At 39.2% G+C, this 576716-nt stretch overlaps 6 protein-coding genes, 1 long non-coding RNA gene, 1 other non-coding gene and 1 pseudogene across 27 annotated transcripts; 5 read left to right on the top strand and 4 right to left on the bottom strand.

Moving 5' to 3' along the window:
• Nucleotides 1-55190: 55190 nt before the first annotated feature.
• GDPD1 (glycerophosphodiester phosphodiesterase domain containing 1) lies at nt 55191-104897 on the bottom strand. 9 transcript variants are annotated; one of them, XM_060395138.1, is made up of 12 exons: nt 103924-104164; nt 99405-99504; nt 86998-87040; nt 80313-80362; nt 74466-74601; nt 72111-72156; nt 66833-66951; nt 66229-66318; nt 62907-63040; nt 59346-59405; nt 57602-57653; nt 55191-56521 (listed from the first exon to the last, which is right to left on the bottom strand). In XM_060395138.1, exons 1-12 carry the CDS (start codon nt 104063-104065, stop codon nt 56399-56401), a joined length of 1095 nt encoding a protein of 364 aa, XP_060251121.1. In that variant the 5' UTR covers nt 104066-104164; the 3' UTR covers nt 55191-56398. The 9 variants fall into 9 exon arrangements, with proteins under 9 accessions (XP_060251121.1, XP_060251124.1, XP_060251123.1 ...); XM_060395141.1 differs by lacking the exons at nt 99405-99504; nt 103924-104164 and adding an exon at nt 104563-104897 and having other exon boundaries at nt 80313-80396; XM_060395140.1 differs by lacking the exon at nt 99405-99504 and having other exon boundaries at nt 80313-80396.
• Nucleotides 104898-122320: 17423 nt separating this feature from the next.
• SMG8 (SMG8 nonsense mediated mRNA decay factor) lies at nt 122321-127434 on the bottom strand. The gene is made up of 4 exons (XM_004012406.6): nt 125634-127434; nt 124904-125049; nt 123447-124319; nt 122321-122824 (listed from the first exon to the last, which is right to left on the bottom strand). Exons 1-4 carry the CDS (start codon nt 127414-127416, stop codon nt 122627-122629), a joined length of 3000 nt encoding a protein of 999 aa, XP_004012455.5. The 5' UTR covers nt 127417-127434; the 3' UTR covers nt 122321-122626.
• Nucleotides 127435-127486: 52 nt separating this feature from the next.
• On the bottom strand, nt 127487-167751 carry PRR11 (proline rich 11). Of its 7 annotated transcripts, XM_060395135.1 has the most exons (12): nt 167695-167751; nt 166869-166954; nt 155624-155765; nt 153498-153630; nt 147853-148003; nt 147305-147427; nt 143551-143805; nt 141547-141645; nt 141074-141186; nt 139979-140038; nt 139793-139889; nt 132386-135784 (listed from the first exon to the last, which is right to left on the bottom strand). In XM_060395135.1, exons 4-12 carry the CDS (start codon nt 153623-153625, stop codon nt 135716-135718), a joined length of 1095 nt encoding a protein of 364 aa, XP_060251118.1. In that variant the 5' UTR covers nt 153626-153630; nt 155624-155765; nt 166869-166954; nt 167695-167751; the 3' UTR covers nt 132386-135715. The 7 variants fall into 7 exon arrangements, with proteins under 7 accessions (XP_060251116.1, XP_060251118.1, XP_060251115.1 ...); XM_060395132.1 differs by lacking the exons at nt 155624-155765; nt 166869-166954 and adding an exon at nt 135914-135956 and having other exon boundaries at nt 167544-167751; XM_042255314.2 differs by lacking the exon at nt 155624-155765.
• On the top strand, nt 127538-128392 carry LOC132657387 (uncharacterized). Its single transcript, XR_009595439.1, has 2 exons — nt 127538-127653; nt 128095-128392. It is a non-coding gene; the product is annotated as an uncharacterized LOC132657387 (long non-coding RNA).
• A 560-nt stretch (nt 167752-168311) lies between the features above and the next one.
• SKA2 (spindle and kinetochore associated complex subunit 2) lies at nt 168312-200628 on the top strand. Its single transcript, XM_060395153.1, has 3 exons — nt 168312-168365; nt 193061-193237; nt 197766-200628. Exons 1-3 carry the CDS (start codon nt 168333-168335, stop codon nt 197832-197834), a joined length of 279 nt encoding a protein of 92 aa, XP_060251136.1. The 5' UTR covers nt 168312-168332; the 3' UTR covers nt 197835-200628.
• Nucleotides 200629-203011: 2383 nt separating this feature from the next.
• TRIM37 (tripartite motif containing 37) lies at nt 203012-343041 on the top strand. 6 transcript variants are annotated; one of them, XM_042255311.1, is made up of 26 exons: nt 203012-203469; nt 205212-205313; nt 212345-212385; nt 213326-213442; nt 214463-214550; nt 215620-215742; nt 217251-217374; nt 218201-218268; nt 231673-231797; nt 237267-237317; nt 238308-238389; nt 251996-252072; nt 266094-266159; nt 272339-272518; nt 278292-278406; nt 279270-279488; nt 284254-284390; nt 288579-288664; nt 294892-295083; nt 304425-304730; nt 314383-314511; nt 315018-315207; nt 317603-317721; nt 327737-327847; nt 329418-329496; nt 342771-343041. In XM_042255311.1, exons 1-26 carry the CDS (start codon nt 203449-203451, stop codon nt 342772-342774), a joined length of 2952 nt encoding a protein of 983 aa, XP_042111245.1. In that variant the 5' UTR covers nt 203012-203448; the 3' UTR covers nt 342775-343041. The 6 variants fall into 6 exon arrangements, with proteins under 6 accessions (XP_042111245.1, XP_012040583.1, XP_042111246.1 ...); XM_060395126.1 differs by lacking the exon at nt 203012-203469 and adding an exon at nt 210420-210496 and having other exon boundaries at nt 205210-205313; XM_060395127.1 differs by lacking the exon at nt 203012-203469 and adding an exon at nt 210417-210496 and having other exon boundaries at nt 205217-205313.
• On the top strand, nt 242047-242118 carry TRNAC-GCA (transfer RNA cysteine (anticodon GCA)). The gene has a single exon. It is a non-coding gene; the product is annotated as a tRNA-Cys (tRNA).
• PPM1E (protein phosphatase, Mg2+/Mn2+ dependent 1E) lies at nt 340528-567068 on the bottom strand. Its single transcript, XM_027975349.3, has 7 exons — nt 566465-567068; nt 363933-364051; nt 357139-357338; nt 353122-353310; nt 350229-350372; nt 349899-349992; nt 340528-345626 (listed from the first exon to the last, which is right to left on the bottom strand). Exons 1-7 carry the CDS (start codon nt 566914-566916, stop codon nt 344566-344568), a joined length of 2259 nt encoding a protein of 752 aa, XP_027831150.1. The 5' UTR covers nt 566917-567068; the 3' UTR covers nt 340528-344565.
• On the top strand, nt 369371-383343 carry LOC114116938 (peroxynitrite isomerase THAP4-like; annotated as a pseudogene).
• Nucleotides 567069-576716: the final 9648 nt, after the last annotated feature.

The following is a 576716-nucleotide window of genomic DNA, read 5'->3' as shown; positions in this document are numbered from 1 at the left end:
GCTCTGAATTGTGTTCGCTCTACAGCACATCTAATGTTATTCTTGCTCAACAGCTTTTTCTTCTTTGGTCTCACTTTTTGAACAGTGTTAATTCATTGACTTGAAAGCTGATTGTTGCTTTGGTCTGCCAGGCCCCAAGGCCCAGGCTCCCAACAAAAAAAGCTCTTCAGACAACACAATAGCCAAGATAAACTGACCCACAGAGCTGAGTTTACACAGGCTCCGAGCAGCTTCTCTGCTCTCCTGGCCTGCTGCTGCAGCAGAGTGCTGGAGGATTGCAAAGCTAGCCTCTGTAGCATTCTCCCTCCCGTGACTGGACTCTTCTTTCTTTGAATAAAACTGACATAGATCTATTTCCTTTAGTCGAATGACAATATCATCAGCTGTCTCAGCAGCTTGGCTGACCAGACTTTTATTTTTGCCTCACTGCCTGATGGCAATGTGCCAACACCAGCAATTTCTGGAAGAGCAGAACAGCCTACTCGGGAAGGGTAGGGTAGGCCCCATGGAACTGGGCTAACTTTAGATCAATTAGGATGGCAGTTCTCAGCCTTGGTTGCATATTAGAATCACCTGGAGAGCTTTCCAACAGAGCAATGCCCGTGATTTAATTGGTCTGGGGTGGAACCTGGGCATGCTGCTGCTGCTGCTGCCAAGTCGCTTCAGTCGTGTCCGACTCTGTGCGACCCCATAGACGGCAGCCCACCAGGCTCTGCCATCCTTGGGATTCTCCAGGCAAGAACTCTGGAGTGGGTTGCCATTTCCTTCTCCAATGCATGAAAGTGAAAAGTGAAAGTGAAGTCGCTCAGTCATGTCTGACTCTGTGCGACCCCATGGACTGCAGCCCACCAGGCTCTCCCGTCCATGGGATTTTCCAGCCAAGAGTACTGGAGTGGGGTGCCATTGCCTTTTAAAAGCTCCCGAGGTGGTGTGTGCAGTCAGTGGTGAAGACCGCAGGCTTGGGATCTTATCCTCCAAGGAAGGATTTGGAGGGTGACACAGTCGTCTTCTAAGCCTTCCAGTCTAAAGCTCCCTTCCATCAGCTCCACAGATTCCATCTGGCAATTAGCTCACAGACATCTTTGCAAAAAGCTGCACGAGTGAAAATGTGTTAAGGGTACAATGCCATGCTTCCCAGGTTCCAAGACATTTTCTCATGCATTCTTTCATTTAACTCTTAAAATAACCCTGTGAAGTAAGCAAGACAGGTATTATTATCCACAATTTTCTGGTAAGGAAATTGGTATCCTGAGCCAACCGAGGATGCAGACTTCTGATTTTTGTTCAACGCTTTTTAAATTACATAATATACACTCTACAGAGACATGAATAACCTCGGCTGTCGCATATAGGGAGGAAATATTGAACAGGAGTCAAAAGCAGAGATTGTAAAATCAGATGTAAAAAGCTGAGCTTTGGTTTTGCCACATATTAGTTCTATGATATTAGGCAGATATATAATCTTGCTGAGATTCAATTTTCCTCAACTGGAATATAGTACCAACTTTAAAGGGGGTATCCGTGAGATATAAATAGTTGCTATTCTCATTGTCTGATCAGGGTACATTTACCTACATGTTATTTGGGCTCCTTTATTCCATTCGAAGTTTTCTTCAGTATCAGTCTTTGCCTTTCTTACCTGATACTGCGGCAGAAATCAAGGGGCTTGACTGGTTCTCGCTAGTCATCAAATGATTCCTTTTTGATCAGCATTCTAGCAAATCCAATACTTTAAGATCTCCTTCACTATTTCACCAATGTGGCGCTTGATTGGATGCTTTTTTAAAAATTGATAGACTTAATTTATAGTTTGAAAGAAAAATTAGGCAGAGTGCAGAGTTCCCATATAACCTGACACCTGTAGACAGTCTCCCCTACTATTACAATTTTGTATTAGTATTATCGTAAGCAATGCCAGAGACCCAGGTTCTATCCCTGGGTCGAGAAGATCCCCTGGAGCAGGAAATGGCAACCCACTCCAATATTCTTGCCTGGAAAATCCCATGGACAGAGGAGCCTGGTGGGCTACTACTCCAGAGGGGCCTGGGGTCACAAAAAGTTGGACACGACTGAGCATCTGAGCATACGGTACATTTGTTCTAATTAATGAACCTACACTGACACTTTATTATTAATTAAAATTTATAGTTATTCAGATTTCCTCCGGAGAAGGCAATGGCACCCCACTCTAGTACTCTCGCCTGGAAAATCCCATGGACAGAGGAGCCTGGTGGGCTGCCGTCCATGGGGTCGCTAAGAGTCAGACACGACTGAGCGACTATCCATGTAGTCAAAGCTACGAATGTGAGAACTGTACCATAAAGAAAGCTGAGCGCCGAAGAATTGAGGCCAGTGCTGGAGAAGACTCACTTTCATGCACTGGAGAAGGAAATGGCAACCCACTCCAGTGTTCTTGCCTGGAGAATCCCAGGGACGGGCAAGCCTGGTGGGCTGCCGTCTGTGGGGTGGCACAGAGCTGGATACGACTGAAGCGACTTAGCGGCAGCAGCAGATTGCCTCAGTTTTTACCTGCTGTTCTTTTTCTGTTCCAGAATCGCATCCAGGTGCCATCTTATCTTTAGTTGTCACGTCTCCCAGCTCCTCTTGACTATGACAGTTTCTCAGACTTTTCTTGTTTGTAATGACCTTCGCAGTTTTGGGTACTCCTGGCCCGGTATTTGTAGGATGCCCTCTACTGGGATTTGTCTGCTGTCTTTTTTCTCAAGATTAGACGGGGGTCACAGGGTAATGGGGAGGCAGATCACAGAGGTAAATTGCCATTCATCATGTATGTCAAGGGTAGGTACTATCATTGTGATTTATCAGTGTTGATATTGACCTCAGTCATCTGGCTGTGGTCATGTTTGTTGAGTTTCTCCACTACTGTTACTTTCCATTCCTCTTTCTTTGACAGCAAATCAGTAATGCACAGCCTACGCTATGGGACATCGCTTAGCTGGCAAAGGTCCATGTAGTCAAAGCTACAAATGTGAGAATTGTGCCATAAAGAAAGCTGAGCGCCAAAGAACTGAGGCCAGTGCTGGAGAAGACTCTTGAGAATCCCTTGAACTGAAAGGAGATCAAACCAGTCAATCCTGAGGGAAATCAACTCTGCGTATGCACTGGAAGGACTGATGCTGAAGCTGAAGTTCCAGTGCTTTGGCCACCCGATGCGAAGAGCTGACTCATTGGAACAGACCCTGATGCTGGGAAAGATTGAGGGCAGGAGAAGAAGAGGGTGACAGAGGATGAGATGGTTGGATGGCATCACCGACTCAATGGACATGAGTTTGAGTAAACTCCGGGAGTTGGTGATGGACAGGGAGGCCTGGTGTGCTGCAGTCCGTGGGGTCACAAGGAGTCGGACGCAACTTAATGACTGAAAGACAGCACTATGGGAATAAAACTCCCACTTTTAGAGTGAAATGTCTCCTTAATTTATCTGGAATTCTTCTGCACAGAAGACTGATCAAATGCTTTTGTTTGTAAACCTTTTGCTCCTGCCACCCACCAAATCATGACGATTAACCTGTTTGGTAGTGGCCATCGCCCTGTGTTTTCCAGACTAGAACCATAATGGGGTCTAGGGAGACCTCTTGTGGTTAAAGTGAGGCATAACAGTCAGCTACAGGTTCTCACTATGCTTCCAACTTTCCCCGGGTTATCCTGCTGCTGCTGCTGCTGCTGCTGCTGCTGCTGCTGCTGCTGTGGGTCTCAATCCAGAGTGATTTTGCCCTCCAGCCCCAGGGGACATTTGGCAATATCTGGAGACGTCTTTGGTTGTCACACTTTTGAGCAGTGATGCTACTGACGTCTGGTAAGAAGAGCCCAGGGATCCTGCTCAACATCTTACAAGGCAGAGGACACACACAGCAAAGAATTACCTGAATCGACATATCAGTAGTGCTGAGGCTGAGAAGACCTGTGGCCAATAGCTGTATGCAAGTGTATAAAGGAGACAACTGTCCTCGAAGGAATAGTTATAATGGGTGTGTGTGGGGGCAAGACCCTGTTTTGTGGAGGGGGAGAAAAAGAAGGACAAATTCTTCAATAAAACCTGGAGCTCAGGACTTCCCTGGTGATCCAGTGACTGACTGCACACTCCCAATGCAGGGATTCTGAGTTTGATCCCTGATCAAAGAGCTAGATCCCACACGCTGCAACTAACAGTTTACATGCCACAACTAAAAAGGATTCTGCACGTCACAGCTAAGACCTGGCACAAATAAATAACTATCTTTTAAAATAAAACAAATTTTTTTTTAAATTTGCAGCTCAACACTATTGATCACAGCAGAGATAGAAGAAGTGGTGAAGTGAGTTCTGGATATATGCAGTCTCTTTCTTTTTTTGGAAATATGTGGCTCCTATTTGGGCCAGTCTTGTGCACACGGACCTGACTGTCAAAAGCTCATGCTGTGGAGTTCAGCAGAAGCAAATGGAAACTGGGGAGCTGTTCTGAGCAGAAGAGGAACAAGTAAAGAAAGAAATCGGACTGAAGCTAGTGTACTGAGAAGGGGATTATGTGAGAAGATCGTTCATTTCAGATCATTGTTTTAAAACTGAGAACAATCTTGAGGGAAAAAAATTCAGCCAGTCCAATTAAACAGCCACAATCCATAACTACTTTCAATTATATTTCCTATACATACATGTTTTTATTTGCTGCAGTTGATGAATATGACCATTCATATTCTGCTGTTTTCACCAAATAGTGATGTCTGAAATATTTTTCCATACTCCCAGAGTCTCCATGGGAGTCTATATGATATTCCATAACATAGCGTTCTTCTATTGTTAGGCAATAATATTGCTTCAAATTTTTCTCTTTTCTAACACTGCAACATTGTTTTTCTACAACTGAAGGGTTTTCTTAGGATTCCTTTATTTGTTATTGTTGTTTGTTGTTTAGTTTCCAAGCTGTGTCTGACTCTTTGCTACCCCATGGACTGCAGCACACCAGGCTTCTCCGTCCTTCACTATCTCCCAGAGTTTTTTCAAACTTATGTCCCTTGAGTCGACAGTGCCATCAAACCATCTCATCCTCTGCTCCCCTATTCAGTCCTTCCCAGCATCAGGGTCTTTTCCAGTGAGTCGGCTCTTCGCATGAGGGTGCCAAAGTATTGGAGTTTCAGCTTCAGCATTAGTCCTTGCAATGAACACTCAGGACTGATTTCCTTTAGGATGGACTGGTTGGATCTCTTACAGTCCAAGGGACTCTCAAGAGTCTTCTCCAACACCACAGTTCAAAAGCATCAATTCTTCAGAGCTCAGCTTTATGTCCAACTCTCACATCCATACTTGACTACTGGATACCTTTCTAGGAGTCAGAATCCAGAGTCAAAGGGTATGAATAGTATGGCAAAGTAGCAGAGTGGATAGGAACACAGAATTTGGAATTAGACCACCTGGGTATAAGTTCAGCCCTGCCTATTACCACTTGTGTGACTTGAATGCCTTGCTTACAGCTCCCAGATCCTCTGGGGATTGAGGTTATGATCCTGTATGTGGTGTACATGGCACAGAACTGACAAGTAGACAAATTACGGTTGTAATTATTTTCCTTTTTCTTGTTTTCCTTAACTTAAAGCTCTTGATACTTACTGTCATGTCGCCTTACCACAAGAGCATACCAAGTTACAATGTCACAGAAATGCAAAAAACTGATCAAGAGAGGAAGGGGAGGGGAGGGGCAGAAGGAGAAGGGGACAACAGAGGATGAGATGGTTGGATGGCATCTTTGACTCAGTGATGAGTTTGAGCAAACTCCAGGGGACAATGGAGGACAGGGAAGCCTGGTGCGCTGCAGTCCATGGTGTCGCAAAGAGTCGACACATTCGGCGACTCAACAACAAACAGCAATAACAAAAGAAAGGCATCCTGAGGAAGCACTTTCATTGCGGAAAAACACTATGTTGTAAGAGAGGGGGAGGGGAGAGAGAGGAAAGGAGAGGGAGAGGGGAGGGAGGGAAGAGAGCCATGAGATCCTATCCCTCTGAGAGGCTGCAGTGGGGTGAAGTAACCTGACCGCCATGCAGGCCTCGCTCCCCTGCTGGAGCCCACGGCACTTGCAGCTGGGGCATCATACCCTGCCTCCTGAAAATGCCTATTCCTGTGGCTCCTCTAGGCCTGTGAAGCTTCACTCCTTGCTGGGCACTTGGGGTCGCCTAAGATTGGTAACTGCGGGGGTCTTAGTTCCCCACCCAGGCATTGAACCCGAGCTCCGTGCAGTGGCAGAGTGGAGTCAACCCCTGGACCGCCGCCAGGGAAATCACAGACGTAATCGTGAAATTTAACTGAGCATTTCAAGTGAGAATGAATATCCTCTGTATCTCATTGGAATCTTCTCAGTGTTTTCCTTAGGCTCTATACTCTACGATGTAAAGAAAATGAAACACTAGAGTCCAACTGATGGCCTTTGACCGTGGTTCTGTACTTAGGAACATGGGCTTGGGCCTGAATTAAGTCCTTGCTACCTTGTGCTCTAGAAATAGGCTGTATTTCAAGGGGAAAACAAGTCCCAGCTGTGTGAAGAAATGAAATAGTATAAACCGGATGCCTGTAATTCACCTTTTTTTTTCTTTCTGGTTTTTGAGACCATCAAATTTAAATATACTATGTCTCTTCTTACACTTCTAATATTTGTATTTTGCAATGATAACTGTAGAAAATTATAGAAAATAACCTATAATCTAAAATTATAGAAAATAATCTAACCACTATTGATCCTGTATTTACCACCAGCTTTTTTCTATAAATATATAATTATCTAAAATTATGATTTCAAAATAAAGTTTGAATCTTATGGTATATGCAGTGTTATTTGCTACCTCTTCTCACTTTTATTATATTATGAAATATTTATCCAGATTTTCAAAAATATGATTTTTATTGGCACCATAATATTCTGCCTTCTAAATATATTTCACATAATGATTCTATTATTGTTATATATTTTAGTCACTTCTAAACTTTCATAATTATAAATAATTTAGTGATAAGTATCTTTGGACATATCTTTATCCATATAAATCATTCCCCAAAGATAATATTTTTAGATTCCTAAGGCTGCCATAAACTATTTCCAACTAGGTAGCTTCAAACAATAGAAATGTGTCATTTCATGGTTCTGGAAACCAGCAGTTCAAAGTGTTGGCAGGGCCATAGCACCTCTAAAAGCTGAAGGGGGAAATTCTTCCTTGCTTCTTTCAATCTTCTGTTGTTTGGTGGCGATCCTTGGCATTGGTTTGCCTCCAGATAACATCATTCCACTCTTTGCCTTCATAGTCACTCTGCCCTCTTCTCTCTATTTGCCTCTGTCTTCACAGGGCGTGTGCCTTCGTGGGTGCACATGTGCCTGCTCAGTCGTGTCCAATTTTCTGCGATCCCACGGACAGTAGCTCACCAGTCTCCTCAGTCCACGGAATTTTCCAGGAAAGCATACTGGAGTGGGTTGCCATTTCCTACTCCAAGGGATCTTCCTGACCCAGGGATCGAACTTGTCTCTCTGTGTCTCCGGCATTGGCAGGCAGATTCTTTACCACTGTTCTGTCTGGGAAGCCTCTTATGGCATAGTCCTTTCTTAAAAGGACACCAATCATATTGAGGCCATAGTCTTCCTTATTCCAGTATGAATTCGTCTTTACTGATTACATCAGTGGTGACCTAGTTTTAGAATATGGTTGCATTCTGAGGCACGGTGGGTTAAGACTTCAACATGCTGCTTGGATGGAAACAATTCAACCCGTAACAAACAGATCACAGGATCAACATATGTAACATTTTACAGCTCAGTACAGTCTGCCAAAATACTTTCCAGAAGGTCATGTCACATTTATTCTTTACATGAGTGCCTGTCTTATGATGCATTTGTCAACATTAAACATTCTATTTTTTAATCCAAACCAATTTATTAGTTTATTATCTCATTGATTTAAATGAGCTATATTTCATCAGTGAGACTGAACATTTTTTTCCATCTGCTTGTAGCCATTAAGCAATTTGTATTTTTTCTTCTGTAAATGTTTATATAGTTTGCCTGTTTTTTTCTGATTTATAAAAGCATATTCAAAATGCTCAACATCATTAGTTATTAGACAAATGGAAAAATTAAAAACTACAATGAATTATCACTGCACACTTGTCAGAATGGCTGTTATCCAAAAGTCTACAAATAATAAATGCTGGAGAGGGTGTGGAAAAAATGGAACCCTCCTCCACTATCGATGGGATTGTAAACAGTACAGAGGTTCCTTATAAAACTAAAAATAGAGTTGCCATTTAATCCAGCAATCCCACTCCTGGGCGTATACCCAGAAAAGATGAAAACTCTAATTTGAAAAGACACATGCACCCCAGTGTTCATAGCAGCACTATTTATAATAGTCAAGACATGGAAAACACTGAAATATCCATCAAATATGAATGGATAAAGAGGAAGCAATATGTATATACAATGGAATATTAATCAGCAATAAAAAAGAATAAAATAAGGCCATTAGCAGCAACATGGACGGACCTAGTGATTATCACAGTAAGTGAAGTCAGACAAAAACAAATATCGTGTCGCTTATACATGGAATCTAAAAAGATGATACAATTGAACTTATTTACAAAACAGAAATAAGACTCACAGACATAGGAAGCACATCTATTGTTACCAAAGGGGATAGCAGGGGTTGGGGGCAGGGATAAATTAGAAATTTGGGATTAACAGATACACACTGCTAGATATAAAAAAGGCAAACAGCAAGGACCTACTCTGTAGCACAGTGAACGATGGCCAATATCTTGTAAGAACTTGGAAAAGAGTCCAAAAAGTAATAGAGATAAATACATACACGTATAACCGAATCACTCTGCTGCACACATGAAACTAACACAACATTGTAAGTCAGCTATACTTCATTTTTTAAATTTGATTTATTTAGTGCATGTGATCAAACTTCGTTGCTGTGAGCATGTTTCCTCGAGTTGCAGAGAGTGGGGATGCCCTCCAGTGGTGGAGCGAGGGCTGCTCACGGCAGCGGCCTCCCTGGTTGTGGAGGACAGGCTCTCCGGCAGTGGACTCAGCAGCTGCGGCTCCCAGGCTTCAGAGCCCCAGCTCAGCAGTGGCGGTGCTCGGGCTTAGGTGCTCCGAGGCATGTGGGATCATCCTGGACCAGGGATCGAACTCATGTCCCCTGCATTGGCAGGCGGATTCTTTACCATTATGCCACCAGGGAAGCCCCACTATACTTCAGTTTTTTAAAAAAAGTGTATTCACTCATCATCTATTCCATTTATTCTATCTATTTCCAAGTTTTTTCTTTTTCTTAACTTCCAATTTTTGATATATTTAAGTTTATTATTTCTTTTTCCTTTTATACTTAGAAACCCGTTCATTTTAGGATTAATTAAATATATACATTTTCTTCTAAATACTGCATACTTCCTGTTTTTTGGTTTGTTTTTTTTTTTTTTCCCCTGGGCTGCACAGCTTACTCAGGATCTTAGTTCCCCAACCAGGAAATGAACCTAGGCCCTCAGTAGTGAAGGTGCCAAGTCCTAACCACTGGACTGCCAGGGAATTCCCCGCTTTTATTTTTAACATATACTTCTTTAAGTTCTGGAAATTGTTTTCAGTATATGGTACCAACTAGGTATTTTTATCCCATTTTCTTCACACAATTGATGATATCATTTCTTACCTACTGTGATACATCTTGTATACAACTTTAACTTAACCTCTTAAGAACCCTGAGATAGGTAATTATTATTTTTCACATTTGAAAGCTAAGAAAATAGGCACACACAGGTAGTAAATGGGAGACAGAATCCTGAACACAGGCAGTGTGGCTCCAGAGACCCATTCTTAATGAAAGCAGTTACTTTATAAATGAGTTAACCAACAAGGCCCTACTGTGTAGCGCAGGGAACTGTGTTCAGTGCTGTGCAGCAGTCTGGGTGGGAGGGGAGTTTGGGGAGAATGGAGACCAGGGACTCAGGGTATGGCTGAGTCCCTTTGCTGTCCACCCGAAACTATCACAACATTGTTAATTGGCTATATCCCAAGATCAAATAAAAAGCTTAAATGAAAATAAAGATAAAGAGATGTTTACCTAAAAATAAATAAATAAATGAGTACATATATGTAAAGAATCTAGAACAGTGTTTGGCACACAGTGAGCTTTGAATGAATGTTTGATTAGTAACTATGATGAAAATGTCATGGGCTTATCTATCCTAAGGTTCATCCAAGGATACCTGTTTGTATTCTATTGATCTGTCTTGGGTTTTGTTCCAGTTTTTATTAGGGAAATGGCGTTCTTAAAATTTGAAAGGGCAAGCCCACACTCACATCCACTATGTTTTGGTAACACTTTCCTTGTTGGTCTTGCCTGCTCACTCCTCCACATCCATACTACTAGTTCTGAAAATTTCTGAAGAGAAAGAAAGTTTGAAAGAATTATACAGTGAAAACCCCAAGGCACTTTAAAGTAATTTGTTTCAAAACTCAAATAAAAACTCAAAAATATAAAAAATTCCCCTATGAGGATCTGGTGGATACTAACCCACACTAAAAGTTAATTTGATAATATCAATATCTTTATGCCAATTAATATTCTTCAGAAATGTGGTTTATTTCTTCACGTACTCAGGTATTTTTCTTTTTCAATGTATTTGTTTATTTATTTTTGAGATTTGTGGTTATGCTGGCTCTCTGCTGCTCGGTGTGGGCTTTCTCTGGTGGTGGGAGGGCTTTAGGTGGGCAGGTTTCAGGGGCTGCAGCACACAGGCTCAGTGGTTCTGGCTCGTGGGCTTAGTTATCCTGTGTATTCCTTATCCTCTCCCTGTATTTTACTTTTGAAATCAACAAGAGCTTTCTAGGTCTGGAGAGACCACTGCTGCTATCCTGTTCATTTGACGATATCACATTTCTTAAGATTTGCTTTGCTAATTCCTTCTAGGGTCAAAGATCTTGATGACAACGCAGCGATTTAGCTTAGGGAGACAAAGGCTTATTCTTTTTCGTCTCCGGCTTCTGAGAAAATTATACTGAACAACTCAACTATCTTGGTAGAGTAAGAAATGTGAACTGATACTCTCATTCTTCTGCTTTCTTAACATTGGGCCCAGAAATCAACCAACTAACATCTCTGTCAGTTAAAACTCAGCACTTGCAGCTCAACCTAAAGATTGACATTACTGTTCTGAAACCCATTTTTCAATCTGTAATCAGTCTGTAAATTAATTTTAGTGCTGATTAGTGGGAAAGACGAGTATCTCATATGACAAATAAAACCTGACTTGTAAGTACATTCAGTGCTGAAGCTGCAATATAGCAACTCATTTATTTAACAGACCTTTATTGAGATCTTGCATGTGCCAGGCACTGTTCTAAGCTCTGAGGTACAGCAGTAAACAGAAAACGTCCTTGCTCCCATAGAGCTTACATCCTAGTGAGAGAGACAGCTATGAATAATAGATATGCAAATACATTACTATGCATAAAATATGTCAGCTGGTTGTATGTGGTATTGCATAAAAATAAAACAGATCATAAGGGAGAGGTGAGAAGGTAGAAAGAGCTATTTTAGACAACTGAATTTGTTTCTTTCTTTTCTTTTTCTTTGTTGTTGTTCATTTTTGTCTGCACTGAGTCTTAGTTACAGTGTGTGCGCTTTTTCCTAGTTGCAGCTCACCAGCTTAGTTGCCCCATGGCTTGTGGGGTCTTAGTTCCCTGAGCAGGTATCGAACATACATCCCTTGCATTGGAAGGCAGATTCTTAACCACTGGACCACCAGGGAAGTCCCTTACTTTTGCTCTTCTTAATCATTAAAGTATGATATACATAATATAAAGTATATAAAGTGTACAGCTATGTTCAACTTGATGACTTTTTCCATATGTTCATGTTGTAACCACAGACCAGGTCAGGATATAGAGCATTTACAGCAACCCAGAAGGTTCTATTATGCCCCTATAGGAGTGCAGTTCAGTTCAGTTTAGTTGCTCAGTCGTGTCTGACTCTTTGTGACCCCATGAACTGCAGCATGCCAGGACTCCCTGTCCATCACCAACTCTCAGAGTCTACCCAAACTCATGCCCATTAAGTCAGTGATGCCATCCAACCATCTCATCCTCTGTCGTCCCCTTCTCCGCCTGCCCTCAATATTTCCCAGCATCAGGGTCTTTTCCAATGAGTCAGCTCTTCGGATCAGGTAGCCAAAGGACTGAAGTTTCAGCTTCAACATCAGTCCTTCCAATGAACACCCAGGACTGATCTCCTTTAGGATAGACTGGTTGGATCTCCTTGCAGTCCAAGGGACTCGCAAGAGTCTTCTCCACAGTTCAAAAGCATCAATTCTTCAGCGCTCAACTCTCTTTACAGTCTAACTCTCACATTAATACATGACTACTGGAAAAACCATAGCCTTGATTAGATGGACCTTTGTTGCAAAGTAATGTCTCTGCTTTTGAATATGCTGTCTAGGCTGGTCATAACTTTCCTTCCAAGGAGTAAGTGTCTTTTAATTTCATGGCTGCAGTCACCATCTGCAGTGATTTTGGAGCCCCAAAAAAGAAAGTCTAGGAGTGCATTACTGTTCTATTACCACTGATGTTTTACTTGTTCTTGAACTTCAGATAAATGGAATTCTGCAAGGAGATCCAACCAGTCCATTCTGAAGGAGATCAGCCCTGGGATTTCTTTGGAAGGAATGATGCTAAAGCTGAAACTCCAGTACTTTGGCTACCCTATGCGAAGGGTTGATTCATTGGAAAAGACTCTGATGCTGGGAGGGATTGGGGGCAGGAGGAGAAGGGGACGACGGAGGATGAGATGGCTGGATGGCATCACTGACTTGATGGACGTGAGTTTGAGTGAACTCTGGGAGTTGGTGATGGACAGGGAGACCTGGCATATTGTGATTCATGGGGTTGCAAGAAGTCGGACACGACTGAGAGACTGAACTGAACTGAACTGAAAGTATATTTCATTTGGATCTGGCCTCTTCCACTCAACGTAATACCTGTGAGATTAATCCATACGGTTCCCTCCCCAGATGGAAGCTAAGCCCCAATGGGTATTTGTGTTTAGATTCTCTGGGTGATGTTTAGTGCAGGACTGGAAGTTAGCTCAGCCCATAAACCACTATCAGAGGGGATGAAAAAAGACAGACAGGACTCAGAGGAAAGGAACACAATTGCTCAGTGACCCAGAATCTGGATCTTAGAAGCCTAATTATGGTTAGACACATTGCTTCACTACTGACTTTGTTCTTTGATACACATATTCTCACGTGCAGACTATGTCTATTTCTAACCAGTTCTTCCTTCCCACCAACACAGCTTATACCAAAAGACAGCAGATGACAGACGGCATGTATACTGGCATTTTTCTATAACTTAAGACCCAGTCAAGACTCTTGATGCCTTAAAAGAAAAACAAATGGTATCAGCTACTTCCTTCCTGATAACCACCTCCTTTAAAGGAATAGTGAGATCTATAGTCTCGTCATATTTTATGACAGGCTCAAAAATGTCAGCCCTTGTGTAATCTTCCTTAAGTTTTGTGGTTTATTTGATGATCTGGTGAAACTTCACACTTACCTGAGGGTTGATTGTGTGTCTTAAGGTGTCAGGGTCTGAGAAGTTCTATGTTGAGGTGAATGAGGCTTTGTGGAATCAGCTTCCTGCCTTAAATTAGCATTAGGTCGTAGACATGTATTCCCCAAGCTGGGGAAGAGCTGTGGTGTGTCACCTTTCTGTAGCCCTGAGCTGGACAAACCTGTATGCTTCTGGAGAAGCCTCCCAGTTCACTCAGACTCACGTCCATCAAGTCAGTGATGCCATCCAGCCATCTCATCCTCTGTCATCCCCTTCTCCTCCTGCCCCCAATCCCTCCCAGCATCAGAGTCTTTTCCAATGAGTCAACTCTTCGCATGAGGTGGCCAAAGTACTGGAGTTTCAGCTTTAGCATCATTCCTTCCAAAGAACACCCAGGACTGATCTCCTTCAGAATGGACTGGTTGGATCTCCTTGCAGTCCAAGGGACTCTCAAGACTCTTCTCCAACACCACAGTTCAAAAGCATCAGTTCTTCAGTGCTCAGCTTTCTTCACAGTCCAACTCTCACATCCTTACATGACCGCTGGAAAAACCATAGCCTTGACTAGACGGACCTTTGTTGGCAAAGTAATGTCGCTGCTTTTGAATATGCTATCTAGGTTGGTCATAACTTTTCTTCCAAGGAGTAAGCGTCTTTTAATTTCATGGCTGCAGTCACCATCTGCAGTGATTTTGGAGCCAAAAAAAATAAAGTCTGCCACTGTTTCCACTGTTTCCCCATCCATTTCCCATGAAGTGATGGGACCAGATGCCATGGTCTTAGTTTTCTGAATGTTGAGCTTTAAGCCAGCTTTTTCATTCTCCACTTTCACTTTCATCAAGAGGCTTTTTAGTTCCTCTTCACTTTCTGCCATAAGGTATGTTAGTGTTAGTATTAATGATTAATAGTGAATGATTGAACCAGTTCATACTCTCACCAGGTGAGAAATTCAGACTTCTCCACATCTCTGCTAAAATGTGAATGTGTCAGTCTTTTCCTTTTTTTGGCTGTACCTTGTGGCTTGAGGGATCTCAGTTCCTGCTCCAGAACTGAACCTGGGCCACAGCAGTGAACGTGCCAAATCCTAACCACTAGATCACCAGGGAACTCCCTCAGTCTTCTTCATTTTAGCCATTCTATGTGTTTGTAAAAATGAATTTTAAGCGAAGATCTGAAAGAAGCATACTTTGCTTGGAACATTTGCCTCTGGAAGAGAAGTACCAAGGCCTCAGGGCAGTAGTGTGTGTTATGCCCAAGTCGCAAAATCTCCCAATGACCAACGGGGAGCCAATATCCGATGCAAAAGCAAGAGAGTTTTTATTACCAAGCTAGAGCTGGGGCTCCCACGGATACCAATGCAGCAGCTATAGGGAGGAGCCCTGAGTTCTGGGTTACATTGCTTATATAGGGTATTCTCGGGTGAGAAATTTGAAAAATGGGAGTTTCCAGGTTGGGAAACGTCTAATTGGTTACCTTCTGTGGAAGGGTTAGGTATTGGTTTCTGATTGGTTTTTATTTTCCCCAGGCTTGCCCCGGGTTCTGATTGGTTCCCATTTCCCCGGGCTGACCACAGGTTCTGATTGGTTCCCATTACCTAGGTAGACCACCAGTTCCTGAACGTTGAGTCAGGAGATTTTGGTCTGGGGTCGGATTGGCTCCAGGGTGGTGGAGTGAGGTCAGCGAATTTCCAAAGGCTCTTGGATTTTCAAAGGCTCTTTTTCTGGAACCTTACAAAATGGAGTTTTTCTGTTAACAAAATGGAGTAGCTTAGGTCCTTCAGTGTGCTGTCTGAGAAGCAAAAAAGGAAGCTAGTGTGGCTGGAACTGAGTAAACAATAAGGAAAGTTAAATGACATAAGGGAAGAGAAGTGGGGCTTGGGGTGAAGGATGAAGCCATCAGAGACTTTTAGGCTTTTGTGCTGAGATACAGAAGAAGTAATTAAAGAGTTTTAAGAGCAGATATGACCTGGCTTGGTGGCGCAGTGGTTAAGAATCCACCTGCAATGCAGGAGACATGTAGGATACGTTGGTTCAATCCTTGGGTCGGAAAGATCCCCTGGAGGAGGAAACGGCAACCCACTCCAGTACTCTTGCCTGGAGAATCCCATGGACAGAGGAGCCTGGGGGGCTACAGTGCATGGGGTCACAGAGTCGAACACGACTAAGGGACTGATCACGCATGCACGACCTGACTTAAGCCTCTTTTTTCCTTCCAGCATCTTTGCGATGTAATTGACATGCATGGAGTTCGTGCTCAGTCACTTGATCGCGTCCAACTCCTTGGGACCCCATGGACTGTAGCCTACCAGGGTCCTCTGACTGTGGGATTTTCCAGGCAGGATTGCTGGCGTGGGTTGCCATTTCCTCCTCCAGGAGATCTTCCTGACCCAGGGATCAAACCAGCGTCTCCTGTGTGTCTCCTATGTTGCAGGCAGATTCTTTAGAGTTGAGTCACCCGGGGAAGGCCTATAATTGACATACACTGCTATATGTTTAAGGCGTACAACATAATGGTTGGACTTATATACATTGTGAGCTGATAACCACAATAAGTTTAGTGAACATCCATCATCTCAGAAAGATGCAAAATTAGAGAAATTGAAAAAAAATTTTTTTTCTTTGTGATGAGAACTCTTAGAATTCACTCTTTTAACAACTTTCATATACAACACACAGCAGTGTTAATCATATTTATCATGTGGTAACACCTGGGTGTTCATTGGAAGGACTCATGTTGAAGCTGAGACTCCAATATTTGGCCACCTGATGCAAAGAACTGACTCATTTGAAAAGACCCTGATGCTGGGAAAGATTGAGGGCAGGAGGAGAAGGGGACGACAGAGGATGAGATGGTTAGTGGCATCACCGACTCAATGGACATGAGTTTGGGTGAACTTCGGGAGTTGGTGATGGACAGGGAAGCCTGGAGTACTGCAATTCATGGGGTCTCAAACAGTTGGACACGTCTGGGCGACTGAACTGAACTGAACACACCAGTACTTATTTATCTTATAACTGGAAATTTGTATCTTTTGACTGCCTTCATCTTCCCCCACAATAAATCTGATCTCTTTATCTGTGAGTCTGCTTGTTTTTGAAATACAACTGACCTACAACACTATGTCAGTTCCTGTTACATAACGTTCCATATTTCTATACGTTTCAAAATGATCACCACAATGTCTGTTATGATCTGTGTCATCATACAAAGATATTACATAATTATCAACTATATCCTCATACTGTACTTTTCATACCTATGACCCATTTATTTGGTAACTGGAAGTTTGTACCTTTAATCTTCCTCATGTATTTCCCTTCTCCTCCCAGCTCTCCCCTCTGGCAGCCTCCTGTTTGTACTCTGCTTCTATCGACTCTGTCTCTGTTTTGTGACGTTTGTTTATTTCCATGCATAAGTGAAATCATACAGTATTTTTCATATCTTGTCTGATTGATTTCATTTAGCACAATATCCTCCAGATCCATTGATGCTATCACAAATGGCAAGACTTCATTCTTTTTTCATGGCTGCTGCTGCTGCTAAGTCGCTTCAGTCGTGTCCGATTCTGTGCGACCCCATAGACGGCAGCCCACCAGGCTCCCCCCGTCCCTGGGATTCTCCAGGCAAGAACACTGGAGTGGGTTGCCATTTCTGTCTTCAGTGCAGGAAAGTGAAAAGTGAAAGTGAAGTCGTTCAGTCTTGTCCGACTCTTCGTGACCCCATGGACTGCAGCCCACAGGCTCCTCCATCCACGGGATTTTCCAGTCAAGAGTACTGGAGTGGGGTGCCATTGCCTTCTCCATTTCATGGCTGAGTAATATCCATACACACACACACACACACACACACACACACATACTGAGGCTATTGTAAATAGTGCTGCAATGAACATAGGGGTGCACATATCTGTTCTAATTAGTGTTTTTATTTTCTTCACATAAATATCTAGGAGTGAAATTATTAGATTACTTGGGTAGTTCTATTTTTTTTTGGCTATAACACATGACTTGTGGAGATTGAACCCGGGCCCCAGCAGTGAAATCACCAAGCCCTAACCAGGGGACCACCAAGGAATATCCATGCTTTTAAATTTTTGAGGAATCTCCACTGGTTTCCATAATGGATGCACCCATTTTCATTCCCACCAATAGTGCATACGGGTTCTCTTTTCTTCATATCTGTTGCCAACATACCATTAAGCCACCAGGCAACACCCCAAGAGTGATTTTTTTTTTAATATTTAAAAATTCTTTTTATTTGTCTGTTTATTTTTGGCTGCACAGGGCATTGGCTTGCTTTTGTTGCGGCAGACGGCGGCTACTCTCTAGTGTGGTGTGCAGGCTCTCATTGTGGTGGCCTCTCCCGCAGAGCATGGGCTCTGGGCACTCAGGCTTCAGTACCTAAGGCTCGCAGGCTTGGTTGCCCTGAGGCATGTGGGATCCTCCCAGCCTAGGGATCAAACCCTGGTCCCCTACTTTGGGAGGCGGATTCTCCTGCACTGGGAGGATGAGTCTGTTTGTTTTTGAAAGACAACTGACCTACACACTATGTTAGTTCCTATTATCAAGTCTTGCCATTTGTGACAACATCAATGGATCTGGAGGATATTATGCTGAATGAAATCAATCAGACAAGAAATGAAAAATACTGTATGATTTCACTTATGCGTGGAAACAAACAAATGTAACAAAACAGAGGCAGACTCAATAGAAGCAGAGTACAAACAGGATTCTCAACCACTGGACCATCAGGCAAGTCCTATGAATGAGTTTTTTTAAGAGAGGAGTTTCTCCAGAGCAACTAAATAAATAAATAAATAAAATTTTTTTTTTAAAGAGGAGGGTTTCTGTTCCTATCACCCTCTGGCTCTCCCCAAAGTAAACCCCTCTGGTCTTTAAAACCACAGGTTCTGGAGGCTCATCCTCCCAGGGCGGGACCCCTGGGCTGGGGTCCTGACGTACGTCTCGGACCTCTTGCTCCTTGCAGAGAACCTCTGAGATTGTAACTATCCTCTTGTTCGGGGGTTGTTCACCTGAGACTGTGGGTCTTGACTATACCGCATCTCCGCCCCTCCTCCTATCTCATTGCGCTTCCTTGTTTATATCTTTAGTTGTAGAAGATGTTGTTTTGCTAGTCTTCAGGTCTTTCTCAGCAATAGTTGCTCTGTAAATAGTTCTAATTTTGGTGGACCCATGGGAGGAGGTGAGCCCAGGGTCTTCCCACTCTGCCATCTTACCATTCCCCTGATTAAGACCCTGACTTAAGTTTTAACTGGACAGTTCGGCTGCTCTGTTGAGAAAAGACTGAAGAAGAGCAATGTAATAAGCAGAGCAGGGAAGAAGCAGGGAGAGCTTTTGCAGTAACCCAGGAGAGGAAAGGTTTGGGCTTGGGTCAGGGTTGCAGCAGTGTAGGAAGAAGTCAGAAGGGATCTGATTCTGAATGCATTTTGAAGGTGGATTTGGCAGGGTTCTTTCATGGAATTGGGGTAGAAGGAAAAGAGACTATCAAACATTATCTTGGGTTTTCAAAACTGAGCAGAATGGGATTGAACCCAGGTCTTTTGCACAAGCTTTTTGTGTAATCGATGACACAGAGAATTTGGCAGGAGTCAGTCCTTCAAACCTCAAAATAGTAACATCAAGTTTAGGAAATGTTTCCCATGACAAAACCTTTCTGGAATAGCCCTGAACCTACTTAAACCTGTAATCGAAAAATCATTTCTACCAGAGAAATTTAAGCCAGTTTACAATTATAAGAGACAAAGAGTGGCTTTGTTTTTAAATCTCTTCCAAGGGCTCTAAAATGCTTCACAAATCCCCTATGGCCAGTTTCTTCACCTCAACAACAAAGCCATTTCAAAAGCGGAAAATCACGAGGCGTGAAAGATGCATGAAAATTTAGGTCAGGAAAGCTAATGATAAGAAAATAGCACAAAGCTAATCGCAATGCTTAGTTAATGTAAATAGAACTCTGAGTCTTACAAAACTATTCAAAGATGACCTAAACAGGAAACAAAAGTATTCCTCTTATTTACTAGTGCAAGAGGAAGCCTAAGGGAATTGCTTAGGGCATTCACAGAATGAAATGTTCCTGGTCAATAAAAAGTTCAAGATTAATATTAAGTATGCATAACACAGCTGTTGGGTTTTCTCAGAAAATTATCCAAAATGCTTAGGACCCAGTTTCCCTACATGACAACAACAAGACCTCATGGATTCCTGACTTTCCTGCTTTAATAAGGGATAAGTCAAATGCATACAACAGATTGTGTCACCCTACTCTGAAAAAGCAGAAGTCAAAAACTTTCAAGTGATGGGAAAAGTGTGAATACTCATCAACAAGCTTCCCTAGAAATGAAAGCAAGAGGAAGCGGTGTCTTTTGCTGGCTTATTATGGTGCCCACATCTTCAAGTCACCAGCCAGAACCGAGGGTGAAACTTGAGAATGCAAAAAGTTGGTTTGATCATTCACATGAGGATTAAATCCAGAGCTTTGGTCTCATCACCAGGTCCTAATTAACTTTAACCAGTCCTTTCTGTCAGAGATTAGCATACTATGATTTATGGACTAAATATAGCTTTTTTTTTTTGATTACTCACGAGCTAAGAATGGCCTTTAGATTTTTAGATGGTTGAAGAAAAAAATTAAAAGAAGAAAAACAGTTTGTGAAATGGGAAAATTACATAAAATGCAAATTTCAGGGTCCATAAATAAATTTTGATGGGAACACAAGCCAGCTTATCCATCTAGGTAGTGTCTCTGGTTGCTTTTGCATTATAACAGCAGAGTTGAGTAGTCATGACAGAGACCCTATAACCTGCAAGCCTAAAATATATACTATGTAATCCTTTGCAGAAAAAGTTTGCCAGCTCCCTACTCATAGTCACACTGGTATATACAAGATAGAAATCACACTTGAAAAACTTACATTTCCAAAATGCAATTGAGGACACATCCTAGAAATGGAAAAGCACAGAAATGAAAACTTATTAATGTTGCATGAATCTGGCTTTGACCTGCCGCGGAGTGTTCATTCTTTCCAGGTAGTAGAAAGGAGAGTGATCACTTTTCCAAGAAAGGAAAGGGATCCGAATCCATTTTATCAGCTAGAATCTGATACTATTCATGCTTTCTGCTCTCAGATTGTTCTTTTTCATGGTGAATTAGTAAAAGACAAAGGGTGCTTAGACTCAGATAATAGACAATTCAGTCAACACGCACATAGTTGGATTAAAACTTTCAGAGAAGGTTTTCAGAGCAGAGACCTTGCTTGCCTTTTTTCACTACTGTACACTGTTGCTAAGTCGCTTCAGTCACGTCCAACTCTTTGTGACCCTGTGGACTGTAGCCCGCTAGGCTCCTCTGTCCGTGGGATTCTCCAGGCAAGAATACTGAAGTGAGTTGCTGGGTTGCCATGCCTTCCTCCAGGGGATCTTCCTGACCCCCGGGGTTGAACCCTTGTCTCTTACGTCTCCTGCATTGGCAGGCAGGTTCTTTATCATTAGTGCCACCCGGGAAGTACACTAGAACCTCCCCATTTAAGCACTCAAATATTTGCACACACTTATGAAGAAAGTTGGCTACTAGATCTGGTATTTTCTTCAAGCAACAAATGAGACATCTGGTTCTCGGCCTCTGATTGCTCTGGGGAAACTGGACTAGCAACACCTGGGACCTTACTTCAGGATTAGAATCCTCAAGATCTGAGTGGCTCCTTGTCTCTCTCTCCGTGCTTATGTCAAAGGGCAAGTATAGTTATTATCGATTAAAGACTCCACAGAAAGATTTGTTTCTTATTCCAGCTTACTGGGTTGGCCAACATTAGACAGTCCGTGGGGCGGTGTAAACAGAGTCACATTGACAAGGCTGCTCAGCCTCTCCACCTCCTCTTTCTGCAGTCAAAGCTCTTTCCATCTTGAAGTGTTTTTCAAAGACTGTCAATTATGTGGGAAGTAAATACTGGCCAACACAAAACTCAAACCAGAATGCTCTCACTTACACAGAGAAGCCATTTCATCCTTGCTTTATTTTCGCTACATACTGAAAGAAACTTGTAGATACTTTAGCTAATTTTTTTTATTGTAAATTTGGAATTAACCACATTATCTGAAATATTAACCCTGAAGAATGTTGCTGTGTCCCCCAAAAGAGTGTTTCTATAACTCAGTTTCTCTTTCCTAACTCTTTTCAACTTGAAGCATTTTGTTGTTGGGCTTGTTTTTTGCTTCTTTGGCTGCTCTGGGTTTCTCTGTTTGCAGCAGTTGGGGCTTCTCTAGTTGTGATACACAGGCTTAGTGGCCCCACGGCACATGGGGTCTTAGTTTCCCAACCAGGGATGGGACCTGTGACCCCTGCATTGGAAGGCAGATTCTTAAGCACCAGACCCCCAGGGAAGTCCCTCAACCTGAGGTTTAAATGAAGATCTACCAAGTGCCTCATAGCATTTTGCCAAGTTGCTAAAGAGGGACATAACAGAGCTGAATGAGATGAGCTTCTTGCACTCCAGAAGCTCCATGTAATAACAGTTGTTTTTTGTCTGTGTGGCTGCAACACCCCAAGGGAAAATGAAATATATTACACGTTACAGAGTGGTGTAAGGAGCAGTGGCTGCGTGGGCACAGGAGGGCCGAGAGGAGCTACTCCACGTTCAAGGTCAGGAGGGGCGGCAGTGAGGAGATACCCCTCGTCCAAGGTAAGGAGCAGCGGCTGCACTTTGCTGGAGCAGCCATGAAGAGATACCCCTGTCCAAGGTAAGAGAAACCCAAGTGAGACGGTAGGTGTTGCAAGAGGGCATCAGAGGGCAGACACACTGAAGCTATAATCACAGAAAACTAGTCAATCTAATCACACAGACCACAGCCTTGTCTAACTCAATGAAACTAAGCCATGCCCTGTGGGGCCACCCAAGATGGGCGGGTCATGGTGGAGAGGTCTGACAGAATGTGGTCCACTGGAGAAGGGAATGGCAAACCACTTCAGTATTCTTGCCTTGGGAACCCCATGAACAGTGTGAAAAGGCAAAATGATAGGATACTGAAAGAGGAACTCCCCAGGTCAGTAGGTGCCTAATATGCTACTGGAGATCAGTGGAGAAATAACTCCAGAAAGAATGAAGGGATGAAGCCAAAGCAAACACAATACCCAGTTGCGGATGTGACTGGTGATAGAAGCAAGGTCCGATGCTGTAAAGAGCAATATTGCATAGGAACCTGGAATGTCAGGTCCATGAATCAAGGCAAATTGGAAGTGGTCAAACAGGAGATGGCAACAGTGAACGTTGACATTCTAGGAATCAGCGAACTAAAATGGACTGGAATGGGTGAATTTAACTCAGCTGACCATTGTATATACTACTGTGGGCAGGAATCCCTCAGAAGAAATGGAGTAGCCATCATGATCAACAGAAGAGTCTGAAATGCAGTACTTGGATGCAATCTCAAAAATGACAGAATGATCTCTGTTTGTTTCCAAGGCAAACCATTCAATATCACAGTAATCCAAGTCTATGCCCCAACCAGTAATGCTGAAGAAGCTGAAGTTGGAACAGTTCTATGAAGACCTACAAGACCTTTTAGAACTAACACCCAAAAAAGATGTCCTTTTCATTATAGGGGACTGGAATGCAAAAGTAGGAAGTCAAGAAACACCTGGAGTAACAGGCAAATTTGGCCTTGGAATATGGAATGAAGCAGGGTAAAGGCTAATAGAGTTTTGCCAAGAGAACGCACTGGTCATAGCAAACACCCTCTTCCAACAACACAAGAGAAGACTCTACACATGGACATCATCAGATGGTCAACACCAAAATCAGATTGATTATATTCTTTGCAGCCAAAGATGGAGAAGCTCTATACAGTCAGCAAAAATAAGACCGGGAGCTCACTGTGGCTCAGATCATGAACTCCTTATTGCCAAATTCAGACTTAAATTGAAAAAAGTAGGAAAACCACTAGACCATTCAGGTATGACCTAAATCAAATCCCTTATGATTATACAGTGGAAGTGAGAAATAGATGTAAGGGCCTAGATCTGATAGATAGAGTGCCTGATGAACTCTGGACAGAGGTTTGTGACATTGTACAGGAGACAGGGATCAAGACCATCCCCATGGAAAAGAAATGCAAAAAAAAAAAAATGGCTGTCTGGGGAGGGCTTACAAATAGCTGTGAAAAGAAGAGAAGTGAAAAGCAAAGGAGAAAAGGAAAGATATAAGCATCTGAATGAAGAGTTCCAAAGAATAGCAAGAAGAGATAAGAAAGCCTTCCTCAGCGATCAACGCAAAGAAAGAGGAAAACAACAGAATGGGAAAGAGTAGAGATATCTTTAAGAAAATTAGAGATACCAAGGGAACATTTCATGCAAAGATGGGCTCGATAAAGGACAGAAATGGTATGGACCTAACAGAAGCAGAAGATATTAAGAGGTGGCAAGAATACACAGAAGAACTGTACAAAAAAGATCTTCACGACCAAGATAATCATTATGGTATGATCACTCACCTACAGCCAGACATCCTGGAATGTAAAGTCAAGTGGGCCTTAGAAAGCATCACTACGAACAAAGCTAGCGGAGGTGATGGAATTCCAGTTGAGCTATTCCAAATCCTCAAAGATGATGCTGTGAAAGTGCTGCACTCAGTATGTCAGCAAATTTGGAAAACTCAGCAGCGGCCACAGGACTGGAAAGGTCAGTTTTCATTCCAACCCCAAAGAAAGGTAATGCCAAAGAATGCTCAAACTACCGCACAGTTGCACTCATCTCACATGCTAGTAAAGTAATGCTCAAATTTTCCAAGCCAGGCTTCAGCAATACGTGAACCATGAACTCCCTGATGTTCAAGCTGGTTTTAGAAAAGGCAGGGGAACCAGAGATCAAATTGCCAACATCTGCTGGATCATCGAAAAAGCAAGAGAGTTCCAGAAAAACATCTATTTCTACTTTATTGACTGTGCCAAAGCCTATGACTGTGTGGATCACAATAAATTGTGGAAAATTCTGAAAGAGATGGGAATATCAGACCACCTGACCTGCCTCTTGAGAAACCCATATATAGGTCAGGAAGCAACAGTTAGAATGGGACCTGGAACAACAGACTGGTTCCAAATAGGAAAAGGAGTACGTCAAGGCTGTATATTTTCACCCTGCTTATTTAACTTATGCAGAATACATCATGAAAAATGCTAGGCTGGAAGAAGCACAAGCTGGAATCAAGATTGCCAGGAGAAATATCAATAACCTCAGATATGCAGATAACACCGCCCTTATGGCAGAAAGTGAAGAGGAACTAAAAGCCTCTTGATGAAAGTAAAAGAGGAGAATGAAAAAGTTGGCTTAAAGCTCAACGCTCAGAAAACTAAGATCATGGCATCTGGTCCCATCACTTCATGGGAAATAGACGGGGAAACAGTGGAAACAGTGTCAGACTTTATTTTTCTGGGCTCCAAAATCACTGCAGATGGTGGCTGCACCCATGAAATTAATAGACGCTTACTCCTTGGAAGGAAAGTTATGACCAACCTAGATAGCATATTCAAAAGCAGAGACATTACTTTGCCAACAAAGGTCCGTCTAGTCAAGGCTATGGTTTTTCCTGTGGTCATGTATGGATGTGAGAGTTGGATTATGAAGAAAACAGCGCCAAAGAATTGATGCTTTTGAACTGCAGTGTTGGAGAAGACTCTTGAGTCCCTTGGACTGCAAGGAGATCCAACCAGTCCATTCTAAAGAGATCAGTCCTGGGTGTTCTTTGGAAGGAATGATGCTAAAGCTGAAACTCCAATACTTTTGCCACCTCATGCGAAGAGTTGACTCATTGGAAAAGACTTTGATGCTGGGAGGGACTGGGGGCAGGAGGAGAAGGGGATGACAGAGGATGAGATGGCTGGATGGCATCACCGACTTGATGGACGTGAGTTTGAGTGGACTCCGGAAGTTGGTGATGGACAGGGAGGCCTGGCATGCTGCGATTCATGGAGTCGCAAAGAGTCGGACACGGCTGAGTGACTGAACTGAACTGAACACATTACAGACAAGAAAAAAAAATAAAAGAAATCTCTACTCCATTAAACAGAATTTATGTTAGTTTTATGAAAACAACAATAATTCCAATGAGAGAACTTTAGAGTTTTTATGTTATCATTTAAGATCTCTCAAAGATTGTCGTCTAAGTAGTCTCAAGAGATAAACAGTCAGAACAGTGTTGGTTTTCCAAATATTAAGTAAAATGCTCTACTAGCTAATAATAAATTTTTCCTTTTGCCTATCCTAAAAAGAAAGGAAATACAAAGAAAGCACTCAGATCACCAGATTCTCTCCAGTTTCAGACACAAAATATTAATCCTTATTGTATATAACTTTGCCTTCAGAAAAACCTCAGTGTGCATAGTCTATGATTTATTTGATCATCAACCTTGGGCAATCCCTGGAACTCTGAGCCTCTGTCTCTTTATGACTACTTCATAGAACTTCTGTGAGAATCAAGGAAAGCAATGTATATAAATATGCCTTATAAATTATAATTCCTGGGGCTTCCCTGGTGGTCTGGTGGTTAAGAATCTGCCTTGCAATTCAGGGGACAAGGATTCAATCCCTGGTCAGGGAACTAAGAACCCAGATGTCTTGAAGCCCACGCACCACAGCAAGTAACCGCAGATGCCACAACTAGAGAGTCTGTGTACCGCAATAAAAGATCTCACGTGACTTAGCAAAGATTACGAGTGCCACAACTAAGACCTCATGCAGCCAAATAAATAGATAAATATTTTTTAAAATTATAATTCTTCACCGTTCCCTGGGGAGTAAGGACAGCATCTTATTCCTTATCAAATTCCTAATGTCTAGGACAGTGCTTGTTACCTAGACGATATTTAATTTTGAATGAAGGAATTCTTTACTACGTCAGTACCAGTTGTTTCACAGCAAAATTTTACTATAGTTTGTGGATTTTTTTCCTATGAGTTAGCTTTTGTTTTATTTTATTTGGGTTTTTTAGATTTTACATATGAGTGAAATCATACAATTTTTGTCTTTCTCTGAGGTTCTAGATTAATAACAGGGTAGTAACTGAATATAAGATGCCAAGTTAGAAACTGTCCTTGGACTATTAAGCTCTTATTTTTAGTCTTTCTTTAAAATATGGTTTTCCTTAACAACAAGCTCCTACTGGATAGCACAGGAAACTATATTCAATATCCTGAGATAAACCATAATGGCAAAGAATATAAAAAAAGAATGTTTATATGTGTACAACTGAGTCACTGCTGTTCAGCAGAAATTAGCACAACATTGTAAATCAACTAGATGTCAATAAAAATGTTTAATAATAAAAAGATAAATAAACCTAAATAAATATAAAATTAAAACATTATTTTCCTGAAAGTAGGGCCCAATCACAGAGTTTTATACACATTAGTCACTCCACATGAGTGTATAAATTAAGGAAATTGAATGTGCGCTTTTAAGGGAAAAAGTCATTCCAAGACTGATAGTGTTGATGCTTTTTATTTTGAAGACATGTCTACTAACGGCATTAGTTGGATATTATGCTTCAAGTTTCCAACAAACTGCTTTCAGCAGTTTCCAACAACCCAGCCACATTTCTCTCAAATTTTCTGAGAAGAACGGCACACGCCGTGAGGCAGCTTGCCAAAGTTCTTGATATGAAACAGTTCTTCTCAGCAAGAAGTGGCTAACTTTGATGGGGCTCAAAGTCACACCGGCATCTCTTTAACTCAGGTTCCAATCAATTAAACTAACCACATAGAACAATGACAAAGATATCAGGTAAATTAAAAGATCAGGTAGGATTGGAGGCACTGGGGGTGTGAAGCAGTATGGGTAAATTCCAAAGATCAAATACCCTCAAAACTTTTGGTTTAAAACAAAAAGTTTATTTTCAAAGTTTTCTGTTTTTCTCTAACTTATCCATGTTATTAGACCCTACCTCTTTTGGATTGTTCATCTTTTCTTTCATCATTTGTATGAGCTCTGTGTATACTAAAAAACTTCATCTTTCAACTCCGTGTGTCTGTGTGTGCGTGCCTAATTGTGTCCAACTCTGCAACCTCATGAACTGTAGCCTGCCAGGGATCTCCATCCATGGAATTTTCCAGGCAAGAATACTAGAGTGGGTTGCCACTTCCTACTCCAGGGGATCTTCCCGACCCAGGGATGGAACCCATGTCTCTTGTGTCTCCTGCGTTATTATCTCCTGCAGATTATTTACCACTAGCACTACCTAGGAAGCCCTTTTAACTATCATGTGTGCTGCAAATAATTCTCAGTTTGACTTGAGGGTATTTTTGGACACATAGGAAATATAGATTTGTAATAGTTCACTGAGATATAACTCATGTATAATACAATTCTAGAAAATTTGGTTTTCATGTAGTCAAATGTATCAGTCTTCTTTGCTTTTGTGTTTTATTAATTTTCTTCCAGTTTTATTGAGATGTAATTGACATACAGCACTATGTATGTTTAAGGTATACAGCAATGATTTGGCTTGCATACATGATGAAATGATTATCACAGTAACTGTGGTGAAAACTCATCATCTCACATAGATTTAAATTTTTAAAAATAGAAAAAAAGTTTGTCCTTGTGATGAGAACTCAGGATTTGCACTCTTAACAACTTTCATATGGAATGTATAACAGTGATAGTTGTATTTTTCATGTGGTACATTACATCCTTGTACTTATTTATCTTATAACTGGAATGTTGTACCTTTTGATTGCCTTCATTCAATTTCTGCCTACCCCTGCCCTCTCAGACAGCCACAGATCTGATCTCTGGGTTATTTTGTTTGTTTGTTTTGGTTTGGTTTTGGTTGTGTTACACAGCATGTGGGATCTTAGTTCCCAGACCAGGGATCAGACCCACATCCCCTCCATTGGAAGCATGAAGTCTTAACAACAGGACCATGCCAATTAAGTCCTAACTTCCTTTTATGTGAGTTTGTTTGTTTTTAAAGTATAATTAACCTACAATACTATGTTAGTTCCTGTTACACATGGTGATTTCATGTTTCTATATATTTCAAAATGATCACCTCAGTAAGTCTAGTTACAATCTGTCACCACACAAAGGTGTTGAAAGTTGCTCAGGCAGGTCTGACTCTTTGTGAGCCCATGGACTGTAGCCTCCTAGGCTCCTCTGTCCATGGAATTCTCCAGGCCAGAATACTGGAGTGGGTTCTCTTCTCTAGGGGATCTTCCCAACCCAGGGATCGAACCCAGATCTCTTACATTGCAGGCGGATTCTTTAGCACTTGGGAAGCCCGAGAATACAGGAGTGGGTAGCCTATCCCTTCTCCTTCAGATCTTCCCCACCCAGGAATCAAATCGGTATCTCCTATATTGCAAGTGGATTTTTACCAGCTGAACTACCAGTTATAAACTGTATCCTCAACACTGTGTATTTCATACCCATGACTCATTTACTTTGCAACTGGAAGTTTGGTACTTTTAATCTCTTTCACCTACTTCTTCCTCTCCTCACCTGCCACTGGCAACCATCTGTTTTTTCTATCTATGACTTCTGTTTTGTTCTGTTGGTTCATTTATTTTGTTTCTCAGATTGCACATATAAGTGAAATCATAGTATTTGTCTGACTTTTCATTTAGCATAATATCCTCTAGGTCCATTCATGTTGTCACATGGCAACACTTCATTCTTTTTTTCATGACTGGGTAATATTTCATCATATATAATATATATATATATATATATGGTATATCTTTATCCATTCATCTACAAATGCATACATAGGTTGCTTCCACATAGTAGCTATTAAATAATGATGCAATGAACATAAAGTGCATATATCTGATTAGTGGTGCTGAACAAAGATGCTCATGAATCTGTTGGCCATCTGTACGTCCTTTTTGGAAAAATACCTATTCAGATCCTCTGCCCATTTAAAAATCAGGTTGTTCATTTTTTTGATGTTGAGTTGTATGAGTTCTTTGTATATTTTGGATATTAACCTCTTATCAGATATATTGTTTGCAAATACTTGCTCCCATTCAGTAAGCAGCCTTTATGTTTTGTTGTAGTTTGCTGTGCAAAAACTTTTTAATCTGATATAATCCCATTTGGTTATTTTTTCTTTTGTTTCCCTTGCTTGAGGAAACATATCCAAAAAAATATTACTAAGACCAGTGTCAAAAAGCTTACTGCCTATGTTTTATTCTTGAACTTTTATGGTTTCAGGTTTAACATTTCAGTCTTTAATCCATTATAAATTTATTTTGTGCATGGTATGAGAAAATAGTTCAGTCTCATTCTTTTGCATGTAACTATCCAATTCTTCCAACACCATTTATTAAAGAGGCTTTCTTTTCCCCATTGTATATTCTTGCTTCCTTTGCCATAGATTAATTGCCCAATCAACTGGGCTCTCTTTTCTGTCCCATTTACCGATATGTCTGTTTTTGTGCCAATACCATACTGTTTTCATTACTGTAGCTTTATAATATAGTTTGTAATCAGGGAAACCATCCCCAAGAAAAAGTATGCAAGAAGGCAAAATGGTTGTCTAAGGAGGACTTACAAATAGCTGGGAACAGAAGTGAAAGGCAAAGGAGAAAGGGAAAGATATACCCACCTGAATGCAGAGTTCCAGAGAATAGCAAGGAGAGATAATAAAGCCTTCCTAAGTGAACAATGCTAAAAAATAGAGGAAAACAATAGAACAGGAAAGAACAGAGATCTCTTCAAGAAAACTGGAGATACAAAGGAATATTTCATGCAAAGATGGGCACAATAAAGGACAGAAATGGCAAGGACCTAACAGAAGTAGAAAATATTAAGAAGAAATGGCAAGAATACACAGAAGAATTGTACAAAAAAGGTCTTAATGACCTGGATAACCACAACGGTGTGATCACTCACTTAGAGCCAGACATCCTGGAGTGTGAAGTCATTTGGGCCTTAGGAAGCATTACTGCAAACAAAGCTAGTGGAGGTGACAGAACTCCAGCTGAGCTATTTCATATCCTAAAAGAATGCTGTTAAAATGCTGCACTCAATATGCCAACAAGCTGGAAAGCTCAGCAGTGCCCACAGGACTAGAAAAAGTCGGTTTCATTCCAGTACCAAAGGAGGGCAATGCCAAAGAATGGTCAAACTGCCATTCAATTGCACAGGCAATTGTACATACTAGCAAGGTAATGCTCAAAATCCTTCAAGTACTCCAGCAGTACATGAACCAAGAACTTTTAGATGTTTAGTTGTCACCCTGTATATTGTAACCCTATTTATTTAACTTCTATGCAGAGCACATCATACGAAATGCCAAACTGGATAACTTACAGGCTAGAATCAAGACTGCCGGGATAAGTATCAATAACTTCAGATATGCAGATGACACCACCCTGATGGCAGAAAGTGAAGAGAAACTAAAGAGCCTCTTGATGAAAGTGAAAAGAGGAGAGTGAAAAAGCTGGCTTAAACCTCAACATTCAAAAGACAAAGATCTGTAAAGCAATTATCAATTATCCTTCAATAAAAAAATAAAAAGACCATGGCGTCTGGTTCCATCGCTTCATAGCAAATAGATGGGGGAAAAGTGGATACAGTGACAAATTTTTTTTCTTGGGCTCCAAAATCACTGCAGATCGTGAGTGCAGCCATGAAATTAAAAGATGTTTGCTCCTTGAAAGAAAAGCTATGACAAACTTAGACAGCATATGAAAAAGCAGAAACATCACTTTGCTGACAAAGGTCCGTATAGTCAAAGCTATCGTTTTTTCAGTAGTCATGTATGGATGTGAGAGTTGGATCATAAAGAAGGCTGAGCACTGAAAAATTGATGCTTTTGAATTGTGCTGGAGAAGACTCTTAAGAGTCCCTTGGACAGCAAGGAGATCAAGCAGTCAATCCTAAAGGAAATCAATCCTGAATATTCATTGGAAGGACAGATGCTGAAGCTGAAGCCCCAGTACTGTGGCTACCTGATGTGAAGAGCCGATTCATTGGAAAAGACCCTGATGCAGGAAAAATTAAGGGCAGGAGAAAGGGATGGGAGGTTGAGATGGTTGGATGGCATCACTGACTAATTGGGTATGACAATTGGGTATGACTAATTGGGTATGACCATATTGTTTTAATTACTGTAGCTTAAAAAAATTATTTGTCTTAATTGGAGGCTAATTGCTTTACAATATTGTATTGGTTTTGCCACACATCAACATGAATCTACCACGGGTGTACACGTGTTCCCCATCCTGAACCCCTTTCCCACCTCCTTCCCCATACCATCCCTCTGGGTCATCCCAGTGCACCAGCCCCAAGCATCCTGTATCCTGCATCGAACCTGGACTGGTGATTCATTTCAAATATGATATTATACATATTTCAATGCCATTCTCCCAAATCATCTCACCCTCTCCCCCTCCCACAGAGTCCAAAAGACTGTTCTACACATCTGTGTCTCTTTTGCTGTCTCGCATACAGGGTTAACATTACCATCTTTCTAAATTCCATATATATGCGTTAGTATACTGTATTGGTGTTTTTCTTTCTGGCTTACTTCACTCTGTATAATAGGCTCCAGTTTCATCCATCTCATTAGAACTGATTCAAAAGTATTCTTTTTAATGGCTGAGTAATACTCCATTGTGTATATGTCACCCCACTCCAGTACTCTTGCCTGGAAAATCCCATGGACGGAGGAGCCTGGTGGGCTGCAGTCCATGGGGTCACTGAGGGTCGGACATGACTGAGCAACTTCACTTTCACTTTTCACTTTAATGCATTGGAGAAGGAAATGGCAACCCACTCCAGTGTTCTTGCCTGGAGAATCCCAGGGGTGGGGGAGCCTGGTGGGCTGCCATCTATGGGGTCTCACAGAGTTGGACATGACTGATGCGACTTAGCAGTAGCAGCAGCAATACTCCATTGTGTATATGTACCACAGCTTTCTTATCCATTCATCTGCTGATGGACATCTAGGTTGCTTCCATGTCCTGGCTATTATAAACAGTGCTGCGATGAACATTGGGGTACACGTGTCTCTTTCAATTCTGGTTTCCTCAGTGTGTATGCCCAGAAGTGGGATTGCTGGGTCATAAGGCAGTTCTATTTCCAGTTTTTAAGGAATCTCCACACTGTTCTCCATAGTGGCTGTACTAGTTTGCATTCCCACCAACAGTGTAAGAGGGTTCCCTTTCTCCACACCCTCTCCAGCATTTATTGCTTATAGATTTTTGGATCACAGCCATTCTGACTGGCGTCAAATGGTACTTTATTATGGTTTTGATTTGCATTTCTCTGATAATGAGTGATGTTGAGCATCTTTTCATGTGTTTGTTAGCCATCTATATGTCTTCTTTGGAGAAATGCCTATTTAGATCTTTGGCCCATTTTTTGATTGGGTAGCTTATTTTCCTGGAATTGAGCTGTGGGAGTTGCTTGTATATTTTTGATATTAGTTGTTTGTCAGTTGCTTCATTTGCTATTATTTTCTTCCATTCTGAAGGCTGTCTTTTCACCTTGCTTATAGTTTCCTTTGTTGTGCAGAAGCTTTTAATTTTAATTAGGTCCCATTTGTTTATTTTTGCTTTTATTTCCAGTATTCTGGGTGGTGGGTCATAGAGGATCCTGCTGTGATTTATGTTGGAGAGTGTTTTGCCTATGTTCTCCTCTAGGAGTTTTATCATTTCTGGTCTTACGTTTAGATCTTTAATCCATTTTGAATTTATTTTTGTGTATGGTGTTAGAAAGTGTTCTATTTTCATTCTTTTACAAGTGGTTGACCAGTTTTCCCAGCACCACTTGTTAAAGAGATTGTCTTTAATCCATTGTATATTCTTGCCTCCTTTGTCAAAGATAAGGAGTCCATAGGTGTGTGGATTTATCTCTAGGCTTTCTATTTTGTTCCATTGATCTATATTTCTGTCTTGATGACTGTGGCTTTGTAGTAGAGCCTGAAGTCAGGCAGGTTGATTCCTCCAGTTCCATTCTTCTTTCTCAAGATTGCTTTGGCTATTCGAGGTTTTTTGTATTTCCCTACAAATTGTGAAATTATTTGTTCTAGCTCTGTGAAAAATACCATTGGTAGCTTGATAGGGATTGCATTAAATCTATAAATTGCTTTGGGTAATATACTCATTTTCACTATATTGATTCTTCTGACCCATGAACATGGTATATTTCTCCATCTATTAGTGTCCTCTTTGATTTCTTTCACCAGTGTTTTATAGTTTTCTATATATAGGCCTTTAGTTTCTTTAGATAGATATATTCTTAATTATTTTATTCTTTTTGTTGCAATAGTGAATAGAATTGTTGCCTTAATTTCTCTATTTTCTCGTTGTTAGTGTATAGGAATGCAAAGGATTTCTGTGTGTTGATTTTATATCCTGCAGTTTTACTATATTCATTGATTAGCTCTAGTAATTTTTTGGTGGTCTTTAGGGTTTTCAGTGTAGAGGATCATATCATCTGCAAACAGTGAGAGTTTTACTTCTTCTTTTCCAATTTGGATTCCTTTTATTTCTTTTTCTGCTGATTGCTGTGGCCAAAACTTCCAAAACTATGTTGAATAGTAGTGGTGAAAGTGGGCACCTTTGTCTTGTTCCTGACTTTAGGGTAAATGCTTTCAATTTTTCACCATTGAGGATAATGTTTGCTGTGGGTTTGTCATATATAGCTTTTATTATGTTGAGGTATGTTCCTTCTGTTTCCACTGTTTCCCCATCTATTTCCCATGAAGTGATGGGACCAGATGCCATGATTTTCGTTTTTTGAATGTTGAGCTTTAAGCCAACGTTTTCACTCTCCTCTTTCACTTTCATCAAGAGGCTTTTTAGTTCCTCTTCACTTTCTACCATAAGGGTGGGGGTCATCTGCATATCTGAGGTTATTGATATTTCTCCTGGCAATCTTGATTCCAGCTTGTGTTTCTTCCAGCCCAGCGTTTCTCATGATGTACTCTGCATATAAGTTAAATAAGCAGGGTGACAATATACAGCCTTGACGTACTCCTTTTCCTATTTGGAACCAGTCTGTTGTTCCATGTCCAGTTCTAACTGTTGCTTCCTGACCCGCATATAGGTTTCTCAAGAGGCAGGTCAGGTGGTCTGGTATTCCCATCTCTTTCAGAATTTTCCACAGTTTATTGTGATCCACACAGTCAAAGGCTTTGGCATAGTCAGTAAAACAGAAATAGATGTTTTTCTGGAACTCTCTTGCTTTTTCCATGATCCAGTGGATATTGGCAATCTGATCTCTGGTTCCTCTGCCTTTTCTAAAACCAGCTTGAACATCAGGAAGTTCACGGTTCACATATTGCTGAAGCCTGGCTTGGAGAATTTTGAGCATTACTTTACTAGCGTGTGAGATGAGTGCAACTGTGCAGTAGTTTGAGCATTCTTTGGCATTGCCTTTCTCTGGGATTGGAATGAAAGCTGACCTTTTCCAGTCCTGTGTCCACTGCTGAGTTTTCCAAATTTGCCGGCATATTGAGTGCAGCACTTTCACAGCATCATCTTTCAGGATTTGAAATAGCTCAACTGGAATTCCATCACCTCCACTAGCTTTGTTCGTAGTGATGCTTTATTTTTGGGGGCTCCAAAATCACTGCAGATGGTGACTGCACCCATTAAATTAAAAGACGCTTACTCCTTGGAAGAAAAGTTATGACCAACCTAGATAGCATATTCAAAAGCAGAGACATTACTTTGCCGACTAAGGTCCATCTAGTCAAGGCTATGGTTTTTCCAGTAGTCATGTATGGATGTGAGAGTTGGACTGTGAAGAAAGCTGAGCACCAAAGAATTGATGCTTTTGAACTGTGGTGTCGGAGAAGACTCTCGAGAGTCCCTTGGACTGCAAGGAGATCCAACCAGTCCATTCTGAAGGAGATCAGCCCTGGGATTTCTTTGGAAGGAATGATGCTAAAGCTGAAACCCCAGTACTTTGGCCACCTCATGCAAAGAGTTGACTCATTGAAAAAGACTTTGATGCTGGGAGGGATTGGTGGCAGGAGGAGAAGGGGACGACAGTGATTGAGATGGTTGGATGGCATCATTGACTCGATGAACGTGAATCTGAGTGAACTCAGGGAGTTGATGATGGACAGGGAGGCCTGGCGTGCTGCGATTCATGGGGTCACAAAGAGTTGGACATGACTGAGCGGCTGAACTGAACTGATGTTCCTTGTATTCCTGCTTTCTGGAGAGTTTTTATCATAAATGGATGTGGAATTTTGTTAAAGGCTTTCTCTGCATCTATTGAGATAATCATATGGCTTTTATTTTTCAATTTGTTAATGTGGTATATTATATTGATTGATTTGTGGATATTGAAGAATCCTTGCATCCCTGGGATAAAGCCCACTTGGTCATGGTGCATGATCTTTTTAATATGTTGTTGGATTCTGATTGCTAGAATTTTGTTAAGGATTTTTGCATCTATATTCATCAGTGATATTGGCCTGAAATTTTCTTTTTTTGTGGCATCTTTGTCACGTTTTGGTATAAGGGTGATGGTGGCCTCGTAGAATGAGTTTGGAAGTTTACCTTCCTCTGCAGTTTTCTGGAAGAGTTTGAGTGGGATAGGTGTTAGCTCTTCTTTAAATTTTTGGTAGAATTCAGCTGTGAAGCCATCTGGACCTGGGCTTTTGTTTGCTGGAAGATTTCTGATTACAGTTTCAATTTCCGTGCTTGTGATGGGTCTGTTAAGATTTTCTATTTCTTCCTGGTTCAGTTTTGGAAAGTTGTACTTTTCTAAGAATTTGTCCATTTCTTCCACGTTGTCCATTTTATTGGCATGTAATTGCTGATAGTAGTCTCTTATGATCCTTTGTATTTCTGTGTTGTCTATTGTGATCTCTCCATTTTCATTTCTAATTTTATTGATTTGATTTTTCTCCCTTTGTTTCTTGATGAGTCTGGCTAATGGTTTGTCAATTTTATTTATCCTTTCAAAGAACCAGCTTTTGGCTTTGTTGATTTTTGCTATGGTCTCTTTTGTTTCTTTTGAATTTATTTCTCCCCTAATTTTTAAGATTTCTTTCCTTCTACTAACCCTGGGCTTCTTCATTTCTTCCTTTTCTATTGCTTTAGGTGTAGAGTTAGGTTATTTATTTGACTTTTTTCTTGTTTCTTGAGGTATGCCTATATTGCTATGATCTTTCCCCTTAGCACTGCTTTTACAGTGTCCCACAGGTTTTGGGTTGTTGTGTTTTCATTTTCATTTGTTTCTATGCATACTTTGATTTCTTCTGTGATTTGTTGGTTATTCAGCAGCGTGTTGTTCAGCCTCCATATGTTGGAATTTTTAATAGTTTTTCTCTTGTAATTGAGATCTAATCTTACTGCATTGTGGTCAGAAAAGATGCTTGGAATGATTTCAATTTTTTGAATTTACCAAGGCTAGATTTATGGCCCAGGATGTGATCTATCCTGGAGAAGTTTCCGTGTGTGCTTGAGAAAAAGGTGAAAGTCATTGTTTTGGGGTGAAATGTCCTATAGATATCAATTAGGTCTAACTGGTCTATTGTATCATTTAAAGTTTGTGTTTCCTTGTTGATTTTCTGTTTAGTTGATCTATCCATAGGTGTGAGTGGGGTATTAAAGTCTCCCACTATTATTGTGTTATTGTTAATTTCCCCTTACTGTCATTTTATAATATAATTTGTAATCAGGGAGTGTGATGCCTCCAGCTCTGTTCTTTCTCAAATTGTTTGCCTATTGTGTTTCCATGCAAACTTCAGAATTATTTTTTCTGGTTCTATGAGAAATATCATTAGTATTTTCATAGGGATTGCACTGAATCTGTAGATTGCCTTGGGCAGTGTGATCATTTTAGAAATATTAATTCTTCCAATCCATGAGCAGAGTGTATGTTTCCATCTTTTTGTGTGTGTCTTCAATTTTTCATCATTGTTATATAGTTCGTTGAATACAGGTGTTTTACCTCCTTAGTTGTATTTATACCTAGGAATTTTATTATTTTTTATGTAACTGTCAATGGGATTGTTTTCCTAATTTTTTCTTCTGATAGCTAGTTGTAAATGTATAGAGTGACAACAGATTTCAATATATTAATTTTTTTTTCTGTCAGACAACAGTGGACTTTTTCTCCTTTAAAAAAATATTTACTTATTTTTATTTTTGGCTGTGTTGTGTCTTTATTGCTGTGTGGAGGCTTTTCTCTAGGTGTGGAGAGTGGAGGCTACTCTCTAGTTGCAGTGTTGGCTTCTTTTTGCAGGGACTTCTCTTGTTGCAGAGCATGGGCTCCAGGGAACTCAGGCTTCAGTAGCTGCAGCCCACAGGCTCAAAAGCTGAGGCTCTTGTATTCTAGAGTGCAGGCTCATAGCTGTGGAGCACAGGTTTAGATGCTCTGTGGCATGTGTAATCTTCCTAGACCAGAGACAGAACCTGTGTCTCCTACACTGTTGGATTCTTAACCATTGGGTCACCAGGGAAGTCCTTCACCTACAATTTAAATGACTGTGTGTCAGGAATGTCATAGAAGATATTTCTTCCAAGCCTGGCAGAATCTCAGACTTGACCCTAAAGCAAATACCAGTTGTATAGGAGAATAGAGGTTAAGGAGCAAAATGTAAACAATATTTCAAAGATAGTGTAGAGAATGATCATGGAACAAAAAAGTGACCTCTATCTGATTCTAATGATCATGGAACAAAAAAGTGACCTCTATCTGATTCTGCAGGAGGAAGCAATTAATATCTTCCGAAAAAAATAGGGTACTAGTGAGGCTACAGGATTTCTGTTGGTTGGGAATTTTTTCAAGAATTAGTGCTAACAGTTTCAAGAAGTCAAAAAAAGACACCAGAAATTCAAAATACAGTAAAAGCTCATTAACTTTGATACTCTCCCATAGGAACTCTTCAAAAGCAATTTGCCAGATTTTAAATTTATTTTTAATCAGAGTTCAGGTTTAGATATTATTCAAATCAAAACTTGTTTTGTAAGGAAACTTTCACTTTTGAATAAGGAAGAGGTAAGACAGAGCAGTATCATGAAAATCCTTCCCAATTGTTCCCCATTGTTATGGTCATAACAATATATGTTTTCACTAATGCCTCACCAAAAAAAAAAAAAAAAAAAGAAGTGTTAGTCACTCGATCACGTCTGAATGTTTGCCACCCCATGGACTGTAGCCTGCCACGCTCCTCTGTCCATGGAATTCTCCAGGCAAGAATGCTGAAATTGATAGCCGTTCCCTTCTCCAGGGGATCTTCCAGACCCAGGGATCAAACCCAGGCCTCCCGCATTGTGGGTGGATTCTTTGCAGTCTGAGCCACTAGGAAAGTCACATTAATGACTCAAAATAGCCCATGAACAGAATAAGTTTGGATAATTAACACAGAATAGACCACAAAAAGAGAAAAGTAAGCTACAGAACAATATGAATAGTGTGATATAATTTGTGATACAATGGAATGATTTGCTTATACTTGAAAATATTTCATACACATGACAGACAGTTGTCATCTTTGGGATATGAAGCTAAATGAAGAATGGGTGATCCTTTTTTTTTTTTCACTCTATGGTCTGTAATGGATGTATTTCAAAAGCATAACATTTTTACCCTATTATATTTCCTGAAAACTAGAAAACATATGCTGGAAAAGTCATGTAAGTTAGAACACAGACACCAAAAGTACATTCACTGATAAAGTGTAGAGTGCAACAAGATCATCTTTTTTTGTAGATTAGATGTGGACAAAGCAGCAAAGCATAGGAAATTTGAGTTATAAACCAAAGTGAGCATCAAGGAGCTGGAATGAGTTGCCTCCCATCATTATAAAAGCTCCCAGTTGCTAGAAGAACATAATTAGAAAGTAAATACTCTTTGATCAGGGATAGAAGTATTTCTGTTTGGATAATTTTGGAATAGATGATCAATAAATGCTAAAATTCTAAAGGTATTAAAATCTAAAATATTTCCATCTATCCCAGTTCTGTCTAAGGACAGACAAAATGGGAATTCCCTGGTGGTCCATTGGTTAGGACTCAGTGCTTTCACTGCTGAGGGCTGGGGTTCAATCTTTGGTCAGGGAACTAAGATTCCAGAAGCTACACAATGTGACACCACACCCCCCACACCAAAAGGCAGATGAAATAAACATTTATCTCCTCAAATTGTCAGTCTTATTAGACCTACTAATAACTTTAAAATTGTTTTTAATTTTAAATTGTGATGAAATACACATAACACAACATTTACTATATTAATTTTTGTTTGTTTTGGATGGAGTGTTAATAAAATGTCAGTTGGCCAGTTACACACAGATAGACTTTTGCATTTTGTCTTCAAATGAGTAAGGTAGTATACTTTAGCAGAAATTACAGGCTCCCTTAGACTTCCCTTGTGGCTCAGCTGGTAAAGAATCCAGCTGCAATGTGGGAAACCTGGGTTTGATCCCTGGGTTGGGAAGATCCCCTGGAAAAGGGAAAGGCTACTTACTCCAGTATTCTGGCCTGGAAAATTCCGTGACTATACAGTTCATGGAGTCACAAAGAGTAGGACATGACTGAACGACTTTCACTTCACTTTTGTAATCTCTTATTTAACTTATATGCAGAGTACATCGTGAGAAACGCTGGGCTGGAAGAATCACAAGCTGGAATCAAGGTTGCCAGGAGAAATATCAATAACCTCAAATATGCAGATGACACCACCCATATGACAGAAAGTGAAGAGGAACTCAAAAGCCTCTTGATGAAAGTGAAAGAGGAGAGTGAAAAAGTTGGCTTAGAGCTCAACATTCAGAAAACGAAGATCATGGCATCTGGTCCCATCACTTCATGGGAAATAGATGGGGAAACAGTGGAAACAGTGTCAGACTTTATTTTGGGCTCCAAAATCACTGCAGATGGTGACTGCACCCATGAAATTAAAAGACACTTACTCCTTGGAAGAAAAGTTATGACCAACCTAGATAGCATATTCAAAAGCAGAGACATTACTTTGCCAACAAAGGTCCGTCTAGTCAAGGCTATGGTTTTTCCAGTAGTCATGCATGGATGTGAGAGTTGGACTGTGAAGAAAGCTGAGTGCTGAAGAATTGATGCTTTTGAACTGCGGTGTTGGAGAAGACTCTTGAGAGTCCCTTGGACTGCAAGGAGATCCAACCAGTCCATTCTGAAGGAGATCAGCCCTGGGATTTCTTTGGAAGGAATGATGCTAAAGCTGAAACTCCAATACTCTGGCCACCTCATGTGAAGAGCTGACTCATTGGAAAAGACTCTGATGCTGGGAGGGATTGGGCGCAGGAGAAGGGAACGACAAAGGATGAGATGGCTGGATGACATCACTGACTCGATGAACGGGAATCTGAGTGAACTCCAGGAGTTGGTGATGGACAGGGAGGCCTGGCGTGCTGCGATTCATGAGGTCGCAAAGAGTCGGACACGACTGAGCAACTGAACTGAACTGAACTGAACTGGAGATGACTCTGTAGATGAAAAATCCTATTTATTCACCACCCCAAATTTATCAAATCTATATTGAACTGACTTTCTATAATCATGTTTTTATTTAATCCATCTTAACTATTTTTAACTGTACAGTTCAGTGGCATTAAATCTATTCACACTGTTGTGCATCCATCACTACCATCTATTTCCAGAACTTTCTTTCATCTTGAAAAACTGAGACTCTATCTTTTTAACAATAGCTTCTTATGCCCCTTTGCCCCAGTCCTTGGAAACCACCATTATACTTTCTGTCTCCATGAATTTCATTGCTCTGGGTACTTTGTATTAAATGGACTCATAAAATATTTGTATTTTTGTGATCAGCTTATTTCATTTAACATAATGTCTTCAAAGTTCATTCATGTTGTAGCATATTGCAGAATTTTCCTTCCTTATTAAGGCTAATATTCTATTGTATGTATATTCCACATTTTGTTTATCCATTCATCTATTGATGGCTACTTGGGTTGCTTCCACCCCTTGACTAATGTGAATAATGTTCCTATGAACATGGGTATACAAATACCTTGACAAGTCCCTGCTTTCAATTTTTTTTTTTATATTTAGCCAAAAGTGGAATCGTTGATCATATGCTAATATTATTTCTAATTTTTTGAGGAATGGCCTTATCCTTTTTCCATAGCAGTCACACCACTTTGCACTCCTACCAACGGCACAGAAGGGTTCCAATTTCTCCATGACCTCTCCAATATTTGTTATTTTCTGGACTTTCTTAAATAGTAGTCATTCTAATAATTGTGAGACGGCTCTGACAACTTTTTATTTAATTTTTCTTTATTTATATTTTTGGCTGTGCTGGGGCTGTGTTGCTGTGCCTGGGCTCTCTCTAGTTGCAGCAAGCGGGGCTACTCTCTAGTAGTGGCATTTAGGCTTCAGTAGTTGCAGCTTGAGGGCTCTAGAGTGCTGGCTCAGTAGTTGTGGCACATGGGGTTACTTGCTCTGAGGCATGTGAAATCTTCCCAGACCAGGGATCAAACCTGTGTCTCCTGCCCTGGCAGGCGGTTTCTTAACCAATGGACCACCAGGGAAGTCCTTGATCACTTCTTAAAACAAGTGTTTGGGTAAAGTTATTCTAAAAACTGGTGACTTGGAAAAAGACAAATTTTTTTTTCCAGGAAAAAAAGCTTGCTGTAGTTCTCAGCATTTCCCACCTGAGCCAAGAGGTATTTTTCTTCCAAGATGACATCATTTATCTAGGTTTTTGGTAGGCCGTATTTGGATTGCTGTTAGTCATTAAAAGGACCAGGTGTATCCGGTTGTGTTTTGCAAAACTGCCTAAATGTTTCTTATTTCCGAATCACAAGACCTAACTCAACATGATGACTGCAGGAATATAACCAAGAAAAGGGGAAATGAATCAGCCACAGAGGAGAAGGGACTGGGCAAAAAGTTGTAAGAGCTGAACAGTTCATCATAACTGTTACTTAAGTACACAGAACTGTAGCGTCTTCATTGGTAAGATTTAACATTTGACCTCAAAGATCACAGAAGAGAGGAATGGTGAGACTCCTGGATTTTTCAAAGCTCAAATTTCTTTATTTCATAATATGGTGAAAATAGTTAGAATGAGGAAGTAAAAAAAAATATCCTCTGTGTAACACCATATGACATTTGAAAGAGGACCAGCACTGATGTAAATCAAATATTAATTTGTTTAATCAAAATTATTCCTTGGAGGAGAAAGGAAAGCAATTACATAAGAGCTAATTTAATTCCTTTTACCAGGTGTGGAAATAAGAAATAAGATTCGGAAATAAGAAACGTTTAGCAGTTTTGCAAAACACAACCGGATACATGGTCATCTTTAAGAAATTCAGTGACAAAGGCTATGAGGACAGAATCTGCCATTAACAGCAGTGTTGTGTGGTGAAAGAGCTTTGAACTTGGTCTCTGAAGAAACAGGTTTGCATACTAGGTTTTCCAGGCTTCCACGGTAGCTCAGACAGTAAAGAATCTCCCTGCAATGCAGGAGACCAGTGTTCGACCCCTGAGTCGGCAAGATCCCCTGGAGAAGGGAATGGCTACCCACTCCAGTATTCTTGCCTGGAAAATTCTATGGGCAGAGGAGCCTGGTGGACCACACCCCAGGGGGTCGAAAAGAATGGGACATGACTGAACGACTTACAGTTTCACTTTCACCGGGTTCACCACCTTACTAGCTTGCAGTGTTTTACTTGTCACATAACCCATCTCAGCTTCTGTTTCCTCATCTATAGATTAGAGATAATATCATAGGATATTAGCAGTGGCCACAGGACTGGAAAAGGTCAGTTTTCATTCCAATCCCAAAGAAAGGCAATGCCAAAGAATGCTCAAACTACCGCACAATTGCACGCATCGTACACGCTGGTAAAGTAATGCTCAAAATTCTCCAAGCCAGGCTTCAGCAATACGTGAACCGTGAACTTCCAGATGTTCAAGCTGGTTTTAGAAAAGGCAGAGGAACCAGAGATCAGATTGCCAACATCCGCTGGATCATGGAAAAAGCAAGAGAATTCCAGAAAAACATCTATTTCTGCTTTATTGACTATGCCAAAGCCTTTGACTGTGTGGATCATAAGAAACTGTGGAAAATTCTGGAAGAGATGGAAATACCAGACCACCTGACCTGCCTCTTGAGAAACCTATATGCGGGTCAGGAAGCAACAGTTAGAACTGGACATGGAACAACAGACTGGTTCCAAATAGGAAAAGGAGTACGTCAAGGCTATATATTGTCACCCTGCTTATTTAACTTATATGCAGAGTACATCATGAGAAACACTGGGCTGGAAGAAGCACAAGATGGAATCAAGATTGCTGGGAGAAATATCAATAACCTCAAATATGCAGATGACACCACCCTTATGACAGAAAGTGAAGAGGAACTAAAAAGCCTCTTAATGAAAGTGAAATGGAGAGTGAAAAAGTTGGCTTAAAGCTCAACATTCAGAAAACAAAGATCATGGCATCTGGTCTCATCACTTCATGGGAATAAATGGGGAAACAGTGTCAGACTTTATATTTTGAGCTCCAAAATCACTGCAGATGGTGATTGCAGCCATGAAATTAAAAGATACTTACTCCTTGGAAGGAAAGTTATGACCAACCTAGATAGTATATCAAAAGCAGAGACATTACTTTGCCAACAAAGGTCCGTCTAGTCAAGGCTATGGTTTTTCCAGTGGTCATGTATGGATGTGAGAGTTGGACTGTGAAGAAAGCTGAATGCCGAAGAACTGATGCTCTTGAACTGTGGTGTTGGAGAAGACTCTTGAGAGTCCGTCCCTTGGACTGCAAGGAGATCCAGTCCATTCTAAAGAGATCAGTCCTGGGTGTTCTTTGGAAGGACTGATGCTAAAGCTGAAACTCCAGTACTTTGGCCACCTCATGCAAAGAGTTGACTCATTGGAAAAAACTCTGATGCTGGGAGGGATTGGGGGCAGGAGGATAAGGGGACGACAAAGAATGAGATGGCTGGATGGCATCACCAACTTGATGGACGTGAGTTTGAGTCAACTGTGGGAGTGGGTGATGGACAGGGAGGCCTGGCGTGCTGCGATTCATGGGGTCGCAAAGAGTCGGACATGACTGAGCGACTGAACTGAACTAATGATAACAATTAAATAACATAATAGGTATGATAGCACTTGGCATATAAAAAGTATTGGAGAAAAGTTAACATCGCTCCTTTTACCAAAGTAGGGTTGGAGTTGTCTAGTTATTTTGCAGAGCTTTAAGCTTGAATTCTTGGGCTCTGGACAATGATTCTCAAAGAATGACTTAAGTCACAATTTCCGTATTCCCTCCAGAAATATCTTTCTCATCTCAGTAAATGGCTCCACCATCCAACTATCCAGCTGTGGAAGTCAAATCTACCCATCAACCTAGAGTTTTTACTTTCTTCATCTGCCAGGTTCACCAGTGCTACCTCCAAAATAGCTCTCAAATCCAGCCACTTCTCTCTACCTTCACTGTCACTGACATATCTCTATTTCCATATTTTCCTTATTTATTTATTCACTCAGTCATTCCTCTGGCTGCAGCAGGTCTTAGTTGTGGCATACAGACTCTAAGTTGTGGCACGTGGGATCTGGACACCTGACCAGGGGTTGAACCTGGGTCCCCTGCTTTGGAAGTGCAGAGTCTTGGCCACTGGACCACCAGGGAAGTTCCCTCTTTTTGTTATAGTCATTTGTTTAGTTTTTAGTTTCCACTTGTAAATAACATTCAGTATCTTTCTCCAAATTAATTCCCTATGCATAATGCCCTCCAAGTCCATACACATACCACATCTTTCGAAAAAAATAATTTTATGTATTTGGCTGTGCTGGGGCTCGGTTGCTGCTCAGGCTTTTTTCTGGTTGTGGAGAGTAGGGGCCGCTCTTTGTTGAGCTGGGAGGCGTCTCATGGCCGTGGCCTCTCTTGCTGCAGAGCACAGGATCTAGGCTGTGCAGGCTTTAGCAGTTGTGGCTCCCAGGCTCTAGGGCACAGGCTCAACAGTTGTGGCACACGTGCTCAGCCCCTCTTCAGCATGTGCGATCCCCCCAGACTAGGGCCTGAAACCACGTCTCCTGCATCGGCAGGCGGATTCTCCACCACTGAGCCACCAGGCAAGCGCTACCACACCTTTTTCCATTCCTCTGTTGATGGACACTTAGGTTGCTCACGTATCGTGGCTATTGTAAATAATGCTGCTATGAACATTGAGGTACAGGAATCTTACCGAATTCGTGTTTTTGTTTGGATATACACCCAGGAGTGGAATTGCCAGATCATAGCCCACTTTTAGTGTTTTTTTAAAGGACCCTCCATACTATTTTCCACACTGGGTACATCAATTTACCTTCCCATCAGCTGGGTGGAAGTGTTCCCTTTGCTCCACATTCTCACCGACATTTGTTATTTGTGGTTCTATTTCCATCTTGTCCTTTTCCAAACTACCCCTGCTCAGCAGCAAGAATAATCTCTAAAAATATGCACGCTTCTGTTACTCAAAATTCCTAATGGCACTTCAGCGCCCTTGGAATAAAATACAGATACTTTACCATAACCTGCCCGGATTTCTACTCAGCTCTCCAGGTTTACAGTGCATCTCCAGTTGACTTGGCTCCAGGCACAGTGGCTTCCTTTCTGCTCCTTGAAAGCACCAAGCTCTCTCCCACCTTTTGCACTTGTGGTTTCCTCTGCCAAAAGCACTATTCCCTCAGGCTGTATTTCATGCTTCAGGCTGAAATGCCACCTCCACAGAGAGGCCTTCCCTGCTCACTGAAGTTGCTACCTGCTTCCTCAATTTTCTATCATATCCTAGTTAGCCATGATTAAGTTGCTTCCCTCAGTTGAATACCTTCTTTTAAGGGCAGAAACTGTGTCTTGTTACCTCCGTATCCATAACACTTGGCCCAATGACAGGCACATGGGGGCACTTAGAGTTGTTGACTGAATGGATAACTAAGTGAATTAAGTGAAGGACTGTTGCTGAAGCTGAACTGCCAATACTTTGGCCACCTCCTGGAAGAGCTGACTCATTGGAAAAGACCCTGATGCTGGGAAAGATTGAAGGTAGGAGGAGAAGGGGACGACAGAGGATGAGATGGTTGGATGGCATCACCGACTCGATGCATATGAGTTTGAGCAAACTCCGGCAGATAGCGTACAACAGGGAAGCCTGGAGTGCTGCAGCCCGTGAGGTCATGAAGAGTCAGACATGACTGAGCGACTGAACAACAATGCAAGGTGTTAACAGTGGGGGAAACTGAGAAAGGGAAAAGAGGTATATAAGAGCATTCTGTGCTATTGGCTTGATTGCCTGTGAACCTAAAACTGCTCAAAAAACCAAGTCTATTATTTTTTTTAAAAGGAAAATAAATTAAAAAAACAGTAAGGTTGGTTTTCAAACTGGTCAATGAAAGAGTTAACATAACATTTAACAAGCTTAGGTACAGAAAGAATCTAATCAAAAAGGAACCCTCCTACACTGTTGGTGGGAATGTAAATTGGTGCAGCCATTATGGAAAAAGCAGTATGGAGGTTCCTCAAGAAGCTAAAAATAGAGTTGCCATATGATCCAGCAATCCCACACCTGGGCATATATCTGGATAAAACCAACTCGGAGAGATACATGCATCCCTATGTTCACAGCAGCACTTTTTACAATAGCTAAAACCCAGAAAATACCTAAATGTCCATTGACAGATGAATACCTAGAGAAGATGTGCCATAGATCACACAATGGAATACTACTCAGCCATAAAAGGAATGAAATTACACCATTTGCAGCAACATGGATGGACCTGGAGATCATCATACTAAATGAAGTCAGAAAGAGAAATACAAATTCTATGTGATATCCCTTATATGTGGAATCTACAATATGACACAAATAAACTTACCTATTAAGTAGGAACAGACTCACAGACATAGTGGCTGCAGGGGAGGAGCAGAGGGATGGATTGGAAGTTTGGGATTAGTAGAAGCAAGCTGTTACATATAGAACGGATAAGCCAAAAGGCCTTACAGTATAACCTAGGGAACTATATTCAACAACCTATAATCAGCCATAATGGAAAAGAATATGAAAAAGAATATGTGTGTGTGTATATATATATATATATATATATATATGAGTGAATCATTTTGCTCTGTGCCAGAAATTAACACACTGTAAATCATCTATACTACTATAAAATAAAAAATTTATTAAATTACTTTACTGAAAAAAAAAGAAAGTGGGGGGAAGCCTTGAAATTTTGCATTGAAAATATTCATTTATTAAATTTCGGTTGTGCTGGGTCTTCTGCTTTCTCTAGCTGCAGTGAGCGTGGGATACTCTTTGTTCCAGTGTGCGGGCTTCTCATCGTGGTGGCTTCTCTTGCTGGGAGCACGGGCTCTAGGGTGCTCCGGCTCGGTCGTTGTGGTACACGGGCTTAGTTGCTCTGAGGCATGTGGAATCTTCCAGGACGAAGAGCCTGTGTCCTCTGCATTGGCAGGTGGATTCTCAACCACTGGACCACCAGGGAAGTCTGAAAATCTGCATTTCTAACTTCCCAGGTGAATTGGTCAGGGAACGAGTAGGAAACACATGCCTAGTCAAATCAGACTAGTCTGAGTATTGTTTAATGAGAGATAATTTACAAAGGTATGAGGAAACCACAAGGATAGTAAAACATCCGAGGACTACTCATAGTGCTCTTACCACCCATAGAATGAAGAAAACTTGGGGCTGTTACTGGAACCTGAGAGGAAAGTGTTCTGGAGACAGAGCCACCTCGAAGGAAGCTTGCCCTTCAGACAAAGGACTCAGCCAGCCCAAACTGGTTTTATGGAAAGGAACCTGAGAGCAATACCATGCACTCTCTCTGTTCTGTCTCCTCTCATACTGGGGCTCCCCATTGGCCAAGCAGGAAGGAGACTCCAGGTAGGCATAGGGATCCGGTTACTGCCAGGAGCCAGCATGTGGAATCCTGCCTGTGGCAAAGGTCATGAGGAAAGGGGCCTGACAAACGCAAAGGCGGGATCAGGCCTCAGGGGTCCCCCTGGACTTTCTCGAGCATCTACCCCCCCAAACCAGAGTCTGCCTGCTTTACTGTGTTATGCTTTCCACCTACTCCTCTGACATTAACAGGGGGCTGTCCCCCCACCACCTTTTTCTGAAAAAAGTTAATTTAGAGCTTTTAGATAATAAGTCTCCTGGGCATAATAAGAGTGTTCCAATCCAAAAACCCCTCTGATGGCTTTCTAGCCTGCCTGACAGGTTTATCCGGACTCTTACAGCTACGCATGTGATTGTTTACAGCCTCCCAACCGTGAGAGGCACAGGAAGCTTAAAACATCCTAGGAATGTAGGGGCTTCTGAGGAGTCAAAATCATTAGAATAGGACTGATTAAGGGTTTCAACGTTGAGCCAATACTTGCTGCCAAGTTTTCATATCTTTTATTTGTTGATATAGTTGGTATGTAGAAAAAACAGGTAGTAGCCCTTGCATTAGCAACATTAGATCTTTGAGTTAAGTACTTTCTTTGTTATAACCCACTGCACCTTTGTTCTACAGGAATGTAACTTTATTTAGTACTTTGAGGGTGATGCAGATTAAAGAAAAACACTTCAAGGGAAAATGAGTTTTCTGGTTGATAGACATTTATCTGGGAAGAGAGCCATAAAAATGTTAACAGGCCTCTTGGCCAGAAGATAATATAAATCACCTAGACCTTTTGTATACGGGAAGGTATGCAAAAAGAAAGCCTGGTCTCAATAAGGATCAGGACTGTTGCCCCTGCATAACTCTGCATATTCCATTATTTCTTTATGTACAACTTGGGGTATATAAGCTGCCTTTGAAAATAAAGTTGTGGGTCTTGCACCGATGCTTGGCTCCCCCATGTCGATGCTTGGCTCCCCCATGTCGTTCTTTCCTTATTCTGCCTTTTCAGGCTAAATTCCCATCTGGAGCATAGAGGCTTGTCGTGTCTTCTTATTTGCCTGGGCTTCTAAGACCCACGCGAGAGGGAGCCCAAGATGGGGCACCCTCCGCTATTCAAGCGGGTGCCTGTGGCCTATGTAGACGGTATAAGCCCCTTGTCTCAGGGCTTTATTGGCTTTCTATGTAAACCAAAGAATACAGCCTCTTTTCTCCTCTATTTTCTCCTCTACACTATTCTTTCCTACTCTCTCTATATATCTCTAATTAAATAATTCTTTCCTAATCACCGACTCCATCCCTGCTTCAAATTCCGTGGATCCACCGGGGCTGGACCCCATCAGGTAACATTTTACCTGTAAGGTTTGACTTCCTCTGCTAGAAAAAATTAAAGCATATGTAATAAAATATTAACCGTTGTCAATCCTGGGTGTTAGATTCACAAATGTTTAATGTTAGTTTTTATTTTTATCTGAGATCTCGGGATTTCTCAGAAAAGTGGTGGTAGGTTTCCATCTGCTTCCATGTTTAATGGTTTTGGTCACTGATAGAACATCAATTATTGATTCCTATCTCCACGTCACATTGTTTAAGTAACACTACTGCATATAAAATAGATAACTAATAAAGACCTACTGTATAGCACAGGGAACTCTTCTTAATACTCCGTAATAACCTATATGGGAAACGAATCTAAAAAAGAGTAGATATATGAATAACAGATTCACTTTCCTATACAGCAGAAACTAATACAACATTTTAAATCAACTATACTCTAATTTTAAAAAAATGTCATGTCAGAGAACAATACATACATTTGATGCGTGGAAATTTTCTTTTCTGCAGCCTTTATTTGGAAATTTTACTTTTCGTAGGATCATAATACAACCTCCCCTTTATCTGGTTTTTGATATTTTTCTTAGCACTGAATAGTGAATTGAAGATAAATTTTAAAAATCAGAGTGGGTACAAAGGTTAAGATGGAGAAGGAAATGGAAACCCACTCCAGTATTCTTGCCTGGAGAATCCCATGCACAGAAGTGTTTGGTGGGCTACAGTCCATGGGGTCGCAAAGGGTCGGACACGACGAAAGTGACTTCGGTTCAGTCGGTTCAGTCGCTCAGTCGTGTCCGACTCTTTGCAACCCCATGAATCGCAGCACGCCAGGCCTCCCTGTCCATCACCAACTCCCGGAGTTCACTCAGACTCATGTCCATCGAGTCCGTGATGCCATCCAGCCATCTCATCCTGGGTCGTCCCCTTCTCCTCCTGCCCCCAATCCCTCCCAGCATCAGTGTCTTTTCCAATGAGTCAGCTCTTCACATGAGGTGGCCAGAGTACTGGAGCTTCAGCTTTAGCATCATTCCTTCCAAAAGAAATCCCAGGGCTGATCTCCTTCAGAATGGACTGGTTCGATCTCCTTGCAGTCCAAGGGACTCTCAAGAGTCTTCTCCAATACCACAGTTCAAACGCATCAATTCTTCGGCACTCAGCCTTCTTCACAGTCCAACTCTCACATCCATACATGACCACAGGAAAAACCATAGTCTTGACTAGATGGACCTTAGTCGGCAAAGTAATGTCTCTGCTTTTGAATATGCTATCTAGGTTAGCCATAACTTTCCTTCTAAGGAGTAAGCGTCTTTTAATTTAATGGGTGCAGTCACCATCTGCAGTGATTTTGGAGCCCAGAAAAATAAAGTCTGACACTGTTTCTACTGTTTCCCCATCTATTTCCCATGAAGTGATGGGACCAGATGCTATGATCTTCGTTTTCTGAATGTTGAGCTTTAAGCCAACTTTTTCACTCTCTACTTTCACTTTCATCAAGAGGCTTTTAGTTCCTCTTCACTTTCTGCCATAAAGGTGGTGTCATCTGCATATCTGAGGTTATTGATATTTCTCCCGACAATCTTGATTCCAGCTTGTGTTTCTTCCAGTCCAGTGTTTCTCATGATGTACTCTGCATATAAGTTAAATACGCAGGGTGACAATATACAGCGTTGACATACTCCTTTTCCTATTTGACCATAAAGGACCATAAATCCTTGAGGAACTGACTGAAAAAGGCTTAGAATGAGGAAAGAAGAGGAGGTTCTACTTAAGGCTGAAGAGAGAAAGATCTTCAATCAAAGATTATAGAAGCAAAAAAAATTTTTTTTGCAGGATTCTTTTTGTAAGTCAAAATTTATGTGAAACTCACATAGGAAACAGAAAAAAAGGGGAACAACTCTTGTGAAACCTGCTCAGCTATATTTGCTCAGTCCCGTGTTAGCATAACCATCCCAGCAGAAGGCCCAGTCTCAGGGCTTCAGGAAATGAAAAACTAGTCCATGTATATTTGTTTCCAAATATCTGCACACATTTCTCCAGATTATTAGACTCGAAAGATTTTAGAAACACAAAAGTGAAACAGTGATTAGACTCAGATGGTTTGAAGTTAGACTGCCTGGGTTTGAGTATCAGATTGGACTCTGATTAGCACTGTGAATTGGAGAGGCATTTAGCCTCCAGTCCTTTTTAAAAAGGACAAAATAATACCACCCACCTTGTAGGACTGACACAGGAATTTTAATGGGATGATATACATACAATAAGAAGGGAAAAAAAAAAAAACTAGTGGACAAACAAGACCAATGCATTTGTATTATTTTTCATAAGCAATGAGTTAAAATTATGGCTGTTTTTTAGAACATTTTTTTATTGTGGTAAAAGTCACATAATATAAAACATGAGACCACTATACAGAGTGAAGTAAGTCAAAGAGAAAAACAAATATCGTATATTAACGCATATAGGTTGGATCTAGAAAAATGGTACAGATGAACCTATTTGCAAAGCAGAAATAGAGACACAGACATGGAGAACAAACGTTTGGATACCAAGTTGGTGGGGGGTGGCAGGAGGTGTGGATTGGGAGATTGATATTGACCTATGTACACTACTGTGCCTGTTTTGCTAAGAGTTCTCTATTAAAAGAAAACTTTTTTATAGAGTTTTGAAAGAAAAGAACATGAATGAGCAGGAAAGAATGTTATCATTCAGCCTCACTATAGAATGAATCATGCTATTCACAACGCAGGCAGCCTCTGGTGGCATAGCAACCTATTCAAATTGCAAGCAGAATACCGAGAAAGAACCGTATAAAATCACATCTGAAGTGCTCGCTGCACAGTACCTAAAATGTACACAAAACTCCTAAATCTATTCTTCCAGATCTATCCTTTCATTCTTTAGGCTAATATACCTAAATTCAAATGCTTTTCTGTCATTTCAGAGAGTATCCAAAACATACCATTTTTACCACCCAACGGCTTCCCCTGTCTCCAAGTTCCCCATTTGCCTGCAGCTTTGGAGTCAGTAGTGAACTTCCTCTTCCCCTTTTAAACTCACCTAGGCACCAGCTCTTCCTACTTCTCCCCTTACAGAGATGTGTAGATGCATTGTTGCCTTACTTACATGGCCATCCCTTTCATCTGGACCCTTATTACTTCCTGCCTGGATTGCTGCAAGTTTCCATCTGGTGAACTACTGCCAAATTCTTATGCAATCTCATGTTAACTGGATCCGTATAGCCTTCTGACCTGGTGTCTGGACTGTTATCTGGTCTGGGCTTACGTTATTTCAGATTATAAGATGACCCAACTCTTCAAACATTATATCCTGTCAGTGATATACAGAAGAGGCAGGAAAGCTAAACATCACTTTAGCTTTATGAATTGTCTTGGTATGCTCCCAGCATCCTGAACTCTTTGCCTCCTTGACCTCTTTAGTCCTGATCTTGTTTTGGTGCCTGGCCTCTGACTGCTATTTACATTTTTCTTGTGGTACTGAAATGATGATGTTATATTACTGCCCAGCCATTTCAGTTCTTAACGTCTTAAGTTTAGCCACCTACTTGACACACAACTTTCAATTCACAATGAATACTTTAACCTTGTATTCATGGCTCTCTCTCCTTAATTGAAAAGGAAATTTTTACTTTTATCCATGGTGGAGCTCTCTTTTTTTAAACCTTTCCAGGGCCGCCATGTTGTACAACTCAAAGCATAATCATTCATATTGTATTTTGTGTTAATGGTTTCTCATACACATACACAGTACTGTAGCGGGAATTTCTAATAATGTACACTCACAGCCTTGAGAAATTTCATAGAAATAGCACCTGGAGAAACAGCATATATCAAGAAGCTGCGTTGAGGATGTATCAACAATGATGAAAAACATTTTTCATGTTTTCCTTAGAATAATAGCCTTCTTACAGACCCCAAGGCCAGACCCAGAAGGGAGTATGACTGGGGTCATGAAAGCATGGACCTTTGAACAGCGGGTTGGGGTCAGGTATGAACACCGCCTACACACTTGCTGACTGTTCCCGAGACCACCCCATGAGGGAATGGCCTGGGGAAAAACAAGGAGATCTGGCCTATGTCAGTGCAGTGCCTTGGGAAAGATCGATCAAGGAAAGTAGTCTACAGTCAGGATTAACAGCTGGACTCAGAGTGGACTCTGCACCTCAGTCCGACAGAGGCTGCAGGCCCCCGACCCACTGCACCAGATTTCGTGCTCTGCTCTCATTCTCACTGCTCGCTCCTGGACACTTAGGGCAACACAATACGATTTACGTTTTGTTGTCTTTTCCTAATGCACTGCAGCGATTTTACCTCTACAGTTGTGGTGACTAGATGGCCACCTAGAGCCAGGGCCCCACCCCAATTTCTAGAACCTGTCCTGGCCAGAAAGGAGCGGCTGAACAGCTCTGGTACTCAGTACCAACGTAACCCTGTAATTAGCCCAATGTTATCCTCTGTTCTTTCAGTCCTATTAAATGAGGTTTTTTCCAAGCTCTGCATCCTAGTTCTGCTAACGTGTGTCCTGTTTTACCTGATGACATGCCTCAGACCTAGTCCTACAGAGAAGCTCTTGCGACTTCAAAGTAAAAGTTCCTCAAACCAACCTGCCAACTGTTGTCCACTGGCATGTATTTAGAATTCTGTTGGTATGCTGGACTAGACCCATAGCAGGGTCTATCAAATCTAGTGCCACCTTTATCCCAGCAAAAGGATCTAATTACATCGTTTGACCACTTCTTTAGCCTTCATGCTGTGTGCCATGCCTAGCAGTATGTCTCATTATGAAAGGATATTTAACATCTTTTAAAATGTGATGCCCCAATCAGAAAAGCAATGTTCAGATGTTATCTGATGGCAAATGTGAACTCTGTTGTTAGAGATACTATACTTTTATTAAGTGAATTGAAGTCACCTTGACTATAAAATCATCAAACTTTTAAAACATGATTTTCTAAACATCTTTGCCATAGTGGGTACTTTCTCTTTTACTGATTGACACAAAACATATGCTGGTCCCATAATATGAACTGCATCATAACTGAATCACAACAAAGCAAATCTGGAACAGGGAAACTGTAAAAAAGAATTATATCAATGATGATCTAAAGCATCTCTATAAACTATAATCATAAGTTATATAAGTGAAAGTGAAAATGACAGATTTAATGGATTACCTGCCCAAGTTATTTATTCAAATGCCAGGAGGCAATTTACCATAAAAGTGTTTCCATATTTTATTTCCCTTATATGAGAGAGAAGTCTCAGGTGTGTTTACTTATATTATCAATTTACCACCTCATTAAATTCTGGAAAAATATTATAAGGCATAATTTGGAATTATAACAGCAGAAAAGAAAACACCAATGAATTCTTTTGTTCTTGAAATTTTTATTTCAGTTTAAACAAAAAAGAAATGTTACTTATGTCATCCAGGGACAGGTGGGACACTATGATTATCCTTCATAACTGTTAGCTGGTGAAGGTCCAAATGAGAGGTGTAATCTAGGTCTAAGATGCTTATTGTTCCAGGTTATATTTACTTTCCAAAGAGATAATGAAAATAAGTCAAAAAGATGATAAAACAGATTTATATGAAGTCACATTAGAAAATCTGATAAAGTGATGTCTAATGCTTTGGGAGTTCTGCTCCCACTTAATACTCAGAAGAATAAATTCTTAAAGACCAGGAGCAGGTGGTTTATCCTATACATATTAGACACAATGATATGCACTTTCATCAGTTTGTTATGATTGTTAGGACTCAAGATGTTATTTAAAATCTAGATGTAGGCCAAGACAGTTGGTCAGTGCTAACAATGGAAAATGTACATTTTGTTAGAGGAAACAAAAATCTGACTATTAGCATCTTGACTTAATTTACAATTATTAAGTCCAATTTTAATTTTTACCAAAAAAAGAAATACAGCAGCAATTGTTACACACCTAAAAAAGATTCCAAATAGAATGTCCCTATTGACAACAACAATCAAGAAATTCGAATTCAGTCTACAGAGTTTATTTCTGATCATGTAACAAACTTTCAGTTATTTCTTTGAGTCTGCCTCTGTTAACAATGTACAACTTGTCAGATAATTACATCACTGATTTTCAAGCTCTCTTTCCACAACATTCTTCCCCTTTAACTAAAGGTGTACCTAGAAATAATGAGACAACCTGAATAGCTGTAATGACCTTCAATAATTCTGTCTTACTAATCACTTGATCTTATTCCAGTGAAGGCTAATTTCAAATTTATCCAACAGCCTTTGATTTCAGAATTACTTATGATAGTAGAATACTGCATCAAATACAGAAATCTTGATCAAGAATCTTCTACTTACATCTCATAAACAATTATCTTTCTAAACAAACTATTTACAAATGTAAAATATGCAATATTGTTTAAAATAAATATACAATATATAGTTTCTACATTCTCAGACAGGCTTAAAAATGAGGTAATAAACACTTAACTGATTAAACCTTTTGCCATTCTGGAAATGGCTTAGGGAAATAATGAAACAATTTCTTCTTAGGTTTTTTCATGTTTTCTTTGAATGCTTCTGAGTACGTCCTTTTCTATTCTGAAAAATTATGTAAAAAATCCTTAAGCTTCGTTGGATAGTCTGTCATCACCCCAGTGGCTCCCAAATCAAAGGCTCTTTTGTATTCCTGCTCTTCATTTAATACCCAAATGTACACCTGAAAATTAGAAAAATGAGAAGTATAAGAAGAAATTTTAAAACAGCAAATTATCTTTATGTCAGCATGTATCCACTACACTCTCAGTACACTTAGAGACAACCTTTTAATAACCTGCAATTTAAAGTTTTTCTGGTAAGTGGTCTGAGGTGGCCTCTAAAAATGGTCCGCTATTCACTTAACCCAGAAAACTCCACAAAATCATGTAAATCAAGAGGTTCAAATCTTCAGGCTCCCTTTAAGAACACTTGTGAAACTGCCCAGGCCATTAAGGGTATGCATATCTGGAAAACCACCAAGTATTTGAAGGATGTCACTTTACGGAAGCAACGTGAGTGCCATTCCATCATTACAATGGTGGAGGTGCTTAGGTATGCGCAGGCCAAACAGTGGGGCTGAACACTGGGTCAGTGGCCCAAAAAGTGCTGAATTTTTACTGCACATGTGCAAAAATGCAGAGTCATGCTGAACTTAAAGGCTTAGATGTAGACTCTAGATGTAGATTCTCTGGTCACTGAGCACATTCTGGTGAGCAAATCTCACAAGGCGTGGGTAGGACTTACAGAGCTTATGGTCAGATCAGCCCAGACATGAGCTCTCCCTGCCCCACTGAGATGACCCTTACTGAAAAAGAAGAGATAATTGTTCCTAAACCAGAAGAGGAGCTTATACCGAAGAAAAAGATACCCAGGAAAAAACTGAAGAAATAAATAACTTATGGCCTCGGAATAAATGCTGCAAAAAGAAAGAAAGAAAGAAAGCAGCAGCAGCAAATAAAAGCCAAAAACAAAAAACTCTGCAATTTAAAGAAATCATTGAGCCCTTTAAACAAATTCCACTCTGCTCACTATCCCACCCTCTGGCTTCAGTTCTTCTCACCCACCTATAGGTGAACTCTAGCTACTGAAACACCAATACTATCTTGTTAACTATAAGGCAGAGCTTAAGGTCTTCATCTGAAAACCAGTAAAAGCAGCAGGGTTAGGACCAAATCAAGTCAGTTAGAAGTTACTGCCCTTTAAACTTGTGTTGAACTGGTAAACTATGCTCTTTCTAAAATGCATCATTACAAAAACTTACCTGAATGCCTCGGGCAGTGAGGTGGTCGAACAGAGCTTTTCTCATTAGTAAACTAGAAGAGAAAAGCATAAAAGATTTAGGTACTCCTTAGTCCTAAGGAAGGACTAAAATTAGTCCTCAAATCTAATTCAGTCACAGTTTAGAGTTTCTAATCTCTACTTGGATTTAATCCCAATGTTTCAGCAATATAAGCAAGGGACGGCCTCAAGCAGTAATAGCTGTTGTGGATGCGTTTATATCTTAACTGCTGGATCTCCTTTCTACTCTTTGCTGCCATTCTTCCTGAAGCAGCTCAATGGAGACCAGGCTTCCTCACTTCTTCTGCTGGCGCCATACTGAAAGTGAGAAAGAACTAGGGAGTCTATATTCCTAACTTTCCAAATCAAAATAAGGCAGTGAACTTGGGTCAACTTCTATAATGTCACAGTCCATTTACAAAATGAATTAGTCTTTTGTGAGTTATCTTAGAAACGTAATGTTCATCAATTACACTTTTATAAAGAAAAAAAATGGTTTTTTTTTCAGCTCCAAATAACTCAAAAAGTCAACTTTTAGAATACAAGTCACTTGAGCAAGATGAAAGCTTTTTGTGCTGAAAAGTTATACATATTATTTCTATTCTGTTTAGTGTATTAGAATGATTAAGTAGCAGAAATGAAAAACCATATGCATTTAACACCAGCTAAAATGCATCCTTGGGAATTTCCTGGTGGTCCAGTGGTTAGGGGGGATAGGTTCAATCCCTGGTTGGGGAACTAAGATCCTGCATGCCATGTGGCAGAGCCAAAAAAAAAAAAAAAAGCATCCTTAAAAACTACAAATGACATCAGGAATAAAGCAAAAAAGAATAAACCTTGTGGCACAGAGAAAAGATAAAACTAGTTTTCAAACTCTGAAAGAGGAGCTAAGGAAAAAAATGGTTGTGATTTACTACTATTATTTAAAAGCACTCAAAGCATTCAAGGTTCCATTTTCTTTTCTTTCTTTCTTTGGCTGTGTTGGGTCTTAGTTGTGGCATGTAGGATTTTTTTTTTTTTTTTTTTTTTAAGTTGTGAACTCTTAGTTGCGGCATGTGGGATCTAGTTCCCTGACCAGGCATGAACCCAGTCCCTCTGTGCTGCAATGGAGCATGGAGTCTTAACCACTGGACCATCAGAGAAGTTCCCAAGGTTCCACTGTATTTTATTTTTTTTCACGGTTCCATTTTAAAGCAAAATGGAGGTAGGTTTTACCTAAAATTCCACTCAACATGTCTTAGAATTTAAGGCATCTCTAAAGTAGATGTTCACTGCATAAGTGGGGCTTCCATTCTGCTGTTAAGTCTCAGTGTAGCTCTTCCTTAGAAATGTGCCGTTAGTCAATCTCACTCTTACACGTGTTGTGTTGCTTTATACGCTTCTTTTCACCATGTTTTTGACTGCAGGCTAGTGGAAACAGTGAGTAAGCAGCAGGGGGCGGGTATATATCCCAGGTCTGCTACTGACACACCACGTAAATCATTTAACTTTGGGTAGCCAGGTGCTCGGTTTTCTCCTGAGTTTGACAAGATTATCTCCCAATTCCTCTTAAGGTTTTGTGACTAGTAATTAAGCTAGTTCTAAATGATTCATACATATCCATTTGTATAGTCAATGTTCAACTCATCCTGTTTACAAATTACACATAGAAAGGCTGCTCTAGATTATAAGCATCATATTTAAGAGTTAAAACAATAATCCGTACATCAAGAAACTAAAATTCTTACATATCAGAAAGCCAGATGAGAAACTTCTGACTTCTGGACATGGTGTGTGGTTCTTTCAGCCTAAGGGAAAATAAAATTTAAATTAGAAACACAGGAATATATCAGTGTGATAAAACAAGTTTAAGAACAAAAATCAGTTCCTTGATTGTACTTGGCATATGCTTCAGTTCAGTTCAGCGGCTCAGTCATGTCTGACTCTGCGACCCCATGGACTGCAGCACTCCAGCCTTCCCTGTCCATCACCAACTCAGAGAGTTTACTCAAACTCATGTCCATCGAGTTGGTAATGCCATCCAACCATCTCATCCTCTGTCGTCCCCTTCTTCTGTCTTCAATCTTTCCCAGCATCAGGGTCTTTTCAAATGAGTCAGCTCTTTGCATCAGATGGCCAAAGGACTGGAGTTTCAGCTTCAGCATCGGTCCTTCCAATGAATATTCAGGACTGTTTTCCTTTAGGGTGGACTGGTTGGATCTCCTTGCAGTCCAAGGGACTCTCAAGGGTCTTCTCCAACACCACAGCTCAAACGCATCAATTCTTCAGCACTCAGCTTTCTTTATGGTCCAACTCTCACATTCATACGTGACTACTGGAAAAACCACAGCCTTGACTAGACGGACCTTTGTTGACAAAATAATGTCTCTGCTTTTTAATATACTGCCTAGATTGGTCGTAAGTTTTCTTCTAAGGAGCAAGTGTCTTTTAATTTCATGGTTGCACCTGAGTTAAAGTCACCCATTCCAGTCCATTTTAGTTCACTGAGTCTTAAAATGTCGATGTTCGCTCTGGCCATCTCCTGTTTGACCACTTCCAATTTTTCTTGATTTATGGACCTAACATTCCAAGTTCCTATGCAACATTGCTCTTTACAGCATCAGACCTCGCTTCCATCACCAGTCACATCCACAACTGGGTGTTGTTTTTGCTTTAGCTCTGTCTCTTCATTCTTCCTGGAGTTATTTCTCCACTGACCTCCAGTAGCATATTAGGCACCTACTGACCTGGGGAGTTCATCTTTCAGTGTCCTATCTTAAAATCTGGGAAAGGACAAAATTAAATTAGAACAAAGCCCATTTAGATTCTCTATTTTCATGATTTCAAGCTAACTTTTTGCTACACTCTTCAAAGTTTAAAATTTAAAAGTTATATTTCTGGAGATCCTGGGTACCCAGAACCCATGTTTTTTCCTTTTTTGGTGAGGCCTCTTTCTCTTGCCTTGTCTGCTATAATTTTGTATGCAGTAGATGTAAACACATAGCCAAACTTTACTATGTATTAAATGATATTTGGGGTTAAAAATGAGATTAAAAAAAAAAACAAACCCCTAAAAACATTTCTTTCCTTTCACTTTCAATATCTGAAGAGCTAGGCCCATCCTTTTAAGACATCTTTCCTACTGAAAGAGTACACTTGACTTTCAGACCTACAATGAGTTCCTTCAGCCTCTCTGATGCTAAGAGCATCAGCTGTATCATTAACTTTGGGCTATGCCCAGAGGCTTCTCTGAATAGTTAAGTCTCTCCACTGTGAAGACTGCTCAGCCTCTCTTGGAGTTATAGTGCACAGTGATTTTCATTCTCCCCAGATCTTGATTCTTGTTTCCTTTCTAACTCCTTTTGTCTACACTCTTAGGATTACTCTGAGTCTCCCAACTTAAATTCATTTTTTAAAAATTTATTATTTATTTTTAAATTTATCTTTAAATTTTTGGCTGTGCTGGGTCTTCGTTGCTGTGCACAGGCCGCAAGCAGGGACTACCCTCTAGTTGCGGCAGGCGGGCTTCTCATGGCAGCGGCTCCTCTTGCTGCAGAGCACAGGGCTCCAGGCAGGCGGGCTTCTCGTGGCAGCGGCTTCCCTTGTTGCAGAGCACAGGGCTCCAGGCACGCGGGCTTCTCGTGGCAGCGGCTTCCCTTGTTGCAGAGCACAGGGCTCCAGGCACACGGGCTTCTCGTGGCAGGGGCTCCTCTTGCTGCAGAGCACAGAGCTCCAGGCACACGGGCTTCCTGTGGCAGGGGCTCCTCTTGTTGCAGAGCACAGGGCTCTAGGCAGGCGGGCTTCAGCAGTTATGACATGTGGGCCCAGTAGTCGTGGTTCACGGGCTTAGCTGCTCCTCAGAATGTTGGGATCTTCCCCAATCAGGATCAAATCCATGTCCCTTGCCTTGGCAGATGGGTTCCTAACCACTGGACCACCAAGGTAGTCCTTTAATTTTTTCTCTTTTCAGTTTTTATTTGAAGCTTTGTAAATAAACTCTTTCTATTCTAACTCTACCCGAGGTAGAAAGTTCTAATTGCAATGTCAGGAATCCCAAGAATCTAAAAACTTGATATTACCTCATTAAACACAAACTATTATGTTGCCTTAGGAAGTATCCACTGTCTTTCATTAAAAAAATATACAAACAATATTCTACCACTGTCTTAATCCATAATCACTTTTAAAGAAAAAATTAATTCTAGGAAATCTATAATTAATAGAAAAGTTAATTCTATTAAATCTGAAATTTAATAACATTTCTTCCTAAAAGGAACACCTGGAGATGATCTCAAGAGCACAACAGTCCATTCTAGACCAGAGGAAAGCAAAGTAGTTTAGGGATAAATGGCTAGGAACTATTTTAATTTAGCAAATGAAAATAGTTTATTTGTAGACAAGAAGTGATTTCTGTTGTTTCATCTGAGAAACAGCTACAGAAATTGCTAATAAATACTATTATAATCAGGAATAGATAAAATAAGCATACACATAACTAACAAAGTCAAACTGGAAAACAAGCATGAAACACAGATGCTGTGTATAAGAGTACTGACCAACTTCTTTTTCTTACTGATATTTTCTAATGATTGCTGGATGTTCAGCTTGATTTTTTATAGTTCTGTGGGGACGAAAAAAGTTCTCATGCAGGTGAAACCACATTTAAATGATATCCAGAGAAATTTACAGCTAGAAACGACATTCTAAGCATGTGGGATTGTGAGATGAAGATCTTTGTTAAATAAAAATGATAAAGATAATTTAACGATAAAAGCTATCATTTATTGAGTGCTTATTATTTGCCAGGCAATGCTCTAAGTGTTTTATACATTTTTAGCTTTGTATTAACAGTAAACTAGTGTGTGAAAAGCAAGGCTTTATACCCAGTAGAGAAGTTACACAATTATGAAGTATCCGAGAATCCCCTGGACTACAAGGAGATCAAACCAGTCAATCTAAAGGAAATCAGTCCTGAATATTCATTGGAAGGACTGATGCTGAAGCTGAAGCTTCAATCCTTTGGTCACCTGATGGGACAAACTGACTCAATGGAAAAGACCCTGATGCTGGGAAAGGTTGAAGGCCGGAGGAGAAGGGGACGACAGAGGGTGAGATGGTTGGATGGCATCACCGACTCGATCGACATGAGTTTGCCCAAGCTCTGGGGGTTGGGATGGACATTGAGTCGGTGATGCCATCCAACCATCTCACCCTCTGTCGTTCCCTTCTCCTCCCATCTTCAATCTTTCTAAGTCTTTGTCCTAGTTTTCCAGTAATTGATGACTGATGAAAACAGGGTAATCACTTACTTCAATATGATAGAAGGCATCGGGATTTCAAAAAACTGTTCTCGAATGGGCACAAAGGGCAAGAGGCCTGTGAAGAACAGGCCAAGAATGAGCAGCACACGTTGTAAACTGAAGAGTATAGGAATTTCCGAATTCTAAAAGACATAAACAATATCAGAGGATTATTTCACAACCTTCAAATTTTCCCAAGACTGTATCTTGACATCTGTTTAAAGTATTCCCTAAATCATCAACATCCACTTCCAAACACACCACACTTAAAATGACTGCTCCTTGACAAACGGGTCAGGATCTTTGCTGGAGCCCTACAGTATAAACCGATACTCAAGTTTCTCCATTCTCCACGGTGCTAGTCTTTATCACCAGAGATTAAATGTATCAAATTTAATGCAACGAGATAAAGAAATAATGATATGAAATATTCAGTAACCGTCTACATATTCAATAACTATACATATATATTTTTTAATAGGATATGATACAGATATATGTTAATAGTATTGCAAATATTCACATTTTCATCTTGCAAAACTGAAACTCTATACTAATAGTAAACAAATCCCCATATTCCCCTCCCCCAGATCCCCCATGTCTATCTTTAAAACAAAAATTTTAATAATAAAATATACTGAAAAAATCATGCAAAAACATATTTTATTTAACATTCAGTCACTTAAAAATATGTATCTATTTATTGGCTACTTAGCTGCGATACAGGGGATGTTTTTTGCGGCACGCGGGATCCAGTTCTCTGACCAGAGACTAAATTCAGAGCCTCTGCGGTGGGAGCATGGCGTCTTAGCCACTGGCCTACCAACCAGGGAAGTCTCCATCTACTCTTTTTTAGATTTCTTTCCATTTAGGTCATCACAGAGCACTGAGTAGAGTTCCCTGTGCTAGACAGTAGGTTCTTCTTAGTTACCTATCTTATACATAGTAGCATATATATGTCAGTCCCAATCTCCCAATTCATTCCACCCTCCTCCCATTCTTTCATATTTTTAGCTTCTAGCATCCGGGAATTAAAGAGCGAATATGAAATTCTTATACATAGTAATTTAAGAATTATAAAAGATGCATGAATTACATAAGCATGTTCATAGTACAAATGACAATTATTGTTGAGACATTCTTCCTTAGGTGTTTGAAAACTACTGCTGAAATCTTGGGAGTTTTTAGATTCTAAAATGACAGAAGCCCAGAGATGTCTAGAAAAATAAGTGAATCAAGGGGAATGTTCTGTGATTCTGGGCCAAAAGTGAACATGTTATTCTGTAATAATTATAAACTCACAGGAAGTTGTAAGAATATACTAGAGTCCCATTTATTCTTAACTCAGCTGCCCCATCTGTAACCAGATGTATCAAAACCAGGAACTGACAGTGATATGTTACTGTTAGACTGTGGACCTCACTCAGTTTTCACCGTTTTTAAAACTTGTGTTCATCTGTATGTGTGTATAGTTAGATGCAGCTGTAATCCATGTGTAGATATGTGTAATCACCACCAGTCAAGACACAGAACTGCTCCATCACAAAAGAGAATTCCCTCCTGCTACCTCCTTAATTAAATGAATAATTAATTTCATGTGTACCATTTTCATTTTACTGAGATAAATCCCCAAGAATAAGATTGATGATTAATATGCTAAATGTATGTTTGGTTTTCTAAGAAACTACTCATTTAATTAAGAGTGGCTATTTTATTTTACATTCCCATTAGCAATGCATGTGAGATCCAGTTTCTCCTCATCTTCTCCAGCATTTGCTATTATCACTATTTTTAATTTGAAAAAAAAAATTGAATGATGTAAAAAGGGGCTTCCTTGGTGGCTCAGATGGTAAGGAATCTGTCTGCCATACAGGAGACCCAGGTTCAATCCCTGGGTTGGGAAGATCCCTTGGAGAAGGCAACAGCAACCCACTCCAGTATTCTTGCCTTGAGAATCCCATGGACAGAGGAGCCTGGCCAGTTACAGTCCATAGGGTCGCAAAGAGTCAGATACGACTGAACAACTAATACACATACAAAAAGATCAGCAGGTCATGAAGTCTCCAGTACATTATCTTGCTTTGGTCTCAGTTCTATATTTTTAGGGATCTGAAGTCACTCAGCCCATTGATTATTCTGTTCTGTCCTTTTATACACAGATAAATAAAACTTGTTACTTGCCTTAATTAGAGCCTCATTACTTTTGATTGTACTTTTAATTATAATGGTGCTGATTTTGGGTCTACGCTTTCCTTCTTTGCCAGGAAGGAAGGCCTTTTCAAAAGAATTCTTTGTATTTCAGAATTGCAACTTGTGTCCTAATATTCCTTCTGCATCATCACTTGTATTCTGAAAGAGAATCTTCAATGCTTAAGATTTTTTAACTCTTTGTATTTCAAATCCTCTTAGCTAAATTTGCTTGTAGAGGCTTAGTATACCATTTCAAAATATATCCAATTTTTATAGATATATTTTCTTCACACAGAAACATTTCAATTGGTGGACGGCTGTAATTCAATATGCTACCTGATAATCTTTTCATACTGTCCATTCTAAAGGAAATCAGTCCTGAATATTCATTGGAAGGACTGATGTTGAAGCTGAAATTCCAATACTTTGGCCACCTGATGCGAAGAGCTGACTCATTTGAAAAGACCCTGATGCTGGGAAAGATTGAAGGAGAAGGGGACGACAGAGGATGAGATGGTTGGATGGCATCACCAAGTCAATGGACATGAGTTTGAGTAAACTCTGGGAGTTGGTGGTGGACAGGGAGGCCTGGCATGCTGCAGTCTCTGGGGTAGCAAAGAGTCAGACACGACTGAGCGACTGAACTGAACTGAATTGAACCTGATAACCATGATTTAACTCTATTTGGGAAGTAATGTAAAGAAAAGCTTGAGTTGTAAAGTTGAAGGACTAAGTACTTTCCTTCATTCAAAATTACGCAAAAAAATTTTGATTACCTCACAAAAACCAGACACTAAAAGACACACATATATAAATAATAAAATGAATAACATGTTGGCAAACAACTAATATTATCATGTGAAAATAATAATTCTGTGAGCCAGTCCAATCATAGTGAACTTTACTGCAAGGTCCATTATCTACTAAATCTATTATCTATAAATTCATTATGTCTATTAGTAAACTTCTGGTTAGCTACTTCCATCCAATACTATCTGTCTTTGTATCAAGGCTATGAAATAAGATATTTTTAAAAAATTATGACTGTAATTACTTAACTTTTATAGACATACAACAACAACAAAGACAGATCATTCTGTATCTTTTTTTTTTCCCATCCTGAATTGTTTTTGAAGCTTACCTCTTTGTAGCACTTTTCTACAATTTCATAGCTGGCATTACCCCACACTGTTATGTGTTCTCGTCTGTACTGCTTCACCAACTCTGAAACCTACATGTGAAAATCCAAAATTTTATTCATGTGACTCTTTGTAAATCCACTTACATGATTTTACTTATAAAATGGGTTACAACTATCTGTCGGTGCATAGCATAAAATTTTGAAAGAACTGATCATTACATTCAGATTATTTCATAAAGTACAAGAAATTACATCTACCATTATATGATTTATCTAATAGAATACAACTGTTTAGTAACTGGACATAAACTAAGTACAAATGAAACAAGTGAAACTGGAAGAAGTTAATTACATAAATGCCACAGCCATGGGGGTTCACAGGAGCTCACGCTTATCCATGACTGAGACATGACAAGTCACTCTGAAAACAGGCTTTCCTACAGTAGAGTGATCTCTTCTACCAGGGTAGTATTTAAAACAATGCTGGTCCCTAGAGTATCACATTTCCTTGAACATTATCAATCTATGTAGGCACCTGCTCTAGCCATATTTAGTTCGTGAAATAGGATTGCAACACGTTCAGAGGAGGCAATGCCTTAAGTACCTTCTTAATCAGCAAATTGTTGTTGACTTTGATATCGATGTTAATGGGAGTGTTAGGAAAGGCCTCAAAAACTTCCTTCAGTAATGGAATTCGGTTATCTTTTCCTTCACATTGGCATGCTGAGAAAGCAAGATTTTTAAATGTATTTTTAAAAGATCACTTTTTTGATGATTAGAAAAGTTAAGAGTATGCAGTCATAACAGGACATTTACAAAATGATGCAAAGTATAAAGAAGAAAAGAAAAATCATCTAGAAATCCAACAATTTAGATATAACCATTGAGACCATTTGGTGTACTTTCTCTCCTCTTTTTTTCCTATACATAATCTAATGATGTTATAATATAGTGTCCCTTCAGGTTTTAACTTGATCTTTTCACATAGGTAAAAATAAATGTTAGTATATTGTATTTATGATTATAAGTTTTCCATTATATTTTTTGAGATAACTGTAGATTCACATGTAGTTTTAAGGAACAATATAGAGATTTATGCAGGGTTTACCCAGATTCCCCAATGGTAACCTTTAGCAAAACTGTAGTATGATATCATAACCATGATATTTACATTGATAGAATCCATGGAGCCTATCCTGCAATTATTATTTTAAATAAATTTAAGAGTTTAAAATTTAACCATTCTCCTTGAAGGATAACATAATCTGTCACTCCAAAATATACCATTTTGGCATAAGGAATCTTTTGAAGCAAAGGCAATTGAGAAGAAGCAGATACAAGAAAAGTTCTCTATGCCCATCCTCTATCTGCCTAAAAGCAAGACTAAACTGTACAAAACATAAGCAACAACCCTCGACCCTTATCAGCACCACAGGACTCTATATAACAAACCACTGATTAGTCTTTATATTCCATCAACCACCCATATTTACCTTCCCACCATTTGCCACTCTAGGCATTCAAAGTCCTTTTTTCCTTTGTCTTGTCACTTCTCTGAAAATTTACTGAATTTTGTTTGCTTGTCTAAGATGCTATATAAACTCAAGTTCTACCCACATCTTTGAGTATTCATCTCTGAGTTTCCTCCATGACACATACACATTAATAAACTTCTGTTTTTCTCATGTTAATCTTTTTTGTTACAGAGTCTAGATGAGACGCTGAAAGAATAGAAGAAAAAAATTTTTCCTCCCGTAGACCTTACTACTGGAAACTGAGATTGTTTCTAAAATTTTGCTATGATATCATCAGTGAATTTTTCAGAGACTGTGAATAATATGGTTAGGCAAGGGAAATGGATGCTAATTCAGTAATGGGTTGAAGAATTATATCAATGCAGTTATTCAACGAAAACTGAGACATGAAAAATCAGAAGAGGATTTTTAATTATTCTTTTTATTTTCTGAGGGTTATTTTATTCTTTCCTTAGTTCCATTTGCTCTAATTACTTATATAATATATATACACTCTATATAACTATTATAAAATTTCCCCTTCCATCTGAAACTTCAATTCCACTAATGCGTGAATAACAAAATTGTGAAAGATCCTTTATTTCATCCTTATTGTACAGCAATTGAGTCTAAGTTCTAAAACTTTTAAAAACACAGGCTCGTGTGAAAAGCAGCATGGGAATGGGAAAATTTAAAAAAAGAAAAAATATGTTATCATTTTGTCTGTTCTGTATTCTATCCTTACTGCCTTTTTACTATGCTTTATAATTCAGATGGGGCTCTGGGTCATTCTGATGGGACTGTTAATCATTCGGCTTTGTCTCTAAAAATATGGACCACAGGAGATGTTGCCTAAAATAGATCCTGTACTTTTGAACTTATCAGAGGTCCATTTTTATGTGAAGAAGATGTGCTTGAGAACAAAGCTAATATGATGAAAATGGAACGAAGAAATGGAAATAAGAGACAGACAAATTATTGCTGTCTATTATTGCTGTCTATTGAGCAACTGGAATCAGTTATGTTTGAAGGCATATAACCTCTAGACTTTTTAGTTATGAGAAAACAATAAATTATTCTTGTAAACTTCTCTTAAACTATTTTCAGATGGATTTCTAGTACTGATAACTCAAAGAGTTGACTTAGACTCAGAACTGAACTATAAAAATTAATTACGTTAATATACAAAAATCTAGCTATAGTTTTTATCTAACCAGCAGTGTTCCTTCCTTAGGAAAATTGCATCTCCTGCATTCCAAATTGTTTTGATTGGGCTGTCAAAAACAGGACCTTCTCCTCACTCACTCTCACAAGTAGGCAAATGACCTAGGTCTGGCCAATCGTAACGGCCTGTCCCTTTATCCACATGAACAGTTCAAGATGAACACATGACCCAAGTCTAGCCAATCAGTGCCTTTCTCTAGAACCTTTCATAAGTATGGTCACAGTAAAGGTAGGGGTCACAGTACAGGCAGGATGTGAATTTATAGTTGTCAGTGATCATATTCCTGCCACATGCCCAAATCCATCTGTAGTAAAAGAAGACCCAAGAGAAGCAGAACAACAGAATAAAGCGAAAGAGTCCTTTTATGTGCCCAAGGATCCCATAATGTTTAATTATGATCCTCTCTAGGATGATCCACCATATCCTAGAGAGTTAATGGTAAAAATAAATGTCTTTTTTCCCCCCTTAAGCCAGTATAAACTGGTCTCTGTTACTTATAATTCAGTTACTTGGGAATACTAACCACATTTCAAGTACTCAACAGTCACATGTGGCTATTGACTATTATATCGGACAGTACAAATGTAGGACATTTCTATCAGTATAGAAAGCTCTATTTAGGCAACTCCATTCTAGCTAAATTTTTGTTAGCTTATTCAATGTGGAAAAACTAATTTTGCAGTTGAAAGAATTACTATGGACAATAGCTATTCACACCTAAGTAAGATGTATGCAAGGATCAACTTAGAAAAAGGTCAGACAAAACTAACTTTGGGAAAGCAACATGACACATTACACAATAAGGGTAATACTGAATCAAATAGTGGGAGGGAAACTGGGAAATGAAAATATGCTAAGAGAATGTGTGCTAAAGTGACGTGAAGATATTTAAATTAGATGACTCAGTCAGCACAGAATAAAGAGTTGGAGGAAGAAGTTTGTCCCCAGTATTGTTCAGGCAGAGAATAACCAGTGGGGAAATACTACCAAAAGGGAAAGAGGAAAATAACATGAAAACATGGACGCTAGATTCAGAGTGTGCCATAGGATGTGCTGGTTGATGGAACACATGAAGTGGCTCTGGAGCATACTAGAACTCTAAAACAGATCACTACAGTCAAATCTAGATCCAAACCATGTATTTTTCATGGAAAAGAGGTTATTTTCAAGTAAGCAGGACAGATAAAAATAAACCCTTTGGTTAAACACATTTTCATGTTCCTTAAGTTTACTTTTTAATGTAGCCTGTGGTACATCAAAGCACCTTGATACAAAACAAAACACTCAATTCTTCTTCACCTCAGTTGTGAACCACAAAGAAAGAAAGAGGCCTAAAACCTGTATTCCTCTGAGAGTTGATTCCCTCTCTCCCTTTTTCTTTCTCTCCCTTCCTCCAGTATTTGAAGCAAACAACAATTCCAACAGGGGAATAGAAGAAGAAAAAAACTGAACAACTTTCTGCCTAATCTGAGTCAAGTTTTTACAGTACCGTATATATCTGTTTCAAATACAAAAAAACCTCACGTTTGAGGCACAGCCTTTAAGCTAATTATGATATGACTTGACTACAATATGAACGAAGGATAGTTATTGTTAATCAATAAACCTGAGAGTACATGGCATTGCTACTAACATGCGATTTGAAGGGACTCCGTAGCTACAGGGGCAGTATAGATAGCTGAACACTGGCCTGGTAAGGAGAAGACCTAATTTCTAGTCCCAGGTCTGTCATTTTCTTGTTATATGACCTTAATCAAGGAAATTTACACATTTAGGATTCAGTTTACTTTCTGTAACAAGAGGAGACAGGGTTAGATGATTTCAAAGGTCTCTTCCCATTCAAAAGTTTTATGACTTATTTGGGAGATATAAAACCAGGGGAAAAATTTTTTTTTTTTTTCCCACTAAGCATCTTATAAACTTTGTGAGGCTTTGGCTTTGCTCTCTACAAAGGAAAACTTGGGAAAAACTTCACTTAGGAAGTTTTCTTAATTTTTCCAAGTCCGCAATTGACACCAGTACTGAATAGCTTTCCAAGTTATAATCCTACTAATTATAAGAATGAAAGGTGTTTCATCAAATCAGCAAAGGCTTAATGATACTTACTTGGAAGCAAAGTCAAAAAACCCCCCACAAACATCACATTGAAACGTCCTGTAGAGACAGCCCATGCAAACAGGTTTCTGATTTTTATTTGGCTCTCTAAGGTTTTTTCATGGGGTCGCAAAGAGATGGACATGACTTAGTGATGAACAACAGCAACAACAAGGTTTCTCAATCAAGGAGAAATTATACTGGCCAATGTTAAGTTTAGCTCACAGAGTGGTTACAGGTCTTCTTGAAAATTAGTATCAACAGATCCTTGACATTTAACCAAGGTTTCAACTATACTCAAGCTTTACCAAGGACCATGACAAGAACATCATGCAGTTTTCCTGAGTTACATGTGAATCACTCAAAACATGAGGTTGAATTGTCAAGGGAAGGGAGCTCAGCACCTGTAACTCGAGGTGGTGTGTTTTCCATCCTAACGTAACTAACACATTGGACCAAGGGACATGTCTCTTTGAGGGAAATGTTCCCTCAAAAGAAAAAAAAACAACTATGTTGCTGATTAGAAAAGGAAGATGACTAGGAAATGGATGGTTTATTTGACTAACGGAATTCTCTTACTGATTTAAAATACGGAGTAGCTAAAAAACATAGAATGAAAAAATTACAGAATCGGCAAGGATATGAAAGGGGTCCCTTTAATTTTTTTTTCACTTATTATTCTTATTTATGATGGATTATTTACTATAAGTTATAGTAATATTCTAGAATTTGAAGCTTTAGAAGTGCAACGTATCCCTAATAATATCTGGGTTTCTCATAATTAATATTCAGACTTAAATGAACTAAATTTAGATAGAATGAGTCAGTTAATAAATCTTTGGGCATCATCACCTCAGGTTTAGATATCCATCAAGATTTCAGATTTGTAGGCCTATGCAAACAAGCTTTGAGGGAAAGACTTTTAGTTAGAACTTCTTATCAAGTTAATACACATGTATTTCTAATTCTCAGCATAAATGAATACACTTAGTATATTCATAAATGAATATGCTAGTGTAAACATTTTGTCTGCAAATGTAAATTATTACCTTTTTGAAATGAGACATCCAGTTTGCCAAGGTAAGGTGGGAGTTCCTTTAAAAGATATGATTGAAAAAAGTTAACTCTCAAAAAATAAAAAGCATTTTAGCATCTTACATTAAGACATTAAGATTTGCTTCTTTGAAAAATACAAAAATGAAATCTACAAATGTTTATATAGTAAACTCTTTAGCAGAACAGCCCTGGCAGCAAATTGACCATATAATTACTGACTTTCATGACCTACAGGAAATCTGTACTGATACAAACCATTTGTCAATAATAAATACACAAAGATCTCAGTAGAAAAATATCAGCAATAGACAATTCAAAGGGAAAAAAAAATCACCAAGAAAAAATCTTCAAACTCATTAATAAGGAAATGCTAATTAAAATTTAATCTAGCAAATCAGGAAATTCTTTAATTATAGTGTCCCAAAATGGTAAGGGTGTGGCAAAATGGAAATTCTTTTAATATCAGATAGAAAAAGTCTTTTAAACACTTTTAAAAACCAAGCTGGCAACAGCAACTTTCAATATATTTTAAGAAACTATCGGGAATTCCCTGGTGCTCCCACTGGTTAGGACTCTGTGTTTCTGCCTCGAGGTCCTGGGTTCAATCATTGTTCAGGGAACTAAGATCTCACAAGTCACATGGCCAAAAAACCTACAACTATAATATTCCTAATTTTTTACCCAATAATTTCCCTGCTGAGAGTTAATTTGTGTGTGTGCATTAGTCGCTCAGCCATGTCTGACCCTCTGCAACCCCATGTACTACAGCCTGTCAGGTTCCTCTGTTCATGGAATTCTCCAGGCAAGTACACTAGAGTGGGTTGCCATTTCCTTCTCCAGGGGATCTTCCCGATCCAGGGATCAAACCCAGGTCTCCTGCATTGCAGGAGATTCTTTACTCTCTGAGCTGCCAGGGAAGCCTGAGAGCTAATTTGGTGAAATAATTTTATTTATTAAAAAAATTTTTTTAATGTGGACTATTTTTAAAGTCTTTATTGATTTATTACAATATCAGTTCAATATTAGTTTATTTGGCTGCAAGGCATGTAGGATGCCAGCTTTCCAACCAGGGATTAAACCCACACTCTCTGCACTGGAAGCTGAAGTCTTAACCCCTGGACCACCAGCGAAGTACCAGGAAATAATTTTAAATATAGAGAAAATTTTATCTTTACAAAACTTTATCTTTACACACATATAAATAGATGTTCAGGGCAATGTTATTTCTAATGGTGAAAGCAGAACTAATTCAAATACCCAGCAAATTGGAATGGTTAAAAATAACAATATATCCACTCAGTATAATAACTTCAGTCCTTTGAAATGTTTATGAAAAATAAGCATAGATCTGAAAAAGCTAAATAATGTATGATTCCAACTGTATGATACTTTGGAAAAAACAAAACTATAGAGACAATAAAACGACCAGTCATTGTCAGGAGTTGGGGAGCAGGAAGGATGAATAGCCAGAGGACAGATAATTTTTAGGACAGGGAAACTATGCTGTATAACATTATATTAGCGGATACAAGTTATTTTCATGCATGTCATATCAAAACCTATAGAATATACAACATGGAGAGTGAATCCTAATGCAAGCTATGAACTCTGGGTGATGACATGTCAGTGTAGGCTCATCAACTGTAACAAATGTGCCACTAGGGAGCAGGATGCTGATAGTTGAGGGAGGCTGTACCTGTGCTAGGGCGGTAAGTATTTGGGAAATCTCTACATATTCTGTTTAGTTTTGTGTGGATATAACTCTTCTAAAGAACAAAAGTCTATTAAAAAAAAGGAAAAAACTGAACTCATGCCATAATGTTAGAGTGTTTAAAAATACAATATAAATAATATACAATGAGAACACAACCATATAAAAGACATTCAGAGTATATATACAGATAGTATCCTGTTGACATAAGTTTTCCTTAGGTGGTAGAATTAGGCATTGTTTTTCTTCCATTTATCAGTTTACTATAATGACCATATAAACTACTAAAATCAGATTTTTTTAAGGGTTTTTTCCTATTCCCAAAGACTAAAACTAGTTCATATATATAATCTGAATCAAATAAATTGTAGAATATTTGCAACAAGTTGAACTTCAGTAGTTTTATATTTGGGCATTTTAGTAATTTTGTTGAAATATTTATCAAAATAAGTCTTCAAATGTATGCAATGAATACAAATTCTCACTGGAAGTCAGAATAGTTTTTTAAGTTTCCTTTGACATTCATTAATCTTTAACTTTTCTTCTTATTTACTGAAGCGCTATCTGGCACTTACCATTTTAAAAAATCTTATTAAAATACCTATTAGTTATTAGTTTATCATGCATTTTTACTTACACAGTACTTGAGATCAGAGATGTTTACATTGATCCCTGTTGATCTCTTTAGGTTCTCATCATGTGACACTACAACTTGCTCATCTTTTGTGATATGGCAGTCCAATTCCAACATATCAGTTCCAATTGTAACTGCGCTGAAGAAATACAAAGAAAAATAATGACATTCTGTAACATATTTAGGTTACATACATTAGATGAAAAAGATCAGAGTGACATCAAAACAGCAGAAAACCCCATAATACTAAAATTTCTCCTCAAGATTATTAATTATGAATAACTGATATGAAAATATTCTAAGTGAACTTAGAATAAATAAGAGACTCATGTTGCTTCCTTTCCATAACAAGCAATCCCTAATTTTGGCAACCCAAAATAAAGAAAAGGTTTCCCTGGTGGCTCAGTGGTAAAGAACCTGCCTGCGAATGCAGGAGATAGATGTTTGATCCCTAGGTTGGGAAGATTCCATGGAGAAGGAAATGGCAACCCACTCCAGTATTGTTGACTGGGAAATCCCATGGACAGAGGAGCTTGGTGAGCTATAGTTCATGGGGTCTCAAAAAAGTTGGACACGACTTAGTGACTAAACAACAACACAAATATAAAGGAAAGAACGCTGGACCAGAAGTTGAGATTTGGGTACCAGTTTCTACTTGGCTATGAACTTGCTGTGTAACTTTGGGTGAGTACATGTCCCTCTCTGGGCCTATATTTCCACATCTATAAAATGAAAGCTTAAAGAACAAAAAACGATGCCTACTTCAGCCACTTAAATTCAGCACAGGATCAGAAACTCTATTGGGGAAATTAAGCAAGGAAAAAAAAAAGCACCAAAATTAGAAAAGAAGTAAATTTATCACTATCTGCAGAGGACAAAGTCTCATATGTAGATACAAAGGTTCCACACACTATTGTCAGAACTTAAAAAAAAAACAACCCAGTGAATTTCAATACAAAACAAAAACACAAAAATCATTTTTATTTCTGTACACTAAGATAAAAATCTGAAAAAGAAATCGTGAAACAATTTCATTTACAACAGCATCAAAAAGAATACAAACTTAGGAATTAACTAAAGAGGTGAAAAGCTTCTACAATGAAAACTACAAAACACTGTTGAAAGAAATTAAAGAAGATATAAATAAACGCACAGACACTCCATGTTCATGGACTGGAACACTTAATATAGTTAAGATGTAAATACTATATTGATCTATAGATTTAATGCAACTCTTATCAAAATTTCAATGATTTTTTTGCCAAAATAGAAAATCCATCCTAAAATTCATATGGAAGCTCAAGGAAGCTCAAATAGCCAAAACAATCTTGAAATAGAACAAAGTTGGAAGACTCACACTTTCTAATTTCAAACTTACTACAAAGCTTCAACACAATGTGGTACTAGCATAGAGACAACATACAGAGCAAAAGAAGACAAAGTCTAGAAATCTTCGCAGATATGGCCAAATGATTTTTGACAAGGATGCAAAGACTATTCAATAGGGAAAGGGCAGTCATTTCAACAAATGGTGTTGAGAAACCCAGATACTCAAACATGAAAGAATGAATTTGAATTCTTACCTAAAACCATATCCAAAAATAAACTTAAAATGAATCAAAGATCTAACTGTAAGACCTAAAGTGGGAAAAAAAAAAACTCAGAAGAAAACATACAGAAAAGGCTTCATTGAATTGGACTTGGCAATGACTTATTGGATATGACACCAAAAGCACAGGCAACAAAATTAGACAAATTGAGCTTCTTCAAAATTTTAAAAGTTTGTGCATCAAAGGACATTAATAGACAACTCACATCAAAAGGCAACTCACAGAATGGGAAAATCACCTATCTATTAACATCTACAATACACACAGAACTCCTAAAATGAAACAACAAGAAAAACAATCAGAGTGAAAAATGAACAGACATTCTGCAAAGAAGATGAGTCAATAAGCACATGAAAAAGATGCTCAATATCATTAATCATTAGAGAAATGTAATCAAAATACTTCACTCCCGTTCAGTTCAGTTCAGTCACTCAGTTGTGTCCGACTCTTTGCAACCCCATGAACCGCAGCACGCCAGGCCTCCCTGTCTATCACCAACTCCTGGAGTCCACCCAAACCCATGTCCATTGCATTGGTGATGCCATCCAACCATCTCATCCTCTGTCGTCCCCTTCTCCTCCTGCCCTCAATCTTTCCCAGCATCGGGGTTTTGTCAAATGAGTCAGCTCTTCGCATGAGGTGGCCAAAGTATTGGAGTTTCAGTTTCAACATCAGTCCCTCCAATGAACACCCAGGACTGATCTCCTTTAGGATGGACTGGTTGGATCTCCCTGCAGTCCAAGGGACTCTCAAGAGTCTTCTCCAACATCACAGTTCAAGAGCATCAATTCTTTGGCACTCAGCTTTCTTTATAAGCCAGCTCTCACATCCATACATGACTACTGGAAAAACCACAGCCTTGAGTAGACGGACCTTTGTTGACAAAATAATGTCTCTGCTCTTTAATATGCTGTCTAGGTTGGTCATAACTTTCCTTCTAAGGAGTAAGCGTCTTTTAATTTTATGGCTGCAATCACCATCTGCAGTGATTTTGGAGCCCCCCAAAATAGTCAGTCACTGTTTCCACTGTTTCCCTATGTATTTCCCATGAAGTGATGGGACCAGATGCCATGATCTTAGTTTTCTGAAAGTTGAGCTTTAAACCAACTTTTTCACTCTCCTTTTTTACTTTCATCAAGAGTCTCTTTAGTTTTCCCTCACTTTCTGCCATAAGGGTGGTGTCATCTGCATATCTGAGGTTATTGATATTTCTCCTGGCAATCTTGATTCCATCTTGTGGTTCTTCCAGCCCAGCGTTTCTCATGATGTACTCTGCATATAAGTTAAATAAGCAGGGTGACAATATACAGCCTTGATGTACTCCTTTTCCTATTCACTCCCATTCAAATGGCTATTAATAAAAAAGAAAAGAGGGAAGGAAGGAAGAGAAAAAAAGAAAAACAAATGCCACAATATTGACAATCCTTGTAGACATTATGCTAGGTGAACAAAAGCAAAAATACAAATATTTTTTAATTCTTAAACGAGGTACCTAGGACAGTTTATTTAACAAAGTATAATGGTGGTTATTTCAAATGCTAAAAGATGATGTTCTTAAGTGCTACACTCAATATGCCAGAAAATTTGGAAAACTCAGCAATAACTACAGGACTGGGAAAGGTCAGTTTTCATTCCAATCCCAAAGAAGGGCAATGCCAAAGAATGTTCAAACTACCACAGTTGCACTCATTTCACATGCTAGCACAGTAATGCTCAAAATCCTTCAAGCTAGGTTTCAGCAGTAGGTGAACCGAGACCTTCCAGACATCCAAGCTGGGTTTAGAAAAGGCAAAGGAACCAGAGATCAAATTGCCAACATCCATGGGATCATAGACAAAACAAGGAAATTCCAGAAAAACATCTACTTCTGCTTCAATGACTATGTTAAAGCCTTTGACTGTGTGGATCACGATAAATTGTGGAAAATTCTTGAAGAGATGGGAATCCCAGACCATCCTGCCTGTCTCCTGAAGCCTGTATTCAGGTCAAGAAGCATCAGTTAGACCTGGACATGGAACAATGGACTGGTTCAAAATTGGAATGGAGTATGTCAAGGCTGTATACTGTCACTCTGCTTATTTAACTTATATTTAGAGTGTATCATGTGAAATGCCAGGCTGGATGATTCACAAAAGCTGGAATCAAGACTGCTGGGAGAAATATCAGTAACCCAGGGAGGCAGATGACACCACCCTAATGACAGAAAGCAGAAAGGAACTAAAGAGCTTCTTGATGAAGGTGAAAGAGGAGAGTGAAAAAGCTGGCTTAAAACTAAACATTCAAAAACAAAGATCATGGCATCCGGTCACATCACTTCATGGCAAACAGATGGGGAAAAAAATGGAAACAGTGACAGACTTTATTTTCTTGGGCTCCAAAATCACTGAGGACAGTGACTGCAGCCAGGAAATTAAGACGCCTGCTCCTTGGAAGAAAAGCTATGACAAACCTAAACAGCATATTGCAAACCAGAGAAATCACTTCATTGACAAAGCTCTATATAGTCAAAGCTATGGTTTCTCCAGTAGTCATGTGTAGATGTGAGAGCTGGACCATAAAGAGGGCTGAGTGCCAAAGGATTGACGCTTACAAACTGTGGTGCTGGAGAAGACTCTTGAGAGTCCCTTGGACTGCATGCAAGGAGATCAAACCAGTCAATCCTAAGGGAAATCAACCCTGAATATTCATTGGAAGGACTGATGCTAAAGCTGAAGGAAGCTCCAATACTTTAGCCACCTGATGCAAAGAACTGACTCACTGGAAAAGACCTTAATGCTTGGAAAGATTGAGGGCAAGAGGAGAAGGGGGCGAAAGAGGATGAGATGGTTGGATGGCATCACTGACTCAGTGGTCATGAGTTTGAGCAAACTCTGAGAGAGAGTGAAGGACAGGGAAGCCTGGCGTGCTACAGTCCATGGGTTCTCAAAGAATCAGACATGACTGAGCAATTGAACAACAATGGTGGTTACCAGGCCTGTGGGGCGAGGAGGTTGGGAGTTATTTAATAGGTACAGAGTTTTAATATGATATGATTAAAAAGTTCTGGAGACAAAAACTACAAATTTCTAGATATAAGATAAATACATACTAGGGATGTAATGTATAGCATAATGAATACAGCTAACTATTGTGATGATATACAGCAAAACTGTTGAGAGTAAATCCTAAGAGTTCTTTTCACAAGGAGAATTTTTTCCTTTATTCTTTTTATTGTATCGATCAGAGAGGATGAAGGTTAGCTGAACCTATTGTACACAATATATGTAAATTAAACCATCATGTTGTATGCTTTAAACTTATACAGTGATTGTATGTCAATTATTTCTCAAAAAAACTGAAAAAAATTTTTGTAGAAATGAATAGTGGTGATGGTTGTATAACAATGTGATATACTTAATGCCACTGAACTGTACACTTAAAAATGGTTAAGATGGCAACTTTTACATTATGTACATTTTACCATGATAAAACAAAAATATTTTAATTGTCTTTCAAAAAAGAAAAAACTTGCAAAGATCAGAACAGATAATTGCTAAGGTTTCTTTCCCCTTAAGATCTTATGACTGATACAGAAAGTATACCACAGTGGTTAAGAGAACAAACATTGAAAAGAAAAAAAAAAAGGTAAATATGTGAGGTAATGGATGTGTTAATTAACTTGGTGAGAATCCTTTCACAATGTATACACACTTATCATTCATCACATTGTGACACTCTGAATACGTTAAAATGTTGTCGATTATACTTCAATAGAGCTGAAAAAAAAAAAAAAAGCACAGACATGGGAGCCTGCATTCAAATCCTGGCTCTGCCACTTACTTGGGCATTTATTTAGCTTCTCTAAGTTTATTTGCAAAACAGTGATAACTTTAGCTCTCTACACCTCCTTCCTACCGTGCTCCTACACTCCAAGCAGCCCCATGCTCTAAGTATTTCTTTTGCCTGAAATGTCTTTCATAGAAAAACAACATACAATAAAATAACAGACACAAGCTTGAACAGGCACTTCTCGAGTGAGAATTTCTAACTGGCCAGTAAGTTTATGAGCAGGTGTTCAACATAAAAATTCCCCAGGGAAACAGAAATTAAAACCACAATGAGACAGCACTATATACCCAACAGAATGCCTAAAATTAAAAGGAATGATAATAAGTTAGCAAGACAGTGGTGCAATTGGAACTCTCATACACTGCTGATGAGAATGTAAGTTGGTAAAATCCTTTGAAAAATATCCACCTACCTTATGACACCTCTGGAGAAGGGAATAGCAATCCACTCCATTGTTCTCGCCTGGAAAATTCCATAGACAGGGAGGCCTGGTGGGCTATAGTCCACGGGGTCGCAAGGAGTCGGACACGACTGAACGACTTAACACACACACACCCTATGACACAGCCATTCAGCTTCTGCTAAGTGTGTATCTTCTGAGAGAGATGAACTCATTTGACCATTAAAAAACATGTATAAGATTATTTCACAACTCATGGATGAATTTTACAGATGTAAATTGAAAGAAAGAAAAGCCAAAGACAAAAGTATAAATACTGCATGGTTATATTTATGTTATCAGGAACAGAAAAAAGCCCATCGATTGTAATAGAAATTAAAATAATGGTTATCTAGGGGAAAGGAGGACAGACTGGGAGAGGCCACAAGGGTGCCCTCAGAGGTGCTAGAAATGTTCTATACTTTTATTTGGGTGGTGATCACAAGGGTGTATATATGTATATTAAAATTATTTGGGTTTGTGCATATTACCCAATGTATATTATATACATTATATTATACACACTACAGTAACAGTTTAAATAACAGTTTTAAAAAAATATTTATTTATTTGGCTGTGCCAGGTCTTATTAATACCTGCAGCTTCTAGTTTCCCCACCAGGGACTGAACCTGGGCCTCCTGCACTGGGAGCAGGGAGTCTTAACCAGTGGACCACCAGGGAAGTCCCACAATAACAGACTTTAAAAAGTCTTACTTCTTCCCCTTGTCTGCTAACTCTTACTTGTTCTCTAGGTGTAAACTAAGAAACTAGCACTCTAGGACACCTTCTCTAGTCCTGCCCTGTCCCCGGCATCCCAAACTGGATTTTGTAGCCTATTTACCAATTATTTGCCAAATTGCCAGGACTTCCTGTACCACCTGTGTTTACTAAGTCAGAGCACCTACCACACTCTTTTGAATATACCTATTTATCTTCCCCTACTTGCCCAATTAGACAGAAAGGGTTTCTGGACCATGGCTCGTTTACTGTTGCATTCCTAGTGCCCTGGCACAGGGCGGCTCACAGCATGTACTGAATTAATAAATGAAAAGAGACAGCTCTCAGTATGTGTAAAAAGCCGACATAACACTTTATGAATCAATTACCACAGATGACATTTTCAAGATGAAAAAGAAAGTAAATGTAGGTGGGATAGGGAGAGAGTTTTAGGAAAAAAGAAACCTTTCCTTTTTAAAAAATTCAAGAATGGAAAGAGTAAGAGCTGAGTGAGCAGAGTGAGGAAGCAGGAAGGAAAAAACATAAAAGTAGGTAAATTACAGTTTGTATAATATATTCCCATCCATTTAAATTGTTTCCCAGTGTTTGTGCATAAGGTCATGTCACTACAACTGGATACTAAATTCCTAGTGAGGAAGGGAATCTGTTCTATACTTTCCAACGTTCACAATGTTGGGTATGTTGCAGGTAACCACACATTTTTAAACAAGCAGAATGAAGCTATGTTTGGGTTATCAATATCCAACAAGTACCTAAATGTTCATCAGTGATGATCCATTGTTGTTCAGTTGCCTAGTCGTGTCCAACTCTTCGCGACCCCACGGACTGCAGCAGGCCAGGCCTCCCTGTCCCTCACCATCTCCCAGAGTTTGTCCACGTTCATGTTCATTGCATTGGTGATGCCGTCCAGCCACCTCATCCTCTGACGCCCTCTTCTCCTTCTACCCTCAATCTTTCCCAGCATCAAGGACCTTTCCAATGAGTTGTCTGTTAGCATCAGATGGCCAAAATACTGCAGCCTCAGCTTTAGCATCAGTCCATAGTGATGATCCAAAGCCACAATGAACTGTTTAGTTGCTAAGTTATGTCCGACTCTTTTTGCAACCCTATGGGCTGTAGCCCGCCAGGCTCCTCTGTCCATGGGATTTCCCAAACAAGAATACTGGAGTGAATTGCCATTTCCTTCTCCAGGGAAATCTTCCCAACCCAGGGATCAAACCAGGGTCTCTTGCGTCTCCTGCACTGTCAGGCGGATTCTTTATCCCAGGGCTACCTGGGAAGCCCTAGTGAGCATCCTACTTCAAAGAATAAAGCATTCACATGGAACGGCATTGTGGATATCTAAATGAAAAAAGCAGGCATGGTATGATCCCTCTGATGTAAAATGAAGCGTGTGTGTGTGTATGCATACACTTTATATGCCTGACAAAATTTATCTTCGGAGCCAACTACTTGAGAATTGTCTTACTTGACCTACCTCTGATAATCCAACCCCATCAGCACCCCACTCCAAAAGAACCAATGGCCACTTGCTGCTGTGTGCCAAAGTCTCACACTGCTTTCCTATTTCTCAAATAATCTTTCCTTTTAGTGCTCTGATTATCACCAGCTGCTAAGAGAAACAAACCTGGCTCAAATATAATTCTTACCAAGACAGTAAATAACTGTTAACCATATGTGTCCTCTTCTAAAGAACATCCACCTTTGAAAAAGACTGTTTGCAATTGTGTGTTTGCTAGAACAACAGATGTGTAAAAATAAAATCTAAAAACAGGCAAAAATAGGTTTTAGGTTGGTAAAAGTATTTTTTTATATTTAAAATTTTCCTTAAATATTGTTATACTGTGTATAGCTTTTAGCCTTTTTTTTTTTTTTTTTTTTAAGAATAAAAGGGGACTTTCCTGGTGGTAGTGGATGGGAATCTGCCTGCCAGGGTAAAAGCAAGGGTTATCTATATTATCCTGTATTTAAACCTATATTTCCTTGTATTTAAAAATACCTATACATATTACCTAAGAAATCTTTCTAAGTATGAAGTTTGCCTTTAGCTGAAATGTTGGCTGTTTTTAGAAATGTTTAGGAATTATACAAAAAATATTTATTTATCTTATGCTTACCTCTTATTAAGAAGCTAATAATCAAAAATTTAGAATAATTGTAAGCGTATCTAGGACAATCTGTAAATTATTCTAATAAAGTCATCTCAAATTTGATACACAAATAGCTAGAACACAGAGAGAAAAGAAAACTATTTTTTAAAATCACTTTAGCCTTCAAACTTTCCTACAAATAACAGTATGTATCTACTTAAACTGAAATACCAGACATTTTACAGCTGAATTTCTGATAAGCTGATGACAAACACAGAAAAAATTTAGGGAAGGCAAGGTTTCAATATTTTTGGAAAAAGAAAAGAAAAACTAGCTCTAAAAGAAGAAGTGAAATTACTTCAAACTCCACAAAAACTGTGTCAAAACTTACAACAGACTCTATGTTAAAGAATTCATTTGAATCTCATGTATTCCTCAAAACATTGAGGTTATAGTATTTCCACTTCAGAGATGAGATAATTAGTATTGTATTAATTAGACATTGTAAAAAATTTTACCATGAGAATCAGGTCACTGATTAACTAGTTTGACTGTCTGCCAACTTACGCTTCCAGCTATTGCTGATACAATTTGCTTCTTTCTTTTACCATTCATATTAATACCACAGGGATCAAACTGTCCTATGGGTATTCACAACAGCAGCCTAGTTTAATAACCTAGTTTTATTAGCTCTTAAGAACCACACTTTACATACTCAAGGGTTTATTGGCTCTGCATGTGTGAGTGTGTGTGTCTTTGTGGTACAATTTTTCAGTTTTCGGTTCCATGCTTATTATAAATGGGGTTCTGCCTCTAACTTCTGTTAATAGTCAGCTTTGTTCCTGAGTGCTCCATTCCATGTGCTATTCAGTAATTGATTAGTGAGAGCCTATTAGTATCAGAGCTAGATCTAGGGACTGAGATCAATAAGGAAAATTCTTATTCTCAAAGAATCCCAGAAGAACCATATTCATAACTTAAGAAAGAAAGAAAGTGAAGTCACTCAGTTGTGTCTGACCCTTTGTGACTCCATGGACTGTAGCCTGTCAGGCTCCTCTGTCCATGGAATTTTCCAGGCAAGGATACTGGAGTGGGTTGCCATTTCCTTCTCTAATTCATAACTTAAGGTGTCTGTAAAATCATTTTAAAAATTTGTTTATTTACTTATTTTTTGGCTGCACTGGGTCTTCATTGCTGCATGTGGACTTTCACTAGCTGTGGCAAGCGGGCTCAGTAGTTATGGCATGTGGGCTTAGGTGCCCTGTGGCATGTGGAGTCTTCCTGGACTGGGGATCAAATCTGTGTCCCCTGCACTGGCGGGCAGATTCTTAACCACTGGACCACCAGGGAAGTCCATGAAATTATTTTATAAGCCAGATTAAATAATTTTTTATAAACTGTAAAATAGAATTATTTCTCTTTGTCAGTACTAATTATTTCTTTAGCCCTACTATAATATAATAAATACATAATGAATTAATTTTCCATATACTCTTAAGGTCCTTTCAATTTTCTAGATGTATCTTGTCCACATAACCTCATGTTTTAACCTCAAACGTTTCACATTTTTAAAAGGAGCTTCTTCCTCTCCACCAAATGATAGCTTTTCTAGTCCTGATATCTTTTCAATTTTCTGATTAATTTTAACCAGGCTTCCCATACCAACTATTTATACTTTCTTTAATATCATCTTTACCTCCATGTCATAATATATATGCTTTTTCAATATACACAGATATTAATATATAAATAAGATTTAAATATATGTAACAAATGAGATCTAAGTTTTAGCTGCTCATTGTATTTTCACTATTTCTTCTTCAACTACTTACCCTATCAAGGATAAACTATACTTACGCACAGTATCTATCTTTTGCCAATTATGGATTATAACTGTTAATTTTTTTCATATACAATACTTTGAAAATAGTATGCGTAAAGTTTTTTCTTGTTGTTCATGAAGTAGGTATATTTAAAAAAACCTTTCTAAGTGTCCTAGTAGTTAAATATTTATAAATGAAAGTACAATTATAAAAAGTACTTATTGACAATATCCTGATGCATTAAACAAAACAAAAACCCAAATCATTACTATTACCACCACCATCAAAAATATTTTTTTAAGTTTAAAATTAAAGCCTATTTGGTTTAGGTTTTATATAAATTCCAAAGTCAGTTAGCAAACAGCCATACAATGAAAGAGTTAAACAGCCTTAATATATGGAAGAGGTGCTTTCTTCTTTTAAAGTACCAGAAAAACCTCCAAAAAACTAAAGTTATAGAAAGCTACCACATGATAGAGAAGGCTGTGGTACTTTTCAATAGTTACTGCTTGAACAAAACAATATAAAAACAAACTGCTTGAAGACAGGAAATAAAATGTTGTATCCAGCAGGTAAAAATCATCTAAATTAGATATTCTTTGAATATAAAAAAATTTTTCAAGGGATCAAAATCTTCAAAGATAAAAAAAAATTTAGGTACCATCCTTAGAAATAATGTATTATACAAATGCATCATCCTTAGAAACAGTTTATTATACAACTCAGTGTCTTAATTTCACAAATAAGAGTGGCTGGTAAAGATTTAGCAAAAATACATGAAGAAAAACTTATAAAATAACATATTTTTACATGGAGAATGCTAAAACCACTCAGTCATGAGCAGTTTTTCCCCCAAGTAAAAATATATCACTACATCACAGGCAAAAAGGATCTGATAAATGATAGTCAATGTAGGTGTGTGGGGGTGTGTATATGTGTGTGTGAATCACAGCGAAAACTGTTCACATAAAATTAAATACATATTTTGTTACAGGAGCTAGCTACATAATCTCAGTAGAGAAGATAAAGTAATTCACATTACTCTGCTTCACCATCAGTGACATTTTAGAGTTGTAAGAGACTTGAGATTACAGTCAAAAGGCATCATATTTTAGAGCAGGAAGAATAAGCAATGCCAAATATAGGAGGATAGGATTTAGACAAAATGACTACAGAAAAGCAGTACCTTGGGACCCGAAAACAGGAAAAAAAACTCTCAAGTGTCTTTGAATGATGAGAAATAGAACCAAACCTTAAGCCAAATTATCCTGATTTATTAGCCCCAACTGCGTACATAAAAATGGCTAAAAATTATATAAGAAAATATTTTCCTTAGTAAATATGGACAGTAATATTTTTCATGGGGGTTAACTTGCCAAGTTTCCTATCTTACTTTTCAGGGAACAGAAAACAGTGTTCTCAGCATTAGCACAGACTGATGATAAGCAATTACTTTAAGACCAAGAACAAGGTAGCAATCCGCTTTCGTTCTTGTCTCTCCTGCTGCTTCCCTGTGAGGTGCTCTAAAAGACCTCCACGGGAAAGATGAATAATTCAAAAACTGGAAAAAATAATTTACCTTTAAAAAAAAAAAAAAAGATCAATTACTCCTAAGGCTTCAAAGAAGAAAGACCAGATAACAGGTCCAGGTCTGTGGAAGAATTACTGAGTAGACACATAATCCTACACATAAACAAGAGCCAATGTAACAGTGTTTTCCTTTTCTCTTTCTCTCTGAAACTAATTAGCATTATGCACAGTATGTGCCTTGTTACAAACGTCTTCTTTCAGCTCTGGCACTATAGTGCCGAAACTCAAATCTAGTTTTTCAGTTAAGCAGAAGACAAACACTTGTTAGAACACTTGAGACTAACTAAAAAAAAAAAAAAAGATTTTAATAAAACAGAAACAACTATCACAAGCAGATGCTACATGTATACTATACTTACTCTGTGAATCATCACTTTAATGATAAACTGTAAAAGAATGCCTTTCTATATACTTACTGTTGAAAGGCTGCCATTGTATTCTCCAAATTTTCTCCAGCACCTGTGAAAACATTAAATTGAGGCTAATTTGAATATTTTATTTTTCCCCAAATTCACCTCATATAAGATATTTCAAGTAAATCATACATTTGGTACATATGAGGTAGATACTACAAGTGTTTTAAAGAATGTGAAGGCATTTTGCATTGTTTCTAGGGGCACCAGGAAGAATCAGGGCTTCCCAGGTGGTTCAGTGGTAAAGAATCCACCTGCCAATGCAGGAGATGCAGGTTTGATCCCTGGGTCGGGAAGATCCCCTGGAGGAGGAAATGGCAACCCACTCCAGTATTCTTGCCTGGGAAAGCCCATGGACAGAGGAGCCTGGCCGGTTACAGTCCATGGGGTCGCAAAGAGTCGGACACCACCGAGTGACTGAGCATAGCACCGCACCGCACAGGAAGAATCAAAGATCAAAACACAGTCACAGCAAGCGGGGGGTTAGAAGAACCTAAACGATTTTTAAATGCATTAAACAGTACATTAAAAATATGCATCCTTAAAATAAATTAATTTTTAAAATAGGCATCAAAACTAATGGCATTAGATTCAATGAAACAGCGAATATTCAGTAAAACTAAAAGATTATTGCATTGTTATTCCACTCCCATCATATAGTAACTGGTGCTTCCACTTACTGAAGTAATAAGTAATAGTGAAATTACAAAAAAGGACACAGATAAGAAGTATCTAATTGCCTCTTTTAGCTAATATTATAAACTAGTTAGAGTCAATTAGCATAAAATATGCAAGCCGTAAGTTTTTAGATATTTTAAAACTAAAAGATTTTGGTATTATTAAATGATTAATGGAATGCACAGGAAAAATACTTTGGAAATATTTTTTCAAATATTTTGGAAAAACAGCCAGTTTTTTCCTAACAAAAATAAGCACTTCAAGTTTATGGTACTGTTCAAGTAACAGCATTACAATGTTTTATATACAATAACATCAGAACATAGTTGCAAGGGTATTCAATTTTTCTTCTTTTATATTGTTATATTTTTATCATAACCTAATTAATAATGAACAGAAACATAAAGTATGAAAACATAAATATATTAACCGAATGTTCTAAAAATTCTATCAATTTGGTAGAGAGAAAGGGACACCCTTGTGAAAAAAGCCTCTTTGACTTGAGGTTCACTTTTGTAGAGTTGATGCATAACAAAAGACTGATGAAACAAATATAGAGAATAAAGTTTTTTTCCAAAGTAAGTGGTCTTTTTGAGGTTAACTGATTTTTAAAAGTCAAGTCAGTGCCTATCTTAGTCAAGAACTATGGAAATATGTTATACACAGGTAATATTCAAGAACAAAGCACTCAAGAATACCACCAAAAAGAAAAAAGTACTAAAACGGTTATTCGTAGATTAGGTCAAACTACTGACTGATTGTTGTGACAGAAAGCAAGCAAGTTGATAGGACGCAGAAGCCAATTTGAAAGAGCTCTCACTGGCCAAAGCTGAGACAATGTTAGAATCAAAATGATGACAATAACAGACTTTAAACCACTGAACAAAATAGGATATTCTGAACCCATTTTAAGAAATGGACTTAAAGTCTGATAAGGAGTGGGGTGTTTATGTAGGTTTAAAGTATTTTCCTACAAAAATACTCAGTACAAAGAGAAAAAGAGTAACTTCACAATGTTAAGTCTGGCATCTCCCACTTCACTAAGTCATCAAAGTCATCATCATTAGTTCTTTCAAGCTGACTTCTGTGTCCTTTTAATTTCCTTGCCTTTGAGTACAATAAACAATCAGTATGGGAATTCCCTGGTGGTCCAGTGGTTAAGACACTGAGATTTCACTGCTGAGGGTACAGAACTAAGTTTCTGCAAGCTGCACATTGCAGCTTAAAAAAAAAATTAACAAATCATTCAGTTATTTCCAGCAGCTGAGGTCAGAATAAAAAAGATTTCTTTTCTAATGTACACTATTCTAGCCTTACAAACCCTCCATAATGACTGCGTATTACTTTTTTGGTCAATTTTTTAAAATGTATTTATTTTTAATTGAAGGATAATTGCTTTACAATATGATGTTGGTTTCTGCCATACATCAACATGAATCAGCCATAGGTATACATCTGTTCCCTCCTCTCTTGAACCTCTGAGAGACTCAAAGCCTTAAACACATGCCATATCCCTCCAAAATTCTCTTCACCACAGCATCCCAATCTTCATCCTAGAATGCCAAATTCACTTCCAACTCCTCCATGAAGCATTTTTTTTTACTCACTTAAGATTACAATAACTCTTTATTACAGTCAAGAGTTCATTCTTATATATTCAATGGAATAGTACTCAGCCATAAAAAGAATGAAATAAGGCCGTTTGCAGCAACATGGATGGATCCAGAGATTGTTATATTGAGTGAAGTCAGAGACAGACAAATATCATATGTCATTGCTTATATGTGGAATCTAAAAAAGGGGTACAAATGAACTTATTTACAAAACAGAAATAGAGTTACAGATGTAGAAAATAAACTTACGGTTATCAGGGGATTTACGGGGGTTTAAATTAGAAGACTTAAATATACACACTGTGTGTGTATGTGTTAGTTGCTTAGATGTGTCCAACTCTTTGCAACCCCATGGACTGTAGCCTGCCAGGCTCTTTGTCCATGGAATTCTTCAGGCAAGAATACTGGAGTGGGTTGCTATTTCCTTCTCCAAATATACATACTACTACGTATAAAATAGATAACTAATAAGGACTTGCTGTAGAGCTTAGGGAACTCTGTGCAATACTCTGTAATACTCTATATGGGAAAAGGATCTAAAAAAAGTGGATATATGTATATGCGTAACTGATTCACTTTAGTGTACAACTGATACAACACTGTAAATCAATTATACTCCAAAAAAAAATTTTTTTTTAAGTTAATGCCTTAAACTAGCATTTTTCAACCATTTTGGTCTCAGGAATCTTACTGAGTACCTCAAAGAGCTTTTGATTATGTGGGTTATATCCATTAGAAAAGACCCTGACGCTGGGAAAGACTGAGGGCAGGAGGAGGAGGAGGTAAGAGAGGATGAGGTGGTTGGATGGTATCACTGACTCCATGGATATGAGTTTGACCAAGCTCTGGAATATGGTGAAGGACAGGGAAGCCTCGTGTGCTGCAGTCCATGGGGTCTCAAAGAGTCGGACACAAATGAGCAACTGAACAACAAATCCATTAATAACTACGTATTAGAAGCTGACTCCCAAATTTTAAAAATTTATTTGAAAAAAAATTATTTGAAAATAATAATAAACCCATTACATGTTAATATAACATTTTATGATAAATAACTATCTGTCAAAAAAATTTAAGGAGTGGCATTTGTTTTACACTTTTGCAAATCTCTTTAACGTTTGACAATAGAAGGCAGCTAGATTCTCATATCTCCTTCAAACATACATATCAACCTTCACATAGATAGTTGGAAAAGAAAGGTTCTTCTCTGATACTGTACCGAAATTCAACAAATGGTAGATTCTTAAAAGTTGGCTGTAACATGGACTCTGAACCATATCAATGACCTTTTCGTACTCCATTACATGAAAATCAATTAGTCCATCTTGAACTTTGAATGGATCTTTCACCCATGCATGGTTTTATAATAAAATGCATTGGTTTTTGGAAAATATTGATTTACTGAATCATGCTGATCTTCTAAATACTGACACATTTCATTATACAATATTTTTAAAAAATCACATTTATTAATAACTGATATCAGGAAAATCAAATTGGAAAGCTACTAAGCTCACTGTGGGTGATATAAGTTTTTCAAAAGTCTAATTCTTGCTTAAAAGCTCAAATGTAATCATTGGCACTGCCTTAATAGAAGGCAGCTAGATTATTTTTCTTCTAATGAAAGACTCACTTTATTAATTTCCAAGAACACAACTGTCCAATACTCAAGTCTAAATAACCAATATGTCAGTTTTTTAAGTAAAAATGTTTGGCAGGGTTGGGGGGAAGGCTAATTCAGCTCAGAATTCAATCAACTTCACAAGTGCTTTTCCTCAAGACAATCATGTACATACTTTAGTATGCAGCAAAAGTGTTTGTGTCATCCCACACACACCAAAAAAACATTTGTCACAGAATACTAAAAGTTACACATACTCAAGGATTGAACTTTAATAAAATTAATAACTTTCTAATACATCAAAGAAATTCTTATGTGAAACTGCCCTTTAAAAAAAAATCTGAGTGCATGATGCTAAGGAATATAATGGCTACTAGTATATTTTGTACCAGTATTTTCATTTGTCCTAAAGCAACAGCAGTTTTACCCACTACGCCAATGTCACTAAGGTGAAAAGGGTAAGAAACGCCTTATAAAAATAGTGTTGACCTTGTAGGCCCATGAAAGGTCCTGGGGACTCCCAGAATCCCACAGACCACACTTTGAAGACCACTGTCTTAAACAGTCAACGATGAGGTAAGTCAGAGGAGTGGTCACCTCTGGCGATGGAGGAGGGTAGACGGGGAAGGGATTCTTATGGGATTCTAGAAATGTTTGATACTTTGATCTGAGTAATGGCTACTTGGATGTACACATACATTAAAGAAAATGAAGCTGTGCACTTAAGGTCAGTGCTACTGTCGCTGTCGTTCAGTTGCTAGGTCGTGACTCTTTGCGACCCCATGGACTGCAGCACGCCAGGCTTTCCTGTCCTCCACCATCTCGCGGAGTTTGCACAAGTTCATGTCATTGAGTTGGTGATGCTATCTAACCGTCTCACCCTCCATTGCCCTTTTCTCCTTTCGCCTTCGATCTTTCCCAGTATCAGGGTCTTTTCCAATGAGCTGGCTCTTTGCATCAGGTGGCCAAAGTATTGGAGTTTCAGCTTAGTGCTACTACATGTATGCCATTCCTAAAATTTTCTTAAGAGCTTTTATTAAAATTTCTTTTCTTTAATTGGAGGATAACTGTTTTACAATGTTGGGCTTGTTTCTGCCGTACAACAACTTGAATCCGTCATAATTATAAACATATCCCCCTCCTCGGGAGCCCCCTCCCCCACCCTACCCCACTCCTTTAGGTCACCACAGAGTGCCAGACTGGGCTCCTTGTGTTATACAGCTGCTTCCCACTAATTATCTATTTTATCCATGAATATGTATATATGTCAATGCTACTTTCTCAATTCATCCTTCTCTCCCCTTCCCATGCTGTGTAAAAAGCTTTTATTCCTAAATCGTAGTTTTTAAAAATTCTAGTACATTCACCTGAACCTGACAAGGCTTTTTGAAGGCAATTATCTTTTAAAATATTTATTTATTTATTTGGCTGTACTGGGTCTTACTTGCAGCATGAGCAATCTTTAGTTGTGGCATGCAGGTCTTGTTCCCTGACCAGCGAGTGAACCCAGGGAAAAGGGCAGCTTTCATTCCAATCCTAAAGAACGGCAATGCCAAAGCATATTCAAACTATCATACAGCTGCACTCATTTCACATGCTAGCAAGGTAGTGCTCAAAATCCTTCAAGCTAGGCTTCAGCAGTACCTGAACCAAGAACTTTTGGATGTACAAGTTGCCTTTAGAAAAGGCAGAGGAAACAGAGATCAAAGTGCCAACATTCGTTGGATCATAGAGAAAGCAAGGGAATGCCAGAAAAACATCTACTTCTGCTTCAAAACTGATCCATCACTTTGCGGTAAATGGAAGGGAAAAAAGCAGAAAAAGTCACAGATTCTATTTTCTTGGGTTTCAAAAGCACTGTGTACAGTGACTGCAGCCATGACATTTCCTTGGAAGGAAATCTATGGCAAACCTAGACAGCTTATTAAAAAAGCAGAGACCTTGGCTTCTGGTTCAAGGCGGCCGAGCAGAGGGACGTGCACTCATCTCTTCCTGTGAGAGCACCAAAATTGCAACAAGCTGTTGAACCACCACTGACAGGAGGATGCTGGAACCCAACTAAAAAAGAGATACCTCACGTCCAAAGACAAAGAAGCCGCAGCGAGACAGCAGGAGGGGCACGATCACAGTTAAATCACATCCCATACCCGCTGGGTGGGTGACCCATAGACTGGACAACAATGATACCAAAGAAGTTCTCACACTATTGTGAAGGTTCTGAACTCCACGTCAGGCTTTCCCAGTTCCAACAAAGGAACTGGGAATTCTCAGGGAATCTGGCCTTGCGGGTTAGCGGGATTTGATTAGAGCTCTTCCAGGGGATGGAGGGAAACAGACTCCAGTCTTGGAGGGCACCAGGACCCAGAGGAGAGGAGCAGTGACCTCACAGGAGACTACTTGCTCATGTTGGGGGGCCCCCTGTGGAGGCATGGGTCAGCAGGGGCTCACCACAGGGACAGAGGCACTGGAAGGTCCCCCTTGGCCTTCTTGGACTTCACCATTAATCCTCCCATAGAGCCTGTAGACCCCAGGGCTGGGTCACCTCAGACCAAAAAACTATCAGGGAGGGAGTGCAACCCCACCCACCCACCCCCACCATCACCAGAAAACTGGATTAAAGCTTTAGTGAGCAAGGTTCTGCCCACCAGAGCAAGACCCAGTTTTTCTCATGACCAGACCCTCCCATCAAGAAGCTTACACAAGCCTCTTAGCCTCATGCAACAGAGGGTAGACAGAAGAAGCAAGAAGCACAGTCTCACAGCAGCTAAAACAAAAACTGTATCACAGAAAGTTAATCATGATGAAAAAGCAGAAAGTTATGTCCCAGATGAAGGGACAAGATACAATCCCAGAAAAACAACTAAATGAAGTAGAGATAGGCAACCTTCCAGAAGAAGAATTCAGAATAATGATAGTGAAGATGATCCTGCTACTGCTACTGCTGCATGATCCAGGATCTCGGGAAAAGAACGGAGGCAAAGGTTGAGAGGTGCAAGAAATGTTTACCAAAGACCTAGAAGAACTAACAAACAAACAGGAATGAATAATACACTAGAAGGAATCCGTAGCAGAATAACTGAAGCAGAAGAACGGATAAATGACCTGGAAGACAGAATGGTGGAAATCACTGCCACAGAAGAGGATATAAACAATGAAAGGAAATGAAGACAGACTGAGACCTCTGGGACAGCATTAAATGCACCAATATTCACATTATGGGGGTCTCAGAAGGAGAAGAGAGTAAGGACCTGAGAAAATATTTGAAGAGATAATAGCTGAAAGCTCCCTGAACATGTAAAAGGAAACAGTCAACCAAGTCCAAGAAGCACAGAGTCCCAGGAAAGATAAACCCAAGGAGGAACACACCGAGACACACAATTAAACTGACGAAAATTAAAGGCAGATAAAACATTGAAAGCAACAGGGGAAAAACAACAAATGACATACAAGGGAACTCCAATCAGGCTATGAGCTGATTTCTCAACAGAAACTCTCAAGCCAGAAGGGAACGGCATTATATACTTACTGTGATGAAAGGGAAGAAATTACAATCAAGAATATTCTACGCAGCAAGACTCTCCTTCAGATTTGATGGAGAAATCCAAAGGTTTCCAGACAAACAAAAGTTAAGAGAATTCAGCACCACCAAACCAGCTTTACAACAAATGCTAAGGGAACTTTTCTAGGCGGGAAAAACAAGAGAAGAAAAAGACCTACAGAACAGAAAGTAAACCCCAAACAATTAAGAAAAAAGTAATAGGTTCATATATTTCAATGATTACCTTAAATGTAAATGGATTAAATGCGCCAACCAAAAGACATAGACTGACTGGGTGGATGAAAACATGTGCCTGTATGCACCTCCACTTATCACATCACTCTGCTTGATCCCCCCAAATTGTATGTAATTACTTTATATTGTTAAATTAATCATGTTTCCATTATGGCTTGCAATTGTAATTATCTTTTATTTTTTGTCTGGCTATTGATTGTAAAAACTGATAAAGCATCTTTTACTATCATGATTATGTAACAATTAATACTGTATCATGATTGGGCAACAGAAAAATAATAGAACTCTATATCACCAAAACTAGGATCTAATAGAAAAACCTATAATCACTTTTAAAAATCCAGATACATATCAAAATTATCTTGAAATTTTTTGAAAAATACAAATGCTCACGTATTGCTTTTTTTCTCCAGAGTTCCAGATATGTTTCTAATGAGCAGTCATGTTTAAAAACAACCGGATTATATGATGATCTTTTACTTTTACCTAGTTTGTTCCACTTTTTCTATTTCATATTCAGTGCTCCCATTTCATTTAGTTTATGTTCTCCAATTTCTCCATCTTTTAATATTCTTTCTCAAGCCTTTATCAGGTGTAGTAGAAAAGCTTTTGTATTATGTATAATATATATATATATTTTTTTTTTTTACAAAAATAAAAAGCAGAGACCTTCATACAGGTTTCTTAGGAGGCAGGTAAGGTGGTCTGGTATACCCATCTCTTGAAGAATTTTCCAAAGTTTGTTGTGATCCACACAGTCAAAGGCTTTAATGTAATCAATGAAGCAGATGTTTTTCTGGAATTCTGCTTTTTCTATGATCCAACACATGTTGGTAATTTCATCACTGGTTCTTCTGCCTTTTCTAAATCCAGCTTGTACACCTGGAAGTTATTGGTTCATGTATTGCTGAAGCCTAGCTTGAAGGATTTTGATCATTACCTTGTTAGCGTGTGAAATGAGCACAATTGTACACTAGTTTGAACATTCTTTGGCATTGCCCATCTTTGGGATTAGAATGAAAACTGACCTTTTCCAGTCCTGTGGCCACTGCTGAGTTTTCCAAATCTGCTGGCATATTGAGTGCAGCACTCAATATTTGTACTTTGTCAGCATCATCTTTTAGGATTTGAAATAGCTCAGCTGGAATTTCATCACCTCTACTAGCTTTGTTCATAGTAATGCTTCCTAAGGCCCACTTGACTTCACATTCCAGGATGTCTGGCTCTAGTCATTTGTGATCACACCATCATGGTTATCCGGGTCATGACAGAGCTTTTCTGTACAGTTCTTTTCTGTATTCTTGCCATCTCTTCTTAATCTCTTCTGCTTCTGTTAGGTCCTTGTCATTTCTATTTTCTATTGTGGCCATCTTTACATGAAATGTTCCCTTGTATCTCTAATTTTCTCAAAGAAATCACTAGTCTTTCCCATTCTATTTTTTTTTTTTTTCTATTTCTTTGCATTGATCACTGAAGAAGGGTTTCTTATCTCTCCTTGCTATTCTTTGGATTTAGATGGGTATTGGAAATGGCAACCCACTCCAGTAATCTTGCCTAGAAAATTCCATGGATGGAGGAGCCTGGTGGGCTACAGTCCATGGGGTCGCAAAGAGTTGAACACAACTGAGCGACTTCACTCATACTCACCCATGTTTCCTTTTCTCCTTTGCCTTTCACTTCTCTTCTTTTCTCTGCTATTTGTAAGGTCTCCTCAGGCAACCATTTTGCCTTCTTACATTTCTTTTTCTTAACGATAGTTTTGATCACTGCCTTCTTTACAATGTTACGAACCACCATCCATAGTTCTTCTTGGATCTAATCCCATGAATCTATTTGTCACTTTCACTGTATGAAAGTGAAAGTGAAGTCGTTCAGTCGTGTCCGACTCTTTGCGACCCCATGGACTGTAGTCTATCAGGCTCCTCCACCCATGGGATTTTCCAGGCAAGAGTGTTGGAGTAGATTGCCATTTCCTTCTCCAGGGGATCTTCCTGACCCAGGAATCGAACCCAGGTCTCCCACATTGCGGGCAGACGCTTTACCGTCTGAGCCATAAGGAATTTGCTTTAGATTATACCTGAATGGCCTCCTGGTTTTCCCTACTTTGTTCAGTTTAAGCCTGAATTTTGCAAAGGGAGTTCATGATCTGAGCCAGCTGAAGATGAGCAGCTCTATGTAGGCAGCAAAAACAAGACCTGAAGCTGACTGTGGCTGTAATCGTGAGCTCCTTATAGCAAAAAAAACCTTAAGTATGCAAACATTACTACTTAAGACCTCTGATCTACTTTATAAGTTTATGAAATAGCTGGTACTAAATAAAATATTAAAAAGGTGGTCAAGATATTAATAATTAAGAGAAGCTAGATACTGTGCTTAGTGCTCTCTACATTATTTCATTAAAATGCCCACAATCATGCCAAGTATTACTATCTCCAGAAATAAGATTAGGTGAGGCCACATAAGACAACAAGGGGAACTGAGATTCAAGCATAAGCAGTATGACTTCAGATCCCACTCTTTTTACTACTAACTATGCTGCAGTTTCTATGCTGGCAGTCATATATCTCTTTATTTCAGCTTTACAAATAAATTATTAATGTTGCCCCTTATTTCCATATTCTTATACTTGCTTGCAAAGCTTGAAGATAAATCCCACAACGATAATACCCACAAACTACTTGTTAGAATCATATGGTGAAAGCCTGGGGAGTAACTACGGGACTAATTTAAAAGTCTGCCACTCCTCTCTAAGGAATTATTTGGTGATAGCTCTTCTCTCATGAAATTGTTTGAATTTCTTCTCTTGCCAATTATCGTAACATCATTCATAAGCATGCTTGCTATTAATTTTTCTTTCCCCTCAATAAGCAGGGGATGTCTGGCCTAATATCTGACTTTGCAAATAACCACTCTACATGGAAACAAGTTTAATTTTTAATTAATTATGAAATGTAGAAGAGAATGAGTATATATTTTACATGCTGTTTTACTATAATTTGTTTATAATTTCTCTGCTCACGTCCTCCTGCCTCCCTCTTCACCAGTTCATATTTTCTATTCCTTTGAGAAACCATCACTTCCCAACACTATACAAAGCTATACTTTCCAATATTTCATTCTATGTTAATTTTTCCTCTTATAGTGGTTCATAGTTACTTTGTGAGTGGTTAATATCTGTTAGGATAGGAAAAGTAAAGGAAACTTTCTCTTTTGTATTTTTTGTTAGATGTAAATTCTGTAAAGGAAAGAAATATCTGTTCAGTTTCCTTTTTTAACCTCCCAAATGTTTTATATACCAGTAAACATTCAACAAGGTTTCCCTGGTAGCTCACAGGTAAAGAATCTTCCTGCCAACTTAGGAGACGCAGGTTCGATCCCTGGGTTGGGAAAATTCCCTGGAAAAGGAAATGGCAAACCATTCCATTATTCCTGCCTGGGAAATTTCATGGACAGAGGAGCCTGGTGGGCTACAGTTCATGGGGTTGCAAAAGAGTCAGACACAACTTAGCAACTAAACAACAACAACAAAAAACATGCCGTAAATATTGTAGACCTGTTTGGACCTATTTTACAGTTAGCCTCCAATCACCACTACCATCAACATATCTTGTATACATGCTATACGTCTGTGTATGTGTGTGATGTTTATGAAACCGATGACAAACACGACAATGTGCTCCAGCCACAAAAGAATTTCCAAATTAAATATTTTTGGATATTGGAAAAGACAGTTTAGTGCAAATAAAACATTTTAATGTTGGAAGACATCATCCTATCTCAACTTAAAAAGGAGCTATTCAATAAATCAAGCAACAAAGCTGAGTTCCTCCACTTCTAAACTCACACATTAATTCAATATTTATAGTGCACCTTGGAAACAGTATATATGATTTCTGTAAGAGTATAAAGAGCTTTTAAGGACTGCTGCTGCTGCTAAGTCACTTCAGTTGTGTCCAACTCTGTGTGACCCCAGAGACGGCAGCCCACCAGGCTCCGCCATCCCTGGGATTCTCCAGGCAAGAACACTGGAGTGGGTTGCCATTTCCTTCTCCAATGCATGAAAGTGAAAAGTAAAAGTGAAGTCGCTCAGTCATGTCCGACTCTTCGCAACCCCATGGACTGCAGCCTACCAGGCTCTTCTGTCCACGCGATTTTCCAGGCAAGAGTACTGGAGTGGGTTGCCATTGCCTTCTCCATTTAAGCACTAGAGATGGTATATACAAAAGAACATTTCTCAATATGTGGGATCCCTGGAACACTGCAGAATTCTTTTTTTTAGGGAAAATATCAGCGAGATTTATATTTGCAGACGTAAGAAAAAATTTAAACACATCAGTAGCACAGAAGAATGATATTCAAAGTATATATTGATACAGTGGCAGCATTTACCAACTAATCACCTCATGTGTGCTCTTTTCAATGTGTTTTTTGCTATCTATCTGATTATACTTTCACATTTTTCTGTAACGACATTCAATTTTTCTAAGTCTGTATATAGTTTAAGATATTTGTACACAGTTTAAGATATATGCACCGCCATTGCTGAAAATAACTGTGTACATTTTAGTCTACTTTATTAAGCAGGAAAATGTGTGCATGCTAAGTCACTTCAGTCATGTCCAACTCTTTGTTACCCTATGGACTGTAGCCTGCCAGGCTCCTCTATCCATGGGGATTCTTCAGCAAGAATACTGGAGTGGGTTACCGTCTCCTTCTCCAAGGGATCTTCCAGACCCAGGGATGGAACCCGCATCTCCTACATCTCCTCCTGCATTGGCAGGCGTGTTCTTTACCACTAATGCCACCTGGGAAGATAAAGGATGAATGATTCCACTGTTAGTAAGATATCAGTAGGAACAAGCGAGCTGGGAAAAAAGTCTTCACTGACAAGTAAGGAAGATTTCCCTGAAAATAGGAATGCAGAGAAAAGAGAGAAGCTGAAAAGAACTGATACCCTGCCGTGCAGAACATGTTTCAGGGTACAACTGCAGAATGTTAACTTCTAGTGACACTCTGAGACTCAAACAGATGCTTCAATTTCCTCCTTGAGGAATTATAGTTTAGGACTCAGAAGTAACCAGTGTCCATCAGCAGTATTTACCCTCAGACTTATCACCTGCTAAATCAATCTGTGGCAAAATGCCCGATTTGGGCAGTACTTTGCCTTGTAACCATGGGTGAAAGATTAAAAGGTCAGGTGAGGATTTTATCAGTTGATTTTTTTAAAAATTCTTTCGCCATTGAACCCTAGTAAACCCTATTGCTTAATTTAATTGGACCATAGAAATAGATTAGGGAGTATGAGAAAGTTATCTCCCTGCTATCCTAACTCTAGTTAACTTAGTGGGCATCGGAAATAAGTATATATATAGTATGATTCCAAGGGTAGTAAAATATGTACTTAAAGGATATATTTAAAAATATTTTTTAAAAGGACATACTTCAAAATATGTACTTAAAATATGTACTTCAAAATGTTAACAGAGATTATGTCTACTGATGGTGAGTTTTAGGAACTACTTTTTTTCATTTCTATATTTTCTAAATTTTCTATTAATACAATGAACATGAGTTACTTATGCAACTGTCAAAAATATTATTAAAATTCACAATTTCATTGAGAAACAATAAAAATAGCCTTTGAGAGTATGGCTTGCTCTTGATTTAATCCGAAGGGTATATCTTTGATCTTATTGATATTTCATTAATACACTGCTGCTGCTGCTGCTAAGTTGCTTCAGTTGTGTCCAACTCTGTGCGACCCCATAGACAGCAGCCCACCAGGCTCTTACGTCCCTGGGATTCTCCAGGCAAGAACACTGAAGTGGGTTCATCAATACACTGTAGTTACAAAAAGTATTCTTTGGACAAATAGATTAGGAAACACAGGGAAAGTACCTAGCACAAAGTAGATAATTAGCAGACAATAAGCTATTATTTTAAGTGAAGGTTACAATCTGTACTAGAGGCTAGAGACTCAAGCATTAGTAAAATCTAAAATCTGCTCTTGAGGAACTCACAGTCTAATAAGGGAAGCAGATAACCTATCACAATATAATGCAATACAACCTACGTGTTACCTAGGTAAGAACAAAGCAGGCCTATACCATTTAATTTTTAAAACAAAGCATTTTCTACTTTCAAGGACAATCAATCAGCAAAAAGCAAAAGTGTTCATTAAAACTTTGAAAACATTAAGTACACTGGTGATCTCCCTTTTTCCTCATTCAACTCAAAGTTCTATTGCAAAATATGAATGTGACCCCATGAATCCATGCTTACATTTCTAAACAATTTTATGGCATTCAAAGTACTTTCTGTACACCTAATCCTCATAACAACCCAAAGGGAAGCAAGGTAAATGGTTTACATTTATAGATAAGGAAACTACAACTAAAGCTTATTCCCAAGGTTAACTAGTTACAGATCCAGAATCTGACTCAGGTGATAATGCTTTTATAGAGACATAGTATACATTAACAGTTTAAGTTAAAGCGATTCAGGTGTATATACTTTATACACCTATCATGATCAATGTTTCAATCTTGGAGTGGTCATACACCTGGGTTACATGAAATACGTTATTTGCAGTTCGGATGATAGAGAATTAGACCAAATGTTGATGATACGTATGGAGAAATATGCACAGATAGCACCACTTGCTATTATCAGTGTCCAAGAGAAAAATAAAAAGCAAGTAGAAGCTGACTGCTTCCTAGTCTATTATTTTCCAGAAACTTACTATCTTGAGTTCCAAAGTGGTTTTTAGCAAATATATTCTGTATCACTCTGGTTCAACTGTATTCTTTGATATACATACTCAACAAAAAATATATTAAGCGCTATCACGCAGGAACTTACTAAGTGCTTCAGGACTGTATACAGATTTCATATCCTACAGAGTTAACAAGATTATTTCTTCTGAAATAAAATCTAGATCACCCACAATGACAGTTTAGAAAGCTTTTTAAGACCTAGTTTTTTGTTTTGATTTTTTTTTTAAATCAGTAAACACTGATTTACTGATTTAAAAATCAGTTGGTAATACTTATCTCCAGAGTAGGACTACTACCGGAGAAGGCAATGGCACCCCCTCCAGTACTCCTGCCTGGAAAATCCCATGGATGGAGGAGCCTGGTGGGCTGCAGTCCATGGAATCGCTGAGGGTCGGACATGACTGAGCGACTTCACTTTGACTTTTCACTTTCCTGCATTGGAGAAGGAAATGGCAACCCACTCCAGTGTTCTTCCCTGGAGAATCCCAGGGACGGGGGAGGCTGGTGGGCTGCCATCTATGGGGTCGAACAGGGTCAGACATGACTGAAGTGACTTAGCAGTAGCAGGACTACTACCATTGAAAATACTTCTACAGGGACAACTCAAACACAAAAGTTGTTTTTTGGCTTTACCTACAGTTTACTTCTGTATCTATTAAAATATAGGTGAACCAAATAAGAACTAACATGTCGTTTAGCTGGTGATAAATCCCTTAAAATCTTTGACACTTTTCATGAATGGGAGACTAGCATAACCACTGAAGTCACTCTTTAGTACTCTGTTTATCTTCTTTTTCTCTTTTTTGGCACACCACAGGGCATATGAGATCTTAATTCCCCAACCAGGGCTTGAATCCACCCCCCCTGCATTGGAAGTGCAGAGTCCTAACCACTGGACCACCTGGGAAGTCCTATGTTTGTTTAACTGATAAAATTATACAGATTTTACAGCAGTGTGCAAATGTATTTCTGTGATATTTAAAACCTTATTCCTGGCCTGCAAGGAGATCCAATCAGTCCATCCTAAAGGAGATCAGTCCTGGGTGATCCTTGGAGGGACTGATGTTGAAGCTGAAGCTCCAATACTTTGGCCACCTGATGCAGAGAGCTGACTCATTTGAAAAGACCCTGATGCTGGGAAAGATTGAGCGCAGGAGGAGAAGGGGACAACAGAGGATGAGATGGTTGGATGGTATCACTGACTCAATGGACAAGAGTTTGGGTAAACTCCGGGAGTTGGTGATGGACAGGAAGGCCTGGTGTGCTGCGGTTGAGGGGGTCACAAAGAGTCGGACACCACTGAGTGACTGAACTGACTGACTATTCCTGGCCCATTTTTACTAAAAAAAGGAGTTATGGTATTAAATTAAAATTTTGACTGTAAACTCCTAGAATTTACCATTTCAAGTAAATTCCAAGCAATTTTAACCTAGTTCAACATTCGGCTCTAAAGAATAGCTAAATCTGAATGAAATAATCCAAACTTACAACATCTTATACATCATACTTGAAAATAAAAGCACATTATTACACAATAATGAAGAGGCAAAGATTTGGCCTGCTGTCTGAGAAACAAGAGGCTGAACTATCTAGGTTCCTTCTGGCAAGGCACTGTTTCAAAAGAAACTTCTCTGTCGTCTTCAAACAATACGGTCCTGTCACAAAACCCAATCTTTTTTTTTTGGAAATCCACAGGTCACTGCTGGGGTGCAAGGTGGAGTTGGGGAAAAAAAAAATAGGTGCGAGGTTTGAAGCCTTGGGAATCAGGACACCCCAGTTTCTAGTCCCAGTACAGCTCAAGCTCTAACTGTGACCTTGGAAGTGTCCCCGGCTCGGGAACTTGGATTCCTCCTTTTCTCAGTTACCCTGCTCAGGAGGAGGGATGGAGGGGTGGAGAACTGGGACCGGCCCCCAGGGACTGCGGATGCCCGGGCTGCACCACGCTCCAGGTTCACGCAGCTCCTCAGCCCTGGAAGCAGTTCGCCCCATCTTCCCACAAGCTCCGCCACTGGCTAGTCTCGGAACAAGTCTGTTCCCGGGTTCCCCCGGCAGGGTACCCGCGGATCGGCCCGGGGCTCCCCACTGGTGCCTCCGCTGCTAGGAAGAGACCCGCGATTATCCTTCTCTTCGCCGAGAAGCCTCCCATCTACCGTTCATTCTCACCCCGGTCCTTCCTCCTTCGGAGAACCCCTGGCTTCCCTGCCCCCAAGAGATCCCCACCTTGGCTCGGATTCAAGACCCTCTCCTTCCTTCAGGCGACCTCCCCTTCACATTGTCTTCACCTCCAGGGGACCCTCAGTTCACACACGCCCATCCTTCCTCAGACTCGCACGTATTTCCACCCGCCTGCCTTCTGCCGAGGAGCCCCAGCTCCAGTCGCGGGGCCGGGGGGTAGGGTTGGGGGAGCCTCCCCCACTTCCGCCATCTGGTTCTGGGGACCCCTCTCACCTCCGCGGTGAGAGATGTGTTTACTGAGGAATCGTTGCTTCTTTCGCTGGTGCAGCAAGGTCGGGTATTTGAGCAACAAGAATGAAGTCACCAAGTACCCTCCCAGGGTGGAGAGGAGGTAAAAAGCCGCGGTGGACGACATCTCAGCCCCCGTGTGAGGAAGCCTCCCGCCGCCTGGCCCTCTGAACTCCGCTGATACGCTCGCAACGGCTGCGGCGCCGGCGGCTGCTCGAGGTCTGCTCGCCCCCAGCCGGCGCCCGCGGTGCAGCGCACTTGTCGGCGCCGGCCCACCGCGCACGCGCAGCCGGACTCCGGCCGCCGAGCAACAAAGGAGCTCCGGCACGCAGGCGCGCTCTGGTAGGAGCCTGCGGGGTCCCGGCGCGGGCGTCTGTCACCTAGCTCTGCGGTCCGGCTCTCGGCCCTATAAAGGAGAAAGCTTGGAAACCCGCCAGTGCCTCTGCCGTCGTTCCCACACAAAAGGCTGTTCAAGGAGAGCCTTCAGGAAGGCCTGACGTAATTAGAAAGTCCACATCAGAAAAGAATCAGTCCGGGGCGCGTCGTTAGCCTCTGCTCGAGGAAATGCAAAGAACTCTGACCGCAGGAGGAGTTAAGGTTTATTAAAGGAAATAATAAACATACCCATTTGTCTAGCCAAGAGCGAACTTTCTCCGTTGTCGCACATACCATGCGAGGTGCCAGTTTATCAGTCAAATATTTGAGGGATGGCTCTTCTCACATTTCACTGTGAAATTGCAAACTTCGTGCCTCGGACATGGTCGAGTCAAATATCTGTGGATTTTTGAGTTTGTTCAAAAATAAGGAAACGTTGACAGGTTATCACTTTAGTCTTGGGAAGACTGGAAACTAAATTCCCTTTCATTCTACACATTCCAAACTAGAATTCTAAGAGTCACATTTAAGTGCAAAAGAATTAACCCAGGGCTGAGGGAGAAAATTTGGTCATAAGAACAGGTCTCCCACAGAAGTAGAAGGCAGAGTGATTATTTAAAATCATGTGACTCTGACCTGAAGCAAACTTCTGTTTTCTTATCTGAAAAATGAGGAACATTTTTACTAAATAACTTACAACTCTTTCTGTTAATGACTTCCCAAAGATTCTTGTGTACTTTAAGAGGAATTTAAATAAAATTTAATTTTACTTAATAAACAAAATTTAGAGGATTCTTGAAAACAAAGGTCTTCAGTAGATTTTTAAAAGTAGCAGAAAAAAAGACTTTTACATCAGTTCACCATCATAGTGAGGCAGGAGGTAGATGGACCCCAGACTAGGTATTTACAACTGGTCCCCTGTTTACATGGGCTCCAGGCTAGACATTTAAAATTAGCCTCCAGTTTGCATTTCCTGAGACAGAAGATAGATGGGCTCCCATCTGCCCTCTGAAATGGAAGTAACATCACAAATAGAGTAAATAGCCAGGCTTTGTCTCCTGTGTCACCTTGATAGGCATGGCAGCAACAGAGAGGGGCTAAACCTTGTTTGAGTAAAGGGTCAGGACATCATATATTTCCCATCCTTGGGGCAAGGGAGACATTTCACAGGTGGAGAAAGGCTCCTTGGGGGTCAAAAAGAAGGGGGTACCACCCCATAATATGTGACGCTAAGGCTCCCACATAGGTCTCTGGGCTGGAATCCACCTTGGGAAAAAGTTGCATACACATGTTGGAGAGGGTGCTAGGGTAGGTCAGGTGGGGAAAAAGAAACCAGATAATTAGCCAAAGGTAAACAAAAACCCAGAACTGTCCTATAAAAATGGCTTACCCACCTCTGTACTGCACGCCTCCCTGGGGAGGACACCCACACCCTTTCTCTCCAGGTGTGCATCTCTGCCTTGCCTCTGTCTTAACTGTTCCTCTGTGCGCTCTCCCATTTGTTGTGCTGTCTCTGATAATATACTTTGTACTGGCATTTAGTTTTTGCCTCTGTGAGAAATGCATTTTTCACTGGGTACTAGAGCCAGGGAAATATATAGCTTCCAGCCTCTAGCCCTTGCTGGTCTGGTGGCTAGGATTTCTGGTTTTCATCCAGGCTACCCAGTTTCAGTTCCTGGGCAGGGAATTAAGCTCTCACTTCATGCCACTGCTCACTACTGCTTCTCTGAGATCAATAATAGTCTCATTTTTTGGTTTAACACCAGTATACCCAAAGAAATGATAAAGCCTTTATAGAAGAAAGAGAAATAAGTATAAAAAATTCCAAATACAAGCAAACTTAAAAACTTTTTAAGGAAATGTTTTGAAGTATCGCATTTCACATTTAAGCCCTTGATATATCTGAAATTGACTTTGATGAAAGTTGTGAAGTAGGAATTTAATTTTTCCCCCCATATGAATAACTAGGTGTCCTCACATCAGTTTGTTTCTATGTTCTGTGAGTCAGTCCCTGGGCCCATACTACCTTGTCTTATTTAACGTGATCTTTATATATGTTATTGCAAGTTCCTTTTTAAAAATTATTATTTAAGGAAACTCACAAGTTGAAAACTACTGCTTTGTTAGGAATTAGGGAAAGTATCTGTTTAGGGCTGTCAAATTATATCCTATAGAGTAGCTGTGCTCACGTTTCTGTTTCCCTCTTCTAAAATGTCACTTGACAGCAATTTTCTTTAAATTTGATGACTATTTTATGATTAGTACAGACATATGTACATGATTAGGGCTTCCCAGGTGGCTCAATGGTAAAGAATCTGCCACCAAACAGGAGATTCAGGTTCGAACCCTCGGTCTGGAAGATCCCCTGGAAGAGGAAATGGCAACCCACTCCAGTATTCCTGCCTGGAAAATCACATTGACAGAGCAGCCTGGCAGGTTACAGTCCATGGGGTCACAAAAGAGTCAGACATGACTTAGAGACTAAACAAGTATACGATAAATACTACCAGGAAAAAAATATGTAACTAAGACTAACCTTCAACTATAGAGGTACCAGTGGCTTAGCCAGATAGAGCTTTGAGCTTAGAACCTATAGACACAGCTATACCATTTACACACTGAGTGGCCCTGGGCATATCACTTAGCTTTAGTCTCAGTTTCACATTTATAAAACTTGAGATAGTAACATCTAACCTCAAAGCAGTGTTTTGAGGATCTAAAGAAGTAAAATGAAAGTATTAAAAGTAACCTAGAGAGTTCCCTGGTGGCCTGCTTGTTAGGATTCAATACTTTCATTGTTGTGGCCCAGGTTCAATTCTGCAAGCTGCACAGCATAGCCAGTGTAAAGAAAAAGTGTGTGTGTGTGTGTGTGTGTGTGTGTGTGTGTGTGTGTGTGTGTGTATCCTATATAAGTAAAGCATTACATCAAAAGATAGAATTCTTTCCTTCTGTGCACTTAAAATTCACAACATAAAAGTTGAGAGTTATGTTTTATTGGGGGTGGGGGATGGGGAGAAAGAATTTTAAGACTTCAAGCCTGGGAGATAACCCTGTGAGAATTGCTCTGAGGAGGGGCGGGTTGGAGCCAGGTTATATAGAAGTTTTGCCCCAAAGGGCAGGTAGTCTGAACCTCAAAAGAAAACCAGATATTCCAAGTTAAGGAATTTAGTGCCTTTCTATATATGGGAAGATGCAAGAGTCTGGCTCACTGAAATCATTTCTTTGATATGTACCTCAGCTATCTGGGGCCAGTATCCAGTGTTTTCCAAACATCCTGAGTTTCCTCAGGGCTAACCATAAGCAGTGGCTGCAGACTGATGGCTGCTAGATGGAGGCATTCTTTCCTTCCTTCGTTCCCTCAGGGCTCACCAGCTCACCATCCACAGTGGCTACAACTGCCAATGACTGTAACATCCTTTGTTTATTGATATGGCAGGAAATATTCCATTTCTCACTTCTCTAAAACATTACCAACAATTTGGGGACAGTATACAGAATTATTCAAAATAAGTAACCAAGTAGGAGTCCATATGCCTTATTGGAGGCCCAAAACTTCCAATGAAACATTAATGAAAGAACAAGCGAAGTGTAACAGAAGAAAGGCATGTTTTAAAAATTCCACGAATATGATGAGAGAAGTCTTCCAAGACGATTGCCATATATTGATGGAAACTTATAAGGGGTACCCAAATTAGTAAGACATCTTTTAAACCAAGAAAGGAAATGAGCACAAGAAATCAAGTGTCATGGGGGAAAATACTGAAAAAGAAAAGAGTATCAGAAATCAGTGACCTGTTTCACTGAGACGAGAAAACTGCTATCTGGATAGGTTAAGCAGTTTGCCCAAGACAATATAGCTAGTGCTGATTGTTTAACAAGGTCACGAATCTTAACTCAGTTCAAGGGGCTGGATCTTCTAAAAGCATTGATTGTCTGAAAAATAAAAAGACTAGGAAAATAGTCTTGCCCTTTGAAGATAACATTAAGGAAATCCCCACTTAAAAAGTGTCTATTGAAGCATTTCAGAGGTAGCAGATCCAGGATGCAGTATAGTGAAAAGAACATTCATGCTAGTCAAATAACTCCTTAACTTGTCATTTCAACCCCACCTACAGATGCATTGCCCAAATTATTAGTGTTCTACAAGCAGATGCAATTGACTAGGAACATATATCACTGAGACCAGAAGGCATTTACCTAAGTTCTAAAGGAACTGATAAATTAAAATGTAATACTATTCTAAATAAGAAAACTGCCAAAACAAACAGCTAGTGTGCAAATGGGACACTGCCATTTGGATTCTCAACTCTGACAATGGGAATCTGATAGTACTAGGTTAGAGCATGGTTCAAATTTCTTCAGGGCAATTTAGCAATATACATCAAAATGTAAAATGTGTATATCCCTTGATGCATCAGTTCCAGGCCTAAGAGTTTACTCTGCCAAGAAAATTTCACAAGTATTAATAAAAGATGTATGCACCATGGTATTCCATGGTTCATAGAAATTCCAAATTTAAAAGAACCTAAATAAAGAACAGATTATATAAATCTTGATAAGAGAAAACAATGCATCCATTAATAATACTTTCATTTATTGACAGGAAAAAAGTCTACCACATACTGTAGAGTGAAAAAAAAAAGTAAATTACAGAACAAGATATATTCTGATTGCAATTATATAAAACTGAATACATATCCAGGGAATTCCCTGGCAGTCCAGTGGTTAGAACTTCACACTCTCACTGCCAGGGACCTGGGGTAGACCCCTAGTGGGGGAACTACAATCTCACTACTGCATGACTTGGCCCCACCAAAAAAAAAGAATACATATCCACAGGTGCCTGTATATATGCAATGTTTAGAAGGATATTCATTAGAATGCTGCCAATGGTTAACAGAGCACTAGCAAAGCAGTGGAACTTCAGGTAACATATTCTTTGTTTAAAAAATAAATTCTTAATAACAGATACAATGACTACATATTACTTTTCCAAAAACAACAAAGGTTATGTTCAAAACCAAAAAATTTTTAAGTGGGACTATAAACTAGTTTGGCACTAGTTTGGCTTACCAGGTAGCACTAATGGTAAAGAGCCCACCTGACAAATAGATGGGGAAACAGTGGAAACACTGAGAGGCTTTATTTCGGGGGCTCCAAAATCACTGCAGATGGTGATTGCAGCCATGAAATTAAATGAAATTAAAAGACACTTACTCCTTGGAAGGAAAGTTATGACCAACCTAGACAGCATATTAAAAAGCAGAGACATTACTTTGCCAACAAAGGTCCGTCTAGTCAAGGCTATGGTTTTTCTAGTAGTCATGTATGGATGTGAGAGTTGGACTATAAAGAAAGCTGAGTGCCGAAGAACTGATGCTTTTGAACTGTGGTGTTGGAGAAGACTCTTGAGAGTCCCTTGGACTGCAAGGAGATCCAACCAGTCCATTCTAAAGGAGATCAGTCCTGGGTGTTCATTGGAGGGACTGATGTTGAAGTTAAAAATCCAATACTTTGGCCACCTGATTCAAAGAGCTGACTCATTTGAAAACACCCTGATGCTGGGAAAGATTGAGGGCAGGAGAAGGGGATGACAGAGGATGAGATGGTTGGATGGCATCACCGACTCGATGGACATGAGTTTGGGTAGGCTCCGAGAGTTGGTGATGGACAGGGAGGCCTGGCGTGCTGTGGTTCACGGGGTCACAAAGAGTAGGACACGACTGAGTGACTGAACTGAACTGAACTGATGATGCAGAGATGTAAAGAGACATGGGTTTGATCTGTGGGTCGGGAAGATCCCCTGGAGGAGGGCATGGCAACCCACTCCAGTATTCTTACCTGGGAAATGTCGTGGACAGAGGAACCTGGTAGGCCAAAATGCATAGGATTGCAAAGACTAGGACAGGACTGAAGAGATTTAGCAGCATGTACGTAAACAAGGTAATCTTGCTTTTATGCTGACAAAATAGCCAGGATAAAATAAAAGATAGAAGGCACTCAATACTCAAATAACTACACATAACTTTGTAGGAGAAAGGAAGTAACAGGCAACTATGGTAATATAGTACTCTAAGAGTTTCTGGGGGGCTTGCCTGATAGCTCAGTTGGTAAAGAATTCATCTGCAATGCAGGAGAACCGAGTTCAATTCCTGGGTTGGGAAGATCTGTTGGAAAAGGGAAGAAGTTACCCACTCCAGTATTCTGGCCTGGAGAATTCCATGGATTGTATAGTTCATGGGGTCGCAAAGAGTCAGACAGGACTGAGAGACCTTCATTTTGGGCTTCCCTTGTGGCTCAGGTAGTAAAGACTCCGCCTGTAATATGGGAGACCTGGGTTCGATCCTTAGGTTGGGAAGATCCTCTGGAGAAGGGAAAGGCTACCTACTCCAGTATTCTGGCCCAGAGAATTCCATAGACTGTATAGTCCATGGGGTCGCAAAGAATTGGACACGACTGAGTGACTTTCACTTTCATGAGTGTCTGGAATAAAAAAGAACTATAGGATATAATTTACACTTCAGAAATCTTCCTTATAATTAGTCAAGCTGAAAATGATTACCATTGCTATATCTATGAATAGGATTATTTTCAGTATGGAAATGTTTTGGAAAATTTTTATATCATATTTAGGAAGATGATTAGATCAATACTATCAGCTACAAACAAGAAATAATAACCATCCCTTATACTTATGAAACAGTTCAGAGTTTGTAAAGGATTTCAATTAATGCATTCTTGAACTGTTTGAACCACAGTTCTTTGAGGTAGATAAGGGAATTATTTTGTCCATTTTACAAATCAACAGACTGAAGCTTTAGATGGGATACAATGTTAGGCAATGGAGTAAATTAAGATGCCAACCCAATGAGCTGCTGTGCCAATGTAGGAAAATAAATATTATTAAAGAGTATTGCAGGTTAAACAGACAATTAGCTGGCATTTGCGCAAAATTATGCAGTGTTCCAAAAACTGAGTGCAGTTCTATTTGCTACATCTTCAGTTCAGTCTCTTAGTCGTGTTCGACTTTTTGCGACCCTATTAACTGCAGTACGCCAGGCCTCCCTGTCTATCACCAACTTCCGGAGCTTGCTCAAACTCATGTCCATTGAGTCGGTGATGCTATCCAACCATCTCATCCTCTGTCATCCCCTTCTCATCCTGCCTTCAGTCTTTCCCAGCATCAGGGTATTTTCCAAGGAGTCAGTTCTTTCCATCAGGTGGCCAAAGTATTGGAGTTCAGTTTCAGCATCAGTCCTTCCAGTGAATATTCAGGACTGATTTCCTTTAGGATGGACTGGTTGGATCTCCTTGCTGTCAAAGGGGCTCTCAAGAGTCTTCTCCAACACCACAGTTCAAAAGCATCAATTCCTCGGCACTCAGCTTTCATTATGGTCCAACTCTCACATCCATACATGACTACTGAAAAAACAATAGCTTTGACTAGACAGACCTTTGTCGGCAAAATGATGTCTCTGCTTTTTAATATGCTGTTTAGGCTGGTCATAGCTTTTCTTCCAAGGAGCAAGTGTCTTTTAATTTTATGGCTGCAGTCACCATCTGTGATTTTGGAGCCCCCCAAAATAAGTCTGTCACTGTTTCCATTGTTTCCCCATCTATTTGCCATGAAGTGATGGGACCAGATGATCTTAGTTTTTTTAATGTTGAGTTTCAAGCCAGCTTTTTCACTCTCCTTTTTCACTTTCCTTTTTCACTTTCAAGAGGCTCTTTAGTTCCTTGTTGCATCCTGCCATAAGGGTGGTGTCATCTGCATATCTGAGGTTATTGATATTTTTCCCGGCAATCTTGATTCCAGCTTGGGCTTCATCCAGCCCAGCATTTCGCATGATGTATTCTGCATATAAGTCAAATAAGCAAGGTGACAATATACAGCCTTGACGTACCCCTTTCCCAATTTGGAAGCAGTCACTGTTCCATGTCCAGTTCTAAATGTTGCCTCTTGACCTGCATACAGATTTCTCAGGAGGCAGGTAGGCTGGTCTGGTATTCCCAACTCTTGAAGAATTTTGTAGTTTGTTGTGATCTACACAGTCAAAGGCTTTGGCCTAATCAATAAAGCAGATGTTTTTCTGGAACTCTCTTGCTTTTCCTATGATCCACTGGATGTTGGCAAGTTGATTTCTGGTTCCTCTGCCTTTTCTAAATCCAGATTGAACATCTGGAAGTTCTTGGTTCATATACTTTTGCATCCTCGCTTAGAGACTTTTGAGCATTACTTTTCTAGCGTGTGAGATGAGCGCAACTGTGTGGCAGTTTGAGCATTCTTTGGGATTGGAATGAAAACTGACCTTTTCCAGTCCTGTGGCCACTGCTATTTCCCAAATTTGCTGGCATATTGAGTGTAGCACTTTCATAGCATCATCTTCCAGGATTTGAAATAGCTTAGCTGTAATTCCATTGCCTCCACTAGCTTTGTTCATAGTGATGCTTCCTAAGGCCCACTTGACTTCACACTCCAGGATGTCTGGCTCTAGGTGAGTGATCACACCATCGTGGTTATCTGGGTCATGAAGATCTTTTTTGTACAGTTCTTCTGTGTTTTCTTGCCACCTCTTCTTAATCTCTTCAGCTTCTGTTAGGTCCTTCTCATTTCTGTCCTTTATTGTGCCTATCCTTTCATGAAATGCTCCCTTGGTATCTCTAATTTTCTTGACGAGATCTCTAGTCTTTCCCTTTCTATTGTTTTCCTCTATTTCTTTGCATTGATCACTGAGGTAGGCTTTCTTATCTCTCCTTGCTATTCTTTGAAACTCTGCATTCAAATGGACATATCCTTCCTTTTCTCCTTTGCCTTTCACTTCTCTTCTCAGCTATTTTAAGGCCTCCTCAGACAACCATTTTGCCTTTTTGCATTTCTTTTTCTTGGGTATGGACTTGATCACTGTCTTCTGTACAATGTCACAAACCTCCTTCTATAGTTCTTTAGGCACTCTGTCTATTGGATCTAATCCCTTGAATCTTTTTGTCACTTCTACTGTATAATCGTAAAGGATTTGATTTAGGTCATACCTGAATGGCCTAGTGGCTTTTCCTACTTTCTTTAAATTAAGTCTGAATTTGGGAATAAGGAGTTCATGATCTGAACCACAGTCAGCTCCTGGTCTTGTTTTTGCTGCCTGTATAGAGCTTCTCCATCTTTGGCTGCAAAGAATATAATCAATCTGATTTCGGTATTGAACATCTGCTGATGTCCATGTGTAGAGCCATCTCTTCTGTTGTTGGAAGAAAGTTTTGCTATGACCAGTGCCACATTTTAGGACAGGCACAAAGTTGTGGAAGACAGGACAGAAAAGGGGCACTTAAATGGTCAAGGGGATTTGAGAGGATGCTTTATATAATAAAGGGCTTTGCTGGTAGCTCAGACAGTAAAGAATCAGCCTACAAAGCAGGAGACCTGGATTGGTTCCTGGGTCAGGAAGATCCCCTGGAAAAGGGAATGGCAACCCACTCCAGTGTTCTTGCTTCAGAATTCCACGGACAGAGGAGCCTGGTAGGCCACAGTCCATGGGGTTGCAAAGAGTCTGACATGACTGAGCAACTAACACTTTCACTTTATATAAAGTATAAACAGACTATAAAAAAAAACCCAAAGTCTGTTTTAAAAAGACGGCAGAAAGATACAAGAGGAAAGGTGCAAGCCAAATCTACAAAGCTGCTGCATGTCCTAGTGTTTACCACAGGTAAACATACTACATGCGTGAGTGTAAGTCACTTCAGTGTGTGCAACCCTGTGACCCTATGGACTGTAGCCTGCCAGGCTCTTCTGTTCATGAGATTCTCCAGGCAATTCTCCAGGTCTCTTACGTCTACCTGCATTGGCAGGTGGATTCTTTAACACTAGCGCCACCTGGGAAGCCCAGTATGTGTACTAGGCACTGTGTGAGTGAGTGAGTGAAGTCGCTCAGTCGTGTCCGACTCTTTGCGACCCCACGGACTGTATGTAGCCCACCAGGCTCCTCTGTCCATGGATTCTCCAGGCAAGAATACTGGAGTGGGTTGCCATTTCCTTCTCCAGGGGATCTTCCCAACCCAGGGATCGAACCCAGGTCTCCTGCATTGTAGGCAGACACTTTAACCCCTGAGCCAGGGAAGCCCCTGACTATAAAAGGTAGGACTAAAACTAACCAAGACTCCCAAACTATTAGTATTATGGGATACTTTTAAAAAATACTTTTAAGATAAATTATCATCAAGAATTCATCTATTAGGTGCTTTACGTATACTCCTTCAATCCTCATAACCACCTTTTGTGATAAATAATAATTATTACCATTCTCGAGAAAATAATACTCAAGGATAAGTAAACTGCCAGATTTCTTTTAAGCGGTAAGAATTTCTTAAATTCTCAAGCCAATTCTTTTTGGCTTCAATCTACTATAGTGCTGTTTTATGCAGAAGAAAATATGGAACAAGAGAGGGTACAAGAATATAACGCTCAACAGTTTTAGAGAGAATCAAGATTTATACTCTTAAAATACATTAAGATGTTTAAGACTTTCCTGGTGGTCCAGTGGTTAAGAATCCACCTGTCAATGCTGGGGACACAGGTTTGATCCCTGGTCTGGGTAGACTCCCCATACTTCAGAGCAACTAAGCAACATGAGCCACAACTTTTAAGCCTGAATGTAGCAACTACTGAAGCTCATGGACCTAAAGCCTGTGCTCCGCAACAAGAGAAGCCTGTGCGCTGCAACTAGACAGCAGCCCCTGTTCGCCACAACTAGAGAAAGCCTGCTTGCAGACTTACTTAATAATACATAATAAAACAAGTTTTATATAATACAAATATATAATAAAGTTATATATAATAAATAAATTTTTTTTTAAAAAGATGTTTGAAGAGTATCATACCTCATTTTTCTGACAGCAAAAACTCACCCATTCACAAGTCTTAAGACCAGAGTCAAAATATTCAGTTGGAGAAACTGACATGCTATTTTTATTCTTACGTTTTCTACGAAGGCATAACATAGGAAGAGTACAACTTTGAAATCAGAGTTCTCAATTTCAGTTCTGACTTTGCTACTCCCTAGGTATATGATCTTGAACAAAATTATTTAATCGCTTCAGGTTTTAATTTCCTGATAATATGGATGATATCTATCTTCAACACTTTGAGGATCAGAGGCAATGTATGCAAAATGCTTATTAAGTTACCTAATGAATGGATATTCATGAAATAGCTATTACATATCATTCAGTACACTGTTGCTGCTGCTGCTGCTAAGTCGCTTAAGTCATGTCCGACTCTGTGCGACCCTATAGATGGCAGCCCACCAGGCTCCCCTGTCCCTGGGATTCTCCAGGCAAGAATACTGGAGTGGGTTGCCATTTCCTTCTCCAATGCATGAACAGTGAAAAATGAAAAGTCAAAGTGAAGTCGCCCAGTCGTGTCCGACTCTTAGCGACCCCATGGACTGCAGCCCACCAGGCTCCTCTGTCCATGGGATTTTCCAAGCAAGAGTACTGGAGTGGGGTGCCATTGCCTTCTTCCATTCAGTACACAGTGGTTATTATTATTTTAATGTTATGAATCATGCTTCTCTAGTTCCATTTTTCTAATGTTCTTTCCTGTTTCTTTATAGTCTTTTTTAATCTTTAATTTTTTAACCTAAGAAACACATTCACTGCTTAAGTAGTGCAGGAGAATCTTTTTAAGTAAACAAACATGGGAAACCATTTAAAAATCAGATTAATTTACTTTATAGGCTTTATCATGCTGCTGCTAAGTCACTTCAGTCATGTCTGACTCTGTGCGACCCCATAGATGGCAACCCACCAGGCTTCCCCGTCCCTGGGATTCTCCAGGCAAGAACACTGGAGTGGGTTGCCATTTCCTTCTCCAAAGCATGAAAGTGAAAAGTGAAAGTGAAGTCACTCAGTCATGTCTGACTCTTAGTGACCCCATGGACTGCAGCCTACCAGGGTACAGGGATTTTCCAGGCAAGAGTACAGGAGTGGGGTGCCATTGCCTTCTCCACAAGCTTTATCATAGTAGTCCTTTAAACAGTAAGCACTCTTGAATAAAATATGATTTACTTCCTAAAAATTTGAATCCTATACAACTTTTCAAGGACACACCAAAAGACATACAATAGGCTGAAGGATGCCCTTCTGTCCTAGTGATTCTTAAAAAAAAGAATCAATTTGAAACATCTGCTGATATTTCAGAAAAACTACTAAGCAAAAGATAATGCAAATGCTGATACAGAAGAAATATAATTTTTTAATAAAACGATAACTTTTGAAGTTTGCTGAAGTAAGGTTTGTATGACTAAAGAGAAAGGTAGTAAGCAATACAGATAGCATAGTCCACATTTCTCTAAGGCAACACCCTGTAAACCTATTTATGGACAAAAACAAGCATGAAAAAGTGCAGCAGATAAGCAAGTTATAAACAAACAGCATAAAAATCTTGCATTTACTAAGTGAAAGAGAAAGACAAATACCATATGATATCGCTTACAAGGCTTCCCTGGTGGCTCAGCTGGTAAAGAATCTGCCTGCAGTGTGGGAGGTCTGGGATTGATCGCTGGGTTGGGAAGATCCCCCGGAGAAGGGAAAGGCTACCCACTCCAGTATTCTGGCCTAGAGAATTCCATGGACTGTACAGTCCATAGGGTCACAAACAGTTGGACACGACTGAGCAACTTTCACTTTCATACTATACACACTATCACTTACAAATGGAATGCTTTCTATGCAGTACTTGGATGCAATCTCAAAAACGACAGAATGATCTCTGTTCGTTTCCGAGGCAAACCGTTCAGTATCACAGTAATCCAAGTCTATGCCTCAACCAGTAATGCTGAAGAAGCTGAACAGTTCTAATGAAGACCTACAAGACCTTCTAGAACTAACACCCAAAAACGATGTCCTTTTCATTATAGGGGACTGAAATGCAAAAGTAGGAAGTCAAGAGATACCTGGAGTAACAGGCAAATTTGGCCTTGGAGTACAAAAAAAGCAGGTCAAAGGCTAAGAATTTTGCCAAGAGAACGCACTGGTCATAGCAAACACCATTTTCCAACAACACAAGAGAAGACTCTACATATGGACATCACCAGATGGTCAATACCAAAATCAGATTGATTATATTCTTTGCAGCTGAAGACGGAGAAGCTTTATACAGTCAGCAAAAACAAGACCAGGAGCTGACTGGGGCTCAGATCATGAACTCGTTGCCAAATTCAGACTCAAATTGAAGAAAGTAGGGAAAACCATGAGACCGTTCAGGTATGACCTAAATCAAATCCCTTACGATTACACAGTGGAAATGACAAATAGATTCAAGGGATTAGATCTGATAAGAGTGCCGGAAGAACTATGGACGGAGGTTTGTGACGTTGTACAAGAGGCAGTGATCAAGACCATCCCCAAGAAAAAGAAATGCAAAAAGGCAAAATGGTTGTCTGAGGGGGCCTTACAAATAGCTGAGAGAAGACGAGAAGTGAAAGGCAAAGGAGAAAAGGAAGGATATGTCCATTTGAATGCAGAGTTTCAAAGAATAGCAAGGAGAGATCAGACAGCCTTCCTCAGTGATCAATGGAAAGAAATAGAGAAAAACAACAAAATGGTAAAGACTAGAGATCTCGTCAAGAAAACTAGAGATACCAAGGGAGCATTTCATGGAAAGATGGGCACAGTAAAGGACAGAAATGGTATGGACCTAACAAAAACAGAGGATATTAAGAAGAGGTGGCAACAATACACAGAAGAACTATACATGACCCAGATAACCATGATGGTGTGATCACCGACCTAGAACTAGACATCCTGGAACGTGATGTCAAGTGGGCCTTAGGAAGCATCACTACGAACAAAGCCAGTTGAACTATTTCAAATCCTAAAAGATGATGCTGCTAAAGTGCCACACTCAATATGCTAGCAAATTTGAAAAACTCAGCAGTGGCCACAGGACTGGAAAAGGTCAGTTTTCATTCCAGTCTCGCAGAAAGGCAACACCAAAGAATGCTCAAACTACTGCACAACTGCACTCTTCTCACATGCTAGCAAAGTAATGCTCAAAATTCTCCAAGCCAGACTTCAACAGTATGTGAACCATAAACTTCCAGATGTTCAAGCTGGATTTAGAAAAGGCAGAGGAACAGAGATCAAATTGCCAACATCCGCTGGATCATAGAAAAAGCAAGAGTTTTAGAAAAACATCTATTTCTGCTTTACTGATTATGCCAAAGATCTTCATGACCCAGATAATCACGAAGGTGTGATCACTCACTCACCTAGAGCCAGACATTCTGGAATGTGAAGTCAGGTGGGCCTTAGGAAGCATCACTACCAACAAAGCTAGTGGAGGTGATGGAATTCCAGTTGAGCTATTTCAAATCGTGAAAGATGATGCTGTGAAAGTGCTGCACTCAACATGTCAGCAAATTTGGAAAACTCAGCACTGGCCACAGGACTGGAAAAGGTCAGCTTTCATTTCAATCACAAAGAAAGGTAATGTCAAAGAATGTTCAAACTACCACACAATTGTACTCATCTTACACGCTATTAAAGTAATGCTCAAAATTCTCCAAGCCAGGCTTCAGCAATATGTGAACTGTGAACTTCCAGATGTTCAAGCTATTTTTAGAAAAGGCAGAGGAACCAGAGATCAAATTGGCAACATCCATTGGATCATAGAAAAAGCAAGAGAGTTCCAGAAAAACATCTATTTCTGCTTTATTGACTATGCCAAAGCCTTTGACTGTGTACATCACAATAAACTGTGGGAAATTCTGAGAGAGATGGGAATACCAGCCCACCTGACCTGCCTCTTAAGAAACCTGTATACAGGTCAGGAAGCAACAGTTAGAACTGGACATGGAAAAACAGACTGGTTCCATATAGGCAAAGAAGTACGTCAAGGCTGTATATTGTCACCCTGCTTATTTAACTTTTATGCAGAGTACATCATGAGAAACACTGGGCTGGAGGAAGCACAAGCTGGAATCAAGATTGCTGGGAGAAATATCAATAACCTCAAATATGCAGAGGACACCACCCTTATGGCAGAAAGTGAAGAAGAACTAAAGAGCCTTTTGATGAATGTGAAAGAGGAGAGTGAAAAAGTTGGCTTAAAGCTCGACATTCAGAAAACGAAGATCATGGCCTCCGGTGCCATCACTTCACGGCAAATAGATGGGGAAAAAGGGAAACAGTGGCTGACTTTATTTTTCTGGGCTCCAAAATCACTGCAGATGGTGACTGCAGCCATTAAATTAAAAGACGCTTGCTCCCTGGAAGGAAAGTTATGACCAACCTAGATAGCATATTAAAAAGCAGAGACATTACTTTGCCAATGAAGGTTCATGTAGTGAAGGCTATGGTTTTTTCCAGTAGGCATGTATGGATGTGAGAGTTGGACTATAAAGAAAGCTGAGTGCTGAAGAATTGATGCTTTTGAACTGTGGTGTTGGAGAAAACTCTTGAGAGTCCCTTGGAATGCAAGGAGCTCCAACCAGTCCATCCTGAAGGAGATCAGTTGGAGGGACTGATGTTGAAGTTAAAACTCCAATACTTTGGCCACCTCATGCAGAGAGTTGACTCATTTGAAAAGACCCTGATGCTGGGAAAGATTGAGGCTGGGAAGAGAAGGGGACGACAGAGGATAAGATGGTTGGATGGCATCACTGACTCAATGTTCATGAGTTTGAGCAAGCTCTGGGAGTTGGTGATGGACAGGGAGGCCTGGTGTGCTGCATGAGGTTGCAAAGAGTCCGTGGGGTCGCAAAGAGTGGGACACGACTAAGCAACTGAACTGAAATGAAGAAATGGAATCTAAAACATGATACAATGAACTTATTTACAAAACAGAAATAAACTCACAGATATAGAAAACAAATTTATGGTTACCAAAGAGGTAACGGTGTACAAGAAGAATAAACTAGGAGTTTGGAATTAGCAGATACAAACTGCTATATATAAAATAGAGACTTCCCTGGAGGTGCAATGGTTAGGATTCTGCACCGGCTGCCGGGGTTCAATCTCTGGTCAGGGAACTAAGCAAAATCCCACAAGCCTTGTGGACAAACCTTGTGGTGCAGCCAAAAAAAAAGCAACAACAGATAAACAAGAAGGCATAGCACCAAGGACTATTTCAATATCCTATAATAAACCATAATGGAAAAGAATGCAAAAAAGAATATACATATACATTGATATATACACACATATATATAACTCAATCACTTTGCTGTACACCAGAATCTAACACATTATAAATACTTTAAATAAAGATTTGTATTTAAAAATGCTACAGAAATTCAAATTAGGGTTGCCTCTGTAACCAAATGTAATCAAGGAAAATCACTTTCTAATTTAAGCAGTAAAGTCGTTCAGTGTAGAATGACATTAGCAAGGAAACAAAGCAAAAAAGTCAGAGGTTTGCTCTTCTGAAACCTATTTGTTCTCATAAAGTACTTTTTTAAGTTCCTTTGACCTACAAGTTTACACAACCTAAGTAAAAGTCTTTAATAGCCTCTAAGTCAAGTCTTAGAACAATGGGCTTCCCTAGTGGTTCAGATGGCAAAGAATCTGCCTGCAATGAGGAGATCCCGGTTTGATCCCTGGGTTGGGAAGATCCCTGAGGGAAGGGAATCGCTACCTACTCCAGTATTCTTGCGTGAAGAATTCCATGGACAGAGGAGCCTGGCAGTCCGTGGGGTTGTAGAGTCAGACACGACAGAGTGACTAACACTTACTTACTTACAGAACAATCTAGCCATATTTCTCAAATGCAACAACCAAGAACTACAATTAATACAACAGTAGTTGGGATTTTTAAAACTGATATAAAAAGAATGAATGATATAAGGGAAAAGGATGAAAAATAAGGACGGGATGAAAAAATGTACACTAACTTTCACATTGGCTCAGATTCTCCCCCTAACAAAACTACAGTAAAATAGGTATAAAAAGACACCTAATTAATTACAGTTTTAAATTGGCTGCTAGTTATATGTTTTTCTCTGTAGGTTTGAAAATTTAAGATCTAATCTAATTAAAACCTAAGTAACTGTTTTATGCTGGTCTGGTAGCAAGACGTGTTAATCAAATACTACACTTCATATACAGTATTAAAATCTCCAATTCTATTTGCTCAGTATTTCAAAACCAACGTGTCTAAGAAAATATAATCAATTACACTAGAATTTTGGTATACTAACTTATTTTGCATAACTTAGCTAGTGATATGTCAGTGTCACTATTTTGATGGTGAAAGTTAATATTGATATGAACTGATAGAATTTGTATCACTTAGCAAACTGTTTCACAGTACAGCAATTTCCAATGAATAAAATGTGTACTAATATTTTGGATAAATAGGTTTTAGTTATTTAAAACTTAATTTAAAACATGGTATCTCAGACTTCCCTGGTGGCGCAGTGGGTAAGAATTCATCTGCCAGCACAGGGGACACTAATTTGATCCCGGTCGGGGAAAATCCCAAGTCACTGAACAACTAAGCCCGTGGCCACAACCACTAAGCCCGTGTTCTGGAGCCCAAGAGCTGCAAACACTGAGCCCACAAGCCACAACTACTAAAGCCCACAGGCCTAGAGCCTGTGCTCCACAACAAGAGAAGCCACTGCAAGGAAGACTTGCCCCACCTCGCCACACGAGAGAAAGCTCTCGCAAAAGCACTAAAAACAAAGCACTAAAAAAGCCCAGCACAGCCATAAATAAATAAATAAAACAAAAAAAAATTTTTTTTAAAATATGGTATTTCATCAGTCCAAGAATAAAACGGTGAGAACAAAGCAATGTAACTCAGGAACCAAAACTATGAGCTAAACAATATAGGGCATTTTTTGCAATTAAGTACTCATACAATTACCAGATAACCTACTAGATCATCTTATTCTGAAGATAATTTCAGGAGCAGTGTTTTAAGGAAAATCCCAGCTAAAACATCATTTCAGTAAAAAAAAAACAAAAACCTAAACAAAACAAACCTCTGGCTCAACATGATAATGCAATATTCAGTTATAACAGAAGTATTTTTTATTATGGACAGTAAAACAGAAACAAGAAAATAGAGGTATCAACCATGTATTTTATGTCCTTTTCCAGAATAAACAACGTTTATTAAGAAGTTATACCCCCATTTACAATAAATATCAACAATATCACGAAACAGTAGAACAATTACTGTCCAAATACTGAACTTCTGTAACAAAACATATTTTTGGCTCAAGAAAACACAGTATTACACACCAAAAAAGATCCTGTACACACCAAAACCAAAATCCAGCTCAAATTCAAGACTGTACTGGCTGGAAAACACTTATTGTGTTACTGCTTTAAGAACCCCACGGAGCACCTTGTAACTCATCAATTGCACGTTTTCCTTCGGAGGGAAACAAGGTCCTCTCTCAGTCACGTAGGCGTAAGGAAACCTCAAAACCCAGAGGCCATCAGGTGGGAGAGTGATTTCTTGCTTTTCTGGGTAGAATACTGGACATGGTGGTGGGCCTGGCTGAACCTGAAAAACATAGGTTATATGATTATTTTAACATTTTTCAAGAAGAAACATCTGAAAGGGACTTCTCTGGTGACCCAGTGGTTAAGAATCTGCCTTGCAAAGCAGGGGATGAGGGCTGTACCCCTCACTGGGGAACTAAGATCTCACATGCCATGGGGCAATTAAACCCTTGTACTGCAACTAGAGAGACTATGAGCTGCAACCAAGACCCCATGCAGCTAAATAAATTTAAAAAAGAAAAAAAATCTTAAAAAAAAAAAAAAAAAAGACACCTGAAAGGTTAAGTGCCTAAACCAAGGATAGGTTCAAAGAGCACATAAGCAGGTACACTCCTAACTTCAATCATATCTGATATTACATTAAATAACCTCAAATATTATCCTGCTTTTCTACAGATTTTTAATTTCAAGTTCTGCCTCTAACTAAATGATGTGAATTGATGGTGTGAACTGATTAACACACCTACAATTTATTTTTTAAGAAACAGAAATTAGTTATTAATGTAAGACGTATTTAAAATTAAGACCTGTTTAATTAGTTTGATACCCTGTACTTTTTTTCAAACAATCAAAACAAACAACAAATATGATTGGCTAACAACACAAAAAGCTGTATTTCTTACCTGAGGCATTAAGATTATCTGCAAAGGAGCATCAGGAACCACAACAAAAAGCCTCATAAGTTGAGCATAATGTGGTTTTAGCCCTCTACCCTGAGAGGATGACAGAATATACAAGGGCATATCACTATTCAGGGCTTTTAAAGCTGATTCCTTGGGTCCACTTCCCATTACTTTCATTACTTTGTCAGGACCTGAGCACATAAATCTTCGACCTCGAGAGTCTTCGTATTCAAAGCCCACAAATGCTCGTGCTATGTCATCTCGCCGTCTTCCTCTGCCCATGACAACTGCACTTCTCTTACCAGGAACAGCCTTATTTGGAGCAGGCCAAGAATTCGTGTCTAAGTCTCCTTCATCTTCAGCTCTAGTCCTGATGACAATGTCCCAAGGCATAAGATAGTTTGTTCCTGGAATGAAGCCCTGTTGGTCCAAACCAGTATGAAAGTTATAAGATTTAGCAGGGCCTAGTTTAACCAAAGACCAGCTGGAGAATTTGGGTAGGAGACCTTTGGGGCAATTTGAATGAAGCATGCCTGGGAGATATTCAACTGTGGATGCCTGCCGATCAACCAAGTTTGGTCTCTTCTCAGTTTTTACTTCACCTTGACCATGAACTTCTGGATTATCTCCTCCTGCTTGTGGATCAGCTGGATAGGTACCTAAACTATCAGTGGACTGGCCTAAACTCAAAGCTAAACTCAGGCTTGTGCTCTCTCCTTGGGTTTGAGGTTCTTTCTCTTTAAGTTTATCAGCATCGGCATCTGGGGGAGCAGGAGATGATTCGTTTTTGGCAGGAGCAGGATCTGGAGTACTTGGTTCAAATACTGGGAAATTGATGTGATCCAATTTTCCACAACATTTTTCTTCCAGAAGCTATGGAGGAAGGAAAAAAAAACCAAATAAATCCTGTGAACCTTTCATCGAAAGCAAACATTCTTGGACTTCCCTGGTGGCACAGTGGATAAGAATCTACCTGCCAGTGTAGGGGATATACGTTCAACCCCTGGTTTGGGAAGATTCCACATGCCGTGGAATCTAAGCCCGTGTGTCACAACTACTGAGTCCGTGTGCTGCAGTTACTGAAGCCTGTGTACCTACAGCCTGTGCACCGCAGCAAGAGAAGCCACCACAGTGAGAAGCCCGAGCACCACAACGAAGCGTAGCAGCCACTCGCTGCAACTAGAGAAAGCCTGCGCAAAGCAACGAAGATCCAGGGCAGCCAAAAATAAATAAAAGAAAACAACACATTCTTCACACTAAAAAGCAAGAATCAACAGTTAATGGGTAGGCAAATAAGTACATATATAAAGAATTTTCTCATCACATATCACACTGCAAGTGACACTGACTTATCTATTATTAGACATTTTGCTTCTGAAAAGATACAGTTTACTCAGATGGTAGTTAGCAAAATAGAGAGACAGAGAGAAGAGGAAGAAAAAAAATGCAGAATCTACCTGATAAAAGTCATAGTTAGCTGCCTTGATATCAAAGGGATCGTCTCGGGGTGCCTGTTTCCTTCCACAGTTACAGGCACCAGTGGATCGAGCTCGGCTATTGTGATACAGCACAGGAGGATTTCTATCAGCCTCTGGTTTTTCTCCTGGAAAATATAAGTCACTATTAATTTTACACACAATGCAGACCCACATTTATTCTGCATTCAATTGTACCTAACCCTCAAATTTCTCCAGAGTTCTTTGGAAATAAGGAGGGGAGAAAACACCTCAACACCCATACACACCCACACCCACACACACTTGATTAAACACACCTAACAGAAGAAGCAAGTGGAAATATATGGAAATAAAACATACTTTAAATATAACCTTCTAGAATTTCTAAGTAAAGTTTATCACCATCATAGTGACCATACAACTCATTCTGTTCATTTTAGTTAAACAAAAGTTCCAAAGTAAAAACATTAGAATGAAATTCCTGAAATTCTGTATTATTTAACAGTTCTTTTTTACTAATACCTTAGGGTTCTTCTTTAAATACAATGTAATTAGTAGTCATAGCTGATTTTTTTTTCCAGCAGGTGAGGAAACTTAAATCTGATGCACCTAAATTTCTGTAGGGCTCTCTTTTTAAAATGTCAATACATAGGGAACAAACTGTCTGAAAACAAGAATACAAACACAGCCCCAAATTTTGATTGTGAAATGCTAAGAAAACTTTAGCTACCTGATTTAGGTAAGGAGTGAAATTTATGTACACAGTGTTGATCAGTTAAACTCCTCTCCTCACAGAGCTGATGGCCATTGCTCCAAAACTTGTAGCAGTCTTCGTGTAACTGCATGGCATATTTGTGAAAGGCTGGACCCCTAGCATGTTGGCTGTACACTCGAAGAGCCTGGGCAAGCTGATTCTTGTGGACAGTCATTGTGTAATTATGAGGCAAATTTGACTGGTAGGCACTATGGGCCATCGGTAAAGCTTTTTGGCAACGGTTCTCTGAGAATTTTGTGTCAATATCCAAAAACCCTTCCAAGACTTTAATACTGCTTAAAATCTTAGATGTTAACTCCCCAGTGGGAGATGCTGGGTCCTCCTCTTTCCCATCAATAGCTACTTCATACAGTTTTGAAGCTGCTGAGATCCACTTCTGATAAGTAGGAAGTTCAAAATGGGAAGGCTGTGGGTTCCTGCCCACACTGTCATCAAAACCTTTCTTGCTTAGTACTAGCTCTACATGCTGCCATAGGAACTCTCGAAGCGTGAAATCCACTAGCTGCCCCGAAGAACTAGAACTGCCGGTGTCAGTGTGGAAAGAAAGCTGTTGTCTGCTGTGCTGCCTCATCACCTGGTATCGCCTGGACCCAGAAAGGGGTGCAGGGACCAACAAAGATTCAGGGTCTTTCACAGTACAATGACTCTTAAGTTGGTCCAGCAACATGCCTACCGGATCCTCCTCCTGGCTTCCGGGAACTATGTACACAAAAGCTTGATTGGCAGGTACAGTAAAGAGACAGTTGATACTCTGATTAGTCAAGACACGACTCTTCCGGAAGATTCTATAGATCTGGTCCTCCAGGGCATGCTGCAGTCTCCTTTTGGGAGAATGCTTCTTGGGCTTATCTGGATGAGCTGGGTCTTGGTTCCGAGGGGGTTCTACCTTGAGTGCTCCGTTGAGTTGAAAAAGGAAAAGGAGTCTAGGTGGGCAAGGTCGGCAGTTTAGTTTCCAGTCTTTACCAACTGGACAATCCTTAATAGCCGTTTTGAGAAGGGGCAGTACTTTCTGTCTCAGTCCATCCAGGGCTCTGAATACTCGATCATAAGTGATGTCAAAGGAACAAGTGGGATGGACCAGAAGCAATATGTGACAGACGGAGAAAAGGTAAAGGAGACTGAGGCACTGCACCTTCTCTTGATGCTTCCAGAACTCGTGCGCTTCTGCATGAGGTAAAGAGAGGCCACCTCCAGCTTCCCCGCTCTGAAGGGCCCGACAAGCCCGCAGAAGCTGGGAATTGTCACAGATGGAAGTAAGAAGAAGGTACAGAACTTTGCTTTCTTGGTTGTAATAGGCTTGCAGAAGGCTGTAATCCTGGGAACCTGGCTCAGTTCGGTTGCCTTCCGCGGCAGTTACACCTCCCCGAACTGGATCCCCGGCCCCGGTCCCGGTCCCGGTCCCGGTCCCAGCCCCAGGGTCTCCGGCTCCGCCAGCCTCCCCGACGGCCCCAGCCTCGGTCCTGATTCCAGGCCCCGAATCTCCAGGATCTTGGTGGCGAAAGAGGGGAAAGACCTGTCGGTCGCACACCGTGTTCACAAGTGAAAACTTCTCGGAATTCAGGCGCAGAGCCGTTTTGCCGAAGATTCCCACCACGCAGATCTCATCCTCCCGCCAAGGAGGCTCCGGTCCGCCAGCCGCGCTCCCACCACCCTCTGTAGGGGACCCCTCGGGACTCTCAGAGCTTGTCCAGGCTGAGGCGCCCATTAAAAGCTCTCTTAGGCTGACGGGACCCGCCATGGTGCTGAGGTAACTCGCGAGTTCTTCCGGTCCGTCCAGTAAACGCAACCGGCTCTCGTCCAATGGTGAAATCCCTCCTCCGCGTCTTCAGTCCCTGCTTTCCTCTCACTTTAGGTTCCACCTCTTGCTTCTCCTGTCCTAGTTTTTCACCAAGGTTTTATCTAGTCGTACATCACTGCTGATTTAAGATTTTCCTTAATCGGAGACCCTAGGAATTGAAATGTCAGAAAAACACTTGTAAGCAATTAGGGTTTTTTGTTTGTTCTGCTTGATAGACAAAATGTTTAATGAGTTAAATGTTAGAAGTTGTAAAACACCTTAGTGAAGAGAGTTGTGATTGTGACAGTTCCAAACCGACAATAATTACATGTAATGTAAAGGCAGAAGCAGTGGTTTTGAAAGGGAATTATATTCATACTATGCTAGATTTATGTGAAATATTTATAAAGCATCTACAACAGTTTAATTGTTCTTACCATATTTAATCTCTTAATCGTTTTCTACATCATATTTTCTTTGACATACCACTACTCACCTCAAACGTTTTTTTTTTCACTACCAGTAGTGGTTTTATTTTATTTTTATTGAAGTATAGTTGATTTCCAATGTTCCATTAGTTACAGGTTTACCGCAAAATGATTCAGTTTACATATTTTTTCTGATTCTTTTTCATTATAGCTTCCCTGGTGGCTCAGATGGTAAAGCGTCTACCTATTATGCGAGAGACCCGAGTTTGATCCATTGAAGATCCTCTGGGGAAGGAAATGGCAACCCACTCCGGTACTCTTGCCTGGAAAATCCCATGGACGCAGGAGCCTGGCGAGCTACAGTCCATGGGGTCGCAAAGAGTCGGAAAGGACTGAGCGACTTGTTTCACTTTTGCATATTTTTTCTGATTCTTTTCCATTATAGTTTATTACAAGATATTGAATATAGTTCTCTGTGCTATACAGTAAATCCTTGTTTATCTACTTTACATATAGTAGTGTGTATCTGTTAATCCCATATTCCTAATTTATTCCCTCCCGCCCCCCACATCACCTTTGGTAACTATAGTTTGTTCTCTGTGTCTGTGAGGAGTCTGTTTCTGTTTTATAAATAAGGTCATTTGTATTATTTTTTAGATTCAACATATAAGTGTTAATGTTTGTCTTTTTCTGTCTAGCTTACTTCACTCAGTATGATAATCTCTAGATCTATCCATGTTACTGCAAATGGCAATATTCCATTCTTTTTTACAGCCAAGTAATAGTCCATTTTATGTATGTGTATATATACACACACACCTGATCTTTTTTATCCATTTCTCTATTGATGGACTATTAGGTTGCTTGCATGTCTTGATAATTGCAAATAGTGTAATTGGGGGTATATGTAACTTTTTGAATTAGTTTTGAATTAGAGTTTCCATCTTTTTCTGGATATGTGCCTAGAATTGGGATTGCTGGGAGTTGTTTTTTTTTTTTTTAATCCCCACCCACCCTTCCTTCTTCCCCCTTGGAAATATTTTTAGTTTTTAAAGAAACTGCCATACTGATTTTCAATAGTAGCTGCACCAATTTTCATGTCTACCAATAGTGTAGAAGTATTCCCTACACACTCTAGTTTTTTTATTTTTATTTTTGGCCACACAGCATGTGGAATCTTAGTTCCCTGACCAGGGATCGAACCTGCATCCCCTGTAGTGGAAGCTCAGAGTCTTAACCAATTGACTGCCAGGGAAGTCTCTATTATTTGTACACTTTTTGATGATGGCCATTCTGACTAGTGTGAGGTGATACCTCATTGTAGTTTTGATTTGCATTTCTTTAATAATTAGCAATGTTGAGCATTTTGAAAGCAGTTAAATTTGTAGTTCACAAAATACAAAAATTCCACAGTGTCAAATGGCTCTATCAAAAGTAGACAAATAAGAATATTTTTTTTTAAGCTCTAGAACCTTGTTGTGCAAGGTGTAGTGCCAGTAGAGAGAGTGCATGCATGTTCAACTGGGTCTGACTCTTTGCAACCCATGGATCATAGCCCAACAGGCTCTTCTGTCCATGGAATTTTCCAGGCAAGAATACTAGAGTGAGTTACCATTTCCTACTCTAGGAGATCTTCCCGACCTGGGATCGAACCACTTCTCCACCTGGGAAGCCCAGCAAAGTGTAGACTAAAGAAAAAACTTGTTAGAAATACAGACTCTTAGGTCCCACCCCAGATCTACTAATCAGAACATGCATTTCAACTAAATCTAATAATTTATACACAGTATAGTTTGAGAAGCACCACCTTAAAAACATCTTTCTAAGCAAGGTGAACAGATTTCTTTCTTGACTTACATCAGTGGAAAAAGAAAGCCAGTGATTTTGAAAGATTTGTGAGGTACAACAAAAAATTCTTAGGCTCAGAGGATTATACACCAAAATGTTTAAAACTTGTTGGGATTTATTGACTTTTAGAATTGATGCTTTTGAACTGTGGTGTTGGGGAAGACTCTTGAGAGTCCCTTGGACTGCAAGGAGATCCAACCAGTCCATTCTAAAGGAGATCAGTCCTGGGTGTTCTTTGGAAGGAATGATGCTAAACTTGAAACTCCAGTACTTTGGCTACCTCATGGGAAGAGTTGACTCATTGGAAAAGACTCTGATGCTGGGAGGGATTGGGGGCAGGAGGAGAAGGGGACGACAGAGTATGAGATGGTTGGATGGCATCACTGACTCGATGGACATGAGTTTGAGTGAACTCCGGGAGCTGGTGATGGACAGGGAGGCCTGGCGTGCTGCAATTCATGGGGTCGCACAATGAGTCGGACAATGAGCGACTGAACTGAACTGAACTGAGTGTTATAGCAAAAAATTTTAAAGCAGTTTAAGGGTTATAACAAAATTGAGCATAGAGAGCTTCCATATACCCTCTACACAGGCATATCTTTTTTACTATCAACACCAGGCTCCAGAGTGGTACATTTATTACAATATCTGAACCTACTTTGACAGATCATTATCACCCCCAGATCCATACATTAGGGTTTATTCTTGGTGTTGTACCTTCTGGGTTTGGACAAATGTAGGTTGTGTTTCTGCCATTTAAGCATCTTATAGAAGTTTCAGTGCCCTAAAAATCCTATGTGCTCTACCTGTTCATCCCCCTCTTCCCCCAAACCCCTGATCTTTACTATCTCCATAGTTTTGTCTTTCCCAGAATGTCATAGCTGGAATCATACATACAGTGTGTAGCCTTTTCATATTGGCTTCCTCCACTTAGTAATATGCATCTAAGTTTATTCTATATCTTTCATGATTTGCTAGCTCATTTCTTTTTAGTGCTGAATATTTCATTATCTGGATGGACCACAGTTTATCCATTCACCTACTGAAAGACATCTTAATTGCTTGCAAGTGTTGGAATTATGAATTAAGCTCCTGTAAACATCTGTATGCAGGTTTTGGGGTGAATATATTATTTATTGTTTTTTTATATTCTTTCGAATTTTTCTTTCTAATCTTAAAAGTTCTCTTGACAAGAAAAAAGCCTGTAACTATAGGAGGTGACTGATGTTAACTAAATTTATTGTAGAAATCAGTTTGCAATAGATACATACATCAAACCATTATGTTGTATACCTTAAGCTAATATAAGGTCATATGTCAATTATATCTCAAGAAAACTGGGGGAAAAGAATTCTCAAAGCCCTTGGTCCTGGTGCTGCTACTTTTGATATATTAAGCTATATTGGGCTTCGGGAAATTCTTCTCAAGCAATACTTATTTGCTAACAAGAATTTAGAAAGGACTGGAAGTGGGCTTTAAAAAATTTTGTCAATTTGGTTTTTCACTTGTTTCCTTCTCTACTTCTATATGTCCAGATTCTCTCCCATTTCTAAAAGCCAACTAAAATAAGAAATTGTACATATTTATCTACATAAATTATGTTGTGATCCTCATCATGTACATTATTTGCTATGTTTAGTATGTGACTTTCCTGCTATAATATTAACAATTCTTTGACTTACAAATCCATAAAAAATAGTATATATTAACCACATCATTTGTATAATTTCCCAAGTAAACAAAATGTTAAAAAACTAAGTTGAAAAGACTCCCTAGAAGGAGTTACAACTCTCATACTTTGCTGAAGGGACCATTGATTTGTACAACCACTTGGAATACTAGTTTGGCAGTATCTAGAAAACAGGCATGCTTTACCACCTAGCAGTTCCACTCCTAGACATACACATTCAAGTCACTCTTGCATAAATGTACATGTTCAAGAATGTTCAACGTGGCACGCATGGGGACTTCCCTGGTGGTCCAGTGGTTTGAGACTCTGCATTTCCACTGCAGAGGGCACAGGTTCCACCCCTGGTCAAGGAAGTAAGATCCCACTTGCCTTGTGGCACAGCCAAATTTAAAGAAAAAAATTAAATAAATAAATCATTGCATTTAGGGATGCATATTTAGGCCCAGCATATTTAGAGGGCAAAAGCAAACAAATAGATGAGTAGTTACTTTTTTTTTTTTTAAGAGAACCCATTTTTGGCTTAAGCCTTTGGGTGTTTTTTTTGTTTGTTTGTTTTAATTAAAGAACATTTTTGGGTGCACTAGGTCTTCATTGCTGTGCCCAGGCTTCTCTTATTGTGGAGCACAGGCTCTAGATGCGCGGGCTTCAGAAGTTGCAGCGAATGGGTTGAGTAGCTGTGGCACCCAGGCTAAGTTGCTCTGCAGCACATGGGATTCCAGGGATGGAATCTGTGTAGCCTGCATTGGGAAGAGGATTCTCATCCACTGTACCACCAGGGAAGTCGAGTAGTAACTTCTTGAGGAAAGGTATTAACATAAGGGATGGAAACAGGCGGAACTTCTAGACACTTAAATGTCCCTTTCTTGGTGGTCCTATGAGTGTTTGATATTGTGTCTATTTATGTTTTATGTACTTCCCTGTATGTTATATTTCTAGTGAAAAATGTTAAAGAGAAAGACCAAAGTTTTGTATTGTTCTTTATTCAAAAACTGGATGCACCATGATTGTTCATATTCTCTGGTTGACATTCAGTCTCAAAATAAACAGTGGAAACATATGATCAGCAACAATTTAATGAAGCCATAGCAGTTATTGGATTCTCAAATGGGTACAATTTGAGAAACCTGTCATAAAAATTAGTAAAAGATACAAGATAGAACACATTTTAATACTGATACGATAGTAATAGCAGCTTTACAAATATTTAACCATAGGATTCCTATAGCTTTTCAAAAAAATGAACCTTTATCTCACAAGAATGATAAAATCATTTAAACTGATACAGTACCCAATGGTTTAATATTATAAACATTATTAGATGTCCCATAGAATATTGTTACAAATACTCACCTGATTTCTTCCCAGTGATCATTCCCTTTATTTTACTTAATATAAACATAGTAACAGGTTTAAAAGTTTTTATTAGAAACAGATGTATTTCTTAACTTCAGTATCTGCTTAATTTTCATCCATAAATGTAAATGTGGGTCTCATCAAAACGAAACACTGTTTCCATATCTGCTTTCCGGCCTGGTGACTTTTCACAACCCTCTATTTGGTATCTCAAAGTTACATTTATCTGAGGGAATATAGGCATTTTGGTGAAATTAATAAAATATCTTTTTAGCCTAATCAGGGAATATTTCAGGGACATCATCTATGTAACTGCTTCCTGTCGGGTTAGAAAGTTCAGTGTAAAACTGACACTCCTTGATTCCCCTCTGTGAGGTGCAACTATCCGTATTTGGGAACTGCAGTGGAAGTTATCAGCATCAGAGCTAATGCTGTGCCTTGAGTCTCACTCACCCTAATGAGAGTTCCTCTCTCTTCTTTTGTGATATTTAGCACATTAGTGACAGGGATCTTGGCTGAAGCTACAGTAGTGCCTACTGCTAAGAAGACATGTCTGACAAAACCGGGGGCTCCCAGATATTGGCAACCTTGTAGGAGACTGACTGGTAGGGTTGCCAGATAAAACATAGGATGTTCAGGTAAATTTGAAATTCAGAAAAACAATGATGTATTTTTTTAAGTATAAATATATAGAAGTGGTTTAGTCGCCAAGATGTGTCTGACTCTTGCAACCCCTTGGACTGTAGCCCCCCAGCTTCCTCTGTCCATGGGATTCTCCAGGCAAGAATACTGGAGTGGCATTATTAGAGAAATGCAAATCAAAACCACAATGAGGTACCACTTCACACCAGTCAGAATGGCTGCGATCCAAAAATCTGCAAGCAATAAATGCTGGAGAGGGTGTGGAGAAAAAGGGAACCCTCCTACACTGTTGGTGGGAATGCAAACTAGTACAGCCACTATGGAGAACAGTGTGGAGATTCCTTAAAAATTGCAAATAGAACTACCTTATGACCCAGCAATCCCACTTCTGGGCATACACACCGAGGAAACCAGAATTGAAAGAGACACATGTACCCCAATGTTCATCGCAGCACTGTTTATAATAGCCAGGACATGGAAACAACCTAGATGTCCATCAGCAGATGAATGGATAAGAAAGCTGTGGTACATATACACAATGGAGTATTACTCAGCAGTTAAAAAGAATTCATTTGAATCAGTTCTGATGAGATGGATGAAACTGGAGCCGATTATACAGAGTGAAGTAAGCCAGAAAGAAAAACACCAATACAGTATACTAACACATATATGGAATTTAGGAAGATGGCAATGACGACCCTGTATGCAAGACAGGAAAGAGACACAGATGTGTATAACGGACTTTTGGACTCAGAGGGAGAGGAGAGGTGGGATGATTTGGGAGAATGACATTCTAACATGTATACTATCATGTGAATTGAATCGCCAGTCTATGTCTGACGCAGGATGCAGCATGCTTGGGGCTGGTGCATGGGGATGACCAGAAAGATGTTATGGGGAGGGAGGTGGAGGGGGTTCATGTTTGGGAATGCATGTAAGAATTAAAGATTTTAAAATTAAAAAAAAAAAAAAAAAAAAAAAAAGAATACTGGAGTGGGTTGCCATTGTCTTCTCCAGGGGATCGTCCCGACCCAGGGATTGAACCTGGGTCTCCTGCATTACAGGCAGATTCTTTACCGACTGAGCTACAAGGGAAGCCCATGGCAATATTTAGGACATCGTTATACTTAAAAAATCACTCATCGTTTAATGGGTCATATATATGCTTAAGTTATTTGTTGTTTATCTGAAATTCAGATTTGATGGGGGTGTCATGTATTTATGGGCTTCTAAAGTGGCTTGAGTGGTAAAGAACTGTCTGCCAATGCAGAAGACAGGAGATGCAGGTTGAACCCCTGGGTTGGGAAGATCCCCTGGAGGAGGGCACGGCAACTTACTCTAGTATTTTTGCCTGGAGCATCCTATGGACATAGGAGTCTGGTGGGCTATGTCCATTGGGTCGCAAAAAGCTGGACACGACTGAAGTGACTTAGCAGGCATGTATTTATATTTGCTAAGTCTGGCAACCCTGAATTGGCAGGAAAAAGTAAAATCCTGTGATTGTGCAGAATTACTGTTATTGAATCGACAGGCGCTTGAGGACAGAGAATCAGGCCTCACAGTGAATCTGCTATGGACCTCAGAGAATCCCTGGTGGTGCCCTGTAGAAAACCCAAGGTTCATGCAGAGGTCTTCATGAAGTCTATGTTTAGCTGTACGAATGTGGATAGCAGATATCAAAGTAAGGAATATCCCAGACTTCAGTAGGCCTGATATTGTTACATACCTATGATACTAGAAATGAAATTCTAATTTTTAAGGTTACGTTGGACCTTTCGCTTCAAATCCTTTTGGAATAGTTAGGTTTGGATGGGAGATGATCTTACTTAATTGCTTATAGGGAACAGAAATAAAATCTAGGGGGTCTTTCTGGGTTAAGTGGCACTTAATGAATGCATGAGCTTTACAGGATGAAATATTTTGCTTTTTAATTTCCTGAGAATACCCAAGGTGAATGGGTACCAGGTTATTTTAATGTCATAACTGTACCTATAGACCACAAATTAGAGTTATCTAGTTAAACTGGAATAACCTTCCTAACTTAAATTGAGTAATTCCAGGATAAACATTACTTTGGGAATTACATTTTTCCATCTGTCCTGTGAATAATCTTGTAAACTGGAAAGTATTCTAATACCCACTTTTCATTACAGTATGCATGGGCTCCATACATATTTTAATTCTTCAAAAGAATTATATATTAATATAATTATTTATACATATTATACTTCAAAAGGATTGGGGTCATTTTTATCTGTACATTTAACGGATCATTGCTGGGAGTCAGGCAGAGGGGGCATCAGTTTTGTTCATCAAAGCTGCTTGTAGAAACCGGCAGAGTTTGAGTTGGGCTTCTAGGGTGAGCCAGCTATGAAAAAAACAAGAAGTCCCAATTATAACATGAATTATGTTCTTGTGGCCAGCATAGCTCTCCTTCCTCACTATCAGAACCCAGATTTTATGCAAGGCAGCAATGCGGCCAGATTCTAAAACTCACTTTTTCCAACTTCTCTGATATAATCATAGTTCCTGGATATCACCTGTTTTAAGAGATGAAGGGCAGTTTAGCTAGGATATCTTTTTGATCTTTCCCCTTCTTATCTTGCTTACAATGTAGACAAGAGGCTTTAGGAAGTGTAGACGTTCTGCACGGTAGGGATAAAAGCCAGGTATTAAGGTTGGAAGAGAGGTGGGGAATCTGCTATACCCTGTATCCACTGCCTATTCCCCAAGGCAATATGCAGAAAAGAAAAATAAGCCTCCATTTGCTTAAGCCACTATAGTCAGATTTCTCTTACCCACAGTCAAATGCAAAACCTATCTAATAGGAGTGGGGAAAGTTATTCCATATCTAAAACAAGTTTTTACTAAATACCTTGTATCTTTGGCCACCTGATGCAAAGAGCCAACTCAATGAAAAAGACCCTGATGCTAGGAAAGACTGAGGGCAGGAGAAGGGGGCAACAGAGGGCATCGCTGACTCACGGGACGTGAGTTTGAGCAAATTCCAGGAGACGGTGAAGGGCAGAGAAGACTGGTGTGCTGCAGTTCAAGGGGTTGCAAAGAGTCAGACACAGCTTAGCAACTGAACCACCACCACCATCCTCTACTAAGTGGATTTTGGAGAGCACAACATATGGCAAAGGTCTCATCTGTGATATTTTTAAACTATTTATTTTTGGCTGAGCTGAGTCTGCGTTGCTTTGCGCAGGTGTTCTCGAGGTGTGGCTGGCGGGGGCTACTCTTCATTGCGTGTGCGGGCTTCCCACTGCGGCGGCTTCTCTTCTCGTGGAGCACTAGCTCTAGACCTTGGGCTCAGTAGCTGTGGTGCACCCTTCAGCGATTCCTTGGCATGTGGAATCTTCTTGGACCAGGGACTGAACCTGAATTGTTCCCTGCATTGGCAGGTGGATTCCTATCCACTGCACCACCAGGAAAGACCTTCATCTGTGATTTTTGATGCTGTTGCTCAGTACATGGGTTTGTTGCTCATTACATTTTTACATGCTTCCACATTAACCAATCCACGATAGTAGTTATAGGGTGGGACAGGGACAAAAAAGACCTAGAGCTGAACAAAGAAGGGAAGGACGGAGTTCCTTATGGTTAGGATTTGGTGCTTCCACTTCCAAGGCTTGAGTGCAATCCCTGGTCAGGGAAGCAGCACAGCCAAAATAAGAAAAAAAAAGGAAAGGGCTTAGTTGTTAAATAAGGCCTCTGCCTTCTGCCTCTGCCCTTCACAATTTACGGTATCACCAAGGAATGTGATCTGGGAGTGGACTCCTAGTGAAGGCCCCAAAGAAGGAAAGGGGCATCAGGCCTCATCTGCAAAGAAGGCCACACAGTGTCCAGCAGGACAAGTTGATTGGCAAGAGGGAAACCAAGCTATCCTGCAAAAGGAACTGATTCCTTTTTTTGAAAACAATAATTGATTTACAATGTATGTTAGTTTCAGGTATAAAACTTCAGATTCTTTTCATTAGAGGTTTCTATAAGATACTGAATATCGTTCCCTGCGCTATACAGTAGGTCGTTGGTTATTTATATTATAAAATAGTGTATATCTGTCTACTAAATAGTGTATATCTAGTAGTGTATATCTGTTAATTCCAATCTCCTTATTTATCCCTCACCCCCCTACTTCTTTGGTAACTGTAAGTTTGTTTTCTATGTCTGTTAAGTCTGCTTCAGTTTTCTAAAGAAGCTTATTTGTATTATTTTTTTAGATTCCATATATGTGATATATAATATTGATCTTTCTCTGCCTAACTTCATTTAGTATGATAATCTCTAGGTCCATTTATGTTGTTGCAAATGGCATTATTTCATTATTTCTTATGGCTGAATAACATTCCATTTCATATATTCATATATATTCATATGAATTCATATATATTCATGTGTGTATACATATACATATATATATGTGACATCTTTATCCATTCATCTGTTGATGGAAATTTAGGTCACTTCCATGCTTTGGCTATTGTAAATAGTATTGCTATGAACACTGGTGTATGAATCTTTTTTATACAGTTTTCATCCTTTCTAGATATATGCTGGATCATATAGTAATTCTATTTTTAGTTTTTTGAGGAACCTCCATACTGTTTTCTATAGTGGCTACACCAATTCATATTCCCACCAACAGTGTATGAAGGTTTCCTTTTCTCTACACCCTCTCCAGCATTTATTATTTGTAGATTTTTTAGATGATGGCCATTCTGACCAGCCTGAGGTGATACTTTATTAGGGTTTTAATTTGCATTTCTCAATAGGTAGTGATGTGAATCTATTCATGTGCCTGCAAGCCATCTGTGTACCTTCTTTGGAGAAATGTCTGTTTAGGTCTTTTGCCAACTTTTTTATTGAGTGTTTATTTATTTGATATTGAGTTGTATGAACTACTGGTATATTTTGGATATTAAGTCCTTGTCAGTCACATTATTCACACATATTCCCTCCCATTCAGTAGGTTGTTTTTGTTTTCTTTATGGCTTCCTTTGCTGTCTGAAAGCTTTTAAGTTTGATTAGGTCCCATTTGCTTATTTTTGCTTTTATTTCTTTTACAAAAGGCAAAAAATTCTCAACAAGGGAATGAACGAAGGGAGGACAGTGCTGGGGTGGGAAGAGTATCTGCAGGGGAATTTGTGGTGAGTCTCCTGGGCCAGAGGGAGATGGAAATACAATCTTCACAGCCAAGAGGCCAGCAGCCCTGAGCCCCAGCACTCTAGCAGGAAGGGGCTGCAGATGAGACAAATAGAGTTTGGAAGAAATCACACAAGAGCCAATTGATGCACTGGATTTTGGTGTGTGAGTCATACAGGCAGGTAACAAAGAAAGCTGCCAAGACCTTTTCCTATCAGCTCTGCATAGCTGACTCCTATCTCCATCTTCATCTCCGTCTCTCTGTTACAGCCTCACTGGCCACTTTCCAATTCCTCAGATAGACCCTGATCCCTCCCATCATGAGACCTTTGCGGATCTTATTCTTTTCGCCTGGGACTCTCCTCTGTGACATTCATGGTGGGCTCACGATACAGATAACCTCTCCAGTTAATGCCTATTCATCCTTCAAGTCTCACCTCATCACTTCCTAAGGGAGTCTTTCCTAGATCATCCAGGTTGGGTCAACTTTCTCCAAGGATTCTCACTGAACCTTGTTACTTTCCTTCACAGAATTTACTTCAGTGCAAAATCACACAAACTGTGATTATTGATTACTGTCTACTTTTCCCATTAGACTGAAAGCTCCAAGACAGTAGATTTGTGTCTATTTTTTGCTTACCACTGTCTCCCTGGTATTCCGGCACAGTGTCTGGCATATAGGGACTGCTTAATAAATAGTTATGAATGAAATTAATAAAACCAGACATTCATTGCTAAAGTAGAGATGATAATCTTAGCTATTTCATAGCATTTCAGGAACCACAAACATGAAGTTCTTTATACAGCATCAGTTCAGTTCAGTTCAGTCCCTCAGTTGTGTCTGACTCTTTGCGACCCCATGGATTACAGCAATGCCTGGCCTCCCTGTCCGTCATCAACTCCTGGAGTTTACTCAAACTCATGTCCATTGAGTCAGTGATGCCATCCAACCATCTCATCCTGTCGTCCCTTTCTCCCGCCTTCAATCTTTCCCCAGCATCAGAGTCTTTTCAAATAAGTCAGTTCTTCATCAGGTGGCCAAAGTATTGGAGTTTTAGATTGAGCATCAGTCCTTCCAATGAATATTCAGCACTGATTGCCTTTAGGATGGACTGGTATAAGGAACTGTTTAAAAATTACTACCATTATTAAGAAAGATGCTTTAGATTATTATTCTAAATTAAAGAGTTTGAAGAAAAGGAACCACATGCTTTTCATAAAGGCTTACCTGAAATTTTCTCTTCAAGGCCCGGGTCATCACCGGGGTTAGACCAGTTCCTGTTTCCACATTTTCTTTATTAGTAAGTGGGGTTCCACCTGGGCTCCTGCAAAGGTAATGAAAATATTGTGAGCTGTGTTTTATGCCAACTTCTCAAATGAATTTAGAGAGCATAAAGATAGGAGAATGGATTACCTCTCCACATCGACTTTTCTAAGTAGTTTCCGTAGATCTAACTGACTTTTACCAGGAGTACTGATAAAATAAAATGCAAAAGTTAGAGCTCACCAGACTGTATAATTTTTCTCAAAGTAAAGCAACCATTTCAACACAGGCAACATCCTAGAAAGTAGTTTGTTACATTAAAAAATAGCAGTAGATGCTGATAGGAGCATAAAGTGATATAATGATTCTAATAATAATCAGAATCTAATACTTGAATAACTAATACTTTCATTTTATTATTTTTTCAAAATAAATTACTTTTTTTGACGTTGTACTTATGCTTGTAAGAATCCATCTTAGGGCAAAACTCAGTTATGCACACAGATGATGGGCAAGGATGATTACTGAAGAGTTACAGAAATAAAAAAATCACAAACAACCTAAATGTCTCAAAATAGGATTTTATCTATGAAGTTCACATATTAAAAAACTGCATCTATTGAAGAAGTCAGCATGATTCTTTAAGCTAATTTTTAATGAGATGGGGAAAGTTTATGACACAGTAATGGGAAAGATCTATTTGTATATACTGGGTTGGCCAAAGAGTTCATCCACATTTTTCTGTAACAGTGCACAGAAAAACCAAACAAATTTTTTGGCCAACTCAGCATAATATAAATTACACATGGGTACAGACATGTGTATGTATGTATATACATATTTCATGTAATATGTATTTAATATACATATTTCATACACAGATACCTGTAATATGTATATTACATATACATATTTTATTGATTCCAAGACATTCTAGTTTTCATATTATTTCTAAAACTGTGCTGACTTGAAAATTCCTGATGATATTTTATATTTTGCAATAAACAGTACCATGAACTGGAAATAATAGTGTATATGCCTAGAAAAAGACTAGAATGATAAACAACAGTATGTTAAGAGTGGCTGTCTCCAATGATATGATTATTTGATGATTTTTGTTTTCCTTAAATATGACTGTATATTTCAATTTTCCTATATGATCATATATAATTTTTAGAGTTAGAAATAAGCAAAATATTACTATTTTAAAGTAGCAGTAGAGTATAACGCTGTGGAGTTTCTTACATTAAGACATTTGTAACTCGAGTTGATAACACTTTGGACTTCGGTTTCAGGGTAACGCGTTGCAGGTCAGAGACAGTAACCAGTGGGTTCTGTGCCTTTGGTGATGGTACAAGCTTTAATCACAAAACGAGACATTATTAAAAACTGATTTAAAAGTATCATTCAAAATGTAAACATACCAAAACAACAAATCTTCGAATGCTGAGTATGTGTAAAATATATCTATTCAATTTTCATTCCAAAGCTTCAAAGTATATCTCTACCTTTTCAAGCTAATGGTTGGTGGATAAAACTGCTGAATTAAATAATTGGGGGATTTATATATTTTGTTGAGGAGATCAAAAATTACTCAAATAAAATATCAAATACTTTCCTCAGAACAGCTTTTATATCTAAGACTTATGCTTATTTTCTACTAAGAGACAATCAGGTTAAAAAATGAAAGACCACATGTGTGGTCAATGATTTCTTACCTTCCTCCTTTCATCAAAACTCTGTGTCTTCTTTAATTTCACAGTCAGTAGATCTTTAACTGTTATCTGCATGGGTCCATTTTTTTTTAATGGTCCAGCCTTAAGATACAAGGAAAAATTAGAATTCAAACTGAAACCAGGACATCTAGTCAAATGCAAATCCAAATCTAGTTTTTAAAACCTCAGAGTTAAAAATTAACTCTTATTTCCCCGAGGAGCCAATCAAATTCTTTCCATGCCACCAAGAACTAATTCTGTTTTCAGTATCTATGGATGCTAAAGCTATTGAAAAATATTAATGAAAATGTAAGGCTTTGAAACTAAGTAAGAGCTGGGCTAGTTTTCTACAGCTACACATCTTCCTTAGGAATTGTTGTAATAAGATAGAAGTAGAAAGAGTTCCTCTAATCAACGTGAAGTTTTGCCTAAATTACCTAAGAGAATGACACACTTGCCAGAAAGCAAGCACATATGCTTGAAGAGGTATATATCAGGGCAACTCTAACAGCTGACTCTGCATTTAATTCAGTCATTTTAAACCAAATGTATCTGCAGTAAAAAGTAATCAGCTTTCTAGATAGGGCTGTGTTAGTGGGCAGGTAAGTAGCTCTAGATGGCTTATTGAAAAGCAGAGACATCACTTTGCCAACAAAGGTCTGTCTAGTCAAGGCTATGGTTTTTCCAGTGGTCATGTATGGATGTGAGAGTCGGACTGTGAAGAAGGCTGAGTGCTGAAGAATTGATGCTTCTGAACTGTGGTGTTGGAGAAGACTCTTGAGAGTCCCTTGGACTGCAAGGAGATCCAACCAGTCCATTCTGATGGAGATCAGCCCTGGGATTACTTTGGAAGGAATGATGCTAAAGCTGAAGCTCTAGTACTTTGGCCACCTCACGCGAAGAGTTGACTCATTGGAAAAGACTCTGATGCTGGGAGGGATTGGGGGCAGGAGGTGAAGGGGACGACAGAGGATGAGATGGCTGGATGGCATCACGGACTCGATGGATGTGAGTCTGAGTGAACTCCGGGAGTTGGTCATGGACAGGGAGGCCTGGCGTGCTGCGATTCATGGGGTCGCAAAGAGTCGGACACGACTGAGCGACTGAACTGAACTGAACTGAACTGAACCGAAGTAGCTCTAACGGAGACTGGTTCTGCAGTCCAATGGCATTACACTTTAGGATCTACTAGTTCTTTTTCTATTTTTTTAAATGTTTTTTTATTGTGATAAAAGTCACATACTAAATAATATAAAACATACTATCTTAGACATATTTAACTGTACAGTTCAGTGGCACTAAGTATATTCATATTGTGAAACACTGACCATCATCTATCTCCCAAATTTTTCACCTTCCTAAACTGAAACTGTCTCCATTAAGCACTAAATCCCTATTTCTCCTCCCAAAAAGAAAAAGGTAAGTCCCCATTCCCCTTCCCCACCTCACCCTTTGTGCTTTCTGACCCTATGAATTTGACTATTCTAGGTAATGGCGACCCACTCCAGTATTCTTGCCTGGCAAATCCCATGGACGGAGGAGCCTTGTGGGCTGCAGTCCATGGGGTTGCACAGTCGGACACGACTGAAGTGACTTAGCAGCAGCAGGTACCCCCTACAAGTGGAAGCAGACAGCACTTTTCTGCACCTACTGTTGTTCTGACTTTACTCACTAAAGAGTCTGTTTTTAATTTGGTTTCCCAGAGAGATTTTCCTCTTGGTAAAAAGGTATACCAAGAAGCCAACAGGAATCTCCCACCCTGCTGGGTTTCATTCATTTATCTTCCAAAAAATAAAACAGCACTTTCATTTCTAATTCCAACTTCTGTGATTTCCCAGGGGACCATGTCTTTAAAAACAATTGCCATAAGCAGGAGATGGAATTAGAACAAAAGGTAGTCCTTTCGTTCTGTCAGAGCCATTTGCTCAGCCTTAAAAAAGACACCTGGCTTAACTCCTTCCTTACCCACTGACCAAAACACACCTTTACTAGGCTGTTTTTTTTTACCTGAAGTGCTTTCGTGAGAGCAGATTTTCTGAGCACCAATGGTGCTGTCGGTGGTGCGGGTGGAGGCAGAGGAGGAGGAGGGGGAGGAGGGGGCGGAGGGGGTGGAGGGCGACTGGCTGGCTGCGCTGGGGAGGGAGGACGGAGAGCTGCGGAGTCTGCAGGGCTGGCTGGAGCACCGGTGGGCACTTCTGGACGCTCAGGACCCGTGTGACACGCTTGACCACAGCTGGGACAGGAGGAGTTTTCTGAGATGGCCTGGAAGAGATTGCATTTGGCACCTGAAGAGCAGATTTATTTGCTTCTTTATTTGTTTGAGCAGCCATCCAAATCAGAGCTGCCGCGTGTTGAATGTCTTCTCCGTACACCACGTGCGCTACAATATTTCCTCATTTGTCACAAGCTCATTCACTCATTTATCTATTTGTTCTGTGGGTGCTATATGCCAGGCACTGTGGCTACAACGTGAGTCCTGTCTGTCTCCCCATCCAGCTGACAGTCCGCCGAGAAACAGAGACCTCAAACATAATACAAAACACATTCGAAACAAGCCAAGTAATACTCTAACAAGAGCCAAGGCTTCCCTGGTGGCTCAGGGGTAAAGAATCTGCCTGCTGATGCAGGAGACACAGGTTTGATCCTTGATCCGGGAAGATGCCACATACTCCGGAGCAACTAAGCTTCTGTGCCTCAAGTATTGAGCCCATGCTCTAGAGTCTGGGAGACGCAACTACTGAGCCTGTGAACCCTAGAGCTTGTGCTTGCAAGGAGAGAAGCTATGGCAATGAGAACCGTATGCACCACACCTAGAGAGTAGCCCCTGCTCACTGCAAGTAGAGAAAAAGTCCTCGCAGCAATGAAGATCCAGTACAGTCATAAATAAATACACGATTATTTCAAAAGAGAAAAATAAGAGCCACGAAGTGTGCTGTGAGCGTGAATAGCTAGAAGTCTAGAGAGTAATATTTAGCCATGATCTTAAGGATGAATTTAGGCTTCTCAGGTGAAGAAAGGATATAAAGATTGAGGGAAGGAAGTTCCTGGCAGAGGGAAAAATACTTAATGCAGCCAAGAATATAGTCTATTCAAGGAACTGAATAAAAAAAGAGTCAAAGGTTGCAACCTGACTCTAATGGGCTGCATTGTCTTCCCCCAACCTGAACCCCTAGTACCTCAGTATGTGCCTGTATTTGAAGACAGGGCCTTCAAAGAAGTGATTAAATTAAAAAGAGCCATTAGGGGGACTTCCCTAGTGGACCAGTGGCTAAGACTCCGCACTCTCAATGCAGGGGGCCTGGGTTCAATCCCTGGTCAGGGAACTAGATCCCATATGCCGCAACTAAGACCTAGCTCAGCGAAATAAATAGATATTAAACAATAATAATAAGGGGGCCATTAGGGTGGGATCTAATCCAATGTGACTTGTGTCCTTACATAAAGACAAAACTTGAACACATAAGAGAGACGCCAGGGATGCATGGGCACAGAGAAAAGACCAGCTAAAGACACAGAAGACATGCGGAAGAGAGAGGCATTAGAAGAAGCCAACCCTACCAGCACCTCGACCCTAGACTTCTAGCCTCCACAATTGTGAGAAAATAAATTTTGTTGAATAAGCCACTCAGTCTGTGCTACTTTGTCACGGCAGCCCTAGCAAATGAATACAATGACTGCCCCCCGGAAGTAAGAGGGCATAATAGTTCCTAGGGGCTGCTAAAACAAAGTATTACAAAGTTGGTAGTTTACAACAAAGAAAAGTCATTCTCTCCCACTCTTGGAGGTTGGAAGCCTGAAATCAAGGCGTGCATTCCCTCTCAAGGCTCTGGAGAAGGATCTGTTTCTTGTCTCTTCCAGCTTCCGCAATCTATTGGTATGTCTTGGTTTGAGGCCCTATGACCCGAGTCTGTCCCTCGGTGGTCCCGTTGCTTCTCTTCCGTCTATGTGTTCTGCTCTGTGTGTCTATTATAAGGACACATCATTGGATTGAGGGTCCAACCAGATAATGAAGTATGATTTCCTCATCTCAAAACCCTTCACTTGATTATCTATCTACAAAGACCCTGGTAGATAAGATAATATCTACAGGCTTCCAGGGATTAAGACTTGGACCAACTTTTTGGAGGGCCATCACTCAGCCCACTACAGATGGTATCTCGCCCATTTTTACTGATGCAGAAACTAAGGTCCAGGTTGTGGGGTGATTTGCCTTTTCTCTTTAGGCTAGATCACTTTCAGGTACAGATTCTGGGAGTAGGGGTGTAGTCCCAGAAGTGTCTCTCCAAAACAATGAGCACAGTGTTTATTCTTTACATTTTAGACACTGAGAATAGGGGTTTTGCTTAGGGGAGTTTGGAGAGAGTTGATATCTATAGTTTTTTCCCTGCCTATCTCAGTCAAGAAGTTAGAAACCCCATTGAGTATTTAAAAGAGGGGACAGGAAATTCCCTGGCAGCCCACTGTTTAAGACTCTTGCCTTCCAATGCAGGGGGCATGAGTTCTATTCCTGGTCAGGGAACGAAGATCCCACATGCCTCAGGGTGCAGTCAAAAATTTTAAAAAAAAAAACAACCTTCTTTGGAGAGGGAACATGTAATATGGGGAAGAGCTTCTATACTATATATGGAAGAGCTGAGAGGCACCCAAGGGACAGAGGCAGTGCAGTCATTAGCAACAGCAAAAACCATAAACACCCTGAGACTGGAGGGTCGAAGGAAAGGGCAGTGTAACCAGATCTCTGGAGCTAGGTTAACCCAGAGAGTCAAGAAACATGGCGGACTTGACCTAGTGGGGGTGGGACTGAGGCAGCAATGACAGCCATTGCTGGAGACACAGCCCAACACAGAGAACAAAGGGAAAAAACACCCCAGCTTCGCCTGTCTTCCTTGGGTCGGGAAGATCCCCTGGAGAAGAAATGGCTACCCACTCCAGAATTCTTGTCTGGGAGAATTTCATGGAGAGGAGCCTGGTGGGCTACAGCCCATAGGGTCACCAAGAACTGGACAAAGACTCTGATGCTGGGAGGGATTGGAGGCAGGAGGAAATGGGGATGACAGAGGATGGGATGGCTGGATGGCATCACTGACTCGATGGACATGAGTCTGAGTGAACTCTGGGAGTTGGTGATGGACAGGGAGGCCTGGCGTGCTGCAATTCGTGGGGTCGCAAAGAGTCGGACATGACTGAGCAACTGAACTGAACTGAACTGAGGGGACTAACACACACACACACACACACACACACACACACATATATGTATATGTGGCACTAGTGGTAAAGAACCTGTCTGCCAATGCAGGAGATATAAGAGATGTGAGTTCGATCTCTGGGTTGGGAAGATCCCCTGGAGGAAGACATGGCGACCCATCCCACTCCAATAATCTTGCCTGGAAAATCCCATGGACAGGGGGAGCCTGGTGGGCTATAGTCCAGGGGCTACAAAGAGTTGGACATGACTGAGCAACTAACACTTTCACTTTTCTCGCTCCTTCTAGCCTCTCATCAGTGTATCCCATGAGTGCACACCGGGAGCCAGGTGACATGGAACTTAGGCAATGGTGCCTGCAGGGGTCAGCCCCTCTGCGATGCAGAGCAGAGCCTCTGCAGTTTAAGGAAGAAATCTGACAGCAAAGATACCCAGGACTAGCACGAGCCTCTAGCCACTCCTCCTTCTAATGAAAGCACACTGGGGTTCCAATGCAGGACTAGCTCTTGCCCCCTTACCTAAATCTGGCTTTGTTTTTCATTTGATAATACTAACCTTCAGTGCTTCCTGGAGCTTGCATACTTCATTTTCCAAAATGCAAAACCGTTGTTTTAGACTACGAAGTTCTTGGCGGCAGAGACGGGATGGAAAGATGGTGTTTTTTAAAACTTCGAAACTCTGAAATTCACAAATAAAGAAGTCTGACTCCATTGAGCAATATGCTAAGGACAATATGATAAAGAAAATGCTACAATGTATGTTTTATAGAAGTGAAGGCAACAACAAGGACCTGCTGTATAGCACAGGAAACAATATTCATTATCTTTTAATAATCTATAATGGAAAATAATGTGGAAAAGAATATGTATGTGTGTGTGTAACTGAATCACTTTGCTGTACACCTAAAGCTAACACAACATTGTAAATCAACCATATTTCAATATAAAAATTTTATTAAAATAAGTGAAGACAGACACAAACGCCTGACTTCATATTATGTGAGCTAAGCTTGAGTGTCTACTTACCTGAGCACACACACGTGAACACACATACTAACTGTGTAGAAAAACCATAATGCTGAAAAATGTATGTCAAATCCATACCTGGGTCATGCAGCTCCGGCACCAGCTGTATATAGACCATACTCTATTTGTCCAAAGCTTTATTGGATTTTTAAAACTGGGAAATCTGAAGTTCCAGGAGAGTCTTAGCCAGCTTCTACTAATGGGTATATCTGTTGAAGGAATAACCGCTCTGCAGGAAAGACAAAATCAAACAAAGCAAAAACTCCTGAGTTGGAATTAAAAGGCTCTAATTAAATAATTCTTGGTTTAGCACCTAAGAGTTGATGCTTTTGAACTGCGGTGCTGAAAAAGACTCTTGAGAGTCCCTTGGACTGCAGGGAGATCAAATCGGTCCATCCTAAAGGAAACCAGTCCTGAATAATCATTGGAAGGACTGATGCTGAAGCTGAAACTCCAATACTTTGGCCACTTGATGCAAAGAACCAACTCATTGGAAAAGACTCTGATGATGGGAAAGATTGAAGGCAGGAGGAGAAGGGAATGAAAGAGGCTGAGATGGTTGAATGGCATCACCGACTTGATGTACATGAGTTTGAGCAAGCTCCGGGAGTTGGTGATGGACAGGGAAGCCTGGTGTGCAGCAGTCCATGGTGTTGCAAAGAGTTGGACACGACTGAATGACTGCACTGAACTGAATTGAATTAAATAGCAAGCTAGTTTTATAGTATGACTGAGAGGCAGAGATTACCAAAAGCCAAATTTTTCATTTACTTCTAGAATTCCCAGTTTGACTTGTATAACAAATATTTATTGAGTAAATAAATAATAATAAATAACACACTAAATAAATATGTGTCAGAGATTCAGTAATGAACAAAATAGATAAAAATCCTGCCTTCATAGGCTTTACAAAGAAGGCTAAAAGAAAAATATATGTAAGCTACTTGACGTTATGTGGCAGCCTGGATGGGAGGGCATTGTGAGCGAGAACGCGTACATGTATATATATGGCTGTGTCCCTTCACTGTTCACCCGAAGCTATCAGAACACTGTTAATCTGCTATATCCAAGTACGAACTGAAAAGTTTAAAAGAAAATAAATATATGTGGGTTGTTAGGTAGTGAACATCCATAACTGGACATTGTTTTTGCTTTGGCTCTGTCTCTTCCTTCTTTCTGGAGTTATTTCTCCACTGATCTCCAGTAGCATATTGGGCACCTACTGACCTGGGGAGTTCATCTTTCAGTGTCCTATCTTTTGGCCTTTTCATACTGTTTATGGGGTTCTCAAGGCAAGAGTACTGAAGTGGTTTGCCATTCCTTTCCCCAGAACAATATTGCATAGGAACCAGAGATTACCAAAAGCCAAATTTTTCATTAACTTCTAGAATTCCCAGTTTGACTTATATAACAAATATTTATTGAGTAAACAAATAATAATAAGTCAAATAACACACTAAATAAATATGTGTCATGAATGATCCATGAATCAAGGTAAATTGGAAGTGGTCAAACAGGAGATGGCAAGAGTGAACATCGACATTTTGGGAATCAGGAAAATAAAATGGACTGGAATGGGTGAATTTAACTCAGATGACCATTATATCTACTTCTGTGGGCAAGAATCCCTTAGAAGAAATGGAGTAGCCCTCATAGTCAACAAGAGAGTCTGAAATGCAGTACTTGGGTGCAATATTAAAAACGACAGAGTGATCTGTTTCCAAGGCAAACCATTCACTATCACAGTAATCCAAGTCTATGCCCTAACCAGTAATGCTGAAGAAGCTGAAGTTGAATGGGTCTATGAAGATCTACAAGACCTTCTAGAACACACATGCAAAAGATGTCCTCTTCATTACAGGGGACTGGAATGCAAAAGTAGGAAGTCAAGAGACACCTGGAGTAACCGGCAAATTTGGCCTTGGAGTACAAAATGAAACAGGGCAAAGGCTAACAGAGTTTTGCCAAGAGAACACACTGGTCATAGTAAACACCCTCTTCCAACAACAGAAGAGAAGACTCTACACATGGCCATCACCAGATGGCCAATACCAAAATCAGGTTGATTATATTCTTTGCAGCCAAAGATGGAGAAGCTCTATACAGTCAGCAAAAACAAGACCAGGAGCTGGCTGTGGCTCAGATCATGAACTCCTTATTGCCAAATTCAGACTTAAATTGAAGAAAGTAGGAAAAACCACGAGACCATTCAGGTATAACCTAAATTAAATCCTTTATGATTATACAGTGGAAGTGACAAATAGATTCAAGGGATTAGATCCAATAGACAGAGTGCCTGAAGAACTACAGAAGGAGGTTCGTGACATTGTATAGGAGACAATGATCAAGACCATCCCCAAGAAAAAGAAATGCAAAAAGGCAAAATGGTTGTCTGAGGAGTCCTTACAAATAGCTGATAAAAGAAGAGAAATGAAAGGCAAAGGAGAAAAGGAATGATATGCCCATCTGAATGCAGAGTTCCAAAGAATAGCAAGGAGAGATAAGAAAGCCTTCCTCAGTGATCAGTGCAAAGAAACAGAGGTAAACAATAGAATGGGAAAGACTAGAGATCTCTTCAAGAAAATTAGAGATACTAAGGGAACATTTCATGCAAAGATGGGCTCAATAAAGGACAGAAATGGTCTGGACCTAACAGAAGCAGAAGATATTAAGAAGAGGTGGCATGAATACACAGAAGAACTATACAAAAAGGATCTTCAGGACCCAGATAACCACAATGGTGTGATCACTCACCTAGAGCCAGACATCCTGGAGTGTGAAGTCAAGTGGGCCTTAGGAAGCATCACTATGAACAAAGGTAGTGGAGGCAATGAAATTCCAGCTGAGTAATTTCAAATCTTGAAAGATGATGCTGTGAAAGTGCTGCACTCAATATGCCAGCAAATTTGGAAAACTCAGCAGTGGCCACAGGACTGGAAAAGGTGAGTTTTGATTCCAATCCCAAAGAAAGGCAATGCCAAAGAATGCTCAAACTATGGCACAGTTGCACTCATCTCACATGCTAGTAAAGTAATGCTCAAAATTCTCCAAGCCAGGCTTCAACAGTATGTGAGCCATGAACTTCCAGATATTCAAGCTGGATTTAGAAAAGACAGAGGAACCAGAGATCAAATGGCTAACATACATTGGATCATCAAAACACAAGAGAGTTCCAGGAAAACATCTACTTCTGCTTTATTGACTATACCAAAGCCTTTGACTGTGTGGATCACAACAAACTGTGGAAAATTCTTCAAGAGATGGAAATACTGGACCACCTTACCTGCCTCCTGAGAAGTCTGTATGCAGATCAGGAAGCAACCGTTAGAACTGGACATGGAACAACAGAGTGGTTCCAAATTGGGAAAGGAGTACAACAAGGCTGTATATTTTCACCCTGCTTATTTAACGTATATGCAGAGTACATCATGAAAAACGCCATGTTGGATGAAGCACAGGCGGGAATCAAGATTGCTGGGTAAAATATAAATAACCTCAGATACATAGATGACACCACTCTTATGGCAGAAAGCATAAAAGAACTAAAAAGCCTCTCAATGAAAGTGAAAGAGGAGACTGAAAAAGTTCGCTTAAAATTCAACATTCAGAAAAGTAAGGTCATGGCATCTGGTCCCATCACTTCATGCAAATAGATGGGGAAACAATGGAAACAGTGGCAGACTTTATATTTGGGGGCTCCAAAATCACTGCAAATGGTGACTGCAGCCGTGAAATTAAAAGACGCTTGCTCCTTGGAAGAAAAGTTATGACCAACCTAGACAGCATATTAGAAAGCCGAGACATTACTTTGCCAGCAAAGGTCCATCTCGTCAAAACTATAGCTTTACCAGTAGTCATGTATGGATGTGAGAGTTGGAGTATAAAGAAAGCTGAGCACCAAAGAATTGATGCTTCTGAACTGTGGTGTTGGAGAAGACGTGAGAGTCCCTTGGACTGCAAGAAGATCAAACCAGTGCATCCTAAAGGAAATCAGTCCTGAATATTCATTGGAAGGACTGATGCTGAAGCTGAAGCTCCTATACTTTGGCCACCTGATGCAAAGAACTGACTCATTGGAAAAGACCCTGATGCTGGGAAAGATTGAAGGCAGGAGGAGAAGGGGACGACAGAGGATGAAGACAGTTGGATGACAGTTCAATGTACATGAGTTTGCGCAAGCTCTGGGAGTTGGTGATGGACAGGGAGGCCTGGCATGCTGCAGTTCAGAGGGTCACAAAGAGTCACACACGAGTGAGCAACTGAACTGAATCCAGGTAGTGAACAAATGCTAAGGAGAAAAAGATAAAACAAGATAGCGGGAATGTAAAATGTTGCCTGTAGGTGAACATTTCAGTAGGGTAATCACAGAATGTCTCACTGAGAAGGCGGCTTTTGAGAGCAAAGCTTAATGAAATAAACTAGCAAAGCAAATATTTGGGGAAAAGAACATTCCAGACAAGGGTAACAGTAAGTGCAAAGGCCCTGGGGTGGGTGCCTGTCTGAGGTGTTTGCGGAGTAGCGAGGAGGCTGGACTAGGGTAGAAAGAAGGAGGGAAGAGGATTAATGGATAATGTGAAGCAGACCATAAAGGCTTTGTGGATTATACAAAGAACTTTCACTGTAGAAGACCAACATGACATGATTTTAGTAGGCTCACTTTGAATGCTGTGTTGAAATACACTGCAAAGGGGGCAAGGGCAGAATAGGAAGGCCAGCTGGGGGACTTTTGCAACATTCAGGAGAGAGACGAGTCAAGGATGGTATCATGCTTACTGATTTTTTGTGTTTGTTTCAAAATTTTTTCTGTAAAGAGACCTTTAAAAACAAAATGTGTAAAGTATGTTATTGTGAAAACTACCACCCTAGAGTTCTTAGACCTCAGAGTCTCTTTTAATAACATATTTAAGCCCTGAGTCCCAGAGAATAAATGACTGAACTTTACCAAAATGAAGGTTTAAGTTCCAGCTGTATACCCCTCTTTCATCACTTAGTTACCAGATTTATACAACTGAGTAGGAAAGTAGAAAATAGTTACTGTGCGAAGAGCCAGCTCATTAGAAAAGACCCTGATGATGGGAAAGATTGAGGGCAGGAGGAGAAGGGGACGACAGAGGATGAGACGGTTGGATGGCATCACCTACCTACTCAGTGGACATCAGTTTGGGCAGACTCCGGAAGATAGTGAAGGACTTAGCAACAGAACAACAATAAAACCTCAAACACAATTCCTTGAGATGTTTTACTTCGTTTGAACTCTTTTTCTAAAAAAAAATTAATTTTTATTTATTTGGCTGCACCACGTCTTAGCTGCAGCACACAGGATCTTCCCTCTTCATCATGATTTGTAGGTTATTTGCGGACTGTGAACTCAGTTGCCGCATGTGGGATCTAGTTCCCAGAACAGGGATTGAATCTAGGCCCCTGGAATCCTAGCCACTGGGCCACTGGGGTAGTCCCTCATTTGAACTCTTAAACTATGGTTGCCACATGAAAATCAGGATGCTCAGCTAAAATTTAATTTCAGATAAAAAATGAATAAGTACTAAAAAATACTTTTTGAGTGTATTTCAAATGTTGCAGGGATAATACAAAAAAAAAATCATTCATTGGTTATCTGAAATTCAAATTAAGTGGCGTTCTGTATTTTTCATGGATACATCTGGTGACTTGCTCCCAAACTGATCAGATTTTTAACATTTTCTCTGTTCCACATTATGCCTTACCTTTCTGGTGAGGGTGGCGGAGGAGGAGGTGTAACTAGCTTAGATTGGAAGTGAGAGGCTTCTTTTCTTTTGAATAATCTTTTCGCTTTGGCTTTTAGCTTTCTTCTTCGCTGTTTGAATTTGGGCATGATTTCTGTAGAGAAAATATTTACATTTTTTAATTGAAGAATAATACACAGAAAAAAATATAATTTTTGACTGTATAGGTCAACGCATTATCACAAAATGAACACATCCTTGTAGCCACCATTGTGGTTAGCAAACCAGTCACCACCAGCAACCCAGAAGTGTGCCTGAAGCAGGAGATAGAGGGACCCTAGGCTGAGCAGCTGGACTCTGCCCCCGGTAGACAGACATTACTTTTCTTTCCTTTTTGGCTGCACTGGGTGTTTGTTGTGGCACACGGGGGCTTCTCTATTTGCAGCAAGCAGGCTTAGTTGCCCTGCAGCATGTGAGATCTTAGTTCCCCAACCAGGGACTGAACCTGCGTGCCTTGCATTAGAAGACAGATTCTCAACCACTGGATCACCAGGAAGTCCTGACAGATGTTTCAAGATAAAGATAATGGCAAGAGCAAGAAAGAGTTGAGTCCTGTTTAGATAAAAGACAGAGACCACATATTTCTCATTCTTGAGGTCTAGGAGGCTCCTAAGCTATGAATGTGCAGAAAAGACCCTCAGGGGAAGGGGAGCCAGACCATATTATGTTCTGTAATGCAGTAAAGCACTAAATCCAAATTTGTAACTTCTCAGAGGCTCTTGCACTGGAATCCATTTTGGCTAAACGATGCACACGCATACAAGGGAGGGCCCTGGTGTTCATTTGCTAAGGTGTATCTAACTCTGTGACCCCATGGACTGCAGCAGGCAGGGGATCTCTGTCCTTCACTATCTCCTGCAGTTTACTCAAACTCATGTCCATTGAGTCAGTCATGCCATCCAACCATCTCATCCTCTGTCTCCCTCTTCTCCTGTCCTCAATCTTTCCCAGCATCAGGGTCTTTTCCAATGAAGGGAGGGCCCTGACCCAGACTAAATAGGGACTCAAAGTCAAAGCAAGATGATTGGCCAGAGGACACCAGGAAGAACTGACCCTGTATAAGCAATTTAATCCATCTCGAAAGTGTGCAACTTTCTCTCTCTGAGCCTGCCTGTGCTTTCTCTACATGTATCTTCTCTCCTAATAAGCACGTTACTTGCCTCACTGCTTTTCACCTCTTTGCTGAAATCTTTCTTCAAAGCAGACAAGTGCCAGGCTGAGCGCTGCGGCCCAGGTTCAGTCCTTGGTCAGGGAACTGAGGTCCCACTTCAAGGCATCATAGGCTGTGGCAACCCAACGGCCATCTGAGACCACCCTGAACTGGGGGAAAAGTTAAACTCATATCTAAACTATCTCTGAAAATACCTTGGCTTTGGCATTATGTTACTCTAATTTTGTTTTGGTTTTGTTTTGCTATTCTTTGCTCAGTCAAGTAAATTTCTTCATAATGAAATCAAGCAGGACCTTGCAGGGCCTTCCCAATGCAAAAGGCCTTTTTTGTCTCCTTTGTCTCATTTGTAGAAAAAAGGCTTCAGTCTCCCAGATGTCCCTCAAGTTCCAAAGAGCAGACTCAAACAGCTACTAATTAGAGAAGTAAGGGAGTGCAGAATCAAAGGAAAAGCAGTCAAGCAAAAAAAGTAATAAGAGCTTAAACAGTAGTTCAGAGATAAAACAGTCCCAAAACTAATTCTTCCTCATGGGATATATGTAACAACTGATGCATATCTTTGCATTGTCTTGCAGAAACTAAGGACACCCCTGCACCTTGCCAACCCAGGTGAAAGATGCTGACTATATGCTGACCACAAGCACTTAGACCCCAAACTGGTGAGAAGCATAAATGGTGATGAACATCACCTTATTACCTTACCACCAAGCAAACAGAAGAAAGTCCATCAGCTGAGCAGGCACCCTACGACCCTCAGCCTTAATGCTGCCTTGACAAATCTTTGCCTGGGTTTTCCCTGGATGTTCAGTGGTTAAAGACTTTGCACTGCAGGGTGTGTGGTTTTGTTCCCTGGTCAGGGAATTCCCACATGCCATGTGCAGTAAGACCAAAAAAAAAAAAAAAAAAAAAAAATCCTTGCCTGAAAGCCAGTGAGGAGTTCAGATCTTTTGAGCATTAGCTGCCCTTTCTCCTTGTTTGGTATCCTGCAATGAACACTGTAGTTTCCTTCATCACAATGTAGGGTTAGTTGATGAGCTGTGCTCTGAGTTGGGCAAGTGGATCTGAATTTGGTTTGGTAACAATAACAGAGAAGATAAGAAGGCAACAGTTGGGTAGTGTCAGTTTTTAAAAGGAAGTAAATTTCTTTGCTGGTAACATTTACTGAGCATCCATGGAACTTGGTGGAGTTGGTAGTGAAAGAAAAACTAAATTAACCTTTTATTGGATGCCCGTTTACTTTTAGGCACCTTCACATACAATTTTTCAGTGAATCTTCATTGTTGTGCAAGGTATTTTCCCTGAGTAAGAGAATTTTCGTTACCATTTAAATCCGAATAAATCAAGGCTTAGAAAGATGAAATGATTTATCCAATGGAATGCACTAAAGCATTAAGTTCAAATCTGTATGTCTCCAAAGACCATGTTTGTCCTAGGTGATATACAAGATAATAATAACTATCCCAAATCTAAGATATGGGTGTTTCAAAACATTTATTTTAAAACACTTTTAAACACTCATATATTGATATCGGTGAGTGTTATCCCTGGTGGCTCAGTGGTAAAGAATCTGCCTGCAATGCAGGAGATGCAGATTCGATCCCTGAGTCAGAAGATCCCCTGGAGGAGGACATGGCAACACACTCCAGTATTCTTGCCTGGAGAATCCCAGACGGAGGAGCCTGGCAGGCTGCAGTCCATAGGGTCATATAGAGTTGGATACAGCTTAGGCGACTTCTCAGCACCGCATATTGATATCAAGGGGCGAAAGAGGGGTGGGAGATGAATTGAGAGATTGGGATTGACATATATACACTACTATGCATAGAGCCGATAACTAATGAGAACTTTAGTTCCTCTAAAGGAACTCTACTCAAGGCTCTGTGGTCACCTAAATGGGAAGGAAATCCAAAAAAAGAGGGGATCTATGTGTATGTATAGCTGATTCACTTTGCTGTACAGCAGACAGTAAGACAACATTGTAAAACAACTACACTACAACAAATTAATTAAAAAATAAACACTAACTAGTATATTTAGATTTTAATCCAAATCCTTTTCTGAAGAAAATTAAGTCAGAGCTGGCTTGACGTGAAGAAGGGTTTCGCTGGTTTTAGCTGTTGCTACCTGAGGAACAAAGATGTCCTTATTCAAGCAGCAGAACTAAAAATGGTCTCAAGGGCTGGGCCTCCTTCTCTTCGAACTTACATTTGAATAGGAACAATTGGTCTTTAAAATACACGTTCATCCCTCATTTGTTCACCCTGTAACTCTCCAGCACTTGGTATGCAGCTCTAGGCTTGCTAAACTCCCAGATTCCAAGGACTGAAGAACCTCCCCCAGCCCCACTGTGGGTATTCAAGACTAAGAAATGCTTTAGCTCCACAGAGGCCACCCTTCATGGCAACAGGTGACAGCGTGTGTATCAACAACTGTTATAGGAGTAAAGATTCTTGATAGCATCTTATTTAACTAATTGCCAGGCCTCAGATTAACATTTTTCTTAATTGTTCTTAAAGGCTTGGGAGACATACCTCAAGATAGCTGATTTCACATTTATTATATCACTTTTCCTTTTCACTGAAGTAATGAAGGAAGGCTAAACAGGGAGTGTTAAACACAAGGGATGTCTAAAAGATTGATTAAAAAAAACCGTAAAGCAAAAATACTTGAAATGAAGATATTTAGGAAAGCCTCAGGAAGCAACAAAAAACTTATGGTTGTTAGAAAAGAAGTTAAACCTCATCAAATCCATGGCCGAGACTATTATATGAAGAAACCTCTATCCAAGGCAGAGTTCACTGACTAGAATTCCCCTGGATCTGAGATTTCCATAGTAACCTCCCCTCACTGTCTTTCAGCTGCTCTTTACAGCCCTCCCTCCTCTGTTCCTGTTCCCTCTCTCGCCTTGACGTCTTTTGTTAGGGATCAAACTGACAAAGAGAACTGGCCTCCTGCTTCCCTTTTTCCTATATTCACCAATCCCTCAGTTATGAAAACAGACTTTAAAAGGAGCTGGACATTCTGGTTAAACTCGGTGGATTGACTCTCTACCTCAACCTGCGCTTTAATGATGTGCTGGGATTGGTACTTACTGTTACATTTTTAGGAAGTCTGTTAAATCTACCATTTAAATTATACAAACTTATAATTAGGTAATTTAGATTTTAGATAATTTAGATCTTAAAAGGTATTTATAAGTATACAAAACTCAGCATTTCATAAAGGTTTTACTAATATGTACGCTGTTAATGTTTTTAACTTATTTTATCTATATAGTGAAAATGCTTTAGATATATTACTGCTCATTTCCTCCCAATGCCACATTCAAGGACTTCACAATGGAAACTTAAAAACTGGCCATGATGGAAGAATTTATACCATGGTTATCGTAAAAAGTGAAGTCACTTAGTCGTGTCCGACTCTTTGCGAGCCCACCAGGTTCCTCCATCCTTGGAATTTTCTAGGCAAGAGTACTGTAGTGGGTTGCCATTTCCTTCTCCAGGGGATCTTCCTGACCTGGGATCAAACCCATCTGCATTGCAGGCAGATGCTTTACCATCTGAGTCACCAGGGAATCCCTATTATAAAACACTACAAATGTGGGAATCCCCTGGCAGCCCAGTGGTTAGGATTCCACATTTCCCCTGTAGGGAGCATGGCTTTGATACCCGGTAGGGGAGCTAAGATCCCTCAAGCTTCAGGGTCAAAAAAAAAAAACAAACACAAATCCCTACAAATGAGGGCTTGATTTATTATTTTGTTCACTGTTAAGAAAGTGATGAGGACTTCTCTGGCAGCCCAGTGTTTAAGGCTGTGTTCCAATGCAGGGGGTATGGGTTTGACGCCTGGTCAGGGAACTAAGATCCCACATGCTGTGCAACATGGCCAATAAATAAATAAGTAAATGAGTAAAAAAAGTGATAAAAAACGTTAATAGGTCAGATTAAACTTAAGAGTATATCTTGTCTGTAGTCATTACATTTTGAATGGCAGAAAAATTGAGGAGTATTACTCCAGTATTTGAAAATGATTATTTATCAGAAATTGCTTACTGAACTGGAAGTTCCACCATAAATCTTTGTGTTTCACGTTTGTCTTAGTTCACAGAGTAAATGAAAATATTAACCAAGATTCCTATCAGGACTAAGCTTGTTCATAGACTGCAACCATAGGTTGGTTACAAATGAAGTCTATAAAAAAAATTCGTAATAGCATTTTATGGGACTCAATTGGCTATATAAAATTTATAAGAAAAGGTGTACTCCCTTCTGAAACATCATGAAAAAGACAGTAAAGGAATAAAAAAGGCATAAACTCATAGGACAAAGAATAGGAACAGATACTATAATAGATGATATGTGTGAACTGAATCTTGGAAAATGGAACAGTGGTAACTGACTCGGCAGAACAGAGGAAAGCTGAGGCTTGACTGGATGGTAGAGAAGCCAAAAGGAAGCAAGACAAATCCCAGAACTCAGAGAAGTTTCAGACTTGAAAGCACCAAGTCCCTTTGGGGAGGTTTGGCTGCTAAGTCACTTCAGTTGTGTCCGACTCTGTGCGACTCCATAGATGGCAGCCCACCAGGCTCTGCCGTCCCTGGATTCTCCAGGCAAGAACACTAGAGTGGGTTGCCATTTCCTTCTCCAGTGAATGAAAAGTGAAAAGTGAAAGTGAAAGTGAAGTCGTGTCTGACCCTCAGTGACCCCATGGACTGCAGCCCACCAGGCTCCTCCATCCATGGGATTTTCCAGGCAAGAGTACTGGAGTGGGGTGCCATTGGGCTTAATTGGATTAATTAAAAGTCTTAACGACTGGATAGGCCTTTGACGTCTTCCCTCCAGTCCATGCAGCTAGGCAGTGTCCTGGTTTTCATTTTATGGGCAAGTCTATTCTCTGGAGAAGTTAGAGTTGCTGAATTTGGGTCACCAGGCATAGTAGGGTCATGTCTACGTCACTATTCAGAAGACAGGGGATGGTCCTGAACTGAAAAGTGAGACACTCAACTCCTTTCCTCAGCTCAGCTCCCCAAATACAAGCCACCCAAGTTTAATTCCTGGCCTTAAAACCCCACACTTCTCATTCCTCCTGGAGGAGAATAGATTCTTCTCCAGGGAAACTGGCGGTAGCTTGACAATATCCACATCTGGTACTTTGAGCTGCCAACCAATTATCTTTTTTGTGTCTTCCTTTGACATATAACAGCCAAGGATCATCAATCATTTTAGGAAGAGTCTTAAATATGAAGAACAGAGACCAAAATGAACAGAGAGGGAAATGGAAAGAATGTAGAAAGTAGAAGAAAACTAAAAAAAAAAAAAACAAAAACACAAAACTTCAGAAAATGATATGGACAAGGATGGGGGAAAGGAAGGAGAGGATGAGATGAATGGAGAGAGTAGAATGGAAGCCTATATACTAACATTTGTAAACTCTACAGCCCAAGAAAATTTGCTGTGTGACTCAGGGAACTCAAACCAGGGCTCTGTAACAACCTAGCAGGAAGGGACACATGTACACCTATGGCTAATTCATGTTGATATAAGACAGATATCAAACCAGTATTGTAAAGCAATCATCAATCAATTAAAAATAAAGTTTAAAAAGGATCAAGGCCCCCAAAAAAGAATCGAGATCTTGCATCCTTGAAAAAGGAAAAGAAAAAGTTTTTAAAATTAAAAATAGTAGAAATTTTAAAAATGTAATAGAACAGTTTGAAGATTAAAGTTTTAGATGAGAACGGAAAAAAATGGAGAGAATTTTATCAAATAAACAATACAAAAATATTCCCTAGAACTGAAGGACTTGAATTTCCAGATTGAAATTATACTGAAATTACCCAGCATAATTTGAATAAAGATGCACATTGAGGCACGTCATCATTTAGAACACCAAAAGTAAAGAGGATATTCTAAAAGCTTCCAGAGAAAACACTGCCTAGATACAGAGGCCTGAGAATAGAATGACATCAGAGTTCAACAGCCATCCTGCGGTTCTGATGCAGAATGTTTACAATCCCATACCTGGCCAAAATTTCAGTCAAGTGTGAGAGCAGAAGTGAGATAATAATGAGAATTTCCAGGATAATGGTGACCATAAGTCCTTGGAAGACAGTTTTGCAGCGGGCCCAGGGCAGGGGTCAGCGAACCTCTCCTGTGAAGGGCTAGATAATAAATGTTTTAGGCTTTACAAGCCATCAACCACTCAACTCTGCTACAGCCACTCAATTCTGCATCAAAACAGCCATGAACAATGACTACGGCTGTAATCCAGTAAATGTTATTTATGGCTACTGAAATTTGAATTTTGTAGAGTTTTCATATGTCACAAAGTATTCTTCTTTTGATTTTTTTCCCACCTACTACAAATTCTAAAAACCATTTTTAGCTCATGAGACCCATAAAAATACTAGTTTACTGACCCTTTACTTAGCCAGTGAAATAAGCAAGTGTAACAGAGGGCTTCAGCAGGAAAAAAAAAAAAAAGGGAAATAGATAAATTACCTAGTGTATTTGAATATTCTGAGTGGAGTTTATTATTTTTCTGTAAAGTTTGGCCCAGGTTACTGAGAAGTGCTTAAAAAATAAACATATAAACAATGTCTAGGAAAAAGTTGTATAAGAAAATAAATGAAATCATAGTTAATATGTAATGATCAGCTGTTACACAATATTTTATAGTATAAACATTGAGTATTTATTTAATTAAAAATTATGACACAGGACACTATGAAACTCTTAGAGGAACACATAAGCAGAACACTCTTGACACAAATGACAGCCAAAAATTATGACACAGTTACATTGGGAAGACAGAAGAAAGTAGCAATTAGCAGTTCTTTAAATTTACACCGAGTTTAACCTGGGAGGGGGGGAGAATTAGTACAATATTATAAACATTTTACTTAGAAACGTGGAGGTAAACACCAGAAAACAATCACAAAAGTGGATACTGTTGCCTTTGGGCAAATGGGAACCAAGATTATAGACAGAGGACTCAGAGGACTACCATTTCTTGTTTGTGTATTTCTTTCTAATAAGCCTTGGAGTAGTATTGGACACTTTACCTTTGCCATGTACTATTAGCTGGAAAAATACCACCCTTCTGAAAGTGGGTCATCTCTTTCTAGCCATTTCCTGGTGGTTGTTCCAGTGCCTCTGCATTCAGATTTCTAAAGAATTCTACACATTCCAATGTATATCATTTGGGAAAATATTTTTTGATGGAAAAAAAAAATCTAGGAATGAAATAATATTTTCTCTTATCTCTTCCTTATGTGTGTGTCCTGGGCCCTGGGTCATTATTACTATCTAATAGCCTTCTAATTAAATATAGTAATTGACACAAGTAGAGAATGAAAAGAATATGTCTTATCTGTCAGGATAGAAAGATGCAGTCTGAGATATTTTCTAGATTAACATTGTATTAAAAAATCATCATAGCTTTTCCAAAATTAAAAGATAATGAATTCTCACCACACATAGGACAGAGGATTCAGCAAGCTAAGGTTTCTTTTACCATCATTGCTTTACTAAAAGCTTTAGATACTCTGTAGAGGATAACTGTTCAATTAATAGCGTATATAGCAATCTTTATCTAGATGAGACATGTACTGTCCCCTTTCCAAAAGTGTAATGAGACTTACAAATTCTTTTTGATAGATTAGGTGGGATTCCAACTGGTAACACTAGATAGAAACTCATTCTTTCCTGATGACTCAAAGCATTTTTCTTATTTTTGTAAACTGAAAAATACACTTCCATTTTACTTACTTTGCTTTGAAAAGAATTTAAGGCCAATTAAAAAAAAAAACCAAAACAGCCTGTACCACAACATGATAAAAAAAAAAAGCGAGGAAATAAGAATATTCCATTATAGAATAGACTAAATTAAAAAAGTACTCATATACACGAATCAGAAATATTTCTCTAAGTCATCTGGTCTCTTCTCCTTAGCATCACTCCCCTTTCTGTCTTCTGTCTTCAGTTGACGTCACTATTCTCCCCTGGGCTCCCCCTTGTTTTTGTCTTTTGATACAGTCTATTTTCCCCTACTCTTTTTTTTTTTTTTGGCTTGTACTGGGTCTTTGTTGCTGCATAGGATTTTCTCTAGTTACAGAGAGCGGAGGCTACTCTTGAGTTGAGTGTGAGGGCTTCTCATTGTGGTGGCTTCTCTTGTTGCAGAGCGTAGGTTCTAGGCACATGGGCTTCAGTAGTTGCAGCACAGGGCTCAGTAGTTGCTGCTCCCGGGCTCTGGAGCACAGGCTGAACAGCTGTGGTGCATGGACTCAGCTGCTCCTTTGCACGTGGGTTCTTTCCAATTAGAGATTGAACCCATGTCTCCTGCATTGGCAGGTGGATTCTTTACCACTGAGCCACCTGGGAAGCCCTCCTCTACTCTTTTCTTTTTATTAAAAATTTTTTTTTTTTTTACTTTACAATATTGTATTGGTTTTGCCATACATCAACATGAATCTCCTCTACTCTTAACTTTGAAAAATTTCAAACCTTGAGAAAATTTATAAGAATAGCATAATTAACATTCATATCACTCACACAGATTCACCAATTGTTACTGGTTAGCTATTTCTCTTTATAGGGGTATATGTGTAATGTATAATGTATACTATAGAATACATATATATATATAACCACATGCATGTGTGTTAAGCCGCTTCAGTTGTGTCCAACTCTTTTCGACCCTATGAACTGTAGCCTGCCAGGCTTCTCTGTCCATGGGATTCTGCAGGCAAGAATACTGCAGTGGGTTGCCATGCCCTCCTCCAGGAGATCTTCCTGACCCAGGGGTCAAGCCTGCTTCTCTTATGTCTCCTGCATTGGCAGGCGGGTTCTTTACCACTAGTGCCACCTGTGAAGCCCCATCTAACCATGTATTTATATATAATTTATGTAACTCTTATATATTATATTACACACACAACCCTATACAGAAAAATAACAGTTGGTGTATCTAGGTGCATGATATATGACTGTTTATGATCCATAGGCACTGTGGTAGGTAGGGGATACAATTGTGAAGAAGACCAACATTTCTTGCCCTTATGGAATGTTTACTATATGTTTACATCACCTCTTCTGTGCCTCCATAGCACTCCTTTTCACACACCCTTATTGTGACATTTCCCAAAGAAAGGCAATGCCAAAGAATGCTCAAACTACCGCACAATTGCACTCATCTCACATGCTAGTAAAGTAATGCTCAAAATTCTGCAAGCCAGACTTCAGCAATATGTGAACCGTGAACTCCCTGATGTTCAAGCTGGTTTTAGAAAAGGCAGAGGAACCAGAGATCAAATTGCCAACATCCGCTGGATCATGGAAAAGCAAGAGAGTTCCAGAAAACATCTATTTCTGCTTTCTTGACTATGCCAAAGCCTTTGACTGTGTGGATCACAATAAACTGTGGACAATTCTGAAAGAGATGAAAATACCAGACCACCCGACCTGCCTCTTGAGAAACCTATATGCAGGTCAGGAAGCAACAGTTAGAACTGGACATGGAACAACAGACTGGTTCCAAATAGGAAAAGGAGTACGTCAAGGCTGTATATTGTCACCCTGCTTATTTAACTTCTATGCAGAGTACATCATGAGAAATGCTGGGCTGGAAGAAGCACAAGCTGGAATCAAGATTTCCAGGAGAAATACCAACAACCTCAGATATGCAGATGACACCACCCTTATGGCAGAAAGTGAAGAGGAACTAAAAGCCTCTTGATGAAAGTGAAAGAGGAGAGTGAAAAAGTTGGCTTAAACCTCAACATTCATAAAATAAAGATCATGGCATCTGGTGCCATCACTTCAAGGGAGATAGATGGGGAAACAGTGGAAACAGTGTCAGACTTTATTTTGGGGGGCTCCAGAATCACTGCAGATGGTGACTGCAGCCATGAAATTAAGACGCTTACTCCTTGGAAGAAAAGTTATGACCAACCTAGATAGCATATTCAAAAGCAGAGACATTACTTTGCCAACAAAGGTCCGTCTAGTCTGGGCTATGGTTTTCCCAGTGGTCACGTATGGATGTGAGTTGGACTGTTGAAGAAAGCTGAGCGCCAAAGAATTGATGCTTTTGAACTGTGGTGTTGGAGAAGATTCTTGAGAGTCCCTTGGACTGCAAGGAGATCCAACCAGTCCATTCTGAAGGAGATCAGCCCTGGGATTCCTTTGGAGGGAATGATGCTAAAGCTGAAACTCTAGTAGTTTGGCCACCTCATGTGAAGAGTTGACTCATTGGAAAAGACTCTGATGCTGGGAGGGATTGGGGGCAGGAGGAGAAGGGGACGACAGAGGATGAGATGGCTGGATGGCATCACTGACATGATGGACGTGAGTCTGAGTGAACTCCGGGAGTTGGTGATGGACAGGGAGGCCTGGCGTGCTGCGATTCATGGGGTCGCAGAGTTGGACACGACTGAGCGACTGAACTGAACTGAACTGAACTGATTGTGACAATTACCCAACTCCAGTACTCTTGTCTGGAAAATCACATGGACGGAGGAGCCTTTAAGGCTGCAGTCCATGGAGTCTCTGAGGGTCGGACACGACTGAGCGACTTCACTTTCACTTTTCACTTTCATGCATTGGAGAAGGAAATGGCAATCCCCTCCAGTGTTCTTGCCTGGAGAATCCCAGGGACGGGGGGAGGCTGGTGGGCTGCCGTGTATCGGGTCGCACAGAGTCGGACACGACTGAAGTGACTTAGCAGCATTGTAGTTTTTGCTTACACGTTTGTCACCCCACTGGACTGTGAGATATTTCAAGGGTAGGATAAATTTTATTCATCTCTTTCCTCAGGATTTAAAGTATAGCAGGCATTAAGTAATGTTTCATTCAATAAATGAATGGAAGAAATCATTCCTGCTAAGTGTTATCTAGCAAGTGTTCTCTATTTTGATTAAGAATATACTTTATCCTGCATCGAACCTAGACTGGCGATTAGTTTCTTACATGATATTATACATGTTTCAATGCCATTCTCCCAAATCATCCCACCCTCTCCCTCTCCCAGAGTCCAAAAGTCTGTTCTATACATCTGTGTCTCTTTTGCTGTCTCACATACAGGGTTATCGTTACCATCTTTGTTAAATTCCATATATATGTGTTAGTATATATACAGGATACAGGATGCTTGGGGCTGGTGCACTGGGATGACCCAGAGAGATGGTATGGAGAGGGAGGTGGGAGGGGGGTTCAGGATTGGGAACTCATGTACACCCGTGGTGGATTCATGTTGATGTATGGCAAAACCAATACAGTATTGTAAAGTAAAATAAAGTTAAAAAAATAATAATAAAATAAAATTACATTATGGTGTATCAAGCATCCACTGTTAGCCACCAGCCAAAAAAAAAAAAAAAAAGAATATACTTTAATACAATTCTGAAAAATCTCTTGGTGAAGGAGTTTTTTAGTTCTTCAAATCATACCACCTTCATATGGTTAAAAGATGGGTCCAAAAGTATTTCCAGTACAAAGATGGAATCAATAGTAGAGAGAGAATTACTCTCTTCCACAAGAGCTGCTGCTGCTGCTGCTAAGTCGCTTCAGTCATGTCCGACTCTGTGCGACCCCACAGATGGCAGCCCACCAGGCTCTATTGACCCTGGGATTTTCCAGGCAAGAATACTGGAGTGGGTTGCCATTGCCTTCTCTGCCACAAGAGCAGGCACTGCTATTAAAACTCCACCCTGTGATACAAAAGAATGCTTCTGGTCTGGGGGTACTTTTAAAGCATGGCAGCAACAGAAATGGAAATAAAGTACTATGTCTAATTTATAATGAAAACGAATGTCTGGTTTTTCGTTCTTTTTCTTGTTTCTCTTTTGGTCTAGCCCAAAAATAAGTAATTAAAGTCAGGTTCCTGGGGGCACAACTTTTCAGATAAACACCACTGTTCATCTGCTGTTCTGAATTATCTTCCAAGGTAAAATGACTTTTACAGATTGTATTGATACAGACCCCAGGGACCACAGGCGACTAAAGACCCCTAGACTGCAGACAATTAAGATGATTAATCTCAGCTCCTTTGTTCTTCCCCTTTAAAAACCCACAACTCAGAGACCGAGTTGGAGTGAACCTGAGACTTGCCTCCCACTTCCATGCTTGGCTCCCTACAATAAAACCTTTACTTTGCGGAAAACTCACCCAGTCAGAGTTTGGCTTTCTGAGCTGCAGACATAGGAACCCTTCGTTCGGTTTAAAAATGACAATTGCGTTTCTTTAACATCTTCCTAAAACACATTTTAAAGGAAAAATGTGTTTACACTCCCATAAACAACTTTTAGTCAATCACTTTCCATTATCAGTTCAATTGATTCCTCTTGAGAATCCACAGGGCTATTTTTGGTACTTGCTTATTTATGTTGTGCAGCATTGCTATTTGTTAGCTCCAGTCTTGTTTTTCTAAAGAGGGTGAGGCTCCCTAAAGCTTAGCCCGCACATTACTAGGCACATAGAAAACAGGATACACTTTTAAAGCCGATACTCTCACAGAACATAGGGCGATATTAAGACTACATCGAGGAACACCGTATCATTCCTTGTCAAAAAATGTACTTTCTCAAAGTGCATAGGAATCAGGGGTCTTGTTAAAATGTATATTCTGATTCAGTAGGTCTGGGCGGAGCCAGATAATCTGCATTTTAAATAAGAACCCAAGTGATGCCCATGCAGTTGGTCCGCGAACTACATTTTGAGCAGCAAATACATGCACAGGCATGTGGAAAAGGAAGGCGGATACTTTGCTCCAAAACATATTTTTGCAGAGCGTTAATTAAATATAATTATGATTAGAGCCGAGCCAGGTGGAGCACCTCTTACCCAGCCTTAACCCTCCGCTTTTCCAATTCATCTCCTCTCTGAGTCCAGCCAAAGTTCCCACCTCTGCAAACCGTTACGAACGCCAGCAGCAACAGATCTAGCTACAAGAGAAGCGAGCCCAGGTAACGTAGGAAGACAACCCTGCACTTACTAGTCTTAAGAGTCCGGGGATACGATGGAGTCACCTCAGTGGCCTCTCCCTTGCCATAAAGGAAAATTCAAAATTAAAACCATATCGCGGAGGGACCAATCGTAACCTTGGTCTTTCCCCCATTCGCTCTCTATTTAGTGCCGGGAGCACAGTCTGGCTTGTGATTGGCTGAAGCATCACGAAGCTTGGGCCAATCAGGAATGAGGCGCTTCTCGTATGAATAAGGGGAAGGCGGGAGCGAAGTGGAGGGGAAGTCAGAGAAAAGGCGTGTCACGTCCCCTTTGCTGTTTGTGGAAGCTTTGGTGTAATTGGTTGGCTCTTCTTCCGACTGCACCAATCGCAAGCTCTCCTCTGCAGAACCCTCGCTGTGAAATTAAATGCCGAGATACGGCTGCAGCCAATGGGAAAAAAAAAGATGTAGGAGCCAATCCTCCTGCGGCGTTTTGTGTCCTTGCCCAACAGGAAAAGGTGTTTCATGCGGAGGGGCGTTTCCCAGCCTCCAATGGGCGGGTGCCGGTGAAGCGGACGGACCAATCAGAACGAGACGTTGAATGACAGCTGTCCAATAGGGACCCTCAGTGCTGGTACGGTTTGCGGCTTAAGCGCCGCCGCGGTCTGAGGAATGTCAACTATTCAACATGGAGGCGGAGGTCGATAAGCTGGAACTGATGGTGAGTGTGAAGTGAAGGAGGTCTACTGGGCCGTTTATTTTTTCCCCGATGGCCTCCAAGTTGGAACGCGATTTGGAGTCGCCGGAAACCCTAGGCGGAGGAGGCTGGACTAGGGCTCGAGCTCCCTCCTCCTGCACCAAAGGGAGTCGCCGCCGCCTGGTCTCTTTTTAACCGCCGCGAGGGAAGGGGTTACATCCGGGAAACTCGTGAGGGAAATGGCGGGAGATGCTGAGGGTGCGGGGCCTTTGGAATTCCTTTTTGCTTGCCCTCAGCTTTGCGCCCCTCGAGGAGCTGTGGTTGATGCAGACAGCGTTCTGTGTATTTCCACCGAAAAGACCTGACAGAAATGGTCTCTAAACGCCCCTAGAAGGGGAGAGGTCGTTCACCCTCCGAGAAAGCGGGGATAGAGGGTGGGGTGGGAAATACACCGAGAGGGGCGGAGAGAAATCTCTTTACGGCTGAAGCGTTCACGTTCAGCCCGGAGCAGGCTGAACAAGTCTGAGAAAGGATGCTCTACTCGCGTGCACAACTTCTTGGCGGCTGAAGAAGCTCCTAGACCAGTTTGGCCCTTCGGTGGGGGAGAGGTGTGAGCCTTGGGAATCTGAACCACGAGTTCCTTTGCTGGAACGCGGGCGGGATTGGGATGTGGATTGCACCAGTGCTCTGGAGTTGCCTAGCTTCATTCATTGTGAGTGTAGGGGGCGGGGGCGAATAATTGGAAAGGACTCCCGCTGCTGCTAGGCTTGTTCGAGGGCGCCAAACTGGAGGGCTTGTCCTAGTTTTTTCTTTTGGCTCCTTCCCTCTCTTGTCCTATTTATTCTCTCCCTCCCATTCGTTGACTAGTGGCTAGATCGCCCGCGCTTTTTCCTTAGTTCCCTTGTTCTGCCTACCCCCCAACCCTCCACCCGCCACTGCATTACGAGTGTTCGGATTGGGCTGGTTTCCTTTAAAATGTGGAATTTGGAGGACGCACCCAGCATTGATTGATCTCCTGTTCGTTTTTTTTTTGTTGTTGTTGTTGTTAAAAATAACAAGGTTAAGTAAAAAAGCCAAAATCTCCATCACAATCCGCTCCTCTTCTCCCTGCCATTCCCTGGCGTTATCCTAAAGTATCGTTTGTACCTGTGCTACCCTCCCCGAGCTCAACCTTGGGTCTCCTTAATATCCGCAACATGTAGTGGTCTTTTAAGAAAAACTGTACGATCCTCACCCCCATTCCCACCTCCAGAAAATGAGAGACCTTGATAGATCTTATTTTCGTTTTCTTCTGATGTATTAATGAATTGAAGTGCCTCTAATATATTAATACAAAACCGACTTTGATTTGCTTTCAGTTGCTTCTAACGTTTTCAATTTCGATTTTCTTTGTGGGGTGTGTATGGAAATTGGGAAGGCGAGAACTGGCAGCAAAGAAGGTAGAATTTAATGCAGCTTTCAAAATCTGTAATAAACGAACTTTTAGTTAAAAGTTTGTTATTGTTAACCGTCTTTTAAAAAAATCCTAGGTTTTTCCTCCATTATGAATTCCTACCTCCAGACGGATATTTCTGCCTAATTGTAAGGAGCTAGATGATACTAATTGTGCTTTTAACAGTTTTTTTTCCCCTTCAAGTTGGCTTTTAATTCTGAGGTACCAATGAAGTCTTTTCTGACTTTGCATTGGAGTCAATAGTCTCACAGGACATGGTTTAGATTGAACACATTTTATTTTAAGGGGAAAACAATGATGTGTACATCTTGAAAAAAAATAGGTTTTAGAAAACTATGAGGTAGCCAGACTCTTAATTTAAACTTTAAGATGTTTGAATGATGAGGTAGTTTTTTAAAGTTCTTTTTATGAGAGAAAGAGAAGAAAGCAAGTCTTCTTGAATTCCTTTTAACTGAGTCATAACTTTTTTTGCTGTTCAAATTCTTTGTTTCCATAATCACGGAAACAAAATTGTTTAAAAATTGTGTTTGAACTATTACAGTTGTATTATTATTGCTTTGTATTGATTGGGTACTATAAAATAGGATAGCTCATCTTTAGATTTGCCATGTGCTTTTAGAAAAAAATGTTTTATCTGTGAATGGTTTATTTTCTAAGATTCCAAAGGTAAATGATTTCCTGTGCAATCCTGATTTTTGGTTTTATAATGTATTTGTTGAGGAATCAATGTTGAATATTTAATAAATGAAATAGAATACATATTATCTAACTTTGAAAAAGAAGTACTTACGTTTTTAAGACAAATATCCTCATCTTTTTTTTTCCCCCCAGGGGTTTTAACTCCTGATTCAGGAAATTAAACATTTGTTTTTAAATACCTTTTTTAAAAGCCTGATACTTGGCTAGCAGAGTTGAAATACTCTAATATCTGAGATATGTGACCTAGGATTTGAGGTCAAGACACTCATGTTCCAGCTGTCCTGAATTTATGTTCCTTTCTTAGGCTTATCCAAGCAAGTAGCTGACCTGGATCACTTAAGGGAAGGTTGGTTAAAAATAATGGAAAGTGTTTTTGCATCAATCCTCATTATTAATGGAGGAATAAGCTCATTGTAGGGTAATCTTTGTTCTCTAACTTTCTTCCCTTCACTTTTTGCTTTAGTGTTATTTGTCTAGTGTCCTTCTTTTGTGATAAGGCTAGTGATTATGCACAAAAGGTATTATAATACTATGATATTATTCTATTTCTGGGTGGACATCTGACTTCAGAATGGTTTCTTACCATTTTAAAGGTTAGGATGTTAATTGGCTTGAATACAAGGAAATCTGATTCTTGAATCTCAAGAGTCTTCTCCTCCCATTACTATTTTCTCTTTGATTTTTATCAGCTTGAAGGAAATTTTATATTTAAGATGTTTCAGGGGTTTACTGAAATGTTAAAATTCCCTTTCATAGCATTCAGTTAAGTAGTGCTAATAGTATCCTGTTTATGACATAATGATTTCCTGAAAGTCTGTAAACTCTTGAGATAGGCAAATGCTTTTTGTATTGTAGTTTAGATTCCAGAGAGATAGATTGGGTTTATAGAAATTGGGAAACTTATTTTACTTTTCATTTGTTTTCTTTGGTAATCTTATTGTTTCATGTGACAGTTCATCAGTCAGTTGCTATGGGGGCACTAACCAGCACCTCTCAGCAGAACAGAAATATTTTCACAACTTTGCCTTAGTAGTAACTATAAGCTGTTCTGTTAATACCAGTTCTAAGGTATTAACAATACTCATGTTAATAACTTACACAGCTTATGACTTATTTACAAAATCCCTTTCTATATCTGCGCATGTTTCAGTTTGAGTATTAATCATAGGTTAGTTGTAAAAAAAATACCACTTTGATATTTAAATCCTAGTCTTTTTTTTTTTTGACATTGATATAAATGTTCTTAGGTTTTAGATATCTTCTGTCCCAAGTGGCAGCCCTTCTTTGTATTCTTCTCACACTGAAGCTTCAACTGATGCAAGATGCTTTTATGTCTTTTCTACCTATTACTGCTAACGAATGCTCTGACTTTATTGCACTACTGTACTGTACAGCTAGCAGTGCAATAGTATTGTCAAAGCATCTGAAAGCAGAACATACACCAGAATTTTGATTCTTGCCTTACATCTTTCTTCAGTGTCTGTGAGTAATTTACCACAACCTGTGTTGCTGAAAACTGTAACTTTATTACCAAGAGTATATGTTTTAGAAAGTAATAATTTGAAAAAATAAATTTTCAAATAATTAAAAATTCACCACTGTAATGCATTATGAACCACATCGAGAAAATACATTTTATAGCTAATGTCATTATGACTTGTCTAAACACGTAGTACTTTGTTATTTGATTCTTTCTGCTATAGATTTGGATAGGCTCTGCCTAGTCTCAGGTTTTATTGAGTTTGAAGGTGAATTAGTAAGTGATGAAAACAATCTCCGTTGTATATTTCCTCTGGTAACCTGCCTCATCTTAATTGGTGTTAATTTTGTGTATTGTTTAATAAATGCTTGAGTTTAAAACTTTAGAATGCATGTTTTAAGGTTCTTTTTGTAATTGTGAGATACAATAAAATGTGAATCTATCACTTCTTTTTTTGTAATCAGTTTGAGATATAATTACATAGAGTAAAACTCAACAGTTCTAGTTGTACAGTTTGATGAGTTTTGACACATGTATAGTCATGTAACCACCACCACAGTTATGATATGCCATAAAAATTACTCTTATAACCCTTTGCAATAAACCTCCTCCCAAACTCTCTGGCAACCACCAGTCTCCAGTTTTGTCTTTCCTAGAAGTTCATAAAAATGATATTATATACACAAAGTGTCAAGTCTTTTGTGTCTGGCTTTTTGCACTTAGCATAATGCTTTTAAGATTCACCCACATTGTATGTATGTATTAGTAGTTGCACCATTTTTATTGATGAGTAGCATTCTGTTGTTTAGAATATCAGAAATTATTTATCTGTTCACCAGATTATGCCCGTGATTTTATTTCCAGAATTTGCCTATTATGAATAAAGTTGTTTAAACATTGTAATACAAGTCTTTTATGGACATAATGTTTTTGTTTCTGTTGGGCAGCATCATAAAAGTATGATCTTAATAAGAAACTGCTAAAATCTTTTTCAAAGCTCTGTCTTAGGGTTCTAGTTTCTCCGAATCCTCACAAACATTTAGTTAATATTGTCAGCCTTCATTTTAGCCGTTCTAGTAAGTGTGTAGTGGTAACTCATCGTAGTCCTAATTTGCATTTCCTTAATGATGTTGAACATCTTTTCATGTGCTTATTCAAAGTTGGTATATCTTTAGTGAATATATGTTAAAATCTTTTGTCTATTTTTAAATTGAGTTTTGTCTTTGTATTAATACAGAATTCCTTTAATTTTACCTATTTGCTTTCTCGCTGTCTTAACAATATTGAATCTTCTGATACATGAACATTCTTCTGATACCCTTCTGATACAGGTCTTACTTAATTTCTTTTATAGCCTAGTGTGATTTCTATTGGTGTTCTGTATCTTAAAAGTAGAACAAGAATAGTAATTATATAATGTGTGTTGTAAATACATTGACTTTCAGAAAAAAATTAAGCTGTTTGTTAGGCAAATATCCTTAAAAGATGGCTAGGAGAATAGATAACAGGAAAGAAAGATACTGAGATGTTAGGAATGAACACAAGGACATTATTTGTAGGGAATGAAGAACACGATTGCTCACATGAAACCACTTTATTCTAAATTTTATTTATAAAATCCCTTTCTGAATTACCTTACCTGGCTTCAAGTGTAGCTGTTTTCCTCTTCTTTGGTTTTAATTTCCTGCTGGTCACTCGTGGGCTCTTTGAGCAGTGGGTGGAAGTGTGTGCTTTGTTTGTCTTGGCCATGCTGCATGGCATGTGGGACTGAACCTGTGCCCCTGCAGTGGAAGTGCAGAGGCCTAACCAGCGGACCTCCAGGGAAGTCCTAGAATTTGGTATATTTTAGTAATGAAAGATATTACATGGGGAGGGACTAAAAGACAAAACTGCTAATTTGAAGACTTTTCTTCTTCCTTGGAGCAAAGTAAAAGTTTTAAAACATACAAAAAACTTTGTTAGTCAAACATAAGCAAAGATTCATGGTTAAGAATATCCCAGATACGGACTTCCCTGGTGGTCCAGAGGCAACGGCTCTGCACTCTGCACTGCAGGGGGCCTGAGTTCGGTCCCTGGTCAGGGAACTAAATCCCACATGCTGAAATTAAAGACCACAACAAAGATTGATGAATCTATGCCTTGCGACTAAGACCTGGTACAGCCAAATGAATAAAGAAATATTTTTTAAAAAGAATATCCTAGATAAAATGTATTCTTAATTATATTTCAGAAGGTTATACTTCTAATTTATCTTAATGTATAGCATTTAAAAGTTTAAATACGTTAGTCCTTGGTTCATTGTTTTGTTCTCATTTTTCCAAATTTTTATTTGTCTTTATTATTGACTGTACTGGTCTCCATTGCTTTGCATGCACTTTCTCTCTGGTGACGCGCGTGGCGGCTTCTCACGGTTGTGGAGCATAGGGGTGTAGGCTGCAGTAGCTGCAGCACGTGGGCTCAGTAGTTCTAGTTCCAGGAGGTACATTGGAAAGAGGCACCTAACCTGGTGTCTTGTTAGAGGTGAGATATAATCTGAGATTGGAAGGATGAGTAGGGATTAGCCAGTGAAGGGAACGGGAAATGTTCCAGGCAGAGGAAACAGTGCATGTTCAAGTCCAGAGGTGCTACTCACGTGAGGGAGACTGCACGTGGCTCAGCACAGCGTCGAGATGGTTGAAACGGGGAGCAAGAAGGTTGAGATGAAGAACCAGTAAAATAAATTGTAGCTATTAAGTTGAAAACCTTCACCACGCTCTATAACATTCCTAAACATCTAAAATTATTAAATATTCACGTTCTGTGGTAATCATGAACCTGTGTTCCTTAATTAAAAAAAATTTCCATATAAACATCTCCGGTTTTGGGTAAATTATAGGGAAATTTAGTGCCTTCTGACCGGATCATTATATACTGATTTTTGTGTACTGTAGTCTTTATTGCCCTATTTATTTATAAGGCTTGTTCAAGGAGGATGTATGACCTGGAGTGAAATCTTACCAGGCAACTCACAGAACTGCAGTCAGGAAGAGAGTCATCAACTTAGCCGAGCCTAGAGCACTTGAACCCAGTCAAGCGGCAGATTCATGAGAATAGATGATTTGTCGTTTTTAAGCCACTGAGTTTCAGGTTCCAGTTTTGAAGTGTGCTCCTTTAATCTAGGCTGCCAAAACTTACTGTATCCTTTTGCTAGCATGTTGTCTCATCCATTTTTAGCAGTGTAGTCTGCTGCTGCTGCTGCTGCTAAGTCGCTTCAGTCGTGTCCGACTCCGTGCAACCCCATAGACGGCAGCCCATCAGGCTTCGCTGTCCCTGGGATTCTCCAGGCAAGGACACTGGAGTGGGTTGCCATTTCCTTCTCCAATGCATGAAAATGAAAAGTGAAAGTGAAGTTACTCAGTCGTGTCCGACTCTTAGCGACCGCATGGACTGCAGCCTACCAGGCTCCTCCATCCATGGGATTTTCCAGGCAAGAGTACTGGAGTGGGGTGCCATTGCCGTCTCCTCAGTGCAGTCTAGTTGTGTGTTAATATTATCTCACAAGTAAAAGAAACATTGTGTTTGACCTTAATGAGTAACCAAGGGTAAAGCATGTAAAGGGATGGTTCTGTGCAAGTTTCTCTTTCTGGTCCTGAGCTTGATGACATTTAGGGATACCTCAATTTAGGGTTGTCAGACTTAGTAAATGAAAATATAAATTGTCTGGGAATTCCCTGGTGGGCCAGTGGTTAAGATTCCATGCTCTCCAAATGAAACAACTGACAAAGGATTAATTTCCAAAATATATAATAAGCAGCTTATACAACTATTACCAGAAAAACAAACAACCCAGTCAAAAACTGGGAAAAAGACCTAAACAGAAATTTCTCCAAAGAAGACATACAGATGACTAACAAACATATGAAACGATGCTCAACATTGCTCATTATTAGAGAAATGCAAATCAAAACTACAATGAGATGTTACCTCACATAGGTCAGGATGGCCATCATCCAAAAGTCTACAAACAATAAATGCTAGAGAGGGTTGGAGAAAAGGGAACACTTTTGCACTGATGGTGGGAATGTAAATTGATACAGCCACTATGGAAGACAGTATGGAGATTCCTTACAAAACGAGGAATAAAAGCACCATATGATGCAGCAATCCCACTCCTAGGCATACACCCTGAGGAAACCAAAATTAAGAGACACATGTATCCCATTGTTCATTGCAGCACTGTTGACAACAGCTAGAACATGGAAGCAACCTAGATGTCCATCGACAGATGAATGGGTAAAGAAGTGGTACATATACACAATGGAATGTTACTCAGCCATAAGAAAGAATGCATTTGAGTCAGTTCTAATGAAGTGGATGAACCTAGAGCCTATTATACAGAGTGAAGTAAGTCAGAAAGAGAAAGATAAATATTGTATTCTAACACATATATACGGAATCTAGAAAGATGATACTGAAGAATTTATTTGCAGGGCAGCAGTGGAGAAACAGACATAGAGAATAGACTTATGGACATGGGGAGAGGGGAGGAGAGAGTGAGATGTATGGAGAGAGTAACATGGAAACATATTACTATATGGAAAATAGATAGCCAACAGGAATTTGCTGTATGGCTCAGGAAACTCAAACAGGAGCTCTATATTAACATAGAGGGGTGGGAGGGGAGGGATATGGGAGGGAAGTTCAAAAGGGAGGGGATATTTGTACACCTATGGCTGATTCATGTTGCGGTTTGACAGAAAACAACAAAATTCTGTAAAGTAATTGTCCTTCAATAAATAAATAAATTAAAAAAAAAAAGATTCTGTGCTCTCACTACCAAGGTCCTGGGTTCAATCCCTGGTTGAAAACAGATCCCACAAGCTGTCTGGCCAAAGAAAACAGAAAAGATGCCCAGTTAAATTTGAATTTCAAATAGGCAATAGGAAATTTTTTAGTATAGTTATGTCCAAATATTGCATGGGATGTACTTAGAAATTTTTTTTTATTGTTTATCTGAGATTCAGGTTTAACTGAGTGTCCTGTATTTTATGTGTCAAACGCCCTTTCAGAATGCATTTTCATACAGTTATGAACAGAGTACATTAGATTGTCATATTTGTTGGTCAAATAATTACCAGTTACAACTTCTTATACCTACTGTGTATGAGGAACTGTGCTAAGCAAAGTTTAATATATGAGCCATGAGGAGAGACACATAAATCACAAAAAATCTACATGAAGCAAGAAGTACAAGGTGCTGTGTCTGAACAAATATAATCTTTGTCTTCTATAGTCTTTTAGCCTAGTACATAGATAATTCAGATAAATACATATATTTGCACTGGGTGAGTGGGAAGAGGTAGAAGATAATTTCAAAAGAGATTCCTCTCATATAAAAGCATATTTGTTATGAAAACTTGCAGAAATCCAGATTTAATCTTTGTTTTATTCTCTGGGGAAGGGACAATTTACGACTACAATTTGCTAGAAGTCGTCACAGATGTAGATGACAAACTTATGGTTACCAGGGGATAAGGGTAGAGGGAAGCGATAAATTGAGAGATTGGGATTGTCATATACACACTATAATATATAAAATAGATAACTAATAAGAATTTGCTGTATAGCAGAGGGAACTCTACTCAATACTTTGTAATGGCCTAGATGGGAAAATAATCTAAAAAAAAAGTGAGTATATGTATAACTGATTCACTTTGCTGTACACCCGAAACTACTGTAACATTGTAAATCAGCTGTACTTAGGATAAAAGTTTTTAAAAAAGGACTTTGTAAATCAAAGTTAAAAAGAAAGAGAAGGGACAGTTCTCTTGCTTTTTATATGTTCAGGCAATATGCTTAGCATTTGGATCTCAAAAGCAATGACTTTTTTTTTTTTTAAATTAAAAAAAAAGCAGATTATCTCTTGGAACTTAGATACATACTGTACTCAGCCCCTTATCCCCAATCTTTAGGAGTTCACAGGTTCCGTTTAGTTGGCAATCTACTTTGTTGCTTTATTGTTGACACTAAGACAAGTTACAATTTACAGTGACAGTTATTCATTTTTTTTCTTTAGGTTACGGATCCTTAAAGGAGCTTCTTCTCACCAGAATAATGTAGACAGATACATAAAATTGCCAAATATCAAGAGGGGATTTATAGAACCTTGCCTCAATAAGATCACGGGATATCTGCTATTCAGAGGTTGAAGTGATTTGACATTAAATGATGAGACATCATTAATCTTGCATCCTTTTATACAGATTGTGTAAAAATTGCTACCAAAGATGTATTCCCTCAAGATTATACTAAGTTTTTGCCATAGGTATTTACATTATTCTAACTATGGTCTGCAATTTAGGAATGTACCTGTTTTGTCATATTTGATGACATTCTGACTTTATACTCTGAAGACAGTATATCATCAGTATTGATATATACATACTAAACAATATTATATCCCATTACACAATATTATTCTCTATATATTACATATAAATATATATTTAAGACATCACCAACTCGATGGACATGAGTTTGAGTCAGCGCCGGGAATTGGTGATAGAGAGGGAAGCCTGGTGTGCTGCAGTCCATGGGGTCGCAAAGAGTCAGACACGACTGAGCGACTGAACTGAACTGAAGAGCATGCTATTTACCAGGCGCTGCTAGAGAGTAATGATTTTTGAAAATAACAGTGAGGCAACTTCCAGGCAGACCAGTGGTTAAGAATCTGCCTTCCAATGCAGGAGACGCAGGTTCCATCCCTGGTCAGGGAACTAAGATCCTACATGCTGAGGGACAACTAAGGCATCCTGCCCACAGCAACCAGAGAAGCCCACAAGCTCTAGAACCCTTGTTCCACAAGAAGACCCAGAGCAGCCGAAGTAAAACAACATAAAGTGATCGAAAAACGTAAATTACCAAAAAAAAAAACCAAACAGTGAAATTTAGTGTGGCTGCGGTGTAAAATGTGAAGTTTCAGTGAGAAAATTTAAATTTTTAAAAATTTTATTGGAGTATTTATTGATTTACAATGTTGCATTAGTTTCCCCTGTACAGCAGAGTGAATCAGTTATACATGTACATATGGAGAGTGTAAATTTTTGTTAAGAATCAAACTAAGAGCTGAAAGTAATTTCACAGGCATTGAGAAACTAAGAATCTTTAAGAATGGCAGTATGCAGAATGTGGGCGTATGCATGTTTGGTCACTCCATCGTGTCCAGCTCTTTGTGTCTTCAAGGACTCTAAGCCAGGCTCCTCTGTCCACTGGATTTTCCAGGCAAGAATCCTGGAGTGGGTTGCCACTGTTTTCTCCCGGGGATCTTCCTAATCCAGGGATTCAACCCTACACCTTCTGCCTTGGCAGGTGGATTCTTTACCACTGAGCTAACTGTACACTTAAAAAAATAGTTATTATACATGTAATACATATTCATTGTAATTTAATTAGAAGACAGATATGCAAAAGGAGAGAAAGACCTGACAATTCCAAGACAATTAAGACTATGTTGTAGGGGCTTCCTTGGTGATCCTGTGGTTTAAGAATCCACAGGGGACTCGGGTTTGAGCCCTGGTCTGGGAAGATTCCGCATGCCGAGGAACAGCTAAGCCCGTGTGCCACAACTTCTGAGCCCATGTGCTGCAACTGCTGAAGCCTGTGTGCCTAGGGCCTGTGCCCTGCAGCAAGAGAAGCCAGCACCCTGCAAGGCAGGGTCGTCCCCACTTGCCTCAACTAGAGAAAGCCTGCGTACAGCAACAAAAGACCCAGCACAGCCAAACAATAAATAATTTTTTAAAAAGACTATGTTGTTTATTATTCTGTTGTAGGTATATTTTTAACTGTTTTTTTTTTTCTAAACCAGGTTCATTCTATATATTATGAAAATCTGTTCCTTGTAGTCCAGTATATATCCATAGCACAGTTAACATAAATAACCTAAGATTCTGAAAACTTTAAAAAAAAGTTCAGTAGACTACTTTAACTGATAAAATCAGCCTTATGTGTGCTACCCTCATAATTGTCCCATAAAAGCCTGCAGATTAGGAACTGATATGCCTGAAACTTCATGCTTGCTTCTGCTTTGATGTTATTTGCCTGAAACAACATGTAACTGGGTGCTTGTGCATATTGCTGCTTCTCTGTTTCAGACAAGCATAGACATGTGTTTGTTCTGTCTGGAAGAGACTGGATAATAGCTCTCTAGCAGAAATAGACAACAAAACAATTGTGATTGTGTAGACATTAGAAGTGGCCCTCATCTTGTTAAGAGCTTGGAATATTTCTTCTTAAAACAGGCTTTAGAGGGTGGTTGGATTCCCTGGCTATTCTTTCAAGTGAGTGAACTTATATCTGTTCCCTTTTGTCATTGAACATTGGTCTGTATGTTAAAAACTCGGGATATAAAAGTGGAAAGACAAGGGTCTTGCCAGCAAGAGACTTGAAATCAAAATGGGGACACTGCCATGCAAATAAATGATTGTAATATAAGACATGAAACGAGAAGCCTCAGCCATGAAAGGAAAAATGAAAGTAGATAAAGGTGTTTCTAAATCTACTGGAGAGAGGAAAATGCAAGGAAAGGCGTGCTTTAAGTAGATTCTTTGGTTGATAATACAGCTAACCTACATCTAGGAGTATTCAGATACCTAATTCTCCCTTAAAACGTGTCTAAGGAAAATGTATTTCTAAGCTTAGCTGCTGAGTCCAGAATATACCTCTACCAACTCCTCTCATCATAGGCAAGACCCTTCGTTTTCCTGTGTTTCGATGCTGTTGAGACAGGCTTTCTCACAAGAGGATGTGTTTGGAGCTGGTCCTTCTGAAAGGGAGCATTATTGTGGCACTGGGAATCTGTGGGTTGTTTGTAAAGAGGAAATATTTTTTAAACTGTACTGCAATTATATCCTGCTGTCAAATATTTTAGTGGTATGTAATATAAAAACTAGTACTACAGAATGTTATATACTTGTGAAATACAGGGCATGCTCTTTAAAACTAAATTATTTCCTAAATTGTTCTTTTACTTGTTCGTATGGTTTCTTCTGTACAACCACAGTCTGTTTCCAAGGATATCCAGTTGTCAGGATGTAATTTGGTTGTCTTTGGGGCTTAACATTGATTTCCATGGACTTTTCCCAGCTAAATTGCCTATTTTTATTTACCACTTTTGGGACTGATATAAAACTTTTTCCATTTATTTTTATTACTGAGAGGAAAACTGTGAATATGAAATATGAATGTCTTGGGCTTTAAAAAAATTCACATTTTAAATATTCTAATATGCCTAAAAATAAGGCAGATAGCTAAAACTAATTAAATAGCAACTACACTGTTTTTCAAGACTTCCCAGAATCTAATTTATAATTGAGAAGGGTTGTGAATGAAGTTCAGCAATATCATTTGGTTCTATTAATCAGACACTAATGAGTTTTGGAGGCTGTCATAATTGGTTAGTAAATTTCCTACAGTGTAACTGAAAATTTTCCTGTTTATTACCAGATCCTAGAACCCTATCGATATTGTCTCTGCTGTGTAAATAGCTCTGAGTAGTGCAATATTGCTTATAGGGTTTTGGTGTTTGGGAAGAACAATGGGCAGGTTGCAGAAACAATGTAGCTGAAACTGAAGCAACAGTTGTTTTCGTTTAGGAATAAAATAGTAGAAGCTAGTTTTTAATACAGACATTAAAATCTGAAACTAAAATGTTGAATTTTTATATATTAGAAGAAACACTTAATTTTAACATTTTGATAAACCTTGTTTTATTGTAGTATAATGAAATAATAGAGTTTTATTGTTGGAAGAGAGTAGATTTCCAGCTCTCTCATTTAATAGGAGAGACTCAAAGCGACAGCAGATACTGGAGACCACATAACTGTTAATGAGACCAGGGTTAGAATTTCTGCCATGTATCTCAATCCTCTTATTTTCTTTTTTTCAGTACCATACTAGCAGGTTGTATTTAGAGAGATTTTTTTTTAATGGACTAAGTGCAGATTTAAAACAAAAAACCCAACTTTCCATTTAATGTTGGGTAGTCTTTACATTTCCCCCCATCTATGTGATTCTCTTTGGCTTTGATGTCATGTATAACTTTGGTCTAACTACATAAAAACAAGAGTAATGAAAATAGAAGTAGAGGGAAGTCACTTAGACTGTTTTCTTTGTTTATAAAATGAAGGGTTCAGATGAGAGAATCTTCACTGTTTTTCTGTTTCTCAACATTGCTTTGACATACTTTTTCCTTTTTTGTCCCTGCTTAATCTATAGCCTGGGCTTTCCTTGTGGCTCAGCTGGTAAAGAATCTGCCTGCAAGGTGGGAGACCTGGGTTTGATCCCTGGGTTGGGAAGATTCCCTGGAGAAGGGAAAGGCTACCCATTCCAGTATTCTGGCCTAGAGAATTTCATGGACTGTATAGTCCATGGGATTGCAAAGAGTTGGACACGACTGAGCGACTTTCACTTCACCAGCCATAGTCCACTGACTTGCTAATAAGTAAATACTTCCCGTAGGTATTGTCACAAAATATTCTCTTCAGTTCTTCAAGGAGGGTAACATTCTACTCTCAAACCATTGTTTTTCCTGTATTTTAAAAAGAGGTTTTGGACTTAGCTGGTAGTCCAGTGGTGAAGGTCCACGCTTCCAATGCAGGGGGCACTGGTTCTATCCCTGGTCTAGGAAGACCCCACATCCACGTGCCATAAAGCGTGACCAAAAACCGAAACAAAAGTTTTAAAATTGTGGTTAAATACATATAACATAAAATTTACCATTTTAACCACTTAAAATGTAGACTCAAAATAGAGCTCAGCAGCCTTCTGTGCATTCTCACTGTGCAGCCATTGCCACCGTCCATCTCCAGAGCTTCATCATTGTTAAACTCTGCGTATGTTAAACAATGACCCCCTATTCCCTGCACCCCCTGTATTTAAAAATCTGTTTAAAATTCTGTTTGTTGTCTGAAATATTTTCCGAAGAGAAGTATGGGCATATTACTTAAAGGGGAAACGGAAAAAAAATTCAAAGACTTTTTGGAAGCAGTGATGTACGTATAAATGCAGCACTTGTGTGAAAGTGGGAAGTCCTGAATTTCAGCATTTGCCAGTTCTCCTGTTGTGTGTTCTTCCACCCTGTCTGATTTCAGGTCACCAGCATGGTGCCACAGAAAATGGAGCTGGAAAGACATGCAGTAGTAGCGTGTGGTATACTCCTCCTGTATAGACACAATAGGCCTCAAGAGCATAGATGAGTGAAACATAGTAACACTAGGAAATCGTGGGGTTTGTGTATGTATTTTTTTCAATAATTTAGTTGTACATTTAATAATTTAATTTTTAGTGATGCTCTTGTTTAACAATTGGCTTACAAGAATTCCTAAAAATGTAGCTGGCTCCATCATGCCGTTGATTGGAAGCGTACTCTTTGGTATCTTATTAAACTATGAATTACTTAAAAGAAGGAACACTTCTTTTAGGTACTATTTGGTGGTTTTTAGTACCTTGGGGACCCCCAGGCATTACATGAAGCCATAGCTGAAACCACCTCTGAGGAGAAGACTTTGTAAAATGGACTATGGGATTATGCCAGTTAAATTTAAGCAGAGCTAAACTGTCAAGTTGAAAAACATATAGGCTTAAGAATATCAGGTTAAGGGCTCCTAGAATAGAGATTCTATTTTAAGGTAGCCCTGGAGTAACAAATCCCATAATCCTAAGAATTTTGTAGTAACTATTAGGTTAGTTTAAAACAGTTAAAACAACTTTTATTTAAAGTTATGCTTTAGAATGTTGTATAAGACCTCAAATTATACATAAAGCTACAGAACTGTGGTCTATTGCAGCAATTAGATCAGGTCTTCAGTGCTTAGAGCCTTTGCTTAGTTGATTTGTCCTCCTCCCACTTCCTCCCCCTACTCTCCATCCACATGTGAAGGAAAAGTTAATTCTTGAGCATATTTTAATATGGGAAATTATACCAACAGGAATTTCTTTACATATATACATATATTAATACATATATAGTAATAGTATGCTTAAAGAAGTCTAATTATTGATAGATTTAATCATGGCAGCTAATGTAACAAGTATATAAGACAAATGAAATGCCTCCACTTTTGGAAAACATTTTAAATACTTTTTAGGCAAAGAACTAATACATTGGTTTTTCTGACTCAGCAACTCCTTGATGTTAGAGATGCAAATCAGACTGATTCCTGGGAAATTTTTTAAAACAAAAACTGACTTTTTTCCCTTCTATTTCTACCCTAAAAGTTTTTGGTTGTAAAAATAGAATGTTATTAATTGAAAAGTTTTCCGATCAAATTTAGGCCAACGATGAGAAATTATTAGTGATGGAAGATTTAGTTTATCTCTTTCTGAACTTTGTTCAATAATGAAAGCTTCTGACTTTCAAAGCATTTTAACTTCTGAGAACCTTTTTTTCTTATTCTACATTCCAAAGTAGAACCCTTGGTTTACTTTTTGTATAATAAAAATATCTGTATAGCACTTCTCATTAGATCTGAGAATTACTTTTTGTTGGTTTTACCCTTCCCATTAAGGCTTTACATTTTCAAGAAGCAATCGTTAGTCCAGAGCTTAAGTTGACAGAAAGGTCTCCCTGTCTCCCTAAAGCAGTCTCCTCAGCTGTGGGCTAGGAATGGAAGACCTTCCCTGAGGAAATCACCTTTTACCTTTCAGAGTAAACTCAAAACGGTTGTTTCCCTGATAAATTCAAGGCAGTACATGCTTTAAGAGCTTGTAAAAGATGCAGAATTCCCCCAAATTAAGAACAATTTGGAGACTATGTCACATTCAGAGATAAACCACTTTTAACAATGATACATATGCTTCCCAACTTTTCCATGTGAACACACATGTATTTTACAGCCTATGGCAGTTTTCCCCCCTTTTCTCCCTTAGAAGTTTATTGCAGATCAAGGTTCCACGCTAGTACCCAGGTTAAATAAATTGTGGTCATTTGGCATGCTGTGCCGTTATGTCATATGTAGCTTTTCTTGTATAATTTATGGCTCTTTAAGCCTTCTAGTTTTGGCCTGTGTGGCACATATTTATAGTTCTTTGGTTAATAGGATTGCAGATTGTGTTAACAGCCTGAGCATCCCTAAAAATAAATTTGTTCTGTGCTTTACCTTGAAACCACATATCCTTCCAGAGGTAGAAAAACTGCCTAATTGATGAGTGCGGTGGTAATTCCTGAAGCCATTGTTAGTTCTTAATAGAGCATGGGTATTCTAGATGATGGAAGTTTAATATACTTTACTATTTTCCTATTTTCAAAATTAGTATATATAATATTAAAAATATAAAGAGAAAAGAAAGAATAGCTATAGTATCATGTTTTGTGAAATGTCTTTTGGTTCGTGAACTAATGATCTATGCTGATCTTTAGTTCCAGAAAGCTGACTCTGATCTGGACTACATTCAGTACAGGCTGGAATATGAAATCAAGACTAATTATCCTGATTCAGCAGGCAAGGTAATCTGCAAAAGAAATATCTTTTTAACAGAATATTTTATTAAAAGATTTTCTGATAGTATTTCTAATAGTAGAGTATAATAGTTACATTATTAAGGATTACATTCTTAGAATCCTTTTGTGTTGGAAGTTTGGTCACAGAATATTGGAGAGATTATACTCATAGTAAAGGAAATTTGTGGCTCCTCTTTTTTTAACCTGTAACCAAGAATTATTGAGTCTAGATGTGTAAACAACTGTGGAAGCCTCTGAAATTGTGAAAGAATATAGATACCTTTAGGGCAGTGGTTAACTAAGAGGAGAAATCCTAGCAGTCATGATATTCTGAGGAAGATGATGATACACTATTAAATTTGTTACATGGACTGTTTGTATAAAATTATGTACTTAGTTATTCTAAGTTTAGATTGATTAGAAATACTATCTGTTTATAAGTCATAGTACATGTACACATGCCTATAGAGATAAAGCAATTTTTAAGCCTTGTTTGTTAACATTAATTTAGCATGTAAAGCATTAATTTATCACTTTATGGTACTCTTTTTTTCTCTTATAGCACTTGCTAGCAGATAAGAAATATCATATTTTACTCTTTCTTAAAAAATTATACAATTAAAATTTCGGGGGAATTGTGTAAACTTTCAAATTAAAATGAGATTTTAAATAAAATTGGGAAAGCACTGTGTTCAGTTTTTACCGCTTACATGAAATAATGGAATGCCAGGATTGTATAGGAGTATAATTTTAACTATTCTACCTCCTTAACTGACTTGACTTTGTCCTTCCCTCTTTTCGCTCTTACTAAAGAAAACCAACCCATTCTGGTCAAGTGGTACCCCAAGTAATTGGCCAAAGCACTCATCTCAGTCAGTATATTTCAAGTACTATCTGGAATACATTTCGTGTGGGGCTTCCACGTTTCTCCCACCTTCTATCTCTCATTTTTATCACATTTCCGGTTGTTTTATTCTTCTACAACTTTTTTTTAAAAAAAACAGCTTTACTGAGCTATAATTCACATACCACAGAATTCACTCTTTTAAAGTAGATAATTTAGTGGGTTTTAGTATGTTTAGTTTATTGTAATTTTTAGCAGTTTAGTATATTGTATGGCCATCATCACAATAAATATTTGAGTACTTTCATAACCTCAAAAAGAAACCCATACCTATTAGCTGTTTCTCCCCATTAACAACCACTTCCTCCTCCCCTGGCCAGCTTCCAGCAACTACTAATCTACTTCCTGTCGCTATACTCTACAGATTTGCTCTCTGAACATTTCATATAAATGGAATCACACAATATGTGGCCTTTTATATCTGGTTTAGCATTTTTTTAAAAAATTGAAATATAGTTGATTTACAGTTTTTCAGATGGAGAGCAAAGTGATTCAGTTATACAAACACGCATATATATACACACAAAAATATGTGTCTGTGGGTGTATATATTTTTCAAATTCTTTTCTTTATAGGTTGTTACAAGATACCGAGTATAGTTCCCTGTGCTATACAGTTGATCCTGTTGTTTATCTATTTTATACATAATAGTCAGTTAGTGAGTTCAGTTGCTCAGCCGTGTCTGACTCTTTGTGACCCCATGCACTGCAGCACGCCAGGCTTCCCTGTCCATCACCAGCTCCTGGAACTAGCTCAGACTCATGTCCATAGAGTCAATGATGCCATCCAACCACCTTATCTTCTGTCATCTCCTTTTCCTCCTCCTGCCTTCTATTTTTTCCAGCATCAGGGTCTTATTCAGTGAGTCAGTTCTTCACATCAGGTGATCACAGTACTGGAGTTTCAGCTTGAGCATCAATCAGTCCCTTTCAATGAATATTCAGGACTGATATCCTTAAAGATTGACTGGTTTGATCTTGCAGTCCAAGGGACTCTCAAGAGTCTTCTCCAACGCCACAGTTCAAAAACATCAATTCTTTGGCGTTCAGCTTTCTTTATAGTCCAACTCTCACATCCGTATGTGATTACTGGAAAAACCATAGCTTTAACTAGACGGACTTTGTCAGCAAAGTGATGCCTCTGCTATTTAATACGCTGTCTAGGTTGGTCATAGCTTTTCTTTCAAGGAGCAAGCGTCTTTTAATTTTGTGGCTGCAGTCACCATCTGCAGTGATTTTGGAGCCCCCCAAAATAGTCTTTTACTGTTTCCATTGTTTCCCCATCTATTTCCCATGGCACCGGATGCCATGATTTTAGTTTTTTGAATGTTTTAAACCAACTTTTTCACTCTCCTCTTTCACTTTTGTCAAGAGACTCTTTAGTTCTTCATTTTCTGCCATAAGGGTGGTGTCATCTGCATATCTGAGGTTATTGATATTTCTGCCTGCTATCTTGATTCCAGCTTGTGCTTCATCCAGCCCAGCATTTCTCATGATGTACTCTGCATGCAAGTTAAATAAGCAGGGTGACAATATATAGCCATGAAGTACTCCTTTTCTGATTTGGAACCAGTCTGTTCCATGTCCGGTTCTAACTGTTGCTTCTTGACCTGCATACAGATTTCTCAGGAGGCAGGTAAGGTGGTGTCGTATTCCCATCTCTGTAAGAATTTTGCACAGTTTGTTGTGATCCACACAGTCAAAGGCTTTGGCATAGTCAGTAAAGCAGAAGTAGATGTTTCCTGGAACTCTCTTGCTTTTTCGATGATCCAACGGTTTTGATCTCTGATTCCTCTGCCTTTTCTAAATCCAGCTTGAACATCTGGAAGTTCACGGTTCACGTACTGTTGAATACATAATACATACATAATAGTATATATGTTAATCCCAGATTCCCAGTTTATCCCTCTCTCACCCCATTTCGCCTTTGGTAAGCATAAATTGACTTTCCACATCTGTGAGTCTGTTTTTGTTTTGTAAATAACTTCATTTGTATTGTTTTTCTTTAAGATTCCACATGTAAGTGATATTGTATGATGTTTGTCTTTCTCTTTCTGACTTCACTTTGTGTGAAAATCTATAGATGCATCCATGTTGCTGCAGATGGCATTATTTCATTCTGTTTTATAGATGAGTGGTAGTCCATTGTACACATATACCACATTTTTATCCATTCATCTGTGGATGGACATTTAGGTTGCTTTTATGTCTTGGCTATTGTAAATAGTCAGTGAATATTGGGGTGCATTTATCTTTTCAAATTGGAGTTTTCTCCAGATATATGCCTAGGAGTGGGATTGCTGGATTATATAGTAACTCTATTTTTAGTTCTTTGAGGAACTTCCGTACTGTTCTCCATAGTGGCTACACCAATTTACATTCCTACGAACACTGTAGGAGGGTCTTTTCTCTCCACATCCTCTCCAGCAGGTATTATTTATAGACTTTTTAATGATGGCCATTCTGACCAGTGTGAGGTGATACCTCGTTGTAGTTTTGATGTGCATTTTTCTAATAATTAGCGAAGTGGAGCATCTTTTCATGTGCCCCTTGGCCATCTGTATGTCTTCTTTGGAGAAATGTTTATTTAAGTCTCCTGCCTATTTTTTGACTGGGTTTTTGTTTGATATTGAGTTATATGAGTTGTTTATGTATTTTGGCAATAATTAAGCCCTTGTTGGTCTCATTGTTTGCAAATATTTTCTCCCATCCTATAGAATGTCTTTTTGTTTTGTTTATGATTTCCTTTGCTGTACAAAAGCTAATAAGCTTGAGTAGGTACCATTTGTTTATTTTTGCTTTTATTTCCACTGCCCTGGGAGACTGACCTTGGGGAAGGCAATGGGAACTCACTCCAGTACTCTTGCCTGGAAAATCCCATGGATGAAGGAGCCTGGTAGGCTGCAGTCGATGGGGTTGCTAAGAGTCGGGCACGACTGAGCGACTTCACTTTCACTTTTCACTTTAATGCACTGGAGAAGGAAATGGCAACCCACTCCAGTGTTCTTGCCTGGAAAATCCCAGGGACGGCGGAACCTGGTGGGCTGCCGTCTATGGGGTCGCACAGAGTCGGACATGACTGAAATGACTTAGCAGCAACATCAGGGAGACTGACCTAAGGAAACAGTGGTATGATTTATGGCAGAGAATGGTTTGCCTCTATTCTCTTCTAGGAGTTTTATCGAGTCGTGTCTTATATTTAAGTCTTTAAGCCATTTTGAGTTTATTTTTGTGTATGGTGTGAGGGAGTGTTCTAAGTTCATTGATTTACATGCAGCTGTCCAGCTTTCCCAACACCACTTGCTGAAGAGACTGTCTTTTCTCCCTTATATACCACATCTGTATCAATTCATCTACTGATGGACATTTAAGTTGCTTCCATGTCTTGACTATTGTAAAGAGTGCTGCTGTGAACATTGGGGTGCATGTATCTTTTCAAATTAGAGTTTTCATCTTTTCTGGATATCACTTAACATGTTTTAAAGGTTCATCCTGGTTGTAGCATGAATCAATACTTCATTCCTTTTTACTGCTGAATAATATTTCATTGTATGGCCATACCACATTTTCTTATTTATTTGATCAGTTAATAGTTTGGTTGTTTCCTTTTGGCTGTTATGATCATATTCCCATAAGCATTCATGTACAAGTTTTTGTATGGATGTTTGCTTTCATTTCACTTGGGTATATACCTAAGAGTGGAATTCCTGGGCACATGGTAACCCTATGTTTAATATTTTGAGGAACTACTACATTGTTATCCAAAGCAGTTGTACTATTACACATTCTCAGTTTTTTTTTTTTAAGTTGTAAAATATGTAAGATAAAATTCATCATTTTTTCCAGTTTAAAGTGTGCAATTCTGTGGTTTTAGTACATTTATATCATTGTGCAGCTATCACCACCATCCATCTCCAGAACTTGATTTCATCTTTCCAAATTGAAACTGCATCCATTAAATAATAACTCCCCATTTCCCCCTCTTCCCAAGCCCTGGCAACAACCATTCTACCTTCTGTCTCTATGAACTTTACTACTCTAGTGACCTCATACACACAATTTTCCAGACTACACATTTGGTGTCATCTATTATTTCTTTGCCCCTATCAAACATACTACTAAGTTTTCTTAACTTTTTAAAAATAATATCTGTTTTCTGTCCTTTTCCTACTTCTACTGCTCATGCTGTAGTCTTGATCACTATCTGTAGAATTAACAGTTTTTAAATTAGATTTTTTGTTCTGATTCATTCCTGTTAGAATTATCTTTATTTATCATTTCCATCATCAAAAGCTTAGCAAGAAATCTCCAAGGAAGAAAGGAGTAGAGGGCCATGAACTGAGCCTCTGCCTGTAGCCATAAGGGAGGGTCCACAAAGGAAATATTTGAATAGTGAGATAATAATCAAGATAGTATAGTTCTGTGCAAATCAAGAGTTCATTTTAAGATTAGAATAGGAAGGAAATAAGGAGAGTCAAAAAGAGGGATATCAAAATTACAGGGCAAGTCTGACTTTTTGATTGTTATAGGGTGTGGAAAGAAGGTAACCCTCCTAACTATTGGTGGGAATGTAAATTGGTACAGTCACTATGGAGAACAGTATGGAGGTTCCTTAATAAACTAAGAATAGATCTCCCGTATGACCCTGCAACCCCACTCCTGGGCATATGTCCAGAGAAAAACATAATCCAAAAGGATACATGCACCCCAGGGTTCATTGCAGCACTGTTTACAATAGTCAAGACAGAAGCAACCAAAATGCCCATGGACAGCGGAATGGATAAAGAAGATATGGTTCATATATACAATAGAATACTACTCGGCCGTCAAGAAGAATGAAATAGTGCTATTTGCAGCAACAGGGTTGGACCTAGAGATTGTCGTATTGAGGGAAGTAAGTCAGAGAAGAAACATCCGACGACATCCCCTATCTGTGGACTCTAAAAAGACATGATATAGGTGAACTTATTTACAAAACTTAAACAGATACACGGACTAGAGAACAATCTTATGGTTGCCAAGGGGAAGGATGGGCGGAAGGGAAAGTTAGGGAGCTTGGAATGGACTTGTATATACTGCTATGTTTAAAACGCATAACCAAAAAGGACCTACTGTATAGTACATGAAACTGCTCAGCGTTCTGTGTCAGCCTGGATGGGTGGGGGGCGTTTGGGGGGAGAATGGGTACATGTATGACTGTTCACCTGAAATTATCACAACATTGTTAATTGCCTGTACCCCAATAGAAAATAAAACATTTAAAAAATTTATAGGACAGGTCTGACTTTTTGATTGTCTAAAATAATTTGGCAAAGGATTAGTCTATGGGCTATTAAACTGAGGAAGTATATTATTATAGGACCTAGAAAGTTAGTGGCAAGTGGAGTGAGAAAAATGACACTGGTTTTCAAACAAGAGTCAACAGGAGTTATTTTCCCCTCAGGGTAGGGACAATCTATGTATAGTTGAAGTCTGTATAAAGGGAGATAGGAAAAGGTTATTGAAATATAGGAATGTTGCAGTTCTGGAGGATGTGGAGAGGAGACAATAATAGTAGTAGTGTTAGGAGCTGAGTGAGGATCAGAGTAGATGTTTTCATTTTCAGGTGAAAAGGCAGGAATAGAAACTCCCAGGTGTTTTCTGTCTTCTCAGTAAAGTAGTTGGGGTGAGATATTCTGCCAAGAATGAGTGGATGGGGACTGGTAGGAATGGAGAAAGTTTGGAATACCTAGTATTGGAGAGTTTGCTAAAGAACCACGAAGGAATGAGAAGAATCATTAAGTGGCAGAAATGTCACTTTTGAACTGTCACAGTTGAAATGTCTTTCATGGAATAGTGGTTATTTACATTGAAAATTAATTTGAAAAACTAATATAATTTATAAATACAGTTGCTTGAGTTGGCATGCATTTTGTATAGTGAGGTATGCCTTGAATTGGTACTCATACATACTTTAGCCCCATGACAGTGTATTTAAGAATTTTATGATTAAGTGGTTTCAAGTTGTCTTTTCTATAAGAACAAGTCAAAATAGTTCCTTCAATACCTTCTGAATAACATTTAGGATTATATCTTAGAAGTATTGTGTAATTATTATGAACTATACATCAAATATTATGTATCTAATGTAACATTATCTGCTGTTTAATATTGCTATTTTGTGTGTGCTGCTACTGCTGCTAAGTCGCTTCAGTCGTGTCCGACTCTGTGTGACCCCATAGACGGCAGCCCACCAGACTCCCCCGTCCCTGGGATTCTCCAGGCAAGAACACTGGAGTGGGTTGCCATTTCCTTCTCCAATGCATGAAAGTGAAAAGTGAAAGTGAAGTCACTCAGTCATGTCCGACTCTTCACGACCCCATGGACTGCAGCCCACGAGGCTCCTTCGTCCATGGGATTTTCCAGGCAAGAGTACTGGAGTGGGGTGCCATTGCCTCCTCCGATTTTGTGTGTGAGAAGGGTTATTTCTGTACCTAGGCTTTAAATTCCTTGAGAATAGTATCTAGGTCTTATACTTCTCTCTTTCTTCCCCTCCCATTCTGTCACATAGTTGTGTAATTTTTTATAGTGTTCTATTAAATGGATGGTAGTATGTGTTGTATACATTTTAATTCTTAAAAGAAGCTTTATTAAAAAAATAAAAATAAAAAAAATAAGCTTTATTTTTCCTTTCCAGATTTAATATATATTAATTTTTTTTCCTAATGTAGAAAAATCCAGTTACACTTTTAAAGGAATTGTCAGCAATAAAGTCTCGATATCAAACTTTGCAAGTTCGCTTTAAACCAATTGCTGTGGAGCAGAAAGAGACTAAGAGCCGCATTTGTGCTACTTTCAGTAAGACTATGACCTTGATACAGGAACTGCAGAAGCAAACAGACCTGGAGGTAATGCTTTCTGTTGATTGGCTGCATTTGTAGAATTTTAATTCTGAATTTCTCATTGAAAGATAAATCCCCAGTAACTCTCATTTTGAAATTCAGCAGTGTGAACTATTGATAAAGAATGAGATTTTCTTGATTCCCTGAAGTACAAGATCTCTTATCTCCTTTTATTTTAAAATGAGCATGTGGAATTGACATGGTTAGTGAAGAGGCATGCTTTCTTGGATTGTGTAGCAACAGCAGAAGAAAAAACTTGCTAACACTTATTGTATCTACCAGTTCTGCTGGTTCCTATGAGAACTAGTGAGACTGAGAAATCTAGAAAGCATCTATACCAGTGACTGTTTTCATTCTCTTTTTCTTCAGTTGGGATGATTAGCTTGGGTAGGCCTAACCTTCATTCCTGGTCCTTCATTCTCCAGCCTCTTCTCATCTAGTATAAGAATCTTTCTAATTGTGAGCCTCTGTCACTGATGTCTAAACTCTACAGATATGTTAGAGTAGGAAAAAGAATATGAGCTGTTAACCTAGGCACGAAGATCTTGAACAGCTAATTGAAGAGATTGGCAGCATTTTCATTTACTGTTAAGCAAAGTTGGGGGCTTTTGAAAGAAAAGATAGCTTAATGTAGATGAAATCATAGAGTTGAATTTAATTATCTGGACAAAAAATGTCCAGTAGGTTTTAATTTCTGGTGCTTACTCCAGTCAGTTAACTGGTAATAACTGCTTAGAATGCTGTTTAAGGAGCCGTGTCTGGGCATGGCCAAAAAGTTATCTGCTGTGGACTGTTGATGGGGCAGCATACGTGGTATTTATTTGCCAAGTCTGAACTAAATTATGGCTTAAGATATTTGAATTATGGGCTTTGTAACTCTCAAAGGTTGATTAGATCAAGAATTCTTTGTATTACCAATGGAAGAAAAGAGAACAATGCCTGGTTAAAATCATAAAATGAGGTCATAAATGTATCTGTCATGGAGAAATGAACAGTGCAAGAGGGGAGAACAGTGAAAAGGGGCACAGAGGGAATAGAGAGCAGGCATTTAAACAGTATGGGTGGTGTTTCGTCACCTGCTAATTAATAAAATGCAAAAAGGCAGTATGTATGTGATAACCTTTTATAAATAAGACCAAGTCACACATTCTTCATTGAATGTGATCAGAACTTGACAATAGAAGTCCATAAATTTGTTCCTAGGAAACAGATCTTGAAGAGAGATTAAGTGTAGTTCTGAACGTACACATCAACATGTATATATAGAAATCCATGAATTAATTGAAGCATGGTAAATTTGGGTGACTGAACAAAGAGAAAAATGATTTTTTGAATACTTACTAAAAATCGTCTTCATTGGATACAATAAATAGATGGCATATTTCTGAGATTATAAAAAGTGGTACAGAAAAGTAGTAATGATATTGATGTATATTAGTCACTCGGCTGTGTCCAACTCTTTGCAACCCCATGGACAATAGCCTGCCAGGCTCCTCTGTCCATGGAATTCTTCAGGTAAGAACTGGAGTGGGTTCCCATTTCCTTCTCCAGGGGATTTTCCCAACCCAGGAATCAAACCCCCTTCTCCTACACTGCAGGCAGATTCTTTACCTTCTGAATCAGGGATGTCAAATCGTTTGAATATCTGTAAAGGTTTTCATTTAGTTATCTGAAATGAGCAATAATTATATCAAAGGTAGAAACCTAAGGGAACTTTTTCATTTTGGATCAGATAATGACAAAAAGGAGAAATGGAGACTTCCTGGCAATCCAGTGGTTAAGACTGTTCACTTCCAATACAGGGGCTGCAGGTTCAGTTCCTGGTTGAGGAGTTAAGATCTCATGTGCCTCTTGGCTTCTCAGCCAAAAAACCAAAACATAAAACAGAAACAATACTGTAACAAATTCAATAAAGTCTTTAAAAAAATGATCCACATTAAACAAAAAAAAGGAGAAATGGCTAAAGGTAAAGGAGGTCATGTTTTAGAATCAATGATAGCCAAGCTGGAAAATGTTGGATATGGTTGGTCTTGGGCCTACTAGTTTAAAAAAGAGATAGTATTAATAGTAGGAAGTTCAGAGAAAAGTTTTATGATTGAAATGTGGAAGAAAAGGGAAGGGCATCTGTAAAGAGTTATATAACGATAATTATATGGCTCAAATAGGTCTATGAGCCCAGAGTTTAAAGAACATGTAAAGGAATTTCATGTATAAAAGAGGTATATTAGACATAGGGTCAGAACTGTGAGAATAGTTAAGAAAGCCAAAGGATTTTCAGCTGAGGATTCTGAAAATTTCTAGAGTAACGGAATGGGCTTTTACAGTTATTTGGGGAACAGGAAGAATAAGAAAGGGATGTTTACTTAGAGCAAATGGTCCATTGTTTATGAACAACAGAATGCAAACAGAAAGTAAAATGGTTCTGTTATTATCTTGCTATGATTTTTATCAAGGTGAGTGGTTTTTCATTTGGAAGGGTAGAAAATATATATTTGAATTGATAATACTAAAAAATACAAAAACTTGAATTGATAATAATACATAGGGAGATGAGAACAGAAAAGGAGGTGGATGGTAGGGAATACATATTAATTTCCTGATCTTTTTAGTCGCCATTAAGACACTGACATTTAAATATAGTTAGTTGTAAAGGTGACTATCAAAAGAAGGACCAAATTTGTTCCAAATAGAAAATAGCAAAACAGTCCCCCCACCAAACAAAAATATAGCAATAAATAGAAAATTCAGAAGGCATTAAACATAGAATGTATGTTATTCCATCAAAGCTCTGAAACATTTGTATTAAAGAAGAAAAATTTCTGTGTATTTTAGAATAGTTACTTCCTGGAAAAACTCTTTGAAGTCTTATTAAACAGATGGTCTGAAATCTCTTGAATTTCAGAGATCACAAAGAGAAACATGGAATCATGGAGAACAAAGACTTGCCAGAATAATATCATTTCCTGTTTTTCAGATAGAAGAGGGAAATTTTGTCACTATTTGAGTTGCAGTAAGTGTTTTTGTTTTATTCATGTGAAGATTTTGGGCGAATGGTTGGCTTGAGGAGCCAAACCAGGTGGGGTCTCCAATACAACATGTGGCTATATATTAATGAATTAAAATTAAAAGTAATTAAATTAATACAGTTCTTCACCAGTGCAGATACAGAATATACCCAGGATCACAGAAAGGGCTATTGGACAGCGTTGCGCTGGAGATTCTGATTCTGTGGGTATGAGGTGTTCCCGATTTGACAATCTCTCTAGAGATGACCTATATAGTTAGGCAGATTTGTAACCATGTGAGTGATTCTTCAAGTCCTACCTCCTGTTACTTCCTCATTAACTCTTTGTTTCAGCTAGCCTATTTGTGGGTGCTCTGTGAAAGCCCCTTCCAACTTCCCTTCAGCTTCTCTTCTCCCGTTTGGTTCTGCTGCTCTTACCCCCTTTTGTGGATTTGGTTCGCTGGTTGTTTTCTCAGCATGTTCTCCCTTTCTGTGTAAGAGATTACTGATTCTCTTGAGATGTGTGCCATTCCTCACAGATGCATGCCTGAGGTAAAAGTGGCACTATCCTTAGCTTCAGGGATGTGCCTGATGGGCAAGGGGAACAGATTTTCCTTTAACTAATATTGGGTCAGGAATGGGTTTGTAACCCAAATGGTATGTGAGGAGGGGGGTCTGGAAATAGGAAATGAGAGAGTTTCCTCACTGCTGAGAGACCCCTGGGAAGAGAAAGCTTTACTTGTTCTAAACATTGTGTATAGATGTGATACCTGGAGCCACGTTCCTGTCAGCCTGAGAATAAAGGATATCAGAGCTGTTAGATGAAAAAAACCTGAGTCCTTACATTGTTGAGCTGCTTCATAAACCAGCCCTGAAACCTGCCCTTCTTATGTACTTACTGTGCAGTGATAATGCATTTTATTTATCCATTTTCATATGCATCTCTGTTACTTGCAGATAAAAGCATCTTAATTATCCTTCAAAATTTAACCCAAGTCTCTACTTCTGAAGAAACTTCCAGACTATTTTTTTTTCACACTTCTTTTTCAAAATACTTTTTGAATATATTCAGATGTGACTTCTTTGGTTCTGTTACAGTCCTTAAATTGTTTGATTTCTTTGTCTTGTTTCTTCAATTTAATTGTGAGTTCCTTGGAAACTCAAATATCAAAGTAACTTGTATGTACGTAGCTAAGATGTATTTTTTCCTTGCCTTTATAAATTTGTCATTATATACCTAGTGTGAACTTGTGGAAACATTTACTGGTGTTACAAAGCAGAAATTAGTATAACAGCCTTTAAAGATTTATTTAACTTTTAAAAAATTTATCTTATTGAAGTATAGTTGATTTACAATGTGTTAATTTTTGCTGTGCAGCAAAGTGATTCAGTTATACATCTATATATATTCTTTTTTTCATATTCTTTTCCATGATTTACCACAGGATACCAAATATAGTTCCCTGTGCTATATATAGTAGGACCTTGTTCTTTTAAGCTGTTCTGAAATACAGATTCTGTCTTTTCTAGTTGTTACCACTGACTGAAGAAGAGAAAACTGCGGCAGAGCAATTAAGAGCTCACCTGTCAGACTTATGAGGAAGAAATGGACTTGCAAAAAGGAACTCTGATGGGGAAGAAATCAATCCCATAAATTTAGGAAGATGTCTTGTTAACATTGATGACTATTGGTCGGGAGATGACAAAGGAGATTTGGTTTGGGTGACTGGATAGTGATGCCTTCCACAGAAGAGGGGGATATAAGAGAAGGGCAGATATTGTATTAATAAAGTTCAGCCAAAGGGGCAGAATGGAAATAAAGAGATTTTAAAAATATATGCACACATGCTTAGTAATTTCAGGCAAGGAAATCCCAACACCATTTTGTATCTGTTTTTGTATAACTGGGATAACACAGATGTCCTCACTGACCTATTGCAAAAGAATATTAGATACCAGTCAGTCAGATGTGAATGAACATGCTTGGGAAATTAAAGGTTAGAAAAATATTTGGACTATATTATACATATGTAAATAACTTTATTGTTGAAAATTCTGATCGTAACAGTCTCCCACAATACCTAACTTAGTAGAAAGCTGGCTTTTCTGTGACAGCTTCACTTTTATATTTGTCCTGTTCCTTCTGCCTGCCAATGCTGAGCATGAGCTCTGCTTTCTAATGCTGTTTCTGATTGTCCCTGTCACATTTCAGGGACCTGAAATATACCTTTGTTCTCCTCTGGTCTGCATTACTGTACTTGTTCAGTTCATTCATTGGAGAAGGAAATGGCAATCCACTCCAGTACTATTGCCTGGAAAATCCCATGGACAGAGGAGCCTGGTAGTCTACAGTCCCTGGGGTCCCAAAGAGTTGGACACGACTGAGCAACTTCACTCAGTTCATTCTACTGTAAATCTCTATATATGAACCTTCAAGTTGTGAACGTTCGAAGACGTAAGCATGTGTTTTCCCCTCATCACGTAAGTTAGCTCTGTTTGGGGAGGCACTGTTAGGTTTTGAGGCACAGGACCCGAATGTAGGATGGAACATGAAGGCTGCAGCAGCCATTCAGAATGTAATCCAGTGCTACTGTGGCGTCTATGATGAGAAAAAGAGCTGCCACTCAGACATTACTGGATTGTTCTTTCAAGAAGGTAGACAGAATTGAATCCAGCAAGGAACCAGAACCTGTGCCATTAACTGCAGGTATGAAATCGCAGCTTGCCCTGTCTCCTGTTGCTGTTGCCCCTTCAGCTCTACCATCTCCCACCTCCCCTCCCTCTCTAGTCAGTAACTCTTGCCTGTTCACTCCCTGCCAGCCCGTTGTCCTGTCCTACTGTGCTTTTTAAGATACTGTACTTTCAGATTTTAAATGTTTTATTTCTTTGTGTTTGTTTCATATGTATTATTTGTGTGAAAACTATTATAAACCTATTACAGTACAGTACTATATGGCTGACTGTGTTAGCTGGGCACCTAGGCTAACTTTGTTGGACTTAACAAAGAAGCTGGACTTAAGGAACACACTCTCAGAATGGAACTTGTTCATATGTAGGGGACTTACTGTACGTGAAAGCTAAGAAACTGAAATGAGAGGATTGTTGCAACTATTGTTTGCCAGTTTTGTGTATATGTGTGTGTGTGTGCACCAATATCCTTATTTAATTTTTTTATTAAATGGCAAGTATGGTATACACTAGGAGGTCAAGTTACCAATAAATCATCACTGTTAATATTCTGGGAAATGCTGAAGCTATGCTAAAAAATTGAGAGGAGAAGCAGATATTGGAGATGTTAAAGCAGGTTTTAAATTCTAGCTGTACAAATCTAGCTGAGCAAATCACTTAACTTGTGTGTGTCAGGATGATTGGAAGTACAATGAGATGGTGAAGTATTAAGGTTTGATATTTGGTAATTCAATAAATATTTCCATATATGTAATAAAAACAAGATATTGAAAGACCAGGAAAAGTAAATCAAATGTTAATTTGCAGGATACAGAATTATACTTTTATGTAAATAAGAATTTTTTCTGTTAAGTTATTAACAAACTTATAATAGCTGACAAACAGGGTTGGAAGAGTAGCTTCAGTTAAAATTGTCTATTCTGAATATTTGGAGAACAGAAACTACCCTAACCTTTAAATTACAAATAAGTCATACTTTAGTAATATATACTACTCTTCTTCAGTACTCAGGCAAGTAATATTGAGGAAGTTCCTGTCATGATATGTCTCTGGGATGCGATATTGATTGGTGGGATTGAAAAATGGTGGTATCACAAAGAGGTCTTAACAAGTTACTGGAGTTAAAGTGTTTTGTTTGCAATTAGGGAAAAAAAAAAAAAAACGATGTTTTTCTTCTGACTTCCTTCACAAGTTACCTTAAAATATTGGTTCTTCCCCTCATCCCTCTTAAAATTGTTCTTTCTGCACTTTGTATATTCATTTATTTCCTAGGGTTCATTTATTGCCTCTTTGGGGAATGATTTCCAAGTATAACTTACTCCACTAGAAGTGAAAGTGTTAGTTGCTCAGTCTTGACTCTTTGCAACCCCATGGACTGTAGTCAGCTAGACTCCTCTGTCCATGGAATTCTCCGGGCAAGAATATTGGAGTGGGTAGCCATTCCCTTCTCCAGGGGATCTTCTTGACCTAAGGATCAAACCTGAGTCTCCTATATTGCAGGTGGATTCTTTACTGTCTGAGCCACCATGGAGGCCTAGATGCAAACTTCCAATAAAAACCTTGACCTGAATGTTCAAACTGAATGTGTCCAGAATACTTAACTGATTTTATTTTGTTACTAGCCACTACTCTGTTAGCTGGAATTAAGGTTTGCATCCGCTTCTTTATATTGTTAGTTAATAAAATCTGTACCTTTTGAAATGTTTATTGTATACAACATTCATTTTCCCTTCACTCTTCTACCTAGTTTAGACCATCTGGATGATTGTTTTCTCTTATGTGACTATTCTCTTAGGGCTTCCTTGGTGGCTCAGACAGTAAAGTTTTCGCCTGCAGTGTGTGAGACCCGGGTTTGATCCGTGGGTTGGGAAGACCTGGAGAAAGGCATGGCCACCCACTCCAGTATTCTTGCCTGGAGAATCCTCATGGACAGAGGAGCCTGGCGGGCTACAGTCCACGGGATCACAAAGAATAGGACATGACTGAGCAACTGAGAACAGCACACATGTAACTATTAGTCTTTTTATGTCCTAAGTATTAGGTTGTATTTTAAATACAACTTTAAGAAATTAAAAAAATAAAAGTATGCCTATTCTCCCAAACAACTGCAACTTTTTCAGATGTTTCTATAATACAAAGCAAAAATAATTTTTAAACAAAAATAGGCTAACAGCTTACATTGTACTGTAGCTGCACTTTTTTTTTTTCATTTTAAATATATCTTCATGTCACACATCTGTTGTTCTTTTGAGCAGCTGTATGTATGAATTTACCATAATTTTTTTCACCAGTTCCTCACTGATAGGCATTTAAGCTGGTCCTGGTAAAGAATCAGTGTAGGAGATACTGGGGACTTGCATTCCATCCCTGGGTTGGGAAGATCCTCTGGAGGAGGAAATGGCAACCCATTCCAGTATTCTTGCCTGGAAAACCCCATAGACAGGAGTCTGACAAACTACAGTCCATGGGGGTCACAAAGAGTCAGATTTGACTGAGCATGCACACTCCAATAGACAAATTAGGAGATGGGGGAAAGGGGAAAAGAGGATGGCAAAGTCTGCCCTTAAGGAATTCTAATAGGGCTGACCACAGGTTTCCCAACCACACGGGGTAGTTGAGCATCCTCCCAACGAAGTTTTCTTCTTGCTTAAGTGCACCAGTATCTGACTTTGCCGACAAGCAATGACCCCTCATTAGTTGTTCAGGTTTTCTAATTTTCCACTATTGCGAACTATTACAATTAATCTTAGACAGTTTGGGGCCTTGGGCAGATACATCTATTAGTACAAGAACCTATTTTAATATTTATCACAGATTGTAATTTGTCTTTTTTGCTTTCTGCTCTACAGGGTTGCAAAGACCCTTTCTCATTACTCTGAATCCCAAGTAATTTAGTACTGTGTCCTACAAGTTTTTTCCCCCACAGGTGCACATATAGTTTATTAACGATTACATTTTGAAGCCAGCCATTTTGATCCAATATTTAAATAAGCTGTTTAATATTAAAGCATTTTAAAAATTTGAGATAAAAATTAACCATTATTAAAATGTACAATTGAAGGCATTTTCGTATAAAAGATGTGCAACTATCACCTCTATGTAGTTCCAAGGCCATAAATAATTTTTGGTGAAAGGATTTTTCAGGCACAATTATTCCTAAATTATATCTTTGTCCATGGCTCCTGCCATTAAAGAAAAAATTGTTATGCCCATTACTTACAAGAAAGTCCAAATGCTTTGATATTTAACAACTTCCCAAATTATTGCTGATTCTGTTTAGGTGCATTCAGTTAAGTGTAACAATTTGCAAGAAACTGGAAAGGAACATTTTAGTTCAAATGAAGGATTTTATGTATATCCTTTGTCTCGTACCTGCAATTCCTGCAATCTTTCAACATTTTTTTACCTAGGAAACTAGAAAGGAGACGCCGATACAAGAAAGCTGAACGCAGGTGAAACCCTTGCACTTTACAGTCTTAAGGCGCTAGCTCACCTTAAGCCCCACGCAATGCAGGGCTGCAGTGGTTGCATGGGGGAGTCTGCCGGCTACATAATACAAGGTCCCATCTTCCCACGCCCGACACTGCAATTACCGCTCCAGGCTTCACAATCTGGAGCTTTGCTTCAGTAGTTGGGGCGGAAGTCCTAAAAATCAGAATCTGGGTTTGCTTCTCGAGCAAGAATCACCAGCCTCTACACCACAGTTTTGCAAAATGCGGGCCACAAGCCACCTGCAGCCTAATCAGCAGGAGTAGAAAAACGCTGATTTCGTGGAGCCCTACCCTAGAATCCGAACAAGTAGGGGTGTGGCTCCAGAGTCTGCATTTCCCCCAAGCCCTCCAGGTGGCTCCCGCCTTTGGCGCTCAGGAGTTTGAGACGAGTGGAGCCCCGCCCCTTCCCGAGAAGGGCGGGGCGCGGCACAGCGCCGCGCTCTCCTCCGCCTGCGCTAACCCAGACCGAAGGCACGCAACCCGGCGGCCTCGAACGGCCAAATCTCGTGTGCGCTCCCGCACCGCGGGAACTAAGCGCCCGCTTCTGGCCCGCTCCCTCGGCGCAGCGGCCTGCGCGCATGCGTGCGCGCGCGCCGCGCCTTTCCTCACGCCGCGCCTTCCGCTGCCCTGGTTACCGTTAGTGTTTGCGAATTCCCTGCAGCACCTTCTTCGCGGGAGACCAGCGCCGCTGGACTCCGGCAGCGGTTCGATACGCGCGCGCCTGCGTCACGTGGGCCGAGGCTCCCTCGCGGTCGCTGGCGAGCTGCTGAGCCGGGAGGAGAGGAGCTGCGGGCTACCGCTCACCCTCCCACCGCGCCCAGGGGCTGGCGCCCGGATGAAAATGGCGAAGTGGGGGTAGCTGGCGCGGAGCTTGAAGCTATGGGGCGCGCAGGTGTGGCGGCCGTCGGAGCCCCCTGAGGCGGGCGCCTGGCGGTTCTCCGGGGCAGTTTGACCTGGCGACCTCGGGCTGGCGCCTAATCGGTCAGATCACGGGCTCCGCGGGTCTCCGAGGGCCCCACCGAGAGAAGGGGGCAATGGATGAACAGAGTGTGGAGGTGAGGGGGCTTGAGGAGGGTGGTGGCTTAGTCTCCCTCGTCACCCGCTGAGCGTTCTGTATTCGGGGCGCCCCGTCCTAGTCCACCCTCTCGTGGGGCACCCCCACCCCACTGCTGCTGCTGTGGAGGGGCTGACCCAGTGCGGGGGACGCGGTGCTCGTCGTTCCGCAGCCCTCAAGGGCGCCGTGTGCTCGGACAGTTCCTGCAGTCAGGTGGTGCGTATTCGGGCGTTTTCAGGATGTCTTGGCACTGGTACTCATCCCCACGGGGTTTTTGCAAACTACAGCCTTTTCAGCGCAAACTGCAAATTCTTTACATGGTCGTGCCCTTGCGACTCGCGACCAGTTCTCACGAGTTTCTGAGCGAATCCGAATCTCCCTCCGAATGGGTAATCATTCCCTTCTCCGCGGTACATTCTGTAGACATCTGCCCTTCCCAGATTGAATGAGGATATACTCTTACTATCCTGTTTGATTGTACTGTTCTAGAGCAGCCTGTTCTTTTTATCTGAGTCTTGTAAACTATGTTTTCAAATGTTTGGGATACTGACTTTAAGGCTAGGAACATAAAAAAAGATTGCTTATTGGACATAATTATGTAATATTAATAGTTGTCAAAATTTGAACCTTCCAATTACTAAAATACTAAATCCTTGATTTTAATTAGGGACAACTATATTAGTTGGGTACTCCACTTGAAACTAGTTCATCCAATGGTCGTTTTGTGTCCCATCTCCCCACCCCCCCAGCGTCTTCATCTCACAGATTCTAGTCCTGCAGAGTCATGGTTAGACTCATGAGTAATTTTCTCCTTAATTCCTCTTGTAAAGTATTATAAAGGTTTTGTAACCTCACCTTGGTTTTTAGAAGCGTTTTAATTCCTCTGGAATGGAGTAAATATAAATGTGAGTACTGTAAAAATAAATTTACAATATGTAATAACCTACATTTAATTATATGTTTTCTTGCCAGATACTTCCTAAATTGATTCATCTGAAACTAGCAAACATAATATTGTTCCTTCTATTTATGTAATTTTTTTTTTCTTCCCAAAGCCTTCATAGAGCTGCCACCAAAATTCTCAGTACAGGCAGAATTTCAGGCTCAAATAAATTGCTAGTTGGTTTGAACATCATGGCAGAAATTCAGATTTCTGGATTCTGAATTACATAGATTCCCTCTTGATCAAAGTATGCTGCCATTAATGGATCTTTTTATACTTAAAAAACTTATAAACACAATCCACTGTCCTTGGGAAATTTGCAGAAAAAGCTACAAGTTCATAGTTCAAGTTCATCGCTACAAGTTCATTCAGTCATATAGTTTGCCTTTTTTTTGTTACTGTTATATGTCATAAGGATTTTTTTTATCATAAACTTCAAAAATATTTCTAGTGGCTATCATACTGTACGTTGACTCCTGTGATTTAATATTTTGTCCTTTGGGCTATAGCCAGATTCTTGCCATTATTGTTGTTTCAGTGAGAATATTTGTGCAGAAGTCTATGTCTGAATTCCATGTTCTTTACTTATACTAGGATCGTTGTGAAGCTTAGAAAAATGGAGGCATTTTTTCCTCTTGGGAGATAGATGTTCTGAGGTGCCTGGACCTTGAATATAGTTGAAACAGATGTTGTTAATCCAACATAAATGTAAATGTTGAATGAATTATTGCAGACATGCTTTATACTCTTGATTTAGTGGCCTAATCTGGTGAGCTTTGACATCTTTTTACTGTTTTCAGAGCATTGCTGAGGTTTTCCGGTGTTTCATTTGCATGGAGAAATTGCGGGATGCGCGCTTGTGTCCCCATTGCTCCAAGCTCTGTTGTTTCAGCTGCATTAGGGTAAGTGACTCTTTTTACATGCATTTAGCATATATAGGGTATATTGTAAAAATTAACCATTTTTGTATCTTTTAAAAATTTGATATTGCATGCCCTTTAAAAAATGTCTTAAATGAATGTTCCTTAATAGGAAGATTGTCAATGTATATTGTTAAGCTCTGTGGAGATGAGTAATCAAGTGATAACTGCCTTGAAATGTCTGGAAACCAAAGCCCTGTGTAACTGTAGTATATTTACATTATTAAATCATTGCACATTTAACAAGTACTTATGAAGTGCTTACCTGCATTGTATTTGGGGTTGAGGATGCCAAGATAAGTGATGGAAGCGCTTTCCCTGCAGGAGTTTAAATCTAATTAAGAGAATGGACTTTGTGTTTATATTCAGGAATGTGTAGTGTCATAAAGAGGCACTTACAAAGTGCTGTGAGACTCAAGAGGGAGAGTTTATACTTGTTTGATGGGTAAGATAGAGAAAAAGCTACTAATGGGTTCAAAGGCAAAGAATAAAGTCATATAATCTTATAGTTAAAAGAGACCTTAAAGGTGAATATAATCTGGTAGCTTTAAAAAATTAATGTCGGTGAACCCCACAACAAAATTATGAGAAAGCCTAAGATGTAAAGCAGATGAACTTATTTTGGTTGTATGTGGCGATTCAGTGCACATCTGCAGGCCATAGCTGAAAACTGCCCTGCGCACATTAGTCTTAGTAGATAATTTCCTTTATTGAGAAAGTCAAAGTCATCTAACATGCTCTTCATCTCTAACTTTCTTTGTGATTCCTTGCTCCTGTCCGAGGAAGGAATATCCCTTTGTCAAGAGTAATATCTGAAACACTTAGATCATTTGCTTCTAGTCACACAGTCAGTAAATGATAGAGCTGGGTTTGAACCCAGGTAGTCTGGCTCTGGAGCCTGTGATCTTTGGCACTGCACTAATGTACAGAAGGCCTAGGTTACATACCATGCTGGTTCTCCCACTCATAAACTGAGACACTTGATCTTTGCATTGTTTTCTCAAATAAGAGAATGTGGATAACAAGATCTGTCCCACAAGATGGTTGTGGCATTAAATGAGATAAGTAATCTAAAAGGTTTAATTTAGAAACTAAAATATACTCTCCACTTGTACAATTCTATGGTATTCTAAAAATAGCAACTCATACACATATTATGTTTTATAAATGGTGTAGCTCAAGTGAGATAGATTTAAGTGGCCTCTATCACTGTAGTTAATTGATAAAGTGGATCTGGATTCACCTCTTTTGATGAAGGTCTAGTATACAGGGACATTTCAAGTGGCGCAGCGGTAAAGAATCCGCCTGCAATGCAGGAGAAGCAGGAGACAGGGATTTGATCCCTGGGAAGGGAAGATCCCTTGGAGTAGGAAATGGCAACCGTCTCCAGTATTCTTGCCTGCAAATTCCATGAACAGAGGAGCAAAGAGTCAGACACGACTGAGCACAAAAATATAAAGATACAAATACCACTATATAGGTGACCTCTGGCTATTATCTTATACTTCACTGATCCTTCATTTCTTCACTTTTTCCTCATCTTGTTCCTTACAAGAGTGTATTTCTTAAATATTGTATTGGCATTTTCTTTTATGAAGTGTCTGGGAATTTTTCATCTACTTTGAGAAATTTGGTTTACTTTTGCATGGCTTCTAAATCTTCCTTCAACATTGCCTTATCAATGTCATACCTGATTGTCCTTCCAGCATCTTGAGACTTGCTTCAAATCAAATTCTTCTGTTATTTTCTCAAGTTGACTCTCTTGAACTTTTTTCTTTGTTTCTTCTTTTCTACCAGGAGCTCAAACTTGAAACCTCTTGACACCAGTGTTTTTAAGTTATTATCTCCTGGTGTCATTTATATTTGTCCTGCCTTTCCATCCTTTTTATTACCATCCTAATGGGGCTTCCCTGGTAGCTCAGACGGTAAAGCGTCTGCCTACAATGCCGGAGACCGGGTTCAGTCCCTGGGTCAGGAAGATCCCCTGGAGAAGGAAATGGCAACCCACTCCAGTATTCTTGCCTGGAAAATCCCATGGAGAGAGGAGCCCTGGTGGGCTACAGTCCGTGGGGTCGCAAAGAATTGGACACGACTGAATGACTTCACTTTACTTAATAGAGAATTGCAAATACTTATTAACTCATGCTTCGATAATTACAATTACCATCTACCTGATCTGTCTCAAGTGTTTAATCTGTAGTCCATTTCGTATCCTGCTGTTGTGTTGATGTTTTCCAGTAATGCCATTCTTTTTTTTTCCTCCCAGAAGCCTCAGATTTATTGCCTGAAGGAAAGTTCAAGAACATTAACCTTGTATTCAGACCATCTGGATAATTTGGTTCTAAGCTTTTTCTCAGAGTTATCTTGGTTCCCAAGTATACCATCCATTTGTTCATTCATTCAACAGCTATTAATTGTATGCCTACTTGGAGTTAGGCATTGACTTCTCAAGGAGTTGGCTTGTTTCCTAGTTAGGATATATACAAAAAAGTAAATAGCTATGTTGGATATCCTTCATAGCATAAAGAAAAATGAAATTGGTTAAGGGTTTAGAGTAGGGACTTTAAGAGGACACAGGCAGGTTGGTAGCTACTTCAGGTTCGGTAATCTGGGAATGTCTCTAGGTATATGACATTTGAGCACGGACCAGGATGAAATGGAAGAGTGATGGAAATATCTGAGAAAGAAGGTACCAGGCAGAGAAATCACAAGGGGCAAAGGCCTTGAGAAAGAAATATGTTTAGTGTGCTGAGAAATAGCAAAGAAACCAGTGTGGTTGGAGCAAAGTGGACAGAGAGAGAGAAGGAAGGGAAATGAGCCTTGGTAAAGACCTTGGATTTTATTTTAAGTGTGCTGCTATCTGTTGAAAGCTTTTGAGTGATTTGAAGGAGTTGATGCTCTGAAGGCTTTCACTCTGGCTACTGTGTGGAAAGTAGACTTTTGGCAGGTGGTTGAGTGAAGAGAACCGTCAGGATGGGCTTTATTAATGAAAGGTGAGTGGTGGTTTAGACCGGGATGGGAACACCAGAGGTGGTGAAAAAAAGGGCTTTTCTGTTGTTTTGAATGTAGAATCCGTGAGTTTTCATACAGATGGGATGTGAGAATAGTTTTTTATAGCATCTGGATGAATGGTTTTCCATTCTAAAGCAGAAAAAATGGGAGGAACAGATTTGGGTAGGCTATAAAAATTGTGGGTGTTTTTTTAAACTTTTAAATTGTTTTAGTAACAGTACAAAAAACATTGTTTTTGCTAGTGAGAGTGATATAACTAAATATAGTTCTGTCTTAAACTAATTTGTGACTGTGGTACTACTGTTCAAAATTTTGGACTAAGTTCAGTTTATTATAATATTTGTATTTTTTAAATCTTAAAACTGAGGTATAATTCGCATACCATAAAATTCACCCTTTTAATGTCTAAATAAAGTATGTTAAGTTCAAGGTGGTTACATATTTAATTGGAGATGTTGACAGTTGGAAGTATGAATCTGGATTTGAGGAATGGATTGAATTATTGGCATATAGTTAATATTTAAAGGCAGGGGACTAGATGAGATCACCAGATTACTTCCAATGGGAAGAGATTTTTAGGTCTGAACTCTGGGTCACTCAACCAGGAGGATTCAGCAGAGTGTATTAAGAAGGAGCCAGGAGTGAGACATCACAGAATTCAGATGAGAAACATGTTTCAAAAAGGAGCGATTTAGCTGTGTCATATGGTTGTAGCCTGGGAATTGACTGTTGGATTTGAGAATAAGTAGGTTTTTGATGACCCTAATAAGTAATTTCAGTGGAACAGTGGGGGAAAATTTGATGTCAGAGTGGGAGGAGAAAGACACAGCAAGTATAAAAACTGTCAGAATCTTACTGTAAAGGGGAGAAATAAGGCAGTGAATTGAAGGGGGATGTTGAGAGTCACCTTTTGGGAGAAGGTTTTTAGCTTGCTGGGACTAAACCAGTAGAAATAAATAATGATACTAGAGAGACGAGGATAATTACAGAAGCAAAGTCCTTGAGATGTTGAGAACTCCACACAACCAAGTTGTAGTATTATTTATTTGAATGCTTTCCCTTCTTTTCCATCCCATCTCTGTTCTTTTGAACAGAACTTGAACTGTCTCTGACAGTCCAGATACTGGTGTCATTTTAACAAACGAGCGTTCAGGTGCATGAATAAACTTGTCCGAAGTCAGCTGGTAGTCGGTGAAGGACTGAGAGTAAACTCCCTCCCCGGCCAGCACTCTGCCTAGGACTATCTGGGGCCTCCACACATGCACCAGACGGCAGGAACGTCGGCTGTGTTTTCATTTATCTCCTTGCACTCAGCTGATTTTTTCTCAATGTCTGTTTCTATTTTGTATTTTCTCCCCCCCACTTTTTTTTTTACTGACATCTTCCTCATCTGATTTTTAAAATTGATTTTTAATCCCCTCTTGATTTTTTCAGCATTGGTAGCAATTTGTTTGCCTATAATTATTGACTTTGTTTTGACATATAGTAAACAGCACATATTTAAAATATACAATTTGATAAGTTTTGGCAAATGTTTACATTGAAAAGCCATGCCTGCAATCAAGATAATGAATATGTCTGTAATCCCCCAAAACTTCTTTTTGCCTCTTGGTAATGCCTCCTTTTGCTTGTTTTGTTCTCAAGCAACCAGGAATCTGTTTTCTATCACTTTAGATAAGTTTGCATTTTCTAGAATCTCATACAAATGGTACCTTACAAAATGTACTCTTAAGGGTTTGGCTTTTTTCACTCAGCAAAAATTATTTTGAGATTCATCTATGGTGTTTTAACAGTACTGTTGCTTTTTATTGCTGTAAAGTGGCATTCCATTGTATGCACAGCCATAATTTGTTTATCCATTCACCTATTGATTGACATAAGAGTTGCTTCTAGTTTTTGGTGTTTACAAAGAAAACTTCTATGAACATTTGTATATAAGTCCTTGAATGGACTTAAGCTTTCTTTTCTCTTGGGTAAATAGAAATGAAATGGCTCAATCATATGGTTGGTGTATGTTTAACAAATTGTCAAACTATTTTCTAAAATAGCTGTATCGTTTTACATTCTTACCAGCAGTGTATGAAAGTTCCAGATCTTCCATGTTAATGCCAACACTTGGTATATTCAGTCTTGAATTTTAGCCATTCTTACAGGTACGTAGTAGTAACTTAACTTTTCCCTTGAGATCGAGAAAAAGACAAGGATGTGCACTTTTATTACTTTGGACCATTATATTCTCCCCAAACCCTTGGTAACCACTATTCCTTCTTCTCTGGAATCCGGCTAGTCTAAGTACCCCATATAAATGGAATCAAAGAATATCTGTTCCTTGCTGTTTATCTCTGAGCTCTCTATTCTGTTTCATTGTCCTTACGTCAGAACCAGACTGTTTTGATTTACTGTAACTTTGTAGTAAACATTGAAATCAGGAAATGTGAGTCCTCTTAACTTTGTGAAAAGTTTTCAGGTTTTCACCATGGAGTATCATGTTTGTTGTGGGTTTTTATGTATTGTTGTTGTTCGGTCGCTCAGTCGTGTCCAACTCTTTACGACCCCATAGACTGTAGGATGCCAGGCTTCCCTGTCCTGCACTATCTCTCATTATTTACTCGAACTAATATCCATTGAGTCGATGCCATCCAACCATCTCATCCTCTTTTGCCCCATTTTCTTCCTCCCCTCAGTCTGTCCAAGCAGCAGGGCCTTCTCCAATGAGTTGGCTCTTCGCAGCAGGTGCCAGAGTATTGGAGCTTCAGCTTCAGCATCAGGCCTTCAAATGAATATTCTGGGTTGATTTCCTTAATGATTGACTGCCTTGATCTCCAAGGGACTCTCAAGAGTCTTCTCCATCACCACAGCTCAAAAGCATCAATTCTTCAGCGTTCAGATGAGGCTAGAGAGGTGTGGGTTGAGACTACGTCTGGAGGAGTGCTATGACTTTAGCAGAGCATTGTTTGAGGGAAAGAAACGTGACCTAAATCTGGCTTTGCTCAGGGACCAAAGAAATAATGTTCAAGGTTTTTAAGAATGGAATCCTTTTCCATCTATTTTCTTTTCTTACAGCTTTATTTTCTGTTCTGTGAAGTAAATTTTCCCCCTATTTATCTTCTGTTGTTCTTCAAGGATTCCTTGGGAATTTTATTTCTGAGTTATTTGACTTTAAAAAACTTAGATTCTTTCATAGAAAAAGGAAAGAATAAACAGAAATAGCAGATATTGGGGAGTACATAGCTATTGGATTATATATTTATTTACCTCAGAACCTATTAACCAGGTAAGTAAAACAAAATATTTAACCACGAAGCTATTGTTTTTGGAAATGTATTCAGGAAATCTTAGCATCTTCTTTGTAGATGGTGTAAAACTGCTCCCTATCCAGTAATAACTAAAATGGTTATAGTAATAGAATTTGAGATTTAGTAGAGATATTATGCTTTTATAAAACCTTTTTATAATTATGAGGAAACCAGGATATGTAGATGTTCAAATTGTTGAACTGTAGAACTCTTAAGACAGAGTTTTGCTGTATTGCTTATTTTATATTTTTCTAATTTTATATCCATAATGCATATACTGTACTGTTAGTTTGCTTTTCAAAAAGGAATTTAGTAGTACCTTAAAATCCCTTGGAGATTTTATGATGAGTCAATTAGAAGTAAATCATCATAGTGGCTTGTTTTGGGGTGTGGAAGTGACAGTGTTGTTATTATTTTTGTGGAGATTATTTTATCATCCCTGTGAGATCCAGACTCCTAGGATCACTTTCTTTTCCTTGAGAGAATAGCATCTTAATAATTATTTTGGGATGAGTTCTGTCCCTTTGAAAATTTATTCTTGTCACGATGATAATGAGGAGACAGATTGCCTGCTATTCTGTAAGTATCTCTATAATTAATGCAGACACTAGAGAGGTAAACTCATTAATTTTGGTATGTAAGTACTCAAAATGTACAAATTAATGGTGTTTCTGCAATCAGAATCTAATTCTTTTGCCTCCTTAGCGCTGGCTGACAGAGCAAAGAGCCCAGTGTCCTCACTGCCGGTAAGCATTTCACTGTGATTGTGAATTTGGAAAGTAGTGAGGTTATTTCAGATGATGCCAGATTCCACTGAAGGAAAAGGCTTTTTACCATTTTATGTTCCTAATAATAGATATTGAAAGTACCTTTTCATTACATCCTTGCTAACACTGAGTTACTAGTCTTTTTTTCTTTTTTGTTATTCTGCTAAGTGAAAAATGGTATCTTGTTTTTAATCTGCTTTAAAAAATAAAATTGGAACTGAACATCTGTTAATATTTTTAGCCATTTATAATTAATTTTTTCTTAAACTGTCTCTATATCTTTTGCCCATTTTTCTTCATGTGTTGTTGTTATTTTTCTTATTAACTTTTAAGAAGATTGGGACTATCAAATAGAACTTTCAGTGTGATGGGAATGTTCTCTAGTGTTGCTGTCAAATGTGGTAGTTGAGCATTTATAAGTCTAGTATAACTATGTAATGAAATTTTTAAAGATTAATTTGAATTTTAATTTAAAGTCACATATGACTAATGGCTACTATTTTGGACAGTAAAGCTTTAGGCTAAGGAATTGAGAATTAAATTTGTAATCTAAAATTTTTTTATTCCTTTTTTAAAAAATAAATAGTACATTATTATAAAAATAGGCTGCAAACCATACTTTTTATTATGTCTTTGTTACTATTTTGATAGTAATTGGTATCAATATGATTGTGAGCTCTACTTTGAGGAAAGTGTTTATTTTTGCTTGATTGATAATTAATTTTTCCAGCTTTCCAGCTGAGATATTAATTGACAAAATTTAAGCTATACAATTCTGAAAGGATTCCTCCCCATTGAGTTAACAGATCTGCCACCTCAGTGTTTACCTTTGAAACGTGTTTTAGAAAACGATCTTAAATTCCTGAATGAGAGTATATGTGTGTGTGTGTGTATATATATATATTTTTTTTTCCTCCAGTGCTCCACTACAGTTACGAGAACTAGTAAACTGTCGTTGGGCAGAAGAAGTAACGCAGCAACTTGATACTCTTCAACTCTGCAGTCTCACCAAACATGAAGAAAACGAAAAGGACAAGTATGTCCTCAGTTTCTTTGTTCAGGTGTTTCATAGGTTGTGCTACATGCCTTTTGAAATGTCATTACTGAAAGATTGCTTTCAGTTTCATAGGTGAACACTAGGTCGGTTTTCTTCTCGTGTGGGGGTCTCTGTTTGGAAAGACCCTCTGACAAGCAGGGGCTCCTCTGGGCGCAGTGCACAGGCTTCTCATTGTGTTGGCTTCCCTGCTGTGGAGCAGGGCTCTAGGGTGCGCGGCTCAGGGGTTGCCGCTCACGGGCTCTAGAGCTCGGGTTTAGTAGCTGTGCGCCGGCTTAGGTGCTTCACAGCACGTGCAGTGCCCTCAGATCAGGGATTAAACCTGTGTCCCCTGCACTGGCAGGTGATTCCTATCCACTGTGCCACTAGGAAAGTCCTTCTTTTTTTTATGATGGCCATGCTAATCAGTGTGAGGTAATATTGTGGTTTTGATTTGCATTTTCCTTATGAGGATGTTGAGCATCTTTACATATCCATTTGGCCATTTGTGTATATTCTTTGGAGAAGTTTCTGTTTTGTATTTTGCCCATATTTTAATTGTTTCTGTTTGTTTGCTTGGCTAGTGCTAAGTCGCTGCAGTCATGTCTGACTCCTTGTGACCCTATGACTATAGCCCACCAGGCTCCTCTGTCCATGGGATTCTCCAGGCAAGAATACTGGAGTGGGTTGCCATGCCTTTCTCCTGCTTGGCTAGGGTATTTGTTTAATTATAGGAATTCTTTATATAATTTGGATATTAACTCCTTACCAGCTACAGAATTTGCAGCTATTTTCTTTCCTTCCATAGGTTGCCCTTTTACTCTGTTTATTGTGTTGTCTGGTATACAGAGGTTAATTTCATGTAGTCTGACTTACACAGAGCCATGGGAGTTCATTCTATATTTCCTGAGATATAGTCGTTTAAAATTGACTGACTTATTTGCCCAAACTTAAGTATTTGTTGTGGTAACTGTGTTCCAATTTTAATTAATTTATAACTGTACTTTTTTCTATAACATATAGGTGTGAAAATCACCACGAAAAACTTAGTGTATTTTGCTGGACTTGTAAGAAGTGTATCTGCCACCAGTGTGCACTTTGGGGAGGAATGGTAAGAGGAGCAAATTCAGCATATTACTTTTAGTTAGAGTCTTGAAAGCACTGACATTTTTGTTTGATTTAGAAAGTAATATCATTTTACTCTGTTTATAGAATGAAAATTAAATGTATCTGCTTCATAGCAGAATGTATTGTATCTTTTGTTATTCCAGAAAATTTTCTTTTGTGGGAGATTTTGATGTTGATGTTCATTCCTTACATAAATATTTTAGTTGAAAACCTGTAAAATGTATATTTATTTGCAAATCTTCTCCTGTAGGATCAAGGTCTTTTCCTTAATCTGATACACTGGTCAGTTGATCTGATATCCTGGCTGTGATTTCCAAATCTAGTTTCTTTAAAATGGAACAACAACTTTGTAGGCATTTGTGAAATAATATGAATGTAGACATTTAGATCTTATGATTTTTTTTTTAGAATCTTCTTTTCTCAGTACCTTTCTAATGTATTCATTTGTTTTAGAGACTGGGGGTTCAGTGATGAACGCAACAGATATCAAACAGCTAGTTCTACACTCACTTGCTGTTGTGAAAAATATTAGAAATAAGTATACAGTGCTAATGAGAGTGAGTGACCATGGGACCTAACACTGTAAGCCTGAGTTAAGTTCCAAAGGATGAGTAGGAGTTAAGTGGGTGGAGAAGTTGGAGAGGGTGGAGGGAAGAGAATTATTTTTGAACGAGGAGTTTCTTTGGCAAAGGGCTGGTGGAAAGAAGTTTGAGGACATAGAAGAAGGCTAGTACTGACCAAGAGAAGAGTAATAAATCAGGTTGTGTCAGGTGGTTTTGGCCATGATTAAGGATTTTGTTTCTTTAATGAGTGAAGATTTCTAGATAAGTAAACGTTTTGCTAAAGTCCATTATCTAAAATCTTGAAGGATTTTTTTCTGCATGGGCCAAGTGATTTTAAGCAAACTCTGGCCTGTTGTAACAAACAGGCAGAAGATAAAATTCAGTTGAAATTATTTACTAGTTTATAGTATCTGTAGAGTGTTAAGAAAGGAATGTAAATGTAGATGAGATCCATGAAAATGTTCTAAAACTACTCATTAATTTAAATAGCATAGTGGACATACCTTTAAACCTTTGGCGGAAATTTATGAGCAGCATGTTACTAAAGTGAATGAAGAAGTAGCCAAACTTCGTCGACGTCTCATGGAACTGATCAGCTTAGTTCAAGAAGTGGTAAGACGACTACTACTAAAAGATCATTATTTCTTTTATAGTTTATAATATATGTACGTATATATTTTTCTTTCTTTTTATTTTTTTGCCGCACCATGTGGCATCTTAGTTCACCAGCCAGGGATCCAGCCTTTGCTCCCTGCATTGAAACAGCATTCTTAAACCACTGGACCACCAGGGAAGTCCCTATGCTAAGATATATATTTTTTATAATATAGATCAATCGTATGTTGAACTCAAGATTTGAAAATTTGGTAAGATGTATTTATAGTTTCTCTCACTAACTTCAAACCAGCTGAGGAATTGCATCCAAAATTCCTTGCCTCTTCTGAAGTTGGAGCCAGAGAATTGCCTGTTCTTACATAAAAATAGGGAATCAGTGAATAAGTTCCGTGAGCCTGTTCGTTAGAGTCAATTACTGACTTCTGAATAGAATCAGTATTGACATTTTATAGTCATTAAGTCATTTATTCTTTGGTAGAGTTTCTGCTACCACAGAATGAACTGTTTCTGATCTTCTGAATTAGAACTGCAAAATTGAAAGAGTAATATTTAACACTACTCTTTAGATATTGTCTGAGTCAAGAGCTGTGGTGACTGACTTACCATTTGTGATAATATTTCTATGGGAAAATATAATAAGCATCAAACATTTAAGTAGAAAATACACTTTTGGAATTTATTTTGTCTAAAGTTACCAGAATGACAGTTATTAGTGAGGTTTGTGGACCATTCCTAACGTAAAGATGTTTTTATTTTACTCATGCACGAATCAAGATCGAGATTATCATTTTTATAACATTCTTTATATAGAAAATAATGTTTTTCAGTTACATGTATGCTGCACAAAGTCATTTTGGACTATAAACAAGTTGCATGTCTTCCATTTGGCTTTTATTTGTCTACGTTTTTTTCTATTGTTTTCTTTTGATGACATTTTAATTTGAGCATTAAAGAAGGTATTTTGTTGGTAGTTTGACATTCTCACTGCTTTTGCTTATAATAGTAAATGTAGGAAAGATTACTTTTTATTTTTGGTGGTATGCTATTTAAAAAAGCTATACTATGCAGTCTTTGAAAACCTTATTTTTTTCTTTCTGAGCTTAGTTCTGAAAAAAATTTAAAACTTTGTAAACTAGAGTAGATACAGTTTTTCAAATTTTTCATTTGCTTTAGGGTGATGTGAACTGACCTCAGTGTACTTTTTGTTTTTGAACAGTGATTTCCGATATGGTTAGGTTTTGTGCTTTGTATGTGTTACCTAAAGCATTTTTTTGTAATTATATATCTTTTCTGTTTAACTGCTAAAATATTATGTACTTTTATTATGTTTTAATTGTTTAAAAATTTTTTGAGTTTCCTGTTGTATTTGAACAATTAAAAAGTGTTATTGGCTTAGTTTTTAAAGAGGAAATTAAATGACTTTAAGAATTGCAGTGATTATATTAAAGTCCATTTACTTCTGTTTGAATAATTCAATTAAAAGTTTTTACCTGTTTATTTTCTAGGAAAGAAATGTAGAAGCTGTAAGAAATGCAAAAGATGAGCGTGTTCGGGAAATCAGAAATGCAGTGGAGATGATGATTGCACGGTTAGACACACAGCTGAAGAATAAGCTAATAACACTGATGGGTGAGTTTTCTTGTGTACGTGGGGCTTTGAACCTCCTTGAGATTTGTCTTAGAAGAGCAAAAGTTGATAAGTTATAGGTTGGGGAAAGATAGCTTTAAAAAAGAATTCTTCTATTAATTGTTCCCTTGTGTTAGTTAACATTACACCAAATTGATATGATTTCTGCTAACATCATGGGGTATGCTTCCAGCTCCTCAGACTTTGTGATTTACAAAGAAAATGATCTGATTTGGCAAGCATGCCTGTACTGTTATCTTTTTTTCCCTTAATCATGTGAAGCAGTTTCTTTCTTCCTTTACTATAATAATAATTCATTTATCCCTCCATGTTTCCAGCTTCTTTGAGACTGTTTTCCTCTCTGGGCATTCTTTTTCATAGGTTTCTTTTTATTCAAAGAACATACCTCTTGCTGACATTTAATATACAAATGGTCCACTTACTACATTCTTCTTTTTAGGTTGCTCTTAAATTTGGGGGGAGGAATTATTTCAGAATGGTTGATTGATTAAATACTTTTGTACATCTTTATATTCCTTAAGAAGCAATAGCATTAATTTCATTACAGAGTATTTGTCGTCATATATTTCTTAGAAGGATTTAATAGAATTACATTGCGTTTTGTCTGTTACTGTAGTTAGTGTTGGTTCTGAAATCCTCTTTTCAAAAATACTGTAGTTAAAATTCTGAGAAATTTTTTAAGATAGCTATAATGAAGATGTTTTGCTTACTTGAGATTGATTTCTTATTGAATATGTTCAATTAAAATTAATTTCATTTTCGAACCAATAATGAGCCTGAATGTTCATCTTTTGCTGTTTTTAAATAGGTCAGAAGACATCTCTGACACAAGAAACAGAACTGTTGGAATCCTTAGTTCAGGAAGTAGAGCATCAGGTAATGGAATATTAAATGACATGAGATAAAGTCTTTATCCTTTTTTTGTTCATGTAGTTGAAAAGTTTTTTGGTTTTGTTGTTTTTTGACAGTTTATATAAGGTCAAAGATCTGTGGATCTGTGTGCTATACTAGGGATTTTTATAAAATAGGAATCAGCTGATCCAGTTTCTGCATCATGTTTGGGAACTAGGTAGAAAAGATTTTTTTTTAAAATATTTATGTGTTGGTTGTGTTGAGTCTTGATTGCGTCATGTGGGATCTGGTCACATAGATTCTCTAGTTGTGGCGTGCAAAGTCAGTAGTCTGGCCGGCAGGTTGGTTACTCTGTGGCATGTGGAATCTTAGTTCCTAAGACAGGAATCAAACCTGTGTTCCCTGCACTGCGAGGCAGATTATTAACCACTGCACCACCAGGGAAGTCCCAGTAAAATAAGATTTATTTTGTTTTTGCAAAAAATGGAATTTTTTACGGAGAATAGTCGATATGAATCAAAATCTATAGATTAAAGTCTTCTGACATTGACTTAATTGGTGACTTCAAGATAAAAATTATTGCTAATTACTAACATATTATGATCCTTAGGCTAAAATTAGCATTTTTATTTATGAAGAAAATTTTTATTCAATACCAAATAGGTAGTAGGCGTTGTTTTAGATGCTTAGAACGCGGCAGTGAACAAAATGGCAAAAAGAAAAAAAATCTGTCCTCAAAGACTTTATAATTTTAGATTCAGGGTAGGTGGGGATAAAGTCTATAGTGAATGAATAAATAAAATGAATTAAATGTATAGACATTTGATATATTTATCTGTCTTGAATTTGGTTTTTAACATTCTTTAATTCTTGTGATACACAGCTGTCTCATGCGATTGTTCTCTTAATTATCATCCTGGGGATTCCCTTCATTTCTGTTTTAGGTTAAACCCTGTGTTTCCTGATTTCCATGGCTTCCTGCTCTTGATTCACACATTTGTTTTGGAATCACACTTCCTCTGTGGCTTTTATGAAAGAGTAATCAGAATAAATTTTTTGAGACTACATATCTGAAAATATGTTTATTCAGTCTTTACACTTGATTGACAGTTTGGTAGAATTCAGTACATAAATATTTATTTATATATTCTTGTTTTTCTCTTCAGTGTTTCATGCTGCATCATTTGTGGAGTCTTACTTTACTGAGCAGGGATTGAATGTGGGATGTTGGCAGTGAAAGCATGGTGTCTTAACTACTGTAACTACTGGCCTGCCAGGAAATTCCCCAGTATTCCACTTCTTAATTGTGCATGTTGTTCTAGAGAACAGAGATTTTTCTCTCCAGAGAATAGTCAAATAGCCATCTGCTGGAATGATGGGACAAATTTTTTAAACCACGTGTAGTGAAGTAGGGGTGGGATCTGAGGATCTGTGTGCTTTTTTTCTTTTAACAGTGTTGTTGAAGGATAACTGACCAAAAAAATAAGCTGCATGTATTTAAAGTGTGCAATTTGGTAAGTTTTGACAAATGTATACCCCTGTGAAACCATTACCATAGTCACAATAGTAAGTTTATTCCTCCAAAATTCTTTGTGCCTCTTTATAAACTCTGGTTCTGCTTCTTCCAATACTTCCCTCTCCAGGTAACCCCCAATCTACTTTCTGTCATAGATAAATTTGCCTTTTCTAGTGTTTAATATAATTGGAATCTGACCTAGGCTCGATCGTTGGGTTGGGAGCATCCCCTGGAGGAGGGCGTGGTAACCCACTCCAGTATTCTTGCCCAGAGAATCCCATGGACTGAGGAGCCTGGCAGGCGGCAGTCCATGTGGGCGCAAAGAGTTGGACACGACTGAGTGACAAAGCACAGCACACACGTTTTATGTTTGATTTCTTTTACTCAGCATTATTTTACAGTTCATTCATGTATCAGTCAGTCAGTTCAGTTCGGTCACTCAGTCGTGTCCGACCCTTTGTGACCCCGTGGATCGCAGCAGGCCCGGCCTCCCTGTCCATCACCAACACCTGGAGTCCACCCAAGCCCATGTCCATTGTGTTGGTGATGCCATCTAACCATCTCGTCCTCTGTCGTCCCCTTCTCTTCCTGCCCTCAATCTTTCCCAGCATCAGGGTCTTTTCAAATGAGTCAACTCAAAAAAAAAAGGAAAACAAATGAGTCAACTCTTTGCATCAGGTGGCCAAAGTATCGGAGTTTCAGTTTCAACATCAGGCCCTCCAGTGAACACCCAGGACTGATCACCTTTAGGATGGACTGGTTGGATCTCCTTGCAGTCCAAGGGACTCTTAAGAGTCTTCTCCAACACCACAGTTCAAAAGCATCAATTGTTCAGCGCTCAGCTTTCTTTATAGTCCACTGTCACATCCATACATGACTACTGGAAAAACCATAGCCTTGACTAGACAGACCTTTTTTGACAAAGTAATGTCTCTGCTTTTTAATATGCTGTCTAGGTTGGTTATAGCTTTCCTTCCAAAGAGCAAGCGTCTTAATTTCATGGCTGCAGTCACCATCTGCAGTGATTTTGGAGCCCAGAAAAATAAAAGTCAGCCACTGTTTCCACTGTTTGCCCATCTATTTCCCATGAAGTGATGGGACCAGGTGCCATGATCTTAGTTTTCTGAATATTGAGCTTTAAGCCAACTTTTTCTCTCTCCTCTTCCACTTTCATTAAGAGGCTCTTTAGTTCTTCCCTTTCTGCCATAAGGGTGGTATCATCTGCAGATCTAAGGTTATTGATATTTCTTCTGGCAATCTTGAGTCCAGCTTGTGCTTCTTCCAGCCTAGCGTTTCTCATGATGTACTCTGCATAGAAGTTAAATAAGCAGGGTGACAATATACAGCCTTGACGTATTCCTTTTCTTATTTGGAACCAGTCTGTTGTTCCATGTCCAGTTCTAACTGTTGCTTCCTGACCTGTATACAGGTTTCTCAAGAGGCAGATCAGGTGGTCTGGTATTCCCATCTCTTTTTATTGACTATGCTAAAGCCTTGACTGTGTGGATCACATGTATCAATAGTTCTTTCCTTTTTAAATGCTAGGTAGTATTCCATTGTATGTGTATGCCACAGTTTGTTTTTCCATTCAACTATTTATGGTCATTTGTTTTGCTGCTGCTTTTTTTTTCTTCTATTGGCATATAGCCAGTTACCAATGTTGTGATAGTTTCAGGCGAATAGCAAAGAGATTCAACCATAGATAGACGTGTATCCATTTTCCTTGATTTGCTTTCTGGTTTTGACTTTTACAAATAAAGTGGCAATGAAGATTCATTTACAAATCTACATGGACATATATTTCCGTTTCTCTTGGGTCCGCCTAAGATAGAATGGTAGATAAATGATTCAGGTTTTAATAAATGCCATCTATTTTCTTGAAGAAGTTGTATCATTTATATTTCTGTCAGTAGTCTTTGAGAGTACTAGTTTCTTTACATTCTTGTTAACGTGTGATATAGTCAGTCTTTAATTTGAGGTGTTCTCATAGAAATGTAATAATATTTCATTATTGTTTTATTAGGTTGGGGCAAAGGTAATTGCAGTTTCAGACCGTGATTTTTAAATCATTATAACTAGGTTCAAACACGTTTATTATTAATTAAAATAGAAACCATTACAATCAGCACATTTTTGCCAACAAGAAATAAGTTTGTTTATTTCTCTAGTGTAAAATTCTGTGCTTCAATATTCAATGAACTCCTGAAAAGCATTTTCTGCCTCCTGTTGGTTGAGGAAGCATTTTCCCTGCAAAAAGTTGTCAAGATGTTTGAAGAAGTGGTAGTTGGTTGGCAAGAGGTCAGGTAAATATGGTGGATGAGGCAAAACTTCATAGCCCAGTTCATTCAACTTTTGAAGTGTTGGTTTTGTGATCTGGAGAATTGGACCCATTCTGTTAACCAGTGCTGGCTGTATCATTGCAGTTTTTGGTGCTTCTCATCATTTTGCTGAACATACATCTCAGATGTAGTGGTTTTGTTGGGATTCAGAAAGTTGTGGTGAGTCAGACTGGGAGCAGACCACGAAACAAGTGACTGTGATCTCATTTTGGTGCAAGTTTGACTTTGGAAAGTCCTTTGGAGCTTCTCAGTCCACCCACTGAGCTGGTCATTGCCAGTTGTATAAAATCTACTTTTCGCCGCACATCGCAATCTGAGAAGTGGTTCTTTGTTACATAGAATAAGAGAGGACGACACTTCAAAAACGACCATTATTTTGATTTAAGGTCAGTTCATGAGGCACGCAGGTATCAAGCTTTTCCACCTTTCCAATTTGCTTCAAATGCCAAATGACTGTAGAATAGTAAACGCTGAATTCTTTAGTAACTTCTCTTGTAGCTGTAAGATCAGCTTTGGTGGTTGCTCTCAATTGATTGTTGTCACCTTCCGATCGCTGGCCACCCATGCTCCTCATCTTCAAAGCTCTCATCTCCTTTGCAAAACTTCTTGAACCACTGCTGCTCTGTACATTCGTTAGCAGTTCCTTGGCCAAATGTATTGTTGACTCTGCAAATTGTCTCTGATGCTTTATAGCACAACCCATTTTGAACTCGAATAAAAAAATCACTCAAATTTGCTTTTTGTCTGACATCATTTCTGTAGTTTAAAATAAATATAAATTGCAATAAGTCATTAGCAAAAAAAAAAAACCAAAAAACGAGAAATGAGCATTAAAGTGATGTGTAGCATAATGACATTTATATAAGAATGTATTCCAATATCAGATGATAAAGTTTAACAATAGAAAACCGCAATTACTTTTGCACCAACCTAAAAATTCTCCAAGCCAGGCTTCAGCAATACGTGAACTGTGAACTTCCAGATGTTCAAGCTGGTTTTAGAAAAGACAGAGGAACCAGAGATCAAATTGCCAACGTCTGCTGGATCATCGAAAAAGCAAGAGAGTTCCAGAAAAACATCTCTGCTTTATTGACTATGCCAAAGCCTTTGACTGTGTGGATCGCAATAAACTGGAAAATTCTGAAAGAGATAGGAATACCAGACCACCTGATCTGCCCCTTGAGAAACCTATATGCAGGTCAGGAAGCAACAGTTAGAACTGGACATGGAACAACAGACTGGTTCCAAATAGGAAAAGGAGTACGTCAAGGCTGTATATTGTCACCCTGCTCATTTAACTTATATGCAGAGTACATCGTGAGAAATGCTGGTCTAGAAGAAGCACAAGCTGCAATCAAGATTGCCAGGAGAAATATCAATAACCTCAGATTTGCAGATGCACCGAAGAATTGATGCTTTTGAACTGTGGTGTTGGAGAAGACTCTTGAGAATCCCTTGGACTACAAGGAGATCCAACCAGTCCATTCTAAAGGAGATAAGCGCTGGGTGTTCTTTGGAAGGAATGATGCTAAAGCTGAAACTCCAATACTTTGGCCACGTCATGCAAAGAGTTGACTCATTGGAAAAGACTCTGATGCTGGGAGGGATTGGGGGCAGGAGGAAAAGGGGACGACGGAGGATGAGATGGCTGGATGGCATCGCCAATTAGACGGACGTGAGTTTGGGTGAACTCCAGGAGTTGGTGATGGACAGGGAGGCCTGACGTGCTCCAGTTCATGGGGTTGTAAAGAGTCGGACATGACTGAGCGAGTGAACGGAACTGAACTGAATAATTTACAGTTGCCTTGTGACTAATGATGCTAAGCATCCTTTCTTAAGTTTATGTGTCATGTATCTTCTTTGTTGAGGTATCTGTTCAGATCTCTTTGTTGTTATTCAGATCTTTTGGCCATCATTTTATTGCCTTGTTTGTTTTCTTACTGAGTTTTGAGACCTCTTTATATAGAAAACAAGATCTAAGTTCTTCATTAGATAGGTGCTTTGCAAAGATTTCCTTCAAGTCTATGGCTTGTCTTTTCATTCTCTTAGAAGTGTCTTTTGAAGGGAAGTTTTAAATTTTAATGAAATACAATTTATCAGTTTGTTCTTCTGCTGTAACAGCTAAGAAATCTTTACCTAGTCCAAGATCACAAATGTTTTCTCATATGTTTTATTCCAGAAGTTTTATAATTTTGGGCTTCATATTGAGGACTGTGATCCATTTGGATCTATTTTTTGTGTATGAGGTATGGATCCAAGGTAGTCTTTTTGTTTTAATTTGTACATGTATGTGACCATCCAGTTGTTCTAGCACCATTTGTTGAAGGCCAGACTTTCTTTACTGAATTGCCTTTGCATCTTTTTCAAAAATTAATCCATATATACGTTACTTACTCATTTGTTTTATGCCACCAGTGCACTGTTGCTTTTGCTTTTTATAATAGTGTTGTAAAAAGTAAAAAGATTAAGAAGATTACTGTTGCTTTTTATAATAAAATAAAGTAATAATAAAATGAATAATAAAGTAATAAGTAAATAAAAATAAAAGTAAATTAAAAGTAAGTAAAAGTAATAAAAAATAAAGTAATAACAAAATAAAAAGTAAAAAGATATGAAAAGATTACTGTTGCTTTTTATAATAAAATCAACCCTGAATATTCACCGGAAGGACTGGTGCTGAAGCTGAAGCTCCAGTATTTTGGCCAGCTGCTGTGAAGTGCCAACTCATTGAAAGAGACCCTGATGCTGGGAAAGATTATGAGCAGAAGGAGAAGAAGGTGACAGAGGATGAGATGGTTGGATGGTATCCCTGACTTGATGGAGGCGAGTTTGAGCAAACTCTGGGAGATAGTGAAAAACAGGGAAGTCTGGCATGCTAACAGTCCATGGGCTTGCAGAGTCAGATATGACTTAGCAACTGAACCACAACAAAAAGTGTTAACTCTCTAACTTTGTGCTTCCTTTAAAAAAAAATTTTTTTTTATCATCGTATGAACTTTAGATTCAAGTTTATAGAGATTAACATTTCTACCAAAAAAAATTTTTTTTTCTTTAAAACTTATTTTTTTTAGCTATTTTGAGTCTTAGTTGCTGCAGGTGGGCTCAGTAGTTGCCGAGTGTGGGCTTATGGTACGTGGGATCTTAGTTTCCTGACTAGTGTTAGAACTTGAGCCCCCTCTATTGGCAGGCAGATTCTTAACCCCTGGACAACCAGGAAGTCCCATGTTTTGGGGTTTGGTTGGAATTACAGTGGATCTATATAGCAACTTGGGGAGATGTGGCGTTTTAACAATACTGAGTCTGTTTCATGAAGAAGACTGCATTTATTTCAGCAGTGTTTTGTAACTTTTCAGGGCACAAGATTTTCACATTGTTGGATTTTTTGGTATTTCAGAATTTTTGAAGATAAAAGATGAGTTTTTTTCCCCCATTATTATTATTATTTTGGGGATATAGTTGCTGTACAGTGTTGCCTTAGATTCTGCTGCACAGTGAGGTGAGCCCACTGTATGTACACATATACCCCTTCCCTCTTGGACCTCCTTCCCATCTGGGAGCAGAGCTCCCTGCGCTATGTACCAGGTTCCCAGCTGTTATACAGACACATGTCTCAGTCCTAATCTCCTGCCTCGTGTCCCCTGCCACTGGTGTTCACACATCTGTTCTCTATGTCTGTCTCTATTTTTGCCCACAGCAAGGTCCATCTGCACCATTTCTTTAGATTCCACATATATGGGTGATACCTCATTGTGGTTTTCATTTGCATTTCTCTAATAATTACTGATGTTGAGGATCTTTTCTCATGCCTGTTGGCCACCTCCTATGTTGTTTTTGGAGAAATGACTCTTTAGGTTTTGCACTGATATTTTGGTTGGTTGTTTTTTTAATATTGAGCTCCACAAGCTGTTTGTATATTTTGGAGATTGGTGAGTTTTAAATTATGCCCTCTTCAGTGTTTTGGAAGAAGTTGTGTAGAACTGGAATGTTTCTTTCTTAGGTGTTTGCTAGAATACACCAGTGAAGCCATTAGAATCTTGTTTTCTTTGTGGAAAGAAAGAAAACAGGAAGTTTTCAGTTTCTTTGTAGGTACAAGGCAGTTTTTGTGACTTCTCTAGCAGTCCAGTGTTTAAGATCCCCATGCTTCCACTGCAGGGAGTACAAATTTGATCCCTGGTTGGGAAAGTAAGATCATGCATTCCTCACAATATGGCCAAAAAAAAAAAAAATAGGGCAGTTCATGTTGCCTTCGTCTTGAATGAGCTTTCATAGTTTGTGTCTTTCAGGGAATTATTCCCTTTCATTTGAATTTGCTGAATTTATTGGCATAAAATTAATAATAGTCCCTTATTATCCTTCAACTAAGTAGTGGTTTTGTTTTTTCTCTGTTGTCTTTTTGCTTTAAATTCTGTTGATTTTTATTTTGATCCAATTATTATCTTTCTTTTGCTTCAGTTCAGTTCAATCGCTCAGTCGTGTCTGACTCTTTGTGACCCCATCAACTGCAGCACACCAGGCCTCCCTGTCCATCCAAACTCATGTCCATTTAGTCGGTGATGCCCTCCAACCATCTCATTCTCTGTTGTCCCCCTCTCCTCCTAGAGTCCTTCAGTCTTTCCCAACATCAAGGTCTTTTCCAGTGAGTCAGTTCTTTGCATTAGGTGACCAAACTATTGGAGTTTCAGCTTCAGCATCAGTCCTTCCAATGAATATTCAGGACTGATTTCCTTTAGGATGGACTGGTTGGATCTCCTTGCAGTCCAAGGGATTCTCGAGAGTCTTCTCCAACACCACAGTTCAAGAGCATCAGTTCTTCAGTGCTCAGCTTTCTTTATGGTCCAAGTCTCACATCCATACATGACTACTGGAAAAACCATAGGCTTGACTGAATGGACCTTTGTTGGCAAAGTAATGTCTCTGCTTTTTAATATGCTGTCTAGGTTGGTTATAGCTTTTCCTCCAAAGACCAAGTGTCTTTTAATTGCATAGCTGCAGTCCCCATCTGCAGTGATTTTGGAGCCCCCCAAATAAAGTCTGACACTGTTTGCACTGTTTCTCCATCTATTTGCTGTGAAGTGACGAGACCAGGTGCCATGATCTTTGTTTTCTGAATGTTGAGCTTTAAGCCAACTTTTTCGCTCTCTTTCACTTTTATCAAGAGACTCTTTAGTTCTTCTTCACTTTCTGCCATAAGGGTGGTGTCATCTGCATATCTGAAGTTATTGATATTTCTTCCAGCAATCTTGATTCCAGCTTGTGCTTCATTCAGCCCAGTGTTTCTCATGATGTACTCTGCATATACGTTAAGTAAGCATGATGACAATATGCAGCCTTGCCTTTCCCGATTTGGCACCAGTCTGTTGTTCCATGTCTAGTTCTGATTGTTGCTTCCTGATTTCTCAAGAGACAGGTCAGGTGGTCTGGTATTCCCATCTCTTGAAGAATTTTCCATAGGTCCTTGTGGTCCACACAGTCAAAGACTTTGACATAGTCAGTAAAGCAGAAATAGATGTTTTTCTGGACATCTCTTGCTTTTTCTAGGATCCAGCAGATGTTGGCAATTTGATGTCTGGTTCCTCTGCCTTTTTTAAAACCAGCTTGAGCATCTGGAAGTTCACGGTTCACATACTGTTGAAGCCTGGCTTGGAGAATTTTGAGCATTACTTTGCTCGCGTGTGAGATGAGTGCAATTGTGTGGTAGTTTGAGCATTGTTTAGCATTGCGTTTCTTAGGGATTGGAATGAAAACTGACCTTTTCCAGTCCTGTGTCCACTGCTGAGTTTTCCAAATTTGCTGGCATGTTGAGTGCAGCACTTTCACAGCATCATCTTTTAGGAGTTAAAATAGCTCAGCTGGAATTCCATTGCCTCCACTAGCTTTGTTCCTAGTGATACTTCCTAAGGCCCACTTGACATCACATTCCAGGATGTCTGGCTCTAGGTGGGTGATCACATCATCGTGATTATCTGGGTTTTGAAGATCTTTTTTGTACAGTTCTCCTGTGTATTCTTGCCATCTCTTCTTAACATCTTCTGCTTCTGTTAGGTCCACCATTTCTGTCCTTTATCGAGCCTTTCTTTGCATGAAATGTTCCCTTGGTATCTGATTTTCTTGACGAGATCTGTAGTCTTTCCCATTCTGTTGTTTTCCTCTATTTCTTTGCTCTGATCACTGAGGAAGGCTTTCTTATCTCTCCATGCTATTCTTTGAAACTCTGCATTCAAATGGGAATATCTTTCCTTTTCTCCTTTGCTTTTGCCTTCTCTTTTCACAGATATTTGTAAGGTCTCCTCAGACAGCCATTTTGCTTTTTTGCATTTCTTTTTCTTGGGGATACTCTTGCTCCGTGTCTCCTGTACAGTGTCATGAACCTCTGTCCATAGTTTATCAGGCACTCTATCAGGTCTAGTCCCTTAAATCTATTTCTCACTTCCACTGTTAGGAATAATAATCGTTAGGGATTTGCTTTAGGTCATACCTGAATGGTCTAGTTGTTTCCCCTACTTTCTTCAATTTAAGTCTGAATTTGGCAATAAGGAGTTCATGATCTGAGCCACAGTCAGCTCCTGGTCTTGTTTTTGCTGACTGTATAGAGCTCCGTCTTTGGCTGCAAAGAATATAATCAGTCTGTTTCGGTGTTGACCATCTGGTGATGTCCATGTGTAGCGTCTTCAGTTTAATTTGCCCTTTCTCCCCTAAAATGTTAGGATTGAAGCTGGAGTTACTGATTTGAGATCTTCTCTGCTTGAAGCACATTCTTAAATCCTTTGTGACTTCTTTGACACATGGGTTCTGCAGAAGTATGTTACTTAGGTTCCAAATATTTGGGGATTTTTCTGATAGTGTGTAATGTCAGGTAAAGTTGGTTGATACTGATGTTCTAGTGTACTATATCCTTGTGGATTTTTTGTCTCCCGTGTTTGATAAAAGCAGTTATTGAGAGGGGGGTATTCAAATTTTTAGCAATAATCCCAGAATTTGTCTATTACCTCAGTTCTATTGTATTTTGAAGCCATATTAGTAGAAGCATAAACATCTAAGATTGTTATATTCCCCTGATGAACTGTTTCCATTATCACTGTGAAAGACCTGTTTGCTTTCAAATCTAGTTTATTTGATATAAAAAGTCATTTTAGCTTTCTTTTAACCAGTGTTACCATGTGATATCTTATTCCATTGGCTTTCTTTTAATGTATTTGTTCCTAAATGTGTCTCGTAGGCAATATACAATTGGGTCTAATTTTCTAACCCTTTCTGACAATCTTTGACTTTTAGCTGGGATGTTTTGTGTGCTCATTGATTTGGTAAAGTTTGAATCTGCTATCTTGCTGTTTTCTTTGTTTTGCCTGTTCTTTGTTCCTTTGTTGGATTTTTTTTTTTAATTTGTTGATAATTTTTGGGTTGAGTATTTTTTTTATCCTGTGTATTGTCATTAGTTGATGACACTGTTATCCGTAATAATAAATGTAAATGGATTGGACTTCCTTGGTCGTCCAATGGTTATGAATCCACTTGCCAGTGAAGGGGATATGGGTTTAGTCCCTGGTCTAGGAAGATTCCACATGCCATAGGGCAACTAAGCCTGCGTGCCACAATTACTGAGCCTGTGCTCTAGAGCCCATGTGCCACAGCTCCTGAAGCCTGCTCACCCTGGCACCCATGCTCCTCGACAAGAGAAGCAATGCGAAGCCTGTGCACTGCGACTAGAGACTAGATCGGCTCGCTGCAGGTAGACAAGTCTCGCACACGGCATCCAGCATCCCAATGCAGCCAGAAGGACATGAACGAAAAAGGAACTTCATAACCAGCCAGCCTAGGAACAGTGTGAGAAAACACAGTTAAAGCCCACCTCTGTTGCAAACAGAAATGCCAGTATCTTAAAGTGCTGGCAAATCAAAACCAGTAGGATATGTAGTAAAAGAAAGCAAGACTTGGTAGAGTTAATCAAAGGAATGTTGAAAAGTCACTTGATTGTAACTCAAGGGACTGGAGGCGTTCCACAAGAACATGTAAGTAAAAATAATTAGAATGATATTAATTTTAAAAATAACATTCAGTTATATTTGATCCTTATTCGTTGCCAAATTATTCAGGAAACTAAGAGTAGAAGGAACTGCCTTAACCTTATGAAAAATGTCTGTTTAAAAGTCTGCCTTTGGGGGAAATGAGGTCAAAGGGCTACACATAGTAAACATTCAATAAATAGTTGAATAAAAGTTATAAATTTTGGTATTCATCATGATATCAATTATGTCATATTATTCTTGGTGAACTGTAAGCAACTACCTTTTAAAAGACGTAACCCAGTTGTAGTGGGTTTTGCGAATATCATCCATTTGGCACCTGATAGTGTATTAGTTTGCTGCTGCTATGTCGCTTCAGTCGTGTCTGACTCTGTGCGACCCCATAGACGGCAGCTCCCCCGTCCCTGGGATTCTCCAGGCAAGAACACTGGAGTGGGTTGCCATTTCCTTCTCCAGTGCATGAAAGTGAAAGTGAAGTCGCTCAGTTGTGTCCAACTCTTTGCGACCTCTGCGACCCCATGGACTGCAGTCTGTCAGGCTCCTCCATCCATGGGATTTTCCAGGCAGGAGTACTGGAGTAGGGTGCCATTACCTTCTCCGATTAGTTTGCTAGGGCTTCCATAACAAAGACTAGGAGGCTTAAACAACAAGTGTGTTTTCTCAATGTTCTGGAGGCTGGTAGTTCAAGATTAAGATATGGGCAGGTTTGGTTTTCCTTGAGACCTCTCTCTTTGGTTTGCAGATGGCTGCCTTCTCTTTATGTCCTCTGAAGGACTTTTTTCCAACTGTAGTTACATTCTGAGGTACTAGTCGTTGGGGCTGCAACATACGAGTTTAGGGAGGGGATACACTTCAGCCCATAGCAGGTGTTTACAGAGCTGTCTCGCAGCTTCATGGTTGATGTCACAAACCTAGCAAAGCAAGCAGCAGTAGATACGACTCCAGTTTTACACAACAGACTCTTAAGCCACAAAGCTGATGTGTGGCAGGACTGGGACTTTAAACTGGTGGCTTGAGTACAAAATCAGTATCTTTTAACTACCATGCTGATTTTGCTAAAGTTGAATGTCTCACTTTTTACCTTTAGTTTGACTTAATCTTTCCCAAATTGATAGAGGTTAAGACTTTTTATTTCTCAGTTTCCTGGAGTGTGATTTGAAGAAATCCTTGTTTGAAGGTCATTGACTTCTAGGGGTTTGTTCATTTATATACATAATGGCTTCACTCTACCACTCTAAAATATACATATATAAGATACACAAATATATTGTAGTTGCTTAGAATTGGATTTATGCCAGTATACAGAGAGAGAAAAATACATTAAAATCAAATATATTTACTGAATAACTTTACTATTATAATGGGAATCAATAAACCTAGATCCTTTACTTATTCTTAACTTTCAAACCCACTTTGAAAGAATCATTGTATTTTTCTTCATGTTGTTTTTTTCAGTGTATAACCAAAATAACTTCCATTTCCTTTAAGGATCTTGGGTGTGCCAGTGCATAATAATTTTGTTTATTCAGACATTTTTTTTTTCCTCACACAGTTGCGGTCTTGTAGTAAGAGTGAGTTGATATCTAAGAGCTCAGAGATCCTCATGATGTTTCAGCAAGTTCATCGAAAGCCTATGGCATCCTTTGTTACCACTCCTGTTCCACCAGACTTTACGAGGTACAACACTTTTTTTTTTTTAACTTTATATGCAAATGAATATACTTAGTTTCAAAAGAATGCTATTTCTGGGGACTTGCTGGCAGTCTAATGGTTAAGACTTGCTCCTTCCCCTGCAGGGGTGTAGGTTCCATCTCTGGTTAGGGAACTAAGAAGCTGCATGCTATTCAGCCAAAAAGTTAAAGAAAGAATGCCATTGCGGACAACTTGAACTCAGATAGTTCTCCTTGGCCAACAAGTCTCCATTTCTCTGTGAATTAACAAATCAGATATAACATTTATATACTGTTCAAGCACTGAATATTACTAAAAGGACTAGGTATTTACTATTGTAAAATAGATTTGAGTCAACTAAGAATGTTCATTAATATTCTAAGGCTAACTCTTTGATAGTGTGGTCAGCCATTTCGGTTTTGAAGATTCCTTTTCTGAAGTGTTCCCCCATTACCAGTGGAAGATAACAAGTGTTGGCATAAATATCACGTATTAGGAAAACGCTCTTACAGTTCAAAGTCGGGTACATGGATCTCCTATATCAGAGCCAGCTGAAGTGTTTCTCCAAAATGCAAATTCCTAGGTTTGTTCCCTGATAGTCTGGAGACAATATTTAGGAAATAATCTTGAGCACCCTGAGTAATTCTCCACTTAAGTTTAGGAACCATTGATGGAGGTAAACTCCTATGGTAATACCACTTAGGCAAGCAACTCTGCTTGACTTCTTGAGTTTCAGTCTCTATCACATCTAGTGATTGTTTTGATTTCTTTTTCCTTTCTAATTGCCCAAGGAACTCAGAACTCCAATAATCTCTTCCTTTCACTACCTTCTTTTTTGGGTAATGATAGAAGGAACTGACATTGGGGTTAGGTGGGGGAGGTGGGACAGGCATTTATAAAGAGAAAGCCACCAAGAAGTTTTTTTTTTTTTTTTTGTAAGTCTGATAATTAAGGAGTTTTCCCTGTGAAAAGGTCACTTTAGAGTCCTCTCTCTCGCCAATAAACCTTACTGTCATACTGGAAAATTTGGCTTTTAACTCTTATTTTTATTAGAAACTCAATTTATGATTTACAGTATAGAAGAAGCAGGTGTTCATGTGTTGCAGAATAGATCAGCAATGAAGAGAGAGCCAAATAAGAAAGTCTAGCATTTATGGATATTAAGTTATGGAGGAAAGTTTAGGTATGCAAAGCATTGGTACTTGTTTCTAAGCTTTGAGCTCAGGGTACTGATTACGTCCTATTGGTTGATGATTTGTGATAAAGCCACAATGTAGAGTAAAAGGTCATTAAACAGTTAATGTGGTTTATAATATTAAAGATCATCTCTGCTCAGCACTGTTGTAAGTGCTACATAGGAGACATGGAATAGGAAGTAATAATCTTACTGGATATATATTCCATATTAAATGGTAGAGATTGTATATTAAAATCAAGTATTTGTTACTCGATTATGTCAGAAATTCTAAGATGAAGTCTAGTTAGATACTGATGTGGTTAGGATGACTTCATAGCCTGGAAAGGAATTGTGTAACAACTTGACAGATACTTAGAATTTCATTGGGCAGATGAGAATAGGATATGTGTGCATAAACAAAAATATGAGGCTGTGAGAAGCACTGCTATATTTGGAAGTCAGCAGAGAAATCATTTCAACCGGAATTTGAATGGCTGTATTGTTTTGGGGCATTTAAGTCCTCCCTGAGCAGGGAAAATACAGTTCTCAGTCCATAAAGAGTTTTAGTTTCTGGGGCAAATGGTCAACTTAGGATGGAAAACTAGTTTTTATGTAGCTGACCAGTATGTTTTCTTAAGGGAACAATGGATACTAATACTGTTCTTCCCTTTGTTTATTAAGTTATGATGAAGTTTCTGGGCTAAAGGTTTGCAAATCAATATTTTTCAGATTATTAGATTAGAGGTGTTTTGAGGCTAGCCTCTCCATATTCCATGAACTTTCACTGATATCATCGTGAGACACATCTAGTCATCATAAAGACCAGAATAGAAGAGGTATAGAAATAAAAGCTTGAGAAGATAAACCTGTGCCTAATTTGCAGGCAGAATGGTAACACCATTGTGATTGTAGATAACCTCTGAATGAGTGAACATAATGTGAAAATACTAATAGTTAAAGGTGGTAGAATTGGTAGATGGTTTAGCAGTCACTGTGACTTTGTGTGTTTGTATAAAGAATGCAGAAATAAATTTTTGAGCAAATATTTCTACCAAATTACAAAATTTTTTCAGCAAATATTTGTAAATATTTCATCTATTCAGTGAATATTTGAATGCCAGCTATGTCCCAGGCATGTGCTGGGTACAAGTAGAGAGCACAGTCGAGAGTTCTTATTTCTTCAGTTATGATTTAGTGAAAAAGATAGGTGATTGAGGCAGGAATAAAATAAAATGTGATCACTGTTGACAGGGGAAGTGTATGTGTCCTGTTTTAATGCTTCCCTGTAGCGCTAGTGTTACATGTATCTGAAAAGTTTTCAGTGAAAAGCTGTATGTATGTAGGAGTACATCACAGTACCCTAGGATTGATCATTATTCCCTGTGCTCTGAATGGTATTTTTTTCTCCACAAGTGAGAGCCATACTGTACCCTCTTGGTCAGTAAGCTTTAGCGACCTATATGCTTTAACTTGTGATCAGGGGTACAGAATCTTCTTGCAATGCAGGAGACCTGGCTTCGATCCCTGGGTCTGGAAGATCCCCTGGAGAAGGGAATGGCTACCCAGTATTCTTACGTAGAGAATTCCGTGGACTGAGGAGGCTGGTGGGCTACAGTTTATGGTGTCACAAAAAGTTGGACACAACTGAACGACTGACATGCTTAACTTGGTCTTCCCTGGTGACTGAGACGGTAAAGAATCCGCCTGCAATGTTGGAGACCCAGATCCTATCCCTAGGTTGGGAAGATCCTCTGGAGAAGGGAGTGGCTACCCACTCCAGTATTCTTACCTGGAAAATTCTATGGACATAGGAGCCTGGTGGGCTACAGTCCATGGGGTTGCAAAGAGTTGAATATGACTGAGCAGCTTTCAGTTTCTTGTTTTAGCTTGTAAGCTTTCTGCCTCACACGACTGCAAGTTAACTGTATCATCTCCATCCTCTATTTTGTGTTTTGGCGAGCCCTTTGGCTGTTGTAGACTGATTAAGAATATGACAGCATTAGTCTGGTCTGAGAACAAAACAATAATAACAAAAACAAAATATATCACAGTGGATATTAAGGATATGGTGGAAGAAAAGTATGAAGATCAGCAGGCAGCTGGGAATTGGTTGAAGTCTGTAGACATTATAAAGGATTTTTTTGATTTTTTTGTTTTTATAAAGGATGTTTAGTGGGAGAACTGACCAATATTTGTGTGATCAGAAGTTGCACAAAATTACGGCCAAAAACATATTATTAATATAGTTAGTAGTTAGTGTTAGTTGCTCAGTAAGGATTAATTAGACAAAAGAATCTAGGAGTGAGGATTGTGAGTCTTCTAACCTAGAACAACTGCCTAGGGCTCTGATTAGGCGTGCTTAACAGTAGGATACTAGCTATACAGTTTCCAGGCAAACTATATCTTATATCTGCTTATGAAAAAGATGTGAGCTGTTTAGCTGTACATACTTATCATAAAATAAAGCCTGGTGGGCTACAGTCCATAGTGTTGCAAAGAGTCAGACATGACTGAAGCGACTGAGCAAAGCAGGAGAATGGACTGTCCCTTTGCCTATCTCCTGTAGATATAGTTTAGTTCTCTTTGGGGGAGACTATGGAACTAAAGTTCCCTAGGTAACCTTGCCTTGCCAAGAAACTGTTAATTTCATCATCTTGCTTGACCCCTATGTGATTATGTATTCATACAACATTATATACTGGAGATGGGAATGGCAAACCACTTCAGTATTCTTGCCTTGAGAACCCCATGAAAAGTATGAAAAGGCAAAAAGATAGGACACTGAAAGATGGACTCCCCAGGTCAGTAGGTGCCCAATATGCTACTGGAGATCAGTGGAGAAATAACTCTAGAAAGAATGAAGAAAACAGAGCCAAAGCAAAAACAACACCCAGTTGTGGATGTGACTGGTGATAGAAGTCAAGTCCAGTGCTGTAAAGAGCAATGTTGCATAGGGGCCTGGAACGTCAGGTCCACGAATCAAGGCAGATTGGAAATGGTCAAACAGGAGATGGCAAGAGTGAACATCGACATTTTAGGCCTCAGAGAACTAAAATGGACTGGAATGGGTGAATTTAACTCAGATGCAGCCATGAAATTAAAAGATGCTTGCTCCTTGGAAGAAAAGTTATGACCAACTTAGACAGCATATTAAAAAGCAGAGACATTACTTGGCCAGCAAAGGTCTGTCTAGTCAAAGCTATGGTTTTTCCAGTAATCATGTATGGATGTGAGAGTCGGACTATAAAGAAAGCTGAGCGCTGAGGAATTGATGCTTTTGATCTGTGGTGTTGGAGAAGACTCTTGAGAGTCCCTTGGACTGCAAGGAGATCCAACCAGTCCATCCTAAAGGAAATCAGTCCTGAATATTCATTGGAAAGACTGATGCTGAAGCTGAAACTCTAATACTTCATTCACCTGATGCAAAGAACTGACTCATTTGTAAAGACCCTGATGCTGGGAAAGATTGAAGGCGGTAGGAGAAGGGGACGACAGAGGATGAGATGGTTGGATGGCATCACTGACTCAATGGACATGAGTTTGAGTAAACTCTGGGAGTTGGTGATGGACAAGGAGGTCTGGCGTGCTGCAGTCCATGGGGTTGCAAAGAGGTGGACACGACTGAGCGACTGAACTGAACTGATAACATTATATAGCTTTATTTTCTAGTCAGTTCAGTTCAGTTCAGTCGCTCAGTCGTGTCCAACTCTTTGTGACCCCATGGATTGCAGCACGCCAGGCCTCCCTGTCCATCACCAACTCTAGCAAATATTTATTTTCTAGTAAATAATATCAAAGTATTTAGGGTCTGTCAGTATTCCTCATAATTTGTTCTGAAGGAGGAAGTTTGGGGAATTAGTATAAAATTGTTTCCTTTTGATTTTTTAAAGCTATTTACATGTTTCATACTTCAGGTTCCCAGCCTAAGCACCAATTTTTTTCTTCTCCTATTTCCATGTATGTGTTGTGCTTAGTCGCAGTTGTATCTGACTCTGCCACCCCATGGACGGTAATCTGCCAGACTCCTCTGTCCACGGGGATTCTCCAGGCAAGAATATTGGAGTGGGTTGCTATTTCCTTTTCCAGGGGATCTTCCCGACCCACGGATTGAACCTGTGTCTCCTGCTTCTCCAGCACTGGCAGATTCTATACCACTTAGCCACCTGGGACGCTCTTAAGGACTGATTTTAGATTAATAAAATTTTCAAGATACTATTGAGAGACTTGACTGTTGTAACTAAATGAAATGTTAAACTTTAATAAGCCAAATAATTTATTTAGTTTTTGTTCCTTTTTAGTGAATTGGTACCATCTTATGATTCGGCTACTTTTGTTTTAGAGAATTTCAGGTAAGAGTTTTCGACAACTTTAGTTTTTTACGTGTATGTAAGTGAGACCAGGAAGGTGTTATTCCTTGGTTGGATACAGACCTAAAGAACTCCTGTTGCTCAGTGTGTAGTCTTAGGAGAAACATGGTTTCTGTTAGTTTCAGAGGTCATTTGTCAGAATTGTTTTATATCTTCTGGATAGCTTGCTTCTCTAGTGTTGGAGATGGAACCCTTGTTTTTAAAAGAAGAGAGTCGACTTAGCTTTTGTTAATAAAGTGAGGTGAATGGGATGACAGAGATTGATGAGTCCTACCCATTCTCAGAAACAAGAATGGTGGGAAGAAGTCCATTTGGGCCCATTTATCTCAGTCCTACATGAGACATTATGGATGAGAGGACATTAGTGTAAGAAATTTGTAAGTTTTGTAACTTGCATGCCAAGTCTGTTAGCTTTTACTGCTTTTTCTGTAAGATTAAAAGCCAAGATCTTAAAACACAAAGATCCAAAGGGACTTGGCTTAAAGGGCGTCACGGAAGTGGGGAACAGAAAATATGAAGTCTTGCCTGGGGAAGAGAAAATGCCAAGGGAGTGGTAACACAACAGACTAAGGCCAGACTGAGAATTTATACCACTTTCAGCTTAATTTGTTTTTTCTTATGTAATAATTTTGTTGCTAAAATATAAACAGATTTTCCCCACATTTCTTTACCCCTTTAATGGTGAAAAACTGCTTGTTGAAGTGGTATTTAATTCAAGACATATTGAGAGGTTTTTTTTTTTTAATGTGAAACTTAAAAGATACTGCTGAATATTTCTATATCATTAAAATTTCTTATATTTCAGAATGTTTGTATATATACATAAGTAGTGGACCTTGACTTCTTCAGTCACCTTCATTTACTTGTCTAGGACATCAAATAAGGAACATAAGTGGTTCGGTTTTGGTTTTCCATGTTGAAACTTCGCAACAGTTTTGATCTGGGGATTTGGTTGGTTTTCTTTTACTTTAGTACTCTGCGCCAGAGAGCAGATCCTGTTTACAGTCCGCCTCTTCAAGTTTCAGGACTTTGTTGGAGGTTAAAAGTTTACCCAGTAAGTTTTTCATTATTTCTCATAAATTTTGAAGTCAAGATGTTTCTTTCAGGGTTCTGTCATACACTGGTTCAACTTTTTTAGTGGAGAAAAGAATAAAATAAGTAAAATTTTATGCTTCAGTAAGTTTTTCATTATTTCTCATGAATTCTGAAGTCAAGACGGTTTTTTCAGGGTTATGTCATACACTGGTTCACGTTTTAAGTGGAGAAAGGAATTAAAGGAATGAAACATGTATATTTCTTTATAGGATATATTGCTAAACTGTAAAAAAAGAATTAAGTATAAACAGTATAAACACTGGCATATTATTGAATCTAATTTCAGTAAAAATATTTAGAAAAGGTTTTAAGTTCTTACTTAGAAAATGATTACAAAGAAACCACATGTATGCTGATTGCATTCTCTTGGTGCTTTCCAGTATGTTTTTTTGAGCTGTGTGTTTTCTGCAGATTGGCAGGTTGGTCCAGCGATATGATGAAATGTGTACTCAGTTCCTATAGCAGGAATATAAGCAGTAGTGTATGCTTTCAGCACATTATACCCAGTTGCATCTCTTTTTGTGGTATTGGTGCACGTTGCGTATATGTTAATTCTTTGGAAGCTGCGAAATAGTGATTCTCATTTTACCGATTATTTAGTTATCAGTATTGCAGTTCATATAGAAGAGGCAAGATTCTTTCTTGTTATTTAGCAATTTCCCTTATTCTCTGAAAGTTATTAATTAGATTTTTAAAAATATTATGAACTCATGTATTTATACTTATTTAGTCTCTTTACTTTGCCTTCTGTGTCACTTTGCTTTGACCTTAATAGTCTACTAGTGACTATAGTAGTGAGCTTTCTTGTTGTCTTCTGTGGTAAGATGTTCTAGTCTCATATATTTCCTACTTAAAATTGGACTTTTTATCCAAAAAGCCCTGATTTCTTTTAGTGGCAGAATTGTATTTCAGGACCAAACTAAGTGCGAGGGGTGCTCATTTCTACCAGGCTGGTCACTGTTTAGAGGCTTTCTTCATGAACAGGACTAGAAAATAACCTAAGTAAATGTATGTGGAGGTTTGTGAAGGGGGGTTAATATGTATGTATGTATTTTAAAATTTATTTAATAGACTTAATTTTTTAGAGCAATTTTAGGTTTAACAACAAAATTGAGTTTTAGGTTCACGTGAGTTTTAGCAGTCTTAGGTTCGACAGCAGAATTGAGTGGAAAATGCAGAGAACTGTACACACACCTCCGGACCCCAGGCATGTGCAGTCTCCCCAGCTATCAGCATATCCTGTACAGAGTGGCGGGTTTGTTGCATTTGATGAACACTGACGCGTTGTCACGGAGAGTGCTGCTTCATTCTTGATGTTACACATTTTATAGGTTTTGTTTGTCACATTTTACGTTTGTTTGTTATACATTTTATAGGGTTTTTGGCTGCGTTGCTTCTTTGTTGTGGTGCATGGGTTTCTCTAGCTGGGGTTGCAGGTTTAGTTGTCCTGAAGCATGGACAGCTAAGTTGTCTTAGTTCCCTGGCCAGGGACCAAACCGATGACGCCTGCATTGAAAGGTGGATTCTTAAGCACCGGACCACAAGGGAGGTCCCTGGTGTGTTTTTTTGTGTGTTTCTTTATAAGTTTATTTTTTAATTGAAAGATAATTGCTTTATAGAATTTTATTGTTTTCTGTTAAACCTCAACATGAATCAGCCATAGGCATACATATATCCCCTCCCTTTTGAACCTCCCTCTCATCTCCCTCCCCATCCCATCCCTCTGGGTTACTACAGAGCCCTATTTGGGTTTCCTGAGACATACAGTAAATTCCTGTTGGGTATCTATTTTACATATGGTAATATAAGTGTTTCCATGTTACTCTCATCAGACATCTCACCCTCTTCTTCCCTCTCCCCATGTCCGTAAGTCAATTATCTATGTCTGTTTCTCCATTGCTTTTAATTCTTCAGTACCATTTTTCTAAATTCTGTATATATGCATTAGTATATGATATTTATCTATATTTCTGACTTACATCACTCCGTATAATAACGCTCTAGGTTTATCCACCTCATCAGAACTGACTCAAATGCATTCCTTTTTATGGCTGAATAATATTCCATTGTGTATATATACCACAGCTTCTTTGTCCATTTATTTGTCAGTGGACATCTAGGTTTCTTCCATGTTCTAGCTATTTTAAATACAGCTGCAATAAACAATGGGATACATGTGTCTCTTTCAATTTGGGTTCCTCAGGGTATATGCCTAGGAGTAGGATTGCTGGCTCATATGGTGGTTTTAATGGAGAAGGAAATGACAACCCATTCCGGTATTCTTGCCTGGAGAATCCCACGGACAGAGGAGCTTGACAGGCCACAGTCCACGGGATCGCAAGAGTTGGACACAACTTAGCAACTAAACCACTAAACCACCATGTTGGTTTTATTCCTAGTTTTTTAAGGAATCTCCATACCATCTTCCATAGTGGCTGTATCAATTTACATTCCCACCAACAGTGCAAGAGCATTCCCTTTTCTCCACCCCCTCTCCAGCATTTGTTTGTAGACTTTTTGATGATGGCCATTCTGACTGGTGTAAGGTGATATCTCATTGTAGTTTTGATTTGCATTTCTCTTCAGTTCAGTCACTCAGTTGTGTCCAACTCTTTGTAACCCCATGAACTGCAGCATGCCAGGCTTTCCTGTCCATCAGCAACTTCCGGAGCTTACTCAAACTCATGTCTATTGAGTCGGTGATGCCATCCAACCATCTCATCCTCTGTCGTCCCCTTCTCCTGCCTTCAATCTTTCCCAGCGTCAGGGAAAATTCTCTAATAATGAGCTGTGTTGAGCATCTTTTCATGTGTTTGTTAGCCATCTGTATGTCTTCTTTGGAGAAATGTCTGTTCAGGCCTTTTTCCCACTTTTTGATTGGGTTGGTTTTTTTCTGGCATTGAGTTATATGAGCTGCTTGTATATTTTGGAAGTTAATCCTTTGTCAGTTTCATTTGCTATTTTCTCCCATTCTGAGGGTTGTCTTTTCACCTTGCTTATAGTTTCCTTTGCTGTGCAAAAGCTTTTAAGTTTAATCAGGTCCCACTTGTTTACTTTTGTTTTTATTTCTGTTACTCTAGGAGGTGGGTCATAGAGGATCTTGCTTTGATTTATGTTGAGTGTTGTGCCTGTGTTTTCCTCTAAGAGTTTTATAGTTTCCGGTCTGAGTGAACTCCGGGAGTTGGTGATGGACAGGGAGGCCTGGAGTGCTGTGATTCATTGGGTCACAGAGTCGGACACAACTGAGCGACTGAACTGAACTGAATTGGGTTGTTCATAATTTTTATTTCTTCCTGATTCAGTCTTCAAAGATTGAACTTTTCTAAGAATCTGTCCATTTTTTCCAGGTTATCCATTTTATTGCCGTATAGTTGTTCATAATAGTCTCTCATAATCCTTTGTATTTCTGCATTGTCTGTTGTAACATCTCCTTTTTCATTTCTAGTTTTGTCGATTTGATTCTTCTGTCTTTTTTTCTTGATGAGTCTGGCCAAAGGTTTGTCAATTTATCTTCTCAAAGAACGAGCTTTACTTTTATTAATCTTTGCTGTTTTTCTTTCATTTCTTTTTCATTCATTTCTGCTCTGATCTTTATGATTTCCTTCTTCTAATTTCTTCCCTGGTAGCTGAGATGGTAAAGCATCTGCCTGCAATGCAGGAGACCCAGGTTTGAGCCCTGGGTTGGGAAGATCCCCTGGAGAAGGAAATGGCAACCTATTCCAGTACTATTGCCTGGAAAATCCCATAGACAGAGGAGCCTGGTAGGCTACAGTCTCTGGGGTCGCTAAGAGCCAGATACGACTGAGCGACTTCACTTTTCTTCTAGTTTGGGGGTTTTTCTGTTCATTTTCCAGTTATTTTAGGTGTAAAGGTAGGTTGTCTATTCCGATGTTTTACTTGTTTCTTGAAGTGGGATTGTATTGCTATAAACTTCCCTCTTAGAACTGCTTTTCCTGCATCCCATAGGTTTTGAATTGTCGTGGTTTCATTATCATTTGTTTCTAGAAATTTCTTGATTTCCCTCATGATTTCTTCAGTAGCCTGTTGGTTATTTAGAAACGTATTGTTTAATCTCCATGTATATGTTACAGTTTTTTTCTTGTAATTGATCTCTAGCCTCATAGCATTGTGGTCTGAAAAGATGCTTGATATGCTTTCAGTTTTCTTAAATTTACTGAGATTTGATTTTTGACCCAAGATGTGGTCTATCCTGGAGAATGTTCCATGTGCACTTGAGAAGAAAGTGTATTCTTCTGCATTTGGATGGAATGTCCTGAAGATATCAGTGAGATCCATCTCATCTAATGTATCATTTAAGACTTGTGTTTCCTTATTGATTTTCTGTTTTGATGATCTGTCCATTGGTGTGAGAGGGCTGTTAAAGTCTCCTACTATTATTGTGTTACTGTCAGTTTCTCCTTTTATGTCTGTTAGTGTTTGTCTTAGGTACTGAGGTGCTCCTATGTTGGGTACATAGCTGTTTACAGTTGTTATGTCTTCCTCTTGGATTGATCCCTTGTTCATTATGTAGTGTCCTTCCTTATCTCTTGTAATCTTCTTTAAGGTCTGATTTGTCTGATATGAGGATTGATACTCATTGCTACTCTTTTGCTTTTCATTTGCATGGAATATATTTTCCCATCCTCTCATGTCCCTTTTAGGTCTGAAGTGGGTTTCTTGTAGACAGAATGTATACGGGTTTTGTTTTTGTATCCATTCAGCCAATCTGTGTCTTTTGGTTGGGGCATTTACTCCGTTTACATTTAAAGTAATTATTGATATATATGTTCCTATTGCCATTTTCTTTGGAGACAGAAATGGCAACCCACTCCAGGTTGTTGCCTGCAGAATCCCATGGACAGAGGAACCTGGCAAGCCACAGTCCATGAGCTCACGAAGAGCTGGACAGGACTGGACAACTAACACACACACACATTGCCATTTTCTTAATTGTTTTGGGTTTGATTTTATAGATCTTTTTCTTTTCTTGTATTTCTTGACTATATAAGTCCCTTTAACATTTGTTGTAAAGCTGGTTTGGTGGTTAACTCTTGCTTGTCTGAAAAGCTTTTGATTTCTCCCATCAATTTTGAATGGGATCCTTCCTGGGTAGAATAATCGTGGTTGTAGATTTTTCCCCTTCAGTACTTTAAATATATCCTGCCATTCCCTTCTGGCCTGCAGAGTTTCTGCTGAAAAATCAGCTGTTAAACCTGTGGGGTTTCCCTTGTATGTTACTTTGTTGCTTCTATTCTCTCTTTGTTTTTAATCTTTGCTAGATTGATTAGTATGTGTCTTTGGGTGTTTTCTCCTTGGGTTTATCCTGTATGGGACTCTTTGAGCCTCTGGGACTTGACTATTTCCTTTTCCATGTTGGGGAAATTTTCAACTATAATCTCTTCAAAAATCTTCTCATACCCTTTCTTTTTCATGTCTTCTTGGACCCCTGTAATTCGAATGTTGGTGTGTTTGATATTCTCCCAGAGGTCTCTGAGACTATCCTTAGTTCTTTTCATTCTTTTTGCTTTATTTTGCCCTTCTGAAGTTATTTTCACCAGTTTATCTTCCAGCTCACTGATTTGTTCTTCTGCTTCAGATATTCTCCTATTGATTCCTTCCAGAGTATTTTTAATTTCAGTAATTGTGATGTTTGTATGTTTTTTCTTTAATTCTTCCAGGTCTTTGTTAATTGATTCTTGCCTTTTCTCCATTCTGTTTTCGAGGTTTTCGATCATCTTTACTATCATTATTCTGAATTCTTTTTCAGGTACTTTGCCTATTTCTTCTTCATTTATTTGGACTTCTGTGTTTCTAGTTTGTTCCTTCATTTGTGCAGTATTTCTCTGCCTTTGCATTTTTTTTTTAAAAACTAACTCTGCTTGAGGTCTCCTTTTCCCAGGCTTCAAGGTTGAATTCAAGATTTCTTTTGGTTTGCGCCTCTACAGTTGGTGCAGTGGTTTGTGTAAGCTTTGTATAGGGTGATATTTATGCTGTCTTTTTTGTTTTTCTTCAAGGCTGAGTGAGTTGGTAATTCTCTCTGTTGATGATTGGGTTTGTATTTTTGTTTTGTTTGTTATTTGCATGAGGTGCCCTGATCATGGTGCTACTGGCAGTTGGGTGTTGCCAGGTCTTGTATTCAAGTGGTTTCCTTTGTGGGAGTTCTCACTATTTGTTACTCCTTAGGTTTAGTTCTCTGGTAGTCTAGGGTCTTGGAGTCAGTGTTCCCACTCCAAAGGCTCAGGACTTGATCCCTGGTCAGGAATGAAGATTCCACAAGTGGTTTGTTACGGCATTAAATGAAATTTAAACACATACCCAACAACAAGAAAACAAAGATGATAAAATGATAAAAATAATGGATTATACACATATACATACATATCCACAAGCAAAATCAAAACAGTCTAACAAAAATAAAGTTCAATAGATTGACCCAGCGAACAAAGGAAACAAAAAATTATATCTACCCATTAAGAACAAAACTAACTAAAGCACAAACTGGAAAACGAAACTAAAGCAAGGTGCCCACTGGAGAACAAAGCAATGAAAACAAAACTATCAAACATGTTGAAAGAAAGACTAGGTTTGCAAAGCTAAATAGAGGTAGATAAAGAAGATTTACATACATTAAAGATCAAGTGCAAGGAGAAAAGAACAGTAGGAAAAGCAAATAGAGGAATAAATGTAGAAAAAATAATAATTGGTTTAAAAAATTAAAGATTAAAAAAAGAAAAGAAAAAATGGTAACTCCATAGAACTTCAAAAGCCCAACGCAGGGGCAGAGTTTTATAACAACTATAATAAAATGTGTGATTGAAAAGAGAAAGGAAAAAAAAACCTCAAAAGCTTGATTAGATTTCATAGTGCCAATAAAATTTACAATTACACAGAGGCCCGGGGTGGGGTAGGGTGGGGGAGCAGTGGCAGGTAGGGGTGGAGGGTGGAAGGAAGAAAGAAAAGAAAAAAAAATCCAAAAGAAACCATAGAACAAGTTGAAACAAAAGAATAAATGTTTCTCTTGAGTCACTGCTGTCAGATTCCTTTCCCTCACTGGGAGTCACAGTCCACCTCTCCTCCCTAGGATGCCCTCCAACACTTCGCTGGTCTCTGGACCTGCTGTGGGGGCAGCTCAGATACTAATCTGGTCCTGCTCCTGTGTGTTCTTGCCTCTGTTCTTGTCCGCAGCGTCAGAACTAGTGCGTTTTCTTTTGTGGGACCTCTCAATATCCTTCTGTATATTCTGTAGTCACAGAGTCTGTGTAGTTGATCACGTGGATTTAATCTGCAGCTTGTACAGCTGGTGGGAAGGTTTTGGATCTTCTTCCTTAGCCAAACTGCCCCTGGGTTTCAATTGTGGTTTTATTTCCACCTCTGCATGTGGGTCCTCCACTGAGCTTTGCTCCTGAGGCTGCCCTGGAGTACTTGGGTCTGCCCCAGTGAGGGCCGAGTGTGGAGGTGGTGCAGCTGCTTGGGTTGCAGGGATTCTGGCAGCACCAGGTACTCAGAGGAGTTGGCAGCTAGGGAAGAAGGGAATGTAGGGCTCTAGAAGGGCACGGCAACCAGTATTAGACAATACACTCCAGTATTCTTGCCTAGAGAACCCCCCACCACCACCACCCCTGCCAGCAGAGAAGCCTAGCAGACCACAGTCCACAGGGTCACAAAGAGTTGGACACAACCAAAGCGATCCCCCGTGTATAGACTCAAGACTTTTTTTTTGCCTGTGGCAGCTCTGCCCCACTGAGGGTTCAGCATGAAGCTGGCGCAGCTGCTTGGCTTACAGGGACCCTGGTGGCACCAAGTGTGCAGGGACACGGACTGCCTCAGCCACTGGAGTTACGGCCCTATCAGTCTTTTTCCAAGCCTCCGGAAACTGGGGATCAGAAGGCCTGTTTGGCTAGTCTTTCTCTTTAGCTCTGCCCATTCAGGTGCTTAGAGGGCTCCCTTGCCTGGGGTCCTTCTCTGTTGTTGATCACACACATCAGGCACATAGAGGGCCCCTCCTGGCTGGGGTCCTAATCTGTAGATCTGCGTGTCAGGCACTTAAAGGGACACCCTGGGTGGGGTCCTCCTCTGTAGTACAGTGCGTCAGGCAATTAGTGGGCCAGCCTCTCTATTGTTCATCTTCCCATGCTGGATGTGGGGGAAGAGAGGCTGTGGTGATGGCTCCATCCCCTACGCCTTGTTTCCATGGCTGCCCGCCTTTCCTCCAGGGGCATTTCCCACCACATCTCCTCCCTTACATCACCTCTGTCAGTCTTTCCACAGTCAACAGCAGCCCTTGTCTTGGGTTTGCTCCACAATCCCTAAGGTCCAGATCGCAGCTGCTTGGCCTTCTAGGGGACCTGCCTGCCTATCCAGGGTATGCATGGCTGCGGCAGGGACTGTCTGTATCTCATTCCATTTTGGCTGCCGCATATCAGCTGTTTCACTTACTGCCTTAAATGTGTCTCCTCTGACTCAGACAGTTACCCTGATGTGGGGATTGGACCCTTGCTTCAGTTGCCCCACCCACCGAGGGCAGGTCCAGTCCTAGTAACACTCCTGTTTTTCCTCCTTCATCTTCCTGAGCTTTGCATGATTCTGTATATTCTTATCCGCTGGTCAGGTGCTCCTGTTTGCTCTCAGCTGGTGTTGTGTGTGCACTTCTGTGTCTGAAGGTGTATTCCTGATGCATCCATGGAGAGATGTACTCCACATCCACCTCCTCCTCCACCATCTTATTCTCCCTGTTTGGGGTTGTTTTTTTTTTTTTTTTGACACATGTATATATGTAATTTTTTTTTTAAGTTTTTTAAAAAAATTCTACTTATTTTTAGCTGAGCTTTCTTCGTTTTCATTGCTGTGCATGGTTTTCTCTTGTTGCCACGAGCAGGGACTCCTCTTTGCCATGCTTGAGCTTCACATCGTGATGGCTTTTCTTGTTAGGAAGCACAGGCTCTAGGCGCTGGTGGGTTTCATTAGTTGCGATACCTGGGCTCTAGAGCATGGGCTTAGTAGTTGTGGCAGTTGGGCCTAGTTGCTTCTCATCATGTGGCATCTTCCTAGATCAGGGAGTGAAACCACGTCCCCTGCATTGACTGGTGGATTCCCAGCCACTGAATCACCATGGAAGTCCCTGTCTGTATTTTTTAAAAAATAAAATAACTCATGAGGTCACACTAACACTTATAGTTCAAATTCAGAATTATAGAATTTTTAAATTTTCTTTATATTACACCCACAACTCATTTCTTCTATTCTAGGAACCTACTTTATGAAACCATAGGAAATAAGAGAATTGTAATGTATCATAATGAATCATTCATTTGCTCTATAAAGAAAATTTCAGGAGAGGAACTCAGTTCTACCATCAACTTGAGAAATTCTACCATCAGTTACTGAGAAAGCTTTAAAAACTATTTTGCATATACTCTCATTTCCCTCTGCTGTGTCTAGACAGCTGTTAGGGTTCAGAGCTTGTTTTCTAGTAAATTCTACTGGAAAGGTTAATGGAAACAATATTTCCTGAATTTCTGTATGTTGAAAATAATTTATATCCTTTACCACTCTTTTTTTAGAATTCCTTCCCTTTTAAGACACCCCAGAGCATTGAGTGGAGTTCCCATCCTTTTTAAATCCACTAGTTTACTACTATATGTGTTGGGTTTTTTGGGCCTGTATTCTCAGTTACATGCTGGGCTCTTTCAGTGTATAGTTTTAGATTTCTTAAAAGAAAATATTTCCTGAGTTACAGTTTTAAATATCTCCTTTGTTTCTACTGTTGGTTTTCTCTTGGGACTTTTATTATCTGCATTTTGAATCTTCTTTGCCTTTGTCTTTAATACTTACCACTTTCTGATTTTTTAGCTCTTTCTTCATTTCTTTTTAACTTAAAAGTTTTTCCTTGTTCACTTATTTTTTAAAAGAGATCAGCTGTTGTGCTTATTTGCCCTGAACGTTCTTTTAGTTCAGTCTTTATTTCTTAAATAACTTCCTTTTATTTCTGATTCTTCCCTTAGTTGTGTTACTTGATATCTGAGTTTTTCTAATACTGATTTCTGTTATTCTTTCATATCATATTTTCTCAGCTTTTCTTTTCTTCCTGCAGGCTCTCATATTATTTTCTTAAGAGTCCTTTAGGTTATTTTGAAATAGGTTACAATTTTGATCTTTGAGTTTGTTTTTCTAGGGTGCTTTCATTGTCTGTAGGGATGTTATTTTACCCTTTATTTTCTCTTTCATTTTGGTAAATAATGCATAACATAAAATTTACCATTTTAACTATTTCTAAGTGTACATTTAGTATTGTTAAGTATATTTACATTGTTGTGTAACTAACTTCCAGAATTTTTTCAACTTGCAAAACTGAAGTGCTCTGCCAGTTAAAGAATAATTCCCCATTTCCCCTTCTCCTCAGACACATCACTCTGCTTTTTCTTTCTGTGAATTTGACTACTCTAGATACCTCACATATGTGGAATCTTAACACAGTAACATCTTCTTGTTACTGACTTCTTTCACTTAGCATATGTTCTTAAGATTCCTCCTCTTCCTAGCTTATATCAGAATTCCCTTCCCTTTTCAGGCTGAGTAATATTCTGTTGTATGTATATACCACGTTTTATTTATCCATCTATCAGCAGATATCTGACTTGCTTCTGTCTTTTGTCTTTAGTGACTGATGCTGTTTTGAACATAGGTGTGTAAATATCTCTTCAGTATCCTGCTTTTTATTCTTTTGGACATATACCCAGAAAGGGCATTGCTGTACCACGTGGTAGTTCTGTTTTTAGTGCCTTAAGGAACTATGCTGTTTCCTACAGTAGTTGCACCATTTTACCTTCTCATCAGCAGTGCACAAGGGTCCAAATTGGTCCATATCTTCGTCAGCACTTTTTGTTTTCTGTTTCTTCGGTAATAACCATACTAATGGGGATGAGGTAATTCATTGTGCTTTTGATTTATATACCCTAGTAGTGTTTTTGAGCATTTTTTTCATGTGCTTGTTAAGACATTTGTATATCCTTTTTAGAGAAATGTGTATTCAAGTCCTTTGCTCATTTTTTAATCAAGTTTTTTGTTGTTGTAGAGTTGTTCAAGTGTATATATTCTGGATGTGAAAATGTTAGTTGCCCAGTCAAGTCCAACTCTTCACAACCCTGTGGACTGTAGCCCACCAGGCTCCTCTTTCCATGGAATTTCCCAGGCAGGAGTGATAGAATGGTAGTCATTTCCTTCTCTGGGGAATCTTCTTGACCTAGAAATCAAACCCAGGTCTCCTGCATTGCAGGCGGATTCTTGACTATCTGAGCCACCAGGAAAGCCTCCATATTCTAGATATTGACCCCTTATTAGGTATATGATTTACACATATTTTTCTAACTTTTAAGGTTTCTTTTTGCTCTGTTGATCATGACCTTTGAAGGACAGAAATTTTAAATTATGTTGTAGTCCAGTTTGTCTGTTTTGGCTTATGGTTTCATATCTAGGAAATTCTTACCAACTCCATTGTCATGGAGCTTTTCGGTTATATTTTCCTCTTAGACTTTTATAACTTTTAAGACTTATGTTTAGATCTTTAATATATTTTGAGTTAATTTTTGTATGATGGAGGGGTCTAGCTTCATTCTTTTGCATGTGTATAACCAATGTGATATGTCAATCAGAAATCCGGTGCTTTGCTTTCTGAGAGATTTCCTGGTTCTTCTATCCTTGTAATCTGGACCTTTTCCTTCCTTTGCTTGTGTTATTTCTATGCTATTTATCTTTTATTTTCCTCTTAGCAGTTCCTTTGCAGTCTTTAGACCTGTCCCCAAAGACCCTGGATACTCGTTTTTCAGAGTTTAGACTTACTAGACTGCATTTAGTTTTTATACTCGGTTGGTATTATATTGAGCAACTTTTTTGCATTTTCTAGTGTTCTGTGGCTTACGATGCTTTTCAGTGACTAACTCTTGGCCATTTGGTGGTTTTCCTTTTTTCTGGTCCATTAGATGTCCCATTGCTTCTCTCTCCTTCCTCCCACAGTGTTGATACAAGGCAGGTCTTTGTGATTATAGTTGGTCTGTCTTTATCTGCTTATGTTTTGGGGGTTGTGGAGGTAATCTGTTACCTGGTTTTGTTGTAAATGTTGTTTGTGAACGTTTTGTTTTGATGTTCAATTGTTGTTTTACTTTCAGATTTTGAGAGTTTTAAAAACTATGCGCCATTGTGGCAGTTTTTCCAGAATCCTCTGCCTATTGAAAATTCTTAAAGCAGGTATTTTGTTAGAGGTACAGATGGTGCATCGATAAGAATTATAAAAATCTTGTTCCTTAAAATTAAAAATTAGGTCAAAGAGAAATTTCTAATATTATTATGTGATAGAATCAGAATAAAAAATGTTTGCTACCTTTTATTAATTGACTGTATTCCAGGGAAGTTGTTTTAGGACCAAATTTTAAAAGAAGAAACTCCAGTTATTTGCACATGGATGTTGGTTGATTTTTAAAAATCAGTGTAATTTGCTAAATAATTTATATTTCATTATATTGAATAAATTTAGCACATTTTGACAAATACATACAGTTGCACAGTCATTATCATAGTCATGAGTTTTGTCATCCTCAGAAGTTATCTGATTTACCTTTTTCAGCTAATCCTTTTTCCTCTCTTCCTGGCCCCTCTCAACCACTGGTCTGTTTTTGTCACTATACTTTTACTTTTTCAGAATTTTATATAATGAGATAACGTATAGTCTTTTGTGTCCAACTCTTTTCCCTTAACTGACTATTCATGTTTCTGTACTGTTGTGTTCACTGAATGATTACCATGTCAAACCCTGAATGCTGCATCAGGACCTTTGAGAGCAAAGTAGCCTATAAATGAAGGGGTTCAGAAATAGCTGTAACCTTCTGTAGACCTATCCCTGCGCTCAGCCCTCACAGTCTGGTTGGGCAAATGTGTTTATACATGTGGTTTTAACAAATGTAATCTCACACAGCCCTTGAGAAATACAGAAGGGAATAATTTTATTCGTAAAATCTCTGCAATAGAAATATGAGCAACTTTAAATCTCCAGACAGAATCTTATATGGAATCCTGACATATGAAACATAGAAATTATATTTAATTACTTTCAACATCAAGTGTTACCTTTTTCTAATTTACTCCTTTTTAATCTTAAATATTATCTCCTTTTTTTTTTTTTTGTCTCCTTCCTCAACTTCCTAGTGAAGTTGAGACTTTTCATTTTTGGGGTATATTTCTTTGGGGTTTTTGTTTTTCTTGGAGGCTCATTTTTAAGAGTTCCGTATGTGTTGAAACTCCTCTTTTCAAAGTAGTTGATATTTTCCTTTGTTTGTATGCTTTAATGCTTCTATCTATGTAGATAGATATCTATCTAATTCTTCTTCTATGTAGAAAAAAAAGTTTGTGGACTCTTGGTCTTTTTATCAGCTCTCTTACTGCTTTTAAACTTAAAACTACTTCTCTATCCAAATATCAGATACTGTTCTATATTTTGTTTCATTATGGCTTACATTTTTACATTTAAATTAACTGGAGTTTCTGTTTACATAACATCTTTTTCTTTTTTTTTTGAGGATGGAAATGGAGTTGTTCGTGGTTACTACTTATCTGTATTTCTGGAACTTTCAGCTGGCTTGCCAGAAACTTCCAAGTAAGACATGCAATTAAGTAACAAACTTTAGTGTGGGTTTACATACCTTCTTAGCATTTTTTGTTAACTACTTTTGTTGACTAATATATTTTATGTCTGTTAAGATATTACACCAGTATGGAATCTCTGGCATAGTATGTTGGCATAGACTTGTCAGTTCTTAAATTATATGGCATTAGGACTCTATAATGTTAAATTTTATTGGGAAATCCAAAGAATTTTTCTTTATATGGGTTTATCTGTTGGTATTTTCTGAATTAGAAATTAAAACAAAAAATTTAAATTTTTGTTAATTCACTTTAAAGTAATAATAAACCTATTACATATTAGCATAAATAACATTTTCTTGGAGAATAACTTTTTCTAAAGCAAAATAGTACTTGGTGAGAAAATGTATTGTAAAAAACCTCTTAGTGTATGGCTATTCAGTTTACTGTAACAAGTTGTTTGGGTTGAAGTATATATTTAAAATCTGGCCTGATGGATTTTGAATTTCATACGTAGTTGGGGAGTCTTTTACAGTGCGATACAGTTCACATACCACATGAAAGTGAAAGTGTTAGTTGCGCTGCTGCTAAGTCGTTTCAGTCGTGTCTGACTCTGTGCGACCCCATAGATGGCAGCCCACCAGGCTCCCCCATCCCTGGGATTCTCCAGGCAAGAACACTGGAGTGGGTTGACATTTCCTTCTCCAGTGCATGAAAGTGGAAAGTGAAAGTGAAGTTGCTCAGTCATGTCCAACTCTTAGCGACCCAAGGACTGCAGCCCACCAGGCTCCTCTGTCCATGGGAGTTTCCAGGCAAGAGTACTGGAATGGGGTGCCATTGCCTTCTCCGAGTTAGCTAGGAGATGAGTTAGTTGTGCACTCATGTCCAGATCTTTGTGACCCCATGGACTGTAGCCCTATAGGCTCCTCTGTCCATGGAATTCTCCAGGCAAGATTGGAGTGGGTAGCCATGCCATTCTCTAGGGGATCTTCCTGCCATCTGAGCCACCAGGGAACCATACCATAAAGTTCATCTTATAAATATAAGTGTAGAATTCAGTAGATTTTCATATATTCATTGAGTTCTACAGCTATCACCATATCTAATTTCAGAATATTTTCATTTTTTTTCTCTTTAAAATTTTTTGGCCATGCCTCATGGCATGTGGAATCTTAGTTCCCCAACGAGGGAGCAAACCTGTGCTCCGACACTGGAAGCAAAGAATATTAACCACTGCTGCCAGGGAATTCTGCAGAACATTTTCATCACCCCACAAAGCAACACTGTACTTCTTAGCAATCACTTCCCCTTCCCACCCAGTTCCTGGCAGCCCTAATTTACTTTTTGTTAGGGAGGAACACTTTAAAAAGCAGTTTTAGATAATTGTGAATCATCTTTGATATTACCCCAAAACTGAACAAGTGCTTGTTTGTTAAATGTAATTTGTAGCATGAAATCTGGAACCATATCAGTGAATTTTATTTCACTCTGTTACACCATAATCTGTTGGTTTGAATTGAGATATGTGCTTCTAGTTAAGGCATAATAGTGATAACCCTTTCTTCTATAACAACCAAAAAGAAAAACATTTTCTAGACACCAGACCTGAGGCAGCAAATGAAAGCAATCCCTGAGAGACAAGAAATAAATCATATCCATGATTGCCTCACTTAACCTTGAGAGAGTTTTCAGGCCATAATACATGGAAGCAGAAATGCAACAGAGTCTGGCTAACACCTTGAGTTGAGGAGACTGTGCTGAGTGTCCAGAAAGACCAGCATACCTACAGTGCAGTGGTCAGAACACCAGAAGAGAGATCTGTACAAAGAACTCCAGAGAAGGGCGTGGCAACCTACTCCAGTGTTCTTGCCTGGAGAACCCCATGGACAGAGGAGCTTGGTGGGCTATAGTCCATGGGCTCGCAAAGAGTCGGACACAACTCAGTGACTAACACACACTCTTCAAATATTCTGCAGAGTATTGAGTAGGGCCTGCAGGTAAAGAAACCTACCTGAGGCTGGGGGAAGGACCATCTGGGAAGGTTTAGAGGGAGTGGTGCCTGGTGCCTGGTACAGGGCCAGTAATTGTGTGTATGCCTATCACTATAGTGGTAACTTCTGATCCATGGGGCATTGAATGAAGTATACAGCATATTTTTGCCTCCCTAGTGGAGAACAGTCCTAGACTGGACATTACTGCAGACCCATCTAACAAATAAAAGCAAGACCTGAAAGAATTGAATTGTTTCCAGGCAACCTAGCAGCAGTCTAGAGCAGAGCTCAAGAAAACTGATAAGATTACAAAAATATCCAGCACCCAACAAAGCTAAGGTTATATTATCTGTTATTCAGTCAAAGATTAATTGGCATGCAAAGAGGCAGGAAGACATAACCAATACTGAGGAGAGTAATCAGTTGATTTGAGCAAGAACTGTTTTCTGTTTTTTTCAATGTGAGTTATATCTATTGGTATTTTATGAATTAGAAATTAAAACATTTAAAAAATTAATTTACTTATGATAATAAACTAATTGCATTTTTATGACTAGTAACTCTTTCTAAAACAAAATAATATTTGATGAGAAAACTTGTATTGTTTTGCATTTTTGGAAATCTTTGTATGGCTTAAAAAGACAACTAGGTTCTCATGTGAGAGTTAGGAGAAAATATTTTTCTCAGTTTTTATAAGTACACTCCATCTGTTCAAAAGTTGAATAGAGATATGGAAGATACAGAAAATTAATACTGAACTTATTGAGAATGAACTAACTCTATTTGAAATGAAGAATACACTGGTTGGCATGAATGACGGATTAGATACTACAGAAGAAAGGATTGATTGATTAATTAATTAAGAAAGGATTAGTTAATGAATTAATGGATTTGAAGGCATTAGCTATAGAAACTATTCAAAATGTGAACATAGAGAATAGAATTCCAAAACTGTAAAACAACTTTAAGTAGCTTAATGTACAAATATCTGGAGTCCTTGAAGAAGGGGATGGGAAGGAAATAGTAAATACTTTCCAGACTGGATAAAAGCTTTAAGCCCATGGGTCCAGAAGTTAGTGAACTATAAGCACATGAAGCATGAAGGAAACATCAAAGCACATCATAATCAAATTGCTTAAAACCAGTGGTAAACAAAATATCTTAAACTGTCAGTGAAAAAAAAGTCATTAACTTTAGAGGCACAGAGGTAAGGGTGAAATCAGGTTTCTCACTGGAAACAATTCAAGTGAAATGATAATATAGCAACATTTTAAAAAGATTGAAAGAAACTAACATTAACCTAGAATTTTATAATCGGCAAGAATATATTTTAAAAAATACAGTGAAACTAAGACATTTTCAGATCTGAGCTATAAGAAATGTTAAAGTACATGCTTCACACAGGGTAAATAATACCAGTTGAACCTCTGAATTTAAACAAAAAAATGAAGAGCACAAGAAATGGAAATTACTTGTGTAAATAAAGTCTTTTTTCTCTTACCAAAGTAATTTTAAGTGATAATTGACAATATAATAAAAAACAGCATTATATTTTGGGGTTTTAAACATATTTAAAAGCAAAATTCACAACAAAAACAGCTGTATAAAGGCCGAAAGAGGAACTTTCTAGGTGGTCCAGTGGTTAAAATCTGCCTGCCAGTCTTGGGGACATGGGTTTGATCCTTGGTCCTGGAAGGTCCTACATGCCACAGAGCAGCTGACCCAGTGCACCACCACCACTGAGCTTACGCTCTAGAGCCGATGAGCCGCAACTGCTGAAGCCTTCACGCCTCGACCACATGCTCTGCAGCAAGAGAAGCCACCACACGGAGAAGCCTGTGCACAGGAGAAGCCTCTGCTCACTGCAGCTAGAGAGAGCCTGTGTGCAGCAGTGAAGACCCAGTGAAACCAGAAATAAATAATTGTTTTAAAATGCCAAACGATTAAAGCATGGAAGTATAATGTAAGATTCTGACACTATATGTAAAGTGGTATAATAACAATTAAAGATAGACTGTGATATGTTAAAGATACATACTATCCTATTATTTTTTCTTGCCTCTTGTAACAAATTACCAGGAATTTGGCAGCTTAAAACAACAGAAAACATTTCCCTCACATTTCTGGATGCCAGAAACCCAAAAACCATTGCTAGGCCAAAATCAGTTTCAGTAGAGTTGTGCACTAAGGGAGATCTGTTACTTGCTTTTCAGCTTATGCTTACTGCCAGCATTCTTGGGCTTATGACAGTGTCACTCCCGTCTCTGCCTTTGGTCACGTTGCCTTACCTTTTATTGTCTGTCAGATCTTCCTCTGCTTTTCTCTTACAGTGACATTTATGGTTACATTTAGGGTATATGTGGATTTTCCAGGATAGTCCCCTCATCTCAGGATCCTTGGCTTAATTGCAGCTGTGTATTCCTAGTCACAGGTTCCGAGAATTAAGATGTCAATACTTTGGGGACACTCTTCAGCCTTCCAAACTATAAATTATAAAGCCACTGCTAAAATGACAGAGATGTTTAGTTTATAAAGCAATGGTGGGGATAAAATTGAAGCAAATCCTAGTCTTAAAGCAGGCAGGAAAAGATAAGTGGTAACAAAACACATATGGGAGGAATACCAAGATGTGGCACCATAAATGGTCTAAACACCCGAAATAAAAAGTGAAGATTGTCAGATTGGCTAGAAAAGCAAAACTCACGTGTATGCCAAACCCAAGAAATATGCATTAAATGTAAAGATATACCATACTAATCAAAACCAAGTTGGAGATGTTACTTTAATATCCAAGTAGATTTCAAAGGAAAGCATATTACCAGAGATAAAGAAGTTTATTTCATAGTGATAAAAGGATCAGTTAATGAAGAGGACATACAATGATTATAAATATTTCTGTTTATACTCTGGTAACAGATTTTGAAAATGCACAAAGCAAAAACTGATAGAAGTATAAGAAGAAATAGAACTTCTTCTCTCAGTTGCTACAGCAGGTAGGCAGAAAACCATCAAGGGTATAGTAAATCTGGATAGCCCTGTCACCCAGCCTGACTTGCTGGACATTTATAGACTCTTTGATCCAACGGTAGCAGAATGCAAATTATTCTCAAGTGTGCACAAAATATTTACCAAGAAAGACCATATTCTGGAATGTAAAATATGTCTGAAAAAATTCAAAAATATTCAAATCATTCAGGTGTTTTTTTTTACTGTAATGAATTCAATTTAGATGTTTGTAATAGATATTTTAAAAATCTGACATAGTTGAAAGGTAAATAACATACTTCTAAATAACCCCTGGATCTAAGAGGAAATCATAATAGGGTTTTTAAAAGTTTTTTGAAGTGGAGTGAAAACACAGCATACCAGAATTTGTAGCATGTTGCTAAAGCAATAGGTAGGGGGAAATTTATATGACTAAATGCCCATATAAATGAAAAGCAGAAAGGCCTTAAATAAATGTCAGCGTCTGTTTTAATAAACTAGAAAAAACAAGTTAAATGAAAAGTAAACAGAATAAAAATAGTAACAAAGATAAAAAATGCAATGAGATAAACACGCAGTAGAGAAAATCATTGAAATCGAAAGGATAACATTTAAAGTCTAACACTGTATAACTGAAGATATATAATAAAGCCATAGTATCAGCATAATACATCATATTAGCGTAAGAGACCCATGATCAATGGAATGTACAGATCTCCTCCATGATCCAAAAGTAGAGCAGTTCTCTGAAACCTTTTGTAAGATGAAATGGCATCAAGTGAAGAAACAATTACCTTGAGATATACCTTGCTAACAGATGCACAGAATATAAAAGGATAAAGTATATATGCTTACAGACACAGTTCAAAGCTATGGCAGCTTGATGCTGAGATGCTGGCTCTAGTTCCTTCCTGGAAGGAGGTTGGTGGTGACACTCTTGCTGCTTGGAGCATGCCTCTGTAATGGCTTGCTACAAAACAAGCACTGAATGCTAGTTTCACAATGCTAGCTGTTTTTTTTTGTGTGTGTGAAATTTTTCTTGGTTAGCAAAAGCAAGTACTAGTGTAGACCCTTTTGTAAAAAGTAAAATGGCGGAAAGAGAATTTTTAAAAATTGGGGATACCTGTGAAAATTCTAGAAATAAATGCACTTTCATTAGGAAATTAGTGGTTGAAAAAGATGCAAAGACAGTGCTGTGGGGAAGGTGTAATCTTTTCAACAAATTGCTCTTGAACATTTGGATATTCATATGCAAAAAAATGGAATTCAGATCCATACCTCACACTATATACCTAAACTAACTGAAAATTGATCCTAGACCTAGATTTAAGTTGTAAAATAATAAAACTTGCTGGAGATAGTACATATCTATACTATAGTATAGATAGTAGATATCTATATATATATATAGTAAAGTATATATATAGTAAAATAATAAAACTCACTGGAGATAACACAGAGGAAACGTACCTTTGTCTTGGGCATTGTTATTTTAGTTAAAATGCAAAAACACAGTCCATAAAGAAACACATTTTTAAATTAGACTTCATGAGAATTATAAAGTTCTCTTCCTCAGATTATGTGGAATTGTACTGATAATAAATAAACAAGGTCCCTTCCCCATATTAGCAAAAAGTTTGTCCGACACCCATAAAGAAGGTATATACATGGCACGGTAAGCCTGTGTAAGGTGTTTATGGAATTAGTCATTAGGGAAACAAATTTATCTACAATACGATACTACATGTCCCATTAGAGGAGCTATAATTACAAAAATCATACCGCGTGTTGGCAAGAATATAGAGAAATCTGAAGTCTTAGAATGTAGAGAAATCTGAAGTCTTAGATGTTTCTGATGGGAATATAAAATGATACAATGACTTCTGTAAACAAGTTGGTGCAAACAAGTTGGTGTAAAGAAGTCATACACTTCTGTATGACTCAGTCAAACCACACTTAGATATTTACCTCAGAGAAAAGGAACTAGACATCCAACAAAGTCTTATAGAAATGTTCGTAGTAGCTACATTTTTGAGTAGCCAAGTAAAATCAACCCTAATGGCCATCAGCAGATAAGTAAGCAAATTTTGCTATGGCTAGACAATGAAATAAAACTTAGCAAGAAAAAATAATGAACTATTGACACATGTGACAATAGGACTTCAAAATTATTTTAAATGAAAGACTAAAAAGAGCACGTGTAAACGATTCTATTATATAAACTTCTGGAAAAATGCAAACTAAGCTGTAGTGACAGTGCAGATGTGTGGTTGCTGAGAGATGGGGCAGGCTGGGCTGAGGTTGGTTGGATGGTGTAGGGAGAAAGTAAGAGAAGAATTACGCGAGGCAGAGGAGACTCTGGGAATAGTGGATATGTGTTTTGGTTGCTGTGCTGGTGATGGTTTTATGGATATATATAAACATGTGTCCGACTTACCAATCATACGCTTAAGTTCCACGGCATTAAAACTTTTTGTTTATGGCTGTGCTGTGGGAGGCCTTACAAATAGCTGTGAAAAGAAGAGAGGCGAAAAGCAAAGGAGAAAATGAAAGATAAAGCATCTGAATGCAGAGTTCCAGAGGATAGCAAGAAGAGATAAGAAAGCCTTCTTCAGCGATCAATGCAAAGAAATAGAGGAAAACAACAGAATGGGAAAGACTAGAGATCTCTTCAAGAAAATTAGAGATACCAAGGGAACATTTCATGCAAAGATGGGCTCGATAAAGGACAGAAATGGTCTGGACCTAACAGAAGCTGATGCTATTAAGAAGAGGTGGCAAGAATACACAGAAGAACTGTACAAAAAAGATCTTCACGACCAAGATAATCATGATGGTGTGATCACTCATCTAGAGCCAGACATCCTGGAATGTGAAGTCAAGTGGGCTTTTGAAAGCGTCACTACGAACAAAGCTAGTGGAGGTGATGGAATTCCAGTTGAGCTCTTTCAAATCCTGAAAGATGATGCTGTGAAAGTGCTGCACTCAATATGCCAGCAAATTTTGAAAACTCAGCAGTGGCCACAGAACTGGAAAAGGTCAGTTTTCATTCCAATCCCAAAGAAAGGCAATGCCAGAGAATGCTCAAACTACCACACAATTGCACTCATCTCACATGCTAGTAAAGTAATGCTCAAAATTCTCCAAGCCAGGCTTCAGCAATAGTGAACCGTGAACTCCCTGATGGTCAAGCTGGTTTTAGAAAAGGCAGAGGAACCAGAGATCAAATTGCCAACATCTGCTGGATCATTGAAAAAGCAAGAGAGTTCCAGAAAAACATCTATGTCTGCTTTCTTGACTATGCCAAAGCCTTTGACTGTGTGGATCACAAGAAACTGTGGAAAATTCTGAAAGAGATGGGAATACCAGACCACCTGACCTGCCTCTTGAGAAATCTGTATGCAGGTCAGGAAGCAACAGTTAGAACTGGACATGGAACAACAGACTGGTTCCAAATAGGAAAAGGAGTACGTCAAGGCTGTATATTGTCACCCTGCTTATTTAACTTATATGCAGAGTACATCATGAGAAACGCTGGGCTGGAAGAACCACAAGATGGAATCAAGATTGCCAGGTGAAATATCAATAACCTCAGATATGCAGATGACACCACCCTTATGGCAGAAAGTGAAGAGGAACTCAAAAGCCTCTTGATGAAAGTGAAAGAGGAGAGTGAAAAAGTTGGCTTAAAGCTCAACATTCAGAAAACTAAGATCATGGCATCTGGTCCCATCACTTCATGGGAAATAGATGGGGAAACAGTGTCAGACTTTATTGGGGGGGGCTCCAAAATCACTGCAGATGGTGACTGCAGCCATGAAATTTAAAGACGCTTACTCCTTGGAAGAAAAGTTATGACCAACCTAGATAGCATATTAAAAAGCAGAGACATTACTTTGCCGACTAAGGTCCGTCTAGTCAAGGCCATGATTTTTCCTGTGGTCATGTATGGATGTGAGAGTTGGACTGTGAAGAAGGCTGAGTGCCGAAGAATTGATGCTTTTGAACTGTGGTATTGGAGAAGACTCTTGCAAATCCCTTGGACTGCAAAGAGATCCAACCAGTCCATTCTGAAGGAGATCAGCCCTGGGATTTCTTTGGAAGGAATGATGCTAAAGCTGAAACTCCAATACTTTGGCCACCTCATGCGAAGAGTTGACTCATTGGAAAAGACTCTGATGCTGGGAGGGACTGGGGGCAGGAGGAGAAGGGGAGGACAGAGGATGAGATGGCTGGATGGCATCACTGACTCGATGGACGTGAGTCTGAGTGAATGGGAGTTGGTGATGGACAGGGAGGCCTGGCGTGCTGCAATTCATGGGGTCGCAAAGAGTCGGACGCGACTGAGAGACTGAACTGAACTGTGTCTTCGCTGCTTCGCAGGCTTCTTCTCTAGTTGTGGTGGGCGGGGTTCCTCTCTCTCTGCCATGTGGAGGCTTCTCATTGTGGTGGTTTCTTTTGAGGTAGAGCCTGAGCTCTAGGGTGTGGGCTTCAATAGCTGCAGCTTGCGATCTCGATCGAGAACACAGGCACTCAACAGTTGTGGCTCGCTGGCTTAGTTGCTCCTCCACATGTGGGATCCTCCTGGACCAGGGACCGAACCTGTATCCTCTGCATTGCAAGTTGGATTCTCAACCACTGGACCACCAGAAAAGACCCATTCCATTAAAATTTTATTCAGAAAAACAATTAAAACTTTATTGGCCTGTCTTATACTTTGCATGGATCTTTTACTCATGCGTGACTTTGTAACACCATGGGTTAATCATTTAGAAAATAATGATTTACTAAATACAGTTGATATATTTCATTATGCAGTGTCAGTCACATTCATTGATACCACCGTTTTCATAATAAAAGTCTTAAAGTATTGAAAAGCTTTTAAGTTCATGTGGTGCATACAAGTTTTCCAAGATTATGTTTTTTTTTTTTTTTTAATTGAAAGTGTGTTTTATCACTGGCAGTTCTTTTCCGTATTTTGGTCCAGAACATGTCTGCTGGGTATCTACAACCGAATAACTATTGTTTGTCAGTTCTTTCCATTTGTTTCACAAAAAGTGACTGATCTTGGAACTCAGTTGAACAAAGTGATTTTTTCCAAGGCATCCATTGTAGCATAAGTACTTTATGTATGTTTCCCATTTGTGACACCAAGTGTTGAAGTTTAATAACATTTGTCATTTTTACTACTTCTTCAAAGATATTTTTGAGAGACATTGAATTTTTTTTTTCCACCTGAAAATATGTAGCAGTGAATAATATGATTACTGGTACATTTTAACTACCTTTGCTTTTGCACCATTAGTGAAAATGTCAAACACAGTGAAAAAGGCAAATAACATCTTAGCATCATTACAAAGATTGGTTTTGACTTTTTGGATCGCTGAAAGAATCATAGGAACTGACCACCAGTAGCACAACCTCTGACATAGACTACCTTAATGTAGAATATTCTTGCTGCCACTCGTGAGTCAAGCTATGAATAAAGCTGGTAGTATAGAAAGGATTGTGGCCTCTGAGTTGTAACTATTAACATGTTTTAGTCATAACTCTGTCCCAAATCTCTGATCTGAAGCAGTGGACTGTTGCTGTTGGACCTGTATTGTTGCTATAACAGCTGACATCTGCTGAGTGTATACTCTGTGCTCTGCACTGTGCCTTCTATAACTCATTTTGCTTCACTACCACCTCATGTGCTGTCACTGCTATTTTCACTCCCGTTTTACAGGTGGAAGGATAACAGCTAAGTTATTCACTTAAGCTCAGCATTGTTAAAATGGAATCTGTTTAACACAGATTTTTCTTTCTCTTGGTTCTTAACCACCAAATTTGTAATTGGAAGGTGGTTGATCATAGACAAAATTATAAGAAGTTTAGTGATTATAGGATTTTGTTAATAACCCTGTTGCTACCATTAATCTTGGTTCTCTTCTTGTCTCTTGACTATTTTCTAATCTGTATATAGGCATAACTCAGATATTGCAGGTTTGGTTCTAGACCACTGCAATAAAGCAAGTCACGTAAAAGTTAGGTTTATAGTCTATTAAGCGTGTGATAGTGTTATGTCTCAGAAAACAGTATACATATCTAATTTAAAATACTTTATTGCTACAAAATGCAAACCATCACTGAGTCATCCATCAGTGGGTCATAATTCTTTGCTGGTGGAAGGTTTTGCCTTGATATTTGGTGGCTGCTGTCTGATCAGGGTAGTGATTGCTAAAGGCTAGAGTGGGTGTAGCAACTTCCTTAAAGAAGGTAACAGTGAAGTTTGCAGCATTGATTGACTTGCCTCTCATGTGTGGTTTCTCTGTAGCATGCAGTGCTGTTTGATAGCATTTTACTCACAGTAGAACTTGTTTCCGATTTGGAGTCTGTCCTCTCAAATCCTGACTTGACTTTGCTTTATCAACTATTGTTGCCCGACTTTTTTGTGACCCTGTGGATTATAGCCTGCCATGCTCCTCTGTGCATGGGATTTTCCTGGCAAGAATACTAGAGTGGATTGCCATTTCCTTCACCAGTGTTTTATCAACTAAATTTATGTAGTATTCTAAATCCTTTGTTACCATTTTAACAACCTTCACAGTATCTTTACCTGGAGTAGGTTGTGTCTCAAGAAACCTTTTTATCCCTTCATTCGTACAAAGTAGCTCCGAATCCATTAAAGTTTTATGGAGATGGTAGCAGTTCAGTCACATCTTCAGGCTCTACTTCTGATTCTAATTCTCTTGCTGTTTCTGCCATATCTACAGTTGCTTCCTCCACTGAGATCTTCAACCCCTTAAAGTTGTTTGTGAGGTTTGGAGTCAAGTTCTTTCAAAGTCCTCTTAATGTTGATTTTTCCAACCTCTTTCCACAAATCATGAATGGTCTTTTTGGCGTCTAGAATGGTTAATCCTTCCCAGGTTTTCAGTTTACTTTGCCTGGATCCATCAGAGCAATTACTACAGCAGTTATTGTCTTATGAAATATATTCCTTAATTAATAAGGGTGAAAGTGAAGTCACTCAGTCGTGTCCGACTCTTTGTGACCCCGTGGACTGTAGCCTACCAAGCTCCTCTGTCCATGGGATTCTCCAGGCAAGAATAATGGAGTGGGTTGCCATTTCCTTCTCCGGGGGATCTTCCTGACCCAGGGATCGAACCTGGGTTTCCCACGTTGGAGGCAGACGCTTTAACCTCTGAGCCACCAGGGAAGCCTCTAATAAGGGTTGAAAGTCAAAATTACTCCTTATCTGTGGGCTGCAGAATGGATGTGTGTGAGCAGGCCTGAAAGCAACATTAATTTTGTATATCTCCATCGGAGCTCTTGGTTGGCCAGGTGCATTGTCAATGAGCAGTAATACTTTGCAAAAAGTTTTTTTTTTTTTTTTCCCCAGAGCAGTAAATCTCAACAGTGGGCTTAAAATATTCAGTTAACCACAGGTAGAGAGATGGGTTGTCCTCAGGCTTTGTTCTTTTTATAGAGCAAAGGCAGAATAAGTTTAGCATAGTTCTTAAGGGCTCTAGGGTTTTCAGAATGGTAAATGAGCATTAGCTTCAACTTAAAGTCACCAGCTACATTAGCTCTGGACAAAACTCAGCCTGTCCTTGGATACTTTGAAGCGAGACGTTACTTCTGGATAGCTTGCTGCAGCTTCTATACCAGCTTCCGCTTTTATGTTATAAAGACAGCTTCGTTCCTTCAACCTCAGCAAGCAGCCTCTGGTAGCTTTAAACTTTTCTTCTGCTGCTTCTCCGTCTCTCTCAGCCTTTGTGGAATTGAGACTTAGGACCTTGCTGTGGATTAGGCTTTGGCTTAGGGGAATGTTGTAGCTTGTTTGTTCTTCTATCTGGACCGCTAAAACTTTCTCCATGTCATCAGTGATACTGTTTAGCTTTTTAAATTGTGTGTTCACTGGAGTAACACTTTCAACTTCCTGTAAGAATTTTTCCTTTGCATTCGTAGCTTGGCTAACTGTCTGACACAAGTGGCCTAGCTTTCAGCCTCTCTTGGCTTTCAACATGTCTTCCTCACTAACCTTAATCATTTCTAGCTTTTGATTTAAAATAAGACGCGAGTTTTTCTTTCACTTGAACACTTAAAGGCCATTAATTTGTCTAATTTCAGTATTGTTATGTCTCAGGAATAGGGAGGCCTAAGAGAAGGAAAGAAATTGGGGAGGAGGGCAGGGAAGACAGATGCTGATAGGTAAAACAGTCGGAACATACACAACGTTTATCAGTTAAGTTTGTTGTTGGATATGGTTTGTGGCACCCCAAAACATTGCCATCAGAGGTCACTGGTCGCAGATCATGATTACAGATATAACAATAATAATGTAAAATTTTGAGAGATTGTGAGAATTACAATCTATGACATAGACATGAAGTGACTAAATGCTGTTAGAAGAGTGGAGCCAAATAGACTTGCTTGATGCAAGGTTGCCACAAAAAACCAAAAGCACAATAAAACAAGGTGTGTCTGTACCTGTGTTTCTTACCTTCCTAAGATTCTCCTGTTCCTGATGGGTAGATTTTGTGACATTTCTGTTGCTTTTGGTGCTGGTTTTATTTTGGATGCTTTTATTGTTGATATAGTACTTTGGCCACCTCATGCGAAGAGTTGACTCATTGGAAAAGACTCTGATACTGGGAGGGATTGGGGGCAGGAGGAGAAGGGGACAACAGAGGATGAGATGGCTGGATGGCATCATAGACTCGATGGACATGAGTTTGAGTGAACTCTGGGAGATGGTGATGGACCGGGAGGCCTGGCGTGCTGCGATTCATGGGGTCGCAGAGAGTCTGACATGACTGAGCAACTGAACTGAACTGAACTGATTGTTGATATGCAAACTTAAAGTTCCTTAAGTGTATATTATGATTAGTAGTAATATTATCAGTGATATTGAAATACTATCATTCAGGATACTAAGGTTTGAGATTAGAATTGTGTATTTGCTAGATATTATCTGAATACCTTAATGAGAATGTTCTGTTTGGATAAAAACAGACATCTTATCATTGGGTTTTTTTTTTTTTTTTCTTTTCTTTTTTTTGGCTGTGGTATGCAGCATGTGCTGCTGCACCCAATATGCCAGCAAATTTGGAAAACTCAAGTGGCCACAGGACTGGAAAAGGTCAGTTTGCATCCCAATCCCAAAGAAAAGCAATGCCAAAGAATGCTCAAACTACTGCATAATTGCCCTCATCTCACACGCTAGCAAAATAATGCTCAAAATTTTCCAAGCCAGGCTTTAATAGTACGAGAACCGTAAACTTCCAGATGTTCAAGCTGGTTTTAGAAAAGGCAGAGGAACCAGAGATCAAATTGCCAACATCCGTTGGATCATCGAAAAAGTGAGAGTTCCAGAAAAACATCTACTTCTGCTTTATCGACTCTGCCAAAGCCTTTGACTTTGTGGATCACAAGAAACTGCAAAATTCTTCAAGAGATGGGAATACCAGATCACCTGACCTGCCTCCTGAGAAATCTTTATGCAGGTCAGGAAGCCACAGTTAGAACTGGACATGGAACAAGAGACTCATTCCAAATCGGGAAAGGAGTACATCAAGGCTGTATATTGTCTCCCTGCTTATTTAACTTCTATGCAGAGTACATCATGAGAAACGCTGGGCTGGAAGAAGCACAAACTGGAATCAAGATTGCCGGGAGAAATATCAATAACCTCAGATATACAAATGACACCACCCTAGTGGCAGAAAGCAAAGAAGAACTAAAGAGCCTATTGATGAAAGTGAAAGAGGAGAGTGAAGAAGTTGGCTTCAAGCTCAACATTCATAAAACTAAGATCATGGCATCTGGTGCCATCACTTCATAGCAAGTAAATGGGAAACAACTGAAACAGAGACTTTATTTTTTGGGCTCCAAAATCACTGCAGATAGTGAGTGCAGCCATGAAAGTGAAAGACGCTTACTCCTTGGAAGAATCTAAACAGCATAGCTATGACCAATCTAGACAGCATATTAAAAAGTAGAGACATTACTTCGCCAACAAAAATCCTTCTAGTCAAAGCTGTGGTTTTCCCAGTGGTCATTTATGGTTGTGAGAGTCAGAGTATAAAGAAAACTGAGTGCCAAAGACTTGATGCTTTTGAACTGTGGTGCTGGAGAAGACTCTTGAGAGTCCCTTGGACTGCAAGGAGATCCAACCAGTCCATCCTAAAGGAAATCAGTCCTGAATATTCACTGGAAGGACTGATGCTGAAGCTGAAACTCCAATACTTTGGCCACCTGATGCGAAGAACTAACTCATTGGAAAAGACCCTGATGCTGGGAAAGATTGAAGGCAGAAGGAGAAGGGGATGACAGAGGATGAGATGGCTGGATGGCATCACTGCCTCAGTGGACATGAGTTTGAGTAAGCTCTGGGAGCTGGTGATGGACAGGGAGGCCTGGCGTGCTGCAGTCCAAGGGGTCACAAAGAGTCGGACATGATTGAGCAACCAAACTGACTGACTGATGCAGCGTACAGGGTCTCAGTTCCCCGAAGAGGGATTGAACCTGCTTCCTCATCCTTGAAAGCGCAGAGTCCTAGCCCGGGCCACTAGGAATTTCCCTTATCTGTTAATTCTCTTGAACAGTCCAGTAAGCCTAGAGAAAAGTTTTGAATACTTTTTAAATTAATTATTGAAACATCATTCAATTATGGGACTGAGAGTTTAGCAGAATATGAAGTAAAAATATAAATCATTGTATTATCGAGTAGATTTTAATAACACCTGGGATGCTGTAGAAGTACCGTGATAATTTCATTGTATGTAAATATCTCTTTTCCTGTGTGTGTTTTCGTAAACCTGTCTTGGCTTTAGAGGAAATTTACATGTGAGTGACACCCTCAAATTGGCTCTTAACAGTATTTACTGAGCTGACTTGTCTTAGAGAAGGAAATTTCTTTGAGTTGCTTAGGAAAAGAATAGAACTTTCCCTTGGGGAGTAATACTAATGAGACTAAAATTTTAAGTTAATGATTATTCAGTTCACTCAGAGTTTCAGTTTGATAAAAGAAAGGAGTTTAAGGTGGAATATTCAAATTTGAGGTTTTAGTTTTATCTGAGATTAGGGTTGAGTTGCTTTATAAATAATATGGCTTGGATTAATTGCTATATATAATAGAAACATAGGTGTATATCTGTCATAATTTTAAATAACTAATGCAAGGACTTCCCTGGTGATCTAGTGGCCAAGACTGTGCTGCCATGCAGGGGACCCAGGTTCAATCCCTGGTTAGGGAAGTATAACAGATCCTACATCCTGCAACTAAAACCCGCCCAGCCAAATAAATACTTTTTTTTTTTAAAGAGAGAACTAATGCAGATAAAAGAATGATCTTTTTTAAAATACTATATGCTTTTTCACATAATAAACTAATTTTTCAAAACTTGTTTTATATTGATTTTAAACTTAACACCTGTCTTGATCCTGGATGTATTTAACCATCTGCATGAATGTCTTTCTCCCTACATTGTCAATGTTCTTGGTTGTTTCTCTATGAATTTTGAGGTTTTAACTACTCATTTTAAAAATAGAAGTAAATTTTATTTTTTGAGATGAAATTCATATGTAAAGCATTTTTAAATACACAGTTCAGTCACCACCTCTCTCTAATTTCAGAATGTTTTCATCATCTCAGAACACCTTGTACCCATCCTTTCATTCTCTCAATCCCAGATAATTACTATTCTGGATATTTCATGTAAAAGTTCATACAATTTGGGATCTTTTATATTTGATGTCTATTTAGTTATTATTAGCATAGTGTTTACAGGGTTCACCCAGTGTTTAAGCATCAAAACTTTGTTCTTTATATGGCTGAACAATGTTCCATTGTATGTATATACTTCAATTTGTTTATACATGCATCTGTTAATAGACACATGGATTGTTTCCGTCTTTTGGCTGTTAGGAGTAATCCTGCTATAAATATTTCAGGTGCAGGTTTTTATATGGGCATAGGTTTTCATTTCTTTTGAATATACAGCAATAGTGGAATTGCTAGGTTATTTGGTAATTCTGTATTTTTATTTTATTTTTAAATTTAATTTATTTTTTTTTGTTTTTAATATAAATTTATTTATTTTAATTGGAGGCTAATTACTTTACAATATTGTCTTGATTTTACCACACAGCAACATGAATCCGCCATGGGTATACATGTGTTCCCCATCCTGAACCCCTCTCCCTCCCCGTACCATCCCTCTGGGTCGTCCCAGTGCATCAGCCCCAAGCATCCTGTATCCTGCATTGAACCTGGACTGGTGATTCATTTCATATGTGATATTATACATGTTTCAATGCCATTCTCCCAAATCATCCCACCCTCTCCCTTTCCCACAGCGTCCAAAAGACTGTTCTATACATCTGTTTCTCTTCTGCTGTCTCGCATACAGGGTTATCGTTACCATCTTTATAAATTCCATATATATGTGTTAGTATACTGTATTGGTGTTTTTCTTTCTGGCTTATATCACTCTGTATAATCGGCTCCAGTTTCATCCACCTCATTAGAACTGATTCAAATGTATTCTTTTTAATGGCTGAGTAATACTCCATTGTGTATATGTACCACAGCTTTCTTATCCATTCGTCTGCTGATGGACATCTAGGTCGCTTCCATGTCCTGGCTATTACAAACAGTGCTGCGAACACTAGGGTACACGCGTCTCTTTCAATTCTGGTTTCCTTGGTGTGTATGCCCAGCAGTGGGCTTGCTGGGTCATAAGGCAGTTCTATTTCCAGTTTTTAAGGAATCTCCACACTGTTCTCCATAGTGGCTGTACTAGTTTGCATTCCCACCAACAGTGTAGGAGGGTTCCCTTTTCTCCACACCCTCTCCATCATTTATTGCTTGTAGACTTTTGGATCGCAGCCATTCTGACTGGTGTGAAATGGTACCTCACTGTGGTTTTGATTTGCCTTTCTCTGATAATGAGTGATGTTGAGCATCTTTTCATGTGTTTGTTAGCCATCTGTATGTCTTCTTTGGAGAAATGTGTATTTAGTTCTTTGGCCCATTTTTTAATTGGATTGTTTATTTTTCTGGAATTGAGCTTCAGGAGTTGCTTGTATATTTTTGAGATTAGTTGTTTGTCAGTTGCTTCATTTGCTATTATTTTCTCCCATCTGAAGACTGTCTTTTCACCTTGCTTATAGTTTCCTTTGTTGTGCAGAAGCTTTTAAGTTTAATTGGGTCCCATTTGTTTATTTTTGCTTTTATTTCCAATATTTTGGGAGGTGGGTCATAGAGGATCTTGCTGTGATTTCTAATTCTATAGTTTTAACATTTTGAGGAATTGCCAAACTGTTTTTTACAGTGGCTACATTATTTCCCATTTTTAGATTATATTTTATAGGCATCCTAGTGAATTTGAAGTGGTATCTCATTGTGATTTTGACCTGCATTTCCTTAACGACTGGTGAGATTGAGCATCTTTTCATGTTTTGTTTTGTTTTTTCCATTTGTATATATTCTTTGGAGATGTCTATTCAAGTTCATTGTTCGTTTTTAAAATAGGTTGCTGCTCTCTTAATTGCTGAGTTCTAAGAATCCTCTATGTATTTTTATACTAAATCCTTATCAGACATGTGATCTGAAAACTTTGCTCCATTCTGTGAGTTGTCTTTTCAGTTTCTTGATAATGTCCTCTGATGCACAAAAATTTTAAATTTTTGTGAAGTCCAAGTTACCTATTTGTTGCTCACGCTTTGGAGTCAAGTCTCCGAATTCACTGCCATTCGAATTCATGAGTATTTACCGCTGTATTTTCTTCTCTAAGAGTTTTATATTAGCCCTCGTATTTGGGTCATTGATCTATTTGGAGTTCATTTTTGTGTATGAAATTAGAAAGTTGTATATGAAATATATATAAAATTTGCATGTAACAATCAGATTTCTTAATACCATTTGTTTTTTTTTTTGTTATTGTTTTTGATTTGTGGGGGGGTTGTTTGTTTTGTTTCTTGGCTTCAGTGAGCAATTTTTGGGATCCCAGTTCCCTGGCCAGGGACTGAACCCAGCGAAAGCCTCATCTCCCAACCACTGGACCACCAAGGAAATCTGTCAACACGATCTGTTGAGGAAGCTTTCCTTTCCCTATTGAATCATCTTAGAGCCTTTGTAAAATATCAGTTGCACATAGGTATTGGAGTTTATTTTTAGACATTTAGTGGGAACCCTTGTTGGTGAGAGCTGGCCTCACAGCTGCAATATCTAGACAGACAAAATATCACAGCTTTTGCATTAGTTTGTGCCATCAATCTGTTAATAATACACTGTGAGAGATACTAATATAAAAATCATTTGACAGTACTTAAGTACAGCTGACCATTGAGCAACGCAGGGGTTAGGGTTACCAGTCCTCCGCAGAGTCAAAAATCTGCATGTAACTTTTAATTGGTCCTTCCTTTCCTGGGTTCCTCTGTATCAACAGTTCCACATTCTCGGATTCAAACAACCACAGGTTGAATAGTGCTGTAGTATTTACCATTAAAAAAATTCACATTTAAGTGGACCAGTACAGTTCAAACCTGTGTTGTTCAAGGGTCAACTGTATTTACATTCCTTTGTAGGTAAAGAACTGTAATTTTTTCTTTTGCCCTTTGCAAGCAGAAATAGCAGACTAAGGTATTGGGTTTTGTTTTAAAAGCTTATCTCCACCAAAAAGGAGAAGCTTTATGGCTACTGTTGGATGTTCCTTCTGATGATCTTTTTTCACTTTTTGTTCTTGCAGTAACAGTACTTTCTGAGTAAAAGTGAGTTTGAAGACTTGAAAGTTTTGTGCTATTTAAGATATGGAAGTCTAAATGTACCGGCTTTCCCCCATAGTACTATTTTCTACTAGAAAATTGTATAGGCTTGAGTTTCTGAATGTACAGTTAATTTATGATAAATTGAATTAGGAAAATACAGTATTCAAATTTTATTGTTTATTTTAAAACTGTTTTGTGGTACATGTCAAAGAAAGGTAGAATGTTGTGAGGAAGCACTAGGTATTGGATATATGGAAAAATACATAGTGTTGCTAAAATGTGTAACTTTCAAAGTACTGTTTTATACAAAGTTTACTCATTTTCTAAGGTGGTACCTGCTGTAACAGTAAACACTTTTAAAGAGGGGGAAAGGACCTAGTGCCAGTTATGTTGTCATAATTCCATTCGTAATACTGTCGTCATGATCCTTTATATATACATGCGGCTGTGTACCTAAGTTTCTTCTTAGGTACTTAATGACCTTGATGTTTTTATGTCTCTTATTCTTGCTTTAGTAACTCTATACTAATAGTCTGTTTTCAATTTTAGATATGAATATCGTGTAGAGATGGTTCATCAATCCTGCAATGATCCTACCAAAAATATCATTCGAGAATTTGCATCTGACTTTGAAGTTGGAGAATGCTGGGGTTATAATAGATTTTTCCGTTTGGACTTACTTGCAAATGAAGGATACTTGAATCGACAGAATGATACAGTGATTTTAAGGTAATAGGAAGCATTTGTATTTTGGCATATATCACAGGGAATAATGTCATCAGAACTTTAAAGTCTTCACTTAACCAAGATGAATATTGTAATCTACACTAACTGTAACCCTAGCATGTTCTTACCCATTTAATTTCAGAAGTCCTGTGTGGTCAGTGGATAAGCTAGTGAGAAATAACCTTTAGTTAGTAATTCCATAAAAAATGGACTTACCGGGTGGCTCAGCAGTAAAGAATCTGCCTGTAATGCAGGAGACCTGGGTTCAGTCCTTGGGTCGGAAAGATCCTGAGGAGGAGGGAATGGCAACGCACTCTAGTATTCTTGCCTGGAGAATCCCATGCACTGAGGAGCCTGGCAGGCTACAGTCCATAGGGTTGCAGAGTTAAACACGTCTGAAGCAACGGAGCTTGCTCACTCTCCATAAAGAGTAAACTACTATTTCCAATAAACATGGTAATGTCCCATCTATCTGTTGAAATTCTCGCAGCCTCACCATTTGGAAATTCAAGAATAGCATGAGATCAAGTAATTCCCCCGCCCCCCCACTGGAAATTGTATATTGCGTTTGGATGGCAGGCTTTGTAAGCTTAGTTTCACAAAAACATTTTCAGTTTCTAGATGATAGCAAATTAAAAGTAAGGGAATACAGATGAAAATAAGCTAAGAGTTGGTAGTTGATGTGTCATTTACAATAAAGGACAGAACATGAGCAGGGACTGTAGAATTACAACAGCCCTGTTTAATATTGAGGTACTTTTATAATTCAGTTTTGGGGCATCATTATACCCAATTTTAATTTGATGATCAAAATGAGAGATGCTGCTGCTGCTGCTGCTGCTAAGTCGCTTCAGTCGTGTCTGACTCTGTGCAACCCCATAGACGGCAGCCCACCAGGCTCCCCTGTCCCTGGGATTCTCCAGGCAAGAACACAGTGGGTTGCCATTTCCTTCTCCAGTGCATGAAAGTGAAAAGTGAAAGTGAAGTCGCTCAGTCGTGTCCGACTCTTCGTGACTCCGTGGACTGCAGCCTACCGGGCTCCTCCGTCCATGGAATTTTCCAGGCAAGAGTACTGGAGTTTGAGTAGGTAAAAAAAGAAATTCAAATATGTTTTGAACTGAGAAGTTTCAGAGTGTTTAACAGTTTAGGTTTCCATCAAATAATTTTAAAAGCTCTTTTTTCCTTAAAAGAGATTCATTGCGTTCTTAAATTTTATTTCTTTTGGTTTCTTTTCCTTGAGTGTGCTGGATGAGTTGCTGTTATAGCAGCCTTTACTACTATGTGTTCTTCATAACTTTTTTGGAAGAATAAGAAACTGAAAAAAAGGATTGCATTTTGAATATAGAAAATAATTCATGTTTTTGTCATCTTTTCTTTGGGGAGATGAGTTTACTACCATTTTATAACTTTTAGGTTCTCTTATTCACCAAAAGGAATAATTTGTTGCTGTTTCATAATTTAACCAGAAAGACTGCACAATTACTCAAATATCAATTTTAGTAGTCTCCAAAACAGCTGTTATTTATGACCTTAGTCATCTTATTGGAATCCTAGTAGTATTGACTCTTTCTGATGATATGTATGAGAGTTTCCTTTCTTCAGTGCAGTTTAGCACAACCTCTGGGTCTTTATTTTGGCCATTCCTGTTTATAGCAGAACTTAAAGAGTTGAATGTTAGTATAGCAACAAATTCTTGTTGTGATGTTTAATTATCATTAATTCAGCAACGTTTCCTGAGTCTATGCCTGGCACTGAGCCAATATATGTATATTAATATATATAAACATATATATTAATATTTATTTTAAAATTTTTATTGTAATAAAATTAATATTTACTTTGGGTCTTAGTTGTGGCATGTGGGATCTTCATTGGGCTTGGCAGGCTTTTTCTCTCTTTTTGGCGCACAAGCTCCAGAGTGCAGGGCCCTGTAGTTTGCAGCATGCAGGCTTTCTTGTTGACGCACCTGGGCTCAGTCGTTGTGGTGCTTAGTAGCCCTGCAGCCTGTAGGATCCCTTGCATTGGAAGGTGAATTTAGTTGAAGCTGAGAAAAGAAGAGAAGCTAAAGGCAAAGGAGAAAAGGAAAAATATACCCATTTGAATGCAGAATTCCAAAGAATAGCATGGAGAGATAAGAAAGCCTTACTTAGCGATCAGTGCAAAGAAATAGAGGCAAAACAGTAGACTGGGAAAGACCAGAGATCTCGTCAAGAAAATTAGAGATACTAAGGGAACATTTCAGGCAAAGATAGGCTCAATAAAGGACAGAAATGGTATGAACCTAATGGAAGCAGAAGATATTAAGAAGAGGTGGCAAGAATACACCGAAGAACTGTACAAAAAAGATCTTCATGACCCACATAACCACGATGGTGTGATCACCCACCTAGAGCCAGACATCCTGGAGTGTGAAGTCAAGTGGGCCTTAGGAAGCATCACTATGAACAAAGCTAGTGGAGGCAATAGAATTCCAGCTGAGCTGTTTCAAATCCCAGAAGATGATAGCTGTGAAAGTGCTGCACTCAATATGCCAGCAAATTTTGAAAACTCAGCAGTGGCCACAGGACTGGAAAAGGTCAGCTTTCATTCCAGTCGCAAAGAAAAACAATGCCAAAGAATGCTCAAACTACCGCACAATTGCACTCGTCTCACATGCTCAAAATTCTCCAAGCCAAGCTTGAACAGTACATGAACCATGAACTTCCAGATGTTGGAGCTGGATTTAGAAAAAGCAGAGGAACCAGAGATCAAATTGCCAACATCTGTTGGATCATAGGAAAAGTGAGAGAGTTCCAGAGAAACATCTACTTCTGCTTTATTGACTATGCCAAAGCCTTTGACTGTGTGGATCACAATACACTGTGCAAAATTCTTAACCAGATAGGAATACCAGACCACCTGACCTGCCTCCTGAGAAATCTGTATGCAAGTCAAAAGCAACAGTTAGAACTGGACATGGAACAACAGACTGGTTCCAAATCAGGAAAGGAGTACATCAAGGTTGTATATTGTCACCTTGCTTACTTAACTTATATGCAGAGTATATCATGTGAAATGCCAGGCTGGATGAAGCACAAGCTGGAATCAAGATTGCCGGGAGAAGTATCAATAACCTCAGATACGCAGATGACACCACCCTTATGGCAGAAAGCAAAGAAGAACTAAAGAGCCTCTTGATGAAAGTGAAAGAGGAAAGCAAAAAAGTTGGCTTAAAGCTCAACATTTCAGAAAACTAAGATTATGAAATCTGGTTCCCATCACTTCATGACAGATAGATGGAAAACAATGGAAGCAGTAAGAGACTTTATATTTTTTTGCTCCAGAATCACTACAGATGGTTAACTGCAGCCATGCAATTAAAAGACACTTGCTCTTTGGAGGAAAAGCTATAACCAACCTAGACAATATATGAAAAGGCAGAGACATTACTTTGCTGACAGACTCTGTCTAGTCAAAGCTCTGTTTTTTTCAGTAGTCATGTATGGATGTGAGATCTGGACTATAAAGAAAGCTGAGAGCTGCAGAATTGATGCATTTGAACTGTGGTGTTGGAGAAGACTCTTGAGAGTCCCTTGGACTACAAGGAGATCCAGCCAGTCCATCCTAAAGGAAATCAGTCCTGAATATTCACTGGAAGGACTGATGCTGAAGCTGAAACTCCAATGGCTTGGCCACCTGATTCAAAGAACTGAGTCATTGGAAATGACCCTGATTCTGGGAAGGATTGAAGGCAGGAGGAGAATGGGATGACAGAGGATGAGATGGTTGGATGGCATCATCAACTCGATGGACATGGGTTTGGGTGAACTCCGGAAGTTGGTGATGGACAGGGAGGCCTGGTGTTCTGCGGTTCATGGGGTCGTAAAGAGTCGGACATGACTGAGGGATTGAACTGAAATGAACCCATGCATTGCAAGGTGAATTCTCCACTGTTGTCCCTCCAGGGAAGTCCCGGGGCTAATATTAGTAAAGAAATTAAGAATCTGTTGCCTGATTTTAGTCCTTCGGAAACTCAAGATGAAATGGGCAGGTTGAAAACAGTTGTTATGCTGTAATAGCGGTATAAATAAATTGCTGTGGGTTCATGGAGAGAGGGCTTTTCATTATAGTTTATAACATTCATAATTTAATGAGGGCTTTTTCAAAATTTAAAACCTTAATATAAGATTTTGATGGAATTTTATATTTATTAGAAAGTTATTTAAGTCTACACTATATATGGAAATTCTTTCATTAAAAGAGATAGTTAAGGAATTTTACCTGCTGCTTGCTTTTATTTTAATGGCACAGGTAGTAAAAGTAATGTGCAGGGTTGGTCAGTTCCGTTAGTCATTTGAAGATAACACGCTTCAGATAGTCTCCCCAGTGTCCAACCTATGTATGCTGTCTGGCAGTATCCGCTTAGAATAGTGGTTGAGTGAATCATCTCTACCCTTTGATGCATGAGTATCCTTAACTAAAAATAGTTATTTGCTGCAGATAGCTGTTAGGTGGTCAGTAGATTCCTACACTAGCTCTAAAGTCCTAGGAAAAACAGGATGGTCGTTCACATAAGGGTGGCAAGACTAGAAGAGGAATTTTGTGTGTGTGCTCAGTCGCTGATTCATGTCCAGCCCTTTGTGACTCCATGGACTGTAGCCCACCAGGCTCCTCTGTTCATGGAATTTTCCAGGCAAGAATACTGGAGAAAGTCGCCATTTCCTACTCCAGGGGATCTTCATGTCTCCTGCATAGGCGGGCAAATTCTTTACCACTGAGCCACACGGGAAGCCCACAGGGGGATTTGCAAGCTTCCAAACTAGCTTTGCATCCTTTGGCTCTTCCTTTCTTCAGAATCATCTTTATGTATTACTGTAATTTTTTCACTATAAATGGAGTCATGTTTATCTAATAAGGTAGGTGTGGGGTTTTTAAATTTTTTTGCTTTAAAAAGTGTTAGTTTTTTTACAGTACAGATAACTCCGAAGAGATCAAGATCCTGTCTTATATCCAATTTTATGTTTTAATACATAGAGATAGTTGTTTTTTCCTCTAACCCTAACTTTTCTTTTTTACTAATGAGTAGGAAATATGGGAACATGAGATGGAAGAGGGAATGAAAAAGGGCAGTGCCTAAAATAAACTTTGCTTGTTTTGCTAGGGTCTGACCTAGACAAGAAGGGAGAATGAAGCATTAGTTATCTCTTTCCTGCATAGTAGGATCCTCTTTCCAGCTTATGATCAGCAGTGTATTTGAGGCAGATTCTTAGAGTAAATGTATTTTAAGTAGGTTAGTTTAGAAGCTTAACTGTGATGTGTAATGTTACTTCTTTAGAAAGATACAGTTTGAATTTAGCAGCTGACTTAGATATAAATTCAGAACCATATGTCATTATAATCAGTGGACTCCATGTGTAAACGGCAAGTGCGGGGAGCTCCGAGTTCTGCAGTTTGGCCTCATTTGTGTACTCAGTGCTCAGTCACGTCCAGCTCTTTACAACCTCATGGACTGTAGCCCGCCAGGCTCCTCTGTCCGTGGGATTTCCCAGGCAAGAATACTGGAGTGGGCTGCCATCTCCTCCTCCAGGAGATCTTCCTGGCCCAGGGATTGAGCCCACATTTCCTGCATCTTCTGCACTGGCAGGAGAGGTTTTTTAACCACTGCACCACCTGGGGAGATCTTGGCCTCTTAATCAAGTAAATTTAAAATTGTAGAATTTAATAGTTATAGTTTTAAGGCTTAGTTGGTAATATTTTACTGTTTGCATTAGTTTTCATGTGTAGCTATTCTTTTAAGGTTTCAGGTTCGTTCACCAACTTTCTTTCAAAAATGCCGGGACCAGCATTGGTATATCAGTCAGTTGGAAGCTGCACAAACTAGCTACATCCAACAGATAAATAACCTTAAAGAGGTAAGCAAAGAACATATTTTAGGTTTTGTGTTTCATATTGTCTTTTAGGCCTATTAAATTTGCAGTTAGAGTTTGGATATTATTGGTGTTTGTAACTTTGTAGATAAATCCACTTGTTCTTTATTCTAATTATCTTTGAGTCTCATTCTGGACTGTCCAGTTCAGTAGCCACCAGCACATGTGGTTGTCTAGGCTTAAAAATCTGGTTCCTTTGTTCTACTAGCTAGCTTGTACTGGGAATCGCAATACAGAACATTTCCATCACTGCCTAAGGTCGTATTGCACAGTGCTGCTCTAGTTGGAGGCAGACTCTTGAGTTTCTCTCAGTGACTTGGGTATTTCTCTTCCCTGACAATCAAATTTTGCCCATCTTGAATTCTCATTGTTGTTGAGCTGAGTGCTGGGGAGGATCAGTTAATGAACTTTTATTTTACAATGCTAAACTAAATTATGTGAGGAATGTTTCTTTCTGCCAGTGGATATTAGGATGGGATGAGAAATTTGAAGTGTTGGGAGTGGCTTAATATACGAGGGAGGAAAACATGACTATTTAAAAAATTTTTCATGTCAAGTATACTATCTAAAACTGCCTATATTTACGATGCAGTTTGCTAATTGTATGTGTAGCATGGGCTATAGATAAGAAGAAAGATGAGAATAAATTGGGCAGTTTTTCTTCATATAGATTTTTCCATTGGTAGAAGTCAAGTAGATATGAGATAGATGGTTCAAGAACTATATTTATGAATATCTGGGTATGTGGGGCGGTTTGTTTGTTTTTTTTGGTGTTGATTTTGCTTGAAACAATTTTACTAGTGACAGACTGCTTATGACACGTCTTTGTGTTTTTCTTTTTTTAAAAGAGACTTACTATTGAGTTGTCTCGAACTCAGAAATCAAGAGATTTGTCACCACCAGATAATCATCTTAGCCCCCAAAATGATGACACTCCTGAGACACGAGCTAAGAAGTCTGGATCATGTGCTGACATGCTTCTCCAGGATGGTCCTACGACAGCTTCTGTACGGGAGGTCAAGGAGGATGAAGAAGATGAGGAGAAGATTCAGAATGAAGATTATCATGTAATAACTAGACCTGCTTTAGATTCATTTCATATTTGAAAAGAGAAATAATGTCATGGTTTTCAGCATATGATGTAGAGGGATCAGTGTGCCAAAAATCTTGTCCATTTATGTTTTCGTTACTAATATATGCCCTGTTGTGACTATTAACATGTCAGAAGTTGAATCAAAAGTGTTTCAAGTTTCTGAAAAATAATTTATTAGAAGAAACTGTACAGTCTACACAGGAAACTGTGGTGTACATTCTAGAAGCTGTGTAAGGTGTAGATTTTAAAAATGTATCTTATTTCCATTCACTGCTTCTAGTTGAAATACCTTATCATTGCATATGTAGGTAGGATGATTTAGGATTTGGGAAGAAGCCGGGTTTTGTCCCAGCTAAACTGCAGCTAGAATGAGATTTCAAGAAGTAGTTGTTACAGTTTAAGTTAAGAGAGAAGTGAAGAGATAAGCCTTTTTTGTTATATTTGTTTAAGATGGGCACTGGGTGTAGCAGTGCATGCCTGGTACCTTTTGAAGGAGGTCGCCACTATCTTTATTACCTCCACCATAGTTTGGCCCCAGGTAAATAACAGGGATCACTGCAGATAGTGACTGCAGCCGTGAAATTAAAAGACGCTTACTCCTTGGAAGAAAAGTTATGACCAACCTAGATAGCATATTGAAAAGCAGAGACGTTACTTTGCCAACAAAGGTCCGTCTAGTCAAGGCTATGGTTTTTCCTGTGGTCATGTATGGTTGTGAGAGTTGGACTGTGAAGAAGGCTGAGCGTGGAAGAATTGATGCTTTTGAACTGTGGTGTTGGAGAAGACTCTTGAGAGTCCCTTGGACTGCAAGGAGATCCAACCAGTCCATTCTGAAGGAGATCAGCCCTGGGATTTCTTTGGAAGGAATGATGCTAAAGCTGAAACTCCAATACTTTGGCCACCTCATGTGAAGAGTTGACTCATTGGAAAAGACTCTGATGCTGGGAGGGATTAGGGGCAGGAGGAGAAGGGAATGAGCCTGGATGAGATGGCTGGATGGCATCACTGACTCGATGGACGTGAGTCTGAGTGAACTCCAGGAGTTGGTGATGGACAGGGAGGCCTGGCGTGCTGCGATTCATGGGTTTGCAAAGAGTCGGACACGACTGAGCAACTGAACTGAACTGACTGAACTGAAATAACAGGGAGAGAACCTAGCTCCACCTGTCAACAGAAAATTGAATTGAAGATTTACTGAGCATGGCCCCGCCCATCAGAACAAGACCCAGTTTCCCCCTCAGTCAGTCTCTCCTATCAGGACGTTTCCATAAGCGTGTTATCTTTCTCCATCAGAGGGCAGACAGGCTGAAATACAGCAAACTAACCAATTTGATCACGTGGACCACAGCCTTGTCTAACTCATGAAACTTTGAGCCATGCCACGTAGGGACACCCAAGATGGACAGGTCATGGTGGAGAGATCTGACAAAATGTGGTCCACTGGAGAAGGGAATGGCAAACCACTTCAGTATTCTTGCCTTGAGAACCCCAGGAACAGTATGAAAAGGCAAAAGATAGGACACTGAAAGATGAACTCCCCAGGTTGGTAGGTGCCCAGTATGCTACTGGAGATCCATGGAGAAATAACTCCAGAAAGAATGAAGAGATGGAGCCAAAGCAAAAACAACAACCGGCTGTGGATGTGACTGGTGATGGAAGTAAAGGCCAACGCTGTAAAGAACAATATTGCATAGAAACCTGGAATATTAGTTCCATGAATCAAGGCAAATTGAAAGTGGTCAAACAGGAGATGGCAAGAATGAACGTCGACATTTTAGAACTCAGCAAACTAAAATGGAACGGAATGGGTGAATTTAACTCAGATAACCATTACATCTACTGTTGTGGGCAAGAATCCCTTAGAAGAAATGGAGTAGCTCTCATAATCAACAAAAGAGTCCTAAATGCAGTACTTGGAAGCGGTCTTAAAATGACAGAATGGTTTCTGTTTGTTTCGAAGGCAAACCATTCAGTATCATAGTAATCCAAGTCCTTTCCCCAACCAGTAATGCTGAAGAAGCTGAAATTGAACAGTTCTATGAAGACTTACAAGACCTTCCAAGTGAAGTGGAGTGAAGTCGCTCAGTCGTGTCCGACTCTTTGCGACCCCATGGACTGTAGCCCACCAGGCTCCTCTTTCCATGGGATTCTCCAGGCAAGAATACTGGAGTGGGTTGCCATTTCCTTCTCCAGGGGATCTTCCTGACCCAGGGATCGAACCCAGGTCTCTTGCATTGCAGGCAGACACTTTAACCTCTGACAAGACCTTCTAAAACTAACACCAAAATAAGATGTCCTTTTTATTGTAGGGGATAGGAATGCAAAAGTAGGAAGAGATACCTGGAGTAACAGGCAAATTTGGCCTTGGAGTACAGAATGAAGTAGGGCAAAGGCTAATAAAGAGTTTTGCCAAAAGAACGCACTCACTGGTCATGGCAAACACCCTCTTCCAACAACACAAGAGAAGGCTATACAAATAAGCATCACCAAATGGTCAATACCGAAATCAGATTGATTGTATTCTTTGCAGGCCAAAGGTGGAGAAGCTCTATACAGTCAGCAAAAACAAGACCAGGAGTTGACTGTGGCTCAGATCATGAACTCCTTATTGCCAAATTCAGACTTAAATTGAAAAAAGTAGGGAAAACCACTATACCATTCAGGTATGACCTAAATGAAATCCCTTAAGTGGAAGTGACAAATAGATTTTAAGGGATTACATCTGATAGAGTGCCTGAAGAACTATGGATGGGGGTTCGTGACATGGTACAAGAGGCAGGGATCAAGACCTTCCCCAAGAAAAAGAAATGCAAAAAGGCAAAATGGTTGTCTGAGGATGCCTTAAAAATAGCTGAGAAAAGAAGAGAAGCGAAAAGCAAAGGAGAAAAGGAAAGATATACCCATTTGAATGCAGAGTTCTAAAGAATAGCAAGGAGAGATAAGAAAGCCTTCTCAGTGATCAGTGCAAAGAAATAGAGGAAAACAATAGGATGGGAAAGACTAGAGATAAGAGAACTTTTCATGTAAAGATAGGCAACTAAAGGACAGAAATGGTATGGACCTAACAGAAGCAGAAGATATTAAGAAGAGATGGCAAGAATACACAGAACTATACAAAAAAGATTTTCAAAACCTAGGTAATCACAATGGTATGATCATTCACCTAGGGCCAGACATCTTGGAGTGCGAAGTTAAGTGGACCTTAGGAAGCATCACTGTGAGCAAAGCTAGTGGAGGTGATGGAATTCCAGTTGAGCTATTTCACATCCTAAAGGATGATGTTGTGAAAGTGCTGCACTCAATATGCCAGCAAATTTGGAAAACTCAGCAGGACTGGAAAACGTTAGTTTCATTCCACTCCCAAAGAAAGGTGATGCCAAATAATGCTCAAACTACTGCACAATTGCACACATCTCACACACTAGTAAAGTAGTGCTCAAAATTCTCCAAGCCAGGCTTCAACACATGAACTGTGAACTTCCGATGTTCAAGCTGGATTTAGAAAAGGCAGAGGAACCAGAGCTCAGATTGCCAACATCCATTGGATCATGGAAAAAGCAAGAGAGTTCCAGAAAAACATCTACTTCTGCTTTATTGACTATGTCAAAGCCTTTGACTGTGGATCACAACAAACTGGAAAATTCCTCAGGAGATGGAAATACCAGAGCACCTACCATGTCTCTTGAGAAATCAGTATGCAGGTCAAGAAGCAACAGTTAGAACTGGACATGGAACAACAGACTGGTTCCAAATCGGGAAAGGAGTATGTCAAGGCTGTGTATTGTCATCCTACTTATTTAACTTATATGCACAGTACATCATGAGAAATGCTGGGCTGGAGAAAGCACAAGCTGGAATCAAGATTGCTGGGAGAAATAGCAATAACCTCAGATCTGCAGATGACACCACCCTTATTGCAGAACGTGAAGAGCAGCTAAAAAGCTCTGGGAGTTGGCGATGGACAGGGAAGCCTGGCGTGCTGAAGTCCATGGGGTCACAGAGTTGGACACGACTGAGTGACTGAACTGGAGTAAAGAAGGGAAGCTTCAGGTGTATGTTATAATTGATGGAGTCAATGGGGAGAAAGATTGAAAATTAAGGTACATATATTGACATAACAGACTCTTAGGAGTATTAGATATTGGAATGGAGAACTCAGGAATAGCAGTTAACCTTTGATAGAATGAGTTAAAGGAAAGATGGAGTTTGTAGGTAGGGCAGCTGACAGTTGGAGGCACGCTAACTAGCCATAGCCAGTTGGAGAAGGAAATGGCAACCCACTCCGGTGTTCTTGCCTGGAGAATCCCAGGGACAGAGGAGCCTGGTGGGCTGCCGTCTGCGGGGTCACACAGAGTTGGACACAACTGAAGCGACGCAGCAGCAGCAGCAGCAGCCATAGCCGGTATGTTTTTCTGTATAGAAAGGTGACAGGGTTTTATAATCTCATTGAGGATAACAGAGGTTACGTAGACCTTGAGGAGTGATGATTTTAAATGTTACTCTGTGAGGAAGTTGGTGTGGACTGTATGAACCATTTCCAGTCAGATTGAAAGCCCAGGTGCAATTGGCAGAAATGACTTATTGGTGGTCCCGGGTAATGTGGTTGTGTGATTTATCTCTACAGGGCTCAGCAGTGTAGGCCCTGCAGCAGCGAATTCTGATGAGTACCTTACTGGTGCTTAGTCCAGGCTGAGTGGAAACATGTGAGATGGAAATCTTGTTCCTTTGCCTTAATCTAGCATGAGCTTTCCGATGGAGACCTGGACCTGGATCTCGTTGGGGAAGATGAAGCGAATCAGCTCGATGGCAGCAGCTCCTCTGCCAGTTCCACAGCCACAAGCAACACCGAAGAGAATGACATTGACGAAGAGACGATGTGAGTGTCGTACACTAACTACAGCTCCGAACCGTCTGAGTGACAATTATTAGAAGCACGGTAGCTAAGTTAGGCCTAACACTGGGTGGTGGCTCAGACGGTAAAGCATCTGCCTGCGGTGCAGCAGACCCAGTTCCATCCCTGGGTCGAGAAGATCCCTTGGAGAAGGCAGTGGCACCCCACTCCAGAATTGCCGGGAAATCCTGTGGACGGAGGAGCCTGACAGGCTACAGTCCATGGGTCGCAAAGAATCGGACATGATTGAGCGACTTCAGTTTCTTTATGTCTTTCACTTTCTTTTTCTTTCTAAAATGGGATATTAAGCATTTTTTCCCCTTGATTTACCCTATCTTATATAAATGAAGGAAGAAAGAGTGAGGTCCCTCCCTCTCATCTCTGGGATCCAAATAGAGTTTTAGTTGTAGCTTTAACTTTTAATTTTGTTGTTATTTCATATTTAAGAAATGTTGCAAAAATAGTAACAGATTAATTCCCCAAATGTTAATGTTTTGCTTTGTTATGTTTCTCTTTTCTCTCTCCAGATAAAATTTTTTGAGAGACATTTGAGATAAAGTAAATATAGTTCTTATTGTATTAACTCCTCAAAATAGACCTTTTGCACTTAAAGTTCCATCTTTAGAATACTTGGCAAGTTGTCTGAAAGGGTTAGTTAAAATGTGACGCCTTTAACTTATCAAATCAGAAATCATTATTACTAACATTTTTAAACATATAAATTAAAACTTATTCATTTGAACTAGAAGTGGAATCACCTTGATAAGTAGCTTACATATATGGTTCTACCTGAATTAATTCCTTTGACTGTTAGATCTCTTGACTTTTTTCAGGGTAGTTTTGAGGGCATTGTATTTTCCATTAAGCTTGATTCATTATATTGACTTTTAAAAAATAAATATTTATTTTAATGCTTCTTGTACTTCTATTTTTTTCTAAGTGCTCAGCCCAAATTCTTTTTTTAATATAAATTTTTTATTTTAATTGGAGCCTAATTACTTTACAAGATTGTATTGGTTTTGCCATACATCAACATTAATCCGCCATGGGTATACACGTGTTCCCCCATCCTGAACCCACCTCCCTCCCCATACCATCCCTCTGGGTCGTCCCAGTGCACCAGCCCCAAGCACCCAGTATCACGCATCAAACCTGGACTGGCGATTCATTTCATATATGATATTATACATGTTTCAATGTCATTCTCCCAAATCATCCCACCCTTTCCCTCTCCCACAGTGTCCAAAAGACTGTTCTATAGATCTGTGTCTCTTTTGCTGTCTCGCATACAGGGTTATCATTACCATCTTTCTAAATTCCGTATATATGCGTTAGTATACTGTATTGGTGTTTTTCTTTCTGGCTTGCTTCACTCTGTATAATAGGCTCCAGTTTCATCCACCTCATTAGAACTGATTCAAATGTATTCTTTTTAATGGCTGAGTAATACTCCGTCATGTATATGTACCACAGCTTTCTTATCCATTTGTCTGCTGATGGACATGTAGGTTGCTTCCATGTCCTGGGTATTATAAACAGTGCTGTGATGAACATTGGGGTACATGTGTCTCTTTCAGTTCTGGTTTCCTTGGTGTGTATGCCCAGCAGTGGGCTTGCTGGGTCATAAGGCAGTTCTGTTTCCAGGTTTTTAAGTAATCTCCACACTGTTCTCCATAGTGGCTGTACTAATTTCTTTTTTCTCATCTTCCCAGACTAAAGTCTATACCCATAAAACAATAATGCCCTCTTTCTTCCTAGCAACTACTGTTGAGTTTTGAGGATTCTTTGTATATTAGATCCTGGAGAAGGAAATGGCAGCCCACGCTAGTACTCTTGCCTGGAAAATCCCATGGACAGAGGAGCCTGGTAGGCTATAGTCCATGGGGTCAGAAAGAGTCTACAGGATTGAGCAACTTCACTTTCACTTTCACTTGCAAATTAGGTACTAGTCCTTTGCTGAATTTGGAACATGCTTTGAAGATAACTTTCATTCTCTACCTTATCTTTTCATTGGTTCTTTTGCCAATCAGAAATTTTTAATATTTCAAGTCTTTTGTAGTTTTCAGAGTATGTTTTATACATTTTTGAAATCATTCATCAGTATCTTACTCTTTTCCATGCTATTTTAAATGTAATTGAATTTTCTTTTTTAAGTTTCTTTTGTGGGTTGTTCTTTGATCTTACTCTTTTTCATGCTGTTGTAAATGCAATTGAATTTTCTTTTAAAATTTCTTTTGTGGGTTGTTCTTTGTAAGTACACGAAAATGCAGATTTTTGTATCCTGCAACCTTGTTAACTTGTTTATGAATTCAAATAGTTTTTTAATGGATTCCTTAGATTTTTCTATGTGTAATATTATACCTGTAAATAGATACAGTTTTACTTATTCTTTTCCAATTTTGGTGCCTTCTCTCTCTTTCTCTCCTAAGTTTACCAGATAGAACATCATATAGAATTGGTGGGACTGAACATTCTTTCTTATCTTGTTCCTGATCTTACAGACTGATCTTTCAGTCTTTTACCACTTAATGTGTTGTTAGCTGTGAGTTTTCCATAGATGCTCTTCTGGTTTATTGAGTGTTTTTTTTATGAAAGGGTATTCGTTTTTTCGAAGTCTCTTTCTGCATCTCTTCAGATTGATCATGTAGCTTTTGTTTTTTATTCAATTAATATGGTGTATTACATTAGTTCATTTTCAGATTCTAAACCAACTTTGCATTCCTTGGATAATTTTTACTCTGCCATGGTGTGTAACTCCTTATCTTCTGCTGGATTCCTGTTTTTCTTTTTTGCTGGATTCCATTTGAGAGGTTTTTTTTTTAATGTTCTGAATAGTGTTATACCTTTTTCTGTGGCTCTGTTTTCATAGCCTGCTTCTTCTCACAGGCAACATTTCTTAGCCAGAGTTCTGAAGCCACAGTGAGGACAGAGGTGTGCTTATTTCTCCCACTTTAGAAGCTGAGCCAGTGGGAGTGGGCGAGTTGGGGGCTGTAGTCTCAGATCTTTTCAGTTGGTCTTCTGAGGCCTGGAACTTCAGCTTTATGAGTGACTTGTGGCAAGGGTGATCTGCAGCACAGTTTCTTCATGTGCTGCATCAAAGGTAGAGCCTTGGATCTGGATGGAAGAAGGGAATCCCTGCTTCTTGGCCACATATACCTGATTTTAGCCTAGCCACAGGTATCTGGGAGGAGGATGAGAAATGCTGGGGTCTTGTTCCCCTTGGGATTATAGCCCTTCTCCTGGGAGCTGTGGGAAATGGGAGCTTTAAGTGCTTGGGTGCATCAGTCAGAACTGCTCTTGGTTCAGGTACCACAGACTCATTGTCGTTGCCAAATTTCATTACCGTTTTTCATTTGCTGTATGCTCTTAGAATCATTTCCAGAGTCTATAAACTGTTACCTTGAAAAATAATGTTCACAGTGTTACTAGAGAGCAGATCTGTAGAGCTCCTCATGCTGTCAACCTGGGAATTGATTTTCAGACTGCTTTGGGCTTCCTGCTGGCTCAGTTGGTAAAGAATCCACCAGCAATGCAGGAGACCCTGGTTCGATTCCTGGGTTGGAAAGATCCCCTGGAGAAGGGAAAGGCTACCCACTCCAGTATTTTGGCCTGGAGAATTTCATTTACCGTATAATCCATTGGTTGCAAAGAGTAGGACATGACTGAGTGACTTTCACTTTAAATACCCAAAGCTAGCACTGATTTGTGCTATTCCATATAGTACTTTGTCATTTAAAATAAGATAATTGTGTTTTGATAAACAATAGCCTCTTTCTGAAATGATATCTTAAGAAACTAGTTTTTAGTCATATATAGTAATTTGAACATCCTTGTTAACCTTAAAATGTACAGTTTTAAGCCTAATTTACTACCATTAAATTACAAATTCTTTGAAGCTATAATCTCTTCTGCTTGCATGGTTCTCAAATTTTCTCTTTTGAAAATTAAATGTTGCCAACCTATTTTAGTACTTTAAAAAGGTAGATTTAACATGAATAATACTGCACATACATGTAATAATGACAAAAGTCTTTCTCCTCAGTTTTCTGTTTAGAAATACAATGTTACTTCATAGGAGAAAGCTATACACTATTGTTGTAAAATTCATTGAGATATGACAGATAATGTTAATTTTACTTACTATGTGGAAAAATGAATTCTGTATATTCTTAGGTCTGGAGAGAACGATGTGGAATACAACAACATGGAATTGGAAGAGGGAGAACTCATGGAAGATGCAGCTGCAGCAGGACCTCCAGGTACTGGAGCCAAACCCCACAGCAGTCCTGTCTGCTCTTTGCTCTTCTTTGAATGTATCATATTTTAATATGTGGCAGCCACTGCATGACATTGTTCATGGTGTTAGAAGGACTGCATTTTATGTATGGATTTTGGAATATTACTAATAGTATTTAGAATGGTAATAGCTGAAATTTGATGCGTTCTTACATAGCAGGCACTATGCAGAAGCACTTAATGTGTACCTGACCTCATTTACCTATAAAATTCTTAGAGGCAGATTTTAATATTATCTTCTTTTTGTAGCTGTAGAAACTGATGTGTAAAGGAATTAAGCAACTTGGCATTTTACAATTAAGTAATTGAAAGAGGAGTTAGAGTTTTCTGTTTATTTGAATCCAAAGCTCATGATCTTATCTACTATTACAGACTTTTTATGATACATAAGTCTTGTTTATATATCTACCTCAACTGTAGATTAATTTGAATAGAATCGCTGAATCTTTGAGTTACAGAAGACATTTTGAGAACTCAGTTTATATGGAAAAAGCTCAGAGATTTAGTTAGTATAGCTAGACTAGAACCTCACGTCGTCGTCTTGAACCTAGCTTTTTACCAAAGTACACGGCCCCTCCTGGGATAACCAGTTTTAAATAGTAAGTGTTTCTTTTGTTTTCTTGGACCTATTCAATTAAGCATGGGGATTTTGGCTAGAACAGTTATCAACTAGTGTTTTGCTGCTTCTGTTTTACCTGCATCGCCCTTGGTATGAACACTGGCGTATTCTGTAGCGTGCTTGAATATCTAAAGACCTCTTTAATACTGCTTAGCATTTCAACTTCCACTTGCGCACTGTACTTCTGTCTCTCACTTTATTTCTAGGTGATCTCAGTCACACCTGTATGTCAGTTCTCTCTGTATGCTGATTACTCCCCGCTCCATCTCTAGCCTTTATTTTCTCATGACTTCCAGACTGATGTAGCGGTTTGGTTTTGATGTCTCAGTCTTAGATCTCCTAAACAGAAATCATTACCTTTTCATTTGCAGGCTTACCCATCAGTGATGGCCACCATCTTGATGATGAGCAGAGCTGTATATTCTTCACCTTTTCCTCTCCTTCCACTCTCCCTTTAATACGTCACCAAAATCTGTTGATTCTTCCTCCTAGATAGTGAGTGAATACATTTATTACTTCAGATTCCATTGCCATTTCTGGTGTAGGCTAGTACCTTTCAACCTGAATGAGAGGCTATTTGGGTTCTTTGTATCCATTATTGCTCCCATCCATTCTGTTTCCCATGGCATGAGTTCCGAATGAAGTGACTTTTTATTCCCTTCAAAATAATATCTGATTGTATCCCTTCTCTCCTTAAAAACCCTTTATTTCATTCCATTTACTTATAGGATGAAATCCAAACTCATTAATATGGTATACGATGGCCTTCATGTGCTGACTCCTGCTCATTTTTTCCCCAGCTTTAAAAGGTATAATTGACAAAACTTGGATATGTTTAAGGTGTACAGCATGATGGCTTCAGATAAATACACATTGTGAAATGGTCAGCATGATCAAGCCAGTTAGCATTCATTGCCTCACATAGTTACCTTTTTTTTTTCTTTCCTCTTCTCTACCCCACTCCCCTCTGATAACAGCCTGTTTGTTTTCTGTGTATGACTGTTTCTGGTTTTGTTATGTTTGTCCATTTGTTTTGTTTCTTAGATTTTACATATAGATATTACATATAAGTGAAGTCATATTTCTTTATCTTTGTCTTACTTAATTTAGCATAATATCCTCCAGGTCCATCACGTTACAAGATCAGGTAATGGAAAGTCTTATTTGCCTGGCTAAGGAGCTTGGCCGTTTATTCTGTTGGAACCATTAAAGGTCTTTAAGAGTGAACGTGATCAGATTTGTATATATAGTGAAAAATGGGTTAAAGGTGGATGAGATGAGATTGGATACTACTGTGAAAATTCTCTGGGAGTCCAGTGGTTAGAACTCCATGCTTTCACTGATGAGAGGATGGGTTTGACTCCTGGTTGGGAAACTAAGATCCCACAAGCTGCACGCTATAGCAAAAAAAAATAAAAGGAAACTACCTCAATATTTCAGGAGGGACAGTTTGAGGGCCCAAAATAAGGCAAGAATACTAGAGGCAGAGAAGAAGAAACCTTATGAGAGATGTTAAACAGTAAGACTCTGTATGACTTGGGAGTGTCTTACTGGATGAGTTGGAGTCGGTGGTGGTGTGGGGGTGATTTCTCAAGGTCTCTAGTTTGGGCTTCATTCCGTAAGCTAGTGAGTCTCGGAGCAGAGGATAATATATTCAGTGTGATCCATGCTGATATTGATGGGCCAGTGGGACTGGGTCCCGTGTTATGATCTCCAGACCCATGTAACTGGCTGCTTGGAAGACCACAGATGTGCAGTCTGGGTAAAATATGCATTGTTTTTTTTTTTTTTTTTTTTTTTTAAATAAGCATCATCAGGGCTTCCCTGGTGGCTCAGTGATAAAGAATTGCCCACCAGTGTAGGAGATGTGGGTTCAGTCCCTGGTCTTTGGCGAATTACTAAGCCCACGCTCCACAACTATGGAACCTGTGCTGTAGAGCCCAGGAGCTGCAGCTGCTGAGCCCATGTGCCACAGCTGCTGAAGCCTGTGTGCCCTGGAGCCCCTGCTCTGCAGGAGAAGCCACCACAGGTAGAAGCCCGTGCACTGCAAAATAGAGAGGAACTCCTCGCCACAGCCAGAAGAAAGCCCTCACAGCAGCGAAGACTCAGCACAGCCCCCAAAGTAAAAAGTTATTTTAAAAGATTGTTAAAAATAGGAGTCATAGTTTTTATTCATTGACGTTAATAAACTAATTAAAATGTTATTTACAAGATTCACCCATAATATGTAAAGAATTTCTACAAATCAGTAAGAAAAAGATGACAACCTCTTTAGTTAAAAAAAAAAGGCAAAAGATAAGAATAGACACTTCACAAAGGAGTCTTATCTGATGACCAGTACACATTTTTAAAGATACCCACTGCTTTTGTCAGAGAAATGCAAGTTGTGGTGCTCTTGAGTTTGTATATCCTACATGAAGTTTCTTGAGGTTTTTGGGTTGAAGTTTTGAGTTAATGAATAGTTTTCATTATATGTAGGGAATTTTTACCCATTTTTCTTTGAATAATATTCTTTCTCCTCTTTTCTTAACTCCCATTACGTGCATGTTGGTACACTCGTGTATGTTGGTACACTTGGTGGGGTTTCACAGGTCTCTGAGATGCTGTTCATTTTTCTTCATTCTTTTTCAGGAAATGACAGATAAAATCCATATTATGATACCATTGAATACCCACTGTAATGGCTAATACTTTTTAAGTTGGCAGTACTGAATGTTGAAAGCATGTGGAGAGATGGAAACTCTCATAGCCTGCTGGTAGGAATGAAAATGATAAGTCTACTTTAGAAAACCGTTGGGCAGTATAGGCTGAAGCTAAATATACACATCCTATGACTTTTCCACTTCCAACAGAATGGGAGCTGGTATTTGCCAGTTGAGTTTTACAAGATAATTTAGAGGAGTATTGTTCTTTTTTAGGTGGTTTTGTTTTCTTGTGTTTTTAAATTTTGAAAAGTAAATGTAATTTTTAACAAAGTAAAGAATGAAAAACTAGGGAAGAACTGGAAAGGTAGTTTGAGTGTAGACTGTGTAGGACCTCAAATTTTTGCTAATACATACAAGCATTGTAGTAAAATCAAGAGCTCAGATAGATTAGTGTGACATTTTAGCAGGCTTAATCTGGCTTGGCTTAGGAGGAGAGCATCCATTTGCTTTTTATGAGTTTTTTTTTCCCCATGTGAAGTTCAGGAGCAGTTTTCTGCTTATAAGTTCAGTAGCTTTATTTCTAGTAGCAAAAAGCAACCCAAATTCTTTCCTAATAGAAATAAAGTAGTTGTATATATTCATATTTTATAGCGCTGCACAGAAATAATGAAAATTAATAAGCTGCTATATATAGCAATATAGATGAATCTCATGAATATAATATCAAGCAGAGAAGCAAAATATAAGAATATAGCTGTATCATTGCATTTTAAAAAGGTTCAGAAACAGGCAAACTAATCTATGGTGTTTTACTCTGGATGGAAGTTACCTTTGGGGAGGAGGGTAAGTGAGCAGTTTTAGGAGGCATAGAGGCATCTTGGGGTGCTATTAATTTGTGATCATTTTCTAGGCTTTATGAACTTCCCTGGTGGCTCAGCAGTAAAGAATCCTCGTGTGGGGCTGGAAATGCAGTTCATTCCCTGGGTTAGGAAAATTCCCTGGACAGAGGAGCCTGGTGGACTACAGTTCATGGGGTTGCAAACAGTCAGACACGACTGAACCAGCTGAGCATGCGCTCATGCAACTAGGCTGTATGAGACAGACGTCCACACACTCCCCCAGGTTAATGGCAGTGTTAACTCTTGGAACGGGCACTGAAACAGATGCTGAAATCTCTGATGCCTTCGGATGAAATGTGGAACTGTGTGGAAGGATGGGAACCTGGGAGGGATGGAGTAGCCAAAGGACATTACAGAAAGGAGTTTTGCTCGTTGGTGAGAGCATTGAGTGACCTGGAAGAGTGGTTAGAAACAGAATTCTGTTAACACTCATTTCTTTACTTGGAGGTCCATTTAACATGAGATAGAAACAACTTTTGTTTTTGAAGAACCGGATAGTTGGGCAATCGATACCATAATCTCGATGAACCTATTTACCGTATAATCAGAACCACCTGAGTAGCTTTTTGAAAAAGTCCTGGATCCCACTCTTATATCCTCATTCAGGGCATCTAGAGTAGGGCCAGGAACCTGTCATTTTAAAAACTCCTCCAACTGACTTATATGCAGCCTGATTTGGGAACTTCCTAGTAAAGGAAAAGAGCTAAGGAACAGTTTCAAGGGGGAGAGGGAATAGTTTTCTGTCTTTTAAAGTAGGAGTTGCAAAAAAAAAAAAAAACAAATAATAGGAGTTTCAGTGGTGTGTACAGAGGCTAAAAGAGAAATTGGCAATGAGATAGTCCTTAGAAGAGGAAGAACAAACAAGTAGAAGGTAAGGATGCGAGGATGTGAATGTAGATGAAAAACATATAAGTAAATAACTGGCCTGAAGCTTCTGAATAATAAACTTTTCTCCTAAGTACCCCCCATCCATCTCCATCTCTTTAGAAACAGCCTCATGAATAGTTGGGACCTGATTACTTCATGTTATTTTTATATTATCTACTTTAAGACTTCGCATGTAACATTTTTTAATGTTGTGGTTTTTTTTAAGAATATATTTAAATAACTTTATTTAAGGAGGTCAGTTTTAACCAACATTTCCATACCTAATACTTGCTAGGCATTGTACTAGGCACTGGAGAAAAGTCAGATGGTTTCCTTGGGTTAAGGAGCTTTTTTAGTTCAATATGGGTAATACAGAATGACCATGTTCTCAGGTGTCATATTATTTATCAGTCATTAACAGGTTAAGTCTGAAGTATTCAAATTGTACTTTAGTATGTAATCAAACTAGAAAAAAAGTCTTGCCAGACAGTCATGGCCTGAGTGTTTTACTGTTCTAGACCTGCAGAAGACTCCGTTTTGGTGTCTAGATGCTTGGAATCTGTTATACCAGGGGGTTTGACTTTCCTCCAAGACCACTGGGTTATAAGATACATTCTCCTTTTCCTTAACCCTCATCCCCCAATTGTATGTATTGTGCATGCTCTCGCCTTTTTATTTCTGGAATTTAGGATAGGACTTCCCAGGTGGTGATAGTGGTAAAGAATCCACCTGCCAATGCAGGAGATGCAAGAGACATGGGTTTGATCCCTGGGTCAGGAAGATTCCCCTGAAGGAGGAAATAGCAACCTCCTCCAGTATCCAGTATTCTTGCCTGAAAATTTTCATGTACAGAGGCTCCTGGCAGGCTATAGTCCATGGAATCATGAAGAGTCTGACGTGACTGAGCATGCACGCAGAATGGGGTTGTGGGTAACTCCTGAATTTTGAGTAGTAATGAGGCCAGTGGTCATTCACTGTTCTTTGTACACTTCTCTGGCGATATGGTTTCTTTGTGCTTCTCATCATGAACACCAGCTCCTAAGAGATGGGCCCATAGACAAGTATTCAAACAACATTAGCCAGTTCACTTTTTTCTTTTAAGTCCAGTTGGATTTTTCCAGTTACAGGTAGCTCTCATTCTCTGTGTCTCTCTGTTGCAGGGGGTGACCATGGCTATGTGGGTGCCAGCAGCAGAATGTCACGACGAGCACACTTGTGCTCTGCTGCCGCCAGTAGTTTATTAGACATCGACCCTTTAATTTTAATACATCTCTTGGACCTTAAGGACCGGAGCAGTATGGAAAATTTGTGGGGCTTACAGCCTCGGCCCCCTGCTTCACTTCAGCCCACAGGTAAAATATGAACAGTAATTTTCCTTTTTTCTGTGCTTCTCCAAAAGAATTCTTAACTTTAAATTCAGATATCTTAAGTGTTGGAACATGGTATGTTTCTGTCACAAATTGATTTTTCATTGTGTTTTATAAAAATATATCAAATCAGTTTTTTGTTATTGTTCAAAGGCATTTTGTACAAAAATAATGTCAAAGTACCAGTAAGAAGGTTTTTATATGATTTGCCTTTTAGATTGTGACTGCTGGGCAGTTTGATCCATGTGAATTACAGTCCTCTTTGGGAATGGACTTAAAGTTTCGCAGGCCTCATGAGTACCCTGATGTCTAAGTGTGTTAATTAAAAATAGAAAAAGAAGGTTTACTCATGCTTTGATGTTCAGTAGCCTAAAAATGTATACCAGTTAGCAGCAGTATTTTTAAAAAATGATTTGTTAGAAAAATTACATTTGTATTACTGTAATAGGATGTATACACTGACACAAATTTAGATGTATAGTCAAATATGGGCTTTTTAAACTTTAGACACAGGCTTTTCTCTTTTTTAAACTTACACCTGTTAACTTTATTTTTATAGTTTGGTTGTGTTGGATCTCTGTTGCTGTGTGCAGGCTTTCTCTAGTTGTGGACATCAGGGGCTACTTTCTAGTTGCAGAGAGTGGAGGCTACTCTCTAGTTGTGGTGTACAGGTTGTAGGCACACAGGCTTCAGCAGTTGCAGCAAGCAGGCTCAGTAGTGTGGCGCGCGGGCTCAGTTGCTCCACAGCCTGTGGAATCCTCCCAAACCAGGAGTTAAACCCATGTCCTCTGCATTGGCAGGCGAATTCCTAGCCACTGTGCCACCAGGGAAGTGCTAGACGTTTACTTTTAAATGGCATACTTTGAAACCATTTTTGTTGGAAAGCTTTCTAGAATAAACTGAACATTTTTCCAACCTTCCTAAAAAGAAAAAGCAGTACTTTACAAATCAAATCAGTGATTTAGAACAGTGACTTTGATGCTTCTTTATAGCAGCAGAACTCACTTTTCAGGTAGAGTTTAAGGCAGAGCCTCAGTGTAGAAAACAGAGAAATAGAGCTGCTTTAGTGGAAGATAGATCAGAACTTAGAATATTTAGTTCTCTTTGTTCCTAAAGTATACTTCCTGAAAGCCTGGGTCCTCAGTTTGAAAGACTGTCTCCAATCAGGTTAAGAAACAGTTGCCTTTTTCTGTCATTCAAGTACATTTTGTATTATGCTCTTATAAAATAGCACTTATCACATTGTATATGATTTCTTTCTGAGGCATTTTTATTGTAGAAAGTTAAAATTTATAAAATTATAAAGAGAAAATTTAAATTACACATAGTTCTTGTGATCAACAAACAAATACCCTTAAAAAAAACTTATTAGCAAAGATTTTGCTTAAATTATAACCATTGTTGTTTGCAAAGACTTAGTGAAAGAAGTAAGTTCTGGATCTCCAGGTGGATGTATATGTTGTTTTAACCTTTTTGAAGGAAAATTTTGTAGTAGATGTAAAATACCTCTATCCTTTAATCCTGTAACTTCATTTTTAGGAGTATATTCCAAAGAGAAAACAACCAGAATTCTTTGAAAATATCCAACAATACAGTTATGGTTGAAAAATTATAGTTGTTCAAGGAATAGCATATTTTATAGACAAGTAAAATCCTGTTTTTGAAAAATTCAGTGTCAGAGAAAAGAATGTAAACTACATAAACAGAATAAGATCTCTGTTCTCTGAAAGTTTTCTATTAAAATGGATAATATAAATGAATTGAGTTTTAGATCAAAATGATTAAAAAGTCAGCGACAAGGAGGATGGGGTATGAAAGAGAGAGGAAGAACAAGGTTTGGATTTAAGCATATTGAGTTTGACATACCAGTGGGATATCACAGTAGAGATGTTCAGCAGATAGGTAAAAATTAAGACTGAAATACAGGCAGTTATCTGCTGAGAGGTGATGCTGAGTAATTAAAATGAAGGGAGTAAGATTGCAGAAGAATGAGTTTCAAGAGATCCTTTAAAAGGGCTAGGGAGATAGTTATGGTGACCATCTGTTGTTACTGCGTGTGTGGGAGATGAGCCAGATGAGGAGCTTTGGGAGAGGAGAGAGTCACAGAAGCCAAGTGGAAAACGACCTTTCTGTGCGAGGACGTTTAAGGCTGACGTTGCGGAAAGATCCAGGTTTCTTTTTATTAAAATGCTTGCTTGAATTTCAGTGTTCATTTTGTATTCTTTGTGTATTTTTCCTTCTCAATCTGTGGACTTTCATTTCCTTTTCTTGTCTTATCGCATTAGCGAGAACTTCCATAGCAATCGGAAAGGAGTGGTGAAAAGGTGTCCCTGATCTTAATGGGAAAGTGTTTAAGTTTCTCACCAGAAAGTATATTCTAGCTGTAAGTTTTCCATAGATACTCTTTTATCAAGTTGAGAAAGTTCTCCTCTATTCTGAGGTTTTATTGTGAATGGTTGCTAGATTTTGTGAAAAGCTTTTTTTTTTTTTTTTGCATCTACTGATATGATGTAAATAGATTACATTAAATGATTTTTGAATATTGAACAAGCCTTGTATACCTGGGATAAATCCCATTTGGTTGTCATGTATGGTTTTTTAAGTATATTGTTTAATTCAGTCTGCTGATATTTTATTGAGGGTTTTTGGTATCTGTGTTCGTCAGAGATACTGGTCTGTAGTTTTCTTGTAATGTCTGACTTTGATATTAGAGTAATGCTGGTCTCATAGATTCAGTAAAGAAGTATTCCCTCTGCTTCTTGTGGAGACTGTAGAGAATTTTATAGTTTTCTCTTTAAATGTTTGGAAGACTTCACCAGTGGATCCATTCGGGCCAGATGCTTTTTGTTTTGGAAAGGTATCGTTACTGACTGAATTTCTTTAATATATACAGGCCTATTCATATAGTCTGTTTTTTCTTCTGTGAGTTTGGCAGATTGCTTTTCAAGGAGTTGGTCTGTTACATCTAGGTTATCAAATTTGTTGGCATAGAGTTGTTTATGGTGAATGCCTATCACGTATCAGGCTCACTCTAGGTTTTTGTTCTTAACCACTGTTTCATAAAAGGGACATCATAAGGGGCATCAGGGTATGAACAGCTGATAGTGTGGCTGAACCTGATTTTGAGGTATGCGCAGTGGTAAATAGAAAGGCAAGTTGGATCTGTTCTGTGAAAGGCTTGCCTGAGGAATTTATTTGTAGTGAACAGTGGGTAACCATTGTTTCAGTTTAGGAATAGTTTGATTCAAACTATATTTTAGAAAGCTTGCAGTGTTAAGAAAAGTATCAGAAAGGAAAATTTAATCAGGATATAGTTGTAGATGTTTGTTTGTCATTCCCAGTATAAGAGGACAGATTGATACGTTTCTGTGTATTTTCTCAGTCATTATGATGTGTGGAGCTGGGGTAAGATCTTCAGGATTTTTTGACATTATAAAAATTCTTTTAAACCTCTAGGGAACAGATTAACCTGGGCAATGGAGAAGTAGTTTACTTAGAGCAGAGTTATGCTTGTGGAAGTAGAGCTTATGGGGCCTGTCAACTAATTGTAATATGGTAAAGAGGGCTTCCCAGATGGCTCAGTGGTAGAGAATCCACCCACCAACACAGGAGGTGAGTTCGATCCTGAATCGAGAAGACCCCCTGGAGGAGGAAATGGTAGCCCACTCCAGTACTCTTGCTTAGGAAATCCCTTGGACAGAGAGCCTGGCGATCTACAGTCGCAAAAGAGTCGGACACAGGGTAGTAACTAAACAACAACAGAGCACTCTTAAGTGGCTTAGATTACCAGAACGGGGGTGGCAGGGACAGACACTGAAGTCTGGAGGAGGAGCTGTGGATACCTGTCCTTCTTGGAAGAGGTGAGGGAGTGTCATAGATGAGCCTCTTAATTCTTAACCTACAACTTGACAGATTCAGAAAGGCCTCTCCTCCTCAGTGCGGTGAGTATCCTTGTCAGGTTCCCGTGGTACAAGATTCCATAGCACTTTTACGCTCTCCTGCCTTGGCACTTACCGCACAGTCCTGGAATGGATTTTCACTTTTTCTCAGCTGGACTGTGAGCTTTGTGAGGGCAAAGAGTGGGTGTTTGTCCTGTTCACTCTTGTATCCCCTCCCTAGCCCAGTGCTTAGCATTTGAAACAAACATGCAACCCACTCCAGTGTTCTTGCCTGGAGAATCCCAGGGACGGGGGAGCCTGGTGGGCTGCCATCTATGGGGTCACACAGAGTTGGACACGACTGAAGTGACTTAGCAGCAGCAGTAGCAGAAATTGTTTATTGACTGATTATCAGGTAATGGAGGTTTGTTTAAATCTATTTTGTATTTTCCCATTTGGGCTTCTTTCTTCTGAAAATTCTTGTCAGTTTCTAGTAATAATAAACTAAACCATGTGGATTAATACACGTTTTCTTATTTAAGTCCAGGTAGATGTAGGGTGGGAGGTGACAGCCACAAAGATTTTATTTAGCAAAACATTTTGAGTATTTTGTGCCGTGTAATCTCAGCCTCTAAGTTATTCACATTCTACTTGTCTGTCTTCCTTACTGTAATATAATGTGCTCTACAAAATTCGGTAAGAATTGATTTGAAAGGAGGGGAGCAATTGGTGGGTTTAGGTGCTTGAAGAAGGAGACATTTCCGATCAGACCTGGTAAGTTTGAGTTGGCAGTGAGAGCAGAGGGAGGAGGATGCTGCAAAGGGTGAGGACAGAGCCTGGCTGCAGGGCAGAGCTGCATGGCTGCAGGGCAGAGCTGCATGGCTGCAGGGCAGAGCTGCATGGCTGCAGGGCAGAGCTGCAGGACTGGGGGCACTGAGCCACCGGGAGGCAGAGGGGAAAGCTGCAGAAGTGGGGGTGGCATCAGATCATGCAGGGCCTGTGTGCTCTACTGATATTTCCTCAGTGATTCTGAGCAGGAATGTAACATCTGATTTGAGTTTTAAAAACTGCCGTGATACTTTGGTGGACAGTGGGTTGAATGGGAGCTAACGCTGCACAGTGCTTTCATAGACATTGGATCTCCTGAGCCTCAGGACAGCCCTGTTACAATATATATTATTGTCTTGAAGTTGGAAGATTTAAAGAAAGTTACAGCAATTAAATGGTTGATCTGAGACCAAATCCTGGGTTTCTAACATCTCTCCTAATAGTCTATTGTGAATGCTTTCAACTGCAAGTAGCAAAATCATGCTAATTGTGGCTTAACCAATAGTAATAAAGGCACTTTGTTATACATATTACATCTGGAGGTTAGTGACTCTATGTGCATCAGGTTTTAAAGGCAGGGCAGGGGACGGGCTTCCTGCACTTCTTTTGCCTCTTCTGGCATGGCGTTAAGATGACTGCCACAGTTTCAGGCATCATTTATTCACAGGAATGTGTCACTAGCAGGAAGGGAAAGATGGGATGTAAAAGACCTATTCCTGTGATGCTGGAGAGCAAAGTTATTAAGATCACAAAGTTATTAAGACTCTGGAGGCAGACTCCTTGGTTTGAATTCAGGCTCCTCTACTTTTAGCTGTATCCCCAACGTAATAAAATCTCCCAGTCAGAATGGAGGCTCTCTCTCCCCTCCCCGCAACTTTGGCTGAAATTCTTAGTCATGTGCCCACTCTAAATGCTCCAAGAGGAATAAGCTTAGACCAGTCGTAGGCTCATACCCTCTGGGGCCAAGCAAAGGACACCTCTCACTGCCCTGAGCAGTGCTGGCCTGCCTAACACCTAAACACAGTCTGGGTTCTGCGGGCATGGTAGAAATGAGGGAGTGGCTGTTGAATACACTGTGGTGTCTGCCTTTTCCCTCTCTTATGGCATAGGTTGTTGCAGTGTGTGAGCAGGGTCAGCTGTCATTCTTGCTAGGAAAGGACTTGTTCCTCTGTCTAGTTAGGGTACCTGTTAAGGAGTTTAGGGGGTGTTTTTTGGGGTAAGGAACTTGATTTCTTCTTGCTTTGAGTCAGTCGTAATGTTCTTTGATTTCCAGAATCCCTACTTCCTTTCTCTCCTGCATAGAAATTGTGTGTTTTTCCTTGCTTGTTTCTCTCTTTTTTAATATTTGAGTTGGGGAAAAGAAGTTAAAAACTTCAACTACTTTCTCTTAGAAGAAACAAAGTATTGTTAGTTTAATGACTGCAAAGACTCAGTGACAGGGAAGTAATTTTTTATGATATTCCATGGCACTTAATAGCTGCATCTGCATTGGATAACAGTTCAGTAAATTACCTTTTTAAAATGAGTTAGACTGTATATTTTATATACTATGTATAACATATTTGACTAAGTGTTTGGCTTTATGCTTTTTCTGTTTTTTTTTTTTTTTTTAAATTGTGGACATACTCAGTATAGAAAATTTGAGAAAAGTGAATAAATATAAAGAAGAAAGCACAGGCAGTATGGCAGCTTTTAAACTTTTTAGGGTTAAATGTATAATTCAGATTTGAGTAATTATAATGTGAAGAAATAGAGAAAAACAATAGAATGGGAAAGACTACAGATCTCTTCAAGAAAATTAGAGATCCCAAGGGAAAATGTTATGCAAAGATGGGCACAGATGAAGAACAGAAATGGCAAGGACCTAACAGAAGCAGATGAGATTAAGAGGAGGTGGCAAGCATACACAGAAGATCTATACAGAAAAGGCCTTAATGACCCAGATAACCATGATGGTGTGGTCACTCACCTAGTTTCAGACATCCTGGAATGTGAAGGCAAGTTGGCCTTAGGAAGCATTACTACAAACAAAGCTAGTGGAGGTGATAGAATTCCAGTTGAACTATTTCAGATTCTAAAAGATGATACTGACAAAGTGCTGCACTCAATATGCCAGCAAATTTGGAAAACTCAACAGAGGCCACAGGACTGGAAAAGATCAGTTTTCATTCCAATCCCAAAGAAAGGCAATGCCAAGGAATGTTCAAACTACCATACAGTTGCACTCATTTCACTTGCTAGCAAGGTAATGCTCAAAGTTCTTCAAGGTAGTCTTCAACAATACATGAACCAAGAAGTTCCAGATGTACAGGATGGAACCAGAGATCAAAGGCAGGGGAACCGGAAATCAAATTGCCAACATCTATTCAATCATAAAAAAAGCAGGAGAATTCCATTAAAACATCTACTTCTGCTTCATTTTTTAAAATATAAATTTATTTTAAATTGGAGGTTAATTACTTTACATTATTGTATTGGTTTTGCTATACAGCAACATGAATCTGCCACAGGTATACACGTGCTCCCCATCCTGAATCCCCCTCCTTCCTCCCTCCCCGTACCATCCCTCTGGGTTGTCCCAGTGCACCAGCCCCAAGCACCCAGTATCATGCATCAAACCTGGACTGGCGATTTGTTTCATATGTGATATTGTACATTTCAATGCCATTCTCCCAAATCATCCCACCCTTCCCCTCTCCCACAGAGTCCAAAAGACTGTTCTATACATCTGTGTCTCTTTTGCTGTCTTGTATACAGGATTATTGTTACCATCTTTCTAAATTCTATATATATGCATTAGTATACTGTACTGGTGTTTTTCTTTCTGGCTTACATCACTCTGTATAATAGGCTCCAGTTTCATCCACCTCATTAGAACGGATTCAAATGTATTCTTTTTAATGGCTGAGTAATACTCCATTATGTATATGTACCACAGCTTTCTTATCCATTTGTCTGCCGATGGACATGTAGGTTGCTTCCATGTTCTGGATATTATAAACAGTGCTGCGATAAACATTGGGGTACACGTGTCTCTTTCAATTCTGGTTTCCTTGGTGTGTATGCCCAGCAGTGGGCTTGCTGGGTCATAAGGCAATTCTATTTCCAGTTTTTTAAGGAATCTCCACACTGTTCTCCATAGTGGCTGTACTAGTTTGCATTCCCACCAACAGTGTAAGGGGGTTCCCTTTTCTCCACACCCTCTCCAGCATTTATTGCTTGTAGACTTTTGGATTGCAGCCATTCTGAAATGGCGTGAAATGGTACCTCATTGTGGTTTTGATTTGCATTTCTCTGATAATGAGTGATGTTGAGCATCTTTTCATGTGTTTGTTAGCCATCTACTTCTGCTTCATTGAGTAGGCTAAAGCCTTTCGCTGTGTGGAGCACAACAAACTGTGCAAAGTTCTTCAGGAGATAGGTATACCAGATTACCTTACCTGCCTCCTGAGATACCTGTATGCAGATCAGGAAGCAACAGTTAGAACTGGATATGAAACAACAGACTGGTTCCAAATTGGGAAAGAGTATATCACGGGTGTATATTGTCACCCTGCTTATTTAACTTATATGCAGAGTACTTCATGTGCATTGCCAAATTGGATGACTCACAAGCTGGAATCAAGATTGCTGGGGGAAATATCAATAACTATGGATATGCAGATGATACTCTACTGGCAGAAAGTGAAGAGGAACTAAAGAGCCTCTTGATGAGGATGATAGAAGAGAGTGAAAAAACTGGCTTAAAACTAAGATCGTGGCATCTGATTCCATCACTTCATGGCAAATAGATAGGCAAAAAATAGAAACAGATTTTATTTTCTTGGGCTTCAAAATCAGTACAGACAGTGACTGCAGCCATGGAATTAAAAGACACTCCTTGGAAGTAAAGCTTTGACAAATCTAGATAGTATATTTAGAAAGCAAAGACATCACTTTGCCAACAAAGGTATGTGTAGTCAGAACTATGGTTTTCCAGTAGTCATGTATGGATGTGAGAGTTGGACTATAAAGAAAGCTGAGTGCCAAAGAATTGATGCTTTTGAGCTGTGGTGTTGGAGAAGATTCTTGAGAGTCTCTTGGACTGCAAGGAGATCCAACCAGTCAATCCTACAGGAGATCAACCCTGAATATTCATTGGAAGGACTGATGCTGAAGCTGAAGCTCCAATACTTTGGCCACCTGATTGGACGAGCCGACTCGTTGGAAAAGATCTTGATACTGGAAAAGATTGAAAGTGGAAGGAGAAGGGGATGACAGAGGATGAGATGGTTGGATGGCATCACCAACTTGATGGACATGAGTTTGAGTAAACTCTGGGAGTTGGTGATGGACAGGGAGGCCTGCTGTGCTGCAGTCCATGGGGTCGCAGAGAGCTGGACAAGACTGAATGACTGAACAACAACTAAATGTGACCCAGATTTTAACTTCGTAGGTGTGAATAGAGTTATGACACTTGTATTTGTTTTCATTAATTAAATTTAATACATGCTTTTAGTGTTGGTACCACCTAAAGAGCTTCAGTGACTTGCACCTCAGATTTGCCTGTATGCACAGTACAGAATGGTTTCATGAATGTTAAGGTCTGTGTTAACATGACTTGTTACTTCCTCTCTGCAGCATCGTATTCTCGAAAAGATAAAGACCAAAGGAAACAGCAGGCAATGTGGCGAGTTCCCTCTGATTTAAAGATGCTGAAAAGACTCAAAACTCAAATGGCTGAAGTTCGATGTAAAACTGATATAAAGAACACACTTTCAGAAATAAAAAGCAACAGTGCTGCATCTGGAGACATGCCAGCAAGCCTCCTTTCTGCTGACCAGGCAGCTCTGGCCGCGTGTGGGACCGAAAACTCCAGCAGGTTACAGGAATTGGGAATGGAGCTCTTGGCGAAGTCCTCAGTTGCCAGTTGTTACATACGAAACTGTAAGTGAAAAAGACCCTCTTAGTTTTATTTCTCCATATGTCATTTGGGGAACTCGGGGAGAGGTTATTTTCAGAATAATAATATTTAAAGATCTCCCTCAGTGTTACTTAGGACTACAAATACCTACAGCTTTTTCTTCCATCCAAAACTGACTTTGTATATTTTCTGCTATATAGCAAAGTTAACATTTCTTGATTGCTTATTCTGTACTGGGCAATAAATAAGACAAAATCTTTACTCTGATGAATCCTGCATGCATTACTCATGTGATAGGAATTGGACATTCAAATGTGTAGACAGGTAAAGATTATTTCAGTAGATAAAAAAAGTCCTGTGAAGTCCACAGCAGAGGAGTCGGGTGGGCAGAGCAAGTGAAAGAAAGTCCCTCAGGAGGCAAGCGTTGAACTGATACCTGAAGGTTGAGGAGTGGGGAGCTAGCTGTGCGGAGGTCTGGGGGAAGCCTTTTTCAGGGTAAAGAGAACGGAAAATGCAAAGTCACTATCAGGATTCACTCTTCATGTCTGAAGGCTGCAGGAAGGCCAGTTTGGCTGAACATGGTGAACTAAGCAGAAGGAGGTAACAGGAGATACGTCAGAGAGACAGGATCTGGATCAGGCGCGGGCTCAGTCGCTAAGTTGTGCCTTGACACTTTGCAACCCCATGGACTGTAGCCCGCCAGGCTCCTCTGTGGGATTTCCCAGGCAAGAATACTGGAGTGGGTTGCCGTTTCCCTTCTCTGTTAGATCACGTGGGTCTTGTAAGACCTCAATAAGCAGTTTGAGCTTTATTCTGATTTTGGGGGGAAGTCTCTAGACAATAAAAATCAGAGGGGTGTTTATGATCTAATATACTTCTGAAACAAAGATTGCTTTGTTGTGTGGAGAGGGTCTGAGAAGGATTGAGAGTGAAAGTTGTGAGACCAGTTTGCAACCTATAACAATAGCTTGTATGAAATACTGTGACTTATTCTGGAGTTTCTGCACTGAGTAGGTGGACTTGCTCATAGTCTAGCAGCCTTCCTTTACTGAGGTTCCAGTCTTTTTTTAAGTCTCCCAAGGATCATATATAACTAGTGCTACTCTAGATACACAGGAGAGAAGTTCATCTGGTACATACAGTGGATATTTTAAACCACGAGGGCTCAGTTTTTTCCCACAAACCTGGTAAGAAAGGGTTTAGGAAAAGAGAAAAACTAAGAATGATGTTTAAGTGTTTGGTCTAAGCAACTTAGTGACTGGTGGTATCATTAATTGAGATGCAAGTTAAATAGGAAGAAGCAGGTGTGGGATGGTGGGCCATAGGGGCATCATGTCAGGAGTTTTTTACAAACCATGTTTGGTTTGAGATGTCTGCTAGATCTAGTAAAGTATCTTATAGGCAGTTGAATGCTTTCGTAAGTCTGAAGTATATGAGGGTAAAGCTGGATGTGAGCAGTTGGGAGTCAGCGGTGTCAGGTGTTCAAAGCCAGGGATCAAGTATGAAGGGAGTTCAAATGGAAAAGAGAAGTTTGGTTCTGTGCACTTACACATTTAAGAGCCTGTTAGGGAAGCTAGCGAAGGAAATTGAAGAGAGCAATCATTAGGGCAGAGAACAACAAAAGAAATGAAATCTCAAAAAAAATTTTTTTTTAATGCATCTCAAAAAAGGTGGATTCAGAGGCATCAAGATGAAGGTTGGGTGAGCCTTTTTGGAACCGTTCCCATGGAGGGTTATAGCAGAAGTGAATGAGGTGGGAAACCAGAGCCTGACTGCTCGGCTCCTTAGAGAAGCGTCACAATAAATCGGGTGGTTCCTGGAGGAGTGGGGGAATCAGGAAGGAGTTTGACATCTGTGTCTTGTTTTCCTTCTCTTAAACATATCTGCTTTTTTTTAACCTCGATTTTTTTGGTGGTAAAATATATATATTAATAACATAAAGTTTACTATCAACTTTTTTTTTGAGAAAAAAAAAAGAGACTCCTTCATTTTTATCATTTTTCTCTCCTTTTTTCTTCTAGTTTTATTGAGATGTAATTAACCTACAGAACTGTATAAATTTAAGGTGCATAGAATAGTGATTTGGCTTACATACATCAAGAAGTGATTACCACGATGAGTTTAGTGAACATTCGTCCCCTCGTAGATACAAAATTTTAAAAATAAAATGGTTTTTTCTTGTGAAAACAGTTTTATCTTAGGATTTATTCTGTTGACAGTTTTCATATACGTATCTTAATTATTGTTAGCTGTATAATTCAGTGGCATTAGATACATTTATGCTGTTGTGCAGCTGTAACCACTGTTCATCATTTTATATACTTTGAGTAGGAACTCGGTGTTCCCAGTTTCGTACTCTATGGTAACCACTGTTACACTTTCTGTTTCTATAAACTTGGTTATTCTAGATATCTCATATAAGTGGAACATGCAGTACTTGTCTTTTTGTGTCTGACTTATTTCACTTCAGCATAATTTCTTCGGTCTTCATATTGTAGCAAGTGTCAGAATTTCGTTTCTTTTTAAGGCTGAGTAATACTCCCTTTTATGTCTGTGTGTGCTATAGTACGTCTATCCTTTGATCTCTTGATGGACGTTTGGATTTTTCCCACTTTTTGGCTGTTATGAATAATGCAGACATGAACATGTATGTGCAGCATCTGTTCAGGTGTCTGCTTTCATTTTTTCGGAGGGTATTTACCTAGAGTGTGATTGCTGATTCATGTTGTAATTCTGTGTTTAATTAAAAAACAAATTATTTTAATCATGATAAATTTTACCACATTTTATTAAAATTTACTATCTTAACCTTTTTAAGTTTAGTTATCAATGGCATTGAATATTACATGCATATTGTGCTACCAATGCCAACATCCACCCACAGAACTTTTTTTTAATCTTGCGAAACTGTCTCCATACCTGTTAAATGATTGCTGTCTCTTCTTTCTCTCTCGCTCTCCGTCTATGAATTTGATTACTCTGGATACCTCATATAAGTGGAAACTTATTTTATTTGTGATTGGCTTATTTCACTTAGCATAAGCTTCTCAAGGTTCATCCATGTTCTAGCGTATGTCAACATTTTCTTCTCTTATGAATGCATAATATTCCACTGTGTATTTGTTTTGATGGATACTTGTGTTAATCATATATGTGAGGGTTTACTTCTGAGCTTTCCATATGTGTGTTTATTAAAATGAGATATATTGATGCTGGATACTGATGACAATAATATAGCAGAGATGAATAGGACGGGGTAACTGCTAAATACATAGAATTCTTTTGAATAGAGGTGATAATTTAGTAGAAAAATGAGTAAAGGTTATGATTACGTTATTAAGGTAAGAAGAAATACCAAAGGACGATAAATGTATTAAAAGATACGCAACCTTAACTAGTTGTCAAGGAAATGACAATTTTAAACCAAGAGAAGTAAAGCTTTTTGGATGGACTTTTGCAGAAAACTTTTGTTGCATATTTCTTCAGGCACTTCCCTTGTTGTCACTTGTTTTTGTTTTCTGCTAAACATTAAGTTTAAAAGTTTTTGTTTTCAACATCTATTAATAGTATTCATTCTTTGAGGGTTTAATGTTTTAATTTGAAGGCTTTTTCAGCTCTAAAACAACACTTTCTTGGTTCTGTTTTTATTTTTTAACTTTTTTACATTTAGTTCATTATTCCATATGTAACTTGTTTTCCATGACAGTGTGTAAATTCAGTGACCACCCTGCCCAACCCATCCACCAAAATGAAATATGTTTTTTGAAGAGTCTCTTCTGTTCAACAAAATGAAATTCATTTTTTATATTATATAGACCACATAGTTCTGTTTTTAAATTCATTCATACAGTTGGACCAGGTGGAATTGGCAGTGGGACACTTCTTTAAAACATACGAAACAGCAGTCCGGTATTGTTAAGCCAGTGTCTGTTCCGTTGTCTACCAGACCCACGTTCCTTTCTGTTTGCCGTTGTAGCTTTGGTGATGTGTTTGCCTTCACTTTGTTTTCAAGATGTCTTTGATGGTTCTTACATGTTTACTTTTCCAGAAAAACATTTTGACCTGAATTATGTTACATTTAATGCATTAATTAACATTTAATTTGATGAATTGACATCTTTTAAGTATTAAAGCATTCAGATTGAGTAATGTGGTGTTTCCATTTATTCAAGTCATCCCTGGTGGTTCAGATGGTAAAGCGTCCACCTGCAGTGCAGGAAACCTGGAAAGGTGGTTTTTATCGAGTTGAAAAAGATACCCTTTCCCTAACCACAATAATGGTTAACATTTACAAAGTGTTTATTATTTAACAGATACTATTCTAAGTAGTCTAAGTCACATGTATTAACTCACTTAATCCCAACAATAACTCTGTGAGGCAAGTTATTTTTATCCCCACCTTACAGAAAAAGAAACTGAGGCACAGGGCATTAAAGGTTCCTGGAGTTTCACAGTGGTAGTTGCAGAGCCAAGAACTTTGAACCTGAGAACCTGTGACTTTCACCATTTCACCATGCACTTCTTTTCCTGTTGTGAATGAAAAAATGCGTGCCATAGCAGTAAACAGAGGATGTTACAGCCTTCAAGCCCCTACACCTCCCTGAGGGAACTGAGAATGAGAGTCGTAAAGGAACTGTGAATGAGAAAGAACAGGATACTGGCCCTAGATGGCTGAGTGCAGTGAAAGTGAGAGTCTCAGCTGTGGCTGACTCTCTGCAACCCCGTGGACTATACAGTCCATGGAATTCTCCAGGCCAGAATACTGGAGTGGGTAGCCTCTCCCTTCTCCAGGGGATCTTCCCGACCCAGGAATCGAACCAGGGTCTCCTGCATTGCAGGTGGATTCTTTGCCACCTGAGCTGTCAGGAAGCCTTAGATTGCTGAAGTGCAGATTAAAGGAATGATTTCAGTGAGCTCAGACTCTGGCATCTTCCCTTATGTAGAAAAGTGCTGAATTTGTTGACTTGTGATATCTTGTGTTTTTTTAATTAACTGTCATCTTTTGGTGTTCCAGTTACCTGGTGTTTGTTGCAAAAACCCTTACATTTTTCCTCCCTAGACTCTTCAGAGTGGTCCCTCAGAAGTCCTCAGAAACTCTGCCAAATAAGACATAATTCTCAACTTTTAGGTTGTACATTTTTTTTTCAGTCAGCACTAGTTACTAAGAGTTTTTCTAAGTCAAGAAGTTGTATAGAATAATATCAGATGCTTGTTTGTCATCTGTCAAAATATTCATATTTTGCCCTTTTACTCTCTGAACACAGAGAATTGCGTTATTTAATACTGACCACGCCTGGAATTCTAGGATGAGTCTGTCTACTTGGTTGTGGTTTGTAATTTTTTAGTGCATGGTTTTTGACTCTGAGCAACATGGGTTTGCACTGCATGGTCCTCCTATCCACAGTGTTTTCAGTAAATCCACAGTTGGTTGAGTCTTTGGATGCTGAATTACTGATAAGGAGGACTGACTATAAAGTTATCCCCTTGTTCTTTGCACATGTGGGATCTTAGTTCTTCTTCAACCAGGGATCAAACCTGTGCTCCCTGCAGTGGAAATGTGGAGTCTTAAAACCACTGGACCACCAGGAAGTCCCAGCTAATTCTTAGGATTCTTGAATATGTAGTAAATAAGTAAAATTGAGCTGTGGTTTCATTATTTTAGTTGTGATTTTATGCCAATTGCATAGAATAAATTCAGAAGCCTTTGTTCTTTTCGATGCTGAGAAATTATTTTAACATGACATCTGTTTGTTAAAAGTGTAATGAAATTCATCTATAAAACTATTGAGTAATTCTTTGGGGAATAAAACTTCAAACAGCCTTTTTCATTTCTGTGTGTTTACTGTTGTCCTCATATTTCTTTTGCTTCTTATATCAATTTTCATATCAATTAATATCAATTAATTTTCCTAGCAAATTCATTTTATTAGATAAATGTATTGGCATAAAGTCATTTACTCTGTTCCTTAAATTTTAAAAACTCCCTCTGCATATGGGATGCTAACTTTTTGTTATATCATTGCTTATTTGTGTTTTCTTATTTTTTCCCTTGACTTGCTAGAAGCTTGTCCATTTTATTCATCTCTTCAGAGGCCTAGTTCTTAGATTTATTTCATCTTCTTATTGTTGTTGCTCAGTCACTCAGTCGTGTCTGAGTCTTTGTGACCCCATGGACTGTAGAACGCCAGGCTTTCCTGTCCTTCACCATCTCCCAGAGCTTGCTCAAACTCATATCCGTCGAGTTGGTGATGCCATCTAACCATCTCGTCCTCTCTCATCCCCTTCTCCTCCTGCCTTCAATCTTTCCCAGCATCAGGGCCTTTTCCAGTGAGTCAGTTCTTTGCATCAGGTGGCCAAAGTATTGGAGCTTCAGCTTTAGCATCAGTCCTTCCAGTGAATATTCAGAATTGATTTCCTTTAGGATTGACTGGTTGGATCTTCTTGCAGTCTGAGGGACTCTCAAGAGTCTTCTCAAACACCACAGTTCAAAAGCATCAATTTTTCAGCACTCAGCCTTCTTTATGATCCAGCTCTCACCTCCATACATGACTACTGGAAAAACCCCATTACTGTGACTAGACGGACCTTAGTTGGCAAAGTAATGTCTCTGCTCTTTAATATGCTCTCTAGGTTGGTCATAACTTTCTTCCAAGAAGCAAACATCTTAATTTCATGGCTGCAGTCACCATCTGCAGTGATTTTGGAGCCCAGGAAAATAAAGTCTGTCACTGTTTCCGTTGTTTCCCCATCTACTTGCCAGGAAGTGATGAGATCAGATGCCATGATCTTAGTGTTTTGAATGTTGAGTTTTAAGCCAACTTTTTCACTCTCCTCTTTGACTTTCATCAAGAAGCTCTCTAGTTGCTCTTCACTTTCTGCCATAAGGGTGGTGTCTGTCTGTCTGTTATGTTAATTTCTGCCTTCACATCTGTTAATGCATCCCTTCATTTTCTTTCCTTAACCAGTAGCTCATGTTTACTTTTCAGTGAAGAAATTGGTCATAATTTTTTCTCACAGCATCTCTTTTCCCCCCTAAATGTACAGTTCATCAGTTTTTTTATTACAGAGTTTTGTGACATTCACCATTATTCAACTCTAGGACATTTCCATCATTCCCCTTATTATTGAACTTAGGTTTGGCTGCTCACTGCTTAAAAGCCAATAATTTGAGAGGCAAGTGTCAGTAGAAAGAAAAGATGGCTTTAATCAGAAAAACCAGCAGTTTGAGGAGTGGTGGACTTATGTCCAAAGACCAAGCCCAAGGCATGTGCTCAGCTGTGACAGTTTTTTTGAAGGGAGAAATGCGGGTGTTGAGAGGAGAATCTCAGTGAATTGAGGCAGGAGGTTGGGTTCTACATTGTTCTCACAGCATGCAAATTGGCTGCCTCTCCCTTCAGATTTATCAGTTGTCTTGCCCGAGTGATCAAGGCTTGCTTGGGGGCGCCATTGGAAGTAGCTTGCTGTAAGTCTCTCAGTTGACTCTTTGCTGCCCCATGGACTGTAGCCCGCCAGGCTCCTCTGTCCGTGAGGATTTTCCAGGCAGGAGTACTGCCCTTGCCCTCCTCCAGGGGTTGGAAGTAGAGAGCTAGTCAGTTTTTTCGACTGCTTAATTCTTCTTTCTTCTTTTTATCTAGGAAAAGAATCAGCAAGGCAAGGTGTGCATTCAGGAGAGGAAGAGTCAGAAGTTGGATTAAAATGCCTCATGATCTCATTCCTATAATTAGGTTCTTTCAAGGTTAGAGGAGAATAGATGGGCAGACAGGAAAGGGGCAAAGAGCTGCATTTACTCTCCCCGTAAACTCCATACCCAGGAGCCCCTACTTCCCATCTTCCCCCTTCCCCATATATCCTGGTAATTGCTTGTCTATTTAGCCTGTATGGATTTGCTTCTTCTGGACTTTGCATATGAATGGAGTCACACAACATGAAGCCTTTTGTATCTGACTGCTCTGACTTAGCATAGTGTTTTCAAGGGCCATCTGTGTTGTAACATGTCTTTTTGCATTTTGTCTTAAGGCTGAATGATACCTCGTTGTTTGTGGGCACCACTTTCTGTTTGATCTGCTCCTCAGTTGTTGAGGACTTCAATTTTTTATTTCTACTTTTTTGGCCGTAATGAATTATGATGCTGTGACTATTCGTGTGTGAGTTTTTGTGTGAATCTGTGTTTCTATTCACCTTAAGTATATGCTTAGGAATGGGATTGCTGGATTATATGAGAACTAAGTTTAGTTTTTGGAGACACGGCCTTACTGTTCTGTGGGCTTTTCTGATGACTTGGTGGTAAAGAATCCTCCTGCAACACAGGAGACTCGGGTTTGATCCCTGGGTTGGGAAGATCCCCTGGAGGAAGAAATGGCAACCCGCTCCAGTTTTCTTGCCTGGGAAATCCCAAGGACAGGGGACCCTGGTGGGCTACTGCCCATGGGATCACAGGTAGTCAGATATGACTGGGCGCAGCGCAGCAGGCGCACACTGTTTTCATAGCAGCTGCACCATTCTGCTTTCTCCAGCAGTGTGTAAGGATTCCAGTTCCACCGTATTCTTATCAGCACTTGTTTTTGTCCATCTTTTCTCCCTTTGTCCAGCTTGGATTATCTTGGTTTCCTTGTCAAAAATTAATTGACCATAAATACAATGTTTTCTTTCTGAACTCTGAATTCTGTTCCATTGATCTTTTTTTTTTTTCTTTACCACAGTCTTGAATACTGTACTTTTACAGCAGAGTTGTGAAATCATAAGTGAGTCCTCAATTCAAGATTGCTTTGAAGTATTCTGGATCTTTTTCATTTTTCTATGAATTTTAGGATCAGCTTGTCAATATCTGCAACATCAACAATGAAAAGACAGCTGAAATTTTTACAGGGATTGTGTTGAATCTGTATTTTAGATCAAGTTTGGGAATAATGCTATGTTAGCAGTATTGAGTTAATGAACACAGCATTTTCCCTTTTGTCTTTATTTCAACAATGTGTAACAGTTTTCCATGTTCGAGTCTTACATTTCTTTGTTAAAATTTTCCCTCAGTATTTTATTCTATTTGATGCTGTTGTTAATGGAATTGTTTTCTTAATTTCGTTCTCAGATTATTCTTTACTGCTGTGTAAAATGTCAGTTGGTTATTGATCTTATATCCTGCTGCCTTATTGAACCTGTTCATTACCTTTTAATGCATCTCTTCTGCATTCTTATTTTTTTTTGTTTCAGGTTGCTTTTTTTATTTTAATTCATTTTAAGGCTATACATTTTCCTCTAATTACTGTTTTAGCCACAGACATCTTAAAGTATTATAATTGTGGTTTGTTTCTAATTCAGCATTGATTTATTTTTAACCCAGTAATGTTTTATAGTTTCCAAGTGTTTTGGTGGTTATTGTTTTGTTCTTGGTACTTGGTTTAATTGAATTGAGATTGGAGTTTGTGTTTGGTATGATTTTTCTTTTGGAGTTCACTGATAATTTTCTACTTTTGTAAGAACACGAGCAATGAAATAGGAATGTTTCTGGCATAAAACCTCAAATAAAGCAATTGGGACCAGAGTGTTCTGTTTATTTTTGGACACAGTAGATAGGAATTCCTTCCATGTATGGTAAGATAAAACCTTTCTCTGGTTGCCTAGGTAGTAAGTTTTGTGCCATTTTATCATAATCAGAAATGTTTTAAAATGTCTTTGCAGCCACAAATAAGAAGAGTCATTCACCCAAGCCTGCTCGGTCCAGTATAGCAGGGAGTCTGTCTCTTCGAAGAGCAATAGACTCTGGGGAAAATAACCGTTCAAAGGGGGACTGCCAGACTCTAGCTGAAGGTGAGTTTGCAAAGTTCAAAATGTAATTTTGGTAGATAGATGTCTGTTGAAACTGACCTTATGGTATAGCTGCTTTAAAGGCACCAAATGCTGGAACTCAGGTTGAAAACCCCTTGATTGCATGACAGAACAGACCGTCAGTAAGAAACTGCGGCCATCAGGCTTCATGTTCTGGACTCCTGAGATTTAAATACCTGGCATCAAAAAGTTGTTTTTGAGTTTTCCTGCAGTTTAAAAATGTACGTATAATGATATCTCCTGAGTGGAAACTGCAGTGTGGGACACCAGGGTTTGATCCCTGGGTTGGGAAGATCCCCTGGAGAAGGAAACGGCAATCCATTCCAGTACTCTTGCCTGGAGAATCCCATGGACAGAGGAGCCTGGTGGGCTACAGTCAGTGGGGTTGCAAATTGTCAGACACGACTTAGTGACTAACTAAGTGGAAACTAGAGAGAGAACCTTTTTTTGTTTGCCTTCCTTCTGAATGTACGCTTCCTTTTTTGTAGTCTCCCCAGGAAGCTCTCAGTCTGGGAGCAGGCACAGTTCTCCCCGAGCCTTGACCCATGTCAGTATCAGTGACATTCTGCCGAAGTCTGAAGATCGGCAGTGTCAAGCTTTGGATTCCGATGCTGTCGTCGTTGCAGTTTTCAATGGCATACCTGTTGTTGAAAAAAGAAGAAAAATGGTCACCTTGGGGTAAATGAAGTTCTTTTGTTTATATAATAGAATAATAGCTAATAGCTTTGGTTGGCACTTATAAATCTACAATGGAATAAACAATAAATTTCTACTATGTTAATTTTTTAGCAGATCATTTATTTATTGTATTAAAAAGGAACTTTTAAAGTATCAGAGACCTTCCTTTTTTCTTTAACTGAATGAGACAGTAGCAGAAGTTCAATTTGGGTAAGTTAGAGCTCATTTTCACTGAAGTTAGGATAATAATGTAAACCTTGTGTGACCTCTTTATTGTGAGGTTTTGTGTCAACTTTTTTTCCCATCTGTCCCATGCTTTTCAAACAGATTTGTGCTGGACTTTATAGGTCTTTACAGGAGTTTTGTGTGGAAAAGAGACCTTCTGGCAATTTAATTTTACCACTGCTTTTCTGCTTTCATCTCACCCTTTTTCCTTTTATGAAAGTGTCCTCAAAATACACGGCTGGAATTTCCTGAAAAGGTATAGATACATGGTCATTAGTACCTTTATTTCTCTCGCAGGAAGCATGAACTCAAATCCCAGTCATGTCAACTAAACTTCCGTCCGCCTAAGAGAGTGACTGTGGAGCGTATTGTCTGCGGATGTGCAGATGAGTCTTTAATATCCATCTGCTGATCTATTTTATGACTATTAAATCTCATTTCTAATTTTAAACAACGGAATAGTTTTACCTTGAAGAGAACTTTGGATTAAATTTAGAGGAAGATTAATATCCCTTAAATTTACTGTATTTCATAGAGTTTTTAGATCTGAATAATTACCAAATCTAAAAGGTCACTGGTGGCTTTGCTTTCTGCTTTAGCTCAGGTTTAACCAGGGGAAACATGTGATAATCACTGGAGATTGTCTTGTTCTTCCCATTTCCTAGTCTGCTTTTACACAGGTTCCTTTTAAGATGAAAGCTGTAACTAGCTTTTATATTTTGTTACAGAGGTTTATATCTGCCGTTAGTCATAAAGATTAAATACGTACAAATGTATAGTTTTTGTAGACTGTAAAATCCTTTATAATTGTGTAAAGCTCATAGCTGTAACCCCTGTCATTTTATGTTTAATTATACTGCCAGCCTGGCTCATGTGATGTTTTCTAGCTTGTGTCTTTTTTTCCTTGCCTGATTTAAGGTAGCATAAGCAAAAATTTTAAATACTAATAATAAATGGTTCAAAATGGAAGTTAAAAAAAGAATATTGTTTCCCCATCTTTCTCCCATCTGCTTTGTTTTCCATCTCCTGCCCACACACATTCCTGCTGTTCTTAATTTTTTATATGTGCTGCGTCTTCTCAGTTTTCACGCATATTTAAATAACTGTGGCCATATAGTTTTTTTTCTAATAAAAATGGTACACCTTATTTTCTCATTCAGTATACCTTAAAAGTCTTTCCATATTGGTGAGAACATGTTATTATTATTATTTTATTTATTTTTAAATGAAGGATAATTGCTTTATAGTATTGTGTTGGTTTCTACCAAGCATCAACATAAATCAGCCCATATTTACCCATGTCCCCTCCCACTACACCATCCCTTCCACCTCTCTCCCCATCCCATCCATCTAGGTTGTTACTGAGCCCCAGTTTAAGTTCCCTGAGTCATATAGCAAATTCCTGTTGGCTGTCTCTTATATTGGAGAAGGCAGTGGCACCCCACTCCAGTACTCTTGCCTGGAAAATCCCATGGACACAGGAGCCTGGTGGGCTGCAGTCCGTGGGGTTGCTGAGAGTCGGACATGACTGAGCAACTTCACTTTCACTTTTCACTTTCATGCATTGGAGAAGGAAATGGCAACCCACTCCAGTGTTCTTGCCTGGAGAATCCCAGGGACGGGGGAGCCTGGTGGGCTGCCGTCTATGGGGTCGCGCAGAGTCGGACACGACTGAAGCGACTTAGCAGCAGCAGCAGCAGTCTCTCATATATGGTAATGTTTGTTTCCATGTTACTCTCTCCATCATCCCACCTTTTCCCTCCTCCCCTGCCAGTCATGTCCATAAGTCTGTTCTGTATGTCTGTGTTGGTAAGGACGTATTATTAAGGACTTTCATTTCTATTTATTTTTAGGAATTCTTGAGATAATTGTAGGCTCACATGCAATTATAAGAAAGGCTAGAGAGAGCCTGTGTACCTTACATTGTTTCCCCTAATGATAACATTTTGCAAAATGCTGATATATTGTCACAGCCAGGATATTAACATTGATGCAAGCTACCACTTTCTAACCTTTCATTGTAAGTGAATCTTTTAAAACAAAAACTTGAAATTTAGTATTAAACCCCGGTGCTCCATACCCTATTAGTTTGCTCAGAAGGAAAGAAATCTAGATTATCATATCACTGACTGGTTATACAAAAATATAAGGTCATTTCTCCCTCTTTGAGGACTAATGCTAAAGGAAGTCGTCTGGAAGGAATGCAAATGACTGATTTGGAAAATAACTCGGAAACTGGGGAGCTACAGCCTGTTCTACCTGAAGGAGCTTCTGCTGCCCCGGAGGACGGTAAGGCATGAGAAAGTCATAAGTGGCGGGAAGCAGAACAATCATCTCTTTGGTGGTGGTGAGGAGTGGGTGGTTTAATGAAACAGTTACTGAGGTGTTACCTACTGTTTGACATGCTTCATTTGAAAATAGCATTCATTGTGCTACTGAGTTTGATTCACTAGGACATTAATTACAGGGGAAGGCAAAATAGTTGACTACATAAAAGGATATATCTTACTAGAAGGGGCAGTTTTAAGGGGAATATCTGCAGATACTTCATTTGCTCATTCACTAAATGTGCTATGCTGCCTACATGAGGAGGCATTGAAGTTTTTCCAGATACAAAAGATGGCATTGGATATATTCTTTGTCTTACGGGAAAAACATGCTTCGTCTTTTTAAGTCAGTCTTGATAAATGTTTGTAGGTTGCTTTGCTCTTTTAGAAGAATTGCAGACTTTAAGCACTTGAAAAATCCTTTATCTGTTCTGCCAGTTCATTCTCAGTTACATTTCTAATATTTGTCTACAGCTTCTTCGAGGTTCATTAGTCTTTATCTTAAAGCATAGAAGACTTTGTAGCTTTGAGCTAACAGATGGCGCTTGAAACAAGGCTGTGTGTGTTGCCCTTGCTTGTCCCTTATATGTGAGCAGAAAAGCATGTCCACTTTATTAATGATACTTGACATTGAAATTTTTTTCGTTTCTCTGTGAAACTGCCATGTACAACCCCTGCATTCATTTGAATTTCAGTGATTGATGAATTATAGCTCAAAGCATATGATAAGAGGTGCCAGCATCTGCCTCCGACTGCCCTTTGAGAGGGAGTGTGGGTGTTAGCATTTTCAGGCTTTTCAGTTTTAAAGAATACTAATCGTTGTGGTCTTCTACCTTGGTGCTCCTGTGGTAGGCAGCGTTATTTCAGTAGAAGAGATTAAATAGAAAGGATTTTTAGAGTGTTGACTTGAAAACAATAGGAAAAATATATTATGTTGATCTTTATGGAAAGGACCTATAGTGATTTGCCATTAGGGATTAGCTGGTTTCCATGTGTTTATGCATACTGGTTATAAATTGTGATGACTTAAATTGTTAACAGCATATGCTTTAATTATAGGCTTCTGTTTATGCTGCTTTTGTGAAATGCTTCTAATTTGTCTGTAATTGTTTTGATGCTGGTGATAAAGTAATTCCTGAACCTACTGCTGAGCCACGGTTTCTCTGCCTTGATGCCGTTGACATTCTGAGATAGGTGATTCTTTGTATGCGGGGCCTGCCATTTGCATTATGGTCTCTTTAGCAGTTTTCTTGGCTTTTAACCACTAGGTGCCAGTAGTACCTCCCCTGAATTACAGTAGCCAAACAATGTCTCCAGACATTGCCACATGTCCCCTGGGAGGCAGAATCTTCCCCAGTTGAGAACCACTGATTGAGGTGAAAACTTGAACCAGGGGTGACAGTTCCCTAAGAATCACTTGCCAGAGTGGGTTATACTTATACATGGGAGTGGGTTAGTTACACGTCCCACATCTCAGGGGTGCTGGGTATGTGTTGGTGGTGGTGGAGGGGAGCAGAGAGAGTAGTTGAAAACCCCTGGTCAGGTGTTAAGAGACTAGTTAACAGCCAATTACAATGTGAAATGATGAGTGCTGTGATAGCATATATAGGGAGCTCAGCTAATGCGTGAGCTTCCCCTGTGGCTCAGGGGTAAAAAATCCACCTGCATGTGCGGGAGATGTGGGTTCAATTCCTGGGTGGGGAAGATCCCCTCGAGAAGGAAATAGCAACCCACTCCAGTATTCTTTCCTGGAAAATCCCATGGAAATAGGAGCCTGGCGGGCTGCAGTCTATGAGGTCAAGAGTCAGACACGACTTAGCGGTTAAACAACTACTCACCAGTATGTAATAAAAACAATAGACAATATTTCCAAGCCTTCATTGGGATGAGACTGCTCAGTGCAGACCTACATGGTGGTTATTTTTATTATCTTGATCTTACAGGTGACTAGGCTAAGGCCTAAAGATGTAACTTACCTTACTTAGTCACAGAGCCAGTGCTCTTAACTGTCACCTGTCTACTAATCTAGTTCATCCTCAGGGAATTAGTACGAGTTAGGTGGAGACTGATGGTGATGAGGCCAGACCAGAGTGGAGGCAGAGGTCAGATCATGAAGAGTTACACTGTGTGTCTAGCCAAAATCTGGACTTTGTCCTTCGAATGGGATCTAAGCAAGAAGTGAGATAATAAAATTTTGTTTTAAAATTCCTACTCTGGTTGTGCTGGAGACTGGGAATGGGGTGTGGAACTTGGGACAGAAAGACTGGTAAGAAGCCTGTTAAGTTAACCTCAGTGAGAGATGACTTGCACTTTTAAATTTCAGCCTTCATCTCATAACTTCACATTTCTCAATTTTTCTATATAAATAGCTAGCCAGCCCCAAAAAACCCCGTAAGTTTTGACATTAGCTTCATTTCATTTCTTTTTTTAAAGGTGGCTGTTAGCAGCGTATCCTAAACTGGAACAAGTCATTTGCTTGGCCACATTTAGAGTCGCCTGCACACTTTCATCCCGGGGCTCAGAAGTAGAGAATCTACCTGCCATGCAGGAGGCGCAGGATTCGGGTTTGATCCCTGGGGTGGGAAGATTCCCTCAGAGAAGGAAATGGCAACCCACTCCAGTGTTCTTGCCTGGAAAAAACTCCCTGGACAGAGGAGCCTGTTGGTTACAGTCCAGTGTCAAAGAAGAGGCAGACACACCTGAGCGGCCGGGAGCGCGTGCACTTTCACATCCCTGAACCTGAGGGTTCGTGCTCTCAGTGCCGCTCAGGAGCTCATTCTTCTTGTGTAGGGAGTGTTGCAGGGATGCAGAGCACCTAGAACTCAGTAAGAAAAGCTGCTGCAAACATGCAGATCAATAGTGCCAAGAAAATCTACCAGTGCAGTTTGCTGGTGAACAGTTTATTTACCACTGGAGTCCCAGGCCAGGCGGTGAGGAGACTGGAGGAAGGGGTTAGGCAGACTGAAGGAGCTCTGTGCCATTTGGAATTTGCTTTATGAGCGAAGAATGGGGCCTTACTTACTGCGGTGGGTATTATTCTATCAGCAGCAGGAGCCAGTTTTCAAGAAACCTTTATTTTTCACACCAGTAAGCCTTGGTGAAAAGTTGAGTGAGGTAGTCTTGTATCTGTGCTTAGGAAAAACAGGGCTCTTTATTCTTGAGCAGAATGCCTAAAAGAACTTTCTCTGTGCCGGGTCACTGTAAATTGGTGTCTTTCTCCTCCCTACTGCCAAGCTGTTTGAAGAAACTTTAAATAAGGCAATCTTTTTGTTACTAGCTGGGAATTTGGGACAACTAAAGCAGTCTTTTAAATGTTCCTGAGGGTCAATAAAACGTGACATTTCTTAGACATGACAGTCATCAGCAGGCCTTTTCCTTTCTAACTGGGATCATATGGGACACCCTTGTATAATCTCCTGGTTAAAGCCTACATTCCAAAAGTCTTGTCCCTCCCAGTTGATACCCCGCAGAATTCTATAGGTAGACCAGTTTCTTCTAATGTAAGTTGCAAAACCCTAGTGTAACTTGCTTCCTACAGTATAAGCAGTAGGAAGATTGACTGTCTTGTATTAACAGGAAGTCTCGCCTAACTCTTGTCGGACAGTGTCAAGGCTGGAAAATTTAGCTGTTTAATGTCATCAGAGCTTCCCTGGTGGCTCAGATGGTAAAGAATCTGCCTGCAATGTGGGAGACCTGGGTTTGATCCCTGGGTTGGGGAGATCTCCTAGAGAAGGGAAGAGCAACTCACTCCAGTATTCTTGCCTGGGAAGCCCCATGGACAGGGGAGCCTGGTGGGCTATAGCCCACGGGGTTGCAACGAGTCTTTTGGACTCACTTTCAGTGAGCGTCTATGTCATCAGAACCTGTTTTCTCCTGCCACCTCCATTCCCCTTTCTCTTGCTCTGCAATTCTAGGCAAGTTGACTTTGTTCCCCTCAGGATGGCAAGGTGGTTGCTGCAGTTCCAAACTTCATACTGAATCAGAATAACGTTCTGGGTTTAGTGATTTCATTTTATATGTCTCTGCTTATCAGTGAGGGGAACCTTTCTTAGAGTTCATCTGATTAGTCACTAGCCAAAGAAGAGGAAGCTTGACCAAGTCTAAACATTTGTGGTTCCCCTCCCTGATCCACTCTACCTGGACACAAGAAACTTTGACTAAATGGACCTTTGTCGGCAAAGTAATTTGTCTCTGCTTTTTAATATGCTGTCTACATTGGTCATAGCTTTTCTTCCAAGGAGCAGGTGTCTTTTAATTTCATGGCTGCAGTCACCATCTGCAGTGATTTTGGAGCCCCCCAAAATTAAGTCTCTCACTGTTTCCATTGTTACCCCATCTGTTTGCCATGAAGTAATGGGACCGGATGCCATGATCTTTGTTTTCTGAATGTTGAGTTTTAAGCTAACTTTCTTAGTCTCCTCTTTCACTTTCATCAAGAGGCTTTTTAGTTCCTCTTCACTTTCTGCCATAAGGGTGGTGTCATCTGCATATCTGAGGTGATTGATATTTCTCCTGGCAATCTTGATTCCAGCTTGTGCTTCCTCCAGCCCAGCATTTCTCATGATGTACTCTGCATATAAGTTAAATAAGCAGGGTGACAGTATACAGCCTTGACGTACTCCTTTTCCTATTTGGAACCAGTCTGTTGTTCCATGTCCAGTTCTAACTGTTGCTTCCTGACCTGCATATAGATTTCTCAAGAGGCAGGTAACCTGGTCTGGCATTCCCATCTCTCAATTTAAGAATTTTCCAGTTTGTTGTGATGCACACATTTAATGGAATCTTAAAATTACTATCCTTGACAGCCAGCTGTGTGAAAACTTGTTGACACCTTCTGGTAGGATTAAGAAAAGCCCCGTATTCACATTGTCTTACAGTTGGTGAAATATCACTAGTTTGCTTTACCCTTTAGTGCAGTTGAAACACATTGTAACGTGGGGCAAAGCACACAGCAGTGGGCTGTGATCTGTTGCTTGACAGTAGCTGCTTTCATTTATTTGACCTTACATTGTGTTTACTTGCTCTCACTGATGGCAGTGGGTTGTACAGGACCCAGGACCTGTGACCTAGAGGTCAAGAGACCAATTTGGTTTTCTCATTCACAGAACTAGGGAGCTTCAGATCTTAGGACTTGATAAAAGACCAAAAAGTATTTTCATGCAGGAATTCCTTTCCAACATTTCTTGGGAAATGCATGTTTTTCTGAATCCTGAGAAAAATGAGTCAAGAAACTTAAAAAATGAAAAGATTATTCTTATTCTCCTGTTAGAGTTAATCTTTAACAGTCAACACAGAATCATGGGGACTTTTCTAGGTGGTCCAGTGGTTAAGACTCCATGCTTCCATTGCAGGGGGCTGGGGTTCAGTCCCTAGGCAGGAAACTAAGATCCTACATGCTGTGTGGGATTGAGATTAAACTAGAAAGCAACAGCAGCAGCACAGAAACATACGACTGTTCTGGAAGAATCCTCTTATGGCAAGTTGAACATATAAACTGGAAATGCTGATACCTAGAATGAAAGGTTAGTGAGATCATAGGAGCACCCTGGAAAGAAGCAGTTGCTGTCCAGTCGGTCCTGGCTATAGCTGTTGCCATATTATGTGTTCATGGCCCTCTCCACTGCTATGTAAATATTAATGAGTCTATCCTATCTTATCCTGTACGGCAGGGGTCCCCAACTTGTTAGGAATAGGACTGCACAGCAGGAAGTGAGCAACAGGCAGTCATACCCCCATCCCACTCCCATCCATCTGTGAAAAAGTAGTCCCCGCTGCCAGAAAGGTGGGGGCCTACTGCTTTACAGGGACCCTCTGTGTGTGCTCCAGGAAGTAGGGAGTTTCGGAAGCAAAGGGTTCTCATACTGGCATTTTTGACATGTGATTCCACATAGTGCTCTAAACCTTGCTGAGAGTTTAGGTGTTACGTTTTCAACTATTACCTAATAACATTCCTAGAATGTTCCAGTATTTGAATATTTAGTGTCGGCCACAGTTCTTGTAAATACTACAAACTAACCAAAAAATTTTTAAAGATATATAATAAAGAATTTGAAAACTATTTTAAGTAGTTAAAGAATAACTTAAGGTTTTGGGGATTCCTGAGGATTCCAGTTCCTTGTTTGTGAATCCTGGAGGTTAATATGTCTCGGAATTCAGAAACACTGGTACCAAGAGGTCAGGTTTGTGCTTGGAGTTTGACCGTGCTGTGCTTAGTCGCTCAGTTGTGTCTGACTCTTTGTGACCCCATGGACTGTGTAGCCTGCCAGGCTCGTCTGTCCGTGGAGATTCTCCCAGGCCAGAATACTCGAGTGGGTCGCCATGCCCTCCTCCAGGGAATCTTCCCAACACAGGTATAAACCCAGGTTTCCCTCATTGCAGGCGGATTCTTCACCCTCTGAGCCACCAGGAAGGCCCAAGAATACATTGTTGTTGTGCTAGTCACTTAGCCGTGGCCGACTGTTTGTGACCGTGGACTTCCCACTTTGAGGAGAGGGGGCACGAGTTCTGTCCTCCCCACCTCACTGTCAGTTGTTGAATGAAGCCTACTCAGGGCGGCGTGTGTGTGTGCTTAGTCGCTCAGTCATGTCCAACTCTTCGGGACCCCATGGACTGCAGCCCACCAGGCTCCTCTGGTCCATGAGATTCTCCAGGGAACAACACTGGAGTGGGTTGCCCTCCCTTCTCCAGGGGATCTTCCCAACCCAGGGACTGAACCTGGGTCTCCTGCACTGCAGGAGACTCAGGAAGCCATTAGAATAGCTCGCCTGTCGGTTTCAGAGTTTTCGGCATCAGTTCTGTGAAGGGCCACGAGGTGGAGGTAGCGCTTCACGCAAGTAGCTGTTCAGGCTCTGAACAGTCTTGCTCTTGAGAATGTGGGTTGGATCCCTGGGAGGGGAAGATCCCCTGGAGAAGGAAATGGCAACCACTCCAGCATTCTTGCCTGGGAAGTCCCATGGACAGAGGAGCCTCCTGGGCTGCAGTTCATGGGATCACAAAGCGTCACAACTGAGCGCACATATACTTGACTAATGCAGGAAGGTTTTTTCATTTGCTGAGAAAGGAGATTTCAGAAACATCCAGCCTGCATCTTCAAAATGTTTAAGGGAGAAATAATACTATACAAACTCTTCTTAAAAACGGAAGAAGAGGAATTCACCGGTAAAGCCATCTGGGGCTACAGTTTTCTTTGGTGATAGTTTTTTTAAACTACCAAGTTTCATTTCTTTTAATGCTTAACATACCTATTCAGGTTATCTATTTTTACCTGAATGAATTTTGGCAGTTTGTGTCTGTCAAAGGATTTGTCCATTTCATCGGTGTTCTTGACTTCATGAACATAGAAGTTTTTTATACTGTTCCCTTATTATCCTTTTAATGTCTTGTAGTTTGTGTAGTGATGTTCCCTTTTATTTCTGATATTGCTGATTTTGTTTGCTCTTTTTTACCTTAGTCTGCCTGAAAGCTTTTGAGTTTTGTTTGCTTGTTTTTGCCATGCAAGCATGTGGCACGATCTTAGTTCTCTGACCAGGGAGAACTGGGTTCTGTGACCCAGGGTTCTCCCAGGGTTCTGTGACCAGAACCCACAGCCCCTGTGGTTGAAGCATGGGGTCTTGACCACTGGACCACCAGGGAGGGAGCTGTTCCCTTTTTATCCTCCCGTTGGTTAACCTCTTTTTTATAATGCTCATTTCATTGTTCTTAACACTCTGATTAATTTCCTCTTTCACTCTTGCTTAAATTCATCTATTAATAGTTTAACTTTAACAATATCTTAGTAATTCTTTAAAAATCTATTTTTTCCCCACATTAAACGAATTACGTAGTCTCTTCCCTGTTATTTTATGAACAATTTGTGGTCCTGTCCTTCTATCTGTATACCTGCTGACTCTCACTTTAGGCAGATGGAACATGTCTTTTTGAGACTTTTACTATCCTTTGTAGAAAATTTGAGTATTCATTTTTTTTTTCCCTCCTGTGATAATAATTGTGACCTGGATTATGGAAGTTGCCTACCACAGAGGTCTTTTAAATGTTTCAAAAGTGTTCGTGAGTGTTTCTTAGATCTGCTTCTGTTAGATAATTTCAACATGATTTCTGTCGTCTCAGCATTGGTATTTGTTGCTTATCTTTACCTGGTTTTTCACGTGCTGAAATCCTTTTGGAATGACTTCTGGATATTTTCTTAAAAAATAACTTTCTGTATCTTCTGGTTGTGCTGGATCTTCGTGCTGCGTGGGCTTTGCTCCAGTTTGGTGAGCGGAGGCCACCCTGGGCGTGGCGCTCGGGCCTCTCTCGTGGAGGAGCCGTGGGCTGCAGCAGTTGCAGCTCCTGGCCTCTAGAGCGCAGGCTCGGTGGTGGTGGCACCCTGTGCGATCTGCCTCGACCAGGGAGGGAACCCGTGTCTCCTGCATTGGCAGGGGGATTCTCTACCACAAGCCGCCAGGGAGCCCCCAAGACATTTTTAATATGATTTGTGTGAGACCCTGGGTCTTCTCTAAATGTCAGTTTGTTGGTACTTCAGGTTCTTATCTACTCCAGTATCCGTGGTTACAGAGTCCTCAAGTTCTGTCCAGGTTCTATAACTACCTTCAGTGGAAAAGATGGGGTGGAATGTGTTTGCTTCATCTTACCTAGAATCTTCCCTCCAGAGGATTTTACATTCGCTTTATTCAAAAACACTAGCTCCTGACCAATTTTTATGTTCCTTTCCTGAGATTTGACCTGAAACCTTAAATCTCAGACCTAAATTAGGCACACTGCCCTTTGTTTGAATTCTGAGGTGAACTGAGCACAGAAACCAGATAAATTTCCCTACTGTCTTCTGTGACAGTAGGCATACTTAACTACTCTTTCAGTGAGAGTTTTAGTTTTAGATACGGAGTGCAGATTTAGCCTCAGTTTCATCTCCCTTTCTCTGGTGGATCCAGTGTTTTTTTGCCTATCCCCAACAGAGGATTCCCTGGTGACTCAGATGGTAAAGTGTTGGCCTGCATTGCGGAAGACCCGGGTTTGATCCCTGGGTCTGGAAGATCAGGAAATGGCAGCCCACTCCAGTGTTCTTGCCTAGAGAATCCCATGGATGGAGAAGCCTAGTAGACTGCAGTCCCTGAGGTAGCAGAAAGTCGGTCACAACTGAGCGATTTCACTTTGAACAGAGGATTAAAGATTTTCTGGGGCTTCCTGGTAGTCCGGTGGTTAAGACTCTGTACTTACACCGCAGGGGGCCTGGGTTCCATCCTGCACACAGTAGTGCCGCGAAAACAAAGAAACTTGCACAGCAAGCTCTCTGGGGTGACGTCATCTACCCGACTGTTTTTTCTTACCCTTTTTTCTGCTGTACCATGGATTTCCCTTTTTTCTTTTAAATATAGCTGTTCATTAAAACTTTAAGATTTTATTTTATCTAGCATTTAGAAGGGTTTGTAGCAGAGAGATATTTTAGATTTTCTTGATCTCTGTCTTGTTGAACTAGAAAAATTCGATAGAACTTGTCTTAAAAATCAACTCATGCACGAAAACAAAATTGGAGGCCCACATGGGATAGTATCTCATTTATTGCTAAAATTACTGGAATTTGGTATACCCACATGTAGATATAAGTGTAAACGTATATTTGTGTTTATGCGTGCTTATATTTGTGTATATTTTAGGCTAGAAACGACATTGAATTAGGATTAAAAGAGCTCCTGTTATGATTATCAAGGGAAAAAAAAACTATTTGCTTTGGAAAAGATACTTTCAGTATAATGAAATTAATATTGGCTTTCAGTTAAAACTTTTCAGACACTTGAGAACAAAAATAAACCCAGTTGTAAATAACTAAAGAGCACTGAGTTTTGTGTAGTTACTTTTTCTTTGTTTTGTATTATCTTGGCGTTCAGTGTAAAATTCCGAAGAATCTCAGGTTAGGATAAGGAGGCTGCCTTCTTCTTGACGTGGTTTCCTGTCAGACACGTTCTCTGCTTCTTCCCTGCCAGGAATGAGCAGCGACAGCGACATCGAGTGTGACACCGAGAGCGAGGAGCGGGAGGAGCGCGCCGGCCTGGGCGGCTTCAGCGACGCTTTCCTGGCGCAGCCCCCAGATGAAGGTGCGGCCCGCCGTGTCGTCGCAGGGCTTAGGAGAACCATCTCTGCTGCTGCTGCTGTTTCCTTTGCTTCTGTTTCTGCTTCGCTGCCTCTGCTTTTGTTCTTTTTAAAATTATTGTCATTTGTGAGACGACGTTCTGTGGGGTAGACTAAATGATGAGTACGGGAAAAATTGGTAGGCTTTATCTGCCTGGTCAGACACCTGATGCTGTGTGCTACCTAATGGGCGAGGCTGATGTTGACAGCCTGCTTCGGTACAGCCTATGGCCTGAGAATAGCTTCTACATTTTACAGAGTTGTTTGGGAAAAAAAAAAGCAAAATAGAGAAGAATTTCCAGCAGAGACCGATAGTGGCCTGTAGTGCCTAAGTGTTAGCCAGCCCCCTTGGGACGTTTCAGATACTTGATTTTCATTTTTCTTTTCAGAGATATTTGTAGCCTGGCTAATAAAGTAAGTTTTTAAAAGACAGCCTTTTCCAGGGACTTCCCTGGTGATTCAGCGGTTAAGAATCTGCTTTCCAACGCAGAGGATGCAGGTTCGGTCCCTGGTCAGGGCGCGAAGATCCCATGTACATCAGGGCAACTAAGCCTGTGTACAACTCAAGAGAAACCTACAGGCTGCAGCTAGGGAAGCCTGCGCGCTGCAGCGGAGATCTCGCAGGCTCCGTGAGGATCTCCTGTGCTGCGGCTAAGACCCAGTGCAGCCGAATAAATAAATATTAAAAAAAAGACAACCTTTTCTGATTCTAGAAATTTGTGCAGATTATAGAATCACTGATTTACCTCTTCCTTCCAAAAGATAAAAAAGTCTTAGGAAAAAACTGAGAGAAATCCGTTGTTACTAGTTTTAGTTTAGATGTGCAGCCTAATGATTCAGTATGTTGCAGAATGGTCACCACGGTAAGTTTAGCTAACATGCGTCGCCCATTGTTAGTATTTTATCCAGAGGCCTCACGGTTAATCTGAGCATCCCTCTGTAAGCGCTCCTGCAGTGACGACACTGTCAGGCTGATGTTCACTGTCATCTTGTATTTTACAGATCTCCCTGAGACCCTAGTGTCTTTTTCAATACAGAGCCAAGTGTTTGATGATTTTTAAGTATTAAGGTACTCTTAGTAATTTTCTCTGCTTCTAAAAGAAGCAGCCAAATTTGAGGCAAAGTTATTTTGAGTGTTGGTGGGTTTTTGTAGTGATGTTTGCATGCTCAGTTTAATTGACGTGGAAATACATTTTATATTTACAGAATCATCCTTTGAGTGTCCATCATCATCATTCCTTATTCGTTCTCCAGCTGCTCCCATGGTGTCCCTAGGGGACAAAGTCAGGCAGTGCCTTTCGTCTTCTAATTATGGGCATCTATTAACACATTTTGGTTTTTTCTCCTTTATTTTCCTTTTGTGTTTGTTTACGCTTGACTCTGATAAAGAAGTCTCTAAGAATAGAGATTTGTTTACAACCCAGCACATCTTTCTTTATCACTTAAATAACACACTTGCTAAGATCACTTAGAGATACGGGAAAGAAGATACGGGTCTTTAAAAATTGTTAACCGTTTTTTATTGTTTTCTCCTAGATACACATTCCAGTTTTCCTGATGGTGAACAAATAGGCCCTGAAGATCTCAGCTTCAGTACTGATGAAAACAGTGGAAGGTAATTTTCAAATCAAGAGAACTGACTTGCAAGCCTCCTTGACCCTGAAATTGGCTGTCGTTGGTGCTCAAATTTGTCAACGGTCAGATAATCAGATTTTTTCACCATCTCTACTTGAAATAGTAATTGACACAATCCTAGTATAAAACATTAGTACAAAGGAAAAAATTAAATGTGGGAAGAACTCTGTGTAATGCAATGAAATAACAGTGTAGCCTCAATTAATTTAGTAAATTAGTGTATTCATAAGAGGCAGTTTAGTCTGCGACAACAGAAGGGCGGTTAACCGCCAGGAGACATGCCTAGAGACGGTGCGTGCACTTAGTAAGCTGCCCAGCGTCGGTGCCCTCCTGTCTTGGCGAGAGCCTCAGCTCTGTTGAAATGACTGCCTTTACAGTTTGGGTTGTAGTTACAGTTTCTAGTTTCGTTAGTGCCTATAGATCAGTGAGCAGAAATATCACTTCTGTGTGGATTCTGCCCTGAAGACGCTTTATGTGGATGGCTGAAGTGGCCCTAGACTGAGCGTCCTCTCTGGAATATGTCGGCTGACTGAGGCCGCTGTTTCTTTCTTACTTGTTCGGGTGCGGGCAGGCACACTGATTAATGGCATGTTCGCTTTCTTTTGTGTGACTTTTACAAATGCAGTTTTAAATGAATTAAGTTAATGTGGATTGGTTATGTTCTTGGTCATATAAACACACATAAGAACATTTTAAATTATTTCACTTTTTTTCTGCTTCTTACCAAACAACTACAGAGCAACAAGTATTTTAAAGCCCTATTTTTTCCTTTGTTTTCATTAGCTGGACATTGATTTCAGTGTCAATACATTTAAAGATTCCTACATATTATACATGAAAGTGTGCTATAACATTCACTTTTATACTCAGAATTAGTCCAAAATTGTTGCCAAACTTTACCATTGTGCTCCTGCATTTGTTTTTGAGCTGCTATACCATTTGTGGAAAGTACACTGAAAGCTGACTAAGAGACTGTTGAAAAGCATGAGTGTGTGTACATTTGAGAGGCATTTCATCTGCTTATTTTTTACTTAATGAATATTGTTCCCTTTTCCATGTCTAGTGTCTTGCCGAATGCTGTGATTCATGGTTTGCTTTTGTTCAGAACAGTTTGCACTTTTTGTTAATAAAATGAACTTAAGAAAATGTTATGTCTCTGCAATTTATTAAAACTGGGACAGGAAGCCCTCCTTTTCCTGTTCCTATTGCCTGTGTATAGTAGATGCTTTTGAGCTGTTAATAGATGCATAGGGACGTTAGAAGACTTTAATCTCCATAATGTAAGTGGTTACTTTTTCTCCTTAAATTAGTTGGAAATATTTAAGTAGTATAATCATATGAGAAGTAAAAATTTAGCATTTACTTACTGTCATGATAGCACCGATGTGCCATTATATAGTTATTAAGTAGCTTATTGTACAGTGGTCTAAAGTATTACTAATAAGTTCTTCGCATTTCATTTTCTGTTAGCTAGAGATGTATTTGTGTTTGGTACATTTTGATGAGATCATATTTTAAATCCAGCTTTGTCTTATTTCTACACTACATTGTAATGGGTACAGCTGTTATGTAAGAATTTTGCCCCATTAGTGTTGAGAGCAAGTCATTTTAAGAATTGATATTGTAGGGTTTCTTTTTTTTTTGAGCGAGTCGTATCAGAATTCATAAACACATATGTGATTGACTCTACTTTGAAACTCATTGTTGCATAGCTGTTTCTTGACCTGTATTTGATATAGAACTGAGTGCTTTCCTGTGTACCTTTGTAAGTTATTTTCAAAATATGGAAAACCACATGTGGTTAAGCATTAAGAGAAACCTGAGAACAGACTGTTCGTTTGGGGAAATTTGCAAGAGCTTTTAGCACAAGTGATTTAATCGTGAGACTCTTGGGTCATTACTCTGTATGACAGCATCCTGAGGTATCCTCTTCTCCTTTCTTAGGGGGAGATGTCCAGTTTTGTTTGTTTTCAAATTGTAAATGTCCTTAACCTTTACTCTTATTTTTCATGACCTTAAAGTGGATTCCCCAGAATGGCACGATGATATATGGACCAGAGAACCTCGGGCTCTTGAATATTTGGGTCTTTGCTTATGCTCTCCGGTGGTGTATAAGAGCATTGAGGAGTGCTGCCCTTGTTTCATACAAACTGAGGACTGGTTGAGACCCTCTTACATTGGTAGAGTTTGAGTTTACTATGTCAGCAAGACTGTTTTGTTGTTACAGCTATAGGAAGTTTTGAAGGTATTTTTTATGCATGACAAAAATTTTGTAGGGAAAATTACTTGAATTTAATTGGTATATTATCTTCTTGTGTATTTTAAAAACCCAAGCCATTTGTACCATATTCTGATTCCATATTAATAATAAAGTCTATACCTTGAAAAGCTTAAAAAGTAAGCTTCTAAAGAAATGATTTGTAACTGCCCTCCTGTCATGAAATTCTCTATTTTTATAATTAAAGTTGACAGAGGGTTTCATGGGAAAAAAACCCCAAAACCAACAGACTTGTAGGTCTCTAAAGGATGTTCTCAAAAACGGTTCTCCTGTGATGAGGAAGATTGCGTCATGTCGGTTTTGTTGGTTATAGCTCACCTCCAGGATTGTTGTTTGTAAATTTAAAAATAGTAAGAAGTATGTAGCGTATATGAATTCACACCATCCATTGAGGAAAACTTCTGGGGCATAAATTAACAAGTGTCTTATCTGGCATTTCTTCTCGGGGTCAAACAAACTTCTAGCCTTGAGCCAAATCCCTACCGCTGTCTGCTGTAAATAAAGTTTTGTTGGAACATAGTCACATCCATTCATTTACAGATTGTCCACAGATGCTTTTGCCCTGCAGAGTTGAGTAGCTGCTTAAGCAACCTAATGGCCCTTGAGCCTAAAATATTTACACTCTTACCCTTTGCAGATAAAATTTGCCAAGTTCTACTTTGTCATTGATATTAATAGGAGATTCACTTTGAGGGAGGTAGATTTGAGAAAAGGCGTGATTTTTAACTCAAAAAGATCAAACATTTGATTCGTCGTTTTGTGCTTAATTTTTGTGATATGGGGTGTTGGGCATCTGCTATCTGATTCATTTTAGGATCCTGATAAGACTGAAAGACCTAAAGATTTCCTCAAAAAATGGAAGGACCTATTAGCTTTTAGTAGTGGGATCTTTGGAAAAAAAGAGTTCCTTCCCCAGTTTCCAGCCATGTCACCTACTAAGTCTGCAGCCAACTCGACATGCTGCCAGGAGCCCTCCTCCGTCATCCCTACGTCTCACACCAGCCTCACCTCCGCTAGATGTTAGGTAGCAGTGAGGGAGCGGAGAGGCCCATAAGACAGCAGTTCTTACCCCCTCCCTGTTGGTGGTTCCTGAGCTAGTCTGCAAGAGCTCTGATGAAAGAGCGTCCCCCATCTTCCCACTTTGGACTGTCATCACCCACAGTCTCCGAAAGTCATGATAGTCAACCCAGGTTTCCAGTCAGTTGCTCTACGTGTCCTGCTCTCTGGTACTTTCTATTCCTTAACAGAATCCCAACTTAAAAAAAAAAAACTTTTTTCCCCTCCTTTTGTTGAAAGGCATAGTTTTTCTTGGTTTCATCATTTAGTTTTGTTTTTTTTAAATATGTATTTCTTGGGTTGCGCTGGACCTTAGTTGCGGCACATGGGATCTTCATTGCAACATGGGGGGTCTTCAGTTGCTGCATGCGAGCTCTTAGTTGTTGCACGTGGGACTTAGTTCCCTGACCAGGGATTGAACCTGCACTGGGAGTGCAGAGTCTTAGCCACTGGGCTGCCAGGGAAGTCGCATCATTTGGTGTTTTCAGTCTCAAGTTTGGTCCTGGAAAACTGTCCAGAAGAGTATTTTCTCCCAGACTTAAGATGTAAGTGGAATGCATGCATTGTGCCCAGGCATCTTGCTTCTGTACAGCTGGGACCGACTGTGTCATTGAATCTGTAAGTAACCTTTGAGGTCGATGAACTGTGTGTTGTGCCCATTTGGCAGAGAAAGAGGAGATTCCGGGAGGTTGTTCAGCACCGCTGGCAGGAGTGCAGTGAGGTACTGGTTGAGTACGTCTTCCAGTTTGTCACAGTTGGGCCAAATCCAGCATTTTGATGCCTAATAATTAAAAACCTAAATATTGTCTATTTTTTAAAAAAACTTTTTATTTTGAGATAATTTTGAGCTAATTTTAGATGCAGAAACCTTGAGAGTGTTCCTGTGAACCCAGCTTCTCTTTTTTAAAAAAATTTGCTTATTTTAATTGGAGGCTAACTACGTTACAGTATTGTAGTGGTTTTAGTATACACTGACATGGATCAGCCACGGGTGTACATGTGTCCCCCATCCTGAACCCCCCTCCCACCTCCCTCCCCATCCCATCCCTCAGTGTCGTCCCAATGCACCGGCTTTGAGTGCCCTGTTTCATGCATCGAACTTGGACTGTTGATCTAACTTTACGCCTAACGCAACTAGAAAAAGAAGAAATGAAGAACCCCAGGGTTAGTAGAAGGAAAGAAATCATAAAAATTAGGGCAGAAATAAATGAAAAAGAAACAGGAGACTACAGCAAAAACCAACAAAACTAAAAGCTGGTTCTTTGAGAAGATAAATAGATAAAACCATTAGCCAGACTCATCAAGAAAAAAAAGGGAGAAGAATCAACAAAGTTAGAAATGAAAATGGAGAAATCACAGCAGACAACACAGAAAGTCATCAAAGACTACTATCAGCAACTCTGTGACATAAAGTGGACAGCTTGGAAGAAATGGATGAATTCTTAGAAAAGTGTAACCTTCCAGAACCGAAACCGCTTCTCTCTCTGTGAACATAGGACACGACCATAGAGTGACCCAAGGAGGGCGCCGGTCTTACGCACAAACTAGTGCCCAGACCACCGACAGCGTCATTCCGATTGGACCAGTTGCCTCACGCACGCCGCCTCCCTCCAGGGCCCGCGTCGCCGTGAGCGGTCCTGTTGCAGTGCCCCCAGCTCGGGCTCCTTCCTCGGCCTTCCCTTGTCTTTCATGACCTTGACGTTCTTTAAGTGGACCGGTTATTTTCAAGTGTTATTAATTGATGGCTCCACTGGGTCTTCCTAGCAGGGGCCGCTCTCTAGTTGTACTCAGGCCTCCCACGGCAGTGGCTCCTCGTTGTGCAGCGCGGGCTTCAGTACTTGCCACACACTGGCTCAGTGCTTGCTGCACACGGGCTTGGTTGCCCGGCAGCATATGGACTCATCCTGGACCAGGGATCGAACCCGTGTCCCTGGCATTGGCAGGCAGATTCTTAACCACTGGACCGCCGGAAAAGCCCCCCGTTGTTTTATAGTGTTTTTCTGCCTGGGCTCATCTGATGTTTTTTCATCTTAAGTTGGAATTCTGCTTTATTAGAGGTGATACGCCTGCCTCAGTGCATTGTATCAGGGGCTGTGTGCTGCAGATGTTTCTTACTGGTATTGTTGACCTTAATTACTTGGTTAAGGTATCTGCCAGGATTCCCCACTATTTACTGTTTTTTCCCTTTGAATTACTAAATATTTAGGGTGAATACTTTATGCAAATATCCTGTTTCTGCTTAAACTCTCACCCACTCACTCTAGCGCCCAGCAGCTCTAGGTCTGGTGGGTCTTGCCTACAGCAGTTAGCACTGTTTATGGTGCTCTTACGGGAGTTCTCCAGTCCCCTAGTTTCTTTGACATTTATTATGAGAATTCTGCTTGACAGGTTGTCTTTTCTTCTCCGTTTAGTTTTTTCAGCTGTTTGTATCTGTGTGGACGTTGATTTTACTCTTTGGAGCTATGATCCAGTATTGCGCTTGTCTACGGTTCCGTGTTCTAGTTCTGGCTGTTCGAAGCTCTTGCAGCTTGGCCCCTTTACTCCCTTGATCTTGATCTTGTATCCTTCTCCCTCCTTCCCTTTCCATCCTTCCTCTCAACAAGATGCTCCAGGCTCATCTGAATTTTCCTGGCCTTTGGGAGGGACAGTGATGCCTAGAAACACAAATCTGGGCACTGATTTGCTTACTGTTACTAGAGGGTTGTTGGGTAGAAGAGGAAACATTCTTATTCCTTCTAAAGCACATACTTGAATGCATCATGTATGTAGACATAAACAATGTGTTTTAAGGAGGAAAAGCATGAGTCCTGTCTAAGCACTTTTCCAGAGTTGTTTAGATCCTGAACTGTGACATAATGGCTGTTCAGGATCATAACTCAAAGAACAAAATAAATATCTATGCGTCCACACAGATATACGTGAACAGCTGAATAAACTAAACGGGGAAGAAAGGACAGCTTGTCAGACAATTCTAATGATAAATGTCAAAGAAATTAGGGGAGTCTAACCCTAACGCACTGGTGCCTCTCTTTCCTGCTCTCTTCGGGCGGGCTGTGTGATTCACTTGTGATACAGTCAGATATCTGTTAGAGTCTATATTCTGTCCCCCCCCCCACATCCTAGTTGATTTTAAAGTTTACATACATTAAAATTTAATCTTTGTGGTATATGCGGTTATTTAGAAAACAGTTCAGTCACCCCCCAAATTCCCCTGTGCTGGCTCTCTGTAGGTAGAGCCCCCCTTCTACCCCCTCACCCTTGGCAACTCTCCTTTCAGTTTTCCCTTTTCCAGAGTGTCATAAATAGAATCACACAATATGTAACCTTTCACTTAGCAAAATGCTAAGTTTCATCTTCGTAGCTGTGTGAATCAGAACTTTATTCCTTTTTAACTGCTGAGTAGTATTTCACTGTATGAGTGTATGCAATTTATCCATTGAAGGACATTTTGGGTTTTTCCTAGTTTTGAGCGATTATGAACTTTACAAACATTTGTGTGTAGATTTTTGTATGAACGTAAGTTGTCTGTCTCTGGAATAGTATTTGCCTTGGAGTGGGATATGTAATAAAGAATTTGGCCTTTGTCCCTAGTTCCTGGGATACAGCCTCTTCCTCTTAAGTCCTTGGAATTTCCTGAGTGATTGGAGTGTTTGTTGTTACTTATGGTGGATTCTGGTAGCTTATGCTCATGAGATAACTCAAGACAGGGACTGGCCTTGCCAGAAAGACTAACCACCATGTGACTAGAGGATTGGGCCTCTGAGTCATGTAATATTAGCCTGAATAGTTCAGCCTTATTGCCAGGGAGTTAGTCACGCTTACATAATGAAACCACAGTAAGGACTGTGGACACTGAAGCTCAGCTGGACTTCCCTTGTTGGCAGCACCCTTCACACATGGCTGTTTTGGGAGGGTGAGCTCCTGATCACAAGGAAGCCCCACATTTGGGCCCCCCTCCACCTCACCCCATGTCTGTCCTTTTGCCTGTTCTGATTGGTGTCCTTTGGCTATAATAAAACTGGAATTGTAAGTATTTTCCTGGGTTTATGAGTTATTCTAGTGAATTGTCAAAGCTAGGGGAAGGATAGTGGGGGCCCTAAACGTGGTATCTGCAGTGAGAGCAGTCTTGGGGAGGACTCCCGCCCTTACCCTGTGAAGTCTGGCCTAACCCGACAGCTGCTGTCAGAGCGCGCTGCACTGCCACGTGGTAGGTTTCTGCTGAACTTCGTGAGAAGAGTGCCAAACTTCCAGAAGGCACTGCCACTGCATCCCACCAGCAACACCGGAGGGTCTCCAGTGGCGCATGTGTTAAGCTGGTAATAGCTGCGCAGCTCTTTGTTCTGTTCTGGATTTAATTTGCTTTCATTTTTCCTTTTTTTCTTCTCTTGTGTTTCATTAGGTCTTTTTTAAGCGTTCTGTTTCCTCTGTGGCCACTCCCTTTTTTTTTTTAATCACTGGCCTGGCTGCATTGGGCCTCGGCTGCAGCACAGGCTTCTCTAGTGGTGGTGCAGGGGCTCTAGTCGCGGCGGGCGGCCGGGAGCTCTAGAGCATGCCAGCTCAGCAGTTGCAGCACTTGGGTTTAGTTGCCCCACAGCATGTGGGGTCTTAGTTCTCCCACCAGGGATCTAACCCACCAGGGATGCCCTGCACTGGAAGGTAGATTCCTAACCACTGGACCACCAGGGAAATCCCATCACTTAGGATACTTTTTATGGACTTACCTTTAAATTTACTTAATCTCTTCTCAGCAGTGGTACATCTATTGACTAGGCAGTCAGAGACGCCCATCTTCTTTGCTACAGTATTTTCAGTTTCTGGCATTTCTGTTTATTATAGTTTCTCTTTGCTGAAATCACCCATATGATCTTCCATTATTTCCACAACATATTAACCAAGGGTATGTGCACACTCAGTCATCTCCAGCTCTTTGTGACCCCATGGCCTATAGCCCACCAGGCTCCTCTGTCCATGGGATTTTCCAGGCAACAATACTGGAGTGGGTTGCCATTTCCTCCTCCAGGGGATCTTCTGCACTGGCAGGCAGATTCTTTCCAATGCGCCACCTGGGAAGCCACAGTTATTTTAATTTCTGTCAGTTCCGAAATCCTTGTCAAGTCAGTCTGAAGTTATTAAGGAGAGTTGCCGGAGTGTATAATAGATCCTTATTAGTTATCAACTTTATATATTTCAGTGTATATATCAATCCCAATCTCCCAATTTATCTTGTAACTTTTCTACATCTGTGACTGTTTTTTATTAAATTCATTTGTACCGTGTTTTTAGATTCCACATATAAGCGATGCATGTGCCTTCCTCTCTCACTCAGTGTGGTGTCTCTAGACCCCTCCCTGTCGCTGCAGATGGCATTCTTTGTTCTTTTGATGGCTGCGTAGCATTCCGTGGTATCTGTGCGCCATCTTCTTCATCCGCTCCTTTGTCAGTGGGCGTTGAGATTTCATGTCCTGGCTTTTGTAGACAGTGCTGCAGTGAGCACTGGGGTGCACTGTATGTTTTCCTCCAGATACATGCCCAGGAGTGAGATAGCTAGATCATAATGGCAGTCCTGTGTTGAGTTTTTTAAGGAACTTCCATACTGTTCTCCACAATGGTTGTACCAGTTTACAGTCCCACCCACAGTGACTCAAATCACAACGGCTCAATCTCAATGGGCTCGAATTACAAAGGTCCCCAGGGGCGCCCCGGGAGGGGAGGCCACCTGGACAGAACCTGGGAGAGGCAGGCTCCCTGCCAGCACCCACCACCCTGGTTACTTCACCCAGAATAATACATTTTTTCTTTCTTTCAGATGCCTCTCTGTATTTTGTTGAAAGGAACACAGTTTATGTAGAACAGTAGCTAGTTTGGTGAATGATTTTTATGCCTAAAAATGGGCAGGCCTGCTTAGATCTGTACCACAAGAGTTTGAATCTGGTTAGGAGTTGCGTTTGGTTTGAGGTTCGTCACTGCTGTGATTAACCTTAGTGGCACTGCGTTCTAGACAGGACATGGCTCTGGTAATCCACTCCCCGTCAGAAACGCAGTGTCTCCTCTGACCCTGCGTTTTGTACTGTGCCTCCGAGTTAACGTCTCTGCAGACTTTTGTTGCTCTGCTGCCTGCCCAGAACTGTTGTGTTCTTTGAAGCTCGACCTCATGTGGGTCGGGACTGGCATTCTTGGATTAAGGTGCAGCGTTCCTCACTGTGTGTAGATTCACTTACTCCTCCACAGCTATTTACAGGCCTGCTGATACTCCTCCTCCCCAGGAGCAGGGTTTTGCTCCTGTTCCCTTCCATCAGCTTGTCACAGGTGCCCTTGGGGCAGCGTCTGTGGCCCTTCCTCCACAGAACGATGCTTGTGTGGGCGAGCCGAGGGAAGGGTGACGGCCCCCCGGCCCTCCACATCGCCCTGCTGGACCTGCTCCTCCCCGGCCCTTTTCTGAGTCCTGGTGGGGTTTGCAAGGGAGGGCGGACTCTGCTGGTTTGCGCAGCTCCCAGGACGGCCCCCACTCTGCCTGTATCGGTCAGCCAGCACTCTCTCTCGCTGAACGGCTGGCTTCCAGAGCTGCCCTCCTCTAAACCACTGCTGAGCGGTGCCGGCCCCTTTTACACTTGGGCCAGTTGCAGCCTCAACTCTGAGTGTGAAAAAAGTCACGATCGGAAGTAAATCTGGCTGTTACTTACAAGAGTGGAAGCAGCATTCCCTTCAGCTCTGCATTCCAGAGTTGGAAGCTGGAAGCACCGTGGCTCTCATATATTTCTTAATTAAAAACACAAGTAGTTCAGATTCACGGCTCGGAAAGTAATAGGCCATTTTTAGTTTTCTATCCCAAAATATTTTTAATTATAAAAGTGATGAGATTATAAAAAACCTAGGAAACAGAAAACTGAAAGAGCCATGTGTGTCTGTGTGCTGCTGCTTCAGAAAAAGATGTTCTGTTCCTTTTGAACCTAGAATACCAATAGGGGTTTTTTTTCAAGTATAAATAATACTTAACCAAAATATTGCTTTTCTTTCATTCCCTACTGTAGCAAACTCTTGCAAATAAGGTCCTTTCAGCCCTTCATTTTTTTCTCAATTCTTATTTCTTTGAGTTTATATAAAATCACACTTAAGTACTGAATGAATTTCAGTGATTGGGAGTTAAAGGTTGAAATTAATCTCCTAGGACTTAATGGTGGTAAGAGGCGGGTACGAATGCAGGGTACTGACTGCATTAGGACTGCGTTGTCCTATCTCCTGTTACTCTCTTAAAGCATTCCTCTGGACAGACTTTCAGCCGCAGTTCACCTGATTATTTCCTTTCTTCCAGTTTGAAACTAAGAGGAGAAAGACCAAGGGAGAGGGAAGAACTCTGGCTGGATGCAGAGTTTGGAGAATAGAGTGATTGGGAGGTCTGAGGAGTCAGCACTTAGCCATTCGCAGGTCCTGTTCCTCATTTTAGGATGAACCCCCAGCATTAACCTGATGGGGGACCTGTGTGTAAGATGAGAAGGCTCTCTTCTGGCTTTTCTGGGGAGGGACTAACAACTGTAGCAGCACTTAGCAAACTTTTTTCAGTGTCCCCGCTTTAAAGTTTAGAGACCGCCACCTCAGGAGTTTATTTTCAGTTCTGAGAAAATCAACTTAAATCCTAGAACTAAGTAACCTTCCTTTGAACAAAAAGACAGATGACCAATGTTTTTAAATTGCTGGGTTTTATTAAGATATTGGCAAAATTTCAACATACTTCTTACCTGAATGAACAGTTTTAAATAAAATATGAAGGATCACTCATGATTACAACTGAACTCAAAAGTGAGCTGTATAAATTGATAAGTTTGCTTGGTAAGAAATGATTCACTTCACTTGCTCGACTCCATAGAGAATTCTTTGCAGGGAAATATGAACAAGAGAACAAAGCGTGTCTCTCACCAAAGAGCACCTAGAGTAAGAGTTAGCAATAATGTATCGATAGCTTAGTTACTACATCAAAGTTCATTATTTTCCTTTTCCAGAACAACTGCTGTGTCAGTCTGGAGTTCCCTATCTTATTTCATATTTTCTAATTAGTACAACAAATAGTCTTTACAATGGAAGATAAAATGCTGCTAGAGGAAGTAACAATTTTTTTTTAACACAGTACCATTTGTCTCAGAAAATAGTCATAATACTGGCAGTACTTTGTTTTTTGGGGGAAAAAACCATTTAAGTTATTCACAGGTCAGAAGGGAAGAGTGGGTACTTGTCCTTTAACATCACATGATTTTAAAAGGTGAAAAAAAAGTATGTTCTTTAGCTGACTGACAATCCAAAGAGTAATTCTCCTAAATTGTAGGGTCAAAACTGCAGTATTCCTTTTTATGGCCTTGCTTCCATGAGAATGATCACTGAGTTAACAAATTATGTTTAAAAATTAAAATAATAATTTAGATCACTTTCTCACAAAGCCTCAGCAAGCCTTTGCTGGGGAAGGAAGTACCTGAACCCCAGCAGTTTTATCTGTAAACACTTAACTTATTTATGCATCATCTGCCCATCGGATGTTGCACTTCTTCCTGGCACAGTGTCCAGCAAAGGCGCGCTGGTGTCGTGAGCTGCAGTGACACTATGCCACCAGGCCGACCGTGGCCACTATAAACGTGGTCAGAAGCAGACTCAGGGTTGACACTGACATTGTTGACATTGTCCTTGGTAAAGGTGTTACTTTTGAGGATCCTCCTAGTTAAATTAAATGCAACAGTAACTTTATATTAATTCAAGGACAATGGATGGCACTTCTAGGTAAAGAAAAGATATATACATGTATTTCCACCTTCCTTTTCAGTACAGACCTAAACAGATTAACAGCCCCAGTGCTGGGTGCTGTAATGTTACTTAACCTTAGATCTCTCTTAAAAGTCCACATTCGGAAAGTGAACAAAGGAAATTAGGGACCGATTCCCTTTGAAACTCACAGTGAATGTACAAGGAGTTCATGTGACTTCAGTCAGTGACTTGAAGTCTGTTTCCCTAACCAGTACTACACTCTCTTTTTAATATTTGTTTTACTATTTCCTATTCTAACAAAACTTCAGCAAGCAAACAAATTGATGCAGATCATGTTAAATCGTAAAAGGGATACTGCCACTCTTAAGGACTGGGTGTAGATCTTCTCCAGCATCACTAAGGTACACAATGAATAGAAGTACAAAACACGTAATTCACAGACTATATACCTCAGCACTAACAGTGAATATATGTTATATGCTTTTATATCTGTCTAATATTTTACAATCACCAGATACACCATCATTAAATACAAGTTACAGAAATGTGTAGATACCATTAGTTAGAGGGGTACTTATTGCTTACGTCAGCAAGCAGCAAATAAGGGCACAGGATTTGAACTGAAGGGAACTACTTTCTATCACCAGTGGCATTAAGATATAACACTGCATTTCACAAAGCACTGCTTTTTATCTAGTTGATAGACAGACCCAAGAGCAGCATATGTCAGACCAATAACCACTACTTTAATAAGTATTATAGAATTTTAAAGGACCTACCTTACAAGTGGTACCTAACTACTCTATAAATATGTATGTTGTGAACAAATGACTAGTTGCTAATTTGTACATTATTGGCTTATAATGTGACCACACTAGAACTACTTTTATTTTCTAGAGGGCTGCTGGAATGAGAAACGGAGTTAACACTGCGTATGTAGTTACACCTACAAAATTCAGACCCTTAAAGATGCCTGTTACTCCCAATTTCCAGCCATTTTTCCCACTGAAGAAAACCTATCACTTGACTTGTACCTTCTTTCACCTTCTTTATTCTGATCAAAATCATTAGCAATAGACAACTATAGAAGAATCTTCTAGATTTTTTGACTTGGCTGAGTGCTTTGGACTATTGTCTGTACCAATGTTCTGCTGCCTGTTTTCTTATTTCCCTAGGTAATCCGATTTGAACCGACACTGCACCTGATGGGTTGTTAGCATGAACTAGGCTTCAGAAAATGGCAGATGTGAGTGAGGTCCATGGACGGGGGTGAAGCCTCGGGATGGTGAAAAGACTCTGGTGCTATGGCTGGATTCCTGTGTACGCCCTCCTTTTCAGCCATGTGTCACAAGACTTGAGAAAAGAAGAAATGACTTCAAAAAAGAAAAATACTGAAAATCTCTACTTACATCCAAATTTTAAAAAATAAAATCTGTAGATTAACAATCTGTTGCTGAAATGCATCTTTCATTTATTTGCTTTGGCTACCCTGGCACACCAAAATATGCTTCAGTCCCCCTGGTTTTAAAATCCAGGAATCTTAGTCCTCCATTCTGAGTCTGGGGAGCATAAAATAGTTGTGTTGTGCTGTGTGAACCTCTCAGCAGGAGCATTCAGCGTCTCCCGACAGCACGAGGGAGCCAGTGGCTCCACGCCTGACTGGGAGAGGGCAGAACGTCCTGCGGAGACGCTGCGTGATTCTCAGAACCCGGCTGCTGCACTCAGTTAACCTGATGATTAGTTTATTTGCTGCCTCTAGTTGCAGATACGGTTCCGACTTGAAACTGAAGAAATGGCAAAATGCAGACAGTTTCAAAACATCAAACGTGCATAAACACTGAGATGAGCAGCATGTGTCCTGGCGCTCCGGCCTGAAGCTCCGGGACTCAAATCCACAACTGAACAGACCGCAGCTGCAGTGCACTCTCTGTGCTTGGCCTCTGGGCTCACTTTCGGCAGTTACTTTCAGCCTCTTCGATACCAATTATTCCATTTCCTCAGGGGAAACAACTTTAGAGAAGTTAAAACTAGTATTTTTCATTCTCCAAAACCACTTTTTATTTTATTGTAGTATATGCCTTTACTGTCTGTGAACTTTAAAAAAAGGAAAAAAGGCAGAAAAAATAGAAATACTATTTGATTTTCTTTTAAAATGGCAACTTGATTCTAGTCTATTTGTACCTGAAATCATCTCCATTAAACAAGTTTTTATTCCTGAGATGAAGGTACAGTGGAAAACACATTAGCATCATAGATTAAAACCAGTTGACAGCGGTCTTCTAAAAAACAATTCCGTCAAAAGCACCATAACAGGTTATGAAACTCCCAAATAGCTACAGCCCTAGGAAATACTTAATTCAAAAAATTTTCATTGTTGGTCTTTTATGTTACAGGAAAAAAATGAGTGAATCTGTTTGACTATATACCACCTCACAAGTCTGAGAATATGACATTTTTACACTAGTTTTTCTACTTTCATTTTTTCCAGTTAAAACCCATATGGCTTTTAGTCTTTTACCTACCAAAAAAGGGGGAGAGGTTTTCCCTCAGTCCCCAGTCTTCTGAGGAACATTCCTCAAGTAGATCTAATTCTGCATTAAGTTTTCCAGAGATATATTAGGCACATCAGACCGAATTTCACCTGCCTCAAGATTTCAGCGCTATATATCCTAACTGAAATAACTTGCAAGCCTCCACTAGTGACGTGACGGGGTCTTGGGGGTTGTATGTAGGTATAGAGACACATCACAGGGACCAGTGGTATAGTTTTGCTAGTGAAATCGCCAGTACTGTTTATTATCAGATTGAAAACACTGCATTGAGTTTCCTAGAGATCTATTTACATTTAAGAGTTGAGCCATCCATGGCTCATAATGAAGCACACATATTTCAGAAAGACCTACCTTGTTTCTACTCTGACAGTGGTGTCTGCACTGGGGGAGAGCTAGCTAGCCTACTCTAGAGAGAGGATTACATTTGAAAGCTCCAGGGAAGCTCGGGGTGTGGAGGGTCGCTGCTCTCTTTGGGCTTCCTCATCACACTTTCACTGCATCCTTTCCAGCTGGTTTGCCTCCACAGCACAGAACTTCTTAACACCCTATTTCTCTTCCCATTTCGAATAAGTGAGGACAGGCTAGTGCCTGTTTTGTGGGAAGGCTCTTGAGCAGAGAGAATAGGATAAAACTTCGGATTAAACCTGAATCCATGCCGCCTCTTTGAGTAGTGGTAGTGTAAATGAGATAACCTAGAAACTCTCTTTCCCAGGAACTTGAACTGTTCGTTTTCCAGCCTAGAACAAACAGGAGGCAAGCTCTCTGTGCTGCACACCTGCTGCCCTATTGAACCCACATTAAAAGAAGAGAGAAACTCTCCAGCACCACTCCATTCAGGCAATGATGATGGAACTGATTTTTTCTCCATTATTAGCTCATTAATAAGATTTGCTCTCTTTGGTGCACCAGGACCAAACATCTCAACTGGTGGCAAAAACTGGGCACCGTGAGGCTTGCTTGTTTCTATCTGTGTGAGATCTAGGTAGCCCGGGTCTTCCAGCACGTTGCTTTGGGACCCTGGGCTCAGGCTGGTTCTATCCGTGAAAGAATCCACACGCCCCTCGTAGCCCAGATCGGCCGGGGCGGAGCACTGGTGCTGGGGCCAGGGGCGCTTGCACTCCCCGTGACTCTCCTTGTCATCCCCACCAGCTTCTTGCCCTCCTTGGAAAGAGTTCTCTGTCCAATCTGAGTCCTCACTAACATTTACAGCTTTGTTCATGTCCCTCAGGAAAACCACAATAACAGTGATGTTATCACTTGACCCCGCGTCCCGAGCTGATGCCACTAACTTGTGGGCAACCATGCTGCTGTCTCCGTTATTCTCCTTCAAGTGGTCGGACACGACTTTCACGGCCTCGTCAGGGTTCACGGTGTCGTAGAAGCCATCGCAGGCCAGAATGAGGTAGTCTTCAGTTCCATCCAGAACGGTAGAGGCAGAATCGGCATCCCCACAGATGTATGGCTTATGTTCAGCATCTCCTGCGGGAATTCGCAAACAGGTCATTTTGGTTTCTCTTGCAGGTCAGAATGTTTATGGCCAGCTCTAATGTCCTGAGCAGAGAAGGGCCCTCTGTTGAGGGAACAGTATTGCCAGAGACACAGAGGCAACTGCTAGGGAGTAATGTGTAGTTGAATATTTGGTACAGCAACAGACTGGAGAACTCGGGCCCAACTAAGCTAGGTTTCTGTCACCAGATTACTGCGGTAATAGATCATCTGCGACGCATTTTAGAACTTCCAGGTCCCTGGTTTACATTCACTATGCTCCTTAGTACTTGGAGAGAGCCTAGCAAATGGGCCCTCTGCCTGTCAGGTAACCAGTAACATCGCTACAAGGATACTCATCGGCTTCTCTACATAAAAAACATGGAGTACTGAGCAATTCCTAGGTTGGGGGATCATAATTCATTGGTAGTTTGTTTGTTTGTTTGCTTGCTTACGAAGTGCGTTATCATTCTTAAAGTAGTAGCAGATAGCACAGTGGTCAAGGATGCAGGCAGCAGAGTCAGGATGCCTGGATCCAGGTCACAGCACTTTAAAGACTCTCTTCAGTTACTATCCTCTTTAATGCACTGAAACTGGCCCTTCTGACTCGGGGCAGAGAAAGTGAAGGTAAGTACACTTACTTAAATGCCGAGGCCACACTGTCACTGTTTGTGGGATCTGTTATCGGTTCTCTCCTACTCTAGAGTAAAGTTCTCTCCAATATTTCACATCTCTGTTTAATCTTCAGACAGGCCCAGAAAGCTCAATAGGAACATTACGGATAACTTGTTAGAACCGCTGTGGGCCATGTGCCCTACCCAGCAGACCACACGATGGGATGCCCTAAACAACAGACAACTTAGTATTTAATTACTTGGGTTAGTTTATCTGCAAGACAAGAACCTAGTCTTTTTCATACAGTAGCAAGACCCGTCTTCCTCAGGTATGGTTTTGATCTTGCCAGTTTTAGTTCGATACTGTGTAGTCTTCCAGTAGGCTGTCACAGCTTCCAATCATGGGGAGTCAGCGTCCTCCACCAACCCACCTGACTAGACGTCCCCGTCCCCTACTCCACCTGACTGTGTTATTACCATTATTTTCTGAACTCCAGCTCTAAAAATAAATGTGATCTGAGTCATACTGTTCCCAAAAACCTTGTTTTAGTGCTTCAATTAAAAGGCTACTGCAACTGTTAGTTTGGAACAGAACATACAAAGATTTGCACAAGAGAAAATGCTGCCAGAGTTCTGGCTTTTCACCTGCTCTACTGTTAGATGTCAAATTCATGACATTTCGCCCAAATTTGGTAGGAGGGCATGATCACCCATTTCACAGTAGAAATGGCACCATCCTTTGGTCTTCTACCCCCTCTCTCCATATGCCAGAAACTGTATCATGTCAACTCTGGATCATCAATCCAAAGGGCTCAGGGGGAGAAACAGTTGAAATGTGTTTCATTTTTAAAGTATTAATGTCATTTATTTTCTGAGTAGAGTTGAACTCTGCTTAGGAGTCCTTTTTCTTTTCTTTATTTAGCCCCCTGATTTACTCCATGAGCTTTCCAAATCTTACATTCTCTGACTCTTTCCAATTCAGTTATTGGATTTTGGTAGATGGCATAATTTCCTACGTCAAAGAAAATTAAGTTTACCGGGCCTGAATTCCCTCAATTCCTCCTCCTAACTTAAAAAACAATCTCTAGCAATTTACCTCTATCTACAACCATTTTCTGTTTTCAAAATTCTGGGAATTTTTAACTCACTTGACCTCTGTAGCATTTGACCCTGTTGACTCCATACGCCTAGAAAACCCCCTCCCCAGCATCTGATACCCTGCGTCTGTGTCTCTTCCTGTTTTTCTTTACTGGCTCCTTCATTTAATAGCAACACCCCCAAGAAAATAATAGCACCCCACATCACTGTATGCTAAGTCTGTGCCAGGCAGGGTTTAAGTGTATGTGTGTGTATTATACTATCTAATACAAAAACAATAGTTAGGTACTATTACTAGTCCTGCTTTACAAGGGAACAAACAGGTATGAGAAGTTCAGTAAATCACCTAGGCCCACAGCTGGTCAAGTGGCAGGGCCAAGACACAAACCCAGAGAGTATGGCTTCACGGTCTTCTACCATAAGCAATGAGTCTCAGCCTTGGTCTCTCTTCACGCTATATTCCTGGGCAGTGTCATCCATTCTGTGGTTTCAACTACTGTATATACATACATACATAGATAGATATATATAAAGTCACTTCACAGGTTGTTAATGTTATTTCCAAAATGGGATGAATTCTCAAATCTCTAACTCACAACTCTGCTAAGCTCCAGATCTGTATTTCCAACTGCATATAAATTACCTCTTCTGAGACGTCCCACAGGCACCCAGAATGCAAATATGTCCAAAATGAACTCATTATCTTCCCTCCTCCCTGCCCCTCAACTGCTGCTGCTTTATTACAAATGTTTTATCATCTTCTTAGTGACACAAGTCAGAAACCTAGAAGTTTCCTCTTTCGCCCCAAAAGCTGTCACTTCTGTCTCATCAATTTATACTCTTCTGTATTCCTGTTTTTTTAGCTGTCCACATCTCTGAATGATCTCTCATCTAGATTTTTCTCTCTAATTCATCTTCTGTAATCATTAAATATTTATAAACACAAACCTGACCACGTGGGCCCTCGGCTCACTCACCCAGTGAAGCCCAGACCCTGAGGCTGGCATTCAAGCCCCTCCGCACCCTGGCGCCAACACTGCCTCTCCTCACCCCATCCCCCGCCCCAGCCTCCTGCACCTGTCCCTGTTCCTGAAACAGGACGCACCCTCGGAGACGCCCATGTGTTTGCACGCCTCCCTCCCGGGGGCCTTCTCTAGGTTCTGTCCTCCCATCCACCTCAGAAGTCACTTCCTCTCTGCAGTCAGCCCTGTTTCCTCTTCAACTGGCATTTATTCAAGGACATTGCTTTTTCCCCTTATGTCATATTTTTAGAAGCAAGAAATGACAAGAATTCTCTAGTAAAGTTGCTTCTATAACAAGCATTAAAGATATCTTGCAATACTCTGACAAAGACAGTAAGATCAAGAGAAGAGGTCTCTGGAGTTGTCAAAAATAATCCTATATGAAGGTGTGTTTTAAGAATCATAAATTTCCCCCTTTTGGCCTTATTCCAGATTTCTTAATGACTCCCTTGGTCTAAGGTGAAGCCTACTCTCAATTTTTCAAGAGGTATTTGCAGAATCTTTGAGCTTCCTCTTTCTTTCCGCCTTCTGCTGCTCACATTTGGGCCACTTCACAGCTTGCCAGCACCTTCCCAAAGAGTGGGAGGGAAATCACATCAATGGTGAAATGGAATCAGTCCTTTGAGATTTTATTAATGTTCTGGAATTTTTTGGTAATGATAAGCAAAATCTGGGGATCAGACATCAACTCCATTTATCCATGTTATCCTATGTCAAAGCACTTCATTTCTTTAGGAGGCAGTGACAGAACTGAATACACGCATATTACCCATAGAGACACACACATTCATCTGGTCTTTAAAAAAAAAAAAAGAACAAAAAAAACAAAGTGAAGCTAAGCCATGAAATCCAACGCAACAGACCCAGGTGCAAAAGTGAGAAAGAAACGGCCGTAGCCCGCTCTTTGAGGCACACCCTCACATTCTGTCCAACCAGCTCAGCTTTTTACTCTGAATCTTCAACAAAGAGTTTCATCGACTTTACCCTTCTTTTAAAGAATTTAGGTTCCAGGGAAGTAGATTTTCTGAAATCCCAGGGTAATCTAACAACTCCACTCCACACAGAGTAGAATTAGTTTCCTAATTTTAATATAGTAAAAATTATTTTCACCCAAAAAGCATGTTGTTTGTGTCATTTTAGAATTCAATGAGAAAATGAAAGATATAAGCAAGATAAAATATAGGGACTTCCATTTTCTGGAAAATACTGATTTAAGCTAAATTTGACCCAAATGGAATGGAAAATGAGGATCACTGGGCTTTAAGCAGATTTGTATTCCAGAGATTAAAGGCTTCCCTTTAAAAAAAAGAAACTAGTAAGTTCTATATCTCTTAATATAGTTCCCTTTTAAAAATGGAATTTATATAAATGTGTAGGTTAAATAATTAATTAAAAGAGGCATTAGACAATAACAAGCACTCTGAAAATCTAAGTTATTATCTCAGGTTCCCTTGTTGTATCACATTAACATGAAGAACAGTGTTCTGGAAGAGGACAGTTTGGAGAAAAAATAATTAATTGGTTTTTCCTACCAATAGCTCTGGAGACAGACAGACTTCCATTCACCCTCCAGGCACCAAACCAGACTACACAACCTCCAAGGGCCTCAATCCGCTGCTTTTCATCCTGCACAGCAATGCAACAGAAAGAAGCAAATAATTGGATTCAAGATTTATTCAGCTACCTTAACAGTAAACAACAGATATAATATTCATCGGCTTCCCGGAAAGGGTTCTCTTTACTCTTCCTTTGAAAGGTGGGCTTGGTTGCTGAGATAATGGTGATAATTATAATAATAACTGAAAAGTAATAACTAGAAAACTGCCTATGGCGTGTGCCCTAACAGAACAGAGCATACCTACCTCTCTGTCTGGTTTGTGTGGCTTCATTAGTTCAACAGCTTGGCCCTTCCTCACAAGCATAACCTGGGAATCACCCACCCAGGCCACATGTAACATGTTGCCTCTGATAAAAGTCACCACTCCTGTGGTCCCACATCTTAAGCTCTGAAAGTAATATAAATAAAACAAGAGTCAGTAAAAATTAGCAGACATCAAATTCTCATTGAGAAGCAATTTGTAGATAATACAGACTTTTCAGATGGAAGCAAAACTACCAATAACTTGATTTCACAAATAAAATAGCAATTCCTATTTCTCAGTGCATTTTTCCATGCTTGATGTATTTATATGTGCACACACACATATAGATTTTATCTGTGATATGCAGGGCAGAGACAATTATCAGTTCACTTTACTTATTATTTTTTGGCCACGCCATGCAGCATGCAGGATCTTCCCTGACCAGGGATGGAAACTGTGCCCTGTGTTGGGAGCACAGAGTCTCAACTACTGGACCACCAGGGAAGTCCTCTATTCCGTTTCATGCACAGGGAAGAAAACTACGGCGGGCGATGTGACTTGCCCGAGGGCACGTACAGATCGGTACCCAACTGAAATTTTTCCCTCATGGTCCAGTGCTAAACCACCATATCAACCCTTAGAGTAAAGATCTCCATATTCTGGTCTCTGTCTTGTTACTGACCTACTGTATGTTTTGGGGGGGGGGGGGGGGCGGTCCTAGCTTTACAAAATAGCATACAAAGCATCTGGTTGGTGCACAACAAATGCTTCATACTCTGGATATTAAATAGGAGCCAAGAGAGAACATACATTCCCTGGAGTGCTAAGATGCTTCTACCTTTAAAAAACAAAACCAAAAAAAAAAAAAAACAAACCAAAATCTACAATAATTTTAGGGACCTTTGCCTTTGGAATATTGCATGAAAAACTAACATCAGCCTGGAATTTCATAGCTCAGTACCACTGTACTTAATGTTCTTGATACTACTATCCTAAAATATCTCCATTTCACATGAAAAAAAAAAAGTGAAAGTTATAGTCACTCAGTCTTGTCCCACTGTGACCCCATGGACTGACCATAGCCCCCAGGCTCCTCTGTCCTTGGAATTCTCCAGGCAAGAATACTGGAGTGGGGAGCCATTCCTTTCTCCAAGGGATCTTCCTGCCGCAGGGATCCAGCCCTGGTCTCCTGCACTGCAGACAGATTCTTTACCCGCTGAGCCAGCGGGGAAGCCCTCCTTTTGACATGAGTCACCACCAAATAAGTATGACTTTTTGTTACTAAGGACTTGGCCTAAATTAGAACCAGTGCATCAAGGGTGGTAGCAGGCCTCTTGCATCCAATGAGAAAACAACTTCTCATTTTCCCTATATAGGGAAAGTTTGTTATAAATCCTCACCCACCAATAAAATGCCTTCCCACACAGAATGTTCAACACCTCAGCCCCTGGAACACATGATAAAGACACTCGAGTGCATATGCCCCAGAGGGAACAGGAGGCAGGGCCGCCGCGCAACAGGAATAGCTGCTGCTTTCTCCCCAGCAGTTAGCAGCACATGGAAGCACAAGGAGGAGAGAAGGAACTGCGGAGACGAACCTAAATTATTCAAGAGAACTGTTGGCAAGACCGAGAGACAGCTAGAATCATTGGCAAAGCAAACGAGGTGAACATGGTCAGGAAGAAAGCCATGATTCTGAGGACACAGAAGGAAAGGGACACAACAGAGGATGAAGACAAGGTCGACGATAACAGGCCAGCTCACAAGGTCAGGCCATGGCCTCAGTCCCAGTGAAGACAGCCGGCAGCGCCAAGCCTGGTGGTCCCCCCAGGAGACTGGCCAAGTCTGGGGGCAACAACTCTGTTTTGTTTTCTAGCCCACCTCTATTTGCAGAGCCCAGTGGTTACTGTTGTTGGGTTTGTGTATTAATCTAAACCTGGGGGGCAGGCGGGGACACAGAGCACCGCCCTTGCTTAACACCAAGCAGAGCTGAATTACTGCTTAGTTAATTCCAAGCCCCATGATTGCCCTATAGCATAACAATGAGATCAAAGAAATGGATTAAAGGATTACCCTGTTCTGTCCAAGTCCATTTCAAAAAGAGTTAATGCTTAAGTCACAGGGCAGGGGTCTTATTTTTCTGTGTGTATATAATTCTGCAATTGCTTTTTAAAATTAAAAAAAATATTGTCTTTCTGTTGGTCCCTAGTTGGAAATGAGTATAAAGTCCTGTAGTTAATTTTGTACCAATGCCCAGAATGATAATTAGATTAAAATCTTTACTTTTAGATCTTAATATAGCTCCTGTCATTCACTCAGAGTAAAACCTTAGGTCTGATTAACCTTAAGAAATTGGGACGTGAGCTCTGACTTTTCTTCCTGTTAAGAGAAAACCAGTTCAAGGAGCATTTAAGGATTCACTCTCTCCAGGCAAAAGTTTTCCTCAAGAGATACACAGCGAACACTGCCAACCCATTCAGAACCAAATGCATGGAGAAATCCCAGCTTCTGTTTCCTTTTTAGACCATTGTTTTAATCACCATATTCAGATTTTGTCAGCAAAAGTCTCCTTAGAGAGCTGGTCCTGGTGCGAACCTGACAGGCAATGGTGAATAAGGTGAAACTCACCTGCCAAATCCAGCAGCCTCCTGGCTTTTTAGAAAATTATAGCTTGGAGATTCTCTACAGTACATCATAGCACCCCACTAAATCTATTCCTAAAGACAGAATTAGGCCTACAACAGAATCCAATACTGTGTGTCAAGAACGTAGTTTGGGAGAGAGCTTTAAATAATGTCTATCACAAAAGAGAAAATCCAAAATAGCCCTTTAGCCACAGAACAAGCGAGCTCAGCTGGCGTATCACGGCTGGGCTCCTGTGAAAGCAGCATACCTCCCTGGCGGCCTTCTGGACAAAGCGCTCGTCGGTGACGCGGAAGGCTCGGCACAGGGCCTCGGCAGGGTCGTGGGGGAACATCTCCTGGCGCACCAAGTTAACGTGCAGGTGAATGGAGGCGTAGATGGCAGCATCCACTCCCCCGTGGCCATCAAACACTGCAAAGTAAGCTTGTTCTTCCTGGTCCTGTCCATGGAAACACAGACGCAGTTCAGGGAGTTAAGGTATGGCGTGCCTCAGATAAGCCAGTCCCCTGCCCTGCTGCCCATCCTCCTCCACTGCCCTGTCACCCGGGGAATGAGACTAAATGTTTCCCTTCTCTGACGTGCCTGATCCACAGCTAAAATACCTGCAATATTCGGGCATCTGTGTTTACACACCAGAACACTGGAACACATCATGCCCAATTAGCTCAGGCTGAAGTGCCCTCTCTCACTGTGAAAGCTGTTGTCTTGTACCATGGAAACCACCCACATCCATTTGCTGCAAAGTTGCTGTTACAAGTTGTGTGGAGGGGGAGGAAAGAGAAGGGAGGAGGAGGAGCTGAGCAAAGGCTGTTCTGGATTGAAGATGTTTGTCAAAATGAAAATATTTTAATAATAAATTAGAAACTCAGGACAATAGGAAATAATTAAGCACAAGGCCAATTATGTTTGATTATTTAAAATACACAGATAATGAAAGCATACACATACTTCTAAACTATAATATTGGCTTCATAAATCATTCATGATCACATTGTATTCTCACCATAAATAACACAGTCTCTAAATACGCTACACAAACTTGAACCACATGAGACATCTACATGCCCTGTAACCTTGCCCCCTAATTCAAGATGTTGCTTCCCATTTGCTTGCCCACTCAGTGCCTGAAGCTATAGGCAAGCTGCCAGAGGAGGGTCTTCCAAATCTGTGATTTACCTCGACACAGGACACCTAATCACAAGATTACATTTAACTCAGTAAGAACTTGTTTTTTCTTTTTCTTCAACTCCAATGTTTAAATCTCAGCTCTGGCTCACTTAGAGGAAATACTATAAATCCTATGAATCGCTTGAGCAACTTCACTGCATTGATTTATAGTATTAGTTTTAGGTATACAACAGAGTGATTTGAAATTTTTATAGATTACAGCTCATTTAAAGTTACTATAAAATATTGGCTGTATTCCCTGTGTTATATACTATATTCTTGTAGCTTATTTACTTTATACATAGTTGTTCAATATATCTCAACAAACATTTTTATTTAAAAAGTAACAGTAAATTAAAAAAACATATTTATCTAGTTGGCTACCCCAGGTATTAGCTGCGGCATACAGGATCTCTGATCTTCATTGCAGCACGCAGGATCTTTAGTTGAGGTGTTTGGACTCCTAGTTGTAGCACGTGGGGTCCAGTCCCCAAACCCAGGCCCCCTGCTTTTGAAGCGCGGTGTCTTAGCCACTGGACCAGCAGGAAAGTCCTCAACAGCAGTAATTTTTTAAAATGTACTCATTTTTAAACAGTTCAACTGGCAGGGTAAGGGTAAACTTTAAAATAGCATATGTAAACAGTTTTTAAACGATGAGTGAGCCGAGATGGGATCATCACAAAAAAGAAGGGAGCAGTAATAGTTTCATGTGGGCGTGAGAATATACTTTAGACAATGTGAGGCTGGTAAAGAGATTCTTAAACAATGTAACATCAGAAGAAACAAAGGAGCCAACAGGATCTCTTCTTTAAAAAAAAATGCTGGTATCTTCCCTGTTATAAAGATAATGGGTCTATGGAAGAAACCTAAATATCTGTCGACAGATGAATAGATAAAGAAGATGTGTGGTGGAATACTACTTAGCCATAAAAAGAGTGAAATAACGTAATCTGCAGCAACAATGATGGACCTAGAGATTATCATACTAAGACAAGGAAGTCAGAAAGACAAACACCATACAGTATCACTTATATGCAGAATCTACAATGTGACACAAATGAGCTTATTGAAAAAACAGAAAACATTCTCACAGACATAGAAAACAAATCTGTGGTTACCAAAGGTGTGGGAGAAGAATAAATTAGGAGTTTAGGGTTAGCAAATACAAACTATAATATATAAAACTGAGAAACAACAAAGTCCTACTGTACAGCACAGGGAACTATATTCAACATTCTATAATAAACCACAATGCAAAAATCTGAAAAATTGTATATATATATTCTTCAGGATATTTATATATATATATATATATATATAAATGAATCGCCTTGCTGTATGCCAGAAACTAACACAACCCTGTAAATCGACTATATTTCAATTAGATAATGTATGTTTATTTGGACTAATAAAGAAGTGTATGGTGTTGTTCAGTCACCCAGTCAAGTCTGACTCTTTGTGACCCCGTGGACTGCAGCACACCAGGCCTCCCTGTCCCTCAACATCTCCTAAAGTTTTCCCAAGGTCATGTCCACTGCATCAGTGATGCCATCCAGCCATCTCATCCTCTGATGCCCCCTTCTCCTTCTGCCCTCAGTCTTTCCCAGCATCAGGCACTTTAAGTGCATAGAAGGAAATAAATATATCTAATACAACTATCCACAGATAACCAGTCTTTTTTCTATACATATAAATTTTTTAATAAAATAAAACTAGGATAATAATGTACATAAATTTTTTACCCTGCTTTTTGTCACTTACCATATCATTAGCATTTCCCCCATGTCATTAAGTATTACTCAAAGACATTATTTTAAATGGATATGTACTATACATCTTACAAGCATATCACTGCTATCATTTCCTACATAAGACTTGGATCATTTCCAATTTTTTATTATTGATAATGCTGTGTAAAAAACATTTATGTCAAACAAAATATGTAAGCATTTTCTGCTTCCTTATAATATAAAATCAAAGCTGAAATTATCAAAGTGTGTGAAAATTTATACAGTTCTAAATACATGTTGCCCAATTGCCCTCAAAGTCTGTTTCATTATAGCCAAGAGCTCCTTGCTGAGTTAGGCCTTTGGGTTGATTTTTGAGGCAAAATGAAAACCAACCAGGTTAACAAAGTGTAATGATGCCCTCGAACCTGAGTACAATCTTCAAGGGTGCAGTGATTTAAGGACTGTTTATCACATTATGGCCTTTAGGCGTTATATTTGCATGGGTGTGGTGTCAGCTGATCTATACTGTAAAATAAGCACCAGTCACCAGCCCACCAACACTGCTTGACAGTCAGCTAAAATTTAACTTTAGCCGCTAAGTGAAGGAAATAGTGTGCTTTGTATAAATCACTACATTGTAATTTTAAAGTTATGGACTTGAGTGAAGAGGCAAGCGACAGGCACAGGAAACAAACCTACCTCTGTTTGCATTAACGTAATAGAAAAAGAAGAGGAAGATAACAAGAAAACGGTTATTAAGTTGACAAGGCTCATATGATCCAATTTGTCAGTCACAGAGATTCAAGGAAAAGTAATTCCAGCTACTTTCCTAACTCAGAAACCAAGATTTTAAAAACAGTCACATGAAATCAGAAGACTATCTTAGTTTTAAATTCATTCTTTTATGTTTGTATTTTGTGTTGCTTCAGCAAAATAGTAATGAGGGAACTCAATAGATAATGTTTGATTATACTATAGAAATAGTTTCCTTTAAAAAACAGCTTTATCGAGATATAACAGTTTTCCTTTTGGTTTGTATGTTTATAGAATGTCTTTGGAAGGCTATACAAGGGCTGGTAATTTGCCTCCGCAGAAGGGATCTGAAGTCTCTGAGAGACAAGGATAAGACTGGGAGTTTTATTTTCCAATTCTAAACCATGTGAATGCATTACCTATTCAAAACACATGAAATAAATAGTTCTTCTCCCTTCATCTAATCGAAGAAGCAAATCTGTGCCACTTTGCCCTTAGTCCTATTCCAAGCCATCAGAGATACTATTACAGTTTACTACAGCTTCTCTTATTAGAAGACAGGTCTGTGATGGTGTTTTATTTTTCAAATCTCGTGACACTTCAGAAGTGCCCTTTACCTCTAGGTTGAAGAGCATGTTGAAGTCAGGGATGCAGACATGTTTGTCCTCCATTTTCCTGCGCATGTTTTTGATGGCATGGATTGATGTCTCATAATAAAGCTGGGGTCTCCTGCGGAGAGGGAAGTCTTTCACCCAGCTGCAGCAAATCTCGTGTAGTTTGCTGAAGACAGAACGGGCCAATTTCACTGTCTCAATCTCTGTGAAAGAAACAGAAATCCCCAATGAAGAGCCTGGTAAAACTGCTTTTCACTTGCCTGCCTAGGAGAAAACAGAAGTAGGTCACCTTAGTCAAGCTCCTCCTCAGTAGAAGAAATTCCTCCTTCTCGTGAGAAATGAAATGTTGCTCTGAAGAGAGAAAATGACAACCTGTCTGATAGAAAATCATCAGCCAGCAGCTGCCACTAAGATACCCTTATGTCACGAGGAGAAAACCTCTGAGCAGGGCTGGATCTATTCCTAGGCTGGAGTCCTTCCAGCTGGTGAAGTACTCTGGCCATGCTATCTACTTCAGAGCACTTTTGTTTGGCTGCCAAGGTTATCATCTGGAGACCCAAGCCTCCTGTGCATAGGAAAATGACTGAAAGATGAACAATGATTATCCAAGAATTAGAATATGAAGGCTTATGAAAATATTGTTTATTTACAAAGTACAGGAATAAGAAGGGTTCACTTTGACTACTGTTTGTCTTCATCTCTTTCTTTCCTCGTCTCTTCCTTTATCTTACTCGTTTCCTTTCTTTCCTGTAACTGATCATAATTCAGAGTTGAACTGTATGTTTTTTGTTATTTGATGTATTTTTTAATTAAAGTTTTGGGCAAGAGCTTATACAGTTTAACCAAAAGGTTAACAAATGAATCTTAAAAGTTCGATATTTCTCTAAGGAAAATGTACTTTACATTTTGTCGATGTGTGTAACCCTAGACTGAACAAAGCAGACGCCAACAGAGGCTTCTTCGCCCTAGACTACTGAGTCTCCTACTTGGCCCATTCGGTGGAGTAGCCTCGCTCACTTCTGAGTCTCCCTGCGTCCCTCAGTGGATGGACAGATGTGTAAGCTTTCAAGCAACACTGACGAGTACTCAGGAGACTGTATCTCACATCATCTCCACTCAAGCTGTCCTCTACTCAAGTTGCAGCAGTTGAAATAACCAAGGAAAGATTAGGTTTTCCCAGGCCAGTATTTTAGAAGCTCCCCCTATATCCCAGTGAAGTGAAGTGAAAGTCACTCAGCTGTGTCCAACTCTTTGCGACCCCATAGACTGTAGCCCACCAGGCTCCTCTGTCCATGGGATTCTCCAGGCAAGAATACTGGAGCGGGTTGCCATGCGCTTCTCCAGGGGACCTTCCTGACCCAGGGAATCAAACCTGCGTCTCCTGTACTGCAGGCAGATTCTTTACTGTCTGAGCCACTAGTAATTTAGAATTCTCAAAACAACTGTTGATTTCACTTTACTAAGTCAGATACAGCTTGACAGGCTGAGAAGACATGTACCAGATGGGCAATGGTTGTACACGCCTCTTTGGATCTAGAGCACAAATCTCAAAGAAGAGAGACTGTGTGTTCTAGAATGGCCTGGGAACTGAGATTCCTTTTTTTTTTTAAATTCTCTACCCTGCTGCTGCCTTAATCTGTAACTTTACCTGTTTTCTTATTCAAAATTCTTTTTTAAATGACTATATTCAGAAAGCTGGTCTCAAGGTTTTTGTTGCCTTTATTTTTCTCATTGACACAGTACAGGGTGGCAAACCATGTATGTGACTTTGTCCCCTTTGCCATTTTTATATAACTGAAAATCAAGGGTACATTTGGAAGAGAAAAAAAGTTTAAAGAGTAAAAGAGGTGTGTATAAGAGGGAAAAACTGAGGCCAGTAGACAGCCTAACATTTTGATTATTTTTAGCAACTCCAATCTTTTTGTTTGTTTAAAACACTAGTTGCCAAAGACTGTCTCTTTCAGCCAGCAATTACCTATTTCTATCACTTTCAACCCATCTGGTCTCTGCAACAATATATTGCCCCAAATCCAGACTGTTTATTTGGGTCTGCATTTGACTCAAACACAAGGGAAGACTGCAAAATAATAAGTGAGTTCAGAAACTTTCAGGGAGCATGGGGTGAGATGACAAATGACTGATATTAATTATCAGGATAGTTTCCAGATTCTCAGATAATAATATAAAACATCATATTTTGGTTTATTACTTTTTATCTTACTATATAGACCTCTACTGTGAAACAGAGTAGCTTACTAGCTACATGTGGCTAATTAACTTTAATTAAAATTACATAAAATTTAAAACTCAGTTTTTGGTCACATTAGGTATATTTCAAGTACTCAGTAACTATATATGGCCAGTGGCTACCACCCTGGACAATGTGCAGGTAGAGAACATTTCCATCATGTCTACTGCACAGCCCTGGTGTAGACAGATTAAACTGGCCAAGGGAAATAATACCGGCTTCCTGTTTTATTTAGTAACCCGCTAGATCTGTCTTAGGCTTCCCTGGTGGCTCAGACGGTAAAGCGTCTGCCTGCAATGTGGGAGACCCGGGTTCGTTCCCTGGGTCAGGAAGATTCCTGGAGAAGGAAATGGCAGTCCACTCCAGCACTCTTGCCTGGAAAATCCCATGGACGGAGGAACCTGATAGGCTACAGTCCGTGGGGTCGCAAAGAGTTGGACACGACTGAGCGACTTCACTTTCACTTTAGATTTGTCTTTGTTCACACCATCTACTACAACTGTTACCACATTTCTAACCAAAAGATAACATTTACTGAGCATCTGCTACATTCTATGTCTCTGGAGCATTTCACTAACAGGTAACGTCACTCTCAACCCCAGGTCTACCTGACTCACACCATGCTCTACTTTTCCCAAGTTAGGCTGCACATGGACACTGTATTTTAATTGTCCTTGATTAGTCATAGTATAAGTGGCAACCCACTCCAGTACTCTTGCCTGGAGAATCCCATGGACGGAGGAGCCTGGTAGGCTGCAGTCCATGGGGTCGCTAAGGGTCGGACAGAACTGAAGCGACTTCACTTTCACTTTTCACTTTCCTGCATTGGAGAAGGAAATGGCAGCCCACTCCAGTGTTCTTGCCTGGAGAATCCCAGGGATGGGGGAGCCTGGTGGGCTGCCATCTATGGGGTCGCACAGAGTTGGACACGACTGAAGTGACTTAGCAGCAGCAGCAGCAGCAGCAGCAGCAGCAGTACCTAGCAGATAGCAGAAGCTCTAAAGATGTTGACTAAATAAATGAATATGCAAACTTATAAAATTAAATAACCACTAATAAAGTCTTTGTATGCTTCTTGGTTGTTAATTCTGCTTCCTTGATCTCTCCAACTGTTTCTGCAATGATGCCATTCTTTAAAAATGACTGTAATTCTAAAACATGCTTTAATATAAGGAGGACTGGCTTTTCTATTATTATTAACTTTAAAGATGGCACCTGGGTAGTTCAACATGTTTATTCTTCCAGATGAACTACTTATTTTGCCAAGTTTGTGGGGGAAATATGTTGCCATTATGTTTGGGATCACACTGAATTTACTGAGTTATATGGAAAAAATTGACTTCTTTTCCATATTAAGTCTTATTCAGGAACAAGTTATACTGTTTCATTAAATGAAATCCATTTTATCTTGCTTGATAGAGTCTTAACATATGTCCTATTTCTTACTGAATTTATTTCTAGTTATTTTGTTTTGTTTGCTATTTTGAGTCAGAAATTTGTTTTAATGTGTTATTTGGCACCTAGCAAACATTCCTCTTTCTCCCAAGAATACTTTCTCCTCTACTCTCAGTCCATGTGTGTCTAGGGGTAAAATGTGATTCAGATCTAACCATTTAGAGACCACATTCCTCTGGCCATAGTTATTGGTTCAGGAAAGGGAAACAACCCAAGATGGACTGATTAGAGTGAGTCCTGTGACTTATGTAAGAGCAACTGAGTAAAGTTACTCATTTTCCTGCTTGATTTGAACCTGGGCAGATGGAGATCTGATGTTCCTAGCAGTCGTTTTGCTATCCCATGGAACCTGAAAATAAAATCCAAAGGAGAGAGTACATCTGAGAGCTGGAGAAGTGCCAGGTCTTCATGACATCATGTGAAGCCTTGAATCTAGCTGTGTAGCTCTTACCTTGAAGGACAGCCAATAAATTGTTTTGCTGAAGCCAGTGGTCACTTGCAACTAGAAAATCCTCGAGTATATATTCTAAACATGCACACTAGGTTTTGGGTTTAAGCCAAAGTTTGTCCTACAATGTCCAGTGCTGTTTTATTAAGTATATGTTTAAAATTAGAAATAAATATTAAATTTTATCAAATGCTTCTTTGGGCATCCTTACAGATTATTCTGTTTTTTTTCTTTTGACCTATTAATATAAAAATTATGCTAATAAATGTCCCAATATTTTTTTCTCACTGCTGTCTCCTCAGCAGCATAGTGCTAAGCTATGGTAGGCCCTCAGTAAAATACTCATCAAATTGTTGTACTAAGTATACAAATATTTCACTTAAGATTTTTCACATTGATTATTAAGACTCATCTCTCATTTCTTGGTTCTGTCTTAGCCAAGTTTAAGTATCAAGTGTTATGCTATGCAAATTTTCCTCTTTCCCCATATAACTGGATAATTCATTTTAACAAGCAATAAAATTACTGTCTTTGATTGTTTGAAAACATTCACTTATAGAATCACCTACTCTTTTTGTCCTTTTTGCCAATCTTCTCAATCTCTTTCTGCTTAGATAAAGCTTTATTAACTTGTATATTTCTAGAAAATACCCAGGTTTTCAAATTTATTTTTATAAAAATGTTCATAATTCTTTTAATATCCTCTATATTAGGGATCATTTTCACCTTCTTATTTTTAATTTTTACATTAGGGTATTTTATACTGATTTTAGGTTGTCTGGACAGGAGTTATATCTATCAACAGAAATGTAAGGTTGTTTAACAAACATTCTGTTAGGGATGGCATAAACATAAAAAGAACTTTAGGGTAAAGTTTCTTTAAGTCTGTTTTTGGAAACACCTAAGAGGAGAGTCACAGGGCATTTCAGCGGGGACTTCCGTGCCTTTAAGGCAATGACAGCAGGCATTACTCAATATGTTCATTCCCACTCTTCGGTATGGATAAACACAATATGCCCTGCAGAGATTCTCCACTTAGTGATTTGGGTTAAACAGATTAAGGACATGCAAATAGTTTGGAGCTATAATAGATCATTCTGAATCACAGCAGTGGCATGGAGGCATTACTGGGTAATCTCTTGGAAAAATATAAAATCAGGATGACTAATGATATCCACCAAAAGCAAATCCCTTCCTTTCACATTTACTATCTTACAGGGGTTCAGAAAATTCTTCCAACCTAGACACGAAGGGCAACACTTCAATCTTAAGTATTCTCCTGTACAGGAAGTGGTGTAAGAACATCAGCATATACATAATTGCTGCTTGAAATGGAAAAATAAAATCAAATAAAAAAGGATGCAAAAAAGAGAAAATTGTCCAAAGGCAGCAGTCCACCCCCTCACAGCTGTAAATTACTCATCAGTCGTTAATGTCAGTGTACTGATCTGGAGCTGAGTCAGCCACCATCCTGGCTGCAGTGAAGCAGAATCTAATCTCCCTCATCTTTTCATTACAGGGCTTTTACTTCATGCATCAGTACTAGAGAGGAAAGACCAGTGCTTTGCAGCAGGAATTCCATCCAGCTTGACTCTGGAACAATTTGGTTCCAAGTGAATCAATTACTCTCAGTAAAAACAAGAGGAATTCCTTCCTTGCCAATTTTCTACCAAAAATTCTCTAGAGAGATGCAGCAAGATGCAGGAATGGTTATTTTTATATCTGCCTCACATTCTCTGGAATCTAGCTGCCCTAATTCATTAATATATGTTTTGCTCCCTCTGTCCCATGTTTAAAGGCAAATGCTTAAAATAGAACAAACAGAATGAAGTATTAAAATTCCTCAACAATTCTTAATTCCCTAGTTTTTACAAAAGTTGGTATTTTTAATGTGTTAAATATGTATAAGCCTAATATATTAATAAACATGCCTTCATTAATAAACATTCTCATAATTAACTGAAAAAAGATGCCCATGCAATTAAATCACATAATTGTCATAAAGAGCTCTATTTATTGGTGGATGTAAAAAAGTTGCAAATAATTTTATTTATGTATTTATTTTATCTTTGGCTCTGCTGGGCCCTCCTTGCTGCACGGGCTTTTCTCTAGCTGTGGTGAGCAGGGCTACTCTCTCGCTGCAGTGCGCGGGCTTCTCGCTGGGCTGGCTTCTCTTGTTTTGAAGCCACCAGGAAAGCCCGGCAGACACAATTTAATAGGATTAACGAGAAGTTTTGTAACAACCGACCTCCTGAATTTGTATATCTGAGTTTTTTTACTTGACTTATTAAAGATGAATTAAAACTTTAAAGTAGATTTTTCTCAAACCAGCCTTCCCTTCACTTATTCACTTATCTTTTCTGCTGTGTCTTCACATTTCTCCCTTCTCTTCATTTGCCTAGATATTATTTATGATAGCATATTGTTGTCATATGTCCTGCTCCAGTTACCTGCACATGGCTTCAAAAGCCTATATTTTCCCCTTCTACTTTTACTCATTAGTTTGAAGAAACATGTTTCTGAAGTTTTTCTCTTGCTACCACTATACAATATCAACCAGTGGGTAAACATAATTAGATATAGAATTCTGTTGGTAATTTATGTGGATCGTTCAACAGAAAAACAAATATTGTAGAAGGTACTTGCCCACAGTCCCTTCTGTGCCATCCGTTTCCTTTGGAATATAATGTGCAGAAAGATCACTCTGAAGGACTTCGTCTGATGTGGCTCTGGCTAGAGCGGCAGCCAAAAAGGAAGGGCAGTTACTGAAAGAAAACAATAAACGTCTATTCAGCAAGAATTAGAAACATCCCATTTAAAGGTATTACTAATTACTTTACTATTAACATATTGTTTCAAAACAAAATTATACCTTTAAACAACATTCGATGCATATTTCTTGAGAGGATATCATCTGCTACACACTTTGCCAAGGCACTGGGTATATAGTGGTGAATTAACACAGACTTGGCCCCTGACCTGGTGGGGCTTACAATCTGATTAGGGAGACAGATGATGAATAAGTAAACAAATAGGTTATAATTCGAGTTGGGATAACTTTTATAAGGGAAACAAATAGGATAGAGAGCATTAAAGAGAAATACCTACTTAGAATACTGAGGAATGCCTTGCCTTAAAGGACGAGACAGACTCAGTTATATGGGGGTGGGATTTGGGGACAGTATTCCAGGCAGAGAAAACAGCATGTGTGCAGACCCTTTCTGAGAGCAAAGCATGTCTGAGGAACTGGAAGAAGCCCAGAAAGATGAAGTATAGCAGGTAAGGGGGAGAGTGGTGAGGAGTAAGGTCAGAGGAGCGGGAACAGGCCAGTTACATGGATCTCTTGGATGGTACGGAATTTGGATTTTACGCAAAGTGCAGGGGGAAGTCACTGATGATTGTAAGCAAGAGAGGGTCATAACCAGATATGTTAAATAAAATAATACGTTGACTGCTGTGTCAAAGGGAACTGGCAGGGAACAGGAATGAAGGAGAGCGATCAATAAGGAGACTGTTGTAATCCAGATGAGATTCTTTAAAAAGTGATTATATTTGAGAGAAAGAAAATATAGAATTTGATTATTATTGTATGCAGAGGTGTGAGAGAGAGAGAAAAGAATCAGCCTGGGTTTTGGCCTGCGCCACTAGGTGAATGGCAGCATCATTCACCTAGATGGAGAAAACAGGAAAAGACAGATATGTGGAGGAAAAGGGTCAAGTAGAAAATGAGAATTCATTTTAGCCATGTTAAGTTGGAAAAAGTCTCTGCAATATCCTAGTAAGGGTGCCAAATGGTTAATTATATATTTTAGTGCGGATCTAAGAGATGTAAGGAAACTTGGAAGTCGTGAATGTATGGATGGCATCTAAAACTAGAGAGATAAAGGGGAATTCCCTGGTGGTCCAGTAGTTAGGCCTCCGCACTTCCACTGCAGGGGGCAGAGGTTCCTTTCCTGGGTGGGGAACTAAAGATCGCACAAGCTGTGCAGTGTAGCTTAAAAAAAAAATTTTTTTTTAAACTATGGAAATAGATCACATAGAGAAAACAAAAAGAGAGAACTGCTATGGACCAGTGACTTCTATGTGCCTCTGTTTTCCCCCTTTGGAAATAGTAAGTACCTCCCCAATATACCCACTGTATGTTGGGTAGTGGCAGGGAAGGGGTAGATAATACGCCACTCTAGTCCCTAGGCATCCAAATCAAATGGAACTATACTCAGGGAGCTGTCATCAAGAAATTATACCCAAGGAATCTCATCTGGACCTGACTTCACTGAGATCCTGAACCTGAGTCTGATGCCATCAAGGGATGACATTTTGGGAGACTCTGAGGGGAGGGGTGAAGGTTTTTTGCATGTGGGAGGGATACGAATTGTGTGGCCAGAACAGACTGTGGCAAATTGTTTTTCTAAAGACGATCACAGCAATATTTCTGGTGCTACGTGCTCGTTAAGAACCTTACCATTACACATGAAAGTGAATGAGCCTTTGGTGAAAAAAGAAGTGGCAAAAGTGATGCTGTGCGGCTTCTGAGGTTTGGTCATAAAAGGCTGCATGACTTTCCCCTGGCTTTCTCGTCTCTCTTCCTTCACTTTCTCCTTTTCCTCCCCCCTCTTCCCCCTGGGACACAGACAGGTTCATGTGGGTGTTAGCTGAGGCTTCCAGTCAAGAGCTGTTATTATCAATTGCTTGACATAGGTAACAGCACAGACCTTCAGAAGATACCAGTACCAGCCTGAATCTTCCAGCTGAGGCCCCAGACATTATGGAACAGAGAAAGCTGACTCTGCTTTGTCCAGTCTTGTGCTCAAAGAAACTATGAGTATAATTAATGATTGTTTCATGACGCTAATTTCTGTGCTAATTTGTTACACCGCCATAATAACTGAAAACCCAACATTGAGAAGCTTAGTGGAAGATAGGAACCTATAAACACTGAAAAGAAACAGCAAGATAAGTAAAAGGCAAACCAAAGGAGTAGAATATCTGAGTGAAGGAATGGTCAATTGCATCAATACTACTGAGAAGTCCGATAAGGGAAAATTAGATACTGAATTTAATAACGTAAATAGATCATCACTGACTGGGTGCCAAGACAATTCAATGGGGGAAAAACAGTCTTTTCTACAAATGGTGTTGGAACAATTGTGATATTCACACACCAAATAATCAATTTAGCCTCTTTCCTTATACCATATACAAAAATTTATTCAAAATGGATCACGACCTAACTGTAAGTGTTAAACTATTAAAATCTTAAAAGAAAGCATAGGGGACTTCCCTGGTAGCACTACGGAAAAGAACCTGCCTGTCAATGCAGGGGACACAGGTTCGATTCCTGGTCCAGGAAGATCCCACATGCCTCAGAGCAACTAAGACTGGGTGCCACAGCTACCGAGCCCACACTTCAGAGCCTGAGCCCGGCCACAAGAGAAGCCTGAGCACCACAACTAGAGAGTAGCCCCCACTCACCACAACTAGAGAGAGCCTTGCACAGCAGTGAAGATCCAGTGCAACCACAAATAAATGACATTACTAAAAAAAAAAGGCATAGGAGTAAAACTTCATGACCCTGGATCAGGCAACAGTTTCCCTAAATATGACACCAAAATTACAAGCAACAAAAGAAAAAAATGAGTTAAATTGGACTATATCAAAATTTAAAACTTTCATGCCACAAATCAAGAAAGTGAAAAGACAACTCACACAACAGTAGAAATATCTGTGAATCACATATCTGAAGAGAAGCTGGCATTCAAAATATATAAAGAACTCTTTTAACTTAATAATAAAAAAGACAATGCTGTTTTCAAATGGGCAAAGGACCTGAATAGTACTGTTCCAAAGAAGATATACAAACGGCCAGTAAACACATGAAAAGATGCTCAACCTCATTAGTTGTTAGGGAAATGCTGACCAAAACCACAATAAACACTGGATTCACTGCAATACTGTTTACAGTAGCCAAGACATAGAAGCAACCTGAATGTCCATCAACAAAGGAACGGATAAAGATGTGGTGCAATGGAATATTACTCAGCCATTTAAAAGAATGAAATAATGCCATTTGTAGCAACATGGATGGACCCAAAAAGTGCCATACTGAGGTGAAATAAATCAGAGAAGGAGAAATATCATATGACACCCCTTATAGGTGGAATCTGAAAAGAAAATATACAAATGAACTTACTTACAAAGCAGAAAGAGACTTACAGACTTAGAAAACAAACTTATGGTTGCCGAGGGGAAGGGATAGTTAGGGACTTTAGAAAGGTCATGTACACACTGCTATATTAAAATGGAGAACCAACAAAAACCTATTGTATAGGACTCTGCTCAATGTTATGCGCCAGCCTGGATGGGAGGGGGGCTTCAGGGAGAATGGATACACGTATATGTATGACTGAGTCCCTTCACTGTTCACCTGAACTACCACAACATTGTTAATCGGCTATACCCCAATACAAAATAAAAAGCTTAAAAATAAAACCTATCACTAAAGGTTAATAAACACAGAAAAATAACCACAATGAGATACCATTTCAACCCACATGACGACTGACATTAAAAAGGCAGGTAATGAAATAAGCATTGACAACTATGTGGAAAAATTGGGAACTCTCATATATTTCTGGTAGGAATGAAAAATGATGCAGGTGCTTTTGGCAGTTCTTAAAATGTTAAACATAGTTACTAAATGGACCAGCAATTTCACTCATAGGTATATATCCAAAAGGAATGAAAATAAGGCCTTCCCTGGTGGCCCATGGCTAAGATTCCACACTCCCAGTACAGGGGGCCCGGGTTTGATACCTGGTTCAGGAACTAAACCTCACATGCCGTACTAAAGATTCTGCACGCCATAATGAAGAACAGAGATCCCATGTGCTCCAACTAAGACCCACCAGTGCAGCCAAATAAGTAAATATTACCCCCTAAAAACCCCAAAGAAATGAAAATACACATCCACACAAAAACTTGTACATGAATGCTCGTAACAGTATTATTCATAATAGCCAAAAAGCATAAACAACCAAATGTTCATCAACTTATTATGGATAAATAAAATAGGTAGTATATTCATCAGCCAGAAAAGAATGAAGTACTAGTATATGCATAGCATTAATACAATGGAGGTGAAACTTGAAAACATTACAGGAAATGACAGAACGTGGTCACAAAAAACCACATACTGTAATATTCCACTATATGCAAAGTTCAGAATCGAAGAATCTATAGAAACAGTAGAGTAGTGGTAGCCTAGGGCTGAGGACGAGGTGAGACGGGAACTACTGCGAATGGGTAGGGGGTTTCTTTTGGGGGTGATAAAAACGTTCTAGGGACTTCCCTGGTGGTCCAGTGGTTAGGAATCAGAGCCTTCCAATGCAGAGAACTAAGATTCAAACCCGGGTCGGGGAACTACGATACCACATGCTGCAGCGCAATTAAGTCTGTGTGTTGCAACCACCGAGCCTGAGTGCGCTAGAGACCCGGCGCACCGCAACTAAGATCGACTCAACGCAGCCAAATAGCGGTTTCAGTATATTCAGAATGGTTTAGCCATCACTCTAATCTATGGTTTCAGAACATCTAAAAAAAAAAAAAAAAAGAACATCTGAAAAAATATTTATTCAAATACATAAATATAGTCTTAAGATTCAAAATCGTAGATTATAGTGATGGTTAAACCATTCTGAATATACTGAAACCACTGAATCGTATACTTTAAATGAATAACTTTCATGGTATGTGAATTACACCTCAATAAAGACATTTGGAAAAATCACTGACTTTGTTAAGAACCACTGAATAGTGGAAGTGAAAATCAGATTAGAACAGGTTAGTGAAGGAGGGGCAAGGAGGTGTGACAATGGAGGGAATGGGGTGGTAACTTAAAGGGGACTGGGCCAGGGGAAGTCTGCTGCTTTAGAATGCTGTGGAGTATGACCGCATACTAAATGCAGTCATCCAAAATGAAAGACTGAGATACTGCGGGAGAGAGGGCGTGACCAAAGGAGCAGAGCTCTTGAGATGGCAAGAATGGATGAGGGGCAATCCAGACATGGAAACCCTGACCTGATAGGATGTGGCACATTCCCTTAATTGGAAAAGGAAAGAAAACAGATACAGACGCAGGTAGGTTTCCAGATTTCTTAGCAGGAAAATAAGAGAATTCCCATCTAACGGTTTGAATCCACCGTAACTTATCGAGGCTTACAGTTGTGGGAGGCACTGTTCGTGCTCAGGATATACACAGCCAAAAAGAGACAGAACTCCCTAGCTTTAGAGCTTACATTCTAGAGAGTGGTTTCTCAACGAAGTATGAGGTTGATCGGTAGTTCTCAAACTATTGCATGGATCAGAATCACCTCCAGAGCTTGTTAAAATACAGATTTTTGGGCCCCATCCTCAGTTTCTGACTCAGGAGGCCTGGAGCAGGGCTTAAGGATTTTCTTTTCTAACATGTTGTGGTGCTGGAGAAGACCCTTGCAGAGTCCCTAGGACAGCAAGGAGATCAAACCAGTCAATCCTAAAGGAAATCAACCCTGAATATTCACCAGAAGGACTGATGCTAAAGCTCCAATACTTGGCCACCGATGAGAAGAGCCGACTCATTGGAAAAGATCCTGATGCTGGGAAAGACTGAAGGCAGGAGGAGAAAGGGAGAACAGAGGATGAGGTGGCTGGATGGCATCACCGACTCAGTGGACATGAGTTTGAGCCAGCTCTGGGAGATGGTGACAGACAGGGAAGCCTGGTGTGCTGCTGTTTATGAGGTCACAGAGTCGGACATGACTTGGTGACCAAACAGCAGCAGCATGTTCCCAGCTGATGCTTATGCTGCTAGTCTGGAAACCACACTCTGAGAACCACTAGGTTAGATCATCAACCGAGTGGTGACAGCAGAAAGCATGTGGGCAGAAGGGATGAAGAGAAAGCAAATGTGAAATATCATTCAACAGTGATGAAACAAAGAGACTGTTTGAAGTTTGAGACACTTTTTAAATTAAATCAGTCCTTCTGCTTCTATAATCACAGAATAGGTAATTTCTCTACCTGTGTTCATGTGCCATATATAACATGCGTGGGTAAAAAGAACTCTAGTTCATCAAGATTTGAAGTTTTGCAAGGTGAGTACTATTAAGCACAGATATGGACATTGAGCAACTTTTAAAGGATATGATTACAATGTTAGACCATGGCCTCTAGGTTGGCTAAGAAAGAAAGAATAGATATGACTTGTAGATCAATGTGGTCCAAATGCAATTAAAGAATTATAGTGGGAATACTTGGACATATAATCTAAAAGGAAAGAATGCTGTAGTCTGAGAACAAGATACTTGCATGTATGATTTTGGAGCTGGTGCAATTTTTGTAACAAGGTTTAGGTAGGACCAAGAAAGTGAGTGGCTTAGAAACAGACAATATGGCAAAGTTCATATCCTAAGTCCCCAAGAACAACTTTGAAAATTTTATCATTCATCAGTATTTTTCTTTTTTTTTCCCCCAGCTTTCTTTTTTTTTTTAATTTTTATTTTTACTTTATTTTACTTTACAATACTGTATTGGTTTTGCCATACATTGCCATGAATCCACCACGGGTGTACATGCGTTCCCAAACATGAACCCCCCTCCCACCTCCCTCCCCACAACATCCCTCTGGGTCATCCCCGTGCACCAGCCCCAAACATCCTGTATCCTGCATCAGACACAGACTGGCGATTCGATTCTTGCATGATAGTATACATGTTTCAATGCCATTCTCCCAAATCATCCCACCCTCTCCCTCTCCCTCTGAGTCCAAAAGTCCGCTATACACATCTGTGTCTTTTTTGCTGTCTTGCATACAGGGTCATCATTGCCATCTTTCTAAATTCCATATATATGCGTTAGTATACTGTATTGGTGTTTTTCTTTCTGGCTTACTTCACTCTGTATAATAGGCTCCAGTTTCATCCATCTCATCAGAACTGATTCAAACGTATTCTTTGTAACAGCTGAGTAATACTCCATTGTGTATATGCACCACAGCTTTCTTATCCATTCATCTGCTGATGGACATCTAGGTTGTTTCCATGTCCTGGCTATTATAAACAGTGCTGCGATGAACATTGGGGTACACGTGTCTCTTTCAATTCTGGTTTCCTCAGTGTGTATGCCCAGTATTGGGATTGCTGGGTCATATGGCAGTTCTATTTGCAATTTTTAAGGAATCTCCACACTAACCACTGTTAGTGATTGTACTAGTTTGCATTCCCACCAACAGTGTAGGAGGGTTTCCTTTTCTCCACACCCTCTCCAGCATTTATTGCTTGCAGATTTTTGGATCGCAGACATTCTGACTGGTGTGAAGTGGTACCTCATTGTGGTTTTGATTTGCATTTCTCTAATAATGAGTGATGTTGAGCATCTTTCCATGTGTTTGTTAGCCATCCGTATGTCTTCTGTGGAGAAATGTCTATTTAGTTCTTTGGCCCATTTTTTGATTGGGTCGTTTATTTTTCTGGAATTGAGCTGCATAAGTTGCTTGTATATTTTTGAGATTAGTTGTTTGTCAGTTGCTTCATTTGCTATTATTTTCTCCCATTCTGAAGGCTGTCTTTTCACCTTGCTTATAGTATCCTTTGTTGTGCAGAAGCTTTTAATTTTAATTAGATCCCATTTGTTTATTTTTGCTTTTATTTCCAGAATTCTGGGAGGTGGATCATAGAGGATCCTGCTGTGATTTATGTCGGAGAGTGTTTTCCTATGTTCTCCTCTAGGAGTTTTATAGTTTCTGATCTTACATTTAGATCTTTAATCCATTTTGAGTTTATTTTCGTGTGTGGTGTTAGAAAGTGATCTAGTTTCATTCTTTTACAAGTGGTTGACCAGTTTTCCCAGCACCACTTGTTAAAGAGATTGTCTTTACTCCATTGTATATTCTTGCCTCCTTTGTCAAAGAAAAGGTGTCCATAGGTGTGTGGATTTATCTCTGGGCTTTCTATTTTGTTCCATTGATCTATATGTCTGTCTTTGTGCCAGTACCATACTGTCTTGATGACTGTGGCTTTGTAGTAGAGCCTGAAGTCAGGCAAGTTGATTCCTCCAGTTCCATTCTTCTTTCTCAAGATTGCTTTGGCTATTCGAGGTTTTTGTATTTCCATACAAATCTTGAAATTATTTGTTCTAGTTCTGTGAAAAATATCACTGGTAGCTTGATAGGGATTACACTGAATTTGTAAATTGCTTTGGGTAGTATACTCATTTTCACTATATTGATCCTTCCAATCCATGAACATGGTATATTTTTCCATCTATTAGTGTCCTCTTTGATTTCTTTCATCAGTGTTTTATAGTTTCCTATATACAGGTCTTTAGTTTCTTTAGGTAGATATATTCCTAAGTATTTTATTCTTTTCGTTGCAATGGTGAATGGAATTGTTTCCTTGATTTCTTTTTCTACTTTCTCATTATTAGTGTATAGGAATGCAAGGGATTTCTGTGTGTTGATTTTATATCCCGCAACTTTACTATATTCATTGATTAGCTCTAGTAATTTTCTGGTGGAGTCTTTAGGGTTTTTCTATGTAGAGGATCATGTCATCTGCAAACAGTGAAAGAAGTATTTTTCAAATTGTAGATTATGATCCATTAGTGAGTAATTATATCAACTTATGAATTGTGAATGACAGTTTGTTTTTAAAAAAGGAAACAGAATAAGCTACAGAAGGTAAGGCTAAGTATTCCAGATATATATTAGGGAAGTATATACTGAATCCTGATTATGATGAAAAAAATTGAGTTACTGCATTTTAACAGTTATGAAATAAATTGATGACTTTCCCTGAAACACACATGCTTTATAAACAGTATTACCAATTATCCTTTCATGCTTATCTGATTTTTCTTGATGAGTCAAATCTTCCTTCACAGATATAAACTCTTTGTCAGCATTACTTATCTCTACCTTTCATCATGCTTTAGTTTGATTAACTGGATACATTTAGATATTTTGCCTAAATGGACTCTTAGATATTTATAACATTTACTTGGTCCTTTGGCTATTTTAAAATTTATGTTTTAAAAAATCTGAAAATCTTGATTACAATCATTTCCTAGAGTTCACCCCAAAAGGATACCTTTTCTTTATAGTTATTAAACTATCTGGATCTTGGTTCACTAAAGGTAAGAATGTGAAAACTTCACAGAATAAGGCAAGAACCATTAGTCTCATTTATGTGTCACCTGCAATACATTTTTAGACACAGTTAATGCAATTTTTTACTTTTTGTCAGACAGAATGAAAATATTTTCAGTGAAGTAGGGAAGAAGATTAGCTGACTAATACCTAGATATAAAACATCAAGCTAGACACCTCACCCACATCAGCTATTCCGACATGTCAAAAAGCTGTAACACTTAGCATGAATAAGTTCTTATGGTTTTGATTCTGAAATGAAAGTGATTATTTCTGAAAAATCAGAATTGCAAATATATTTTAAAACATAGTCACATCAGAGAAAACCTGATCAACTCAAATAAAAGCTTATCATTAAAGCCTGTCATCTTTAAGAGAACTACCAAGAGCAACTAATATGATAATAACATAGCAAACCAACATTTCCTCATACAATATTTGAAAGAACCAAACACAGAAGGCTTTAGAATTTTAAAGTTTGGCAAATGTATTATATAGCAAATAACAGAGGAAGGCCAATAATCAAGGCAATCTGGGGAACTGGGGTTTCAAATGTTATTAAGTTGAGAACATTGCTGAAGAAAAGTATGGTTATAAAATTTGTAACTTTTGCAGTGTGTGTCATTTTGGGGGACTGGCTCTTTTAATATCAAATTAATCTTAAGGCCCTTCAGACCCAGTCAAAGAACATTCTTGCTATTTTAAAAATTAATTACTTAATTTGAGTGTGTTGGGTCTTGCTTTCAGCTTGCAGGATCTTTCTCTGTGGTGTGTGGACTCTCTAGTTGTGGCGCATGGTCTTAGTGGCTCCATAGCACGTGGGCTCTTAGTTCTCCAACCAGGGATTGAACCTGCATCCCTTGCATTGCAAGGTGGATTCTTAACCACTGGACCACCAGGGAAGTCCTCTCTTTTGCTATCTACTTATATTAACAGATATTTCTGAAGTGCTCACCATTTCTATCTCAATCAATTCACATCCTGCAAACAAAGGATATATGTCTTCATACATTTCAATTTGTTACTTTCTTGTTCTGAGAATCAAAGCACAAACTTATTCATAGATAAAAATAAAATCCTTTCTATTTTATGTCTAAATCATATACAAGATATATACATAATCACTTTTTGAACAATGTTAAAATATCATTAATTGGGGGTCTGGTTAATTTTTAAGCTTCATCACATACATAATTCCAATTCATGGGAATCCCCTGGAGGTCCAGAGGACCTTGTGCTCCACTGTTGAAGGCAAAGTTGAGGGCCTGGTTTCAATCCCTGGTCAGGGAACTAGGATCTGCAGATCATGTGGATCGGCAAACAAAAAGAAAAAGAAGGAAGAGGTTTCACTTCATTGAAGTTATCTGTCAATCAATACATAAATGCATATTTGGATTTCTCTGTGTACTGACTTTTTCAACATTATATATTGCGAAGCAGAAATCCAGCTCTATTAAGTTTCATAAACTGAACTCTGCAAACAAAGCTCTAAATAGCTCAGTTGGTAAAGAATCCACCTGCAATTCAGGAGACCCCGGTTCCATTCCTGGGTCAAGAAGACAGATCCACTGGAGAAGGGATAGGCTACCCACTCCAGTATTCTTGGGCTTCCCTTGTGGCTCAGCTGGTAAAGAATCTGCCTGCAGTGTGGGAGACCTGGGTTCAATCCCTGGATTGGGAAGATCCCCTGGAGAAGGGAAAGGCTACCCACTTTCACTTTTTTTAAAAAAAGATATTATTTATTTATTTATTTATTCATTTATATTGGAGGCTAATTACTTTTACAATATTGTAGTGGGTTTTGCCATTCATTGACATGAATCCGCCACGGGTGTACATGTGTTCCCTATCCTGAACTCCCCTCCCACCTCCCTCCCCAATCCATCCCTCAGGGTCATCCCAGTGCACCAGCCCTGAGCACCTTGTCTCATGCATCGAACCTGGACTGGCGATCTGTTTCACATGTGATAATATACATGTTTCAGTGCTATTCTCTCTCACTTTCACTCTCTTCAGACACACAAAAATAAAACATAGATTCACAGTTTTCCCTGTTGCTCATATTGGCTAGTATCATCTTTATCCTCAAACTATTTATCTGAGTAGGTCAATGTTAACTCCTCAATTTGATTTCAGAAATAACCACAGCCCCAAACATGCTTGGTATAAGATTTTGAACTATAAAAATACAACTGTATTTACTGACCTTCAACAGTTCAGTACTTATCAATGTTTATACTATTTTATTTTAATCAGCCTTTCCCCAAATTGGTCTTTTAAAAAGCCATACAGAATATCTGGAAGCAGTATTTAAGGATGAGGCAGATGTTAAGTATTTTTATGGACTAAAAGTTTGTCTCCCTGCCCTAAATTCATATGCTGAAATTCTAATTCCCAAAGTAATGGTATTTGGAGGTAGAACCTTTGGGAGGTAATTAAGTGATGAGGATGGATCCCTTGTGAATAAGATTAGTGCCCTTATGAAAAAGAAATCCTAGAGAGTTCCCTTGCCCCTTCCACCAGGGTGAGGACACAAGGAAAATACAGTTATCTCTATGCCAAAAGCAATGCCCTCACTAGACACTGATTCTGCCCATGCTTTCATCCTGAATTTCCCAGCCTCCAGAAATGTAAGAAATAAATTTTTGTTGCTTATAAACCTTCCAGTCTCCAGTACTTTGTTAAAGCAGCCCAAATAGACTAAGATAGTCATCACATGCGCATGCTCAGTAGCTCAGTCATGGCTGACTCTTTGTGACCCTATGGATTATAGCCCACCAGGCTCCTCTGTCCAAGGGATTTTTAGGTAAGAATATCAAAGTGGGTCGCCGTTTCCTTCTGCAGGGGATCTTCCCGACCCAGGGAATCAAACATGCATCTCCTGTGTCTCCTGTATTGGTAGGCAGATTCTTTACTGCTGAGCCACCTGAGAAGCAAGACAATCATTATGGGAACTACTCAAATCACCGTCATAATCAGTGGAGCACAGACAAGCAAAATGTCTGTTCTGAGTATGCTCATTTCTTATGCTCTAGATCAGCAATGATTCCTTAGATTTCATCACAGGACCAAGTCACAGAAGAATCCAGAGCATTCCTTTCACCTAAAGTGCTTGCAGGAATTTTTTTTAAAGACGAAGAATAATTAGGGATCACTACTGACTTTGAAGCCTGGACATAAACAGTTGCACATAAGCAAGACCTAAAATTTCTGCCAATTTATCCTTTAATTGCTATTCACTCAGTATTCTGAACTGGAGAATTCCAAGGACTGTATAGTCCATGGGGTCGCAAAGAGTCAGACATGCCTGAGCAACTTTCACTTTCATTTGTTGGAGAGAGGTCTTAGCAGAAATATGAGGAGTTAGAAAGCTTCGTTCTAGTTCTAGCTGGGTAACCTGAGAAAAGATGCTTAAATTCTCTGGATTTTAGTTCCTCAATAGAAAAATTAAGAAACTGAAATAACATGACTGTGAAGTCTCTTTCAGGTTTAAAATTCTAATTCTATAATTCTATTCCAGTGAGGTTGTGAATTTCAGAGATAAAACAAAGGCAATTTAAATGTATAAATTAACACATTTCAGATCCAAACAAATGTTTTTACATACATACACCAAGCAGAATGGAAATAAATTCTATATATTCCTTTTGTAAGCAATATGGGGATACTCTCCTTTACGTACCAGGTGTCTTGTTAAAAGCTGAATGTATATTTATCTTGATAAATGCAATCAATTATTGCAGTGAATCTACCAGTTAAGGGAAGAATCTCTCAGATTTTACATATTGTTTTCTTAAAGAGACATGCCTATTCCATAAACATCATATGAAATAATAGTTACCAACTGGTTATGAAGTTTTATATTTCACTGCCTTGGGTCTTCGTTGTTGCACAAGGGCCTTCTCTAGCTGCACTGTGCCAGCTTCTCACTGCGTGGCTTCTCTTGTTGCAGAACATGGGCTCTAGGGTGCACAGGCTTCAGCAGTTACCACGCACAAGCTCAGTATTTGTGGCTAGCTTTACATTGAAAACAAAATAGTACTTTTCCTACCTCTTTAAAAATGTTTATTCACAAGAGCTTATTATTCTTTCTCCACTTTATAGGCTGACATGAACCCAATTTTTCCACTAGAGAAAAGGAAAGGAGTCAGATTGGAACTGAATATGAAAGCAGGCTCTCTTTCAGCACTGTATATTGCCATCTTGGTATAAAGCATGAACCAATAGCCAAATAAGATTATTCTAGCATGAAATATTCAATTTTCATTTATTTTCAAATATTTGGATGGGTAAGTTTTGTTAGATGGACAGGATAGTATTTTAGTCGGATCTTTTCCCTGAGTTGTCTTGTTAGTATCTTCTACTTGCATAATAAGACAATACACATTTTAAGACTGCACTCTGAATTCTTGCTATAAACCAAGTCAGGAAGCATTTTCCTCACAATGCCAAACCTACACAAATCATTAAAGACATTATTAGATAAATTAGAGGTTTAAAAGTATATCCTTCCTGACATTGGCAACGTGGGCGTCGGCAAAGCACCCACAGCTGTGTTTCAGCAGTCTTGGCAGAGCATTCCTAAGGTAATGAAAATTCTGGAAGGTGGAAGTTTCCATCAGTTAACTCTGAGAGAGCCTTGTCTAGAGCAGCCTCATCGCAGCCCACATATCATGGTGCTGTCTACTCAGTAGGCCCTTGCTAGGGTGATAACATGTAAACGCTAAATTTCTGATCATTCCCCTCTCCCAGGTTAATCGTATGTATTCTAAATCTAGAATAACATATTAAATTAAAATAAAGAAGGCAAATTTTCTACCAGACTTGGTATTCTTTTTCCTAGTGGCCCAAATGGAGTTAAAAATCAGGATTGAATTTTTTCCTCTTTAAGCTATTTTCTTTCTTTCTATAACAACCTCTAGGAATACCACCTGGAGTCAGCTGACTATAATGCCCACACATCACAGATTCTCTTAGTGAGCTTTTCTGAATATAAATAATGTTAGCTACCAAATGACTAGCTCCTGAAGTTCTGGGTTTGAGGTTCTTACAATAGAAATTTCACTCCCTACTGTTGCTATCAGTATAATTCTAACAATCATTCGTTCACTCTCAACAGGCTGATATTCAAGCAAAGCCGAGAGTACCCTAAGTTTTCTGTGAATAGCAGTCTAGGTGTTACACAATCACCAAAGATCAAACTAGCACCAGTGTCATAAGACCACAAAAAGAAGACGGCTTAGCAGTAACTCTTTCCTGTCACTACTCTTCCATGGCCAAAAGGAATTAAAGTGTACAAGTTACTGAAACTTGTCCACATCACCAGTGTACCTTCTAGAGGCTGACTCCTACAGCCTAGTCTCAGGTCTGACACACTTAGAAGCATCTGACTGCTGATTATTCTCTCTGCTTTGATGCACTTCCTTTTCTAGGTTTCCAGAACATCACACTCTCCTACAGGTTACTCACAGGATTCTGTCTTCTCAATCTCATTTGATGGTTCTTTCTCTTCTTCCTGCATTTGGAATTCCTTTTTCCATGTTGTAAGTCTTTTCTTCTTTTTGCATAGACTTTATCAATTTTCAGTATACCATATCTGTTTGTTATTTATTATGTCTATCATTTATTCTACACTTTATTCTTCTCCCCACTAGACTGCAGGTTTTGTAATTTGTTTTTGTTGGAGTATAACTGCTTTATAATGTTGTGTTGGTTTCTACTATATAGCAAAGTGACTCAGCCATATGTATACATATATCCACTCTTTTTTGGATTTCCTCCCCATTTAGATCACCACAGAGCACTGAGCAGACCACAGATGTTTTGGTCTACTTTTTGTCATTGATATCTAATGCCCACATCTGTGCCTGGCACACAGTGATCAACAAGTATTTGCTGAATAAATAAGCTTCTGTTTTCCTGATTTATATATGTTTAAGCCATTCCCTAACTTTTCATAATGAATGTTTCAAGAAAGGAGAAAATCAATACATTTTATAAGAGTATTCCACAAAACATGATGCTGAATTCTTACGTGTAGGCTATGAAACTTGGGCTAGTATTAGTAAATAGGTGGTAACTGTTGGCAAACAGGAACTATGGTCATATTTACACTTTTGCTGTCAACTCAAATAACTGGTTTATGCTGACCATTTATAGGTGTCTTTAGCCCCCTTTCACTAAAAGATAATATATTCAAAAATTTAAAACATGTATGGCTTTCTAATAGGAGCTAAAACTGAACTGGTATTTTTATTTTCTAAGTCTGCCACTCTCAGACTGGCTTGCTGCACTTTTTAAAATATAATTTTATTTACGTATTTTTGGCTGTGCTGTGCCTTAGCTGCTGCACAGGCTTTTCTCTAGCTGTGGCAAGCAGGGGCTACTCTCTTGTTGTGGGTGTGTGGGCTTCTCATTGCATGGCTTCTTTTGCTGTCAAGCATGGGCTCTAGGGCACTTGGCTTCAGTAGGTGCGGCTCCAGGGCTCTAGAGCACAAGTTCACTAGCTGTGGTGCTCATGCTTAGTTGCTCCACAGCATTTGGGACCTTCCTGGATGAGGGATTGAACCCGTGTCTCCTGCACTGGCAGGTGGATTCTTTACCACTGAGCCACCAAGAAAGCAGGTACTCCCAAACCCCTCAGGCTATGCAGACAGCCAAGCAGGGCCCCAGGCTCACCAATCAGGAGGTCAGCAGCAGCCCCATGCACCTCCTGGGTTGAACAGGCAAACTGCCCTCCCAGTGGGCCTGGCCCACAGCCACTGCACAAAGCACAGCCTCACACCAACCAGGCTAGAGGCCAGCCCTTCCTACCAGGGCCCCACAGCAGTCAGCTCATCCCAGCGTAAGGGCCCGTGCAGCCACACAGGGAGCACAGCTAGAGCATACGACTCTAGTGACCAGAGGAGAGCGGGCAGTGGGGTCTCCTACAAAATGCCATTTTCCCGAGATCAGGAAACATCGTCGACCAATCTAACACAAAGAAACAAACAGATATTGGGGCAATACGAGGAGACAGAGGAATATGTTTTAAACAGTGGAATAAGACAAGAACCTCAGAAAAAGATTTAAATGTGGAGATAAGTGATCTATCCAATAAAGAGTTCAAGGGAATGACCATAAGGAGACGCACCAAATGTGGAAGAATGAAAACAGTGAGAATTTCAAGTTAGAAGTGCTAAACAGAGCTAAAGAACACAGTAACTGAAATTTTAAAATACACCGTAAGTAATCAATGGTAGATTAGATTATACAGAGGAATGGATCAGCAATCTGGAAAACAGATTATAGAAATCACCCAGACTGAATAGAAAAAAGAAAAAGTAATCTAAAGAAAGGCAGGATAGTCTAAGAGACCTCTGATAAAACATTAAGCACACTAACATTCATATAACAAACGTCTCAGAAGGAAAAGCAAGAGGGGCAGAGAAATTATTTGGAGAAATAAGAGCTGAAAACTTCCCTAACCTGGGACAGGAAAAAGATATCCAGGTCCAAACAAGATGAACCCAAAGAGATTTATACTAAGACACATTATAATGAAAATGGCAAAAATTAAAGAGAAAAGCAACTAGTGAGGTATAAGGAATTCCCATAAGACTATCAGCTGACTTTTTAGCAGACACTTTGCAGGCCAGAAGGCAATGACATGATATATTCAAAGTGATAAAAGAGAAAATATAACAAGCACGAATACTCTACACCTGACAAGGTTATCATTCAGATTTGAAGCAGAGATTAAAAAAAAGTTTTACAAACAAAAGCTAAAAGAGTTTAGCACCATTAAACCAGCTTTAAAAGAAATGTTAAAGGAAAGAAATGTAAGCAGGAAAGAAAAGGTCACAACTAACAATAAGATGTGAAATATGACATTAAATGTGAGGGGAGTAAAAAATCACTCATTAAGTATGAATGATTATTTTAAGGTGATGATCTCAAGTTCAAATGCAGTCTAACCACTCTACATTTTTACTCCCCTCATCACATTTAAAAAATGAATGATTATTTTAAATTGATCAATATATGTAAGTGTACATATATTACAATTATTTTCAGTTGATCTTTATAAACACAGACATACACTGTTACAATATGAACTTCATAGTAACCACAAACCAAAAACCTACAAAAGACACATATACAAAAAAGAAAAAGGAATCCAAACAAAACACTAAAGATAGTCATCAAATCACAGAAGAGAGCAAAGAAGAAAGGAGCAAAGAACTGAAAAACAAGAAAGCAATCAATGAAATGGCAGTAAGTATAAGTACATACCAATCAAGAATTATTTTAAGTATAAACAGACTACATGCTCCAATCAAAAGACACAGGGTGGCTGAATGGATAACAAAACAAGACTCATATACACATGCTGCCTACAACAGACTCATTTCTGAAGATACACAGAGACGCCCCGGCAGCGGGCTGCTGGGTGCTACCACCTTGCCACACTGTGGGAGCCGCGTGCCCGTCTCCTGTGTCCTGTAGCCATGCAGCCTTGCACCCTCCCCTCAGGGCAGTACTGCCCTGGTATGGGATCAGGGAGGCAAGGGCCAGAGTCAGATGCCCGGGATGGTGATTTGTTACGTGGCTGTGAATCACTCCAAGGGCAGAGCAAGGACTCAAAATGTCTGATCCAGTTAGTAAAAACTGTTCAGAGGTATATCTGGATTCCCCACTAAATAGTCTTCCCCAGTGGTAAATAATTCATCAAAGAAAGCTTCTCCACAAAGCTGGGGGACCAGCACGGACTACTCGAGCTGACGCTCATGCCTTCCATCTCCCACCTCACTGAGAAGAGGGAGGCTGGTCAGCCATAGCCGCACCAGGAGAAAGGATACCAGAAAGGCCTCAGGGGGGTTGAGGGCACACGTGAGTAAAGCAGACAGGAGAGAAGCTGCACGGCCATCAACAACCTCAAGTGAAAACCCAATGGCCAACCCGGAGTCCTGCAAGTTGAACTGGGCGGCCTCATAGGGTAAACTGTACCCAGGGCCAGCCCAGAAGCCACCAGTCAGAAACTGGAAGTACTCCAGAAAGCAGTCTGGCCATCAAAGCATTAGTCAGTGAGGGAGAAGCAAACACGTCTGCTGCAGATGCTGGCGATGAGAACACCACGTCCCCTGACAGGCCTGGCAGATAAGAGTGGCATTTCCACGGATGATTTTACACCCCCCAGGATCTGGGGCATGCAAATTTATTGGCTCACTTCTTTCTTATAGTTTCTCCTCTAAGCACACTGGAAAGAGGCTGGCTGTCCCCGGAGTGCCTGTTAACTCAAAGAGGCTGGAGAGAGATGTGAAGCCTGGCTGAAGCGCGGTTAGCCTGGGGGTCTGACAAGGGCTGGACACAGAGCCCCGTAAGTTTATCACTCCCAGAAAAGCCTCAGAAGCTCTCCCAGCAGGCCTCTACCTCTCCAACAGATGTCTCCCTGAAGTCAGGCGTGGAAGCTGTACTAAGTGAACACCGTGACATCAGTCCCATGTTTATCAAGGAGGTGATCCTGTCAGCGTTCAGTTTGCTATACTCCTACTTCTCATCCTGGCAGAACAGAAACAAAGGGTACTGCCTGTGGGAGCAGGCAGAGAAGAACAGCAAGCTAAAAACCCTGTGACAGAGAACAGCTCCTCAGACAGCCAGGTGTGCAAGCGGCAGGAGAATCCGGACCCGCTGAAGACAGTAAGCTTCTCCTCCCTGAGCAGGCTGCTGTCCTCAGCCCTCACCCTGTGGTCAGTGCCTTGAGGCTCCCACACTGCCTGGTTATTATGAGGTGGGGTTCCTGCTACACACTGATGGCCTCTGAGCATTTCTGGGTGTTGCACGCTCCTTGCTATCTCTGCACAGGCTATGACGGTAGCTGGACCTTGCAGAAGAAGAGCCCAGGTTGGTGAGCTTACCTCACTCTCTCCAGGGCACTCAAGAGGTATCTGTAGGAACGAGGCTTTAGCTAGTGAGACAGAAGACATTTTATGTCAGCTGGGAAAGCAGAACTATTCAACAGGGGAAATCCCTTTGTATTACACATCTCACATAAAATCCTAATGAATTAGCATCTAAATGTAAAATAAAATAGATAAACTATTAGAAAAATCATGGGAGACTAAAAATCATGGGAAGATTTTTCATTTATGTTCTAATGAATATCCTTGAAGTTAAATTCATTTTGAACATTAAAACAAACAGAAAGCTGGAATAGCAAAATCAATATTAAAGAAGTAAACTTTAAAAGAAAGCTGTCACAAAGACAAAGAACATTAAGTAATGATAAGGTGATCAATCCAACAAGACCATATAGCAACTGTAAATATATATGCATCCAACACAGAAGCACCTAAATACGTAAAGCAAATATTAACACAATAGAGGGAGAAACTGAGAACAATACAATAATACTACGGAACTCTAATACCCCACTTACATCCATGGACAGATCATCCAGACAGAAAATCAATAAAGAAACTCTGGCCTTAATGACACATCAGATCTAATATACCTATTAGGAGTTAGTAGAGATACACAGGACAAAAATGGGCAGAATACCTATTATTTTCAAATGTACATGAAATAGTCTCCAGAACAGACCACAATGTAGGCCATAAAACATCTCAATAACTTTAAGAAAAGTGAAATCATATCAAGTTTCTTTTATGACCACACTAGGAAACTAGAAATCACCTATAAGGAAAAAATCTCCAAGAAAAACAAGTATGTAGAATCTAAACAACATGCTACTAAATACCTGGGAACGAAAGAAAGTGGACACACAACGATTCCAAAGCTACGGGATGCAGCCAACGCAGCTCTTAAGGAGGAGGTCTAGTGATGCACAGCCCACCTCGGGAAATAAAAACACCTCAAACAAAGCAACCCAAATGCACATCTAAAGAAACTGCAAGAACAAAGAAAAATCAAAGTCAGTAAGGTAAACGAATAAAGATCAGCGCAAGCTTCCCTGGTGTAAAGGGAATTCTTTTCAGCAGTAAAGAATCCAGCTGCCAATGCAGGAGACAGGGAATCGATCCCCCAGTCCAGGAAGATCCCACACGCTGGGAAGATCCCACACGCCGGGAAGCAACTAAGCCCATGTACCACAGCTACTGAGTCTGTGATCTAGAGCCTGGGGGTCCCAACTGCCAAGCCCATGTGCTGCGACTACGGAAGCCCTTGCACCTAGAGCCCATGCCCTACAACAAGAGAAGCCACTGCAAAGAGAAGCCCGCACAACTAGAGAGCAGACTCCACTCACGACAATTAGAGAAAAGCCCGTGCAGCAACAAAGACCCAGCACAGCCACAAGTAATAAAACTACATTAAAAACTGATAAAGATCAGAGCAGGAGTAAGTAGAGACTAAGAAAAGACGGATGAAACTAAGAGCTGGTTCTTTAAAAGATAAACAAAACTGATAAACCTTAAGCCAGACTCACATCAAAAATAATACCTGAGACCAAATTTGCCCAAGGAGGAGAAGGACTTGTACTCTGAGAACTCTAAGATGTTGATAAAAGAAACAGAAGACAATACCAACCAACAGAAAGATACACTGTGCTCATGGATTGGAAGGATTAATATTGTTGAAATGACCATAACACCCAAGGCAATCTACAGACTCAATGATAACCCTATGAAATTATTAAGGGCATTCACAGAACTAGAACAAAGAATCCCAGTATTTGTATGAAAACACAAAAGATCTTGAATAGTCAAAGCAACCTTAAGAAAGCAGAAGAGAACTGGAGGCATCTCACATCCTGATTTCAAGCTGTACTACAATGCTACAGTAATCAAAACAGTTTGGTACTGACATAAGCAGACACATAGATCAACAGGACAGAATAAAGAGCCCAGAAATAAACCTATACTTATATAATCAGTTAATCTATGACAAAAAAGGCAAGAATGTACAATGGGGGAAAAGCAGCCTGTTCAACAAATGATGCTGGGAAAATTGGACAGCTACATGAAAAACAATCAAACAACTTCCTCAAACATATACAAATATAAACTCAAAATGGATTAAAAACATAAATATAAGATCTAAAACCAAAAAACTCCTAGAAGAAAACATAGACAGTATACTCTTTGATGTTGGTCTCAACAACAGATTTTTGGATATGTCTTCAGGCAAGGGAAGCAAAAACAAAAATAAACAAATGGGATCATAAGTTAAGTCGCTCAGTCGTGTCCGACTCTTTGCAACCCCATGGACTGTAGCCCACCAGGCTCCTCCGTCCATGGGATTCTCTAGGCAAGAATACTGGAATGGGTTGCCATTTCCTTCTCCAAGGGATCTTCCCTACCCAGGGATCGAACCCAGGTCTCCCATATTAGAGGCAGACGCTTTAACCTCTGAGCCACCAGGGAAGCACATCAAATGGGATCATATCAAACGAAAAAGTTTTTGTACAGTGAAGGATGCAAAATGAAAAGGCAGCCTTCTGAATGGGAAAAGACACTTGCTAATGATATATTCAATAAAGGGTTACTATCCAAAATATAGTTAAGTCCCCTAAATACAAACAAGTTCCATTCTGAGAGGATGTTTGTAAGTCAAATTTGCTCCTAAAACCAACCAAGCTATCCAACCAACACAATTGGTTATATAGCAATTTACTATAATGGGCTTATAATATTTTTCACACAAATAATACATAAAAATAAACACACAAAATAAACATTTTTAATCTTAGAGTACAGTATCTCAAAAAGTACAGTAGTGATATAGTACAACAACCAGCATACAGGGGCTGGCATCAAGTGAACAGGAAAGAGGAGTTACTGACTGGAGGAGGGAGAGGAGGTGAGAAAGCGAAGAGCTGAAGGACTGTCAACATAGAGGAGATAAAGGGCAAGTGCAAGTTCACTCATGCCTGATGCTGATGGCACAGGTTCTGGTTCCTTGCTGGATTCAACTTTATCTACCCTCTTGAAAAAATGGTCCAGCAATGTCTGGACAGAAGCTCTTTTTTCCTTGTCATAGATGACATGGTAGCCCTGGATTGCATTCTGAATGGCTGCTACTTCGTGTACCATCCTATGTTCGGGTCCTGTGCCCCCAAACTAACAGTGCCTCCTCATATAAAGAAAAACCCCTTGTCATTTCCTGTGTTGTGAAATCTCTTCAGTTTCTCAGCTACTTCTTCTTTTTGTCTCTCTTCATCCTTTCTCTGGGCCTCCAATTCAATCAGGTCTTCATTAGTAAGCTCCTTAGGATGGAAATGGCAATCCACTCCAGTACTACTGCCTGGGAAATCTCATGGACAGAGAAGCCTGGTAGGCTACAGTCTGCGGAGTCGTAAAGCGTCAGACACGACTGAGCACTTACACTCAGGATGCACAGCAAGGAGTTCAATGAGTCTTTGAAGATCCAGCTCTTGCAGATTTAGCTCCAGCTTCTCACTGAGGATCACTAAGTTGCTGATGACCATGTTCCAGTCTTTGAAAGCTTATAACCCAAAGGTCTGCATGAAGGGGACTTACTGTACACAAAGCACTCAAACAACTCAACATCAAAAAAACCCAAACATGACTAGACAATGGGCAAAGGGCCTGAATCAACATTTTCCCAAAAAAGACAGACTGATAGCCAATAGACACATGGAAAGACGTTCAACATCAACAGTAATCAAGGAAATATACATCAAAACCACAAAAAGATACCATCTCACACCTGCCAGAATGGCTATCATCAAAAAGACCACAAATAACAAGTGCTGGTGAGGATGCGGAGAAAAGGAAATCCTTGTGTACTGTTGGTGGGACTGTAAAATGGTACAACCACTATGGAATACTGTATGATGGTTCCTCAAAAAACGAAATATAGAACTGTCATATGACCCAACAATTTCACTTCTTGGTACATAGCTTTAAAAAGTACTAATTTGAAGAGACACATACTCCAAAATTCACTGCAGCATTTTTTATAGTAGCCGAGACATGGAAACAACCCAAGAGCCAGTCAAAAGATGAACAGATAAAGAAGATGTAGTGTATTAATACAATGGAATGGTATTACTTAGCCATAAAAACATAAAATTTTGCTTCTACAACAACATGAATGGATGTAGAGGGTATTATACCAAGGAAAGAAGTCAAACAGAAATACTGTACGATTTCACTTATATGTGCAATCTAAAAAAAAGAAAACAGATTCATTGATACAGAGAACAAACAGGTGGTTACCAGAGGGGAGGAGAAGGTTGGGGCTGCTTAAAAAGATAGATGGAGGAGATAAAGAGGTAAAAAAAAATCCTTCAGTTATAAATAAGCCATGGTGATGTAATACAAAGATAAGGAATGTGGTACAACAGTATCATAATAACTTTGTATAGGGATAAATTAAGGTACTACACTTAATGTGGTGATCATTTCATAAGGCATGCAAATGTCAAATCTCTGTTGTATACCTGAAACCAAAAAAATATTATATATCCAACTATATATATTTATTGTTGCTGTTCAGTTGTTCAATCATGTCCTACTCTTTGTCACCTCATGGACTGCACACAGCACGCCAGGCTCCTCTGTCCTCCACTACCTCCTAGAGTTTGCTCAAATTAAAGAAAATTTAAGCTGTTGTTCAACAGCTAAATTGTGTCTGACTCTTTGAGACCCGATGAACTGCAGCACGCCAGGCTTCCCTGTCTTCCACTCTCTCTCAGAGTTTACTCAGATTCATGTCCACTGAGTCAGTGATGCCATCCAACCATCTCATCTTCTGTCGCCAACCCCCCTCTCCTCCTGCCCTCAACCTTTCCCAGTATCAGGGTCTTTTTCCAATGAGTTGGCTCTTCGTATCAGGTGGCCAAAGTATTGGAGCTTCAGCTTCAGCATCAGTCCTTCCAGTGATTTCCTTGAGGACTGACTGGTTTGATCTCCACACAGTCCAAGGGATTCTCAAGAGTCTTCTCCAGCACCACCGTTTGAAAGTCTCAGTTCTTCAGTACTCAGCCTCCCTTATGGTCCAACTCACATCTGTACATGACTATCAGAAAAACCATAGCTTTGACTATATGGACCTTTGTTGGCAAAGTGATGTCTCTTTTTTATAATATGCTGTCTAGGTTTGTCAAAGCTTTTCTTCTAAGGAGCAAGCACCTTTTAATTTCATGGCTTCAGTCACTGTCTGCAGAGATTCTGGAGCTCAAGAAAACAAAATCTGTCACTGCTTCCACTTTTTCCCCATCCATTCGCCTTGAAGTGATGGGACCAGATGCCATGATCTTCATTTTATTAAAGACCAGGGACTTTACTAAAATGAAACACAATTATTCTTTGAGACATAACCAGAAATAGAACCCTATTTAATGATTCTAACATTACACATTACTATTTCTAGATATTACTTTAGGTCATAAGCTATGACATCTACATTTTGAGTGCAATATTGATATAACAAAATATCTATTTTTCACAAAAAATGATAAAAGTAGCTACAATCTTTTGAGCTCTTACTACTTACCAGCTAATGTACTAAATTCTTTACATCTTTTACCTTGTTTAATTCTCACAGTAACACTGTGAAACAAGGTGTTTCTGAAATTCCTAACTGAAGAAACTGATGATTAGAGAGTTTAATAGTAGAGCAACATTTAAAATCCAGTTGCAAAGTCTTGAAAGCTATATTATAAGCCTCTAATAGTTAACTGTTTATCCCAGGAACACATGCTAATAGTAAGCTTCTATTAAGAAAGCAGAGATGGCTGCCCTGGTGGCTCCTGCCAATGCAGGAGACACAGGCTGAATCCCTGATCTGGGAAGAGTGCACATGCCACACAGCAGCCGAGCCCATGCACCAGAACTATCAAGCCTGTACTCTAGAGCCCATGTACTTCAACTACCGAAGCCCACAAGCCCCAGAACCCGTGCTCCACAACAAGAGAAGCCACCGCAACGAGAAACCCACTCACTCCAACTAGAGAGGAGCCTCCGCTCTCTGCCGCTAGAAAAAGGCCCACACAGCAACGCAGACCTAGCGCAGCCATAAATAAACAAATAAGACAGAGATATAAGATAATCTGCTAAAAGTTATATAGTTTATCAACAACATGGTGACTACAATAAACATATTTTCTGAATTCCAGTCCCTTAATCTAATTTTTCATGAACATAGCTTATGTCTTTATTTAATTAAAATGTAATACATACCACATCCTTGTTTAAAAAAAAAAAATCAAAGAATACTTATGTATTTAAAGTAAAAATTAAAGGTAAAAGTAATCAGTTTGCTACATCCTTCTAGATTTTTTTTCTAAGCATTGATAGACAAATAGAAAAATAGCTTTGTTTTGAATTTATTGTAATATAAGTGAAACTATATATGTACTGTTACAAAATGTATTTTTCCCTTAACAATATGTTTTACAGAATTTTCCATGCCAGTGAACACACACAAATAGAAAAATTATTTTAAGCTGCTACAGACTGTCTGTATCGAGGATTATTTATAATTTTTAATACCATAAACAATGCTTCAAAGAATATTATTACATCCCTTTTTGTTTACACTGTGCATAATCCATTATTTGTTAAATTACTTTAGAAGTGAAGTGAAGTTGCTCAGTCGTGTCAGACTCTTTGCGACCCCACGGACTGAAGCCCACCAGGCTCCTCTGTCCATGGGATTTTCCAGGCAAGGATACTGGAATAGGTTGCCATTTCCTTCTCCAGGAGATCTTCCCACCCCAGGGATTGAACCCAGGTCTCCCGCATTGTAGGCAGATGCTTTACCATCTGAGCCACCAAGGAAGTCTAAACTACTTTAATTTTAAATAAAATATTGTAATCATATATAAACTTTTTAAAGTAAAATTGAACTAAAAAGAGTCATGATGAAAGACAGAAAACCCTTACCCCCTGACTTCTATGCTGCAGAGACTACCAGCCTAGTCATTCTGCTGTTTCCATATTTCTAAAAAATGTTTATACTCATATTTCTTAATTTATCAACACTAGATAGCAGATATATTCTTCCCATGGTAGAAGAGGTGTTAGTTCTTAACTTATCAATTATCTATATCTTTCCTTCATAATGAAGATTTACTTATTCTCCTCACACACACAACTCCCCTTTCCACAGATATTTGGTTAAATCAGTAAGTTTTTAAAAATTCCAGATATACACATAGTGTGAATTTCTGAAGCATATACTAAGACCGTAACTCCCTTCTTATATTACTTTTTCACCCTAGGGTTGATAACTGCTTCATTTTTTTTTTTTTCCCCATTTGCTTTCTTTTCAACATACCTACCAATAATTTTTTTCCCCCAAATGCTCCAACACCACTCTGGCACATGATTCAGTGGTATTTTCCAGATGTTCAAGCAAACCAGCTCCTGTTTTTATTTCCTGGAAAACACCCTGGACACTATAGTCTTGTACAAACGGCACCCTGGGATTCTCTTATGGTGCTCTTCTCTGTTCAGTTTCCCACTGTCTAGATTCCTTGTCTTCTTTTATTAAGTTGGTTTTTAGATTTTGTGAGAGTACATCCTCTGTAGTTTTATCACTTTCAACTCCCTCGAGTATCCTTCGTTCTTTTGAGTCACATAATATCTACAGTATCAGTGATTATAATATATAAATTCTGCCCTAGGATAGTAAGCCCCCCATAAATCCTATGGATTTAATGCTCATATCAGGTCTTTCACTATATTTTCAACACTTGGTTAGCTACAGTGTGTCCTCCAGTAATTTCTCAAAAAGACATTACAGAAATTATATTTTCTGAGTTTTTGCATGTTTAAAAACATCTGTTGCCTTTTCACCTGAACAGTTTGACTACATACAACATTCTTGCATAACACTTTTTGTCCTTGAAGACTTAACAGACCTTGCTCTACTGTCTTTTGACATTGAACTTTTCAGAGAAGAATTTGGGAGCCAATTTGAATCTTTTTCCCCATCATATTTATTCCTTTTATTCTGCAGTTATTTTAAAATATTTTGCAGTTCAATAATGCTACTTAGATTGTACCTCAATGTTAACTGTTCTCTGTAAATTCTTTCTGGCTCATGATGTGCCCTGTCAAGCTACAGATTCAAATCTGCATTTGTTTCTGAGCAGTTTCTTTGAAAGTATCTATAAACATTATATTGCTTTATCTGAGTTTTATTTTTCAAGGAGAATTATTCCCCTTTATCCATGAGCCACATCTAACACTGGCTCTCAATTCCTTTTAGACATGGTTAATTTCCATTTCATTTTGCCCATTTTCCCTATTTTATCATCTGTAACGTACCTTACTGTGTTTTCCAAAAGGGTCTCCTTTTTCCTGCTTCCAATACACCCTTCATTGACCACTTTTCCTTTCACTTATTTTCGAGTTCCTTTAGCTAAACTTCACGTTTTGCACTAACCCTTCCTTGACCTATCTCTGCTTTGAGTTCTAGTTTGATCAAAGCACTTGCAGGATTAATTTTTAGAAATTATCATTCAAGACACTACATTTTATTATAAGTTTCATCAACCAGAAATATTTTTCAATTGCCATTTATTTACTTATTTATTTTTGAATACAAAGAAGTTGATGTCTCTTTATTATTGACCTGGCCCACTTACAATTAAGCAGAACTAACATTCAAAGTACATTTTGATTGAAAACACAGAAGCAATATTTTCTCAATGTCAGTACCATGATCAAGAAGAAAACCAAGGTTATAAGTTTTTCCTAGCTTTTATTAAGAGATTAATGTAGTTTAATCATGCCTACTTTACTTTCTAGGCTAAGTAATATTACATGGTGATACTTCTTCTCTGAAACTTACATGAACAATCTGGACATACATGATTCTGAGAATAATTTAATATATTAATTCTGATATACAACTATATTTTATATCAGTCAGTTTGAAATGTAAAGAACTGGATCTGTACAAGACCAAAATAACCCACAGGCCACGAGACTGGTTTTTCCTTTTCTGTTTTAACAACTGTGCACCACAGTGGTTCAATATGTAAGGCAAATGTGACTGTGTGTGAATATGAAAGCTACAGTCTGCGATACACCACGTCTAGAACGCAGGGAAGGTGAATCAGACTGGCTGTCACTGAGATCTTCAAACACAGCATTCTGTCTCATCATTTGCCTCAAACATTCAAGTTTTATTGCATTTGGTAACCCTTAAATTGTGATGTGTTATTACTACTGTTGATTTTCTACTCTTATTGAAGATGGAGTCTGCATTTTTCTTTCTTGTTCATCCTCTAATTTTTTTCCTGGTGATTTCTGACAGAAGCAGACAATATCACTGTTACTCTACTAGCTTAAAATCCGTAATGAGACCTTCCCCTCCCCACCTTTTAAAACAAAGGATTGAACTGCTTTTCAGAGAGAGATTGATAATTACTCTCACAATACTGAGGCACATGCATTAATCTATCTTATTTCTTGAATACTACAAACGACAATATAATACTCTTTTGAAGGAGTGCATATTCAATGAGTTGAATCAAATACATTCAACTATGAAGCATAATAAATTAGCAAAAGAAGTTATTCCAGAAGTAAAATTGATATGTGAGAAATATGTAATTCTAAACTCTGACTCTATGCTATGTAATTTATGCTGTGACCCTGTATTAGGCAATTTTCCATCAGATTCTTTTCTGTAAACTTAAAATCTTGAATTATTTGTTACATGTATTTTGAATGGAATGTAGAGATACTGTTTATATAAATATATATATATATCTGTGGCAACTGAGTAATATTGAGAGTTAACATTGAATCAACCAAAATTAATGAAGTGTTTATAATCATCTTTTATTCTCCATCTTGCCCTCAAAATTATTCCAATAAACTCAAGGAAAACTGAAGCCAGGCAAAATCTACAGCAGGTTGGGGAGGGAGGTGGGAGGGGGGTTCATGTTTGGGAATGCATGTAAGAATTAAAGATTTTAAAATTTAAAAAATAAAAAAACTAAATTATTAAAAAAAAATAAAAATTTAATTTAAAAAATCACTCATTTAAAAAAAAAAAACAAAATCTACAGCAGGTTATAGATTCCTTCTTTCTAGTCTGTACAGCTAACATATGTGCAAAACCAACTGCATTCACCAGAATTCAAATAAATTACTGAGGAGAAAAAGCTGTAATTTATTTTCTAGTTTATTTTAATCCACATGATTACACAGAAATTTCAACAAATATTCTTTCATACACTTGCTTCTTATAAATTGTGATAGAACCTCAAATAAATTCTCAGGACAGAAGTAGGAAGAAATTTTTCCAATACTGAAAGTAATGACAATTATCCCATTAAGACCTTATAAACCTACCATACTCTGAAATGATGAGGTAAGATTAGATAAATGATTTCTCAGTGACATATATAAATAAAATAACACTGTAACATAAAGAAATTCAGTAGTGTTTCATATTAGTTTTGTGAAAACTTATATCCAGCCAGAAACATAATAAGCAGCTTAACTTTCAGGGGTTACTGCTTATGTTTCTTCCCTCTGTGGAGTAAATAAGGAAGTAATTGCTTTTGAGGATATTAAATCCTTTTTGCCTTCTTAGTGTTCTATAATGGAAGATTTCAAAAGTACAGAAAACTTGAAAGAACGTTACAGTAACCAGGCAGATGTTCATTACTTAGATTCTTCCATTAATATTTTGCTACCTATTTATTCACTGATCAATCTTATTTTTTTATCTGTTTTAAAGCAACATGCAGATATCAGTGTACTTCCCCTTAAATACTTTAATATGCATATTACTAACAAGAGTTCAATATCTGTTTACAGGTTTTAGCAAAATTTTCATACAATAGAAGATACAAATCTTACATGTATTTTCACTGAATTTCAACAAGAGCACGTATCTATGCAACTCTAATTCCTATAAAGCTATAGGACATCATCAATACTCAAGATAAGTTCCTTCAGCCTCTTCATCAGTGAGTCCCCACTCCCAGCTGCCCACTGTTCTCACTTTTCCCACCACAGATTAGCTGCACCTCTTCCTTAACTTAATATATACTCATAAAACCTCTTTTACTCAGCAAAATGTTTTTGAGATTCACCCATATCACTGTATATCATTAGCCCATTCCTTTTTGTTGCTGAATAGTTTTCCACTGTGTTAATATACTACTGTTCATGAAAGAAATTGAAGATGCCATAAATAGATGGAAAGATATACTATGCTCATGGGTTAGACTGGAGAAGGCAATGGCAACCCACCCCAGTACCCTTGCCTGGAAAATCCCATGGATGGAGGAGCCTGGTGGGCTGCAGTCCATGGGGTCCCTAAGAGTTAGACATGACTGAACAACTTCACTTTCACTTTTCACTTTCACGCACTGGAGAAGGAAATGAAACCCACCCCAGCGTTCTCGCCTGGAGAATCCCAGGGACGGGGGAGCCTGGTGGGCTGCCGTCTGTGGGGCTGCACCGAGTCGGACGCGACTGCAGCGACAGCAGGAGCAGCCGCAGCGTGGGTTAGAAGAATTAAGAGCTAAAATGACGCCACTACTCACCAGCTCAGCTCAGTTCAGTCACTCAGTCGTGTCCGACTCTTTGCAACCCCATGAATCGCAGCGCGTCAGGCTTCCCTGTCTATCACTAACTCCCGGAGTTCACCGAAACTCACGTCCATCGAGTCGGTGATGTCATCCAGCCATCTTATCCTCTGTCGTCCCCTTCTCCTCCTGCCCCCAATCCCTCCCAGCATCAGGGTCTTTTCCAATGAGTCAACTCTTCGCATGAGTGGCCAAAGTATTGGCGTTTCAGCCTCAGCATCAATTCTTCCAATGAACACCCAGGACTGGTCTCCTTTACGATTGACTGGCTGGATCTCCTTGCAGTCCAAGGGACTCTCAAGAGTCTTCTCCAACACCACAGTTCAAATGCATCAATTCTTTGGCACTCAGGTTTCTTCACAGTCCAACTCTCACATCCATACATGACTACTGGGAAAACCATAGTCTTGACTACATGGACCTTTGTTGGCAAACTAATGTCTCTGCTTTTGAATATGCTATCTAGGTTCGTCATAACTTTCCTTCCAAGGAGTAAGCGTCTTTTAATTTCGTGGCTGCAATCACCATCTGCAGTGATTTTGGAGCCCCAAAAAACAAAGCCTGACACTGTTTCCCCATCTATTTCCCATGAAGTGATGCGACCAGATGCCATGATCTTCGTTTTCTGAATGTTGAGCTTTAAGCCAACTTTTTCACTCTCCTCTTTCACTTTCATCAAGAGGCTTTTGAGTTCCTCTTCACTTTCTGCCATAAGGGTGGTGTCATCTGCATATCTGAGGTGATTGATATTTCTCCTGGCAATCTTGATTCCAGCTTGTGCTTCTTCCAGCCCAGTGTTTCTCATGATGTACTCTGCATATAAGTTTAATAAACAGGGTGACAATATACAGCCCTGACGTACTCCTTTTCCTATTTGGAACCAGTCTGTTGTTCCATGTCCAGTCCTAACTGTTGCCTCCTGACCTGCATACAGATTTCTCAAGAGGCAGGTCAGGTGGTCTGGTATTCCCATCTCTTTCAGAATTTTCCACAGTTTCTTGTGATCCACACAGTCAAAGGTTTTGGCATAGTCAATAAAGCAGAAATAGATGTTTTTCTGGAACTCTCTTGCTTTTTCCATGATTCAGCAGATGTTGGCAATTTGATCTCTGGTTCCTCTGCCTTTTCTAAAACCAACTTGAACATCTGGAAGTTCACAGATCACATATTGCTGAAGCCTGGCTTGGAGAATTTTGAGCATTACTTTACTAGTGTGTGAGATGAGTGCAATTGTGCGGTAGTTTGAGCATTCTTTGGCATTGCCTTTCTTTGGGATTGGAATGAAAACCGACCTTTGCCAGTCCTGTGGCCACCACTGAGTTTTCCAAATTTGCTGGCATATTGAGTGCAGCACTTTCACAGCATCAGCTCTCAGGATTTGAAATAGCTCAACTGAAATTCATCACCTCCACTAGTTTTGTTCATAGTGATGCTTTCTAAGGCCCACTTGACTTCACATTCCAGGATGTCTGGCTCTAGGTCAGTGATCACATTGTTGTGATTATCTGGGTTGTGAAGATCTTTTTTGTACAGTTCTTCTGTGTATTCTTGCCACCTCTTCTTTATATCTTCTACCTCTGTTAGGTCTATAACATTTCTGCCCTTTATCAAGCCCATCTTTGCATGAAATGTCCCCTTGGTATCTCTAATTTTCTTGAAGAGATCTCTAATCTTTCCCGTTCTGTTGTTTTTCTCTATTTCTTTGTGTTGATCACTGAGGAAGGCTTTCTTATCTCTTCTTGCTATTCTTTGGAACTCTGCATTCAAATGGGAATATCTTACTCATAGCAATCTACAAATTAAACGTAATTCCTATCAGAAATCCCCAGGGCATTTTTCACAGAACTAGAGCAAATAATTTTAAAATCTGTATGAAAATACAAAAGACCCTGAGGAGTAAAAACACTTGCAAAAGAAGAACAGAGCTGGAAGAATCATGCTATCTGACTTCAGACTATACTACAAAGCTACAGTCATCAAAACAGTATTGTGCTGGCACAAACAGACATGTAGATCAATGGAACACAGTAGAGAGACCAAAAGTAACCTCACACGCTACTGGCTAATTAATCTACGACAAAGGAGGCAAGACTACACAATGGAGAAAAGACAGTCTCCAATAAGTGGTGATGAGAAAACTGAACAACTAAATGTAAAAAAATAAAATTAGAGTATTTTCTAATACCATAAAAAAAAAACAACCTCAAAATAAAGACCTAAATGCAACACCAGAAACTGTAAAACTCCTAGAAGAAAACACAGGCAGAACATTCTTTGACAGAAATCATAGTGATATTTTTTTTGAATTTGGGTTCTAAAGAAAAGGAAGTAAAAGCAAAAATAAAGAAATGGTACCTAATTAAACTTAAAACTTCTGCACAGCAAAGGAAACAACGGACAAAATGAAGGCAACTTACTGAAGAGGAGAGAATATGCGCAAATGATGGCTGAGAAGGAGTTAATATCCAAAATATATGAACAGTTCATACAAGTCAACATTAAAAAAAAAAGAAAACTGGATTAAAAACTGGGCAGAAGACATGAACAGAATTTTTCCAAAGAAAACATACAGATGGCCAAAAGGTTTTCATGTGCTCAACACTGTTAATAATCAGAGAAAAGCAAATTAGAAGCACAGAGATATCAACTCACACCTATCAGAATGGCTATCATCAGAAGGAACACAAATAACAAGTATTGGCAAGGATGTGAAGGAAACGGAATCCTTGTTCACTGTTGGTGGAGCTGTGAATCAGTGCAGCCATTGTGGAAAACGGTACAGAGGTTTCTCAGGAACTAAGAACAGAACCACCGCATGAGGAAGCAATCCCACTCTCGGGTACATATCCGAAAAAAAACAAAAACACTAATTTGAAAAGATACACGCACTCCAGTGTTTATAGCTGCGTTATTTACAATAGCCGAAATATGAATGCAAATATTATACATGGAATATATATGGAATATTATTACTCAGCCATCAAAAATGAAATTTTGCCATTTGCAACAACATGGATCGACTTGGAGGGTATTATGCTAAGTGAAGTCAGTCAGACAGAGAAAGACAAACAGCGTATGTTATCACTTACATGTGGAATCTAAAAAAACAAATGAATCAATACAACAAAATGGGGAACAGGTTTACAAGTACAGAAAACAAACTAATGGTTACCAATGGAGAGAAGAAAGGGGAAGGGGCAAGTTAGGGATAGGGGATTAAGAGGTACAAACTACCATGGATAGAAGACACAGGTTAGGGACTTCCCTAGTTGTTCAGTAGGGAAGAATCTGCCTTCCCATGGAGGGTTCGATTCCTGGTTGGGGCACCAAGACGCCACGTGCTCCAAGGCAACTAAGCCTGAGTGCTATAACTAGAGAAGCCAGCAGGCCATAACCACTGAGCCCACGCACCCCAGACCCCTTGCCACAAGGGAAAGCCACATGCTGCAATAGAGATGCAGCATAGCTAAAAATAAAATAAAATAAATAGGCTGGACTTCCCTGGTGGTCCAGTGCTTAAGAATCCACCTGCCTATGCAGGGAACATGGGTTTGATCCCTGGTCTGAGGAGACTGGGCTTCCCAGGTGGCTGAGTGGTGAAGAACCCAAACAGGAGACATAGGTTTGATTTCTGGGTCAAGAAGATACCCCAGAGAAGGAAATGGCAGCCCACTCCAGTATTCTTGCCTGGGAAACCCCATGGACAGAGGCGCCTGGTGGGCGACACTCCACAGGGCTGCGAAGAGTCAGACGTGACTTAGCAATGAAAGGGCAGCAGCAACAGCAGCTGAGAAGATTCCATATGCTGTGGGGCACCTAAGCCTATGTGCCACAACTACTGAAGCCTGCTGCACCCTAAATCCTGTGCTCTGCAACAAAAGAAGCCACTGTAACGAGAAGCCAGCGCACTGCGACTGGAGAGTAGCCCCCGGTCACGGCAACTAAAGAAAGCCCGCAGGCAGCAACGAAAATCCATCAGAGCCAAAAAGTCAGTAACTAAATAAAAATTCTAAAAGTAAATAAATAAGCTACATGGATATATTGTACAATTTGGATAATACAGCTAACACTTTATAAAAAGTATAAGTGGAGTATAACCTTTAAAAATTGTGAATCGCTATGTGGCACATCCGTTAACTATGATATTATACATCAGCTAGCCTTAATGAAACAGGAAAAATGTGCAAAAAACAAATAAACAATTCACATGTATACTATAGTTTATTTATTCTCCTGTCTGTGGGCATGTGGGCTGTATCCAGTTTTGGCTGTGATGAAGTTGCCATAAACATTCCTATATGAGTCATTTTGCAGACAAATGTTATCATTTTTCTTGAAGAGGAATTGTTGAGTCATAAGGTAGGTATATGTTTGCTTTTTTAAGAAACTGGAGACCTTTTCCGAAAGTGATTGTAGCATTTTTACATGACCACACTCATTAACATTTGGTATGGTCAGTCTTCTTATTTTAGCAATGGTGGTGGGTGAGTGGTAGTATATCTTGTAATTTTAATTTGCAATCAAATCCTTTTTTTAAAAGTTGAGATAATATAATAAATAATAGTAATATATAACAATTTCTAACAGTCTCAGAAGGATTTTTATCTGAACAGTTAATTTTTCCATACTAAGAAACTTTTTTGTTTCTGGTTACATTTGTCAGACAAAGCAATTCCACTTTAAAAGCAAATATATTGTTAACTAAATCTTTTATTAAAAGAATTAATGAATGAGAACATACAAATGTTATATTCTCAAGCAATCAGAGAAACAAATGTCACACATTAACTAATTAACATCTGATAACCCTGATAATACCTTGAGAGTCAATACCCTAATAAACTTAGGTTTAAATCAAAACTAGCCATTTATGGTGTCAATGAATTCTAAAGTGATACAAAACTTTAGAGGATGTGGGGATGCCATTTCATGAAAACAAACTGCTTCAGGTGGTCATATTAGGAGGAATTATGACACAAAGACAGAGAAAGCGATGGCACCCTATTCCAGTACTCTTGCCCGGAAAATCCCATGGAGCCTGGTAGGCTGCAGTCCATGGGGTCACTAAGAGTTGGACATGACTGAGCGACTTCACTTTCACTTTTCACTTTCATGCACTGGAGAAGGAAATGGCAACCCACTCCAGTGTTCTTGCTGGGAGAATCCCAGGGATGGGGGAGCCTGGTGGGCTGCCGTCTGCCATCTATGGGGTTGCACAGAGTCGGACACGACTGAAGCAACCTAGCAGCAGCAGCAGCATGACACAAAGAAGGAAAATACTTGACCATGGACCTTAGCAGCAGCAGTGTGTGTCAAGAAATGTTATAGAATTGCAAATCTATATAAAACTATTAAAATAGAAGATTCATTATCAGAGAACTAAGGATGCAGTAAAGGAAAAGTTACTGAGGGTAGGTGAAATTTAAAAATATGTAGACCTAAAACTGGTTCCAGCAAAGTGAAGTGAAGTTGCTCAGTCACGTCCGACTCTGTGACCACATGGACTGTAGCCTATCAGGCTCTGAGGAGCCTCTCAGTCCATGGTATTTTCCAGGCAAGAGTACGGGAATGGGTTGCCATTTCCTTCTCCAGGGAATCTTCCCAACCCAGGGATCGAACCTGGGTCTCCTGCACTGCAGGCAGACACTTCACCGTCTGAGCTACCAGGGAAGCCTTCAACAAAAGGATGTACCATTTTCATCATTAGCCTTATAAAGATACCATATTTTATAAGACCTTCCAGTAAAAGGTAACCTTTTTCTTTTTTTAAACAAACATAGACTATTCCTTGGAGAAGGCAATGGCACCCCACTTCAGTACTCTTGCCTGGAAAATTCCATGGATGGAGGAGCCTGGTGGGCTGCAGTCCATGAGGTTGCTAAGAGTTGGACATGACTGAGCGACTTCACTTTGACTTTTCACTTTCATGCATTGGAGAAGGAAATGGCAACCCACTCCAATGTTCTTGCCTGGAGAATCCCAGGGATGGGGGAGCCTGATGGGCTGCCGACTATGGAGTCGCACAGAGTCGGACACGACTGAAGCAACTTAGCAACAGCAGCAGCAGACTGTTCCTAAAAATGCTTTCTACAAAGTTATCACAGTAAGGCAAGGGAAGAAACCCCAATACACCTTTAGGAATGTTCACTTCTAGTTCTCTTAGCATAGCAAGCACTACACAATAGCATAAAAATAAAAGAAAAACTTGGGCCTCCACATTTTACCTACCTAAAGAATTAGTATCAGTATTAGTAAATGTTATGGGCTCAACTGTATCACCCCAAAATTTACATGTTGAAGACCTAACCTCCAGTAACTTATAATGTGACCATTTTTGGAGACAGGGTCTTTAAGGAGGTTATTAAGTTAAAGTGAGGCCAACCCAATATGACTTGTGAGCCTAACCCAATATGACTTGTGTCCCTATAAGAAAAGGCAATATGGATGCATTCAGATACAGAGGGAGCACTGTTTTGAAGTCACAGGGAAATGACCATTTGTAAGCCAAGAATGGTCTCAACAGAAACCAACCCTGCTGACAGCTTGATCTTAGACTTTAAGCCTGTAGAAATGTGAGAAAATAAATGTGTTAAGTTACCAAGTCTGTGATACGCTGTTATAGTAGCCTGAAGAAACAGATACAGTATAATACTAATGGTGTAGGATACTTTCATGTTAAAATCTGGTATCCACCAAACTTTTTTCTTTCAGTTCTAGACTAATTTGTTTAAGACTCTAGTGTTTTCTAAGTTTAATGGCAGCTCTAGCAGGAAAGCAATGTATGAAAGTAGGAACTATTCAGACTAGAAAGAGTACTGACCTAGGTCTCAAGGGAATAAATCTTAATCATATAGAACTTCAGTTCATACATCCATGGAGTATGGAATTATGGTACCCTCATCATTCCTGTCTACTGTCTACATATCTGTGTTACACAGTTTTAATCTTAGTTATTTACCGTCAAACTATACAATAATCCCTCATGGTATAACCCTGATAGATGAGATAGGTGAGAGACCTCTAAAGATAGAGAAAAAAGTATTACTCAGTGTTAAACAAAGAATTAAATGAATCTATCTGAGGTGACCATTATAGTAACAAAGGCACCTAATGTACCTATTTTGGGAAACTTGAGAACAGTGAAGCAACTGCAATTCAAAGACTCCATTATTTTTGTGAAGGTAGCTATAAAAATCCAAAAATGTGTGTGTATGTATACACAGACAGTACATAACTAGTTTAAGTGTCAGTAATACATCTTTAGGGTATAAGAATGAGTATATTTTAAAGCAAAGCTATTTATCACAAGGCCATATATTCTGACAAATCTAGATCAGGTTTAAAAAACCAAATTGTGGCTTAATACATTAAAGAGAAAGCACAAAATCTCTGATTCAGTGTTAGCCAACATTAAAAAAAATCAATTATTTATTTTTCATGTTATAATTTGAATAACTTGTTTTAAGTACACAATTATTTTATACATTTGAACTTATAACATTTACACATTATAAAGTTAATTCCATCATAAAATAAGGTTGTTTTAATTAATGCAAACATTTTAAATCTGAAGTTGTAGCTATTGTTGCAAAGTTCCATCTACCCTGATATCTAGCTTTTTCTTTTTTTTTATGTTGTACTGAAGACAATCCAATTTCAACAAATGCCACATAAATGGTAACAGTTTTTTTTTTTTTTAATGGGCTTCTTCTACTCTTCAATTAAATAGAAATGACAAAGTTCAGTAGGCAACAAACACAAGCACAAAGTAATCTGGCAGCACAATTAATTGGCTGTAGTCTCTAAGGGTATTAATATTTGTGGTTTTTTATGATAACTTTTATATAGCACATATAAAAACCAAAAATACATATACAAGCATATATATTTTTTAAAGTATACAACAATCAAAAATATAAAAGGACATAATAAAAAGTAGTAGTGTTTTTCCCTCGTCTTTTAGTTTTATTCACCAGAGACATTCTAGATGTAATTCAAATGTCCCATCAGTAGGGAATTGGTTAAACACAATCCATTAAAAGCTGCATGGCATGGCCAAAAAAAAAAAAAAGCTATTAAAAAGAATAAGGTAAATCCATATATTCTGCTGGAGAGATGTCCAAGATACACTGTTAAGGAAAAGCAGCGAGTAAGAGAACAGTATTAGGAATTTAAAAGGCATGTAGATGATGACACACACACACTCAGATAGCACTAGCAGGAGATGCAGTCTCATTTTTCTGTATTATCTGAATTTGTAATCACAACATAGCATTTCTTTTAGAAATAAGATTAATAAATCAATGGCATAATGAACAGGAAGCCTGACAGTTTCCATTGTATGTGCTATTTAGAAGTCCTTGGTAACATAGTGGCTAGAGTTTGCAAATCATCTCCTTGAAGAATCAATCCAACGATGCCTTATATCTCAGTCACTGCAAAAGCCAACGTTTCGCAGGTAATCCCTTAAATCACAGTCTCTCATCTCCATTAAATTCTGTATGTCCCTTAAAACAACCCAGACTCATATCCTTTCTCTTCAACCTCCCCAACTCTTCCACTGTGCTCTCTGGAGCTAAATGTTTATTATCTACAAACCTCCATCTTCAGGCTCTTCGCTAAGTTGCGTTACCGATACTTGACTCCCTTGAAGGTACTGTTTTCCTCGAGCCTGCCTAGGCAGTGTCAGTGTTTTCTTTCATTCCTCACTTCATGGGTGTAGAGGGATTAGAGGTCTTTCTTGCTCCTCACTGCCACCTACCTTCTCCTTAAAACCCTTTAAAACTAGGCTATTGGACTATTTCATTCACTACCCACTACCACTGCAAAACCAACAGTGTTGTAAAGTAAAAAAAATAAAAAATAAAGAGCAAAAGAAAAAAGAGAGTCTTCAGCAGACCTGCACATCATATGGTATCATTATTCAAATATTTAGCACCTACCTTACTGTCCTGCCACCACAACTCTTACAAAGTTTTAGTGATTTCAGTGTCTACACAGATGATCTTCCCAACATTCAGAGGTGATGGACCTCCTCACCTCCAACGATCTTGTCCTCCATTTCAAATCAGTCCCACGATCATCCCCTAAGGCCATGTCACTACTAATAACCTTCCGAATATTCATTTCCAGCATCTCAGTCTCCACTTACCAGCTCCTATCTTTTCAACTCACTCCCTATAGAATATGGACTTCAATAATTAGAACTTCACCAGGACCTTTAACCAATGCTCCCTACAATCCTCTACCCTCCTTTGTTGGTCCATCATTATAATAACCCCCTTGCACAGATTCTCAAATCACTTATCCCACTGCCAAACTCACTTTGTAAATTCCTAGTTAACACCAGCTGAATGCGACAAAAGTCAAACATACTGACTCGTCTTCCTTTAATTCATGACCACTAATTTTAAGAAAGCGCTTAACGTTGCTTATCAACTTACTATATATTTTCTAGATCAGCTTACATTCTCTTCCTTCCCTCTCCTCATTCTCACTGAGAAAACAAAAACAATTAGAACTTGCATAAGTTCCCATCGTTAAAGTTGCCAACCTATATAGATACACCTATAGTCATAAGCTCTTTCTCCTTATTACAATGATAAAACTATCCATGCTCCTATAAAAGGCCATCTCTTCCACTTATCTGCCAGAGTCCATCCCATATAAACCACCAAGGATATTACACCTGCAACTGTCTTCTCTCTCACGTTACCAAACTTTTCCCTCTCTATAAATCAGTCCTCAAGGTATAAAGTACCTCCAATGTTAAAGTACAAGTTTCTTGACCAGCATGTCACCTTCCCAATGTCCCATTTTTCTTCTGTCTGTTAAAACCAAATTTGAAAGAGCAATCTCTACTTGCTGCCTCTGCTTTTTCTAATCCCACTGTCTCTTAAGAAACATTTAATTGTGTTAAAATACGTAACACAAAATATACCTTTTTAAGTGTATGGTTCAGTGGTATTAAATATATTCACAATGTTGTGCAATCATCACCACCATCCATCTCCAGAGGGCTTCTCTCCTTGTAAAACTGAAACTCTACACTCACACAATTACCCACAACAAATCTCCTATCTCCCCATTCCCTCCTCCCCCAGCCTTTGGAAACCACTATTCCACTTTCAGTCTCTGTAGTTTTGACTATACTAAGTACTTCACATAAAGGAAATCATACAGTATTTGCCTTTTTGTCCTTGACATTTCACTTAGCAAAATGTCCTCAAGATTCATCCATGCTGTGGCATATTAGAATTTCATTCCTTTTTGCGGCTGAACAATACTCCATTGTACATCATATTTTGCTTCTCCATTCATCTGTTGGGGAAGCCAAGGTCTTTTACTCTGTGGATCAAGAAACTGAGGAAAATTCTTCAGGAGATGGGAATACCACACCTCCTGACGTGCCTCCTGAGAAATCTGTATGCAGGTCAGGAAGCAACAGGACATGGAACAACAGGGTGGTTGCCAATAGGGAAAGGAGTACATCAAGGCCGTGTATTGTCACCCTGCTTATTTAACTTATATGCAGAGTACATCACGTGAAACGCTGGGCTAGATGAAGCACAAGCTGGAATCAAGATTGCTGGGAGAAATATCAATAACCTCAGATATGCAGATGACACCACTCTTACGGGAGAAAGCAAAGAAGAACTAAAAAGCCTCTTGATGAAAGTGAAAGAGGAGAATGAAGAAGTTGGCTTAAAACTCAACATTCAGAAAACTAAGATCATGGCATCTGGTCCCATCACTTCCTGGCAAATAGATGGGGAAACAATGGAAACCGTGAGAGACTTTACTTTGGGGGGCTCCAAAATCACTGCAGATGGTGACTGCAGCCATGAAATTAAAAGACGCTTGCCCCTTAGAAGAAAAGTTATGACACATCTAGACAGCATATTAAAAAGCAGAGACGTTACTTTGCCAACAAAGTCCATCTAGTCACAGCTATGGTTTTTCCAGTAGTCATATATGGATGTGAGAGTTGGGACTATAAAGAAAGCTGAGCACCAAAGAATTGATGCTTTTGAACTGTGGGGTTGGACAAGACTCTTGAGAGTCTCTTGAACTGCAAGAAGATCCAACCAGCCCATCCTAAAGGAAATCAGTCCTGAATATTAATTGGAAGGACTGATGCTGAAGCTGAAACTCCAATACTTTGGCCACCTGACACGAAGAACTGAGTCATATGAAAAGACCCTGATGCTGGGAAGGATTGAAGGTGGGAGGAGAAGGGGACGACAGAGGATGAGATGGTTGGATGGCATCACTGACTCAACGGACATGTGCTTGAATAAACTCAGCAAGTTGGTGATGAATGGGAGGCCTGGTGTGCTGCAGTCCATGGGGTCACAAAGAGTCAGACACGGCTGAGCGACTGAACTCTATCTGTTGATGGACACTTAGGGTATTTCCATTTTAATTATTGTGCAAAATGCAGCTATAAACTTGGGTGTATAAATATCTCTTTGAGACTTTGCTCTCAATTTTCTCAGGTAATTCTAACCTGGTAATTCTATTTTTAATTTTTTGAAGATTATCATACTGTTTTCACAGCAGTTGTACCATTTTATATTCCTATGAGCAATGTACAAGGGTTCCAATTTCTCCATATTCTTATCAACACCAGTCATTTTCTGTTTTCTTTTCTAGAGGAGCCATCCTAATGAGTGCGAGGTTGTATCTCATTATATTTCCAATTTGCAAGGAAAGATAAGAAAGCCTTAAGTGAATAATGCAAAGAAATAGAGGAAAACAACAGAAGGAGAAAGATTAGAGATTTCTTCAAGAAAATTAGAGATACAAAGGCAATATTTCATGCAAAGACAGGCACAATAAAGGACAGAAATGGTATGGACCTAACAGAAGCAGAAGATAGTAAGAAGAGATAGCAAGAATACACAGAATTTATTGAAAAAAAAAAAAAAGATGTTAATGAACCAGATAACGACAATGGTGTGATCACTCACCTACAGCCAGACATCCTGGAGTGTGAAGTCAAGTGGGCCTTAGGAAGCATTACTACCAACAAATCTAGTGGAGATGATGGAATTCCAGCTGAGCTATTTCAAATTCTAAAAGATGATGCTGACAAAGTACTGCACTCAATATGCCAGCAAATTTGGAAAACTCAGCAGTGGCCATAGGACTGGAAAAGGTTCAGTTTTCATTCCAATCCCAAAGAAGGGCAATGCCAAAGAATGTTCAAACTACCATACAGTTGTACTCATTGCACAAGCTAGCATGGTAATGTTCAAAATCCTTCAAGCTAGGTTTCAATAGTACATGAACCAAGGACTTTCAGATGTTCAAGCTGGATTTAGAAAAGGCAGAGGAATCAGAGATCAAATTGCCAACATCTATTGAATCATAGAAAAAGCAAGGAAATACCAGCAAAACATCTACTTCTGCTTCATTAACAATGCTAAACCCTTTGACTGTGTGGATCACAACAAACTGGGAAATTCTTCAAGAGATGGGAATAGCAGACCACCTTACCTGCCTCCTGAAAAGCATGTATACAAGTTAAGAAGCAACAGTTAGAACTGGACATGGAACAATGGACTGGTTTAAAATTGGGAAAGGAGTAGGTCAAGGCTGTATACTGTCATTCGGCTTATTTAACTTGCAGGCAGAATACATTATGTGAAATGCCAGATGGGATGAAGCACAAGCCAGAATCAGGATTGCCAGAAGAAATATCAATAACCTCAGATATGCAGATGACACCACCCTTATGGCAGAAAGTGAAGAGGAACTAAAGAGCCTCTTGATGAAGGTCAAAGAGGAGAGTGAAAAAGCTGGCTTAAAACTCAACATTCATGGAGAAGGAAATGGCAACCCACTCCAGTGTTCTTGCCTGGAGAATCTCAGGGACGGCGGAGCCTGGTGGGCTGCCGTCTATGGAGTCGCACAGAGTCAGACACGACTGAAGTGACTTAGCAGCAGCAGCAGCGGCAGCATATATATATTTGGATGCACTGCATGACCACATGTCAAACCCTGGTCCATGGCAGTAAAAGTGGAGTCTTAACCATTGGACTGCCACAATATTCCCAAAGCAGAGCGTTTAAACATGAGAACTAATGAATTTGTTGTTGATCAATATGAAAATTAAAGTACACTGCTAGAAGTTGGGAGATGAAGCCCTGAAGGAAGGAAACGATTAATATTTCCTTTTCTTGTTTGTTTCATTATTTATCTCCCTTTTCCATGCATCTTGTTCTCACTTTATGAATAAAATATCTTTCTAATCTTAAAAAAAAAAAAACTCAACATTCAGAAAACGATGATCATGGTATCTGGTCTCATGGCTTCATGGCAAATCGATGGGGAAACAATAGAAACAGTGACAGACAATTTTCTTAGGGCTCCAAAATCACTGCAGAAGGTGACTGAAGGCATGAAATTAAAAGATATTTGCTCCTTGGAAGAAAAGCTATGACAAACCTAGATAGCATATTAATAAGCAGAGACATCACTTTATTGACAAAGCTCCATCTAGTCAAAGCTATGGTTTTCCAGTAGTCCTGTATGGATGTGTCTTCCCTGGATTGCAAAGCATCTGCCTGCAATGCGGGAGACCTGGGTTCGATCCCTGCATTGGGAAGATCCCCTGGAGAAGGAAATGGCAAGCCACTCTGGTTCTCTTCCCTGGAAAATCCCATGTATGGAGAAGCCTGGTAGGCTACAGTCCATGGGGTCACAAAGAGTCAGACATGACTTAGCAACTTCATTTCACTTGTATGGATGTGAGAGTTGGACCATAAAGAAAGCTGAGTGCCAAAGAATTGATGATGTTGAACTGTGATGCTGGAGAAGACTCTTTGAGAGCCCTTGGAAAGCAAGGAGATCCAACCAGTCAATCCTAAAGGATATCAACCTTGAATATTCATTGGAAGGACTGATGTTGAAGCTCCAATACTTTGGCCACCTGATGCAGAGAGCCAATTCATTGGAAATGAGGAGAAGGGGACGACAGAGGATGAGATGGTTGGATGGCATCATCCACTCAATGGACATGAGTTTGAGCAAACTCCAGGAGATAGTGAATGACAGGGAGGTCTGGCATGCTACAGTCACAGGGTTACAAATAGTTGGACATAACTGAGAAACTGAATAACAGCAATTAGTGATGTTGAGCATCTTCTCATGTGCTTATCAGTTATTTGCATATCTCCTCTGAAGAAATGTCTATTCAAAGCCTTTGTTCCTTTGTTAATTGGATTTGTTTTTTTGATGTTGTGTTTTAGGTGCTCTCTATATATTCTGGATAGTAAGCCCTGATCACATACATGATTACAAATATTTTCTTCTCCTCTGTGGGTTGCTTTAACTGCTTTTAAAAAATTTTATTTTATATTGGAGCATCATTGATTAACATTGTTGTGTTATTTTCAGGTGTACAGCAAAGTGATTCCATTATACAAATATCCCATCCTTTTTCAAATTCTTTTCCCATTTAGGTTATTTCAGAACATTGAGCAGGGATTCCTGTGCTATACAGTAGGTCCTTGTTGGTTATCTACTTTAAAATATAGTAATATGTACATGTCATTCTCAAGCTCCCAATCTATCCCTCCTCCCATCCTTCACCTAGCCCCGAGAACCACAAGTTCATTCTCTAAGTCTGTGAATCTGTTTCTGTTTTATAAATAGATTCATCTGAATCATTTTTAAAAGATTCTGCATATGAGCAATATCATGATATTTGTCTTTCTCTGTCTTACCTTACTTAGTTATAATCTCCAGGTCTACCCATGCTGCTGCAAATGTCATTATTTCATTCTTTTTATGGCTGAGTAGTAGTCCACTGTATACCTGTACAACATCTTTTTTATCCATGCATGTTGATGGACACTTAGGTTGCTTACTGGTGGCTCAGCTGGTAAAGAATCCACCTGCAATGCAGGAGACCTGGGTTTGATCCCTGGGTTGCAAAGAACCCCTGGAGAAGGGAACGGGCCTACCCACTCCAGTATTGTAGCCTGTATAATCCATGGTGTCACAAAGAGTCAGACGTGACTGAGCGACTTTCATTTTACATGCCTTGGCTATTGTAAACAGTGCTCATTGGAGCGCATCTATCTTTTTTTTAATATAAATTTATTTTAATTGGAGGTTAATTACTTTACAATATTGTATTGGTTTTGCCATACATCAACATGACTCTACCACAGGTATACACGTGTTCCCCATCCTGAACCCCCCTCCCTCTTCTCTCCCCATACCATCCCTCTGGGTCGTCTCAGTGCACCAGCCCCAAGCATCCAGTATCACGCATCAAACCTGGACTGGCGATTCGTTTCATATATGATATTATACATGTTTCAATGCCATTCTCCCAAATCATCCCACCCTCCCCCTCTCCCACAGAGTCCAAAAGACTGTTTTATACATTTGTGTCTCTTTTGCTGGCTCGCATACAGGGTTATCGTTACCACCTTTCTAAATTCCATATATATGTGTTAGTATACTGTATTGGTGTTTTTCTTTCTGGCTTACTTCACTCTGTATAATAGGCTCCAGTTTCATCCACCTCATTAGAACTGATTCCAATGTATTCTTTTTAATGGCTGAGTAATACTCCATTGTGTATATGAACCACAGCTTTTTCATCCATTCATCTAGGTCGCTTCCATGTCCTGGCTATTATAAACAGTGCTGCAATGAACATTGGGGTACATGTGTCTCTTTCAATTCTGGTTTCCTTGGTGTGTATGCCCAGCAGTGGGATTGCTGGGTCATAAGGCAGTTCTATTTCCAGTTTTTTAAGGAATCTCCACACTGTTCTCCATAGTGGCTGTAGTAGTTTGCATTCCCACCAACAGTGTAAGAGGGTTCCCTTTTCTCCACACCCTCTCTAGCATTTATTGCTTGTAGACTTTTCGATAGCAGCCATTCTGACTAGCATGAAATGGTACCTCACAGTGGTTCTGATTTGCCTTTCTCTGATAATCAGTGATGTTGAGCATCTTTTCATGTGTTTGTTAGCCATCTGTATGTCTTCTTTGGAGAAATGTCTATTTAGTTATTTGGCCCATTTTTTGATTGGGTCGTTTATTTTCCTGGAATTGAGCTTCAGGAGTTGTTTGTATATTTTTGAGATTAATTGTTTGTCAGTTGCTTCATTTGATATTATTTTCTCCCATTCTGAAGGCTGTCTTTTCACCTTGTTTATAGTTTCCTTTGTTGTGCAGAAGCTTTTAAGTTTAATTAGGTCCCATTTGTTTATTTGGGGAGTGCATATATGTTTTTGAACCATGTTTTTCTCTGAATATATGCCCAGGAGTGGGATTCCTGAATCATATGGTAATATCCAACATATCATTGTAAAATCCAATGCTGTAAAGCTTTCACCCTAGATTTTCTTCTAGGAGTTTTCCTATTTTAGGTCTCACATTTCAGTCTGATTCATTTCAAGTAAACCTTTGCATATGGTGTTAGGTAGGGGTCCAACTTCATTCTTTTGTATGTGGATTGGAGAAGGCAATGGCAACCCACTCCAGTACTCTTGCCTGGAAAATCCCATGGATGGAGGAGCCTGGTGGGCTGTAGTCCATGGGGTTGCTAAGAGTTGGTCACGACTGAGCAACTTCACTTTCACTTTTCACTTTCATGCACTGGAGAAGTAAATGGCAACCCACTTCAGTGTTCTCGCCTGGAGAATCCCAGGGGTGGGGGAGCCTGATGGGCTGCCATCAGATGGGGGCCTGATGGGGTCGCCCAGAGTCGGGCATGACTGAAGCGACTTAGCAGCAGCAGCAGCCAGTTTTCCTAACATTATTTGTTGCAAAGACTGTCTTTTGCCTATTGAATGGTCATGGCACCCTTTCCAGAAATAATTTCACCATGTATGTGAAGGTTTATTTCTTGGCTCTCTATACTATTCCATTGTTCTTTATATGTGTCTTAGGCGGGTATACACACAGTTTTGATTATTGAAGCATTACAGTGTGTTTTAAAATCAGGAACTGTGAGTTTGATTTTGCTCTTTCTGCCTCCAAGATTGTTTTAGCTATTTGGGAACCCTTTAGATTCCACATGAGTTTTAGGATAGGTTTTTCTATTTCTGCAAAACACGTAATCAGGATTTTGATAGGAATTGCATTGAATCTATTTTATTTTGGGTAGAAATCTTAACAGTATTACATATTCTAATCCACAAACATGGAATTTCTTCCCATGTGCATGTTTTCTTTAATTTCTTTCAACAATGTTTTATAGTTCATTGTAGAAGTCTTTAACCCCTTTAGTTAAATTAATTCCTAGTACTTTATTCTTTTTGATCCTATTGTGGACAGAATTGTTTTTGTAATTTCCTTTTCATATTGTTTACATATAGAAACACAAGTGATTTTTATGTATTGACTTAGTACCCTGCTACTCTGCAGAATTCATTTAGTAAGTTGATATGTGTTGTGTGTGTGTGTGTAACCTTTAGGGTTTTCTACATATAAGCTCATATCATTTACAAACAGATCATTTTACTTCTACATTTCCAATTTGAATGCCCTTTCTTTTTCCTGTCTAATTGCTCTGACTAGAACACTGAGTACTATGCTGAACAGAAGTAGTGCAAGTGAGAAGTACTATTTTGATTAGAAACAGTGATAGCTCTGCTCTTATTTATGGCTCAGTTAGAATGCTTGGAGTCTTAAAGATACCAACATCTCAGTTTACTTAGATAAAACTTCTGATCCCAGGACTATAGCTTATAAAAAACAACGTCTTTTCTACTTTATCTAGATTTAGATTTTGAATTTGAGAAGCGAAGATCATACCTGAATCCAAATCTTTGAAAGTATCTAAAGAAATGTTTCTTAGTCAGTTTTTCAGAAGGCTGCATTTTAAAAGTGTGTTTTATTTGTAAAAGGTCATTTTAGGAAATTTATGGTAGGTAAAAAGCACCAAACTAAAATCATAAATTAAATATAAGTCATAATGAGATAGTATACCATTAAATCTAGCTTTACATGAAAGAGGATTTCTTTCTACTTGACACAAAGTCCACTCATCTAAATAATCTCTACCTGATAAAGAAATATGCCCTTAGGAATTCTACCAGTTAAATAGTTCAATTTCTGAAGGAACTGTTTTAAAATAAGGCTTAAATATACACCAAAACCCCAACACAGCTGGCAGCTTCAGAAAAGCTTAATTACCCTTATTCTCTTAACCATCCAAAGAAACCAATCCAATGACTACCATAGTACTTATTACCTGCTGTGAGCACAGTCAAATGGATTCCCCACTGTTAAATTCAGAAAATAAACTAGGGAAGAAGGAAAAAAGAAAAAAAATGGAATGCTCATGGGGGAAGTAACAAAATACAGCAACCAGGGACAAAATGAAAATCTCAGCCAGGCTTTTGATACTGAGAAAGACCTAAGAAATCATTTTCAGGAAATATATGAAAAACATCTAGGAAAATACCTTTGTTCATAGTGGCACAATTAGAATTTGAAATTATCTGATAAGCTCAATAAATGAAAACTTAAAAAAAAAAAGACAGTCTTAAAACTATTTTTTTTTTCAGAAGAACCATAATAGCACAAAGCATGTATTATTTTCATAATGAGAATAAGAAATAATTGGTAGTAGACACTGGAGCAGAGCTTAAATTCATTTTGCTTTTCAGCTATAGCTTCCCTTCTGAAGTCACCATAAAACTGGTTCTGTGCTGTTTAAGTTAAACCAAGAGTAGTGGCATCAAGCTGAACGAGTCTGACTTCAGAGAGCTACTGTCTATTTTACAATGGTTTTTGGAAAAAAAATGTCTCCTTAATGGAAATGCTGAACTATAACCTTAACCATAGCGACACCTCAGGAAAAATTATCATAGAAGAAAACTCCAGTACTTTGGCCACCTCATGCGAAGAGTTGACTCATTGGAAAAGACTTTGATGCTGGGAGGGATTGGGGGCAGGAGGAGAAGGGGATGACCGAGGATGAGATGGCTGGATGGCATCACTGACTCGATGGATGTGAATCTGAGTGAACTCCGGGATTTGGTGATGGACAGGGAGGCCTGGCGTGCTGAGATTCATGGGGTCGCAAAGAGTCGGACACGACTGAGTGACTGAACTGAACTGAACTGAGGGGACTGGAAGAAATAAGAGAACAGGTGTTATATTTAAAAAGTTCTATAATTCTCTAGCTAGGAAAACTAGTATCAACCAACAGACAACAACAATGGCAACAATTACAGCAATAAGAATGAACTCTAGGTCTCACCAGAAAAAAATCTTATCAAGGGTAACCTATTATTTACAGTGAATACAGACAGTTCTTACTATAAGGAATCTCTGTTAACTAATTAGTGATAATATCATATCATATATTTGTATGGTACTTTACAAAAGGTTTTCACATATATTATCTTGGTTATCCCTTATCAAATCCTATGGTGTATGCACAATAGATATTAAAGCATAGAATCATAAAATTGGAAAGAAGCATAGAAATTATGTAGTCAAATTTCAATTTACAAGTAGGACTTCTTTCTATAGTTCTATAACATCTGATTAATCAGATTCTGCTATAATTTATTTCAGTTCAGTCACTCAGTTTGTCCGACTCTTTGCGACCCCATGAACTGCAGCACGCCAGGGCTCCCTGTCCGTCATCAACTCCTGGAATTCACACAGACTCAAGTCCATTAAGTTGGTGATGCCATCCAGCCATCTCCCCTTCTCCTCCTGTCCCCAAACCCTCCCAGCATCAGAGTCTTTTCCAATGAGTCAACTCTTCACATGAGGTGGCCAGAGTACTGGAGTTTCAGCTTTAGCATCATTCCCTCCAAAGAAATCCCAGGGGTGATCTCCTTCATGATGGACTGTTGGATCTCCTTGCAGTCCAAGGGACTCTGAAGAGTCTTCTCCAAAACCACAGTTCAAAAGCATCAATTCTTCGGCACTCAACCTTCTTCACACTCCAACTCTCACATCCTTACATGACTACTGGAAGAAACATAGCCTTGACTGGACGGACCTTTGTTGGCAAAGTAATGTCTCTGTTTTTGAATATGCTATCTAGGTTGGTCATAACTTTCCTTCCAAGGAGTAAACGTCTTTTAATTTCATGGCTGCAGTCACCATCTGCAGTGATTTTGGAGCCCCAAAAAACAAAGCCTGACACTGTTTCCCCATCTATTACCCATGAAGTGATGCGACCAGATGCCATGATCTTCGTTTTCTGAATGTTGAGCTTTAAGCCAACTTTTTCACTCTCCTCTTTCACTTTCATCAAGAGGCTTTTCAGTTCCTCTTCATTTTCTGCCATAAAGATGGTGTCATCTGCATATCTGAGGTGATTGATATTTCTCCCGGCAATCTTGATTCCAGCTTGTACTTCTTCCAGCCCAGCGTTTCTCATGATGTACTCTGCATATAAGTTACATAAGCAGGGTGACAATATACAGCCTTGACGTACTCCTTTTCCTATTTGGAACCAGTCTGTTGTTCCATGTCCAGTTCTAACTGTTGCTTCCTGACCTGCATACAGATTTCTCAAGAGGCAGGTCAGGTGGTCTGTATTCCCATCTCTCTCAGAATTTTCCACAGTTTATTGTGATCCACACGGTCAAAGGCTTTGGCATAGGCAATAAAGCAGAAATAAATGTTTCTCTGGAACTCTCTTGCTTTTTCAATGATCCAGCAGATGTTGGCAATTTGATCTCTGGTTCCTCTGCCTTTTCTAAAACCAGCTTGAACATCAGGAAGTTCATGGTTCACATATTGCTGAAGCCTGGCTTGGAGAATTTTGAGCATTACTTTACTAGCCTCTGAGATAAGTGCAATTGTGTGGTAGTTCAAGCATTCTTTGACATTGCCCTTCTCTGGGACTGGAATGAAAACTGACCTTTTCCAGTCCTGTGGCCACTGCTGAGTTTTCCAAATTTGCTGACATACTGAGTGCAGCACTTTCACAGCATCATCTTTCAGAATTTGAAACAGCTCCACTGCAATTCCATCACCTCCACTAGCTTTGTTCGTAGTGATGCTTTCTAAGGCCCACTTGACTTCACATTCCAGGATGTCTGGCTCTAGGTGAGTGATCACACCATTGTGATTATCTGGGTCGTGAAGATCTTTTTTGTACAGTTCTGTGTATTCTTGCCACCTCTTCTTAATATCTTCTGCTTCTGTTAGGTCCATACCATTTCTGCCCTTTATCGAGCCCATCTTTGCATGAAATGTTCCCTTGGTATCTCTAATTTTCTTAAAGAGATCTCTAGTGTTTTCCATTCTGTTGTTTACTCTTTTGTTGACCATGATGGCTACTCCATTTCTCCTAAGGGATTCCTGCCCATAGTAGTAGACATAATGGTCATCTGAGTTGAATTCACCCATTCCAGTCCATTTTAGTTCGCTGATTCCTAAAATGTCGACGTTCACTCTTGCTATCTCCTGTTTGACCACTTCCAATTTGCCTTCATTCATGGACCTGACATTCCAGGTTCGTATGCAATATTGCTCTTTATAGCATCAGACCTTGCTTCTATCACCAGTCACATCCACAACTGGGTATTGTTTTTGCTTTGGCTCCATCCCTTCATTCTTTCTGGAGTTATTTCTCCACTGATCTCCAGTAGCATATCCAGTCGCATAATTTATTTAGTCACAGAGAATTATCAAAGACTTAGGAAGACCGAACAAGGCTTAACTGAGTATTTCCTTAAACAGGATCAGGAAAATGGGGAATAGAAAATTCTGCCTTTATAAATTACTTTCTGTTTATTGATATTTTATTATGTGCCAGGCACTGTCTTTATGTATATAATCTCATTGAATCCCTAATTGATGTGAAAAGCTTATCATTGGAAAAGACCCCGAGGCTGGGAATGAACGATTGAAAGCAAAAAGAAGAGGGCAACAGGGGATGAATGGTCAGATAGCATCACTGACTAAATGGACACTAATTTTAGCGACTCTGGGAGAGAATGAAGGACAGAGAAGTCTGGCATGCTGCAGTCCAGGGGGTTGCAAAGAGACAGACACAACTCAGTGACTGAACAACAGCAATCCCTCAAACAGTCTGTAAGGAGCAGCTATTAACTGCCTAAATAGAATATTTTGCTAGAAACTATTTTTTCCCGAACTATTTAATGGCCTTTAAAAATCTATTTAAATATAGCCTCCAATTAAAATAAATTTATATTTTTAAAAAAAATCTATTTAAATAGAACATGTCCTAGGATGCATGTTGAATAGCAGGCATAGGTGAAGATGTGATTATTCCCATTTTATGGATAACAAAAATGAGTTAAGTGAATCAGTCACATTCAGAAAAGTAATGGGGGCAGAAACTGGAATACAAATCTTCAACCCACTAGTCCAATATTAATTGTTTCCTAATGCAAAGTAAGTCAACTGCAATGCATTTTAATAGAGATAAACATTTTAAAAGTCCCTTGAATTTACAATAGAAATTAAACTATTTGGGGTAATAATAGTGTTTAATACAGCCAACTCTTAGTTGAGAGAGAGTTATAAGGATGCAAAGATCAGGACTTTTCAAATTAACAAACTAGTGACCACACATGATCAATGTAGACTTCGGTCACTGCAACTATTGATATGATATACTTGTGGCTCACAACAAAGGCAGACACAAACAGAAAAGCCTGCCTCGCGTTCTTTCTCCTTCCCTCTCTCCTCTCCTCTCTCTCTCTCATATACACACACCACAAAATGACAACAGCCTAAGGTGCTAAGTAGTGATAACCATGGAAGATAAGAAGAAATGTCAAAAGCCTATATTTAAATTAACCTTGCCACAGATTGTGTGCTGAGTCTATGTGGAAATCACAGCTTTCTCAAAAATCAGGTTTTGTTCACATGTTATATCAAAATCTGTTCAACTCACCACATCAAATTAATAGAACTTATCACTGGTAATATTAATCTTGACCCCTTGGTTAAGACAGTCTTTGCAGGTTTCCCAGTATACTTTAATTTGGAAGTGAGTCAGCTCTGAAGTCAGGGACAGTTAACTCTCATTGTCTCACTTCTTGGAAAAGAGGACTTCACTTCTGTGTATTCTTCTAAAAAATATCTAAAACCCCAGTGGAGTCATTTAAAAAACATTATTAGATTAATTCAACTGAAGAACATTCCATAGAACACCTGGCCAGAATTCCTTAAGACTGTCAAGATCATAGGAACCAAGGAAAGACTTAACAACTGTCGTACACCAGAAGAGACCAAGGAGCCATGAAGATTAAACGCAAGAAGATATCTTGGAAGGGGGCCTAGAATAAAAAAGGGACACTAGCAGGAAAACTATGACATCCAAATTAAATCTGAAGCTTAGTTAGTAACAATGTACCAATGCTGGTTTCTTAGTTTGGTCAAAGATGCTATGGTAATATAAGATGTAAACATTAGGGGAAACTGGATAAGAGGTAGATGGGAATATTATCCTAAAAGCTTCTTGTAAATCTAAAATTACTCAAAACAAACAAGTTTATTTTTTTTTAAATCTGCCCGAGGATACATACTTATACACTCATTCATTTCCTCACTGACCATTTCTCATTTCTACTCTTTCTTCAGTCCATCCAAGCCATACCAGCCTCCTTGCTATTTCTTAAACATACCAGTCACACACTTGTTTCAGGCCCTTTGTTCTTTGTATCATTTTTTCTGCTTGGAATGACCTTTCAGATATTCATATGGCTCATACCCTGACTTTCTTTAAGTCTCCGTCAAATGTAACACTATTATAGAGGATTTTCTAACCCACTTTGTATGAAAAAACAGTTCCTCACCGTTTTTATTACTTATTTGTGAATATATCGTCTGTCCACAGGGGCACAGTCAGTTTTGTTCACTGCTTTTATTTCCATCACTTAGAAGAACAGTACCTAAAAGCAACTTTTAAAATCCTTCAGGGATATCTGCATCTTAACAGGAACAAAACCTTAAATCAAAGGAATGAACCTCTTGTGTTATAATTTTAGATATCATTATAAACGAGTAGAAGTATTTAAAAGTAGAACAGTCTTCAAAACACCCCTTGGACTAGTTCTAAGGCTCACACTATTCTTTAGCACATAACGAGTGGCTAAAGGTTATCCCCTGTTCTTGTATTACAATGAAAATTGAGGGAAGAAATGTAAAGAGACATTTAAATTAATATGATCAGAGCCAAAACAGGAAATTAAAGCTGCCTTTCTGAATATGAACAGTATGAAGAGGATACCCTTAAATAAACAAGTTTGAAACAGTGATATTTTTTAATATGAAGAAGGGCTCATAACTAAAACTAATTTCTCAGATTTGTTAGGAGCATGTTATTTGACATGGCGCCAGATTTTATTATATTCTGAAATTTCTTTATTATACTAAAATTAAACCTTTCAGATTTCAATTTGGATGACCAAAGCCTAAGAGCTAGTTCTAGTTCAGACGTTCATACTAAAAATCTACCTGTTTCTAACGAACACTGTGCAGCATCTGACATGGCATCTCATCGGCACCCACAGCTAAGCATCACAAACTCAAAGTGTTCTTGCGTCAGCAAGCCAACTGCCTCCACTATATCACGTTCCTCCTCTCTGCCAAACTGTTTATGCGTCAGGCAAGGTTGCTAAAAATGAACTAAAATGGTTCTCAGAAACAAAACCTATTTTATTACAATTAAAGTCCAAGATGCAGTACAGCTCAGGCTAACTCAAGGTATCAAGATAGCTGGAATTACTAATAAAGCTCTGACAGCACATACATTTCTGTTATAAGTTGTTAATATGAAAAAAGCTTTAACAAGTGAGGAATCATTCATTTATTCTGCTAATATTTACTAAGTGCCTGCAAAACATCATAGAATGATCCCTTTTTGTCCTATGGGCATAGAAAAATATATAACCCAGAGACCACCCTTCAGTAGTTTACAGTCTATTAGAATAATTAAAACTTTGTTCCACTTTACAAGTCTTTCCTATACAGTACTTGTAGAGGTTTGGCAGGTATTATCATGTCCATTTGCCAGAAGAAAAAAATTCAGTTGGAAGTGGTTAAGAATCTGGCAAAGGGCAAGGGATAGGATGGTATAATCATAACCTATAGGAGATCAGAGGAGATGGAAATTACTTCTAGCAAGGGTACTAATCTTTTTTCTTACTGACTGGTAGTTTTACACTTTGAATCTGATTTACAGGCTTAATCTTCAACATTTAATTGTGCCCCCAAACATACACCACTACCCTTCTCCCAAATTAGCTGCCTGTTTAGAAGAAATTACCAGCTCGCAGAACAAGATTAAAAGCATTGGCTTGGAATCTAGAATAAAATCTGTGTTCTGATACTTACTATCTATGTAACCTTAAACAAACCACTTAAACTCCTAAGCTTTTTATTTTTCTGTAAAATGGGCACATTACTTAGCATTCAGGGCAGGGCAGCTGTGAGAATTAAAGGGTATAATGGACACATAGTACTTATTATTACAGAGCTACACTATTTAGTACTATGCCTGGATTAGAGTAAAAATTTAAGAATGATAACATTGTTTCATTTCCAGGGTTTCTACAGTGGCAATTGTGTGAGATTTTACTATCAACTATTAATTCATCTTTTCTCATCCTCTACACTTAGTTGATGACTAGGTCAAGAAATGTTATTGAAGATGTTTTGTGCTCTGCCACTCCATGAATCAAACCTCTTCTGGACACGTCATCACAGCTTTTACCAATAGATGTAATCATCTTGTTTTGGTTTATTGTCTAGCTTCCTCCTTTAGAATGGAAAGTCAGTGAAAGCATTATCTTTTATATCCACTGCCTACCATTGTTGTTGTTGTTCCGTCACTCAACTATGTCCGACTCTTTGTGACCCCATGGACTGCAGCACACTAGACTTCGCTGCCCTTCATATCTCCTGGAGCTTGCTCAAATTCATGTCCGTTGAGTCGGTGATGCTATCCAACCATCTTGTTCTCTGTCGTCCCCTTCTCCTCCTACCTTCAACCTTTCCCAGCATCAGGGTCTTTCCCAGTGAGTTGGCACTTGCATCAAGTGGCCAAAGTATTGGAATTTCAGCTTCAGCATCTCCCTCCAATGAATATTCAGGGTTGATTTCCTTTAGGACTGACTGGTTTGATCTCCTTGCAGTCCAAGGGACTCTCAACAGTCTTCTTCAACACCACAGTCCAAAAGCATCAATTCTTCGGCACTCAGCCTTCTTTATGGTCCAACTCTCACATCCATACGTGACCACTGGAAAAACCACAGCTTTGACTATATGGACCTTTGATGGCAAAGTGATGTCTCTGCTTTGTAACATGCTGTCTAGGTTGGTCATAACTTTTCTTCCAAGGAGCAAACGTACTTTAATGTCATGGCTGCAATCACTGTCTGAAGGGATTTTGGAGCCCAAGAAAATAAAGTCTGTCGTCGTTTCTATTTTTCCCCCATCTATTTGCCACAAAGTAATGGGACCAGATGCCATAATCTTAGTTTTCTGAATGCTGAGTTTTAAGCCAGTTTTTCACCCTCCTCTTTCACTTTCATCAAGAGGCTCTTTAGTTCTTCACTTTCTGTCATAAGGGTGGTATCATCTGCATATCTCAGGTTACTATTGATATTTCTTCTGGCAATCTTGATTCCAGCCTGAGCTTCATCCAGCCCAGCATTTCACATGATGTATTCTGCATAGAAGTTAAATAAGCAGGATGACAATATACAGCCTTGACATACTCTTTTCCAAATTTTGAACCAGCCCGCTGTTCCACGTCTGGTTCTAACTGCTGCTTCTTGACCTGTATACAGATTTCTCAGGAGGCAGGTAAGGCAGTCTGGTATTCTCATCTCTTTCAAAATTTTCCACAGTTTGTTGTGATCCACACAATCAAAGGCCTCAGCATAATCAGTGAAGGAGAAGTTTTTCTGGAATTCTCTTCCTTTTTCTATGATCCAACGGATGTTGGCAAGTTGATCTCTGGTTCCTCTGCCTTTTCTAAATCTAGCTTGCACATCTGAAGAGCTAAAATATTTGTTGACTGGATGAATGAATGAATAGGACTTGGTCTCTTCTCTTGAGAATGTTAGAGACTTTCTAGGGAGGATACCCTAGTTAGACAATCTTAATAGAAAATTAAGACAGACTTGCATGTTAGATGCAATAGAAATCTAAAAGATGCAGGACAGTTTCCTGTTGGAGGTGACACCTCTTAGCTTTTTAAAACATATTTTGTTTCATTTAAGTTCAGCTTGTTCTTTTCCTCAGGGGAAAAAAAACCCCAACAAAGTCCAAAAAAACCCAAAAGTGCCAACTATATTTGTTCAAAATTTATAATGTTCTAGGCAATATTTTGGGCACTTTCCTGGTGGCTCAGTGGTAAAGAATCTGCGCGCTAATACAGGAGGCGTGGTTTTGATCCCTTGGAAAAGGAAATGGAAATCCACTCCAGCATTCTTGCCTGGGAAATTCCAGGGATAGAGGAGCCTGGCGACCTAGAGTTCATGGGGTTGCAAAAGAGTCAGACAGGACTTAGTGACTAACAACAGGCACCGTTTTTAGTGCTTTCCATTTAATAACTCATTTAAACTTCAAAACAATTCTCTGAGATAGATACTGCGATAGCTCAAGAAACTGAAGAACAGAAATAGAAGTACCTTGCCAAAAGTCACATGATTCAAAACTGGGCATTTTGCTTTTTATCATTTCAATAAATTGTCTCTCAAAATCAACAGAAATACATTTTTAATGGAAGAACACAAAAGTAGTTTTATAAGGAGATTTTTCTTCTGTAAGGAATGAATTAATACTGTAAATTAAGAACCTAACTCTTCAACAAAATATAAACAAATTTTATTTTAAAAAGCATAAAAAGAATTACACGCAAAGACAAACTGGGATTTATCTCAGGTATGTGAGGTTCATTTAACATTTGAAGATCAATGTAATCTATCACACCAACATGATCACATGATCAGATCAACAGATGCAGGAAAAGCATTTAACAAAATCCAATATCCATTCATAATAAAAACTCTTGTAAACTAGGAATAGAGGGAAAATTCCTCAATTTGATAGAGAATTAACTAAGAAAAACCTACACCTCTAACATCAGACTTTAGATCAGCTACCAGCAAGGATGCTCCCTCTCACCACTCCTCTTCAGTATCTCCCTGGAAGTCCTTGCTAATACAACAAGGTAAGAAAAGAAAGCAAAAGGTATAGAGAATGGGAAGATACAAAGTACCTAGCTATAGGCCACTCATTTTCTGAAAAATGTTCTTTCTTACCCAGTGCTGTTTTCACTCTGTAATAATTCTGCAATTCAAATTTTCCATATTATTTATCTCAATATAGTCTTTAAAGAATGCCTATTTTAAATACTATGTAAATGGAATTTTTAGTACATACTCAGTCTCATTTTCTGACTCCTCCTCCTCTTTCTGATTTCTAAACACTGTAGTACCCCAGGGGTCAGTCCTTGAACCTCTACTATTGTCTACATTTACCTCAACTTGTATTATCTACCGTATCTCAACTTGTAGCTTTAAACACCACTATTTCTTCATGACTCCCTAATATTTACTTCTGGCCCAAACATCTGAACCCAGGCCTCTATTTCCTTTTATTCAATAATGCAATTTGGAAGTCTAATAGATGTTCTGAACTTAGAATGACTGAAGTCAAATTCCTGACCCCCAGTCCCCAAACCTGATCCTCCCACGATCTTCCCAATTTCTGCAAACTGCAACTCCATTTATAGATAAAAGCCTTTAAGTCACGTTTGACTTCTCTTTCTCAGTCCTAACATGAGCAGATACAGGTGACCTTTCCTCAAAATATATCCATATTGTGACCATTTCTCACCATCACAACAGCTATCACTCTAGTTCATCTTCCACGATAGCTGAATAGCTGGAATCTGCCTCCACTCAAACTTACAGTCTATTTCCCACACTGTAATCAAACAGATCAAACTTCAAACCAAAGTAACACCTCAAAGAAATGAATTCAGGCAAGAATCATTAATGGATATCTGCATCAATAAATAATATTATGGCATTGTGATTATATTTTTAAGGATGAAGTGTTGTATCTGCAACCTTCAAATGGCTCAGCAAAAACAGACAGATGGATAGACATAGATAAAACAATAAAGGCAAAAGGTTAACAGCTGCTGAAACCAACAGGTAGGCAAATGGATACTCATACTATTTTTTTCAACTGTTTTAAATGTTTGGAAAATTTCATTAAAACTTTGGGAAGAGGTTTCCCTGGTGGCTCAGTGGTAAAGAATCCACCTGCCAATGCAGGAGACATGGGTTGGATCCCCAGATCCAGGGAGATCCCACAGGCCACGGAGCAGCTAAGCCCGTGCACCACAACTTCAGAGCCTGTGCTCCAGAGTCCAGGAATTTCAACTACTGAAGCCCTAGAGCCCAGTACTCCGCGACAAAGGAAGGTACCGCACCACAGCTAGAGTGGAGTCTCCACTCTCCACGACTAGAGAAATACCTGCTCAGCAACAGAGACCCAGCACAGCCCAAAGTGAATAAACAAAATAAATTTTTTAATTCGGGAAGAAAAATATTTCAAGTCAAATTATGTCTCACTCAAAACCCAATGGCTTCCCATTATATTCAAAGTAAAGTCAAAGTTCTCACAATGGTCTACAATGCCCTGAGTAATTTGGGTCTGTCCCCAAACCATAACTCTTAGCCCTAACTCTCTCCACTACTCACTCCTTCACACCTGTTTCTCAAATATACCAGGTACTTCTCCATCTGAAGGAAGTATACATACCCTCACTTCATGTGAGACACAACTTGCCCTTAACCCTATATTATGCATCAGTCTCTTCTTCAATCCTTTGTGCTGTGAGCTTTACTTTCCTTTATTTTTCCCCATAAATTTATCCTACCTTATATATTATATATTTGTCTGTTTTTGCTCACTGGCTAGTCCCCCAAAGTGGTACCTCTGCATGAAGTTCAGGACTGTTCACTGCTACCCCCAGTACAAAGGACAAAACCTAGCACAGAGTAGCAAAATAACTAATATTTGTTACATGAAGGAAAAAATGAATATCAAAAAAGGGACAGCATAAATCATTTATTATTATTAATTTAAATGGGTATACATGAAGAGAACTATACTACAAAATCTCCAGCGAAAAACTGGAGATAGAGGAAACCACATATTTTTCCTTAGAAATAAATCCATTATCTCCATCCTTATGCTTTTCATGCATTAGCAGTTTTCATGATGAAAAATAAAAATTCTCAGAGTTAGGTTCACAAACTGAAACTCGTATTGAAACATTCATGGTTATTTCATGTATAAAAGATCACTTTTATACAAAAAATTTATAGCTTAGAAAACTAGAGTAAAAATTTATGATCCTGAAAAACAAAATTTCAAAATAACAACCTAACTTGGGCTATTGTGGAGTAAAATAACCAACTGATTCAAAATTATAAAATAAGCATATTTAATCCACTTATAAAAAACTAACAGTGGCTTTCTATGAGAAATGAAGAGGCTGAATGACAAAGATTAGAGAAAGACATACTTTTTACTGTATACCAATTTGTATTTTTTGATTTTGTATCACGTGTAATCAGTTTAGTTCATTCATTCAGTTGTGTCCGACTCTTTATGACCCCACAGACTGTGGCACGCCAGGCTTCTCTGCCCATTACCAACTCCCAGAGTTTACTCAAGCTCATGTCCATCGAGTCGGTGATGCCCTCCAACCATCTCATCCTCTGTCATCCCCTTCTCCTGCCATCAATCTTTCTCAGCATCGGGGTCTTTTCCAATGAGTCAGTTCTTCGCATTAGGCAGCCAAAGTATTGCAGTTTCAGCTTCAGCATCAGTCCTTTCAATGAATATTCAGGACTGATTTGCTTTAGGATGGACTGGTTGGATCTCCTTGCCGTCCAAGGGACTCTCAAGAGTCTTCTCCAACACCACAGTTGAAAAGCATCAATTCCTTGGCACTCAGCTATCTTTATAGTCCAACTCTCACATCCGTACATGACTACTGGAAAAACCAAAGCTTTGACTAGAAGGACCTTTGTCGACAAAGTAACGTGTCTGCTTTGTAATATGCTATTTAGGTTGGCCATAGCTTTTATTACAAGAAGCAAGCTCTTTTAATGTCATGGCTGCAGTCACCATCTTCAGGGACTTTTGCAGCCCAAGAAATTAGTCTCTCACTCTTTCCATTGTTTCCCCATCTATTTGCCACGAAGTGATGGGACCAGATGCCATGATCTTAGTTTTCTGAACGCTGAGTTTTAAGTCAACTTTTTCACTCTCCTCTTTCATTAAGAGGCACTTTAGTTCTTCTTCGCTTTCTGCCATAAGGGTGGTATCATCTGCATATCTGAGGTTATTGATATTTCTCCCAGCAACCTTGGTTCCATCTTGTGCTTCATCTAGCCCAGCATTTCGCATGATGTTAAACTCTGCATATAAGTTAAATAATCAGGGTAACAATATACAGCCTTGACGTACTCCTTTCCCTATTTGGAACCAGTCTGTTGTTCCATGTCTGGTTCTAACTGCTGTTTTTTGACCTGCATACAGATTTCTCAGAAGGCAGATCAGGTGGTCTGGTATTCCCATCTCTTTAAGAATTTTCCACAGTTTTTTGTGATCCTCATAGTCAAAGGCTTTAGAAAACTCAGCAGTGGCCCCAGGACTGGAAAAAGTCAGTTTTCATTCCAATCCCTAAGAAAGGCAATGCCAAAGAATGCTCAAACTACCGCACAATTGCACTCATCTCACACGCTAGCACCTACTGCAGTGTTTTTGCCTGGAGAATTCCAGGGACGGCGGAGCCTGGTAGGAGGCCATCTATGGGATCGCACAGAGTCGGACACGACTGAAGCGACTTAGCAGCAACACATGCTAGCAGGGTAATGCTCAAAATTCTCCAAGCCAGGCTCCAACAGTATGTGAACCGTGAACTTCCAGATGTTCCAACCGGATTTAGAAAAGGCAGAGAAACCAGAGATCAAATTGCCAACATCCGTTGGATCATCAAAAAAGCAAGAGAGTTCCAGAAAAACATCTCCTTCTGTTTTATTGACTATGCCAAAGCCTTAGACTATGTGGATCGTAGCAAACTGTGGAAAATCAGGTGCAATATTAAGCATAATTTTTAAAAACATTGTATGTAAACTTCAACTTCTGGCATGAAATAGGTACTTAGATTAACTTTCACTGAAAATAATTTAGAATTTTATTTTAAAATCTTAACATATCCAGAAGTTAGGAAAAATTATGCAATATTCACACCAAAGAAACTAAGTCAAGGCAGAAGCCCCCAGAGAAGTAAAGTGAATACTGAAGCTAACTTTTCCCTTGAGGGCATTTGCTAACTGCCCTGGCTGATTTGGAGATCAGGAGACAAAGTGCTGAGTATTCCCAAGTAGGAATCTAGTTAATGATACCCTGACAAAGCAGGGAGTTTTCAAACCAACACCTCACAGTAAATGTAAACTGGAAATGTCACCGTCCAAACTTTAAACGCTAGAAAAATCACTTGCTTTAAATCACAATCAGTCAGTCAGTCAGTCAGCCAGCCAGTCAGTTCAGTCACTCAGTCGTGTCTGACTCTTTGCGACCCCATGAATCGCAGCACGCCAGGCCTCCCTGTCCATCACCAACTCCCGGAGTTCACTCAGACTCATGTCCATCGAGTCAGTGATGCCATCCAGCCATCTGATCCTCTGTCGTCCCCTTCTCCTCCTGCCCTCAATCCCTCCCAGCATCAGAGTCTTTTCCAATGAGTCAACTCTTCGCATGAGGTGGCCAAAGTACTGGAGTTTCAGCTTTAGCATCAGTCCTTCCAAAGAAATCCCAGGGCTGATCTCCTTTAGGATGGACTGGCTGGATCTCCTTGCAGTCCAAGGGATTCTCAAGAGTCTTCTCCAATACCACAGTTCAAAAGCATCAATTCTTTGGTGCTCAGCTTTCTTCACAGTCCAACTCTCACATCCATACATGACTACTGGAAAAACCATAGCCTTGACTAGACGGACCTTAGTTGGCAAAGTAATGTCTCTGCTTTTGAATATACTATCTAGGTTGGTCATAACTTTTCTTCCAAGGAGTAAGCGTCTTTTAATTTCATGGCTGCAGTCACCATCTGCAGTGATTTTGGAGCCCAAAAAAGTAAAGTCTGACACTGTTTCCACTGTTTCCCCATCTATTTGCCATGAAGTGATAGGACCAGATGCCATGATCTTCGTTTTCTGAATGTTGAGCTTTAAGCCAACTTTTTCACTCTCTGCTTTCACTTTCATCAAGAGGCTTTTGAGTTCCTCTTCACTTTCTACCATAAGGGTGGTGTCATCTGCATATCTGAGGTGATTGATATTTCTCCTGGCAATCTTGATTCCAGCTTGTGCTTCTTCCAGCCCAGCGTTTCTCATGATGCACTCTGCATATAAGTTAAATAAGCAGGGTGACAATATACAGCCTTGATGTACTCCTTTTCCTATTTGGAACCAGTCTGTTGTTCCATGTCCAGTTCTAACGGTTGCTTCCTGGCCTGCATATAGGTTTCTCAAGAGGCAGGTCAGGTGGTCTAGTATTCCCATCTCTTTCAGAATTTTCCACAGTTTATTGTGATCCACACAGTCAAAGGCTTTGGCATAGGCAATAGAACAGAAACAGATGTTTTTCTGGAACTATCTTGCTTTTTCCATGATCCAGCAGATATTGGCAATTTGATCTCTGGTTCCTCTGCCTTTTCTAAGACCAGCTTGAACATCTGGAAGTTCATGGTTCGCGTATTGCTGAAGCCTGGCTTGGAGAATTTTGCGCATTACTTTACTAGCATGTGAGATGAGTGCAATTGTGCGGTAATTTGAGCATTCTTTGGCATTGCCTTTCTTTGGAATTGGAATGAAAACTGACCTTTTCTAGTCCTGTGACCACTGCTGAATTTTCCAAACTTGCTGACATATTGAGTGCAGCACTTTCACAGCATCAGCTTTCAGGATTTGAAATAGCTCAACTGGAATTCATCACCTCCACTAGCTTTGTTTGTAGCGATGCTTTCTAAGGCCCACTTGACTTCACATTCCAGGATGTCTGGCTCTAGATGAGTGATCACACCATTGTGATTATCTTGGTCTTAAAGATCTTTTCTGTACAGTTCTTCTGTGTATTCTTGCCACCTCTTCTGGGGTTCACAACTTCAGTGTGGCTCACACAAAAGACTACAACCTATATTCATACAATCTGTAAAGTCCAAGAAAGTCCATGCTAAAAATTTAGTTGAAAGTTATTTTGGTCTGGTTAATACTCTTAGGACATCCAAGAGAAGCAGACTCAAAGTGTTTTCTGGATAAATCCAAGCCTTATTTTAGGCTTCAAATAATTTTCCACAAAAAAATTTCAAGGGTAATTACAGCTCATAGCCAAAAGTATAAAGTATGCAAGGAAAGAAGACACCACAAGCAATAGTCAGTGGAAACAAAAGAGAACAGAACCCAAAATCAGATAAGTGAACTACCTATGTTCAGGCTATAAAATCAGGTTTGTTTACTAAGAAATAAAAGACCTGAAAATTTAAGCAAAAGAAAAAAAAGCAGATCCAAGTAAAATCAAACCAAACATCTAGAAATTAAAAATATAAACTCAATGGATCAGACTAATAAGAGAATAAATCCAGGGGAAATTAACACTAGTAAATCAGAATATAAACATGAAAAGAATTTTCCATAATGCAACACAGAGAAGCTAGAGATGAAAAACATAAGAGCATTCCTAGCCACAGCAATCAGACAAGAAATAAAAGGAATCCAGTTGGAAGAAAAGAAGCAAAACTGTGGCTGTCTGCAGATGCCTCTATACTATATGTAGAAAATCCTAAGATGCCACCAAAATGCTATTGCAATGAATGAAGTCCATGAAGTTGCAGGATGCAATATTAACACACAGAAATATGTTGGATTTCTATACACTGATAATAAATTATCAGGAAAAAAAATCAAGACGACAATTCCATTTACAACTGCATCAAAAAGAGTAAAATACCTAGGAATAAATCTGAGACTTGGACTCTGAAAACTATAAGATATTGATGAAAGAAATTGAAGACAACACAAACAAATGAAAAAATTGACTGTGCTCATGGATTGGAAGGATTAAAGTTGTTAAAATCACTATATTACTCAAGACAACCTACAGATTCAATGCAATCCCTACCAAATACCAAGGGCATTTTTCATAGAACTAGAACAAAGAATCCTAACACTTGTATGGAAATGTAAAAGGTCCTGAATAGCCAAAGCAATGGCCGAAAAAAAGTTGGAGGCATCCTGCTTCTTGATTTCAAACTACACTACAAAGCTAGACTCATCAGAACACTATGATACTGGCATAAAAACAGACACATAGATCAATGGGACATAATAGAGAGCTCAGAAATATATATATATAGTTAATGTATTATATTATATAGTTAATGTATTATAAAATATATCACTTATATATTTAGTGTATTACAAAAAAGGCAAGACTATACAGTGGAGTAAAGGCAGCCTCTTCAATAAATGATGCTGGGAAAGCTAGATAGCTACATGCAAAAGAATCAAACCAAATAACTTTCTCATACCATATACAAAAATAAACTCAAATATGGATTAAAGATCTAAAATGTAAGACCTGAAACAAAAAAACTCCCTGAAGAAAACACAGGCAGCGTACTCCGTGACATTGGTCTCAGCAATATTTTTTTTGGAACTGTCTCTTTACGCAAGGGAAGCAAAAGCAAAAATAAACAAATGAGATGAAATCAAACTAAAAAGTTTTTGCACAATGAAGGACATCATCAATAAAATGAAAAGGCAGCCTCCTGAATGGGAAAAGATATTTGCAAATGATATATCCAATAAGGGGTTAATATTCAAAATACAAAGAACTCATACAAGTCAACATTCAAAAAAAAATCTGATTAGACAATGGACACGAATAGACATTTTTCCAAAGGCAACATACTGATGGGCAAAAGGCACATGCAAAGATGCTCAACATCACTAATAAACAAGGAAATGCAAATCAAACCACAAAGAGATACCACCTCACACCTGTCAGGATGGCTATTATCAAAAAGGCCATCAATGACAAGTGTTCACAAGAATGTGGAGAAAGGGAATCTTCTGGTACTGTCTGGGGTTGTAAAATGGTACAGCCACTACAGAAACAGTACAGAGTTTCCTCAAAAAATTAAAAAATAGAACTGCCGCAAGATCCAGCAATTTCACTTCTGGGTAGTCACCCTAAGAAAACAAAAACTAATTCAAAAAAAAATATATGCACCTTAGCGTTCACTGAAGCATTATTTACAACAACTAAAACACAGAAGCAACCTAAATGTCCATCAATGGATGAATGGATAAAGCAGCTGTGGTTTATATAGGTACATACATACATACATGTGTGTACGTGCTCAGCTGCTTCAGTCGTGTCCAACTCTTTGTCACCCCATGGACTGCAGCCTGCCAGGCTGCTCTGTCCATGGGATTCTTCAGGCAAGAATACTGGAATAGGTTGCCATTTCCTTCCACAGGGAATCTTTCCAACCTAGGGATCAAACCCATCTCCTGCATTGCTGGTGGATTTCTTTACCCACTGAGCCACCTGGGAAGCCCCACATACATACATACAATGCAATATTACTCGGCCATAAAAAATGAAACCTTGCCATTTGTGACAACATGGGTGGATCTAGAGGGTATTATGTTAAGTGAAGTAAATTAGTCACAGAAAGGCAGATACCATATGATCTAATTTTTATGTGAAATCTAAAAAACAAAACAAACAAAGAAAAATGGAAACAGACTCATGGATACAGAGAAAGAAATGGGTGGTTGCCAGAGGGGTGGTGGACTAGCAAGGCGGGGGTAGGGGATTAGATGAATAGGTTAGGTAGTACAAACATTGAATTACAAAATGCATAAGTCATGGGGATGTAATTTACAGCATAAGGGATATGGTCAATAATACTGTAATAACTTTGTATGGGGACAGATGGTTACTAGACTTATTGTGGTAATCCCTCCATAATGCGTGCAAATGTCAAATCACTAGGTGACATACCTAAAACTAACATAATACTGTACATCAACTGTATTTCAATTTTAAAAATATGAGTTAAGAGACATGAAAGATGTAAAGAACAGGTCTAACATTTAATTAGACTTCTAGAAGAGGAGAGGAAAAAAGGATAAAGGTGCAATATTTGAAGATATAAAGAATGAGTATTGGTTCAGTATATATATGATTACCTTATAAGAAACTGCTTTATCTTTTTTCAAATTGGTTATTTCTGCCTTTTTACATCTTTTTAAAAAGTTTTATTCATTTTTAAATTCTATTTTACATCTTTTCACCATTCTTTAAGCAACTTCTTACTTTCAGGTACAAGATGGTCTAGGGTCATCTTTTGTATCCTTTCCTCAACTTGAAATCAGCAACTCTAGTTCCTTTTAGGGGATAACAGTATTTGGAAGCTTCTATTTTGGTACTAGCTATGCTCATTGATATTGAATTATCTTGAGGCCTTCTCAACAGACATAGCTAGAGAATGTTTGCACAAAAATATGTTTATTTGTGGTAAAACATATACACACACACACATTTCATCTCTGTTTCTATGTGTGTGTATATCTCCACAGATATAGAAAACCATGTGTTCACAATAATAATCTCTAATTTCAACTTAATACCACAAACCCTTTCTAGGTTTCTTCCTTTCTATACATGTAACTCTATTCTAATAAGAAGAAACTTGGTTCCTGTTATCCTTAATGTATTTACTTCCTATTAGCTTTAATATACTCTGAATATGAACAGTCTTCCATTTGTAATCAATTACCCATCATCCCACCCCCAACTCTGCTCTCCTCGCCCTGCTTGGACACCAACGCCCCTCACTTGGTCAGAGCTACTTCTTCTCTTTGCAAACACTCTCCTAACCCGAGTTCAGCCTCTAATACTCATAATTTGATGACACTATTACCTTTCTCCATGGATCCCTGCTCCCTCTTTTTAGGCTTTTATATCCTACACCATATCACTCACCACCGACCCCCTCCCCTGCTTATGGATACCCTCTCCTTACCTCATCTGGGCTCTGACAATCAATATCAGGATGCCCTCTCATGTGGATACCATCTTGACTTGATTCAAGCTCTCACAACCTGTGCCAAGATGCCTGCAATATGGACACCTTCCTCACCTTGTTTTGGCTTTGACATTGCACAATGGGACTGAGCTACTGCTTCCATGACCTCGTGAAAACATCTTTTTCCCCATTCTAGGCTACCCTCACACATGGATGTTCTCCTTACTCCATTTGGATCACCTCTCTACATGGATATCCCCCCACCGATACAGATACCCTCAATATCTGACATTAAAGTGCTCCTTTTACATGGATAGTCTCATCTCTAGGCTCCAACAATCTGTGTTGGAAATGACACAGAGTATGTTCTCAAATCATTGTGAACTTAAGCTAAAATTCAATATTTAAGAGATAACTAGAAAGTCACCATTTGTTTGAAAATTACATAATTTGCTTCCATAAGATCCATGGATCAAAATGTCATCAGAGTGGAAAATAGAGACCATTCTGAACTAATGATAAGGAAAACACTACATATCAAAAATTTGTGGGACACAGTTAAAGCCACACTTAGAAGAAATTTTTATCTCTAAATGGATACATTAGAAAAGAAAAAAGTCTTTAAAAATCAATGTTTTAAGCATTTATCTCAGAAAGTAAGATAAAGAACAGAAAACTGAATCCAAAAAGAAGGAAGAAAATAATGAGAAGAAACTAATGAATCAAACAATAAACATAAAACAATGAAAATCAATTAAGCTAATGAAAAGCCTAGTTTAAAATAAAATTAATAAAATTAATCAACCCTGGTGTGGAAAAGAGAAATCATACATGCCGGGGTCCAGCCCCCATGGATCCAGGGTAATTCAAAGTGGGGACGGCATGGCGAGGAAAACCTTATTTATTTAAAAATATAAAGAGAGATTAGGAAGAAATAGTGTAGTAGGAAAATTTACTGGAGAAAAGATGCTGAATAACTTGGTTTTCGCAGACAACCAATAAAGTTCCAAGACAAGGAACTTGCACCATCCACGTTAGGCCACCAGCGCCCGTTTGAATAGCGGAGGGTGCCCCACCTTGGGCTCCCTCTCTCATGGATCTTAGAAGCCGGGGCAAGTAAGTAGACAAGGTGAGCCTCCACGCCCCAGATGGGAATTCAGCCAGAAAATAGAGTAAAGAAGACACGGGGGAAACCAGTCTTTCCAGTGACTGGCCCATCCTCTATTGTTCGGAAAGGCCTTATATACTTTTGATTTTATATAGAGATCAATGGATAATACAAAATTATGCAGCATCAGCAGCCCTGACTCTTATTGAGACCAGGCTTTCTCTCTGCATACCTAGTTGTATACATAAGTCTTAGGTGATTTACATCATATCTGGCCAGAAGGCCAATTAGCATTTTATAGCCCTTTTCTGATAAGGGTAATAGTGTTGTTCTTCCCAAAGTCTGGTGCCAGTCTCAGAAAGCACTAAAGTTACATTCTTACATAGCAAGGACACAACAATTTATAACAATGAAAAAGGAGTACAGTGATTTATAACAAAGAGAAAGTTCACTAACTCAAAAGTCTAGTATTGCTAACATCAAAACTACTATATTCCTATTTTTGCATCCAATTTACATTGATTAATATCCTCCCAGGTTCCTAAAAGATAAAGGATATGGAGGCCTGGGGGCAAACATTAACTTAACAATGGAACCCTTCACCAAACTAATTCTTAGCTCTAAAAGGCTCTATATCTTTAAGATGTTTTAAGCTTCGTGCCTCTCAAGGTTGGGGGCGGTAAACAACCCATAAGTGGTTGTAAAGTCCCGGCAGACCGGTCAGATAAGTTAGAAAGCCATCAAAGGGTTTTAAGCAGAGACATTCTTTTTATATGCAGGACTGTTAACTGGAGCTCTGAATTAACTCTTTCCAGAGAAAAGGTGGTAATATCAGAAGAGTATAGTATAGGAGACAGTAAAGAGACAGATTTTGGTTTTGGGGTAGATGCTCAGACAGAGGACCCTTTGAGACCTGACTCGCCTTGCCCATCAGGCCTCTCTGCATGACCTTGTCATGGGTGGGATCTCCTGTGCTGGCTCCCAGCACATACATTACTGCTATAAGGAATGAAAATGGTATACTGTTATAAATCATATGGATTCAAAAATAACCAAAAGGGAGACTTCCCTGGTGGTCCAGTGGTTAAGAATCTGCCTGCCAATGCAGGGGACATGGGTTCAGGCCCTGATCCAGTAAGATCCCACATGCAGCGGAGCAACTAAGCCTGTGCGCCACAACTACTGAGCCCGTGCTCCTGGAGTCAGTGCTCTGCAACAAGAGAAGGCATGACAACGAAAAGCACACAGGGCACCACAGGGCAGCCACTGCTCGCCACAACTAGAAAAGAGTCTGCACACCAAAACAAAGACCCAGCGCAGCCAAAAATAAATAAATAAATAAAAATAACCAAAAGGATTTTAAGAAATTTTAAAATTTAAAATAAACTCTTAGAAAAATACAAACTATCAAAATTCTTATAAGAAAAACAGAATAAAAATTCTGAATAGACATTTATTTCTTAAAGAATCTGAATTCATAACTAAGAATTTTCCCATGGAAGTCTAGTCCAGGTGGCTTCAACAATTAAATCTAACATTTACAGAAAAAAAATAACACCAATCTTATACAATATATTCTAGAGAACAGAAAAAGAGGAAACAAATCTCAATTCTCTTTATAAAGCAACCATAACTTAAATAGCAAAAATCTTAGAAAATTAGAAGACATTTAAAGAAAAGAAAATACAGTCTAATCTCCTAAATAATCTAGATGTAAAAGGCCAAAAGGAAATATTAGCAAACTAGATAATACATCATAGTTAAGTTAAAAATTATTCTAGAACATAATATCAACTTTAAAACTAGAAAATCAATCTTCATGACTTTGGTATAGACAAAATTTTCTTCAACAGGACACACAAAACTCTAACTTCTAAGGTCTGACACATCTGACTATATTAAAGTGGTCCAGTGGTTAAGAACCCTCCTGCCAGGGGACACAGGTTCAGTCCCAGGTCAGGGAGAATCCCATATGCTGCAGGGCAACTCAGCCCATGTGCCACAACTAGGGAGCTGTGCACCACAACAAAGAGCAGTCCCCACAAGCTGCAACCAGAGAAAGCCTGCATGCAGCAACAAAGACCCAGCACAGCCAAAATAATTTTAAAAATAAACTAAAAACTATTTTTTTAAAGAGTGAGAAGTAAGGACATGGAAACAAATCTTTTGAAAGAAGAGAAAAGTGTTACAAATAGTAATCAGAAGAAGGGCTTTTTAAGATGAAAGAGACTAAAGGGATATTTTTTACTACTGATAATAAAGATCTAGTTAAAAAAAAATGGAAAAGCTAAAGCCTCAGAAGAGAAAATAACCTATGGAATTACATCTCTAAGAAAGCAGAAAGAGATGTAATCTAGGTCACATGTAGAGGGGTCAGTCTTTGACAGGAGTATGGGAGGAAAAGATAGATACAGATGAGCCTGTAGAACTGGCATTTGCCTGGAGAGGAAATTTTCATTCAATTGCTCCTATTTTCTCTATGAATTATTGAGGCAAGCTGCAGTAAGGAAGGAGAGGACATTAGGAAGTCTATACAGATAAAAATGTATGAGATAGAAAATAAAGACTGTAGAAGAGTGAACATACTAGAAAAAAATGAGTTAATGACGGCTCTGGTGAGGTTGTTTATCATGATTTTCAGGGAACCCTCAAACCTGGTTATGGATCTTTCTTGAGCAATGCTCAGTTGTTTGCAAGTAGTAACAGAGAAAGTGGGAGCTAGAGTTTTGTTAGGAGGAAGGTAAACAGAGAAGGGCAAAGGGCCTGATCATATATATAAGAGGATTATAATGAAGAAAGGTAAAATCTAGGTAGAATAAATCTGAGAGTAAAAATAAAAGGGAACCAATGGAATGGGCTTCCCTGGTGGCTCAGAGGTTAAGCATTTGCCTGGAATGCAGGAGACCAGGGTTCGATCCCTGGGTCGGGAAGATCCCCTGGAGAAGGAAATGGCAACCCACTCCAGTACTCTTGCCTGGAGAATCCCATGGAGGGAGGAGCCTGGTAGGCTACAGTCCATGGGGTAGCAAAGAGTTGGACATGACTGAGCGACTTCACTTCACTTCAGTGGAATGAAGGTGCTAATGAAATCAAATGAATTTGGAGAACAGGAAGATGTGGCTGATGAATGGGATGTCTGAATTAACAGTATTAGAAATGGGAGAATTTTGAGGAATTACAAGATCTTTGGACAAAAGTAACATTTTGGCAGCAGAGAAGCAGAAAATGCTAGAACTGGGGCTAAGATGATCTTTGCTTATTAGCAATTACTTAAGATACTGTTTCTCACATGACTGACTAGAGGAAACTAAATCCATATTAAGCATAGTTAAGCAACTGCATTCCAACAGAAGCAAACTCAAGTAGATCTATAAATATATACCAGACCAGTTAATAAGATGCACATGTAACAGTAGGCTGATACAAAAAGGGAAAATAAAGTCATTCAGTTGTATCTGAATTTAACTCACATCTCTTTTCTCAATCATTAGAAGTTGATAATCATCCTCTTCCAGTTTGGATATACAACAATAAAAACAAACTGAGTTATATCTGGCATATCTCAAGCACTATAAGCTTAAGTAATCATTACTATTTGTTCCTCACTATGTGGAAAGGCCATTTGCTGGCTAACAAGTCACTGCAACAAAGGCCATTTAAAAACAAGGAATTAATTTCCAAAATATACAAATAGCTCAAAACAGCTCACTATCAAGAAAAGAAACAGTCCAATCAAAAAATGGGCAGAAGACCTAAATATTTTTCTCCAAAGAAGACGAAAATATGGCAAATAGTAATGGGAAAAGATGCTCAATAGGACTAATTTTTAGAGAAACACAGATCAAAATTACAATGAGGTACTACCTCACACAAGTCAGAACGGCCATCATTAAAAAAGATCCACAAATAACAAATGCTGGAGAGGGTGTGGCGAAAAGGGAACCCTCTTACACAGTTGGTGGGAATGTAAATTGGTACAGCTACTGTGGAAAATAGTAAGGAGGGTCCTCAAAAAATTAAAAACAGAGCTGCCGTATGATCCAGCAACCCCACTCGTGGGCATACATCTGCAGAAAACCATGATTTGAAAAGATACATGCACCCCAATGTTCACTGCAGCACTATTCACAGTAGCCAAGACATGGAAGGAACCTAAATGTTCACTGCTAGATGAATGGGTAAAGAAGCTGTGGTATATATACCCAGTGGAGCACTACTCGGCCACAGAAAAAGAACAAAATAATGCCATTTGCAGCAACATGGATGGACCTAGATATTATCACACTAAGTGAAGTAAGTCAGAGGAAAACACATGGTATCACTTCAGGATATATATCACTTCAGGACATATACCTGAATCACTGCTATACATGAGACTAATACAACACTATAAATAAAAAAATAATAATATAAAAACGAAGGCAACTAGGATTTTTGGCAATGCAAATTTTATATGTCTACTTAAACAACTGAGAAATGTCCCCAAGTTATTTTATTGTATTTCAACAAAATTTTAAAGTTTTGATGTATATAGCAAATTGAAAAGTTTCCTCTCAGTTTAAGTATTTATTTATTTGGCTGCACCAGGTCTTAGTTGCAGCACGTGGGGGATATTTAGTTGTGGCATGTGGCATCTAGTTCCCTGACCAGGGATCAAACCCAGGGCCCTGTATCAGAAAGGTGGAGTCTTAACTACAAGACCACCAGGGAAGTTCCCTCCTTTCACTTTAAACTGTCACCTTTTTTTCAAAACGTAAATATCTTGCTTTTTATTACAAAAGTATTAATATGCTCATTATAAAATTCACAGTAAAAATAAGAATCAAAACTCTACCTGCTGGTGTTCTATATAATAAAATACACATATATTTTCCAACCAACGAGATGGTTGGATGGCATCACTGACTCAATGGACATGAGTATGAGCAAGCTCCAGGAGATGGTGAAAGACAGGGAAGCCTGGTGTGCTGCACTCTGCGGGGCTGCAAACAGTCAGACATGACTGAGTGACTACATGACAACAACACATAGCTAAGACATAAAGCATAAAATGCAGGACATAAACACATTTTCTTAAAATTTAGATGAGCATCAACCTTTATTCAGTTTCCTAAGAGTTTTAATAGTTTCTCAACTTAACTAAATTGTTAACAACTTTACCTAAGCAACATCAGAGCTAAAGTCTCCCTTACCTTCTCACTAGTTATAATCAGAAAAGTAGGCATACCATTTATAAACACTAATTAATGAAGCCAAAGACATTCATCTTGCTTGCTTTCAACAAGGGCAGAGGCTAATTAGTAGACTTGTTACAGACCAATAGCTACAATTATACTGGCGTTTCCAGTGGCTGAAATTTCCTTTCATGAATGAACAAAGACTTTATAACCTGAATATAGAAAAATTCCTATGAATCAATAAAAAGGACAGAAAAAATAAGTAAAGAAAAAAACTGAACAACTTCATGACACAGGAAATCCAACAGTCAATAAACCAGATGATTAATAAACCAAATGATCAAGAAGAAATAAAACCATGCTTATTACTACTTACAGTAATTAAAACAATATCACGACGACATATTATACTCATCAGAATGGCAAAAATTTTAAGAGAAGGCGTCTAGTATAGACAACAATGTGGAGCAAAGAGACCTCATATCCTGCTCATGGAGATATAAACTGGCACAATCAATTCTGAACAGTTTTATCATCTAGAATCAAGCTGAAGATACAAAAGACACAGAAACTCCATACCTAAAAAACCCTCACGCTCACATGCCAAGATACATGCACGTATGAAAAAGTTCCCAGCAGCGTTAACTGTGACAAGCCCATTGAGCCACATGTCTGCCAACTGAATGAATGAACTGGATGCTTTTCAGTGTCAAATGACAAAACAATGTAAGCCATGATTCCATTTATTGATACAAGAATTACAATGACAGCAAACGCAAAGCAGTTGAGCTATTTCAATTCCTGAAAGATGATGCTGTGAAAGTGCTGCACTCAATATGCCAGCAAATTTGGAACTCAGCAGTGGCCACAGGACTGGAAAAGGTCAGTTTTCATTCCAATCCCTAAGAAAGGCAATGCCAGAGAATACTCAACTACCACATAACTGCACTCATCTCACACGCTAGTAAAGTAATGCTCAAAATTCTCCATCCCAGGCTTCAGCAATACGTGAACCGTGAATTTCCAGATGTTCAAGCTGGTTTTAGAAAAGGCAGAGGAACCAGAGATCAAACTGCCAACATCCGCTGGATCATGGAAAAAGCAAGAGAGTTCCAGAAAAACATCTATTTCTGCTTTATTGACTATGCCAAAGCCTTTGACTGTGTGGATCACAAGAAACTGTGGAAAATTCTGAAAGAGATGGGAATACCAGACCACCTGATCTGCCTCTTGAGAAACCTATATGCAGGCCAGGAAGCAACAGATGGAACAACAGACTGGTTCCAAATAGGAAAAGGAGTATGTCAAGGCTGTATATTGTCACCCTGCTTATTTAACTTATATGCAGAGTACATCATGAGAAACGCTGGACTGGAAGAATCACAAGCTGGAATCAAGACTGCCAGGAGAAATATTAATAACCTCAGATCTGCAGATGATACCACCCTTATGGCAGAAAGTGAAGAGGAACTCAAAAGCCTCTTGATGAAAGTGAAAGAGGAGAGTGAAAAAGTTGGCTTCAAGCTCAATGTTCAGAAAACGAAGATAATGGCATCTGGTCCCATCACTTCATGGTAGATAGATGGGGAAACCGTGGCTGACTTTATTTTGGGGGGGCTCCAAAATCACTGCAGATGGTGACTGCAGCCATGAAATTAAAAGATGCTTACTCCTTGGAAGGAAAGTTATGACCAACCTAGATAGCATATTCAAAAGCAGACATTTACTTTGCCAACAAAGGTCCGTCTAGTCAAGGCTATGGTTTACCCAGTGGTCATGTATGGATGTGAGAGTTGGACTGTGAAGAAAGCTGAGTGACGAAGAATTGATGCTTTTCAACTGTGGTGTTGGAGAAGACTCTTGAGAATCCCTTGGACTGCAAGGAGATCCAACCAGTCCATTCTAAAGGAGATCAGTTCTGGGTGTTCACTGGAAGGGCTGATGCTGAAGCTGAAACTCCAGTACTTTGGCCATCTCATGCAAAGAGTTGACTCATTGGAAAATAGCCTGATGCTGTGAGGGATTGGGGGCAGGAGGAGAAGGGGACGACAGAGGAGGAGATGGCTGGATGGCATCACCAACTCAATGGACATGAGTTTGGGTCAACTCCAGGATTGGTGATGGACAGGAAGGCCTGGCGTGCTGCGATTCATGGGGTTTCAAAGAGTCGGACACGACTGAGCGACTGAATTGACTGACTGAAACCCAAAGCAGAGGGCACAGGACACGTGCACAGGAGCTAACCGGAGGAGGGCAGGGATGCTTGATGAGGAGCTAGGATGAGGAAAGGCTCAGCAATGTCTGGCAGAGCTTTCATCTTGACCTGGGTGTTAGTTACACATATGGCTGCTTTATAATTATTTGCAAACAACACATATATACTTTTTCTAATTTGGGGTATGCATACTGTATATCAAAAGAAATACAATTTTTAAAAATTAGGATGATGACTAAACTTGACGTTTGGGTTGATTGTGCCAAATGCAATTCACAGGTTCCTTCAACTAAATGGCCCTAAGAAATACTGACCTGTAGTGTCCCCAGACTCCTCCAACTTCTGTGGGCTCCACTGTCCTGGTGATTCACATTTTTGCCCAGGATGTGCAGCTATTCCCAGCTCAGGGGCCTGACTGTGCACTGGGGACTTACACTGTCATTTTCTTCTTGAAAACTCATTTGGATTGTCTGGTGCTTCCTAAGTACAACCAGAGGAAACACATGAATATGAAATTTTTAAATACTTCGTAGTTGTAACTGATTTGTACTGTATGACATTTGGATGTACCTGATTACTAGGGCTACCTTTAGAATAAGCAGCCAGATCTAGGGGTAAAGGTATATTTAGAAGAAAATAGATAATGGAGAGTCAACTAGAGACTATAATTAAAGGCTGTCATCTGGAGAAAAGTGGGAGATGGTAAAAGTAGAAGCAGTTTCAAAACATTAGAGAGGTATGTCTAACACAATTTCCCCTGACCCGCTAACATAGATGGTGCAGGATTCCCCTTCTGTTCAGTTTTCTCTGAGATTTTCTGTGCTACTGCTGCTTTCCACTGGTGTAGAAAGCAAAATAATTCTATTTATTATTTTTAAAATAAGTTACTCTGTTGATTAACAACTACCTAAAGACACTCTGCTGCCGCTGCTGCTGCTGCTAAGTCGCTTCAGTCATGTCTGACTCTGTGCGAACCCAGAGACGGCAGCCCACTAGGCTCCCCCGTCCCTGGGATTCTCCAGGCAAGAACACTGGAAGGTAAAAAGAACACTGTTGATTTCTCTCAACTTGTTACTCAGTTAATCCGGAAAGTTAAAATAATCTGACCATTTCCTAATAACAGCATTAACTATGAAAGAACTTCATTTTTGGTTTTCATTGAAATTTACTGAAAGATCTAATACAAAACAATTTCTACTCTCCTGAGTTTTGTTTTAAAAATTGCTCCTGAATATCAAAACTCACAGCTTTCTCTATATTTACATGTTGTTTCAAAATATTCTATAGTACCGAAGACACATTTTGTTTAGTTGTAGAATGCTACATGATCGAATGGTAAACTGAAAAGAAATTGTACTTACTAGCTAACTAGAGAAAACTTTTAACACATGGTTAGGGTAGATTGACTGATTATTCAAAATTATCTTCAAGTATCCACATAAATGTTGTCACTTTCATCAGTTCTGTTCAGTCGCTCAGTCATGTCCAACTCTTTGCAACCCCATGGACTGCAGCACGCCAGGGCTCCCTGTCCATCACCAACTCCCAGAGCCTGCTCAAACTCATGTCCACTGAGTCGTTGATGCTATCCAACCATTTCATCCTCTGTTGTCCCGTTCTCTGGCCTTCAGTCCATCAGGGTCTTTTCCAATGAGTCAGCTCTTCACATCAGATGACCAAAGTATTGGAGCTTTAGCTTCAGCATTAGTCCTTCCAATGAATATAAAGGACTGATTTCCTTTAGGACAGACTGGTTGGATCTCCTTGCAGTCCAAGGGACTCTCAAGAATCTTCTCCAATACCGCAGTTAAAAGCATCAATTTTTCAGCACTCAGCCTTCTTTATGGTCCAACTCTCACATCCATACATGACTACTGGAAAAACCATAGCTGTGACTAGATGGACATTTGTGAGCAAAGTAACATGTCTGCTTTTTAATATGCTGTCTAGATTTGTCATAGCTTTTCCTCCAAGGAGCAAGTGTCTTTTAATTTCATGGCTGCAGTCACCATCTGCAGTAATTTTGGAGCCCAAGAAAATAAATTCTGTCACTGTTTCCATTGTTTCCCTACTATTTGCCATGAAGTGATGGGACCAAATGCCAAGATCTTAGTTTTTTGAATGTTGAGTTTTAAGTCAGCTTTTTCACACTCTTCTTTCACTTCATAGTGTAGGTTTATCACCTGATCTTGCTGTTTAATAAAAATCATTCTTTTAACTACTTTTCTTAAATTTTTTCCCTCTCTATTATTCCAGTCTATTGAGTAATAACACCATTACTTCAAATACTTAGTAACATACTTGCCAGCAGTGGTTCAATAGAATAAATTATGTATAGTGAAAAATAATAAGTAATTAGCAATAAGATAATAAAAGATCAAAGTAGCTCTCACTTGTATGTCATAATGGTGCTAAGAGACAGCTCCTCCATGGGATAGCACTTAATAGAAACTTATGGGTAGCCACATAAGAGTTAAGGTAAACTTAACAAAACAGTAAAGGGAGGCAGTTTAATAAATTTCCTCCAGTTTAACTTCTCTAAGGAGGTCTTCAGTGGGAAGATTATAGAAGCAGTAGGTAAAAGGTCCCCACACACCTTACCTAACCATACCTGGCCCATGCTTTCTTCTGCCTTCAACCCATGCACCCATTGCTCCAGTCACATGGAACTAGTTACACAGTAGAAACAGTCATAACTGCCATATGTTGTTTCTTATGTTAACACAAACTCACAGATGCCATTTCCTCAGCTTGAATCACCTTTCTTTTCTATACTTAGTCAACAACCCTTACTGGGCTTTAAATTCATTTAAAGCATTAACTTCTTCAGGAAAAATTTTTGACTCCTTTCCTTCTACTTGTATGCCTTCATAGCATCTTTTTCATTTATTAGTCTATACATATTTATTTTCTTATGTATATTATTCACTAGTCTGCAAAATTCTTCAGGGTATAGACATACTATGCTCGAATGTATTCTCTGTCTCAGCTCTTAAAATTATATAGGCCTCAATAACGATTATTGAGTGTTCTTGAAATTATTTCAAGCTCAAGTAAAAGTCATAATGATACGTATCAGATCTGGGTTTTATGGACTCATTATACAATAGATAATGTGGTACTTTATCATTCCTTAATGTGTATTAAATATACAATAATGATATATTTTATTTGGGAGATATATTGCCTTTTAAATAATTGAGGGAAAAGTCTATGTAATCGGATGCTTTACTCTGATTTTTACAGCAAGCAAGAGAAATATAGAATACAACTAGCATATTTTTATGTCATGGTTCCATTATTCATTCAGTTTAGTTCAGTCGCTCAGTCGTATTCGACTCTTTGCGACCCTATGAATCGCAGCACGCCAGGCCTCCCTGTCCATAACCATTTCCCGGAGTTCAATCAAACTCACATCCATCGAGTCGGTGATGCCATCCAGCCATCTCATCCTCTGTCGTCCCCTTCTCCTCCTGCCCTCAATCCCTCCCAGCATCAGACTCTTTTCCAATGAGTCAACTCTTTACATGAGGTGGCAACTGCTCAATAAAAACTGAACAACTTAGAAACAGCCCTAAGCAAAACGATAGCATGGCACCTGTACACCTATGGGTACACATGTAAGAGCTTCAGGGCTACTTATTAAGATTTTAATTTGAATTTTGTTCTCCATTTCTCTCTCTCTTCCACATTCTAAAGAGAAAACCAGGTCTTCCAGCCACAGGACTAGAAGGGTGCGTTTTCATTCTAATCCGAAAGAAAGGCAATGCCAATGAATGCTAAACTACCGCACAACTGCACTTGTCTCCCACGCTAGCAAAGTGATGCTCAAAAATCTCCAAGCCAGGCTTCAACAGTGTGTGAACCGTGAACTTCCAGATGTTCAAACTGAAAAGGCAGAAGAAGAAAAGATCAAATTGCCAACATCCACTGGATCATCGAAGAAGCAAGAGAGTTCGAGAAAAACATCTACTTCTGCTTTACTAACTATGCCAAAGCCTTTGACTGTGTGGATCACAACAAACTGCGGAAAATTCTTAAAGAGATGGGAATACCAGATATCTGCCTCCTGAGAAATCTGTATTCAGGTCAAGAAGCAACAGTTAGAACTAGACATGGAACAGACTGGTTCCAAATCGGGAAAGGAGTACGTCAAGGCTGTATACAGTCACTGCTTACTTAACTTATACGCAGAGTACATCATGCAAAATGCTAAGCTGGATGAAGCACAAGCTGGAATCAATATTGTCGGGAGAAATATCAATAACCTCAGGTACGCAGATGACACCACCCTTATGGCAGAAAGCGAAAAAAAAAACTAAAGAGCCTCTTGATGAAAGTGAAAGAGGAGAGTGAAAAAGCTGGCTTGAAACTCAACATTCAAAAAGCTAAGATCATAGCCATCTGGTCCCATCAATTCATGGCAAATAGATGGGGAAATAGTGGAAATAGTGGCAGACTTTATTTTGGGGGCTCCGAAATCACTGCAGATGGTGACTGCAGCCATGAAATTAAAAGACGCTTGTTCCTTCGAAGAAAAGCTATGACAAACCTAAACAGCATATTAAAAGGCAGAGACATTCCTTTGCTGACAAAGGCCCGTCTAGTCACAGCTCCTAGTTCCAGTAGTCGTATATGGATGTGAGAGTTGGACTATAAAGAAAGCTGAGTGCTGAAGAATTGATGCTTTTGAACTATGGTGTTAGAGAAGACTCTTGAGAGTCCCTTGGACTGCAAGGAGATCAAACCAGTCCATCCTAAAGGAAATAAGTCCTGGATATTCATTGGAAGGACTGATGCTGAAGCTGAAACTCCAATACTTTGGCCACCTGATGTGAAGAACTGACTCATTGGAAAAGACCCTGATGCTGGGGAAGACTGAAAGCAGGAAGAGAAGGGGACAACAGAGGATGACATGGTTGGATGACATCACTGATTCGATAGACATGAGTTTGAGCAAGCTACAGGAGTTGGTGATGGAGAGGGAAGCCTGGTGTGTTGCAGTCCATGGGGTCACAAAGAGTCGGATGCAACTGAGTGACTAAACTGAACCAGGTCTCTGGGTTCCATTTTTAATGGAAGGTGTTCACTGAATGAAAAATTGAAGTCACTCATGAATAATGTGCCTTCTAGCTTTTGTTTTTAGGAGCTTGATTTAAAGGCATAACTTTTGAGGCTGTCAGGGAGACTGGGAAAGAGCCTCCCAAATGTTACTTCCCCAGAATGGCCAGGGTTCAGCAATACTGGCATAGTAAATATCTGAATCTTACTGCATAGCAATACTTCAACAAAATGAAACGTCCACTGAGGAGAATGGCTACATGGAGCACCTTGGGAAGCTACACTGTATTTTCTGGGGACTCAAGATAAGCTGAGACTTTCATACACAAACTTGGCCAAAAAATTGTAATGTCCTTTTACTTTAAAAAATATACAGCCTTTTAAAATAATAGTATCAGTTATGATCATGATAAACTGCTTACAAGTGAGCCTTCCTCAGTTTGTTTTCCTTTAAAAGGCTCTTAAGATTTTTGGACTGGGGAGGAAAAAGGAAGAAAAGAGAGGGAGTCTCATTTTTCTCCATGGGCTCCCATGATAACTTATGTGAATCCCTATCTTACCAGGTTGGGCAATTGAAAGTCAGACTTAATTTATCAGAAATAAAATAATGGAGAACAAGGTGGCGGAGGAGTAGGTAGACATGGAGTACCTCTCTCTCTATGGATGCATCAGGAATACACCTTCAGACTCAGAGGTGCATGCAGAACACCAGCTGAGAGCAGACAGGAGCACCTGACCAGTGGAAAAAAATATATAGAACCATGCAGCACCAAGGAACTGGAGGGAAAAACAGGAGTGTTAGTAGGGCTGGACCTGCCCGAGGCGGCGGGGGAACTGAAGCAGGGGTCTAATCCCCACATCAGGGCAACTGTCTGAATCAGAGGGGGAACATTTAAGGCAGTAAGTGAAACAGCTGTTCTGTGGCAGCCTAAATAGAATGAGAATCAGACAGTCCTTGCCACAGCCATATATCCATACCCCAGGAAGGGATGCAGGTCTCCTGGAAGGTGCGGCAACTGGGGGCTGGAGTTTAGGGATTGTGGTGCAATCCCAGGGCAAGGGGTGCTGTTGGCTGAGGAGAGATAAATCGAGGGGCAGTGTGGGAGGAGACCGCGGTGGGAAATGCCTGTGGAGGAAAGCCAGGGAGCATGGAAGCAAGGCAATATTGCTGAGTCACGCGTAGGGGGTGGAGCCATCACCATAGCCTCTCTCTCCCCAGAGGCCAGCATCCACTGCTGAACAATAGTTAGAGACTGACCCATCAATCGCCTAATGCACTGAATTATAGAGGACCCCACCCAGGGTGCCCCTTTAGTGCCTGACGTGCAGACATACAGAGTAGGACCCCTGCCAGGGCAGCCCCACTGTGTGCCTGACCAGTGGAACAACAGAGAAGGACCCCAAGCAAGGGAGCCCTCTAAGTGCCTCTAACAGGCAGAGCTATGGAGAAAGACAGGGCAAAGAGGTCCTCTGATCGCCAGCTACAAGAGGCTCGAAAAAAGACTCTGATAGGGCCACAACTCCTGCAGGGGAGGCAGTCCAGGTCCCTGCACACTTGGCACTGCCAGGGTCCCCACAAGCCAAGCAGCTGCACCACCTTCATGCTCAACTATCACTGGGGCAGAGCTGCCACAGGGAAAAAATGTCTTGTATTTATGCACACAGGGTTGCTTTGGTAGTGTCTGACTTTTTGCTACCCTGCAGACTGTGGCCTGGAGAAGGAAATGGCAACCCACTCCAGTGTTCTTGCCTGGAGAATCTCAGGGACGGGGGAGCCTGGTGGGCTGCCGTCTATGGGGTCGCACAGAGTCGGACACGGCTGAAGTGACTTAGTAGCAGCAGCAGCAGACTGTGGCCTGCCAGGCTTCTCTGTCAGGGAAGGGCGTTCTCCAGGCAAGAACACTGGAGCGGTATGGGCCAATACTGTTGCCATACTCTTCTAGAATACTATATTTCCTGGTGCTCTAGCTGTAAACTCCCCCGAATACCTGGTACTGCTGGAACCCCTGTAACACAAGCAGCTGCACCACCTCCACACCTGGCCCTCACAGGGGCAAACCCAAGTCCTCCAGGGCAGCCTCAGGAGCAACCCTCTGCATGTGGACGACTCACATGCAGAGGTGGAAATAAAACCACAATTGAAATCCAGGGGGAGTGTGGCTAAGGAAGGGGACCCAAAACCTTCCCACCAGCTATACAAGCTGCAGATTAAATCCCACAATCAACTAGGCAGACTGAGTCTATGGAAAATATAAAAGGTCTTTGAGAACTCTCACAAAAGAAAACGCACTAGTTCTGATAGCTGTGGACACTGGAGGCAAGAACACACAGAAAAAGGACCAGATTAGAATCTGAGCTGACCCCACAGCAGGTCCAGAGATCAGCAGTGTTGGAGGGCATCCTAGGGAAGTCAGGTGGACTGTGACTCCCAGCAAGGGAAAGGACTCTGACAGCAGTGACTCAAGAAAAATTTTATGATTCTTATATTTTGACTTGTTCTGTAGAATCTTCTGGATTTTTTTTTCTTTTTTCTTTCTCACCCCCCTGTTGCAGTTGTCGATTTTATTTGCACTATGATATCTAACTAAGCTTTTGAGCTTTTTTCCCTCAGTCACAATTTTTTATACTTGTTATAAACCTCTGCCTCTACATTGGGCTTTTGAAGTTCTGTGGAGTTTTCCTTTTTCTTCTTTTTGCCTTAAAATATTTTCTTCAAGTTTTTTTTTTTTCACTTTATTTTACTTTACAATACTGTATTGGTTTTGCCATTCATCAACATGAATCCGCCACGGGTGTACATGAGTTCCCAATCCTGAACCCCCCTCCCACCTCCTTCCCCATACCGTCTCTCTGTGTCATATTTTTAAAATCTATTATTTTCTTTTCTACATTTATTGCTTTGTTTGCTTTTCCTACTGTTCTTTCCCCCTTGGAGTTTATCTGTAATGTATATAAATCTCCTTTATCCACCTCCATTTAACTGTGCATATCTATTCTTTCTCTTCTTTCTCTCCTTTCCTCTTAACGTATCTGTTAGTTTTATTTTCATAGCTTTATTCACCAGTTGGCACCTTGCTTTAGTTTTGTCTCCCAGTTTGTCCTTTAGTTAGTTTTGTTCTGGTAGTTATAATTTTTGGATTCCTTTGTTTGCCAGGTAAATCTATTGTACTTTATTTTTGTTGGAGTATTTTCATTTTGTTTATGGGTATATATGTATATTGGAGAAGGAAATGGCAACCTACTCCAGTATTCTTTCCCGGAGAATCCCATGAACAAAGGAGCCTGGCGGGCTGCAGTTCGTGGAATCACAAGAGGTCTACATTCAGTCACACTTTTTATTGTTGATAGAAACCTCTGCCTCTACTTTGGGCTTTTGCAGTTTTGTGGGGGTTTGTTTTTCTTTTTCTTTTTTCCATTTCTCTTTTCTCTTTTCTTTTTCTAATTTTAATTTTTTTAAACCTGATGTATTTTTTTCTACATTTATTCCTTTGTTTGCCTTTCCTACTGTTCTTTTCCCATTGCAGTTAATCTTACATGTATATAAAGCTTTCATCATCTACCTCTACTTAACTTTGCATATCTATTCTTTCTTTCCTTTCCTCTCAATGTATCTGCTAATTTTATCTTCACTGCTTTATTCCTCACTTGGCAACTTTCTAGTTTGTACCTTAGTTAGTTTTGTTCTTAACTGGTAAATATAATTTTTGATTTCCTTTGTTCACCGTGTCAATCTATTGTACTTTATTTTTGTTGGACTGTCTTGACTTTCCTCATGAGTATGTGTGTATATGTGTATATTCCATTATTTTAATTATTATTTGCCTGATTTTGTAACTGCCATTTGTCTGGAGTTCATCTTTGTTTTCTTGTTTTTGGATATTTGTTTTAATATCACTTAATGCCATCGAAAAAGCAAGAGAGTTCCAGAAAAACATCTATTTCTGCTTTATTGACTAAGCCAAAGCCTTTGACTGAGTGGATCACAAGAAACTGTGGAAAATTCTGAAAGAGATGGGAATACCAGACCACCTGACCTGCCTCTTGAGAAATCTGTATGCAGGTCAGGAAGCAACAGTTAGAACTGGACATGGAACAACAGACTGGTTCCAAATAGGAAAAGGAGTACGTCAAAGCTGTATATTGTCACCCTGCTTATTTAACTTATATGCAGAGTACATCATGAGAAACGCTGGGCTGGAAGAATCACAAGCTGGAACCAAGATTGCCAGGAGAAATATCAATAACCTCAGATATGCAGATGGCACTACCCTTATGGCAGAAAGTGAAGAGGAACTAAAAAGCCTCTTGAGGAAAGTGGAAGAGGAGAGTGGAAAAGTTGGCTTAAAGCTCAACATTCAGAAAACGAAGATCATGGCATCCGGTCCCATCACTTCATGGCAAAGAGATGGGGAAACAGTGGAAACAGTGGCTGACTTTATTTTTGGGGGGCTCCAAAATCACTGCAGATGGTGACTGCAGCCATGAAATTCAAAGACGCTTACTCCTTGGAAGAAAAGTTATGACCAAGCTAGACAGCATATTCAAAAGCAGAGACATTACTTTGCTGACTACGGTCCATCTAGTCAAGGCTATGGTTTTTCCTGTGGTCATGTATGGATGTGAGAGTTGGACTGTGAAGAAGGCAGAGCGCCGAAGAATTGATGCTTTTGAACTGTGGTGTTGGAGAAGAGTCTTGAGAGTCCCTTGGACTGCAAAGAGATCCAACCAGTCCATTCTGAAGGAGATCAACCCTGGGATTTCTTTGGAAGGAATGATGCTAAAGCTGAAACTCCGGTACTTTGGCCACCTCATGCGAAGAGTTGACTCTGATGCCGGGAGGGATTGGGGGCAGGAGGAGAAGGGGACGACAGATGATGAGATGGCTGGATGGCATCACTGACTTGATGGACATGAATCTGAGTGAACTCCGGGAGTTGGTGATGGACAGGGAGGCCTGGCATGCTACGATTCATGGGGTCGCAAAGAGTCGGACACGACTGAGCGACTGAACTGAACTGAAATTTAAGAAAATTGATACTGTATCAAGCATCATCTCTGCCACAACACTATGAGAGTAGATATCAATAACAAGAAAAAAACTGTAAAAAACACAAACACAGGGAGATCAAACAACACGTTTCTAAATAACCAACAAGTTACTGATAAAATCAAAAGAGAAATCAAAACATTTCTAGAAACAAATGACGATGAAAACATGACCACTCAAAACCTATGGGATGCAGCAAAAGCAGTCCTAAGAGGGACGCCTACAGCAATACACTCCTACCTCAAGAAACAACAAAAACATCGAACAGGCAACCTAACTTTACACCTAAAACAACTGGAAAAAGAAGAACAAATAAACCCCAAAATTAGTAGAAGGAAAGAAATCATAAAGATCCAAGCAGATATAAATGAAAAAGAAAAGAAAGAAACAATAGTAAAGATTAATAAAATCAAAAGCTGGTTCTTTGAGAAGATAAACAAAATTATATCCTTTCGCCAGACCCATCAAGAAAAAAAAGAGAGAAGAATCAAATCAACAAAATTAGAAATGAAAAAGGGGAGGTTACAACAGACAATGCATAAATACAAAGGATTATAAGAGACTATTATGAAGGACAATAAAATGGCAATAAAATCGATAACCTGGAAGAAATGGACAAATTCTTAGAAAAGTTCAATCTTGGAAGCCTGAACAGGAAGAAAGAGAAGTTATGAACAACCCAATTACAAGCATTGAAATTGAAGCTGTGATCAAAAATCTCCTAAAAAACAAAAGCCCAGAACCAGACGGCTTCACAGGAAAATTCTATCAAACATTCAGAGAAGAGCTAATGCCTATCCTTCTAAAATTCTTTCAAAATATTGCAGTAGTGGAAGGAACACTTCCAAACTCATTCTATGAGGCCACCATCACTCTGATACCAAAACCAGACAAACACAATACACAAAAAGAAAACTACAGGCCAATGTCACTGATGAACATAGATGCAAAAATCCTCAACGAAATTTTAGCGAACAGAATTCAGCAACACATCAAAAAGCTCATACACTATGATCAAGTTGGGTTTATTCCAGGGATGCAATGATTCTTCAATATTTGTAAATCAATCAATGTGATACACCATATTAATAAACTGAAAGAAAAAAACCATATAATCATCTCAATAGATGCAGAAAAAACCATATGATCATCTCAATAGATCCAGAAAAAGTCTTTGACAATATTCAGCACTCATTTATGATTAAAACTCTTCAAAAAATGGGCAAAGAAGGAACATACCTCAACATAGTAAAGGCCATATATGATAAGCCTACAGCAAACATCATTGTCAATAGTGAAAAACTGAAAGCATTCCCCCAAAGATCAGAAACAAGACAAGAGTGTCCACTTTCACCACTATTACTCAACATAGATTTGGAAGTCCTAGCTACAACAATCACAGAAGAAAAAGAAATAAAAGGAATGCAGATTGGAAAAGAAGTAAAGCTCTCACTGTTTGCAGATGACATGATACTGTACATAGAAAACCCTAATAATAGTATCAGAAAATTACTAGAGCTAATCAGTGAATTAACCAATGTCACAGGATACAAAATCAATACACAGAAATCACTTTCATATCTATATACTAACAATGAAAATTCAGAGAGAGAAATTAAGGAATCAATCACATTCACCATTGAAACAAAAAGAATTAAATATCTAGGACTAAATTTACCTAAGGAGATGAAAGAACTGTACACAAAAAATTATAAGACACTGATGAAAGAAATCAAAGATGACAGAAATGGATGGAGAGATATTCTACGTTCCTGGGTAGGAAGAATTAATATTGTTAAAATGACTATACTATCAAAAGCAATCTACAGATTCAATGCAATCCCTATCAAATTACCAATGGCACTTTTCACAGAACTAGAACAAAAAGTTTCACAATTCATATGGAAACACACAAAAAAATCCCCGAACAGCCAAAGCAGTCTTGATAAAGAAGATTGGAGCTGAAGGAATCAACGTTCCTAACTTCAGAAAAGAAATACAGACCAATGGAACAAGATAGAAAACCCAGAAATAAACCTATGCACTTATATGTACCTTCTTTTTGACAAAGGAGGCAAGAATATAAAATGGGGCAAAGAAAGCCTCTTCAATAAATGCTGCTGGGAAAACTGGACAGCTACATGTAAAAAACCGAAATCAGAACACTTCCTAACACTATACACAAAGATAAACTCAAAATGGATTAAAGACCTAAATAAGACCAGAAACTAGTTTTACAGTTTCTTCTTAGAGGAAAACACAAGCAGAACACTCGATGACATAATCAAAGCAAGATTCTCTATGACCCAACTCCTAGAGTAACAGAAATAAAAACAAAAGTAAACAAGTGGAACCTGATTAAACCTAAAAGCTTTTGCACAGCAAAGTAAACTATAAGCAAGGTGAAAAGACAACCCGCAGAATGGGAGAAAATAATAGCAAATGAAACTGACAAAGGGTTAATTTCCAAAATATAAAAACAGCTCATACAACTCAATGCCAGAAAAGCAAACAAGCCAATCAAAAAGTGGGGAAAAGACCTAAACAGACATTTCTCCAAAGAAGACCTACAGATGGCTAACGAACACTTGAAAAGGTGCTCAACATCGCTCATTACATCGCTCATTATTTAAGAAATACAAATCAAAACTACAATGAGATATCACCTCACACCAGTCAAAATGGCCATCATCAAAATGTCTACAAACAATAAATGCTGGAGAGTGTGGAGAAAAGGGAACGCTCTTGCACTGTTGGTGGGAATGTAAATTGATACAGCCACTATGGAAGATGGTATGGAGATTCCTTTAAAAACGAGAAATAAAAGCACCATATGACTCAGCAATCCCACTCCTAGGTATATACTGTGAGGAAACCAAAACTGAAAAAGACACATGTATCCCATTGTTCATTGCAGAGCTATTTACAATAGCTAGAACATGGAAGCAACCTAGATGTCCATCGACAGATGAATGGATAAAGAATTTGTGGTACATATTCACAATGGAGTATTACTCAGCCATAAACAGGGACACATTTGAGTCAGTTCTGATGAGGTGGATGAAACTAGAACCTGTTATACAGAGTGAAGTGAGTCAGAAAGAGAAAGATAAATATTGTATTCTAACACATATATATGTAATCTAGAGGAATGGTACTGAAGAACTGATTTACAGGGCAGCAATAGAGAAACAGACATAGAGAACAGACTTACTGACATGAGGAGAGGGTGAGATGTATGGAAAGAGTAACATGGAAACTAACATTACCATATGTAAAATAGACAGCAAAGGGGAATTTGCTGTATGGCTCAGGAAACTCAAACAGGAGCTCTGTATCAACCTAGAGAGGGGTGGGATGGGGAGGGAGATGGGAGGGAAGTTCAAAAGGGATGGAATTTATGTATATCTATGGGTGATTAATGTTGAGGTTTGACAGAAAACAGCAAAATTCTGTAAAGCAATTATCCTTCAATAAAAAAAAAAAAAGAAAAAATAGAATTACATTCTTGAACATAAGAAGCTTTGGTATAAAGTTATCTAACTGTTAGGTAGGTAGACTAGAGAAAAGAAGTCCAAAATGGCGGCGGCTAAAAGACAAGGAAGGGAATAGCCTGCAAAAATAGAACAAAAAAAGGTCCGAGGACCGAGGACCGGGAACCGGAGTGAGGACCTCAGGTAAAACAAACAACACTCCTGGTTGGCCCAATTTACATAGGACAGGCCCAGGGAGCGATAAACATATAAATAGAGGAGCCAAAGCTAGCTCTCTCTCTCCTGCACACTGGGGCGCTCTTCTCCTTGTGTCTTTGGATCGACGTGCCCTCATGCCTCGAAGATGGATTTTCCTGCTATCTTCTAAATAAAATAGAGCTGTAACACTGAGCTGTAACACTGATTTGTCTAAGAGCTATAACACGGTCCGTTCGAGACCTGAGAGCTATAACACGGTCTATCCAAGACCTGAGAGCTGTGACACGCTGAGGGGGCTCTAATGTCCGTCACTCCAAATCTTTGTTGTGATGAGACAAAGAACTGAGGAAGATACACTTGCGTGACATAACTAACATGACAATATAAATCTGTATGCTTCTAATATACTGAGTACACACTTTCCACTGTTCATTTTTATATTTATGTGCTTCACAACCCCTATAGCAGAATTATTGAGATGGTTGTGTTTTAAAAGACTAAAAAGCTTTTTTGGAAGCAAAACAATACAGCTTTACTGGCAGAATTGATTATGGCTGTTAATAAAAAGTTCATCATCATAAAAAGCATAACACTGAAAGATAAATTTATAATTTAGATTAAGGGGTTACAAACAAAACATCTGAAGAAGCAGGAGAAAAAAAAATCTCATTAAGTGTTTCCTAGAAAGACCTATACATAGCAGAAACTGACGACACAACTCCTTTCCTCCCATGTTAGACTAAATGAATGATATTTTGTTAAAAGTCAAACAAACAAAAAACCATGCTGAAGGATCCCTAGCATCCTAAAATCTACCCATATGTAAGGCTTAGCTGGGGAAGAGAAAATTTAGAGAAGTGGCTGCAATGGGAGGGAAGGGGCAGGCACAGGATTAAGGAGGGGTATGTACTGGACCTTCAACTTAGACTTTCAGTGTTTGATTTTAAAAAAACACACCTTTTTAAAATAAATACAATAAATATTAAATGTAGGTTGTGGGTTTATGGGTAGGTGTTTGCTTTGTTATTTTTTTCAATACTAGTCTATCTCTGGAAATCCCAAAATCAAAATCCAGCATAAGCACATATCCTAATTTTTTCCTGCGTATAAACTTTCTCCCCTGCAGTTTAGAATCAGCACAGTTTGATACAGAACCTAGCGCATTACTGTGCTAACTCCATGTTTGCATACGTGAGTGAGTGAAAGTCGCTCAGTGGTGTCCGACTCTTTGCGACCGCATGAACTATACAGTCCCTGGAATTCTGTAGGCCAGAATACTGGAGAGGGCAGCCTTTCCCTTCTCCAGGGGATCTTCCCAAGCCAGGAATCAAGCCAGGTCTCCCACATTTCAGGTGGATTCTTTACCAGCTGGGCCACAAGGAAAGCCCATAAAAAAACTTAAAATATTATTTTTTAAAAAAAGGATTTGTTCATTATTCATGCCTTTAAAAACAAAGCAGTTCATCTAAATGAAAAAAGGAACCAATAAAACAAGAGGTAAAGAGAGATGCTCACTGGAATCAAACGTGTAACTATTTCTACTTCAATAGTCTGTAATTTTGAAGTAAGACAGATACATTTGCAGAGAGACTGAGTCAATTGATTAAAATTTAAAATTTATTTAATTTCAACCATGTGAAAGACCCTATGTTAAGGACTAAGGATACAGAAATGAAGGAGAAAGGATCCCTGTTCTTATAGAGCTCAGAGCCTAAAGAATCCTGAAAAATATTAACATAAAATGTAACAAATGTTATAAAAATGTACAAAGTGATATGAAATCATTCAATAAGTACTGATGGGCAAACTAATTCTGTCTCAGAGCTGGGAAAGATTTCAGAGACAGGATAACGGTTGAGATGAAACTTGAATAATGAGTAGAAGGTCAATAGATAAAAAAGAAAGGAAACTGTGCTTCAGGTAGGAATGAAAAATATGTATGCATTAGATCCACATCATTCATAAAGTCTATATTTGCAAATACACCTACATACTCACTAAAATGTGTAACTCTGAAGTCAAAACTTTTTCAGTCATTTATGGACATACACAGAGCGACAAAAAATTTGAGTTGCCTGAAGCACACCTTCTAAGCTGAGGTCAAACAAGGCAATACTCACTATTCTACTTTCTTGTTTTGGCTTTCATACTGTAAAAGAAGTGTCCTTTTCATGAGCTATTTAGTACTACATTTCCTCCATTTTTGTGCTTTGTGTTGGTAATGTGCTTAAAATGGTCCTCAAGCACAGTGCTGAAGTGCTAACTTCTGCTCCTAAGCACAAGAAGGTTGTGTTGTGCCTTATGGAGAAAATAAATGTGGTCAGTTGATAACCATCTTTCGGGCATGAGTTATATATAGTGCTGCAGGCTGTGAGGTCAATGTTAATGAATCAACAGTATATATTAAATAAGTTTTAAGCAGAGACACACATAAAACAAGGCTGTACTGATTGGTGGATAAACATGTTGTGACCAGAGGCTAATAGGACCCTAAGTCTATATTTCCCCTAGGAAAAATCGTTTGTCTCTGATTCAGCGTTTGTGATGACATTATAGAACATGACTACTGTGAATAATGAGAATCAACTGTGCATGTATGTGCATTTATATGTATTCATTAGTTAACAGAATATTTCTTTAACATTTATAGGAACCATTGACTATTTTGATTAGATATACACAGCATATTACCTTGTCTTGAATAAGTAATGAAAAATTAACTATAATAAAGATAACTGACAGCTTATTGTGCATACTTACAGTCTTTAAAGGCTTTAAATAGCATGGATACTACAAGATATTTTGTAGTTTATAGTAGAGGGCAAAAAGATCTTGCTTAAAGATTGCTAAAATACTTGCAACCACTTAAAAAAGATGTAGTAGAATTTGATAGAAGTAGATATGGCATACTTTTATTTATTTAGCTATTTCTACAAGATATTATTGCGAATGATGGCAAAAGCAGTATGGGGAAAACGATGCAGTAGAAAATTCCTAAGATGATCTTTCAGTTTCCTCAACTGTTAACAGGATTGAACTATTACTTTCCCAAAGTGATCTCAGTGAGCAAAAAACAGATACCACACACAAATTAGCTCATTATAATCAAAAAGAAGCGGGTAATGCTCTTAAATAGTCATGTTGTTATAAGGTTAATCTTTAAAGAAAAGTAGAACAAGCCAAGCCGTACTATTTAATATTTTATAAAGACTTTTTATCATTTACATTTCCTATAAAATTATTCCAATAGCTTTTAAACACACAATTTAAAAATTCACATTTCCTTTCATTAGAATAAAGAAAATGAAAAATCAGAATGAATCTAAAAGAACACACAAGGTCATGACTGATAATGATATCATAAATCCATATACGACTGAAATGTTACACTTTAGTTTCATAAATGTCACTTTTTCCACCTTTGGCGAATGCCTTGAATCTTTTAAATTATATTCAACAGTCCAATAATTAGAAGCTATATCTTATACATTTTAAATATTCATTTATAGTTTGAGAAGCTAGTTTTCAGAAGCTAATGAGGTTGACAATGCCAACAGATAAAAGTCACCTGATAATTTCAAATTCTATTTAAAAATATGGAGCAGTGAGGATGAAAATCATTGTTGAAGAGAAGAGGTCAAACAAGAACAAGAGATTAATGTTCCATAATGCAAAAAACAAACAAGTTTTCTTTGCGGTATAGATAGTAATTGTAAAGCCAGTTCCATGTATATCATTCACTTATAGATAGTGCTGAAATTTGTTATCTTTCAGTCATCCCTCTCTTCTGAACTTCAGGTTCTTATAGCTAACCAAACATACTCACTTTTTCCCTTTGTAGAGGTGCCACGTCTTAATGTTTTCAAAACTCACCTCTTGATTTTCACTTAAGCCTTCTCTTCCTACAAGCCTTCTCCATCTTCTCCATCATTCTTCCAGTTGCTAAAGCCAAAATCCTTGGATTTACCCTTGACTCATTTCCTTTCTCATATGTCACATAAACAAATCACATTGTTTCTTCTTTCAAAATATATACAGAACCTGACCACTTCTTACTGCCTCCCAGATTATCTCCTTGATCTAAGCCATATCATTTCTCATTTGGACAACTGTGTTAGTCTATAAACTGCTCTCCCTTTTTCTACCTTTTTTCTTCAAATCCTAGTTTCCACACAGCATCCAGAGTGATCTGTCAAAACACAAATCAGATCATATCCTTACCCTGCTCAAAATCCTCTATTGCTTTCCCATGTCATTGAGGGAAAAATTCAAAATTATGATAACCATGGTTTATAAGACCCTATTTGATTCAAATCCCTGTCACCTCTCTGACCTTGTCTTAAACTTTTTCATTCATGTCACTCCAAGTCACACAAATCTCTGTGCTGTTCCTCAGACCTGCTAAGCATTCTCTCACCTCACTGTCCCTGCATTTTTTGATTCCTCTGCCTAGAAAGCTTTTCACCCAGATATCTATTATACATCACTCATTCCTTCCCTTATTTCAGATATTTACCTAATCTTATCAGAGAGGCTTTCCTTGATTACTCTATAAAAATAATCAGGGACTTCCTGGTGGTATAGTGGATAAAGAATCCGCTTGCCAATGCAGGGGACGTGGGTTTGATCTCTGGTCCAGGAAGATTCAACATGCTGCAGAGTAATTAAGCCTGGAAGCCACAACTACTTTGCCCACATGCCTACAGACTCTGCTCTGCAACAAGAGAAGTCACGCACCACAACCAGAAAGTCTGTGTATAGCAATGAAGACCCAGCGCAGCCAAAAATAAAAATAAATAGATAATCAAACTCCCAAATGCACCCTTACCTCATCATTCTTTAATCCCTTAACTTGCCTTTCTTTTTCTCTTCACGTGAAAGTGTTAGTCACTCAGTTGTATCTGACTCTTTGCAACTCCATGACTACAGCCCACCTGACTCCTCAGTCCCTGGATCTCTCCAGACAAGAATATTGGACTAGGTAGCCATTTCCTTCTCCAGGGGATCTTCCCAACCCAGGGACTGAACCCTCATCTTCTACTTTGGCAGGTGGATTTTTTTTACCATCTGACCTACCAAGGGAGCCCAAATACTCTTAATAATTTTGTTTACATTTGCTAGCTAGGATACAAACAGCTTTATATATGCAGTGGTTACATTTCTATAATTTAAAGTGTAAAACCTATTTTGGGGTTTCCCTGGTGGCTCAGCAGTAAAGAATTCACCTGTCAATGTAGGAGACGTGGCTTTGATCCTGAGTCAGGAAGATCCTCTGGAGAAGGAAAGGGCAATCCACTCCAGTATTCTTGCCTGGGAAACCCCATGAACAGAGAAGCCTGGTGGTCTACAGCCCATGTGGTTGCAAAAGAGTTGGAAACAACTTAGCAACTAAACAAAAACAAAATCCTATTTTAAGACCTTTTAAATTTAATTTTAATACACTATATTTTAGAGTAATTTAAACTCACAGTAGAAAGTACAAGAACTTCCTTACACCCTTTGCCCTTATACATGTACAACCTCGCCCATCATCAGTCATTCCATTCTCTCTAGATTTGTCTTTTCTGGACATTTAATATAAGTGACAGTCACTCAGTCGTGTCCAACTCTTTGTGATCTCCTGGACTATACCATCCATGGAATTCTCCAGGCCAGAATACTGGAATGGGTAGCCTTTCCCTTCTTCAGGGGATCTTCCCAACCCAGGGATCGAACCCAGGTCTCCTGCATTGCAGGTGGATTCTTTACCAGCTGAGCCACAAGAGAAGCCCAAGAATACTGCAGTGGGTAGCTTTTCCCTTCTCCAGGGGATCTTCCCAACCCAGGAATTGAACTGGGGTCTCCTGCAATGCAGGAGGATTCTTTACCTGAGCTATGAGGGAAGCCCACTTAATATAAACATAATCACAATTATTTATCCTTTGTATCTGGATTCTTTCACCTAGAATAATATTTTTGAAGTTCTTTCATATTGAAGCATGTATCAATACTTTGTTCCTTTTTATTGCTAAATTGTATTTATTACATTGTATGGACATGCCACCTTCCTTTTAATTGTAGTATTCTATTATATGGACATACCACTTACGGTTTAGAATTGCCAAGGTGGGATCTTATCTTTCCTATGTGTCAGAAAAGAAGAGTCCTCAATGAATGCCAGGAAGTAGAACTGGTAAGAGGAAGAAGCGGAAGAAAAGGAAACAGAATTGTGGTTGAGTAAAATCTGTTCCTAGAAGAGATGAAAAAGTTGCAGTGAATTATCTATAGATAAAGGAAACTGCCCTGGCTATAGGAATTCAAGCTCTTTCCACTGAATCCTATGACCTGAGTTAATTCACTACTTGCTTCTTAGAAGAAGGGTGGGTGTGGGGCCCTAAATGGGAAACCTTGAAAAAAGAAGGGCTAGCTTTGCAGTTTAGAGCTAAGATGGTGCCTGGCAGAAGAGATGAGGACGCGGCCTAAGTTGTTTGTTAAAACTTTTGATTGGCTCTCTTGATTTCCGTGCAGGTGGACAACAAGCGTGAACACCATAGACTCTTGTTACAACAAAGCATGAGGACTTGACCTTTAACTTGATTGGTGCAACTATGGTATATTAAGGCTTGACCTTTAACGTGATTGGTCCAACCCTCAAAAACTCTCCTCCCCCCCTTGTTTGCCTATATAAACCAAGAGTTTGTGGCAATAAAGCGTAATTGCTTAGAAGGAACTCCTGTCCCATCTGATTGTCTCTCGCTCCCTGAGGGGCTGGGTTGGCAGACAGCAGGCTCACCTCTCCTCAGGACCCCTCGGCTTTGCTGAGGGAAGTTCCACTGCCTTTCTCTTTCTGCGGAATGCCCCCCCCCCCGCAGGTGGGGTCATGGCAACCACCCTCTACATCAATAAAAAGAAAATGGTCTTTTCTTTCCAGATGTGTCAGAGATAGCCAATCCATAATATAATTAAGCAGTACAGATAAAAGCGATTATAAAATATTTTAAAAATAACATTGATCTCATGAAGTCTGGTTAAAAATGACAGATTAAGTATATGCATTTGTCCCTTCTCCTTATAAAATGACAGCAAAGTAAATTAAAAGATTTAAATCCACAAGGAAAAAAGCAACAGAAAGCAACAGTAGATAAGATATTTCGATACATTTTTGGAAAACAGAACAAATGGAGGAATGAGATTTGATTTATTAGAGTGGAAGAAGCTATTAATATAACCTCAGGGACACTGGTAACAAGAGAGTCAATTCACTCTGAAAGAACCTGGTGAAGACTCAGACCCTGAAGTGCCAAATGGGTGGAGGGAAATACAAAGTGAAAAACAGGATAAAAGTACATTATGTAAATAAATATATTTTTTTAATAAATAAAAATAAACAGTACATTATGTGACTGAAACTAACACAACATTGTAAATCAGCCACACTCCAATAAAATTTTTTTAAAAAAGCATACATATGTGAATGATTGATTACCCTCCCCTCTTCCACATGGAGAATACCAGCAGCTAAGTGACATACTCTAGCTCTGATAAGAGAATGAAAGTTTATTCTCTAGAGAAACTGAAAAGGAGTATTCTAACAGATTAGGAGACACTGGACAGGGTAGAGAGTAGAAGTGAGATAGAATTTTAAAAAGGGATTTACTGAAATACTAAACGGCAGGATCTTAATTCCTCTATTCCTCTACCCACCCCACCCCAGCCCTTATCCCCAACCCTCAAACACTTTCATTCTATTGCCCAGGCAAGAAATTGGTTAAGTCTTTTTCTGAAGGAATGGAGCAGTCCTAGGGAAAAGTCCTCATCATAGTGATGTATGGTCATGTCTCCATCCTAACAACCCAAAATGAGGCTACTCACAATAAATCTTATTCTAAAATGCTTTTAATCAGTTTAAAAGAAATATATACAGACCACCAACAGTCATCAGACATGTAAGGAAATCTGAGATTTCCTTACATATCATCATACATGTCATCATACATGTAAGGATATCAAAGGAGCTATTTGATATTTAAAATATGGTTGCTGAAATAAGGCATAAAATAGAGGTTATGAAAAACCTCAGGAAAAGAGAACTAAACATGAAATGGAAAAGTGAAAGAAAAGATAGTCAAAGAACCAATCTAGGGAGATTAACCTTTGACTAACAGGAGTTCCAGGAATAGAGGACAAAGAAAGAGAGGGAAGAAAACAATCACAAATACTTATTAAGCGCAGAGTACATGTACTAGGCACTGCTCTAAGTGCTTTACGGAGGAGGCAATGGCACCCCACTCCAGTACTCTTGCCTGGAAAATCCCATGGACGGAGGAGCCTGGTGGGCTGCAGTCCATGGGGTCGCTAAGAGTCGGACATGACTGAGCAACTTTATTTTCACTTTTCACTTTCATGCACTGGAGAAGGAAATGGCAACCCACTCCAGTGCTCTTGCCTGGAGAATCCCAGGGATGGGGGAGCCTGATGGGCTGCTGTCTATGGTGTCACACAGAGTTGGACACGACTGACACGATTTAGCAGCAGGAGAAGCAGTAGTTAAGTCCTGTAAGTAAATTAATTTTAATTAACTAGTTAATTCTCCAGTCAGCCTATGAAGCAGGTATTATTTTTAGCCCCATTTTATAGATGAGGAAAAGTAGGAATGTAGAGGCTAGTAAGTATGGAAAATTCCATAGACAGAAGAGCCTGGTGGGCTGTGTCTATAGGGCTGCAGAGAGTTGGACACAACGCAGCGCCTAAGCACACATGCCATCAGAGCAGCTCAAACTCAAGCAGTCTGGTGCCTTAACCCATATTCTCAAGAACTATGTGCTGCTGCCTCTCTACCAAAGAATAATATCACGAGAATACTATTACAAGACTTCCAGGCTAAGATGGCAGATTGAACATGAACATTCAATTTATTCCCTCCAGAAACGCCACTAAAGCAACAGCAATGGGAATTTTTACAAATAAGTAACCCCAAACAGTGAGGAAGAAAAGAGAAAAAAGAAAAATAATGACAACAGACTTTTGGACATCAGAAAGTAGATGATAGAGTGGTCACTGATTTAGCAGATGAGAGAAAGCTAAGTCTTAAACTAACAGTGAGGAAAGCTGAGCACAAACTCAATATATATCACAGGATCCTTGAAACAAGAACTGGTAACAGTTACCTGTAGAAGTGGAGAGTGAAACAGATAAATTAAGAAAAACTGGGTGAAAACTGTTTAAGAAGCTGTTAGATCCTTCTCTCTGCTGCTGCTGCTGCTGCTGCTAAATCACTTCAGTAGTGTTCAACTCTGTGCGACCCCATGAACTGCAGCCTACCAGGCTCCTCCGTCCATGGGATTTTCCGGGCAAGAGTACTGGAGTGGGGTGCCATCGCCTTCTCTGATCTCTCTCTAATCCTTGCAAAAATTTACCACTTATTCCCTGCAGAGGGGAAAACAGAGATCTCTTGATTAGAGGATAGCAGGTAGTTAAGGGTATATGTACCATAATGAAAAGCAAGGGGGATTAAATGACTTTATGCAGAAGTGAATGCTGAATTTTAAGATTAGTGGTCCCCTTCCTTCATTTTATTGAGCCACAGAGATTAGAAAACTTTTCTTTCATTGATCTGAATTAGGGTCAGAATGTTCCCTAACAAATGACCCAACCAGGTTATATTAGAATGAAATCCAAAGTTGACAAGTCCTATTCTTGTGTTTAGGGCTCCCAATCTTACTTAAGAATAGACAGCTGAGATAATAAGAGAAGCTAAAGGAAGTCTGCATATGCATGATAGAGACTAAAATCAATAAAATACAAAGCAATAAGGTAGAAAGAAATCATGCCAAGAAAATTTTAAGGAAAAAGTATTTCCAAGAGATACCTGAAACAAATTTGATTTAAAAAGAAACATAAAAAGAAAAAGGAATACTTCCAAACTAATTTTATGAAGTCAGTATTACTCTAATACCAAAATCAGACAATGAGACCACAAGAAAAGAAAATTACAGGCCAACATCCCTGATGAACATAGTTGCAAAAATCCTCAACAAAATATTAGCAAACCAAATTCAATAATACACTAAAAGGATTGTACATCATGAGATGGTTAGATAGTATCACCATATCAGCATGAATTTGAGCAAATTCCAGGATAAAGTGGAAGGCAGAGATGTCTAGTGTGGTACAATCCATGGGGTCAAAAAGAGTCAGGCACGACTTAGCAACTGAACAACATCATAGCCAAGTGGGATTTAATCCAAGGATTTACAAATGGCTTAACATCTACAAGTCAATCAATATGATACACCACATTAACAAAATGAGGGATAAAAATCATATGACCATTTCAGTAGATACAGAAAACGCATCTGACAAAATTCAACATTCATTTCTGATTAAAAAGAAAACAACTCAACATAATAAAGACCATATATAAGAAACCCACAGCTAACGTTATAGTGAAAGACGAAAAACTTTCCCCTTAAGATCAGGAAAAAGACAAGTATGCCGTATTTCAGTACTTTCATTCAACGTAATACTGAAAATTCCACCCAGAACAATTAAGCAAGAAAGAAATAAAAAGCATCCAAACTAGAAAAGAATCAGTAATATTTGTTTACAGATGACATGCAGAAAATCCTAAACACTTACTTTAAAACCTGTTAGAACTAATACACAAATTCAGTACAGTTACAGGATACAAAAATCAACATTAAAAAAAAAAACTGGTTGCATTTTGAGTGCTTCCTAAGGGCAAAAACAAAACTTGAAGCAAAGCAAAATCTCATGTCCATAATACATTTAAATCATAAACCACAGAGTCATCATGCAGTCAGTTTAACAAAATGTAACATCCCAACAACAGAAAAACATAAACTCTTTATGCACTGAAGAAACAAAGTCATGTGTACTCCATGGAGTCATTCTCTTCACATGAGACATTTGTAAAATATTTCTCACTGATGACAGTGCAGATGTGCTGATATCCTTGGGATGCTTTATTAACATTCAAACTCACCGCATCCCATCTTGGGGGTCTCTTTTTTGATGAGCTGCATTTGCCCACTTTTGTATTATCTGTGATGTTAGTAAGATTAGTAAGATTGGAACTAAAACAGACTTAATTACAGTGCCTTTCAAATAAGGTACTAAATATAGTTCTTTGTTCAGTCAAATGTGATTGCCTGTGAAAATTACAGGAGTGTTTAAAAACAAGATGAAAAGGAGTCTATTAAATTATGTTCTGGGACCAATGCTTTTTTTATATAGGTATTTACAGAGAACTTGCATTTGGAGAACTGATTATAATTTTAGCAAAATGGACTTGGTTCTGCTGTATGGGTCTCACAATGGCAATACCTGAAACACTGGGATTTACAAATACAATACAGAGTCCCCCTTATCTACATGGGATATGTTCCAAGGTAAACCCCAGTGGAGGCCTAACACCATGAATAGTATCCAACCTAGATATACAATGCTTTTTCCTATACATACTTTAACTAGGATAAAGTTTAATTTATAAATTAAGCACAGTAAGAGATTCAACAACTAATAATAAAAGAGCAATTATAACAACAGACTGTAATAAAAGTTATGCTAATATAGTCTCTCTCTCAAAACACTATACAAATGTAATGCCTTTTCCATCTTAACTAAGCACTGTATCAAGCACTGTGGCTATAAAACTAGCATGAATTTCTTCACCTTGGAAAGCAAAACTGAGGATAAGGGGGAACTACTGTGTATATTGAGTCTGTTCATTTTGAAACGACGAATTGCTTCTATAAGAGCCCAGAAAAATCAAAGTAAACTTATGAGACTTAACTATAGGTTCAGCCAAGATCAAGAGAGGAAATCCTGACTCACTTTTTACACATTCTTCAAGGCATCAATTTAAACCCTACTTTCTTTCTTTTGTAAGATTCTTTTCCCCAAGTCTTTTCATTCCTAGCTGACTGCTGCTAATATAAACAAACTGATATTTTATACAAAAAGCATATGTTATGTAACATATACTATAGAGCTACTTGGTTATTCAGCTACTTGGTAGCAAATGTTCTGTGTCTCAAGTTCATCATGCTATATTACTTTTTAATCTAAAAGGAATCTGCAGAGCAATCTTTCAGACCTTCTATTTTTACATTTGCAATTAGGTGAGTAGAAAGAAGTTCTATCGTTTTTAGAAATGATCATTTTATAAATTAGGCACACCAAATTCATAACAGAAATTAGACAAAGATGGAGTGGGGATAGCATAGTGGTTATTTTAGTTTTCTCTAGTCATGTTGTACAATTTTTATATAAAATATTTAAATACTGGAATTTCTCAAAATAAAAAACATTAATTTAAAAAATTGTATAGGAACTCAAATACACTCCTTGTCACAGCCAGCCGATCTCGTTTGTATAGGCTGTATAGGAAATTGCAATGTGCAAAGTTTCCAACGAGAAAGGGCAGTTACTTTCACCTCCACATCTTTAAAGTCCCAATTATCCAAAAAGTCACTGAGAAAATATACCCAAAGGGAGGTAGTCCAAAACAGGTTTTCACTTATTTTTCAAAAGACCCAGATAGATGCATATTATTATTGCTAACTGATACCTCTGAGGTCCAAAACTGACTTCTACCTGAGTAATGACATCTTCGTATAGACATCTTACAGTATAAACACTCTGGCATAATTCTTCTTATACTCTTAGATAGGAATATTATTTTCATCTAGGGAGATTTCTGTAATTATCAGAATCTTGACAGAACTCTCAAAGCTACATGAATATAATCAGTCATACAATTATAAAACATAAGTCTACTGTCCTTCAGTAGTGAGAGATTGACTATACAGGTAGACAATGACCAGACCATATATGACTGTGACCCACAATTTCGTCAGCCACTAGTCAGGAAAGTAAAATCACAGCCTCTGCAGCAATCAGCCCAGAAGAGAGTTAACCTTTCTTTTTTTTTTTTTTGTCTGCAGCCCACCACACACTTTAAACTCAGCAACAACCAGAGGAAGACAAATATGGTCCCCAGATCAATTACCTAGTTTCTACTTAGCCCATTTCAGCTTCCCCAGGCCAACAGTCTCCAATAAGCATAACTAAAGTCTTCTCTTTTTTCCATAAAACCTGCCCACTCCTATTTGAATCTGCCAAATGCAAGGGATGGTGGTAACTTTCTAGCAAGCTTTGAATTCATAGTCTGTTTGTTCTCATTTTGGATAGTTTTTATTTCCACAGTACTGCAAAAATCATATAAAAATAAAACTAACACTATGGGTACTTTATTCTAATCAAATTTAAGATCATACTTCAGTCTGGCTGTTAGCTATTGTTCTGTTGGCCAATCAGCTCACCAGAAACAATTAACTTCTATTTGATAGATAAATGGTTTTTCAACACTTGGGAGACAAATCTTGTATTCCATTTCAATATTTGGTATTTCAGACTCAAACTGGCATAGTTTCTTTCTTGAAAACTTTGACCACTTGAAAACAATACCCAAAAATTTTGCTATATCTCAGACAAACAATATTGCTGATGGTATAAATCAGAACTAAATAATGCAGTAAAATATCTGCTATCAATATGTGAATTAATCTGCAGAAAATGTCAGAGGGTGAGTCCTAAATTTTGTTGATAATGAAATCATAAATCAGACCAACCTACAACAAGATACAAAACCTTATCTGCAGTATGTTGAAGTTGTTTTGGATAAATTGTGAGCTTAAGCCTAAAAATGGCATAACCAATGTGAACGGAAATTTTAACGGCTTTAATAAGAAAAAGGTTAAGAATGAGAAATCAAGAGCATTCTATTTTCAATCCCGTCTTTTGGATTTGGTAATAATCAAGTTTCTTAAGGAAGTAAAAAATCTCCAAAAAGTTCTCAATTTTTTGTGTGACAATATATACCTGAAAAAAAATTCAAAATATTTGTTAAAGGAATTAAGTATAATATGTAGGAAGCAGTGTTTATACTAAACATACTGGATGAAGTTTTCCCATAAATTATTTGCTATGAAAAAGGAGCTTCCACAAATTATTAGAACAACAGAAGTTTTATCACCTGAATTTAAAAAAAAAAGATCAGAGAATTGAATGATTTACTGACTTCAATTTTTATTTATCTTTTTAAAAAACATCTATTATGTGGTATTCCAGGAAGATATACTAAAGAGCCTCAAAGGAAAATGCGCATTCTCCTACATAGTTTACAATTTTAATTTTAAGGTCATTATTTTGAGAAAATATTCCTTAATTATTAAAAATAAGTAGCCCCACTGGAAATAAGTTCATCTGCAATACAATTAGTAACTCTAAGAGCAAAGCTATCTCAATATTCATTTATACTTAACATTTATACAAAAATTAACTGCCTTATTTGACAAACCCATTTCTCTCATTGCATTATCTTGATAGCAGCATATAAGTGTTGAATATTACTGAATAAAAGACCACTAAACATTTATACAAAAATTAACTGCCTTATCTGACAAACCAATGTCTCTCAGTTGCATTCATTATCTTGATAACATCATATAAGTGTTGAATATTACTGAATAAAAGACCACAGTGTCAATCTTATGAGTGCTGGGTGCTGTGCTTAGTCGCTCAGTGGTGTCTGACTCTTTGCGGCCCTTGTAGTCCACCAGGCTTCTCTGTCCATGGGGATTTTCCAGGCAAGAATACTGGAGAGGGTTGCCATGCCCTTCTCCAGAGTATCTTCCCAACCCAGGGACTGAATGCAGGTCTCCCATGTTGCAGGTGGATTTTTTATCATCTGAGCCATCAGGGAAGTCCAATTTTAGGAGTAATGGCTCCAATTAGGAGACAAAACACTGATTTAATGTTCACATTTAAAAGGAGTGTTAATGTTATTGTTATTCCAAAAGAAGATGATCTCTGTATTTTATGCAGTGATATACCATTCTAAAGAACTAATCCAATTTGATTGAAAATCGTGAACCATGATCTGAATTATCATGATTCAAGAAAATGGCAAGAGTGAACATCGATATTTTAGTAATCAGTGAACTAAAATGGACTGCAATGGGTGAATTTAACTCAGATGACCATTATGTCTACTACTGTGGGCAAGAATCCCTTAGAAGAATTGGAGTAGCCATCATAGTCAACAAAAGAGTATGAAATCCAGTTCTTGGGTGCAATCTCAAAAACGACAGAACTATCTCTGTTCATTTCCAAGGCAAACCATCCAATATCACAGTAATCCAAGTCTATGCCACAACAAGCAATGCTGAAGAACCTGAAGTTGAATAGTTGAAGATCTACAAGACTTTCTAGAACTAACACCAAAAAGAGATGTCCTTCTCATCACAGGGGACTGGAATGCAAAAGTAGGAAGTCAAGAAACACCTGGAGTAACAGGCAAATTTGGCCTTGGAGTACAGAATGAAGCAGGGCAAAGGCTAATAGAGTTTTGCCAAGAGAATTCACTGGTCATAGCAAACACCCTCTTCCAACAACACAAGAGAAGACTGTACACGTGGACATCATCTGATGGTCAACACCGAAATCAGACTGATTATATTCTTCGCAGTCAAAGATGGAGAAGCTCTATACAGTCAGCAAAAACAAGACTGGGAGCTGCCTGTGGCTCAGATCATGAATTCCTTATTGCCTAATTCAGACTTAAATTGAAGAAAGTAGGGAAAACCAGTAGACCATTCAGATATGACCTAAATCAAATTCCTTACGATCATACAGTGGAGGTGAAAAATAGATTCAAGGGATTAGATCCGATAGACAGAGTGCCTGAAGAACTATGGACAGAGGTTCGTGACATTGTATAGGAGGCAGTGAACAAGACCATCCTCAAGAAAAAGAAATGCAAAAAGGCAAAATGGCTGACTGAGGAAGCCCTACAAATAGCTGAGAAAAGAAGAGAAGCTAAAGGCAAAGGAGAAAAGCAAAGATATACCCATTTGAATGCACGGTTCCAAAGAATAGCAGGGAGAGATAAGAAAGCCTTCCTCAGTGGTCAATGAAAAGAAATAGAGGAAAACAATAGAATGGGAAAGACTAGAGATCTCTTCAAGAAAATTAGAGATACCAAGGGAACATTTCATGCAAAGATGGGTGCCATAAAGGACAGAAATGGTATGGACCCAACAGAAGCAGAAGATATTAAGAAGAGGTGGCAAGAATATGCAGAAGAACTGTACAAAAAAGATCCTCATGAACTAGATAACCACAAAGGTGTGATCACTCACCTGGAGGCAGACATTCTGGAATGCAAAGTCAAGTGGGCCTTAGGAAGCATCACTATGAACAAAGCTAGTAGAGGTGATGGAATTCCAGTTGAGCTATTTCAAATCCTGTGAAAGTGCTGCACTCAATATGCCAGCAAATTTGGAAAACTCAGCAGTGGACACAGGACTGGAAAAGGTCAGTTTTCATTCCAGTCCCAAAGAAACGCAATGCCAAAGAATGCTCAAACTACCACACGACTGCACTCATCTCACATGGTAGCAAAGTACACGGTAGCAAAGTAATGCTCAAAATTCTCCAAGCCAGGCTTCAACAGTATGTGAACCGTGAACTTCCAGATGTTCAAGTTGGATTTAGAACAGGTAGAGGAACAAGAGATCAAATTGCCAACATCTGTTGGGTCATCGAAAAAGAGAGAGAGTTCCAGAAAAAAATCTACTTCTGCTTTACTTACTATGCCAAACCTTTGACTGTGTCAGTCAGTCAGTTCAGTCGCTCAGTTGTATCCGACTCTTTGTGACCCCATGAATCGCAGCACGCCAGGCCTCCCTGTCCATCACCAACTCCTGGAGTTCACTCAAACTCACGTCCATCGAGTCAGTGATGCCATCCAGCCAGCTCATCCTCTGTCGTCCCCTTCTCCTCCTGCCCCCAATCCCTCCCAGCATCAGAGTCTTTTCCAATGAGTCAACTCTTCTCATGAGGTGGCCAAAGTACTGGAGTTTCAGCTTTAGCATCATTCTTTCCAAAGAACACCCAGAACTGATCTCCTTTAGAATGGACTGTGTAGAGCACAGCAAACTGTGGAAAATTCTTCAAGAGATGGGAATCCAGACCACCTTACCTGCCTCCTGAGAAATCTGTATGCAGGAGAAGAAGCAAAACTTAGAACCAGACATGGAAAAACAGACTGGTTCCAAACCAGGAAAGAAGTACGTCAAGGCTGTATATTGTCACCCTGCTTATTTAATTTATGTGCATAGTACATCATGTGAAATGTTGGGCTGGATAAAGCACAAGCTGGAATCAAGATTGACGGGGGAAATATCAATAACCTCAGATATGCAGATGACACCACCCTTATGGCAGAAAGCAAAGAAGAACTAAAGAGCCTTTGGATGAAAGTGAAAGAGGAGAGTGAAAAAGTTGGCTTAAAACTCAACATTCAGAAAACTAAGATCATGGCATCCAGTCCCATTAGTTCATGGCAAATAGATGAGCAAACAATGGAAACAGTGGCAGACTTTATGTTCTTGGGCTCCAAAATCACTGCATATGGTGACTGCAGTCATGAAATTAAAAGATGCTTGCTCCTTAGAAGAAAAGCTATGATCAACATAGACAGCATATTAAAAAGCAGAGATATTACTTTGCTGACAAAGGACCGTCTAGTCAAAGCTATGGTTTTTCCAGTAGTCACGTATGGATATGAGAGTTGGACGATAAAGAAAGTTGAGTGCCAGAGAATTGATGCTTTTGAACTGTAGTGTTGGAAAAGACTCTTGAGAGTCCCTTGGACTGCAAGGAGATCAAACTAGTCAATCCTAAAGGAAATCAGTCCTGAATATTCATTGGAAGAACTGATGCTGAAGCTGAAACTCCAATACTTTGGCCACCTGATGTGAAGAACTGACTCATTGGAAAAGACCCTGATGCTGGGAAAGATTGAAGGCAGGAGGAGAAGGGGATGACAGAGGATGAGATGGTTAGATGGCATCACTGACTCAATGGACATGAGTTTGAGCAAGCTCTGGGAGCTGGTGATGGGACAGGGAAGCCTGGTATGCTGCAGTCCATCCGGTTGCAAACAGATGGACATGACTGAGCAACTGAACTGAAACCTGTAAAGGAATCTAGTTGCTATATGCCACCATTGGCTCCCTCCTGAAAATACTAATTAATGATGACTACCACAAAATATTCAGATACACAGTATGTCATAAAATTTCAGCAAATTCAGATTTGGTCATACAATTCTTCTAAATGACTGGCTACATTAAGACTGGGCATTCCTACATAGGCATACTGTAGTATAATGGGCAAGGTGATCACCTCATTTCTTGAGTGCACTACTAACTTACAGTCTACCATCCATATCCACAGTTCTTCCATATCTGAGGTTCCACATTCGAGGATTCAGCCAACTCACAGATCGTATAGTACTGTACTGCTTACTATTGAAAAAAAAAAAATCTGTGTATAAGTGGACCTATGCAGTCTAAGCAAGTGTTGTTTAAGGATCAACTGCACAGGAATACCTTGGAGGTACTGCAGGTTTGGTTTTAGATCACTACAATAAAATGAGTATCAGAATTGAAAACCAAAAGTTTTTTGGTTTTCAATTGCATATGAAAGTTATGTTTATACTATACTGTATAGCCTATTACGTATGCAATAACATTACATCTAAAAAATGTACAGTCCTAAATTAAAAAAAAAAAAACTTTATTGCTAAAAAATGCTAATCATCATCTGAGCCTTTAGCAAGTTATAATCTTTTGGCTCATGGAGGGTCTTGCCTCAGTGTTGATGGCTACAGACCAATCAAGGAGGTGGTTGCTGAAGGTTGGGATGGCTGTGGGAAATTTCTTAAAATGACAATGAAGTCTGTTGCATTGACTGATTCTTCCTTTCATGAATGATTTCTCTATAGCATACAATGTGGTTTGATAGCATTTTGCCCACAGTAGAATCTCTGTCAAATCTGAGGTCAATCCTCCCAAACCCTGATACTGCCTTATCAATTAAGTTTGTATAATATTCTAAATCTTTTGCTGTCACTTTAACAGTCTTCATAACATCATCAGGAAAAGATTCCATCTCAAGAAACTACTTTCATTGTTCATCCATAAGAAGCAACGCCTGTGTTAAAGTTTTATCATGAGATTGTAGCAATTCAGTCAACATACTCCAGCTCTATTTCTTGTTCTCTTGCTATTTCCATCACAACTGCAGTTACTTCCTACACTTAAGTCATGAACCTCTTGAACCTCACCCACAAGGGTTGGAGTCAAATTCTTCCAAAATCCTATTAATGTTGATATTTTGACCTCAAGAATCAAGAACATTCTTAATAGTGTAACGAAGAAGCACAAACCTGACTCCATACTGGATCTATTCCTTTAACATTAAACTGTGTTCTATTGCCTGTGCTTAGTCTTGCTGGCTCTGCACCTTTGTAAAGAATTGTTACCTATAGTCTGACATATATGTAATGGCTCCTTCTCAAGGCTCTGCCTCCCAGACTTGATTTTTAAAAGTGTAACACTTTTCACTTTTCAAAATGTTATTATTACTTTAAATTTTTTTTTTCCCCCTGGCTGTGCTGGATCTTCATTGCTGCACAGGCTCAGTAGTTGTGGTGCATGGGCTCTCCTTCCCTGTAGCATGTGGAATCTTCCCAAACCAGGGATTGAACCCATGTCCCCTGCACTGTCAGGCCCACTCCTAAACATGGGACCACCAGGGAAGTCCTAGAGATATAAGACTTTTCATACAAAGATTAAAAGTTACAGAACAGAGAATAACATTTGTCTTGTTGGAGACTGATAGTAATGTCATGACCAGGCCTTCATGAACAGCTGCAAGAACAAAGGATTATCACATTTCCTCTGGGGTCTAGCTAGCACCAAGAAATTTGTAACTATCACCCATATTCCCCTCCACACACATCCAACTTTTACTATTAAAAAAAGCTTGAATTCTTAATTCATATAAGATGCTTCTTTGGGACACTATAGTCTGCCATCCTCTTAGGCTGCTGGCTTTCCCAATAAACTTGCTATTCCTTACCCCAATAACTTGTTTCTTAATTTACTGACCTGTCCTGGAGCAAGCAGTACAAGCTTAGACTCTGTAACAATGGTATCTAGAACAGTGAATCTTTGCCAGAGGTTTTCAATTTACTTCCCCTCAGATCCATCAGAGGAATCACTATTTACAGCAGTTATAACCCTATGAAATGTATTTCTTAAACAGTAGGAGTTTGAAAGCCAAAATTACTCCTTGATATCTGGGCTGCAGAATGGATTTGTGCTAGTAGTCATGAAAACAATCTGGTTCATCTCCATTACAACTTTTGGGTGACCAGGTGCATCGTCAACAAGCTGTAATATTTCGAAGGAATCTTTTTTTCTGAGCAGTAGGTCCCGATAGTGGACTTAAAATAGTAGCCCATGTTGTAAACAGATGTGCTGTCATCCAGGCTTTGTTGTTCCATTTCTAGAGCACAGGCAGGACAGATTTAGCATAGTTCTTAAGGTTCCCAGGATTTTCAGAATGGTAAATGAGCAACGGGTTTGACTTCAAGATACCAGCTGTATTAGCCCCTGATGAGATATGACTCTGTCCTGTGAAGCTCTAAAGGCAGGCATTAGCTTCTCCTCTCTAGTACAAAAATTCTAGATGGCATCTTCTTCCAATAGAAGGCTGTTTTGTAAATACCGAAAATCTGTGTTTAGTATAGCCACCTCATTAATTATTTGAGCTTAGATAAAGCCAGCTTAAAACTCAATATTAAAAAGCTAAGTTCATGGCACCTGGTCCTATCACTTCATGGCAAATAGAAGGCAAAGGTGGAAGCAGTGACAGATTTCCTCTTCTTGGGCTCTAAAATCACTGCAGATGTGACTGCAGCCATGAAATTAAAGGTGACTGCTTCCTTACAGGAGAGCTATGACAAATCTAGACAGTGTGTTAAAAAGCAAAGACATCACTTTGCCGACAAAGGTCCACATAGTGAAGGCTACGGTCCTTTCAGTAGTCATGTATGGATACACAGTTGGACAATGAAGAAGACAGAGCACCAAAAAACCAATGCTTTCAAACTGGTGCTGGAGAAGACTCTTGAGAGTTCCTTGGAAAGCGATATCAAACCAGTCAATCTTAAAGGAAATCAACCCTGAATACTCTTTGGAAGGACTGATGCTGAAGTTGAAGCTCCAATACTTTGGCTACCTGATGTGAAGAACTGACTCATTGGGAAAGAACCTGAAGCTGGGAAAGAGGGTGACAGAGGATGAGATGGTTGGAGGGCATCAATTCAATGGGCATGAACTTGGGCAACTTCCAGGAGATGGGAGAGACAGGGAAGCCTGGTGTGCTACAGTCCATGAGGCTGGGGAAATTCAAACACAATTTGGTTTGACAGCAACAAGATCTTTTTGATAACTTGCTACAGCTTCTATGTAGCACTTACCATTTCACCTTGCATTTTATGGAGATGGTGTCTTTCCTTAAACCTCATAAGCCAATCTTTGCTAGCTTCAAACTTTTCTGCTGGAGTTTCTTCATGTCTCTTAGCCTTCACAGAACTGAAGAGAGTTAGGGTGTTGCTCTAGATTAGGCTTTAGCTTGAGGGAAAGATATAAGCATCTCAATGCAGAGTTCCAGAGAATAGCAAGAAGAGATAAGAAAGCCTTCTTCAGCGATCAATGCAAAGAAATAGAGGAAAAGAACAGTATGGGAAAGACTAGAGATCTCTAGAGAACTCTACAAAAAAGATCTTCAAGACCAAGATAATCATGATGGTGTGATCACTAAGCTAGAGCCAGACATCCTGGAATGTGAAGTCAAGTGGGCCTTAGAAAGCATCACTACAAACAAAGCTAGTGGAGGTGATGGAATTCCAGTTAAGCTGTTTCAAATCCTGGAAGATGATGCTGTGAAAGTGCTGGACTCAAAATGCCAGCAAATTTGGAAAACTCAGCAGTGGCCACAGGACTGGAAAAGGTCAGTTTTCATTACAATCCCAAAGAAAGGCAATGCCAAAGAATGCTCAAAATACCACGCAATTACACTCATCTCACATGCTAGTAAAGTAATGCTCAAAATTCTCCAAGCCAGGCTTCAGCAATACGTGAATTGTCAACTTCCAGCTGTTCAAACTTGTTTTAGAAAAGGCAGAGGAACCAGAGATCAAATTGCCGACATCTGCTGGATCATGGAAAAAGCAAGAGAGTTCCAGAAAAACACCTATTTCTGCTTTATTGACTATGCCAAAGCCTTTGACTGAGTGGATCACAATAAACTGTGGAAAATTCTGAAAGAGATGGCAATTCCAGACCACCTGACCTGCCTCTTGAGAAATCTGTATGCAGGTCAGGAAGCAACAGTTAGAACTGGACATGGAACAACAGATTGGTTCCAAATAGGAAAAGGAGTACGTCAAGGCTGGATACTGTCATCCTGCTTATTTAACTTATATGCAGAGTACATCATGAGAAACGCTGGACTGGAAGAAACACAAGCTGGAATCAAGACTGCCGGGAGAAATATCAATCACCTCAGATATGCAGATGACACCACCCTTATGGCAGAAAGTGAAGAGGAACTCAAAAGCCTCTTGATGAAAGTGAAAGAGGAGAGTGAAAAAGTTGGCTTCAAGCTCAACATTCAGAAAATGAAGATCATGGCATCTGGTCCCATCACCTTGTGGGAAATAGATGTGGAAACAGTGTCAGACTTTATTTTTTGGGGCTCCAAAATCACTGCAGATGGTGACTGCAGCCATGAAATTCAAAGAAGCTTACTCCTTGGAAGAAAAGTTATGACCAACTTAGATAGCATATTCAAAAACAGAGACATTACTTTGCCGACTAAGGTCTGTCTAGTCAAGGTTTTGGTTTTTCCTGTGGTCATGTATGGATGTGAGAGTTGGACTGTGAAGAAGGCTGAGTGCCAAAGAATTGATGCTTTTGGACTGTGTTGTTGGAGAAGACTCTTGCGAGTCCCTTGGACTGCAAGGAGATCCAACCAGTCCATTCTGAAGGAGATCAGCCCTGGGATTTCTTTGGAAGGAATGATGCTAAAGTTGAAACTCCAGTACTTTGGCCACCTTATGTGAAGAGTTCACTCATTGGAAAAGACTCTGATGCTGGGAGGGATTGGGGGCAGGAGGAGAAGGGGACGACAGAGGATCAGATGGCTGGATGGCATCACTGACTCGATGGACATGAGTCTGAGTGAACTCCAGGAGTTGGTGATGGACAGGGAGGACTGGCGTGCTGCGATTCATGGGGTCGCAACGAGTTGGACACGACTGAGCGACTGAATTGAACTGACTGAACTGAAGGAATGTTGTGTTTAGTTTCATCTTTTATTCAAAAAGCACTAAAATTTTCTCCATATAGCAACAAGGTTGTTTTGTTTTATCATTCATGTGGCCCTTGAAGCTGCACTTTTAATTTCCTTCAAGATCTTTTCCTGTGTATTCACAACCTAGCTAGCTGTCATAAGAGGCCTAGCTTTCAGCCTACTTCAGCTTTTGATGTGCCTTCCTAAGCTTAATCATTTCTATCTTTCGATTTAAAGTTAGAGCTTTTCCTTTCACTTGAACACTTAAGAGGCCATTGCCGGGTTAATTGTTGGCTGAATTTCAATACTGTCTCAAGGAATAGGGAGGCCTGAGGAAAGAGAGGGAGGTAGCGGAGTGGACTGTTGATGGAGCAGTCAGAATACACACACTTATTAAGTTCACTGTCTTACATGGGCACATGGCATCCCAAAACAACAGTTGGGGATGTTACAACAGTAACATCAAATATTTACTGATCAGAGATCACCCCAAAAATATACCAATGAAAAAGTTTGAAATATTTTAAGAATTACCAAAATGTGCCACAGAGACATGAAGTGAGTATATGCTATTGGAAAATTGGTGCTGACAGACTTAACAATGTATAGTTGCAACAGATATTCAATTTGTAAAAAATGCAGTATCTACAAAGTACAATAAAATGAACTATGCCTGTATGAGAAACGAGCCCAGTAACCTAATGAAAAATTATAATATCTGATAATATTTGAATAAAAAGTTATTAGCAAAATATTGGGCTTCCCTGATAGCTCAGTTGGTAAAGAATCTGCCTGCAATACAGGAGACCCCCGTCTGATTCCTAGGTCGAGAAGATCCCCTGAAGAAGGGAAAGGCTACCCACTCCAGTATTCTGGCCTGGAAAATTCCATGAACTGTACAGACCATGGGCTTGCAAAGAGTCAGACATGACTGAGCAACTTCCACACAGTAGATTAACTTAAAAATTTAACCTTTAAGTCTCTTTAGTCTTAGTTCAAAACAAATTGTATATAATACCATGTGATATGCCTGTTAGTATATGTTTTTCTTACTCATGTATAAATACCACAAAAATCACCTTTTTGCAAATATGTAATATTTCAAAGATTGCTATTAATGTCTTTTTTCATTGAATCCTTATAAAATAAAATGCCTCTATAAAAGACTCTTAAGTAGAAATAAGACTCAACAGTGAAATAAATTCCATTAACACATTTTCATGGAAATAATAGGTTTAGTGACAGCCTTCCGAAGTCCCATATGGAGAGGTGGTGAACTGTCTTTTAACGTCCACATCAGCTACTTATGCTTCCCACTCTGGAAGAAAACCACTGATATTTCTTTTCAAACTCAATAAGACACTGAAAGATAAATTCTAAAGGTCAGCACTCTTAAAGTTTTTATTTACATGTTTCTTGATAGGCTTTAATCTCATCTGCAAAATTATATCTTGACATCACTGTTTTACCTATAAACATTATATTCTCATCTTTATTATAATATTTAACTTTCTTCCTTTTAACATTTCCTTATCATTCACTTCCATATACCCATTTGCAATATAAATTACAATTACCTATAATTCATTTTATATAAGAAATTTGGTATGTTTTTAAATAAACTCATCATATTAGAAAATCTTTATAATAAATTCAGATAATTCAATACATTTATAAATATGGATCATGTTTGTTTTTACTCTCTAAAATGAGTAAAACTCTCTTTATCTCAGGATCTATGTAAGGTAAAGTGATACTGGAACACACTTCTCAAAAAACAGTATTTAATTCTTATGGACTGAATCCCCCAAATAATGCCTCTCCATATATAATAGTAATATGGTATACAGAAATGTATGAAAATGTTGTGACAGAAACTAGAATGATTTGTCAAAAACAAATACTTGTAAAACAAAACTGTGTCCCCTCCTTTAAAGGTCAGAAGAGTGAAGTGAAAGTGTCAGTCACTCAGTTATGTACTGACTCTTTACAACCCTATAGACTGTAGCCTACCAGGCTCCTTTGTCCATGGGATTCTCCAGGCAAGAGTACTAGAGTTGGTTGCCTTTTCCTTCTCCAGGGCATCCTCCTGACCCAGGGATCGAATCTGAGTCTCTTGCATTGCAGGCAGATTCTTTACCGTTTGAGGTCAGACATTCGTTTAAATTGTATGCTTGAGGCTCTTGGTTATGACTAATTACTTTTATAGATGCCATTTCCCCTATGATCTTCTTTGTTCCACAGGAGTATCATTTTTTTAATCAAAAAATACTCTCAAACTCTCATATAGCCCTGAGAGTTTATCACCATCGCCACTCCCCCCTTACATGCATGCAGTGTCCCTTGTGATTAACATCTTACATTAGAATGTACATTTGTTACAGTTTGCACGTTCAGTCGCTAAGTTGTGTCCAATTCTTTGGGACCCCATGGACTACAGCCTACTAGGCTCCCCTATTCATAGGATTTTTTGTCATAGGAAATTTACCATTTCCTCCTTCAAGGGATCTTTCCGACAGATGGAAGGAACCTGCAACATCTCCTGCATTGACAGGCAAATTCTTTACCACTGTGCCACCTGAGAGGTCCACATTTGTTACCATTTATGAACTAACATTAAAATGTTATTAATCATTTAACTGTTTATTCATATTTCCTTAGTTTTCACATAATGTCCTCTTTCTGTTTTAGTATCCCATTTAAGTTACCACTTGCATTTAGTCACTATATCTATTTAGGTTTCTCTTAGCTGTGAACATTTCTCAGGCTTTATTTTTTTAGGATCTCAATTAGTTCAGTTCAGTCGCTCAGTCGTGTCCGACTCTTTGTGACCCCATGAATCGCAGTATGCCAGACCTCCCTGTCCATCACCAACTCCCGGAGTTCACTCAGATCCACGTCCATCGAGTCAGTGATGCCATCCAGCCATCTCATCCTCTGTCATCCCCTTCTCCTCCTGCCCGCAATCCCTCCCAGCATCAGAGTCTTTTCCGATGAGGTGGCCAAAGTACTGGAGTTTCAGCTTTAGCATCATTCCTTCCAAAAGAAATCCCAGGGCTGATCTCCTTCAGAATGGACTGGTTGAATCTCCTTGCAGTCCAAGGGACTAGCAAGAGTCTTCTCCAACAACACAGTCCAAAAGCATCAATTCTTTGGCGCTCAGCCTTCTTCACAGTCCAACTCTCACATCCTTACATGACTACTGGAAAAACCAAAGCCTTGACTAGACAGACCTTAGTCGGCAAAGTAATGTCTCTGTTTTTGAATATGCTATCTAAGTTGGTCATAACTTTTCTTCCAAGGAGTAAGCTTCTTTGAATTTCATGGCTGCAGTCACCATCTGCAGTGATTTTGGAGCCCCAAAAATAAAGTCTGACACTGTTTCCACTGTTTCCCCATCTATTCCCACAAAGTGATGGGACCGGATGCCATGATCTTAGTTTTCTGAATGTTGAGCTTTAAGCCAACTTTTTCACTCTCCTCTTTCACTTTCATCAAGAGGCTTTTGAGTTCCTCTTCACTTTCTGCCATAAGGGTGGTGTCATCTGCATATCTGAGGTGATTGATATTTCTCCCGGCAGTCTTGATTCCAGCTTGTGTTTCTTCCAGTCCAGCGTTTCTCATGATGTACTCTGCATATAAGTTAAATAAGCAGGGTGACAATATACAGCCTTGACGTACTCCTTTTCCTATTTGGAACCAGTCTGTTGTTCCCTGTCCAGTTCTAACTGTTGCTTCCTGACCTGCATACAGATTTCTCATGAGGCAGGTCAGGTGGTCTGTATTCCCATCTCTTTCAGAATTTTCCCACAGTTTATTGTGATCCACACAGTCAAAGGCTTTGGCATAGTCAATAAAGCAGAAATAGATGTTTTTCTGGAACTCTCTTGCTTTTTCCATGATCCAGTGGATGTTGGCAATTTGATCTCTGGTTCCTCAACCTTTTCTAATACCAGCTTAAACATCTGAAAGTTCACGGTTCACGTACTGCTGAAGCCTGGCTTGGAGAATTTTGAGCATTACTTTACTAGCATGTGAGATGAGTGCAATTGTGCAGTAGTTTGAGCATTCTTTGGCATTGCCTTTCTTTGGGTCTCAATACTTATCAGTAATTCTAATCAGGTAAATTGAAGATTGCTTCCCTATTAGAATTTTTGTGATGTTCTTCTCATGGTTAAACTGAGGTTAAGGGCTTCTATGAAGATCACAGAGGTTAAGTGCCAGTTTCATGACATTGTATCTAACCGACAGACTTCTCTGTCCATAGGATTCTCCAGAAAGAATAGCAGAATGGGTTTGCCATTTCCTACTCCAGGGGATCTTCCCAACCCAGGGATCAAACTCACATCTCTTACATCTCTTGCATAAGCAGGCAGTTCTTTACCACTAATGCCACCTAGGAAGCCCCATCACATCAAGGGTACACACTATTTGTAGTGATTTATGATTGACCTTGATCATCAGGCTCAAGTAGGGTTGATCAGATTTCTTCTGTAAAGTTTCTCTCTCTCTCCCACGTTCCATACTGTATTCTTTGAAATGAAGTCACTATGTGCAGCCCACACTTAAAAGAGTAAGGAGTTATGTTCCTTTGCATAATCTGGTATTATTTTGTATGAAGAGTTTTATCTCTTTATCTCCATTTATTAACTTATCCAATTATTCATTTAAATCAGTATGTACTGATATTTACTTAACATGGCAATATATTATTTATTTTTTGTTGTTCAAATGTTTTCAGATTTGCCCATTAATAGCTCTTTCAGTTTGTTCCTCTGCCCCTACAAGATGCTCCAGGATCATTTGTTACATTTTTTGCTCTAGTACGTAAAACATAGACACATGAGAAGAATGGCATGCAATGATGAAAGAAGACTGAAGTGCAACAAGTGCAAGCCAAGAGACACCAGGGACAGGCAGAGGAACTACCAAAGGTTAGGCTCAGGAAGAAAGGATTAGCCTCTACAGCGCTGCTGCTGCTGCTAAGTCGCTTCAGTCGTGTCCGACTCTGTGCGACCCCATAGACGGCAGCCCACCAGGCTCCGCTGTCCCTGCGATTCTCCAGGCAAGAACACTGGAGTGGGGTGCCATTTCCTTCTACAGGTCTATAGCAGCCCCTTATTTATGACATCTACTCTCCAGAAATTTCAAAGAATAAATTTCTATTGTTTTAAGCCAAATAGTTCATGGTACTTTATCATTAAAGTCCTAAGAAACTAATATATCCACCTGAAACCTGCCTGATATGATTTTTCCCAACCAGTACATGATAGTATCATTCACCCAAGTTGCTCAAGACACAAACCTGGGAGTTCTTGATTTTACTCTCTCATTCCTCCAGCTAATTTATCAGCAACTTTTATTGATTCTATCTCCCAAATATACCTTGAATCCATCCACTTTCATCTCCTCAGCTATCACCATAGTCCAGTGACTATTATCCCAAGCCTATATAGTGTGAAAAAAGTGAAAGTCGCTCAGTCGTCTCCGACTCTTTGCAACCCCATGGACTATATAGATTCTCCAGGCCAGAATACTGGAGTGGGTAGCCTTTCCCTTCTCCAGGGGATCTTCCCAACCCAGAGATGGAACCCAGGTCTCCTGCATTGCAGGCAGATTCCTTACCAACTGAGCTATAGATTACTGTAACAGCCTCTGAATCACTCTACCTACTTAATTCTTACCCTTTTCCAGTCCTTTCTCCACACAGCAGCATGAGTTATCTTCTTAAAATGTAAATCTGATCATGTTCTTCTTTCCTTAAGAAAAAAATTCAAATTCCCTATACGAGTCACAAAGGCGCTAACAGGGTCTGGACTTGATTCCCACCCAACTTCTCCAGCTTTGTCTTTGGTTGCCCTCTTCCTCCTCTACAGAGCTTCAGCCATGACGGCAGCTCTCTCCTGCTGCATGGCTTCTACCCTTCTGTCTGGGCCCCTGTCCTCTACACTCTTTATGTGGTTAGAGCCTTCTCAACTCCTTCAGGCCTAATAGTTAATATATTAGGTATATATTTGTGAGATAAGGGCTTCCTTCCTGCGTCCAGTGGTTAAGAATCTGCCTTGTAATGCAGAGGACACAGGCTGATCCATGATCGGGGAAGATCCCACGTGTCCTGGAGCAACTAAGTCCCCCAGCAACAATAATGATCAAGTGCAGCCAAAATAATTAAAAATAAATAAATGAAATTTTAAATATATATATATATTTGTGAGATGAATATAAGAAGAGAATGAGTTCCATTGGTAATTATAGCTATAGAAACTGTCACTCAGGAAAGAAAAATTCAAATTAAGAAAGTGTCAAATAAAACTGCTAATATACTACAGGTAATTTATTGATCTTTTCATTATATTCAAGATTTCTATTAGGTCCCGAGGGAAGGATACTAATATAGAATCTAAATGAATATTGTACTTACAGACTTGGAAAATAGTGGGTCAACTCTTGAATTCAGAGACAACTGAACTGATTGTTTTCAGAGAAAATTCCCTTATTTGGGCACCCCAGCTGGTGATAGTGGTAAAGAATCCACATGCAGTGCAGGAGACATCAAGACATAGGTTCGGTCTCTGAGCTGGAAATATCCCTCAGAGGAGGAAATGGCAACCCACTCCAGTATTCTTGCCTGGAGAATTCCATGGACCGAGTAGCCTGGCAGGTCCGAGTAGCCTGGCAGGTCCTGGTGGTCCATGGGGCCACAAAGAGTCAGACACAACTGAGTGACTGAGCAAATATAGAAAGATATTTGACTCAGAAAATTTTTCTCACTGACAAGAGAAACATTCTTGACTCATGCCTCTGTAGAATTTATCCAATGCCTATAGTCTTTGCTCTAGAATAGAACAAATTATCAATGTATCAGGTATTTCTCAGCTATTTGTAAGGCCTCCTCAGACAACCATTTTGCCTTTCTGCATTTCTTTTTCTTGGGGATGGTCTTGATCCCTGCCTCCTGCACAATGTCACGAACCTCTGTCCATAGTTCTTCAGGCACTCCATCAGATCTAATCCCTTGAATCTATTTTTCACTTCCACTGTATAATCATAAGGGATTTGATTTAGGTCATACCTGAATAGTCTAGTGGTTTTCCCTACTTTCTTCAATTTAAGTCTGAATTTGGCAATAAGGAGTTCATGATCTGAGCCACAGTCAGCTCCCGGTCTTGTTTTTGCTGACTGTACAGAGCTTCTCTATCTTTGGCTGCAAAGAACATAATCAATCTGATTTTGGTATTAGAGTGGCATTATCTGCATATCTGAGGTTGTTGCTATTTCTCCCAGCAATCTTGATTTCAGCTTGTAATTCATCCAGCCTGGTTTATCAATAAGACTGGGGGTGAGATGGCATGGTAAGTGGGGGAGGTAGTATGCTCTCACAAGGAACATTTAGAAAGGTCTATGGGGAGAGGTAGTTTAGTTTTTGTTATTATCATACAAGTTTTGTTACTACAATACAATACAAGTCTGGGGTGAGGGTTGTACTGTCACTGACATTTGTAAGAAGAATTCAGGGATGTTAAATATCCTATAACACATAAAACAGTCTACATAATCAAAAAGTATCCTTCTCAAAATACCAATAGCACATTCTCCTAACCAGCCCACCTCTGCCATTATGAGAGATCAGATCCTTAATTTAAAGGTACTTAGTTAATACCTGAAGCATCATAATTTCAAAATGCCAGAGTATGTGAATTACACACCACACCTACATACATGCACATACATAAATAACAAAAGCAAAATTCCTACTCTCTAAATTTTAGAGTTTGGTATATTCACATTTAATGTAATTAGCAACATGGTTGAACTTATGTTTATTACTTTTCTATCTATTTTCTGTATGTCTTATAGCTTTTTTGTTTACCTATTCTTCTTTCACTGCTTTAATGTTAAGTAATTTTTTGGTATACCATTTTAATTTCTCTGATTTTTAAACTATAATTTGAGGTTATTTTCTAGTATATTTCTCCTAATTGGTTACTCTAGAGATTAAATATGTATCTTAATTTACCACAATCTACTTAATGCTAATACTAATTTAATTCTGATAAAATACAGGAACTTGGTCACAACCTAGTTCCATTTTCTTTCCCTTCTTTTGCCCCACTATTGTTATACATCCAATATTTCTACATATTATATGTGAAACAAACAATATCATAACTACTGCTTTTTACAACTTTATATTTTGAAAAGATACTAAGAAAAGTAAAGAAAAAAATATTTATACTATCTTTCATATTTACCACTTCTGGTGTTCTTATTCCTGTGTACTGACTTATGGCCTGGTATCATTTCTCTTTGGCCTAATGTACTTCTTTTGGTTTATCTTATAATTTTCTCTGGGAGTGTCTTTATTTCACCCTCATAGTACTGCTGGATATGGAAATCTTGCTTGACAATGTTTTTCTCCCCCAGCATTCCACTGCCTTCTGACCTCTACTGAAAACAGTTATACATTTTGTTGTTCCTTTTTATACAATGAGTCATTTTTCTCTTTTAAAGATTTTCTATTTGTCTTTCGTTCTCAGTAGTTTGACTATGATGTATCTAGGCATAGATATCTTTGTATTTATCTTTTTGGATCTGGAGGGTTTACTGAGCTACTTAGGATCTGCAGGTTAATGTTTTTTATCAAATTTAGCAAATTTTCAACCATTATATATTCAAATACTTGTTTTGCCTCTTTCTCTTCTCTCCATGGGTATAAATTTGAGGTCTCACAAGTCTCTAAGGTTCTTTTAACTTTCTTTTAGTCCTTTGTTCCGCATTCTATAGACTGTATACTTTCTCTTGATCTGTATTTCAATTCACCAGTTCCTTAGCTGCCATCACAAACCTTCTGCTGGCCCAACTACTGAATTTTCATTTCAGTTATTCTACTTTTCAAATCTAGAATTTCCATTTGGTTCTTTTAGTTAGTTTCTATTTATTAATTTAATCATTTAAATCAAGTCCAATTACTTGGGCTTCTTTAGTGGCTCAGATGGTAAAGAATCCACCTGCAATGCAGGAGACCCTGGTTCGATCCCTGGGTCAGGAAGATCCCCTAGAGAAGGGAATGGCTACCCACTCCAGTATTCTTGCCTGAAGAATTCCATGGACAGAGGAGACTGTCAGGATACAGTTCATGAGGTCACAAAGAGTTGGATATGATTGAGTGACTAACACGTTAATTACTGAAACATGTTTATAATAGCTGTTTTAAAATCTTTTATCTGAATTAAGCCAACATCCAGGCCTATTCAGAGTTAATTTATATTTGCTGCTCTTTCCTTTGAGTAGGACTCATACCTTTTGTTGAGAACTGGAAATTTTAAATAATATAGTATAGCAATTCTGAATTCTGATTTTTTTTTCCTGAAGGTTGTTGTGGTTGCCTGAATTAAATCTGTAGAAACTGTCTTCCCCATGATGTGCAGCTGTTAAAGTATTTGCAGCTTGCTTGCTTTTCATTATTTTATTTTATTTTTTCAAGAGGATCTGCCTCCAAGAAGGTTCACTCGCACAGGTGTTAACAGGAAGCCTCTGTTGACAGAAGGCCTCAGTTCCTCTCTATGACGGCTACTACACAGGGCTGCTTGACAGTGATCATGATCTAAGTAATCTAAGGCAGAAAGCAAGGAAAAGTCACATGTCTTTTATGGGGTAGCCTCAGAAGTCATATGCTTCTACCATATTCTACTGGTTATACAGACCAACTATAATAAAACGTGAAAGATGACTATACAAAGGCATAAACACAGGAGGTGGGGATTACTGGGGGCCAGACAGCAGTTGGCTCTCTGAGCCAGAAAAATGCTTGCATATACATCTAACAAAATATACGGATAGATATGTTTACTGGGAACTACAAAATGCTAATGAAACAAAAAAAGATGGCCTAAGTAACCAGAGAGACATAGCAAGTTCATGAATTGGAAGATTTAACATAGTAAAGATACCAGTTCTCACAAAATTTATCTGAAATCGGTTTAATCAATTCCTATAAAATCTTAATAGGATATTTCTATAGATATAGAGAAGATATAGAGAATTCTATATATATATACATATAATACATATATATAAACATATATAGATATATGTTTCTAAAATTTATATGGAAAGGAAAAGAAAGTAGAATAGCTAATTTTGAAAAGAAAAGAATATGGGGAAATTGCATTATCCTTTTTCAGACTTACTATGTAGATAAGGGGCTTCCCGGGTAGCTCAGCTGCTAAAGAATCCACTTGCAAAGCAGAACACCCAGGTTCAATTCCTGGTCTAGGAAGTTCCTTTGGAGAAGGGATAGGCTACCCACTCCAGTATTCTTGGGCTTCTGTGGTGGCTCAGACAGTAAAGAGTGTTAGTTGCTCAGTGCGTCTGACTCTGCAGTCCCATAGATTGAACCTGCCAGGCCTCTCTGTCCATGGAACCTTCCAGGCAAGAATACTGGAGTGGGTAGCCATTCCCTTCTCCAAAGGATCTTCCCAACCCAGGGATCGAATCTGGGTCTCCTGCAATGCAGGTAGATTCCTTACTCTTTGAGCTACTCAGGAAGCCAGAAGGCAGTAATGAATCTGCCTGTAATGCAGGAGACCTGGGTTCAATTCCTGGGTTGAAAGATCCCCTGGAAGAGAGCATGGCATCCACTTCAGTATTTTTGCCTGGAGAATCCCCATGGACAGAGAAGCCTGGGGTCACAAAGAGTTGGACATGACTGAGAGACTAATAAGCAAGCATAGAACATGTAGATAAAAGTAATAAAGATAGTGGTATTAGTAGATAGAGAGACACAGAGATCAATAAAATAGAATAAAGACTCCAGAAATAGATTCACACACATACAGACAACTAATTTTTGGCAAGGCTTAAAAGCAATTCAATCAAGAAAAGACAGTCTTCTTCACAAATGGTCACCTATATTCAAAAATATTAACTCTGACCTAAACCTCATAATGTATACAAAAATTAACTCCAAATGGATCATAGATATAAATGCAATACTATAAAAATTTTAGGAGAAACTCTTTGTGACTTAAATTTACATAAAAAGTTAATAGTTATGACCCCAAAAGTATAATCTATGAGAGAAAAAAGTCAGACTTTATCAAAATTAAAAACTTTTCCCCTGTGAAAGATATTGTTGAAAGAATAAAAAGACAAATTCGGAGAAAACAGTACTAGTGGATCACATGTTTGATATAGTAATTATATCCAGAATATATAAAGAACTCTCTAAAATCAACAGAAATACTATGAACCTAACAGAAGCAGAAGATATTAGGAAGAGGTGGCAAGAATACACAGAAGAACTGTACAAAAAAGATCTTCACGACCCAGATGATCATGATGGTGTGATCACTCACCTAGAGCCAGACATCCTGGAATGTGAAGTCAAGTGGGCCTTAGGAAGCATCACTATGAACAAAGCTAGTGGAAGTGATGGAATTCCAGTTGAGCTATTTCAAATCCTGAAAGATGATGCTGTGAAAGTACTGCATTCAATATGCCAGCAACTTCGGAAAACTCAGCAGTGGCCACAGGACTGGAAAAGGTCAGTTTTCATTCCAGTCCTAAAGAAGGGCAATGCCAAAGAATGCTCAAACTACTGCACAATTGTGCTCATCTCACACGCTAGTAAAGTAATATGCAGAATTCTCCAAGCCAGGCTTCAGCAATACGTGAACCATGAACTTTCTGATGTTCAAGCTGGTTTTAGAAAAGGCAGAGGGACGAGAGATCAATTTGCCAAAATCTGCTGGATCACTGAAAAAGCAAGAGAGAAAAACATCTATTTCTGCTTTACTGACTATGCCAAAGCCTTAGACTCTGTGGATCACAATAAACTGTGGAAAATTCTGAAAGAGATGGCAATTCCAGACCACCTGACCTGCCTCTTGGGAAACCTGTATGCAGGTCAGGAAGCAACAGTCAGAACGAGACATGGAACAACAGACTGGTTCCAGATAGGAAAAGGAGTACATCAAGGCTGTATATTGTCACCCTGCTTATTTAACTTATATGCAGAGTACATCATGAGAAATGCTGGGGTAGATGAAGCACAAGCTGGAATCAAGATTGCCAGGAGAAATATCAATCACCTCAGATATGCAGATGATACCATCCTTATGGCAGAAAGTGAAGAAGAACTAAAGAACCTCTTGATGAAAGTGAAAGAGGAGAGTGAAAAAGTTGGCTTAAAGCTCAACATTCAGAAAACGAAGATCATGGTGTCCAGACCCATTGCTTCATGGCAAATAGATGGGGAAACAGTGGAAAAAGTGGTTGACTTTATTTTTCTGGGCTCCAAAATCACTGCAGATGGTGATTGCAGCCGTGAAAAAGATACTTACTCCTTGGAAGGAAAGTTATGACCAATCTAGACAGCATATTAAAAAGTAGAGATATTACTTTGTCAACTAAGGTCCATCTAGTCAAGGCTATGGTTTTTCCAGTAGTCATGTATGGATGTGAGAGTTGGACTATAAAGAAAGCTGAGCGCCGAAGAATACATGCTTTTGAGCTGTGGTGCTGGAAAAGACTTTTGCAAGTCCCTTGGACTGCAAGGAGATTCAACCAGTCCATCCTAAAGGAGATCCGTCCTGGGTGTTCACTGGAAGGACTGATGTTGAAGCTGAAACTCTAATACTTTGGCCACCTGATGTGAAGAGCTGACTCATTGGAAAAGACCCTGATGCTGGGAAAGATTGAGGGCAAGAGGAGAAGGGTACAATAGAGGATGAGATGATTGGATGTCATCACCAACTCAACGGACATGAGTTTGGGTGAAGTCTGGGAGTTGGTGACGGACAGGGAGGCCTAGCATGCTACAGTTCATAGGGTCGCAGAGTTGGACACGACTGAGTGACTGAACTGAAAACCAACAGCAAATAATCCAATTAGAAAATGGACAAAAACAAACAAAAAGATAAATGCAAGGTAAATATGCACATGAAAAGATGTTCAACATTATTACCCATTACAGAATGCAAATTAAAGCTACCATGAGATACCACTACACATTTATTAGAATGGCTAAAATTAAAAGTACTGACAATAATGTACTGGGTTTAACTGTCCACTGAAATTCTGAAATTCATATCTACTTGGCACCTCAGAATGTGATCTTACTTAGAAAAAGGGTCTCTGCAGATGCAGTTAATGAAAATAAGGTTATCAGGATCAGAATAGGTCTGAAATTCAATGACTGATATCCTTATAAGACCATGTGAACATACACAGAGTGGATATATACACAGAGGAAGACAGCTATATCAAGACAGAGGCAGAGACTGGAGTTATGCAGCCACAACACAAGAACACCAGGACTGCTGGCAACTACCAGAAGACAGGACAGACACGTGGAGTGTTTTTTTCCTCAGAGCACGGCCCTGCTATCACCTTGACTTCTAACTTCTAGCCTACATAACTATGGAAGAATAAATTACCACCTCGTTTATTTAATTTGTTATCACAGCCCTAGGAAACAAATACCAAGTGTGAGTAAGAATATGGAGCAATAGGATCTTTCACACATGGCTGGTGGGAATGTAAAATGGTACTGTCACCTGGAAAACTGGCAATTTCTCATATAGTTAAACACAACACAACTCAATAATCACACTCCTGAGTATTATCCAAGAGAATTAAAACATTTTCACACACAAATCTCCACATGAATGTTCATAATAAGCTTTATCTGTAGTAGTCAAAAGTTAGAAACAACAGATATATCCTTCAATGGATGAATGGAAAAATAAGCTGTGGAATATCCATACAATGGACTACCACTCAGTAATAAAAATGAATGAACTATTAATAATGTAACAGTTAGATAGATCTCAAGGGCATTATGCTGAGTGAAAACAAAAATCTCAAAAGGTCATATATTATATAATTGACATAACATTCTCAAAATGACAAAATTATAGTGATATAGATCAGTGGCTGCTAGAGGTTAGGGCTGGGAGGGCATGTGGGAGAGTTTCTTTGGGAGTTCTATATTGCAATTGTGGTGATGGCTATATGAATTTACACATGCAATAAAATTTCATAGACCTACACAGCAGAAAAAAAAATTTAAGAGTTAATGTAAATTGTAGTGAAATCCAAATACAGTCTCTAGTTTAGTTGAACAGTATTGCACTAATGTTTATTTTCTAGTTTTGACACTATGGTTATACAGTTTGCGGCTTCCCTGGTAGGTCAGATGGTAATCAATCTGCTTGCAATGCAGGAGAATCTGCCTATAAGGCAGGTCTGACCTCCGGGTCAGGAAGATCCCTGGAGAATGGAATGGCTACCCACTCCAGTATTCTTGCATGAAGAATTCCAAGCACAGGACCCTGGTGGACTATAGATCACAAAGAGTCATGTATCAGTAAATCACTTAAGTCACTATATTATTTAGCCTACAGTACTCTCTTTCAGTATCTTAACAAAACACATACACATAGATGCAGGTAGTAATAAATTTTCATCCATTTGTACTCATACATGAATTTGGCTTTCAGCTTCAGTTATTTGCATTTATTTGTTGGTAAATGTATGCTTCAGAGGCTTGGAAAAGAAAGCAGATTTGCCTCACCTTTTGCCCATAGTTTTCTGATGATATCCAATCAGTCATACAGAAACAGCTGTTGTTACTGGGGGAAGCTGGGTGAAGAATACATATGAATGCTACATTTTTGCAACTTTCATATGTATTTAAAATTATTATTTTTTTAAAGTCTTAAATTATTTTTACTTTATTATAACTCTTAACCTATAACCCGAAGTTGTGATATAAATATATTGGGGGATGGGAGTAAGTAGCAGCAAGACTTCAGTTTAGTTCAGTCGCTCAGTCCTGTCTCTTTGTGACCCCATGTACTGCAACACACCAGGCCTCCCTGTCCATGACCAGCTCCTGGAGTATACTCAAACTCATGTCCATTGAGTCGGCGATGCCATCCAACTATCTCATCCTCTGTCGTCCCCTTCTCCTCCTGCCCCCAATCCCTCCCAGCATCAGGGTCTGGTCAAACAAGTCAGTTCTTTGCATCAGGTGGCCAAAGTATTGGAGTTTCAGCTTCAACATCATACCTTCCAATGACTGTTCAGGACTGATTTCCTTAAAGATGGACAGGTTGGATCTCTTTGCTGTCCAAGGGACTCTCAAGAGTCTTCTCCAACACCGCAGTTCAAAAGCATAAATTCTTTGGCAGCTTTCTTTACAGTCCACTCTCACATCCATACATGATTACAGGAAAAACCACAGCTTTCATTAGATGGACCTTTGTTGGCAAAGTAATGTCTCTGCTTTTTAATATGCTGTCTAGGTTGGTCATAGCTTTTCTTCCAAGGGACAAGCATCTTTTAATTTCATGGCTGCAGTCACCATCTGAAGTGATTTTTGAGCCCCAAAACACTAAGTCTGCCACTGTTTCCACTATTTCCCCATCTCTTTGCCATGAAGTGATGGAACCAGATGCCATGATCTTAGTTTTCTGAATGTTGAATTTTCAGCCAACATTTTCACTCTCCTCTTTCACTTTCATCAAGAGGCTCTTTAGTTCTTCTTTACTTTCGGCCATAAAGGTGGTGTCATCAGCATATCGAAGAAGGAAGTTATTGATACTTCTCCCAGCAATCTTGATTCCAGCTTGTGCTTCACCCAGCCAGGCGTTTCTCATGATGTACTCTGCATATAAATTAAATAAGCAGAGTGACAATATACAGCCTTGATGTACTCCTTTCCCGATTTGGAATGAGTCTGTTATTCCATGTCCAGTTCTAACTGTTGCTTTCTGACCTGCATAGAGATTTCTCAGGAGGCAGGTCAGGTGGTCTGGTATTCCCATCTCTTGAAGAATTTTTCACAGTCTGTTGTGATCCACACAGTCAAAGTCTTTGGAATAATCAATAAAGCAGAAATAGATGTTTTTCTGGAACTCTCTTGATTTTTTGATGATCCATCCAATGGATGTTGGCAAATTGATCTCTGGTTCCTCTGCTTTTCCTAAATCCAGCTTGAACATGTGGAATTTCACAGCTCACATACTATTGAAGTCTGACTTGGAGAATTTTGAGCACTACTTTGCTAGTGTGTGAGATGAGTGCAATTGTGCAGTAGTTTGAACATTTGTTGGCATTGCCTTTCTTTGGGATTGGAATGAAAACTGACCTTTTCCAGTCCTGTGACACTGCTGTGTTTTCCAAATTTGCTGGCATATTGAGTGCAGCACTTTCATAGCATCATCTTTTAAGGTTTGAAACAGCTCAACTGGAACTCTATCACCTCCACTAGCTTTGTTCATAGTGATAGTTCCTAGGGTCCACTCTACTTCACATTCTAGGTGGGTGATCATACCATCACAATTATCTGGGTGGTGAAGATCTTTTTGTATAGTTCTTTAGTGTATTCTTGCCACCTCTTCTTAATATCTTCTGCTTCTGTTAGGTCCATACCATTTCTGTCCTTTATCAAGCCCATCTTTGCATGAAATGTTCCCTTGGTGTCCCTAATTTTCTTGAAGAGATCTCTACTCTTTCCCATTCTATTGTTTTCCTCTATTTCTTTTCATTGGCCACTGAGGAAGGCTTTCTTATCTCTCCCTGCTATTCTTTGGAACCCTGCATTCAAATGGGTATATCTTTGCTTTTCTCCTTTGCCTTTAGCTTCTCTTCTTTTCTCAGCTGTTTGTAAGGCCTCCTCAGTCAGCCATTTTGCCTTTTTGCATTTCTTCTTCTTGGGGATGGTCTTGTCACTGCCTCCTATACAATGTCACGAACCTCGGTCCATAGTTCTTCAGGCACTCTGTCTATCGGATCTACTCCCTTGAATCTATTTTTCACCTTCATTGTATAATCATAAGGAATTTGATTTAGGTCACACCTGAATGGGCTACTGGTTTTCCCTACTTTCTTCAATTTAAGCCTGAATTTGGCAATAAGGAGTTCATGATCTGAGCCACAGGCAGCTCCCAGTCTTGTTTTTGCTGACTACATAGAGCCTCTCCATTTTTGGCTGCAAAGAATATAATCAATCTGATTTCAGTATTGACCAGTGATGTCTGCATGTAGAGTCTTCTCTTGTGTTGTTGGAAGAGGGTGTTTGCTATGACTAGTGCGTTCTCTTGGCAAAACTCTATTAGCCTTTGCCCTGCTTCATTCTGTACTCCAAGGCCAAATTTGCCTGTTACTCCAGGTGTTTCTTGACTTCCTACTTTTGCATTCCAGTCCCCTATAATGAAAAGGACATCTTTTTTGGGTGTTAGTTTTAAAAGGTCTTGCAGGTCTTCATAGAACCGTTCAACTTCTGTTTTCTCAGCATTACTGGTTGGGGCATAGACTTGGATTACTGTGATATTGAATGGTTTGCCTTGGAAACGAACAGAGATCATTCTGTTGTTTATGAGATTGCATCCAAGTAGTGTATTTCGGACTCTTTTGTTGACTGTGAGGGCTACTCCATTTCTTCTAAGGGATTCCTGCCCACAATAGTAGGTATAGTGGTCATCTGAGTTAAATTCACCCATTCCAGTCCATTTTAGTTCGCTGATTTCTAAAATGTCAACGTTCACTCTTGCCATCTCCTGTTTGACCACTTCCAATTTGCCGATTCACGGACCTAACATTGCAGGTTCCTATGCAATACTGCTCTTTTCAGCATTGGATTTAACTTTCATCACCAGTCACATCCACAACTGGGTGTAGTTTTTGCTTTAGCTCCATCTCATTCTTTCTTGAGTTATTTCTCCACGGATCTCCAGTAGCATATTGGGCACCTACCAACCTGAGGAGTTCATCTTTCAGTGTCCTATATTTTCGTACTTTCATACTGTTCATGGGGTTCTCAAGGTAAGAATACTACAGTGGTTTGCCATTCCCTTCTCCAGTGGATCACACTTTGTCAGAACTCTCCACCATGACCTGTCCATCTTGGGTGGCCCTACATGGCCTGGCTCATTGTTTCACTGAGTTAGACAAAGCTGTGGTCCATGTGATCAAATGGTTTAGTTTTCTGTGATTGTGGTTTTCAGTTTGTCTGCCCTCTGATGGAGAAGGGTTAAGAGGAGAGACTGAGGGGGAAACTGGGTCTTGTTCTGATGGGCAGGGCCATGCTCAGTAAATGTTTAATACAATTCTCCGTTGATGGGTGGAGCTATGTTCCCTCCCTGTTGTTTACTTGGGGCCAAACTATGGTGGAGGTAATGAAGATAATGGCGACCTCCTTCAAAAGGACCAATGCATGTACTGCTACAGTCAGTGCTCCCAACCCTGCAGCAGGCCACCACTGACCCATGCCTCTGCTGGAGATTCCTGGACACTCCCGGTTAAGTCTGAGTCAGTCTCTTATGGGGTCACTGCTCCTTTCTCCTGCACCCTGGTGCATACAAGGTTCTGTTTGTGCCCTCCAAAAGTCTTATTTCCCAGTCCTGTGTAAGTTCTGGTGGCTCTCGGTGGGGTTAATGGCGACCTCCTCCAAGAGGGCTTATGCCATACCCAAGAGGTGGATATGTAACAGTTGGATAAGATCATAAGTCTTTACCTCCTAAAATAAGAAACAAAGATTTTAAAATTGAAAAAGCATGAGACAGAAATAGAAACATTCTCTAGAGACATAGAGGTAAATTCAAGAAACAAACTGAAGAATTAAAAATTGCTGCCTCAGGAAATTCCCTGGCAGTCCAGTAGTTAAGACTCTGAGCTTCCACTGCAGGGAGCACAGGTTCCATCTCTGTTCAGAGAACCAAGATCCCACATGTACAACCAGAAAAAAAAAAAAAAGTTGCCTCTGATGAGGAATTGGGTAGGGAAGGGTAAGAGACTGTTCTTTCTTATTATAAAATTTATTGCATACTATTACCCTTTATCCTAAAAAACTGCACGTGTTATACTGAACAAAAATGAAATTATTTAAAAAATCTACAGTTTCCAATGTTCTACTCCCAGACCTACTATGTAACAATATGTTAATAGAGCCACATATTTCAATTACCTTAAGATTTTTAACAGGTTCAAACTTTGGTTTAGCTGGATAAAGCATTAGTGTCAGATCATGGACTTGAAGCCCAATGCAGTCTTTAGCATATTTCATGGACTCAAAAATGCACCCTCAACCCTAGACAGCAGATTTAAATAAACACGCAAGTCATTAAAAACTGAACCAAGAAAAAAGAGCTTAAATGGGTCAGTATAATCCATCACCACAATGCAAAGCCTCCTTAAAAAAGTCATATAGACAGTAAGTAAAAGAATCTTTGTACATGAAGGAAAATAATTTATATTGACAAGTTAAAACTAATTTCTCTCTTGCAATCTAAAATGATAGTAGGCAATAATTTTTATCATATATTTGAATTAAATGTACCTTTAATGTACTCTCCTCTTTCAATATAGCTTATCTTTGAGGTTTTGGTGAAGTTTAGTTGCCATAACAACCTGAGTAAACCCTTTATTGCTGTAGATATCTGTAGCTATTTATAAATGCAACAGCTGGATCTGTCCAGCTAATTTCTTTTATAAGATACAAAAGAAGTGTTCATTTGTTCTGAAGAAACTTGAGGAAAATGTCAGGGACCAGTAAAAGTAAATTTTCATAGTTTTAAATATAGAAGTGTACTACAAAATATACAGAATAAGTCAGAAAATACCTGTCAGCACTGTTTTCTAAAGAAATACCAATATAAACACCTAAGCTTTCGAAATTGTCAACCATTTTCTGAACTGGAAAATGCTTATTTTAAATGTATTTCTTCTTTTCATAGTTTAAAAAAATTCAACACAATACTCAAAGAAGTAAACAGCATTTATATAAAACAATATTTATCAGCAGGTAGGGCAAACTAAATTCATTAAGAAAAACAGAATAAATATTTTAAAGGTGAATCCTTTCCCTTTTCAAAATGATTATATTGATTTTATTAAAATGACTAATAATATTTAGAATGGAGAAATGCCTATCTTCTCTGATAGGATTATTTAAGCACACAAGATTTAAAAATAAAAAGTTTAAACACAACATTGTAAAGCAATTATCCTCCAATTAAAAAATAATAAAAATAAAACAATGCCAAAACAATAAATAAAAGGTTTATTCTGCAGCATGCAGCAGCTGATTAGGAGTTCTCAAACAGGGCAAGAAGTTCTTACATGGGCCCATGCTACATAGTCTCCAGAGTGTTGGCCCAGCAGATCACTCAGATTAAGACTGCGATATTTAGGACAACTTACAATTTTTACCCACAGGGCAAAAACTGTTTTAAATTACATATAAATAAATTCATTGACTGCTATTATTATACATATTTTTCTACCCTGGATTGGAAATTTTTTCTGTGTGCTCATCTCCTTTATAACCCTTTCTCCAAGTATGATTTGTATATTTAACAAACAAATATAGTATGTTATATATCTTATATTTAATTTGTATGAAAATTAAATATCTACAGTGTCTATATTTAACATAATCTATACTTAATTTTACAAAAATTAAAGAATGTACAAAAGACAGTTTCCTAAGTAAATAAAATTAAGAACCAAACAATGGGCAATCCAAATAGCAGTAGCAATGTTATTCCAAATTTCAAAGATTAACAATAGATGCATAAAAACTATTCTCCTATATTCATTTTTATTGTATTTTGATATAAAATATATTCAAATATTAAATGAGGCTTTTCCCCTTTCACCTAGATCTTTTGGAGAACCGTATAATTAAAATCCTAAGAAACTATTCCTGTGCCTGGAATTTCAAGTAAGTCTGCCTTTCATGAAAGTACCCAGATGATTATTTTTCCAATACTTTTATAGTTCCTTTCCTGGCCATTCCATTCCTTGAGCAATTTATTGAAAGTGCTTATATGGCAGCAATATGCCCACTTATGTTTTTCTTCAACTAGACAATTTTCCTTGGGTGACATAAATGAGGATAAGACTTTATTCTTATACTTGGCCTTAATAGTTTAAAATGTATTCACATATATTATCTGCTTTGACATAGGTAAGCTATTATTCTCATTTTGAAAATCAGAAAAAAAAATAGGCTAGAAGCATTTGCCTTAGGTCAAACCAGAAGAGCAAGAATAATCAGAACTCAACTCTCTTGACATATCTTTTTCACAGCATTTTGCTGCCTCCCAATTTTAAGTGACAAGGAGGAGAGAGTGGTGTGACTGACTCTGGCAGCCTGCAGTTGTTACAAACCCTGAACAACAGAATCAATTACATTCTATATTCCCTAACAGCCATGGTCGACCTGTCTGATATCACAGCTTTATTAACCACAGGTTTAAACTTATGCTTGTAAAAATTTCTTTACAAAAAAAGAGAAAAAAGCACATTGTATTCCAAAAAAGAACCACCTATCAGATCCAAACTTGTACATTTTCTATTTACAGCCAATCAGTGTTTAAAACAGGAATCATCTTAAACAAAGAGCAAGTTTACAAATGGCTAGGGGATATACCTTTAGGAATGTGAATACACTATTTTTAGCAAACACTTAAATCCACAACACCCTGAATGCACCCGTCCTGGTCTGATCTTGGAAGCAAAGCAGGGTTAGGCCTGGTTAGTACTTGGATGGGAGGCCGCCTGGGAATACCGGGTGCTGAAGGCTTTTGAGACTTCCCTTGTGGCTCAGACGGTAAAGCGTCTGCTTGCAATGTGGGAGACCCGTGTTTAACCACTACGTTGGGTAGATCCCCTGGAGAAGGAAATGGCAACCCACTCCAGTACTCTTGCCTGGAAAATCCCATGAACGGAGGATCCTGGTAGCTACAGTCCATGGGGTCGCAAAGAGTCAGACACGACTGAGCGACTTCACTTAAATCCTACTATGAGGCTAGAATAAAATAGAAAATGAAAACAGAAGAACGTCCAACTTTGACATTCTTCCTACCAGTTAACAATATGGCAAATGCTTTTTCAGTTCAGTTGCTCAGTCGTGTCCAACTCTTTGCGACCCCATGAACCGCAGCACTCCAGGCCTCCCAAAGTTCAGTTCAGTTGCTCAGGCGTGGCCACCTCTTTGAGACCCCATGAATCGCAGCATGCCAGGCCTCCTTGTCCATCACCAATTCCTGGAGTTCACTCAGGCTCACGTCCATCAAGTCCGTGATGCCATCCAGCCATCTCATCCTCTGTCGTCCCCTTCTCCTCCTGCCCCCAATCCCTCCCAGCATCAGAGTCTTTTCCAATGAGTCAACTCTTCCCATGAGGTGGCCAAAGTACTGGAGTTTCAGCTTTAGCATCATTCCTTCCAAAGAAATGCTAGGGCTGATCTCCTTCAGAATGGACTGGTTGGATCTCCTTGCAGTCCAAGGGACTCTCAAGAGTCTTCTTCAACACCACATTTCAAAAGCATCAATTCTTTGGTGCTCAGCTTTCTTTACAGTCCAACTCTCATATCCATACATGACCACAGGAAAAACCACAGCCTTGACTAGACGGACCTTTGTCGGCAAAGTAGTGTCTCTGCTTTTGAATATGCTATCTAGGTTGGTCATAAATTTTCTTCCAAGGAGTAAGCGTCTTTTAATTTCATGGCTGCAGTCACCGTCTGCAGCGGTTTTGGAGTGCAAAAAAATAAAGCCTGACACTGTTTCTACAGTTTCCCCATCTATTTCCCATGAAGCGATGGGACCAGATGCCATGATCTTCGTTTTCTGAATGTTGAGCTTTAAGCCAACTTTTTCCCTCTCTTCTTTCACTTTCATCAAGAGGCTTTTAGCTCCTCTTCACTTTCTGCCATAAGGGTGGTGTCATCTGCATATCTGAGGTTATTGATATTTCTCCCGGTAATCTTGATTCCAGTTTGTGCTTCTTCCAGCCCAGCATTTCTCATGATGTACTCTGCATATAAGTTAAATAAGCAGGATGACAGTATACAGCCTTGATGTACTCCTTTTCCTATTTGGAACCAGTCTGTTGTTCCATGTCCAGTTCTAATTGTTGCTTCCTGACCTGCATACAGGTTTCTCAAAGGCAAGTCAGGTGGTCTGGTATTCCCATCTCTTGAAGAATTTTCCACAGTTTGTTGTGATCCACACAGTCAAAGGCTTTGGCATAGGCAATAAAGCAGAAATAGATGTTTTTCTGGAACTCTCTTGCTTTTTCGATGATTCAGCGGATGTTGGCAATTTGATCTCTGGTTCCTCTGCCTTTTCTAAAACTAGCTTGAACATCAGAGAGTTCATGGTTCACATATTGCTGAAGCCTGACTTGGAGAATTTTGAGCATTACTTTACTAGCCTCTGAGATGAGTGCAACTGTGCGGTAGTCTGAGCATTCTTTGGCATTGCCCTTCTTTGGGATTGGAATGAAAACTGACCTTTTCCAGTCCTGTGGCCACTGCTGAGTTTTCCAAATTTGCTGGCATATTGAGTGCAGCACTTTCACAGCATCATCTTTTAGGATTTGAAACAGCTCAACTGGAATTCCATCACCTCCACTAGCTTTGTTCGTAGTGATGCTTTCTAAGGCCCACTTGACTTCACATGCCAGGATGTCTGGCTCTAGATGAGTGGTCACACCATCATGATTATCTGGGTCATGAAGATGTTTTTTGTACAGTTCTTCTGTGTATTCTTGCCACCTCTTCTTAATATCTTCTGCTTCTGTTAGGTCCAGACCATTTCTGTCCTTTATCGAGCCCATCTTTGCATGAAATCTTCCCTTGGTATCTCTAATTTTCTTGAAGAGATCTCTAGTCTTTCCCATTCTGTTGTTTTCCTCTATTTCTCTGCATTGTTCACTGAGGAAGGCTTTCTTATCTCTCCTTGTTATTCTTTGAAACTCTGCATTCAGATGCTTATATCTTTCCTTTTCTCCTTTGCTTTTCACTTCTCTTCTTTTCACAGCTATTTGTAAGGCCTCCCCAGACAGCCATTTTGGTTTTTTGCACTCCTTTTCCATGGGGATGGTCTTGATCCCTGGCTCCTGTACAATGTCATGAATCTCAGTCCATAGTTCATCAGGCACTCTATCTATCAGATTTAGTCCCTTAAATCTATTTCTCACTTCCACTGTATAATCATAAGGGATTTGATTTAGGTCATACCTGAATTGTCTAGTGGTTTTCCCTACTTTTTTCAATTTAAGTCTGAATTTGGCAATAAGGAGTTCATGATCTGAGCCACAGTCAGCTCCTGGTCTTGTTTTTGTTGACTGTATAGAACTTCTCCATCTTTGGCTGCAAAGAATATAATCAATCTGATTTCGGTGTTGACCATCTGGTGATGTCCATGTGTAGAGGCTTCTCTTGTGTTGTTGGAAGAGGGTGTTTGGTATGACCAGTGCATTTTCTTGGCAAAATTGTATTAGCCTTTGCCCTGCCTTCATTCCATATTCCAAGGCCAAATTTGCCTGTTACTCCAGGTGTTTCTTGACTTCCTCCTTTTGCATTCCAGTCCCCTATAATGAAAAGGACATCTTTTTTGGGTGTTAGTTCTAAAAGGTCTTGTAGGTCTTCATAAAACCGTTCAACTTCAGCATCTTCAGCGTTACTGGTTGGGGCACAGACTTGGATTACTGTGATACTGAATGGTTTGCCTTGGTCCCTGTCCATCACCAACTCCCAAACCTATGGCCATTGAGTTGGTGATGCCATGCAACCCTCTCATCCTCTGTCATCCCTTTCTCCTCCTGCCCTCAATCTTTCCCAGCATCAGGGTCTTTTCAAGTGAGTCAGCTCTTCGCATCAGGTGGCCAAAGTACTGGAGTTTCAGCTTCAGTATCAGTCCTTCCAATGAACACCCAGGACTGATCTCCTTTAGGATGGACTGGCTGGATCTCCTTGCAGTCCAAGGGACTCTCAAGAGTCTTCTCCAACACCACAATTCAAAAGCATCAATTCTTCGGCGCTCAGCTTTCTTCACAGTCCAACTCTCACATCCATACATGACTACTGGAAAAACCACAGCCTTGACTAGACGGATGTTTGTTGGCAAAGTAATGTCTCTGCTTTGTAATATGCTATCTAGGTTGGTCATAACTTTCCTTCCAAGGATTAAGCATCTTTTAATTTCATGGCTGCAATCACCATCTGCAGTGATTTTGGGGCCCCAAAAAATAAAGTCTGACACTGTTTCCACTGTTTCTCCATCTATTTCCCATGAAGTGATGGGACCAGATGCCATGATCTTCATTTTCTGAATGTTGAGCTTTAAGTCAACTTTTTCACTCTTCACTTTCACTGTCATCAAGAGGCTCTTTAGTTCTTCACTTTCTGCCGTAAGGGTGGTGTCATCTGCATATCTGAGGTTATTCATATTTCTCCCAGCAATCTTGATTCCAGCTTGTGCTTCACCTAGTCCAGTGTTTCTCATGATGTACTCTGCATATAAGTTAAATAAGCAGGGTGACAATATACAGCCCTGATGTACTCCTTTTCCTATCTGGAACCAGTCTGTTGTTCCATGTCCAGTTCTCTCTGTTGCTTCCTGATCTGCATGTAGGTTTCTCAAGAAGCAGGTCAGGTGGTATGGTATTCCCATCTGTTTCAGAATTTTCCACAGTTTATTGTGATCCACAGAGTCTAAGGCTTTGGCATAGTCAATAAAGCAGAAATAGATGTTTTTCTGGAACTCTCTTGCTTTTTCCATGATGCAGTAGATGTTGGCAATTTGATCTCAGGTTCCTCTGCCTTTTCTAAATCCAGCTTGAACATCTGGAAGGTCATGTTTCACGTATTGCTAAAGTGCAGCTTGGAGAATTTTAAGCATTACTTTACTAATATATATATATTTTTTAATTGTTTACTTATTTATATATTTTTGACTGCACTGTGCAGCTTTCAGGATCTTAGTTCCCTGACCAGGGATCCAACCTGGCCTACGGCAGTGAAAGCACTAACACCTAAGCACTGAGAGCTAACCACTGGATCACCAGGGAATTCCCACAGATACTTTTAGGTTGGTCTAACCCTAATTATCAGCTAAAGTGAAAGTGTAGTCACTCAGTCTTTGTGGCCCCACGGACTATGGCCCTCCAGGCTCCTCTGTCCGTGGAGATTCTCCAGGCAAGAATACTGGAGTGGGTTGCCATTCCATTCTCCAGGCAAGAATACTGGAGTGGGTTGCCATTCCCTTCTCCAGGACATCTTCCCAACCCAGGGATCAAACTCTGGTCTCCCACATTGCAGGCAGATTCTTAACCATCTGAGCCACCAGGGAAGCCCAATTATTAGTTAAACCCATAACAAAATCAGAGGCAGGTTCATATTGTCTCCTACTTTGGGGGAGAGTGGGGACTGGGGTAAAATGGTGACACAGAGAGTGTGAAACTATCATTCCGAATACCTGCTAACCTCCGTCAGTACCCTGTTTCAGTGCCTCCTTTCTTTGATCTATTTTCCAGCTTTTTTAAAAATTTGTTCATTAGTTGTTGTTTAGTCGTTAGGTCATGTCTGATTCTTCATGACCTCATGGACTGTAGCCCACCACGCTCCTCTGTGCCTAGGATTTCCCAAGCAAGAATACTTAGAAATTGCCATTTCTAATCCAGGGGATCTTCCCAACCCAGGGATCAAACCCACATCTCCTGTACTGGCAGGCAGACTCTTTACCACTGAGCCACCAAGGAAGCCTCTTGTTACTTGCCCACCTCATTATTATATCTTTCTTTCCATCTCTCTCTTTAGTAATCCTCATCTCGATCTAGGCAGTCTTTATCTGTCTGTCTTCCCTGATGCTGCCACCTCAACTCCCACTCAAGGCTTTGCCTTCACCAACTCATGCTTTAAAATTATCTCACTTTTTCCTTGATCATCTTTCAAAATCTCATTACGTTGATGTATCTGACATAGTTATTAGAAAAGCTAGTTGATTAAAGTAGTTCATACCAAAAGGTGCGTAACTTAAATAACTGGTATCATTACAGACAGAATGCAGAGAGAAATTTAGGAAACGACAATTTTCACACAATTCAGCCCACTCCCATCCCTGCCTCCAGCAAAGAATAATGGAGTTAGTAAGTCTAGGAAAACCCTTTCCCAAATCCCATTAACTCCTAAAATAAGTTCCCTTCATTGTTGCAGATGACTTTAGTTATTATTCCATTTCCATCTCTTACTAGTTTCCTGAGGCCCTAATATTTGCTCTACAATGAGGACAGTCCATTTCTATTATATTAGCAAAGTACCCACCTGCTCTAAGCTAGGTTAAATCAAATACGTAAAGTGTGTATACAAAGACACATGATTATCCTGGCTTCTGAGTGGCACTCACTGGAAAAGAGGCTTGAATATAGGACCCTTCATATTAAAATGAAATTGCTTCTTCTTTTCCTAGTGAACTCCTTCCTTCTAACCTGCAGCTGCTACTGCTGCTAAGTTGCTTCAGTCGTGTCTGAATCTGTGTGACCCCATAGACAGCAGCCCACCAGGCTCGCCTGTCCCTGGGATTCTCCAGGCAAGAATACTCGAGTGGATTACCATTTCCTTCTCCAAGGCATGAAAGTGAAAAGTCAAAGTGAAGTCGCTCAATCATGTCTTACTCTTAGTGACCTCATGGACTGCAGCCTACCAGGCTCCTCCGTCCATGGGATTTTCCAGGCAAGAGTACTGGAGTGGGGTGCCAGTGCCTTCTCCCAATCAGGTCACTATAAAAACACAAAGTTAAGCTGAACAACATTAATATTAATTTTTATATGATATACATATATATATAAAAGAATATAAACACAGGGATTGCTTACCATTTATACTCGAAAATTTTATACTTGGAAATTGTAGTAAGGTATTACAATTAGAATTAAGTACACAATTAAGTATTTCAGATTAAGTTTTGTTTTATTGTACACAAAATTTGGTGTCATAGTTTGTTATTCATACAGCACAGTAATCTGTTTAACTAAAATCAGTAGGACTATTGCTACTCTTAATTATGACTTACTTGCACAAGGCATTTCTTTTATTCATGATATACTTTAAAGGTTTCTACTTTTAAATACTTTTGTATGCCTAGACGAAATAACTTAGCACACAGACACTAATTCTGTTGAGCTTTTAGCACAATCTGGAAACTATGATGAAATAACTGATGGGAACTCAAAATGGAGTAAAGACTTAAATGTAAGATTTGAAACTGTAAAATTCCTAAAACAAAATATGGAGAAAAAAGGATATTAGTCTTGTCAATGATCTTTTTGGACCTGACACCAAAACAACTGGCAATAAAAGCAAAAATAAATTAAGTGGCACTACCTCAAACTAAAAAGATTCTTTGCAGTACAGGAATTATCAACAAAATGAAAAGGCAACCTACAGAACAGGAGGAAATATTTCCAAGTCATATTTAATATCTAAACAGCAAAAGAAAAAAAAGGAACCTGATTAAAAATGAGCAAAAGACCTGAATAGACATTTTTCCAAAGAAGACAAACAGACGGCCAAAAGGTACATGAAAAGATCTTCAATACCACTAATCATTCAGTTCAGTTGTTGGTTGTGTCCGACTCTTTGCAACCCCGTGAATCGCAGCACGCCAGGCCTCCCTGTCCATCACCATCTCCCAGAGTTCACCCAAACTCATGTCCATCGAGTCGGTGATGCCATCCAGCCATCTCATCCTCTGTCGTCCCCTTCTCCTCCTGCCCTCAATCCCTCCCAGCCTCAGGGTCTTTTCCAATGAGGCAACTCTGCATGAGGTGGCCAAAGTATTGGAGCTTCAGCCTCAGCATCAGTCCTTCCAATGAACACCCAGGACTGGTCTCCTTTAGGATGTATTGGTTGGATCTCCTTGCAGTCCTGGGGACTCGCAAGAGTCTTCTCCCACACTGCAGTTCAAAAGCATCAATTCTTCAGCACTCAGCGTTCTTCACAGTCCAACTCTCACATCCAGAAATGACCACTGGAAACACCATAGCCTTGACTAGAAGAATGTTTGTTGGCAAAGTAATGTCTCTGCTTTTGAATATGCTATCTAGCTTGGTCATAACTTTTCTTCCAAGGAGTAAGCGTCTTAATTTCATGGATGCAATCACCATCTGCAGTGATTCTGGAGGCCAGAAAAATGAAGTCTGACACTGTTTCCACCGTTTCTCCAACTATTTCCCATGAAGTGATGGGACCAGATGCCATGATCTTCGTTTTCTGAATGTTGAGCTTTAAGCCAACTTTTTCACTCTCCTCTTTTACTAGGGTAATGCAAATCAAAACCACAATGAGATATCATCTCATGCTTGTTAAACTGGCTATTGTCAAAAGGTAACAAGTATTCAAATATAGAGAAAAGGAAACCCTTCTGTACCACAGGTGGGAATGTAAATTGCTATAGCCATTATGGAAAACAGTATAGCAGTCCCCAAAAAATTAAAAATAGAACTACCATGTGATCCAGCAATGCCACCCACTTCTGAGTGTGCACCCAAAGGAAATAAAATCACTGTCTTGAAGAGGAATCTTGCACTCTCATGTTCACTACATTATTCACAGTAGCCAAGAAATGGGAACAACTTGATTGTGCATACACTGATCAGCAGATGAAGAAACTAGGCGTACATATACAATTACATATTATTTAGCGTTAATGAAGAAGGAAATCCTACCATGTTTGAGAACATGGATGAACCTGGAGGGTGTTATGCTAAGTGAAACAAGCCAGAGATAGAAAGACAAATACCACATTATTTCACTTATATGTGGAATCTAAAAACAAAGTCAATTTCATACTGATAGAGAACAGAATGGTAATTAACAGAGACTAGGGGGGTAGGGAAAAACAGGAAATATTGATCAAAGGGTATAAGCTTTCAGTTATAAGATGAATAAACTTCCAGCCCGGTGACCATAGTTAATGAAAATGTATTGTACTTGAAATTTGTTAAGAGAGCAAATCTCAAGTGTTCTTACTACAAAATAGTAACTATGGGAGGTGATGGACATGTTAATTAGTTTGACTGTGATAATTATTTCATAATGTGTGTATATATATATTAAAAAACCAGACATCACAATTATATACAATATATAAAGTTTTAAAGTCATGTATATATGTGTTTTCTATTTAAGAGGTACATTCCTTTAAGACACTGATCATGTCTTATACAGTAATCTGAAACAGAAAAATAACATTTATTACACATTAAAATGGGTCCTGGATCTCATTTAGCACATCACACATGTTCTAGTATTTAATCATCCCAACAATCGTGTAAGGATTTCTATTTTCCTGATAAGAAACTTGAGGTTTGAAAGGTTAAGTGCCTTGCTCAAGGTTACTACAATTAGTAAGAGGAGGCAGATTTAATTCCACGTTTGTCTGACAACAAAACCCATGCCCTTTATCACTGTGTTTTACTGTTTCTCAAGTATTCGAGAAAAAACATATAATTACAAGAATGGTTCAGGAAAGTCAACAACCATAACAACATTTATAGTATAAGATCTTATCTTATTTTATAAGGATTTATAAACAGAAAGAAGATTTTTACAAATTTGTTCACCAAAGATTTATTGAGCACTATCGGATTCCCTGATAGCTTAGTTGTTAAAGAATCTGCCTGCCATGCAGGAGACCCCAGTTCGATTCCTGGGACAGGAAGATCCAACCGAGAAGAGATAGGCTATCCACTCCAGTATTCTTGGGCTTCCCTTCCCTGGTGGCTCAGCTGGTAAAAATCTACCTGCACTGCAAGAGACCTGGGTTCAATCCCTGGGTTGGGAAGATCCCCTGGAGAAGCGAAGGGCTAACCATTCCAGTATTCTGGCCTGGAGAATTCCATGGACTATATAGTCCATGGGGTCACAAAGAGTAGAACATTACTGAGCAACTTTCACTAGTATACACTATATACATCATTGCTAATGAATGAGATACCAAAAAGATGGTAAACTTGGGGACTACATTAAATAAAAGAGTATACTAATTACAGTCTGTATATGGAAATAAGTAGCCTTTCTATAATTAATATCAACTATCTTTTTTTCCTGAATTCTTAAAATAGTAATACAAAATGGTTTGGGCTCACCTTTATTACAAATTTATTAAGATAGGAATAAAGATAAATTTATTATCTTTGTTAGTGCCAATAAGCAGTCACTGAAATATGCTTTTTGGTAAAGATGTTCTGATTTAAATATGAATCTACTAGTTGTTAGCTTGAGTGACCTTAGGCAACTTACTTAACCTCTCTGTATGCCTCAAGTTCCTCATTTGTAACCTATAGATAATAAGAGTTCCTACTTGATGGTTGCCTTGGGGGTTAAATAAGATAATGTGATGAAAGTACTCAGAACAGTTGAGTACTCAAGATAATTTATCTGTTATAAAACACTGTCTCTTTCCCCCCCCCCCCCGTTAAATATTATTTACCCTTTATCTAAGGTACTGATAATGGATGAGATTCTGTATAAATTTAACTTTGGAAAAAAGAGTTTATTCCTCTTGGGAAAACTCAAGTACTTTCTAGGAAACAAGCAAAATTTAGTGTTCCATTATCATACAAGTTTCAGAATGCCTGGAAACCTTGAGTGTTAACTAGTTTGAGAAGTGGCATAATTTATTTATAGCATGTTTCACTTGCTGGAATGTAAGAATTCTTCTAGCTTCTCAGTATATGTATATCAAAGAAAGTGGTATTTAATACTTCCTTCAAATTTAGAGAAATGAAAAAAAGTACTAAAAAGGCAAATCTAGAAATGTTATTACCCCCAAATGATAACACATTTATAAAATTCTAAGACATCTCATATGTTAAAATGAAAAGTATATTTTCAAAATAAGGTATCAAAAAGCCTTCTAAAACTATCTTTTTAAACATAATGCCTGGCACAATCACTGAAAAACTTTGGCAATTCCTCAAAATTAAACACAGAATTACCATATGATCCAGTAATTATCACTCCTAGGTGAATGAATAGTTACTATTTAATGAGTACAGGGGGCTTCCCTGGTAGCTCAGCTGGTTAAGAACCCGCATGCAGTGCAGGTGACCCCAGTTCGATCCCTGGCTTGGGAAGATCCCCTGGAGAAGGGAACAGCTACGCACGCCAGTATTCTTGCCTAGAGAATTCCATGGACAGAGGAGCTTGGTGGGCTACAGTCCATGGGGTTGCAAAGAGTTGGACACAACTGAAGTGACTTAGCACAGCACACAGTGAGTACAGAGCTTCTGGTCTGAGATGATGAAAAAGTTCTAGAGACAGTTACACAATACTGTGAATATATTTAATGCTTCTCAAGTATACAATTAAAAATAATTAAAATAAGCTTAATGTTATGTATCTTGTTGTTCAGTCACTAAGTCATGTCTGATTCTTTGTGACCCCATGGATTGCAGCACGCCAGGCTTCCCTGTCCTTCACTATCTCCCAGAGTTTGCTCAAATTCACATCCACTGAGTCAGTGATGCTATCTAACCATCTCATCCTCTGCCACTCTTCATATCTTACCACAATAAAAAAGTTTCAAAAGACAAAATGCAAGAAGAATGTATACATCATATAGAATAAAGAGACATATTTTTAAATGTAGAAATAGGATATCATTTATTCCACAGCTAAAATGGGAACTACAAAAAGTTTCTTTTAACATAGACAGTGAAAGAACAGAATTATTATGGCAATTCAACATCAAGATATTCTCATAACATATAACATCCTAAAAAGAGAATTAACCTGTTACTCCTAAACCTAGACTCAAAAGCAATGTCAAAATCAGCCCTAGTAGATAATCACCATTTGATTTATATAATCTGATATGAAGCCTCTTCACAGCACTGAGAAAAACAACACAGAAAAATTAAAAATATGCCTTGAAAGGAACAGTATTAACAAAGCTATAACTAAGTCAAGAGAAAGCCCATATTCACCTCACCCCTTCTGGTAGCCCCAGTATAACATATGCTTTTTCCCAATGTTTTAACTGTATTGCAGCCATGATACAGTGGTGGTCTGATGTGCAGGGGATCAAGATCAGGACAACACTACTTCCATATGCTATTCTGAAGAGAGCCTGAAGAGTATTCACTCTCCAGGTCAAAGTCCTAGCTGACATAAAGTAACACAAATCTCATGAGATGCTGAAGAACAGCACCATCAATTTGAACTTCAAGCTCCCTATCACATTGTCCTTAAGTCTGCTGCATAGAGCAGCACTCGGTTATAACAACATCTCACCCATGATTCCCAGTTATCACCCATTTTAAGGAATTCAAAACATCATCCGAGATTTCACTCTAACTTATGCACCTAACTGAGAATTATGAAGTTGAGGGCCAAGGTTTAAGTGGTTTACCCAAGATTTCAATGGCAATAACTTTAAAAGGGAAGAGAGGAAAGTGGATGGACTTTTATCGTTGAACATTCACATGTATTAAGTTTGAACTATTTCTGCGTTGTAAATAAATATTTCTTACAATTCATGTAATTTATTTCTTAAAACAACCTATACCACCTCATTGCACAGCTCAAGGGTGCCGCATTCATATCCTGGTCTATGTCAGGAGTAAGCAAACTTTGGGCTATGGGCCAAAACTGGCCCAACACCTGTTTTAGTGAGTGAAACATACTCTCTTACGGCTGATTTTGTGCTACAACAGCAGGGTTGAGCAGTTGAGGCAGATACCCTGTGGCTTCCAAGGCCTAAAATATTTACTATCTGGCCCTTTACAGAAAAAAAAATACTGCCAATCTAGTCTGTGTGAATGCGGACCCTACAATAATGTGGAACACAGCTTACGTAGCAGCCCTGGAAACAACCTACTGAAGAAAGTATCCACAGCTGATAGACAAGAAAACTAATACTCCATAAAAACAATTAAGGTCACAAAACTTGTAAGTGATAAAGTCAACTTTCAAATGCAGTTGATTTTGTCACTTACAAGCTAATATTAGAGAAATGAATAGCAAAACTACAGTGAGGTGTCACCTCACACCAGTCAAACAGCCAACATTAAAAAGTCTACAAATAATAAATCTGTGGAGAAAAAGGAACCCTCATACACTGTTTGTGGCAATGTAAATTAGTGTAGCCATTATGGAGAACAGGCTGAAGGTTCCTTAAAAAGCACTAAAACTAGAGTTACCTACATATCACCCAGCAATCCCACTCCTGGGCATATATCCAGAAAAAACACACGCACCCCATGTTCATGGCAGCACTATGTCGGACACGACTGAAGCGACTTAGCAGCAGCAGCAGCAGCAGACATGGAAGCAACCTAAATGTTCATCAACAGATTGATGGATAAAGACACACACACACACACAATGGATTTTACTCAGTTACCAAAATAATGAAATAATGCTATTTGTAGAAACATGGAAGGACCTAGAGATTATCATACTAAGTGAAGTCAGACAGAGAAAAACAAGTATCATGTAACATAGAATCTTAAAAAAACGATACAAATGGACTTATTTAAAAAACAGAAGTACTCACAGACATAGGAAACAAAGTTAAGGTTAAAGGGAAAGGGGGGAGGGATAAATTAGGAGCTTGGGATTAACAAACTACTATCTATATATATAAAATAGATAAACAACAAACAAGGACCTACTGTATAGCACAGAGAGTATATTCAGTATCTTGTAATAACCTATGATGGAAAAAAATCTGAAAAGGAAAAAATATATATATCTGAATCACTTTGCCATACACTTGAAACTAACACAACATTGTAAAATTAAAAACAAAAGTAACGAATCCAGACCATTCCACTAAATCACACAAGACCATGTATAAATTGGGACTAGTAATAATACCTCCCATAGCAGTTCTTATAAGTGTCAAATATGTACATGAAAATATTAGAGAAATGTTAGTTGTTAATAACATTACAGAGTAAAAACTAAGTACTCATATAGTTCGGCCTTATATTCTCCTTTATCCTCCCATAAAATGAGGGCTTTAGCCATGCATGCCTTCACAGTTACGAATCCCCCAAAATGAGATCCTCACACTCCTATTCTCAACACTTGCTATTTATGCAAATACTACTCCATTTCTAGAATCGACATAAATGCCACATTCTTGGTGATACCTTCTCAATTCTTTAATAAATCCTCATGTATTTCTCTTTCTTATGTTCCCCTATTGCATATTACTGCAAATTCTATTTTTAATTCTATTTTATATTATTTACTGATTTCTCCCAATGGATTTTACATTTACAAAAGACTATTTCTTATTCATCCACCTCAACAACCTCACTACCTACCTACAGTGTCTATCAAAGTTTCTTATACACAGTAAATATACTGAGTTAACTCCTTACATAGTATACCTAGTTCTGTACTATATTCCAACTTGTTGCTTATTACATCAAGCTAGGATGCCTTCAATACATACGTCCACTGCTCGGAAAGGGAAGAGGAAAGCTAGAAAACTCTTTGAATGAAATATACACAGAATTTTCTATTTCTACAATGTTCAGTGTGATATTCAATGCTTTAAATATGAACTTCTCTCTATAGGTTAGTAATTTTCTTTTAAAAATTAATAATTTCACCAGGTTTACCAACAGAATTTATTCCCTCATTTAATCTTTAAACCAAGTTGTTCATACTCAAATCCTCTCACAAATACACCCAGCGTTCTAACTCAGCTGTTGGCAGCATAATGTGTTCACAATGAGCAACCCCTACTATCCTGGCAAGAACTGCAGGACTACCTAATTACAGTAGCCTCTATATCTGTTTTCACTGGGATAAGGAACAATATGGATATATCAAAAAGCAAATGGCCTGGAAAGGTATCTTGGAATTTTCCCACAAATACAGAGGTCACACTGAGTACACTCAAACTGGACTTTTCTCCATTATATGCAGTTTTTCTAAGATAGTAAGAGAAATGCCAGGGTATAAGATTTTCATGAGAAATAAGATAAAAAGATCCTATTGTACAAGCTAAGAAACACAAAAGTATTCTGAATAAGCTGAAGATTTATATGGGCCTTAAGTCTGACATAAAGAAATAGAGGACCTCCCTGGTGGTCCAAGTAAAGAATCCACCTGCCAATGCAGGGGACCCGGGTTTGATCCCTGGTCTGGGGAGACTCCCCGTGCCACAGGGCAACTAACCCAGTCCACCACAGCTACTGAGCCTTGCATGCCCCAACTACTGAAGCTCAGGCGCCCTAGAGGGCCCATGCTCTGCAACAAGAGAAACCACCGCAATGAGAAACCCATGCACTGAAACTAGAGAGCAGCCTCTTCTCGAGGCACCTAGAGAAAGCCTGCATGGAACAACAAAGACCCAGTGCAGCCAATAAACAGGTAAATAGATATCCATGCTCAGAAAAAGAAAAGAGAATTATAAACGGACAACCAACAAGGACCTAGTGTATAGCATAAGGAACTCTGCTCAGTGTGTGTGGCAGCCTGGATGGGAGAGGGGACTGGCAGAGAAGGGATACATGTGGCTTAGTTCCTTCGTTGTCCACACGAAACTATCATGACATTGTTAATTAGCTATAACCCAACAGCAAACAGAAAGTTAGAAGAAAATTTTTCTTAAGGATTAGAAGAAAATAGAGATACACAAGCAAAACAGAATACAGTCTCTACCACAGAAGAGCGTGGGTTTTCTTTGGGGGAGAACACATATGAAACATATGAAATAACTTGAGAATAATAATGAATGTTATACTTAATGCTGGTGGTTCAAAACATTTCTCTCATCTCAATATTACATCACAGACTATTTTAACTACTGCCCTAAAAACACCAGGCAGAATTATTGGGCCCTTAAGACAAGCCTCAAAAATTAAAAGATTATTTTCATTTTTCATAAATTGTATTCTCTTCTCTAGTGATCATACAAACTTTATAAAGAAAATGACCAGCACATATTTTTTCACTTTATGCCTGCTAATCAATAATTAGTAACATCTTGGACTTCCCAGGTGGCTCAGTGGCTAAGAATCCACTATGCTGGGGACACAGATTCGATCCCTGGTCCGGTAAGATTCCACATGTAGGTGCAGCAACTAAGCCGTGCACCATAACTACTGAGCCCACACTCTAAAACTTGCGAGCTGCAACTACCGAGCCCACGTGCTGTAACTACTGAAGCCCATGCCCTAGAGCCTGTGTTCCACAATAAAAGAAGCCACTGCAATGAGAAGTCTGTGTATCACAACTAGAAAGTAGCCCCCACTCTCAACAAGAGAAAGTCTGCAGCAGTGAAGACCCAGTGCAACCAAAAACAAAACGAATAAATTATAAAAAATAATTAGTAATATCTTGCAGAGACAAGTAAAATAGGACTTCACATATATAGACAGATGCCTACAGTTTCAGACAACAGTTAATACAAAAGGAGTGACAGCGCAAAGAATAAATTCTAAAATTTCTGTTTTAAAAGGCAGAGTCCCATTTTATGGTGTTATAGATACATTATTTCTATTTCTCCTAATTAACTAAAAATATCTTGTATCTTCCATTTCAGGCAAACAGAACACTAATGTACCCTAAAAAAAAAAACCATTATAAGTTACCTAAAAATTCTGGCTAAACTATGAAAACTATCTTGAGATAAATGAACACAGACTCACAATCAAAACACAGAACACAGGAAACAAGCCACTGTGATTAAGGGTCAGCAAAAATAACAAACATGAGACTTATCTCCACAAAGATAGAAAAAATTAATAGCTGTAGAATAACAGTTAAAGAAACAAGAAAAGATATAAAAATATGAATAAGAAACAAATTCTATTGAATGAGTAGGAAGATTTGAAAAGGAACCTAATAGAATTTCTAGAAACTGGATATATAATTAAAATTAAAAACTTTGTAGACAAATTAAACAGTAGATGAACCTAAAGTGAAAATTCAGTTTGAACTCAAAAGAGATCTAAAGAATTAACTCAAATGCAAAATTGAGACATAAAAGAAATGAAATTAAGAGACAAAGAGGACAAAGGAAGAGTGTTTAATATACCTAATTAGAGTTCCAGAAGAAGAACACAGAGAGACATGAGGCAATATTTGAAACAAGAATGGCTAAGAATTTTTCAAGCTTGTTGAACTATAGATTGTCATATTCGGGGAGCCCAACAAATCACAAGCAAGATAATAAAAAAGAGAAAAAAAGAAAACCACCCTATATAGAGCATGGGGGAAACTGGAAAACCAAAGACAAGGAAAATATTTTAGAAGTCACAAGAAAGAGAAGACAGATACCTGATAAACAGACAGACAACCAATTTCTCAATAATAGCAATAAAACTCAGAAGACAGAGGAATAATTAACTAAAAAAGAGCTAAAAGAATAACCACCAAGCTGGAGTTGAAATACATAAAATAATCTTTAAAGTGTGAGAGCAAATAATGACATTTCAAACAAACAAAAACTGATGGCATTAAATACTAAGAGACCTTTAAATGTATTTCTAAATTATGTACCTTAGTAAGAAGGTAATTTGGAAGAAAGGTCTGTCTTGAGATGCTGGAATTCTAACAACAACAAAAAGATAAACACGAATAAATCTAAACAAACATTTATTTACAAAATAAGGATGTCTAGTCTACTTTGTAGAATTTTTAAAAATAGATCTAAAATATCAACAAATAATCACCCTTGAGGAAGACTCATCAGCGTTTAAACACTCAGAAGTCCTTGTCATATAAAGAAACTGGGTAAATGTAACTTAACATTGGGTTTAGGGTGCATATATCTCTTTGAATTATGGTTTTCTCTGAGTATATGCCCAACAGTGGGACTGCTGGGTCATACTGAAGTTCTATTTCTGGGTTTCCAAGGAACTGCCATACTGTGATAGTGGCTGTATCAACAGTGCGTTGAGGGTTCCCTTTTCTCCACACCTCTCCAGCATTTATAGTTTGTAAATTTTTGATGATGGCCATTCTGACCAGTGTGAGGTGATACCACCTCACTGCAGTTTTGATTTGCATTTCTCTAATAATTAGTATGTTGAGCATCTTTTCATGTATTTGCTGGCCATCTGTATGTCTACTTAAATGTCTATTTAAATCTTCCACCATTAAATTTTTTTTTAATTGATTTTTGGCTGGGGTGGGTCTCCATTGCTGCTTGAGCTTTCTCCACTTGGGGTGAGCAGGGGCTACTCCAGTTGCAGTGTGCCAGCTTCTCATTCTGGCGGCTTCCCTCGCTGCAGAGCTGGCTCTAGAGCAGACGGGCTTTCGTAGCTGCAGCACGCTGGCTCAGTAGCTGTGGCACATGGGCTTAGTTGCTCTGCAGCATGTGGGATCTTCCCAGATCAGGGGTTGAACCGCCATGCCCCCTGCACTGGCAGGCAGATTCCCAACCACTGGACTTGGGACCAAGTCCCTTTCACCTGGTTTTTGATTGAGTTGTTTTTTTTATACTGAGCTGCAAGAGCTGCTTATATGTTTTGGAGATTAATCCTTTCTCAGTTCCTTTGTTTACAAATATTTTCTCCCATTCTGAGGGTTGTCTTTTCATCTTGTTTATGGTTTCCTTTGCTATACAAAAGCTACTTAATGCACTGTGGTGACCTTTACGGGAAGAAGTCCAAAACGGAGGGGATATATGTATATGTATGACTGATTCATTTAGCTACACAGTAATGTTGCTATCACAACATTATAAAGCAACTATACTTCAATAAAAAAAATTTTTTTAAACTTTGGGGTTTAGGTTAAATATGCATCTTAACATTTTTGGAATAACCAGTAAAAGAAATATATTGTGTATATATCCCAAAGAAGGACAAGAAAAAGAAAACAAGCAAGATGAAGAGAGGAAAAGAACCACAAAAATAATAAGATGCAGGAAAAGTATGAAAATAAAAAACACAAAAGATGGTAGAAATAAACCTGCTATATCAGTAATAAAAGAAAGTATAAATAGACTCACGTTTACAATCTAAAAGACTATCAGTCTAGATTTTTCAGTTTTAAAATCCAAATACATATGTTCCCAAAAGACATATAAAATATAAGAAAAGAGACTGAAAGTAAAAGGATGAGTAAACTTGCACCCGAGAATACTAACCAATACTACTGTCAAACAAGATAAACTTTTATGCAAAAACTATTACTAAGGTAAAGAGGGTCACTACATGATTAAAGGTTCGATTCACTAGGAAGACGTAACTTCCTAAAGTTGTGTATAACTAATAGCCGAATTCCAGAATATATAAAGCAAATACCAACAGAATTACATAAATAAATACACTATTATAATAGAAGAAACTATAACTCATCTCTTTCAGTAATTGACAGATCAAACAAAAAATCAGTACAGACATCAAGAATGTGAATGATATAATTAATAAGTTTTATTTTATAATCATATTTAGCAAGGTACCCAACAACTGGGGCACAAACATTCTGTTCAAGCACAGATGAAATATTTTTGAGAACTGCCCATACAATAGGCCATAAAGCAAGATTCAACAGATTTTAAAAAGGGCATCACATACAGATCACATTTTATCACTATTTAATTAAGTTTAAAAATTAGTAACAAAGCATAACTGTGATTAAAAAATAATAGGAAAGCAACCAACCAATAGGAAAAATTCTTCTTTATAGAACAATTCTGCTATTAGATGCAAAAGTAATGACAGAATTAGACAGTCACCATTTTCAATAATTAATTATATGAATGTAGGCAATTACCATCAATAGCAGCTAAAACCATGAGTTGAAAGGCTGACAACAAACAAAACTCTGGAACAAACTTAACACACACACACACACATACAAAAACAGACATCTGCCTCCTGCTGTAATGCAATATATTAATAAAATATATAGCATCACCTATGAATTGTTCTTGACAAAGATTCAAGCCTAAGTCTGATCAAGCTTCTAGATCTGCACTGTCCAATCTAGTAGCTACTGAGCACCTGAAATTTCCCACTCTGAATTGAGATATGCTGTACATGTGTACTACATAACAGATTTTGAAAACTAAGAATGTAAAATATAATTATTTATATTGAATATGTTAAAATGATAATATCTTTATACCCTCGGCTGACTAAAATGAGTCAAAATTAATTTCATCTTTTTCTTTTTTAATGCAGGTACTAGAAAATTTTAATTATGTGGCCTGCATTGTGGTTCATATTATACATCTACTGGACAGGATGTGCTGCTCCAGAACCACCTAACGTTTTATAAAAAATTTTTTTACAGATTACCAACAAATGATTAATTTCTCTAACCAACAGGTGGCAAGAAAAAAATATAGGGACAGGAAATCATCACCGATTAAGTTAGTTTTAAGAGACATCAAACGAATGCAACATATAGACTGCTCTTGTATAGTGCTTTGAAAATTGACTGAATATTGTAGTTGTTGTTGCTGCTCAGTTGCTAAGTCATGTCTGATTCTTTGTGACTCTACGGACGGCAGCACACCAGGTTTCTCTGTCCTTCACTGTCTCCCAGAGTTCATTCAAATTCAAGACCACTGAGTTGGTGATCCTACTAACCATCTCATCCTATGCCACCCCCTTCTCTTTTTGCCTTCCATCTTTTCCAGCATCAGGGACTTTTCCAATGAGTCAGCTCTTTGCATTAGGGGCCAAAGTACTGGAGCTTCAGCTTCAGCATCAGTCCTTCAATAAATACTCAGGATTGATTCGCTTTTGGATTAACTGGTTTGATCTCCTTGCTGTCCAAGGGACTCTCAAGAGTCTTCTCCAGCACCAGAGTTCAAAAGTATGAGTTCTTCAGCGCTCAGCCTTCTTTATGATCCAACTCTCACATCCAAATATGACTATTGGAAAAACCACAGCTTTGACCATACAGACCTTTGTCAGCAAATTGATGTCTCTGCTTTTTTAATATGCTGTCTAGGTTGGTCATAATTTTTCTTCCAAGGAGCAAGCATCCTTTAATTTCATGGCTGCCATCACCATCGGCTCCAAAGGAGCCCAAGAAAAGAAAGTCTGTCACTGCTTCTACTTTTCCCCTTTCTATTTGCCATGAAGTGACGGGACTGGATGCCATGATCTTAGTTTTTCGAATGTGAGTTTTAAGCCAGCTTTCCACTTTCCTTTTTCCACTGTTTCCCCATCTATTTGCCATGAAGTAATGGAACCAGATGCCATGATCTTCGTTTTCTGAATGTTGAGCTTTAAGCCAACTTTTTCACTCTCCTCTCTCATTTTCATCAAGAGGCTCTTTAGTTCTTCACTTTCTGCCATGAGGGTGGTGTTATCTGCATATCTGAGGTTGTTGATATTTCTCCTGGCAATCTTGACTCCAGCTTGTGATTCATTCAGCCCGGCATTTCACATGATGTATTCTGCATATAAGTTAAATAAGCAGGGTGACAATATATAGCCTTATCATACTCCTTTCCCAATTTTGAACCAGTCAATTGTTCTGTGTCCAGTTCTAACTGTTGCTTCCAGTGCCATTTTTGTGAGAACTCTTCACTATGACCCATTCATCTTGGGTGGCCCTGCACAGTCTGACTCACAGCTTCACTGAGTTATACAAGTCCCTTTGCCACGCACGATAAACTATGATCCATGAAAGGATGACTGAATATGAGATGATACTAAAGAATTATTGTTAATCTCTTTAGGTGTGATAGTCATATCATAGTTAAGTTTTAAAAAAGAGTCCTTATACCTTGAAGAGACACACATATTTACAAACTTATGAAAGAAATGAAATTATGACTGAAATAGGTTTCAAAACAATCCAGGGAGACGTTAGATAGAATCTGGAGGAATCAGAAAATAAAATTCATTAAATTTGCTGTTTTGGAGTCACCGTTCTATTCTTTTGACTTTGCATATTTATTTTTAAACGTCCATAATAAAATGATTTTTTGGTGTGTGTGTTTACCAGATTAGTAGTTTCCTAGAGCCAGGGGTGGTTAGAAAGAATGCCATTGGGCACAAGGTTTCTTTTTGGGATGATGAAAATGTTCTAAAACTAGATTGTGATGATGGCTGCACAACTCTGAAAATATCCACAGTGAACTGTACTGTACACTTAAAATGGGTGAATTTTATGGTGTAAATTGTACCTCTATAAAGTTGCTTTTTAAAAAATTAATTAGTTTTTGGCTGCACTGGGTCTTAGTTGCTACGTGTGGGCTTTGTCTAGTTGTTGCAAGAGAGCAATACTCTTTGTTGCAGTGCACAGGCTTCTCATTGGGGTGGCTTCTCTTGTTGCCAAACATGGGCTTTAGGGCACATGGGCTCAGTTGCAGGTCATGTGCTCTAGAGAGCAGGTTTATTAGTTGTGGTGTGAGGACTCAGCTGCTCTGTAGCATGTAGGATCTTCCCAGACCAGGGATTGAACCTGTGTCCCCTGCATTTGCAGAGAGATTGTTAACCACTGGACCACCAGGGAAAGTCCCAAAGTTGTTTTTTAACTTGACATTATTCTCTCTCTCTCCCCAACACACACACCCCTCTAGGAATTAATCTAACAAAAGAGTATAAGATCTTTATAAAGAAAATTATAAAATTTGATTGAAAGGCACTAAAGAAGACCTAAATAAATGGAGAAATATATTATCTTCATGAAAATTATTTTCAAAATGACCCACAAATTCAAAGTAATTAAATGTAAGTTCAATAACAATTCAGCAGGACTTCTCATAAGATTTGCAAGGTGATCCTTAAGTCTATATGGAAAAACAAAGGACCATGAATAGCCAAAATACTCCTAAAGAATATTTCTGAAGAAAGTGACCCTACTAGATATTAAGGCTTATTTTAAAACTTCCCTGACGGTCCAGTGGTTAAGAATCCACCTGCCAATGCAGGGGAGGCAGGTTTGGCCCCTGTTCCAGGAAGATTCCATACGCTGAGGAGCAACTAAACCCCTGTGCCCCAACTACTGAGGCCATAGGCCACAACTAATGAAGCCCATGTACCCTAGAGCCAGTGCGCCACACCAGGAGAAGCCACCTCAACGAGAAGCCTAAATACCACAACGAGAGAGTAGCCCCCACAGAAAGAGAGCCTGCACACAGCAATGAAGACCCAGCGCAGTCACAAAGAAATAGATAAGGCTACAGTAATTAGGGCTTCCTCGGTGGCTCAGTGGTAAAGAATCTGCTGGCAATGCAGGAGACTTGCAGGAGACTCTGGTTCATTCCCTGGGTCAGGAAGATGCCCTGGAGTAGGAAATGGCAACCCACTCCAGTACTCTTGCCTGGAAGTCACAAGAACAGAGAAACCTGGTGGGCTACAGTCCATGGTGTCACAAAGAGTCGGACACAACTGAGCAGCTAAACAACACAATTATTAAGTCAGAACAAAATGAGTGCATAAATAAACACATTTAAAGTAACAGAGCCCAGAAACAGGGCCGGGAAAATGTGCAAACCCAGTACAGGTGGTATTGCAGATTACTGGGAACAGGACAGAAAACACATACACAGGTGTATACAAACACACACACACAAATACTAGCAGGGGTAGAGCTGCTAGATCAAAGCACACATATATGTTCATTTCTACCTGCTGCTAAGTCGCTTCAGTCGTGTCTGACTCTGTGTGACTCCACAGACAGCAGCCCACCAGGCTCCCCCATCCCTGGGATTCTCAAGGCAAGAACACTGGAGTGGGTTGCCATTTCCTTCTCCAATGCATGAAAGTGAAGAGTGAAAGTGAAGTAGCTCAGTTGCGTCCGACTCTTAGCGACCCCGTGGACTGCAGCCCACCAGATAATACCAAAATCTTTTTTCAAAAGTGATTGTACTAGTTAACATTCCCACCAGCAACGTACAAAGGTTCTTGTTCTGTACATCTTTGTCGATAATTTGTCTCATTTCTGCAAATCTGGTAAGCATAACAGTTTTGTTTCATTGAATTTACTATGTGCATTTCTTTCATCTCTAATGAGCTGGGCATCTTTTTTCTTGGCAATTTTCTTTCCTCTTTGTGATGTACCTGTTCCTGAAATTTGTCTATTCGTCTATAGAATTTGTCTTTCCTTATTAATTTGTGGAAATTCTTTCCTTTATCAGTTTTATGTGGTACAACTATCTTCTCCCAGTTTATCTTGTCTTTGAAGATTTTTACATTCTTTTTTAAAATTAGGATATAATTCATATACTTTAAAACATATTCATTTAAAGTATACAAGAGTCACTGTTTTAGTATATTTAGGGTTCTACAAACACCACCACTATCTAATTTCAAAACATTTTCTCACCTTTACAGTATTAGCCAAAAAGCCTATTTTTACTTTATATATTAAAGGATTCCCTGGTGGCTCAGATGGTAGAGCGTCTGCCTGCAATGCAGGAGACCCGAGTTCAATCCCTGGGTCAGGAAGATCCTCTAGAGAAGGAAATGGCAACCCACTCCAGTACTCATGCCTGGAAAATTCCATGGATGGAGAAGCCTGGTGGGCTACAGTATATATATAATATATACTTTATATATTAATGACTACTTAAATAGTCCTTATTTAAAACTGAACAACAAAATAGTATATTCTGTTCAATTCAGATGTTTATTTATTGAGTGGCTACTACATGTAAGACAATCAGAAATATACCACAATAATATATAAGATATAGTTCTGACACTCCAGGATTACAGGAGGATCATTAACAATCAAGTACAATCACTAAGACATTTTATTATGGCAAATATCAAAACATATACAAAAATAAAGAGAATAACACAGTAAACTCAAATATCCAAATTCAAGAATTATCAAGATCTTCTAACACTGCTACACAATTAGGAGCTACCAGCATTCTCTGTTGGAGAAGGCAATGGCACCCCACTCCAGTACTCTTGCCTGGAAAATCACATGGACGGAGGAGCCTGGGTCTGACACAACTGAGCGACTTCACTTTCACTTTTCACTTTCATGCATTGGAGAAGGAAATGGCAACCCACTCCAGTGTTCTTACCTGGAGAATCCCAGGGATGGGGGAGCCTGGTGGGCTACCATCTATGGGGCTGCACAGAGTTGGACACGACTGAAGTGACTTAGCAGCAGCACCATTCTCTGTGAGATTTGAAGAACTCCACTGAAACGCTTTTATATATTATTCTATTTATTTATTTAAAATTTTTTGGCCATGTGGCATGCAGGATCTTAGTTTCCAGACCAGGGTTTGAACCCATGCCCCTACAGTGGAAGCACGGAGTCTTAACCACTGGATCACCAGGAAGTCTTGAAGTTTTTTTTTTAATGCAACCATGACAAGATACAAAGCAGAAAACATGGATTAATACAATGAGACTACACTGCAGTGGCAACTTTCATATTCCTTCTATCTCATCTCTGTCTCTCAATTCTACATTACAAATCCCCAAAGGCCTAGCCTGACAAAACTGAGCCTTCCTTAAAGGGAGGGAAAATGCAGGAAACTCAATTAGCAAAGGCAGAACTATCCCAGAGGAAGAGAAGAAAGCTACAAACTCTTACACACTGAGTTTCTGCCCATTATATTTTTTTTACCATTTATTGGTTAGATAAGGGATCTAATCATTTTCAAGTAAATCCCTATCTGTCAACAGCTAACGTTTCCCACTTCCCAGCTAACTTTAGCTGTTGTTAGTTTTCAAAAGCTAACTTTTCTATACAGTTTACATTTCTGATCATATTAATTTTCAAAATGATAGTAATAAAGAATGTGGATTTTGGAGTTGATTGGTATCAGTCCCAACTCTGATGCTACAAGCTGTGTGACCATAGCAAGTTATTTTAATTCCTGAAGCCAATTTCAATTCAGTTCAGGTCAGTTGCTCAGTTGTGTCTGACTCTTTGCGACCCCATGAATTGCAGCACGCCAGGCCTCCCTGTCCATCACCAACTCCTGGAGTTCACTCAGACTTGGGTCCATTGAAGCCAGTTTATTCACCCGCAAAACTGAGATACTTGCTACTTACAGAGGGATGTTAAGAAGTTGGATGGGACAGAGTATATAGAGCACAGGATATAAAGTAAGTCTTGTCCATTTATTTTCCTCTCATGTCCTATCAAGTGGCACTTTCCTTGACAATTTATATAAAAACGCTCCCTGCTTGGATGGATAATTTTGCTTTAACCAGCCATACATACTGACCATATGGTGATGTCCACGTGTAGAGTCTTCTCTTATGTTGTTGGAAGAGGGTGTTTGCTATGACCAGTGTCTCTTGGCAGAACTCTATTATCTATTAGCCTTTGCCCTGCTTCATTCTGTATTCCAAGGCCAAATTTGCCTGTTGCTCCAGGTGTTTCTTGACTTCCTACTTTTGTGTTCCAGTCCCCTATAATGAAAAGGAGATCGTTTTTGGGTGTTAGTTCTAGAAGCTCTTATAGGTCTTCATAGAACCATTCAACTTCAGCTTCTTTAGCACTATTGGTCGGGGCACAGAGTTGGATTACTGTGCTACTGAATGGTTTGCCTTGGAAACAAACAGATTTTTCTGTCATTTTTGAGACTGCATCCAAGTACCGCATTTCAGACTCTATTGTTGACTATGAGGGCTACTCCATTTCTTCTAAGGGATTCTTGCCCACAGTAGTAGATAAAATGGTCATCTGAGTTAAAGTTACACATTCCAGTCTACTTTAGTTCACTGATTCCTAAATGTCGATGTTCACTTTTGCCATCTCCTATTTGACCACTTCCAATTTACCTTGATTCATGGACCTAACATTCCAGGTTCCTATGCAACACTGTTCTTTACAGCATTGGACTTTACTTCCGTCACCAGTCACATCCACAACTGGGTGTTGTTTTTGCTTTGGCTCTGTCTCTTCATTCTTTCTGGAGATATTTCTCCACTGATCTCCAGTAGCATATTGGGCATCTACCAAGCTGAGGCGTTCATCTTTCAGAGTCCTATATTTTCGTACTTTCATACTGTCCATGGGGTTCTCAAGGCAAGAATACTGAAGTAGTTTGCCATTCCCTTCTCCAGTGGACCGCACTTTGTCAGAACTCTCCACCATGACCTGTCCATCTTGGGTGGCCCTATACAGCATGGCTCAAAGTTTCATTGAGTTAGACAAGGCTGTGGTCCATGTGGTTAGATTGGTTAGTTTTCTGTGATTGTGGTTTTCAGTCTGCCTGCCCTCTAATGGAGAAGAGTAAGAGGCTTATGGAAGCTTCCAGATGGGAGAGACTGACTGAGGGGGACACTGGGCCTTGTTCTGATGGGCGGGGCCATGCTCAGTAAATCTTTAATCCAATTCTCTGTTAATGGGTGGGGCTGTGTTCCCTCCCATTGTTGTTTGATCTGAGGCTAAACTGCAGTAAGATAATGAGTGAGTGAGTGAAGTTCTACTCTTTGCCAACCCACGGACTATAGCCTACCAGGCTCCTCCCTCCATTGGATTCTTCAGGCAAGAGTACTGGAATGGGTTGCCATTTCCTTCTCTAGGGGAATCTTCCTGACCCAGGGATCAAACCCAGGTCTCCTGCATTCCAGGCAGACGCTTTAACCTCTAAGCCACCAGGGAAGCCCTGGTAAGATAATGGCAGTCTTCAATAATGGCAACACCACCCGTATAGCAGAAAGCAAAGAACTAAAGAGCCTCCTGATGAAAGTGAAAGAGGAGAGTGAAAAAGTTGGCTTAAAACTCAACATTCAGAAAACTAGGATCACGGCATCCAGTCCCATCACTTCATGGCAAATAGATAGGGAAACAATGGAAACAGACTTTTATTTTCTTGGTCTCCAAAATCACTGCAGATGGTGACTGCAGCCATGAAATTAAAAGACACTTGCTCCTTGGAAGAAAAGCTATGACAAACCTAGACAGCATATTAAAAAGCAGAGACATTACTTTGACAACAAAGGTCTGTCTAGTCAAAGCTATGGTTTGATGCTTTTGAACTGTGGTGTTGGAGAAGACTCTTGAGAGTCCCTTGGTCTGCAAGATCCAACCAGTCAATCCTAAAGGAAATCAGTCCTGAGTGTTCATTGGAAGGACTGATGCTAAAGCTGAAATTCCAATACTTTGGCCACCTGGTGCGAAGAACTGACTCATTAGAAAAGACCCTGATGCTGGAAAAGATTGAAGGAAGGAGAAGAAGGGGACAACAGAGGATAAGATGGTTGAATGGCATCACCAACTCAATGGAAATGAGTTTGAGTAACCTCTGGGAGCTGGTGATGGACAGTGAAGCATGGCCTGCTGCAGTCCATGGGGTCACAGAGTCGGACACGACTGAGCAACTGAACTGAACATACATATATAAATTACAAAAACATCAACTCTTGAATGCATCATTAAAAACATCACTAGAACTATCTCTACATTTCCTATGTTTCATTAATATAAAGCATGTAAACAAAACTGAGAAGCACGAATTGAGCTAATTTACAAAATTAACACAGCAACTCTTTTATGGTTAGCTTATTGCTAAAAAAGTATGATAAGGGACTTCACAGGTGGCATCATAATAAAGAATCCACCTGCAAATACAGAACATGCAGGAAACGTGGGTTCAATCTCTGGGTCGGGAAGATCCTCTGGAATAGGAAATGGCAACCTACTCCAGTATTCTTGCCTGGAAAATCCCAGGGACAGATGAGCTTGGTGGGCTACAGTTCATAGGGTCCCAAAGAGGCAAGCATGTGCAAATTATGATATATTTTGTTGTTGTTCAGTAGCTAAGTTGTGTCTGACTCTTTTGAGAACCCATGAACTATAGCCTGCCAGCTCCTCTGTCCATGGGATTTTTTCAGGCAAGAATTTTTGAGCTCTAGGGATATAGCAAAATTGAGTCCTATTTATTACACAGTTTAATAAATGTTTTATACCACTTGGCATCATAGAATATCACTAGATTAAATGCATCTGTCTTACAGAAATGGCATTTTTCTTACCTAGAGGACTCCCTGATGAGATTTACTCATGATTAGTGAACAATACTTCTAAACTCCAAAACTTAACACAAGAACTGCTTCTGCCAAAAATTATTACATTGGGTACTTAGGGATTTTGAAACAAAACCATATGAAAAATGGTCTTGATTTAAATAGGCTTTTTCTACTGAAAATGTATCCTATGTGTTTTAAATTCTACCTTTTCTTATGTAAATAATAATTGTGTGTGTGTTAGTCACTTAGTCATGTCCGACTCTTTCAGTCCTATGGACTGAAGCCCACCAGGCTCCTTAGTCCATGAAATTATCCAGCCAAGAACACTGGAGTGGGTTGCCATTCCTTCTCTAGGGGATCTTTCTGACCCAGGGATAGAACCCAGGTCTCCTGACTTGCAGGCAGATTCTTAACCATCTGAGCCATCGGGGAAGCCCCAATAATAATTAATGAGGACTAATTTTCCAAAAGGAAAAAAAAGTTTACATTTTTGTATAGCATTTTCTTTACATACCTGTTAGAAAAGAGGACTTAACAGCAACATTGGTAAATATTTTGTTAATATTACACATATTTAGTATTTTCCTTCAAGAAACTACAATTTTGGATCCTGGTGACTTTTCCATAGATGGGAAGACAAGCCAGTATGAAATAACAAACACAGAAGAAAATGTAGTAGTATAAATACCAAGTATCTGGATGAAATTCATTCATGGAAAATCATAGTCAATATATTATCAGTTCTGACTTCTTAAACTATAAAGTGATTCTTCCTTTATACCTATTCTGTTGCATGTGTAAGACTCAAAAACATACACATTACACAGAAAGTCAGGCACTGTTTACTGAAGAGAATGTAATAACGTTTTTAAAAATATGAATCTTTTTCAATACTTAATTTCATAAGTCTAAAACAACATAATTTGTGAAATATTTCTTTAATGAAAGAGATCATATGAGTCTCATCTCTTGTTTAACAAGTTGAATCTGTTTTCATGAAAAGACTAAATCAAAATCAATATACTACTATATACGAGCAGAACAGTCTGAGTCTCACCCTAAAAAGTTATCAGAACTGCTTTGGATCCATATTTAATCATATACCTTTAGGTTTCCTATTCTTATAGGTGCAATGACTTTACAAAGACACAGGATAACGTATTTGCTTTCTTCATATTAAAAGAAAAATATATTTCCAGATCCTTGATGATCAGAAAATGAGAGTAGTTTGTTTTCTGATTTATAAAACACTGTGCTGCTGCTGCTAAGTCGCTTCAGTCATGTCTGGCTCCGTGTGACCCCATAGATGACATCCCACCAGGCTCCTCTGTCCATGGGATTTTCCAGGCAAGAGTACTGGAGTGGGTTGCCACTGCCTTCTCCACCTAAAACACTACTAGTATGTTAACTTTCCTCCCATTCAGGGCTGTTTCAATGAAATCATGTATTATCACAGAATATCTGGAATAAAATTATATCGGTAAATACAAGCGGATTTGTGTATTTATATGAAAATAATGGCACCATTCAAGAGCAATTCCAAGAACTAATATCTTTTCAAACAATTTTTGAGTATAAAAGAACTATTATACCTGTTCATATTTGGAACTTGTAAAAAAAACAAAAATAGATGGCCTAATCTTTAAAAAATCAAATTTATAATGATAACCCTGTATGCGAGACAGCAAAGAGAGACACAGATGTATAGAACAGTCTTTTGGACTCTGTGGGAGAGGTAGAGGGTGGGATGATTTGGGAGAATGGCACTGAAACATGTATAATATCATATGAGAAACAAATTGCCAGTCTAGGTTCGATGCAGGGTACAGGATGCTTGGGGCTGGTGCACTGGGATGACCCAGAGGGATGGTGTTGGGGGGGAAGTGAGGGGCGGTTCAGGATTGGGAACACGTGTACACCCGTGGCAGATTCATGTTGATGTGTGGCAAAACCAATACAATATTGTAAAATAATAATAATAAATCAAATTTATTATAATAATGAAACAAGTAAATCACAACATGTGAATTCAAAACTATTTTTATGTACTTGAATTACCACCCTCCTTCTCTTACAACCTCTATGTCTTCCAAAGATCTATAAAATATTGATGAACTATATAGAATAATTCACTAAAAGCTGGATTGAATCTAGTTTGAGAGAAATGTTTTGGTGGGAGTAAGAAAATAAAACAGGATGTCAGAGGGAATATCCTTAGTCACTGGTGGGATAACAGCAAAAGCTATAAAACTTAATTACACTCTCAATTAATTAGTATCTTAATTATCAAAAAGAGAAAACAGGGATGAGGCAGCAGTACATTTGAAGAAATAATAACCAAAAATTTCCCAAATTTTGGAAAGACATAAATTTTGCAGGATACAAGATGCTTGGGGCTGGTGCACTGGGATGACCCAGAGGGATGGTACGGGGAGGGAGGTGGGAGGCGGATTCAGGATGGAGAGCACATGTAAGCCCATGGTGGATTCATGTTTATGTATGGCAAAACCAATACAATATTGTAAAGTAAAAAAAAAGAAAAAGAAAAAAAAAGTGTAGTGAACCCTAAATAGGAGAAATACATAGATAACCCTGTCAAGGCACATCATAGTCAACTTGATGAAAATCAAATATGACAAGAAATTGTTAAAACCTGCCAGAAAAAAAGTCACACAATTTATCTGACTGAGAAGACCAAATGATATCCTTTAAAAAAATAAAATAAAATAAAAACTGTTAACCCACAATTAATATCCATTGACAGTATCTTTCAAGAATGACAAAAGAACTAGAAAATGTTTTTCTAGATAAGTGAAAACTAGAAAATCTGTTTCTGCAGCACAAGAAATGCTAAAGGCAGTTCTATGGACTACAGAAAGAAGAAAATTTGGAACTTCAGAACTGAAAATGATAACTATGTGAGCAAATAAAGACAAATTTCTCTTAGTTTCTTTAAATACAAATGATTGCTGAAATCATATTTTAACAATTATGTGTACACAACACACAGAACAACTGTATCATACAGGATGATGAAAGGGGTAAATGAACCTATAAATTGCTCAGTTATTAATATTAGCCTTAAATAAACTACAAAGAGTTAAAGATACACACTGTAATCCACGGATCAAATATTAAGTAACTAATGCAGAGAGATACAGATTTAAAAGCCAATAGATAAGGAAGACTTACACAAGGATATATAGGAGAAGGCGATGGCACCCCCACTCCAGTGCTCTTGCCTGGAGAATCCCAGGGATGGGGGAGCCTGGTGGGCTGCACTCCATGGGGTCGTTAAGAGTCAGACACGACTGAGCAACTTCCCTTTCACTCTTCACTTTCATGCATTGGAGAAGGAAACGGCAACCCACTCCAGTGTTCTTGCCTGGAGAATCCCAGGAATGGGGGAGCCTGGTAGGCTGCCGTCTATGGGGTCGCACACAGTCGGACACGACTGAAGCGACTTAGCAGCAGCAGCAGCAGAGCATGCAAAATTAATCTGTAGTAGAAGAGAGCCATGGTTCCTCAGGGAGATGCAGATGGGGACTGACAGAGAAAAGACATGAAGAAACAGTCTACAATCACGTTGCTGTTGTTCAATTGCCAAGTCACGTCCAATTCTTTGCAACCCCAAGGATGACGGCATGCCAGACTTCCCTGTCCTTCACCATCTCCCAGAGTTTGCCCAAGTACATGCACACTGAATCAGTGATGCCATCCAATCATCTGATCCTCTGTTGCCCTCTTTTCCTTCTGCCCTCAATCTTTGCCTGGTGGCTCAGATGGTAAAGTGTCTGCCTGCAACGCGGGAGACCCGGGTTTGATTCCTGGGTTGGGAAGATCCCCTGGAGAAGGAAATGGCAGTCCACTCCAGCACTCTTGCCTGGAAAATCCCATGGACAGAGGAGCCTGACAGGCTACAGTCCATGGGGTTGCAAAGAGTAGGACACAACTGAGCGACTTCACTTTCACTTTCAATCTTTCCCAGCATCAGGGCCTTGTCCAATGAGTTGGCTCTTCGCATCAGGTGGCCAAAGTGTTGGAGCTTCAGCTTCAGCATTAGTCCTTCCAATGAGTTCAGAGTTAATTTCCTTTAGGATGGACTGGTTTGATCTCTTTGCTGTCTAAGGGACTCTCTAAAGTCTTCTCCACCACCACAGTTCAAAAGCATCAATTCTTTGGTGCTCTACCTTCTTTATGGTCCAGCTCTCACATCCATACATGACTACTGGAAAGACCACATCCTTGACTATACAGACCTTTGTCAGCAAGGTGATGTCTTTGCTTTTTACTGGTGTGGTTTGCCATTCCCTCCGCCAATGGATCACATGTTGTCAGAACTCGCTCCTATGACCCGTCTGTCTTGGCAGGCCCTACACAGCATGGCTCATAGCTTCACTGAGTTACTCAAGCCCCTTCACCACAAGGCAGTGATCCAATGAAGGGGCTAGAATAACTGTAATGTTCTAATCCGGATATGGGTTTGAGTTATTAGATACATACATTTGTCAAAATTCACCAAAATTCATAAGGTTAAGATTAATAGATTATATTATATGAGAATTTTACTTGAAATAAAGTAAATAAATATTTAACTGTAGTAATGTTTTCTTGTTTCTTAGATATTTAGGAGCAAAATCTGAAACTTTATTATTTTTGAATACTTGATTTTTAACTTTCAAAACAATTTTCATTCACACCACACAGCACATAGGACCTTAGTTTTCTGACAAGGGATTGAACCCACATCACTTGCAGTGAAAGCGTGGAGTTTTAACCACAGTATTGATAGGGAAGTCCTGAAACTTGAATTGCAACCGAAAATAAGATGGACAGAAGGTCATAAATGGATAAAACATGACAAAGGAAATACAGTAAAACATTAATTGTAGAATCAAAAATATGGGTGTTTACTGTTCAATTCTGATCATGGTGTCTGGTCCCATCACTTCATGGGAAATAGATGGGGAAACAGTGGAAACAGTGTCAGACTTTATTTTTTTGGGCTCCAAAATCACTGCAGATGGTGATGGCAGCCATGAAATCAAAAGACACTTACTCCTTGCAAGGAAACAAAACTCTGAAACTGGACTACTATCTTATACCATACATAGAAGTTAACTCAAAATGGATTAAGATTTGAAGATAAGACCTGAAACCATAAAACTCCTAGAAGAAAACATAAACAGTAAATTCCTTGGCACTGGTCTTGAGGATTTTTCGAATTTGACACTAAAAGCAAGGCAACAAAGCAAAAATAAACAAATGGCACTACATCACACCAAGCCTTCTGCACTGTAACAAAATGAAAAGGCAAACTACTGAATGGGAAAAAAATATTTGCAAATCATGTATCTGACAAGGGGTTCATATTTTAAAACATATAAAGAACTCATACAACACAGAAGCAAAGAACACCAATGTGATTTTTTAAATGGGCAGAGGATCTTAACAGACATTTTCCCAAAGAAGAGGTCAATAGGTACATGAAAAGATGCTCAACATCACTAATCAGGGAGATGCAAATCAAAATTATAATGAAGTATTACATATGTTCAAATACCTATTATCTAAAAGACAATAACAAGTATTGGCAAGGAAGTGAAGGAAAAGGAACTCTTGTACATGGTTGGTAGGAATGTCAGTTGGTATAGTCACTATGGAAGACAGCATGGAGATTCCTCAAAAAAATAAAATGGAACTATCATAAATGAAAACACTACCTCAACAAGATATCTGCACTCCCATGTTCACTGCAGAATGATTTGCAATAGCCAAGACATTATATAGCAACCTAACTGTTCATTAATGGATGCATGGTTAAAGAAAATGTGGTGTGTATTTTATATATATATATATATATATATATATATAATGGAGTACTATTCAGCCATAAAAAGGGAATATTGCCATTTGCAGTAATATCAATGGATCCTGAGGGCATTAGTTAGTGAAATAAGTTAGAGAAAAATATCATATGATCTCACTTTTCTGTGGAATCTAGAAAAATAAAAAGCTGAACTCCTAACAAGAGAAAAGATTTGGTGGTTTCCAGGGGCTGGGGATAAGGGTGGAAGAAAAGGGTGAAAAGAGTCAAAAGGTGCAAACTTTCAGTTAAGTCAGGGTGATGTAATTAATGTGTAGCATGGTGACTGTCCTAGTAACATTTTAAAGTTATTAAGAGAGTAAATCTTAAGAGTTCTCATTGAAAGAAAACAATTGTAATTATATGTGGTAATGAATGTAAACTAAACTTATTGTGATCATTTTGTAATATATATATAAACACCAAATTATATTGGCCTTCTGAAACCGTTACAAGTCAACTCTATCTCAAAGCACACACACACACACACACACACACACACACACAAACCTAGCTATTTCAAAATATTGTGCTACATATCGCATAGAACATGAGTGAGATGTCTAACCCAATTTTGAGGGGGTCAGGGTGATGGTGTCAGTGGTCAGGGAAAGGATCTTAAGAATGTCTAACTGAAGACTGAGAAATGAGGTCGCTTGACAAGCTGAGAGCATGGAAGTAGATAAAGTCGAATGCTTGCCGAATGTCTGCAACAGGCAGCAGGGCTCACGTGGGTCGCATCGGAAGGCAGTAGGCTAGGATCACAAGCGCCAGGCACAGGATCACATCTGATAAGTAACCTCAGTCGGGAAAAAATCAGAGTAAGATGACTTTGTTTAGACCGCAGGTAAATGTCAAGTTAAAGAGAAAAACTCTACTGGATCATAGCTAATTCTTCTGATAAAACATCCTACATGTTGAGACAGAGAGGTTAGCTAGTGAATTTTGCAGAGTTCCTGGGATTACCTCAGAGACACATGATGGAAAGAGTGTAAATTTAGCCTACTGCTATAAAAAAAAAAAAAAAGAGGTAAGCAGGAAACCCACTAAAAGGCCTGAACTAAGGTGGTTGTAATAAGAATAGAGAATCAGACATTTCAAAGAAATGACAGAATGAAAGTGGCGAATAACTGAATAGAAGTAACGATGGAAAAGAATGAGATAAAGTTTTAGAGTTTTAAGAAATGAGTTTTTCAAAATTCTAACAAGGTGCTATTTAATGAGGAAAGACGCAGAATCTTGACTTGGTTGAACTAAAATGATAAGTGACCATGCTTCCTATGTTCTCTGGAAATAGAAATCTACAACAACAGTTTGTATAAAGTGGCATTCTCATGCTTTAAAGAAAACTGTTATCTCTGAATATGGCAGAGCCATTTTTTTGGACTATTAGCATTTCAAAATTACTGTTTCTTTTCAAGCATCCTTGTATTCTTATAATTCTGATTTACGTCTTCATATTACAGGCTAGAGCAATGAGTTGTAGACAATTATTCAAATACTGAACACATTTAATAATTATACAATTGAAAGAACTACTAACAGTTGAACACTGTTAATTAAATATACATTAATAGGACTCAGATGTCTTGATCAGAAATGCTATTGTGTATATTCTCTCCCAAATACTACAATTTACATATTTAAGATATCAGGAAATTCTGACTTACATTTAAGTATCAAAGATTTCTAATTCATTTTCCACTCTCTTTTTTATTGCTCTGAATCGAGAAACAATTTCAGGGACTTCTCTGCTGGCTCAGCGGTAAAGAATCCACCTGCCAATGCAGGAGACAGGTTCAACTCCTAGTCTAGGAAGATTCCACGTGCTTCGCAGGAACTACGCCTGCGCCACAGCTACTGAGCCTGTGCTCTAGAGCCCTGGAGCAGCAGCTGCTGAAGCCCATGTGCCTAGAGCCTCTGTCTTACACCAAGAGAAGTCACCACAATAAGAAGCCCACATAGCACAACCAGAGAGTACCCCAGTTGATGCAACTAGACAAAGTCCATGTGCAGCAACAAATGTTGAGCACAGTCAGAAATAGATTAATTTTTTAAAAAGCTTTAAAAAAAACAATTTCTGTATTGGTTATGTATGTGTTCTAGACCCTTTGGAATGGCAAACACTACACAAATGGAACAATATAAAATGATTAGTTCATGGGTTCCAAGAACAATGAATCATTAAATCTACAAAGAAAAATCAGTCTTGATTCTTTTTTAATTTTGACCAATAACGCATTCATACTTTGCATTCACACTTAACAAGTCTTGTATATCCACAGAACTTCTGCACAACATACCTAATCTACTAGAGCCAACTCTGTAAGAATGTTGCCAAATATAATTGTTTATGTCCATTCTGGGAATCAGTGGAGTTCTGCAGTCACACAGTCCTAGATGCCACTTTTGCCATTTATTATACAACTTTGGACAAGTTATCAAACTTTGGCTTTATCTAATAGAATTTGTAGGATAATTAAATACAACTACACAAACTATTCAGCACATTGCCTGAGCCACAGTCAGAGACATCAGCCGCTATTGTTTTATTAAAGTGAAAGTGAAGTGAAGTCCCTCAGTCGTGTCCGACTCTTTGAGACCCCATGGACCATAGCCTACCAGGCTCCTCCATCCATACGATTTTCCAGGCAAGAGTACAGGAGTGGGTTGCCATTTCCTTCTCCAGGGGATCTTCCTGACCCAGGGATCAAACCCAGGTCTTCCGTGTTGCAGGCAGAGGCTTTACTATCTGAGCCACCAGGGAAACCCTTATTTAATGAGCCAACAATTACAACACACATAACCCAGGATTCCCCAATTAAAAATTATATAGCTAGTTGGTTTTCAATATATGTTGAAAGAAATCCTTACAGAAGATTATCTAAGGAAATTATCCAACAGTAGGTTAATGGGTTATACACAAAGATTACAATTACACTGTTATTTAAATAATAAAAAATTAGAGTAAACCCAAATATCTAAAATAAGGGACTGATTTATTAAATTATGGATAGCCTACAGATGGAACATTTAGGCAACAACAACAAAAATTTAGAAACCTATCTAGCAATATGTAAAGCATGCATCATTTATATATTAAGTGAAAAAGACTAAACATATTAATATAATTAGTATATTATGATTGCAACTATATAAAACATATGTTTATGAGGTGGGGACTAGAAGGGAATACACAAAATAGTGAAGTTCTGCAAGGGTAGTAGAATTATGCATTAATTCTCTCCCATATTGCATAGTTATTGTATTTCTTATTAAAAATATAAGTTATACTATTTAAAAATTTGAGTGTTAGACAATTCGATGGAGAAGAGAGTAGTTTTTCAACAAATGGTGCTAGGACAGACAACTGGATTTCCACATGCAAAAGAACAAAGCTGGACCCTTACCCTACCAGACACAAAAAATAACTCAAAATAGATCACAGAACTAAATATAAGAGTTAAAACTGTAAAATACCTAGAAGAAACATAAGTGTGTTTTTCTGACTGCTCCACCAGTTGGCTGGCCCCACTCCCCGCTTCCTCTCCTCTGAGACATGAGAATATTGAAATTAGGCCAATTAATAACTTTGCAGTAGCCTTCAAAACCCTAAGAATTATGCTAAGTCTAACCTGCCTGTGCTCTATAAATGGAACAACAAAGCCTGATGACTGCACATCTGTTTACAACATGGGTTACTGAATATTTTAAGCTGACTGTTGGGATCTACTGCTTAGAAAAAAAAAGGTTCCTTTCAAAATATTACTGCTCTTTGACAATGTACCTGGTCACCCAAGAGCTCTGATGGAGATGTACAAGATTAATGTTACTTTCATGCCTGCTAACACACATCTATTCTGCAGCCCACAAATCAAGGAGTAATTCTGACTTCCAAGTCTTAGTATAAGAAATATATTTCTTAAGGCTACAGTTGCTAGAGATAGCGATACCTCTGATAGATCTGAGTAAAGTAAACTGAAAACCTTCTGGAAAGGATTTGTCATTCTCGATGCCATTAAGAACATTTGTGATTCATGGGAAGAGATCAAAATATCAACATTAACAGAACTCTGGAAGAATTTGATTCTAACCCTCATGTATGGAGGTTCAAGACTCTAATGAAGGAAATAACTGCAGATGTGGTGGAAAGAGCAAGAGAACCAGATTAGAAGCAGAGTCTGAAGATGTGACTGAATTACTGTAATCTCACGACAAAACTATAATGGATGAAGAGTTGCTTCTTAAGGATGTGTAAAGAAAGTGGTTTCTTGAAACAAATTAGTCCTGGTGAAGATGTTGTGAAGACTTGTTGAAAAGATAAGTAAAGATTTAGAATATTACATAAACTAGTTGATAAAGTAGTGTCAAGGTTTGAGAAGAATGATTCCACATTTGAAAAAAATTTTCAATTGATATGGTAAACTTCATTGCTGTCTTATTTTTTAAAATTGCCACAGCCACCCCAATCTTCAGCAACCACCAGCTGGTCATTCAGCAGCCATCAACATTAAGGCCAGACCCTCCATAAGCAAAAAGATTAAAAGTCACTGAAGGCTCATATGATGGTTAGCATTTTTTAGCAATAAAGGATTTTAATTAAGGTATGTATATTGTTTTCAGACATAATGCTATTGCTAACGGAGCACAATACAGTATAAATGTAACTTTCATATGCACTTGGAAACCAAAAAATTCATGTGACTTGCTTTACTGAAATAATTGCTTTATTGCAGTGGTCTGGAACCAAACCTGCAGTGTCTCCAAGGTATGCCTGAATGGGGGCTTCCCAGATGGCACAATGGTAAAGAATCTGCTTGCCAGTGTAGGAGACCCAGTTCAATCCCTGGGTCAGGAAGATCCCCTGGAGTAGGAAATGGCAACCTACTCCAGTATTCTTGCCTGGGAAATCCCATGGACAGAGAAGCCTGGAGGGCTCCAGTCCACGAGGTCGCAAAGAGTCGGACACAATTAAGCACATATGCATGGATGCGTGAATGTATGTAAATTGGACTATATAAAAAGTTTCAAACTTTTGTGCTGCAAATGATACCATCAAGAAGGTGAAACACTGACAGAATGAGAGAAAATATTTACAAATCATGTATCTGATGAGAGCGACTTGATATATTAAAAAAAACTTTTATAAGTCAATAATAAATGACAAAAAACCCAAGCAAAAAAAAGTAAAAGGTTTGAGTAGATATATTTATTTAAGGAAGATATTCAAATGGTTAATAACTTATGAAGATGCAAAATCAACACAATCAAAAGTCTTTTGAATTTTAATACCCTCTGTATCACCTTTACCTGGATAGTAAACTAACCTTGTTCAAACACTACACACACAAACTATTGTCTCTCAAAACAGCCTGTTATTTTCTAAGCACTAAAAAATTCTTCCTTTTGGTTGGAAAGTTGTTTTCCTATAATCTTTGGTCCCAGAGCTACTTTATGGTTTAGATTAAGTCTAATCCTTTTTCTATACCAACAAATGTCTGATACTGCTATCACCGGGACTTATGCCAAGGTCCTGAAATGTGGTACCTAAATATGGTGTATTTAGGTATTAGGTAGCCTAACTACTTTCCCTTGTTCAGAAAACCATAATAAAATTCCAGCAGGCAAATCATGCTGCTGATTTATATTAAGTGTGAAAGTGAAAGTCACTTGGCCATTTCTGACTCTTTGAGATCTCTTGGACTATACACTCAATAGAATTCTCCAGGCCAGAATACTGGAGTGGGTAGCCTTTCCCTTCTCCAGCAGATCTTCCCAACCCAGGATGAAACCCAGGTCTCCCACACTGCAGGTGGATTCTTTACCAGCTGAGCCAAGGGAAGCCCAAGAATACTGGAGTGGGTAGCCTATCCCTTTTCTAGTGGATCTTCACGACCCAGGAATCGAACCAGGATCTCCTGTATTACAGGTAGATTCTTTACCAACTGAGCTAACAGGGAAGCCCACTTATTAAGTGTACCAACAGGGAAATTCCCTTTGTCATATATACTCAGTATGCTATTATCCTTTTTCATCAATCCTTCAACTCATTTTTTAACCCAAATGCAGGATTATACAGCTATACTAAATTTCTTATTTAAACTAATCTGCTACAAATCCTTGTTGCTACAGACTTATAAATTATCTTCATTTCTTACATAAAAGTTCATCAAGTTTTGTGTCACTTCTGAATTTGATCAACACGCATCAATGTCCTTATCTGCTGCTGACTTTCATTCTTCCCTTTCCCAATTAATCCCTCAAACTTTACCTTTCTCACCTACAAGTTCTCACAACATTCTCAGATATAACTAATTCAGGTTACAGAACAAGGTCATATTGAGCAGTTAGATACTTCTTTAATTAATTTTACCTATACTGGACTTAAATTCTTCTTTACTAGTTAATTTTTTGTTGTTGTTACAGCATAAAGATTGTTCTCCTTGAGAGAAAATAAGGAAATCAAATAAAAGCTGTTAATATTAAGTAGGCATAAGACTTCCTTGGTGCTCCAGTAGCTAAGAATTCATCTTGCAATGCAGGAAACACCAGTTTGATCCCTGGCCTGGGAAGATTCCACATACCACAGGGCAACTAAATCCAGTACCATAACCACTGAGCCTGCGCTCTGCAGTCCTCAAGCCACAAGAGGAGAAACCATCATAATTAGAAGCCCCTGCACTGCTACTCGAGTAGCCACTGCTCACTACAATGAAAGAAAGCACACACCCAACAATGAAGACCCAGTGTAGCCAAAAAAAAAAAAAGCTAAAGCCATCACGATTGACATTTAAAATATATATATTAAATTGACATGTATCTTCCTTATTATTATTTCTGACTATATTCAGTTCAGTTGCTCAGTCATGTCTGACTCTTTGTGATTCCATGGATTGCAGCATGCCAGGCTTCCCTGTCCATCACCAACTCTCAGAGCTTACTCAAACTCATGTCCATTGAGTGGGTGATGTCATCCAACCATCTGATCCTCTGTCGTCCCCTTTTCCTCCCTCCTTCAAACTTTCCCAGCATCAGGGTCTTCTCCAATGAGTCAGTTCTTCGCATCAGGTGGCCAAAATATTGGAATTTCAGCTTCAGCAACAGTCCTTCCAATGAATATTCAGGACTGATTTCCTTTAGCATGGACTAGTTGGATTTCCTTGCAGTCCAAGGGACTCTCAAGAGTCTTCTCCAACACCACAGTTCAAAAGCATCAATTCTTTGGAGCTCAGCTTTCTTTACAGTCCAACTCTCACATCCATACATGACTACTGGAAAAACCATAGCTTTGACTAGACAGACCTTTGTTGGTCCTTGAATATAACTGCAAGATTTAAAAATTATCTTTAGCATATTCCCCACATCTGTGATTTCTGGATTTCAGGTTTTCTGACACACTTAAATGTTTATGTCACTTTTATATATTCATCTTCTATAAACATCCTTTTAAAACCTGAGCTAAGATTGTTCCAAGTGGAGTCAAAGTAGTTTTATTTGCTTCTGCCTTTTAAAACGGTTATACTCTGTAACTGTATAACTATACAATTGATCATTTTTGTGTTCTTCCTAACTTATCGAGTCTCATGTCATAACATCATGATTTTACTGTTGTAAAGTTTTCTTCCTACAATCTAGAGTATGTATACACATGGTCACTTCCAGAATTCTCTCCCCCTGTTATAAAAACTATATAATGATAGTGTCATGTTGTCTTCAAAGGTTTCTTTCATTCCTATCCTATTTGCAGACAATTCTTCCTTACTGTCTGCAAATACATACATAGCGGCAGTATCCTTCATTGCATTCTTTTATCTCTTCCATATTATTTTTAGTAAACAAATAACGGTTTTGGGTGATAAAAATGTAAAACATAATCTAAGCAGAAAAAAATTAAATATATCTGTAATCTTTCCATCCAGAGAAAATCATTCCTAATAATTTGGTGTATATCCTTCAAAAATTTTTTCTCATATACATATACAAATATTTTTCCCTTACATTCTGAGAGAGAAAATGTCAGCAAGGCAACATTTGTCAAATACGTACTCTCATGTTTCAAATGAACCTTCCTGATCGTGAAGCCTGCTGAGAAATCTACATTTTTCATTAAATGTTTTTCTATCCAAAAAATATCTACTCTTATACCACCTCCTTATAAAGTTTAGATTCATGCTAAACCAAACATATTTACCATCAATTCAAGCATTTTAACAAAATTAGAACGCCCTTCAGAAACCCACTAATTGGGAGAGACTTCCTTGGTGGTCCAGTGGTTAAGACTCTGACCTTCCAATGCAGAGGGTGGGGATTCGATGCCCTGGTCAAGGAACTAAGATCCCCCATGCCATGCAGTGCAGCCAAAAAAGTTAAAAAGAAATAAATAAAATTTTAAAAAGAAAAAACTTAAAAAATAAATTTTAAAGTCATAAAAAGAAATCAATCTTCCTAACTGTAAGAGTTATTTAGTAATAATTATATAAACTTTAAACAACCAAATAGTATTAAATACAAAAATTCTCAATGAATAAGCAAAGAAAGCTGTAAGTACAGAGGATAAATATAAGAAAATAAGTGAAAAAGGTCAATTACGTCCTTTAAAATATGGCATAAATCTAAGAATCCATAATTGAAAAAAAATAGCTGATCTAATCAAGGACTAAAAGTTAAATCTGTATATAGAAAAAGATTCCATAATGAAGTTTCAAAGATAATTTATAGACTGGGAGAAGCCATTTGCAATATATAACACTCAAGAGGCTAATAACCATAATATATAAAAATTTCCTACAAATCAGTAATCAAGATAAATATAAAAATCCACAAGGATATAAACAAGCATTTTCTGACACATAAATCACCAATAAGCATATGAAAAGATGCTTACCCAGTACATTCAAATTTAAAAAGAGACTTCTTCTCATCAGACTGGCAAAAATCCAGGTTGAAAATATCTGATGTTAACACCATGGGAAATCTTTTCCCTCATATACTATTAAAGGCAGTGCAAACTGGGACCTTCTGGGCAGTCTAGTGGTTAGGACTCTGTGCTCTCACTGCCAGTGCCCTGGCTTTTATTCCTGGTTGGGAAACTAAGATCCCAAAAGCTGCTCAGAGTGGCAAAAAAACCCAAAACCTTAACAATGGAAAAGTTAGGGCTTCTCTGGTAGTCCAGTGGTTAAGAATCCACCTGCCAATACAGGGGACACAGGTTTGACCCCCGGGCTGGGAAGATCCCACATGTCTCAGAGCAACTAAGCCCATGAGCCACAACAACTAAAGCCACCTAGAACCTGCGCTCTGCAACAAGAGAAGCCACCACAATGAGAAGCCCATGCACCGAGACAAGGGAGCTGTCTCTGCTCACCACAACTAGAGAAAGAGCGCATGCAGCAACAAGCAGCCAATGCACTCAAAAATAAGCTTTTCTTTAAAAGTGGAAAAGTTAGACGATGATCCACCTATAATGACGTAACCTTTTACATATTGATATGAAAAGATATCCATGATACATTCATTAAAAACTTTTAAAGGTATTAGAATATCTTAACCTCATTTTTGTATAAGGAAAAAAGTGAGACTGACATAGAGATTGATATAGAGAGTGAATGGATTGAAAAAACTGTCACTTTACACTTTGTACAACCTAAACTATCAATATTATGTGTTAACTGTACCCTAGTAAAGCTGGAGGAAAAAATTAACAAAAACACAAAATACCCATGCCCAGTACCAATGTAAGGCAAGTTATTAAACCCTACTGAGGACCAGAAAAATAATATTAATAACTGGACAGTGTATCTCACCTTTGCATGAAAAAAAAGAGGAAAATTGGAAAGGATGTACATCAAACTGATAAAGGAGATTCATAGTTTAATACTTTAACAACAATTAATTATAACCAGCATGAATTACATTGGTAAATATGTTCATACACACTTTTAAGAACTTACAAATAAGAGCAAAAAAAAATGGAAAGAACCAAATTTGTCCAACAAAAGGGGCATACTTGAATTACACAATACTCATACAAGAGAATTATACTTTTCCAACTGTAGGCTGCTGGGTATAACTGAGATGCAAAATCAGTTTGGAGGGATGTAACAAGCATATTAAATATATATATTTTTTTTTTTTTAAAAAAGCAGGAAAAAATCAGAATTCACTACCCTTAGTAACTACTGCTTTACAATTAACAGAGGAAAAAGAACATTTTATGAACAAAATATTGTTCTCTAAGTTTGAAACCAGTATGAACCTTACTCTAAATGTATAAGCTTTTAAAAATATAAATGAAAGATCTGGTTAAGCTACTAACTTATCATTTTACCTGATGGCTAGGAGGAGTCAAACATAGTCAAGAGGGGTACCTAACAAGTACCTTTAGAGAGTACGTAAGGCATTCAATAACTGTAGGAAGAATGAAAATGTCCTATTTGTCAAATAAACAGAACTTTAACTTACTCTTACAAGGAAGTTATTCTGTATTACCGATTTTATGTAGAATTTCCTACTAGAATTTAAGCTCCCTAAAGGCAGGGACTTTGCTTTACACAACATCCTATCATCAATACCTAGAATATTGAATGCTTGCGTGTGAGATAAGTCACTTCAGTTGTGTCTGCCTCTTTGCAACCCCATGGACTACAGCCCACCAGGCTCCTCTGTCCATGGGATTCTCCAGACAAGAGTACTGCAGTAGGTTGCCATGCCCTCCTCCAAGGGATCTTCCTGACTCAGGGACTGAACCCAGGGCTCTCATGTGTCCTGCATTAACAGGTGGGTTCTTTACCACTAGCGCCACCTGGGAAGCCCCACTGAATGCTTAGTACATAGCAAATTTTCAGTAAGTACTTGATGAATAAATGAATAGATGTTTATACATATTTCATTTTATTAAAAAAAAATACTTTATTTAGGTACTTATTCGGTTGTATCATGTCTTAATTGTAGCATGTGGGATCTAGTTCCCTGACCAGGATTTGGGCCCCCTGCTTTGGGAGCTCAGAGTCTCAGCCACTGGACTACCAGGGAAGTCTCCTACATCTTATAATAAAACCATGAGTCACAAACTATCTTAGAGGAAATTATGCCCTAAAAGACATCTATGCATACAGCAATATAAGAATGTGTCATTAAGAATGTTCAAAGCATCTTTTCTTCACCTTTAGTTATAAAACTATGGTGTTTTACTTCAAACGCATTTATAGAAAATGAGCATCAATATTTTCGATTATTTACATTTAAACATGCTGTTTAAGACTGAAAGTTCTAGAATACTGAACTATGATCTTTCCTGACATACAGAAAAATTGCACTAAAAATACTTTTCTGTTCATTTTTTTCTTCTTATATTTTCATTTTACATGCTACCTACAAAATGTTACTTTGTTTTTTATTTTTTATCAAAGTATAGTTGATTTACAGTGCTGCACCAATCTCTGCTGTACAGCAAAGTGACTCAGTTATATATTCATTTTTTTAAAGTCTTTTCCGTTATAGTTTACACTTTATTATTATTACATTAAGTACATCTGTAATTTAATGTAAACTCAATTTTAATTTGGATTCTTACATTCTCCCTAAGGCAGTGGGTTCTCAAACTTTAGTGTACACCGTAATTATCTAGTGTTTTTACTCACAAGATTCCTGGAAACCACAGAAATTCTTATTCAGTAGGTGTGGGCAGGAGTATAGGAACTTGCATTTTGAATAAAACATTCCAGATGATTCTGAAGTAAGGGATTCATGTCCAACACTTTAAGAGACACTGCCCTGGGACTTCCCCGGTGGTCCAGTGGTTAGGACTCCAGGCTTCCACTACAGGGAGCACAGGTTCGATGCCTCGTTGGAGAATCAAGATCCCGCAGGCCACACTAGACATATTTGGCCACACACACTGGCCAAAAAAAGAAACACTGTCTGCATGATTTAGTTTATGATAGGGATGCTATGCTTTAATTCATTAAATATTAGCTCGGTGCCTTATATGTACAAAGCTTAGTGCTGGGGATCAAATATGAATTTTGCTCCAAAGAAGGTATGCACAGTTTAATAGAGGAGATAAGACATGCATATAAATGACATTATAAAAATGCAGGAATTATTGAATGTTTTTAAAAAGATACAGATAAAATGCTGGGGACTTCAAGAGAGGGAATAATTACTTCTAGCTGACCTCAGGAAAATTCTAGTAGAAGACAGCATTTGAAATAAGTGTTGAAACTTGTCTCTTCAGATTTTAAAGATGGAGAAAACTAATAATCAATCATATCACTGAATGATAAATATGTCTAATGATAAACATCATTCCTTCAAACTCAGAAAAACCATTCCCACCTCCTAGTTTTTATGTGTTGGTGTATAATCTGGGTCATGGTATCGTGCTGTCCTGAATCTCCACCCAGCAGCTTGATGTGCTTCTCTCTCTCTAAACATGTCCTTGAAAGGATCTGTTTTATACTTTCAGTACATGTATCCTCTGAAAGATAAGTTCATACAGTGGATACTGACACAGAGAAGCATACTCAGCCTTTCATAAATTTTTAGGCAGTAAACAAAACTTAAGCATAGTTCAACTGAGAACACTTTAGGTAGTCTTCAGTTCTAAAACCTTCACACCAGTTGGCATTAGGCAGCATGATGAAAGAAATGATCAGAAAAGAGGGAGATTTTATAATTTAGAAGCTATTGTTCTAAAAGCCAGAAAAAACAAAATTAGAGGACAGAAGAAAAAGCATAAGGTTTTTCTGGTTCCTGATTATGTGGCATTTTAACATTACTGGTATTTCTATGACTTGCAGTTTTAAAAAGTCCAGTATCATCCCAGAGATGCAGTGAATACAGAGTCTACAATGCCCAATATTGACTGAATGAATGAATGAGTGAATGATTTAGGGGTTAGTTTTCCAGTTTTTCTTACAGATTTACTCCCCTTTATTCAGAAAAATAAGGGCTTATCAGACAAGTCCCAACTGGGCTATGCTTTCTCATCTCCACGCCTCTGCACAAGGTAATCTCTCCACTGGAATGCTTCTCAGCTCCCTCCTCTTCTTGACTAATTCCTATTTAGTCTTCTAAACTTGAATTTAAGCATCTTCTTCTAGAATCTAACAGCCTACATTGGCACACCGACCTTCCAGTCCCCATAAAATCCTCTGCAGCACTGTGTCTTTACTCTCCAATACAGACATCAAGATAAAGAGCTTTGGAGTCAGGCACATCTGAATTCAAATTCTGATTCCACCCCACCGCTTCCTCTGTGACCTTAGGTAAGTTAACCAATCTTGTTAAACATTAATTTCTTGATTTAAAAATAGAAAATAAATCAAAATATGCATAGAAACTAATGAAAATGAAAACACAACAACCCAAAACCTGTGGGACACTATAAAAGCAGTGCTAAGAGGAAAGTTCATAGCAATACAGGCATACCTCAAAGTTAGTAGAAGGAAAGAAATCTTAAAAATTAGGGCAGAAATAAATGCAAAAGAAACAAAAGAGACCATAGCAAAAATCAACAAAGCCAAAGCTGGTTCTTTGAAAGGATAAATAAAATTGACAAACCAAATCAATAAAATTAGAAATGAAAATGGAGAGATCAAGCCAGGAAGAAAATAGAAAATCTTAACAGACCCATCACAAGCACGGAAATTGATAATGTAATACCTATCCTCCTCAAACTCTTCCAGAAATTGCAGAGGAAGGTAAACTTCAAACTCATTCTATGAGGCCACCATCACCCTAATACCAAAACCTGACAAAGATGTCACAAAAAAAACTACAGGCCAATATCTCTGATGAACATAGATGCAAAATCCTCAACAAAATTCTAGCAATCAGAATCCAACAACACATTAAAAGATCATACACCATGACCAAGTGGGCTTTATCCCAGGATGCAAGGATTCTTCAATATCCGCAAATCAATCAATGTAATTCACCACATTAACAAATTGAAAATAAAAACCATATGATTATCTCAATAGATGCAGAGAAGGCCTTTGACAAAATTCAACATCCATTTATGATAAAAACTCAGAAAGCAGGAATAGAAGGAACATATCTCAACATAATAAAAGCTATCTATGACAAACCCACAGCGAACATTATCCTCAATGGTGAAAATTGAAAGCATTTCCCTAAAGTCAGGAACAAGACAAGGTGCCTTTCTACTATTCACGTTACTAGAGCTCATCAATGAATATAGTAAAAGTTGCAGGATATAAAATCAACACAGAAATCCCTTGCATTCCTATACACGAATAAAATACTTAGGAATATATCTACCTAAAGAAACTAAAGACCTATATATAGAAAACTATAAAACACTGATGAAAGAAATCAAAGAGGACACTAATAGATGGACCATGTTCATGGATTGGAAGAATCAATATAGTGAAAATGAGTATACTACCCAAAGCAATTTAACTAGAACAAATAATTTCAAGCTTTGTATGGAAATACAAAAACCTCGAATAGCCAAAGCAATCTTGAGAAAGAAGAATGGAACTGGAGGAATCAACTTGCCTGACTTCAGACTCTACTACAAAGCCACAGTCATCAAGACAGTATGGTACTGGCACAAAGACAGACATATAGATCAATGGAACAAAATAGAAAGCCCAGAGATAAATCCACATGGACACCTTATCTTTGACAAAGGAGGCAGAATATACAATGGAGTACGAAACTCAAAATGGATTAAAGATCTAAATGTAAGATCAGAAACTATAAAACTCCTAGAGGAGAACACTCTCAGACATAAATCATAGCAGGATCTCTATGATCCACCTCCAGAATGACATGTATACTATCATGTGAATTGAATCGCCAGTCTATGTCTTGCAGCATGAAGAAAGAATAAAATGCATTAGAAAATAACAATGCAATGTGCTTAGTATATCACCTCATACATAACAGAGTTAATAATAATTTTTATTATTAACTATACTTGCTGGTTAACTTGTCTGGCTTTTCCTCTAAACCGCACACTTCTTGAGGAAAGGAACATGTATTTTATTTCTGTATAACCAGCATCTAGCACAATGCTTAGCACATGGAAGATTATTTTTTTGATGACTAAATATACCCCCATTATTGTAAAATTAATTTGCCACTTGAAATCCTTTCTGTAATGAGGTGGAAAACAAGTGAATAAGTAAAGAAAATAAATGCCATTAATATCAGTTTCAATAAAGGACACTGTCTTTAATTATAGCGTTTTTAGGATTTACTACTAATTATACATATTACAAAATATCAAATGATTCAATATCTTGCTTGAACATAAATGCTCACAAATGCTGATCATAAATGCTTCATGAACTGAATACTATAATAATTTTTTCATGGTATATATTAACCACAAAATCACCAAGTCACATATAAGGTTATCTTTTTTAGACAATCACTTAGAAAAGCTGCAGAAAAATAAACAGCTTTCTAAAATCAAAGAAATTCTCAACACATCAAACTTTTATCTTTCATAGTCCTTGGGGAAATGAGAAGAAATTCAGTTTTCATGGTTTGGTAATTTTGACCTATGTAGGAATACAAAAATTACTAATTACTTAATGTAGTATTTAATGAACCTTTCCATCCTATGTTTAACTCATTTGATCAAGTATTTATAAAAGGCCTCATTCTGAGAGAATGCTTTTATTTTATATTTGATTTTCAATGTATTTTGATCTTAACATATCCATAAACTGGATATGCTAACATATAAAATGGAATTTTGGAATTCCTGGTGGCACAATGGATAAAAATCTGCCTGTTAATGCAGGCAACATGGGGCCGATATCTGATTCCGGAAGATTCCACATGCTGTAAAGAAACTGAGTCCGTGCACCACAGTTCCTGAGCCTGAGCACCACAGCTACTTAAGCCTGCTATGAAACGCTAGCATTCCCTAGAGCCAGCAACTCGCAACAACTGAGCCTCTGTGCCTAGAGCCTGTTCTTCACAAGAGAAGCCACCGAAATGAGAAGCCCATGTACTAGAGAGTAGCCCCTACTTGCCTCTATTAGAAAGAGCCCATGTGCAGCAACAAAGACCCAGCACAGCCAAAAATAAAGCAGTGTGTACAAAAAAAATCTTAAAATGAAATTCTGATTCTGAAGGATAAGCCATTCTTGTCTTTGAACCATTCTTGAGTGCATTATGCAAAGAAATAATGGTTTACAACAATAATGACTCTAGAACAGTTCTAGACTACAAGCGATCACAGGTTTATGTTAATTTATAATCCACTGCTTATTAATGACCAGTATGTATTTTACAGGCTTCTAAAAGACCACATACTGAATATATGACATTAATATACACTATAAATTAACTGAACAAAAACTATTACTATTTATACTTAAAATTTTAGAAAGGATTTCTTTCCACTATATTGAGTAGATAGTTATGATATTAGGCATGAAAACTGTATAGAAAACAGGTGCCTTCTGCTACTTCAACAGTTAACACTAAAGTTTAAAAACCGTACACATTGCAGGATTAGACAACTACAATACAGAGAAAAATATCTCCAGGCACCTTAGTGAGTGAATAGTGATGTTTGCTTGTTTGCCATTATTATGAACTTTATGCCAAGTTGTGAACTTCTTTAAGTCTATTATTTAAAGAGTTTCTGGATTTCAAATTGTGTTTTTAATAAGCAAATAAATTTTTAGTTTTTCCTTATCTTTCATTAGAGGCAAGAGTTTAGAAAAATATTCAGTGCAGAAACCTAGCATGTTCTTTATTTACAGTTAGTAAATACAGGATGCTATGGTTGAAGAGAAAATAAAAATCCAACCATCCTCTCTCCCTCAGAAAGTAAATTAAGTTAGCCAAGAAAGTGATTTTCATGAGGAAGAAACAGCATTTACAAAAGCAGAGAGACAAGAAATAATCTGGTATCTTTAGAGAACTGCCGTGAATTCAATTATGTCAGAAAACTCAGGGAGCCTAGAATAGAGGGAGAGAGACTAATGGCAGGCTCGTTAGTTGGGAGGCTACCAACTAACCAAATAACGTGAATTTTGAGCATCGCCACTTCTGAGTTTAGGCTCTTGTTTCTTGCCCTGATTACTTTGGTAATTTTGGTTTCTCTAGATTCTTCCCTACAGAAACACGTTTGTAACACAGCATGAAAACCATGACATGAATGTCAAAGCCACAACCCTTCAAGTCAGGCGGCCTGGGCTCATGTCCTAGTGACACCACTGATGGTAAAAACTTGAGCTCTCTCAGTTTTCTGTGCCTTGGCCTCGGCATCAGCAAACTGGGCTAATAATAGAACCTAACATCAAACACTTTTTGTAAGATTAAGTGAGCTATTAAATATAAAGCTCTCAACATACAGCTCTCAATAAATGCAGTACCAATAACAGAAACAGGAGCAGCTTACTACTTACTTGTTACTTATTACTAGCTGTACAATTATTATTTCAGGTACAGAGGTATAAACCTCTGCAAGTTTACACTGTTAACTAAGTCTTACAGAAAGATATTTATGATTAGAGACTACCCTGGTAAAGGGCATTTAAATGCAATGTTGCATTTATTTGTTTTAAAAGACTAAAAATTATTTTTAGATGCACAGTTAACTTTCCATATGACCTTGAAAAACTAAAGATATTTTTGTTCCTCCAATTGTGTGTATGTAAACTGTGAATAATAAGTCTCTTTCTAAGTAATATGTGAGACTATTAATAAGTTGCCTAAACCAAGACTATACGAACTAATAAATATTCAGTGTTGAAAATCAAACTGCAAAACTTCAGAGGTCATTCCCATTGTAAAATCCATGATAACCTGAAATTTAATGACTCTCACCTCTCATATTGGAGAAGGCAATGGCAACCCACTCCAGTGTTCTTGCCTGGAGAATCCCAGGGACGGGGAAGCCTGGTGGGCTGCCGTCTCTGGAGTCGCACAGAGTCAGACACGACTGAAGTGACTTAGCAGCAGCACCACCTCTCATATTTACACCATAACTTGTTAGGTTCAATAAAGAACATGCTTACAATATGATTCTTGCCCTCTAGATTTTTAGCCTAAGAAAGAATTTTATGTATATCATACCTCAAACACAATTTTATAAATACCACATATATCAATTTAAAAGCATTACATTTTTTGTTGCTTGCTTTTATACACAAATGTGAAAAGTGGATGTAGCACAATACACTTCTCAAAAAACAAGCCTGCTAAAAACCAGTTTTTATTTTAATTTCTAAGATTCACAAAGTAGAAAAAATGTGAATAAGAAATCACTGTATAAATATCAAAGATCAGAGGCTGTGCCTTGTGGTTCTGTAGAAAGTAGGTCAAAAGATTCAAATCCATAAAAGACAAAAACTGTAATGCTTCTGTAGGAATCTTATAATTCATTATGAAATCAAGTCACTAGGAAAAAAATTATCTTTGATATTTCTAACCCAGCAGATTAGTCTCTGGTTCTTTTTTTTTTTTTTTTTTAACTTAAGCATAGTGGATTTACACTATTGCGTTAAAGTCTTTGGTTCTTTTTCTTTGATGACTTAAACTAAAACAGGAAGTAACGGACTAGTTTTCCTCAGAGCTATACACTGGAAGGTAAAATCTTAAGTGAAAATACACACAAGGAATTAAGAACAGTCTCAACCTTTTAACTAGCTCCAAGAAGGTAATGTAATGTACGTTTGCGCTCAGTCATGTCTGACTCTTTGTGACCCCATGGCCTGTAGCCCACCAGGCTCCTCTATCCACAGAATTTTCCAGGTAAGAATACTGGAGTGGGTTGCCATTTCCTACTCCATGGGATCTTCCCAACCCAGGGAAAGAACCCATGTCTCTTGCATCTCCTGCACTGACAGGCAGATTCTTCCCCACTGCGCCACCTGGGAAGCACCTTTCACTAGCTCATGACTCTGGATAGGGGCTTCCCTTGTGGCTCAGCCGGTAAAGAATCCATCTGTAGTGCGGGAAACCTGGGCTCGATCCCTGGGTTGGGAAGATCCCCTGGAAAAAGAAAGGCTACCCAGTCCAGTAGTCTGGCCTGGAGAATTCCATGGACTGTATAGTCCATGAGGTCGCAAAGAGTCAAACACAACTGAGCGACTTTCACTGACTCTCTATAAAGCATTATTTTGCTTCAAAATTGTCATTGTTCACAATATTCTCAAATAATTTACATAATACTCAAGTTCACAAAATTTTTCATCTTGTACAGTTTGCAGTAATGGAAACTGCAAGCATGTTTCTGCAGCTAGATGAAAATGTTAACACATACCAATAATCACATAAAATAGAAGCCACATATACCAATAACCACATAAAATAGAAGCCAAGCTCCTTCACCATTCAAAGTAGAGGAAAGGAAGAAAAAAATAACAAAGAGAAAGAAGGTAATGAGGATAGGCCTATAAAAATCTAGAAAGGAAACAACCTGGACAGAGCAGAGAAAAAGTTGAAGATTCACTGATTTATTCAATAAATATTTAATGAGTGCCTACTATGTGCCAGTACCTGTACTAGGTGCTGGATACACAAAGGTAAACAAAACATTCTTTATCTAGTGCCCTCAGTCCGGGACAGAGATATGAAATAATATATATATATGTATAAATTATGATAAGTGGATATAAAGAAAAAGCAAAAAGATACTATGGAAACCAAAAACCAAGACTTAATTTAGACCTCTGGTAAAGAAACACCTCTATGAGGAAGATATATTTTAGGTAGGACCTAACAGTTGAGCTGGACAGTTGGAGAGAAGGGGGAAAGTTGCTTGGGCAAAGAAAAAAAAAGTGCAGAGTCCCTGAGGCAGGACAGAGCATGGCAGTTTCTGGGAACAAAGTCAAGACCACTGTGATTAAAGCACAGTTAGGAGAGTTGCTATGGGTTGCTAAGACTTGATGGAAGTTTGGACCATACTGGTGGGAGTAGAGACAAAAAGAAATGGGCAAAAAGTATTTTTCTTTCATTTAGAAGTGAAATCAAAAGACCTCAAAATAATTAATGCTCTTCCATCTTGCTTCTCTACTGCAGCAAAAGTAGTACTGAAATGGTCTCCCAAAGATGCCCTGAACTAATTGCTAAAATCTGTGATATCACTCCGGTGACTGTGCTATGTTATACGGCAAGTTGATCTTAAGACAGGGAGATTATCTTGGTGGGTCTGATCTAATCAAATGACCCCTTGCATGACAGCAGGAGAAGCCAGACAGATTGGAGCATGGAAACACCTGATGTAACGTGGCTGGTATGAAGACAAAGGAGGGCAAATGAGAAGGAAAGCGGATGGCTTCTGTCAACAGATAATCAGTGCCCCTCCCAAACCTAACAACCAGCAAGGAAACGGAAACCTCAGATCTCCAACAAAGATCTAGACTGTTAACCTGAATGGGCTAGAAGTGCAGTCTCCCTGAGCCTCTAGATAAGGGTCCTACCTCTCCAACACTTTGACTTACCTTGACTGAAGACCTTAAGCAGAGTACCCAGCTGAACATACCCAGACTTCTAACCTACAAAACTGTAAGATAACAAATGGATGTTGTTTCAAGTCACTAAATTTCAGTAGCATGTTACAAAGCAATAGAAAACTACCACCCCATAAACTATGTGAGGGGAAATTAACAATTTGATAATCTAAATCTAAATCATATTACCCTAGGAACTTCCCAGGTGGTCTGGTGGTTAGAACTCTGTACTTCACTGCAAGGAGACATGGGTCCAATCCTTGGCTGCAGTACTAAGATTCTACATATGGTACAGAGTGACCAAAATAAATAAATAAATAAAGCTCTGTGTGTGTGTGTGTGTGTGTGTGTGTGTGTGTGTGTGTGTGGTGTGTGTGTAGTCACAGAAAGAAATCTAAGAAAAACGAATTTAGCTTATTACTTCAAAGGCTAGATAAATATGAATTTGGCAACTGGAGTGAGCACTTATTTAAATATGACTTTGAAATTAAATGTCAGATATGTTTTATAGAATTCAAATTTCTGTTATTAAGTCTAAACCTGCGCCATTCAATATGTTAGCCACTAGCCCCATGTGGCTACTAAGTATTCTAAATGTGATATTCCATTTGAGATATGCTTTAAGTGTAAAATATAAACAGGATTTTGAAAACTTGGTATAAAAAATGAAAGAAATTCAATATTTTAATATTCATCATATGTTTAAATGGTAAAATAAATATTTGGATTGTTGTTGTTGTTGTTCAGTCACCCAGACATGTCCAACTCTTTGTGACCCCATGGACTGCAGCACTCCCTGTCCCTCACCACCTCCTGAAGTTTGCCCAAGTTCATGTCCATTGCATCAGTGATGCCATCCAACCATCTCATCCTCTGACACCCCCTTCTGCCCTCAATCTTTCCCAGCATCAGGGACTTTTCTAATGAGTCGCCTGTTTGCACCAGCTGACCAAAATACTATAGCTGCAGTTTCAGTCCTTCCAACAAGTAATCAGGGTTGATTTCCCTTAACATTGACTGGTTTGATCTCCATGCTGTTCAAGGGACTCTCAGGAGTCTTCTTCAGCACCACAGTTCAAAGGCATCAATTCTTTGGTGTTCTGCCTTCTTTATGGTCCAGTTCTCACAACTGTAGGTGACCACTGAGAAGACCATAGTCTTGACTATATGGACCTTTGCCGGCAGAGTAATGTCTCTGCTTTTCAATATACTGTCTAGGTTTGTCATAGCTTTCCTACCAAGAAGCAAATTTCTTCTGATTGCCTAGCTGAAGAAAGTTCTGTAAGTTCTAGTTTACGTAATGCTGAAGCCTAGCATGCGAGATTTTAACCATGATCTTACCAGCGAGGGAAATGAGTGCAACTGTCCATTGGTTTGAACATTCTTCAGTACTACCATCTTGGGAACTAGGATGAGGACTGACCTTTTCCAGTCCTGTGGCCACTGCTGGGTCTTAGAGATCTGCTAACATATTGAGTGCAACACTTTAACAGCATCATCCTTTGGGTTTTTTAACAGCTCTACTGGAATTTCATCACATCCACTAGCTTTATTAACAGCAGTGCTTCCTAAGGCCCACTTGACTTCACACTCCAGAATGTCTAGCTCTGGGTGACTGACCACACCATCATAGTTATCTGGTTCATTAAGATCTTTTTTGTACAGTTCTTCCATTTATTCCTTCCATCTCTTGTTGTTCTCTTCAGCATCTATTGGGTCGCTATCATTTCTGTCCTTTATTTTGGCAATCTTTAGGTGAAATGTTCCCTTGATATTTCCAATTTTTCTGAAGAGATCTCTAGTCTTTCCCTTTTCGTATATTTGCATATATTGGGTTAAATAAAATAAAATAAATTCACTGTGTCTTTCAATTTTTAAAATGCAGTTAATTCTAGTCAATGGAAAGTGAACAAACATATATGCCACTTCTAAGGTCTGGCATCTAAAAACCTCCAATACCATTCTCCACTCCTATGCTTGCTAGATGTATGCTGATGCCTAGAGCAACCTTGGAAACCACAGACTGAAGATGAAAAACTCAACTAGCCTGAGTCCATTAATCACTCCATAGAACACAGTGCCTTCTCCATTGAAAGTACTCTCTGAGCAAGAAATAAGCTAACATTACATTAAGCTTTTGAGATTTCAGGATTTACCCACAAGAGCAGCGATTTTTAGCCATTACAGTACAGAACATGCAAAACTTGGAAACAACTCAACTGTCCTTCAATAGGAAATTGGATAAATAAATCATAGTATACTCATACAGAATCTATATAGTAGCTAAAATGAAAAAACTGTATGTATCAAATTAATGAATCTTTTTTAAAAACATTAGTCTCAAGAAAGCTACTTATGAAAACAAAAACAAAAAAGCCACCCATATTTTGACCATACAAATATGTGGGTAGTAAAAATATAAAAATATAGAGCAGAGGGTTACATTCCCTAAATTCACAGATTACCTCTAGAAAGAAACAAAAGGAAATGAGTTCATAGAAGAGAGTGACAAAGTCTTCAATTTCATATGAAATGTTAATTTATATATGAAATGCTTTACTTCCGTCAAATAACCTTAATCATGATAATTTCTTGAAATGGAATGGGGGGGGTATATGGATATTTTTATTATTCTGTTATTTTGTAAATGTTTAAATCATAAAATCAATAATCTTTTTCTTATATATTTTCTCAGAGAGTAAACAACAAAACTTTGTTAGAAGACAGTTAAGAACTATATACCAAAAGCCTTAAATATGTCAATATCTTTAATATAATCCCAACAATATATACTATATATAAATATACTCTAAGAAAGTCAAAGGTTTGCTCAAAGGATGACCATCAAAATATTCTTAGAGCAACCAAAAACTGGTATCACCTAAAATGTCTAACAGCATTGTGATTAAATTACTGTGTATTCATTTAAAAATTACACAGGAGGTAGGGTGAGATGTGTGAAGGTATAGATGAAAAAAATACTGGCCACAAATTGATCACTGCTGAGGTTGAGCAATAAGTACACAATTTTTTCTATACTTTAAATTTTTTATAATAAAAAGTTTTGAAATATGAGAATACAAAACTTTACTAAGTTTTTCAAAAAGCAGTTTAAAATAGATGTAAATAATACTTTGCGTTTAATCTCTTGGCTCACTCACTGGATTTATCGCGTGTTGCATATGTCCCCATCATTGCTGGCCTAGGGATTTTATGGCAAACATGTAGCTAATAATCTAATGCAACTGCCTTCAAGCACTTTATCAAAATCTTCTGGAACATTATGAATACCCCACTTTCAACGTAGATATACATTTCTCATGTGTGGATGTGTGTACATATACACATATAAATTTCATACATGCATATACCCATGCATACATACCACTCTCACCAGCAGAATTATCACTATTTCTTTGAGTAAGCTGTATTCTACATAATATACTTAACAGTTACATTTTCACAGATTTCTCATCAAATATAATCACCCTTTAAAAAATCTAATAGAACTAAAATAGAAGTTTTGTTGCTTCTTACATTTGCATTACAAATAATATGTTCAACCTATGATTTCTCTGCAGGAGTTTTTTAAGTCAATTATCTATTTTGTGAGAGTTAACTTTGTTAAATACAACCAAGGAATCCATTTAATGAGAGCAGGTAAACAGTAATAATCCATAATGTTCTTAAAATCGGAGGAAAGATGCCACTGTCAACTCTAAGCCAAGAAACCTGCACGTCATCAGGATACCTCAGTTACAGTGTTTAACATAAAGTCAGCTGTCACACAGAACAAGCTGCCATTCTCAATTAATATGTCAAGTATTACTAGCACTTGATTCTTTTTTTTTGAGGGGATGAGCTTAAGTTCATATTTTATACACAAAGAAATAGATTTTAATATTTTATTCCTTCACTGAAATGGATTACTTTGGCTACCCCTTATTTTGAAGACCACTAGTCATGATACATAAATATCTGTGGGGGAAAAAAAATTAAACAAGTGCTACAAGAGGAGGCCTTACAAATACCTGTGAAAAGAAGAGATGTGAAAAGCAAAGGAGAAAAGGAAAGATATAAGCATCTGAATGCAGAGTTTCAAAGAATAACAAGGAGAGATAAGAAAGCCTTCCTCAGCAATCAATGCAAGGAAATAGAGGAAAACAACAGAATAGAAAACACTAGAGATCTCTTCAAGAAAATTAGAGATACCAAGAGAACATTTCATGCAAAGATGGGCTTGATAAAGGGCAGAAATGGTATGGACCTAACAGAAGCAGAAGATATTAAGAAGAAATGGCAAGAATACACAGAAGAACTGTACAAAAAAGATCTTCATGACCCAGATAATCACAATGGTGTGATCACTCACCTAGAGCCAGACATCCTGGAATGTGAAGTCAAGTGGGCCTTAGAAAGCATCACTACGAACAAAGCTAGTGGAGGTGATGGAATTCCTGTGAAAGTGCTGCACTCAGTATACCAGCAAATTTGGAAAACTCAGCAGTGGACACAGGACTGGAAAAGGTCAGTTTTCATTCCAATCCCAAAGAAAGACAATGCCAAAGAATGCTCAAACTACCGCACAATTGCACTCATCTCACATGCTAGTAAAGTAATGCTCAAAATTCTCCAGGCCAGGCTTCAGCAATACGTGAACCGTGAACTCCCTGATGTTCAAGCTGGTTTTAGAAAAGGCAGAGGAACCAGAGATCAAATTGCCAACATCTGCTGGATCATGGAAAAAGCAAGAGAGTTCCAGAAAAACATCTATTTCTGCTTTATTGACTATGCCAAAGCCTTTGACTGTAAACTGTGGAAAATTCTGAAAGAGATGGGAATACCAGGCCACCTGACCTGCCTCTTGAGAAATCTATATGCAGGTAAGGATGCAACAGTTAGAACTGGACATGGAACAACAGACTGGTTCCAAATAGGAAAAGGAGTACGTCAAGGCTGTATATTGTCACCCTGCTTATTTAATTATATGCAGAGTACATCATGAGAAATGCTGGACTGGATGAAGCACAAGCTGGAATCAAGATTGCCAGGAGAAATATCAATAACCTCAGATATGCAGATGACACTACCCTTATGGCAGAAAGTGAAGAGGAACTGAAAAGCCTCTGATGAAAGTGAAGGAGGAGAGTGAGAAAGTTGGCTTAAAGCTCAACATTCAGAAAACGAAGATCGTGGCATCTGGTCCCATCACTTCATGGCAAATAGATGGAGAAACAGTGGAAACAGTGGCTGACTTTATTTTGGGGGGCTCCAAAATCACTGCAGATAGTGACTGCAGCCATGAAATTAAAAGATGCTTACTCCTTGGAAGGAAAGTTATGACCAACCTAGATAGCATATTAAAAAGCAGAGACATTACTTTGCCAACAAAGGTCCGCTAGTCAAGGCTATGGTTTTTCCAGTAGTTATTATGGATGTGAGAGTTGGACTGTGAAGAAAGCTGAGCGCTGAAGAATTGATGCTTTTGAACTGTGGTGTTGGAGAAGACTCTTGAAAGTCCCTCGGACTGCAAGGAGATCCATCCAGTCCATCCTAAAGAAGATCAGCCTGGGTGTTCATTGGAAGGACTGATGCTGAAGCTGAAACTCCAATACTTTGGCCACCTGATGCAAAGAGCTGACTCATTGGAAAAGACCCTGATGCTGGGAAAGATTGAGGGCAGGAGAAGAAGGGGATGACAGAGGATGAGATAGCTGGATGGCATCACCGACTCAATGTACATGAGTTTGGGTAAACTCTGGGAGTTGGTGATGGTCAGGGAGGCCTGGCGTCCTGTGACTCATGGGGTCACAAAGAGTCGGACACGACTGAGCGACTGAACTGAACAAGAGGAATAAGCACTAGGTATTCTATAAGGAGACACGGAAGAGACATCTAATTCATCATGAGTGTGGGGCTGGTGAACAAAGGAAGTGATGTGAGATGGAGACCTGAACAACAGGTTAAAGACTGGACAGACTGGACAGAGTGGGAGAGCAGGGTAGATCAAGCGTGTTATGTCCAAAGGTGCAGAGGTAAGAGCAAACACCGTGCATTCAAACTAATATATTAATAGTCCAAAACAGCTGAAGTATAGTTTCTAGGGGTGGGATGGAGTGGGTGGACAGTGATTCAGGGATGGGGCTGATAAGATTATAAAGGCTTGTTTGGATTTTATCTGTAGGGCAATGGAGAAATAGGCAATGAAGGTATACAATAAAGAACTGGCCTTGCCTAAAAGATGTCTGGCCTTTGTCCCTAGCTCCTGGAAGGTAACCTCTAAATCCCTGGAATTTCTAGAGTAATAGGAGTGTCTTTGTTATTCACGGCGGGCCCTTTGGATCCCATGGTATCAGCCTGGAGTGGGAGACTCGAAACTATTAATAAGTTCAACCATGTGAGCAATCTATCAATAAATTCCAATAAAAACTGGACAGTGAAACTTAGGTGAGCTTTTTGGGCCGGCAAGACTCCATGAGAGAGGAACACATCCCTGAGGACACTGGAAGCTTCACATCTGAAACCCTCCAGATTGCAGCTCATGCATCCCTTACTTTGGCTGGTTCTAAGTTCTAGCTTTTCCTTATACTGAACCATAATCCATTAATATATTAAGCTTTCAGTGAGTTCTGTGAATCTTTCTAGTAAATTATCAAATCTGAAAGTAGTTTTGAGAAAGCTGAAAATTAAAATCAGTGTCAGAAGTGAGGGTGGTCTTGTGCAGACTCTTCCCTCTAACTTATAGTTGGACCCTAACCCCTAGCAACTTCTGCCTCAGGCAGACTCGGCTGTATCTGACTAGAGAACTGTGTCTTTGACCTCAGTTTGGCTAATACCAGGTAAACAGTAAAATATTTAAGCAATGGGTGAGAATTAATCAATCTACATAATCTAGATTCTAGAGAAATCACTTTACTATTAATACACTGGGGAGAATATATTGGAGAAGACTGGGAAGAAATAGCAGTGACAGTAGGGATGGTGAGGGCCATATTTAGGAGGTATTTATAAGGCAACAAAGGTCCATCTAGTCAAGGCTATGGTTTTTCCTGTGGTCATGTATGGATGTGAGAGTTGGACTGTGAAGAAAGCTGAGCGCCGAAGAATTGATGCTCTTGAACTGTGGTGTTGGAGAAGACTCTTGAGAGTCCCTTGGACTGCAAGGAGATCCAACCAGTCCATCCTAAAGGAGATCAGCCCTGGGTGTCCTTTGGAAGGACTGATGCTAAAGCTGAAACTCCAATACTTTGGCCACTTCATGCGAAGAGTTGACTCATTGGAAAAGACTCTGTTGCTGGGAGGGATTGGGGGCAGGAGGAGAAGGGGACGACAGAGGATGAGATGGCTGGGTGGCATCACAGACTCAATGGACGTGAGTCTGAGTGAACTCCAGGAATTAGTGATGGACAGGGAGGCCTGGTGTGCTGCAATTCATGGAGTTGCTAAGACTCGGACATGACTGAGCAACTGAACTGAACTGAAGTAGAAGGCAAAATCTGACTGAACGTGAGGAGGAGAGAAGGAGAAATCAAGGATAAACCCACCAAAAAGAGAATCAAGTTTTGTCTTCTGTGGGGGAGACAGAGAGAGATGGAAGATCAAATTCAGCTTTGGACAGTTTGAGAAAACTTTTAGACATCTAGGTAGAGCCTTCCATTAGCAGTCAAAGCAAGGATGGAGGCAGAGATGGGAGCTATTAGCATAACTACAATAATCAAAATCACAGGAGAGGTTGATTTTGGCCACAGACAACAAGCCAACCAAACTTGAAAAGGCCAAGGACCAAACAACAATATAAAAGGCTTCAGTTCAGTTCAGTTCAGTCGCTCAGTCATGTCTGACTCTCTGCGACCCCATAGGCAGAGAATTAAAAGCTCACAGAGAAGTGGCAGTCTAAGACGTAGGAGACAACCCCGAAAATTAGGGCTTACGCCGAATGGTTGCTATTTTCTTTTTTCTGCTACTTCTTACTAGTTTTAAGAATAAAAAAAGGGGGGGGGGGTATTCTAAATCAGTGGCATAACTTCCATCCATGTATTTTTCCATATATATACACAGACAAAGTTTAATGGCTTTCTAATCTATCTCAAAGTCATTAATGAGTCACATAATTCAATACAACTGAATTATTAGTGTCTATAAACAATGATTTTCTTTCCCAAGGCATTTTTAAAGCGGCCACCCTCATTACTACTCTAAACCATCTGCAAGTATTTAACTTTGCCAGGCTACCAAAATATCTCCCCCTCCTTGAGAAGTCCAATCCAGGCTAAATGAATAACTGAGGAGACAACTGCTCTAAAAATGTACTGACATGTAGCTCTTACAGACTTCAGAGTATTTGTTTCTTCTGGGTTAAAACAAATAGATTTATCCTCCATACAATAATATAGAGAAATAAAATACAGCATTGACCTATGCAACCTATCCAAGGTTATTCATATCTGCCATAAGATCAGCTGTAAATTTTATTTGAAATTATTTCAAAGCTATAAAATATCTCACCTCCACCTTTTCAAAGAGATCCATTAACCTCAAAAATCCTAATTTTGCATCATTAGAATTTATTTTACTCTCTTGGGGGGCATTTTAGTTTACATGAGTAAAGGAGATAATTTTTACATGAGCAGCTGAAGATTGCAAATCACTGGAATTTTTTTATTGACATGGAATAGACTAATTCAGTTAAACAGTTCTAAGGAACCGACGGAATTTATTATTCATTCTTAAAGATTTAATTATTTGAAACAAAATTGTTTAAATGGTCCTTTAAAAAAAAGTATTTATAGCCTACAACAGAGATCTTTCTCATCCTAGGGGATTTTTAACATTTCAAATAACTTTTCTTTCAAAATGTTATATTTTTTTATCTAGTAGAGAAATATTAAGTACATAGTTCCCATTTTAAGCCTAATAGCAAAAACTCTGTCACAAATACTGAAAAACTTTTAAGTTGCTAATTATATTTTGTCCATTTAAACCTTGATCCTTTACTTACCTAAGTAACTGCTTATCTCAAGCTAATCCTAAGCTTTGAGTTTACCAAAATGAAGAATGATAACTATATCTTCTGTTCTTAAACTCTGAGAGAAGCAAAATACTGGGAAAAACATTCACTATAGTTTTTGAAGTAAAATTTCAGCCAGTATTTACATAAACAGTATTGAGAAAGTAAGCACCTCTATTTTTTTCTGTAGCTTCATACTATATATTTATAAAACACTGACAGAAAAAATAGGCTAGAGACTTATGAAACTGGTTCTAGTTTCTTCTTACAATAGTTTCAAATGTGAAACTGGTGAATATATATTTCACATAATTTCATTTAAGTATTTTAGCACACTCTAACAAGCATGACAGTTTCTAAAGAATATTAAGAATTCCCAAAATAAAGAGAGAGTGGGTATCTGAGAAAATATTTTGGAAAAAAAAAAAAACAACTTCACCTCCACCAAATTAGTAATTCCAACATATTCCTAATCAGAATGATTTCAAAGTGTTTCCTAGGAAATCTGATTACTCAACTTTTCCTAGGAAATTTGACAACTCTGAGAGTTTTTAGGTTCAAAAATTATATTTAAAAATGCTGGAAAACCATTTGTACATAATTTGTCATTTCTGAATCGGGATCCTCAGTTTTCTCTTCTGTAAAACGAAGCGAACAGGAAAACGATCTATCTCTACAATGCCTTCCAGTACTTATTCTTGTGGCCAAGTTGTATGATTTTCTTTCATAAATAATAAAGCACAAAAAGTATGTGTTTTTAAACTGTGAGACTTTTAGGTTTTTGGGTTTTGTTTTGTTTTTTTTCTGTCTGTTAACAACCTTGAAGATACTTTACATAAACAAGCCAGGCATTTTATATCTGAGTAAAACATAATAGCTTCTGCACAAAACAGTATACATGATGAAATCTTTGATTTAAGGTGAAATAATGTTTTCCAACTTCAATTTTGCTAGTTTTACTTCAAATCTAAACTTTCTCAATTAGATGGTCATTTTATAATCTGAATACTTTTCTGGTTTATACATGTATTGAAAATCTTGCTTCCCTTCCATGTGGCAAAACACACATCTACCTACCATCATCTTCATACAGATTTCATTTTTACAAAACCTTGAATGGTACATATTTCTAAACTAATAACTCTTTTTTTGAAATGGACCTTCTCTAATGTTTAAATGTGTATTTCTTTAATTCATTTGTAAAGGTAAAATTGTCAAAGTAGAGTTAGTCTGATGCTAAGATAAATCTTTCCACTTCATTAAACAATTCCATTTTATTTTAAGCGAGAAGTCTTAAGTGTCTATATAGTATTAAAAATGATATTTCATAAACTCCATTCTACAGTTGTTTACAAACACTAGGAAGAAATACTCCTAAGATGTTTTTACATGCCATTTCACATTTCTCCCAAAGCAGTATTACTTTGGTAACCAGATAGGATTTCAAAATTGAAATTTCAATAGTGTATAAAGTATCAACACAGTCCACTTTTACAGCATATATGTTCAGTGTTTTTTCTTGTTGACAAGCTTCTGTTTTAACAGGAAGAATGATTTGATCAGGTGTCTGTTAGGTTGGAAGAAGACAAAACCTTTACTTTCCAGGTCCTTTTCTTAATCTAAGCGTTTTAAAAAATCCAAGAAGTGATCTTAACTGCAGTGAATCTTGCAATAGTAAACTTTTTGATGGGGACAGAGTAACATCTTTCATTACAACTATCAGCAGAATGGCAAAAGGCTCCCGAGATTTACCAGTGTTCTCAGAAACTTGTTAGTATTCTCCTCTGTCATTATTTCAGAACAATTCCATTTAGAAAGAAACGCAATTGTAAACTGCTTCTATTTCAGGCCCATAAAAACTGGGATGAAAGGCAAAGCCTTGACCTTTCTATTTTAGACTTTCATCTGTGTAGCTAAGCCATCTGCTTTCTCTCTACCCCATCTACTTAATGGACTGAAAATACTGCACCTAATTGCAATTTTATCAAACCAGCCAGAGTTTTCCACTTTAACGAATTGCGACTCTGTCTTTCACCTGAAGGCTCGCAGGTAAAATTTTCCTTATCGTCCCTCCTCATTTCCTTCCCACCTCCCTCAATTATGAGTTATCAAGTATCATTAAACTACGATACGAGGCTTCCGTATATTAAGCCATCTACACTTTCAACACTGAGCGCCCAACAGAAGAATATCGACTCCAGTCTCCCCTCTTGTGGATCTGGGGCCGGGATTATCATCTTTGTTGCGGTTACGCAGGAGGCACCCAGTAAGCAGCTCCTGCCTAGAAAGGAGACCGCGTCTCTCCGCCGCCAAACAACAGGGCGGGGGGGGCGACTCGCGCCAGGAAAAAGACAGACCCGGGTGGGAGGAAAACCTCCAGGAGGAAGGAGAGGGCTGGGAAGAGGGAGCTCTCAAGACTAGAAGGAAGGACCTTCCCAGGCACCAAGCAGAAAAGGTGTGAGAAGTGGAGAAAGAAGTGGGCGGCCAGGGAGAAGCGGGAAGCCCGGGGCCCGGCGGGAGGGCGCGGGGGGCGGCTCCCGGGCCCGGCGGGAGGCGCGGGGGCCGCGGCGGGCGTGGGCATCTCGCCGCCGACCGCCCGAGTCCGAGCAGCGGGGGCGCCTCCAGCCTCGCCAGGGCGCCGGCGTGAGGCGGGCGGGGGAATGAGGAGCGGAAAAGCGAGCAGTTCGAGCGGCAGAGGGAGCCGCGTCGAGGCCGGCGCGGCGGGGACGGCGGCCCACCCCCCGGCCGAGCCCCGCTACTTAACTATTTGTAGAGCTGCTGCAGGCACAGGTCCAGGCTCTCGCCCTCCACCTCCTCGCGGGTGATGCGCTCCGACAGTGGCCGCGGCAGCGGGGGCAGCGGCGGCAGCCGGGGCTGCGGCGGCGGCACGGCCGACTGCCCCCGGGCCGCCGCCTCCTCGCCCGCCGCCGCCGCCGCCTCCTCCTCCACCGCCTCCTCCTCGGGCTCGGGGTCTTCTCGCTCCTGCTCCTGCTCCCCCTCCTCCGACGCGGCCCCCGCGGCCGCCGCCTCCCCGGCTTCCTCGACCGACGCCTCGCGCGCCTCAGCCGCCACCAGTTCGGGCTCGGGCTCGGGCTCCGACTCTTCGGGTTCGGGTTCCGGCTGGGGCTCGCCGCCGCCGCACGGTCCGCGAAACTCGCCCAGGAATAGCTCCAGGAAGCGCCGGTAAGTTTTCTCCTCAGGGGTGCAGCCGGCCATCGCTGCTCATGCCCCAGGGCCGACCGGGGAAACGGGTGGGGGAGGCCCGGGAAGGGGAGGGGGGCTGCTGGCGAGCCTCCGGCTCCCGCAAGGGCGGTTAACGGCCGCACCGGCACGAGCGATCAGCACTAGGTTGCCTGGAGAGGGCTCCCGCAGGCGTGCGCGCCGCCGAGCCCGGACGTGCGCGGCCCGGGGCCGGGGGGCGGAGCGCGCCGCCCCTCGCGGGTCTGGAGGGAAAGTTGGTCTCGGGCGCGCGCGCGGGGTCCGGCGGAGGCCCACCCTCTAGCCCTACTGAGAGAGCAGCCCAAGCTGCCTAGAGACCGTCGCCATGGCAACCGGCCTCTAAGGAAGAATTTCAGGGTCCCTCCCGTCGAGTCCACGGAGTCGAAAGGGGCACTCGACTTGGTCCCCTCTCCAACTCTGAATGCCTTCATTGTGTGGATACCCTAACCTCAAAGTGGTTACGAGGGAACTAAGACGTTCGCCCGGTCTAGCTGTTGCTCTTCCCCGATTTGGATTCACCTCAGTTTTCCTTATCTGTCCTGTCTTGTCTTAGGGTCCGTATGTGCGGAATGATGCCACAGTGTGAAAACCTTCTACTGTCGATGACATTAATAAGTAGTTTGCAGGGGAAGGCATTCAACATCTACAAAGGTGGGTGCCTTTGCCTCCTTTCTCTCATCTGATTCTGTGAAGTGGTGTTAGCCTCACTTCCCCAGAAGAGGAAGCAGGATTAAGTGCATTTCTTTTTTCAAGGTGTGGAAACTCCTAGTCGTGGCATGGGAATTGGAACCCAGATTGTCAGCTTCTAAAGCCTTTCTAGACCCTTTTTCCTGTACTCTTCTCTGACTTTGAAGACTCAGAAGTGTAATACACCTATCAAGCCTTATTTTCAAAAAGCTTTATAGTGTAGGCGTTATATTCATCCCCTTAATCCTTATAATAGCGCCTCCAGGTAGAAGGTATTACCATGATTCCACTCCATGGATGAAAAAACTGAGACTTCAAGATATTGCGATGCAACAAGGACTAAGCCATCAGATTTCCAGCACATCAAGACACCCTTCTTGAGTGTCTACAGGCAAGCCCCTCCAGTATTCTTGCCTGGGAAACCCCAGGAACCGGGGGGCTACAGTCCATGGAGTCGCAAAAGAGTCCGACATGATTTAGTGACTCAACAACAAATATATACTTTATTACATAATCTGTATTTTTTGGTACATTTTGTTTGCTCTTCTTCCCCATCCCCCTGAGTCTCTATTTTTGTAGACTGAAACTGAAACAACTTTAAATTATTCTAATTTTCTTACCAAACTACACACAAACCTATTATTTTCAAGCCTTACTGAGGGGAGTGGGAGAGGGAGAAGCTGGGTTGTTATACAGCTGTATAGATGACAGCATCATTGCTGCATACTGCCATGTCCATGGCAACATATAATTCAGCAAAAATATAGTGATTCTTTCTCTACTTTGAAAAACATGTTCACAAAATATCCACCCCATCCTCTCCATTTATTCCTTCTGGATTTCAGTTGGATTTAGGATCTGAAATAACATTTCTAGTCAGTTATTAATGGCAGAAGGAGTCTCCCTGCCAACTGTTTTCATATAATACTGTATTCTAAATCCCTGATGTGATACTGTTATTTTAAGAATAAGTGGGTTGAGCTCACTAATGTACATTATGGCATCATGTAAAATAGACGTCCATTCTCTTTCTTAGCTTGAGATTAAATAATACATGATAGAAAGTGTATACTGAGTAATGCATGAGTCCCCTACAACTACTTATTTTTGTCTCAAAGGTAAATGGTAAGACCCAATAAATAAGTCTGTTTCCAGACAAGCTAACTGTATTTATACATGTTTTGTTTAAAACATCACTAGTGTAGAGCGACTTCTTTATGTGATGCCAAGAAAGTCTTTAAACTCTTCATTTGCCTTTGTTTTCAATCCACCTGTTCATTTCCATTTCAGAATGTCTAGAAAAGATTGACATAACTTACAGGGCTACAAAACCTAAATGTCCGCAATTTTACATTCCAACAACTATTTAATTTCTCAGAATTTGACACAATGACATTTAGTTCAAGAGCACAAAGCTGTCAACTGTTAACAATTCACATCTAAGCTACACCTTCCTACTTTGTAATGTAGTTGCCTCCCTCGTCTAGGTGACATTTATTTGTGACGTTAATTTATGACTCAACCCACATATCAAAAGGAAGTGTTATGTGTTGGGGAAACATTACTACTAAGAGTAAAAGAAAAAGCCTACACCTCTACATTACCATAAATGAGAGGTGTGTTTGCTTATATTAATGAAGATATTCCTTTACAAAAGATCAATATGGATCCTGCTGCATCCATTTGACAGAGGAGCTTCGCCAGAAGGTGGCTGACAGCACTGCTGGGATCTCAGAGCAGCTGTGTAGGATGATTCTGCCATTGTCGAGTCTTTTTAGTCATTTTGCATTGCTTTACTTTCCTTTTCAGTTCCTCTCCTCTTATACTTCCCTAATCCCCTTTCTTGTTGTCTATTTTAAAATAGAGCTATAAAAAACATATGTATTAAGAGCATTTAACTTTTTAGAAGTTTTTTTTTTTTTTTTTTAGATTTGTCATAAGAATTGTTCTCTCTCTAAGCCTTAGCTCTTTGGAGGAAATGCACATGTTCTTTCAAGGACATTCATGATTAAGGATGATATTTCAAGATTAAAAAGGGGAATCCCATGGTGGTCTAGTGGTTAGGATTTGGTGCTTTCACTGCCGAGGGCCCAGGTTCAATCCTCAGTTGGGGAACTAAGATCCCACAAGCCATGAGGTATGGCCAAAATCATAAAATCTTAAAAAAAGGTTAAATAAAAGTGTTGAGTTGGGCAGTTTCTTATATGACCCAGTAATCCATCTCCCAGATATTTACCCACAAGAAATGAAAACGTGTCCACCAAACACAGATGCAGACACACATCACCAAAAAAACCCTTGTATATAAATTTTTTACAATAAGTTTTATTCATAACAGCTCAAACTTGGACAAAACCCAGGTGTACATCAGTGGTGAATGGATAAACAAATTGTGGCGTATTCATACAATAGAATACTACTCAACAACAACAAAAAAAAACTATGATAAACACAACAACATGGGTGAATCTAAAAGTCTAGGTACAAAAGAGAACATACCTCATGATTCCATTTATATGAAATTCTAGAATAGGCAAAACTAATCTATAGTCACAGAAAGCAGATTAGTGGTTGTCTAGGACTGACGTGGAGTAGAGGAGTCATGGAAAAGGAATAAGTGGAACTTTGTGGGAGGGATTAGAATGTTCTATATCTTGACTGGGTGTTTTATATAGGTGTATTCATTTGTCAAAAAGGATCCAAGTGTACACTTTAAATAAGTGTTTTGTTACATAAATTATACCTCAATAAGGTTTATTTTAAAAGTTAAAAAGAATTGATTACGGCTTAGTCCTTTTTTTGTTCTCACATCCATTTCTTCCCCTACTTTGCTCTCCTTGGTATTACAGGGGTGCTGACTCTTTCAAGCTGTATTCACCAGGTTCCTGGACAGCTGAGTTCCAGCTGCGATTTGCCCAGTGGGAGACTTCAGCAGGAAACTAGAAGGTGGAAGGAAAGGCAAAAAGCCAAGATATTTCTTCCCTGTCCCCTACCTCGGTCCTAATGCTCGCTGGTTCTCCTTTATAGCTTTGCTCCCCCTGAACCTGTCCTTCTAGCTTTTCTCTTTGACACCAGTCCTAGAGCTTCAGAAACATCTTCCATTTGTCCATCCGCCTAGAGATGGTGGCTGGCTTTAGCTGCCTAATCTTGCCTGCTATGGATGGATGATTTGTGTGCTCCAAAAATTTGTATGTTTAAATCCTAACCCCCAAGGAGAAGGTATGAATTAGGAGGTGAGGGTCTTTGGAAGGTAATTAGGTTATGAGGGCACAGCCCTCATGAATGGGATTAGTGCCATTAAAGATGAGGTGCAAGAGAGACGCCTCTCCCTTTCCAAATGTGAAAACACAGTAAGACCAGTGTCTGTCCCAAACACTGAATCTGCCAGCACCCTGATTACTGAACTCCAGCCTCCAGAACTGTGAGAAATGAACTTCTGTGGCTATAAGCCACCCCACTTATGATTTTTTTCATTATAGCACCCCAGTCAGACTAAGATACTGCTGTACCTTCCCTTTTGGCTTTTTAGCTCTCCTATCACGTGTGTAACTAATTTCCTGTATTCTATTCCCTCTGTTTTCTTAACTGGATCTCAGTTAATACAATAACAAATAATATTTTAAAGAGTGATAAAAATATATAAAACAATTATAAATGGATTAAGTTGACATTAAAGCAAGTCTAGGTTCTCAAAGGTGCTACTTGAACAGTGAGTTTACTTGAAGATAGCAGTAAATGATTTCCTATTATGCATATGTTAACTTTTAAGAAATACATTTTATTTTTAAAACCTTAAAAAAATTATGAATAGGTTGCCAGTGGTTCAAAGGTAGGGAGGGTAAAGATGAATAGACAGAACCTAGGATTTTGAGGGAAGCAAAGACTATTCTGTATGATACTATAATGGTAGATACAAATAATTAGACATTTGTCAAAAACCACAGGACATATAACACAGAGTGAACCCAAGTGTAAACTATGTACTTTGGTTAATAATAATATATCAATATGGGTTCATCAGTTGTAACAGATGTACCTCACTAATGTAAAATGTTAATAATAATTGGGGAAACTGTGAAGGGGACTTACATATATCTCTGATCTGTGCCTAGAGAAATGTTCCATTCATATTCTTTAAATTGATGGAAGGATAACTAATAAATAAGTACTTTGGAAACTGACTAGTAGGGAGCTAGAGAATACCTGTCAACTGAAAAAACTGAGCACATAAATGTTTTCAAATAAGAGCATCTTCCTCCCTTCTCAATATGCCCTACCTACATCTTCTACATCCTGGAAGATGTAGAAGGTAAGGATAATTAACTATAGATTAGTTTTGCCTATTCTAGAATTTCATATAACTGGAATCATGAGGGATGTTCTCTTGTGCGCCTAGACTTTTTTCATTCGGCGTGTTTTTGAGATTCACCCATGGTGTTGTGTTTATCAGTAGTTGTTTCTTTCTACTGATGAGTAGTATTCTATTGTATGAAGTTGTGATTTAGCAACTGTTAAATCACATCCATTGGCTGCCAAAACTATTACTACTATATTAATTTTTATTCCTCTTCTTTTGCTGGCTACTATGGTCATATTGCAGCAAGTCCATAGCTGTCAAAATTAGAATTCACATCAGGTAATAACAGGTCCACATGCACTATTTGCATCAGTTTTAAAAAGCAAAGAAGTCCCCAAAACAGGTTCTAACTTTTTTTAACTTACTATGACATGCTTATTAAACAGGAAGAGGGCAGGGGTTGATGGTAATTTCTGATAAGGATATTATAAGTGGCTGAGATGTAATATATTCCTTCTATAATAAATGGTCCTTCTCAAATGAACTGACTCCTTTTTAAAAATCCACTTCAATATTTTGCTTCTAGTTTTTACTTTATAAAAACTGAAAAGCACTTTATGGCGATAAAAAAGTCTATATTATTACCATCTAATTTTTATACCCTTTATATATTTATTTAGACTAAATACAAGCAAGAATTAAAGAGTGATATTAATTGTATTCTCTTTTAGTCAGCAGATGCCCATTACCCATTCCAGAGCATTCATTAAAAGTCCAACTGCTTTTTTAAATGAAAAGGAAGCAGACAACCAAATATGAAAACTCACAAAGTTATTTTCTGTTCTCAGATAGTACCAACCACTTCATTCTTCATTGAGTGTGGAGCTGATGGAATTGAGCCACAATGACATTTGTGACTAGAGGGGAAGATGGAAATGATTCCATTTACCTAGAGTGCTGTAACATATGGTAATCATAGGTGGTAGAATAGCTGGGTTGGACAAGGGTAAAGTAAGCCATGTGGCACAGACATTATCAATTACCACACATGGTAACCATGCTGATACAATGTAGCTTTTCCAGAAGGGAAATGATTTGGGCATATGAATTGACTTACTGGCTTATGAAAGAGTGATCTATAAATGACATATCTGGCACCAATATAGCACACGTGGTTTCCAGTAATTTTGCAAGTTGGGGACTATTAAGATTTGAAGAACCTCCATATACCTAAATGTCAGTACAATGTATTGCAGTTATTTGTACAAAGGCAGCAAGCCAAAATATCGATGCAAAATAAACTTGGACCATTCATATGTAAAACTATCAAATATCTTTTTCAGGTGTCATATAAAATCCTGGAACTTTGTATCTCTGGAAAAAATAATTTCATGAATCTTTAAGGTATAAAGCTTACGGGCATGGCAAAAGCTCAAGATTAGAGTACTGGGAGATGGAATTACAATTATGTTGTAAGTGTTGGCAGAAATATTGATTTTGAAAGAGACATGAAAACTGTATTTTAAGAAAATTTAATACACAAATACTCTTTCAGAAGAAACACTGAAAGCTGGAAGGTCAGTTGGGCAGCAGGAGATAAGGAGTACAGAAAAGAGGAGTGTCAGTGGAAGTGAAGATGACCAGAGGAGGCTAAGACACTCTATAGGAAGGTTGGACATTCTAACAGGGCACCCGGTGACACTTCAGACCAGTAAACCACCCAGAGAGGCTCACAGCTAAGTACTGTGGCTATCTATTGCTGCGAAACAAATCACTGCCAAACAGTGGCTAGAGCAAAAACCACCTTAAAAAGGGTCTACTGTATAGCAAGGGAACTCTACTCAGCACTCTGAAATGGTCTCTATGGGAAAAGAATCTAAAAAAGAGTGGACACATGTATATGTATTACTGATTCACTTTGCTATATACCTGAAACTAATACATTATAAATCAACTACATTCCAATAAAAATTAAAAAAAAAAAAAACCTCTACCTTGCAACTGAGGAACAAATTTGAAAACAATTAGGATAATTAAAATAGAACATTATAGGTAGAGCACAAAAATTACTTTAAAAACCCACTTTACTGTATTTCACAGCCCTGTAGGTTGACTGGGCTCACATAGGTGGTTCTCACTTGTAGGTCTCATAAGGTTGGAGTCTGATAGAAGTTGGTTAGGCATAAAATTATTTGAAGGTTCAACTAGGCTAGATGTCCAGAGACTCATTCCTATTCTACCTTTTTTTCCAGTGATACTGAAAAAACTTGAGTGGAAAATGACTAATATATAAATTATTTTCAAGATATTTGATTGTGCTGAGGCAGGTTATTAACCGAGAGCTCAGCTGGAACTGTCAACTCGAATGTCCACACATAACGTCTCTATTACAATAGTCTTATGGTAATCAGATGTCTTACATGGTACCTGAGAGTTCCAAGAATGAGTGTTTCAATGAAAAAGACAGAAGGTGTGAACTGGTGTCATAAATCAATAGCATTAATTCTATGGTACGGTAAGGGCCTAACAGAAGCAGAAGAGATTAAGAAGAGGTGGCAAGAATACACAGAAGAACTATACAAGAAAGGTCTCAATGACTCAAATAATCATGATGGTGTGGTTACTCATCTACAGTTGGACATCCTGGAGGGCAAAGTCAAGTAGGTCTTAGGAAACATTGCTATAAACAAAGCTAGTGGAGGTGATGGAATTCCAGCTGAGCTATTTCAAATCCTAAAAGATGATACTGTGAAAGTGCTGCACTCAATATGTCAGCAAATTTAGAAAACTCAGCAGTGGTCAGTTTTCATTCCAATCCCAACAAAAGGCAATGCCAAAGAATGTTTAAACTCTTATATGTGCTGTGCTGAGTCGCTCAGTTGTGTCCGACTCTTTACAACCCCAGGGACTGTAGCCTGCCAGGCTCCTCTGTCCCTGGGGATTCTCCAGGCAAGAATACTAGAGTGGGTTGCTATGCCCTCCTCCAGGGGAATCTTCACAACCCAGGGATCAAACCCAGGTCTCCTGCATTGCAGGCAGATTCTTTACCATCTGAGCCACTAATTCTGCTCATCTCACATGTTAGCAAGGTTATGCTCAAAATCCTTCAAGCTAGGCTTCAGCAGTACATGAACCAAGCTGGATTTAGAAAAGGCAGAGGAACCAGAGATCAAATTGCCAACATTCATTGGATCATAGAGAAAGCGAAAGAGTTCCAGAGAAACATCTACTTTTGTTTCATTTGACTAGGCTAAAGCCTTTGACTGTGTGGATCACAACAAACTGGAAAATTCTTCAAGAGATGAGAGTGCCAGACCACCTTATCTGTCTCCTGAGAAACTTGCATGCAGGTCAAGAAGGAACAGAACTGGACATGGAACAACAGACTGGTTCAAAATTGGGAAAGGAGTATGACAAGGCTATATATTGTCACCCTGCTTATTAAACATATGCAGAATACATCATGCGAAATGCTGGGCTGGCTGAAGCACAAGCTGGAATCAAGACTGCCAGGAGAAATATCAACAGTCTCAGATATACAGATAATACTTCTCTAATGGCAGAAAGAAAAGAGGCACTAAAGAGCCTCTTAATGAGGGTGAAAGAGTGAAAAAGCTGGCTTGAAATTCATCATTAAAAAATTAAGATCATGGCATCTAGCCCCATCATTTCATGGCAAATAGAAGGGGGGAGAGTGGAAGCAGTGACAGATTTTATTTTGGGGGGCTCCAAAGTCACTGTAGACAGCTACGGCAGTCATGGAAAGACGCGTGCTCCTTGGAAGGAAAGCTAAGGCAAACCTAGCACGCTTGCATGTCTGTTGTCAGTGGCTCAGTTGTGTCTGACTCTCTGAGACCCCATGGACTGTAGGCCACCAGGCTCCTCTGTCCATGGGATTTTCCAGGCAAGAATACTGGAGTGGGTTACCATTTCCTCCTCCAAGGGATCTTCCTGACTCAGGAATCGAACTCACGTCTCCTGCATTGGTAGGTAGATTCTTTACCACCGAGCCACCTGGGAAGTATGACAAACCTAGACAGCCTATTAAAAAACAGAGACATCACTTTGCCGTAAAAGTCCGTATAGCCTATGCAAGACAGCAAAAGAGACACAGATGAAAAGAACAGACTTTTGGACTCTATGGGAGAAGGCGAGGGTGGGATGATTTGAGAGAATAGCATTGAAACCTGTATATTACCATAAATAAAATAGATCGCCAGCCCAGGTTCAATGGATGAGAAAGGGTGCTCAGGGCTGGTGCACTGGGATGACCCTGAGGGATGGGATGGCGAGGGAAGTGGGAGGGTGGTTCAGGATGGAGAACGCATGTACACCCATGGCTGATTCATGTCAGTGTATGGCAAAAACCACTACAATATTGTAATTAGCCTCCAATTAAAAAAAAAGAAAAAGTCCATATAGTCGAAGCTATGGTTTTTCCAGTAGTCACGTACAGATATGAACATCAAAGAACTGATGCTTTTGAATTGTGGTGCTGAAGAAGACTCTTGAGAGTCCCTTGGATTGCAAAGAGATCAAACCAGTCAATCCTAAAGGAAATCAGTCCTGAATATTCATTGGAAGGACTGATGCTGAAGCTGAAACTCCAATTCTTTGGCCACTTGATGTGAAGAACTGACTCATTGGAAAAGACCCTGATGCTGGGAAAGATTAAAGACAAAAGGAGAAGGGGGCGGCAGAGGATGACATGCTTAGATAGCATCCCCAACTCAGTGGACATGAATTTGAGCAAACTCAGGGGACAGTGGAGGACAGAAGAGCCTGGAGTGCTGTAGTCCATAGGGTCACAAAG

This window comes from Ovis aries, chromosome 11 (genome assembly GCF_016772045.2).
Source record: "Ovis aries strain OAR_USU_Benz2616 breed Rambouillet chromosome 11, ARS-UI_Ramb_v3.0, whole genome shotgun sequence".
Lineage (NCBI taxonomy): Eukaryota > Metazoa > Chordata > Mammalia > Artiodactyla > Bovidae > Ovis > Ovis aries.
This window is presented reverse-complemented; position numbering and strand designations above follow the sequence as displayed.

What these genes read in the sequence shown, in the direction of transcription:
- GDPD1 (XM_060395138.1), bottom strand. Translation starts at nt 104,065, where the DNA reads ATGTCGTCCACCGCGGCTTTTTACCTCCTCTCCACCCTGGGAGGGTAC. An exon ending in ACAATGGCAGCCTTTCAACA is followed by an intron (nt 80,363 to 86,997) that starts GTAAGTATATAG and finishes GGAATTTTCCAG; the next exon opens with GCGAGAACAATGGAGTGGAT. An exon ending in ATGCCTTCTATCATATTGAA is followed by an intron (nt 59,406 to 62,906) that starts GTAAGTGATTAC and finishes ATTTTCCCTTAG; the next exon opens with GCTGAAAGAACCACACACCA.
- SMG8 (XM_004012406.6), bottom strand. Translation starts at nt 127,416, where the DNA reads ATGGCGGGTCCCGTCAGCCTAAGAGAGCTTTTAATGGGCGCCTCAGCC. An exon ending in TCACTCCTTACCTAAATCAG is followed by an intron (nt 125,050 to 125,633) that starts GTAGCTAAAGTT and finishes TATATTTTCCAG; the next exon opens with GAGAAAAACCAGAGGCTGAT. An exon ending in CTAACTATGACTTTTATCAG is followed by an intron (nt 124,320 to 124,903) that starts GTAGATTCTGCA and finishes CTTCCTCCATAG; the next exon opens with CTTCTGGAAGAAAAATGTTG.
- PRR11 (XM_060395131.1), bottom strand. Translation starts at nt 167,574, where the DNA reads ATGAATTGGAAAAGCGGAGGGTTAAGGCTGG. An exon ending in GTTTTGATGAAAGGAGGAAG is followed by an intron (nt 141,187 to 141,546) that starts GTAAGAAATCAT and finishes TTGTGATTAAAG; the next exon opens with CTTGTACCATCACCAAAGGC. An exon ending in CGAGTTACAAATGTCTTAAT is followed by an intron (nt 140,039 to 141,073) that starts GTAAGAAACTCC and finishes TTATTTTATCAG; the next exon opens with TACTCCTGGTAAAAGTCAGT.
- SKA2 (XM_060395153.1), top strand. Translation starts at nt 168,333, where the DNA reads ATGGAGGCGGAGGTCGATAAGCTGGAACTGATG. An exon ending in TCGATAAGCTGGAACTGATG is followed by an intron (nt 168,366 to 193,060) that starts GTGAGTGTGAAG and finishes TTCCTAATGTAG; the next exon opens with AAAAATCCAGTTACACTTTT. An exon ending in AGAAGCAAACAGACCTGGAG is followed by an intron (nt 193,238 to 197,765) that starts GTAATGCTTTCT and finishes TGTCTTTTCTAG; the next exon opens with TTGTTACCACTGACTGAAGA.
- TRIM37 (XM_042255311.1), top strand. Translation starts at nt 203,449, where the DNA reads ATGGATGAACAGAGTGTGGAG. An exon ending in GACATTGACGAAGAGACGAT is followed by an intron (nt 284,391 to 288,578) that starts GTGAGTGTCGTA and finishes GTATATTCTTAG; the next exon opens with GTCTGGAGAGAACGATGTGG. An exon ending in GGCGCAGCCCCCAGATGAAG is followed by an intron (nt 327,848 to 329,417) that starts GTGCGGCCCGCC and finishes GTTTTCTCCTAG; the next exon opens with ATACACATTCCAGTTTTCCT.
- PPM1E (XM_027975349.3), bottom strand. Translation starts at nt 566,916, where the DNA reads ATGGCCGGCTGCACCCCTGAGGAGAAAACTTACCGGCGCTTCCTGGAG. An exon ending in CTGCAGCAGCTCTACAAATA is followed by an intron (nt 364,052 to 566,464) that starts GTTAAGTAGCGG and finishes GTTTTCTTTCAG; the next exon opens with TAACTGCCCTTCCTTTTTGG. An exon ending in TCCAGAAGGCCGCCAGGGAG is followed by an intron (nt 350,373 to 353,121) that starts GTATGCTGCTTT and finishes TATTACTTTCAG; the next exon opens with AGCTTAAGATGTGGGACCAC.